The sequence below is a fragment of the Trichosurus vulpecula genome, chromosome 8 (assembly GCF_011100635.1).
Source record: "Trichosurus vulpecula isolate mTriVul1 chromosome 8, mTriVul1.pri, whole genome shotgun sequence".
Taxonomy (NCBI): Eukaryota; Metazoa; Chordata; class Mammalia; order Diprotodontia; family Phalangeridae; genus Trichosurus; species Trichosurus vulpecula.
The window spans coordinates 54,652,508-55,214,120 of NC_050580.1; the positions used below are offsets into that span (position 1 = coordinate 54,652,508).

General features: G+C 39.7%; 4 protein-coding genes across 5 annotated transcripts in view; 2 read left to right on the top strand and 2 right to left on the bottom strand.

Annotated features, from left to right (window-relative positions):
* DNAJB12 (DnaJ heat shock protein family (Hsp40) member B12) overlaps positions 1-442 on the bottom strand; it is a 17,552-nt gene extending 17,110 nt beyond the window's left edge. The window contains exon 1 of the mRNA XM_036736040.1: positions 231-442. Within this exon, the coding sequence (XP_036591935.1) occupies positions 231-363 (133 nt within the window). The 5' untranslated portion in view covers positions 364-442. The remainder of the gene's footprint in view (positions 1-230) is intronic.
* Positions 443-12,409: 11,967 nt separating this feature from the next.
* MICU1 (mitochondrial calcium uptake 1) lies at positions 12,410-284,116 on the bottom strand. 2 transcript variants are annotated; one of them, XM_036734250.1, is made up of 13 exons: positions 283,997-284,088; positions 232,327-232,488; positions 219,307-219,469; positions 209,553-209,715; positions 185,928-185,971; positions 166,717-166,722; positions 165,511-165,625; positions 135,247-135,329; positions 126,438-126,635; positions 72,171-72,308; positions 47,491-47,599; positions 19,473-19,562; positions 12,410-17,043 (listed from the first exon to the last, which is right to left on the bottom strand). In XM_036734250.1, exons 2-13 carry the CDS (start codon positions 232,485-232,487, stop codon positions 16,886-16,888), a joined length of 1,428 nt encoding a protein of 475 aa, XP_036590145.1. In that variant the 5' UTR covers position 232,488; positions 283,997-284,088; the 3' UTR covers positions 12,410-16,885. The 2 variants fall into 2 exon arrangements, with proteins under 2 accessions (XP_036590145.1, XP_036590146.1); XM_036734251.1 differs by lacking the exon at positions 166,717-166,722 and having other exon boundaries at positions 283,997-284,116.
* On the top strand, positions 105,843-106,246 carry LOC118827902 (ubiquitin-conjugating enzyme E2 D3-like). Its single transcript, XM_036734252.1, has one exon. The coding sequence runs from the start codon at positions 105,941-105,943 to the stop codon at positions 106,244-106,246; it is 306 nt and encodes a 101-aa protein (XP_036590147.1). The 5' UTR covers positions 105,843-105,940.
* A 90,363-nt stretch (positions 284,117-374,479) lies between the features above and the next one.
* MCU (mitochondrial calcium uniporter) lies at positions 374,480-551,832 on the top strand. Its single transcript, XM_036737170.1, has 8 exons — positions 374,480-374,629; positions 517,134-517,203; positions 524,754-524,924; positions 534,095-534,199; positions 541,959-542,119; positions 543,205-543,408; positions 545,590-545,706; positions 549,804-551,832. The coding sequence occupies exons 1-8, from the start codon at positions 374,483-374,485 to the stop codon at positions 549,888-549,890; spliced, it is 1,062 nt and encodes a 353-aa protein (XP_036593065.1). The 5' UTR covers positions 374,480-374,482; the 3' UTR covers positions 549,891-551,832.
* Positions 551,833-561,613: the final 9,781 nt, after the last annotated feature.

The following is a 561,613-nucleotide window of genomic DNA, read 5'->3' on the forward strand; positions in this document are numbered from 1 at the left end:
CAACCACTGCTGATTCCGAAGTAGCTGAGTCGGTGGACTACAGCTCCCAGCAGCCTCGGCACGCGCCAGTGCGCAGGCGCGCACGGGCCTTGCTGTGTCTGACCCCCTCCCCCAGTCCCTTCAGCCGTTTCTCTCGGTCCGTTCCCCTTGTCTCGCGTCACTTATTCCCCCTCCACCATGCCCCGGTCCCTGACAGCCTACCCTCCCGGTCGGCGGCGCCGCGCACTCACCGCGCACCCTCGGCGTCGGGTAAAGCCTCTGTGCCTTTTCCAGGAAGCGCAGTGCCCGCTCGGGTTGGCGGCTCTTGATGGCGCTGAGGGCTATGGTGATACAGCGCTCGGCTTCATCTTTATTGGATTCCATGGCGGAACCGGGGCGCGAGTCAGGGAGACGGACGGAGGCCGGTGGGGAAGGCGGGTTTCGCCAGCGACCGGCGCCTAGTGAACGGGGGTGGGGGGGTGAGGGGGGGCCGGCAGCGGCGCAGGGAGATGACGTCACAATACCCTCTCCCCCGCCGCGGCCTTCCGCGCCGGAGGCCCGTGCGGAGCAAGTAGGAGCTGGGGGGAGCGGCGGCGCCGCCTAGGGCCTGGAGCTTGGAGGGGTCGCCCCCAGGCCGGGGGCGGGCACCTCGCGTTCCTGCGGCCGGGACCACGCCTGCCCTCTCAGGGTCCGAGTCCTAGTTTGAGCGGATCCTTTGTAAGGGCCCTTCTCCCTACGACCACCCGCGTCCCGCTTGGCGACGGACCGCGAGGGCGACAGGAAAAGCCGCCCCTGCCCTGGAACAGCTTAGAGGCCACCCACTGTGGGCCCTGGTGCCGAGCCGGGGCTGAGCTGGAGGACCCCGCTTCGAGGCACCCCTGCTGCTCTTAGGGCCCGGGCAGGTATGGAACCCACGGCCGGCCGCGCCGCTGCCGTCAGCCTGGGAACATACGGGTAAAGGCAAGATAACCTGAGGAGAAGCCCGAGGAGCCGAAAGAGCTTGGGAGTTGGCCCCGGGGCCGGAGGACGGAGGAGTGGGGTGGAGGGCGGGGGAGGCCGAGCCAGGGACCGCGAGCTCTGGGAGGGCATTCACATGCGCGCGGTGCGGCCGAGGCTGGGCTCGCCGGGGCGTTAAATGCCCATCTGGGCGGTTTGTGTTTGATCCCCTCGTCCGCGGTCACAGGCCTAGTTCGCTTGTGTCTTTTTGATATTACCGATAGTATCCATAGGGATGTTTTTGTGGGCCAGGTCCTCTGTCACCTTCGAGAAGACCGAATCCGTTCAGAGACCTGCCAGCACCGCCCCGGGTGTCTGTGGGTTGGTTGCCATCATTGAGTTGTTAACCTTAATTGCCTTAGCCAGTTTGATGGATATCAGGCGGAATGTTGAGTTGTTTTAATGGACACATCATATCTTTTGAACGTTTTTCATATGTTGATAATTTTTATTTTTTTTAAGAATTGCCTTTTCAATGCTCTAAATCACTATTGATTAGAGAAATGCAAATTAAAACAACTCTGAGGTACCACCTCATAGCTATCAGATTGGCTCATATGACAGAAAAGGAATATAATACATGTTGGAGGGGTTGTGGGGAAATTGTTGGTGGAGTTGTGAGCTGATCCAACCATTCTGGAGAGCAATTTGGAGCTATACCTACAAAAGGCTATCAAACTGTGCATACTCTTTGACCCAGCAGTATCACTATTAGGTCTGTATCTCACAGATTTTTTAAAAAGTGGGGGAGGACCTATTTGTATAGAAACATAGCAGCTATTTTTGCGGTGGCAAAGAATTGGAAATTGAGGTAATACCCATCAGTTGGAGATTGGCTGAACAAGTTGTGGTATATGATTATAATGGAATATTACTATGTTATAAGAAATGATGAGCCCATGGATTTCAGAAAAACCTAGAAAGACTCACATGAACTGATGCAAAGTGAAGTGAGCAGAACCAGTAGGACACTGTAGACAGTAACATCAGTACTACTATATGATGATCAATTGCGAATGATTTAGCTCTTCACAGCAATACGATGATCCAAGACAATTCCAAAGAACTCATGATGAAACATACTGTCCACCTCCAGAGAAACAGCTGATGGAGTCTGAATGCAGGTCGAAGCATACTATTTGTCACTTTCTGTATTTTTTCATTTTTTTTCTTTGGGTTTGTATCTTCTTTCACCTGGTTAATATAGTAATATGTTTTCCATGATTGAACATGTGTAACCTATAGCAAACTGGTTACTGTCTCAGGGAGGAGGGGGTGAGGAAGAAAAAAGAAAATTTGGAGCTTGAAATTTTAAAAAAATCAATGTTAAAAATTGTCTTTCCATGTGATTAGGAAAAATAAAGTATATTTATTTAAAAAAATTCACTTTTTCATTGCCTTAGATCTCAGTGTTCTTTCTACTCTTTCACATTACCTATCGACAAATGGAAGTTTCTAACCCCTGAAGCACAAGCAGGGCTCTCCCCTCTCACAGGAGACTGGAGCCAAGCTGTTACAAAGAAGACTACTTCCAGCCATGTGCCTATAGAATGACAAACCAACCACTGGGGATCCCTGGAAAAAAATTGATTGCTTTGGGGCAGGTGTGTGCAGATCAGTGACTAAGCAAAAATGATCATTTGACTTGGCTTCTGGGCTCCATGGTGCAGCTCCACAAATCTTTGCCCTAAAGATTCCAGGGAGAAAGTAAATGATTTCCCCTGAGTCATTCCACCACTGTTTTGTTTGTTAGTTTTTGCCTAAGTCTCCTGTTTATTATTGAATTAGGCTCCTGTTGGGCTAATCTTTTGTTCCAGGTCTGAACTGACAAATGAATACAAGGAACTAGATGGAAGGCTGGGAACATTTGTGGCCCAAAGTGTGGAAATAATTTGCTATTTGTAGAAGAAACAGAAAGTGACTCTTTTGTACTTGTTGGAAGAGGAAACACCCAAGAATGAACTTTCCACCTGTGGCCTGAGGCCACCATAGTGCTCATAAATTAGAGTGACAGCTCACAAATGGAAAATCAATTAACCAAGTTGTTGGTTTTTTTTTGGAGCATCTATGATCTGCCTTATACTATATAGGTTGGGTGTGAGACAAAAATAAGAGACAGTAATTTGGTTGATTCCCAAAAGGCTGGATTCTGAAACAGAGGACTTGGGTTCAAATCCTGGCTCTGTTACTTATTACCTGTATGACCTTGGGCAAGTCACTTAACCACCCTGTGCCTCCATTTCCTCATCTATAAAATGAGGGGATTGGACTAGATTAGCCTCCGAAGTGCCTTCTAGCTCTAAATTTAGGATTCAATGAAGTCCATTTCTCTGGACCTCAGTTTTTCATCTGTGAAAAGAAGGGTTGGACCTTTCACCTCTCAGTTTGTAATCCTTTGATCCTGAGGAGTCAAACAAATAATAGGTCTCCGAGCACAATGAGAGCTGTGTAGCCTGGATTCCTGAGAAGGTGCTGCCGAGGGGCTCCCAACTAGGAGGTAAGTCAGAGTCCCCATTGGCTCCTCAGTCTGGGCAGCGAATGGCTCTGGGGATGTACAACGGAATGACCCAGGTTTCCAAGTCTCTTCCTCCTTGGGTGGCCTGCTGACTCCACAGAGGGACTGGGTGGGATGGGACCTTCTCTGCCCCAGAATCATGGTGACTTAGTTTGCACCCTTAGAAGTGTCCTACATGTTACTGTTCCTCACGCCCCTCATCTAATCAGTTACTAAGTCCTGTGGAGCCCATTTTCACAACATCCCTCTCCCTCCACTGAAAGCCACCACCCCAGTTCAGGCCCTTTTCGCCTCTCACCTGAATTACTGCCGTACCCTTCCAGCTGACCTCCTTCCTTCCAGTCTCTCCCCTTTTCAGTCTATCCTCAGTGAAACTGTCAAAACTACCTTCCCAAAGCTCGGGTATGACTTGGTAACTGCCTTGCTCCAGAATCGTCAATGGCTGTCTCTTCCCTCTGGGCTCCGATACAAACTCAGACTGGCATTTACAGGCCTTCCTCGTCTGGCTCCACCGTCCCCTTCCAGATCTACTCCATCTAACTCCGCTTCATTCGTTCTTTGCTGCTGCCAAATGGCCTAGTTGTGTTACCCACTCCCTGCCTTGCTGCCCGGTGTGCCCTCCCTCCTTGCCGCTGCCCTTCAGGGCTGGACACAGGGAACAAAAGCTGTCCTGGTAATGTGGGGGTCAGAGTAAGGAAGACCCTGAAAGTCAAACTGAGTTTAAATTCGATGTGAGAGGAAGGGTGTGACAATTTTCCTCATTGTTTCTTCTCGCTCTCCTCAAATTACATTGTATTTACTGATCAGCGTACAACACTGGGGCGCAGTCAGGAAGACCCGAGTTCCAATCCAGCCTCAGATGCTTACTAGCCGTGTGACCCTGGCCAAGTCGTTTAACCCGTTTGCCTCAGTTTCCTCAACTGCAAAATGGGGATAAGAACAGCGCCACTTTTTGGGTTGTGGTGAGGACTGAATGAGAATGCTTGTGATGTGCTTAGCGCACAGCCATCACCGTACAGAGTGCTGTACACATGTTAGCTATTGTTACTATTGTTATTAATAACTAATAATAGTAAGACAATTTGTAAACATTGCATTTCTCCAGTAGAACGTAAGGGATCATTTTCTCTCGTGTCTTTGTCTGTCTTGCACTTAGCGCAGTGTTTGGACCTAGGATTCACTGGTTTAGGTAACTCCCTGCTGAGGAAATTCCCTCTACTAATACAGGTAACACTTTCTTTTCAGTGCACGGGTTGAGTGTTGCCCAAGGCACTGAGAGGTATATGAGTCAGGCAGGTCTGGCAGTCTCTGAGGCCCAGCTCTCTATCCACTGTACTACACTGCCCCTCTTCGTGACGGTTGAGTTGAATTAACAACAACCAGTTAGCGGTGGAGCTGGCATTAAAACTCAGGTCTCCTGACTCCTGGTCCACTCTTCTCCGTACTGGATCGTAGTACCAGACACCTACTTTAGAAAGGCCTCATTCCTTTGTCCCCAGTGGATGAACTCTCAATAAATAATCCTGACACTCAGACTCTTCTTTTCCCTCCCTAAAATAGTCATACTGTCATAGGCTACAGAGCTGGAAGGGACCTTCTCCCTCATTTTAAACCCAAGACCCAGTAACTTTGTCAAGGTCACACAGGCCCAGGCAGAGATGTCTGATTGCAAATCCAGAGTGCTTTCCACTCCCCCACAGCTGGCTCCCTCTGTCTAATGTTATTTCTAACACCATCCTCCAGCTAACGGATCCTGCCTTAGGTTAAGGCAGATGGGGAGGCAGGGAGGAGACCCTGGATGTCCACAGCCTCCTCTAGCAGGTTGCGGGCTCCACGCTTGCCTCAGAGCACCAACATGAAGCTGTATGGTCGGTAGGTGGCACCCACACCCTTAAACTGAATCGAGTTTTCTCTCCAGTTTCCTTTCTGGGATAGATTGGAAAAGAGTAAGTCCTGCTGGGCTTCGGGGTGTTGCCTAGAAACATGCGGCTGGGACAGAGGGAAGAAGTGATCCAGAGCGAGGCCCCTGCAATGGGCTACTGGCCAGACGAGGCCCCAGCCCTCCTGCCCCATCCAGCCATCCCAGGCTCAACTTACTGCTTTGGTTTGTGTGGATGGAGAGGAAGGAAAAGCAAGGGGGAGGGCCACCTCTGCCTGGAATTTCCTCCATTCTCCAATCTACTTAGGAAAAGGGGAAAGATGGAGGGTCATTTTTTCTTTTCTTTTTCAAAAATAAGTTTTTAATTGATGCATTTTGTTCTTGGATATCACTATGATTTTCCTCTCAATATCCCCCCTTCCCCTCCCAGGTAGTCATCCCATATAGCAAATAATATTTTTAAAGACAAGATAAAAAGGAAGAGGGAAAACTCAGCATAACTGATTAATATATTGAAAAAAGTGAATGTTGTAAAAGTATAAAGAAAAAACATGGCTGCAAAGAAATACTGAAAAAGTCTGAAAACATGTGCAATGTGTCCCACTCGGGGACCTCCCTGCAAAGGGGTGGGGTGGGGCTGTCTCCTTTGGAGACAGGGAGGGCCACACTTGTGGTACATTGCACATGTTTTCAGACTTTTTCAGTGTCTCTTTGAAGAATAGAATAAGCATTTAAGTACCTACTATGTGTTAAGTGCTTTACAAAAAATCTGTTTACACTGTTGTGTACCTTGTGTTTATTTTCTTGGCTCTGCTTACTTCACTCTGCATTAGTTCATGTAGATCTCTCATGCTTTCCTGTATTTATCACACATCATTTCTTACAGCACAGTAATATTTCATTATATTCACATACCACAATTTATTTAGCTTTCCCAAATCGGGGGTGTGTACTTTGCTTTCAAATCTTTGCTACCACAAAATGTACCGCTATAAACATTTTGGTGTATATAAGAACTTTCTTCTTATCAATGGCTTCCTTGGTGTGTAAACCTAGTAGTGGAATCAAAGGGGGTCAAAGGATGGGGACATTTTAGTCACTTTATTTGCATAATTCCAAGTTATTTTTCAGAATGGTTACATTTATTCACAGTTCCACCCACAATGCACTTGTGTACCTATCTTCTCACAACATCTCCAGCATTGACTATTCCCATCTTTTGTCATCTCTGCTAATTTGCAGAATGTGAGGTAAAACATCAGGGTGGTTTTGCTTTGCCTTTTTCTTGTTTTTATAGAATTGGCATATTCGTTCTTATGTTTGTTAATAGTCTTCATTCTGCTTTTGAGAGCTGTTTGTTCATATCCTTTGACCACATACCTATTAGGAAATGGTTTTTGATTTTATATATGTTGATTTATATGTATATACATACACTAATTGGATAAGATTCCCCCATTTGGTCACTTCCCTTCTTATTCTAGATGCATTAATTTTGTCTGTGCAGAAATTTTTTAGTTTCATGTAATCAAAGTAATCCATTATATTTTTTGTAATTACCTCTATCCCTTGTTTGGTTAAGAATACATCTCCTACCCGTAGCTATGAGAAGTTAATAGTCTGCTTCTCTTCCCTTTATGGTGTCATCTTTAATGTTAGGTGACCATCTACATTTAGAATGTATTATGGAATATGGTAAAATGTGCTGGTCTGAGCCTAGTTTCTGCTAGTCTGCTTTCTTGTTTGAGGAGTCATTTTCTTTTTTTTCCCTTGTAAGAAAATATTTATTTTTAGTTTTCAACATGCGCTTCCATAAGATTTTGAATTTTAAATTTTCTCCCCCTACTTCTCCTTTCCCCTCCCCAAGATAGCATGCAATCTGATATAGGTTCTACTTATACATTCATATTAAACATATTTTCTCATTAGTCATGATGTATAAGAATAAGAACGAATGAGAGGAATCATGAGAAAGAAGAAACAAAACAAAAGAAAAGGAGAGCAAATATTCTGCTTTGATCTGCATTCACACTCCAAAATTCTTTCTCTGGATGTGGATGGCATTTTCCATTGTGAGTTGTTTTAGGTCCTTGCATTGCTGAGAAGAGCCAAATGTATCGAAGTCATTGCACAATGTGGCTGTAACTGTAGTGTTCTCCTAGTTCTGCTCATTTCACTCAGCATCAGTTTATAGAAGTCTTTCCAGGTTTTTCTGAAGTCTGCCTGCTCATCATTTCTTATAGAACAATAGTATTCCATTACGTTCATATACCACAACTTCTTCAGCCATTCCCCAATTGATGGACATCCCCTCAATTTCCAATTCTTGGCCAATATAAAAAGAGCTGCTATAAATATTGTCCGTGTAGGACCTTTCCCTGTTTTTATGATCTCTTTGGGGTACAGACCTAGAAATGGTATTGCTGGGTCAAAGGCTACGCACAATTTTATAGCCCTTTGGGGATAGTTCCAAAATTGCTCTCCAGAATGGCTGGATCAGTTCACAACTCCACCAACAATGCATTAGCATTCCAGTTTTCCCACGTCTTCTCCAACATTTATCATTTTCCTATTTTGTCATGTTAGCCAATCAGATAGGTGTGAGGTGGTACCTCTGAGTTGTTTTGATTTGCATTTCTCTAACCAAGAGTGATTTAGAGCATTTTTTTCATATGACTATAGATAGCTTTAATTTCTTCCTCTGAAAACTGTCTATTCATATCCTTTGACAATTTATCAATTGGGGAGTGACTTATATTCTTATAAATTCGACTCAGTTCTCTATATTTTAGAAGTAAGGCCTTTATCAGAGACACTGGCTGTAAAAATTGTTTCTCAGCTTTCTGTTTCTCTTCCAATCTTGGTTGCATTGGCTTTGTACAAAAACTTTTCAATTTAATGTAATCGAAATAATCCATTTTGCATTTCATAATGTTTTCTATCTCTTGTTTGGTCATAAATTCCCCTCTTCTCCATAGATCTCACAGGTAAACTATTCTTTGCTCTCCTAGTTTGCTTATAGTATCAGCCTTTTTATCTAAATCATGTACCCATTTTGACTTTATCTTGGTGTAGGGTGCCCAGTTTCTGCTATACTGTTTGCCAGTTTTCCCAGCAGTTTTTGTCAAATAGTGAGTTCTTACCCCAGAAGAAGGGGTCTTTGGGTTTATCAGACAGTAGATTACTATAGTCATTGACTACCTTGTCTTGTGTACCTAACCATTCACTGATCCACCATTCTATTTCTTAGCCAATACCAAGTAGTTTTGATGACTGCTGCTTTATAATACAATTTAAGATCTGGTATGGCTAGGCCACCTTCCCTGCTTTCATTAATTCCCTTGATATTCTGGACCTTTCGTTTTTCCAGACAAATTTCGTTACTGTTTTTTTCTAGCTCTATAAAATAATTTTTGGAAGTCTGATCGGTATGGTACTGAGTAAATTAATTTAGGTAGAATTGGAGGAGTCATTTTCTAAGGCCTAGCTTAAGTGTTACCTGCCTCTTCTGTGAAGCCTTGCTTGCTCACCCTAGCTTACAGTGATTTCTCCTGTGGCACTTGTCTGTATTATTTCCATGATGCTCAGCACACGCTACTTTGTATAGAAGGTATGCCCAAAAGGAGCCTGGTCAAGTTCTGACACTGAAGATATTTCTTTATAGAACAGGGGTCCTTAACCCTTTTTGTGTTCTGAAGAGGCTTGTACAGATCTCAGAATCATATTTTTAACCGCATCAAATAAAATGCATGGGATTACAAAGGAAATTAATTCTATTGAAATAAAGATATAATTTTTTTCCTCTAACCAAGTTCATGGACCTCCTGAAATCTACCCACAGATGCTTTTGGGGTCTAGGGACCCAAAGTTAAGAGCCCCTGTCATAGAAGATATAAGCATCTCTGCTGACCCAGAATTGGAGGCTTTGCTCTGACCCTCATGAGGTTTCCTAGATGGGGCGTGAATGGATTCCATGTGCTGACAGGCTCACTCCCATCACGTTAAGGGTGACTGATTGAAGCACATTTTCTTGCCTTTTTTTCAACATGGTTAATTTGGAAATATGCTTTACATGACTTCAAGTAAATGGGTGTCATATTGCTGTCCTCAGTGGGTGAAGGAGGGGCTGGAGGCAGGAAATTTGGAACTAAAAAAAAATGACTGATTGGTCTAAACCAGAGCTGTGCTCTTGGATTCAACTTCCTAAAGCTTGTCTTACCTGGCTCCAGCCTATCTTTCCAAAGTTTAGTTCACATTCCTGCCCTTTGTGAGCTCTACATTCCAGTCAAACTGGACTCCTTCATGTTCCCCATATAGGACATTTCATCTCCTCTCTCATTGCTTTTGGCCAGGCTGCTCATCATGCCTGGAGCACAGTCCTCCTACCTCCCCTCAGCCTCCTTGAGTCCCTTGCTTCCTTCAAAGCTCAGATCAAGTGTCATTTTCTAGCCTGCTTCAGGGAAATGATTTTTAATTTAATTTTCTCTGCACAAGGGTATGTTTGAAATGTCCCCCAACCAGACTGTAAATTCTTTGTTGGAAAGAACTGTTTATATAAAGTAAATCTACTTTATATCCATCCTAAATCTTGGTATGACTCTCACAGGTAAATGGGGTACAACATTGGCCGAAATGAGTTGAGTGATCAAGGGACAGTGTGCTACACCCACATTAGTGGGTGGTAGGTGGGAGCAGGCCTCAGAGCCAGGATCCCCCAGGTCAAGTTCTGCCCCTGACCTGAACTAGCCATGAGACCCTAGGAAGTCACTTGAACTCAGTGCTTTTGGCAGCTCCCTATCTTCAGAGAGCGTGATGATAGAGATGTCGATAGGCTGCTGTTGGTCCTTTGTTCTTGAAGAGCATCCTGACATCAGGAAGGTGATGCCATGACATGTAAGTGCATTGGATTTAAGTGAGGGAAGGCTGTGCAAGGTCACCAGCCTCACTTTCTCCTCCAGAGCCATCTGGGTCCAGTGGCCAGATCAGGACTGGAGGTGGCCCTTTTTCAAGCTAAGGGCTTTAACAGGGCTCAGTTTGACTGAGGCAACGCCCATTCTGCGATTAAGGCTTAATAAGAAATGAGGCAGAGAATGGTCTCTTTACCTCCTCAAAAAAAAAGTAATTGATCTGGGAGGGGAAGACCCTCTGAGTTTCTGGCCAAAACAAACTGATGGTGGAGACAGCTCACAAAGTAGGACGTTCCCTATCCCAGTGAATCGCAGAGTCTGGTCCCTATCCCTGTATTCACAACAATAATGAGTTAGCATTTACAGAGGGCTTTAAAGTTGGCAAAGTGCTTTCCCAGATATTATCTTAATTTGACCTTCCCAACAACCCTGTGGATAGGGGCTGTTATCCCCACTTTGCAGATGAGGGAGCTCAGGCAGAGGTAAGTGACTTGCTCAGGATCACACAACTAGGCAGTGCCTGAGGCAGAATGTTAACTCGGGTCCTCCAGACTGGTGCTCTGTCTGCTCGTCTCCTAGCTGCCTCGTGGTTGGTTTTGTGTGTGTGTGTATGGGGGGGTGGGTATTACTCGGAGGAAGGAAGCTCCTGCAGGTCCAGAATGGTTTCTCATTTATTTTTGTATCCCCAGTGCCTTGTGTGTCGTAAACATAGTGGGCACTTAATAAATAACCTAGATTGGATTAAATGGAAAAGCTCACCCGAATCTGTGAGAGGAGCAGGGCTCTGCAATCATTCTAAGTTCCCTGTGTCAAGTAAAGACTACCTTATGTTCAATGTGTTGTTAGCCTGCTTGCTTTTGTGGGACACGAGGGCCCTTTGCCTTTCCTGTAGTGATAATTACATGAACTATATTCTGATGTACACAGGGGAAACCCTCACAAATGGAGACATGAGCCAAAGAAGATGATCTGTGAGAATCTCTCAAGACTGAACTTGAACCCTATAAACCCAGAGGCGTGGCTCTAGAACTAAAGTTGTCTGTATAATTAAGGAGTTACCTTTTGATGTGCTTATGTCTAGCACATAGAGGTGCTCAGTAACTGATGGCTATTTGAGTCATGCTGTGTCTATGGTCCGACAGATATGGAAGAAGTACTACAGCCCTTGCTCTCAGGGAGCTTATTGTCTGGAGAGAAGGCTAATACACATAAAACAAAATGTAAGTCAGAATATTGGTGCCAAGTTGTGAGTTCAAAACTAGCAGTACTGGAATTCAGAGTGCCATGGGCTGGAGTGGTAAGCGAAGGCTTCCCAGAGGAAATGGGGATAGAACTGGGCTGGAGAAGGTGGACAGACACCATGAGCACAAACATGAGTGAAGGTTCAGGGGTGGGAATGAGTATGGCCCGTTTGTGGACCAGAAGCACCCTGGCTGGACGGATGGCCCAGCAGAACAGAGGTTATAAGGTGGGGAGCACAGGTGAGGTCAGGGTCTGATTATAGAGGAACTTGAAAGTCAGGCTGAATTTAGATTTGATGTGATAGAAAACAAAGCCATTTTTGGAGCACAGGAGGGAAATGACACGATGGTAGCATTTTAAGATCGATCAGATTGGTCAGAATAAGGCAGGCTAACCAGGCGACATTTTGTCCTAAACACTCTATTTGGATGGCTTTTGTAAATCCACAGAAGCAGGAGCCAGTAAGATGAGACTAGGAAACCACCAGTGATTCGATTTAGCAGTAGTGAGATAGAGTGCATCCAAGGGGAGTGTGGTGCACATTAAATTCTGATGTAGGAGTTTGGCTTTTATTTCACAGGGAACAGGCCAGCGGGGGAGCCCCCAACTCCACCCCTGCCCTCGGTCTTTGATCAGGGGAATACAGACCTATTTAATTGGGAGATTATTTGTTCATTCTTCTTTGTAAACTCCAAAGTGCTCAGCATTCGACCTTGCATGTGATAGGGACTCAATAAATATTTATTGGATAAATGTTTGGCACATAAGCCCACATCTTCATGGTTCTGTAGAATTCAGTCTGACCCCACTCTTAGCTGTCATTAAAAAAAACAAAACTGTGTTGACACAACAGACTTTTCCACAAATAACCAAATAAGCCTCCTTACAAAATCCATTCTCCCTAAAATAGTTTATTGATGATTAACATAAAGGAGTGTCACCTTTGGCAGCACAGTATTAACATCTGGCATTGTATTTGACCACAATTTTCTTGCCTCTATCACAGCTTTCTTTGCATTGTCATTTCTTTATATTGTTCTCTTGGCTCTGCTTTCTTTGTGGCATAGTAATAATCCATCACATTCACATACCACAATTTGTTCAGCCAGTCCCTGAATATTGGGTATATATTTGTTTTCAGCTTTTTTGTTATAACACTGCAATGAACATTTTTGTACCTGTGGGTCTCTGCTTGCTGCCAGTAATCTCCTTCAGCTATGGTCCCTGGAACGGAGTCTTTGGGCCTGAGTATGAATTATTTAGTGACTTTTCTTTCATAATCCTAATTTATTTTCCAGAACAGCTAAGCCAATTTACAGCTCTATCAGCAGTAAATTATTGTCCTGTCTCCCCACAGATCCTCCAACCGGTTTCGCCATCTTGGAGCATCTTTGCTGTCTTTATGGGTATGAGGTGACATCTCAGGATTGCTTAGGATTGCTTTAATTTGCACTTTTCTAATTAGTGGTGACGTTGAACATATTTTCAGATGGCTATAAATAGACTCGATCTTCTTAGGAAAATTGCTTCTTCCATTTCTTTTGACCCCTTGTCTTTTAGAGGATGGCTTTCAAGCAAGCATGTATCAATTTCCTATAGATTTTGGATATCACTCATATCAGTACTGAATATGATTTTTTTTCTCCAGCCATATCTTTTCTTCTGATTCTAGCCCTATTCATTTTACTCACAAAAAGTTTTTAAATTTTAATTGTCTATTTTGCCTTTTATAATATTTTCTATTCCTTGTCAGGTTATATTTTTCTTTATCCATAACTGTAAAATATATGACTTATTCTCTAATTTGTAAAAGTGACATTTATATTTAGATAATTTATTCATTTGGGATTTGTTGTGTTGCAGGGTGATAGTTGCTGATCTGAACCTCTTTTAACCAGTCTGTTTTCTGCTCTTCCCAGAAGTTCCGGTCTGATGAAGCCTCCTCTCTCAGTAGTAATCCCAGTCTCTTCAAGACTCAATTTGGTTGCCATCTCCTCCATGAGGCCCTTCCAGATCCCCCGGTTGTTAGCCCCCTCCCCCTCCATTTCTTTGTACATATATTTTTTTCTTTGTGGACATGATTCTCCCACAGAATGTAAGCTTCTTGAGGAAAGGAGGACCTGTTTGTTTTTGTATCCATTACAGCCCCTAGGCATGGTGCCTGGCATAAAGTTGGTGCTTAATAAGTGTTTCTGGAATGAAGAGTGAATGGCTCTTGAACCTGAGGCCCATGGGCATGATTTCTCACTTTTGTGTGGCCTACTCTACTTTCCCATGTTTGAATTTTAGTACCATGTAGTTTTGGTTACTGCTTTGAAGTACTGTTTTAGATTTAGTAGAACCTGGTCTTATTCCTTCCACTCCCCCCACACCCCATTATGTCTCTTGATATTCCTCCAAATGAATGATTTTGTCCAACAGTCTAACAGTAACTCTTTGGTAATCAGGTATGCAGACAGCTAGTAGCACAGCAGATAGAGCACTGGACCTGGAGACAGGAAGATCTGAGTTTAAATGTGGCCTCAGACACTTTGGAGCTGTGTAACCCTGGACAAATCATTTAACCCTGCTTGCCTCAGTTTCCCTATCTGTAAAATGAACAGGAGGAAATGGCAAACCATTCCAGTATCTCTGCCAAGAAAACCCCAAGTGTAGCCATGGAGAGTCAGGCATGGCTCAAACAACCAAACAACAATGATTTGGTGTAGTACTAAATTTGTGGGGAAACTTTGGTGATGCTATTTTTACTCTGTTGACAGGGGCCAGTCATAATCATAATCTCCTTGGGCTTCAGTTTCCTCAGCTCTATGTACCAAGAAGGGCTTGGACTAGATACCCCCCATGGGCCCTTCTATATTCACGCTCATGAGATCTGGCTTCAGCCTTCATCTTTCTGGACTGCAGGGTGCGTGCAGCCTTTTAGATGTGCCCTCATGCCCTTTTTCATCTGACGTCTGCACTTTCTCCAAGGCATAAGTGCTAGGAAGTAGCATGTGTGGAGTGGGGTCACACTGGCCCTTAGCCTCCTAGCAGAAGGAACAGAAGGTTCTTGTCTTTTTATCTTTGGCCTAACCCCCCTTTCCTCTTATCGGGCAAATTGAGGAGGGAAATCTTTTGCCTTAATGCCATGATCTTCTTCACCTGGAGTGTTGGGGGGAGGGCTAAGAGAGAGCACAGATTAGGGGCACTTTGGTTACACCAGAAAGATGACAGAATGGAAGCTCAGGACTTAGGTTTATTGAATGAGGAGACCTTCTCTGGTTTCCTCATTGATCGGAGCATTGTAAGGACTGAGAGTGTGGGGCACTTAACTTGCTCCTTGGTACTGGCCTTTGGAGCTTGGCACCCTCTTTCTCAGAAGCAGTCTCTTTCTAGTCTTGGGCTTTTAGGTTCACAGGACCCGGCCCAGCAAGTTTTCTCATTCATCTTCTGTCTCTACATCTTTGATTTGTTCCAAGAATCCCGTTCTGCCACACAGGAGGTGAAGAGGCAGGGAGGAAAGAGTGGACAGGGGGAACTATGGAAACTTAGGTGAAACCCCCACTTGCCTTGTGTCCTGTGTAGGGCTGGATGGGAGGGGCAGTCATTACCTGGCTCCCATGGTTGTTCAAACAGAAGAAGTTATAATTTCTCAGTAGGGAAGAAGCAAGAATGGACAAGGCCAGAAAATATGGTGACCTCAGGAAAAAAGAAAGGTTAGAAACTGTTCTAGTATGTCCCAGGATAGGATGCTAGAACTGGGATTTTCAAACTATTTCAAGGGAAATGCTGGTGTTACAGACTTTCCTTGTTGATCCACCAAGATCCCCACAGGACTTTATTCTCCCTTTGATAATAAGGGCTCATTGCTCACAGATGCTCATGCTGTGAGCTCTGCATTGTAACAATTGTCTTATACATTATACTTTTGGATTATACACACAAGGCCTATCTACAGAGACATCCTACATGGCCACATGGGTCGAATTAGCTGAGGTTCTGTGGAAGCTGAAGGAATCCCAATCGATCACAGAATCATAGAACTTTAGAGCCAGAATAATCTCAAAGGCAGATCTAGTCCAGCCGCCTCATCTTACAAATGAGGAAACAGAGGCCTAGGGGTGAAATGATACGTCTAAGGCAGGAGTTCTCATGGAGCCTTTGGGCAGTTGTGTGAAGCCCCTGGAGCCCTTCTCAGGATCACGTTTCTAAGTAACTGAAGGAAATGACTCATTCTAGTTAGAGGGTAGTGAAAAATCAAGATGTCATTTTTCTTTCCATCCAAGTTCAGTTACCCTCCTGAAATCTCTCTAGAGATCCCCAGGGGTTCAGAACCCCTGGGACCCAGCCATGTTACTGGTGGGGGGGCTCCCCAACCCCCTCCTTATCACACTGACACTTCTGTCAGTCAGTCACTGCCTGTTACCAGCAGGGAACTCAGGCCTGTGAGGCTTGGGTGGGGAGAAAGAAGGCAACAGGAGCACTTGTAGGATTCATTGCAAACTGTGTAATTAAAGGGATAGTTTAGAAGAGTTTAAGCCCAAGGACAGATAGGGATCCTGTTCTAGGTCTCTGTTGTGGTACAGCAGTGTTCCATAGCTCCCCAGGGGAAAATAATCAGAAATCGTGCAGCAGAGAGGAGACAGACAACACATTGTGCTCATTAAGTCGAGCATCACTGCTGACTCTTCCAGAGAAGCTTGGGAGGCAAGCCCAATGCTTTTCACTCATTGTCGGTTACAGATCGGGAGCTCGGTGGTGCCGGGTTTTTCCTCTAGGTGAACATTACTTCCTCAAGGCAAGAAAGAGAGAAAGCCAGCCTGGAGCATACAACAAACTCTTCCTCTGGTCAAACCCTTCAACAGTGACTGGGTTTCCTTCATTACCATTGGTCACAGATTCAGTGTTTTCCCCCAATATGGAGTTCTCTTAAAAAAATGAGTGAGGGGTAAAGCAAATAACTTCCTTTAAAAAATATAGTGAAGGTATAAGCAATGCAGGAAGGAAAGGGAGGATTAAATATTTCCTCTGGGGGAGATTCCTCAGTCTCTCACTGCTGCCCTCAAAACTCTAGGCCTGCTCGGAGGCCCTTCAGCCTACATCTGTCACAGTCCTGATTTCATGACATAGAGGAGGAGCCAGCAATGAAGGGTATTCTAGGGAGGAGGACAGTGAAGGAGGCAGAAAGAGAACTCCTGTGTTGATAAAGCCTTGGGAAAAGAGGAGAAAGGTGGTTGACAGGGTTCTGCCCTCTGAAGAGAACAAGCATACTTCCAGGGGCCAGGCTGGCCTTCCCCATACCCCCTCAGTCATGCTGGAGGGTGCACGAGCTGCGGGGGTGGGGTGAGGGTGGGGGGGCAGTCTGCACCCTCCAGGCGCTGCAGGTCATTATTTGGGAAAGGAAAAGTCCCAGGCAGTCTCCTGAGCACACTTCCACATGGCTCTCATGAGGCGGGTGAAGCCCATGTCCTTGGGCTTCTCCAGGCCTCTCATGAGCCGCTGCTTCATGATGGAAACAAACTCCTTGTTGCTCAGCTCCCCATTGCCTAGAGAGAGAAACACAGATGGTGTTACTGGAGGTTCCAGGAGCAGGAAATCTCAATGGCCATGGTGGGGTGGGGTTACCCAGAAACACCAAATTATTACCCTTAGTGTGACACTCGGAACCAAAGTCAAACCTCTGAGTGTTGACTCTCCCCCATCTATTTAACACTGAGCTTCATTTTCCTAATCTGTCAAGTAAGTGTGGTTGAACTAGGTAATCTCTTGGGTCCTTAAAGGGGTAATCTTCTTTGATTTTATACTTCAAAGACCTAGAATTTTGGGGCTGAAAGGGGCCTAACCCTCTTGTTGGACATGTGTGCAAACTGAAGGTCAGAGGATAAGTGACTGGCTCAGGGTATGACAGCCTGGGACAAAGCTGGTTTCCAGAGGCCTTCACAGATCAGGCTGCCTTACAAGCCCCCATCTCCCAGTCTAACCTCTAGGTCTCATCTTGGCACAGGCACAGGACTTGCTTCTGACAGCATCTGCCTAGGGAGTATCATGACTCTGAGAGCCTACTCCCAGTAGAAAGGCCAAGAGATGTGAACTCAGCAGCCAGGCACCCAGAGAGCAGTGGCTGCTCATTTATCTGTGGATATGGTGACAGTTTATCTTTCAGGACAGGGATACCAAAAGGATTCTCTAGGTGAGTTCTGGGTTTCTTGGGCAGAAAGTTCTGGACCCTTTGTTCAATAGCAGTAGTATTTTTGCTGTGGCCTATAAGTTTGGGGCTCAAACTTCAAAGTCAAGATGGCATCCTTGGTTCACGGTGTTAATCCTCTAGAATCAATCCCATCCTGGGTCAGGGTTAGACTAAGTCCAGGATCTGTGTGGGGAAGCCCTGGTACCTTTGGAAATTTGATTTGTTTTTCTGGGTCAGGGCAAGACTTCCGAGGTCCTGAATTCATTCTTGGAGTTTCAGATTCAAAGACAAATAGCATCCCAAAGGATGACTTCCCTCATGGTCTGGATTGTCCAAGATCATGAGTTCACTCTGAATAAAAATTTGGCTTTGAATTTCTCTCATTGGTCTCTATAGAACTCCTGCATTGCAAAACTGTACAGCACACAGGTCAAGAGTTCCTAGGAACTGTCAATCACTTCTGATAATGACTTCATCATGCATCTCCAATTTAATTTTGAAAAACTTCATTTGATCAAATTTTTCCCTTCCACCTCAGAAGTCAGATTTATGGTTATCATTCTATTACTAGAATTATTTTGGCTGAAAATTGTATGTTCCTCTAACAGTAAAAGATGGAGTTCTGCTGATAAATAGGTCATATCTTCCAACTATGTCTTACTCTAAAGATACTGCTGCAAACCTCACATGTCTTCCATATTATCAAATATGGTGCTACCATGCCAAGAAGTAGAGAGATATGTGTCACATTTTCCCCATTCCCTCTCCAAAAGTAAAGTCTTGGCTTAGAAGCAGACACCATGACTTCAACTCTTCTCAGCTCTCAATATAAATTCAACTAAGGCATTAAGAACACAGAAAAATTGAGCGTCTCACTAGTCAGGATCTCTGGAGGAGGCCCTGTGGTCTGAATCCTAACTATGACTCAAACAATAACTAGAGAGGTAGGTCCATGCTGAAACCAAATTAGCTGATGTTACCATGTGATGATAATGCCGCAGTGGAGCTGGGAAGTGGAGAGTCTCACATCCATAGATATAACGGGACCATTCAGTAGAAGGGGAAAATTGGACATTATAGTCAGTCATTAAGCATGTGCTAGGCATTGTGCTAAATACTGGGTATACAAAGATAGGAAGAATACAGTCTCTGTTCTCAAAAAGAGATAACATAAATAACTATGTACAAATAAGACACATAATGGATAAGTTGGAGGCAATCCCAGAGGGAATGTACTAACATCAAGGAGGACCAGGAAAAGTTTTCCGTAGAGGGATTTTAGCTGGCATTTGAAGCCAGGGAGGCCAGGAGATGGATGGCTATGAGAGTTGATTCCAAGCATGGGGTACCCCCGTGAAAACGCAGAAACTCAATGGAGTCCTTGGAGATGGGGTGTCTTGTGAATCATTCTATGCATGACTGAACAAAATACTTTTAGCTTCTCCCCTAGAAACTCCAAAATTCTTGTGAGCTCCTTATCTTAATGAGAAGCAAGTTGACTTTACTATTTCTGCTTTGGGTTGTAAGGCCCTTAAAGTAAAAAAATGTGGCCTAAAAGACTGCAGGAAAAATCAAATTTGAGGCTGAAAAGCCCAGCTACGAGGTTGGGGTTTCTTGAGATCATTCCTACTGATGGCTCTAACTTTGGGATGAGGGGAGGAGGAAGGTAGAAGTGGTCTGGGGCCAGTTAAGTTTAAAAGCTGTCTCCAAGGTTACCTCATAAACAACGTATACTGCACCATCATTAAGGAGATGTTTTTTCTGTTACAGGCAAAGGGCCCTACTCACCATCACAATCAAAGAGTGCAAACACCACATCACACACATGGTCTGAGAGTTCCACTTTAGCTACAGTCTTTGCGACCTGTTGCATGGTCACTGAAAGAGAAAAAAGTGGCATTGTACTGACATAGCTCAGCAACTGGTCAAAGTCCTAGGCCATTGGGAATAGTGCTAAATTTGGATTCAGAGGCCTTCCGTCCCAATCCTAGCTCTGATATTTATTAACCATGTGACACTACCAATTAAAAAAAAATACCAAGTGAAACTTTTTGATTATGGGCAACTCTCATGATGTTACTAGACCTCCATTTCTTTATCTGTAAAATGAGGGGGAATGGATTAGATGTCTTCTAAGGTCTCTTCCAAGTCTACATGGGATCCATCCCAGGGTCCTTTGTAGCCACAGGAAAAAGCTCCAAACATATTCCCTTGGGGAGGTTTGTTTTTCATTTACATCCAAAAGTAAGTAGTGGACTGCAAATTTTCCCTTATAGATAGAAGTATTCCCTACAGATAGAATTTCCTTATATACTGAATTATTCAATCAGTTTTTTAGAGACAGAATTGTATTCCTTGTGGGTAGAATAGATACAGGAAGTGGATTCTGATTTCTGGATGCTCTCTAACCATCTAGATTGTACTCCCCTTCAAAGAGCTGACAGAAAAGTGGATTGTTAACAGGGCAACCAGAATATACACCATCTTGGAGTGGGGGGGAAGGTAGAAATGGGGAGAAAATTTGTAATTCAAACTCTTGTGAAAATCAATGCTGAAAACTAAATATGTTAAATAAATAAATTTTAAAAAGTACCTGTCAAGGAGGAAAAAAAAAAATAAAAGTTTCATAGAGGAAAAAAAAAGGGGACTGTTTGTAATTTGTTGATTTGGAAAACCACACCGACAAAGCCTGAATTATCTCACTTTTCTCCGAGGCCAGTGCTGCCATATGTGCAAACTGTGTAGCTGCAAAAGGCTCTCAGGGATGGCTCATAGAGGTCTTACTTGTCTTGGGGCAGCTCAAAGTCCCACACTCATAGTATGTACTCCTTTCTCACCCCCTTCCTCAGTACTACCCCACTGCAGTTCTTAGGACACAGCCTTTATTTTGTTTAGTTTTGTAGGTGGGAGTTCAAATCCTTGGCCACAAAGCTTTTACCAACAAACCCCGATTAAGAAAACTACAATTTGGGTGGACCTTCCCAGCCCAAAATCTGGACTCAAGTCTCTTATGTTGGCTGACAGAAGTGAGAGGGTAGGGCACGTGCCATGGTTAGCCAATGATGCCTGATACATCAGCCGTTTCCTTCAAAGGTTTCTCCCAACAGGGAAACCTAATTGCTTAAAATCAAGTTTAAAACCAACTAGTAAATGAGCTGAAAAAGACCTCTCTTCTGTTACACATATGAAGTGAGGTTTTGTTTTTCTTTCCAGTAATAGTCAAAAAAGAGCAACATAAATAACCAAGGACAATTTGGTTTAAAATAAATCTTAAACAATAATCCTGATCACACCAAATCTGAAAGCTGTTGAGTTTAGAAGGGCTTGAACCTCTTGATAGGGTATGAAGCAATGAGTGAAACGAAAGATTTTCAGACTTCTTTGGCAAGAGAAAAAAACAAGGCCCGCCTCCCTGCCCTGTCTCTGCCTGCTTCTAGACAAGCTCTGCCCCAGCTCTGTTTTCTTCTCTAATCTTGCTCTGGTGGAGAAGTCTTCTCTGCAGCCCCCACCTCTCCAAGCCTTATTATGCGCACCTTTATAGTAACCTACATATCACCACCAGTACTTAGCATAGACAGCAATGCACACACAAATTACTGAACTGAGGACAAGTCAAACCCAGAGGGGAAAAAGAGCCAGTTTCAAGCTATGAATCAATCAACAATGAAATCCTCTCTAGTCAATATTGGATGAATTTCACAGAAAGAACCCATGATAATGTGACTATAAAACCCAGGGTTAGTAAGGCCTTCTTTCTACCTATTCTGTTCCTGCTATCACCTTCCCTTGTTCTCTCCCTGTACCTCTGTCGACCCACACAACTAATACAGTGCTCAAGAAAGCCAAATATTCTAACAATCCGTAGGCAACCTGGTGTGGCAGGAAGGGGAGCAAGCTGCCAGAGACCTGGGTTACAGTCTGAGTTTTGCCATTAGTCTGGTGGCACCAGTGACAGTCTGTGCTTCAGGTTTCTTCATCTACAGAATTATAGGGGGTTGAACTACACAATCCTTAAGATGCTTCCAGTTTGCTTCATTCATTTATTCATTCAACAAAACAACAACAAAATGATGTAATGCGCCCTGTGATGAAGGAGATGGCAAATTAAGTAAGACATCGTCCTTGGCCTTCAGGAGCTCACAGTCTGGTAGTTGTGGCTTTAAGACTCTAGAAGTGTCCTTATGGAACACTGTCTGAATTCCCCGGGTTCTCATCCGGTGTCCTCTCATTCTTGACCTTAGTGATCTTCATTTGCTTGCCAATGAAGACAGCCAGCTCATAAGCACTATGTGTTGCCCAGTACTAGATGCTATGAGGTGCCATCAAAGACACAGATAAACCCCTTACCCTTATTATTAGTAGTCAGGAAAAACAAAAAAAATGTACAAAATGAGAGCACAGTTAATTACTATATTTTCCCATGCAGAAGATGCATCTTAATTTTGGGGCCCGAAATTTGAAAAAAATGTATTACATGAAGTTATTGAACTTGAGTTTTATTCATCATAAAATTCATACAACTCCTCATCACTGTCTTCATATACTGCCTCGTCTCAGTTCCATCTATGGCATTTGAAATGCCACACTTCTTAAGTGACTTGACAATGATCTCAATTTTGATATTATCCCAGGATCTTTTCACCCAGGTACAAACTTCTCCTGTAGTTGGTTTCTTCACTCTTGCCTCTCATGGCCTTCTTCTGCCGGGGCGTTTTCAGTAGGGTTTCTTCTTCCTGTAGCCAGTCTCGAATTGTTTTCTCAGTTGGAGGAGGACCAAACTTACGTTCAGCAGCACGATTTCCATTCATTTTTGCAAACTGGATCACTTTTAACTTGAATTCAGCACTATACAAAAATTTTTTTTGAGCCATTTCTGGGCAGAACGTGGCCAATTGTAACCTAATATACTGGTAACAAATGCGAAACAATGAGCGCAAAGACAACAAGAGTGAAAAAGCGGGAAATGCAAGTAAAAAGAATCTACAACCACTGTATAAGACGCACCCAGTTTTTAGACCCCAAATTTTTCGAAAAAGGGTGCGTCTTATACATGGTAAATGTGGCATATGTTTGTGTGTACATGTACACACACATATAATTAAATTTTATTTTCCCTTCTCTTTCCAACCTCCCTTTCTCTTCCCCACTGAGAAGGTAAAAAACCCAAAATTGATTACAAACATGTATAGTCATGCAAAACAAATCTCCACATTAGCTGTGTCCAAAAAAGAAGGAAAAAGAAAAGAAAAACAAAGAAAAAGAAAAAAAAATATGCTTCAATCTGCACTGAGTCTGTCATCTCTCTATTTGGATAATATGTGCTATCATGAGTCCTTAGAGTCTTTCAAAGCTGACTGTCTTTATAATATTGTAAATATTGCAAAATCAATAAAAACCATATAAAAGATTCTACTGGTTCTGCTCATTTCACTTTGTATCAGTTCATACACATCTTCTGAGCTTTCTCTGAAACCAACCCCTTCATCATTTTTTACAGCACAATAGTATTCCATCACATTCATATATCATAATTTGTTCATTCCCCCAATTAATGGACATTGCTTTAATTTTCAATTCCCTGTTGCCACAATAAAAGCTGCTATAAATATTTTCATATACTTGGGTCTTTTCTCTCATTCTTTGATCTCTTTGGGGGAAAAGATCTAGTAGCAGTATGATTGGAATGAAGAAAGGGTATGTGGATAGTTTTTTGGGTGTAGCTCCAAACCTTTTTCTACAATGGTTGGACCAGTTTACAGCTTTACCAAGCAGGAGCACAATGATCAGAAATATGTTAACAATTGTGTGTGTGTGTGTGGGAAGTATTGTGAACTGCAGATGTGTGTAATTCTTGTGGATTAAGAAATGAGACTTGTGTGGGAAAGTTTTTTGAAGAATTTTTGAAGGTGATCATGGGTAAAAAAAACTGGTTGGAGGTGGGAATTAGGAAGTCATGTACTGAAGATGACAAGCAGTTCAACTTGTCTGGAGCATACATGGTGGGGAATACTATGATAAAATATTGCAAAGTGAAAGTGGGATAAAATGAGCAGGCAGATCATAGTCTTGAATGCCAGGTCAAACCAAGAGACAAGCAGAGTAAGGTAGTGATGTGACAAAGGTGTCTCAACAGATAATGATTTTGGCAGCTGTGCACAATGAGGACCAGAAGTCAGGAGAAAATGGTAGTGGGGCGGGGGGGGGGGGGGGGGGGGGGGAGGGGGAGGGGAGGCAGGAAGAGGAGGTGGGAGGGGGTGGAGCATAGGAGGCTGTTACAGCTGCCTGAAAATGAAGTGAGAGCTTGTAGGTTTCCCTCTTGTCCCCTTGTTACCTCCCCCTCCCCCTTCTATCCAGATGCTATTTCTGGGGCTAAGGAAGATAATGGGACAGGTATCCAACAAATCATAGTGAGAGGTTCTGCCCATTTCCGTTGAGCTTCCTACTATGCTCTAGCAGAATGGTATCAAACACACATGGGAATTTGGAAGAAATAGTTCCGAGCTGCACCTTCAATAGTAACTCCTGAGGATTCAATATTTGAGAGCAGTATCCTTTGTCTTGGAATCACTAGACACTTGTTTTTGCGCAGCCTTGCAGGGTGGCCTTGGAAATGTTAAATACTCTATATTTCAATGTTTCCATCTATATAGTACTGCTGTTGGCCACCACTATTCCCCTTTAGGGATATAGGCTTGGATGAATGAGCATTCAGAATGCTTTAGAACAAGGTGAAAGATATCATGTCCAATATTCATGTCTATGCTTCAGGGAATCCAGAGATTGCTATACTGCTAAATTTTAACTCTCAGCCTTGCAGGCGAAGGAATGTGATTTTTTTCAGCTCCTGTATCAGGCCCTGCAGATCCGTCTTATGAATATGTCCTGCTAACTATGTTTGCAGCAGAATTGGAGTGTAAATTTTGAATGAGAGCCATAACTGCCAAGTGGATCAGAACGCTGTCAGCAGGTCAGCATATTCCTTTTTGCGTAGGGAAACCCAATCAAGATAATAAAATTCTTTTGTGAAGAAAGAATGAGAGCAAAGGTAACTAGATACTCTACGGGGATATTTTCATCATGCTCTGGGCCCCTAATGAAGGATGTTTCTCCATCATAAGGATATGTCTAGCAAGTGGACTGGAACCCTTGTGTTAGTCGGGGTTATCTTCTTTTCTGGTCAGTGCTAATTCAACATTAATAAATCCTCTTTCTGCTTTCCTTTGTCATTTCACATTGATCCACATACTCTTAATTGCCACATCTCTCTGTCTCATTTCTGTTCATACAGTCCTCTCCCTTTTAGAACTGTTCCACTTGCTGAGTCTCTGAGATGCTCTGGAAGAGAACATCTGGTACAATCTGCCATTTCAGAGATGGGACAATAGGCCCAGAAAGGGAGGTGACTTGTTCAAAGTCACAAAATGAACTAGTGGCAGAGGAAGATGATGAGCTCAGGCTTCCCCACTTCCAATCCATTGTTCTTTCTACTATGGCCTGCACTGGTGATTCTGACTTGCCAGTCCCTCTCCCTGACTCTCTTCTTCCAAATAAAACCCAAACCAAAACTTAGTGAAAGCATCAGCCAGAGAGCTTCTGAATAATGTCAGTGGCACTATGGGGTTCTTTGTGAGCCACCAAGAGGAATACGTCTGTATCTCTACCTCTCTTCAGAGATGGACTAGAGATAAGAGGCTGTGTAAAGAGTAGAACGCTCGAACATTACCCTGAATTCTGAGAAGGGGCCCAGCCACTGTGGCTTTTGGTAAGTGAAGGTTTATTATTACTAGGTCTATTCCCATGCCCTTCAAAGATCAGCTTCTCAGATCAGCCCTCAAGGTGTGATTCATAGTGAGTAAAAATAAACATTTAACTAACTGATGAGTGAGTTAGCAAGGCCCCCAGTAACTGGGATCACAGTACCAGCCAAGAGCTCAGCCAGCAGCCCATCTTGAGAGTTTACCTCCATCGCCTAACTAAGAGGTACAATTCCCTGTCCCTGTGTTAAGTGCTCAGGTCAGTGAGTGCCACCCTAGATGATGAGCTAGGACATTGTGAAGATGCTTCAGTTTCACTCGCATAATGCGAAGGACAATTTTTTGTATCCTAGTTTCCTCATTTGTAAAAGAAGGGTGGGGGGGGGCAGAGAGGGAGGATTAGGTGACCTTTAGGGTCTCTTTGAAGCTCTAAAATTCAGATTCTATGATCTTATGAATAAGTCACAAGGACAGTCCAAAAGAGGCGGCAGAGCTCGGGAACCCTTGAGGGTCTTTCTCCTCTGCAGGATGCTCATGCTATGTTAGAAGCAAGAGTACTGCTGTTTGATGAACATAGGGACAAGCAATACCCACCAGTGGGAGGGAAGGAGGCTGTCAAGAAGGTTGCAGGGGATCTTTTAACAAGACTTTCAAAAGTTGCTGCCACCATCTTGTTCCTTCCTAAAGACTACAGCAGATGTTGGGTTGACTTTCAGTTCATCATTATGGCCCAGGCAAATCCCAGACATGGACAATTTAGTGACAGAAAGAAAAATATGTTGAAGCTCTGTGACCAGAGGCCATATTTTACACAACTCTGATAGATGAGCTCCTATGTTATGCCAGCAGCCAAGCCTCCATTGCACTTGTTGGTCATCAGCTCCAAACTATGCCACCACATGTAGAACCTTCCCCTACTACTTCCTTTTTAGGTGTTGTCTTCCATCATTAGAATTCTTGAGGGTAGGGACCATCTTGTGTGCTTGTCTTTGTATCCCCATGATTTAGCATAGTACCTGGCAAACAGTAACTGCTTAATGAATGCTTGCTGTTATGTATGTATGTATGTGTCTGTTTATCTACCTATCTTTCTCTGTCTCTGTTGAAGCCTACCTCCCCTCCTTTTCTCTCTCCTACTTGTTAAGAAGAGAAAATGAGAGATCAGAAGTGAAGCAGGTAGGAACCCATTCATTTAAAATCACTAGGTGTTACAGATGGAGGGACCCTTAGGACTCAACTAATCTTAAAATTGCATTTTATTGATAAGGACACTGAAGAACTAGAGAAATTAGGTGTTTGTGTCCCAAGTTTTACAGCTAGTGAGTAGCATAGCAGAGAATCAGAATGGTAGTGTTCGAAAAGACTTTAGAGATTACCAAGTTCATTCTTTACCTGAATCCTGAATCTTTCCTCTACACCAGAGGTATCAAATCTGCTGCTGTAGCCAAACAAGATTAAAATATAATTGAGAAATGTTTAACAAAGTAAATAAAAATACAACATAGATAATGTTAATTTGTGGTTTTCTAAGTCAATATGTGCCTAGCAGGGATCTGTTTCTTTTTGAATTTGATACCACCTCTCTACATCATGCCTGATGAATGGTCATCCAACCTTTACTTGAACTCATCCCCCAAGTGACAGGGACTCATTATCTACCAACACAATCCATTCTATTTTTGGACAGCTCTCATTGTTAGGAAATTCTTCCTTGAATTGGGGCAGAAATCTGTCTTCCTGTAAATTCTACCCAGTGGTCTTCTTCCCTGGTATGGGGGCAAACAGAATCAGCAGTGCCCAATTAAAAACTGTCAAATGGAGACCATCAGAATTGAAAGGGTCTCTGGGGCTGAGTTCCACCTGTACTGACAAGAACATTTCATGTAAGGAGATCCAGAAGTACTTCCTGAATAATTGTGAGGTTGTGTACAAAATGGCAGATGTCTGAGAGCCTCCAAGTACCTACTGAGTGCCTACTCTGTGCCCAGCATGGTGAGAGGCACTCTGGGGAATATGGAAGTAGCAGAAGAATGGCTCTGAGAACATAGGAAGGCCTTCAACACACCTGACACAACAGCACAATAAAGTGCTAATTGAGTTTATAAAGGCAGTAAGTGTAACTGGTAATTAATGGAGGTTAAAGGAACTGGGAGAGCCAGCAGGGCCTGAACTGGATCTTATAGAAAGGCACAGGAATGGAATCATGAGTGAGACTGGAGAGAGGGAGGGAGGGAAGAGGAAGCAATCTGGGAAGAAGAATAGCATGAACAAAGACAAAGAGTGTGTGAAAGAGTGTGTGTGTGTGTGTGTGTGTGTGTGTGTGTATCTGTGTGTAGGATGGGACAAGAGAGAGCCCTGTCAGGGAGTAGTGAGAACTGAAGGCTCCAAGCCTTCTGGCCTCAGCAGCTGTGTCTGGAAACCCAATTTTACTGCACATCCCCATTTTATCAACCCTGAACAGCTTCCTTCCCAATACTACCAAGGAGCTCTATGATGTGAAGTACAAGGTCAGCCAGAAATTATGCTCACTCATTTTCACTATCTCACACTATATTGCATCTAAATACCCCTGAGTATTCACCGAATTCTCCAAATCTCTGGGATCCTATCATAGTGCCTTCTTACGAACACTTTTCCCTTCCTGGCCAAATCTGGTAATCAATGTCATTTACCCCCACATATTCATTATGAGGTTTCCAAAGACTGGTCCCAATACTCTTACCCATCACTAAAATGGGAGAAAGTTATGAAGCCCCATGTGACTGAAAGTTATGTTCAAAGCCATCTGGGAACCTCAGAATGCAGGCCTTCTGACTGCACAGCTCTTTCCACCTCACGTGCCTGAAAGAGTTCAGAGAGAAAAAGGAAAGGCAAATTTTGCAAATGTGCTGCGTGGGACGGCAGGGACAACTGGGTAGGTGGAATGGCTGAGCTGGTTAGAATTTCCTGAACTTGGCCCTGTGGGACAGATCACAGACTTGGCAGTCTTTGCATGAGGAGGATATCAGGCATGCTCCTGGAGTCCACCCCAGTAATTTCAAGAATATCTGTCAAAGAAGCCTTTAAAAGCAGTAAGATTGACTGTGAAACACAGAGAATAGGGTTAGTACGGAGGATTTCACTGTAACCACTTTAAAGGTAAAAAATGAGGTTGTGCCCAGCACGGCCCACATTGGAGCTGCCTGTCTCCTCCGGATGTGAAGGTGCTTGGAAAGGAAAGATGCTCGGGTAGAGTTACAATCCCAAAATGTGTGCAGCCTTGTGACTTAGCAGACTGCAGTGGAGAAAATCAAAAGCAGCCTTGGAGACTGTCAAGGTTAATGCCAAGATGTTGTGAGGTCAACCCTTCGACAGGTTTTCTGGCCATTTTCTGGCTTTTAGATCTCACCCCTCACCCCAAAAACTTTTTTGAAGTAGGTATGGCAAAAATCTTATTTAAAACAAGATAATTCCAGTCCTGGAAGGGTGAGGGGAAAAATCACCACCTGAAAGATCACTTTGTCCTTTTCCAAATATAACACATGGCAGCCCTTCAGAAGTGAGCGGAAAGTATTTGGTATTTTCCCCTTCATTTTCCTGCCCTCTCCAGATGCCAAGGGAAAGGAAAGATGGAGACGAGCTGCTGAGGGCATTTAACCTGAGGGTAGGTGCTTAAGGTATCTTTTAATGTCACATTATAAAGGTCACTTACTTTAACGGAAAACTGTCAGACCCATGAGGGAAGGGAGAGGGTTGGGGCTACTAGTGTACTGGCCCCTGGGGAAACAGCACCTGACCTTGCACTCCCTCGTAACCAGCCTGTTGAGTATCCAGCAGGGCTTTTTAAGAACCCTGGACAGTCCACGAAGGAACTGAGGGGCACTTTAGTTTACAGATGGCAGGAGGCAAAATGGTAACTCAAGATGGAGGCTGCCTGTTAGAGCAAACTATCTGAGGGGTAAACCCTCTCCTCTTTGGGTACACCTGGGAAACAACCAGTCAGAAGACTGGGGAGGGGAGCAGAGATTTCAGAGCTTATTGGGGAAAGGGGATAATTGATTGAGAATCTTAAAGCCAACACGGCAAATTTAATTTTCATTCTAGTTTTTATGTCAGACTTCCTTAGGAGTGCCCCCCACTTCCCCCTCCCTGTTTTTAGTGCTGTACTTTTCACTGATTTTATTCAGTAAAATATACTCCAATCTGTGTGTGGGTAATCCTTTTTGGCCACAAAGTTGGGAGGTTGATTAAAAGCTTTTGGGAACAGGGGCAAAATGAGTTAAATAATATGAATTATTATTGAGCATTTTCATATACTAGATTAGACTGAATTCAATCTGGGGCTTATGCAAGTCCCTTCTGCACATGGACCAGACTGAAGCACTGAAGGGTATTCCAATGACATGACACAGGCACCTGAACAAAGGAAGAGGGCAGGAGCAGCTCAAATCCAGCTCAGGATTTTAATTTTTCTGAATAACTTTTTTTTTTAATTAGGGCAATCAAAGTTAAGTGACTTGCCCAGTAAGAGTCTGTGACCACATTTGAACTCAGGTCTTCATTCCAGGACCGGTGCTCTATATGCTTTGCCACCTAGCTGCCCCCAAATAACATTACAAATAAATAAACAGCTGGCTCTGCAACACACTTGAGCTCCTCTAGCTTTCTGACATTCTTAGGATAATAGTGAGGGCTGGGAGATCTGATTTCAGAGCTGTTTTCCATTCTGCAAGACTCTGATAAGGAAAAAACAGACATCTGCCCCATCCTTGGCCCCAGTTTCAAACTGGGGGCCTGTTAAATGTTGCTTTTAAGGACTTAAGCTTTCTTCCTATCAGCCTGATGGAGGCAAATATTCAAACAAAACCTTAAGAAATGCTCTTTCCAAACACACTATAGAGGTGAAGAAGTAAAACAGTGATATCCAATTACATAGCAGCAGAAACCTCGAGGAGCAGAGTGGCTACTTACTGTGCACAGTGCTTGTTGCAAAGCTAGACTCGGATAAAGCAAATTGAGAAGGACCAGTGTGCTATCCAATTACATCTGGGTGATGGTGCTGCTAACAGCCAACAGGCCAAGGCCACCATCTGGACCCAGACTGACAGACCAGCCTTCCCAAACGGTCCTGGCTCGCCCTGACTCAGCACTTCCCAGGAGACTGATTGTTTGGGGCTTGGACCAAAGGTGACACTTTGGAGAGCATTTTAATGAAACTCAGTCACTTATTCTGAGTAATGGAGGAATTAAAACAAGATCACATTTGAAAAATCAATGTAAGATGAAAACAATCATTGCAGTTCATTTGGTCCAACTTTCGAAGCACAGACATCCTGCATGTTGCATCCTCACTACAGAGCTCTCTTCTGGCTAATTCTGAAATAACAACATACTTGGCATTCACAGAACCCCTTCCTCCACGACTAAAGAACAACATTTGATGAAACCCAAAATGAGGAGCCAGGAGAAGCCTGCTATCACATGAGGCAACCTGGAATGCTCATAATGCTCCATTCCATCCAGGAAGCATTTATTATTCAGCACACACTGGTGTTGCAGGCCCCGGCTCTACTAAGGTAAAGACAAGGAGGCCCTGTCCTCAAAAGCTTGAGGGTGAAGGGCAGGTGCATGAGGACCAGGTGTGGTGAGGACCTGCCAGGGAGAGTCCTGATGATGATAAAAACTCACATGAACCAAGGGCTGTGAAATTCATAGGCTGCTTTCTTCACAGCAGTTCCAGGAGGCTGGCTGTCATGATGATGATGATGGTGATGGGTGATTTCCACTTACAGTAAGAAAAGCATCTTTTTCTCATAACCTCATTATCCTGCATGATTCCTTTGTCTCTATTCTAAATTCCAAGTTTCCCAAGAAAAGGATAATGTCATGGCAACATTACAGTTGCTAGGAGGTAGCTGGGTGGCCTAGAGGGTAAAGTGCTGAACTTGTAGTCTGGAAGATTTACATTGTGATCCTGCCTCAGACACTTATCTATGAACAATGATAATCAAAATAATTTTGTTGTTCAGTCGTTTCAGTCGTGTCCAACTCTGCGTCCCCATTTGGGGTTCTTGGCAGAGATACTGGATGGTTTGCCATTTCCTTCTGCAGCTTCTTTTACAGATAAGGAAACTAAGACAAAAAGGTCACACAGCTAGTAAGTGTCTGAGGCCAGATTTGAACTCAGGTCTTCCTGACTCCAGATCTAGAGCTCTAGCCACTGTGCCAGCTCGTTGCCCCTATATATGTATACACACGTACAAATTATATAAGCATGCATATGCACGTTTGTGTGTGTATACAACTATAAGTTAGAAAATTATTAACTGTCAAGGAGGAACCACCACTAGCTGGAGGGGCTGTGGTAATCAGATAAGGTTTCACAGAGGAAGGAGAATCTTCAATGGGCTTTGAAGGAGAAATCTTTCCAAGGGTTGAGGTGTGAAGGGAGGCAGTTCCAGATTTAGGGGAGTGGTGTGGGCAAAGACAGGCAGGCTAGTGAGGGCAGGGCTGGATCAGGGAAGAGTGAGTAGACCAGTTTACCTGAAATAAAGAATACAAGACTAGGAATATTATGGAAACATAAGGTGGAGCCAAATTCTTGGGGCCTTCACTGTGAGGCTAAGGTGTGTTTGGCGCATGAAGGTTTCTGAGCAAGGGAATAAGAGGATAGGATGTGGGCCTTAGGAAGATTACTTTGCCAATGGTGTGAAGGACTAATCGGAGGTTGGGAGCCGAGAGAGGCTATTATGATAGTCCAGGTAATGCGGGCCTGAACTATGGTGGTGACAGTGTGAACAAGAAGGAAGAGGTGGATATGAGAGATGCAGGCATGGGAGAAAAAAGCTGGGTTTAGTAAGTGATTTGATATGGGAGATGAGGGAGTGGGAAGAGTTGAAGAGGGCTCAAGTTTTGAACCCTGGTGATAGAGAATTGTAACACTGTGGTCTCCAGAAATAGAGGAACTGAGAAGAGCAGGGGAGAGGACACCCAGGTAGAAATATCTAGAAGGCAGATGGAAATGGGGGCCAGGGAAGTAGAGAGATTGAAGCGTCCTCCCAAATGTCAGGAACGAGCTGTTTCGAATCTCTAAAGGTTGGTAAAAGATGATGAAGAAATATTTTAAATGAAGTCCTGTTTGCACAGAACTTTTCTACCTTCACAAATGGTTTTATCAAGCTTGCAAAGGCTTTTACTCATCTCAACAACCACAGAGACATTTGTGTCTTGGCCAATCTTACTCTCGACTCCCTTTCATTAATGGTACTTGTATTGGTGTGTGCCTCGGGGGGAGTTAACAATCCCTGTCATGCCTCTCTCACTCATTTTCCCATAGTATAATGGTGAAATGGTGGCTATTCTCTTCTTCATTTTTAAATTAATGTGGCAGTTTTATTTCTTACTCAATATCCTATACTTGCCAGAAGGTCAGTCACAAATCCATGTTTTCATCCCCTTTGGGGTGCTCGAATAATTTCATTAAATCACAATAATATTTAGGGCCCTGTAATTAAATTAGAATCAAACTTTAGAATTTTTTTGTTTATTTAATATTCATTCATTTTTTCCCAATTCATGTGAAACAAAATTTTAACATTTGTTTTTCCCTCTTTGCCTCCCCTCCCACCTCCTTGAGAAGGCAAGCAATTTGATATCCAAGTTGTACATGTGCAGTCGTGCAAAACATATTTCCATATTAGTCATGATGTGAAAGGAAACAAAACCAAAAAACCCAAGAAAAAATAAAGTAAAAAGAAAATATGCTTTGATCTGTATTCAGTCTCTATTAGTTCTTTCTTTGAAGGATAGACTTTTTCATCATAAGTCCTTTGGAATTGTCTTGGATCACTGTATTACTGAGAACAGCTAAATCATTCACAGTTGACTGTCAGACAGTATTGTTGTTACTGTGCACAATGTTCTTCTGGTTCTGTTCGTTTCACTTCACATCAGTTCATGTAAGTTTTCCCAGGTTTATCTGAAATCATCCTGCTCATCAGTTCTTACAGCACAATAGTATTCCATCACACTCACATACCACAACTTGTAACATTACCGAATCCATGGGCATCCCCTTGATTTCCAATTCTTTGCCACCACAAAAAGAGCTGTTATAAATGTCTTTGTACGTATAGGTCCTTTTCCTTTTTTTTTTTATCTCTTTTGGATTCATATCCAGTACTGGTATTGCTGGGTCAAAGGGTATGCAGTTTGATAGTCCTTTGGGCATAGTTCCAAATTGCTCTCCAGAATGGTTGAATCAGTCCACAACTCCACCAACGATGCATCAGTGTCTCAATTTTATCATATCCCTTCCAACCATTTATCACTTTCCTTTTCTGTCATATTAGCCAATCTGATAGGTGTTTTAATGTGCACTTCTCTAATTAATAATGATCTAAAACATTGTTATATGACTATAGATAGCTTTGATTTCTTTGAAAACTGCCTCTTATATCCTTTAACCATTTATCAACTGGTGAAAGACTTATAGTCTTACAAATTTGAATTAGTTCTCTATATATTTGAGAAAAGAGGCCTTTAGCAGAGAAACTTGCTAAAAACATTTTTTCAGTTATGATTACTGTGTATTTCCCTCCATCCTGCTTTCCCCCCAGTTTATCCTACTCTCTCTCCCCTTTCATCCTGTCTGTCCTCAAAGGTGTTTTGCTTCTGACTACCACCTCTCCCAATCTGCCCTCCTTTCTATCAACCTTTCTCTCCCATTCTCTTATCCCCTTCCCCTCCTACCTTCCTGCAGGGTAAGATACATTTCTATACCCAACTGAGTGTGTATTGAGCCAATTCCAATGAGAGTAAAGTTCAAGTGCTTCCCCACACTTCCTCCATTTCCCACCTCCATTATAAAAGCTCTTTTACATGAGATAATTTTACCTCATTTTACCTCTCCCACCTTCTCTCAGTGCCTCTTTCTTACCCATTACTTTTATTTTCTTAGACATCATCCTATCATAGTCAATTCATATCCATACCTCTGTCTATGTATACTCCTTCTAACTGTCCTAATAATGAGAAAGTTCTTAGGAATTACAAGTATCATCTTTCCATGTAGGGATGTAAACAATTCCACCTTTTTGAATTCCGTGATTTCTCTTTCCTGTTTACCTTTTTATGCTTCTCTTGAGTCTTGTATTTTAAGGGCAAATTTTCTATTCAGCTCTCATCTTTTCATCAGGAATGCTTGGAAGTCCTCTACTTCACTGAATATTCATTTTCCCCCCTGAAGGATTATACTTGTTTTTGCTGGGTAGGTGATTCTTAATTGTAATCCTCACCCCTTTGCCCTCTGGAATATCATGTTCCAAGCTCTCAGCTCCTTTAATGTACAAGCTTCTAAATCTTGTGTTATCCTGATTGGCTCCACAATATTTGAATTATTTCTTTCTGGCTCTTTGTAATATTTTCTCCTTGACCTGGGAACTCTGGAATTTGGCTATAATATTCCTGGAAGTTTTCATTTTGGGATCTCTTTCAAGATGTGATTGGTAGATTCTTTCGATTTCTATTTTACCTTCAGGTCTTAGGATGTCAGGGTAGTTTTCCTTGATAAGTTCTTGAAAGATGATGTCTAGGCTCCTTTTTTCTTTGTAATCATAGCTTTCAGGTAGTCCAATAATTCTTAAGTGATCTTTCCTGACTCTATTTTCCAAGTCAGTTGTTTTTCCAGTGAGATATTTTGCATTTTCTTCTATTTTTTCATCCTTTTGATTTTGTTTTATTGTTTCTTGATGTTTCATGATTTCATTAGTTTCCATTTGCCCAATTCAAAATTTTAAGGGATTATTTTCTTCAGTAAGGTTCTGTACCTCCTTTCCCATGTGGGCAATTCTCCTTTTTAGGGAGATCTTTTCTTCAGTGTGTTTTTGTACATCATTTTCTCATGTGGCCAATTCTGCTTTTTAAGGAGGTCTTTTCATTGGATTTTTGTGCCTCTTTATACCATTTGGCCTATTCTGTTTTATAAGGTGTTATTTTCTTCAATATTTTTGTGCCTTCTTTACCAAGCTGTTGACTCTTTTTTTTTTTCATGATTTCATAGTATCACTGTCACCTTTTCCTCCAATTTTTCTTCTACTTCTCTTATTTGATTTTTAAAAGCCTTTTTGAGTTCTTCTAGGAATTCTTTTTGGGCCTGAGACCAATTCACATTTTTCTTTGAGGCTTTTGATGCAACAGTTTTGACTGTTGTCTTCTGCATTTGTATTTTAATTTTCTCTGTCATCAGAGTAACTTTCTATAGTCAGGTTCTTTTTTATTGTTTGCTCATTTTCCCAGCCTGTTGTTTTTTTTTGTTTTTTGTCTTTTGTTTTTTTACTGTTAACTGGATGTTAAAGTTGGACTCTGCTCCTGGGATTGGGGAAGCATTGTCTCAAGCTTTAGGTTTTTCATGCTGCTATTTTTGGAGCTAGTTCTGGGGCTCTGTAAATTTTCAGTTCTTTCAAGGTGGTATGATCTAAGGAGAGGTGCGTTTACTACTCTCCTGACCTGTGCTATGGTCTATGATTGGCCATAAGCACTCTTCCATGTCCTGAAACTGTGACCAGAGTCCCTGATCCTCTCCAGCCACAATCTCTTCTATGCCAGTGCTCCTCCTTGCCCTGGGACTGCAACCCAGTTCTGCATATGGGCAATGCAACCCTGTAATCTCCTTCTGCCCAGTTCGCTAACCCCCTTCAATCTTTAGAGTTTCTCAGGGGCATTGTACTTAGGAAATTAAACCATGTCTCTGGAGAGAAAGTTGCTGCACAAAAAAAATTACTTTAGAATTTAAGATTCTTAGTCTTCATCATGAATAATTTCATTTTAAAAAATTGATTACTTTGTCTTGAATGAAATCTGGACTAACACTGATTCTCACACATAGATGTTTTTACAAAACGCAACCATGACCTGAAGTTCAGAATTAGTCACCTCCCACAGACTATAAAAAAGATTTGTGAGCTGGAAGAAGTTTTATTTGTTCATTTCAAAACATCACCATTTGTGCCCATGCACAAATCCAGGACACCTCTACCCAACAACCCATTATTTGGGACTTCTCACAATTTCTTCCCTTCAAAATGTCTTTCCTAACCATCAAAACCTGGCATCACTATTGAGACACTGCTCTCTGCTCTTTGGCAATGGGTTAATTGAATAAATTAATGACTAATACCTAGCCCCTCTTCTTCAGCTCCAAACCCCAATCAATTTGCTAAATCCTATTGATTCTGCTTCATACACACTCTCTCTCCTTTTCTAGTCTTACTGCCCCTCATCTTCCTGGCTTCTTGCTCCTTCCACCCCCCCATAGCAGGAGTCAGGCTAACAGTTCTTCTCTTTCCTCTAATCCATCCTTCACAGCACTGACAGTGCCAAATTAATTTTCCTTATACACAGATCTGACTGTATTGTTCCCCTGCTCAAAACTCAGCAGTTCCCTAGTATTTACTGAATAAAGTCCACATTCCTTTGCCTTGCAGTCTAGGTCCTCTAATACCTTGTACCAGCCCATAGACAGAGGCCCCTTCTCCAAATTCTATGTTTCACTATCCCCTAGACACGTGCCAAGGGTTCCTAACTCTGAACCTTCACTTGTATCGCTGCTGATTATCTCCAACTTACCTTGTGTCTATCTTGTTTGTTCACAGGGCATTGGAAAGGACTTCTGAGGTCATCTGGTTCATTCTACCTCATTTCACGCAGGGGCAACATGAGGCCCAGAGAGGTTAAGTGACTTTCCCAAAGTCACACAGGTAAAATTAGTGGCAGAGATTCAAAGCCATGATGCTTTATCCTCTGTATTACAATTCACCATAATAGTAGCCATAAATTGACATTTGGGTTGAACTGGATAGTCTCTGAGGTGCTTTCCATTCTAAAATCTTGTGATCCTGTGATTTATATAGTGCTTTAAGGTTTAAAAACACTTTAGAGACATTATGTCATTTGATCCTTATAAGAACTCTGCTCCATAGATGCTACAGATTTTATTATAGCCATTTTACAGATAAGGAAAGAGGCTCTGAGAGGTTTAAGTGATTTGCTTGAATCACACAGCTAGTAACTAAAAACTGATAAAAGTAGGATTTGAATCCAGGTCTCTCCTGTTTTTGAGTACTTCATTCTTTACACTATGCCATACTGTCTAAATGATTCCATGATATTGTAGGGGACAAATTACAAATATGACAGTATGTCAGATATAAATTCTCATAAACACTGAGTGAAGGACACAACCTGTGAGGGGTTGTGTAAAACTTCAGCCGGATGTATTTTCAAAGGTACTGAGAACTGTAATTTTCATTCTAGCAGACTGACTCTAAGGAAGAAATGGTGTGAAGCCTGCCTTCTCCATGCTGCTGATACAAAATGGAAGACCCACAAGTTTCACATGCTAGACCGGGCCAAATTGATCTGTATGTGTCAGGGGCAACTGTGTGATAGCCCTGCTGGCATCTGGGGATGTAGAAGTGATTTCTTTTTCATAGAATCTGATAAACTGAGCTCTTCTGCTGCTGTTCAGTTGTCTTCACTTGTGTCTGACTCTTTGTGACCCCATTTAGGGTTTTCTTGGCAAAGATACTGGAGTGATTTGGCATTTCCTTCTGTAGCTCATTTTACAGATGGGGAAACTAAGGAAAACAGGGTTAAGTGATTTGCCCAGGGTCACACAGCTAGGAAGTGTCCGAGGCCAGATCTGAACTCAGGAACATGAGTCTTTCTAATTTCAGGTCTGGTGCTCTATGCATTATGGCACCACCTAACTGCCCCGGCTAAGCTCTACCCGCATTGATTATTCATTTAGGAGCCCAGGATGAGCCAGATACTATTTGCTCTGTGTGCATTTTCTAAAACCTCTCAGAGCCCTGTAAGGCTCTGAATACTACAAGAGTCAGGTTAACGACTTAACAGACACTTCCAAGAAAAATATTCAGGGCTAGGGACAAAGCCAATTTTATAACTACAACACAGTTTTGCTAGTTATTCCTTGCCCTCTTTTTACCACACACCCATTCCTTCCTCTCTATACCAGACAATGCTGGTATGGGACAGCAGAAATGATTATGAAGGGGTTTCAAGACAGACAGTCTCATGGACTAAAATTTTCAAGTCCAATAAAGACATCGATGACTCATTTCTATAATGGCTTAAAGTTTCCAAAATGCTTTCCTCATCACAACACTGTGAGGTAGGTAGCAGCAGTGTTTTCATCTCTATTTTATAAATGAGGAAACTGAGGCTTAGAAAGACTGAGACCTGCCCATGAAGACAGATCTAGTAAATGTTGGAGGTACCATTAAAAGTCAGGTCTTCTGGACTCCAAGTCCAGAACCCTATTGACTACTAGGAGATATAATGTGAAATGGACTATCTTTCTCTACAAGAGGAGATGATTTGGCCCACAGAATAACTGAATCATTGGTAAAAGATGCTTTATAATGGTTTGAACAATTTTACCTGGCAGGCCTATATTTTCCTGCGTGGAAAAGAAGCCTCCTGAGTGATGGAGGACTGCGGAGTCTAGTTTCTACTCAAATGTCTCCAACTTTCCATCGCAGCAAGCCATCAGGGAAGGAGTTATGCCCAATCTTCCATTACCTTCTTCAACAGACTTCTTAAATTACTCAGAAAGCCCTTGAGATGCTCTCTAATTTTTAGAGAGAGTGAGTGAGCGAGAGAGCAAGAGCGAGAGCAAGTGAGAGAGTGTATAGTTAAGGAAGGTATCGCTCTATGGTCTTAGATGCCAGTGACTTCAGAGAGTTACCCATCTCCAAATGTCCTATTCCCTTGGAGCACAATGAGCAGTGCTAAATGCAGGGCCGGCTTCAGCCTGGAGTGCCACACCCTGTCTCATTTTAAACATAGCTCTCTCAATGACTAAGTCTAGTGGACATGGCTTCTGCAATGTCCCAACTGATGCAAAGTGACCTTGTACCAAGAACATCACTAACATGGACACTGGAGGAGGAGAAACCCACTTAGAACAACATGCAAGGAAGAAGATTCAAAAATAGGAATAGCTTATAACAGATGGCTAAGTTCTCTAAAGGAAAACATTTAGTGAGTATGGCAGGGAAAAAGATGCTATTGTGTATTAGCCATTCTTCAATATGCAGACAACTATCAGCATTAGCAAACGTGAAAGACAAGGAAATGTATCTTAAGGCTAGTTAGCAGGGAGAAAAGAATTAGCAAACTTATTAAACTTTTCCTTATAGTTCCTTCCTGAAGGCCAATGATTTATTACCTTAAGGCTCTATGCCATGTTTAAAGAGATAAAATATGACAGAAATATCTCTAGATGTTCAAACATTCATTCATGGGTAGGCACTGATGATTGGCAAAGACCGAATATTTTAGGTCTAACAGCAAATTATGTTAACAGAAGTGTCAGCAATAGCCAGTACCCTGACATTAATTATTTTAATGATGAATTATTCTAAATCCTATTCGCTATGATTGCAATCATTCCAATGAGGCTGTTTTAGTCTGATGTAGCCACACATGTTCAAGGTCGATTTCTGATTACCTAAACACAAGTTTTCTACTCAACAGAACAACAGCAGCAGCTGGCTGATTTCTCTCTGCCGGCCCACTTGTACTTAGGCTGCTTCCCTCTCAGGACCAGAGCGGGAGACTTAAAGATCATCTCGACAGTCCAAGCCCCCTTCTTCCATTTTACCAATGAAGAGAGTGACACACTGAGAAGCTAATTAACTTGTCCAGGGTTACAGGGTGACAACCAAGATGGGAGCGAGGCCTTGGTCTCGGGTCTCCTAGTCCAGTCTTGCCACTCTGGAAGCCATCCCTAAGACCACAGAATACATTTCCAAATCCATCATAAATTACTTTTGCTTGCGATTCTCCATGCTTCCACTCTCCTCAGTCAAAATGAATAATCCAGGGCTGATGTACATAATGGCAGAGTAAGGGAATATAGGCAGTTAGGTGGCACAGAGGATAGAGTGCTGGGTCTGGAGTCAGGAAGACCTGAATTCAAATCCTGCCTCAAAGACATACTAGTGATTTAACCCTGAGCAAGTCACTTAACCTCTGTTTGCCTCAGTTTCCTCAACTGTAAAATGGTGAAGATCAAACGAGGCAATACTTGTAAAGTTCTTGGCACGTAGTAGGTGCTAAATAAATGCGAGCTATAACCATAACAACAATAATTATTATCATTATTGATAAGGACTGAGGGAGATGATAGGACAAATCCAGGGTGGGGGGCCTGTAGCCTTTTGGCTGAACCCAAGTTTTACAGAACAGATCCTTTTATTACGGGGATTTGTTCTGTGAAGTTTGGATTTAATCAGAGGGCTGCACTTGAGGACCTAGAGGGCCATATTGGCCTTGAGGCTGCAGGTTCCCCACCCCTGAATCATTCCCTCAGTGAATGTGAATTCATTCAGAAAGAACAAAATAGGTAGACAAAACTTATATTCATTTCACGGACTCCAAAGCCAAAGGCAGTTTATGAGACTTGCTCTTTTCTGGGCCACTCACTGCCTGCATTAGCAAAAATAAATAAGAGTGGGCTGAATCAACGTAAGCGTATCCCAGGAGCTACCCCAAGATCACTGCCTGGTCATCAGTCAGTTGTAACTTCAGGTCACTGGCCTGCAATTCTCCTAACACTCCCAGCCCTTTCATCTACACCCTAAAATTTGACAAGGGCAGCAATTCAGCCCTTTTAAATTCATTTTCTTGTTCTGATTGGACTGCCAAAGCTATGTCAAGATATTACCTATCTCATAGGTTTTTGCAACAAGGAAAATGAACCATAAAGTGCTATGTAAATATGAACTACTTTTAATAAAGACAAATATTAAAATCTGATTTGTAACTACACAATGGCTTCCACCTCTGGCCTTTTAAACTCGCCTTGCTTTGGGACAGCATGGCCAAGCTTTGAAGGTGGTCTGGAGAAGTGAACGTGGGGCACTTTCACAGGATGGGGGTCCTTTACATCATGTCAGCAACTTCCCCATGACAGCTTCAGCGTATTGTAATTGGATCCTGAAAAAGTCACAGGAGCTGTTTTCTTAGCTTAAAAGAAACCCCAACAATGCTATTTTAAAACAATGATGTGTTTGTATTTCAAAAGAAAACTGGCTGGACTTTTACTTGCCAATTGTTTAATATATTTCTTGGTAATTTACTGTCAACATACACCTTGATTCATCAAATCCAGTGTCAGGATATTTAAAAAGTGGTATTATATGCTTCTGGATAATTTAAAAACCCCATTTTTTGCTACCTTTCAGTGTTACTCATTGCACTATAGAGCCAGAATGGACCCTAAAGATCACCCAGTATACCCTGCATATATCTTTTAAAATAAATGAAGAAACTGTGGGTCATACAGACTAGAGTGACCTATGGTCATATGGCTATTGTTTTATTGAGCTTCGCAGATACTGCGTTTTTTAAAAAGATTTTTAAACAAACTGCAGGTCTGTGGCAACCCTGGGTCAAGCAAGTCCACTGGTGCCATTTTCCCAATAGCATGTGCTCACACTGTACCTCCTTTAGGTAATTCTCACAATATTTCAAACCTTTTCATTATTATTATATCTATGATTTGTGATCAGTGACCTTGGATGTCACTACTATAACTGTTTTGGGGCTCCATGAACCGTGCCCATATGGAGGGTCAACTTGATTGGTAAATGCTATGTATGTTCTTGACTACTCCACTGACCAGCTGTTCCCTGTCTCTCTCTTTCTCCCTATAACAAGATACAATAATACTGAAATTAGGCCAATTAATAACTTTGCAATGGCCTCTAAATATTCAAATGTAATGAAGAGTCAATCAATGTGGCAAACTCCATTGTTGTCTTATTTTATTAAATTGCCACTGCCACTCCTGATTGGGCAGCAGCCATCGGCATCAAGGCAAGACCCAGCAAAAAAGATGAAGGCTCAGAAAAACTCGCTGAAGGCTCAGATGATGGTTAGCATTTCTTAGCTATAAAGTATTTTTAAATTATGTACATTATTTTTTTAGACACAATACTATTACATAATTAATAGACTATAGTATAGTATAAATGTTACTTTTATATGGACTGGGAAATAAAAAAATTCATGTGACTCATTTTATTGAGATATTTGCTTTATGATGATGATCTGGAACTGAACCCGCAATATCTCTGAGGTATGTCTACTGCTAATTCGGACATGAGTAGGGACTGGAACCCTCAGTCTCTTGACTCCTTATCAGGAACCTGGTGCTGCTATCTCCTGCTACAGGGATGCTGGGCATCTCTGTGCCTAGGCCACACTTAGTATTTAACTTCAGTCATGGAAGATGGGAAATTTAAAACTCTGCTTTGTTTGTCTTCCATTATATGAGCTTTTCCACAGCTCTGCTTGGTCAAAAGATGAGGCTGTGGCAGCTGCTTGGGACAGCAGGAGGTGCTATTTTCTCAATCTGCCAACAGGGGGTGACCAAAGGTAGCAGGTGCTTCCTTTGCCTCTGTAACCCTTTGGTTTGATTGGGAACCTTTGACAATTCTGACATTACAGAAACATGAATTGCCCAGGTGGAATATGTTTGGCAATGTGGGGTGGGAGAATCCTGTGCATCCAGGCCACTTTGTGGAGTCTAGCACAGTTTGAGATGGCATTCCTGTACAGATATTATCCTAATCCTATACATTTCAGGTGTCACTTATGAAGAACTTTAATTTCAACACTTTTTCTTCTCAGCAGCCTGATGAGCTATGCTTACACGTATTCTCTCTCTCTCTCACTTCTCCTCCCTTCCTCCCTCCTTCTCTCTCTCCCCTACTGTTGTGATATTCTTTATGCTAGCTCCTAGAGGCTGTACAGGAGCTAAGACAGAATGAATTCAGCTGCAGTGTGGGAGTGAGGTAAATATCATTTATTTTGCTTTATTCTCTGTTGTTGAAGCCTCTCATCTATTGGCATCTCTGCTGGGCTAAAGGCACAATGAACTGGCCCATGATAACAAACAGACACAGTCAGCTCAGTCCTAGGATGTGGGCTGCATTCCCAGGTCTGGGCTGACTAAGTCAAAGGTGCCGTGAGCACTGGAGAGATCAGAGGTTCTTTCAGACATTGCTGAGTCCACCTCCTTCTCCTAAGGAAGGCAGAGGTCCAGCTAACTGATTTTGAATGATGTGCAATAAAGTGGCTTGCAATCTACTTTACAGACCTGTGTTAGAGCCATACTAGCTCCACTATCAGGAAGTTCTTTCTCTAGAAGGTGAGGAGAAGGATATCAGGTAAAAAAGATAAGTGGGCTTTTGGGAGACTTTGAGGATTACCAATTATCTGGTTTTTTGCTCTTGACTTTCAGAGAGTAGAAGTGATTTGCCTAGGGTCCCACAGAGAGTGAGAGAAACAAGATATGAACCCAGAGCCTTGAACTGCTGCCAAATCCAGCTGTCTTTCTACAGCACTACCTTAAAAAAAAAAAAACTCCATGCCTTTATCACTCATTTTTGCACACTATGTGTGATCTTCTCTTGACTTCCTACCAGAACTTTTTATCTTTAGTCATTAGAAAGTCAGCCTAGATAAGTACAATTCTGGGCATCGAGTATAAGGGGGAAAGAGTGGTATATAACTAGACAGAGCACCCAGACTTCTCTAATAGGCAGTAGAAAGGGAACTGGGCCTAGAGGCCTCCAATCCTGTGCATCGCTGAAGGGAATTTGTCTTCTGAGCTGAAGATGGTTGGATTCTACATCTATCTGGTCCCGTGAGGTCAAACCTGGATGGAGCCTATGCCCCAGACCTCCTCACACCAGTATGGAAGGAGAGAAAGGGAGCTTCTATTGCTCACCAGAAGCTGGGCAGCTCATGGTTCATTCTGAGGAAGAATATGGAGCTCAAGAAGGAACCCTGCATCCCCCCGGGGGTGGGGAGTGAGAAGGTGTGGCAGTTTTCACATGTTGTGCCTACAGTCAGTATCAACCAACTATCATCCCTGGGCTGTGCATTCCCTAATGATGACCTTGTAAGATGGACCCGGGGATTCAGTCCATTTTAACTTGACAAAGGTAGGTACAGGAAAGAAGTAATCAAAGTGACTCTGGTACATTCCCAAGGGAGGTAAATCCACATTAGTAACAGACAAAGCCTGTGGCTGCAATCATCTCCGAACCTTCAAGATTCTGTTCCTCATGCACAAGTCTCCATGTCTTATCATATTGGTACACAAACAAGAGGGTGTTATCCAGAAGGCAAACACAATGGTATTCTTTAAGTTGTCTGGATGGAGACTTTTCTGACAGCAAGAGGGCACATAATGCAGGACAGAAAGGGAAAGAAATATATAGTGTAAGTACTTGAAAGTTGCTAACTTGTATTCTCATTGGGGGTGGGATAGAAGAAGCTATGTGAATGAGATGTCTGTGAAGGGGCTACAGCAGACAAAATGGGGCAAGAAGAGACTGTGGGTACGTATAGGAAAAGAGAACAATGTCTTTATAGTGGACAACGTGCTTAGAAGAAAAATGTTAGTCTCGGTCTCAAGCTGGAGTGATATCTTAGTACTTTCTATATCTTGTCCCCTGTCCCCATTATCTGCGAGTCATGAATTGAAAATATACCTACAACTACTACAAAATTTTCAGTTAAGATCACCACTAACAACCTCCTCACCCCCACCCCAGTTCTGTTACTTCCTGATGGGTGTACTTGAGCTTTCCAATTATCCAGGTAATTGAGAAGGGCTGTATGGGGACTGGCTGTATTAGCTAAGATAGTGGCTGACATACCAATAATCTTTTGCAGTAACCAAGAGTAAACCCAGCTCGATGTGCAGAAAATCAGCAACTCTGAAGCCAAGTAAGCTCATAGCAGCTTTGAAGCAGACCCTGAGCCATTTGGTGGTTTATGGACCTTTAAGAGACATCCTTATCTTAAGAGACTTTCCTAACTTGGTTATGGAGCTCTCAGATACATCCTGGTTTATGGTTTTTGGAGATAGCCTCTTATTGTCTGTGGCCAAGCCTTGACTGCTTATCACCAAGAATGTATTCTGATTATATCAAAGGGCTATAGCTCAGATACCTGGAATTCCTCCTGGATCTCCCCCTCCTATTGGGAATGGGGTTCCCTAACTCATTCCTTTTTAAGATTTCCTGCCTTTTCATCCCTTTTCTCTGCCTTTCTTTGTTTGCAAAGTATATATACTCTCCCCATCCATTACTTGGCATAATACCAGTACCCAGTAGTACCCAGTGTAAGCTGGGTAGTTCCAATGTACATGTTTTTCTTCTCTACTTAATAAAAATCTTCTTTGATTTCACAGGCATTATCTTCCTCTGATTTTCTCCCCTTTAGGGAAAAGGGAGATTTTGATCTTGAGAACTGGCCTTTGCATTCTCTGGGTATTGGGGGAAAGAGAGAACTAAATACCCTAAAGAAGGTATCTGCCTAGGTTTACATGGGCAAAGCAGTTGAAAACAGAAGCTCAAAGTTAGAACATCTTTCAGGAGACAAGTCTACAGGACAGTGTCATTGAGTTTCCACACCAATGCTAATGCTATAAAAGGAATGGTTATTCTAACTTCTGCAGAAGTGAGGATGGAACTTCACAGATATGTCATTTTCTGATACTCACACTTCCACTCCCAAACAACTTAACCTGTAAAATTAAATGAGGTAATTAAATGAGATAATATTTCTAAAGTACTTAGCACAATGCCTGGCACACAGAGCTTAATAAATGCTTATTTCCTTCCTGTTCTGTTTTCCTTCCTTTTAAGTTTCTATTTTCTGCTAATCTGAAAAACTTATCTTTTTAAATGTGTCTGATGGATGCTAATGGGTCAGAAGCACAAAAGTTCCCACCTTTTCTGTGCTCTGCTCTCTCGACACTGCTTAATATAAAGACCATTGTTTCAGTCAGTTCTCGTAATCTCTCATTCATCCCATTTCTGCCTGTCTTCAAACAGAAGGTAACAATCATGTACAGATTGCACCTTATGGTAAGCATCTTTAAAAATGATACAATTTCAGAATTGGAGAGGATTATGTCTCAGAGGCTTTCTAGTCCATTCTGTATCTAACCAAGACTCCCTCACTGCTTCCCATGAAAGCACATTCCACTTGCAAATACCTCTATTGGGAAGTTTTTGCTTATATCAAGCTTGTCTCCTTTTCCATGGCTTCCACCTATTGTTCCTGGTTCTGACCTTTGTGGTGAAGCAGAATATGTCTAATCCCTGTATGGGACAGTCCTTCTGAGACATATGTTCCCCCAAATCATTGGGCTATGCAAAATGGCACAATTTAAAAAAACCCAAAGAGCTTATGTAAAAATGGAGTTACGGGTACAATGCTCAAAAACTTATCAATGACACGTAAAAAGCAGGAACCTCATAAAATGGTAGCACAGTTTTATACCTTAAATGGCTAAGAAAGACACAAATATTACAATAAATAGTGGTTCCCTCTGTGGCCTCAGGCTGCTGCAGAGCCTGCAACCTATAGCTGAAGAACAAATTGGGCAGCCTGCCTCAGGCCATGGCAGAAGGGGGTGGGGGTGGTGTGAGCCAGCCCTCCTCAGCCCACAGCTCCTACTGCACTGGAAGACAGATAATGAATATGGCACTTTACTTTGACAAAGACAGAAGGGTTGAAACTGGTGAGCTACTGTAAACTATGTAGCATAAATATTATTAGTCCCATTTTTTACATGAGGAAATAAAGGTTCAGATAGATGGATTCGTCCAAAGTCACACAAATTCATACATTTCAAATTCAGAGTCCTACTTTTCACTGCACTACACCAGTAAACATAAAGGAACTATAAAAAATGTGCATATACATGATGACAAAAGTCACTGTACAGTAGTAGAGGTGAGGACTGTCCCACCAGGGGTCTTAGGAAAGAGCTATGATTGTTGAGCTGAGTTCTCTCGTGTCAAAAGCAAGGTTTGGGTGATGACAATGAATTCTCTACTTGGGAGCAAGCTCAAATAACATCCATACTGTGGGGAAGGGCGGGTCCCCAGGAAGCCATCAGCTCAACATTTAGTTTTCACACTATACTCTGGGTCATCTGACTCAGTTTCCAGGATTACCTTTATCCAGGGATGCTCCTGCCATGTGGTAAAAGCTCAGGGCAGTGTCCACATCATTAATGTTCTTCAGGAAAGTAAAGAAGTTTTCCACCTCTTCAAATGTCAGGCCCTGAAAACAGAAGGGAACATGGTTTCATCATCAAAAAATAGCAGGCTCAGAACAAGAACTGTGTGAAGGAATGCCTAATCTGGACATTAATGCAAAAAAAGAAGTCAACGTTCCACTTGCTGTAAAAGGCAGGCCAACTATTAGCTTAACTTCAGTATTCTCCTTCATATACTTCTTCCACAAAGATGCCTACTATTATGGTGATGCTTCAGTGCCCTAAAGAATCACCACAGTCAGTACCACACGAGGGAAATGTTTCAGTACAGAGCAGAACCCAATGCAAGGCCGCTGTTGTACACTGTTCCAAAATAAAAGCTACACAAGCAATCTATCAGCTCCACTCTGATGAAGGCTTACTGTGTGAAGAAACTCTTCAAACTAGCTAGAGGCTTGATAATCTTATTTTTTGTGTATTGTTACTTAAAAATGAATTAATTAATTTTTAGTTTTCAACATTCGCTTTTATAAGATTTTGAATTCTAAACTTTTTCCCTTTCCCACCATTCCCCCCTCCTCAAGGTGGCATGCAATCTGACATAGGCTATACATGTATGATCATATTGAACATATTTCCACATTAGTCATGTTGTGAAAGAAGAAGAACAAAAGGGAAAAACTATGAGAAAGAAAAAACAAGAAAACAACAAAAGAAAGAGAAAATAGTATGCTTTGATCTGCATTCAGACTCCACAGTTTTATGTCTGGATGTGGACAGTATTTTCTATCACAAGTCTTATAGAACTGTTTTAGATCCTTGCATTGCTCAGAAGAGCTAAGTCTAACAAAGTCGGTCATCTTATGTATTGTTTAAAGCAAGAGCTGACATGTACAAAGGAAAACTACCAAGATAAGTCTAGGAATGACTTGAATGTCAGCATCAGAAAAGTTCAAACTTACAAAGGGGCTCCACCCCAGCAAGACAAGACCTGTTATGACAACAGGGTCCCCTGAGGCACCTTGAGGCTATTAACAGACACTGGATTTTACTCAGCCTTGTTCCACCTTTCTACTGAAGCTGAAGAGAATACTAACTGAGATCAGGATGTGAGGAATAGCTTTCTCCCTTAATAGAGATATCTATGTTCCAGCCAAACTGGCTTGCTTGCTGTTTCCCATATATAATGTTCTACCTGCTGTCCTCCATGCCTGGAACACTCTCTCTTTTAAAAAAAAGTAACTTATTTTTTTGGCTCCACTTTAGGTTCCAAACCAGAGTTCTCTACCCTGCACTAGAAAAGGCCAACATTTAACACAAATACATATACACACATATGTATGTATGTGGGCATGCATATATATGTATGTATAGATATATATATATATATATATATAGACTATTTATACACACACACATACACACACACATATATAGAGAGACAGACAGACAGACAGATAGACAGAAAGATGTAAAACCATACTATGCATACTTCTATTTATCAGTAAACTCCTTGAAGGCAGGGGTTATTTTCATTTTTGTGTATGTATCCCTAGGGTCTAGAACAAAACATGGTATGTAGCAGGTACTTAATAAATGTCTATTGAATTGAAATGAAATAAAATATACTTAAAGGAACTCTTCTGGTATCCTTAAAATTAGGTCATGGCATTGCTTTGACACCCTAGAGAAACCTCTGCCCCCTCTCCAGATTGCTGAGTCCTGACTCTAGACCACCATTCCATGCTCCCTCTCTGGACTTCCCTTCCTCCTCAAGAGACCCCTTGACCCTATGCAGGTGCCCCCATCCCATGCTTTCCAGTTCCCCTTTAAGTGCTTGATTAGAATGTAAGTCCCTTTAAGGCAAAGACCGTCTTGTTTGCTTGTATCTGTATCCTCAGAACTTTGAAGAAAACCTGGCCCACAGTCAGCACTTTGAAAAATTCTTTTTATCTATGAATGAATGAACAAATGAAAAAGCATTGATTAAGCAATGTTTCTGTGCCAAGCACTGTGCTAAGTCCCAGGGACACAGTTCCTACTCTCAAGGGTGACACACCACAAACAGGAGGTCTCAGCTGCAGGTGAGAGGGAAAGGCCCATGGTGCTCAGGGTGCAGAGGTGAAACAGATGATAGATGATGATGTCTCTTCCTTTACGTCATTTCCACATTTGTATCATTTGACAGTGCTGAGGATGTCATGGGGAGAATTTCTTCTGGGTCTTCAGCAGCCGTGGCTGCAGCTCCCAGAAGCAGTTGCCAGGACACAAATGCCCATCTGTCTCTCCATCTATCACTCTCATTTGATCAGTGAAGCTGGGAGGTGACAGAGATTGCCTATGTGGGACGTAAAGGATTCCTGCCTCATTTTAGAGTCACAGAATTTTGTAACTTTAAGGAAGGACATTTTGGAGATCATCTAGTCCAATCTTCATTTTTATGTATGGGAGAGCTTAGGCTCAGAGAGGTTAAATAACTTGTGTGAAGTCACACAGCTAGTTATGAGCACAGCCAGGACTATAAACTGGTTCTTTCACTTTTTTCCACTACACTGCCCTAGTGCTTGATGACATGAGTAAGCAGGCTTAGCACCTAAGACCCAAGAGAGGAAATAAATCTTGGTCTGGGATGGAATCTCTTGGAAGGCAATCAGATGTTTCCTTGGTGGTTTGTGTGAAGGGCTGTGCTTGTCATCCTTTTCCCACAGCCCAACATGAAGAAGCAACTTGTTGCCTAAGGAAAATCATCTTACACTTTAAAAATCTTTTGCTCTGCTTAGACCATAAAGACTTGGAATCACGAAATCACAAAACCTGGTTCAACCATTTATTAGCACTATGATCCTGGGTCAGGCCACTACCTCTCTGAGGCACCAATTTAGCTGATACTCTAACTCATATTTCACAGGGCTGTTGTAACGATTAAATAAAATAAGGAATATAAAGTATCATAGAAACATAAGCTATTACTACTATTTAGAGCCTTTGCAAAGAGATAACTTTCATGTAAAGGGCAGGGAAAACATTTCCAAAGAAGGCTAGGCCACTGTGTTCTATATATTAGGAGATTATTAGAGCTACTGATAAAATACCTGAAAAGGATTCCAGAAAGACTAATGATAAAGAAAACAAAAAAAAACCCAGAAGGAATCGCCTCAATCCAGTCCAGAACTGCACAAAAAGATGGCCAGGAGGGGTTGGAGGCAGGTAGAGGGATTGTACCAGGGAAGTCAGTGTGAGCTCAGGTAAACCTGGAAGCCAGCAGAGCAAGGAAGAGAAACTGTGCCAGGGAAGCCAGAGTGAGCGCAGTAAGCAGGCCAGAAGCTGGCAGGGGTGGGAAGCAGGCCTATGCCAGGGAAGTCAGTATGAGCTCCTGCAAATGGACCTGGAACCAGATAGTACTCTGAACAGGGGAGTTACAAGCCATGAGGAGTTCTCATAATTGAGGACCTGAAGCCAGATTTGATCCCTGGCTTGTCAGAACAGAAGTAGGGGACAGAACAACTCTCTTGGGTCACTGTCCTCAGAGGACTTGGAGCAACAGTAGGAGATAGGGCCAACTCAGCATCTAGGCACCACTTTATGCAGTATTCCGCTGGGGTCTGGTAGAGCCAGAAGGTGGGATGAAACCGATTCCTTAATGGACACTGTGCAAGTAGAAGACAATGATAATAGTAATAACAATGATGATGGCTAGCATTTATATACTGCTTTAAGGCTTGTAAAGGGCTTCATCATTTGATCACTGCAACAACCCTATCAGGTAGGGGCTATTATCCCCATTTTACAGATGGGAAACAGGCTAAGAGAGGTTTAGTGACTTGGCCAAAGTCACAGATATAGGAAATATCTGGGACAGGATCTGAACTCAAGTCTTCTTGACTCCCAGTCCAATACTCTATCTGTTCTCTAACAGAATTTGTATGAGACCAGAACCTGTGGTGGACCACCACAAGACTAAGACAGAAACTAGGGGAGGCTTAATACCAGCCATCTCATCATCCAGAGATGAGCAGTGGCATCCAGGTTACAGAAGGACAGAACCAAATGAGGCCTACTTAATCCATCTAAGAGCTCTGGAGGGGAGGGCCTGAGCATGAAATCTAAACCAAGAATGGAGGTGGAAAATATGAGTAAATAGAAGAAAACACTCAGGTCAGTGAAGACATTCTATGAGTTAAGAGAAACCCAAGAGGTAAACCTAGAAAGAGAGTAATCCTGAAATAAGTCCAAGAAGATTTCAGAGGGGGAAAATGGTTTGGCCACAAAGACTATTAGAGTGGCTAAAAGAAATGAAACAAGATATAAAAAAATTAAATTATACATAAAACTAGAGTTTGGAAAGAAAATGAAATGAAAATAAATAGCCTAGAAGTGAAAAGTGTAAAAGCTTACCCAAATAGTGGACTACCTACAAAACAGAATGAAACAAACAGAATTCAATTTCATGAGATAATAAGAAGTATTAGAACAAAGTAAAATCACTGGAAAAAGTATAAAGAAAATATAAAGCATCTACTGTTTAAAAAAACTGATCTGGAAAACAGGTGAAAGAAAGACAATTTAAAAGTCATTAGACATATTGAAAACCATGATGAAACAAAAAATGTAGACACTATATTTTGAAAAATCCTAAAAGAAAACTGTCTGTATATGTTAGAAGCAAAGGGCAAAAAGTAAATAGAAGGAAAAGAACATGTTCATCACCTCCTGGAAGAAATCCTGAAAACTGTAAATAGCCAGGAATGCCACAGCCAAAATCCAAAGCTTCCACGTAAAAAAAAAATACTGCAAGCTGACAGAAAGAAAGAGTTCAAGTACCCTGAGCTGACAGTCAAAGGATCACACCAGATTTGGCAAAGACTAGTATAAAAGACAGTAAATCTTAAAATAGCATAATTGAAAAGGCAAAAGATAAAACCATATAACCAAAAATAACAGCCTACAAAACCAAGTATAATCCTACAGGGTAAAGATTGTTAGCCAAGTGGAAACTTTGAAATTCAAATGCAGGGATCAAGAATAACTTAGAAAGATAAATACATTTAAGCAGTTGGAAGTTGCTAAACAGTAATGAAGTTCTGACATTCTAAATGGGGGAAGAGAGTTAAGGGTCCCTTCAGAATCGTAGTATCTTCAAGGGTTGCAGAAGAAGTCAAATATAGGTGTGTTTTTCTTCTGTATGCTTAGAGGAAAGGCAAGAGAGGAATGTATGTGGGAAGAAGGGGGAAGGAGCAAGACTCTCATGATCTCCCTCCTTCTGAACCAGATTAAGGAGAGCTGAATATATACACATAGAGTTTGGTATAGAAAAGCATTAAACTCAATAGTGATATAGGCAGGGATAATGGAAGAGAAGAGTAGGGTATAAGGAGAAAGGGTTTAAGGAGGGAACAGCCACAGGTAATGCAAATTTCAAGTTGGGATGAGGAAAAGGAGGGTTGATCATAAGGGGAATATTAAAAAGAGGAAGAAAATGTAAGAATCAGATCTAAGGGTGAGGACTAGGTGAAGAGAGGAGGGGCAGAGAAGGAGAAACAGATCAATTCAACTGCAGATTACTAGTGCTGATCAGATTCCTTCTCTTTTGTCCTCAATATTGTCTGCATTTAACTTTTGTGACTTTAAGTATTTGTGTGATTTTATTTGTAACATGTTTCACTTTCGTGTTGGTAACTGTGCACATTTATGGCTATGTGCAGTAGAGAAAAAATGAGAAGCGTGATATACAAATATATGTCCACGAAAAGGGGGAAAGTATTTGTAAAAGTGTTTATGAATCTGCTCCAGAAAATGCTAACGTAACCTCTCCAGGGGGCACTGAAGGAATTGAAAAAATGGAAAAGGGGCTAAGTTTGTGGGTATATGAGCTGATGGTCACCCCTGACCTCTTGCCAGTGCTTGCTTGAGTGAGCATCCCACCTCCCCATGTCACTGGGCTCCTGGTGTGGCACATCTGGGAACAGTTCAACCACAGATCCAAAAGGGAAATTAGAGATGGCAGGTTGCTCTTTTCCCTTTTTTTTTTACCTATGGGTTGTTCTGATGTAGCTGCTCCTGCCCCTGCCCCTCCATCCCACGTGGTGATGCCTCTCCTCTCCCCTGCATTTCATGGGTTATTTCATGGTTACTGTGTTAGGACAAGTGCATATTATCAGAATTAATGTTTTGTCATAAAGAGTTGTATGCAGAAAAGTGCATTTTCAGCACTCTCTAGTAGAAGATTAGTTTTTAGTGGTCATGGCAACCTAACCCCTTATGTCCCATAGATTTAACAAATTAGCATTCATGTTTTTTGACTTTTGTGCTGTTTTCTAGGAATGTTACCTCCATGGAAGTTGAGGATTGACTGTATAAGCACGTGAAATAAAAATTATAAAATTATAGGGAGATCACAATGTGCTCTTTTCAGATTTATACAAATCTGACGAAAAGATAAATAAGAAATATATTAATGATCTGAATGGAATCTTGGAAAAGTTAGCTAGATCTCTGATGATTGTTGTTGTTGTTGTTGTCCTTTGTTCTTGAAGAGGACCATGACATCATGGAGGTGATGTCATGACAGATGATTACTGAATGGGAAAATAAAGGAATATACATATTTTCAGCTGTGCATGGCACCTTTTACAAAAACTGACAATGTTCTAGGGCACGAAATGTAAAAGATTTTGCACAAAGTCACTGAAGTTAAAATTAGAAGGAAAACAGTTCTCTGAGAAAAATATTTGCGGCAAATTTCTCTAATAAAGCTCCAACGTCTAAGGTTTGGCATAAGGAAATGATTTATATAAGAATAAAGGCAATTCCTTAATAGACAAATGGTCAAAGCATATGAACGGGCAACCCTCAAGAGAAGAAAGGCAAACTATCAACAACCACATAAAAATGCTCCATGTTACATATAAGAAATATAAATTGGAAGAACTCCAAGGTTCCATTTCACACCCATTAGATTTTCAAGAATGGTTAAAAAAAAAAAAGGAAAATGACAACTGCTATAGGGACTTTGGGAGAATGAGCACATTAATGCAATGCTGGAGTTGCGAGGTGGTTATAGTATCATAGGATCATAAATTTAGAGGACATCAAATCCACTCCCCTCATTTTACCTAGGAGGAAGCTAAGGTGCAAGTGACTTACCCATGGTCACACAGTGCTCTAACCATTTTGGAAGACAACTTGGGAACCATGCCCAAAAAGTCAATGAACTTCCTTACCACTCCTAGGCTTATACCCCAAAAAGATCAAATAAAGAGGGAAAGGACTCATATATACAAGAATAATTACAACAGTACTTTCTGATGTAGCAAAGAACTAGATACAAAGTGGGTGACCACCAATTAAGTAATTGCTGAACAAATTAAGGTATATGAACTAGAATATTATTATGACTTGATAAATGGAAGAAATGGATTTAGAGAAACCAGGTAGGGCCTGTATGAAGATGCAGAGCAAAGTAAGCAAAACCACAAGAACAAGTTAGAAAATGACTTCAACAGTGTAAAGGAAAACAACTGTGAAAGACTTAACAACTCTTAATCAGTGTCATGACCAATCATGAAATGATGGGAATATCAGGTAAGGAAGGAGCGACCACTCTATCTTTGAATGTGTGATAAAGAAGAAGAGGAAATCTGGACATATTCTGACATGCTCCCTAGGTTTGGGGAAAGCAAATTTCAAAGAATTCAGAGGAAACATTGGTTAGGATCTCACGGACTAAAATACTTTAGGGTTAGTCATCTCAGAACATATGTTTGAGAATGAAATTCACAACCAAACAAAGGATAGAGAAAATCAGACAGGTAAAAAAGACAATTGTGATAACATAAAATTAAAAAGATTTTATATGAACAAGTCCAATATGGCTAAGTAATCTTATCTATAGGAAATAAGTTAACAGGGAAAAATTTTTGCAGCAAGTTTCTCTGATGATGGTCTTATTCCCAAGAAGCATAAAGAACTGATTCATATTTATAAGAATAAAAACCATTCCCCAATTGATAAATGGTCTAAGGATATGAACAGGCAGTTCTCAAGGGAAGAAACTGTCACATGGAAAAATATTCTAAGTGACTAATAATTAGAGAAATGCAAATTAAAGCAATTTTGAAGTTTCCTGCCTTTTACCCATGAGACTGACAAAGTACACACAAAAAAGAAAATGACCAATCTTGGTGGCACTGAGGGAAAACAGGCATATTGGTGCACTATTGATGGAGCTATGAATTAGCCCAACCCTTTTTGAATGTAAGTTGGAATTATGCACAAAAGTTACTAAACAGTTTATGTCCTTTGATCCAGCTAGAAAAAGACATCAAAGAAAAAGCAAAAGGTACTGTATGTACAAAAAAGATTTATAGCAGTCTTTTTGTACTGGCAAAAAAGAATTGTGGTACAAAAATATTATAGAATACTATTATCATGTTACAAGAAATGAGGAAAAAATAGTTTTGAGGAGACATAGGAAACTTGTATGAATTGATACAGAGTGAAATGAATAGAATCAGAAGAACAATTTATATCAAGGGCAGCAAATTATGGCCCAAAACCCACCACTTGTTTTGTACAGGCTATGAGAAAAGAATGGTTTTTATATTTTTAAAAAAATAGTATTTTATTTTTTTCCCCCAATTACATGTTGACAATTTTTAGCATTTATTTTTATAAGATTTTGAGTTCCAAATTTTTCTCCCTCCCCTCCCCTCTTCGGAAAATGGTAGGCAATTTGATACAGGTTATACATGTGCTATCACGTAAAACATATATGCATATTAGTCATGGTTGTAAAAGAAGAAACAGATCAAACTGGTGGCCACCCACTTTGTATCTAGTTCTTTGATACATCACAAAGTACTGTTGTAATTATTCTTATACATACACACACACATATCTATCTATCTATCTACACACACACACACACACACACACACACACACATATGAATCCTTTCCCTCTTTATTTGATCTCTTTGGGGTATAAGCCTAGGAGTGGTAAGGTGGGTCAAAGAGAATGCACTTTTGGGCATGGTTCCCAAGTTGTTTTCCAAAATGGTTGGAGCACTATGTAACCCTGGGTAAGTCACTTGCACCTTAACTTCCTCCTAGGTAAAATGAGGGGAGTGGATTTGACGTCCTCTAAATTTTGTGCTATCATGTAAAACATATTTCCACCTTAGTCACAGTTGTGAAAGAAGAAACAGGTCAAAAGGAAAAACAAACACGAAAAGAAAAATAAAGTAAAAAAGTATGCTTCGATCTGCACTCAAAGTCCATCAGTTCTTTATCTATATGTGGAAAGCATTTTCCTTCAAATCATTTGTATTTGTCTTGGATCACTGTGTTGCTGACAAGAGCTGAGTCATTCATAGTTGAAACAGTAAGGCAATAATAACAACGTAGACGATAATTGTCAAAATGTCTATGTAGTTCTGTAATGCAAAGTATACAAGACTCTCCATAAAGAAGGTAGAAGTAGTAAAACATTTATTCAGACACCAGAGAACCATATCCCATAACCACATGCTGAGCTCCCACAGCCAGTCAGTCCACTTCATCATAACAGCAAGGAGCCCAAAACATTCAATACAGAAAATCACAACATGGAGCCTCAACATCCCAAAACCTCTCCAACCCCCTGCTGGGGTCTTTCTCAAAACAAACTCACAGTACAGCTAAGTTAGCCTGTTCAGTTTTAACAATCACGAGGGTGGCCACTAGCAGCCACCAGCAGCCATATTGTCTCACTCTCTCTGCATTTCTGTGACATAACTTCCTTTTCCTTTCAGGAAGCTCCTCCTACCATGTAACTTAGGCTTCCTGTGACATAAGCAGGTCACATGGCCTATTAATGGGTGGGAAAGATCTTCAAATCAAAATTGCTAATACAATAGTTGATCATCACAATGTTTATGATACTGTGTAGAATGTTTTCATGGTTCTGCTCATTTCACTTTGCATCAGTTCATACAAGTCTTTCCAGGTTTTTCTGAAATCTGCCTGTTCATCATTTCTTATTGCACAATAGTATTCCATTACATTCATATACCACAGCTTGTCTAGCCATTCTCCAATTGATAGGCATCCCCTCAATTTCCAATATTTTTGCCACCATGAAAAGGCCTAGTATAAAAAGGGCATATGTAGGTCTTTTCTCCTTTTTTATGATCTCTTTGGGATACAGACCTACTAATGGTATTGCTGGATTAAAGGGTATACATAGTTTGGTACTCCTTTGGGCACAGTTCCAAACTGCTCTCCAGAATGGTTGGATCAGTTCACATCTCTACCAACAGTGCATTAGTATCCCAATTTTCCCATATCCTCTTCAACATTTATAATTTTTTTTAATTTTTTTTGGCATATTAGCCAATGTGATAGGTGTGAGGTGGTACCTCAGAGTTGTTTTAATTTGCATTTCTCTAATCAAAAGTGATTTAGAACACTTCTTCATATGCCTATAGATAGCTTTGATTTCTTCATCTGAAAACTGCCTATTCATATCCTTTCACCATTTATCAAATGGTGAATGGTTTATATTCTTATAAATTTGATTTTGTTCTTTATATATTTGAGAAATGAGTAGTTTTTACATTTTTAAAGAATGAAAACCATTCTTAGCTCTAGGGTCAAATATGGCCCTGGGGAGAGGGGTGGGTAAAGAGTAGTTTGGTGACCCCTGATTTATACTATAACATCAATACTGTAAAAATGAACAATTTTTGAAAGACTTGAGAATTCTGATAAACTAAACGGTCGCTCATGCTTTCTGGACTAATGAAGATCATTGCCTACTTCACAAAAGAGATGATGGGCTAATATATGGAATAAGAAATAGATTTTTGGACATAACTAATAATGGAATTGGTTTTGCCTGATTGTGTTTATGTGATAAATGGGAGTAGGGGAGACTGAATGGGGAGAAAAAAATAATGATTGAAAATGGAAAAAAAATTCAATTAAAAAAAGTGGATATCCAAAGATCTCACTAACCAACTTAGCTCTTGTAAATGATGTAAAATGTAAAGATGATGGAAGCAAGACCAGATAATATAAGATGAATACAAGATTGTAACATGGTCCTGTCAAAATGGTGTCAGGAGTGCTAAAACTTGGTATGAGCTGAGACTATTGAGGAAAGCAAACTAAAGGATTATTATTGTTATTTTTGGCTGTATTGGAAGAAAATGGAGGATCAAGGTAGGGGCAGGACCTTTGCTTGGTGTAGCTTGGTTGAAGATAACTGACGAGGAAGGTAGAACTTGCTTGACTCTGGGGTTTCTTTCCCCGGCAAACAAGAATGGACTTTTCCATGAGAAATGGCTGAACAAAAAGAATCAACAAAGAGGTGATACTCAAAATAAGTAAAGAGATGGTATGATGTTGAGGATACAGTTTTAGCAAAATCAGTATCTCATGCTATTTTCATGGAGAAGATGGAAAGATATGGATTATATAATAATGCAATGAGACAAATGGAATAATGAGAAAGCATTTATTAAGCTATCACTATGTGCAAAGCACTTGGGATATGGAGACTATAAAGTGACTACAAAGTGACAGCAAATAAAATATTACCCTGTTCTTGGAAACTATGTCTCATGACCTGACACTGCTGGAATCTGCTGCAAGGAGCCAGGGGTGGGGGGAGAGGCCTGGAAAGATCACGTTACTTTGATACAGGAACTGAGGCCAGTATAATAATATAAGCCTGGTTTAGAATAGAAGCCTATTTGTAAAATTTTGTAGAACTGTATGATGGGAAGGAAAAAGCTATGGAATGGAGACTGGGTAGCTACTTTACAGAACCACAGAATTTCAGAGTTGGAAGGAACCTCAGTGGTCATTTAGCTTATCCTATACTTGAAAAAGATCCCTTCTATGACACACTTAATAAGTGTTCATTTGGGCTTTGCCCAAAGACCTCCACTGAGTTCATTTCAATTTTTAATTGAAAAATTTTAGCTCAAATAGTCAGGAAGTTTTTTCTACATTAACCTCTTGGTAACTTCTACCCTCCAGGGCCAAAGAATGTCAGCCCTTCAAATACTTGAAGATGGCTATCACTTAAGTCTTCTCTTCAAATGAAACACTCCCAGTTCCACCTACATATGTCATGATCTTGAGGCTGTTGGATGTCCTCTAGATGCTCTCCCCGTAACTGGATTTATTACTGAAATCCGATCAGAGGAGACAAAGAGCCACTTGATTCCACGTGTTCTATTTCTTATGCAAGTACACACATGTGCTAATCACAACCATGGATTTTTTCCATGCTAGTAGCCAGCAGACTAATGGAAATACTCAATTACTTAATACATTCCCTTAAAATTTCTTTATTAAAGCAAGCAAACAGAGAAGGAATTATGTTTTTATTATTAGACATCTACAGTTTCCCACTGTTGGGGTAGATAAGATGAGAAGGAAGTGAAGAATGAGCTCCTCTGTGTCTGTGGTGTGATTCAGACAGGCAGTGGATGAATGTGCAAACAGACTCTGACTTGATTTTTAATTAGTCACTGAAGGCATCCCTCAGGCATCAAAACCAAGCTGCCCAGAGTTACATCTATGTTCCCGTAAAAGACAGACTAGTTCTCTCCTCTCTTCTACCATGAATTCCTCTCCCCCAGAAGAGTCTTTCATTTGTTTACCTTCCTGCTTCATATTTTTACTGCTTTAGTCCTGTGCCAATAAAAGCTACCATGAATGCAGACCTCAAGTTTTTCTCCAAATGTGGTCCGGTAACCGGGGAAATGCAAGCCATTTTCATTACTTGCATCTTTGTAAACATTTAAAAAATACTTCAATCACTTTATATTAGAGGTAAAGTTAAACCACCAGATTCATTATAAAGTTACTGCTGAATTCTGCCACATATACATAGGTGCAAGTTGTAAGAATTTAATATGCATAAAACAAGGTGATGACATTTCAATTAAATTGGAGCACATTAATAATTACCTTGTGTACATCACTTTATTTGATGGTGTGAATAAATGTCTAGAAGTTAACATGGAAAATCCTTGTATCTTTTACTGTCAAACATCCAGATTTATGGCCAATCTCATGTTTCATCTTATGCATAAAACAAAGTAAAGTCAGTTAATGATGCTCATAAGCAGAAGCCAAACCTCTCGGGGCTTTGCTTTTTGGATGGTGCTTCTGAGTTTCTAAACAAAGTATCCCATCATACCCATTCCTATCCAGATCTCCTGTCTTCAGCGGAGTCCAAAGAGATTTGCTAATACTCTGCTACATCATGACTGGCTGTGAGAAAGAGGAGCAGATGGAAGCCAAAAGGCCAATGGCTGGAAAAGTCACTCTGAGAGTTGGTGCTGCCCAGGGAATCCTGGGGAAAAGGCCCTTGTAAACATTTAATTTTCTAAAAATAACACTTTAAACTCCAGCTTCTGGGATAAGAACTCACCATTTGAAAAAAACTGCTAGGAAAACTGGAAAACAGTATGGCAGAAACTAGGCATAGCCCAACATATTACACCATACACCAAGATAAGGTCAAAATGGGTACATGATTTAAACATAATAGGTAATATCATAAGCAAATTAGGAGAGCAAGGAATAGTTTACCTGTCAGATCTATGGAGAAGGGAAGAATTTATGACCAAACAAGAGATAGAGGACATTATGAAATACAAAATGGATAATTTTGATTATGTTAAATTAAAAAGGTTTTGCACAAACAAAGCCAATGCAACCAAGATTAGAAGGCAAGTAGAAAGCTGGGAAATAATTTTTCTAGCCAGTGTCTCTGATAAAAGCTTCATTGCTAAAATATATAGAGAACTGAGTCAAAATTATAAGAATACAAGTCATTCCACAATTGATAAATGGTCAAAGGATATGAACAGGCAGTTTTCAGATGAAAAAATTAAAGCCATCTATAATCTTATGAAAAAATGCTCTAAATCTCTACTGATTGGACAAATACAAATTAAAACAACTCTGAGGTACCACCTCACACCTATCACATTGGCTAATATGCCAAAACAGGAAAATCATAAATGTTGAAGATGTGGGAAAATTGGAACACGAATGCATTGTTGGTGGAGTTGTGAACTGATCCAGCCATTCTGGAAAGCAATTGGGAACTATCCCTAAAGGGCTATAAAACTATGCAGACCTTTTGATCCAGCAATAGCAGTACTAGATCTGTATCCAAAAGAGATCACAAAAAGGGGAAAATGACCTAAGTGTACAAAAATATTTATAGCAGCTCTTTTTGGCCAAGAATTGGAAATTGAGGGGACACCCACCAATTGAGGAATGGCTGAAAAAGCTGTGGTGTATGAATGTAATGGAATACTACTGTGCTATAAGAAATGATGAACAGACGGATTTCAGAAAAACCTGGAAAGACTTACAAGAACTGATGCTGAGTGAAGTGAGCACAACCAGGAGAACATTGTACACAGTAACAGCAACACTGTGCAATGACCGACTTTGACTGACTTAGCTCTTCTCAACAATACAATGATCTAAGGCAATTCCAAAAGACTCATGATGGAAAAGGCTATCCACCTCCAGAGAAAGAACCACGGAGTCTGAATGCAGATCAAAGAGGACTATTTTCTTTTTTGTTGTTTGTTTTTTCTTCCTCGTATTTTTCCCTTTTGTTCTGATTCTTCTCTCACAACACGACTAATGGGGAAATATGTTTAATATGATTGTACATGTATAGCCTATATCAGATTGCATGCCATCTTGGGGATAGAGGAGACAAGGGAGGGAAGAAAAAATTTGGAACTCAAAATCTTATAAAAGTAAATGTTGAAAATGATCTTTACATGTATTTGGAAAAAATAAAACACTACTAAGTGGAAAAAATATCACTTTAATAATTTCATCACAGCCTTGATCAAATCCTTGACTAAATCAAATCAAATCTACTTCCTTTAAAAATTTTTCCTCTAGATTAATGAAAAGAAATGTCAGGGAAGGTGGCCTAGCCATACCAGATCCTTGGTACTGGCTAAGAAATAGAGTGGTGGATCAGTGGAATAGATTAAGTACATAAGACACAGTAGTCAATTACTACAGCAATCTACCATTTGATAAACCCAAAGACTCCTGCTTCTGGGATAAGAACTCACTATTTGAGAAAAATGGCTGGGAAAACTAGAAAATGGTATGGCAGAAACTATGCATAGACCAATATCTTACACCATACACCAAAATAAAGTCAAAATAGATACACAATTTAGATATAAAAGTTGACACTATAAAGCAAACTGGGAGAGCAAGAATAGTTTACCTGGCAGATTTATGGAGAACGGAAGAATTTATGACCAAATAAGAGATAGAGAACATTATGATATGCAAAGTGGATAATTTCGATTACATTAAATTGAAAAGTTTTTGTACAAACAAAGCCAATGCAACCAAGATTAGGAGGGAAGCAGAAAACTGGGAAAGAATTTTTACAACCAATGTCTCTGATAAAGACCTCATTTCTAAAATATATATATGTGTGTATATACATATATATAATGTGTGTATACATATATATAATGTGTGTGTGTGTGTGTGTGTGTGTGTGTATATATGTATATATACACACACATGTATGGAGACAGAGAAGTGAGTCAAATTTATAAGAATACAAGTCATTCCCCAATTAATAAGTGGTCAAAGGATATGAACAGCCAGTTTTCAGATGGAGAAATTAAAGGTATCTAGTCATATGAAAAAATGCTCTAAATCTCTACTGATTAGAGAGTTGCAAATAAAAACAACTCAGAGGTACCACATCACACCTATCAGAATGACATTGACATGACAAAACAGGAAAATTACATGCTGGAGATGTGGGAAAATTGGAACACTAATGCATTGTTGGTAGAATTGTGAACAGATCTAACCATTTTGGAGAGCAATTTGGAACTATGCCCAAAGGGGTATAAAAATGTGCACACCCTTTGACCCAGCAATACCACTTTTAGGGCTGTATCCCAAAGAGATCATACAAATGGGAAAAGGACCCACATGTACAAAAATATTTATAGCAGCTCTTTTTGTGGTGGCAAAGAACTGGAAATTGAGGGGATACTTACCAATTGGTGAATGGCTGAACAAGTTGTGGTATATGAATGTAATGGGATACTACTGTTCCATAAGAAATGGTGAGCAGGCAGATTTCAGAAAAACCTGGGAAGACTTATATGAACTGATGCTGAGTGAGGGGAGCAGAACCAGGAGAACATCATACACAGTTACAGCCACACTGTGAAATGACTAACTTTGATAGTCTTGGCTCTTCTCAGCAACGCAGGGTTCTATGACAATTCCAAAAGGCTCATGATGGAAAATGCTATCCACATCCAGAGAAAGAGTTAGGGAGTCTGAATGAAGATCAAAGCATACTATTTGCTCTCTCTCTCTTGTTTCTTCTTTTTTGTGGTTCATTCCATTGGTTATAATTCTTCTTTGCAAAATGACTAATGTGAAAACATGTTTAATGTGAATGTATATGTAAAGCCTATATCAGACTGCACACCATATTGGGGAGGTGGGAGTGGAAGAGGGGGGAGAAAATTTGGAACTCAAAAGCTTGTGGAACTGAATGCTGTAAACTAAACATTAAAAAAGTAATTAACAAAATTTTTTTCCTCCAGGACCTTTATTGGATAAAGTCCAAATTCTCAAACTTGACATTTAAGAACCTATGCTATATTGCTTCACAACTTATATTTTCAGCCTTATCTCCTACTGTTTCCATAAAGAAACCTTCTGTCTACCAAACTGATAGGCACACCGTACCCTGAACACACACTGTGCTTCCTTAACATCTGAGCCTTATTACTTCATGCCATTTCCTTTTTTCTTCCTCTGCTTGTCCAGATCCTGCTCTTCCTTCAAAATCCAGTCCACACTGAAATTGTTTGTTTTAAATTTATATTGTTCATCTATTTACATGACTATTAGATATCTCCAAAAAAGTCCTCCTCTGATACTTCATTCTGGTGTAGAGATGATGTAAAGACAGGCTCTCAAAGGCTATGACAGTACAGTACAAGTTTTGGATGGTTCTCTGATGATGGAAAGGCTTTGAATAGAGTCCTGGAAACAAATTTCTGAGGGCCAGCCTAGATATCTGAGGTTCCTTACCAATAGGCTGGTCGTTTGGTGATGAATTTTTTGGCCATGGCAACTGATAAAGAAAAATAAAAAATGGTCTTCAGTCCTATTCCATTCCCTTCTACTTCTGCAGGAACAGAAGTTGAGGGCTGGAAAAGGGGAAGATGATACAAAGAATCACAGTTTTTAAGATTATCTATAAATACTGAGTTAGCTGTTAATGCTCTAAATTTAGATCGTCATCCAGGGAGTAATGAATGGACATACTGCTGGAGGAATGAACTTGTACTAATCTTCACTATAAATAAAAGCAGTAGACCAAAGGAAGTTATAGATAAATGGAAGGAGGATTTACAGGTTTTCCTTGGGAAGGCAAATTCAGAAGCTAGCAAAGTTTGCTTTAATGTGTGCAAAAAAGAAAAATTTCATAGGATACTTGATCATTTTGTATTGTGGTATTCATGATAAGCATTTGAAAAGTCACTACCATGAATGTAATTGATGTTTATGTGTCAATATTTGTTGCAGAAGATAAGATAGAGAAATTTTGTGAAGAACTCAATAAAGCCTTCCAAATTAAATTAACACACACTTCAACATTCAGTGACTTCAAAGCAACAGCAGAGGATGGTGAAAAATATGATCGAAATTACAGTCAGGGAGTGAGAAATAAGACAGGCTAACAGCTTGTAGCCTAGACAAAGAAGACTCACAATTATATAGCATAAATGCTTTTCTCCCCGCAAAAGAATATGAAGATGTTAGAAATGGAATACATCAAAGAACATCACAAAAAATGAATCTGATTTTATTCTAGCAGACAGAAAACAACTATTTACCAATGTAGAAATTATTTATAAAACAATTGTATTCAAGTGAAACACTGACTTCTTAGGGCAAAGATAAAAATTGGTACCGAATTAGAAGAAAAAATGAACATGAGACAATATGCACATGTGAGGCAAAACCAACAACTATCTAAACAAACTGTTGATGCAAAAAAAAAGGGAAACGGATAAAATAACAGACATTCACAGAGATGACTGTCAACCCATTCACTAAGGAAGTTAAACCAATGCATATTAACCAATATGAAGATGAGACCAAAAAATCTGTGAATCTGCTTCAATCAGCAAACACTTCATCTCATTGCCAAGATGAGAAACAGAAGCTAAGACATTTGTTTAGAATATAAACTGGATGGTCAAACTTATGGAGGAGAATGGTGGACAATTAGGTTCAATACTACCTCATATACCAGTGAGAGTTGGAAGCAGAGGGAAAAACAAATTTATAAAAAGCTGGGCACGAGGCCCAATTAAGCCAGACCATTCAAAGGACAGTAGAGGATGAAACTGGAAGGAGGACAAAAAGCAGGCAAAAATGGAAACTACATCAAGACTTATATAGCAAACTCTTTTCTCTGTCAGTGACAGTGAAACTATCACATTGGGAATTTAGCATGTACAAAGATTTTTTTTTTACCACTCCAATGTGCTGTTATCAAGAGGTAGAAATGCTACAAAAGAAAACCAAAAAATGGGAAAAGCAGTGAGATTAGAGCGAGTGTACACAGAGTTACAGAAGTGAGTAGTGGAGTATATACCACAGTTTTCAAAGAAGTTAGGTTATGAATCACCCAGAGGAAAGGTGCATGATGGATGTGAATAGGTTGTAACATATTACCAATGAACTATGTAGAAGTATCATAAAAGATATTATTACTGAGACATAGGGCTAAAAAAGGAAGTGGGGTAGTCATGCAGTGAGAATAAAGGACCACTGGTAGATAACCTGCTTTCTACTTTCCATTGGTGTCCACCTCATATCAAGAGCTCTAAAGGAAGATCCCTGTCCCTCTATCCCTTGCCCTCTCCCCTGCGCACCGCCCCCCCCCCCACACTGGGTGGACCTCTCATGGAAGATTTAAGGAAAGACATGGCTGGGAGTCACCTGGGATGAGAAGGCTTAGGAGGGCTGCTATAGTTGTCTTCAAGTATCTGAAGGCCTGTTATACTGAAGAGGGGACACACTTACTTTGCTTGGTCCCTAGAAGACAGAACTAAGAGCATTGAGGGGATGTAACAAAGGAATTTAGTTTTAACATAAGGAAGAACTTCTACTGTAAAGTGGAATAGGCTGCCTAGGGAGGTCTTTAAACACAAGTGATGACCACGAGAGCTTTGTGGGGGGATTATAATTTAGCTATTGGTTGGCCTAGATGGTCTCTGAGACCGCTTTCAAGGCTAGGACTCAGTGACAGTATGGATGGGCTGCCATTTACACCACTGGAGAGAGCATCCACAATCTGTAATAGCTACTAGCATTTATACCACAGTTTAAGGTTTGCGAAGTTCTGCAAAATACAAACTCATTGGATCCTCACAACCACTCTGTGAAACAGATGCTATTCTCCTCATTTTTCAGATGAAGAAATTGAGGCTTGGAGAGGTTAAGTGACTTCTCCAGAGTTAGACAGATAAGTATCTGTGGCAGGATTTGAACTGAGGTCTTCCTGACTACTAAGTTCTATCAAAGTGCTCTATCCATGACACAACTTAACTCCCTCTCCACGAGAACAAAAATTTATCCAAATACAAACTAAATGTGTATTTCTTTTCACAAACATTTGTTAACTGGATTACATATTCATCTTCATTGTCTCTCTTCACTCCAATCCATTCTCTATTTTGATTTTTGTAAAGCACAAGTCTGATCATGTCACTCCCCTACTCAATGAACTCCTGTGGCTCCCTATCACCTCCAAGAGCAAACACAAAATGCTCTGTCTGGCATTTACAGCCCTTCATAACCTAGCCCTCTCCTACCTTTCCAGTCTTCTTATACCTTACTTCCCCCTCCAACTGAAGCTGGCCTCCTGGTTGGTCCACAAGACAAGATACTACATCTTTCAGCTCCAGGCATTTTCTCTGGCTCTCTTCCATGCCTGGAACGCTCTCTCTTCTGCTACTGACTACTGATCTCAATGGCTTCCTTAAGTCCCAACACAAACCCCACCTACTACAGGAAGCCTTCCCTAACCCCTCTTAATTTCACTGCTTTTTAAATTATTTCCTATTTATCCTCCATATAGCTTGCTTTGTATAGATTAGATTGTAAACTCCCTGAGGGCAGAGACTCTCTTTTGATATCCCCAGAGCTCAGCACAGTGCCAGGCACATAAAAGGCTCTTAAATGTTTCCTGAATGAATGAACTCAGTTTCCATCAGCTGCTAAAAAGGAACATCCAAAGCACAGCACAACTATTGGGCTCTGAGTAAATGCTTATCATTCCCTAGAGTGCCTTCTTTTCGCCAAGTATGCTGCATTTGTCTGCTTGATACAGGCCACCCCACAGAAAGATTAATGTGAAAAAGAAATTTATGCTTTCTTATCAACATATCAGATACCCTAAAATGAAAATACAAAAAATACTTAGAAAGCAGGTGGTAGCTTTCTCATGTAATGAGAAAGGTTTCTAAAGGGACAATACCTTAGAAGGAAAGGCTTTTTACTGAACTGCTAAGTTTACAAACTACTTAATCAAAGTGTATGGACAATCGATCTCAAAATTCTGGGCCAAGAACAAATTTAGAACTATCTTCCCCAGATGATAAAATACATCTTTCTATGCCTTATTTCAAATATTCAGGCCTTAACTTAGTTTCAGTCAAGCTTGAAGTATTTCCTTCTTCCAAGACAGAGGATGCCAACATCTAATTTGCTGTTTTTTAGTGTAACTTCATAATAAGATGATAAATTAGCTCATCATCATTAAAAATTAAATCAAAGTCAAACAACTAGACTAATTCTCTGTTAAATGTGGCTAAAAGGAAGGAATGTTCCCTATGAGCAAGCAAGGGTTAAAAAACACCCAACATTTGAAGTTAAAAAAACCCTATTTCCAAATGATTTCAGATATGTACTAGGCACATGTGGCGGTATTTTCTGGGAAAGAAGGAATTCTCCTGTACCTTCTCTTTGTGTTTTCTGCAGTAATCACTTTAGTACCATCCATTCAAGAAGGCATCTGCCTAGGCAGAGATGTGGCAACACTGTTAGGGCAGCTGATACTTCTCAAAGACTATTCCAACATCTGCCACTTCACAGCTTGGCATAAGAAATATGTTTCAAAGCACAGACACCCAGCATTGAAGCTAAGAAGGAAACAGGTTGGTTGATCTGATGATATTTTTCACCTATCAGAGGCAAAGTTCATATATATGCAAATACTACATACTAAAGACCAGATGGGGCAGTTCTGAGCATATGACATCCAACTTCTTAGAATGAACTCTTGATTACACCCATGTAACCAATTATCATGTTTAAATCTTATTTCTGATGAGTACTGTTTTCATGTGCCATTCTACTGAGCCTTCCTTTATAATCAAGATTTTAAAAAAGGAAAAAAATCAGTTCCCCAAAACTAAGTAGCACTATTACCTGATTATGTCTGACAATATTTACAATATTCCACACCCATAGTCTCTCTCCTCTGATATTAAAGGAGGGAGGTGTATTTTCTCCATTCTTCTCTGGGCCAAACTCAGTCATGGTAACAGTTTAATTTCATTTTAAAGAGCTTTTTCCCCCATTTTTCCACTGTTGTAGTCATTGTGTACACAGTTCTGGTTTTTCACATTGCAGCAATTCATTTCTCACTGGGCTGCACTCTGGATCTCCACCATGCCCCAGAAACCTCTTCATCCTGGAAGATCACTTCCACCATGGAATTCACAGCTTGACATGGAATTCACAGCTCAGAAGTTTTCTCTGCCCCTGAGGCCCCTCCTTTTCACTGGTGGGCTCTTCCCAGAGCCTCTACTTAAGGAGAGTACCCAAGTCAGTTACTTCTTCAGGACTCACCAGGTTTCATTCCAGATTTCTCTACTGCCACCCCCCTATAACTCCTGCTGGGTACCTTCCTTCCCCCAAACCCCACCCTTAGCTTTCTATTATGTGTTTGTCTTCCTCCATTAGAATGTAAGCTCCTTGAGGGTAAGGTCCTTCTTTTTGCTTGTATTTGTACTCCCAACATTTAGCACAGGATTTGGCAGTAAGTGCTTAATGAATGCTTGTTGACTGACTGGCTGAAAGTCTTTCTAAGCTCCTCTGAGTACTTTGTATTCTTTTTTAGTTTTAAACAGAATAATAATAATATCCACCGTCCACCAAGTTTGTTTAGTCATTCCTCCAATAAAGGTATGTCTATTTTGTTGCTACAATAAGAAGTACCTCACTAAGATTATAAAAGAGACATTTATCTCTATTGTACATTCATATATTCGCCCCAAAAACTGTTTCACCCAGGTGACCTTCTTATGGTATGTGTCTAGCAGTAGGATCTCTGGGTCAAAGGATATGGGCATTTTAATTACTCTTTTTAAAAAAATATGTTTCCAAATTACTTTCTAGAATGTGTGGACCAAATAACAGCTCTACCAACGGTGTATTACTGTGATGTGGTCAATTCTTAATTTCAGGTCAGCTTCCTGTCTATTTCCCACAAAGCCAATCCTGTCCAAAGGAAGAAGCATGGGGCTTGGTTTGGGAATTACAAAATTGTAAGATGTTAGCATCAGGAGAAATCTTTGAGATTTCACTTTCTTAGCCTCAGGTCCAGGAAAGGCGAACAGTTCTCCTGAAGTTACAGAGCAGAGTCTTTTGATTTCTGAACCAGCACTGTTTTCACTATTCCACTGTGGTACTTGTTATTGCTGTAGATCCCTGCCCCACAGCCCGATAAAACCCCCAGTCTGCATAAGAAAGGATAGACTAAGACCCTGCCATTTGGCGTTCACCAAATGTCCCTGGGGCCCCGTGACTGCTCAAGACTCAGAGCCTGAACTAATTAACTAGAAGAAAAGCCTAACTCTAACAGTCTCTTTGTTCCCTGAGCGGGCTTAGAGATGTCTCTATCTTGTGTCAACAAACCCAGATGGAGCATCCCTTTGTCTGTCTATGGCCATTAAGGATGAAAGCCTCAGCCCTAGACATTATCTTGAATTATGTGACTTTTCCTTATCCTGATATTTTATGAGCATATACCATGTTGTGGGATGTTAAAGGCAAATTGGACACAGAGATCTTGGGTTGTAATTTCAGTTGACACTTTGTCAGCTATCTGATTTGTTGTATTTACAATCTATTCCATTAAGGAAGTTCCTCTTCTTCTATCATGGTCATAAAAAGTGAAATAACACAGGCTTGCTGAGTCTGCTAAAAATAACATATGTAAGTTTCAAGAGATAATTAACCACTGCACCTTGATTTTTCTGTATAAATATGACTCCTTCACCCCTACTCTTGGCTGTTCTGATTTGGGCTGTTTATTGCCCCGGAACAGCCGCCGGCTAATAAAATTCTCCATTTAAAACTTACACTCTGTGGCGTGTCTTGCTCGCTGTCGGTACTACACCAGGCTGCCTTTAGATGCCCAGCTCTGCCACTACCTGGCTTTGTGACAGAGTCTTTTAACCATGTCTGTTTGTTTTCTCAAGCAATAAAACAGAATTCTATCTGTCTCACCAACCTCCACCAGAAGGTTAGTCTCTTTAAGGTCATACTTATCAGTCTTGGACACTGTCACTCTATTCACAGACAACTTCCCTTCTCCTAACTCCAGCACCTCAGCTATGCTGGCCCCCATTTCCCTAAGGTTCCCTTAGGGGCCTCTGTGTTGGGGAAGGGCTCAGGCTGGCCATACTTCATTCCTCGATGTTGCTCTCTCATCCCACTTTAGCCTCCTTTTATGTCTTACCTCAGTAGAATGTAAGCTCTTTGACGGGAGTGACTGTCTTTCTTTTTGTTTTTATTTGTGTCCCCAGTAGTTAGCATGGTCCTGGCACATGATAAGCACTTAATAAATGCTGGTTACCTGCCTGCCTGCACCTGAGCAGGTTAATAGTTGTCCATGGTTAAACTGAGCAGGAGGATTAGTTCAAAGCTATTAGACTGAGGCAGTGAGGGGTATGGAACAGCTGAAAGTCCACTAGATTTGAATCCAATCTGAAAGGGCATGGGCTCAAAGTCTTGCTCTGCTACTTTCTGTGTCTACTGACAAATCACTTGACCTCTCAACATACTCATAAGTAAAATGAAGTTGGATTAGATGCTTTCTAGGGTTGTTTCTGGCTTTAAATTCTATAATTCAAGGTGGATTTTTCTATGTGGATTATTTCTATCTGGATTATTCTATTTTGAATAGAAAAAAACCCATTAAATGTCAAAGGATAATTATCAGCAGCACAGAAAAAGACTACATTCCCCAAAATGCCATAGGCTGGAGACGCAGAGCAAAAAACACCGAGCAGGGTTAGCTGGGAAAGAAAAGAACCAAGGAAGATGGGTGAAGAAGTTTTTGAAAGATGGATGATGTAGCTGTTGGACAAACAGTAAGAATTCTGCATAGATCAGGCTAAAATGGTACTGGAGGTGGTGGGTAAACAGCAGTGATGGAGGTTTTACGGGAGTGCCAGACACCTTGTTGGGCTGTACAGATGCAGACTGGGATCCTGTTTCAGTCAGAACTACTCACCTTCCCATTCTTGAAGTGTTTCTTGAGCTGCTTCTGCATGACTTTTAGCTTCTTGGACTGGACCCCGCTATAGGCCAGCAACATGCCGCCAAACTGCCTCTCAGTGATTCGTCCATTGACAGGGTCCTGACGCTCAAACTAAAAGGGAAAGAAAGGGAAAATTTCACCACATGCCAACGTGTCAACATGGGAGAATTTAATTAGTGTGTAAGAAAAATCCTAGAACATTCCTGACAGATAACACAGGACAAACATGTGCATGATGGAAGGGTCTGCTTTTGGGAATTATAGAGAACCCAGCATAGAATGAAAAAATGGTATGTCATGTTTTACCTTTTATAAAGTACTGTCCTTATAACAACCCAGTGAGACCCATAGCACTGGAATTATAACCTCATTTTACAAATACGGAGACTGAGGCTCAGAGAGGTGAGTAACTTAACCAGTCATCTGGCTAGTAAGAAATTGGCTACCTCCAAGGCCAATGTTCCTTCTACCTTCCCTAAGGATCAGAAGGCCTGAACTCTATCCCTGGGCTCTGCCACTATGTGATACGGAGTAAACTTCTAATTTTCCTTCTCTGTAAAATGGAGATACTGTAACACCTTCTTTATCTCCCTTGCAGGGTTATTTGTGAGTCTCAAGAAAGATATAATAATTGTGTTAGTTCTTAAAGAAAGAAACAATAAATAAGTTTGGTTTTGGATAATCCATATCAATGTTCCCTCAAGCACAGATAATCAAGAATTGGCAATCTGACCAGTTATTAAGAAAAAGTTATATCGGCTCTCCAGTCTATATTTATTAATATAATTACCGCGTATCAAGGTTACCCAAATCCCTTGGAGTGTCTTCCTTTCAAAGAAGATTAATGTGTTTTAAAGTTTCCTTCAACATTATAACCAAAAGTGAAGACATGCATAGAGACTCAAACACACACACACACACACACACACACACACACACACACACACCCCACAACTGCAGAAAAGAACAATGACCTGTCTCAGTGTTGTTCTTTATGCTTCTTACTTCACCACAAAGCAAGTGAAAATCACTAAATGTATTTAAATAATGCAGATACCCTTTACCAATGTAAAGGGTCAGCAAAAATGGAATAAAATTTCCATCTAAAATGAAGAGAATGAGAATAAGAAAAAGATTGCTTAGGTGCCAGCTATGATGTTAATGCTACTCATGAATACAGAAATAATGAAATGGATAAAGAAGTATACAAAAGCTGATTGGAACAGGGAAACCTATTAAAGATGTGGGGATAGTAAAATTTCTCATTAGTCCATCATGAGAAACTAATGACTACTGGGCATTTTCAGATTCTATACACGACAGGGTACAATTCTGTGCTGGCAGGATGAATGTGTATGGACTTCATCACCTATGTCTAGATCAAATTAAGTATTTGTTTAGGACCTCTTTTTTTAAATAAGTTTTTATTGATATTTTCTATTTCTTACATCACCATAGTTATTCCAAATATCCTTTCCCCTTCCCTTCTCAGAGACAAATAGCATTTGTCTTTTCCCATATGACAAAAGGTATTTTTTTAGAGGAAAAAAAATCAGCACAGCTGATCAGTACATTGAAAGTGCAGCATGTGACACCTGTGAACCTCCTACCTCCACAAAGGGTGGGTTGGAGGCATCCTCATACATCTCTTCACTTGAGTCCTACTTGATCTTTGATTCTACAACTCCTCCAACATTGACTATTGCCACTTTCTGTCATTTTTACCAATTTGTGGGATGTGAGGTGAAACGTCAGAGCTATTTTGACTTGTACTTATCTTATTATTAGTGATTTAGAGCATTCTTTCATGTGGTTGTGAATACTTTGCAAATCTTTTGAGAACTGTTTATTTACTCCAGTACTTAGCACAGTGCCTGGCACACAATAGGTGTTTAATAAATGTTTACTGATTGTTCATATCCTTTGACCATTTATTCATGGGAGAATGACTATTAGTCTTAAAAATATTTATTGTTTATATGTCTTGGATACCAAATCCTTATCAGACAAATCTGATACAGATTCTGCCCCCACCCCGGCCCCCCATTCAACCACCTCCCTTCTTTTCTAGGTGCATTAATTTTGTCTGTATAGAAGCTTTTCAGTCTCAAGTAATCAAAGTTGTCTATTTTATCTTTTGTAATTGCCTCTATCTCATTTGGGTAAGAATATATTTCCTATTCAGAGCAGTGAGAGGATTATGATGTTTCTTTTCTAATTTAAAAAAATGTCATTGTCTTTCATATTAAGGCTATGTATCAGTTTTACTGTGGAATATGATGTAAGGTGTTAGTTTAAGCCTAATTTCTGGCACAATGCTTTCCAGTTTTCCTAGCAGTTTTTGCAAATAAGGAGTTTTTTCCCCCCCTAGGTAATTTGCTTCCCACTTTAACAAACACTGGTGTGAGAGATGGGTAAAAGGGAAAGTTAGGTTTCCACAGAAGAATTAAGTTCCACAGAATAATTAATTGTCAGCTTGAACAAAGAAGGGGGTAAAAATTAACCAGGATGAGGGTCCCCAGCCAATGGGAATAAAGTTTGTGGTTTTGCAGAAACCACAGATTCAGGATGTTAGGAAAACTGGTCTAAACCGGCCAGAGAATGGTCAGGGTTGAAGAGAAAACTGGGTCAAATGGCTACATGCATGCTTAATTGGCTATTACCTTACACACCCACAGGGAGGAGTTTTCTGCCATTTTTAAACTGGGACATATGTTGAGGAAGGGGGAACATACCGAGGAGTTGCATGTTGGGGTGTGTAGAGAAGACTGCAATTCAGAAGGGAGCGGACCAATCTGTTCTCTGGAGGGAGGTACTGAACTGATGGTGCATCAATCTATGTCAGTCTAACAGAATAAAGTTGGTCTCATTCCTGTATTCCCCACTCCCTCTTCCTAAAGAAGGGTGAAGTCTGCTCCTGGCCAGGAACGTTTACCAATTCCTTTGGATTCCTCAATAGTAATAATAAATTGCCCTTGACACCTGAATTTCAGTGTCATGCGTATTTCTAACACTGGGTTGTTTTATTTTATTGTTTCTGATTCTCCCTTGTCTAGTCTATTCTATTGATCTATCTTTTCCATCCAATACTAGATGGTTTTGATAACTGCCATTTTATAATATAGTTTGAAGTCTGGAAGTGATATTCCCCGCTATTTCTTTTCATCATTTCCCTTGGTATGCTAGACCTTTCATTATTCCCAATGAATTTTATTATTTCATTGAGTTCTAGAAAGTTCTTTGGTAACTTCATTGGTATAACATTAAAGGTGTAAATGTATTTTGATAGCATTGTTACTTTTATTATATTAGCACAGCTTCCACCTGAGCAGTGAATATTTCTCCAACTTTTAAAGTTTTCCTTTATTTCTTTTAGGGGCACTTTGTAAGTGAACCTTCTATGTACTTTGGTAAGTCAGTATTATTTCTTTCTATTATTGCTTCTTCTGTCTTATTATTATAGAGAAATGCTATTGATTTTTGAGGATTTATTTTGTAACCTGCACCTTTGCTTGAGCTATTGTCTCAATTAATATCTTTGCTTATTCCCTAGGATTTTTGTTTAGCACCTCTTATACTAAAAATACAACCTTAAACAATTTCAGTGAGGGAATGGGGAGCTCTCCATTGAGCTCAGATTTTAAGAGGTCCTAATGATAATAATGATAATAATAGCTAGCATTTATATAGTCCTTGCTATGTACCATACACTGTGCCATGTGCTTTACTATTAATATCTCACTTGATCCTCACAACAACTCTGGGAGGTGAGGGCAATTATTATTGCCATTTTACAGATGAGGAAAACTGAGGCAAACAGGTTAAGTGACTTGCCCAGAGTCACACAATTAGTAGCTGAACTAAGGCCTTCATGACTTTGGGGGACCAGCGCTCTATCCAGTGTACCACCTAAGCTGCCTCTCTTAGTAAAGCAGGAGTGATGTCTGAGTATAAGGCATAAGGGTAAACAATGACAGAAAGAAAGCAGAACTACTCCATTCCTATTGTGTTTCTGTATTTGCTATCAACAATCCTAAGACTATAAAGGGATTAAAAGGGAATTGAAAACCAAGATAAGTGGGCTCTGGAACAGAGCTAACCTGATGAGTTCAAGTCACTTGGCCCAGGTGAATTTGGCAAATGCTTGTCCAAGAGCTCCATGAGGCCTACAGAATTCACAAACATTCTGAAGTACCTGTTTGCACATGGCACTATTCCAGGCCCTGTCAAAGCAAGTGGAAAACTTGGTTCCCACTCTCAAGGTCATGACACTTGAATGAGCTTTTGCTACCAGTATTAATCAAATATAGGGTCTTCACAGAAATTTTAATTCTTTCACATAGGGTGTTGGGGGCAGGAACGGGAGATGTTGGGGGCGGGAACGGGAGATGTTGGGGGCGGGAACGGGAGATGTTGGGGGCAGGAACACTTAGAGCTAGCTTGCTGTAATTGCCATATTAGGAGATAAAGTAGGACTCAGCCTGTGATTGGACGATAGAGCTCACAGAGGGAGGGGTAAAGCTATAAGAGCACTCGCTTCGGGGAAGTGCGGCGTTCCGGGATGTAGTCGCGACGGAATAAAGAGCTCCCTGATTACCTCAGGTGTTCTGTCTGGTTCTTCCTCCACGAGGGTCGTGGAGGCCGGTGGCGCCCCGAAGACTCATCATGCTGCGACTTGGTGAGTGAGAGGACGGGCTAGCAGTGGTGGGGACAGTAGTGCGAGTGCTGTAGATAGAGCACTCCGCAATAGGGCAAAAAAAGAGTTCCAAGCTCAGACTCACAAAGTAATTTTCTGGCTAAAATACATCTCGCTCTTCATTATCATAGGGAGTAATTGTGCTTTGCTCTTTTCAGTGGTTTATGAAGTAAGCGAAAAATCTTTATAGCCCTGTTTTCTTGGAGGTATAAAACTATCACTACTGCAGTTTAAAAGATGACAACAGTGTCTAACGGAGCTTCCTGGAAGCAGTTCTAAAGTCCCATGTCAGCCATTTTAGTAATGCTCTTTGAAATCTTGAAGTTACCTCTGATATTTTTCCCCCTCTTTTAAAGCAAAGGGAGCCTAAAGGGCTCAGAAATGACAAAGTTCAGTTCTGCATGTAGCATCCCCTCCTGGTTATATCTGACCATATGACTCTCTAATGTAAGAAAATCCATGACTTTACTATTGTGCCTAGCATATGGCAAAAGCTTAATAAATGCTTCTTGACTGACATAACTGGGGCTGTTTCTTTTTCAAAACCAAAAAATAAGTGGTTTAAGGATATTCATAGTTTTCAAAAGAAAAAATGTCAAATATCAATGACCATATGAAAACATGTTCTAAATTGCTAATAATAAGGAAGCTTAGTCATTTCAGTTGTGCCTGACTTTTTGTGATCCCATTTGGGTATTTCTTGGCAAAGATACTGGATTGGTTTACCATTTCCTTTTCCAGCTCATTTTGCAGATGAGTAAACTGAGGCAAATATGGTTAAGTGCCTTGGCTAGGATAACACAGGCAGGAAGTATCTGAGGCCAGATTTGAACTCAAGAAAATGAGTTCTTCTGACTCCAGGGCCAGCGCTCTATCCACGGTACCACCCACCTACCCTAATAATAATAATAAAAATGCTAATAATGAAGAAGTCAATTAAAAGAACTCTTAGATTCTATTGCATACCTATAGGATTAGGAAAGATGAAAATGATAATTGTTGGAGGATAGGAACACTAACATATTGTTGCTAGAGCCATGAATTGGTCTAACCATTTTAGAATACAATTTGGAACTTTACTCCTGAAGTCACTAAATTGAGGGTAAAGGTACAGGAATCAATAAAAGCAATCACTATTCACTCCATACCCCTTAAAAAACAAAACAAAAGGGGGCGGAGCCAAGATGGCAGCTGGAAAGCAGGGACTTGCTTACGCTCTCCCCCAAATCCCTCCAAACACCTGTAAAAATGGCTCTGAACAAGTTCTAGAGCTGCAGAACCCACGAAGAGCTCAAAAACGATTTGGAAAAGCAAGTAAGAGAAGTAGAGGAAAAATTGGGAAGAGAAATGAGAGTGATGCAAGAAAACCAGGAAAAACAAGTCAATGACTTCCTAAAGGAGACCCCAAAAATACTGAAGAAAATAACACCTTAAAGAATAGACTAACCCAAATGGCAAAAGAGCTCCAAAAAGCCAATGAGGAGAAGAATGTCTTGAAAGGCAGAATTAGCCAAATGGAAAAGCAGGTCCAAAACACCACTGAAGAAAATACTACCTTAAAAATTAGACTGGAGCAAGTGGAAGCTAGTGACATTATGAGAAATCAAGATATTATAAAACAGAACCAAAGGAATGAAAAAATGGAAGACAATGTGAAATATCTCATTGGAAAACCCAATGACCTGGAAAATAGATCCAGGAGAAATAATTTTAAAATCATTGGACTACCTGAAAGCCATGATCAAAAAAAGAGCCTAGATATCATCTTTCAAGAAATTATCAAGGAAAAATGCCCTGACATTCTAGAACCAGAGGGTAAAATAGAAATTGAAAGAATCCACCAATCACCTCTTGAAAAAGATCCCAAAAAGAAAACTCCTAGGAATATTGTCGCCAAATTCCAGAGCTCCCAGATCAAGGAGAAAATACTGCAAGCAGCCAGAAAGAAACAATTTGAATATTGTGGAAACATAATCAGGATAACAAAAGATCTAGCAGCTTCTACATTAAGGGACTGAAGGGCTTGGAATATGATATTCTGGAGGTCAAAAGAGCTAGGATTAAAACCAAGAATCACCTACCCACCAAAACTGAGTACCATGCTCTAAGGCAAAATACGGACTTTCAATAAAATAGAGGACTTTCAAGCTTTCTCAATAAAAAGACCAGAGCTGAACAGAAAATTAGGCTTTCAAATACGAGAATCAAGAGAAGCACAAAAAGGTAAACAAGAAAGAGAATTCATAAGGGACTTACAAAAGTTGAACTGTTTTGTTTATATTCCTACATGGAATGATGATGTGTGTAATTCATGAGACCTTTCTCAGTATTAGGGTAGCTGAAGGGAATATATATATATATATATATATATATATATATATATATATATATATATATATATATATATATATATATATATATACATACATATATATATAGACACATATACACACACATATATACATATATACATATATATATATAGATATATATATATATATAGACAGAGGGCACAGGTTGAATTGAATATGAAGGGATGATATCTTAAAAAAATAAAATTAAGGGGTGAGAGAGGAATATATTGAGAGAGGGAGATGGGGAAAGATAGAATGGGGTAAATTATCTCACATAAAAGTGGCAAGAAAAAGCAGTTCTGTTGGAAAGGAAGAGGGGGCAGGTCAGGGGGAATGAGTGGATCTTGCTCTCATCAGATTTTACTTGAGGATGGAGTAATGTACACACTCAATTGGTTATCTTACTCCACATGAAAATAAGGGGAAGTGGATAAAAAAGGGGGGATGATAGAAGGGAGGGCAGATAGGGGGAGGAGGTAATCAAAGGAAACACCTTTGAAAAGGGACAGGGTCAAGGGAGAAAACTGAATAAAGGGAGACAGGATAGGATGGAAGGAAATATAGTTAGCCTTTCACAACATGAGTATCGTGGAAGTGTTTTACATAATGTTATGTGACCTATGTTGAATTGCTTGCCTTCCTAGGGAGGGTGGGTGGGAAGGGAAGAGGGGAGAGAATTTGGAACTCAAAGTTTTAAAAGCAGATGCTCAAAAAAAAAGTTGCTTTTGCATGCAGATGGGAAACAAGATGTACAGGGAATGGGGCATAGAAATCTATCCTGCCCTACAAGAAAGTAAGGGGAAAGGGGATGTGGCGGGGAGTGGGGTGACAGAAGGGAGGGTTGACTGGGGAACAAGGCAATCAGAATATATGCCATCTTGGAATAGGGGGAGGGTAGAAATGGGGAGAAAATTTGTAACTCAAAATCTTGTGGAAATCAGTGTTGAAAACTAAAATATTAAATAAAAATGATAAAAAAAACAACAAAAAACCTAATGAGATACTAGGCTCTGGTATCTTAAGCAAGTGAAAATACTTCTGTTGAATCTTGTTGTTTGCCCTTCATCTTCAAAGAGGACCACGTAATATCACAGGGTGATTCCTGACTCCTGCATGAATTGGATTTAAGTGAGGCAGAATTGCACAGAATTGTCAGCCTCACTCTCTCTTCCTGAGTCACCAAAGTCCAGCAGCAAGACAAAAGTCAAGGCGATGGCTCAGGATGCAGTGGATGATCCTGGTATCTTCAATATCTGACCAAGCTCCAAGAGCTCCACAGCATCTGCTTCAGCTGTCTTCATGGCCACTGGAACAAATTGTTCTCATCTGCCCATTCCACAGTGAGAAGTCTTTACATGCTTGGGGTGGACATCCCTCTAACTCACTGACAGGTTTGAGGCCCATCAGTTACCTTCAACCTGGTTGTGAATAAGTGTTCAAGGACGACTAGAATCTCTGGTGTGATGTCTGGTGGAAACTTTTCAGGGCTGCTCATCCACCTTTGGTGTCTACTTGCCACCCAACTCTCACTGTGGCTCTAAGAAGCTGTAACATGCACAGTGACCACATTCCTGTAATTTAATCTATTGATCAAAGGCTTTAGGTTAGATGTTAAAAAGTGATTGCTTTACAGTAGCTTTAAAAGCTTGACGAAATAGGCTGAAGTTCCTCAATAAGCATGTTCGGATTGGTGGAGCAGACTGGTTACATTCTCTGGGGTTTGTATAAAACTAGAAAGCTGGACTGGGATTGAGTGCTGAGGCAGCTAGTGGCTTAATGATGGAAGACTTCGGCCAAGCCAAGCCCCTGAGAAGGAATTGCTGAATGGTGGGGTGGGGTGAGGGGCTGGGACTAGAGTACCTTTACCTCCTCTCCCTTTCCCCCTTCGTCTGATCAGAAGAGGGCCATGTGACAGAGAGAAAAGATTTTGCACTTCCCATTGGTGTCCTGGCAGCGTGACAGGAACAGCAGTGATCTATGGCAGTGTCTGTAAAGGGAACTGAGGACAAACAAGATACATTGAGGAAGATAGTGTCAAGCCTATACAGAAATCCCAGCAGAAAATTACACTGTGCCTATGAGGAATTTCATGAGTAGCTCATGAAGGGGAGAAGGATTTCCAGCCACAAGGAGCCATAGGTTATGCCTCCTGCCCTGCTCCATGTGCTCTCTGAGTTTGGGCCTACTTTCCCTTGCACTCTGTATGTCCTGGAAGGAGAGTGAGTCACAGATTTTGGGGGTGGAGAGGATGTTTGTTTTGTACCTACTACTGTTACTATGTCACCTTAGTAAATATTTCTTATTAAAAGCTCCAGCTCCAGGCCCACCACTTGTCCACAGAATGGACAGACTTTTATGAGGGCAGGAGGGTCATTTTTCTGAAATGAAATTAATTTTTTCAAGTTAGTTTATTTATTTTTAGTTTTCAACATTTACTTCCATGAATTTTAAATTTTTCCCCTTCCCTCCCCACTTCTTCCCCCAGATGGCCTGCAATCCGATATAGGCTCTACATATGCATTCCTATTAAACACATTTTCACATTAGTCATGTTGTATTGAAGAATTATAATGAACAGGAGAGACCATGGGAAAGAAAAAACAAAACAAAATAAAAAAAGAAAGTAGTCTGCTTCGCTCTGCATTCAGACTCCATAGTCCTTTCTCTAGATGTGGATAGCATTTTCCATCATGAGTTCTTTGGAACTGTTTTAGGGCTGAGAAGGGCTAAGTCTACCCAAATCAGTTACTGCAGACTGTGGCTGTTACTGTATACAATGTTCTCCTGGTTCTGATCAGTTCACTCAGCATCAATTCATATAAATCTTTCCAGGTTTTTCTGAAGTCCGCCTGTTCATTATTTCTTATAGCACAATAGTATTCCATTACATTCATACACCACAACTTATTCAGTCATTCCCCAATTGATGGGCATCCCCTCGATTTTGAGAGATGTTATAAATATTTTTGTACGTGTGGGTCCTTTTCCCATTTTTGTGATCTCTCTGGGGTACAGCCCTAGAAGTGGTATTGCTGGGTCAGGGCATGTACATTTTTATAGCCCTCTGAGCAAAGTTCCAAATTCCTCTCCAGAATGGTTGGATCAGTTCACAACTCCACCAACAATGAATTAGTGTTCCAATTTTCCCACATCTTCTCCAACATTTATCATTTTCCTGTTTTGTCATGTTAGCCAATCCGACAGGTATAATGTGGTACCTCAGAGTTGTTTTGATTTGCATTTCTCTAATCAAGAGTGATATAGAGCATTTTTTCATATGACTATAGATAGCTTTAATTTCTTCCTCTGAAAACTGCCTGTTAATAATCTTTGACCATTTATCAATTGAGGAATGACTTGTATTCTCATAAATTTCACTCAGTTCTCTATATATTTTAGAAATGAGGCCTTTATCAGAGACACTAGTTGTAAAAATTCTTTCCCAGTTTTCTGCTTCTCTCCTAATCTTGGTTGCATTGGCTTTGTTTGTAGAAAAACTTTTTAAATTAATGTAATCAAAATTATCCATTTTGCATTTCATAATGTTCTCTATTTCTTGTTTGGTCATAAATTCCTCCGTCCTTCATAAATCTGACAGATAAACTATTTCCTGCTCCCCTAATTTGTTTATAGTATCAGCCTTTATATCTAAATCGTGTACTCATTTGGACTTTATTTTGGTATACAGTATCAGATGCTGGTCCATGCCCAATTTCTGCCATCCTATTTTCCAGTTTTCCCAGCAGTTTTTCTCAAATACTGAGTTCTTATCCTAGAAGCTGGAGTGTTTGGGTTTATCAAACAGCAGATTGTTATAATCACAGACTACTGTGTTTTGTGTACCTAACCTATTCCACTGATCTACCCCTCTAATTCTTAGCCATTACCAAGTGGTTTTGATGACTGCTACTTTATAATACAATGTAAGATCTGGTATGGCTAGGCCACCTTCCCTAGCATTTCTTTGATATTCTGGACCCTTTGTTCTTCCAGATGAATTCTGACATTTTTTCTAGCTCTATAAAATGATTTTTTGGTAGTTTGATTGGTATGGCACTGAATAAGTAAATTAATTTAGGTAGAATTGTCATTTTTATTATATTATCTTGGCCTACCCGTGAGCAACTGATCTTTTTCCAATTATTTAGATCTGACTAGTTGAAATTAATTAAGGAAAAGACAAGCAAATTAAGACTGAAGACTTCCTAGATTCATGCCATGAAATGTAAACTTCATCTCTGCTTTTTGGACATAGTCATTTTTAAGGAGACACTGGCATTGAAGATCTAATTCCCATGAACAGAATAAATGCTATCATGATACATGCCCATGGAACACACATAACGCTGAAGAGAATAATCACACCAGCCATTTAAATAGTACTCTGAGGTTTTCGAAGTCCTTGCATATGCTCTTATTTGACCGTCACAACAACCCCATGAAGTAGGTGCTATTATTATCCACATTTTACAGATGAAGAAACTGATACTATGGTAGGTAAAATGACTTGCTCAGGATCACACAGCTAGTAACTGCGGCAGGATTTGAATTCAGGCATTTCTCACTCCCAGTCTGGCACTTTCACTACGCCACCTTGTTGCCTAATTTTCTTGTTCAGTGCTTCTGCAGTACTCACATGCAAAATGTAAAATAATACATAACAATCCTGTGTCACTGGGCCTGTGTCGCTGTGTCACTACGTTGGTTTTTTATCTGAGAGTATCTGGCTTCCTAGAGCCCAGCTCTGCTAGTGCTGCTATCATTACAGATCCTGGAAGAGTTAAAAGGCACCAAGGTTCTCTACTGCAAAGGCATTTGGTGAATGCAGAATACATTCCCTTAAAACATAAATCTAGATTTCTATAACTGATAGTAGACACCATGGAGTTCTAAGGCCAAGTCTCCCATGGATCATCTTTTCTTGATCCACACACAATGGATACATTTTTCAACTTAGGCAGTGATATAGCTGGTCTTGCTGGGCCGGAGCAACCACACTGTGGGACAGAGGCCTCTAAAATGGGGTTCCATGTGAAGAGACAAGATGATCTGATACTACATGAAGCAGGAACATTTCAGAGGAAAGGGGAGGAGCTAGCTCTCGGTGCAAAATAAAATCAGACTATCTGGTGTTCAAATTAAGTGACTTGACTATCATTCGCACTATTCCTATAGCCAGGAGAGGAAAGGTAACCAGCTCCCTTGCATTTACAAAGAGCTGGTTGGAAGAAGGCAAATTTATAGGAAGAACTCAAAAGTTCTTGGTGGATACTTCATATGACAAATGTACTACAATTATAAGACAAAAGCAACAGTTTCTGGCTGAGTACTACATAAGTGAACAAGTATTTATTGAGCCTCTACTATGAAGCTGGCATTGTGGGAGACGAAAAAGAAAAAGGAGAAAAGACAGTCTTTGCAAAGGACTAGTTGAAGTGTCAAGACTTAACACCGAAAGAATAATTGGCAAACAATCTTGTGCCAGTTCAAGCACTGAACTGTGTAGAAAAGATGAGAGAAATCCACTTTTTACACGAAGGGAAAAGTGTAAATGCAGAATCAATGGCAGAGCTATATTTGGAATTCAGAGTTTTCACTCTTAGGACAGGAGTCATGGTTTCATTTTATCTTCCTAAGAACCCCTTGCAAGGGGCCAAAAAAGCCTCCAGTGATTCCTCTGCTCTTCTGGAACAGTCAAGTTCAGTAACTACCCATCATGCTTAGGCACACTATGCAAGTCTCTGGGACTCAGTTTCCTCATCTGTAAGAAGAGTCTGGTTTAAGGGGTTCTTAAGGTAGTCATGACCTTTTCACAACTGCACTCTGTAATTTAAACAATACTGCCACCTGAATTTAAATCTACATTCAAAATATTAAGAGTCTGGAAAAAAAAAGACTCTAAAAGGAATGTGAGTGCCCATAACAGGATGGACAAGGTGGCAAGCTTTGAAGAGGCAAGAAGGGGGCCTGGCTTGAATCCCATGTTACGATGTGTTAGCAGTGTGCTCACAGACAAGCCGTGCCACCCAGAGCAGCAAAACTTGGAGGGCCACACAAATGTCAATGATTCAACACAACAGATGGATTTTAAGTTTAAATTACTCAGAACTGGTAGAAATGTCCTATGTTATGATACTCTGCATACTAAGTCACACAGAGACATAACTCAGTCAGAACAAATATAGCTATAGAGCATTAATTCACAATACTCTACGTGCATTTTCTTTTTTAAATTTTCATTTTATATTTCAATTAACAAATGTTTTTTTCTCTCCTACAAAAAACAAAATTTAAAAGAAAAAAAGAAAACTCTTGCAAGAAAAATACATAGTCAAACATAACAGATTTCTACATCATTCATCTACATGTGTTTTCTGCAGAATGACCTGAGAAGAGAGGAAAGGATTAACACAGACACACACACAGACACACAGAGACACAGAGACATATAGACAGACACAGAGATACACAGACAGATACACACACACACAGACACAGACACACACACACACACACACAATTCTTCCAGGATCTGTGACGCATCATGGTGAATGGTCTTACAGAGTTGCTGTGGTCAAAAACTTCAAGTTAACTTGGCCCTCAGATGACAGACATGCAGCCCTTTGCTGGGTGTGTGTTTTTTAAGCCCTCCTGGTGTGGTGGGGCCAGCAAGAGCCTACTATCTGACAGTCTCTGAGAATCCAGGAAAGCCTCCTCTCCATGATGAGGCATTGGAGGACTTTAGTGAACTTTTAAGAATATACAATTGAAGTTACTTTAACTTCAGGTTTGAGAATTAAATGTTGAGATTTTCTCCTTTTGGAAAGGAAATTTTATAAGAATAATCATTACACATAAGTAAAGGATTTGGACATACTGAAAAGGGAACAGTGGAGACTGGAGCTCCTGATCTCACTCTATTATCCCCAGGTTGCTTTGCCTCTCTAAGCCTTAGCTTCCTTATGTATAAAATGAGGATCTCAATATCCACTTACTTGTATGTCACAGAAAGTTAGGTGTGGACATGACATAAGGGAGAAGGAAAGGGAACAAGAATTTATTTATATGTGCTCACTATATGCCAGGCACTGCGCTAAGCACTTCTTTATTTTTACAAATATTATTTCATTTGATCCTCACAACATCCCTGCAAGGTGGGTGCTATTATTGTCCCCACTTTTACACATGAGGAAACTGCAGCAGAGGCTAAGTGACTTGCCCAGGGTCACACGGTTAGTAAGTACCTGAAGCTGAATTTGAACTCAGGTATTCCTGACTCTGGGCCCAGTGCTCTACCCACTGTGCCATCAGCTGCCTCTAATAACATAACAGACATAAAACATTATTTTCCTACAGATAAAGCACTACGAAATACAAGATTTAATAACTACCACCAATAATACCACTCTACTTCAAAGTTTGTAAAATATAACAAAATAATACTCATGATTTCATTATGTGGTAGGTGGTACAAATATTATTATCCTTATTTTATGGATGATGAAAGTGAGACTTTGAGGGGTAAAAAAACTTAACCAAGATTATTCAACTAGTGACCAACAGAGCCTGACTAGAACATAGGTTTCTGACTTAGTTCACTGATATGTTACTTAATATAGACCAGGGAATTCGCTGGTTACTTGAACAAAGCAGCCTCCTTTCATGTCCTCTGGGTATACCAGGAAGTCGAGTTAACTGGGGGAGTCTGAGAATTTTTTTCTAAGAACCTTGATGCTTCATGCTTCAGGATCCAAATAAAATGTCATACTACATTTAAGTATAAGCCTATGTGGAAATACATTTCCCAACACCTGGCAAGGTTTAATTAATAATAATAATAATAAAGTAGCCCTATCACATTGATTTATAAGCTAGATTTGCTTAAACAAGTTCTTCATGGCAACTAGACTGCCTTTAATTCTTGTGATCACCTTCAGAGTCTGGCACCTTTGAGATGCTTCACATTTTAGATACAAAAAGAAAATAGTCACTAGGACTGTTTCCTTCAGTCAAATTCAATCAAAATCATTTCTGGACTGAAAAGAACATTTCATACTCATCCAACCCATACCACATCCCCTAATGCTAGGAGATTAAGTGCTACTGTTTCTACACCCTTCATCTGAAATGGAAAGCAACTGGGAGAGCTTGGGAGAGAAATTCCCAAGCTATTGGGGATTTAGTGCCAAAGAGCAAGAAGCAAAAAAGGACTAAAACCCCCTCTACAGCAAAGGTCTCAAGATAGCTGAACAGTAATCAATAGTACCAGACTATCTCTTATCTGGCATTTGAAGTACTTTTATTTTCCCACAAGGCGAGAGTTGTGTAAATATGGACAAGCTGAAGCTCCAGCAAAATTGAGTGCTGTTTAATATTCCAATCAGCCTGAAAAGTTAATGTGCATAAGCTCTATATGGAAAGGCTGTGTAAGGCAAACCTCTGCATCAAGGAAGAGATCTTAATCAGGTGCTCAAGGGTCAGGTTCTTTTTTTCATTGACCTTCTCCTTCAATTCTAAGTCACAGTAATTTTAGAGAAAAAAAAAATCAAACCAACAAAAGAATCTCCGAGATTTAAGAAGCCCAAAGTGATCAGAGGCACTCTGCTTTTCACTAAGTAGCCAAAGCTCTGCTGGCAGAGACATTTTTTATTGAAAAAGGATAAAAGATGGGATGGCTCTTTGGGAGTGGGGAAGGGGAAGAGATGAACTGTTGAAAACTAATGATCATGATGTGAAAGAGGCTCTTGAGAGGAGGTTAATTCTGAACTCTGACTCCGGACTTGGTTAATTTTATAATATTACTCTTCCATCTCAGAGCAAATGATTAAATAAAAAAATCAAGGTAAGTAACAATGTAATATTTCAAACACTAGTGATTGACCCCTTAACAAGTAGAATTCAAAATGTAAATGCAATGAATGCGGAAAAACTTTTACCTACTGCAAAAACCTTATCCAACATCAGAGAATTCATATTTGAAAGAAACCCTGGGGATATTAGGAATATGGCGAGGCTTTACTTTGTTGAATAAGATAAGTCAAATTATACTGGAGAATGATTATAAATCGAATGAATATGAGAAGTCATTTGTCAGCAGGTTATCACTTACTTAATATTAAATAATTCATATCAGAGACTATGTGAGCATTGGCCTCTGATAGCAGAGGAGGAGCAAGGTTGCCACATGCATAAACCTGCTGAAAAGTATCTTAGAGTATGAAAGAGATCACTGATCTTTCTACCAATGTAGAAGATAAGACTTATTTGTAAAACATCACAGAGGAGAAGAGTGGAAGATTTCGAGGAATGTCATAAATGAGAAGCAATGAAGGGGAAAATACAAGTTTATGGAAAACTCAATAAGAGACCCAATTAAGCCAGATCATCCCAGGGGGGTTTGAGGATGAAACTCGAGGAAGGTTAACAAAGAGATAGACAATGGAAAAGATCTGTCTAGATTTCTATAATAAATACTTTTCTCCATTGAGGACAGTTGAGCCTCCATATTTGGCTTCTAACAGGATAGTCCCAATGTGCTTCCTGAGGAAGTAGAAATAGCACTTAAAAAAAAAAAGATGAGAGTAGCAGTATTAAACCAAGTATATGCAGGGGAGGGGGGGGGGTGGTCCATGCTGGAAGTGACATAATTTTGAGAATACTGAGGAAAGAATTTTTAGGGTATCAAAAAAGGAGGAGAGAAAATCCTTGGGAAAATAAATTTTATAAGAGAATTAGCATACCAAAACACTACGGATAGAGCCGTGAATGGATGCGACCATTCAGGGAAGCAATTTGGGACTATCCTGAAAAAATCACGCAACTGTGCATATCCTTTGACCCAGCAATACCACAACCCCAATGACATCAAAGACAGAGGAAAAGGGCCTATATGTATACAAGTATAGCAGCATGTAGTGTTGTATCATAAACACTGAAAATAAAGGAAGTCCTTATCTATTGAAGAATGACTGAACAAATTTTAGTATATGAATGTAATAGAATATGCAAGAAATGATAAGAGATGAATTCAGAGAAACATTATATGAACTAATGCAGAGTGAAGAAAGCAGAATCAGAATAATAATTTATGCAATGAATACCCCATGGGAAAACAGGATTATTTTGGAAGACTTAAGAACTCTTATCATTGACCATCACGATTCCAAAAGACTGATGGTGAAGTTTGCTTCCCATTTTTTGGCAGAGGTGACAGACTAGAGGTGCAGAATGAGACATGCATTTTCAGACATAGACAATGTATGTATTTGTTTCGCTTGACTATATATGCTATAAGAATGGGCTTCTGTTTGGGAATGGGGAACAGATAATGATAGCATAAAAAAGAGAAAAGGGTATTAATAAAATACTAATTAAAGTTATTAAAAATTAATAAAATAATTAATTAAAATTATTAATAAAAAAGATCATAATGGAAAAGATAAAGAGAAAAATCATTTCTTCCCCAAAAAGTACTTGAGAAAATATCAGTAACTACTGACCCATCTCTATCAAAATCACTATGAAAATAATTTACACTTGTATTGTTTATGAGAATCAGTATTCTTCCAGTGATCTTATATAGCCATGGGTCTTATAACACCACAGCCTCTGAAGAATTAAAATTGTAAATGACCCAGGGAGCAATGGAAAGGTTCATAGTGGGCAAGAGAAGATCGCAATGTAATCCTAAGGAAAACCTGCACAGGAGAAGTGACGTAAAGAATTTCAGAGAGGGGCATGGTACACGCAAAAGAGCTCCAACTTGATTCAGGTCCCACCACTCACTGCCTCTGTGACCTTGGATGAATCACTTTGCTTCTGTGGGCCTCACTTTCCTCCTGTGTAAAATAAGGTTATTAGAATAGATGACCACCTCTAGATAAATGATCCAGTGACCACAGATGTAAAACTGAGAAAGGCTGGGGAGACTTATAGTAAGAATGAGCGAGAATGGATGGAAGGTCCCCATTCTTCACTGGAATCACTCAAGGCCAAGCTCTTGAGAAAGGCTTTCAGCATGCTGGGTGGACTGCCCGTGGATGGCTTATGGGAGAATATGAACAGGAGGTGTCCAGGGTGAGAAGTCAGAGATGAGCTGGAGCAAGTGTCTACATGAGTGAGATAACAGATTCATCAGGCAAAGTATTGTCTTATTAAAATATAATTAGTTTAAATTCTGAGGGTTTATGTGGACAATTACTCCATATGTGATTTAATTATATTAGTATTCTTAAAGAGTTTATGGCTTATAATAGTGTTTTAAAAGAGACAATAGCTACTTCTAAGATCTTGGGTTTTCCTGGGTCTTGATATAACACAGAGGCTGAGATTCCCTGTTGTAGAGAGGATTTCATATTTAGTTATTTTACTTTATGGTAATGTAGTTGGCAGTTAATTAGCAAGCAGCTTGGGAAATTTCATATTGCTCATTTTTTGGTGTTTCAATTCAGAATGCAGACATGTCAATTTATACCAAGCTGTGTACCACTGTAGTTTTACATCTTCCTTGCTTCTATCAGGCAGTGCTTAGGATCTGCTCAATTGCCAATGATTACTCTCTACCCACTTAGAGAGCCAGTCTCTGAACAGCTCTGTCCCATTTCTGGTAATGGTAATGGGCAAGTAGGTGGCACAGTGGATAGCATGCCAGTCATGGAGTCAGGAAGAACCATCCTTCTGAGTTCAAATCTGGCCCCAGACACTTACTACCTGTATAACCCTGGGCAAATCACTTAACCATGTTTGCCTCAGTTTCTTCATCTATAAAACTGAGCTGGAGAAGGAAATGGCAAACCACTCCAGGATCTCTGCCAAGCAAACCACAAACTGGATCACAAAGAGTCAGACCCAACTAAAATGACTGAACAATAACAAGCGCCTCTGCTTCTTCTTCCAGAATTATTTACCAAAGAATCTCAGCATTTACCTAATCCAGTGCTTCTTAAATTGTTTGTGACCCACGGTTTAAGAAGCATGGAAGGGTCTCAAGGGGAAAAAGTTTAAGAAGCCCTGATTTAATCCAACCTGCACCTCAGGAGCAATCTTGTCTACAGCATACTTAGATCATTCAGGCTCTTCTTGAACACCTATAGTGATTAAGGACTTACTACCTTCCATGTCAGTCCATTCTATTTTTGACCAGCTCTAATTTCTAGGAAATCTCTTCTTATCTTTAATCAAAGGCTGCCTATCTGCAACTTCCATTTTTCATCTGTTTGTTAGCCTTCCTCCAGTTTCCTTCTTAAACACCCTTGGGACGATCTGGCTTAATTAGGTCTTTTGCCAAACTTTCTGTGCTTTCCCTCCATTGCTTTTTGTTCATGAGGTGATATGGCTCATAATCTTCCAGCGTTCTCCTCTGTAATGTTTGGAAAAAACCCCAAACCAGTTTATCTTCTACACTGGTAAGGCCCTTAGCCATCATTTGTCTGTCCTTGATAAGACTATCAAATATCTGCAGAGGTGTTTCCTAAAAAGCTCTTGAGTCCTTTTGGTTTGGATATTTCTTCCTGTCTTGAACATCCTTCATCTTCTGTTTTTCCTGTTTGAATTTTACTCTTCCATCAAGGTAAACTTCTCATTCTAATTTCCTCACAATCGCTCCTTGATTACTCCAGCTCATACTGATTTTTTCTGAATGTTCTGAACTCTTATTGTATGAGGAGTCTATACCAGTGGTGTCAAACTCAAAGAGAAACAGGGTCCATTAAACTGTATGTAAGGATCCCTGTGGGCAGCATATTGAATTAGAAAGCCATACATTAACATTATTTATGTTTTACTGCATTTTTATTTATTTTGTTAATTATTTCTCAATTATATTTTAGTCTGTTTAGGGCCACACTCAGGAGTGTTGTCGGCCAAATGTGGCCTATGGGCTGAGTGTTTGACATCTGTGGTTTATATACCACTTGGTTTAGTCCCTGATTACACAGTACCTTTGACTATTCTCTAATTGCTTGGATAGAGATCTTAGCTTCTCAAGAAGATTATAACCTTCTCAAGGGCAAGAACCATGTTTTTTATTCCCCTTTGATCACCTGCAGTGCAAAACACAAATGCTGGGCACAAAATAGGTACTTAATAAACACTTGATTGACTGATACTATGTCCTCTCTGCCTTATTAGTGACATTTACTTATCGTTGTCTTCATCACACATAAGAGATCTACAATTTTCTTTGGTTACTTCCTAGGTAGCTATCATCATCCCATGGGAGTTAGCCTCCTCTTGTCATCTCATATCAGTTATATACGAAGCATCTCCGCAACATGACTAAGTTATTAAATCAAGAAATTTTAAAAATATAAATGAATCAGGAAGTATAGAAGAAGACTGATAGGTTGATCTTAGCCACTATTCAAAACAACCTGTGCTTACAGCTAGAAATGATGAATATAATGATGCAATAGGAAGTGAATGGCAAGTACATTTATTCATTCAAACAACAATCCAAAAACTCATTGGAGAAATTCTTCCTCTTCACCAATTATCTGTCATGGAGTATTACAACGTTCACCACATCATCCAATTTCAAAAATTCTCAACAAAGGAAGCTATTTTCACATCTTCACAGGTCAACTTTAGCCTAGTGAGGAAAATGAGGAGAAAATTTATCCGAAACCCAGAGATCAATCTGAAAGGTATTTGTTAAGCACCTACTATGAGTGGGAAAGGCACTAAGGTAGGTGCTAGGGATTCAAAGACAAAAGACCATGCAAACTAGAAGTCTAAATTAGAAATTACTTTAACCTTTAATCAGCTGGATATTTTCTTATTTTAAATTCTAATCACTACTGTCCTAGTTGGGTAGCCTTTAGGGAAATACATTGTACCAGGCAACTGTCTCCTACTTCTCCATAACCCCTCATCCCACACACATACGGTTAGTGATCTCAATTGCTTTGGTAAAGTAAATTTAAGTTGTGAGTCAGATTTGCCTTTGTTGATTTCAGCTTCATTTGAAAAGAGATAATCTTAGTGTCTCTAACAAAGGAATCAGAGAAGAAAAGACTAGGACAGCATAATGAAGAGAAATCAGAATTATCGAAAGAGCTATTTCTGTTGAATTACTAATTTCCTTCAAGTGGCCAAACATTTAATAAGTGCTTACCATATTTGGCACTATGATATTCCTCAGGTAAACAAAAGGCATACGTGAGTGTATAAATGAGCAATTTGGGGTATAGATGCAATAAAACAATATAAATGAATAGTTTCTACAGGTGAATAATTTAACAAGCTAAGGACCTGAAGCCAGCTTGAGAATCATGAAAACCTATTTATCATTAATGGGTCTGCATATGAAATAATAAAACAAGGCTAAAGTAATTAGAAGAAAATGTCAGTGGTCATTTTATATACAAAGAGAGAGAGCATCAACAAGCTGGATTACTTATTGGGTTGCTGCCTTGGACTTTCACTTGTAGGAACACTCTCAGGAGCTGAAAGGTCTGAAAAATCAATCGTGACCCAAAAAGGAAAGGGGCTTTGTTCAAGGAATCTATCACTATAATTGCCTTTGCTCCTCCCCAAAGCATGAGTGTTTAGGAAAGGGACACACAATTATACAAAGTGGGACTTAAGCCAGACTTTGAAGGATGCACTTAACTAGTCTGGAATGGACATAAGTGGGGGCAGCATTTTGGTAACGTGAAAACAACCCTGATCTCAGAGTCAGAAGATAACAAATCCTGACTTGGCTAGTTACACTGTATATGAGATTGAAAAAGGTCACTCTACCTCCTGGAACTGAGTTTCTTCCTCTACACAAAAAAGTTGGATAAGTTGATCTCTTATGTACCATTTAGCTCTAAATATTGTGATTGCATAAAAATGAGGAAGTAAATGAGTGGTTATAGTCTGTTTCTTCACCCATAGCATGCAAAGTGTAAGATAGGTAGTCACCTATCATTCAATTTGTTTTTTTCCCTCGAAAGCAAGCAGGGGCTATTTTATTCTTTGGTATTTATACCCCCAGAGCCCAGGATAGTGCTGAGCCACATGACAGGTTCTCAATAAAGGCTTATTGATCGACTAGATGAAAACATCCATTTCCAGGTTGGGGCATAAATCATGCCCCATTAAAAAAAAGTTCTCAAAGTCTCATTCCTCTTTTTTCTCTTTTCAGGGCCTACATTTCCACTTCATTTGGCCTAGTCTAGGTAGGCCTAACCATCTCATCCTCTTTTGCTCACAATGCCCCTTCCTGGAGGTTCCCTCCAGTGCAGACACTTTGGGAAACTTGGAGACTTTTTGTTTCTGATCTTTAGTATTTCTCTGTGTCAGGTGAGAGTGTTAGACAATATAGACTCTGAGTCTTTACCCTCTCCTGAAACTCTTGGATCGTCAGTGACATTTTCTTTCTGAGCCATATAGTCCTGTATGTTAGGTGAGGATGTTGGACTCCATCGACTTCTGGATCTGCTTCCAATCCAGACATGAATGACATCCCCTCTCTGAGCCTCAGTTTCCCTGTGGGTCAATTGAGGGTGCTGGGCTCCATGGGCTCTTAATTTGAAAAGTGATGATATTCTTTTTTTTTAATTCAATTTTATTTTATTTTCAGTTCCAAATTCTCCTCTCTTCCCACCCCCACTCACTGAGAAGGCAAGAAAAACACAGCCTATTACAAATATGTATAGTCATTCAAAACAAATTCCTGCATTAGCTAAGTCTAAAAACAAAGAGAAAGAAAAGAAGTTTCAATCTGTATTTTGGGTCCATCACTTCTCTGTATGGAGGTATATAGTATGTTTCATCATGAGTCCTTTGGAATTGTGGTTGGTCCTTGTGTTGATCAGTCACAAAGTATTTGAGAGCTGATTTGTTTTATAATATGTTATTGTATAACTTGTTCTAATTCTGCTCATTTCACTTTGCATCAATTCATACAAGTCTTCCCAGGTTTTTTGAAACTGTTCCCTTCATCATATCTTACAGCACAACCACATTCTATCACATTTATATACCACAATTTATTCAGCCATTCTTAACCTGATGGGCATTTCCTCAGTTTCAAATTCTTTGCTACCATAAAAAGAGTTGTTATAAATATTTTTGTACATATGGACCCTTTTCCTCCTTCTTTGATCTGTCCAGGAGATGGATCTAGTAGTAGTATCTCTGGGTCAAAGGGTATGCACAGTTTAATAGCTTTTTGGGCATGGTTCCAAAACGCTTTCTGAAGTGGTTGGACCAGTTCACAGCTCCACCAACAGCGCATTAAAGTACCTGTTTTCCCACAAGAGCTGTGGTATTCTTGAAGCACCAAATATAATCTATAAAACTTTAACACATATAGAGCAAAAAACATCATAGGTTTCTATAGCAGTCTTTTCTCAAAGATGATGAAGTGCTCAGAAAAAGAAAGAAATGCTTTTCAATAAATCCCTTAAAATCATTAATATTTAAAGCTCCTCAGAGGCTTCAAGGAGGCTCTCAAGGAACACTAAGGAAGGGTATTGGTCATTGCAGAAAAAAGCCACCCTAAACAAAGCTGTTAGGGAAACTGAGATTATAGAAATTGAAATCCAGAGCTGTAAAAGAACAATAGGCCTGAAGACTAAAATCAGAGAGGGAAGGGTTAATTTAAGTTGGAATGAGACCCAGAAAACTATTTCTAGGCCCTCCCCACCCCCAAGATATGATGCTGGAAAAAGTTTCCATATATATAGTGGGAGAACAGAAATAAATGAAGTATTAGAACAAGGGTAGATTAAAAGCAAAGTAATCTGGGTATGAGATGGCAACAGTATTATTCTTTCTCTGGTTACTTATAAAGAAAACAGCCTTCAGGGGAAGAAGTGGTCCTAATGGGGAGCTGGGAATGAGCAAAAAAAGGCTATTTAGTCACCAACTGCTTTGGTAATAACAATGGCAAGAAATGGTTTTTGTATTCCAAAGGGAGGTCAGGAAAAGAATGAACTCAACCTAGGCTAGAAAACTGCTAAGGTTCCTTGTGGCCCTACCGTTCTTCTGCTTTCCTGGTAACAAGGAGCTATTTATAATATTGCCTAGTCAGTTCCTTAAGGTAAGGGATGAAAAGCTTCAAGGTAGGTTCATTGTTAGGTATCTTGATTCAAAGGGCTTTATAAACTTCCTAAGACAATCAGGATGAAAAGGATTAACCTTACCTAGTGACCTTTCATTTTTTTGGCACTTGTCTAGAACTATTTCATTCAATCAGACAGCCGGATTGGTTAACGTGGCCATTAAGACTAGAACAATCTAGAAATGTCTAAGGTTGTCATCTGCTCAGTATTTGTCTGAACAAACCAGAAATCACCATGTCTGTTCAGATAGTCTTTTGTAAAGTCCAAATAGTTAGTACCTGCTTTTTCATATGCCATCATTATTAGGTTTTTTTTGCCCGGTCTGGGAGGGCAAAAGTGAGGGATTGAATGTATGTACAAAAGCTATTCTCTACATTTGTAAAGAATGCTACTGATTGATTGAGACTGTATGAATACATACGGTTAAACAAGCCATAGCTTGTCAATCCTTTTCCTGGCATATGCAGAATTCTTTGATATATGATTGCAGCTGCTAATGACAAAAGCTGTGGGTTGCTTGTCATTCTCCCTGTTGGCCCTATGCCTTTGACCAGACAGTCAGCCCATTCCAGATTGCTTCATGCTATGTCTCTAGCTATGTGCTGGCAGCCTTCATGGAGGTCATGTGGACAGAAACTCTTTCAGCACATCTTTGAAGAGTACCTTCTGCCTATTCTATAAGGTTGACCGTCTTTCCTCCACATACTAATTTTAAAAAGGGGCCTGGAATCCAAGATGGTAATGGTCTCAGGGGCAATCAGCAAGGCAGTCCTCATTATTTCACTGCTTTTTAGAGTCAGTAACGATCGGGAGCTTTAATGGGAATTTAGTGAAGAAAAGGATAGACACTGTGACAATGCTGAGCATGTTTTAAGAAAGAAGAACAAGAATATGTTGTTCAGTTTGCCCCTGCACTGGACATAGTCACCCCTTAATAAACCTTTGTAGCTTCCATTCTCACCTCCACTTGGAAATTCTCCCTTCTGATCCCTGGCCATCTGCTTTCTTTAACAAATACCTATTAATGCTTACTATGTACACTGCTCTGAGCAAGCTATTGTCTCATAGATGGTGGTGGTTGAAGAGGAATAAACTGTAAATTATTTGGAAAGAGCCAACGCACAAGAATATGGCTACCAATGTTTTGTGGCTTTTTAATATCAGAGAAAACTGTCACATGAAAGTCTGTGGTCAAAACTGCATGAAATATTTTACTACTAGACATTCAATTTACCAAATGCCAGACAGAAACAGACAGTGAAACAAATTCCTCAGGGTCTTGTGGTTGAGATCCTTGTTTTAGGGAAGGGTTGGACTATAGTCTCTTGCAACTGAAAGATTCTATGGGTCTACATAGGTGAATCATGAAAACCATTTTATGCTACAGTTTTACCAGAAGCAAACTACAAAAGTCAGTTCAAAGGGCAGTTTAGGAATAGAAATATCCATTTAATATACTTACCAATCCGCTACGGTAACATTAGATTCTAAAATTTAATTAAGAATTTAATTTAATTTGATGACAAACTAAAGGGAAAAAAATTTACTCTTTGAAGCTAGAGTAGCAACCAACCAGTGCAACTGCCTGAACTTCTACAAGGTTTGCTGGCAAATTTGCTACATTATTTTAGAAGAGCTTTCTTCCCAAATCTAAATCTAAAACCTGATTATGGCAAAATTCAACTTGAACAACACATGCTTAATGAACTTCCTGAAAAGTCTGGTACAGTTTAAATTAAGAGAAAATATACAACTAATCCCTGTGCTCCTTCCTGATTGACAGTGAAGCCAATAGTCTCTTTAGCTGGTGGAAAAGAGAGAGGAGCTCACTTAATATTATGATAACTGGAGATCAGTAAAGTGGAAAGGAAATGTAGAAGAGTTTCATTCAGTAGCACAAAAGCTACCTGAATGAGGAAACAATCTTTCAGCTACCTAGTAAGCTGTCACCAAGTGATGGTCTCTCTAAACTGTAGTTGTTTCTATGCAACATGGAAATGGAATTCCTAAAATCTAGAGTGAAAATTCAAAGTGATTTATTAGGTTTAAAAAAAACCCTACAATAATATTGTGTCACATAAGGAATTTCTGAAAATGACTACAAACTACCACTGCAGACAATCTTAAGGTATTTACATTACAGACACCAAATCTCAAGACATTTTCCCCCCTAAATTAAGCAGACAGAAAACAGGCAAGGAAGTCAAACACATATATTCCTCTGTCTTGTCTGTAAAGCGACATCTGTATAATATGTTCTATACTCTTGCCAACAATCATAGCAATAAAACATAGCACACAACATAAAACTGCCAAGAAAAGAGAAATTCAGAGGACACTCTGCTCAAAACTTCAAAGCTGCAAGGTAGAGACTGTTTTAGAGACAAAGAGGTTTGGAAAAAACCCAGAGAAATGTGAACTGGGATAGGAATATAAAAATTTGGCTGGTGTGAAATGTAATATAGAATATAGCTCCTATATTGATTGGACAGCTGAAAACTTGTGGTACTGTGTCATGTACAAAGTGAAAAAAACTCAACTGAGCCAATCAACTAGGTGTACAGCTAAAACATTGCTGGGGGGGGGTTTAATCATAATAACAACAGTAGCTAATATTTATATAGAACTTTAAGGTTAGCAAAATGCTTTACAAACATTATCTCATTTGATCTTTACAACAACCTTGGGAAGTAAGTCTGATTATCATCCCTATTTTACATATAAGGAAACTGAGGCAAACAAGGTAAGTGACTTGCCTAGTTTTCAGGGCTAGTAAGCTTGTAATTGTCTGATGTAGACTCTGAGCTCAGGTCTTCCTGACTTCAGGTCATTGCTCTATTCCACTACATCACCTAGCTACACGGGTAGTACTTGTTAATTCACCAGTCTAAATATTGTTGCAAGGCTCCGCTATGCAGGACTGTAGGAAGGCCAGAACTACTTAGGGCCCATTGGACAGGGAGAAACCTACCTAAGGCTTGTTAGATAGGGGGAAATCAACACGGGAATGTTCCGGCAAAGCTCGGTAAATAGTCAGCAGGTGAATGGATAAAGGGGATTTCAGCAGAGTCCCACTCCCCTAAATGTTTTTTTTAAGGAAAGAGAGCAAGAAGGAGTCCAGGGTCTTTAGTAACAATACCACATAGCAGATTAGTGCCCAAAGGCGACATCGCTGCTGCCAAGATTTTGACATTAATATAGAGTAATAATCCTCAAGAGGATAAAACAGAGTAGTGGCTAGGAATCAATGCTTTTATCCCTTTGTTATAAGCACTAGCAACTCTCTCTTTCCTTAGTAGACCTCAACCAAAAAGCTCTGATCAAATCATTACACAACTTCATCATAACATTTCCCCATCATCTTTGTTAATGTTATTATAGTGGAGTTTTGACATGATTAGTGATTTTTAGGTTTCATGTGACTCAGGTTAATAAAGGTCTTGTTCTATGTGACCCACATTCTGCTACCTTCTGGATTCCTGGACTCCTTCCCCGCTCAGCTCACATTCTGCTTTTTGCTAGGGCCTTCCTTCTGAGATTCCCTCCCATCACTCTGGATATACAAGGTTGTTTTTGAGTTGTTTCTCTCAGAATGTGAGCTCCTTGAGGGTAGAGACCTGGTTTTTGCCTTTCTTTTTACGTATAGCACTCAGCACTGTGCCTGGAACATAAAAAGCCTTAATAAATGCTTGTTGCCTGACTGACCAGCCATTTCAATTCCCACTGGGAACACCATGAGTGTGATAAATTGCCATGATGTTTCTACACTATCCTCCAAGTAGCCTGCAAATCAGTGCCCTCCAAACCCTTTTGATTATGGACTCTATCAGTAAATTTTTGAGCATATGCTCCTAATATATGTATATTTATTTAGAAATTACATATTTATGCTATTGTACTCATTTATTATGTATATTATAAAGCACTAGGGGCAGGGATTGGACCTGTGATTTCGTAGATATAGGAACTCCCAGGGGAGGAAACACCCCTTCCTAAGGCAGACTGGAAACTTTTTTGGCAACTCATAGTCTTAGAGAGTTGCCTGGCACAGACATGTCAGACTTGGGACCATGCAGCCCACAGCACTCCAGAAGGCAGGCTGAACCAGATTAAAATGTTTCATTGGGAAATACTGGGTAGAAGGGTTCTTCTCAAGGGGCTTCAGCAAGAATGCCCCACTCTCCCTCCAATGGCCAGAAATCTCTTCCTTCTCAACTTGTTTAATAATTTACAGATGATCTTTGGGGTACACCCGAGTTTCTTCAGCCTATTCAAACGTGATTCTTATACAAGGTCCCTCCAGGCCTTTCAGCACTTAGTTTAAGGTAAAATGGTTGATACAAATTCTCAAATAGTTAAGGTATGATGGCATTGTCTGTTAGGGGTGGTGGGTTATACTTAGAACTAGGTAACATCACCGGCCAGTCCACTTAGCCAAGCACTCATAAACTACAAGATGCTGTAATACACTGAAAGTGAATGAAGAATGAGAGTAAACTCCTCAACAATGTGGGGCTGCCACTCTTTCTTCAGGACAGCTGGTGCACTGCATGTGACAAATGACTGTCATATAGATCAAGGGAGGGTACCAGAGTCAATCTGTACATTAAATATTAGTAAAATTTATTTTTCCCTTAAAAAAATAACAATAAATAGAGATGCTAGCATTCTCTTCTGACAACCCAATGGACCATCTTGTGCAAACCCAACACGACTATGGAGGGAATTTCTGTTCAGATGTAGTCTGGAATAGATGGTCTCTAAAGTCCTTTCCAATTCTGAGATTCTGTACTAAAACCATAAATGGCCACTTTTCATAAATTCAAATAGTGGCAACACCATCCACTGAGTATATTAGAGTGGGTTTTGGGAATGTGAGGTTCCTTCTCAGGGCTGCCATCATTTACTACATCTACTTTGCTATATGGTAAGTGGGGTTATTTACCATAAAATCACAAGGAGTGACTGGGAAAGAAAAGAAATCCAAAGAGGATTTTTAAAAAAATACTTTATTTTGAAGGATTTTTTCTGTGAGGAGGAATTTCATAGACTTTATTTCACTTGGTCTAAAGTACCTTTTAATAAGAAAAATCACTCATGCTAATGTTGTAGGGAAAGATATGAGAGGAGCTAGAGAGATCTGGGTAAGAGAGTGAGAGAAGGCATTTATAACAATGCAAATAATGAAAAATGGAGATGATCTGAAAAATAATCATTTCTCTGCTATTAAGTGAATTCACAGGATAATAACCTGATCTATGATATATGACCTCCTAAAGTGGCATTTGCTCAAAGCCTGGTTCAACAGGCTAGAATGCATTTTTTAGCCGCAAATTACTGTACAGCCAGCTGGCTACTGTTCCAAGAATCTGTCTAGACTTCACTGAGGCAGCAAAGTTGGCTATATACAAATGCTATTAAAAAATAAACTCCCGTTTTCTCCAAGAAAGAGAAGATGAGACCTAATGGAGGTAATTAGGCCAAATTACAGCAAAGCAAAAACAAGTAGAAATTGGTTATTGCATTAAGTAGTACAGTCAAATAGTAGTACAGGAGCATTGTGCTTACAAAACTTCTTGATAATATAAATTTGCTATGAAAGAAAAGAGGGACAATGTCATATATCCTAACAGAAGGAAAGAACTTCCTTAGCTCTGTTTGATTCCAGGCATGAGTCATATCTGATAGCCAATCATATAGTTAATGCCTGCCATTCCACTACTGGCTTCATGAGACCTATCTCTGTAATCAGAGCTTAAAACAACATTAAATTGTAGTCCCATAAAATCTTAAATAGCAAAGAAATATCCTTCATATAGGGCTGTCCCAAATTTCATTGAGCTAATAATTATCAAATCAAGCTACATAACTTTTCTGTCTTCTAAAATACTTTCTCACACACTCTCAACTAACTTAACCCACCGGCAAGTGGATCCAGAACAACTTTCCAGAGAGACAGGAGGGCTAACCTTCCATTTGTCCCTAAACCTTCTTATCTGCCTTTCATTTTCCAACCAAACCTTTATTTATGTTTCCAAATCTTCCAAACCCATTATTCAGCCTTCCTTTACGTTTCCACCATAAGACAGAGTAGCTCGTAAGTTAGTAATTTTACTGACATAACTGTTTGTACTGGAATCCCAGTCTAGCTTAAACAAAGCAAAGAGGTCAATGACTAACCTCACAGGTTGATGGATTTGTGTCCCTGTTTACTCATTCTGGAGGAAAGGGACACTTTAGGAATTAAATTTTATACACACTGATAAGCTATAACTATTGCTTAAAATCACAAAAAAAATTTTTTCAAAACATTTCTAGAATTATTTTCCTTCTTTAAAAACAGTTTAAAATTTATCGTGATGTTAAAAAGGAATACTCACTAAACTTTTCTGAAGAAAATTATTTAGGTTTTAAAATGATAGACATCTATTTCTTTCTTCTTAAAGCAAATTAACCCTTAAACACTGGAATTCATTAACTAAGTTGGTGGAAAATGTCCTCATTCTCAAGTATTATACAGAATTCCTAGATTTTTTTAAAGTTCCTTAGTCAAAAGGTGTTGTCGTGGGAAGGACACTTAGTTTCTATAAATTACATACCCAATTAAATTAGCCTTATCACAATAACAAAGTTTACCAGGACTTTAAAAACTTACTTCATACGAATTCCTCTACACAAGACAAAAAAATTCATAGCTAGACGGTGCCAAGAGTCCTTGTTTCAGTTAACAACCTCAATTTTCTTAATTAAGTACAATTCTTAATCTAACAACATCTCAATTATAACAAAAATTGTTTTTCTTCAATATTGCTGATACATATGTTTGCTAAATTACACAATTTAGAAATGTAACAATGCCCAAAATATTATTATGTATTCAAACTTGAAGCAATCCATTTTCAATTTAGGTAAATGCATTTCTAAATCTCCTTGCACAGAGAATCTTTCGCCTCATCATCTGAAACTATAACCTTAAACCACCATATATATTCTCATGGTAAACAAGATTTCACATGGAAAATCTGTTCTCATAGTAAATATCAGTATTATTAATTATTACTTGTTATAACCAAATATAACAGCTTCAAATTGTCAAATTTTATCACATCCCTTAAAAACCCAATTCACATATATCAAAATCAGATTAGAATTGCTTCTCAGATTTCACAGTTTATGAGAATTTTAGAAATACAGAAACAATAAATTTCAGATGACATCAATTGCATTTCCAAATTACCACATACAGAAATTATTCAACTTACTACTTTTGGTATTTAAAAACCACTTCAAAAGTTAACAGTTACATTTAAATTAGAGAGATAGTAATAATGTTATGTCTAACATATACCAGACATTATGCTAAACATTTTACAATCATTATATCATTTTGACCCCATAACAACCACCCTTACTATTTTTGCCTTTAGAAATCAGGAAACAGGTCAAACAGAGATAAAACACAGTTCTGCAATTGGAACAGAGAAGTGTGAAGTTATCTAAAGCAGAGGCTGGTATCCCAGTGGTGACAGTTCTGGGAGGCAGGGATTTTAATGGTTCTAACTTTTTACTCAAGTAAACTTCACTTTTGTGTTCACTCCTTAAAAACTTTTTGAAAGTGAGAACTTTGAATTTGTCAGTCAAAGGTGAGTGGACTCTGGAAAAGATCAGTGGCTCCTTGTCCCTTCTCCTTGTACTGGGGAGCTCAAAGTGTCTCTTTTCAGATCTGTGCATTTTCCCAATTTGCCTTAGTGCCAAATAGTATAATAAATTCTGATTTAGGAGTAACACATTTCATTTAAATTTAAGGGAAAAGTTTCCCGCTTTCTTTCTTATCTCTCTTCACATTCCAAATTGGCCAGATTTGGAATGGGGAGAGGGAGAGAGAGAGAGAGAGAGAGAGAGAGAGAGAGAGAGAGAGAGAGAGAGAGAGACAGAGAGAAAGAGCATTTTCCAACAACTTCCCAAAAGTTTCCAAACCCTTTTTACTCTCAAAACCTCTATTCACATAACTTAAACAACAAAAACATTTTTCTCTCTCTTTCTCTCTATCCCTCCCTCCCACTCCTCCGAAGAGCCTGCAGTCAGGGAGGGAGAGAAAAACAGAGACAGTGGACATTACAGGGTGTCAGATTACACACTCACACAGAAACACAGATACAGACAGACACGGACACAGTGATACAGAAATCTAAAAGCTTTTTTCCCTTTCCCTGGGAGAGCTTTCCTCAAAGCACCAGGAAAAATCCATTCTCCCCACCTAGATAAAATATTTTAAGAGCTCTTGTCTATGGCCATTTTCCTTTCTATTTTGCTCCAAAGCAATGGGTTTTAATTGCCCTTTCCCTTTATACTTGTGTTGTTCATTCCAATTTTGCAACTGATTGACTAAGGATCTACAGGTACCTCACACCTGCGCTCCGACTGTGCAGACTTTGATTTTCCTTTCCCCATAATTTACAAGGGCCATCACCACACCCTCCAAGTTCAGAAGAACTTAGCCAAATGGGGAAGGTCACCCACTCCCCCAGAGTCCCCCATGAAGCCTCCTTGTGAGCGTTCTTTCCCTTGGGGTTTCTATCCTGCCCTAATTTGGTTGGGAGCCGTCACCGCACTCCCCTAGTCTTAGACTCAACAGATAACCCCCAGACCTCCGAGTGCTTATCTCTGGAGAGTATCTGTACTTTTTTATGACTCTTTCACACAGGCCTGGCTGGCTTTTTTTTTTAAACTTTAGAATGTGGGAGCCCTAGCATAGCTTCTGTTGCTCTGAGTCCCTCTCTTTGGGATTTTCCCTCAACCAGGCAGAGCTCCACACTGGGACCAGGAGTCCCCTAATAAATTTTGGGTGCACACTGGATCCTGCTCCCTGGCGAGGAGACCCCCCTCAATTAAGGGGAATCCCGGAATGAGCCCCCCCCAAACTGTGTTGATCAGAAGACCACTGACTCAAGTAAACAAAAAAAGAGGTTTCTCAGGTTAGGAAAAACGGAAGCTTTATTTGATCAAATCTCATGAGAGTTGGGCATCTCTCTCACTACCAGGGCCGACTAGCAGTGATGGGGGCGGGGGGCGGTGGGGAGAAGGCAAGCAGGGAGATATATACCCTTGTACAAACAATTCCAAAAAATCCCACAGACTCAAATTCATCCCATTTCCCCTTTCTCTAAATATTGATTCTCAAACATTTTATATATATATGTATGTATATATATTCCCTGTGAAGCCTTCACACTTTATTCTGTCACTACCTCACACAGGATAGAAAGAGAAATTCCATTTAAAGTTACTGTAGACATTAAAAAATATTTGGGAGAGCAGACATCTTGTGGCTGTGTCGTAAGCGTGAGCCCCATAGGGCCGGGGAGGCACCAGCTACAGCTTGAGGGAGGCCCCGGGCCCTCTGTACATGTGCCTGTGTCGGGCGGAGCCAGTGTGAGAAGAGAGATCCCCTCCCCCAAAACCCCTCCCTGCTGCCCAGGATAATCAGAGTTTTTGGCCGGACCCTTCTGCCTACCAAGAGAGTGCCAAGTCAGGTGGAAAGAAGCACACACCGTGGCGCTGAAACGGATTAATAAGGAACTTAGCAATTTGGCCCGTGATCCTCCAGCACAGTGTTCTGCAGGTCTAGTTGGGGATGATATGTTTCATTGGCAAGCCACAATGGGGCCTAATGACAGCCCATATCAAGGTGGTGTATTCTTTTTGACAATTCATTTCCCTACAGACTACCCCTTCAAAACACCTAAGGTTGCATTTACAACAAGAATTTATCATCCAAACATTAATAGTAATGGCAGCATTTGTCTCGATATTCTAAGATCACAGTGGTCTCCTGCTTTAACTATTTCTAAAGTTCTTTTATCCATTTGTTCGCTGCTATGTGATCCAAATCCAGATGACCCCTTAGTGCCAGAGATTGCACGGATCTATAAAACAGACAGATAAGTACAAGAGAATATCTTGAGAGTGGCCTCCGAAGTATTCCATGTAATGCTACCTTAAAGTCAGAATAACCTGCATTATAGCTGGAATAAACTTTAAATTACTGTTCCTTTTTTGATTTTCTCATCGGCTGCTCCCCTATCAGACCTCATCTTTTTTAATTTTATTTTTTGTTTACCTCCCTCCATTCATGCACATGCTCGTCTGAGAAGACTTAAGTTCTTCCAGCTTTGGATAATAACTGCTTTTAGAAACCGTAAAGTAGTCACAAGAGAACAATTGCCCAAGATTCAGAATCTTTTTTAAAAAAGTGGAGCATGTGTATTATGTGGCCAATGTCTTCACTCCAACTTGGTTATGAGACTAAAACCATTCCTCACTGCTCTAACAGATGCTGAGGATACCATCTGAGGGGGAGGGAGATGGATGCGAAATTGTCATATCAAAGGGAGCAACATTACTGTAGCAGCATCCATCTTGCTTAAGCCTTCCACTGTTAGAGATGTGAGGTTTCATGATATACTTTATGCTCATAACTGATGTGGTTGGAGAATTGGTACTGAATTTATAGCATCAGCAGAACAGAAAATGTGATGTATTTTATGCATGTCAATAAAGGAATGACTCGTTCTTGTTCTACAGAGAATGGAAATTGGAAGTCAAACACCCCTTGTATTCCAAAATAGGGTCCTGAACTTTTTGTAATTTTCATTTAAATTTTGTTAGGAGGCTTGGAGCTATTAGTTAATCTATCTTCCAATACACTGTTTAATATAGCACTGAATACATGATGCAAGTTGTCAATGGATGAGTGATCAACTGATAGCTCTGCTAGTAACTGATTTATTTTTCTTCAATAAAGTTGCATAAAGCAATGGAAAAAAATATTTGGCGGTCGACCTGCCAAAACAAACCCAGGAACTATATAAATACAATTGTGAAACACTTTCCACACAAATAAAGACACATCTAAATAATTGGAAAACATTAGTTGCTCATGGGTAGGCTGAGCTCATATAATAAAAATGACAATTCTACCTAAATTAATTTACCTATTCAGTGCCATGCCAATCAAACTACCAAAATTATTTTATAGAGCTAGAAAAAATAAAATTCATCTGGAAGAACAAAAGGTCCAGAATATCAAGGGAATTAATGAAAAGAAATGCTAGGGAAGGTGGCCTAGCCATACCAGAGCTTAAATTGTATTATAAAGCAGCAATCATCAAAACTTCTTGGTACTAGCTAAGAAATAAGAGTGGTGGATCAGTGGAACAGGTTAGGTACACAAGATACAGTAGTCAATGACTATAGTAATCTATTGTTTGATAAACCCAAAGACTCCTGCTTCTGGGATAAGAACTCACTATTCGAGAAAAACTGCTGGGAAAACTGGAAAACAGGATAGCAGAAACTAGGCATAGACCAACATCCTATACCATATACCAAAATAAAGTCAAAATGGATATACGATTTAGATATAAAGGCGGGTACTATAAGCAAACTGAGAGAGCAAGGAATAGTTTACTTGTGATATTTATAGAGGGAAGAATTTATGACCAAACATGGGATAGAGAACATAATGAAATGCAAAAAGGATAACTTCGATTACATTAAATTGAAAAGTTTTTGCAACCAAGATTAGGAGGGAAGCAGAAAACTGGGAAAGAATTTTCACAGCCAGGGTCTCTGATAAAGGCCTTATTTCTAAAAATACATAGAGAACTGAATCAAATTTATGAGAAGATAAGTCATTCCCCAATTGATAAATGGGCAAAGGGGGGGCGGAGCCAAGATGGCCGCATGAAGGCAGCGTCTTACCGGAGCTCTCTCACAAGGTCTGTCAGATTCCCGTAAAAAAGTGAATTTGAACAGATTTGAGAGAGTCAGAAACCGCGAGCAGTCTGCGTGGGGCCAATTTCTGAGATGGGAGAGTCTGAAAGGCTGAAGACACGATCCTGTAGGCTCAGAGAGTGCTTGGCTGCGGAGCTGCTCCAGACCAAAGCGGAAGCGGCCAGCGGGGAAATCCACGTGAGAGACAGACGGGGAGAAAGCTGGGCACCCGAAACCGGCGGAGATCCCCAGGACTCCCAACACAGGACGGCAGTCTGCGGGAGCGACGAGAGGCAGCGCAACGCCACCGGCCGTGAAAACACCCACTCCTGACGCTTGCAAAACCCAGGAACTCGACTTCTTGAACTTCCGGAAGACTCAATGGCCAGGTAAAAGGCTCTAATCCCTCCCCCCCTCACCCAGAGAATTCCTCGGGAAAAAAAAAAAGAGAACTGAAACAGAGGAGAAAGTAGTGGTGCCTCACAGGACAAATACTAGAAGCTCATTAGTCCCAGATGGGCAGAGTCGGCAGGGGTCAACACCGGGAGCCCAGATGTAATCTTGCTCCCCCAGGGGAAGCGTCAGTCATCAGCTCAAACAACAAACAGCTGAGACCATTGCTGAAAAGCAAGTGCTGGAGAGCACCTATAGGGAGTGAGATGCCAGGGAGCCAGACCCCTCCCCCACACCTCAGGAAACTGAAAGTTATAATTCTAGACTCACAAGCCCCAGAATAAGAAAGCTGGGACAGAGAGCCCAAAGCTAGAAATTCGGGGTAAAGCCAGCAAAAGGCAAACCAACATGAAGAAGAACTCAAAAAAACCGAGGACAATAGATTCTTTTTATGGAGACAGGCAGGATCAAAATACCAATACAGAAGAGGATGGTAATGACACTATAGAAGTGTCTGATACCTCAAAAGGTAATGTGAACTGGTCTCCAGCCCAAAAAGCATTGCTGGAAGAGCTAAAGGAGGATTTTAAAAACCAAATTAGGGAGGTAAAAGAAAACATGGAAAAAATGGAAAAGTCCCTAAAGAATAAGATTGGCAAAATGGCTACGGAGATACAGAATCTAAAGAGAGAAAATGACACCCTGAGAGGTAAAATCAACCAAATGGAAAAGGAGACTCAAAAACAAAATGAAAACACTAACTCATTAAAAATTAGAGTTGAGCAAGTGGAAGCTAATGAATCTATGAGGCACCAGGAAGTAGTAAAACAAAATGTAAAGAATGAAAAAATAGAAAATAATGTGAAATATCTGATTGGCAAAACAACTGACCTGGAAAACAGATCCAGGAGAGACAATTTAAGAGTTATTGGTCTACCAGAAATCCACGATGAAAAAACGAGCCTTGACAGTATCTTCGAAGAAATTATCAAAGACAACTGCCCAGAGGTCCTAGAACCAGAGGGCAAAATAGTCATTGAAAGAATTCACCGATCACCCCCTCAAAGAGATCCCAAACTGAAAACACCAAGAAATATTATAGCCAAATTTCAGAGCTATAAACTGAAGGAGAAAATACTGCAAGCAGCCAAAAAGAAGCAATTCAAATATCGTGGAACTACAGTTAGGATCATGCAGGATCTCTCAGCTTCCACATTAAAAGACAGGAGAAATTGGAATATGATATTCTGAAGGGCAAAGGAGCTGGGACTACAACCAAGGATCAACTACCCAGCAAAACTAAGCATAATTTTTTAGGCAAGGCGATGGACATTCAATGAAATAAGGGAATTCCAGATCTTCCTGATGAAAAGGCCAGAACTCAATGGAAAATTTGATCTCCAAATACAAAACTCAAGAGAGACATAAAAAGGTAACCTGGGGGAAAAACCCCACAAACCTAATTAACCAATAAGGCAGGTTGTTTACATCTTTATGTGGGATTATATCATCTTATGTGTGTTTTATATGTATGTGTATATGTATATATATATGTATATATATATATGTGTGTGTGTATATATGTGTGTGTGTATATATATATATGCGCATGTATGCATGTGTATATATGTATATACATATATAAGTCAGTCTTGAGAATGGTACAGCTATTTTGACAATTGAAAGGGATATACATAGGTTGTGAATGCCTGTATAAATTAACTGATGTAAAGATATAAAATATAAGTAAGAGATATAAAGGGAGGGCTATGAGAGGAGCAGTAAGGAGGTAGTAGAAAAGGGTAAATTACACCAAAAGAAGTGGCACAAAAACATATTATAGTAGAGGGAAAGAAGGGAGGGAGAAGAGCAGTATTTGTGTTTTACGGTCATCTGATCTAGTTCAAGAAGGGAATAACATACCCTGATAAGTTTAGAAATCTAACTTGTCCTACGGGAAGTGGGAGGGGAAGGGGGGAAAAAGGGAGGGGGGTGGTCAGAAGGGAGAGGAGAAGTAGCAAGTGGGAAACGGTAAGATAAGGGAGGGGAATAAAGAGGGAGGGTAAACTGAGGAAGGCGGCGGTCAAAGGCAAAACTTTGTTGAGGAGGAGAAGGGGAAAGGGAGAAATAAAAGCATAAACAGGGGGAAATAGGATGGAGAAAAAGACACAGATAGAAATCATAACTCTGAACGTGCAGGGGATGAACATTCTCATAAAACAGAAGCAGATAGCAGAATGGATTAAAAACCATAATCCTACAATATGCTGTTTACAAGAAACGCATTTGAAACGGGGGGATACACATAGGGTAAAGGTAAAAGGCTGGAGTAAAATATATTGTGCCTCAGCTAAAGTAAAAAAAGCAGGTGTAGCAATCCTAATCTCAGACAAAGCAAAAGTAAAGATAGATTTAATTAAAAGAGATAAGGAAGGACACTACATCCTCCTAAAAGGCACCATAAACAATGAAGCAATATCATTGCTTAACATATATGCACCAAGTGGTAAGGCATACAAATTCTTAGAGGAGAGGTTAAGGGAGTTACAGGAAGAAATAGACAGCAAAACTATAATATTGGGAGACCTCAACCTCCCCCTTTCTGAACTTGATAAATCTAACCTCAAAATAAATAAGAAAAAAGTTAAGGAGGTAAACCGAATTTTAGAAAAGGCACATATGATAGACCTCTGGAGAAAACTGAATGGGGATAAAAAGGAATATACTTTCTTCTCAAAAGTACATGGCACATACTCAAAAACTGACCATGTACTAGGGCATATAAACCTCACAATCCAGTGCAGAAAAGCAGAAGTAGTTGAAGCATCCTTTTCAGATCATGATGCAATCAGAATCATTTTTAATAAAGAACCATGGAAAAATAAGCTAAAAACTAATTGGAAACTAAATAATTTAATTCTAAAGAATGAGTGGGCCAAAAAACAAATCAGAGAAACAATTAATAACTTCATTCAAGAGAATGACAATAATGAAACAACATACCAAAACTTATGGGATGCAGCAAAAGCAGTTCTTAGGGGAAGTTTTATATCCCTAAACGCCTACATGAATAAAATAGGGAAAAAAGAGATCAATGATCTGGGCATACAGCTGAAAAAGCTAGAAAAAGAGCAAATTGAAAACCCCCAATTAAATACCAAATTAGAAATACTGAAAATCAAAGGAGAGATTAGTAAAATTGAAACCAAGAAAACTATTGAATTAATTAATAAAACAAAGAGCTGGTTTTATGAAAAAACCAATAAAATTGATAAACCTTTGGCCAATTTGATTAAAAAAAAGAAAGAAGAAAATCAAATTACTAGTATCAAAAATGAAAAAGATGAGGTCACCTCTAATGAAGAGGAAATCAAAACAACAATTAGGAATTATTTTGCCCAACTGTATGCCCATAAATTTGACAACCTTAGAGATATGGATGAATATCTACAAAAACATAAATTGCCCAGGTTAACAGAAAAGGAAGTAAAATTTCTTAATAACCCCATCTCAGAAAAAAGAAATTGAGTATGCTATCAATGAACTCCCTAGGAAAAAATCTCCAGGGCCAGATGGTTTTACAGGTGAATTCTATCAAACATTTAAAGAACAACTAATTCCTATACTTTGTAGACTATTTGGGAAAATAGGTGAAGAAGGAGTCCTACCAAATTCTTTTTATGACACAAATATGGTACTAATACCCAAACCAGGTAGAGTCAAAACAGAGAAAGAAAATTATAGACCAATTTCTCTAATGAATATTGATGCAAAAATTTTAAATAAAATATTAGCAAAAAGATTGCAGCAAATCATCACGAGAATAATACACTATGACCAGGTAGGATTTATTCCAGGAATGCAAGGCTGGTTCAATATTAGGAAAACTATTAGCATAATTGACCATATCAACAACAAAACTAGCAGAAACCATATGATCATCTCAATAGACGCAGAAAAAGCCTTTGACAAAGTACAACACCCATTCCTATTAAAAACACTAGAAAGCATAGGAATAAGTGGAACCTTCCTTAAAATTATAAATAGTATCTACCTAAAACCATCGACAAGAATTATCTGTAATGGGGATAAGCTAGATGCATTCCCACTAAGATCAGGGGTGAAACAAGGATGTCCATTATCACCCCTATTATTCAATTTGGTACTAGAAACTTTAGCTGTAGCAATAAGAGGAGAAAAAGAAATTGAAGGAATTAGAATAGGAAAAGAAGAAACTAAATTATCACTTTTTGCAGATGATATGATGATTTATTTATAGAATCCTAGAGAATCAAGTAAAAAACTACTTGAAATAATAAACCACTTTAGCAAAGTTTCAGGATATAAAATAAACCCACATAAATCCTCAGCATTCCTATACATTACTGACAAAACCCAACAGCAAGAGATAGAAAGAGAAATTCCATTCAATGTTACTATAGACACTATAAAATATTTGGGAGTCTATTTGCCAAGACAAACCCAGGGCCTATATGAACATAACTATGACACACTTTTCACGCGAGTAAAATCAGATCTAAATAAATGGAAAAATATCAGTTGCTCATGGTTAGGCCCAGCTAATATAATAAAAATGACAATTTTACCTAAATTAATCTATCTATTCAGTGCCATACCAATCGAACTACCAAAAAATTATTTTACTGAGCTGGACAAAATAATAACAAAATTCATATGGATAAATGGGCAAAGGACATGAACAGGCAGTTTTCAGATGAAGAAATTAAAGCTGTCTATAGTCATGTGAAAAATGGGTGAGAATTCTTAAATAAACTAATGATAGAGGTGATCATAGAAGGTAAAACAAAGAGTATAATTAAATAAAATTGAAAAGTTTTTGCACCAACAAAATAAATGTAGTTAGAATTAAATAACCATTAACTAAGACAAAAATCTTTGCACCTAGTATTTCTGATTAAGGTTTGATATTGCTTAGCCCAGGGCCTGGTATATAGTAAGTGCTTGACTGATTGTTGATCAGTTGTTGACCTATTGATATACAAGATACACAGAGAACTGATATATATATATATATATGGAACAAGAGCTACTTCTCAGTGGATATGTGGTTGAAGGATATGACTAAGTATCAGAAGAAGGAACGTAAACTATCAACAGCCATATGAAATCACTAACAAGAGAAATGCAAATTAAAACAATGCTTAAGGTGTTACTTTCTATCAGACTGACAAAGGTGACAAAAGATGAATAGTAAATGTTAGACAGTATAAGAAAATGTAGGTATACTAATGCGCTATTGGTGGAGCTACGAATTGGTTCAACTACTCTGAAAAACAATTTAGAATTATGTTAAGAGTCATTAAATTATTCATACTCTCTGACCCAGTGGTAATACTATTAGGTACATATTCCAAGATATCAATGATAGAGGGAATGCTCATATGAATACAAAAATATTTATAGCAATATTTTCTGTGGTAGCAAAGAAATGAAAGGAAATAATACTAGGTAGCATTTATATAATGCTTTGAAGATTTGCAAAGCTCTTTACATACATTACTTTGGCTGATTCTTACAAAAATCAATTCTCACAACAAAAAGGAGCTGTGAAACAGGGCCTACTATTATCCCTGAAATCAAGAAAATTAAGTGACTTGCCTAGGGTTACACAGCTATGCAATGTCTGAGCCAGGATTAAAACTCAGGTCTTTCTGATTTTAAGTCCAGTGCTTTATCCACTATGCAACTTAGGTGGGATGGCTAACCAAATTGTGGCACATGAATGTAATGGAATATTAGTGCATTGTAAGGAATGACAAATATGGAGAACTCAGAGAAACCTGGGAAGACTTGTGAACAGATGTAGGGTGACGGAAGCACAACTAAGAAGCTAGCTTCTATGAGGACCATAATAACATACGTCTATGAAACAAATACAAGATAGGTATCAACAATGGAGTTTAGAGAAGGCACTAGCTCTAATGGGAATCAGGAAAGGCTTCACACAGAAGCAGTGCTTCAGCAGAGTTTTGAAGAGAGTAGGGAAAGATGAGGAAAGAATGCCTTCCAGGCATGGGAGACAGCCTGTAACAAGATGGAGCAATGGGAGATGGAGTGGTCCCACATGAGAAACAGCAAGAAAGCAAGTATACCTAGATTAGTTCTTCCTCTGAATTCTCAGTGCCTAGGCACTGTGGTACCCTGTACGTAGATGACACTGAGAAATTGGTTTGCTGAATTGTTAGTTGTTGCAGTGGAATTATTACATTGTCTGGAAGGTAGGGGGACCTATTAGAGAAGATTAGGACTGAGGACAATAGGGTTCTAGTTCTGGTGCCATCACCATTTCCTAATAGTATTTTAGTCACATAGATCATTCTTGTCCTCTGAAAAGGGGAGTATGACACCCAATGACTTTCATCAAAGATTTGAGAGAATAAAATGAATGCTTACAGATACTTTCAGCACTTTATAGGAAAGACCAATCCAAAAAATTTTATTAATTTAACCAGATGTATTATTAATCAGCCTTCCCAGTCTGTGGGTATTTTTAGATTTCTTAGACTTCCATGTAGCTACTTAGTAAAGCTGCAAATACCTTGGTGCTGGTGCTTAGAAATCAGCCCATTAAAGCTTTTTCTGGAAAACTGATCACACGCCTATACCATTTGTTAGTGCTTAGCCTGTCTCATAGCAGCCAAACTCCAAAAAACGTCTGTTGACAATTTCTTCCGAATCTTTGGCTTTATGTTAAAACAAGAGTTAACTCTCATGTGTTTACATGATTGAGTCATTTTCCATAGTTTCACTTTCCCAGAGAAGACCTTGGAAAATCAGAGTAAAAGAAATCTGCTTTGCCAGGAGTCTTCTGATGCCAATCATATGTGCCAACACATACATGATTAAATGGCTTTTGGGGGGGGATATCTCTGTCTGCTTTCTATCAGCATTCAGGCAGGAAGGGAGAATAGGCCCAATACCTAGAGTTCTTTTGTATCAGAGCAACACCAACTTAATTCTCTTTAGAAACCCCATAGAGAGGGGTGCGAAGATTTCACCTTGAATATTGCCAGCATAGAAGACACTACAATTTCCCTTGGTACTTCATTAGCCTAGTTGCTTTAATAACTTAAAAAGTTTCCCTTAAATTGTTCCCACTGCAGTTTAAACCTCTTATTTTTCACTCAATTTTTACTGATTGATAGGGATGATTGGCTCAGTTCTTTTTTATAGCATGCAATTACAGACTTCCAGAAGGTTATGTCTCCCTTCTGTCTTTTCTGCTAACTCAACATGTCTGGTTGTTTTAACTTTTTTCCCCATGAAAATCAGAAAAACAAGACTGTCATTTCTGCTGTTTTTTTGAATCATCCGATTTATCTCAAAAAACAAAAATAAAAAACCCCAAAACCATGCTATGAGGCAGGCAATGTTTTTAAAAAATTTAAAGGCTGTTGATTTTCTTTAAAATGTTTTATTTAGATGACTTGCTTTTATATCACTTTTATTTCTGAAGCCATCTCTCCCTCAATCCCTTCTAACAAAGTTAAAAAAAAAAGCAGTTCAGCAAAGTCAATTAATATAGGAACATTGCGCTGTGAATCAACACCCAGTCGGGGACTCTGCAGAGAAGGCATGGACATGAATTTTGTCAACTTTTCACCAGGGCCAAACTTGGTCATTCTAAGTTTCCTTTTTGTGTGTATTTTTTCCATCTACCCCGCTGTAGTCATTACGTGTACTGTTTTCCTATTTCTGTTTTCTACACTCTGCATCAGTTCGTAAGTCTTCCTACGCTCAGTGCCTAGAATATGGTAGATGCTTTATAAACGTCTGACTTCTCTGAATTGTTAATACTTATCATTTCTTACAGCGCAGTAAGATTCCATTATATTCATGTACCATGATTTATTTAATCATTCCCGAACTGATGGGTACCTATTTTGTTAAAAGTTCTTTGATCCCACAGAAAGTCCAGCTATAAATATTATGGTGCATATGGTAACCCTCTTGGGGGTATACACCTAGCTAAATCTCTGGATCAAAGGATATGAACATTCTAGTCATTTTTTAAAAATTTATTTATTTAACATATTTAGTTTTCAGCATTGATTTTCACAAGAGTTTGAATTACAAATTTTCTCCCCATTTCTACCATCCCCCCCCACTCCTAGATGGCGTATATTCTGGTTGCCCTGTTCCCCAGTCAGCCCTCCCTTCTGTCACCTCACTCCCCTCCCATCCCCTTTTCCCTTCCTTTCTTGTGGGGCAAGATAAATTTCTATGCCCCATTGCCTGTGTATCTTATTTTCTAGTTGCATGCAAAAACTTTTTTTTTTTTGTTTTTGAACATCTGTTTTTAAAACTTTGAGTTCCAAATTCTCTCCCCTCTTCCCTTCCCTTCCACCCTCCCTAAGAAGTCAAGCAATTCAACATAGGCCACATGTGTATCATTATGTATAACCCTTCCACAATACTCATGTTGTGAAAGATTAACTATATTTTGCTCCTTCCCAACCCATTCCCCTTTATTGAGTTTTCTCCCTTGACCCTGTCCCCTTTCCAAAGTGTTTGTTTTTGATTACCTCCCCCCCATCTGCCCTCCCCTCCATCATCCCCCCCCTTTTTTTTAATCATCTTCCCTCTTCTTCCCTGTGGGGTAAGATACCCAATTGAGTATGTATGGTATTCCCTCCTCAGGCCAAATCTGATGAGAGCAAGATTCACTCCTTCCCCCCTCACCTGTCCTCTCCCCTCCTCCCACAGAACTGCTTCCTCTTGCCACCTTTATGCGAGATAATCCACCCCATTCTATCTCTCCCTATCTCCCTCTCTCAATATATTCCTCTCTCATCCCTTAATTTGATTTTATTTCTTTTAGATATCTTCCCTTCATCTTCACCTTGCCCTGTGCCCCCCCCACCTCTCTCTCTCTCTCTCTCTCTCTCTCTCTCTCTCTATATATATATATATATATATATATATATGTATACATATACACACACATAAATACACATTCACTTATATATACATATACATAAACATATATATATATGCATATTCCCTTCAGCTACCCTAATACTGAGGTCTCATGAATCATATATGTCATCTTTCCATGTAGGAATGTAAACAAAACAGTTCAACTTTAGTAAGTCCCTTGCAATTTCTTTTTCTTGATTACCTTTTCATGCTTCTTTTGATTCTTGTGTTTGAAAGTCAGATTTTCTATTCAGCTGTGGTCTTTTCACTGAGAAAGCTTGAAAGTCCTCTATTTTATTGAAAGTCCATATTTTGCCTTGGAGCATGATACTCAGTTCTGCTGGGTAGGTGATTCTTGGTTTTAATCCTAGCTCCATTGACCTCCGGAATATCGTATTCCAAGCGCTTTGATCTCTTAATGTAGAAGCTGCCAGATCTTGGGTTATTCTGATTGTGTTTCCACAATACTCAAATTGTTTCTTTCTGGCTGCTTGCAGTATTTTCTCCTTGATCTGGGAGCTCTGGAATTTGGCGACAATATTCCTAGGAGATTTCTTTTGGGGATCTATTTGAGGAGGTGATCGATGGATTCTTTCTATTTCTATTTTGTCCTGTGGCTCTAGAATATCAGGGCAGTTCTCCTTGATAATTTCTTGAAATTTGGTATCTATGCTCTTTTTTTGATCATGGCTTTCAGGTAGTCCAATAATTTTTAAATTATCTCTCTTGGATCTATTTTCCAGGTCAGTGGTTTTTCCAATGAGATATTTCACATTGTCTTCCATTTTTTCATTCCTTTGGTTCTGTTTTATAATATCTTGATTTCTCATAAAGTCACTAGCTTCCACTTGCTCCAATCTCATTTTTGAGGTAGTATTTTCTTCAGTGGTCCATTGGACCTCCTTTTCCATTTGGCTAATTCTGCCTTTCAAGGCATTCTTCTCCTCATTGGCTTTTTGAAGCTCTTTTGCCATTTGAGTTAGTTTATTTTTTAAGGTGTTGTTTTCTTCAGTGTATTTTTCAGTATTTTTTTGGGTCTCCTTTAGCAAGTCTTTGACTTGTTTTTCATGATTTTCTCGCATCCTTCTCATTTCTCTTCCCAATTTTTCCTCTACTTCTCTAACTTGCTTTTCCAAATCCTTTTTGAGCTCTTCCATGGCCTGGTACCAGTTCATGTTTTTCTTGGAGGCTTTTGTTGTAGGCTCTTTGACTTTGTTAACTTCTTCTGTCTGTATGTTTTGGACTTCTTTGTCACCAAAGAAAGAATCCAAAGTCTGAGACTGAATCTGGGTGTGTTTTCGCTGCCTGGCCATATTCCCAACCAACTAACTTGACCCTTGAGTTTTTCAGCGGGGTATGACTGCTTGTAGACTAACGAGTTCTATGTTCCACGTTTGGGGGGGATGTGCCAGCTCTGCCACACCAGCACTCCTCTTTCCCCAAGAACCCCCAACCCGGATTGGACTTAGATCTTCAGCAGGCTGTGCACTCCTGCTCTGATCCGCCACTTAATTCCTCCCACCAGGTGGGCCTGGGGCTGGAAGCAACTGCAGCTGTAGCTGCCCCACCTCCACCGCCCTGGGGGCGGTGGCCCAACCACGAACTCCTTCCACTCCACAGCTTTTCCCACTAACCTTCTCTGCTGTCTTTGGCGTTTGTGGGTTGAGAAGTCTGGTAACTCCCGCAGCTCACTGATTCAGGGCGCTAGGGCACACTCCGCCCGGCTCCTGGTCTGATTGGTCTGCGCTGTTCACGCTGGGCTCTGCTCCGCTCCACTCCCAGCTCCCAGCTCCATGTGGGATAGACTTCACCCAGCGACCATGCAGGCTGTCCTGGGCTGGAGCCCTGCTTCCCTCTGCTGTTTTGTGGGTCCTGCAGTTCTAGAATTGGTTCATAGCCAGTTTTCTTATAGGTTTTTGGAGGGACTCGGCGGGGAGCTCACACTAGTCCCTGCTTTCCAGCTGCCATCTTGGCTCCCCATTCTAGTCATTTTTAAAGCAGAATTCCAAAGTTCTTTCCTGAATGGCTGGACCAATTGACAATTGCACCAATAGTCTATTAGTGTGCTTATCTTTTTAGCCCGTCCAATTATGACTATATTTACATTTTTGTCAACTTGTTGGGAATGAGATGAAACCTCAGTTTTAATTTTTTTCTATTAATTCTAATTTGAAGCAATCTTTTGGTTATAAATATTTTGCAATTTTTCTTTTGAGAACTGTATGCTTGCATCTCTTGACTACTTATTCCTTAAGGAATGGCTACTGTTGCCTGATTCCCATATCCCTATAAAAATGGTTATTATACTCCTGATTCCAACCCTATTAGCTTAGGCTCTGAAACCTCAGATCCTTTTTTAGGATGACTACACAGTTCCCAGAGTGTACATCCTGAAAAGTATCTCTTCCTTCTGGCATAAACAGGTTTTATTTTTTGAAATGTCCATTTCCACAGTTTCTGATGTCCTCTTGCTCTGCCCCCACTTTAGAAATAAAATCACAATTTTACCTTTTTGGACCTTTCAGCTTTGCCTGATACCTTTCTTACTCCAGCCTCCAAGAAATCAATAAACACACTAAGCAGAATTAAGCTTGGCATAAGCCTCTGAGTAACTTCACTCAATGATTTTTCCTAGCCTTGAATTGAATTTTTAATAAACTTCAAATTTTATTTTAAAAACTGTCTAACTTGAAGTTGATGCATCAAATCCACATTTTTCTAGTTCTTTTAAGAAGAGTAGAATTAAGGGTGAGACTATAAGCAAATCAGGAGAGAAGGGAATAGTTTACCTGTCAGTTCTATGGAGAAGGGAAGAATTTATGACCAAACAAGAGATAGAGAACATTATGAAATACAAAATGGATAATTTTGATTACATTAAATTAAAAAGTTTTTACACAAAGCCAATGCAATTAAGATTAGAAGGGAAGCAGAAAGCTGGGAAACAATTTTCACAAGTCAGTGTCTCTGATAAAAGCCTCATTGCTAAAACATATAGAGAACTGAATCAGATTTATAAGAATACAAGTCATTCCCCAATTGATAAATGGTCAAAGAATATGAACAGGCAATTTTCAGATGAAGAAATTAAAGCTATCTATAGTCATATAAAAATGCTCTAAATCACTATTGATTAGAGAAATGCAAATTCAAAACTCTGGAGGGCAGCTAGGTGGCACAGTGAGTAAAGCACTGGCTCTGGAGTCAGGAGGACCTGAGTTCAAATCTGGCCTCAGAAACTTGACACATGTACGAGCTGTGTGACCTTGGGCAAGTCACTTAACCCCAACTGCCCTGCCTTCCCCCCTCCAAAAAAAAAACCAAGGGAAAAAAAAAAGAACTCTGAGGTACTATCTTACACCTATCAGAATGGCTAACACAACAAAACAGGCAAATGATAAATGTTGGAGAAGATGTGGGAAAATTGGAACACTAATACACTGTTGGTAGAGTTGTGAACTGATCCAATTATTCTGGAGAGCAATTGGGAACTATGCCCAAAGGGCAATCAAACTGGGCTTACCCTTTGATCCAGAAATAGCACTACTAGAGATTATAAGAGATTATAAAAAAGGGAAAAGGACCCATGTTTACAAAAATACTTATAGCAGCTCTTTTTGTGGTGGCCAAGAATTGGAAATTGAGGGGATGGCCATCGACTGGGGAATGGCTGAACAAGTTGTGGTATATGAAGGTAATGAAATACTATTGTGCTATAAGAAATGATGAACAGGTGGATTTCAGAAAAACCTGGAAAGACTTATGTGAACTGATGCTGAGTAAAGTGACCAGAACCAGGAGGACACTGTACACAGTAACAACAACATTGTGTGATGAACAACTTTGATAGACTTAGCTCCTCTCAGCAATGCAATGATCTAAGACAATTCCAAAAGACTCATGATGGAAAATGTTATCCACATCCAGAGAAAGAACTATGGGGTCTGAATGCAGATTGTAGTATACCATTTTTTTTGCTGTTGTTTGTTTTTTCTTTCTTGTGTTTTTTCCCTTTTCTTTTGATTCTTTTTTCACAACATGACTAATGTGGAAATAGGTTTAATATGATTGTACATGTATAGCCTATATCAGAATGCATGCTGTCTTGAGGAGGGTGAAGGGGGGGAGGGGGAAAATTTTGAACTCAAAATCTCATAAAAATGAATGATTAAAACTAAAAATAAATTAATTAATTTTTTAAAAGGGTGGAATTCAATCAAGCAAGTCTGACAAGAACCTAGATACTATTCAATTCCAGTAAAAGATCACTTACGGGGCACCTACTATTGTCAACAGGGAATCATAACTTCATGAAACTTACGTGAAAACTAGGTTTATTATGTAAAAGGTTATGAGCTTGAATCTTGGCTATGCTACTTCTTACTTTGTGTGGTGCCTCGGGCAAGTCACTTAGCTTCTCTGGACCTCAGTCTCCTAATCTGTAAATAAGACTGGACCAGATCTAAGGTCTAAGGTCCTTTCCAGCTTTAAATTCTATAGTCCTAAATGTGTTGTAATTCGAACACTCAGAATGCCAGCTATCTCCAAAACCCGACTGCTGCTTTACAAATCATTTTTTAGTGGAAGCTAACAGGCTAGAAGCACTAGCTCAGGCTCTAGCACTGACGAATCTTTGCCAAGTTCCTTCTGTTATGTGTGTAAAGTCTTCTTTACTGTCTGATGGGACTATTGCTTGCCCTTTTCCTAGGTTAGAAAACAGCTACGAGGGAAAATGAAATACAAAGAACATAAAGCTTGGATGTGGATGTGATCTTTGAAGTGATTTAGCTGAACTTCTCAAATAGCCTAGGCATCCCTGAGACAGTCACCCCAAGATCTCTGAGCAAAGGAGGTACACTACCGATAAGAGGGCAATCTATTTCACATTCCCATGGTGCAGTGGGTAGATTGCTAGACTTAGGGTCAGGAGAGGTTTGGGAAGGGAAAATAGAAGAAGCATTTATTAGACTCCTACTATGTGCCAGGCACTGTGCTAAGTGCTTTGCAAATATTATCTCATTTGATCCACATAACAACCCTGGGAGGTAGGTGTTATTACTATCACCATTTTACAAAGGACGAAACTAAGGTAGTCAGAAGTTAAGACTTGCCTATGGTCACAGAGCTATTAGGTGTTTGAGGCTAGATTTGGACTCGGCTCCAGTGCTCAATCCACTGTGAAGAATAGACAAGGAAAAGACATTTGAGATTTTCTGTCACTGAAATGCAGAGTATTAGTCTAAAACAAGCTTCCTTCACAAAGTCAGAAAAAGGGTTGAGTAACCTGATTTTGAGAAAAATTATAAAATCCCAATGTCTGGAAGAGAGAGAGATATGAAGGCGGGCACTGTTAAAATTGGGGTGGAGTCCGTAAACTTAAATATACTTTTATAACTGTATTTCAATATAACTGGTTTTCTTTGTAATCCTATATATTTCATTTCATATATTTTAAAACATTCTTTGGAGGAGTCCATAGGTTTCACCCAACACTGCCAAAGGGGTCACAGAGCTATGAAGTTAAGGGAGCTTGTATTTGAACCTCAGCCTAAGTCTGAATTCAATGGTTTTTCCACTAAGCCACACTGCCTATATTCAACCTCAAAGTTATTATATTTAGAGGGCAGGGAAAGAAAGAAATATGAGATTTCAAAATGGAATAAAAGTGTATAATTAAGCAATGAAACAAAACTAGTATGGAACAGGAAAGAATTATGGAAGTCTCTAACTCACAAGAGAGTTATTAAGGTAGTTATACACTTCTATTTTCCTTCTGGCTATGGTGATAACATCATATTTCACACCCAATGTGGGAAGAAATTGCTAAAACTTTGAAAAGAAAGATTATCTTTTAAAGAAATTACTGTTTCTTTCCAGATGTTTTAACAACCAGGGAACTCTAATTTAAATGTCTTCAATTTCAAGTGTTCCATGATTTTGTCAATGTGGGTCCTCAAATCTTTGATTTATTCATCCAACATTCATTTATCTAATGCCTACTGTATATCTACCACTTTACTGAAGGCTCTAAATGTTATACAGGACAAGTTCCATTTATCTTCAGAATCTTTTAATTTAATTTTGAAAAATTACTTTTTTGTATTAGAAATCCGATTTTTCTACTTTGCTGGCATTCTGTCCAGTTCTGGACTGGCATTCTTCCCATCGTAGTATGAAAGCCAAGTGTTCTCAAACCTTAACCACTTAGCTCCCATCTTGTTACTATTGCAAGATGCATAGAATAACAGACTTTCAGAGCTGGGCTGGTTCGCAACATTTCTCTTATACATCCTCTTCTTGGCACTGAGACCAGCCACCCTAGTTCAGGACCTCTGGTCTTTTTGCCTCAAGTCTTTCACCACTCCAATCAAAGTGATCATTCTAAAGTGCAGATCTTCCTGCGTGACCCTCCTCTCCTCCTTCCCCCTTCCCTCCTACTATTGGCTTATTCGATAGACTCCAAAGATTCCCTCTTACTTCTAGGAGCAAGCATAAACACCTTTGCTTGGCATTTAAAGGTCTTTGTAACTTGGCCCATTCTTTTCTTTCCAGTCTTTTTACACATGACTCCCCTGCATAAATTTGACCACAGGGGTCTCCTGTCCCAGCTTACTTGATATAGGCCCCCATGACCCTCCATCTCTGCTCTCTGGGACTTTGTACTTTCTTCTCAGTCCCCTTGGACAGTTCTTCATCCATGTCAAACCCACTAACATGTGTGTCCCCCAAGGCTCTGGCCTGGGTCCTCTTCTCTTTTTCCTCTAAGTCATCTCACTTGGTGAACTCATAGGCTCTCATGGGTTCAGTTACAATTTACACACTAATGATTCCCAGATCTACACATCCAGCTACTATCTCTCTCTTGAGCAGCAGGCCTTCATTACCAACTGCCTTTGTGACACGTCAAACAAGATGTCTCATAAGCATCTCAAATTCAACATGTCCAAAAGAAAACTTATTTTTTTTCTCTTCAAACCCTCCCCTTTCCCCAACTTTCCTATTGTCTAAGGCACCACTAGGTTCTCAATCACCCAGGCTTGCAACCTGGTATCATCTCTGAATCCTCACTGGCATCATCCCACACACTGTCATATGTTGTTCAACCTTGCAAATAACGAATCTGTCCTGTATCTCCATACTTGCCAATCTTTCTGTGAAAATAACTTGGTGAAATCTAGCCCCCCCTTTTCTGGCTCTTCCTAAAACACCCCTGAAATATACATGCTTCTCCAAAAACGTAGGCGCTGCCTACATTCCTTCTTATACAGTGCACTTAGCACAGTGTAATTGTACTCAATATCAAACTAGCTATGCATACAATAAAAGTCAATGTAATTCAATTAAACAAATACTTGTTGAGTGCTTAATTCACTGTGGGGTATACAAAGATAAAAAAAAACACTCAACTTCACAGCTAAGTTTTCTGAGTACTAGAGCAAATAAATGGTACTAATAGGAGATTCAATTATTTCTGACGGATAAATAACCTTAGCCTTTAGTTAGTTTACAAATAAAGACTAGGATTCCCAAATGGGTAATGTCTAAAGTTTTAGTCTTTGAAGGTCCCTTGGATGACCTTCATCCTTTATGCGATTTCTCGACACAGCAAATTTTTATTTCAAATTCAGTTACGGTGATGACGGTATTTTGCTTCACTGCTTGTCCTCTACAGAACATCAACAGCTGTAGCAAAGGCTGGAAACACAATGAGACAATCTGCTGCTGTGATTTCTCATCAACCCTAATTTTACTGGAAACCATTCCTGCCTTAGTTCTGTTGGAAGCCTCTCCTTGCCCCCCTCACCATCTATGGTGTCACACACAGCAGGGAAACCCTTGAGAGAAGGACTTTCCTTGTGGTGGAGAGGCCTGGCTCCTTGCACTAGACATGAACTGCCTCTCTCCAGTGCATCACTCAGGGCAGAGGGCCCCTTTACACACAGGAAATGATAAAATTTTTGCTGAATAAATGAACGTTGAATGGGAGAGGTTAGGATGAAGATGACGGCCTTTCAGCTCCACTTACAGTCATGTCTTAATAATGTTTCTTCATTATTTTCAACTGAACCCCATGGGCATAAAAGCACATCCACATTTCATGATCAGGCATAAAAATATATCCCAAAGTAAAGTGTAACTGCATTGTTGATCAATCAACCAACAAGCATTTATTAAGTACCTCTTATGTGCCAGACAGTGTGCTGGGCACGGGAGGGGTGGGAGGGGTGGGTCACGTTGTGCCAATTACCCACACTTCAACTCTTCTCCATCAGTGACTGGTCTTTTCAATTTTTTCTGGTACCAAAGTAACACATGGTGAGGTGTTATGGTTCCCCAATGCTTAAGGAAATGAAGCAAACAATCCTAGAGGAAGTATGTACACAGATGCCCCTATTCCATGGTGGGCTCCAATGATGATCAGTGGCTAAACATGCCATCACAAAATCCAAGCAGAAAGGGAAATGTCCAGGCATCTTCCCTTTCTCTGAGCAATTTCTTGGGATCCAAAGTAGCCACAAAAAAGCTCTCCAAGATGCCTGCTCCTCAGTAGGTTTTTCTGTCCCCTTCTGTTTTATGCCTTAAGTAGACTTGACGTACAAAAGGACTCATGTATTCTCTGCACACCTCCCCCCAATCCGTCTCCCTTGCCCTCTGCTGTTTTCATACAAGAAATGTACACAAAGGACATTTCAAATACCTCCTTCAGATTTTTAAATTTGTTTTGCCTATCAATCTGCTAATTTTGTAAAAATAGCTACAATTTTCATTCCTTGGCCTTTCCCTGTCTTTTTACTCTCGAAATCACATTTCAAAGCATTTTCTAGAACATGGTATTTTCTACCTATTGCTAGGTGATCTATTACTAATGAATTTCAAACAGTCAGCTCTTAGAGATGGAGTATTTGAGTATATATGCCCTCTTGCCCAAAAGCTTTGCAGTCCAGCAGACCCTAGTACAGATCTAAAAGATACTGTCACAATTTCCCCAAAGCCAGCAGATACTAACCTCTAACCTCAGGACATCATGCTGAAGTTTACGCTGAAACTCCAGGAAGTTCTTGATGGTCAGCTTCCCTTTGAGATCAGCTCCAAAAAAGTAGGTTGTTAGGGCTGAACACAAGCCAGGTTTGAGGGTGTTACCGGTGGTAGAGCGATCTCTGTGACGCATGCCCATGCTGGTTTGGGAGCGAATGATGCTCTGAACCTAAATGAGTTCAGAAAGGGAAACAATAAATCATTATGGGAATGACAATAATTGGGATGATCCTAGAGAGGTTCTCTTCAGAAAGGAGTTTTCTTTTTAAGGTTTCTAATGTTCCTTGGCAAGCAATGTGAAACAAGGGGAGAAACCATTATCCTCAAAGCAATGTCTTATCTCAAGAATTTCGGAAATGTCAATAAACCTTTCACTCTCAGATTCATGGCTTGTCCAGTTTTGATAGAGGAAAGGAAAAGCTATAGCCAAATGCTTAAATATCCAGGAGACTAGGACATTTGTTAGGAATGATAAATGAAGCTAGTGCTTTAGAATTCTCCTAGGAGAAAAGGGAACCAATTCAATCATGAAGGGGAGATTTAAGTCAAGCACTTGAAGAGAGGACACAGCTACTTGGAATAATTAATCTTTAACCTAAGCAAGTAATTAAGGTGGTTTTCAATTTTTATTCTTAGGGGAAAGCCTGGGATTGCTTTAAACATGGTACTATTTGCTTCTTAGATGGAAAATGCTTCCTTCAAACTGCAACTCTTCCATCAGACTATCAGATAGGAAAATAGCCATTCCGAATAATTAGCATTGCAAAATGTCAAAATGATCAAGATGAACTGCGGCCACTGTCCTGGTAACAGTTTTCAGAGTGCCAATCAGAAAAACACCACTTCAATATTTAAGATTTGTAATGACATTAAAGAAGGGGAAGATACGTTTTAACTTGAAAACAGAGGTAGAAATCATGTATTTGTGGAGGAGTTGGGTTTTTTTTAAACTGTAACCAGAATAACAGACCCAGAATAATCTTCTACTCATAATGATGAGAGCCTCTTAACTGACCTGGCTAATAAAAAGGTTTCTAGGGGTGGGAAGACCATAATTAATACTACAGAGGTCTCAATACATCACTTGGGTTTAGACGGACAGGAATGGAAGACAGGAGACAAATGTCTCCCCTAAGTTTTCTAGTGGTTCCTTCTGTCCTCTGAGATAAAAAACCAACTTCATAGCTTAGGGTGAAGGGAAAAGAACGAGCATTTTTTTAAGCACCTACAATGTGCCAGGCACTGTGCTAAGTGCTTTATAAATATTATTTCATTTGATTTAAATTCTCAGCATTTACATCCCTCCATGATCTGGTTGCAACTCAGTCTTTCATATTTATTTTACATTACTTCCTTTGATGCATGTTACATTCCATCCAAATTGGTCTACCAGCTGTTCTTCTAACCCAGCATTCTGTCTTCCAACTGCACGCCTTCACATAGGTTAGCCCTCTGCCTGGAGTGCACGCCCTCCTCCCCTCTGCTTCTCGGGATCCTTGGGCTCACTGAAGACTCAGCTCATCTCCCAGTTAGCTGCTAGTCTTCCCTTCCTTTCACGTCATCTCATGCTGTGTTCCCTCAGTAGAATGTTAGCTCCTTGAAGACAAGCACTATTTGTTTTTCTATCTTTGGCAGCTAGCATAAAAAAAATGCTAAATAAATGCTTGCTGAACTGAATTACACTAAATTAACAATTCATCAAGTTTTTTTTTAAAAAAAAAAGGCAAAAGGGATCACAGTTACTCACTCACGCAGCACTTTATGGTTTACAAAGTGCTTTAGATATATATTATTAGATCCCCCCAAGCCCCTGTGAGTTAGCTAGCCTAAATATTTGTAAAACGAGTAGGTTGGATTAGAGAATCAAATCTTTAAGATCTCTTCCAGCTCTAAATCCTATGGTCCTCCTTTTTTCAAAAGAAAGAACTGAGGCTCAAAAAGACAAATGATTTCCCCAAGGTCACAGGGATAGTAAACGGCAGAATTAAGACCCGAATCCAGATCTCCACCTCCAAAGCTGGTGCTCCTTCTACCACACTATGCCAAATAATGCCAAACTGTACTGCAGGCATACAAAAGACTTTAATTAAAATCTATGATTTTTTTTCACAAATATAATCACCTCTCAATTACGCAGGCCAGTGGCTTAAATAATTTAAAAAATTATATTTGGATGAAGAAAATATTATTATTATTTTTTTAATTTCGGAGGGGGGAAGACAAGGCAATTGGGTTAAGTGACTTGCCCAAAGCCACAACAGCTAGTAAGTGTCAAGTGTCTGATACCAAATTTGAACTCAGGTCCTCCTGACTCCAGGGCCAGTGCTCTATTCACTGTGCCACCTAGCTACCCCTATTATTTTTTTAAATGAAAGATTTATTTGTCTCATAATTCTTAGTTTAGGCTGCTAAAATTAGTTGCCATTCCCTAAGCTTATAAATGATGACAAAGGAGATTGCCATAGAAGGTATTGGTAGCAGGGGGAAGACAGTCTAGGATTAAAACCTATCCATAAAAACTATTACTTGGTAATTATTTGGGCTTTGTAACCTTTAAAGAATATGACCTTTACCCTATAGAAGAGAATTATTTATGGTTATAAGGAACCTCAAAGCTTATGTGTGACTTCATTCCCTTAGAGTCTGGACACAGAATTAGGAAACTTTTTTGCAACATCTTTATTTTTCAACAATTATGATACGGCAGAAAGAACACTGGACGTGGATCAGAGGACCTGAGTTAAAATTCTGAATCTAAAACTTACTGGCGCAAAATAGTCAACCCCTCTGCACCTCAATTTCCTCACCTATGAAATGGGGACAATAATATCTGTACTACCTTTCTCAAAAGGATTACTGTGAGGGCCAAATGAGAATGGGTATAAAATGTTTTATAATCTATAAATAAAGCACGATGTTGTTCATTCATGTCCAACTTTATGTGACCCCCACGGACTTTATCCATGGGATTTTCTTGGTAAAGACACTGGAGTGGTTTGCCATTTTATTCTGCAGTGTGCCCCTATTTTACTGACAGGAACTGAGGCAAATAGGGGTTACGCGACTTGCCCAGGGTAACACAGATGGCAAGTGTCTGAGGCTGAATTCGAACTCAAATCTTCCTGACTCCAGTCCCAGAATTCTATTCACTGAGCCACCATAAAGCACTGTATAAATATGTTAATACAATTACTAATAAGGTAATAATTCTCAACCTTGAGGAGTATTTAGGTGATACTTTAAAGTGTTACGGTTTCATCATTTTAATTGTTTTCATAAAAAAAAGATAACGCTTAGAACTGGATCACTTGGTTCTTTCTCTTGTTTACTCAGTTTAAAATGCTTGCATCTCTTAATGGTCAAGCATCCCCAAGGACAGAAGACAGCATCCTTGGAGCAAAATTCAGGTTTTTTTTTTCCCCTCCTTTATACAACCGGTAATTTTCAGTTTGATAAGACCCTGAATGTCTTATCAATTAAAACCTGACATGAGGTTTCCTTTATTTTCACATCTTCCTATGAACTAACTTTTATCAAATTTATTGTTTTGTGATCAGCTTAAAAACTGAGTTGGGAAAATGGCTCACTGTCACTGACAAAAATCGCATTTACTCCAGTCAGTAAATCATAAAGTAGATAATTAATACCTTTTGGTTCTCTCCATGTGATCAAAGAGATTTAGGAAAAACAGGATAAAAAATTAATACTAGCTGTTACTCTGCTTTATACCACATTAACTTTGCAGGTGCCTAATGACAAATGTATGTTTTTCCTCACTCATACTGATGATTCCTTTTAGGTTTCTTCATATGCTTAGGAAAAATAATATAACACCAGAGAAGAAAACATGTTATTTAAATGGGAAATCAAACCAAAAAGTCAAAATGATTGAAATTCTTAAATATCTAAACTAAAACTCTTTGTTCATATATTTTTTAACACTATAATTCCTTGCCAACAATTCTGCCATTTCCCCTTCCCATCCCCCAACCATAATACCTTATGAAAGGAGGTTAATGCTTGAAATCCGATTGCACTTTTAAATCTAATTAGCCTATGTGAATATATATTCTATGGGTACAAAGTAACAAAGGGAAATAATAGCCCAATATAAGAGGCCTTCAAACACAAAGCACTTCATATGTTTAGTCACTGTTTTTCTTTCTATGAGCTTTTACACGAGTTATTCCAGAATTCCTTGGGGTAAAAGATAGTCTTATTTAGAGCTACATCTTGCTCAACACAGTCTTAAAAAGGTATTTCTCTGAAGTATAGCAAAGGGACTTCACTCGGGCTTCAACAGGTTAGCAAAAGGCTGAAGAGATAGTATCTGAGTTCTAAAACCCCAAAATCCAGTAAGACTTGGGTGAGGCCACTATGGCTCACAAGCCACTGAGTGATTCCACTCTAAGAGACTTCTGAGGTTCCTCTTGGGCTGCCTTCTCTCTCTCTCCTATTTCTAGGCCTACCATAAATTCTTACAGCACCACCCAATCCTACCAGGAGAATTCAATGCAGCTGAGCTTCCTGTTCTCTGTCCCCTCACTAAACCCACTGCACCACACTGGGTCCAGCCATGGCTCCTCTTGCCTCAACCATCACACTAGACTCCTGCTAGGCCCCTTTACCAGCCTCTCTCCCCCTCTAACTGATTCTTCCCATAATGGGCTCAATCACCTCCCCGATGTAATCTGCTCTCCCACCCTCAATGGCTACCCATTGCTTAACAAGTCCAGTCTCATCTCCTTAGCCTAGGACACAAGGTCCACCTCCACTACCTGACTCCAACTTAGCTTTCTCTCACACTATTTCCCCCTCGTGCAGTTGGACAAACTGCCATTACCCAACGCATGTCACACTTCCCTGTCCTCCTGGCTGCCCTTACCCATCTCTGCCGGTTTACACCCTCCTTGTGCTTGAAGGATGAAGCAAGATGAGGGGCCTTCATGATTGTCCACACTAAAATGCTAGAAAGTGGCTCTGCCCTGTCTCCTTCTCTTCCCCCTCCATCATAAGGCCTTTCCAGATTCTCCCACTACAGATGACCTTCTTTGGATTCCTTGGCACCTACCTGGCATGGAAAAGACTCAAAAGCTAAGTCAGCAGGATATAGGCTCTGCAAGGTGTTACTACACTGGAAAGGCTTTGCATACAGGCTCCCCCAATAGACTGCTGACCAACGACCAGAGTAAATTCTGAGAAGTTCAGCCATGACAGGCCTGCTCATAAGGTCTTTTGGCCATAGTACTTAGGAAATATCAATACCAATGAAACAACAGATTTTTGGAAGTACTAAAGTGTATCTCCATCTATGTACACACCTTATTGCCCCCACTAGAGAACAAACTTTTGGAAGGCAGGAACAATATCATACTTATCTGTGGATCTCTTTCAAAACCAAGCATGTCAGCAATGCTTAATAAATGTTTAACAAAAAATGAATGAATGAACAATGTGTTGTCCTCCATGAACCGATATTTTTCTTCATTGAGTGGTATGTATTTAGTACAATAGTCAGTTACTTTGATGAATGATCAATAATAATGCACAGAGTTTCAAAAGCACAGCTTACATTTCTGTAAGTATTTTGTGGAAGGTGTTGCTTGCAACTTTGGAAATAATTTAGAAGAATAAAATATCATGCTTATAAGAGGTAAAACAGTCTAAAATCTGTATTGTTATATTGCTTCCAATTAGGATTGTCAGAGACAAATATTTAATAACTCCTTTGAGCCTTCTGTTGACTCTGAATTCAGCTCTTTTGTCTCCTACTGCTCTGACATTCAAAGTGCTAATTACTTTCTCTCTCAGTGAAAGCACATTGACCTCCTCTTTAATCAGTGTTATGACTCTGGAGGATTCTTATTATTTGGCAATTAAGTGTTTTCCCCTTATGGCTCTGGTCTTTGATAGAGTTATTTTTTTCACATGAATTAGCTGAACAAGAAAAACCAACCCAGTCCAGTTAAGAAAGCAATGAGGAGTACATCTGCACAGGAGAAGTCAGGCTGATTTTTTTTTAACAGATTTATCTTTCTTTCTTTCCTCAAGAGATTTCTAATTGAATGAATGGGTCTAAGTTGATGGGCTGAAGGAATCATACAGGCATTCAGAATAACTCTTTGTTCCAAGGAAGCAAGATGATAAATGATCCCTAAAGGGGAACGTCTCTAGCTACATTGCTGGGGAGATGGAAGTTTTCTGTTTCTAGGGCAATACTGTCAATTCCTCTCTTTAGCATGTTTCTCAAAGCAATTGTGAAAATGTAAAACAAAGCAAAGAATGAGGAGTAGTGACAAAAGAAATGAGTTCCACTTTCTATAATTTGATGCTTCTGGGACATGTCTGCAAAAAAACCTTCTTTAGTAGAATGGAAGCACTTTGAGGACAGGGACTAGTCATTAAATTTTTTTGTATACACAGCAGAGTGCCTAGCACGCAGTAGGCACTCCTCCTAGATTCTCCATTTAAGGAGGGCACTCAAGTGAGCTATCATCATTTCCCAGCCCTCCTTTATGCTTCCCCTCACTCTTCTGCACTCATCGAATCCCATAATCCTGCAAGATCACCTCAACCCTGAAATTCACCCCTCTTCAGTACCCCATTCACCTAGGGCTCCTCATTCTGACTGGAAAGGGTAAAGGGTAGATGATAGAGAGCATCTCCCAGGTCCTCCTTTTAAGGAAGGTGGACAAGGCAGCCATCTTTCAATTTCCCCCCAACTGCATTCCTCTAGACTTCATCATGCCCTGCACCAGATACCTTCCCACCCTATACCGCCCCCCGCCCCCACCTTTCACTTTGTTGTCTTCCCCACTAGACTGTGAGCTCCCTGAAGGCAGGGACTGCCTTTTGCCATTTTTTTATATTCCCACCACTTAGCACAAAGTCTGGTACACAGTAGTCACTTAATAAATGTTTACTGATTGCCTAAATGTTTGTTGAATTGAACTAAAGGCAAAGTGAAGGTAGAGAATTGTTAAGGGTTACAGAACTATAGATCTCAGAAATCCTTGTCTCTGTGCTATGTATCTTTTCTACTTTAAAGACATGCTTTTATGTACCTTCATAACCTGTCGCTTTTACCCCAAAATATTTTGGGAAGAATAGAAAAATGCTTCATTCTGCATAGTGCTACCCCTACATTTTCCCTGCTTTCAAATCTCTTCTGGCAGAGACAAGAGCCTCTGGAAAGCTGCCCTGGCTGTCAGGGCCATGTGAAATTGCTCCTGACTGCTGGAGGTTACAGTGGCAGTGCTCCTAGGTCTCCATGACCAAACTGTGAAAATATAATCATCTCTATTGGATTTCTGATGAAGTATCATATATAAATCTGACATAGGCGAGAACCCACAATTGTTAAAGGAAAAGTGTCAGGTTTTCCTTCCCCCACAGAAATCCTTTAGGAAAATAACTTAATTTCCCAGCTTGAGGCAGAGGGGTTCACATGAGAGAAGAGAAGGAAGAAGTATTAAGAAATGAAGATGACGGTGAATGTGAACTTTTTTGCATGAGCCTGGGTGTAAGAGAGGGAGGGGTGAGAATGGAGAGTAAATGCTAGAAATATGGGCCTAGCCTCACACTTGTCAGCAGCAATATGCTCACCTCAATGCCTCCCATAGCAGAGTGAAAAAAATCAGGAAAAACAGGAGAAATTATGTGATTGCATATAGTTGGCACCTTAAGAACTAGGACTGTTTCCATATGTGGTACATGGTCAAAACACATCCAAGGGGAGCCAGAACAAGATTCAATCCATCACCAACTGCCTGTTTAACAATTCAAACTGGAAGTCCTGGAGACATCTCAAACTCAGTTTGTCTAAGACAGAGCTCCTTATCTTTTCCCCCAAAACGACCCTTCTTCCAAATTTCCCTATTTTAATGAAGGCATTACCATTCTTCCAGTCTCCTGGGTTGATAACCTTTGTGTTATCCCTCCCTTGCCTCTCCATCACCCCAATCACTTGCCAAATCTCACTGCTTCTCTTTCCACATTGCTTCTTACATCCCACCCCAATTCTTTGCTCCCACAGACACATCCTTAGTCCAGGCCCTCTCTATCTCTGACCTCAACTGTTAAAGCATCCTCCTAAGGGGTCTCTCTGCCTCATGTTTCTCTCCACTCAGTCCATCCTCTTTCCATACCGTGTCAAAGTGATCTTCCTTAAGTAAGGATGTAGCCATGTGACTCCCTACTGAACATACTCCAATTAGCTCCAGAATAAAATATAAACCCCTCTGTTTAGCTTTTAAAGCTTAACCACCTGGCCCCAACCTACATTTCCAGCTTTCTTAGACGTCATTCTCCTTCCTTCACTCTGCGGTCCAGCCTAGCTGACCATGTCGCTGTTCATCTTCCACCCCCATCCCTCTGCACTGGCCAGCCGCCATGCCTGGAATGCACCCCCTGCTCACCCCAGCTTCACTGAAGTCATCTCTTCTTTGAAGATGCACTTCAAGAACCACTTTCTACATAAACCCTTCCCAATTCTCCCAAGTGCCAAGCGCCCTCCCTCCTTAACTACCTTGTATTTATTCTGTACCTATTTACAGATGTTATATATATGTTCTGCACCTGATTATAGATGTACGCCTCTGGAAGGAAAGCCCTCGGAGAGCAGAGAGTGTGGTGTTTTTTGCAACCATGTCCCCACTGCCTAGCACAAGTGCCTGCCACAAGCAGGTACTTAATAAATACTTATGAACTGACTGATTGATGAAGGTGCTCGGGGTAACATGATAATCATTTAAGTAACCAGGTTCATCAGAAAGACTTGCCTGTTCAAACTCCTCCATGTCTACTTCTCCATCTCCATTTAAATCAAACATCTTGAAGGCAATTTCAAAATTTCTTTGAGGAGCTGTGGGCAAAGAAATACAATTAGAAAGCAATGCTAACAAATCAACTGACTTACTTCAAAAAATTAAGCAAAAGGAACAGACCTAAGGACTGAATGGACATTTATCAAGATTCCCAAGCACTATTCTCATCTTCTATCCACAGAGCTGCCTTTCAGTAATAGTTCACTGACAGCCTGAGCTGAATTTGTACTTTGGCTAAGCAAAGATGTCATTTGGAAAGCCTGGTTCCTCATTGCTTTCTTTCCTAATACCTTCAGCCTCCCATCCAATTTTAGGCGACGTGGTACAGCAAAAGAAGGGATGAACTTGATGTCAGGAGATGTGGGAGCTCAATCTGGGCTTGGATACTTACTTGCTCTACTGACTATGGTCAAACCATGCTAGTTCTCTGGGCCTCAGTTTTCTCATCCATAAAATGAGAGTGAGTATGATGATTCCTGCACTACCTGAAAGGGCTGTTTGGAGGAACCTTTTGTAAATTTTCAATCACATATGTAAGTGTGAATTATTATTCATTAATATCCTTTTAGTTTCATGATACTTATGCTATTTCTTGGATTCCTAAAGACAGTATTGAGCTGGACAAGAGATACAGTAACAGCTGGTGGGGGGCATATCACCAGAAAGAAAAATGCTGAAAATCCAAGCCTCAGTTTTATACAAGAGCACACAAGACAGTCATGTTTGTACATTGTTCATTTTAGGCTTCTTCCATACAATCTGAGCTCCTATTGGCTTCCTTTTTGGCATGTTACTAAGTTATCACCTTAGACTAACTTAACTAACATTAACATGGCTGCATGAATAAATCTCTCTCTGAAGGATCTCCATCTTCGCTATGCTGGCTAAGGGAGTTTCAGAGTGAAAATTAAGCTAAAGTTTAGAAATTAAAATGAAACGTGATAACTGATAATCCAATGCAATTTATCTCCACATAGGGAACATTTAAATATTGCAAAGCTTCCCCAGTGCTTTTAGTATTTGCCCTCATCATATCTAACTTCCAAAGACAAGAAAAAAGATAGTCACCTTTCCTATACCCAGTCTCTTCTACATGACCAAAATGAGAATTTGCTCTGTTTTTCATGTGAGAGATTTCCTGAATACTAGAATTCTTTGCTGCCTGATGTTTCCAATAATCACCATTTCCTTTGTTCTTTCGAAACATTTATGATATCTTTTGAACCATGATGCAGGTTAAGTTTCATAAAATTAAACTACAAGACTCTTAAGAGAAATACTATTCTAGTTAAAATTTCAGTTTTCTGAAAATTTTTAAAGAATTCTACATATTTTTATTTGTAAACAAATCATATGACCTGTAGTGGGGGGGGGAGAAGTGGGGGAGATCCTGCCACTATTGAACATATTCAAACTCTCTGCTTCTCCTTATCTTGAGAATCTTAAGGATTCCATAAGGACAGTATTTCATTGGTTCAGATTCCATTTCCAGGTAACTTGCTAGCTGTTGGTTTGCCCTACCTCTCTTCTTCCCTCCCCTGGATCATTAGACAGCAATTCCTTAGGGCTGCAATGGGAAAATAATCAATCAACCAAAAGATATTTATTACATGCCTAATATGTTCTAGGCCCCGGTGATATAAAGACAAAAAGAAGCCAGTCCTTCCACCTAAGGAGTGTAAAGCTCTACATGGTCTATTACGGGAGACGTGTGTACGTTTATACAAAATAAATACAAGGCAGTTATATGGAAGATAGCTAAAGAGGAAGGACACTAACACTTTGGGGGATAAGAAAAGAGTTTGTGTTTGAATTACATCTTGAAAGAAATAAGATTTATAGGTGTTTTCTGGTCTATCAATCATTTAAAATGGTGAGTATTGTAAATGAGTTCACTGTTTGTATATGGGATGATTTACCAGAAAGGAAGCACATTCTTGTTAGAATATTTTGCCATCTGAAAACATCAGGTGGATCAAATCAACAACTGTTTACAATACTTACTTACTGATGTGCAAGATTCTTTTTTTTTAAAAAAATTAATTTATTTTTAGTTTTCAACATTCACTTCCATAAGCTTTTGAGTTTTAAATTTTCTCCTCCTCCCTCCCCTCCCCCCTCCCCAAGATAGTGTGCAATCCGGTATAGGCTCTACTTATACATTCATATTAAACATATTTTCACATTAATCATCTTGTAAAGAAGAATTAGAACCAATGGGAGGAACCATGAGAAAGAAGAAACAAAACAACAACAAAAAAGAGAGCAAATAGTCTGTTTTGATCTGCATTCAGACTCCACAATTCTTTCTCTGGATGTGAACAGCATTTTCCATTGTGAGTCTTTTGGAGTTGTCTTAGATCCTTGCATTGCTGAGAAGAGCCAAGTCTATGAAAGTTAGTCATCGCACAATGTGGTTGTTACTATGTACAATGTTCTCCTGGTTCTGCTCACTTCACTCAGCATCAGTTCACAGAAGTCTCTGCAGGTTTTTCTGAAGTCCTCCCGCTCATCATTTCTTAGAGCATAATAGTATTCCATTATGTTCATACACTACACCTTCAGCCATTCCCCAACTGATGGGAAACCCCTCAATTTCCAACTGTCGGCCACCAGAAAAAGAGCTCCCATAAATATTTTTTGTACCTGTGGGCCCTTTCCCCATCTTTATGATCTCTTTAGGGTATGGATCTAGAAGTGGTATTGCTGGGTCAAAGGATATGCACAATTTTATAGCCCTTTGGGCATAGTTCCAAATTGCTCTCCGAAAGGGTTGGATTAACGTGCAAGGTTCTACAGGCTACAGAGAGGGCCCATGGCCTGCTGCATTTTGTGCACAGGAGCCTGTGAACTTCTTAAAGATAAGGACTGTGTCATTCTTCATCTTTTTCTCTCTGGGGCCTTATGCATGGTGGGCGCTTAATAAATGTGGGACTGAATTGCTAAACAAACTATATAGGCAATGTCTGCCATAACAATTCAGAAAAGAGAAATTATTTTGTGTTGGGGTGGTCAGGGAAGGAAGGCTTTACAGAAAAAGAGAAATTTGGCCTAGGTTTTAAGAGATGGAGAGAACATTAAGAAAAAAAACCCAACAAACTCAACATTGTTAAGAACCTATGATTTATGGGACGGCTAGGTGGTGCAGTGGATAGAGCAGTAGAACTAGAATCAGGAGGACCAGAGTTCAAATCCAGGCTTAGACACTTACTAGCTATATGACCCTGGGTAAGTCACTTAACCCCACTGTACCCCTCCCCCAAACCCTATGATTTACGGGGCTAATTAAACCGTTCTTCTCCCCTCAGTCCTATCTAGCCCTCTCCTACAAAGAAGACCAATAAACAAGCATTTATTAAGCACATACTATGTACCAGGCACTAGGGACACAAAGACAAAAGTAAAATAGCCCCTCCCTCGAGAAACTTATATTCTATTGAAGGGGAAACACAAGAAGATATGAAACATATACAAAGAAAATACAAAGTAATTTTGTGAGGAGATGAGGCCCTAGGAGTGGGAGGATCAGAAAAGCTCTTATTTTGGGCATGCCCTTTGAATTGAGCATTCAAGGAAGTTTGCGATTCTAAGTGATGAAGGTGAGCACTTAGTGCACTGCAAGAGGGCTGTGCAAAGGTATGGTGATGGGAGATGACATGTTGTGTATAACGAATAGCAAGAAGACCAGTCAAGCTGAAAGTGAGGATGGTCGACGGGGACTGAGATGAGATGAGCCCAGAAAAGGTGGGCCAGGTTCAGGTTGGGAAAGGCTTTAAATGCCACAGGAGTCTGCATGGTCTCTGAGGTAACAGGATCTATTGGAGTGTCTTGAGCAGGTGAGTGACAAGGTCAGGGATATCATTTTTCTGACTATGTGGAAGATGTACAGGAGAGGGAGAGTATGGGACAGGGAGACCAAGTGAGAGGCCACTGCAATAGTTCAGGAGCCTGAACTAAATACAAAGCTTTACAAACACCATTCTCAGTATCTGGAATAGACATGGGATCCTCCTTTACCCCTCTCCACGCCCTGCAAAATTTCCTCTGCTCCCCCCAACCCCAACTATATAATCTCTCCCTCCTCAAACCCCTTTACCATTTTGTTTGGCCCTCTTCTTCTACTCAGCTTTTAAATTTTAAGTTGTATTACAATATTACATGAATCATGGAAGCTGAAGGAAGACAGAGTAAAAAGAAGGGTGAGCCTATCAAAGACAAACAGTGCCAAGAACAATGGTAGTGGAGAAAAGGCAATGTGACGCTCGGCAAATAAGAGAGATGGGATGGACGACAGATTCTGGGGGGTTTAGGAGGGTGGGTGAGAAAATGGAGGTAATGGTTGTAGACCACCTATTTCATAAGTCTCAGCCTAAAAGGAAGGTAACACGGTTCAGTGAAAATACTACTCCGCTGGGAATCAAAAGACCTGGGCTCTGGTCCTGACCTCCCCATTAACTGTGTTAGCCTGGGCAGGCACAACATCTCTTTGGGCCTTCCAGATCTAAAATTCTAAAAAAAAAAGTCAATCAAATTAGAAATGACCTATGATGTGTTAGATACTCTGCAAGGTGCTGGTCATATAAAATCAAAAGCAAGACAGGTCCTGCCCTCAAGGAGTTTATACTCTATTGGGGGAATATGTGATCATGGAGAAGTACATATAAGATACATGAAAAATACATAATAAGTTTTTTGTGTGTATGGAGGGAAGAACAAGGAGGTCCAGAGGATGGAGGCAGGGAAGGAGAGCATTTAGGCATGGGGGAGCAGCCTGTACAAAGGAGGGAGAAGAGAGAAGAAATAGGGTCATGCCTGGAGCTCAGAAAATGGGAAAGCTGTGCCTGATGGCTATCTTCTCAGTAAAGCAGGAAATGAGATTATCTGCTGAGAGGAAAAGGACAAGAGAACTAAGAACAAGGTGAGAAGGAGAGCTGAGTAATAGAAATTGTGGGGAATAAGCAAAGAAATCGATGAGGCATAAAGAAAAGCAGGGCCAAACAGCAAGGAGGGAGGGCCAGAGAAAAATCAGGATGCAAACATTTCTGAGATGTTGGCATGGTTTCACAACTAAATAACAAATTCCCTCCAACAGAGGGAACTGCTGTATAGTCTCTGCTTAAAATTTCAGCTCCACCAAACTTTTTATTATTCACCGAGGCAACTCAGTTAAAACTTTCCCTTCTATTGGCAGTGCCAGATTTATTTCACCAACAAGAGTAGTCTCTATGCTGTCTGATGAGACTCACCGGTCTGCTTCTTTGATCATACCCTTGCCCATATGATCAGTTGGTGTTTCCTTCTGAGGGGCTGGACACTGCTTTTCATTCAAGCATCATGTGCTGATGGCTCTCGGGGCTGAACTCTCAAACTCTGGTCTCACAAGTAAAACTGCTACAGCAGTAGTGTTACAAACTGTCACATAGCCCCGGCAGCCTGAACTGGAGGAGTTTCCCTGGGGAATAAACAGCCAGTTCTCCCTACCTATTCAATTTTCATCTGATAAGCCTGTCAGCAAAGCATTCTAAAAAAACCAGGCTGGCTTCAAGTGTAATGACACGCTGTCTGGGAATACAGTGACAGGCAATACTCCTGGAATTTTCCTTTCCCTCCTTAAATGGATGCTTAAAAACCATTTGCCAAATACAGTTCTCAAAAGCTCAAGGTGTACTTAGAGACAGATAAACCTACTTGTCTGGGTATTCACACACAACCTACGTTCAAGGGAATAAAAATCTATTAGTATAGGACAGAGGGAGCATTCCTGTGATGGAGCTTCCTTTCCTCCATTCACAAGCTCACCGCTGACGATTACAAAAATATTACTACATAATGGCGGCCCAGACTACATTGGGGATGGTTACTAGAGACTACAACTGTAACTGGGACAGCGGTAGATGCTTGCTAAGTAGAATACATCATTCTTTCTAATTACAAAATGGTTTTGTAATGTTTTGGTTTTACTCAGTTTAAGAATCACTAGCAAATCAAGGAGCTTATTGATATCAATAACTAATAGAGGCATTCAAGCTCATAGTATACAAAGCAAAAATTAACATACTATGTAAGAAGAAAACTTTATTAGATAATTTCCATTAAATCAAGGCATATCTTCAGATATACCATTTCACAACTACTGGGGGCTCAGACTCAGGTCTCTTATGTGACTCCTAAAATGTTTCTGGAAGCTAGTTAGGGCTGTTCTGTCCTAACTTTCTTCAAAGGCTGTGTGTGTGAGAGAGGAGCATCCTTGCAAAAACTGGGCTGTAGCAGAATCTAGTATTTAGAGCTCCTAAATCTGAATCTTGACTGTGCTACTTCTACTATCTGTGGTGCCTTGGGCGAGTCACTTCACTTCTCTGGGCCTCAGTTTCCTAATCTGTCAAATTAGGAGGTTGGAGCAGATCATGTCTGAGGTCCTTTCTGGCTCTAAATTATGTAATTCCATAATGTTGTCATTTCAATACTCACAATGCCAGAACTCTAGCTATCTCAGAAATTTGATGGCTGTTTTATGAATTATTTTTTAACGGAAACTAATTAAACCCAGGAGCACTAGTCGATCTTTGGCAGCAATACATAGGCCACAACCTCCCTTCATCCTAAACCTTTTCCTTTCCCATTCTTTCCATCTTACCAGCTCTTACTGAAACCTGGCTCCTCCTTCATGACACAGTCTCTCGTCTCACCCTTTGCATTACTGGCTGAACTTCCATTCATTCAGCTCAGCTCACTGGTCAAGGCAGAGGAGCTGGGATATTATTTGCTCCCCACTGCCACTCCCTGGCTCCCTCCTTCCTCCATCATTCAGTAACCTCTCTACCTTTGAGGTTCGTGATATTCAAGTCTACCACCCAATCAAAACCCTGGTAGCTGTTGTCTACAGACCCCCAGGTCACTCCCTTTCCTTCTTCCTGAATTTGCTATATGACTCACAATTTTTCTATCCTTCATACTCCTGCCTTCATACTAGGTAGGGGACTTCGACATACAAACTGTCCCTCAAACATTCTAACCACTCAGTTCCTCAACCTCCTCACTTCCCACGAACTTCTACTCCATCCCACTTCAGCTACACACAAAGATGGTGCTATCTTCAATCATGCCATAATCCACAAATGTACCACTGGCATGTTCAAGAATTCCAAAATCCCCTTATTCAACCACAATCTATTGATGTTTCACCTACTCCTATGCCTTTCCTTCCTCTTTGTCTATACTATGACTTACAATCCTTAACACCACCCCCCCCCTTCTCTCCCAGGCCATCTCCCCTGTACTAGCCACTCCCTCCTCTTCCCCACTCTCGAGCCCTTGTTAAACCAATTCAACTCTACACTGCACTCTCTTGAATCCCTGGCCCCCTTATCATTCTGCTTATTATGCCCTGCCAAGCCTTAGCCCTGGATCATTCCCACAATTTGCTATCTCAACCCTACACATGTGCTGCTGAATGAAGGTGAAGAAAATTATGCAACCATTCTTGACTGCATCCACTACAAATTTATGTTACAACTTCAAGTTGGCCCTCGCTGCTGCAAGCAATCTGACTATACCTCCCTTATCAACTTATTATTCCATTCTCCATAGTAGCTCTTCTAAATCTTTTCATCCTTCCTCAAATCTCTCATAGTTGCCTCTCCTCCCATCCTTTCAGCTGAGAACCCTGCCTCATATTTTAAGGAAGGAATTGAAGTCCTTTGCCATGAGCTCCCTCTTTCCTTGCCTCCCCCCCATCTCCAAGTACTCATATGCCTTTTGCCACTATTTCTTCCTTTACCTGTTTCACATGATGAAGTGGCCTTAACTCCATGCAATCTATCTTCTGACCTTATCATTTCACTAAAACTTCTCTCCAATGATCTCTTAGTTGCCAATTCCAATGACCTATTCTCAATCCTCGCTCTCCTTGACCTCTCTGTGCAGCCTTTGACACTTCTGACCACTCTCTCCTCCTTGATACTCTCTCTTCTCCAGGTTTTGATGACACCCTTCTCTCCTGCATCTCCTCCTAGCTCTCTGGCCACTTCTCAGTCTCCTTTGCTGGATCCTCATCCACCACATCCTCTAACCACTGGTGACCCTCAGGGTTCTATTCTAGGTCCTCTTCTCTTCTCCCTCTATACTACTTCACTTGGTGATCTCATCAGCTCCCATGGATGTAGTTCCTGTCTCTATGCCGATGATTCTCAAATCTACTTTTCCTGCCCCAACCTCTCTGCTATCCCCTAATCTTGCATCTCCAACTGCCTTTCCGATATCTTGAACTGGATGTCCCATAGACATCTTAAACTCAATGTCTCCAAAACAGAACTTTTTATCTTTCCCCTTAAACCTTCCCTTCCTTCTACCTACCCTATTACTATGAATGGCAACACCATTCTCCAAGTCCCTAAGGCTCATAATCCAGGAGTCATTCTGGATTCCTTACTCTCTCTTAAACCACGCCGCCCTCCCCCCCTCCATTTCCAGGCTGTTGCCGAGGCCTGTCGATTTCAACATCTCTTGAATCCGCTCCCTTCTCACCTCTGACACTGCTCCCACCCTGGTGCAGGCCCTCATCACCTCATGCTTGGAGGCCTACCTGGCTTGAGTCTCCCTACTCTGCTCACCCTCTATTCAGCCTCTAAAGTGATTTTTTTATAGTGCAGGTCTGTCCTGTCACCCTGCCTCCAACTCCCCAACCACACAATAAACTCCAGTGGCTTCCTATCACTTCCAGAGAAAACAAAAAAAATCCTCCATCTGGCATTCAAAGCTTTTCAAAACTAGGCCCTTTCCTATCTTCCCAATCTTTTTTCTCCTTCCTCCCTGCCATGTGCTCTTCAATCCAGTGACACTGGCCTCCTGGCTGTTCCATGAACAAAACACACCATCTCCTCGCTCCGGGAGTTTTCTCTGGCTGTCTCCCATACCTGGAATGCTCTCCCTCCTTTGAATAGTGAGCTCCCTGGCTTCCTTTAAGTATCAACTAAAATTGTCTCTTTTATAGGAAGCCTTTCTTTCCTAACCCCATTGAATTCCAATGCCTTCCCTGTGTTAATTATTTCCTAATTATCCTGTATATAGCTTGTCTGTATATATTTGTTTGCATTTTTCTCCCTTGTTAGATTGTGAGCTCCTTGAGGGCAGGGACTGTTTTTGCCTTATTTTGTATCCCTAGCACATACTAAGCACTTAATAAATGTTTATTCTTTGTTATTCTTTACTCTATATTCATTCTTTCTCTGTGTATTTTCTCTACCACCCAAAGGAAATATTAGTTGCCCATTTCCTGGTGTAGAAAGAAACTATGAGGGAGAACGAGGTACGAGAACATAAAACATAGACACAGATGAGAGCTTTGTTTTTTAGCTGAAATTTTAAATAGCCTAGCAATCTCTGAGAGGCTGTTACCCAAATACCTCTACGCATGAGAGGTTCAATGCCAAATGCAATGGCAGCCAGTTTCACTGTTCACACAGCACAGTGTTAGACTTGGGGTCAGCAGAGGTTTGGGAAGGGGAAAAGGAAGGGACAAGCATTTATTAAGCACCTGCTATATGCCAGGCACATGCTAAGTGCTTTACAACTACTATCTCATTTCATCCTCAAAACGACTCTATGAGGTAGGTGCTATTATAATCTTCATTTTGTGGCTGAAGAAACTGAGGCAGAAGAGTGAAGTGACTTGCCTGGAGCCAGAGTTAGTCAGTGTGTGAGGCCTGATCTGAACTTAGTCCTCCTGACTTCACAACTGTGCTAGCTGGGTTCCTCAAAGCTCAGGTTCTAATCCCACTTCTGAGGTTCCTCCATTGTATAACGGGGATGGTATGTGTGATCACCTGCCTCACGAGGCTGTGGAGGTGCTCAAAGCAACTGATAAACTGACTGATGATTCTATTTGGAAACAATGGTGCCGCACAAATGAAAGATTTCCTACGCCTTACTATGATGGACACACAAAACATTCGCATGTGACTAGGCAGGTTCCCTTTCTATTCAATTCAACACTGATTATGTTCCAGACACTGTGCTAAGAATTAGAAATAAAAACAAAGAACTCCAAAGACCATGCTCTCAAAGAGCTGAGCTTCTATTGGCTTTGTTCACTGACTAAACCAAAGTCAGATTTCATCTTGGTAACCATTAGTCTAGGTGTTGCACGTGAATCTATCCATTTCAGTTGTTAAAGTCATATTAGACTCTTCAGCATTTTCTAGCATCAACACAATAAGTAAAATTCATCCCTACCTCTAATAAAAATCATGCAAAATGTTTAAAAAATACTTAGTACAATATAAAGTCAGCAGGCACTGGTGTGCCTTTTTATAGAGCTATGTAACATTCTATTTCAATATTTTGTATCATTACTAGCTGTGTGACCCTGGGCACTTAACCCTGGGTGCCTTGTTCCCACCCCAAATAAGGGGAGCAGCTAGGTGGTGCAGTGGATAGAGCACTGGCCCTGGAGTCAGGAGGACCTGAGTTCAAATCCAGCCTCAGACACTTGACACTTACTAGCTGTGTCCGTACTGTGTAAGCAGCAAAACAGGCTGCCATTGCATTTGATAATAGTAGCACCTACTTCCCAGGGCTGTTGTGAGGATCAAATGAGAAAATATTTGTACTGAGCATGTCACTTAATCCAGACTGTCTTGCTGAAATACACACACACACACACACACACACACACACGTGTGTATATGTATATGTTTATGTGTATGTTTATATATGTGTATATACATATGTGTGTATACATATAAACATATACACATATATATACACACACATGTGCACACACATAAAGAGAAAGAGAATCCATTTAGTGGTAGGACAGAAAATAACACTATACTCATGAATGGCTCATCTATAATGTACATGCACAGCTAGGTATGTGCAATGATTTAGTTTCCCCCCACAAGACAGGAACCCGAGTTAAGATTTGCTCTGGCCTTTCACTTTCTTGGCCTGAAGTGTCTGAGTTGGCAATAATATCTACAATTAATTCTTGCCCATGTAATGTCACTGAATATGAGGAAGTTTGTGGCACTATTTTTGTCTCTGGAAAAAGTTTATACTTGAAATTTAAGACTCAGAATGACAAGTGGAAAAATCAATAGAGATTGTTAGAGAGGTTGGAAGGCTCCTCTGACTGTAAATAAGGTAAAAATCAAGACAATCTTTTTTTGTGTAGCTGTACCATTTTTGTATAGCTTGTTCCACACACCAAATTCAAGATTTGCATACAATGTAATATAAAAAGAATATGAGTGTATATTTCAATGTCTATATATGTTATATATACAGAAATAAAAAAGTATTAGTTTTTTACCACTAGGCAATTCGATATGCTCAAAATCGTTAATATACCACTTTTTGTGGTAGCAAAGAAATGGAAACAAAATAGATACTCACTGATTAGTGGAATGGCTAAACAAAATGGAGTATTAAACATAACTGTGCTGCAAGAAATGAAGAATATGAATACAGAAAAACAGAGGAAGATCTACATGAACTAATGCAAAGCAAAGTAAGCAGAACCACAAAATAATATGTGACTGATAATATAAATGAAAAGAACAACAAAACCATAGAAATTAAATACTGTGAAATTATAACAACCACAATTGGCCCTAAAGAAGAGATCTGAGAAGACATCTCTCTCCTCTATCCACTTCTCTGAAGAGGTTGGGGATGATGGGTATAGAATACTGTGTAGAACAGGGGCTAGCAAACTGTAGTCCACAGGCTAACACTGGCCCTCTGCCTGTTTCTGTATGGTCGAAGAGCTAAGAATTTTAAAATACATTTCAAAGTACATTTTAATTGATATTTTCTGTTTCTTACATCATCATAACTATTCTTATTATCATTCTTCCTCCCCCTCCCAGAGGTCCATCCCATATGACAAATAGTATTTTTTTACAGAGAGATAAAAATGAGCACAACTGATAAATTCACTGAAAAAAAGTCCCAAACCATGTACAATGTGTAACACCTGTGGACCTCTCACCTCCATAAAGGGGAGGACTAGGGTATCTTCTCATATGTATTTATTCAAGTCCCACTTGTTTGTTATAATTTTGTTACATTTACTTGTGATTTTTTTGGTGTGTTGTTCTTTTCATTTATCACTGTTGTTGTTACTGTGTGTACTGTTTTCTTGGCTCTGCTTACTTTACTCTGCATCAGTTCACAGTGATCTTCCTAGGTTTCTCTGTATTCATCACACATCATTTCTTATAATACAGTAATATTCTATTCCATTCATGTATTACAATTTGTTAGCTATTACCCAATTGATGAACATCTATTCTGTTCCCAATTCTTAGCTATCACAAAAGTACTAGTATAAACATTTTGGAGTATTTGGGGACTTTCTTCTAATTGATGGCTTCCTTAGAGTAAGCCTAGAAATGGAGCCTCTTATGCAAAAGGCATGGACTTTTTAGTCACTTTATTTGGATAATTCCAAATTGCTTTCCAAAATGGTTACACTATTTCACAACTCCACCAATAATGTATTAGTGTGCTTGTCATTCTACAACTTCTCTAACATTGACTGTTACCATTTTTTTTGTCATTTTTGCCAGATGAAGCCTCAGGGTTGCTTTGATTCGCATTTCTTTTACTCTTAGTGATTTAGAGCATTCTTTCACAAGGTTGTGAATACTTTGCAGTTCTTTAGAGAACTGTTTGTGCATGTTCTTTGACCATTTATCTACTGGGTAATGGCCAAAGTTTAATATTTATTAATTGTTTATATATCTTGGATACCAAACTCTTAACAGAGAAATGTGACAGATTTTTTTCCCATTCAATCATTTCCCTTGTTATCCTAGATGAGTTAATTTTATCTGTATCTTTAAGTGCATTTTTGGGTAAAATGTATTTTAAAATATAAAAACCATTCTTAGGTTTATAGACCATGCAAAACCATGTGGTGGGCTGGATTTAGCCTGCAGACTGAAGTTTGCTAGTATCACTTTTTCAATACATTTATTAGTCATCCTAAACTTTGGCAAGGGAAAGGAATACATTGGTAATTAATAGCTGAAATTTCCTAAGTACTCACAAGGCTAAATTATATATGGAATAGAAACTGGACCTAGGATTTCAATAGTTCAATACTCTTTCAATGTCAGACTCTTCTCCAGAACCTATAGTCTTAGAGATTTGCTAAGAGGGCTAAGAACTTAAATGACTTCTCCAAAGTCACACACAGTGTGTGTATATAAGAAGTTGGACTTCAACTGAGATCTTCCTGGCTTTGGTCCAGCTATCTTCCACTATGCCATGATACCCCTCTTAAATCACATATATTCTCCTGTTTCTCTTATTTTTCTGAAACTGAATGGAAGTGGCCATTACTGTCTTCAAGTTTTACTTTTTACTAAATTACTCACTTAAGTATAAGTTGCTTACTATGCATTAAATGAGGTACTTTCAAAAGCTGCATTAAAGTGAAATAGTAATTTACTCTATGGTATTCTAGGAGGCCAAAAGAATTAATGCAATTGTTTTTTTGGGTGTGCCTAACATAGCTCCAAATTGTAGGTTAAAAACAAAATAATCTCATTCACAGACACGGGGGTGGGGACAGTAAACTGAAATAATACATTATTTCATTGTTGGAATTTCAGTCATCTTTTCTTTTTAAAAATTAAACTACAGGTGCCAGTGGATTGGATCTGTGGACTCTTATGCTGTCAACAGAGTATCTATAACCAGAAGATTGATCTTACAACTCTGAAAAAGGAAGTATTAATTTTATAAAGGCACACAAGGAAAGAAGAATAAACCTTACACCACAGATTATGACTATATAGGAGAGTAAGGTTGGAATGTTAGGTTGGAACCAGGTTATGAATTATTTCAAATGCTAAAGAGTGGAGTTTGTATTTGATCCTAGAGATAACAGGAAGCTCCTAAAGCTTATTGAATAGTATTTGACTTTTGCTTTAGGAAAATGCTTTGGAAGCTACATGGAAAATGGCTTAAAATGGGAAGAGACTTAAGCCAGGGAGACCAATTAAAAGTTGGTGTAATAATCTAGGTGAGAGGCAGTGAGGATTTGAACAAGGTTGATAGCCATGTGAATGGAAAGAAGAGGACAGCTCCAAGTGACATTTAAGAGGTAGAACTGACTGTATATGGACAGGTAGGTGGCACAGTAGATAGAGCTCTGGGCCTGGAGTCTAGAAGACTCATCTTCCTGAGTTCAAATTGGCCTCGGACATTTACTAGTTTGTGACCCTAAGCACATTGCTTAACCCTGTTTGCTTCAGTTTCCTCATTGGTAAAATGAGCTGGAGAAGGGAATGGCTAACCACTCCAGTATCTCTGCCAAGAAAAACCCAAACGGGGTCATGAAGAGTCAGACATGACTGAAATGACTGAACAGCAACAAAAGAACTGATTAGATTTGACAACTTATTGGATATTATTGTTAGGGAAAATGAAGAATCAAAGATAACTCTCAAGATTATAAATCTAAGCGAATAGAAGAATAGTGGTGACCTTGAGACAAACAAAAAAGTTGGGGAGAGGAGTGGGTCTGTGGAAGAGGCAATGGGTTAACCACCCTTTGTGATCCTCTGACCCTTTGGTATGGGGCCAGAGTCTAAAAAAGCCTCCACTGCAGGTGTTGCTAGGTTCCTTGGAGTCAAATCCAATTCAAATGAATTTTGATGGGGTTGCACTAGCCTATAAAGTTGCCCAAAAGTACAACGGCTGGACCCTTGGTGTCTTGCTGGCTCATGAACAGACATACAGTAGCCCTGAAGGTCCTAAATTTCCTGAAAGGAACAAGCTTTTGAGATTCCATTTAGCTATCCACACTGGGAGTACTTATTGGAAGAACAAGGCTGAATTGTTTCTCCCCAAAATTTCAGTTTCAATGTTCCTGAAGATGAAGAAAACAAATGTAGCAAAATAAACTGAAGAATACAACAGAAATAGGGAAACAATGGAAACGCAACACTGGAAATTTTACATTAGCACACGCTAGATTCTGGTTGGCTACTAGCATGTAAAAGTAGCAGCAGCTTGGACATAATACAGAAAATTTCTTTCATCTTTAAACTCAAGATTATGGAACAACTAAAACATAAAGAGCTTTTTCTGGTCCTTTTCTAGTCCTAATACTAATTATTCATGCATTATGGTATAGCAAGATGTTCTAAATACATTAGTTGTTTAAAAAACTAAGTTTTACATTTTGAATAAAAGATTATGCTATGCCTCTAAATCCAATAAGACCAGTTCAAAAGAACTTTTTTTTTTTTTTAAATCTCCTTTCTTCTACTTGCAACACTAGGAACCACAGGATTTTCTTGAAAATTTATTTTGGCTTTAATTCTAAGACATGTACCTAACCACAAAAGATACTAATATTTCTAGATTACAGTGCATAATAATTATCTTTAAGCTATACTTCACAGAACTTAGAAAAAGACAATAACGTAGAAATCTTCTTGTCCAATTCTCATCGTGCAGATGAGGAAACTGAGGCCAAGAGAGGCAAAATGACTTGCCTAAGGTCATGTAACTAGTTGTTGATAGAGTTGGAGATAGAATCTAGGTATTCTGACTCCTACTCCAGAGTTGTTTTTACGAAAGGACACTCCCTTGCATGCACAGTCACTACTTGAACTTCATACAGATGTCAGAAAAACAAAGTCCTCCATTTAAACTGCTTGTTTTTATTGAATGAAAAGTATTTATTAAGCACTTACTACATACTAAGCACTGTACAAAGTCCTAGGGACGCAAATACAAAAACAAGACTGTTATTTCCCTCAGGAAGCTTACATTCTAACAGGAAAGGACAGTTTTTTTTAGGGCTGCTTCAAGTTTTTCACATTGCATATGAGACTATTATCAAGAGTCCAAATGTGGTAGCTCCCGTCACTGATGGAGAAAAGAGTTCATGCAAATAAGGACTATCTTGCTTTTGTATTTGTATCCCCAGAACTTGGTAAAATGCTTGGCATATATTAATTACTTAACAAATCTTTTTGTCCGTCCGCCCATCCATCCATCCATCTCATCCACTTTTCATTTTTGTTGTCCTTCCAGTTTCATTCTTCAATATTCTCAAGATTTATGGGTTGAGTCTCTCATCAAGCTTTATATAAACCTGTTTCTCTTTCTTCCACTTCTCACTGTTTTATAAGGTACTACTGCTCATGATCTTTCACAATTTTCCTCAAAGGTTTGATTGACATTGTATGCTAAACTAGTACTGCCTTTAGCATCCAAGATCTTCCACTTATCAGGGAGGGCCAATGTTTGGTGGCCTCGGTGCTTTGGAGACTCTTTTGGCTTCCTTGTTGTACCAAACGATTTATAATGGTTAAACTTCTGTAGGAAATTACAGTAATCTGTGCAAATATCTGTTCCTTTATTTCTTGTTTGATTTTATTTATATTTCTTCAATAGGCCATGGTAGAGCTATTTTGTTTGCATGCTATTTTACTTCCAGTTTTGGTGGAAGAAAGTTACATGGGAAAAATCATTGCAGGTCTGGAGCAGAAGTACAAGGATGGTGAAGAGTATTTGGAGCATTTTGGAATTGTGAAAGGAACTTGAGCTTGAAGTTGGGAAGGGGAGGACTTTAAGAGAAGCTGGAGAAACAGAAGGGGCTTGAGCATGAGGAGAAGGATCTGAGAGGGAAGAAGAGAGACTCAAACAGAATTTGAAGAGGAGGACAAAGAAGTTGGTAACAATTTCTGGTTTTCAAAGAGAATGTCATCCCTCAGAAAGTGGAAGAACTAATGAAGTCAACCTCTATTCTGGATGTGATTCTCACCAAACCAGAACCAGTTGCTTGGGTGAAAATAAATGATGTAGAAAATATCCATTCCTTACAATGTGTGATAGAGAAAAGTTGTACACAGTGTGTCATTTGCCCCAGATATTAGAAGAGCAGACTTCAAAATGCTTATGGAAAGGACAGGGAGGATTTCTACCAAAAAGATTAAAATTCTTAAGAACAAGAAAAACCATTCTGATGATAAGAAAAAAGGAAAATTTTCTGAAAAGATCAATGTGGATACAGAGGAACATCAAACAAATTAGAATTTTAAAAGATGTGCAGAAGGTAACAGGATAAATATCTATAAGATAGTATCAGGAGTGTGAAAGTTCAGAATGAGAGGAAAGCTAACCACAACAAATAGTGATGTCTTTTAAACTGTGTTGGGAAAAAAGAATAAGGAGGCAAGGAAGAGATAGAAGGGCTGTGCAGTGGTGGGGGTGATGGTGGCGGCAGTGGGGAGAACAGACCAATGATAATAGATGGTAGAGACAAGGCAGAGCTGCTCAACCTTTATTTTGCTTCTGTTTTTTCTGTCAAGAACCATGACCTTTGGATCTGAAAGGACAGAACAAAAATGGCTAGTAGGGAACTGATACTCAATATAAGGAAGGAGATAATGAGGGTACCTAGTTGCCCTTAATTTAATCCAATTCAACAAGCATTTCTAAAGCATCTACTTAATGTATCAGGTAGTGCCAGGTGCTGAGGGTACAAAGACAACATATCAAGATAGTCCCAGTTCTCCAAGACCTAACATTATGGAGCAATATGCAACCAGATATATGTAACCAGTATAAAATGCAGTATACAAGAAAAGAAATATGAAGTCATGCCACTGGGAGTTTAGATGAAAGCTCATAATTGGTGGGGATCAGGAAAGTAGGGAGCACCTGAACTGAGCCTCAGATAAAGAAAGAGATTTTAAAGGGTAGAAGTGAGAGGGAGTACATTTGAGACATGGAGGATAGCATGTCCTTCCATGGAGGGAGAAGGAATGGGGAATGGTTAAGGACAGTTTAGCCAAAATACATGCATATGTGCATGGAGAGTGATGTGAAGTTAGTGCATGGAGAGTGATGTGAAATTAGCTTACAATGACAGGTTCAAGTCAGATTACAAAGGGATTTCCAACAGAGGAGGTTTATATTTTACTTTAATGGCAAAAGGGAACTACTGAAGCAAGTAAGTAAACTGGGTAGGTTAGAAATATCAATTTAGTAGCTTTGTGGAGCATGAATTAGAGAGGGGAGTAGCTGGAGGCAGAGAGACGAGTTAGAAGCTACTTTCCTTGACTAGTCCAGTTGGACAGACTACATCCCTGAGTACTAAAAGAACTGGCCAATGTGAGTAATGAGCTACTCAGTGATCTCTGAAAGATTATAGAGGGTGAGATTGGTACCACAGGACAGGAGCAGGGCAAATGGCCCAATTTTGAACAAAGACAGAAGAATCAAGTACGCAAACATAAGTCAGTGTGTTAGACTTTACACGGCTGGATCTAGAAGGCATCATTAAAAGGATACTTAGTTAACATCAAGAAAAGGATTGATTATAAGAAGCCAACATGGCTTCATAAAGAACAAGTCATGCAAGATTAACCTTTTCTTTTTTAAAAAATGGAGGTCTTATACTGGTACATCAGAGGAATCCTACAGAAAGATCATTTACCTAGATTTTAGCAAAAGATTTGACGAAGTCTTCATAGTCTTCTTTTGAAAAAGATGAAGAGTTATGGTCTAAGCAACACAGCAGTTAACATGAATTAAGGACGGTAGGATAATCTTTGGGTCAGGACAGTCATTAATAGTTTAATTTAGACTTGGAAGGAAGTCTTTAGTGCAGTGCCCTGAGGACTGGTGTTTGGTCCTGAGCTGCATAACAGTTGTATCTACAATCTGAATAAAGGCAAAGATGGCATGTTAATCAAATTTTCAGGTGATACAAAAACAGCTAGAAGAGACAACACAGTGAATCCCAAAGTCAGGATCCAAAGAAAATTTGGAAAGGCCACAACTAAGCTAAAATGACTAAGATGAAATTTAACAAGGGGTAAATGCAAAGTCTTAAATCTGAATTCAATAAAAATCAACTTCCCAAGTACAGGACCACAGAATCACACAATCTTAGAATTAAAAGGGACTTGAGCAAGATGGCGGCTGGAAAGCAGGGACTTACGTGAGCTCCCCACCAGGTCCCTCCAAAAACCTAAAAAAAATGGCTCTGAACAAATTCTAGAACTGCAGAAGCCACAAAATAGCAGAGGGAAGCAGGGATCCAGCCCAGGACAGCCTGGATGGTCGCTGCATGAGGTCTATCGGGCACGGAGCAGAGGGGAGCGGAGCTCAGCGTGGGCGGCGGCAGGACCAACTAGACAGGGAGCCGGGTGGAACAGGCCCTAGCACCCTGAATCAGTGAGCTATGGCAGTTACCAGACTTCTTAACTCACAAACACCAAAGACAACAGAGAAGGTTAGTGGGAAAAGCTGCAGGGGACAGAGTTCGCAGTTTGGCCACTGCCCCAGGGCCAGCGGGGGTGGTGCAGCTACAGAACTACAGCTGCAGTTACTTCCGGCCCCAGGCCCACCTAGTGGGAGGAATTAAGTGACAGATCAGAGCAGGAGTGAAGAGCCTGCTGAAGATTTGCATCAGGTCCAGGTTGGTGGTTCTTGGGGAAGGAGGACTGCTGGTGTGGCAGAACTGGCTGTATAGAAAGAGCTCTGAAATCAACAGCGCAGCCCCTCAAGCTTGGAACAAAGTACTCTTTGCTCTACAAACAGTCATACCCTGACGAAAAACTCAAGGCTCAAGTAAGTTGGCTGGGAACATGGACAGGCAGCGAAAATGCACTCAGATTCAGTCTCAGACTTTGGAATCTTTCTTTGGTGACAAAGAAGACCAAAACATACAGCCTGAAGAAGTCAACAAAGTCAAAGAGCCTACATCAAAAGCCTCCAAGAAAAACATGAACTGGTCTCGGGCCATGGAAGAGCTCAAAAAGGAGTTGGAAAAGCAAGTTAGAGAAGTAGAGGAAAAATTGGGAAGAGAAATGAGAATGATGCAAGAAAACCATGAAAAACAAGTCAAAGACTTGCTAAAGGAGACCCAAAAAAACACTGAAAAAAATATTGAAGAAAACAACACTTTAAAAAATAGACTAACTCAAATGGCAAAAGAGCTCCAAAAAGCCAATGAGGAGAAGAATGTCTTGAAAGGCAGAATTAGCCAAATGGAAAAGGAGGTCCAAAACACCACTGAAGAAAATACTACCTTAAAAATTAGATTGGAGCAAGTGGAAGCTAGTGACTTGATAAGAAATCAAGATATTATCAAACAGAACCAAAGGAATGAAAAAATGGAAGACAATGTGAAATATCTCCTTGGAAAAACCACTGACTTGGAAAATAGATCCAGGAGAGATAATTTAAAAATTATTGGACTACCTGAAAGCCATGATCAAAAAAAGAGCCTAGATATCATCTTTCAAGAAATTATCAAGGAGAATTGTCCTGATATTCTAGAGCCAGAGGGTAAAATATAAATTGAAAGAATCCACAGATTGCCTCCTCAAAAAGATCCCAAAAAGAAAACTCCTAGGAACATTGTCGCCAAATTCCAGAGCTCCCAGGTCAAGGAGAAAATACTGCAAGCAGCCAGAAAGAAACAATTTGAGTATTGTGGAAAAACAATCAGGATAACACAGGATCTAGCAGCTTCCACATTAAGGGATCGAAGGGCTTGGAATACGATATTCCGGAGGTCAATGGAGCTAGGATTAAAACCAAGAATCACCTACACACCAAAACTGAGTATCATGCTCCAAGGCAAAATATGGACTTTCAATAAAATAGAGGACTTTCAAGCTTTCTCAGTGAAAAGACCACAGCTGAATAGAAAATCTGACTTTCAAACGCAAGAATCAAGAGAAGCATGAAAAGGTAATCAAGAAAAAGAACAAGAAAAAGAAATTGCAAGGGACTTACTAAAGTTGAACTGTTTTGTTTACATTCCTACATGGAAAGATGAAAGGAATATGCATATATATATGTGTATGCATATATATACATATGTGTGTATCTATGTATGTACATATGTAGGTGTATGTGTATGTATGTGTATATATATACAGACAGTGGGCACAGGGTGAGTTGAATATGAAGGGATTATATCTAAAAAAATAAAATCAATTTAAGGGATGAGAGGAATATATTGAGAGAGGGACAAAGGGAGAGATAGAATGGGGTAAATTACCTCGCATAAAAGTGGCAAGAAAAAGCGGTTCTCTAGGAAGGGAAGAGGGGGTAGGTGAGGAGGAATGAGTAAATCTTGCTCTCATTAGATTTGACCTGAGGAGGGAATACCATACACTCAATTGGGTATTTTACCCCACAGGAAAGAAGGAGGAAGAAGATAAAAAAGGGGGGATGATAGAAGGGAGGGCAGACAGGGGGAGGAGGTAATCAAAAACAAACACTTTTGAAAAGGGACAGGGTCAAGGGAGAAAATTCAATAAAGGGGGATAGGTTAGGAAGGAGCAAAACATAAGTTAATCTTTCACAACATGAGTATTGTGGAAGGGTTTTACATAATGATACGCATGTGGCCCATGTTGAATTGCTTGCCTTCTTAGAGAGGGTGGGTGGGGAGGGAAGAGGGGAGAGAATTGGGAACTCAAAGTTTTAAAAACAGATGTTCAAAAACAACAACAACAAAAAAGTTTTTGCATGCAACTAGGAAATAAGATACACAGGCAATGGGGCATAGAAATTTATCTTGCCCTACAAGAGAAGAAGGGAAAGGGGGATGGGAAGGGAGTGGGGTGACAGATGGGAGGGCTGACTGGGGAACGGGGCAACCAGAATATATGCCATCTTGGAGTGGGCGGGAGGACAGAAATAGGGAGAAAATTTGTAATTCAAACTCTTGTGAAAATCAATGCTGAAAACTAAATATATTAAATAAATTAAAAAAAATTAAAAAAGAAGGGACTTCAGAGGTCATCTAGCCTAACGTGGATCTAAATAAGAATCCCTTTTACAACGCAGCCAAAAAATGATAGGCAGTGTTGCCCAGTGGAAAGGGACTTGGAGGCAAAAGACCTGCATTCAAATCATGTCTCTGTTACCTAACACCTGTATGACTTTGGACAGGTTGCTTAACCTGTCTAGGTCCTAGTTCTTCCGAGAAAGGTGGATTAGATGGTCTTTAAGTCCCTTCCTTCTCCAAATCTATGATCCTAGAGTCATGTAGCATTTGTTTGAAGGCAAGGCAAAGAGGAGTCCAAAATTTGTGGAGAAGAAGATGTCACCTGTTGAGGTAACCCATCCCACTTCACCTATCCACTGCTCCTAGTTCTGTCCTCCAGGGCTAAATGGAACATTAATCCATCTTCTCTACGACATTTCTTCAAACACTCAAAGGGAGCTATCATGATCTTTTAAACACTTTTCTTCTCTAAACTAAACTCCACTCTCAGTTCCTTCAGCCAATCCTTATATGACCCATCACCATTTTGGTCTAAGTCCTGTGGACATTAACTAGATTATCAATTTTAATTCCTAAAATGGCACAGCTCAGAAGTGAACACACTACTCCACATATTTTGGCCAGAGGAGAGAAAGCTTAATTAAAACCTCCCTAACTGTGAAACTCTTTCCTTAAAGCACCCTAAGACTGCATTTGTTTTTTTTTCCTTCAATTTCCTTTTTTATTCTGAATTTGACAACCATTACTAAAACATGAACATTTCAATATACAAAGAAGAAAAGGAAAAAGATACTCATATATTAAAGTATGAACTTCTGCAACATACAGTTTCTTAAAGTACATTAAATTTAACATGATTATAACAAACTTCCCTGTCTGTGTCACTCACCAAACTTACTTGTGTTTGCTTCTGTGTATTTTTAATTTCATTAGCGCTTTCTTTTATTTTTCATTACAATCACTATCTAGTGATTCCCCCCATAACTTCCTCCCCTCAAAGAGAAGCCCTACTTTGTAATAAATAAGTATAGCCAACCAAAACAAATTCACTCATTGACTACGTCTGAAAATAAATGTTTCATTCTGCACCTCTAGTCCATCACTTCTTCCCCAAGAGGTGGGAAGCAATCACATTTTGCTTTCAAGGCTTCATGTTACACTATTGTCTCAAACTGAGTTTGTAGCCCACTAAAACCCCCACATCTTTTTCGGATGAATGTATGTCTAGCCATGCCTCTGCCACTGGTTATCTATGAAGGTGATTTTTTGAACCCAGGTATACGACTTTACATTTAGTTTTTTTGGATCCATTTCGAACACTTTTAAGATCCTAACTCTGTAATCTATTGTGATAACTATGCCTGCTAGTTTTGTGTCACCTGTAAATTTGATAAGCATGGCTTCTGTCCCTTCATCCAAATCAAAATCTTAAGCAGCTTAGGACCAAGCTGCTTAACCTGAGGTACTCCACTGAAGACCTCCTTCCAAGGTGAATTGAACTATTAAATGACTAATCTTTGGGTCTGGCCCTTCCGCCCATTCTGAATCCACCTACCTGTTCTCTAGCCCATTTTACTCTATTTTTTCCACAAAACAGCCTCAGAAACTTTGCTCAGTGCTATTTAAACAGTACCCATACCTTTTCTCCCATCTACCTATCTGAAGATACTATCAGACAAGAAATGGGGTTTGTTTGGCATGGCCTGTTCTGGATGATGCTATGGTAGCTTTTGGGGATCATGACTGTTCTGGTTGTTCACCACCCACTGCTTTATCAAATATGTTCTAGAGCAGGGATGTCAAGCACATGACCCACAGCACTCCCAGTGCAATCCAAACCAGATGAAAGCGTAACTAGGAAATATTTAACAAAATAATTAAAAATACACGAAAACACTGATAATATAACATATTAAAACTAAGTTAATATGTGGCCCTCAGAGATCCTTATGTATGAATTAGTGGCCCCATTTCTATTTGAGTTGGACACCTCTGTTTTGGAATTTTACTGAAATACTGTTACATAGCTTATTTTTCTCTTAAGCTAGAATTTTCTTGTTAAATTGTTCTTAATTTAATAATTTCTCTCCTTTCCCTCTGCCAACTTCAGAACTACTCAAAAACCCTTATTGCTTGAGGATAAAATTCCTTCTATATAAAATAAAAATTTCTTGATCTTGTAGCATAAGAGATATATGAGAGCTAAACACTAAACTGATTCCTAGCTTCCTCTAAATCAAAATTTTAGTCTGGCTGATGATGCGAAGACTTAAATTCTTTAAATCAGGGAGCAGCTGGACCATCCAAAAGGGATATGGTGTTCTCTAAGTCATCTAGCTGGAACTGCATTTAATACTCTCTGTGAATTCTTGATGTGCTTAAAAGCACTACTTTATTGTCTCTGAACAGACTATATTTTCCACAATAGCAGTGAATTAATTACAGCTGCAGATTGTGCCAGAGTAAGAAGCTATTAGTAAATGAAACCCAATGACAGACTTAATTTTCTTTACTGCAAGCAGTACTATACCTAACTTACAATAAGCAACAGAGTATCTCTGTAACTCAAAATAAATAGCTCACACACACTGACTGCTGCAGTGTAAAAAATTATCATTAATTTTCTGTCTTTCTCTTTTAATTTTAGGTTAGTGCTTATGGATAATGCTCATCTGGAAAGGTATTATGTGGTCAACACCTAATCAAGTCATAGCAAGGTTTTCTTTACTTCTTATTCACCCCTGAACCCCTTACAGAAAAAGTGATAACTAAAGCTTTTTCTAATAATTTTCCTAATAACTAGAGCTATCCTAAAGGGGAATGGGCTGCCCTGAAGGGAAGCAAGTTGGCTTTCACCAACATTGGCAAGCAAAGGTTGGATGTCCACTCTGGGGGTCTAGTGTAGGAGGGGTTTGTGCTCAGGCACAGGTTTCCTAGGTGGCCTCCGATGTCCTTCCAAACTTTGGTTCTGTGATCTGGAAGGGCCTCAAATATGCTGTTATAAGCTTTCTACTGATAGCCTTGTAAATGTTTTATAAAAAACCTCATTAGCCCTGAATAATACTTGCATTACTCTGACCAAACTTAACAATGGAAGCCACAAACACTTTGATTTCAACTAAGTGCTATAAAATCTCTTGACAACAACAATGCTATGGTCAGGAGGCCAGAATAAATCCCCCCTTCTAGTACTAATTAGAAAGAGAGATGCAGGAAGTATTATGTATTTTTGAAAATTATTTGATCAGTGACACAGGGAACATATAGCAGAAGGGTACCAGACTCATGATTAGGAGACACAGGTTTGGATCCTGGCTCTGACACTGACTAACTGCACAACCAGAGGCAGTAATAAGAACAGTCACAACAATAACTAGGATTTCCGTAGTGCCTGAAGGTTTGCAAAGAGCTTCACATACACTACGTCATTTGGTCCTCACAATGACTCTGTCTGTTAGGTACTGTTTAATTCCATTTGCAGATGAAGAAACGGAGGCTGAAGTGGTTACAGGTCTTGTCCAGGGACACAGAGCTATTAAGTATGGGAGGCATGATCTGAATTCAGGTCCAGGAGCTCTAGCTACTGTACCACCCAGCTGCCCTGAACTTAGTGTCCTCATCTACAAAATGAGGATGATGGCATGAATACTATCCACCATAGGACTATTTCGAGGAAATTGCTTTATAAACTTAAAGAGCTTTAGATACCTGAAAGCATCACCTAGGGGATAACTAACCAAATCCATGAGATGATGCTTAAATATACAGTGGGCCTTTACTATCTACATATAAGGAAGTATCTCTCATTTTTTCTATAGATTCCAAAGAAAACCCAAGAGGGAATCAAACGTGAGAGAAATTTCAGTAGGCCTATGATAATAACTTTAAAGCTCTGGGAACATGACTGTAAATAAAATTGTATTTTTATCTGGTTTCAATTTTTCTGTGGCTACTTTAGTAAGAATGTTAATAAATTGTAAGAAAAAAACTTAGTGTAATCTGGATTAGACACTTTAATAGTAATAATTAGACATTCTTCTTCTAGGATTAATTTCATACTATTAGTCTATAAGCTTATAAATTTAGTTGGTTTATATATGAATAAAATGATAAGACAAATTTCATAAACTCTTAAAGACTTAAACCCAAACTCCAGATCATATTATGAACTGAACAAATTTTACATTTTCCAGAGATTGTAGTTGTTAGCACCTCTTGTATATGAATGATATTCACCTGTATCTGGTTAATGAGCAAACCTTTTTTTTCCTAAAGCTTATTATTAGCAAGATTATCTGGCTCAGTTTAACGCTAGCTGGTGTTGAGATCTGTCAAGGTTTGAAATTAAACTGCTGATACTACATATCTCCTTTTCATTCATTCATTCATTTAATTTATTATTTTTGTTCAGACCTCTGATTTTATCAGTGTAAGGAATCCCTGATGTGGCAACCCCTTCAGACTTCTCTGTAACTTAAAGTCTTAGAGAGTTGCCTCAGACAAATACCCCCTCTCTCTTCCATGAATTAGAGAAAGCCATGCCACCATCCTAATTGGGTCCAATATAAATTTATGTTCATCTAAGCTCAACTTAGATGGGTCTTCACTGCAGCAAGGTAATTGTTTTATTTCTTTGGGGGGGGGCAGGGCAATTGGGGTTAAGTGACTTGCCCAAGGACACACAGCTAGTACATGTGTCAAGTGTCTGAGGCTGGATTTGAACTCAGGTCCTCCTGACTCCAGGACCAGTGCTCTACTCACTGTGCCACCTAGCTGCCCCTAATTGTTTTATTTCTAATTGCTTCTCTATCGCATTCCCTATGGCAGTTGTTGGAATCTCTTCTCAAGTCTCCCACACCATCCCTTCCCCACCCTCTTGGCTTATTAATGAAAAAATAAAGTCCATTTTCCTTGAGCTCCTTCTCTCTCATGTTCCTCGTCAAAAACTGCTTAGCAGTATTCCCCATTTCCTCTTCCTTTACTTCCATTTCAAATGAAGATGTGGTCCTTCCCACCAAAGACAATTCTTCTTACTGGCACCCTTGATTCCATCTCTGGCTTATTACCCCCACAATTATCCCTCTACTTCCCTAATCTTCACTCTTTCCTAATCTACTAGTTCCTTCTTTGCTGTCTTCAAATATGCCTATATCTTACTCATCCTTAAAAAGCCCTCCCCAGAGAAAGCTGTCTACATTTGCTGCCTCCATTTTTTTTCCTATCACTCACTCCTCAAACCTTTATAATCTAGCATCTGACATTATCAGTAACCTAAAACTGCTCTCTTTGCTCATAGGTGTAACTCTTATCTTTATGCAGATGACTTAGTGGAAAGAATACTGGATATGGAGTCAGAGGATACAAATTTGAATCCCACCTCTGCCACATACATGTGAACTTAGGCTACTCACTCAATCTCTCCAAGTCTCAGGCCTTCACCAGTCAAATAAGGGGGTTAGCCTGGATTGCCTGAGGTCCCTTTCAGCTTTATATCTGTGATCTTATATAGCTAGTCCTTGTCATTCCCTGAGCACCAGTCCCACATCACCAACTGCCTATTTGGCATTTAGAACTGGATGTCCTGGAGACACCTCAAACTCAGCACAGCTCAAGACAGAACTCATCACCTTTTCCTCTAAGCCCACACTGAAATTCCTTATTTCTTGATGAGGGCCCTACCATCCTCTGAGTCACTCAGATACAAAATCTCTGTATCGTTCTCAACTCCTCACTTTCTCTCACCCACATATGCAATCAAATGCCAAGTATTATTAATTCTACTTCCACAATATTTCTCACAAGCATATCCTTCTCTTTCCTCACAGTTCAGGCTTTTGTCACCTCTCAGCTGGACAACAGTAAGAATCTACTAATTGGTGTTCCTGCTCTTCCAGTAATCTTCTGTATAGTTCAAATCATGAGAACTTGAGGTCACCAGATTTGACAATTATAAGATCACTTGTAATTTGCATGGCATTATCAGGAGAATGAGGTCGGAATCCAAACTACAACGAGCTGAAAACTGAGTGAAAGAGGAAGTAAAGGCTATTATTTAGAGTGGAGACTATTATTTATAGAGTGGAGACTATTATTTATGAATGTTAAGGGTCCTTAGAAAAACTATTACTATTTAGTGAGCTCTTCATTTCCCCTCCAATGAGTTGGGATGTGGTTGTTCTCTTGGGTAGTTTTCTGATTCACATCTGACAACGTTCACAGTTCCGACTGCTGAAGGAAAAATACACTTGGACTGAACTGAAAATTCTAGTTGTCATTGCTTTCTTTAACTCCTGCTGTAAAAATTTACATGCCAGTCTGCCAGAAACTATATGAATCACAGAGGTAGATGTCAACCAATAGGATGTATGAAGAAGGAAGAAAAGAGAACAGAACAAAGCACATTCCTGAGTTAACATCATGAATCATGCTTGGATGGAAGGAAATGGTTCCACTGGAAAAGACACATTCTCTAACTTTTACTGGCACCATCTGTAGACTAAAGACATCAACACTGCAGGGACTTTTCATAATATGACATAAATAGCTAAAAATTCAAGTTGGCTTAATTTGCTTTGGATTAGCTATAAGGAAACTAGCCTTATATTCTGCTTATGATGCACAGTACAGTGCTTTGTGGATAGCAGGAATCTTGAAAATGTTCAATGTATGGCAAATGTTCTGTCATTTTACTCTTATGTTTTAAAGGACATGTATTTGAAACCTCTAAGCTAATGACTTTGAACAGTCAGATAATGTGAAGATAACAAGGGCTGTTTGGATGTAGAGGGGCCTAGGCATCTGAGGGATAAAGAACCAGAGATTTCAAAGCTTTTTAGAGATCATTTAGTCATTCTCTTTCATTCATAAAGAAAGTTAACACCCAGAGAACTGAAGCAATTTACCCATAGTCATACTTCGAGTTAGCTGGTGGAAAGTACGGACTAAAAATCAGGTCTCCTGATTTCTACTGCCATGTTGCCTCTCTGTTGGGGATTTTATTATCAGTATGAACTACACATGAAAATGATATGCACAACACATAAACTAGTTTTCCCCATGACCACAATTCTGGCACTTAAAACAGGACTAATTATAGATTTTTTCAAATGTGACATGAAACACTCCATTCCCATGGTACGTGCAAAATGACACATTTTAAGATCTCAAATGTGCTCTCTTTTTAACTGCCTTGTTTCACAGCTTCACCCTGGTCCAATGCAATATTTCTACTAATGTTGGAGCAGTTCTAGTGAGTTCATTCAGGCACTGAGCACATGACTATAAATGCAGGCCCATAAGCTCCTTGAAGATGGGAAATATGATTTCTAATTTTTTGTATTGTCTGTAACACCTCTCATAGTACCTTGCATGTAATAGGCATGGTGAGTGCAGTGTGTGGGTGGAAGGGTGGCTGAACAGAGGAAGTAACAGAGATTTGTCATGCACCATTAAACATACAGGCAAACATTACTTTTAAAAATTTGAGTTGAATTTTAAATGAACTCTTCTCCTGCTTAGAGAGATTGTAATATAGTGTTAATTAAAGAAATAGGATAAAGCTAAGAATATTCACTTTGTTTCCCTCTTTATACCTTAAAAGCTTTCATTTTGTAAGATGGAATTTCTATACACAGGAAAGCCCACAATAACACTCAGACTAATAAATTTTAAAAAAAATCTGTATTTTCCGTGGGTCAAATTTGGAGTTAAAAGAGCTCAAAATACGCCTACATGAGGCACAAGGGGATGTGAACCATGTTAAACTATGGAGTTACTTTTCTGCTTTTTGAAAGTGGAATTGGGGTTTTACTGAAAAGGCCATTATAGGAAGGGAGACTACAGACAGAAATATGAAACGTCTCCAGCTAGCAGACAGAGCTGCAGTCTACTGCGATTATCTTAACTGAAGCTTCCAAGGATTCTTTGCTGGATGTTTTGTTTTTCATTTTAACCTCAATTCCGTATCCTTTTCTTTCTCTTGCTGTAATGTAGATCCATGTAGTAGTAAAGAACTCCAAAACAGAAAAGGAAAAACAATAAACTTTTAAACTTATTCACTTATTTAGAACCAACTAGTGGCACAATACTGATAGAGAGCTAGACTTGGAATCAGGAAGACCTGAGTAAATGCGGCCTCAGATTCTTATCAACTGTGTGATCCTGGGCAAGTCACTTAACCTCTCTCTGCCTCAGTTTCCTCTACTGTAAAATGGAGATAATATTAACCACCTAACCTGCAGGTTGTTGTGAGGACCAAGTGATAAAATGTGTGTAAAAAGTGCTAAGCACAGGGCTTAGCACAGAGTAGGGGCTGCGTATTTATTCCCTTGCCCTTAATTAATTAATATAGTCCACTCTTTCTCCCCCCCCCCCGTTCTTCTTCTGCCTATACCTCCAAAAGATAATTTTTTAAATCAAGAAACAATTATACTTACTAGAAAGGACGGTTGTGAGGAAGATGTAGTCAGAAAAGGAGATGAGTCCACATTCTCCAAGTGTGTAAAATATGCTGCCTTCATCAGCAAATTTCTCTCGTTCCTGAGATAACTTCTAGAAATGTTCCAGCACCCCCCAAAGAAAGAAGATAACAAATTAGTCAATGAACAATAAGAAAGGAGCCATTGTTTACATAGTGACTTCAAGCTACTTCTCATAAGCACATTCTTGAAGGCCATTCTAAATCAATGGATCCTTTACAGCCTTCAAGAATACAGAAATTACAAGGCACTTTTGAGCATCAAATTAGACATAATGTGGAGCTAGAAAATTGAAAGGAGTCCCAACATGTCAGTAGTTCTGACAAACATATTGGCTCAAGCAAGGATTTATGTGTGTTTTGTTTCTAAACAGAATTTACCCTCTTCCTATAGAGGTGATGAAGGTAATAAAACAAAGGACATTAAGAAGATCTTTTTGAGTCTCCCATCTCAAGTACCTTGCTGCTCTCTTATTCACAGAAGCCCAGAAATTAATTCCTGATATACTTAGTTATTAAGGTTTTTATCTAATGTTCCAATGGACATTCATTTTGTAAAACAGCAAAATATATTATCCAAGGGCGAATCTGAAATAAAGTGTGCCTGCTACGTTTGGGGCTTTATTTTTTATTAGGACTGAGCTTTATCATGATTAATACCTTTGATTGATGTCATTCTGTGAAGGACTCTCTAAAAATTTAGCTTTTACTCAAGACAAACATACCTTTTGGCTGAGCAAAGAGTTAAGGCTATTTGTCACTACTGGCCCTTTGGGCTTTCCTCATTACCACATTCCTCTGGGTTACTGAACCAAATTGCTATTTATCTATTCTGTATTCTCACTTCTGAGCCAAGTCAGAGTTCGCTTGATGACTTTATACCTTTACATCCTCAAATACTGAAAAGGATCCATCAGGGTTAGACGAGGTACTGTTTCATCTGTGTTGGAAAAAAATGTAGCTATGCAAGAACTTATCATAAATGGGGATATCAAAATAACATAGAACGTTAAAGAAACTAAGTGCAATTAAAGTCACATTAAGTCATGCAAGCACATATAAGCAGAGCACAATACAAGCATAAACTTGGGAAGAGTTTCAGGAAACCAAACCAACAAACACCATCAGGCCAAACAGCCAGCTATACAACTGACCCATGGGTTACCTCGGTCTAGTGGGGATCCCATCATATATACAAGATAAAGGAAAGAAAAGTGGTTAACCAATCAAATGAAAGTAAGTGCAGGAAGCTTCAGTGTGTCAATGTGAATGGTTACCCTTCCAGAAGGGAAGGATGATGTGGGGAAACCTCTAAAGAGCATGTATACAAGGTCAGTGGCAGCACAGGAGCACCTCGGCTTTAGTGGCTGGCATCCCTTGGGGATATGTTCTCTCTCATTTCATTTGTACCCAAGTCTAAAGATTAGTTCTTTTAACTAACAGAAAGAAGGATGAAAAACAGTCTAACAATTTCCATTTTAAGTAAGTAAGCTATTCCATACTGGCTCTTCTACAAAAATATCAAATAGAAGTTTGGGGAAAATGGGAGAACTGAAAGAAGCCTGAAGTGGAAAGGCTTTTTGGTGGGATATTTAGGCTTATATCCTTCAAAATATGAATGAATAAAACTCTCAAATTAGCAAGTACACTGCAAAAGGACATTTATTTGGAGATAAAGAAGTAGGAGGGAAACAAAGTATATTAATATTTCGCTTGTATGCCCTGAAGAAACTGTCTACACGCTGTTAAATAATGTACAAGAATTATCTAGTTTATACAATTATACATATACATACATACAAAAATATATTTTGCTACTGTTTAGTCATGTCTGACCCTTTGTGGCCTCATTTGGGGTTTTCTTGGCAAAGACACTGGAATGATTTGCCATTTCTTTCTCCAGCTCATTTTACAGATGAGAAAACTCAGGCAAACAGGGTTAAGTGACTTGCCCAGGGTCACATAGCTAGTGTCTCAGGCCAGATTTGAATTCAGGAAGATTCAACTCCTTGACGCCAGGAGTGGCACTCTATCCACTGTACCACCTAGCTGCCCATACGTAAATATATACAATATATCCTACAAACAAGATCACAGTTTCTAAAAGCAAAATATTACTAGCTCTATTCCTTCCCATTCCTCCTTAAAAAAAAAAGACAGAGATACAGAGATTAAAGGATTTACCCAAGGTCAAAGTGAAAAGGAAAACAGGATGGAATTAAGATAAAGAAATCACAACTTTTGTTTCCTAGTCTAATAATCAACTTGTTCATCCCCCTTCTCAGAAGATAAAGTATAAATATCATTTTGATAAATATCATGACAGCAAAAGTCTTTGTATAACAAAATGGTATCTAAATCTCTCTCCTTTGGAACAACTTTAACAAGGGAATGTAGTCTCTTAAGTTTTTTTTTTAACAGAATTGACTTAACATAATGAAAAGAAAAATTAATAATTGCAAGCAAAGTGTCAGACAATGATAGCATGCTGATTTCTATCATGTGTCAGAGCTATATTGTACTAACTCTCGATCTTTACCCCCACCGTCCTATTGTCAGTTATTTTCCAAGAAAAAAAACATAATATAATCAAATGTTTTAAATCTGTCAGCTACTTTATTTTTTAAAATAAATTTAAAAGAAAATGAATTCGATCTGAAAATAATTTTACTGTTTCAACTTCTAGGTAACTGATGACATTAGAGGCATATCCAGCAATTTTTCACTTAGTGAAAATCAACAAGTTTCATTTTTGATTATAATTACTAACTTATAAACAACATTTTTGCATTTTGTTTATGAGAGGCACTATAAAAAGAAAAGTTGTAGGCACACATCCTGTCCTACAATTTCTCTATTCAATGATATATAATTTTAATGATATATAAAGCCACAATCTTTCTCACATACATTGTTAAGTTACTTCTTTTGGGGGCAGAGAGAATTTTATGGGAGTATTTTAATGTGGAAATTAATTGTAATAAATATCATTTAAATTGTGCCTGTTGTTTTTGCATCAGCCAGACAGTAAACAAAATACTTTGCTGGCTAGTAAATACAAAGCATTTTATAAGGCATCTATCACCCTCAAGAGTTTGTAAATATCCCTGATGAATGCCTGAAAAGATAAAAATAATTCTTGGAATTCATCATAGATATTACTAGCACAGACATAAAATCTGTTGTAAAAATAATTCTCTTAGACTGCTCAAAGCTAAAGAATGTATTCCTAGTCTAACAGATCTACTAGAATAGAGAAGAAAGGAAAAAAAGAGGAAAAATCCTATCCTTGCTTACAAGAAAGAAACACAATTTCCAGATTATTTTGTGCCATATGGCTGCTTCTTGGCTAGACTTTTGAAATTAGTAAGATGAATCTGTCATAGATTACTTCCTCAAATCAGCACAGAGTAATTGTAACTTTTGAGTTTGATCATGGATAAAATGTACTTTAAGAAACTAAGAATGATGAAACTGGGTATCTGGGAAGTTGAGAAAGGTATATTTGGATATTTTTTCAACTTCAAAGCTTCTTAGTGGTTCAAAACAAAAGTATGAATGTGTGTGTGTGTGTGTGTGTGTGTGTGTGTGTGTGTGTGTGTAATAGATCCAAAATAACTCAGAGAGTACAACAAATTTTATAATTTCTTAAAATTCTATGAAGTCTGTGGGGCATAAAAGCCATAAAATTAAGAGCAAATTCTCTCTTTATTAAAAATCTATTTTTCTTTATCTGTAAAGCTTTCTTGGCTTCTAAGCAAAGTGTCACTAACACTTAATCCACACCATCTCTTGTAGTTTTGATATATACTTCCTCAGTTTTCAAGGTGAGGGAAGTACAGACCAAGAATGACAAAAAAAAAATTACAAAAAGAGTAGTGAAGGACTGAGCTCATGGGAAAATATTTTTTCTCAGTGTCTTGGGGGACAAAATAGCTAAACAGTAGACACTGTCCCTTTTTCTGTTCTAAGAGAGATCCAGTTTGATGTACACCTCTGAAGAGAGTTCCAGGCAAGCTTCAATAAAAGCTTCAAAACTCAGTGGACTAAAAATGATGTGCATTTTTCCTTACTGCTCAGAGGTAGCCATTTTTATGAAAGATAATTTAAGTTCACAGCAGATTTATGAAATAATTCATAAACCCATTCTAAGGGACTTGATTTTTAGTTCAAGAGCCTGCTAATACTTAACAAGGAAGCAGCTAGGTGGCTCAGAGGATAGAGAATTGGACCTGAAGTCAGGAAGACATGGGTTCAAATACAGCCTCAGGCATTTATTATTTGTGTGACCCTAAGCAGGTCACTTTTTGCTTCATTTTTTTTTATCTGTAAAATGAGATGGAGAAGAAAATGGCAAACCATTCTAGTACCATTACCAAGACAATCCCGTACACCGTCATGAAGAATTGGTCACAAAGACTAGGACATGACTGAACAAGAGCAACAACAATAATATCTATCATAGAGGAAACAAAAAACAAATGTATGACAGAGAAAGCAAGTATCCTTAAAGCTTTATTAACAACACTGACCTAGGTAGCCTAAGAAGGCGTGGGACGATTTTCTAAATAAAACAATGTCATGAAGGGGACTGAATTTCCTAGTCCAGTACTTGGTACTACCATGGTATCCAGTATATACTTTTGAGATTGATTCAACCAAAACTACATATGTTTAACTAAAGGTTTCAACTGCTAACCAAATCTTAAAAGGGAACATGTAAATTAAGAAGGTGTTATGGCTATAACATTCAAATACAGTCATATTTTATTGAGGCCCCATTCCACTTAGTTGAATCTCAGAATTCAGGCTTTCTGTGTAGCACATTTAGAACAATGGCATTTATCAATTGCATTTCTGTTGAGCTTATTGAAAAACACTTTTCTTAAAAATGCAAAGTATGATGCAATTTGGGATGGTTTAACGAAACTTATTCAACAGCCTAAAAGATGTTAAAATACAAGTTCAAGGAAACAAGAGTTAAAGAGTATGCCTGCTTTGTTTAGTAACTGTTTGTGCATAATTCCAAAGTACTTTCCAGAATCGCTGGACCCATTCACAACTTCAGAAGTGTATCACAACGTGCCTGTTTTCCTGCATTTCCTTCAACATTTGTCATCTTCCCCAATCTAATGAGTGTGAGGTGGAACCTCAGAATCACTTTAATTTGCATTTCTCTAATTATTAGTGATTTGGAGAGTTTTTCTATGTGGCTATAGATAACCTGGGTTTTCCCTTAAGAAGTACCTGTTCATATCTTTAAATCATGTTGAATTGGGAGACTGGCTCTTATTCTTATACATTTGAATTAGTTCCTCATATAGCTTGAGAATGAGGCTTTTATTAGAGAAATCTGCTGCAAGAAATTTTCCTAGTTCATTGTTTCCTTCCTAATCTTAGTTCTATTAGATTTGTTTGTGTAAACACTTTTTAATTTTATGTAATCAAAATTATCTATTTTATATTCTATCCCCTTGTTTGGGCAAGAATTCTTCCTCTTTCTATAGACTGTTTATGATGTGACCTTTTACATCTAGGTCACATATACATTTAGAGCTTATCTTGGGGTAAGGTGTGAAGTATTAAATCTAAACTTAATTTCTTTCATATTGTGATACAAATTTCCCAGTAGTTTTACTTTAATAATGAGTGCTGACTCCAATAACAGGGTCTTTGTTTATTGAACTCTAGACTACTAGGTTCTTTTGCTTCTATATATTATATACCTCCCCTGTTCCACTGATCTCTCTCTCTCTGTTTCTCTCTCTCTCTCTCTCTCTCTCTCTCTCTCTCTCTCTCTCTCTCCCAAACTCTCTTTCTTCTCTCTCTCTCTCTCTCTTTCTCTCTCTCTCTCTCTCACAAACTACTTTGAGAATTACTGTTTGTAGTATAGTTTGACATCTGGCACAGCTAGGCCCTCTTTATTTCCACTTTTTCATTATTGTCACTGAAATTTTTGATCTTTTGTGGTGTACATTGTGTGTACATTCTGTTATTATTTTTTTCTACATCTACAAAGTAATCCACTGATAGCTTGATTGCTATGGCACTGAATAAGTAATATTTCTCTAAGTATTTAGGCTGGTGTATATTTTTGTAAAAACAAAACAAAACACTAACATTTTGTAGTTGTATTTCTATAGCTCTTGGTTGTATCTTGGTTGGTGGGCTGCTAAACCTATAACCCAAAGAGATTAAAGAAAGAAGATACGTGCAAAATATTTACAGGAGCTCTTTTTGTGATGATAAATAACTGGACACTAAGAGGATGTCTATGTATTGGGGAGGGGCTGAACAAATTGTGGTATATGAATGTCACAGAATACTACCATACTCTTAAGAAATGAGCAGATAGTTTCAAAGAGACATGGAAAGACTTGTTGAACTAATACAGAGTGGTCAGCAGAAAGAAAAGAACAATTCATACTATAACTTAGTGTTATAAAAATGAACAATTTTGAAAGACTAAGAGCTTTAATTAACTAAATGATCAACTAAGATTCCAGAGGACTAATAAAGAAGGATGCTACCCATATCATGATAAAGACATGACAGATTAACATGCAGAATAAGAAATACATTTTTGGAAATGACCAATGTGAGAATCTGTTTTGCTTAATTGTGCTTAATAATTGAAAAAATTAAAATAATAAAATTAAAACATTAAAAGAGAAAACAAATGTTACTCATACTCTGCTAACTGCAGACATGAACTAGCCATGGGCTTGACTTGTTTTAAACATTAAAACATGGCTTTAGAAAGAATTTCACTCTATGGTACGCAAAACTCTGGCCCCAACACAAAGTAAACACTAACTAAAATTTCCCAAAAGGATCCAGCTAATGATATGAACTGCTTTATACTATATAGCATTAGTTTCTCTTAGGTTAAGTATCAAATAAATAGCAAAATCTACAAGAGTACCATCATGCTATCAATGCTCTAAGACTTACGTGGACATATTAAGATGCTGCTAATAAATCCTATCAGTAACATTTGTTTTTCTAGAATTGTTGATAGATTTCTGCTGATCCAAGTATTTATTTGTGCTTGGCCTCCTTAGGACCAGTAGAATACATTTACAAGGATAAGGATGTAACTGGTAGCCATGACTTGCAAATGTGTTTTTGGTTCCACAATTGCTATGCTTCAAATAACTTAAGTACCTCCCTGAACTAACCATAAAAGCCACTTAGAATATAAAATCATTCTTTCCTTCTGGGATCTTTGGAGAAAGAAGAATCAGAATATTTACACTTTTAAAACAACCATCAACCAAGAATTAAACTTTTTAACTCTTCCTCTTCTTCAAGTTTTAAATAAAACAAATTTCTTACTACCCAGAATTACAGGCTTCAGAAGTAGATTTTTAGGTTGCCTGCAAAACAATATTTATCATTAAAAGATCAGAGTATGTCAAGAACCATAGATTTAAAGGTAGCAGGAACATCAGAAGGTATGGAATCATAGATCCTGAGTTATAAGGAAACACGGAGGTCGCAGGATCACAGAGTTCAAGCTAGAAGAGACCTGCAGTACTCTCCTGCCCAACCTTCTCATGTTATGGATGAGGAAATGAGGCCTAGAGAGGTTCAGTGACTTGCCCAAAGTTCACAGGCACTAAATGGCACAGTGGGTCCTCTGATTTCGAACCAGTCATCTTTCTGTGTTGTACCATGCTTGGTGTCTGTTGTTTCATAAAGCAAAACTGAAGGATATGAGTTCACAAATTAATTTAGGCTATCTTTCTTTGTAGTTTCACACTGTGGGAAAAATTCCACACTGACATTTGTTCCTCATTATTTATATGCATTTTACAGTCTGTCTAAATCCCTCAAGTGCTAGTGAATTTGTACTTCAAAAACAAAAACAGACTAATGAAAAGTATTTAATTTTCTTCTTTAGGAAAGGAATTTTGACACATTATTTCAAAATGACAATATTTTCATCTGAAGGAAAGGAAAACACAATTCATTAAGTGTATCCTTACAATTTATGCTCATATTTCAGTGATTATGTGGTACACAAATATATGTTAAAGATCCCAAAAGTTACCAACCCTAAGCAATTATACACCATCCAACCCAACAAAATTCTGCAGAGTGGGGGAAGCGAGAAGGGGAAACAAATATTTACATGGCATCTACTATGTGCCAGGCTATGTGTTAAATATTTTATAAATATTATCTCATTTGAACCTCATAACAACTCTGTGAGTTAGGTATTTTTATTATGTCCATTTTACAGATGAGGAAACTGAGGCAGACAGAATTTAAGTGACTTCTTCAGGGTCACAAAGTTAGTGGGTGCATGAGATTAGACTCGAATTGATGTCTTCCTTACCTAGGCCCAGTACTCTATCAACTGCACTAACTAGCTGCTTCTAACAGAAAAAATGGATCACTCTCCCCAAAAACTGGAACAAGGTTGTTTTAGAGGCAACAGAAAAAAAGTTTAATTGTGGTATATTCCTAATTAATGGAGCTTTGAGATGCCTTATTTCTCTCACTCTCACACAAACTCTCAGTCTGGACAGAATAAAGAGAGTTATAAAACAAACTATGATAGGGCAATATGCTCATCATACTCTAAACTTCACTCTGACCAAAAGCAATTTTCTTCTTAGTGCTAATTCTGACCACTTTTTGGCTTTGCAGGATACTCAAAAAGTTAGGATTAAGTATTCATCTTTCCTTTGATAAATGACTATACATTGTACACTCAAGCGTATTTAAAGTACAATGTTTAAATAGAGGCAGTTGCTTTGATAGTAAGAAAAATATACACAAATAACTTTACTGATAATAACACTGATGCCCAAAGAGAACACTTCATTTTATAATTATGATCTATTTCTATCTCATAGTATCGTCATGAGGTATTATCAGATCCATAAGAGGAAATCACATTCGCATGAATATATAATGCTAAATGTAACATGAAATCTCAGTATTAGGTGGGACTGAGTCTTCTTCAAGCTAAAGAGACAACAAAACTGTGAGCTGTCCAATGAGAAATGTTTGTTACTATTCCTCCAGTAATTCTCCCCAAACTCCCCACCCCCACCCCAGACTCTGAGCCCTCTGGTTTTTCCCTCTAACTGCATCAAGCAAGTTTCCCTTGCAACTGAAGAACAAGGCTTGAGCCAATGATGTGGTTCCATATAACTTTTAATGGATCACAGTGTGCAATGCTGTATAAGCATTTTTGATACAGTTCTCACTTACAGAACAGTCTTGTAAATGCTTTTTGGCAGTCATCATAGGCTTCCAGAATTATGTCAATGGCTAATCTGCAACTGGTGGAGTTTGTAATGAATTGAGTTTGGAACGAAAAGCTACATCCAACTAGAGAGAAACAAATATGAGTCAGCAAGAACTCTTCTCATTAAATATCTGGAACAGACAGCCATAAGTCTGTCTATACAACTCACCTCTAACATGTCAGGCATTGACAAAACTGGCAAAGTGAAGAAGTGACATCATTAAAATACAGTGAGCTGAATTAGAGGCCTCATGAGGAAGTAAAAGAAACACAGGGTTTGGGGCCAGGGCACCTGGATCGAATGCTGGTTCTGTGCAACTTTTAAGAAGCTCCTTGTTCTCTTTATTCCTCAGTTTCCCCTTCTGTCAAATGATGAAGAGGAACAAGATGATCTCCAAGGTACTCTATAATATTCCAAGGCCTCTACCTCCTGTGATTTGATCAACTGAATGCTGGTTTTATATCGCTTTCACAAAGTTTGATTTGGGTGAACAAAAAACTCACCTAAATGTTTTTTGCTAAAATAATGATGGAAATTACTCTGGGACCCATTTTTTTCATGTCACATTGTATTGTAAACTAATGTTTGTGATAAAAAGACTAAACATGCACAGATTAGCATTAAAATGCATGGTCATGTTTATATATCAACAACGACAAAACCCAATGAGCTTAGTTAGCCTCACATTTGGAAGCAATAAAACTTCAAATTACCCTGCTGCCTACTGGTTTTAATATTTGGAAAAAACAAGAATTTTAAACCTCCCTTTGGAGCACCTTACAATTAAGCTGCTTCTGGAATTTAAAGATCAAGTGAAAGTGGGGGCTAAAGCCATGATTGGTTAGTAGCAGTGGTACCCAGAGACTAGAAACACATTTATGGATGTTCCTCCCAGCAACACAATAAATATTCATCACCATTTGTAACAAGCTGCATCTGAAACACAAGATTGGCATTCTATACCACAAATGGAAAAGAAACTCCCCTCCTCCCCTAACAATCCTCTACTTTCCACAGGCAGTAGGGATTGGGCATGCAAAGGAGGAGTCCCTGCAATAAAAGCAAGCAAGGAAAGCCTGATCTGGGGACAGCCTAGAAATTAACTGCTCCATGTAAGGACCTATAGCAGTCCAAAAGATGCAGATGTGTTACCAAGATTTATACTCATTGAAGGCAATACAAGAAAACTCTTCCCCCACTTCCTTTTACAAAGAAAAATTTTTTAAAATATTTTTCAAGTTTCAAGACTCTTAAGCAATTCACAAGAGATCCTTGAGAATGCAGTAATACTTAGTTTGAATTTTAACATGATTAAAGGGGCACATGTCATAGTTGACTATAACATAGTTCAAAACAAACTGGTAGTACCTCTAGTAAAGAATGGCTCTCTCATTCCTACGGATTAAAATCTAGATAAAAAAGTTTTCACTGCTACCCAGGGCTCTAGGTTAGAGAAGCAGCATTTTTTGGCTGCATGTAAAACAATTTTTATGGTTAAAAGAACCAAGTGCACATCTGGGTTCCCAATCTATTTCTGGGCATTAATAAAGCACACCTAATAAAAGAGTGTAGCTTTACAAATTAATTTAGGCTATCTTCTTTTGTGGAGTCCAACTACAGGAAAATTTCAGTATTGCTATCTATTTCAATTTCTTGCATGCACTCTAAGCTCTAAGTCCCACAAATTCAATTTAAATTTGAGTTTGTATTTCAAAGAAGACTAAAGAGGAGCATTTAATGTTCTTCTTCTGAAAGACAGCAATTTTGACATATCACTTCAAAGTGAGTTTTGTTTTTACCTAAGGAAGAGATCAAATTTTGCATATTTATCCATCCAATTCATATCCATATTTCAGTACTCAATCAGTGCTTAAATACAGGATTCCCTTACTTGCCCAGTAGCCTACAGGTGCATTAAGACCTCTTAATATACCATGCTGTAGGTGCCAGGGCCAGGGTGTCCAACAAGCAGCCAAAGAGCCAAATATGATCTTCCTGAGATTTTTTTAAACAAATTTTCTGTACCTAATCAACCAAGTAGGGTCAGCTGGTCCTGGTCACCTGCCTGCTGCTATTGTCATGTAACTGACTGCTACAAGGTAGCACCCTAGTAGGTTTAGATAATAGGTAATTATAACTAAAACTGAATGTAATTAATCATAAAATTAAATTTATGCAGTCAGCACACACATGAATTTCTGACTGAGTGGCTCATTATTTGAAAAATTATGCTTCAAGGGAAACAGTGCCCAATTCTTGGTAAAGGTTTTAAGATATTTTGGATATTCAGATCCTAGTACATAATAGCTATAAATAGAAAGCACACAGCTACCTAATGCAAACTAAGCTCATGTGCTTGTTTAAAATTGTACTAATAAAAGAGCAGTATCTTTCCTAAGTTAGTAGTTATGGCTTCTCATCTGATTTGTTTTCCTTTAGATGAAGGGCTACCATAATGATTTGAAAATAAGGCTTTCTAGTGTTAAAAATTGTGATAACACTATTGTCACAGAGTTTAAATGAATTCCTATCTCCATAAATTCCAATTTTTAGGGCCCCAAAAATATGATATTGTTTGAAGATGAGATGTTTCATCAATCCATTTTACTAGTTAAAGATGATTTTATCAAGTTACATCGAGAGCTCTTCCTGCGTCTACTCAGTGTTACTCACTCATCTGAATAAAGCCAGCTGACTTAAGGGCTACTATTAATAGAGGTTAGCTCTGATCTCATGGTATGGCAAAACATGATACAATTTTTATTCTGTGTTATACTAACGGCCCACATAGCAGATTAAGAACTCTTTATATAGAACCACAAAATTATTATATGTCATTATTTGGGCTTTTATGATCCAGCTTCCCTAGGTGATTTCTGTTTTCTTGAGCGCAGCACTTGTGGATATAACATACAAGGTACTAAACATGAATTGAAGACACCTGATATGTCTGCACCTTCCAAGTGTTGCCAGAGGGACTGACCCTCTTGCAATATATATGTCTGTGGCTATAGCCTTCTAAACAGTGAAGGTTTCTACCATGCTCTTTTTTCACAGCTCTCTCCATCTGCTCTCTGGCTTTTCCTACTCACAGGTTCCAGACCAATTTATAGGGCTTCAGGCAGCTAAGCAATAGCTTTCTTTTGTTTTACTAATTTGACACTTAAAAACGAACAAAAAAACATAGATTTTTTTCCTGTAAGGTGGCCATTGCTGGATTCAAACTAACAAACATGTAAGTGCCCACAACATGTAAGAAACTGTACTGGGTAATAGGGACACAGAGATGAAAAATAACTCAGCCCTAGTCCTTAAAATCACAATCTAGTGGATTAAAAAAAAAATTTTTTTATCATGATAGCAGTTAGTTCGACTCTCCTTTTCAGAATACTAACGTCCTACTGCCTAAAGCCTCCTCTGGCCAGAAATGAAAGACTGCCAATTGCCTATACGAACTACCTAAGGAAACTATTTCTTCAGAAATATTAATGGATACAGCACAGATATTTTTCTTTGCACAAAACTTCCTTCCTAGATATGTTTAAAGTTGCCTTTTCAATTGTGTTGGCTACTATATTCTCAAGGACTCACTCAATGTTCTAATTGTCTCTATTCAAGATAAAACATCAATTAAAAGTGACATGAAGTGAACCACTCAGAAGGGAGCAGGGGAAGGAAATTAGCATGCACTCTTCCTTTTACGCCCAAAGCATAACTACGTTCTCTGGAGCACAGGCTAATGGAAAGAACATGCTGATGAGTCAGTACCTGCCAGAAATCCTGATCAGAGGGAAGAAAGGTTAGAAAAAGGAAAGGAAAAAAATCGGGAATGTTTGATTACATAAAAAAGCAAAACCAAAAAACTAAAAATCAAGAAACAAACTCTCTATATACACATATACATGTATAAATACAAATTACAACACATTACAACATTTAAGAACCTGGGACAGAAAAAGAACACAAAACAATATTTTTTATTTTACCTGCAAAGCCCAGTGAAAAGAAAAGGAAATTCCTAATTTCCCTCCAAAGGAAACTTAAGGTTTTAGTCAATACTTCCCCCCCCCAGGGGAATGTTTGGGAAGGTTCACTGGGGACAGACTTTTCAATTCAGAACTGAAGGTGAGGAACAGGAGCTCTCCACCACGTAAAGGAGGGTTGGGGAAGGACATAAGGATACTTATTGTGAGATATTTTTTTAAAGCACTGTATATGAAGTAGTGACTAGAGAACCTAGGAAAACCTTTAAATAAAAATGAAATGTCTAAAATTTCACTGGGTGTTCAAGGAAAGCTTGGTTTTAAAAATAAACTCTAATTAATGGAGAAACTAGAGAATCAGTGACCAGTTTACTTTGATCATTGCTGTGCATTTGTAATGAGGAATTGGTTAAAACCCCTCTTACAAATCCTAAATAATTGGTATGGTAATGGGTAAAACTAATTATAGTATTTATTCCTGTGGGTGCGTATCTTTACCAAAGTAGGTAAACTGATTGTTGAAAAGGAAGAGAAAATAAATTGAGCTTAACTTCATTTGTAATATGAAAGATATAAACTGTCTATTTTCTTCCTTACCAAGTAAAAGCAAAATCCAAATTTTTAGTTAGACTTGAGGATTTCCACTTTAAAGGCAATGGTTTCCAAAAAAAGAAGTCACAATCTGGTCTAGAGAATACCAAATGATGCTTTTAGACTACCTTGGGTATGAGGATAAAAGGAAACACACCAATGCTGTCAACATTCCAATTTCTAAATTTAGTAACTAAATTGAAAACTCGTATTTTGATGATTTTCTTCTCTTAAAATGAAATTGTTGAACATGTTATGGCAACTACAAATTTCTAATTGTATCCCAGTAAAGTAGATAAAATTGATTTTAATAAGGTGAAATATAATTAAACCTCACTGAAAAAAAGTGAAGTCTTGAGTCATATGAATAAGGGAATTACATTTTTTAAGTAGTTTGAAAAAATGAGGGCTACATGAAAAAATAATTTCCTATCAATAAATTATGTGAGCCAACAGCTTGGAGGTAAAACATCATATTGAGAGTCAGACAATGTCAAGTATTTTTCAGCTAGTGAGGACAGTTTTTCATTTAAACTTAGGAATATATTAAATATAAAAATAAACTGTACAAAGAATAAACATAGGAAAGTTCATCTCACAAAGAAAATGGGTATGTGATTGTTGAATGCATTTGGGAACTTATGGTTTCTAACTTTAAAACGGTTTCCCTTTTCTCTTTTAATCCAGTAATAAATTCCTTAACACAAGGATTTTGCTACTGAACAATGAGGACAAGAAAATATAAATGATAGTGCATAGTTTAATTTATAGGATTTAACATGACAAATGAAAACATGGACCATGAACAAAAATAAAATATATAGAACTTACATGCCCTAGTGAATAAGATTGGAGATGGAATGTTCAGTTACTCATTTATGTTAATGGGTCTAGCAAAGTTTTACACGCACTAAAGAAGAAGCACAGAATAGACAGACTTGGAGTCAGGAAGATCTGTGTTCAAAACAAACTACCGACAGTACTAGCAATGTGACTGTGGGCAAGTCACACTTCGCCTCTCTGATACTAGGGCAACTCAGTCTATAAAATCATAGATGGGTTACAATCTTGGGGTGAAAGGAGTTTCTATGCTGATGAAACCACAACACTGACCAGGCATTTAAACTGTGTCAGTTTTCAGTGCTTAAGAATTAGGTTCAACCAGATCACCTTTAATGTTCCTTTCAAGCTCTCAAATTACATCATGTTAAATACTTGGAAGCAAAGAAACAGTGATGTGGCCAAGTACCATTGCAGTTCTACACACACCATCACAGTCTGATATTTGTTTCAACAGGACTGAGTTGTTCTAAGTTCTTAGAGAATATGGACCCCATTTCTGGCTTAAATTTAAGGCAAAACTGACATGTTTAGAAAAGTATCAAAATCTACTCTGTGGGAACCACAACTTGTTATCATTCTTACTTTGTATCTTACACACCCACGCTGGCTGTACCACCTCCCAACATCAAAAGGAGAAGCCCACTCTCCTGATCATGGATACCTCTTTCAATAAAGATAATATCTTTGGTGTTATTCCAGAAAATTAGTTTATCTGTGACAAGGAACAAATAACTAGGCTTCCCAAAGGGTAGGGAGAACCCTAATTTCTCTCTAAAGATAAATATTTTTTGCCCCTCATTTAGTTATTTGGTTTTCTATACTGATAGGTATGAGAATTTAGGGCTTTTATCAAATACAAGTACATGACTTACTTTGAAATTTATGTCAACATATTTTTACTAAAACTTCAACCAGCATACAATTACTGACATATTTACATTTCATCTGTTCAATATTTCCATTTTAAACATAGGTTATTTTCCCTGTTTCCTTCTCTGTTTGAGTATCCTCTGGGCTATAAATATTATAATCAGTATCATCTTCACTCTGAATGCTGACTCTTTAACTTGAATGTAAAAGTTGCTCTGTATTATTTGACATGAAATTATCCTCTATTCAGGAATACTATTGGGAATGATGCAGAGTATGGAAAGAGCAAAAAAAAAAAATCTAAATTCTCAGCACCCTGTGACTCAAGTATAAAATATAATCAAGACACTAAGAAATCACATCTAGAGCCCAAAATCTTAGAACATCATCTACTTAACCCAATCCTTTCATTTTACAAATTAATAAACTGAGGCCCAGAGAATGATGCCCAAGGTCACAAAGCAAGTTATGGCACTGTTGGAGCTAGCATCCAAGTCTTCTGACTTCTAGCCCTGAGATTTAAATAATGAAAAACCTAGATCCAGTGACAATGTCTTTCAGAGACATCTAAGGGGCAGGAAAAGTAGGAAAGTTGAAAATACTTCTATCCTTTAAAAAATGAATAGAGGTGAAGGCAATAGGTGAATTAATTCTGACTTAAGGAACATGATTTTTACATTAAGTATTATTCTTAAAAGAGATAAAATAATACAGCAAAAGAATGGAAGTCTGCATTTCTTTACTAAGAAATAGCTTTACTGAAAGCCTGTTAAATTTTTACTATGTTTGACAATTTGAAAAAAATGTGGCGATAAGAAAAAGAGTTTAATTTGAGAGGACTTGTTGATTATGAGCAGAAGGAAAAAAAGAATATATTTCTCACTTTAATTTATTAAATGTAAAAATGAATAAGTAAAAAGTACGAGAAGCAAGAGGGAAAGAAAACAAGCAAGACTAGGAAACATGCTATAACTACATAAGCTACACCAAAACATACAAAAGAAACTGAGAACCACCAATTCCAAGCATTTTTTCCAAAGTGAAATGGCAGTTGAATTATTCAATCAGAGAAAAATACCTGGAAACTAAAAGGAATAAAGGTCATTTTTAGTAGTGATTCCATTTATTCTATGTCTTTACTACCAGAAGATGGAAAATTACTCCCCTACTTCTGAACTTTCACCAACACACCCCCCTGCCCCAAACTCCTACTTTCTTTTTATTCAAGAGGAATAGATACCTAAGCCTAAATCCAGAAAATGTGTTCTCTGATTAAATGAGTATAAGACCATTAGCAAACCATTTTGGATACTAAGAACACACTGGCAAGAGGGGATTCATCTTCATCTATGAGGCTTTTATGCCACTAAAAACAGAAGCTAGACATTTGTTGCTAGGATTTAGGAAACAGCTAACAGGCTACTTATATTCTATACCCATCAAGGATGATGTCAGAACAAGCTTGAAATCTTTTGGTTTCTAACTCTTTCATGTCTCTTTGGACAGTCCTGGCAAGTTCTGATCTTCCCTAACACCTGTAGCCCTGGAAAAATCACTTCCCCTCTATAGGGCTCAGTTTCCTTATCTGTAAAACAGGGATAATGATCCTTGAAATACCTTCCTCACAGAATTGTTGAGAGGAGAGCACTCGGTAAACCTAAAGCACAATTTGATCCTACATGGATTCTACACCTGTCATCTGTCACAGACTGTACTGTCCAATCCTAAAGGGTGTAGACTACATTGTTTAACTTACTTTGCATAGTATCTATGGCAGGGGTGGTATTTGATAAATGTATTATAGCCACAGGAATGAAAGTGGTACATTGTATCCATTACTTTTAAAACTCCATTACAACACAACTACAGTGGAAAGAATTAGTATCTCTAGGAGTATAAATGAAATTAAAATTATGAGGTAGTATTATGATTTAGAAACAGTCTTTCCCCCAAATTAAAACAAAATATCTCAAATCTGATTTTACTAAAATTTAATTACAAGAGGACTGTTTGTTTCCCCCTTCAAGAGGGCTTTTTGCTTAAAGAAATTATGTAGGAGAGAGCTCAGGTGACCACATGAAAGGTAGTCTCTTCTTTTCCACGCCCTAAATATCTAAACTTTTAGGGGACTGAAGTACAAATGAACAATACCCCAGATCAGAAATAACCTATTCTCAAACGCATTTTCTGATTTTAACAACAAAAGTGCCAAATGACAATCCTATAGCCATAAGCTAATCTTTTTAAGGTATTATTATTTAAATGAGTTTTTTTTAAAAATGAGTTTTATTAAATAGTGTGGGCCACAAGCTTGATGGAAGTTGATTGAAGAAGCATGATATTTCATTTAGGCAGCGGCCAATTAGCTTAATATTACCAAATGAAAAGAGAAAAAAGACAAAAGTTCAAAGAAAAATCAAGATAATTTTAAAGTAAACTCCCTTAGGATGTTAATTTTCAACTTAAATCTTTGGTCAAACTGTACATCCTAGCAACAACTGATAAAGTATTACGGAAAGTAATAATAGTAAAAAAAAAAAACAGTCAAAAAAGTTACAATCATAATAGAGAAATGGTTGAACAAAAACAAATTTTTCTTTAGTTTGTGCTCTGTTTATAGCCACACAAATTTGATACCTGTCGTAACAATGACCTGATAAAGCTTTCTTGCACGGCAAAAATCTAACACTCTTATGCTGATGCAACATTCTATGAATTTTGTTTTCTTTATTACATAATTTTAAGACAATAAGCTGAATGAATGGTATTTACTATCTTGATTTTCTTATGCAACATCTGGCTTTCCATGAAGGCACAAAAAAGTAGAGAAATCAGTTAAAAAAAAACCCCAACAAAACCCTTTTATAGATGTTTGTCCTAAATTAATCAAGGAAACACTAATATGAAATATATTAAACAAGATCTCCTTTCTAATATGAAATTTATGAAGAATCTTTGAATGCAAAAATTCTCCAGGCAGAGAGATAAATAGATACAATAACTCCATCCAGATAAAATAGAAGTATGAATGAGAAAGAGAAGATGCCAGTTCCCTGCCAAGGTGCTACCTGGCCCAGGCTTATTTTTCATAGTTCCATGACTCTCATCTCACTACTTTCAGCCAACTCTAGGCTGGGAGTCTTATCTGCTTGCATTTTCTATACACTCTATCCATTTCAGAATTTCCTTCTCTGGATGGCCAGAACTCTCATGCTATCCCTGGGAAGTGATCTGTTATATATAATCTTTGAGGGTCAGGATCATATCAGGGCTGGCACATAGTAGCTGCTTAATAAATATTGGTTGGTTGATAAATATACTTAAGCGTATTATAAATAAATCATACTAAATAAAGATAAAATATACTAAAAATAGTATACTGGTAAAAATACTAAAATATCCTAGTGTACCTTAGATTCCTTAATGTAATACTCTTCTCAAACATATCTGAATCTTAAAACAGGAAGTCTAACCCTAAGCCTAATGTTTGATCCACAGGAATGAACCTCTAAAGGTGGATTTTGGGGCATCAGGGCAAGGCATTTTGGGTTGCATACATTTACTAATTTTGCCCCTCAAAATAATGAACCCAATGTACTAGCTGTGTGACCTTGGGCAAGTCACTTAACCCCCAATCGCCCTGCCAAAAAAAAGCAAAAAAACAAACAAACAAAAAAAAAAAAAAAATAATGAACCCACTAAAAATACTAGTCCTGTCCCTAGCTTGACATCTTTTCTGTGTGAGCAAAGACATTATTTCATTATTAACCCTATTAAGTGCTGGTGCATTCTGGCTGAGCTCCCCTCAGAGGCTGAGTCTTCTGCCCCTTGAGGTACACCTTTCTGTTTCTGACTTGTTTAGTCAATCTGCAACTTTTATTCTTAATGGATTTGGTACTTTCTGCTCTGTACGGTAATAAATGACTTGTTCTTTCTGATGATTTCTTTTGCCTTCCTCCAAAATTGTCTTTTCCGTTATTTTTTTTTTCTGAGGCCTTTCTTGTTTTAGCTTGTAATAGGAACCAGGGGAAGGGGAAAAAAAAAACATTTCACTGACTAGAAAGCAGTAAGAATGAAGTTTCACCATTCAGTGTGTAAGAATGGATTAATGCATGTTTTATTCAAATATCTGAAGGCATGTATGCAAACAATGCACAGTCATATGCAAATAAACGCAGTTTGGTCCTCATAATTATTTCAGAAGTTTAGTTAAGTACTTTAAAGAATTTTTTTGTTAAATTTCTAAAGTTAGTAATCATTAACAACAAACATTCACATAAACAAACAATGAAATTGATCATTCCTACAACCACAAACTACAAATTATTTATAATCTGTTATCTCTATAATTTTCAAGACTCTTATATGTTATCAAAAAGGAAGGATAATATCAGAAAAAAATCATCAGGGAAAGATGTTTTCAGGGATAGAAACTGTCATTATACTGGCCTTGGTGTCCTTATTAGTATCTTTACACTCATATACAGATGCAAATAAATACTAGACCAATCATTAATAAACACAGCAGTTGATGTTTATATAATAAAGTGTGTGTGTATAGAGTTATATTCATATAGAAACAATGAGTTTTTTTATCATATTATGAAAGTGCTATTATGCAATTATATTTTCTTTTCTCTGTAAGAAAAGAATATAAAGGAACATTTTATATGATTTTTCTAATGTGAGAACACTTATTTGGCAAGATGCACTGAAGAACTTAAGTACATCTCCGCACATAGTTCTAATGGAAATTCAACCAGGAAACTTCTAAAATATCTTTAGTAACAATAACATATATACCTGCATCACAAATCTCTCACCTTTCCATCAAAGCGTTTCACTATGTACTGATCCAGGCCCAAATCTGAAGAAGAGAAGTAACAAAATTAATTCACTGAATTTATACTTCAGTTTAAACACATAAAGTTGCAAAGTTCTCATCTTTGTTTTCAGTGATTTGGGGAACTACACCAATGGAATAGAGCTTTGTCCTGAATTTATCTAAAGAAATGGAAACATTCTCTACTTTCCTTTTCCCAATTAGGACAAGAAAAGATTGTTCTAATATTTCCGCATAGCCACACTGCAATGTCACAGGTTCCTAGAGATCTGAAGCTAGACAGAACCTCTGAGGTCATCTAGTCCAACTCCCTCATTTTATTGACAAGAAAAGTGAGGCCTGAGGCAGTTAAGGGGTTTGGCCAACGCAGGCAGTGTCAGAGGTAGGATATAAACCCAGGCCATCTGACTACGGAGCAGTATTATTTCTACTATACTATCGTACAGTATCATTTTATCGATCAATCAGTCAACAAGCACTTACTAGGCACTTACTATATGCCTGGCACTACACTAGGTGCTAGAGATATAAACACAAAAGTCAGACTATCTCCTGTCCTAAAGGAACTTATATTCCACTATGCATGCACAGCATGTTAATAGATAAATTCATTTAGGCAATACAAAACATATATACAGCGATGGGGAAACTAACGACTGAGGGAATCAGGAAAGTCAAATACAAAATGTGGTTTTCTCTTGACAGGACTGAAGAATGGGATAGTGAGAAAGAAAAGGTCTTGAACATGGAAGTGGAACACCTGTGGAGGATGGCAAGCTTGAGGGTAGAACCTTCTGTGTATAGCTGAAGTAGGGGAGGAGGTGGGAAGGAGGTAAAGACTGTAAGCCAGACGTGGAACTCATTTAGGAAAGAAGTGGAAAGTGCTAGAGGTCTTGACTGGATGATAAATATGGACTAAATGAACTTCAAAGAATAAGAAGTTACTGAGTGATGGTGGTAGAAGGAAAACCTGGAAGTGGCAATGAGGAACAAGAAGTTTTCCATCTCTTCTGCCATGACCAGTGAATCATGGAGTCTGAGTAAAAGTATAACCAGTTTGGAAAGGCAACTGTGGCATCAGGAGGGAGCCAGGTTTCAGTGAGTGCATGCAGATGGTGGAAGCAAGAAAGGAATAACGAAGAGAAAAAAAAATCAGAAAACCTAGCAATTCATTAATACAATCTGAAAATATGTACAATGTTTTATACCTGTAAACCCCCCCCTCCTCCCGCACCTCATACCACCACAAAAGAGTTAAGAACATAACTCTTCCTTGAGGCCAAGCCTGTTGTTTGAAAGTTTTAAAGATTCATTTCTGATTGTGTAGTTGCAGGCTTTTCCCCCCATTTATATTGCTGTAGTCATTTTGTAGACAGTTTTCCTACCTTAGCTTATTTCACCTTGAATCAGTTCATGTAAGTCTTTTCCCACTTTTGTATTCATCATATTTGTTGTTTGTTACTCCACAGTCATATTCCATTACATTCATGTATCACAATCTGTTTAGCCATTCCCTAACTGATGGGCAGCTATTTGTTTTAGGGTTTTGTTTAGGTTTTTTTAATTACCAAAAAAAGTGTTGCTATAAATATTTTGCTGTATATGGAACCTTTCCTTTTGTCAAGAACATCCTTGGAAAATACTCCTGGAAGTCAATCAAATCTCTGGGTCAAAAAGTACTAACATTTTAGCCATTTTAGTTGTGTAATTCCAAACTGCTTCCAAAATGACCACACTAATTTCCATCTCTATCAACAATATGTCTTTTCAGTCCCTCAGGCCTCATCTTCAACTCCTCATCCTTTCACTGCCCCACCCTCCATGTAATATGTTGCCAAGTCCTATAGATTCCCCTTTTGTCATCTTTTATATAGGCTTCCTTTTCCTCTGATACTGCCTTCAACCACTTCAACCAATCTTCACACATCACAGACTCAAGGTCTTTCACCTAGTCACCCCTCTCTGGATTTTTTACAGCTTGTAAATACTCTTCATAAAATGCAGCACCCCAAAATGAACACAATAACATAAATATGGTCTGATCTGGGCAGAGTACAGAAAGCCTATCATATCTCCATATCTCTGGAAACAATTTCTGGACACTCTCTTAATGCTGCCCAAGATGAAAGAACACAGGTACTCATTAGGTTTATCTTCAGTAGCTCTCTAGTCACTGGCTCCAATCCTGAAAGTATTCTCTGAACCTTCTAGCCCCCACTGGCCAACCTGGCCCATCCCCTTCAGTGCTAAACTTCTCCATTTATTAGATAGCTAGATCTAGTTTCTCCCACAATCTGCTGTAATCAAACTTCCACTCACCATTCAACTGAAACTGCTCTTTCAAAGGTAATCACCCACCAAATCCTGTGTCCTTTTTTCAGTCCTCTTCCCTTTCAACATCTGAAGTTTTTGATGCTATTGATCATCTCTCCTATTGGATACTCTTATCTCTTGACTCCTGAGTCAGTCAGTCAAGAAGAATTTATGAAGTGTTTACTACGTGTCAAGCTCTCTGCTAAGTGTGTGTGTGTGGGGTGGGATATGGAGGAGGGGCCAGGAATGAAAAGAAAAGGCAAAACCAGTCACTACCCTCAGGGAGCTCACAGACTAATGGTAGAGACAACATATAAATATCTACGTACAAAATATAGACAGAATGATGTGGAACTAATCCTAGAGGGAAATTACTAAATTATGGGGGGATTGTGTGAGAAATAATCATCTTACCAAGAATTCTACCTGGCCATGAGTGACTTTAGAAAAAAGGATTTTTATTTCATTTCTGACGGGTGACTTGGCCTTTAATCCTTTGTGGAAAAGGGTCCCTTCCTAGGCACAAGCACACCTCAAGATAATTACAGAATTTTTATAACCCATCCTGATTCAAATTTCCCACCTCACATCCCACTGGTCGGCATTCCAGGGTACACAACCTGAATACCCCTAAACCCCACCCCCTTGTGTATCTACACCCCCTGATTACACCTTCTCATTTCTGCATTTCAACCCCCCCTTTTTACCCTTATACACTTTATTCTTCATAAAAGGAAGTACCAAGCCAAAAAAAAAAAACTTTTAGTCTCTTCCCCATTTATTTGCATCACATAGCATGAGAAAAGAATTTTCTCAATGTCTGAGAGAATTGACAAAAGCTGTGAGTTTGAAGATTATCCATTATAAATGTAAAAATATAAAAAGTCTCATTATCTAAGACCGTGTCTAGATTAATGGCCCTCAAGGCCTGGCAGTTATTTTGACATACAGGAAAAAGTCTTTCTCAGAACAAAGAAAAGAAGTAGGTATGCTGATCATCAGGTGGCCAACATCCCCCACTGCCCCCTAGAAGCAGTTTGCCATCATTTTGACTTCTTAGGTTTCATATAATTTCTGTTTTCCTTTAATTTCTGTGGAAACAAAATTCAATCATCCCTTATAACTGGGAAAGACTTCTTGCAGAAGTGGAATTTTCATTGGGACCTGAAGGAAATCAGGGAAGCCAGAAGGTAGAGTTGAGGAGTGAGAGAATTCTAGGCCTGGAGGATAGCCAATAAAAATGCATGGAGTGCAACGATATACTGCTGTGTGTAAGGAACGGAAAGGAGGCCTAAGTCTCTGCCATCACAGAGTTCACAGAGGGAGTATGGTGTAGGGCAGGGCTGTCCAAAATTCGGCCTGCCTACAAGCATAGAAATTTACACAAATGCTTTAGTGAAGGAAGCTGAGCTTCCACAGAGCTCTCACTAAAATGGCAAATCAAAATATACTGTCTGTTGTTTCAATAAAAACCTAAGGTTGGACAGCCCTGGCATAGGGGGATATGTAATTAGGTACATACAAGATATATAAAGAATATATGAAAGGTAGTCTCAGAGGCAAAGACATTAAGCAGCTGGGGGACCAGGAAAGGTTTTTGCAGAAGGTATGATTTGAGAGAAGCCAGGGCGAAATCACCAATTTAATAGAAATCTCTCAGATGGGCTCCCTGTTGACTATGGAGGACAGTACAAAATTTTAGCTTGGCATTCAAGATCCTGAGCAATGACCCCACCTTACTTCTCTAACCTTATTCCATATTATGCTGCCTCTAAGTCACTGATGTTTCCTCTTAATCTGAACTACTCACTGTCACCTATACAAACTCTGTGCTTTTCCACATCTGTACTTTGGCTAATATCCTCTCTATACTATGAATGCCTTGGCTGAATTCCTATATATCCCTTAAAACCCAATTCAAATGCTTCTTCCCCAGGTACACAATTCCCCTCATTCCTCAAGGCAGTAATGACTAGTCTTTCTCAAACTTCACCTGGAACTTTATTTGCTAATCCCTTATATACTCCTCCTTGTGTCAGTATCACCACAGTCTGAGCTAGAAAGTACTTTAGAGATCATCTCTTTCAACTGCCTCATTTCATAGGTGAGAAAACTAGGGCCCAGAAAGGCAAAGGGATTTACCCAAGGTGTTGCAGTTAATAATCAAGTCCTCTCACTCATGCATCCAATGCTCCTTCCACTACATCATATTGCTCACAGCAAAGACAATGAAAACTAACACATACAAACGAGTGTGCACATTAACCATATCTATTATACGTATATGTGCACACAAAGCACTTTATAAAACACCATGTTCTTTTCCTTATTACCAGGGCCATCTCACTCTTAGGGTAAGTACGAGATGCTATTAGATGATTTCTGGGAAAATGTCACTATTTATGGAACTAAGCTTATTGTGCAGAAAGTGCCAACTTAATTTTCAAGTTCATCACGTTGGCTCCTTTGCCCCACTCAGTCTAATATCAAGGGGGCTGTGGGATACCAGAGAATTTTCTACTCTAAATTTTAAACTCTAAAAACTATGTTCTTCGGTTTCACAATAAAGTAAAAATAGTTATTGGAATAACAACTCCTCACATTTATACACTGCTATAAGACTTAGGTAACACTTTCCTAACCATAAGCCTACGATGTATATAGATGAAGTATTATTATTCCTATTTTACTGGTGGGGAAACTGAGGCTTTAAGAGACTAAGTGACTTTCCCCTTAATCACACTGTTAGCTACTTTCTGTTAATAGGTAAGTACAGGTAGTAAAGAAAATCTTTTCTACGAGATTTTAAACTCAGTAAATAAATGTCTCCGGATACCTGCTGATAACTTTCAATCAGTCAATAAACATTTATTAAATACCTACTATGGGCCAGGCAGGCAGCTAGGTGGCACAGCAGCCAAAGCACTGAGCCTGGACTCTGGAAGACCTGAGTTCAAATTCAGCCCCAGACAACTTACTAGCTGTGTGACCCTGGGCAAGTCGCTTAACCCTGTTTGCCTCAGTTTCCTCATCTGTAAAATGAGCTGGAGAAGGAAATGGCAAACCCCTCCAGTATCTTTGCCAAGAAATCTCCAAATGGGGTCACAAAGAGTCGACGTGACTGAAACAACGAAACAACCACAAAATCTCCTTACTATACTCCCTATTGCTGTACTCTCCGGATCACTGACCAGCCAGGGATGACTCCCTGGGGGACTTAATTCATTTAGCTTTTCCCCTGGGGCCAATGCTGTCCAGACTGACTGAGTGAAAAGTCACAGGGCTCCTTATATCTCACATCTTCATACCCCACCTAGCCATTTGCCCCACCCATCTCCTTGAAATATGCAAGCCCCTCCCCTCCCCTCTCTTCCTCTCCATCACTGTGACTTCTCAGACCAAAATATACCACATTGAGTGTCATTCTCCTATGCATATCATCTTCCCCATTAGAATGTAAGCTCCTTAAGGGCAAGGATTGTCTCACTTTTGCATCTGTACCCATTATTGCTTCACACATCACCAGCACTTAATAAAGACACTCACTCATTCTCCTTAACTCCTCTAATTACTTGGGATTTTTATTAAGGCAAGACTAAAGCTTCCTGCTTCTTGCCCCCTCCCCCAACCTTTAGGGATTGTTCTCCCTGCTCTGGATCTCTCTCCACATCTACAGTAGCATCAAAACATATCTATCCCTCTGAGTACTATACTTTGTTCCTTTTCTGGTAAATTAACCCCCAATAAAATATTAATGGCGGAAAATGGCTTAATTAAAATATCTTCCAAGATGTTTGTAGGGAGTTATGGAAGACAATAGATTAACCCAAAGAAATGAGTCTTTTGAAGCGGGAATACCAGGAATTAAGGGGATTTTTGGAAAGGAATCACATTCTGAGGTTCTGAAAATCCTATCATTTAGATTGCTGCCTTCTGTATAAAGACAGCCTTGAGAAGATAGTAAAACAAAGAAAAAGTACAGAGCTTCAAGCAAACATAAAAATTGCTACATATATATGTAAAAGAATTAGCTTCTCTCTTTGCTCCTCCCACTACGATCCTACCTTTCAAGTCTTTAAACTCTATCGTTGTGTCGGAGGAAAAATAAAATAGAGGATTCCCCCTCTTTGAGAGGTGATGATGAATAATTTGGGAATGAAAGAGATCAGAACATTCAAGAATCATAGCACTATTGTTTTTAAAGCTAATCTGTACTTTTTTTATTCCTGACTTCTGTATCAAACTGGCATCCATTTTCTCCCTCAGCTGTCTTCTTGAAAGTAAAAGCTTGCCAAACAGTTCTGTTTTCAAAATGATTTTACAGTGTTGGGTATCAATAAATGCTTATTAACAACAATTATCAACTACCGTGAATTGTTGTATCTGACTAGACTTTGTATTCACAAATGTGAAACTGAAAATCAAGAGTAAATGAAAATAATAACAGATGCTTTAATAGCTATATTTAAAGTTTTTAAAAGCTCTTTTTAGTAACAATATAAATGTGGCAAACAGTAAAAACTGTCAAGAGATAAAATAGTAAATTGCTTTAAAATGGATAATTTATGCCTTTTTAATTTCCAGAGTCCAAATGCCTATTTATCACAACCTGCTTTAGCAATAAAACCAATAAGTTGCTTGCAGCCCTTGTATAAAAATAAACTAGTTCTCATACACAAAAGAAGCCACACAAATGAATAATCAGGCTCCTTTTATAATAAAACTTTAACAATAGCTGAGCAAAAAATGCAATACCCATTTGGGAATGCTTAGAAATTTTATTTCAGCCTTGATTAGAAGGCAATACCACTACTTGGTCTTTCCATTACTAGACAGATAATGCCCCCTGAAAGCAGAAATTGTAAGTTAAGGCAAAAAAGCTCTGTCTCTTCTATCTCATAACCAGATAAAACATCAAAGAAGGAAAAATCTGTGAATATGAGCAGGAAGGAGTTCAAATCCTGTCTCAGACATTTATTAGTTTATGACCCCTGAAAATCACTTAGCCTCTCTCAGCCTATTTCCTCATCTATTATATGTGATAATAATAGCACCTATCTCACAGGGTTGTTGTGAGGATAAAATTTACACACACACACACACACACACACACACACACAGAGACATGTACATATTGTAAGGGATGAATTGAACTTCTGTTTCCACAGAAAACAAGTAATATATGTAATACAGGAAAGTCTTTTATTTGCTGCAGAATGCAGGAAAACATGGATTAGAGGGAAAGTCTTGGGAATGTTGATTAACACTTCACTCAATGGGATGTGGGCCTGCTTATCAGCATATCTAAAGGCAAACATCACCTTCCTGGTACTCCAGATAAAATCCACAACACAAAAGGCCCAGAGGACAACTTCATTCCACAACATTATTTTGAATATAGGGACTCTTCTTATGTTAATGATGAAGGAAACTTCAACACCCAGGGTTCAACCTCTTATCAACAGTGAAGGTAAGCAGAGTAGACCCACATGGGGGTGGGGTTTAGATGTTTTTCAGATAGGCCATTAACCCCCAAATGCCTAACCAATGGGATGCAGGTGGGAAATTCGAAATCAGGATAGGTTATAAAAGGGCTTTGTAATTATGTTGAAGTGGGTGCTTGTGCCTACCAAGTGACCCTTTTTCACAAGGGGTTAAAGGCCAGGTCACCTGTCAGAAATGATGTAAAATAAATCTTATTTTTTTTCTAAATTCTTTTATGGCCAGGTGGAATTCTTGTTAAGATTTCTAGCAAAATTGGGCAGCTCATCTTGGGTCCCCACACCCACCCTGTAGGCCATATTAAAGTTCCAACTGCTTCATTCATCCTGGGTCTGTCTAATTTACCGTGTCTATTTGGGTACAAGGGATTTATTTCACACAGTACATATGTCTATGTGTATACATACACATACATATATACACATGCAAATACAAATATAGTATATATATACACACACATACATATACATAGTGCTTTGCAAACCTTAAAGCACTATATAAATGATAATTGTTGTTATTATTATTAATTTTATTCAGTTTTGGAACTAGCCATCAAACTTACCAATCATAGGAACTCTAGTCATTTAAAAAATGGACAAGATTCTGAAAAGGCAAAATGATGCTCAATTAAGGTTATATGCCTATTTTCTTTTCTTTGGCTTAAAATTCAGAAGTGAGGAAATAAAGTTCAAGAGAAAAAAAAAAAACTGATTTAAGTCTAAATGTTAGTAGCTATTCTCACACAAAACTTCCAGGAGGTCAAACATATAGCTTATTACTAAGGAGAATTAGAGTAGTATAATAATAAGTTTACAATTATATAAAGCCTAGAAATTATTTTTCTCACTACCTTGTGAGCTGCTAAGGCAATCTTCCTAAAATGCAAGATCTGACCATGTCATGCCTCTATTTCACAAACTCCAGTGGCTCCCTATTGTCTCTAGGACCAACTGTAAAATTCTCTGTTTGGCTTTAAAAAACTTCATAAACTGGCCCCTCCCTACATTTCCTGTCTTCTTACACTTTACTTCCTTCTCCAGATTCTATAATCTAGGGACATTGGCCTTCAGATGGGCCACACCATCTCTCCACTGTGGAGTATTTTTTTTTTGAAACATCTCTTCAACATTTATTCACTTATTGACCACCTAATGATGTACCAGGCACGTGGAGTATCTGTTTCTTACAAGTTATTTCTGTGAGGTTTTTTTTTTGTTGTTGTTATTGTTTGTCCTTTGTTTTTCTTTTTTTTTGACAGTTTTTTATTTTATTTTACCAGAACACAAATATAAAATAGAAAAAAGAAACAAAAACATATTGTAAACTTAAATATTGAAACTTAAATATAAAGTAAGAAAGAAAAAAAAGTATGTCATGTGCATAGCAGAACATAGGAGAGGATTCAAAATACGTAACAATAAATTTTCATTTCAAGAAAGCCTGTATGATAAATAATACACCTTGTGTCGAGAATTGTCCATCTTTTCTTTGCTTCCTTATGTTTTCTTTTGTTCTCTGCTGGGCACTTTTTAACTTTGTTCTCCCCTCCCCTTACCCCCCAGAAGGCTACAATATAATTTAGATATGTTTCTTCATATATACATACACATACAGATATATACATACACTTATACATATATACATGCGTATATTGACATATACTTTCCCAAATATACACTATTCCTCCTCTTTGTTTTTTTTATTTGTACATATCTTTTGTTTCCTATCTTTTGCTGTATCTTCGAAGAAATTATCAAACACAACTGCCCAGAGGTCCTAGAACCAGAGGGCAAAATAGTCATTGAAAGAATTCACCGATCACCCCCTGAAAGAGATCCCAAACTGAAAACTCCAAGAAATATAATAGCCAAATTTCAGAATTACAAAATCAAGGAAAAAATACTGCGAGCAGCCAAAAAGAAACAATTCAAATATTGTGGAACTACAGTCAGGATCACGCAGGATCTTTCAGCTTCCACTTTAAAAGACAGGAGAAACTGGAATATGATATTCTGAAGGGCAAAGGAGCTGGGACTACAACCAAGGATCAACTACCCAGCAAAATTAAGCATAATTTTTCATTGAAGGAGATGGACATTCAACAAAATAAGGGAATTCCAGACCTTCCTGATGAAAAGGACAGAACTCAATGGAAAATTTGATTTCCAAATACAAAACTCAAGAGAGACATAAAAAGGTAAACGGGGGGAAACCCCCACAAACCTTACTAATCAATAAGGGCAAAATATTTGCATCTTTATATAGAATTATATTGTCTTACGTATATTTTATATGTATACATATATACGTCAATCTTCAGAATAGTACAGCTATTATGACAATTGAAAGGGATACACATAGACTGTGAATGTCTGTATAAAATAACTGATATAAGGATAAAAAACATAATTAAGAGATGTAAAGGGAGGGCTTTGAGAGAGGAGGTAAGGAGGTAGTAGAAAAGGGTAAATTACATCAAATGAAAAGGCACAAACACACATTTTAGTAGAGGGAAAGAAGGGAGGGAGAAGAGCAGTATTTGATCTTTACTGTCATATGATCTGGTTCAAGAAGGGAATAACATACCCTGATAAGTATAGAAATCTAACTTGTCCTACAGGAAGTAGGAGGGGAAAGGGGGAAAAAAAGGGAGAGGGTGGTCAGAAGGGAGGGGAGAAGTAGCAAGTGGAAAACAGGTAAGACAAGGGAGGGGAATAAAGAGGGAGGGTAAACTGAGGAAGGCGGCAGCCAAAAGCAAAACTTTGTTGAGGAGTAGAAGGGGAAAGGGAGAAATAAAAGCATAAACAGGGGGAAATAGGATGGAGAAAAAGACACAGATAGAAATCATAACTGTGAATGTGAATGGGATGAACTCTCCCATAAAAAGAAAGCAGATAGCAGAATGGATTAAAAACCATAATCCTACAATATGCTGTTTACAAGAAACACATTTGAAATGGGGATACACACAGGGTAAAGGTAAAAGGCTGGAGTAAAATATATTGTGCCTCAGCTAAAGTAAAAAAAGCAGGTGTAGCAATCCTAATCTCAGACAAAGCAAAAGTAAAGATAGATTTTATTAAAAGAGATAAGGACACTACATCCTGCTAAAAGGCACCATAAACAATGAAGCAATATCATTGTTTAACATTAATGCACCAAGTGGTATGGCATGCAAATTCTTAGAGGAGAGATTAAGAAAGTTACAGGAAGAAATAGACAGCAAAACTATAATATTGGGAGACCTCAACCTTCCCCTTTCTGAACTTGATAAATCTAACCTCAAAATAAATAAGAAAGAAGTTAAGGAAGTGAACAGAATTTTAGAAAAGGCAGATATGATAGACCTCTGGAGAAAACTAAATGGGGATAAAAAGGAATATACTTTCTTCTCAGCAGTACATGGCACATACTCAAAAACTGACCATGTACTAGGGCATAAAAACCTCACAATCCAGTGCAGAAAGGCAGAAGTAGTCAAAGCATACTTTTCAGATCATGATGCAATAAGAATCATTTTTAATAAAGAACCATGGAAAAATAAGCTAAAAATTAATTGGAAACTAAATAATCTAATTCTAAAGAATGAGTGGGCCAAAGAACAAATCAGAGAAACAATTAATAACTTCATTCAAGAGAATGACAATAATGAGACAACATACCAAAACTTATGGGATGCAGCAAAAGCAGTTCTAACGGGAAGTTTTATATCTCTAAATGCTTACATGAATAAAACAGGGAAAAAGGAGATCAATGATTTGGGCATACAACTGAAAAAGCTAGAAAAAGAACAAATTGAAAATCCCCAATTAAATACCAAATTAGAAATACTGAAAATCAAAGGAGAGATTAATAAAATTGAAATCAAGAAAACTATTGAATTAATAGATAAAACAAAGAGCTGGTTTTATGAAAAAACCGATAAAATTGATAAGCCTTTGGTCAATTTGATTAAAAAAAAGAAAGAAGAAAATCAAATTACCTGTATCAAAAATGAAAAGGGTGAGTTCACCTCCAATGAAGAGGAAATCAAAACAATAATTAAGAATTATTTTGCCCAATTATATGCCCATAAATTTGATAACCTTAGAGATATGGATGAATATCTACAAAAACATAAATTGCCCAGGTTAACAGAAAAGGAAGTAAAATTTCTAAATAACCCCATCTAAGAAAAAGAAATTGAGCAAGCCATCAATGAACTCCCTAGGAAAAAATCTCCAGGGCCAGCTGTGGTTGCTTCCCACCCCAGGCCCACCCAGTGGGAGGAATTAAGTGGCAGATCAGAGCAGGAATGCAGAGCCTGCTTAAGATCTGAGTCCAGTCTGGGTTAGCAGTTCTTGGGGGAGGAGGAACGCTGGTGTGGCAGAGCTTGCTGTGTAGAAGTAACTCTGAAAACAGCAGCACAGCCCCTAAAGCTTGGGACAAAGTACTCTGTACTGTACAAGCAGTCATACACTGACAAAAAGCTCAAAGGTCCAGTAGTTGGCTGGGAACATGAACAGGCAGCGAAAACAGACTCAGATTCAGACTCAGACTTTGGAATCTTTTCTTGGTGACAAAGAAGATCAAAACATACAGCCAGAAGTCAACAAAATCAAAGAGCCTCCAAGAAAAACATGAATTGGTCTCAGGCCATGGGAGAGCTCAAAAAGGATTTGGGAAAAGCAAGTCAGAGAAGTAGAGGAAAATTTGGGAAGAGAAATGAGACTGATGCAAGAAAATCATGAAAAACAAGTCAATGACTTGCTAAAGGAGACCCAAAAAATACTGAATAAAATAACACCTTAAAAAATAGACTAACTCAAATGGCAAAAGAGCTCCAAAAATCCAATGAGGAGAAGAATGCCTTGAAAGGCAGAATTAGCCAAATGAAAAAGGAGGTCCAAAAGACCACTGAAGAAAGCACCACCTTAAAAATTAGACTGGAGCAAGTGGAAGCTAGCAACTTTATGAGAAATCAAGATATTGTAAAACAGAAACAAAGGAATGAAAAAATGGAAGACAATGTGAAATATCTCATTGGAAAAACCACTGACCTGGAGAAAAGATCCAGGAGAGACAATTTTAAAATTACTGGACTACCTGAAAGCCATGATCAAAACTTTAATATATGTGCAGAAGACAGAATGGAAAGTTGAGAGGCTAAAACAGGGAGAATAAGTAGGAAGTTACTGGAACAGTCCAGGCATGAAGGGATGAGGGACTGAACTAGGGTGGTGGATATGTTAGGAGAAGGGGAGAGACATAAATGATGTTGTGGAGGTAAAATTAACAATACTTGGCAAATGACTGAAAGCATGAGGAGTTAAGGATGACTATGAAATTTTGAACCTCTCACTCTAAGTATGGTGTTGTTCTGGACAGAAATAGAAAGGTTCAGAAAGGGGGTAGATTTTAGGGTAAAGATAATGAGTTTTGCTTTTGGATATTTTGAGCTTGAGATGTTTCTAGGAAATCAAATTTAAAATGATGATGTGAGCCTGGAATCCAGAAGAGAGGCTAGGACTGGAAAGATAGATCTAGGAGTCATCTAAGCAGAGATGGCAAATGAACTCATGAGAGTTTATGAGGACTGCCTCATTCTGACTCCAGAGGTGGGGAATGTAATAAAGAATTAACTAAGGAGGGATAAAAGGAGTACCTTCCTACAATGAAGGCACAGTTGAGATTATCATTAAGTTTTATTGATGTGTTTTGGTTTTGTATTTTCAGACTCCCATTTTGTGAGGTCTCTTATAACAAAGTAAACCACTTAAGGAAAACTAATAATACAGTGACTGCATGTGGAAGTACATATAACATTTCACATCTGCAGTACCCCTTTATTTCACTATTAAAAAAAACTAACAGAAATCTATTTCTCTCCCACCTCCAACCTTACTGGAAAATAAAAATGAAAACATTTCTTAATATGCATAATCAAGCTAAACAAATTCCCTTAACATCTATGTATGTATGTATGTATGTATCAATCAATCTACACTCTAAATCCATCACCTCTTTGTCATGGATAGCATGTTTTATCATGGGTACTCTGGAATCATTAATGGTCATTGTATGTTCATATTTCTCAACAGTTTTCAAAGTGTGCATGCGTGTGTGTTCACTGTATAAATTTCATTAATCATCAGTTGATAAAAGTTCCCCAAATTGCTTATTTTTATAATGTCAATATTATACAATATATTGGTTCTTCTGGTTCTGCTGACTTTATGCTGCATTAGTTCATATATGTCTTTGCATGTTTTTTTCAAATCATCTATTTTCTCACTTCTTAGAGCACAGTAGTACTCCATCACCTTCATAAGCCACAATTTATTCAGCCATTCCTCAAATGATGGGCATCCCTTTAAATTTCAGTTTTTTGCCACCATAAAAAGCGCTAACATAAATATTTTTACATATAAAGGACGTCTTCCTCTTTCTTTTCCTCTTTTGGGTGTGGGCCTAGCAGTGATATAGCAGGATAAAAGGGCATGCACTGTTTAGTAACTTTTCTTGTATAATTCTAAATTGCCTTCCCGAATGGTTAGATCCATTCACAAGTCTAGCAACAGTATATCAATATTTTCCTACAGCCCCTCCAACATTTATCACTCTCCTTTTTGTCACCTTTGCTACTCTAATGTATGTGAGATGGAGCTCAGAGTTGCACTAACATGCATTTCTCTAATTAGCAGAGATTGGGAACATTTCTCCATATAGCTATAAATGGACTGTTTCTTCCTTTTATCATCTATAAATTTAGTTTAATTATCAACTGAGGAATGACTCTTTTTCTCATAAACTTGAATCAGGCCCTTAGATATCTTGGAAACGAGACTTTTATCAGAGAAACTTGCTGCAAAGATTTTCCCCACTGTTTCCCTTTTAATCTTGGCTTTATTGGATTCACTCATACAAAAAAACTTTTCAATCTTACGTAATCAAAATTATAGAATTTATCTTCTGTGATACTCTCCATCCCTTGTTTAGTCATGAACTTTTCTCCTTTCCATATGCCTGATAGGTAACTTTTTCCTGGTTTCTTTAATTTGTTTATGATGTATCATTTTACATATATAGTCACATACCCATTTGGAATTCATCTTGGTATAAGGTATGAGGTATTGGTCTATATCTAATTTCTTTCTTACCAATATCCAATTATCCCAGCCTTTTTCATAAAACAGTGAGTACTTATCCCAGTAGCCAGGATCTAATAGGATTCTGGACCCATTTGCTTTTTTATGTTGTACACCTACTGTATATCTGTTCTATTTTTAACCAGTACCAAATGTTTTAATAATTAATGCTTTGTAGCACCTTTTGAGATTGTTAGGCTCCTTTTATTACCATTTCTCTTTTTTTAAGATTCTTGACCATTTTTCCCTCCAAAAGAATTTCATTATTATATTTTTTCTAGTTTTAGAAAATAACCCTTTGGTAGTCTGATTGCCATGGCACTGGATAAACAAATTAATTTAGGTGAGTATCATCATTTTTATTATATAGGTTCTTCCTATCCATTTTTAATTCGTATTTTCCCAATTATTTAAGTCTATATTTCTGTCAACAGTTGTTTATGGTTGTATTTATACAATTTTTGTGTGTATCTTAGATAGTAGACTCCCATGTATTTTATACATTCTGTAGTAATTTTAAGAGGAGTTTCTCTCTAGCTCTTCTTGCTGGGTTTTAATAGTATTATGTAAAAAAGTTGATGATTTTTGTGACGTTTTTTATATCCAGAAAATTTGCCAGTTTTCATTTCAATTAATTTTTAATGACTCTTTAGGGTTCACTAAGTATATCATCATATTATTTGCAAAGAATTACAATTTTGTTTCTTCTATGATTATTTCCTCAATTTCTTTTTCTTGTCTTAGAGCTATAGTCAGCATTTCAAGTACAATTTCAAACAGAAGCTGTGACAATGGACATCCTTGCTTCACCCCTAAATTTACTAGAAAGGCTATTCATTTATCTTTAGTACAGATAATGATAACTCTTGGTTTAAGAAATATACTATTTAGAGGGGGAGCTTGGTGAGTAGAGCACAGGCCCTGGAATCAGGAAGACCTGAGTTACTAGTGGTGTGACCTTGGGCAAGTCATTTAACCCCAATTGCCCTGCCTTCCCCCCTCAAAAAAAAAAAGGAAAAAATATACTATTTATCATTTTAAGTAAAGGTTTATTTATTCCTGTTTTCTAGTGTTTTTAACTGAAATGGGTGTTGTATTTTATCAAAAGCTTTTTCTGAATCTGTTGGAAAAAATTATTTTTGCTGACTTTGTTATTAATATCATTAAGTCTACAATTTTCTTAATATTAAACCAATCCAAAATTCTTGATAAAACTCCAAACTGATCACAGTGCACAAGCCTTATGATATGTTGTTTTAGCATCTTTGTTAAAGTTTAAAAATTAAAATTTTTTTCATCTAAGTTATATTAAGGATATTGGTCTATAGTTTTCTTTTTCTTCTTTGATTCTCCCTAGTTTATGAACTATGATAACTGTAAGCTCTATAGTGTTTAAAGTTTTAGTTTGATAATATAGTTATAATGATAGGACTCCAATGTGAGGTCACTGGAGCTAAGTAGTCCTAATGCCTTTAAAAGCATATGGAAAAAACAATCTGTATTTTTCCAATGTTAACACTGCGTCAGGCAGATAAGGCTTACAGCTTTTTGATTTGATGAATAGTTAACATTAAATCTTCCCACCAATTTATGGTCCCAATAAAGAAACTCCCCCTTACCTGAGTTTCACCCAAGCCTGGTATCCATAAATGACCCTGAAAACTGTTCCACCACATCTGGCTCTGACTAGAAACGCCCCCGCCTACATCTGGCACCTATTCTTAACCAAGTCCATTCTTAGGGTATATAACTTTGCCATCTGAACCTGAACTCTGTGTGTGTTTCTTCCCCAATATGTTGCCCTCCTCTTTGTGCAAGGTGAGTTTTTTGCATCTATGGGGATGAACTGTCTGTTTCTATTGCCAGATATACTGTATGCGCATATGCTTTTGTTTGTCTGCTTGATGGACCACATAATAATAAAGCTCTTGATTTTATCACCTGCCTGAGTACCAATTTTCTAGAAATTCCTGAACACAGATTTTTGCTTTAACCGAAGAGGTGAGGTGAAATAAACCATGAATCAAGACCATATTTGTGTCACAGAAGGAATTTGGTAGGATTCTTTCTTTTCCTATTTTTGCAAGCAATTTGTGCAACATTGAAATTAATTGTTCTTTGAACACTTGATAGATTTCAATTGTGAATCGATCTAGTCCTGGAATTGTTGTTGTTTCCTGAAGATCATGTATTACTTGTTTGATTCTTCCCTGTGAAACTGGGTTAAAGTCTCTATTTCTTACTCTGTTATAACATGGGTATTTCATATTTTTGTAAATATTCATTTTTTTCATTATTTTGTTATTTCTAATTTTCATACCCTTTGACCCAGCAATACCACTTCTAGGGTTGTATCCCAAAGAAATCACACAAGCGGGAAAAGGACCCATATGTACAAGGATATTTATAGCAGCTCTTTTTGTGGTAGCCAAGAATTGGAAATCAAAGTGATGCCCATCAATTGGGGAATGGCTGAACGAGCTGTGGTATATGAAGGTAATGGAATACTATTGTGCCATAAGAAATGGGGATGATATGGACTTCATAACAACCTGGAAAAACCTACACGACATAATGCTGAGTGAGCAGAGCAGAGCCAGGAGAACACTGTACACAACCACAGATATATGGATTCCGTGAGGACCAACCCTGACAGACTTTGCTCTTCTCAGCAACACAAGGTGCAGGCACAACTCCAAAGGACTCACAATGGAGAATGCTATCTACATCCAGAGAAAGAACTATGAAGTTTGAATGCAGATTGAGGCACACTTCATGCTTGCCTTTTTCTCTTCTTTTGTTTTTGTTTTTGGGTTGGTTTTTTTTTGTTTGTTTTGGTTCTGTTTCTTCTTTCTCCTGACTCATTCCATTGGTCGTAATTCTTCTCCGCAACTTGACTAGTGTATAAATTAATTCAATGCGAAGTTATTCGTGGTAGTTATATGAAATTCCATGCCATCTTAGGGAGGGAGGGGGGAGGGAGGGGAGAAAATCTGGAACTCAAAATTATGTAGAACCGTCTGTTGTAAACTAAAAATAAAAATAAATATTTAAAAAAAAACAAAAACAAAAAAAAAGAAAAGGAAAAAAAAATTCCTAATTTTATATGTTAATTCAATATTGTTAATTTCTTCTTTAATTTTCAGGATTTCTATTTTGGTGTTTGAAATTTTAAAAATTTGTTGGTTTTCTAGTATTTTGGTTATAATTCAAGTTTATTCATTTATTCATTCTGGGGTTTTATTTTTCTGTTGTTAACAAAACTGTTTAAAGTTATAATTTCCTCTAAGGACTGCTTTGGCTGCAATCCCTAAATTTTGGAATGTTGTCTCCTTGTTGTAATTATCTTTGACAAAATTTTTATTTCTATAAACTATTCTTTGATCCAACATTTTTTTAAGTTACTTATTTCCAATTGACTTGAATCTTTTTTTTCCAGAAAATCCTTATTTAATGTAATTTCTATGGCATTTTATCACTGAAGGACACATATAATACTTCTACCCTTCTATATTTCGGAAATTTTTAAGCTATAATTAATTTGTATAGAGTGCCATGCATAGCTGAGATATATGTGCATTCCTTTCTATTTCCATCCAATAATATAGTCAGAGGTTTATCTTATCAAATTTTTCTAAAATTCCTTTCATGTCATGAGTTTATGAGCTGTTTTATTTTTGTTTTTTTGATATACGTGTTTTTTTACATCACCAGAATTTCTTCCAGTATCTCTTCCTTCTCCCTCCCAGAGAGCCATTTTATATAACTATTTTTTAACAGGGAAAGAAAAGGACAAAAAAGTTAGATTGATATATGCAACTAAGTGGTACAGTGGATAGAGCACCAAGCCTGGAGACAGGAAGATCTGAATTGAAATCAGGCCTCAAGACACTTACTAGTTGTGTGACCCTGGGCAAGTCATTTAACTCCCATTTGCCTGAGTTCCTCATATGTAAAATGGGGACACAATGGAGAAGAAAATGGCAAACCACTCCACTATCTTTGCCAAGAAAACCTCAAATGGGGTCACAAAGAGTCAGAGATGACTGAAATGACTGAACAACAACATCACAAAAATCCAAAAATATAAAATATATACCATGCCTATAGATCTCCCACTTCTTCAAAAGGGTGGAGGCCTCTTCATATGTCTTTTTATTTGAGCCATGCTTGCTCTTTGCAGTTTTGCAATATTCACTTCTGATTTTTTTGTGATGGTTCTTTTTATTTACCCTGTTGAAGTCATTATGTATATTGTTTTCTTGGCTCTATTTAGTTTACTGTGCATCAGTTCATATAAATCTTTCCATGCATTTATAACATTTGTCATTTCTTACAGCCCAGTAATATTCCATTATATTCTTTTTTTTTGCAGGGGGGAAAGTTGGGCAATTGGGGTTAAGTGACTGGCCCAAGGTCACACAGCTAGTAAAGCATGTCAAGTGTCTGAGGCCACATTTGAACTCAGGTCCTCCTCACTCCAGGGCTGGTGCTTTACTCACTGTGCCACCTAGCTGCCCCTCCATTATATTCTTGTACTGTAATTTATTTAGCCAAGCCTTAACTGATGACTATCTACTTGGTTCCCAATTCTATGCTACCACAAAAAAAAAATGTTACTATAAATATTTGGGTATATAGAGGATGATTCTTATCAACAACTTTTTCGGGATATACCTAGTGCTAGAATCTCTTCGTTGAAGGTTGGGGCCATTTTATTCATTTTATTTGCACAATTTCAAACTGCTTTCCAGAATGAGCACAGTAATTCACAGATCCATGAACAATATACTACTGTGCCTATCCTTCCACAATTCCTTCGACACTGTCGACTATTCCTAACTTTTGTCATCTTTGCCAAATGGCTGAGTATGAGGTGAAACTCAGCATTGTTTTGATTTGTCTAATCATTACTGATTTGAACCATTTCTTTTTACTTTGTTAAGTTTGCAATTCTTCTTTCGAAAACTGTTCCTATCCTTTGACCACTGATCTATTAGGAAATGGTTTTTGGTCTTATATGTTAGGTTTTGTTTTGTTTTTAAATAGACCTTGGCTATGAAACCCTTACCTGAGATGTAGATTGATTTCTTTTTTATCTTAGATACATTAATTTTGTTTATGCTGAAGCTTTTCAACTTAACATAATCAAAGTTACCTATTTTATATCTTATAATTGCCTCAAATCTTTGTTTGGTTAAGAATATATCACCTACCAATAACTATGAAATATGATCTGCTTCTCTTCTTTTTTTAATGGTAGGGCTTTTAACATTCAGGTCATGTACCCTTTTGGATTTATTGTGAAATATGGCTTAAGGTGTTAGCCCAAGCCTAATTTCTACCAGATTGTTTTCTAATTTTCCCAACAGTTCTTATTAAATATGAAATTCTTTTCAGGATGCTTTGTTTTCTGATTTACATAACACTGGGTTGATTGCCATTGTTATTCCTCCAATTCATGTAACCTATTTCCCTATTTTTTAACCAATATCAAATTGTTTTGAAGGCTGTTACTTAATGAAAAGTTTGAGGTTAGGAAGTACTATTCTTTCTTCATTACTAACTTTATTTCTCTTGATATTCTAAATATTTTTTTTTCTTCATATGAACTGTTATTTATTTTACCAAGTTCTGTGAAGCATCCTTTTGATAGTTTGGTATATCCTTAAAAATGTCAATTAACTTTGGTAGTATTGTAATTTTTACTATATTGACATGGGTCAGCCATGAGTACTGATTATTTCTCTAGCTATTTAAGTTATTCCTTATCTCTTAAAGAACATTTTGTAATAGAATCTATAAGTGTTGGGGCTGTGTTCCCTCCCGAGCTTGGAGGAGCAGCTGAGACCAGGTGCCAGGATGGGGCATCATCAAGGAGGAGGATCCTTTCACCCTTGTTCACAATCTGGATTAGGAGGATTGAGGGGGATACCTCTCCCCCCAGGAAATGTCCGCCCTAACTCTCCCATTGGGATGTTCACGGAATGGGAAGCACAAGGAAAAAGGAAGCAGCCACAGGAAGCCAAGGAAGTAAAAAGCTCCATGCTTCTGACCTGGAGTTCAGACCCCTTTCCCCTCTTGCCCTGCCTCAGACTGGGATGGAAGCTATGGAGAAGGGAGGGTGAAGGGAAACTTTGCAAATTCCCTGGCTTCTCTTGGGTGAGAGGAAGGATTGGGACTTGCAGACACTGTCAACCTCAACTTAGCCCTTCACTGACTTCTCTAGGATTTCCATTCACTTGCATATAGCCCACTTCCCAGCAGAGCTGGGAAATCAAACTTTCTCAGATAAAGGTGTGAAACAGACAAAAGAAAGATACTGCAAAGGTTGCTGCTGTGTATACACCTGAGAGGTGATGCTGTCTATTCCCAGCACAGAGTGAATGAGGAACAAGGGGACTGATGAGCATAAACAAGATGGGACAACTTTCTAGACCTTCCTGAGTCTACAGTTTCCTTGAAGATAAGGGTTTACCTTCAACTTGTTTTGTTGAAAATTCATTTCCCAAATATCAGGCACCAAACTGTATTTCAAAACAAAATAGATAATTTTTTAAAATAAAAAAAAATTAATTAAAAAGGTACATGATCTACTTCTTTCAATCCTAAAAAGCAAGAGTATATTTTCTGAACTTATTTCTTTTAAGCTCTATAGCTAGCTGGTATCTATCTCCTCCCATCATTACTACACACACACACACACACACACACACACACACACATATGCACATGCACACATGCACATGCATACACACACTTATGTATGTCTATATGTATACAACATGAAGAACCTTTGCATTATCCATATACACACATAAACACAAACATATATTCTTTTTCATTAGCTCTATGTACATTTTTCATCTTTAGAAAGGAGAGCAATATTTTTCTAGTGTGTAGGATAAATGTAGTTCTCCATAATCCGTAAGATGCCTGCAGATAGAAGACTGTCCATTGGACTTCCAAAGATGTAGCTGTCTGAACACATCACTCCTCTCCTCAAAAATCTTCAGTGGCTCCCTACTGCTTGTGAAATCTGATCCCAGAAGGAATAGCTTTAATTTTATCTTGTGAGAGATCCAGCCATATGTGATTTGGCAGGAAGTGAAAGAAATCTTTAGGAATCACGCGAAGGTCATTTATTTGGAGATGCGATTGTTTTAAATGAGGGATTTTGAAGACTTCCTCACATAAAAGTTCAAGGCCTCCTTTGATCAGGTTCAATGGAAGAGAAAGAGAGAAAAGGATTCCTTCAATGACGTTCCAAATATCTTTTCAGCGGGTAATTGACAGGGTCCTAGTTTTGACGGAGCTGCTTTCCATTGGGTCAGTATACACATACAATTTTATGAAAGAAAAGCTCCCTTTCATTTGTTAGCACCACAAAAGACCAGTACTTGAACTAGGACTCATCATCTGGGGTAAGTAGTGACCTGAAGTGGGGCCATGGGGCCATGATTTTGGTTACTTACTCATTGCTCCCTCAGACACAAGGCTCACAACAAAACCCAAATGTCTGTGTGAATATAATTTTTTTGAGAAAAGAAACTAGAATTAAGAAAGGGACAAGATCTATAGATCCTTTACAATACTTTTTGATTGGGGGCAGGGGTGACGGGGAAAGAGCCCAACCAAAAGCATTTTAAGATTAAAGCAAAAATCATTCCACTATCGATATATATTGTTCTTTACCTTGCCAAATATTTCCAATGTGCTATCCTGGCTCATATATTTCCTGAGACAGTACTTAGAAAACATGTGCCCAATATCATGATAAAACAATATCATGATAAAATAATCTTGCTGCTATCACCTTCTTTCTAACTTCTGATTAAAAAAAATTCATTTCTCTGACAGCAAAGACAATAGTCAAAACTTGATGGAACACAGATTTAGCCATGTACCCAGGCAGCACTGTTGTGTAGCTAGCTTCAGGCGCATTCAGCAACATGTGGCTAGGAGCAGATGAAGCACGTGGTAGAAGCCATCCAAGGCTAAGACTTGGCAAAGGATGAGCACAGCAACAATATGAATATACAAAATATTTGAGGGTAGAGAGCAGAGTAATGTTGAACTAGTTAACTACAGGGTAAAGGTGGGAGAGGATGGGAAGTGAAGTCAGAGCAGGGGTAACAGAGCTCAAAAAAACACAGAGGGGGGAGTAGAAAGTTCCTGCATCATTACTGTGCTCAACTTTCATATTAATATTTTGACCAGTGGTAGGTAAAAAGACTTCAAGTAACTGCTACATGCCTTAGTTCCACTGTGAGTCTTAACAATGTTAAGCATCACTTTTAAAGAAAATAAGAAGCAGCATTTTTCTATCGCCAATATAGAAAATATCCTTCACACTGAAGCCTAGTTATCTCGAAGAAGTTCCTCTGGAGGCCTCAAATACCATACCATAGATTTTGTGAGCTCCTTTCTTGTCTCCTTATATTGATAGAGTTTTATCTGGATGATGTGAGCATGGTCTTAATCTAAAGTCCTTATTTTTCACAGAGGATTGCTGAGGCTAATAATAACTATGTTGTAATAAACACTAAGATTCTTAGTTGAAAGGAGAAAGATGTTAAAGAATACTATTCATGCAACATACAGAAAAACAGTTTCAAGGCCAGTAACTTGGCAAGCCTTCCCACTCTGCTCCACCAACTTACGTTCTGGCTGCTTCTCGTTGGGGGTTATGGATCTCACAAAATCTTGTGGAGTCATAAACACTTCAGCCTCACCAGGCTCACTAATAATCTTTAAAGTAGCAAAATATCGGAAAATTTTGTCAGGAGTGGAGTAGGCTCGAATCCTGTTCTCATATTCCATCACCTAAGAAATAAATTTAAGAATCATTAGCATTAAAAAAGCATCTCAATTTTATATAGGGCTCCTTACACATATCATCTAATTCAATCTTCACAACAGCCCTAGAAGGGAAACACCTTAAGGATTACTATTCTCAAACAATGTTTCTCTTTAACTTTTTGGGCTACATGTTGGTGTCAGTTTGATTCAAATTAATTCCTAAGCATCAATTAAGAAAAATTTTCTTGGATTAAACAGGTAAAGTTGAGAGCTCTCTTCAGAGATTTAGATATATCTTGAAAAGTAATAGCTTACATGTATATACTGTTTTAAAGTTTGCAAAGCACTTTTTTTGCATTATGTCATTTAATCCTTACAACAACCTTACAACGTAGGCGCTATTATCATACCCATTTTACAGATGAAGAAAACGAAGCTAAGGAAAAGCTTTATGACTTGCCCAGGGTCACACAGCTTCCAGAGCTCCAGCTGTGGCTGCTTCCAGCCCCAGGCCCACCTGGTGGGAGGAATCAAGCAGCACATCAGAGCAGGAGTGGAGGGAGTGCTTTGCTGGTGCAGAGGCAGGGTTCTCTTGCTTTGCCCTGCTTGGATCTGGGTCTTGGTCCTGCTGGCAGTTCTTGGGGGAGGAGGAACGCTGGTGTGGCAGAGCTTGCTGTGTAGAAGTAGCTCTGAAAACAGCAGTGCAAGACTCCTGAAGCTTGGGACAAAGCACTCGCCACTCTAAAGGTAATCATACCCTAACAAAAAGCTCAAGGGTCAAATAGTTGGCTAGAAACATGAACAAGGAGTGTACAAGGATTCAGACTATAGAATCTTTTTTTTTTGGTGACCAGGAAGATCAAAACATACAACCAGAAGAAGTCAACGAAGTCAAAAAGCCAACATCAAAAGCCTCCAAGAAAAATATGAATTGGTCTCAGGTCATGGATGAGCTCAAAAAGGATTTGGAAAATCAAGTTAGAGAAGTAGAGGAAAAATTGGGAAGAGAAATGAGAGTGATGCAAGAAAATCACGAAAAACAAGTCAACAACTTGCTAAAGGAGACCCAAAAAAATACTGAAGAAAATAACACCTTAAAAAATAGACTAACTCAAATGGCAAAAGAGCTTCAAAAAGCCAATGAGGAGAAGAATGCCTTAAAAGGCAGAATCAGCCAATTGGAAAAGGAGGTCCAAAAGACCACTGAAGAAAATACCACCTTAAAAATTAGACTGGAGCAAGTGGAAGCTAGTGACTTTATGAGAAATCAAGAAACTTAAAACAGAAGCAAAAGAATGAAAAAATAGAAGACAATGTGAAATATCTTATTGGAAAAACCACTGACCTGGAGAATAGATCCAGGAATGATAATTTAAAAATTACCGGACTGTCTGAAAGCCATGATCAAAAAAAAAAGCCTTGACATCATCTTTCAAGAAATGATCAAGGAAAACTGCCCTGATATTCTAGAACCAGAGGGTAAAATAAAAATTGAAAGAATTCACCTATTGCCTCTTAAAAAAGATCCCAAAAAGAAAACTAGGAATTTTGTAGCCAAATTCCAGAGTTCCCAGGTCAAGGAGAAAATATTGCAAGCAGTTAGAAAGAAATAATTTGAGTATTGTGGAAACACAATCAGGATAACACAAGATCTAGAAGCTTCTACATTAAGGGATTAAAGGGCTTGAAGTATGATATTCTGGAGGTCAATGGAATTAAGATTAAAACCAAGAGTCACCCACCCAGCAAAACTGGGTATAATACTCCAGGGCAAAATATGGACTTTCAATAAAAAGAGGACTTTCAAGCTTTCTCGATGAAAAGACCAGACCTGAATGAAAGAAAATTTGACTTTCAAATACAAGAATCAAGAGAAGCATGAAAATGTAAACAGGAAACAGAAATCATAAGGGACTTACTAAAGTTGGACTGTTTTGTTTGCATTCCTACATGGAAAGATGATATCTGTAACTCATGAAACCTTTCTCAGTATTAGGGTAGTTGAAAGGAATTTGTGTGTGTGTGTGTGTGTGTGTGTGTGTGTGTGTGTGTGTATATACATATATATGTATAGACAGAGGGCATAGGGTGAGTTGAATACGAAGGGATGATATCTAAAACTAAAATACAATTAAGGGGTGAGAGAGGAGTATATTGGGAGGAGAAAGGGAAAGACAAAATGGGGTAAATTATCTCACATAAAAGTGGCAAGAAAAAGCAGTTCTATTGGAAGGGAAGAGGGGGCAGGTGAAAGGGAATGAGTGAATCTTGCTCTCATCGGATTTGACTTAAGAAGGGAATAACATACACACTCAATTGGGTATCCTACCTTACAGGAAAGTAGCGGGGAAGGGGACAACAAAAGGGGGGATGATAGAAGGGAAGGCAGATCAGGGGAGGAGGTAATCAAAAGCAAACACGTTTGAAAAGGGACAGGCTCAAGGAAGAAAACTGAATAAAGGGAGACAGTATAGGTTGGAGGGAAATATAGTTTATCCTTTATAACATGACTGTTATGGAAGTGTTTTGCATAATGATACATGTGTGGCCTATGTTGAATTGCTGGCCTTCTCAAGAAGAGTGGGTGGGGAGGGAAGAAGGGAGAGGATTTGGAATTCAAAGTTCTAAAAACAAATGCTCAAAAGAACAGTTGTTTTTCTATGCAACTGGGAAATAAGATATACAGGCAATGGGGTATAGAAATCTATCTTGCCCTACAAAAAAGTAAGGGGAAAGCGGATGTGGGCAGAGTGGGGTGACAGAAGGGAGAGCAGACTGGGGAAAGGGGAAATCAGAATATATGTCATCTTGGGGTGGGGGAGGGTAGAAACGAGGAGAAAATTTGTAATACAAAATCTTGTGGAAATCAATGTTGAAAACTAAAAAATATTAAATAATAATAAAACAGCAACAAAATCTTAAAAAATAATACACAGAAGAAAATGAGATCAGCAGGCGATATGATGGAAACAAACATCATAGGATCATAATTTTAGAGGCAGAATGGACCTTCAATGTCATCTAGCCCAATTCCCTCATCTTATATGTTATTATTATCATTTTTTTGTTGGAATTAATATATATTTAAAACCTATAAATAGCTTGGTCATGGCTTAATGTATGGTCATTTCTTTAATGTTTAATTTCTAATTCCTTGATACTCAGTGATTTAAATACAAAACTGATCACAGGGAAGGATGGTGAAAACTGTATTGAAAAATACTTTCAAAATTGTTTATCACTTAAGAAGCATATGAAATTAAATTATCAAATAAACACGTGAAATAAGGACTAAAACCATAATAAAATGCTTAAAATATAACACCATTTTGGTAGAGCAAAACCAAATAAACAAAAACCAACCAAACAAACAAACAAAACCAAAGGACAAATACAATATATACTGCCAGAGACTATTCTGTCCATTAACATCAAGTCATTAATATTCCAATGGTCTGTGAAAGAAATGAAAAGAAAGGTAAGAACTTAGTGGCCAGAGAACAATTCTATGAATGACTGTTGGATTCCTTGATTGCTAGTGAAGACTCAGTGAATCCCTCTAGTCAAAGACCCATAAATCTGGAAATGGGGTGTATATTTGTCATTATAAGTGGGGCATGACTTAGCTGCCAAAAAAAAAAAGCTAAAACAACTTTAGGCTGCATTAGTCAAAGAATTTGGTATAAGAATAAAAGCACAAAATTGACACCAGGAAAGGCAATAATCCTGCTGCACCCACACAGGTCTGGATCCAACTGCAGTATCCTGTTTAGTTCTGTGCAGCACATCTTAAGAAATTATCAAAAGGACAGGGAGGTGGATGCTGAAGGATAAGAAAACTGTGCCTGGGGAAGAGAAGGCACTGGAGGCTGCGAAAGTCAGCAGTGGGGACAGACTGATAGATTTACTAAATATCTCAAGAATTACTTTGTGATACAATGGTACAAAACAATTGCAAAGGACTATGGATGAAAAATGCTATTCAAAGAAAGAAATGATGGAGTCTGAATGCCGATCGATCAAGACATACTATTTTTCACTTTCTGTATTTTTTTCATGGCTTTTTTTCTTCTTGTTCTGTGTTTTCTTTCACAAGATGATTAATACAGAAATATGTTTTGCATGATTGTACATGTATAACCCACACCAAATTGCTTACAATTTCAGGGAGAAGTAAGGGGAGGGAGGGAGAGAATTTAGAATTCAAAATTTTAAAAAGTGAATGTTAATTGTTTTTACATTGTAATTGAGAAAAATATTATTCAAAAGATTTTTTAAAAAATAATTTCTCTAGACTTGGCTCTTCTTAACAATGCAAGGTTCAAAGACAGCTCCAAAAGACTCATGATGGAAAAGGCTATGCACGTCCAGAGAAAGAATTATGGAATCTGAATGCAGACTGAAGCAAACTATTTGCTCTCTCTGTTTTTTTCTTTGTATTTTATTTTATTTTATCTTTGGTTTTGTTACATCTTTCTCATGGTTCATTTCATTGGTTATAATTCTTTACAACATGATTATTGGGAAAATAAGTTTAATGTGAAGTTATATGTAGAACTTATATCAGATTACATGCCGTCTTGGGGCAGAGGGGGAGGAAAATTGGAACTCAAAAACTTGTGGAACTGAGTGTTGTAAACTAATAAAAAAAAATTAATTAAAAAAAAGAAGAGGAAAAAAATGATTTCTCTGTGGAAGATGATGTAGATTTATTTTTTGTGGCTCCAGAGGGTAGAACCGAAATGGATAGAAGTGACAAGCAGGTAGATTTTGGAACAATAGGAAGGTGGAATAAGAGTTGCTCGATTATGGGACAGAATACCTTAGTGGGGGTGGTAAGCTCTCCCTATCCTAATACTGTGGGTATTCACTTAGTATTTTATTTTTCCCCAATTACATGTAAAAACAATTTTTAACATTCATTTTTAAAACTTTTGAGTTTCAATTTCTCTCCCTTCCTCCCTCCCCACCCCAACCCCCATTAAGAAGGCAAGCAATTCAACACAGGTTATACATGTGTAGTTATACAAAACATTTCCATAATAGTCATGTTGTGAAAGAAAACACAGACAAAAAAAATCAAGAAAAAAAAGCAAAAAAAGTATGCTTCAATGTGTATTCAGACCCCATCAGTTCTTTTTCTAGAGATGGACCATTGTATTGCTGAGGATTTCTAAGTCATTCACAGCTGATTATCTTAAAATATTGCTGCTATATGTACAAAGTACATTTCACTTTGCATCAACTCATCTAAGTCTTTCCAGGTTTTTCTCAGAGCATCCTGCTCAATATTTCTTATAGCACAACAGTATTCCATCACAGTCACATACCACAATTGGTTCAGCCATTTCCCAATTGATAGGCATCCCCTTAATTTCCAATTCTTTGCCACCGGAAAAGTGCTGCTATAGGTATTTTTGTACATATAGGGCCTTTTCCTTTTTGTTTTTTATCTCTTTCAGACTACAGACCCAGTAGTGTATTGCTAGGTCAAAAGGTATGCATGGTTTGACAGACCTTTGGGCATAGTTCCAAAGTGCTCTACGGAATAGTTCAATCAGTTCACAATTCCACCAATAGTGCACTAATGTCTTATTTTTCCCATATTCCCTCCAACATTTGTCATTCTCCTTTTCTGTCCTATTAGCTAATCTAACAGGTATGAGGCAGTAACTCAGAATTGTTTCAATTTGCATTCCTCCAATCAATAGCGATCACCTTCTCATATGGCTACAGATCACTTTGATTACTTCATCTGAAAACTGTTCGTCTCTCTTGATCATTTATCAATTAGGGAATGGCTCTTATTTTTATAAATTTGACTCAGTTCTCTATGTGTTTGAGAAATGAGGTCTTTATCAGAGAAACTTACTTCAAAATTTTTTTCACAGTTACTGTTGCTAACTGTATCTCTCCATCCTATTTCCCCGTCCTGTTTATTCTATTCTCTCCCTCTCCTTTCACCATGTCCCTCCTCAGAAGTGTTTTGTTTCTGACTATCCCCTTCCCAAGTCCACCCTTCCTTCTATTACCCTACCGTTCCTTCTCTTATCCCCTTCCCTTCCTACTTTGCTATAAGGTAAAATAGATTTCTCTACCCAATTGAGTGCGCATGTTATTCTCTCTTTGAGCTAATTCTGATAAGAGTAGGGGTCACTCTCCCCCTCATCTCCTCTATCTTCCCCTACACTGTAAAAGCTTTTTCTTGCCTCTTTTATGTGAGATAATTTACCCCGTTCTACCTCTCCCTTTCCCCTTCTCCCAGTGCATTTCTCTCTCACCCCTTAATTTTATTTTTTCATGTTCATATTTTATATTCAACTCACACCTGTGCCTTCTGTCTATATATACTCCTTCTAACTGCCCTAATAATGAGAAAGTTCTTATGAGTTACAAGTATCATCTTCCCATGTAGAAATGTAAACAGCATAACCTTATTTAGTCCCTTGTGATTGCCCTTTCCTGTTTACCTTTTTCTGCTTCTCTTGAGTCTTGTATTTGAAAGTCAAATTTTCTATTTAGCTCTCATCTTTTCATCAAGAATGCTTGAAAGTCCTCTATCTTACTGAATGCCCATTTTCCCCCCTGAAGGATTATACTTCGTTTGCTGGGTAAGTGATTCTTGTTTGCGATCCTAGCTCCTTTGGCCTCTAGAATAGCATAATGTATTTTTATTTATTTTGTGAAACATTTACCAACTACATTTTATTCTAGTTCCTGAAGCACTCAGGAGTTTTGTCTGCAGTGGACACCTCTGACTTAAAAGTATGACAGACAAAATAATGTATGCATTGCTCAACTTGGCCATTGTATTTGTTACTTTTTCAAAACTGTTTTGCTTTATGATGAAATAGTAGCAGGATGGCAGTTAAGTCCAGAAGTAACTGATATAAAAACCAAAGGCATCGATAAAACTTCAAAAATAAAATAAAGCTTGCCACAAATAACAAGATGGATAGGAACATATGATATTATCACATTCAAAGCTGAATAAAAAATATCACATACCCTCTCAAGCCAAGTTATGATTGATAAAATCATGTAAATAGCTATTTTAACTATGCAGCTCCTTGCAACTACCTTTCTGTTAATCAAGGTTTTTCCAAATCATGTCACAGTTTAGAGAATAATTTTAAAAAATAAAATTCATGTCAGCTACCTAAGCCTTAGGAAGTCTGAATTTAATCAATATTGACTTGGAAATGAAGCCACCATGCAAATAACTGGGTCTCCAACAACATACGTTTACAATTAGACCCATTAAGTATCAAATCCAAGCCTCTAAATGTACTAAATCAAAGCCCACTTGATTCTAGTATGTCCTTAGGCCAAAAGAGAAAACACTACAAAGACCATTAGGAACATGTAAGCCTCCTCCTCCACTTCAGAAAAGCACTTTGCCTTTATTAAGATTTTCTATATATTTACTATGGGATTACATATTGTCTGCTGGTAAAGGCTACAGTGTATCAGGATGAGGTCTTACCTAGTTACAACATCCATTTGCAGGAAGTAAAGATATTCTTACTATAAAGATAATGCTTGTCCAAAAGTTTTTTCCCATGGTATTTTGGAAATTAAGAAACATGGTTAAGCTTATCTTTTAATGAAATCCCCCTTCTCTGGAGAGCAAGTAAATCTACTAATGGATACAAATGAACCCTCTCAATAAAATAAATACCTTCCTGTACTTTTGGGCTCAAGCTGAAAAACTAAGTTTCCTAATGGATACATTATAACACTGAGGGATTAAACCTGTGACACAGAACTTAGAAATTCACTAGAAATCACACTGAAGTTGTCTACTTGTCACTTTATCCCTTTACAATAGTTTCCTAACTGATCTCCTTGCTTCTAGTCTTTCCCCTTGTCAATCTATCTCCATACAGCTACCAACTGATACCCTGTCACTTTGCTCAGAAAGCACCAGTGGCTTCCTACTGTCTTGAAGTTAAGATAGAAACTCTTGTTTGTTCTTAGAGGTCCTTCACAATTTGGCTCCAGTTTACTTTTCCAGATTTATTTCAAGTTCCTTCCCTTCACCTTCTCTGTTTTGGGTGCACTGGCTTCCTTGCTATTCTATATACAGAATGCTTCATCTTCCTTCTGTATGACTTTGTATAGGGCACCCCCTACACCAGAAACGCTTTTACTCTCCTCACCTTCGCAGCTGTATCCCTAGCTCTTTTCAAGGATCAGTTCAAGGCCTTTCCTTATCCTTCCAGTTATTAGGACTCCAACCACACACTGAAATTCCTTTCCTCATCAGTCCCATACTGTCTCTCCTTAGAATGTAACTGTCTTGAAGGCAAAGGCTCTTTGGTTCAGGGGAAAGAATACCAAGATTGGAACAGGAGTAACTAGGTTAAAATTCTGGCTCTGTCACTTACTGTTTCTATGACCTTGGCCAAGTCAACTGATTTCTCTGGGCCTCAAGATGCATCATCTGTAAAACGAGACCACTGGAGGCAGTGACCTCTCAGAGCCCTTAACCTCTGTGGCTATCCATTTCTGCTGCTTCATCCCCAGATCCAACCACACTGCTTTGCACACAGAAGATACTTAATAAATGCTTGTTGAATTAAACTGAATTGCCAGTTACTGGGGAAAACATTATGCAAACAAACTCAGCAGAGAATTAAAATTTCCCAAATTGAACCGTGAGTGAAAAAAAAAAAGAACCATCTGACTTTGAAGCAGTAAAACTAGTGGGACAAATGAAAAGAGGAGCTTCTTAAATCAGGATTTAAAAGTAGAAAATTGATTATCAGGAATGAAGTTGGAAGGAAAGTCATTACTTTGCTTTTTATACTGCCAGCCCCTGGACACTAAATTCAACAAGCCCCAAAATACTGACAATTAACAAGATGCAGAAAGTGGAACTTTTCTGTGACAAAAGTACATGTGATGATAATGGCAGGTGGTGATTGTGACAGAAAAATTTCACACACAAGTATGGAGTATAAACATTAAAAATTATTATTAGTCAGTGGCTGTTTCATGATCCCCATTCATATGTTGCTAAAGGAGGTCTATTCATAATTAAAACTTGATATTGCAAATCATGAGCACAGTGAAAGCACAAGGTAATAAGCACCATGGCATTTATTGTCATTTAATTCCATTAAGCAAAAGATTAAAATTCAGAAGTCAAATTAAGTACAAGATCACAAAGAAGAAGAAAAAATTAGATATCCTTGGCACTAGCTCTGACCTACAAGTTAAATATTTCACATTGCTTCAATACTTTTGGCTTAGGGTATGACATAAATAGGAAAAAATTTTGAAAGTGGGAAAATGGAGTTCATGAAATACAATATTATATCTAAAACAGATATTTCAGGCATAGAATTCAACTACAGTATGCAGGATAGTAAAAAGTACACAGTTGGGGGCAGGTAGGTTGCACAGTGAGTAGAGCACTGGCCCTGGAGTCAGGAGGACCTGAGTTCAAATCCGGCCTCAGACACTTGACACGTGTACTAGCTGCGTGACCTTGGGCAAGTCACTTAACCCCAACTGCCCTGCCAAAAACCAAAACAAAACAAAAAGTACACAGTGATACCTCCACAAAGAATCCATACTCTAAGAGTGGAGATTTTTTTTCCCCAATACCTTTCGGTCCCTGAATCCAGAACACTTCTTCTTTTTCTCTTCTGGTAGACCATGAACATGACTGCTTTTACAGGCTTCTTCATCCTTATTCTCCTCATCGTCCTCATCATTATCATCATCCTTGAGGTCTTTGTTTAATGATGGTGGAGATTCTGCATGGGCTCTGTGACGAGCAAGAACATAATACAGATTAATCCAATCACTAGGAAACATCACACATAGGAGTAACAGGATCAAGAGAAATAGATCTTCTGCTTTAAAAAAAAAATCTAGTATCTATACATAAACAAAGCTAATACTCTGAATATAACTGAGATCCTTAATATTACAGGTTCTTTTCAACATTAAGAACAATGAATGCCAGGTGTGTCCAGAGGTTCTTCCTTTTGTCAAATCAAACTGTCAAAACTTTATTCTACCTTTTCTATTAAGTCTTTTCTGACTACTACAGTCCTCAGTGATCTCTCCCATTTCCCACGTGTGTTTGGCACCTTTATGAAAAGTTATCACAGGTTAGGGCATTAGAACCACAAACAAATGAAGAAAAGGAGAAATATTAAATATATCCCTGACTAACCATAACATAATAAAAATTATAACCAACAAAGGGCATTTGAAGAAAGAATTCAATATTGAATGGAGTCTAAATAATTTAATCATAAAGAATTTTTGGGTCAAAGAACAAATGATAAAAAAAACTGTTTCATCAACTATAGATAAGAGTTCTTGACCCAATGAGGGACTGAAAGTATCATGGAAGATAAAATGGATAACTCTGATTACATAAAATTGAATTTTTTTTGCAAAAGCTTTTGCTTATTAAGACTCTAAGTTGTACAGAAGGTGCTGACCTTCACTAATGGAGGAAGTTTTCCTTCCTTTGGAGATCGGTATACTGAAATAACAGGTCTGCTCCCTATCCTTGCTATTTTTTTGCACAAAAAAAACCGATGTGGTTAAAATGAGAAGGGAAACAATTAGGAGAGAAGAAATCTTTGCAATGAGTTTCTCTGATAAAAGTTCAATATTGAAGATACATAGGGAAGTAATTCAAGTATATAAGAATAAGAGATATCCTCAACAGATAGCACCCAAACAGGAATTTCTAACAAGAAGAAAACCAAGCTATTAACAATCACGTGAAAAAACGTTCCAAATCTCTAACAAGAAAAATGCAAATGAGAACACCAGTGAGATTCTGTTTCAGTCATCAGTTTGACAAAGATGATAAAAAAAGAAAGATGACAATTATTGGAGGGGCTGTGGGAAAAACAATAAAATTAATAAAATTTTAGTGACACTGAACTGGCCTAGGCATTCTGTAAAACAATTTAGAAATATTCCTTGAATTACAGAACTATGCATATACTCGGACCCAGCAATGTCACTGTGTTAGGTTTATCCCTAAAGGAGATCAAAGAAAATAGAAAAGGACTAACATGTACTAAAATCTTCTTAATAGTACTTTTTTTTCTAGCAGAGAACTAGAACCTAAGGAAATGCTCATTAGTTGGGGAATAATCAAAAAATTATGGCAAATGAAGGTAATGGAGTATTACTGCACCAGATTTAGAAAAACTTTGGGAGACTTTTATGAATTGATATAAAATGAAGTGAGCAGAACAAGAATTTATTTTTAAAATTATTTTTGAATCAGCAAAAATCTACCTTTTTTCCAACTCACCCTCTAATTGAAAACTAAAGAAAAACAAAACAAAACCCTTGTTACAAACACGTAAAGTCAAGCAAAACAAATTTCCAAATTAGTCATGTCGTGTGTGTGTGTTTGAGTGTGTCTCATTATGCACTGAGTCCTTCACCTATCAGGATGTAGGTATCATGCTCCATTGTTAGTCCTCTAGAATTGGGAGTTGATAACTACACTGATCAGTCTTCCCAGATCTTTCAAGGTTTTTTGTCTTTACAATATTGTTGTCATTACATAAACTGTTCTCTTGGTTCTGTTCACTTCCCTCTGTATCAGTTCATACCACTCTTCCCAGGTTTCTCTGAAATCATCCTCTTCATCATTTCTTACAATACAATAGTATTTGACCACATTTGCATATCATAACTTATCCAGTCATTCCTCAAGTGATAGGCAAAAAAAAAATTAGGCCAAAATTAAATTGGCACAAGCAACAGAGAACTGATCCGTACTTCACTGCATCTCAGCTTCAGAGGCTGCATTGCGTGCACAATCATCTGCAAACAGAAAATCATGCATCAACATTCCCTCCATTTTGGACTTGGCTTGTAGCCTTTTCAAGTTGAAGAATTTATCATCAGTGCGGTAGCTGACCTTGATGTCGTGTTCATCCTCATTGAAAGCATGTGATAACATGGCTGAAAACATCATGCTAAAAAGCACAGGGGCAAGAACACAGCCTTATTTCACTCCTTTGGTGACTGGGAAGGCACGAGAGCATTGTCTATTATCTAAAACCTGGGCAAGCCTGCCGTCATGAAATTGACGTACAACGCTGATGAACTTCTCCTGGCATCCAAATTTTGACATAATTTTCCATGAACCCTCATGACTAACAGTATCAAAGGCCTTGGTCAGATCTACAAACATTGTATACAAACCTTAGTTCTGCTCCTGGCATTTCTCCTGGCATTGTTGGGCAGCAAAAACAAAATCGACTGTTCCTCAGCCCTTTCTGAAGCCACACTGGCTCTCAGGTAGATGACCATCTTCCAGGTGAAGGATCAGCCTATTAAGGAGGACTCTGGCAAGAATCTTGCCAGCAATGACTAACAGAGAGGATCCCCTCCCCCCCGGAATTGTCACAGGACAATCTATCTCCTTTACCTTTACAGAGATGGACAATGGAGGCATCCTTGAACTCCTGAGGGATAACCTCCTCTTGCCATATAACCTGGAAAATTTCAGTCAGCTTTTGTATGACCAATGAACTCCCTACCTTGTAAATCTCAGCTGGAAAAGAATCAGCACCAGGTGCTTTGCCACATGAAAGGAGCTTAATGGCATTTAAAACCTCTTCTTTGGTTGGAACTTCAGCTAGGGAGGAATTAACTTCAACCTGAGGTAAATGGTCAGTGGCTTCAGCATTGATTGATGATGGTCTGCTGAGAACACTGTGGAAGTGTTCAGCCCATCTCTCCAGGATCATGTCCCTATCACTAATCAATGTGGCTCCATTAGCACTGAGTAGTTGAGATGTACCACAGGTCTTTGGCCCATAAATAGCCTTCAGGGCATCATAGAAGCACTTTGGATTATTTTATCAGCATAATACTGAATTTCATCTGCCTTCTTACTGGGCCAAGAATCCTGCATCTCTCTAAGCTTTACTTGTACTTTACTTTTGACAGAATCAAATGCTGCCTTCTTAGAGATGGATCAGCTATCCTGCTGGTAAGCCCTGTGAAGATCCCGTTTTTCATTTAGCAGCTTCTGAATTTCCCCATCACTTTCATCAGACCAGTGTTTGTGAGTGTTCTGACCCAGATGACTTCCATTTGAATTGTCTTAGGAAGATTCTGAAGATCACCTAGCAGGGTAAGGTGCCAGACACTGAGGTCCTTACTTGAACTAAACTGCCAAGCATTCAAACTCTGCTTCAGAGAGCACAACTCTGACGGGCTGGCTGAGTTGTTTGAATGCAAACAACTATTGCCAAACAGACTATTTTATGGAGAACTCACACAGGGCAAGCATTCATATGGTGGTCCAAAGAAGTGATACAAGGACATTCTCAAGGTCTCTCTCAAGAACTTTGGAACTGATGTTGTGACATGGGAGACATTGGCACAGGACTGCTCTGCATGCATGCCCACATCAGAGAAGGTGCTGTGCTCTAAGAGAACAGCAGAATTGAAACAGCTCAAAGGAAACACAGGGTGCGCAAGTTTAGAGTATCCACCCCAAATGTTCACATGGAACATTTGTTCCCAACCTGTGGTAGAACATTCCAAGCTCCTATTGGCCTGATGAGCCACAGTGGGACACACTGAATCTTGACTCAAGCATAGTGATGTCATTTTGGTCCTCTCTGAGAACAAAGGACAACAATCAACCAAGTGACAGGCATCATTTCAAATTCTCATTCTTAGCCACCTCAAAGAGCAACAAATGTTTTTAAGACTTTGTTTTGCTTAAGACTAATCTCTTCCTTAATCTATTCTTCCTCTAATTCCCCCTTCTCCCATTTCCCTCCTATTTTCCTGTTGAGTGAGATGTATTTTTGTACCTGTGTATGTGTGTACATCTGTATTCATATTTCTTCTGATCAGTTCAGATGACAGTGAGATTCAAATGGACCTCAACCTCCTCATTCTTTTCACAGATATCTACTTTTGCACTGAGATACTTTTCCTTAACTTTCTTCTCCCTTCCCTTGTTAGTGAATTCCTCATCTCCTCTCTTCCCATTCTTCTCTTAATATCATCAAGACATAACAGAACCATTCCCAGGTCTTCAGTCTAATTTGATTACCTCTATGATCCCAGATGAAGGTAGAGTTCAATGGAGACACATTATCATCTTCCTATACTATGTAAAGTTTATCCTTGTTTAATCCTTCATCATTTTTCATCTGTGTTTACATTTTTATGATTCTCTTGACTCCTGTGTTTGAACTTTCAAGTTTCTACACAGCTCAGGTTTTTTTAATCAGGAATCCCTGGAAGTCCTCTACTTCATTGAAGATTATTTTTCCCCTACAAGATTATATTCAGTTTTGCTAGGTAAATTATTCTTGGTTGGAAGCCTATGTCTTTTGTCTTCTGGAATATTGCATTCAAAGCTCTCTGTTCTTTTAAAATGGTGGCTGCTAAATCTTGCATAATCTTGACTATGCATCTTCAGTATTTGAAATCTTTCTGACCTTTGCAGTATTTTTTTTTTTTTACCTAGAAGCTCAGTATTTTGGCTAGAATATTCTTGGGAGTTTTCATTTTGAGGTTTCTTTCAGAAGATGACAGTGGGTTTTTCCTATTTCTACTTTGCCCTACAGTTCTAAAAGAACTAGGCAGTTTTAAGATTTCTTGAAATATGATGTCTAAGCTCTTTTCTTGGTCATGGCTTTCAGGTAGTCCAACGATTCTGCTGCCAAGGCCTGTCAGTTTACCTTGGCAATATCTCTCAAATATGCCCTCTTCTCTCCCCTGATACTGCCCCTACTCTGATGCAGGCCTTTCATCTCATCTGGAGTACTGAAATAGCCTGCAGGTGAGTCTGCCTGCCTCAAATTTTCCCCACTCCAAGCTATCAACCTATTCTGCCAACAGAGTGATTTTCTTAAATTGCAGGTCCAACACTGTCACTCCTCTACTCAAATAAACTCTTATGATTCTCTGTGATTTCCAGGATCAAATACAAAATCCTCTGCTTGGTGTTCAAAGCCCTTCCTAGATCCTTTCTACCTTTCCATTTTCTGACACCTTACTTCATACCACATGCCCTTCAACCCAGTGACAGTGGCTTCCTGACTCTTCCACAAACAAGACTTTCTCTAGGCTCTGGGAATCTTCTCTGATAGTCCCCCATGCCTGGAATGCGCTCCCTCATCATCTCTACCTACTGTTTTCTATGGTTTCCTTCAAGTCCCAATTAAAATCTCAAGTTCTACAAGAAGTACTTCCCAATGCCTCTTAATTCTAGTTCCTTCCCTCTGCTAATTATTTCCTTTTTATCCAGTCTATAATTTGCTTGTACATCACAGTTTGTTTGTTGTCTTTCCCAATAGATTGAGAGCAACTTGAGGGTAGGGACTGTCTTTTGCCTCTTTGTTGCATCTCCAATGATTAGCATAGTACATGTTTATTGACTGAGTAATTCTTAAACGTTTTTCTTGGTCAAATTTTTTTTCCGCGTTAATTGTTTTGGTTATGAAATACCTTACATTTTCTTCCTTTTTTTGTTTTTATTTTTAATATTTCTTGTCTCATGGAGTTACTCGCTTCTGTTTGGTCCATTCTAATTTTTAGGGAATTTGTTAATTGGCAATGTTTTGTGCCTCTTCAGTCAAGTTACTAATTTTCATTCCAAAACTGTCTTTGATAGTTCTTACTTCTTTTCTGCTTTTCTTCTAGTGCTCTCATTTCATTGGCAAAACCATTTTAAACTCTTTTTAAAAAATTCTTGCCTCATCTCTTCTAGTTGAATTTGTGTGCAAGCTGTGTTTTTCTTTGACACTTTGTGGATGTTTTAGAGTCATTCTCTAGTTTTGGGTTTATACACTGATGGTATAATAGTTGTCTTCAAGTATCTGAAGGGCTATCATTTGAAAGAAAGACTAGACTTGTTCTCAGTGGATCCAGAGAGAGGAACTAGGAATAAAAGGCGGAAAATTTAGGATTGAATTAAGGAGAAATTTCATGATGATTAACACTATCCAAAAGCATAAATTGGATGGTCTTGCAAAGTAGTATGCTCGCCTCCCTGAAAATCTTCAAGCAAAGGCTGGACACTTATTCCATGTGTTTGACAGTAGATTTTTTTCCCAGTTATGAGTTCCCATCTTCTTCCTTTAGAATTCTGAGATACTTGCTAATCCAAAGTCATTCTCAACCAGAAGGGAATGAAAAAGAAACAAAAAAGTATTTTCACAGGATTGGGCTCACTTTTATATGGGGATCCCTATTGCTGGCTCTAGATCAGCCTAAATTTCCTAGATTCCAGTCACTGACTGCTGACTTACAGCTTGCTTCACCCATAGAGAAGTCATGACTCTATGGTCCCTGCTTTAACCTTCTGGTTTCCAAACTATCAAATTCTTTCTTGCCATCCAACTCTTTCAGTGGGTGATCTTGACTCTCTTGTCTTGGCCACCACCTACATTCCAACCACTGCCTAACCCTGTAACCTCTGAGAAGTTAATGCAAGAGAGAGAACAAGAGGAAGCACTTTAAAAAGCAATCTGGTAACAAGAGAAGAATCACAGAAAGTATTGAAGAAAAGAAATTCAAAGGACAATGGCTTAACATAAGGTATATTTAAGAGAAGGTGACAAGGCAAAAACTTCTACATAATCTTCATCCAGTCCTTCATTTCATATCCCAAAATTTAACATTTCAAACAAAAATAAAACTATGCACAACAGAGAAAGAACCAGATGGCTGGAGGAAATAAGATGCAGATATTTACCAATTTAACAAATTCCAAAAATTCATTGATTAAAACAAAATTTCTTACTAAACCAACTGGCTTTTTGCTAATGCTGACTTCTGCGTTTTTCACATGATTAGGAGTAGAGAAAAAGAGCTGCTGTGGAGAATTGGCAAGGAAAAATACTCAGGGTATTCAGTTTAAGAAGCAACCTATGACTTAGATCTACTCTAAATTTCATCATGCTAATTTTTAGCAAAAGACCTTGATAAATAACTGTGAAACACAGGCGCAGCAAATTTTATTACTTAAGAAGTCACACGGACAGTTGGTATAATGAATTACTATTCAATATAAATCACATTTACCAAAAATATTTAAATACATAGTGACACACTGAATAATCTATTTGTAAAGTGTTTATGTGCAAAAGGAGCATCTGTTTTACAAACTGATGAGACAAAATTATTTTTCTCCTAGCTTTTTAAAACCTTCCCTCCCCTCCCCTATACTTCCCAGTGGCAGAAATCTTTAGAGACTATTTTAACTATCTTTGTGTTTATCTAATTATTTTTCTTTAAAAAAGGAGATTCTGATGATTTGGAGAGTGAATTACAGAATCAAAAACTTGGGGGAAAGAAATGCCATTTTCCCTTCTGTTAAAAAAAGTCACTATGACTTATTAAGTATTACGTATAGTTGTTACAAAGACAAATCAAGTCAACAAGAATTTATAAAGTACCTATTACATGCCAGGCATGTGCTAAGCACAAAGGGGATACAAAGAAAGGCAAAAACAGCCCGCTGCTGTCTAGAAGTTCACAATATAATAGGGGCAGGGGAAGGGTGTTAGACAACATGCAAATAACTATGTATAAATAAGCTACATACAAGGTAAATTGGAAATCATCTCTGAGGAAAAGCACTAGCATTAAGGGGGATCAGGAAAAGCTTCTTACACAAAGTTTTAGTTGGGACTTGAAGGTAGTCAGAGAAGCCAGAAGTCAGAGACAAGGAGAGAAAGAATTCTAGTTATGGGGGACGGCCAGTGACCAAAAAAAAAACCCACCAAAGGAAATTCTGTCACGAATACAGACACTCAACATAGACAATCTCTAGTGGTTCTTTGATTTATCATAAGTTCACCTGGCTCCAATTTTTTTATACTGTGAAAATATTTCATTAATTTCCACTGCTAACTGAGTAAGGTAAAAATACAGAAAAAATTTACATCTTTTGCCTGGCTTGTATTTTTCTTGCAGTATTTTATGGTTTTACTTTATATTTTGCATAGAAATTTATCAGGCATCTATATGCCTTTTATTCATTAGCTAGTAATTCTTGATTATTCAGGAATTATTTAACCTCTCATTGCCCCTGCAGTCTTAAAAAGCCTGGGTCAGATCCCTTAGGCCTAGTACCCTGAAAGGGAATAATCTTCCTCACCTAGCCAAAAGCCTTAATAGCCAAAATCTGAGATGAAATCAGGCTCCCTAGCTAGATCAGATTCAAAAAGTTTCTAGTCTATCTGAGCATAGAGGAGCTAGCTTCAGAAGCTGAAGGTCCCTCATCATCATTTTATTCTATTTCCCCAGAGTTCTAGGTTAGAGACTGAAGTTTAGGGTGGCAGGGTCCTGCATTCTTCCCCAGAGTAAAAGAAAGGGAGAAAGTAATACTAAAACTTGTGACATCATCATTATAAGAATTTTGATCAAAGGAGGAAGTTCTAATTACTAGATAAGGTCTAAATTAGGGATTAACTGAGGACTTTAGTTATCCATGTTACTATATATATATGATGTCTATACAAGTCAATGTAGCTTATATGCTAATACAATTAAGAAAGCACAATTCTTGAATCATTAGATTTCTTGGGCTTCAAATATTTTTAAAAGTAAAGTTCATATGGGCAGAAGATCACATCCAGGTCTGTGTCATGACATTATATTTCTGCTCAGTTACAGGGCAAGACTTCATTTATTTTCCCCCATGAGACCAAATACTTTTATTTGAACAATGCCATTTTCCAATGGACCCAAAACCAAATTACTCAAAAGAAATCTGCACACTTTAACAGTATTGAAAAATAGAAAGTCAAAAGATAATAACAGCCTTAAATGATGACAAAAAAAACCCAAGTATTTAAAAATACCTCCAGGTTCATTTGGAAGAAAATTAGATAATAGCTAGCTTTTATATAGTGCTTTAAGAATGACAAATTACTTTATAAATATTAAGCTTGTTTGTGAAAGGAGCAGAACACTGTAATAGTAACACTGTACAGTAACAGCAATAAAGTACTATGATCAACTATGAATGACTCAGCTGTTCTCAGCAATACCAGGATCCAAGACAACTCCAAAGGACTCACAGTGAAAAATGCTATCCACCTCCAGAGAAAGAACTGATGGGAGTCTGAATGTAGAATGACGCATAGTAGTTTTCACTCTCTGTATTACTGTTTTGCTTTTTTTTTTCCTCTTGGGTCTGTATCTTCTTTCACAACATGACTGATATGGTAATGTTTTGCATTGAACATATATAACCTATAACAAATTGCTTACCATCTTAGGCAGGGGTGAGCTGAAGGGAGGGAGAGAGAAAATTTGGAACTCAAAATTTTTTTAAAATAATGTTAAAATTGTTTTTATATGTAGCTGGAGAAAAAAATAAAACACTATTTTAAAAATTATCTTGTTCTATCCTTACAACAACCCTGGGATGTACATACTATTATTATCTCCATTTTACAGTTGAGGAAAGAGGCAGACAGTGGTTAAGTGACTTTTCCAGGATGACACAACCACTAAGTATCTGAGGCCAAATTGGAACTCAGGTGTTTCTGACTCCAGGCCCAAAGTCCTAACCATTTTGCCTTCAAGATAGATTAACTACAAGGACAGTACATTCTATGCTTTACAGCATAATAACAGGAAAATCAAGTCACATCAACAACTATTTAGTAAGTGTCTACTATGTGCCAGGCACTGTGCTAGGAGCTACAGACAAAAAAAAAGGCAAAAGACCTCTCTTAAGGAGCTCATAGGAGACAACATACAAACAATCATATATAATAAGATATATAAAGTATACACTGGACAAAATCTTAGCAGTAAGACACTAACATTAAGGGAGGTCAGGTTTTACTTAAATAGCTAAAGCAACCTGAACTGCTAATGAAAGGTTAATACTTCAGAATATTAGTGCTTTGGTAAAAGCCCAATAAGCTGCTTTTAATGCTGTAAGGAATTTCTTTTAAAAAAAAAAAGAAAACATTTATCCTACACGCCATCTTTCTCACTTTAGCTGTCTCACATGCCATAGATAGATAATGAAGAATACTGAATCTAGTCCAGTTCTGACCCAATCCACAGGTTTAGGTTACAATTAGTCCAGTCTGGAGTAGGCAGGACGTAGCCCCCAAAATTTTCTCCTCACGCTGGGCTATCTCTCTCAAAAACTGTAATGCTTTAAATTTGGCATCTAGCAAGCTGGTCATTCTAGCACACACCCAGATTTTTCACAAGTTCTGGATCAAATCATAGATCTGAGCCTGCCAAATCCCTATGAAAATTCCCAAGGGTCCATGGGATTATGGTTGACCGAGAGCTACCATGACCAGACAATCCAGACCTTCCTCCCCAACACTAAAAGGTGACTGCTGCCTTACTACTGAATTGGGAAGCCATGATCAGATGGCAAAATTATGGCATGAAATAACTGTGCGATCCATGCAAGAGATTTACCAGTTTGTTCATCACATCCCAAACTAGAATTCAAACAGGTATGAGTTCCTAAGTATCTAGCTCAAGTCTGCTCACAATGCTATCAGCCCTGAAAAAGGCACGGTTCCCTCACTGCACAGTAAATACACCAAAGATCTATCGTTCTATCTCCTTTAAGAGGCTGAGCTGTAAGACAGCACCTTTAAAACAGGAACAGAACTAAGAGCCATGGATTAGACAAAGATGCAAGAGTGACATCACTCTAAGAAATAAGAGGAAAAAATTCACAATAAATAAGCTTAGTTCCTGACCACAATACCTGAACTGAAATTTTAGCTTTTGACACTGAGAAAAGGAAAAAGACTGGATAGACAGATATCACAAAAAATGGTGACTCAGGCACCATTTTTGGTGAATAAGTCAATAAACATTTATTCAGAGCTCACTAAGTGCCAGGCACTATGCTAAGCACTAGAGATACAAAAACAGGCAAAAGACAGCTCCTGACCTCAAGGAGTTTACAAACTAATGGGAGACAACATGGAAACAAATGTACAAAAAGGCTATATATAGGCTAAATAGGAAATAATCAACAGAAGGAAGGCACTAGAACTTAAAGGGGTTATCCCCTGTATCCAACTTGTAGAAGATGGGATTTTAATTGGGACTTAAAGGAAGCCAAGGAAAGCAGTAAGTGGAGATGAGGAGGAAGAGGAATCCAGGCAGGAGGAATGCCAGAGAAAATGCCCAAAGTAGAGAGGGTCTTGTTATAGAAGAGCCAGGAGGCCAGTGTTACTGAACTAAAGAGTACATGGTGGGGGAAAATGTAAGAAGACTGGAAAGGGAGGAGGGCGATGGGTTAAGAAGGACTTTGAACACCAAATTCTGTAATTGATCCTGGAGGTGATAATCACTGGAGTTTACTGAGTAGGGGAGTGACATGGTTGGACCTATGCTTTAGGAAAATCATTCTGGTGGCTGAATAGAGGACTAATTGGAGTGGTGAAAAACTTGAGGCAGACTGACCCACCAGTAGCCTATTGCAATAAACCAGGTGTGAGGTAATAAGGGCCTGAACCAGAGTGTTGGCTGTATGAGAAGAGAGAAGGGGGAGTATTGGAGAGGTGAATTTGACAGGCCTTGCTATAGCCTGGATAGAGGGGCGGGGGGGGGGGGGGGGCGATGAGAGACACTGAGGTGTAGAGAATGACACCTAGATTGCGAGACTAAGAGAATGGATGGTGTTGACCTTGACAAGAATAAAAAAGTTAGGGGTGGGAGAGACATGGGTATGTTTGTAGACAGTAGAGAAGGAGCCAGTAATGAGAGAGAGATTGAAAATAAGTAAGAGTGAGGATGACAAGAGGGGGCAATCTGTTGGAGGAGATGGGATTGCATGGGATCACCTGAAAAGGTGGAGGTGTTAGCCTGTTAAGGAATAAATCCACCTCATCATGTAGGTCAGGGGTGAAAGAGGAGGGAGTGCCAGAAGACACCCGAGTAATAGATGATGAAGAAGAGGTAAGAAAAGGGAGGTCATGGTGAATGGCCTCCATTTTTTTCTATAAAATGTGAGGCAGATTCTCAGCTAAGAGGATGGGGGGAGGGGAAGCCATGGGAGGTTTAAGTAAGGATGGAAAGGTTTGGAAGAGCTGCTGTAGAGAGTGGCATAGTGAGATGATAAAGGCAGGTATAGTAGGACTGCCTAACATCAATGAGGGCCCAGCTGGGGCTGTGTAACACAGATCTGTAGTGAACCCAGTCAGAATGGTTGCATGATTTTCTCCACCTTCATTCAGCTGAACATTGTGTAGGAGCAAAGGCAATATATGGTGGGCATGATCCAATCAGGGTGCAATCAGCAAAATGATAAGGGGGCTAGTGACTCAAGAGAAGAGGTCAGTGACCAAAGGGTCACCAAATGACTCATTTTAGAAGTCACTGATTTTCTAAAATCACCGCTGCCACTTTTTAATCTGGTGAAAAAAAGCACCAAACCATCTGAGGATATATTCAGCATGAAAAACAGGCAGTCTTTAAGTCAGGCGTATACTCAATCTCAAATGACAGCTAGATTTCATGACATTGTGTTTCACATATGCGTATCTGCAATACTTAATGACTTACAACAAAGAATGATAAAAATGAGGTCAGAAAAATGCTTCTTTGGGGTATAAAAGTACGGAGAGAAAAAAGTACTGGCTACTAGAGTAAACCTACCTCTTCCATAACAGGCCTGTGCTTGCTGCAACTGCAGATGTTCCCAGGAAAGCTGCCATCATCAATCGGCGCCTGCCCTGGGTAAGCTGTGATGATCCATGGTACCGTCGGGAAACAACAGCCAACCCTGCCACAGCAGGGAAAAAACGAAGACAAAACATCCTGTGGACAAAAAATTAAAAATGTTATTCTCTGACAGTTAAAAATAAGAAAACATAAAATGATAATTTTTTTTGTAATTTTCATTAAATCTTTCTCATCAGCATTTCCAATTCTCAAATGATACTTTAAAGTAGTAACCATCAAAATAATTTGATGTTGGTTAAAAAACTAAAAAGTAGACTAGTGGAAGAGATTAAATAAGGATGAGTTTTTAAAAATTGAACTAAAAACACAGTATCTAATACCCTGAACATAAATGACTTCAAGAAAAACTTCTTAGACAAGAAGTTTTAGGAAAACTATAAAGTTTCTCAACAGAAATTAGGTTTAGATCAACATCTTATACCATACACCACAATAAGCTCGAAATGGACAAATATACTGAATATTAAAAGCCACGCCATTAAAATATTAGAAAAGAATCAGATCAGATACCTTTCATACTACGTTTAAGAGAAAGAGTTCTTAACCATAAAAGAGACAATCATTAAAAAAAATAGATAAACTCTATTAAATGACATTGAAACATTTCTATGTAAACAAAAGCAATGCAACTTGTATAAGGAAGGCAAGTTGTCAATTGGGGGGAAAAAGCTTTGCATCAAATATGTCTAATAAAGATCTGATAGTCAAGATATACGTGGATCTAAACAAAATACATGACACTACAAGCTATTTCTTAACAGATAAGTGGTCAAAGAATAGGAATAAACAATTATCAAAAGAAATATAAACTATTAATATAATGATTATTCCAAATCTCTGAAATATAAGAAAAATGCAAAACAAAACAATTCTGGGTTTTTGCCTCTCAATAAATTGGCAAAGATGACAAATAATGGAAACAACATTGTGTTGGAAAGGCTAAAGAAAGACAGGCACACTGATGCTAAAACTATAAATTGGTCCAATCTTTCTGGCAAGAAAATGTGGAATTATTCTAAGAAAGAGATAAAAATATAATTAACCTCTAACTTGATCCCACTGCTTGACATATACACTAAAGAAATCAAAGACAGAAAGAAAAGTCTCATATATACTAAAGTATTTATTTATTTTTATTATATATATTTTTATTTTCAGTTTACAACACTCAGTTCCACAAATTTTTGAGTTCCAAATTTTTGCTCTTTCCCCCCAAGATGACATGTAATCTGATATAGGTTCTACATATACCTTCACATTAAACTTATTTACATAATAGTCCAATTGTAAAGAAGAATTATGACCAATGAAATGAATCATGAGAAAGATGAAACAAAACCAAAAAGGAAAAAAAGAGCAATTAGTTTGCCTTAATCTGCATTCAGACTCAGTAATTCTTTCTCTGGGTATGCACAGTTTTTTCCATAATAAGTCTTTTGGAGCTGTCTTTGAACCTTGTATTGATGAGAAGAGCCAAATCTATCAAAGTTAGTCCTTACATATACCGTGTGTCTGTATCGTGTAGAATGTTCTTCTGCGTCTGCTCTCCTCACTCAGCATCATCAGTTCGTATATGTCTTTCTAGGGTCTAACGAAGTCCGTCTGCTCCTCATTTCTTATAGCACAATAGTATTCCATTACATTCATATACCACAATTTGTTTGGCCATTCCCCAATTGATAGGCATCCCCCTGATTTCCAATTCTTTGCCACCACAAAAAGAGCTGCTATAAATATTTTTGTATATACTGGTCCATTTCCCCCTTGGTGTGATCTCTTTGGGATACAGCCCTAGAAGTGGTACTTCTGGGTCAAAGAGTATGCACATTTTTATAGCCCTTTGGGCATAGTTCCAAATTGCTCTCCATAATGGCTGGATCAGCAAAGTATTTATTATGGTATTTCTGATGGTACAAAATAACTAGAAACAGAGCAGATATGCAAAAACTGGGAAATGGCTAAACGAACTGTAGTACAAGAAAAAAGAATATTGCTGCATTGCAAAAAAATAATACATATAAAGAATTCATAGACATATATGAAGATTTAAATGAACTGACAAAGCAAAAGTAGCATAACCAAGAAAACAATATATCTCCTGACTCTCCGGACATTTCTTCATTATTCTTCTTGTCCACACTAAATTTCTTGAGGATTAATCAATCACACCTATATACTGTTTCCAATGCTTCCCCAGGGCAAGATGAAAAAGATGAAATTTCCACAAACCTTATCATTCTCCTTTTGTTCTTCTACCTAAATTATAAATTCCATTCTGCTTTGATGGTTGGCAGTACTGGGAAACAGCTGTTTGCAAAGTACATTTATTATTCCCTATTACAAACATAGCACGTTCAAGAAGCAAAATTCTCTCACAACATTAGCAGCAGCTAATGCACTGGGTCATGACCTTCATAGTCTGTCTGGTGCCTATAAGTATACTGAGAGAATAACAACAAAAGTTCTTCCAACTGCACCTCTCAGGTGATCATTTTAAGTCTCTGAACTTTAGGAACTGCCTAGTCTCTTGGCTCAGATCTCTAATGTGGCTGTATAAGATGATAAATCACCATTACTGCCTCCCACAAGACAGGTACAGAGAGGGCAACAGGTTTTATTGAAAGGGATCACAGGAAGAGACAAAGACAATCTGACTAGAACACAACACAGATCCACAAATAGTCACTCATACTATTCTTGTGGAAAAGATGAGAAATGTGGGCTAACTGATTAGACACTTTAGGTGATGAGTACTCAAAAAGTAGTCATTAGTGATTCAGTATCCTTGGAAGGAGGTTTCCAATGAAGGCTCCCAACTATCAGCCCTGAGCTATTTCACATTTTTATCAGAGACTTGAATGAAGTCATAGATAACATCCCAATCAAATCTGCCTTTGAAACAAAACTGGAAGGGATCTTTAACAAGTGGATGACAAAAGTAAAGATGCAAAAATAATTTAATTTAAATCGACAGGGATAAATTAATATCCTAATTTGGATTAAAAGATTATTTCCCAAGTACAAGATGGTGGAGGAATAAACAGATGGGAAAAGGACCCACATGTACAAAAATATTTATAGCAGCTGTTTTTGTGGTGGCCAAGGATTGGAAATTGAGTGGATGCCCAACAACCGGGGAATGGCTGAACAAATTGTGGTATATGAATGTAATGGAATACTATTGTCCCATAAGAAATGATGATGAGCAGGTAGATTTCAGAAAAACCTGGAAAGACTTGCATGAACTGATGATGACTGAAAGGAGCAGAACCAGGAGAACACTGTACACAGTAACAGCAACACTGTGTGATGATTAACTTTGATAAGACTTAGATCTTCTCATCAATGCAAAGATCTAAGATAACTTAGATCTCAAAAGACTCATGATGGAAAATGCTATTCACATCCAGAAAAAGAACTATGGAGTCTGAATGCAGATTGAAGCATACTATTTGCGCTCTCTCTCTCTCTCTCTCTCTCTCTCTCTCTCTCTCTCTCTCTCTCACCTCCCCCCCCCACCCTTGGTTTCTTCTTTCACTTGGTTCCTCCCATCTTCTTTACAACATGACTAATGTGGAAATATATTTAATATGAATGTAGATGCAGAGCCTATACCACACTGCACGCAGTCTTGGGGAGGGGGAGAAAGTTTAGAGCTAAAAATCTTTTTTTTATTTATTTTTAGTTCACGACACTCACTTCCACAAGTTTTTGAGTTCCAAATTTTCTCCTCCTCCCCCCCGCCAAAATGTCATGTAACCCGATACAGGTTCTATATATACCTGCACATTAAACTTATTTTCACAATAGTCAAGTTGTAAAGAAGAATTATAACCAATGGAATGAACAAAGAAGAAACAAAACCAAAAAAGAAAAAGAGAGAGCAAATAGTTTGCCTCAATACGCATGCAGACTCCAGAATTCTTTCTCTGGATGTGGACAGCTTTTTCCATCATGTCTTTTGGAGCTATCTTAGAACCCTGCATTGCTGAGAACAGCCAAGTCTATCAAAGTTAGTCATCAGAGATACTGTGTGTCTGTAATCGTGTATAATGTTCTCCTGGTTCTGTTCCCCTTACTCAGTATCATATCATGTATGTCTTTCAAAGTTAGTATGAAGTCCATCTGCTCCTCATTTCTTACAGCACAATAGTATTCCATTACATTCATATACCACAACTTGTTTAACTATTCCCCAATTGATGGGCATCCCCTTGATTTCCAATCCTTTGCCACCACAAAAATTGCTGCTATAAATATTTTTGTACATGTGAGTCCTTTTCCCACTTGTATGGTCTCTTTGGGATATAGCCCTAGAAGTGGTATTGCTGGGTCAAAAGGGTATGAACATTTTTATAGCCCTTTGGGCACAGTTCCAAATTGCTCTCCAGAATGGCTGGATTAGTTCACACCACCACCAACAATGTAAAAGTGTTCCAATTTTCCCACATCTTCTCCAGCATTTATGATTTTACTGTATTATCATGTTAGCCAATCTGACAGGAGAGATGTGGTACCTAGGAGTTGTTTTGATCTGCATTTTTCTAATCAATAGTGATTTAGAGCATTTTTCATATGACTATAGATATCTTTAACTTCTTTGAAAACTGCCTGTTCATTTCCTTTGACCATTTATCTTGGGAAACGACTTGTATTCTTATAAATTTGACTTAGTTTCCTATATATTTTAGAGATAAGGCCTTTATCAGAGGCACTGGTTCTAAAAATTCTTTCCCAACTTTCTGCTTCCCTCCTAATCTCAGTTGCATTGGCTTTGTTTGTACAAAAACTTTTCCATTTAATGTTAATCAAAATTATCCATTTTGCATTTTGTAACTCTCCCTATCTTGTTTGGTCATAAATTCTTCCCTTCTCCACAAATCTGACAGGTAAACTATTCCTTGCTCTCCCAAACTGCTTATAGTATTAGCCTTTATATCTAAATCGTGAACCCATTCTGACTTTATTTTGGTATACGGTATAAGATATTGGTCTATGCCCAGTTTCTACCATACTATTTTCCAGTTTTTCCAGTAGTTTTTGTGAAATAGTGAATAGAACTGAAAATCTTATGGAAGTGAATGTTGAAAACTAAAAATAAATAATTTTTTTTAAAAAGAGTTCTCATTAGCTTTTTCCCAAAGCCATCTGTAACAACAATGTTGCTAGCAGCTGGTGTGGGGGTGTAAGACCAATAACATCAGCACACAGGAGGGCTGCTAGCGCAAGTTCTTTAATCTGCTTTTCTAAGGAAAACAACTTTAAGGGGTTTACAATCTCACGTTAATTGAACATAAATATATCATTCACTTAGTTCAGGGGGAAAAGCCAGCACCCTGAACTTCAGAGAGAATACAAACAGAAATTACAAGCAGAAATCATATAAATGGAGCAAATAACACAAATAACACAAAACATAGAGGCTTCTACCTGTCTGACCAAGGTATTACATACATAGTTACCAGAGAGAGGAGCCCCAATATCTGGGTTTTTCAAAGCCAGGGTGGGGGTGGGGCTCCAACAGCTACCCAGAGTCTTGTCTGGCCAAATCACATAGACGATCTTCCCATGAGTAAGCCTCCCAAAGCAAAATGCTAATCTCAGAGCATATATACCCTGTTTATATATACCCTGGGGCTTAGCACCTACTTAGCAAAAGGGTGAGAAAGATCTTTAATCACTAGCACCACATCATATATATTGTTTCCAATCAATGACTCTTGATTTAAACAAAGGCAAGACTCAAAGGCATTTGATTGCCTTAGTGCTGAGAAGCACTCCAAAACAAAAGACAACAAAAGTCCCAATTTACTTGCCATTACATCATCCTTCTTCCAATCTTCCCTATTTCTGTTGGGCACCACCATTCTTCCAGCTTTCACATTAATAACCCTGGTTGTTATTCTCAACTCCCCACTTTCCCTCACCACACAGATCCAATTAGTTGCCAAGTGCTACCATTTCTCCACATCTTTCACACCCATCCCCTTCTCTCTATTCAGAGTTATCATCTTAGTTCCAGCCAACATCACTTATTGAGATTACTGCAACAGTCTCCTCACTGGTTTCCCTGCCTCAAATCTCTGCCTACTTCAGTCAATCCTCCACAGTGCTGCCAAAGTGGTTATTCTGAAACATAGATCTTACTATTTCCCTCCCCTACTCAATAAACTCCAGTAACTTTTGGACTCTATCAAATATAAACTCCTCTTTTTAGCTTTTAAAGACCTTCCCAACCTTACTTATACCCAGTTTTACAATTTCATTGTACGTGACTCTTGCTCTTGTACTCTGATCCAGCAAAACTGGTCTTCTCTCTGTTCCTCACACTGGATACTTCAACACCTTTTCCCCCATCCTTGCTTTACCTCTACCTCAAGGAATTTCCCTCTTCCTTCAAGCGCTCAAGCACCACCTACAAACAAAGCCTTCGACTCTCCAACTATTTTGTATTTATATTCTTCGCATTTATTCAATGTACTGTTCTATATGCCCTATTAGCTCTCTGAGAACAGGGATTGTTTCTTTTGTTGTTATTTATATCCTCAGGGCTTCACACAGTGTCTGGCACACACTAGGTACTAAATAAATATATGCTGATCAACTGACAAAGAAACAGAAGAAATCAGGGGGATATAATAGCTGTCTTCAAATATCTGAAGTCATTTTGAAGTGGGTTCTATTTGGCATTAAGTGGCAGAACTAGGAATAATGGGTGGAAGTTTTAAAAAAGCAAATTTATGATTAATGTCAAGAAGTACTTTCCACTCCCTCTGAAAGCAATGGATTCCCTGGAGGTAGTAGTTGATTCTCCTCTACTGGAGGTTTTCCAGAAAAGGCCTGTCTGTTGTACTGTATAAGGAATTCTTTTTCAGGCACAGGATGGAGTAGAAAGGCACCATGTCCCTTCCATATCTGGCATTCTGTGATTCCGTGACCTTGAAAAAAGCTAAACCCTTTAAGTGTGAGCCATTTTCAATAAATGTCATTTGTAGTCGTATCACCTGAAACAGTTGAGTGGCAATAAAACTGTTATTTTCTGTCCTCCCTTTCTGCCTCCTTTCTTTTCTCTTCCTCTCTGCCCTTGACTTGCTCATCACATGCATCATCCTTCAACCCCTCTGGGGGTAAGGGGGTTGCTAATTCTCTTGCTTATCATTAGCTTCTCCTACTCACAACCCAATAATTACTTTATAAGTTATCTGCCATTGCAATGTCCTTCAAGGGGATGTCCATATTCTTTAGCTGCTCTGGAAACAAGTTTTCAATATTACTCAATATGATTAAGTACTTTCTTGGAAATTTTTCCATTATTACATAAATTAACTTCAATAACGTTTGTTTTTATGTGATCTGACCTCTGTATAACTTAGGAAGAGAAATTTGTTATATGTGACCAAAACAAAAAGATCTGGATTAAAACAATGAATTAGTTCACGGGGTAGAAAAGTTAATATATTAAAACTTCTTAATAAAGATGATCCTAATATCTAAGTCTCTGGATACATGGACAACAAGTTTATAAAAACAATTTTTAAGGCACAAAAATAAGTAACTCAAGATAACTGAGCTAAAAAAAAAATATGAGCTTTTCTAGCTTTATGCTCACGTTCCAATGCTGTAGTTGCTATCTTTATGGCAAAAGATTTGGATTCTGCTTTCATCCTATTAGTAAGGAATTGCTTTATCTTGGGGAAATCAACAACTACAGAGACATTGTTTTCCCTAGTGAAGCACAGTCTTTGAGTGGTTTTTGGTGGGAAAGGATACAGATTAGTCACACTGTCATGGTACTCTACCAGGGGTAGGGAACCTGCGGCCTTCAGGCCACATCCTGGAGGCCGCAGGTTCCTGACCCCTGCAAAACATTCATTCTCCTTAATAGTTTCTCATAGCGTAGCTATTAATTGGCTATTAATATCAACTACAGCCACGCATATAGCTACAAATGGTAAGCAATTTCTCTAGCATAGCAATAAATACCCATTACCTTTTTATTTAGTCATTTTAACAACAGGGAGGGATCATGAGTTCTGAACATTAATTATTCTTCCAACATAATCAATAGTTTGGAGATTTAGTGTAGTTTCAAGCAGAAATATGTGTCAAGCAGTTATCTAGTAATAGTCTGGTAGAGTTACTGAAAGAACATATTAAATAAGAACTCTAAGCTTTTAAGCTATCTACTAATGTAGTACAACTTTTGGAAGTGAAATTGAACTCAGATTGAGGAAAAATGCTCTAACATTTAAACAGACATATCTCAAATGTATATCTACAAAAGTGTATTTACAATCACACTAGAGAATCTATAGTAGCAGACTCTACTATTAAAATCATCATCACGTTTATATAATCCATCCAATTATACTTAGTTATAAAGAAAACGTTTATTTATTGTAGTAAAAGAAAGAAGTAATGATATGGAACTATCATAAAGCTGAAACTATAAAGAGTTCAGAAGGAACCTAAGGAGAGATATTAGATAAGGCCCTTGACCTCTCACACAGCCTCAGTTTTCCTCCTCTGTAAAATAAATGGATTGAACTACATGCTCCTCTAAGATTCCTTCCAGCTCCAAATCCATGTCCTATGAATAGCAGGACAAAGATACAAGACTAATGAGGTTAACTAGAGAACCTATGAATCGTTCAGCCAGTCAATAAATGTTTAAGTTCCTGCTTTATGAAGGGCCCTATTACTAAGTGCTAGGGATACAAAGCCAAAAGATATTCTCTGCCCTCAAGGAGTAAATAGTCTATAAGAAGTGGTGACACAGGACCTATAAATGGAATATGACTGTGAAAAAATATATCTTATTTAAAGGAACAGAAAAAGTAGCAGTAGAAAAGTATTATATATTTAAAAAGATACCCTATATAAGGAAATATATAAACCAGATGGGGGAAATACATTGTTGTTAGGTTGTTTTTCAGTAATGTCTGACTCTCCATGACCCCATTTAGAGTTTTCTTGGCAAAGATACTGGAGCAGATTGCCATTTCCTTCTCCAGCATACTTAACAGATGAGGAAACTGAGGCAAACAGGGTTAAGTGACTTGTCTAAGGTCACACAGCTAGTGTCTGAGGCTAGATTTGAAGTCAAGGAAGATGCGTCTTCCTGACTCTAGGCCCAAAACTCTATCCACCTACCTGCCCCTGGGGTAAGTATAATGGAGTCCATTGAAGTGAGGATTAATGGAGACAGTCAGAAGAAAGAAAAGGAATGTAGATAACAGATCACAAACCTGGCATGGTGACATCATGACAAGGTAGTGAAGGGGTACTTGAACCATACAGACAACTTCTGAAGCTGCTGTCTCTGCCAAAAGCAGATCAACAGATAAACTCTTAACTTGCCTTAATGATAAAATCATTCCTGAAAAGGTGAAGTGATGCGGATACAAACAGTACCCTAAGAATTAAAAATAATATTAAAGGTTGCTTTTCCAATACTTTATGAAGCTCTGTAGCTTATTCTTTAACTTGAAGGCACACTAAAGTCCTTTCCCCCTTATCTTGAACCTGTACCAAAAAAATTGCTTTTGTCTCCCTTATATTCCCTGGGTCCTTTAATTTTTAACCTGTGTCCTCCTGCCCTGTCCTTAAATCTTTAAACCATAAAGAATTCCCTTTGCCTCCTTCATCCTATGCCATCCTGTCCTGTCCTTAATCTTTAACCTCCACAAAAACCTCTAAAACTGCATCATCATTCTGAAACCTCTATATAAGCATAACTCCCCCAAATATCAGGGTCTCACTAAGTTTTCTTGCTAAGGAGGCCCACAATGCTTTTTCACATGAAATAAAAAGCTCCCACTGGCTAAAAGAGAAGGTCTAAGTGAAGTCTTTCACACCTGAACCAGCTCTCCAACTGTAAACCTCAACAGAAAGAAAGAGCAATGTGAACTGATATTCTGAAATTGATTCTGATCCATAAAAACTAGTTGCTGAATTAGAAATGATGAGATCTTGCAAAGAAGTAACCACTCAGTCTTAGAGTTCATAACAGGAAAAGATGAAGAAGCTGGCATAGTCTTGCACTAATATTTTGGGGCAGAGGATTTAAAGAGTTTAGGAAAAAGGTAGGATCTAATGGGTTAAATTTTACAGAACAAGTATGCCCTAGGTTCTTAATCTAAGGCTTAAACCAAACCATAAACTTTTTTTTTAAAGAAACAACAAAACTTTGATAATCGTACTTTGATACAATTGGTTCCTTTGTAATCCTTTGTATTTAATTTATGCATTAAAAACATGATTCTGAGGGAGAGAGGTTCAAAGGCTTCACCAGACGGCCAAAGGGGTCCGTGACACAAAAAAAGGTTAAACCTGCCATCAAGCGATGACAAGTTCTCAGAAATTAAGTTCTAATGAGAAAACAAGCTTAGTTTGCTCAGGAAAAAAAAAATTAGATCTGTCAAAGAAGACCAAAATGGACATGAATAACAAATGTGGTAGTTTAAAAATATATATTGATGCCTTTTGTTTTTATACCATAATCACTTCTCAATATACTGACCCTACCCATAGAACCTGCCTTTATAACAAAGAAAAATACCAGCTTAGATTTACAAAAGAAACATGTCAAAGATGAAAGTAAGGATTGGTAACTGAGGACAAGTCAAAAGAGTATCAGTGCTAAAATCAACAAAAGGAATTTTATAAGCCATACATACAGTAGACAAGAGGAAACTCAAAGTCATTCCCAAATTGATAAATGGTCAAAGGATATGAACAGGCAGTTTTCAGAGAAAGAAATTAAATCTATCTATAGTCATATGAAAAAAGGCTCTAAATCTCTATTGATTACAGAAATGCAAACCAAAACAACTCCTAGGTACCACAACTCTCCTGTCAGATTGGCTAACGTGTCAAAACAGGAAAATGATAAATGCTGGAGAAGATGTGGGAAAATTGGAACACTTTTACATTGTTGGTGGAGTTGCTAACTGATCCAGCCATTCTGGAGAGCAATTTGGAACTATGCCCAAAGGGCTATGAAAATGTGCATACCCTTTGACCCAGCAATACCACTTCTAGGGCTATATCCCAAAGAGACCATACAAGTGGGAAGAGGACTCACATGTACAAAAATACTTATAGCAGCTCTTTTTGTGGTGGCAAAGAATTGGAAATCAAGAGGATGCCTATCAATTGGGGAATGGCTAAACAAATTGTGGTATATGAATGTAATTGGAATACTATTGTGCTATAAGAAATGAGGAGCAGATGGACTTCATAAGAACCCGGAGAAACTTATATGATCTATGATGAATGAAAGGTGCAGAGAACCAGGAGAACACTGTACATAACCACAGACACATTGCTTCTGTGATGACTAACTTTGATAGACTTGGCTCTTCTCAACAATGCAAGATTCTAACATAGCTCCAAAAGACTCATGATGGAAAAGGCTATCCACATCCAGAGAAAGAATCATGGAGTCTGAAATCAGACTGAAGCAAACTATTTGCTCTCTCTTTTTTAAAATTTTATTTTATTTTATTTTTGGTTGTGTTTCATCTTTCTCATGATTCATTTCATTGATTATAATTTTTCTTTACAACTTGATTATTGGGAAATAAGTTTAATGTGAAGGTATATGTGGAACCTATATCAGATCACATGCCATCTTGGGGGAAGAGCTGGGGGAGAAAATTTGGAACTCTAAAACTTGTAGAACTGAGTGTTGTAAACTAAAAAAAAATAAATAAAATAATTAAACACAAAAAAAGGAGGAAACTCAAAGAAGAACTTAATAGGATAAGAATCCCTAGCTTGAAGCAGATGGCCAATGATAACTAAACAACTGAGAGAAAGTAGAACTATTCATCTCGTTTTCCTTATTTTCCCAGGACAATGAACTTCAGACTGAAAAGGGCAAAACAAAACTTGTTCTTAGCAAGGTAAAATCCAATTTTAGAGATGGAAAAAGTTTACCCAGCTGCCCTTAAGGAGTTCAAACATCTAGGCCCAGATGAATTACATCTCTGGTTACCGAAAGAGCTGGTAGACGATCAGTCATCATCTTTGAATAACTCAAGAACAAGGAAAGGTGCTATAAGACTGAGTTCAAACAACTTTGGTCCTGATTTCCAAAAAAATGGAAGAGGTTGGTGAGATTAAAGGAAAAACTGCTCATTTATTGACAAATTTTATGTTGGCAGTCAGTCAATAAGCATTTACTAAGTGATTGGGCTCTTCAATGAGGAGGCATGGTTGACAAAGTACCGTATAGATGAGTCAGGAGTGCCTCTTGTGAGGAATGGAGACAAGGTTGGCCTGGGCCCCCTTCTTAAAACAGAGGTTTGGGGAGGAACCAGGCAATCAGGAGAGACCAAAGGAGGGTGTGCAAGGTATCCTTCCAATGTACAAAGTAGTCTAGAGATGAAGTATAACATAAATGACAAATTCCTGTGGAGATGAGTCAGGAGCACAGTTGTGTTAAGACAGATCTCCAGACTTCAATTAGCTTACACTCTAGGTGAGGAAGTGAGATACACTTCAACTTATGTCTTAATGCACTACTTTAGGGGAATAAAAGGAAGTTTAGAAAAAGAGTCAGACTATCCAGTAAATGCTAAAAGCACTAGGCTTCCTTTGGTGCATTTTTAACACCCAAGAAAAGGCTCTAGAAGATACCCGGGGTGGGAACAAAGGGAAACCTACCCCTCCAGACCAGGGCAGGGAAGGGATATAACCAGGCGTTCCATTAAAGAATTAGACAGTTACACACACTAAGTCAGCCCACCTACCTGAAACAGCCTAGGGAAGCACTGAAGAAGGTAAATACCCCAAGATTAATAAGCATGGATGGGTGTGTCACTAAGACAGGTCTAATTCTCATCCTTGCAGTTACAAGGAAAGAAATGCCAAAGATTGACCAACGGGGCCCTTTCCATCCAATCCTTGCCCCTTCCCCAGTCTCTCACCTCCTCTCCTAGAAGCATGAGGCATAAAGTTTCCAACATGGACATTTTTAATAATGGAAAAAGGCAGGAAAGGGGCAAAGCAAGAAGAAAGATGGTCCAAGATCCTTGGATTCCTTCCATGCTACTGAGCTTACTGTCCCAAGACTGCCTGAATATAAATGGATAAATGAAGACAACTGAGGAGAAACTTCACACAGATCCACCTAGAGTCTCTGCAATTGTAAGAAGGAAAGCTTGACTGGGTTTGGATTGTCACTCAATTTCAAATTTTCCCCCCAAACATCTTATGTTTCCTGTTCGTGTAAAATTAATTTGGTAAGCTGATAAATCTAATGCCTGAGAAAAATATTACTTCTATTTCAGATATTTGTCTTCATATTAAAAATTAATTTGAATGCTTCCACAAATAAATAATAGAAGTAATATGGATATCAATGCCCTAACAATATGACAGCACCAGTGGTGCTGAAAATCCTGACTTGAGGGAAATAAGAAAAGTTACACTGCAGAGTCACTCTTGGAAAAGATAAATCTATATCTTACTTAACAGCAAGAGTCCATCTCTAAAGACCCATTATACTGGCACATTTGAACAACTATTAGTACATGAAAATAATCCCCAAGCAGAAACTGTTGGGTGAAACAAACCATTTCCCAAAATCAATCTTTGTAAGTAAATCTACTGTATTCAGTTGTAATGAATGACAGTGTTGGAGATCAAAATAAATGATCAGGCATTTGGTTTAAATAGTCTTGCTTTCTTTACTACAAAAAAGGGCAATTATTTAATATATTTCTTAAATACCAATATTCTGATAATCTGCTATTTTTCCCCCCGGGAATGAAATACAAAAGAAATACTGAAATATTAGAAGAATAACCTAAGTAAACTTTGAAAAACAAAGTGAACTTACACAATTTATATTACTCTATGCAAGTTACTCTGTAGTAGAAAAGAGGATTTTCAGTTAAAATAACTATATGTCCCAAAAAATCAGTGATAGGAAGAAAGATATCAAGATACCGATAGCTATACTTTTTGTATTTGCAAAGAATTGGAAACAAAGTAGATGGCTAAATATGTTGTGGTGTATGAAAAATCGAATATTACTGCACTGTAAGAAATGATAAATATGATGAATAAGAAAAGCATGGGAAGAATAGCATTAACTGATATAAGTGAAGTTAAGCAGGACCAGGAAAACACTATATACAACTACAACAACATAAAAAGAAAGAACTACAAATTAATAAAAACTAAATACTGTGACAACAAAGTGACCAAGCTTGGCCCAAAGAAAGATATGAAAATTCATCTCCCTACCTTCTTGGTTATGGCAAGGAGCCTAGGTAGAATACGGGAGAGAGCCCTGGGACAGAAACCAAGAAGAGTTCCAATCCAGCTCCAGGTACTTACTAGCTGTGTGATCTCAGGCAAGTCACTTGACTTCTTTTTGCCACCAGCTACCTCAACTATAAAATGGGAATAATAGCACCTATGTCCCAGGGTTAATGTGCGGATCAAACTAGATAATATTTGTGAAGCTTAGCACAGTGCCTGGCACAGAGTAAGCACTATATAAATGTTAGCTATTATTATTATAAACTATTAGTACTGAGTAGTAATAATGCATGTATGCATATATAATATACATACACACGTATAGTATAGTAATTTGTATATAGCACATATAGTAGTATGTATAGCATATATATTATAGTATATATAGTGTATATTATAGTAGTAATGAATATAATGTTGGACTGCATATACTCTAGGACATGTATTAGATAGTTTGGGGACTTATTTTTTTCCTTTGTTATACGGTATGGCTTTGTGGGAGAGGAAGGGAAGTATATTTATCATTGGGGAATAAAGGTGATGGAAAAAACAAGAAACATTGATAAAAATTTAAAATACAAATAAAAAGGAACAAAAATATACTAAGGTCTTAAAAAATAATGGCAGGTTCTACATAGGAACTTGTTATCATCTTAACAAGCAATATGACACTAAATGAATTTCAATGCAGTACATATCAATCTGGAACACAAAAAAAGGACTTGTGTTATCCAGAGATTTTACTCTGATGAGGAAAGAAACTATAAATAAGTTAAGAATCTTTTGTTGTTGTTTGGTTGTATGACCCCATGGATTATATACATAGTAAGCCAGGCCCTTCAATTTTGAGAGAGGAAATTGGGGTTCAAGTCCCAACTTATCACTTCCATGCTACCACTGTCACCCACTTCCTGCCCATTTCCGGCCATTCTATCCTCCTCCCTCGGAGTTCATAGCATGAATTTCTTCTGTTTCTTACAGATAAGCAAATACATGTTGGAACCTCAAGGAGAATATAAACTTCTTAAAAGCAAGACTTTTTTTCATGTCTGCATACGCTAAAGGTAGGCCAAAAATTACCCCTCAAAATCAGATAGTTAAAAGACAGAACCTAGCTGAGGTATCAGGATCAAGAGAGATGATTAGCACAAGATATGAAGTATCATATAGAATTTTTGAGCTACAAGTTACTTGAGGTGTCTTCTAATTCAATCTACTCCTTTTAAAAATTTCCTTCAGTTTGAGAAAATTATTTCAGGCATTAAGATCAGGGAGATACAAAATTTTGCTGTTATTAACTAGCCAGGCCCCACATGACACTTCTGATATTTTAATTAATTTTTGAAACTGCTTAACATTATTAAATATCAGAGGGTATGCATAATGGTACTCTATTACTGTACCTACAAGTTCATTTCAAATATAAATTGTTTAAAAAAATAAGTCCCCACAAAAATGTTAAAAGAAGCACAAAAATAAAGAAATTAAATACAGTAGTAATCAAAGAAAATTAAGAACTAGTTGTAATGGAAGAATTTCCAAATCTTCTTTCATTTATAATATTCTAGAACACAGAAAAATAAGTTTTCTCCTTTTTCCATTTCCCAAATTAGTTCTTCCTTCTTAATCACACTTGGTACTAAGAGAGCAAACTTCTCTGCATTCCCTACCTTCTGAATACCCCGGAATTTATGTATTACACTGCATTTATCTGAGAGAACCCTCCAGGAACCCTCCAGAGGGCCAAAGGACACCACACAAACTATACTGTGCCTCCAAGGCAGCTCTGTTGGTCTGTTAGGAACACAGACTTCTTGTCTTCCTGACCAGCAAGTCTGTGGTATGCTTTGCCAGTTATGTTGCTTCTCCAGTGATCCTCATCCAATTGCTTTCTACTGTACTTCATAAGTTTCCACATAAGCTGATATCCTCTTATCAAGAAGATCCACACCTTCTACCGAAAGTTGTAACTCTTTCTTTAATGCTTTCATAAGGAAGAAGGATTAGACTTTTCCCACTTGGCCACAGAAGGCAGAATTAGGAAAAACAAGCGGAAACTGCAGAAAGGTTGATTTTAGCTTAATGGCAGGAAAACCTTCCTAACAATGAGACCCATTCAGAAGTAATATAGTGTGTCTTCTGAAGTAGTGGATTTCTTCTTTAGGCAGAGGCCATAAACCACTTTTAGGTGAGGCTATCCCAGTGTTTGAGGTGGGGTATGGGTTGGACTAAAAGGTCTCTTAGATTCCTTCCAACTCAGAAATCCTATAATTCTTTCAGTGACGACTTCAGAGTAGGATTTGTTGGATGCCTTTCAAAACTACACCAGATATCACTTGACTCTAAAGTTCAAAGTAATTTTGCCCCTGGAGAGGACTCTACAGTTGCTTCAGAAGCCTCCTGATACATATGCACCTTTAGTTTAATATTTATAGAACATGGGAGAAAATATTACAAATTATCTGTGTTTACTATGTACACCACAGGTAGAGGGCTTGCCTTTTAAGTACACAAAAAATCTTTCACTTTTTTTTTAGCAACATAGGAGAGTGGAAAGATGAATGATATGAAAGAGATTCAAGTTACACCAAGAATGTCTACTGAATTATGATTTAGGCTTTACTGCACAAAGTAAAAAAAAGAGAGTATAGTCAGTTCCTGTGGGTCTTGGTGGCACAGGTCCACAGAATCAAAAAAAAAGTAGATCTTTCTCTTTTTTAAAAAAGACTCCAGAAGTTACTGAAATATATAGATGTATCTATATATGTGTCACATATTGACACACGTGTGTGTCTACTGATTTCTGTGGGCCTCTACACACACACACACCAACGCACACGATCGAATCTTCTCTACAAATCTTGAGGGCAAAGGGGTATGACCATACCCCCTCTCCTAAGCATTTTCCCTCAGTCTTTCCTTTGTGTTATTTTTCTCATTCAAAGCTGTCCTTGATGATTTTTGGTGAGAATGTAGGAATAAACGAAGGAAAGATAAGAAATGAAGCTGGACTGGACAACCCAAGAATCATGGAGTTGGAAGGTACCTCAGAGACTGTCTAGTACAACCTTTACCCTAAGCATTAATCCCTTTTTACATCCTCCTCAACAAGTAATCATTTAACCTCAGCTCAGATAGATTTAAGAAAAGAGATTCTTGTTTTCCAAACTCTTGCAACTAAATCTTTAGTTACACTTTCTAAGAAATTTTACTACACCTATATTTTTACCAGAATGTGAGGTAAAATTATCGAGAACTTCTAATTGTTACAGGAATACTTATTGAAAGGAAGCCCCAAATTCATAGTCTGAACAGCTTTTCCTCCTAAAGGCATTTAAGCCACCCCAATAATCCCCACAAAGCCTTTCTCAATTCTAAGGCAAGTAAAATCGTTGCTGATTAAGAGTGTGTTCCTAGCTTAAGTGATTCTAGATAAGTTAAATTTATGATACTGTTGTATATTTTAATATTTACATACTATAAACACTTTATAGTATGCAGTACTTCCTTGTGATCAACACACATAGTATGTGTATATTTTGTAGGATTTTTAATAAAAGCCTTTTTTTTATTTAAGATGAAAAAGTACTGTACCAGGAATTAAGGAAGCTGGTGTCTAATACCAACTCTGCCACCTGTATAACTCTGAATGAAATGACAAGGTTGGACAAGATCAGCTCTTAAGGACGCTGTAAAAGTTTGTGAAATCCTGCTATTCTATGAGTTGGATCCCAGTTTTATAAATATGAATGATTATTATAGAGGCATATAGCATTTTATTTACTTTTATAACATACTATAGACAAATATATTGTAAAATATGGTGTTACTTTTACAACATATATACAACTCCTAACTACAATATTGTTCCTGAGATAAAACAGGTTTACACTGCAATTCCCAGAATGCAATCATGAAAAATCTTTCATATTTCATTATAGAATGTAGTTAGATACACCCAACGAGAGAGATTCATTTTGTTTGTAGCCGGAGATGTTGCTATTGCTACTGATAATAGTTAACTACTCTACATGTGCAAGGTCGCTCTCTAGAGCTCACTCATTCAGCAGTTATTAAAGTATCCTACTATGTGCCAAGTCAGGAACCCAGATTTGGATACAGATGCTGTGAAGGATATGGAAATTAATTAGATGTATTCTCAGCACTCAAGGACCTCACAAATCATCATGGGAGAACTCAATTAAGATGAAGGCTTATATTTAATGGAAGATTAAATCAGAGTGACAGCCTTGGTTGAAAATTTATTACATATAATTCAAGATGATGGAAAAATCTGGGTTTGGGATTGGAACCTTTCTATTAAATTTGAAGACCAAAAAGGTGGTCAGTCAGCTAAATGAAAAATGAGAAAGTTAATGACTTAAACGTTCAGGGGTTTGGAGGTAGTGCAGTAAATCTTTTATGTATGAAAAGTCCTAGTATTCTCAAAGCCCAGATATGTACCAGTAAAACTGTATATTGTGCTCTTAGAATTTTATGCAGAGAATATTATATATGAATAATGTTTCCTGAAATTTTATCAGGAATCAAAGGGATAGTGTAAGAGCATCTGTAAAGTCAAACAGTGGAAAATAAGAACTATCATGAATTTATTCAGAACAAATCATATCAAATGAACCTCATTTCCTTTTTTAAATAGATCAGAGAAATTCAGCAGTCATAGAACATCTGGATTATGGTAAGCTATTTGTCACTCTTTTATGGTGTCTTTCTGGCAGATGGGGAGATGCAGACATGACCATAGTATATACTTCAAGGATACATGAGTTACCAAACCCAATGACTAGGAATTAATGGGATAAATATCAACACTGAGAGAGATTTCCAGCAAAATGCTGCAAAGCTCTGTGCTGGGAGCTGTTCTGCTCCACATTTTTATCAGTGATTTTTGGATGAAGGCATAGGAAGCATCAAATCTGCAAATGACATGGAACTGAAGAGTGGGGAAACAGGAAGAGAAGGGACCATAGCTAATATTCTGGACAACACTATTAGGATGAAAAAGATGATTAGGCTTTAGCGATGGGTTAAATCTAGTAAGATGAAATTTAATAGAAATATATCTAAAGTCCTTTACTTAAATAAAAAATAAAAAAGCAAAATAGCTGTACAAGATGAGATATGGCTACAAAGCAGTTCACATGAAAAAGACCTTGAGGTTTCAGTGGAATGCAAGTTCAAATAAACTTAACAGTGTGATGTGGCAAAGCAAAAAAAGGTAATGCAATCAAAAGCTTTAACAAAAACAGTGTCCAGAAAAGGAAAAGTGACAAACCTACTGTACTCTGTCCTGTTTAGAGTCCATCAGTATAGGTACAATGGCTGTTGGGAGCTCTACATTTTAGGAAGGACACTGAACAGATGAAATATACCCTGAAAAGGGGAAGCAGAATAGTGATGGGCACTTCAAACCATGTCATACATGAATCAGTTGAAAAGACTATTTAGTCTAGAGAAAAGAAAACATAGGAAGGAAATTATGGTTGTCTTAAATGACTTGATTTGATTGATGAGTCTTGCCAGTGTTAAGTCAATGCAAAAGAAAGTTTTCTTAAAAATCACAACTCTGAAAGTACAATGGATTACTGCTGCTTGAGGTACTATCACTACAGAGTATTAAGCAGAGGCTGTAGAGAGGATTCATGTTTTAAGTTCAAACATTTATTAGATACCTGCTATGTACACAATATTGTGCTGAATGATAAGGGAGGTACAAGGTTTAAATAAGTAATGGTTCTTGCCTTAACAGAGCTTTTAGACTAGTGGGAAGTAGAGGAACATACAGTGCATTCAGAATTCACAATAGCTATACAAAATAATAAGTGAAAAGCATACGAGTTATAAGCAAATCTCAATGTGAGGTTATTACTGACTAGGGTGTCACGGGTGGAGGGGAGATCAGGGAATGATTCCGGGAGATAGTAGTATTTTAACTGGGCTTTAATGCAGGAAGCCAAAAGTTCAGAGCACAAAGAAGGGAAAGCCACACAGTAGAGTTGTTAATGCTACCTGGGCCTTCCTCATCCACGTCATACACTGCTGTTATCGTCTTCCCAGAGCTGAACCATCCTTTTTAGAAAAATTCCTTGATAAGAAACCCAGTTTCCGTTATTTTGGCTTTTATCAGCTCTCTGAGAGAAACTATGCTAGCAGACATGGGAGACAGTATTTGCAGTTATTTCCAAAAGTACTAACCTTTCTTCTAATTGAAAAATCCAACATTACCAACTAAAAGTTTTGGTTACTTTGTTAGATGAATGGTTAAACTGGATGCATCTATATAAGGTATTTTAAATTCTAAAAGGATGGGGGGAGAGAAGACTGTATCTCCCAAGCGTCAGATACCAAAGAGAACAGCTAGAATGAAGGAAAAATGGCAATTAAAATATTCCAAAATTCATAAGGAACAAAGACCAAGAAAGGATCCAATAATAAAATGCCTGACCTCAAATGTCTGTCCATAACATTCCAAATTTGAGGCAAGAAGACCTGGTGGTTCTAAAGCAAGCAGGCAAATTTGACCTCACAGGTATCATTGAAACTTGAGAGAATGGCACCAATTACTAGAATATTGCTCTGGATGAGTATGTTTTATTCAAAATCAACAGGATACAAAAAAGTGTGTGTAAGGGGTTGCACTACATATTAAGAAGATGTACTCATGTGACGAAGAAGTTCAGGAACCAGAGGAAAGCACAGTAGAGAGCCTTTGGGTAAAGGTCAGTGGAGGGATAAACAGGAGTGATTTTGTCATTAGAATATACCATAGATCACCTGGACAGAAAGAGGAAATGGATGATGAGTTTGGAAAACAAATTACAAACCTGAAAAACTTGAATTATCTAAATGTAAGATCTTAGACCTAGAGCTAGAAGGGACCTCAGAGGCCATTTATCCCAACCTTCTAATTCTGCAGTGAGAAAACTCAGGCCAGAGAGATGAAATGATTTGCCTGACGTCAAACAGAAATGTCAGTGATGGAATCTGAACCCTGGTCCTCTTGACCTCTTTCACTATACTGTACTGTCTCCTCTCCTGCCAAAAAGTAGAAAAGCTAAATGCTTCTTGGCTTGCTTTAATAACAATTTCATCTTTTAAAAAGTGAAGAAATCCAAAAAGAGAAATTCTGTTCTGGATTTAATTCTCACTAACTAGTTGGTAAGATGGAAATGACGAGAACACTAGGGGAGATTACCCCCTCCTAGAGTTTGTGATAAAGGAAAAGAAATTTAGGTATAGTCTGCCATGTACTCTTGAGTTTGACAAAGAGGATTTCAAAGGATTCAAAGGAAGAGTAGTTAGGATTCCATGGCTGAAAATTCTACAAGAGAAAATCAAACTAGGAGAGATGGAAGATGCTTAAGAATGAAACTCTGAAGACACAAAAGAAAATAAATTATGAGGAAGAAAATGGGAATTTTCTAAAGAGGCTTACATGAATGCAGAGAAAACTCACCAACCAACTTAGATTTTAAAAAGAAATGTGTGAAAAACTGAAGAAAGGCCAAGTAAAAAAGAATGAATGTAAGAACATGGTATGATTTTATAAAAATAGTGTCAGGGGTGCTATTGGTCAAAGTAAGCTGAGGCTAGCAAGGGAGGTTAAAGGCAACAAAAAGAATTTGGAGTTTTTTATTTGTTTTTTTCAAGCTATATTGCAGAAAAAAGAGGATCTAAGGAGGGATAGGATAAGAGATGAAGAAAATGATGAAAATTAACCAGAGAGAGCTGCTTACTTTTTATTTTGCTTCTTTTTTCTTACAATGATAAAGAACTTTGCACTGGAAATGACAGAATGGTCAGGAAAGAGTTAATACCCAAGATAATGTAAGCTGGTTGTTGGTTGGTTGGTTGTTGTCCATCGTTCTTGAAAAGGCCCAAAATGACATCTCTATGCTAGAATCAAGTTTCAATGTGTCCAGCTGTGGCTGATTAGACCAATATGAGCTTGCAACACTCTACCACAGGTCAGGCATAAATAGGCCATGTGAACATTTGAGGTGGATATTCTAAATTTGCGCATCCTGCGTTTCCTTTGAGCTATTTCAATTCTGCTTTGCTCATAGAGCACAGCTCCTTCTTTGATGTGGGAATGTTACGCTGAGCAGTCCTGTGCCAGTGTCTCCCATGTCACACAATCAATTCCAAAGTTCTTTTTTTTTAAATAAATTGATTTATCTATTTTTAGTTTTCAACATTCACTGCCATAAGTTTTAAATTTTCTCCTCCCCCTTTCCCTCCCCAAGACAGCATGCAATCCAATATAGGCTCTACACATACATTTCTATTAAACATATTTTCACATCAGTTATGTTGTATAGAAGAATTAGAACAAATGGGAGTAACCATGAGAAACAAAAACATAAAACAAAACAAAACAAAAAAAGAAAATAATCTGCTTTGATCTGCATTCAGACTCCTTATTTCTTTTTCTGGATGTGGATGGCATTTTCCATCATGAGTCTTTTGGAACTGTTCTAGGTCTCTGCATTGCTGAGAAGAGCTAAGTCTATCAAAGTCAGCCACTGCACACTGTGGTTGTTACTGTGTATAATGTTTTCCTGGTTCTACTCACTTCACTCAGGATCAGTTCATATACGTCTTTCCAGGTTTTCCTGAAGTCTGCCTGCTCATCATTTCTTATAGCACAATAGTATTCCATTATATTCATACACCACAACTTGTTCAGCCATTCCCCAATTGATGGGCATCCCCTTGATTTCCAGTTCTTGGCCATCACAAAAAGAGCTGCTATAAATATTTTTGTACATATGGGTCCTTTTCCTATTTTTATGATCTCTTTGGGATACAGCCCTAGAAGTGGTATTGCTAGGGCAAAGGGTATGCATATTTTTATAACCCTTTGGGCATAGTTCCAAATTGCTCTCCAGAATGATTGGATCAGCTCACAACTCCAACAACAATATAACAGTGTTCCAATTTTCCCATATCCTCTCCAAACATTTATCATTTTCCTGTTTTGTCATGTTAGCCAATCTGATAGGTGTGATGCGATACCTCAGAGTTGTTTTGATTTGCATTTCTCTAATCAATAGTGATTCTGAGCATTTTTTCATATGATTGTAGATAGCTTTAATTTCTTCCTCTGAAAACTGCTTGTTCATTTCCTTTGACCATTTATCAACTGGGGAATGACTTGCATTCTTGTAAATTTGACTTAGTTCTGTACACATTTTAGAAATGAGGCATTTATCTTGCCCTACAAGAAAGTAAGGGAAAACAGGATTGGAGGGTAGTGGGGTGACAGAAGGGAGGGCTGACTGAGGAACGGGGCAACCAGAATATATGCCATCTTGGAGGGGGGGGGGTAGAAATGGGGAGAAAATTTGTAATTCAAACTCTTGTGAAAATCAATGCTGAAAACTAAATATATTAAATAAATAAATTAAAAAAAAAAGAAATGAGGCCTTTATCACAGACACTGGTTGTAAAAGTTCTTTCCCAGTTTTCTGCTTCCCTCCTAATCTTGGTTGCATCGGCTTTGTTTGTACAAAAACTTTTCAATTTAACGCAATCAAAATTATCCACTTTACATTTCATAATGTTCTCTATCTCTCGTTTGGTCATAAATTCTTCCATTCTCTATGAATCTGACAGATAAACTATTCCTTACTTCCCTAACTTGTTTATAGTATCAGCCTTTTTATCTAAGTCGTGTACCCATTTGTACTTTATTTTGGTATATGGTGTCAGAAATGTCTATGTCCAGTTTCTGCCATCCTATTTCCCAGCTTTCCCAGCAGTTTTTCTTAAATAGTGAGTTCTTATCCCAGAAGCTGGAGTCTTTGGGTTAATCAAACAGTAGATTACTATAATGATTAACTACTGTGTCTTGTGTACCTAACCTATTCCATTGACGTACCTCTTTATTTCTTGTCCAGTACCAAGTAGTTTTGATGATAGCTGCTTTATAATACAATTTAAGATCTGGTATGGTTAGGCCACCTTCTCTAGTATTTCTTTTCATTAATTCTCTTGATATTCTGGACCTTTTGTTCTTCCAGATGAATTTTGTTATTATTTTTCTAGCCTTATAAAATCATTTTTGGTAGTTTGATTGGGATGGCACTGAATAAGTATATTAATTTAGGTAGAATTGTAATTTTTATTATAGTAGCTCGGCCTACCCACAAGCAACTGATGTTTTTCCAATTATTTAGATCTGACTTTATTTGTGTGAAAAGTGTTTTATAATTGTGTTTATATAGTTCCTGGGTTTGTTTTGGCAGGTAAACTCCCAAATATTTTGTAATATCCACAGTAACTTTAAATGTAATTTCTCTATCTCTTGCTGTTGGGCTTTGTTAGTAATACATAGAAACACCAATAATTTATGTGGGTTTATTTTATATCCAGCAACTTTGCCAAAGTTGTTCACTATTTCAAGTAGTTTTTTACTTGATTCTCTAGGATTCTCTAAGTATACAATTCTAAAGTTCTTAAGAGAGACCTTGACAGCGTCTTTGTATCATTTCTTCTGACCACCATGTGAACACCTGCCCTGTGTGAGTTCTCCATAGAATAGTCTTTTTGGCAAGCAGACATTTGCATTTGAACAATGGGGCCAGCAGGGGGGTTCTAGCTGCCCTTGACAAGTACTGACAGAATTGGCAAACATGACTGCTGAGCCACTGTCATACATACTTTAGGACTGCAGAAAGAGAATGATGCCCCAGTTTTCAAAAAAAAAAAAGAAGAGAATAGAGCCTACTAATATGTAGGCCAATGAGCTTGACTTTAGCACTGGGAAAATTATAGAATGGAAAACTAAAGAAATGTCTGAAGGACATCCATAAAGGAGAGTAGTGACTACAAAAAGCCATCATAGTTTCACCAAGAACAGGTCATGCCAGACCAAACTTAATTCCTTTCTTGAAAGGATAACTACACTGATAGCTTAGGGAGAAGCTGTAGATGTAGTTGACCTAGATTTTGGCAAAGCAATTGATAAAAGTATCACATACTACTCTTGAGGGAAAGTTGTAACGATGTGGATTAGAGTGTAGTACAATTAGATTCAGAACTGGTTGGATGGCTAGACATAAAAGAATTGTCTCTAACAGTTCAATGTCAGCTTGGCAGGAGGTTTCTAATGGAGTATCTTTTGAATCTGTACTAGGTCTTGTGTTGTTAATATATTTATCAATGATATAGATATCTACATCAGATTTGCTGATGAAACAAGGCTAAGAAGGATAATTAACTTACTGGATGGCAGAGTCAAGATGCAAAAAGATTTTGACAGAATAGAACAGTGGGCTGAATAGAACAACAATAGCAACTGGCATTTATCTAGCATTTTAAGGTTTGCACGGTGCTTTACACATGTTATCTCATTTGATCCTCACCACAACCCTGGGTTTACATATCTGTAAAATGAGCCGGAGAAGGAAATGGCAAACCACTTCAGCATCTTTGCCAAGAACACCCCAAATGGGGTCATCAAGAGTCAGACGCGACTGAAATGACTGAATAACAACAAAGGAGGAGGGGGGAGGCCTGAGGGGGGAATATAATGAGTTTTGTTTATTGCTGGAGAAGGAAATGGCAAACCACTCCAGCCTCTTCGCCAAGAAAACCCCAAATGGGGTCATCAAGAGTCAGACACAACTGAAATGACTGAACAACAACAATTCAACCCTGGGAGGAAGGCACTATTATTCCATTTTACAGAAGAGATAACTGAGGCAGGCAGACGCCAAGTGACTTGTCTAGAATCCCACAGCTAATGGGTGTCTGAGGCCAGATGAGAGCTCAGGCCTTCCCAAGTCCAAGCCCAGTGTGCTCTCCTCTGCATCAACAGCTGTCTCCAACATGAAGGCTTACACCTGGGGTTTGAAAAATCAATTCCACATATACAGGATGAGGGAGACATGGTTAGACACCAGCTGTTCTTAAAAAGATCCAGGGTTTTTTGGCAGACTTGCAAGCTTCCTGGGAATGAGGACTATGAGATGGCACTCAAAAAAGCTAATGAAATCTTGGGCTATATTGAGAGGCATAGTTTCTAGAAATAAAGAGGTCATAGTACTTCTGACCTCTGTTATCATCGGACCTGACCTAAAGTCTTGTGCTCAGTTCTGGGCATCAGTTTAAGGGAGGTGTTAATAAGCTATAGAGCATCCAGAGTAGGACAACCAGAGTGATGAAAGAGTCCGTATCACAGGAGTGGCTGACGGAGCTGCAGATAGTTAGCCTGGAAAGGAAAAGACTCTGAGTGGGAGTCTTCAAGGATGTGAAGAACTGCCATGTGAAAAAGGAACTAGACTTTTTCTGGTTGGCCCCAAAGGAAAGAAACAACAGCAGTGGGTGGAAGAAGCAAAAAGGCAAATTTAGGCCTGACATCAAGAAAACTCCTAATAAGGAGGGCAGTAAAAAATTGGAGAGGCTGCCCCAGGGGGCAGTGGATTCCCTCTCACTGACACAGGATACTGGCCAGCAGGTATGACTTTGGGGTATGGGATGGGCTTAATGGCTGCTGGGGTCCTTTCCAACTATCACAAACTGTGATTATATTCTGTAGATTATCAAGTAAGGAGCTCAAAAATGAAGAACACACTACAGGAAAGTAAAGATCATTAATGGGCTGGTCTGTGAATACTTACAAAAGAAGCCACTTTTACTACTACTAAGCGTTGCTGCCACTGCTGCCGCCACCGCCACTGCCACTGCCACCACCACCACCTTTTATATAGCACCTACTATGTGCCAGGGCAGCGCCAGACCTGGAATCAGGAGGACCTGAGTTCAAATCTGAACTCACTTACTGGCTGTGTGACCCTGGGTAAGTCACTTAACCCTGTCTGCCTCAGTTTCTTCATCTGTGAAATGAACTGGAAAAGGGAATTGCAAGTCAGTATCTTTGCCAAAAAAAAATTCTAAATGAGCTCATAGTTTGCCCAGAGACATAAAGCTAGTAAGTTTCTGAAGCCAATATGACTTCATAAAAAATGGTTATGCCAGACCAACTTCATTTTCTTTTTTGGCAGATTAGTTGGACTTTGGTAAGATCTGGGAAATACCAAAGACATTATTTTTTAGATGTCAGCGAAACATTTTACAATGTCTCATGTGATATGGTATAGTGGATGAGGCACTGGAGTTGGAGTCTAGAAAACTTTGATCCAAATCCTGCCTTGGATACTTACTAGTTTTGCGATCCTTGAAAAGTCACTTAACCTCTCTGTGCCTCAGTTTCCTCCCCTGCAAAATGAGGAGGTGTGGCTCAAGAAGCTTTAAGGATCTTTTCACCGATTCTAGATCTATGATCCTACCGATCCTATACTTGTGGATGAGACAGAGAATTGTAGGTGCAAGAATACAGCGAATGTAGGATTCCACACTGCTCAAATAATTAGATCCAAAGAGTGATTTTTTAAAAATGGCTCAATGTTGGAGGAAGAATGTCTCTAATGGAATATCCCAGGTCTTGGTCCTGTGCTGTTAAACATTTTAATGGATTTAAGCATAAATGACCTTTGTCAAATTTGAAAATGACACAACAACAACAAAAAAAAGAAAATGACACAACACTGGGAGGGAAAGAGAATAGGTTAGATGATAAAATCTGAATCCAAAAAGATCTGGATCAGGTAGAAATATAATGAAATTTAATAGGGAAGAACATAAACTCAAGTTTAAAAACACCAACTTCAAAGATCTAGGCTGAAGAAGACTGGTTCAGACAAAGAAAAAGTTCAAGAGGTTAGATGTAAGAGTAGTGAGGTTAGATTAGAAGACTGCAGGCTCAATGTGAATTAACAACAACAACAAAAATCAGTCCTGTTATCTTACGTTTCATTAAGAGCAGTACAATGCCCAAAACAAAATAATAGTTATACCATAACCTGCCCTCTATTAAAACAAGATTTAATCCAGATCTATAAATGCATACTGAAAAAAGCAGAGTTTATAATAATCTATTCAAAGAAATGGTATTCTTCACTGATGTAACAGTATGTATTAATTTCATTTGTTATAATTTCTATAATTCAAAACAGCATGGTTAAGAGTCAGGAAGATCTGGAATCAAGTCCTATCTCTGACATATAATGGTATGTGACCTTGGGCACGTAATTTTAATTTCTCAGTTTCCCCAGGCAGCTCTCTGAAACTACGTATTTTTTATGAGTTGCACAACACCATTGGTGTAAAGAGCTTTTATACTAGAATTTTCCTACGCAGAAAAAAGCACAGGTCTGGACTAAAACAAAACAAAAACTTATTGCTCATGCAGCTATTATGCAGGGCAGTGACATAATTAGACCTATGCATAAGGAAGGAGTCTGGCAGTGGTGTGAAGGATAGATCATAAAGAAGCAGAGGTAAATATGAACTAAACAAGATGACCTCTTAGATCCCTTCAAAAAATTTGTGAAGTAGACTATGAAAACTGATTAAATCAAGAGGCAGACCCAAGATAACAGAGTAAAGGCAGAGACTTGCCTGAACTCTTCCCAAACCCCTCCAAATACCTTTAAAAAATGACTCTAAACAAATTCTAGAGGAGCAGAACCTACAAAAAGACAGAGTGAAACAAATTTCCAGCCCAAGACAACTCAGAAGGTGGTCAGGAAAGGTCTGTTGCACCAAGGTGAAAGAGGAGCACAGTTCAGCACGGTATGCACCAGTGCAGACTGGGCCCCAGCAAACTAGGGGCAGGCCTCAGTGTGACTTATCACTGGCAGCAGTAGCAGTTTCCAGACCTCTCAGCCCACAGATGCCAAAGACAACTTAAAAGGTTAGCAGAAAGATCAGTCTCACCTGAGTAAGAGTGGAGCACAGCTCAGTGTAGGGCATGCCAGCACAGTCTCTGGCCACAGCAAACCAGGAGCAGGCCTTGAGAATGACTGAATCAGTAGCAACAGTGGTTGCTTCCAAAGCTCTCAGCCCACAGATGGTAAAGGGGTCAACTAACTGCTCAGAAGGAGATGACAGGTAAATTCTTAGAGGAGAGGTTAAGGGAGTTACAGGAAGAAACAGACAGCAAAACTATAATAATTGGAGAACTCAACCTCCCCCTCTCTGAACTTAATAAATCTAACCTCGAAATAAACAAGAAAGAAGTTAAGGAGGTGAATAGAATATTAGAAAAGGCAGATATGATAGACCTCTGGAGAAAATTGAATGGGGATAAAAAGGAATATACTTTTTTCTCAGTGGTACATGGCACATACTCAAAAATTGACCATGTACTAGGGCATTAAAAACCTCACAATCCAGTGCAGAAAGTGAGAAGTAGTCAAAGCATACTTTTCAGATCACGATGCAATAAAAATTATTTGTAATAAAGAACCATGGAAAAATAAACTAAAAATTAATTGGAAACCAAATAATCTAATTCTAAAGAATGAGTGGGCAAAAGAACAAATCATAGAAAAAATTAATAACTTCATTCAAGAGAACGACAACAATGGGACAACATACCAAAACTTATGGGATGCAGTAAAAGCAGTTCTTAGGGGAATTTTTATATCTCTAAATACTTACATGAATAAAATAGAGAAAAAGGAGATCGATGAATTGGGCATGCAACTGAAAAAGCTAGAAAAAGAACAAATTGAATATCCCCAAATAAATACCAAATTAAAAATACTGAAAATCAAAGGAGAGATTAATAAAATTGAAATAAAAAACTATTAAATTAATAAATAAAACCAAGAACTGGTTTTATGAAAAAACCAATAAAATTGATAAACCTTTGGTCAATTTGATTAAAAAAAAGAAGAAAACCAAATTACCAGTGTAAAAAATGAAAAGGGTGAATTCACCTCCAATGAAGAAGAAATTAAAACAATAATTAGGAATTATTTTGCCGAACTGTACACCCATAAATTTGATAACTTTAGGGATATGGATGAATACCTACAAAAATATAAATTGCCCAGGTTAACAGAAGAGGAAGTAACATTCCTAAATAACCCCATCTCAGAAAAAGAAATTGAGCAAGCCATCAATGAACTACCTAGGAAAAAATCTCCAGAGCCAGATGGTTTTACATGTGAATTCTATCAAACATTTAAAGAGCAATTAATTCCTATACCTTACACACTATTAGGGAAAATAGGTGAAAAAGGAGTCCTACCAAATTCTTTTTATGACACAAATATGGTACTAATACTCAAACCAAGAAGAGTCAAAACAGAGAAAGAAAATTATAGACCAATTTCCCTAATGAATACTGATGCAAAAATTTTAAATAAAATATTAGCAAAGATTGCAGCGACTTATCACAAGAATAATACACTACGACCAGGTAGGATTTATTCCAGGAATGCAAGGCTGGCTCAATATTAGGAAAACTATCAGCATAATTGAGCATATAGACAACAAAACTAATAGAAATCATATGATCATCTCAATAGATGCAAAAAAAGCCTTCAACAAAATACAACATCCATTCCTAGAAGGCACATGAATAAATGGAGCCTTCCTTAAAATTATAAATAGCACCTCACTAAAAACATCAACAAGCATTATTTGTAATGGGGATAAGCTAGATGCATTCCCAATAAGATCAAGGGTCAAACAAGGATGTCCAATATCACCCCTATTATTCAATTTGGTACTAGAAATGTTAGCTATAGTAATAAGAGAAGAAAAAGAAATTGAAGGAATTAGAATAGGCAAAGAAGAAACTAAATTATCACTTTTTTGTAGACGATATAATGATTTATTTAGAGAACCCTAGAGAATCAAGTAAAAAACTACTTGAAATAATAAACAACTTTAGCAAAGTTGCAGGACTTAAAATAAACCCACATAAATCCTCGGCATTCCTATACATTACTAACAAAGTCCAACAGCAAAAGATAGAGAGAAATTCCATTTAAAGTTACTGTAGACACTATAAAATATTTGGGTGTCTACCTGCCAAGACAAACCCAGGGCCTATATGAACACAATTACGAAATACTTCTCATACAAATAAAGTTAGATCTAAATAAATGGAAAAATATCAGTTGTTCATGGTTAGACCAAGCTAATATAATAAAAATGACAATTTTACCTAAATTAACTTATTTATTCAGCGCCATACCAATCGAACCACCAAAAAATTATTTTATAGAACTGGATAAAATAAAAACAAAACTCATCTGGAAGAACAAGAGGTCTAGAATATCTAGGGGATTAATGAAAAGAAAGGGGAGGGCTAGGGAAGGTGGCCTAGCCATACCAGATATTAAACTGTACTATAAAGCAGCAGTCATCAAAACTACTTGGTACTGGCTAAGAAATAGTGGTGTATCAGTGGAATAGGTCAGGTACACAAGACACGGCAGTCAACGACTATAGCAATCTACTCTTTGATAAACCCAAAGAATCCAGCTTCTGGGCTAAGAATTCACTATTTCACAAAAACTGCTGGGAAAATTGGAAAATGGTAGGGCAGAAACTGGGCATAGACCAACATCTTATACCACACACCAAAATAAAGTCAAATGGGTTCATGATTTAGGAATAAAGGCTGATACTATAAACAATTTGGGAGCGCAAGGAATACTTTACCTATAAGATTTAGAGGAAAGGAAAGAATTCATGACACAACAAGAGACAGAGAACATTATGAAATGTAAAATGGATAATTTTGATCATGTTCAATTGAAAAGTTTTTGTATAAAAAAAAGCCAATGCAACAAAGATTAGGAGGGAAGCAGAAAATTGGGAGAAAATCTTTACAACTAGTGTCTCTGATAAAGGCCTCATCTCTAAAATATACAGAGAACTGAGCCAAATTGAGAGGAATACAAGTCATTCCCCAATTGATAAATGGTCAAAGGATATGAACAGGCAGTTTTCAGAGGAAGAAATTAAAGCTATCTACAATCATATGAAAAAATGCTCTAAATCACTACTGATTAGAGAAATGCAAATCAAAACAACTCTTAGGTACCACCTCTCTCCTGTCAAGACTGGCTAACATGATAAAACAAGAAAATGATAAATGCTGGAGAGGATATGGGAAAACTGGAACACTGTTACATTGCTGGTGGAGTTGTGAACTGATCCAGACATTCTAGAGAGCAATTTGGAACTATGCCCAAAGGGCTATAAAAATGTGCACACCCTTTGACCCAACAATGCCATTTCTAGGGCTGTATCCCAAAGAGATCACACAAGTGGGAAAAGGACCCGTATGTACAAAAATATTTATAGCGGCTCTTTTTATAGAAGCGAAGAATTGGAAATCAAGGGGATGCCCATCAACTGGGGAATGCTGAACAAGTTGTGGTATATAAATGTAATAGAATACTATTGTGCCATAAGAAATGGGGAAGATACAGACTTCATAATAACCTGAAAGAACCTACACAATATAATGCTGAGTGAGCAGAGCAGAACCAGGGGAACACTGTACATAACCACAGACATATTGATTCTGTGATGACTAACCTTGATAGACTTAGCTCTTCTCAGCAATACAAGGCTCAAAGACAACTCCAAAGGACTCGTGATGGAGAGAGATATCTACATCCAGAGAAAGAACTATGGAGACTGAATGCAGATTGAGGCAAACTATTTGCTCTCCTTTTTTTTTCCTTTTGGTTTTGCGAGGGTTTTTTTGGTTTTGTTTCTTCTTTCTCATGATTCATTTCATTGGTCATAATTATTCTTTACAACTTGACTATTGTGTAAATAAGTTTAATGTGAAGTTATATGTAGAAGACATATTGGATTCCATGCTGTCTGGTGGAGGAGAGGGGAGGGGAAGGAAGAAAATCTGGAGCTCAAAATCATGTAGAACTGAGTGTTATAAACGAAAAATAAAAATCTTAATTTACCAAAAAAAAAAAAAAAAAAAGGAGAGGACAGGGGTCTTTTTGCTAGCACTGGGATAGGACTCTGTTGCTAGCCCATACTTGGATCCCAGTAACAATCCTGAGTGGCAGTCCCAGGATGAAGAGGAGCACTAGCAACCAGAGCTTGAAGCCACAGGGGAGCTAGGACCTTTGTCACAGCTCCAGGGCACAAAAGAGTGCTTGTGGTCTCTCACAGACCAGAGCACAGGCCAGGAAAGGAGTAAACACCTCTCGTTAGATCATACCACCTCGGAATAACTGAAAGCTTACAGGTCCCTAGAAGTATCTCTGAAAACAGCTACACAAAACCCCTGAAGCTTGGGACAGTGTGCCCTTCACCCTGGAAGCAGAGCCCTACTTTAATGAAGAGTTAAAAGTCAAGTAACAGGCTGGGAAAATGGACAAACAGAAAAAAAAAAACTGACTACAGAAAGTTACTATAGTGACAAGGAAGATCAAAACACATACTCAGGAGAAGACAACAAAGTCAAAGCTCCTACATCTAAAGCTTTCAAGAAAACTCTGAATTGGTTTCAGGCAACAGAAAAGCTCAAAAAGGATTTTGAAAATCAAGTAAGAAAGGAAGAAGAAAAATTGGGAAGAGAAATGAGAATGACGCAAGAAAATCATGAAAAATGAGACAACTTGGTAAAGGAGAGACAAAAAAATACTGAAGAAAAAAACACCTTAAAAAACAGACTAGGCCAAATGGTAAAAGAGGTCCAAAAAGCCCATGAAGAGAAAAAGGGAAATGGGAGATCCAAAAGCTCACGAAATTAGAATTGAGCAAATGGAAGCTAATGACCTTTTGTGAAATCAAGAAACAATAAAACAAAACCAAAAAAATAAAAAAACAGAAGATGTGAAATATCTTACTGGAAAAACAACTGACCTGGAAAATAAATCTGGGAGAGATCGTTTTAAAATTATTGGACTATCTGAAAGCCACAATCAAAAAAAGAGCCTAGAAATCATATTTCAAGAAATTATCAAAGAAACCTGCCCTGATAGTCTAGAACCAGAGAGTAAAATAGAAATTGAAAGAATCCGCTGATCAACTCCTGAAAGAGATCCCAAAATGAAAACTCCCAGGAATGTCATAGACAAATTCCAAAGTTCCCTGGTCAAGGAGAAAATATTACAAGCAGCCAGGAAAAACAACAACAACAACAACAATTCAAGTATCGCAGTTAAGATAACATAAGAGGGGTTGGAGCCAAGATGGCAGCTGGAAAGCAGGGACTTGCATGAGCTCACCCCCTCCCCAGGTCCCTCCAAAAACCTATAAAAATGGCTCCGAACAAATTGTAGAACTGCAGAAACCACAAAATAGCAGAGGGAAGCAGGGCTCTAGCCCAGGATAGCCTGGATGGTCACTGGCTAAGGTCTACTTCACGGAACTGGGAGCGGAGTGGAGCACAGCCCAGCATGAGCCACACCTGGACCAACCAGACCGGGAGGTAGGCAGAACAGGCCCTAGCACCCTGAATCAGTGAGCTGTGCCAGTTACCAGACTTCTCAATCCACAAACACCAAAGACAACAGAGAAGTTTAGTGGGAAAAGCTGTGGGGACAGAGTGAAAGGAGTTAAAGGTTTGGCGACAGCCCACGGGAGGCAGCAGGTGTGGTGCAGCTACAGAACTATAGCTCCAGTTGCTTTCTGCCCCAGGCACACCTGGTGGGAGGAATTAAGTGGCAGATCAGAGCAGGAATGCAGAGTCTGCTTAAGATCTGAGTCTGGTCCAGGTTGGTGGTTCTTGGGGAAGGAGGAGTGCTGGTGTGGCAGAGCTGGCTGTATAGAAATATCTCTGAAAACAACAGAGCAGTTCCTCAAGCTTGGAACAAAGCACCCTCTATTCTACAAGCAGTCATAGCCCAACAAAAAAAACTCAAGGGTCAAGTAAGTTGGCTGGGAACATGGCCAGGCAGTGAAAACGGATTCAGATTCAGTCTCAGACTTTGGAATCTTTCTTTGTTGACAAAGAAGACCAAAACATACAGCCAGAAGAAGTCAACAAAGTCAAAGAGCCTACATCAAAAGCCTCCAAGAAAAACATGAACAGGTCTCAGGCTATGGAAGAGCTCAAAAAGGATTTGGAAAAGCAAGTTAGAGAAGTAGAAGAAAAATTGGGAAGAGAAATGAGAATGATGCAAGAAAACTATGAAAAATAAGTCAATGACTTGCTAAAGGAGAACCAAAAAAATACTGAAGAAAATAACACCTTAAAAATAGACTAACTCAAATGGCAAAAGAGCTTCAAAAAGCCAATGAGGAGAAGAATGCCTTAAAAGGCAGAATTAGCCAAATGGAAAAGGAGGTCCTAAAGACCACTGAAGAAAATACTACCTTAAAAATTAGATTGGAGCAAGTGGAAGCTAGTGACTTGACGAGAAATCAAGATATTATCAAACAGAACCAAAGGAATGAAAAAATGGAAGACAATGTGAAATACCTCATTGGAAAAACTACTGATCTGGAGAATAGATCCAGGAGAGATAATTTAAAAATTATTGGACTACCTGAAATCCATGATCAAAAAAAGAGCCTAGATATCATCTTTCAAGAAATTATCAAGGAGAACTGCCCTGATATTCTAGAACCACAGGGTAAAATAGAAATTGAAAGAATCCACTGATCGCCTCCTCAAAATGATCGCAAAAAGAAAACTCCTAGGAATATTGTCGTCAAATTCCAGAGCTCCCAGATCAAGGTGAATATACTGCAAGCAGCCAGAAAGAAACAATTTGAGTACTGTGGAAACACAATCAAAATAACACAAGATCTAGCAGCTTCTACATTAAAGGATCAAAAGGCTTGCAATACGATATTCCGGAGGTCAATGGAGCTAGGATTAAAACCAAGAATCACCTACCCAGCAAATCTGAGTATCATGATCCAAGGCAAAACATTGACTTTCAATAAAACAGAGGACTTTCAAGCTTTCTCAGTGAAAATACTAGAGCTGAATAGAAAATTTGACTTTCAAACACAAGAATCAAGAGAAGCATGAAAAGACAAACAAGAAAGAGAAATCATAAGGGACTTACTAAAGTTGAACTGTTTTGTTTACATTCCTACATGGAAAGATGATGTGTGTAATTCATGAGACCTCAATATTAGGGTAGCTGAAGGGAATATACATACATACATAGGTACACACGCACACACACAGAGGGCACAGGGGGAGTTGAATATGAAGGAGTTGAATATGAAGGGATGATATCTAAAAAATAAAATCAAATTAAGGGATGAGAGAGGAATATATTGACAGATGGAGAAAGGGAGAAATAGAATGGGATGAATTATCTTGCATAAAAGTGGCAAGAAAAAGAAGTTCTGTAGGAAGGGAAGAAGGGGCAGGTGAGGTGGAATGAGTGAATCTTGCTCTCATCAGATTTGACCTGAGGAGGGAATAACATACACACTCAATTGGGTATCTTACTCCACAAGAAAGGAGGAGGAAGAAGATAAAAAAGAGGGGGCGATAGAAGGGAGGGCAGATGGGGGAGGAGGTAATCAAAAACAAACACTTTCTAAAAGGGACAGGGTCAGGGGAGAAAATTCAATAAAGGGGGACAGGTTATGAAGAAGCAAAATATAGTCAGTCTTTCACAATATGAGTATTGTGGAAGGGTTTTACATAATCATACGCATGTGGCCTATGTTGAATTCCTTGCCTTCTTAGGGAGGGTGGGTGGGGAGGGAAGAGGGGAGAGAATTTGGAACTCAAAGTTTTTAAAACAGATGTTCAAAAAAAAAGTTTTTGCATGCAACTAGGAAATAAGATACACAGGCAATGGGGCATAGAAATTTATCTTGCCCTACAAGAAAGTAAGAGAAAAGGGGATGGGAGGGCAGTGGGGTGACAGAAGGGAGGGCTGACTGGGGAATGGGGCAACCAGAATATATACCATCTTGGAGTGGGCAGGAGAGTAGAAATGGGGAGAAAATTCGTAATTCAAACTCTTCTGAAAATCAATGCTAAAAACTAAATAAATCAAATAAATAAATAAAAAGAAAAGAGAGTCCACATAGAAATAAGCTAAATAATTTGAAATAAATCCTGGATAATTCTACCACCTGGTATAGTTGAATAACTTTCAATAAAAGGCTACAAATTTTCAAAAAAGATAACACAAGATTTAGCAGTTTCTACATTAAAGGATCAGAGGGCTTAGAACATGATATTCTAGAGGTCAAAGGAGCTAGGATTGCAACCAAGAATCACCTACCCAGTAAAACTGAGTATAATCCTTCAGGGGGAAAAATGGACATTCAATGAGATAGAGGAATTTCAAGTATTCTTGAGAAAAGACCAGAGCTGAATAGAAAATCTGACCTTCAAATACAGGACTCAAGAGAAGCATAAAAAGGTAAACAGGAAAGGGAAATCATAAGGGACTCAGTAAAGTTAAACTGTTTACATTTCCACATGGGAAGATGCATGTGTAACTCATAAGGCCTTTCTCATTAATAGGGCAATTAGGAAGAGTATATAATAGACAGAAGACACAGGTGTGAGCTGAACATGAAAGGATGATAACTAAAAAATTAAATTAAGTTGTGAGAGAGAAATGTACTGGGAGAAAGAGAAAGGGAGAGGAAGAATGGGGTAAATTATCTCACATAAAAGAGGCAAAGAAAAGCTTTCATAATGGAGGGGAAAATGGAGGAGATAAGGGGGAGTGAGTGAACCTTACTCTTATCTGAACTGGTTCAAAGAATAATATACATGCTCAATTGGGTATAGAAATCTATCTTACCTTACAGCAAAGTAGGAGTGGAAAGAGATAAGAGAAGGCAGGGTGAGAGAAGGGAGAGGATAGTCAGAAGAAAAATACTTTTGAGGAGGGACAGGGTAAAAGGGGAGAAAGAATAGAGTAAATGAAGGGAACAGGATGGAGGGAAATATAGTTAGCAATAGTAACTGTGAAAAAAATTTTGAAGGAAGTTTCTCTGATAGAGGCCTCATTTCTCAAACATACAGAGAAATGAGTCAAATTTATAAAAATAAGAGCCATTCCCCAATTGACAAATAATCAAAAGCTATGATCAGTTTTCAGATGAAATAATCAAAGCTATATATAGCCACATGAAAAAAATATTCTCACTATTAACTAGAGAAATGCAAATCAAAACAATTCTGAGGGTATGCATGGTTTGATAGCCCTTTGGGCATAGTTCCAAATGGCTCTACAGAATGGCTGAATTAGTTTACAACTCTACCAACAATGCATTAATGTCTCATTTTTCCCACATCTCCTTCAACATTTGTCATTTACCTTTGTTGTCCTATTAGCCAATCTAATGGTATGAGGCAGTACCTCAAGAAAAATAAAGTAAAAAAAAAAAAAAAGCTTGAATCTGCATTCAGACACCATTAGTTCTTTGTCTGGAGAAGGATAGTATTTTTTATTATAAGTCATGCAGAGTTGTCTTGGATCGTTGTATTGCTGAGAATAGCTAAGTCATTCAAAGCTGATCATCCTACAATATTGGTGTTACTTTGTGCACAGTACATTTCACTTGGCATCAGCTTATGTATGTCCAGGTTTTTCTGAGAGCATTCTGCTTATCATTTCCTACAGTACAATAATACTCCATCATAATCACATACCAAAATTCGTTCAGCCATTCCCCAATTGATGGGCATACCCTCAATTTCCAATTCTTTGCCCCCAGAAAGAGCTGCTATAAATATTTTTGTAAATATAGGCCCTTTTCCTTTTTTTAAAATCTCTTTTGGGATACAGACCTAGTAGTGGTGATTTACTCTACTACAGGGTTGTTTCTGAGCCCCTCCCCTTATTCTGAATATGTACTATTAGTGCAGGACATGAAAACCTCTGTAGGCAACCAAGAAGAAAATAATCCTTCAACTTCCTCTATTGGACCTTTCTGAAAAGGCTCTAAATTGGTAGCAAGATCAGATCCTTCTGGGTAACAAATTTTTCAAATAAATTCACATCTTACTGCTGCCTTATCTTCTCAACATTTTCATAAGACATTTAATCAAGTTAAAGTCAATCAGTTTTGACATTTTTACAATGAAAGGCTTAAGTTTGGGGGTTTTTTGTGTTTTTTCTCCCTTAGTAGTACCTAGGCTGAAACAGTTTTTCCTAGTATACGGACCTGCAGCAAAATGTCTTTTTTTTTTTTTTAAGCAAATTCCTCATGACACTTTGTAAACTGCAAAGAAATCCTTGGTGTGTTTTGTAATGTCCTGGATTTCCTCACCATGATGTAACAGTTATTCCACAGAGAGAAAATCGAGGATAACCCCATGTAATTGTAGTAGATATGAAATAAGGGTCAAATTTTCTAGGGGATATCTTTAAAAGTTCATAAAATGTATCAGAGACTGATAATTGTTGAGAAACAGAGTGATATCATCTAACATCCACCATACCTTGCTATACCAGTTTTTTTTCTTTTCTCCTTCAGAAAAATGTAATTGTGATACTAAGTTTCCACTACATTTGTTTTTCATTTCTTTTTTTTTTTGACTAAGTTTTCCTATCGCATCTAGGCTGGAAGTACAGCAAACATCGACAAGCCAAAAACTACCACTTTAACCTGCTCTGTTTCTGACCCAGGCCCATTTCCCATCCATTTGGTTCCCCACTCTTAGAGTTCATCATACTGGTGCCAGACTTAGTATGGATAACCAATCAGCTTTGTCCACTGCTGCTACAAAACAAGCAAGCTCAAGAGATTCACCATCTTCCTCTTCTCCAGGACTAAGGGTCACAGGTGTATACAACCAGACCTGGCTATATTTTCTATATAACAATAAGTAAATTCTTGAAAACTTTTTGGGAGGAAACAAGTAGCTACTGAATTTTACTCAAATAATGCAACTGGATTTCAATATGAAAAGATAACAATTTTTTTTGTGTGAAGATACTCAGTTCTAATCCCGGAAATCCAGGATATCACAACATACAAACATGTCTTTGCAGACTACAAGCCGTCAATGACAATATATACAGAAGTTCAGTATTCAGACTAATTCACTTGTCCTTCGGAATAAAAGCATAAGCAACACTACAAGTTTGCTTATTCTCAGAATGTCCTTCCCACAAACTAATGTGTAAAAACAGACCAAAAGTTTCATATTGCCAATTAAAGAAGTTGTGTATTTTTTAAATTAAAAAAAATCTTTTCCTGATAATTTCTCAAAGTCCAGGCAATAGTGAGCTACTAGAAAGAGCACTGGCAGAGGGGTTTGAAGGCCTAGACCCAAGCGCCCTTACTGGCTCCTTATTAGCTGCCATATCCTCTCTTTGGGCATTCATTTTTTTTCATTTGCAAAATGAGAGAATTTAAGCTACATCATCTCTGATGCTCCAACCAATTTTAAATCTCATCTTATGAAAAAAAAATTTAAAGTAAAGAAAAAATTTACGTATTTTTAACAGAGGAAAAAATCATGCAGCCAAAAATGAAGAAAAGAAGCTCTCATTTTTACATGTGGAACATCCAAAATCACTCTGGATCAAAATGAAAAACACTATTAGTTTGCTTTACAAAAAAACCTAAGGTTACATTAAGACTTTACTTTTCTGAGTCTCAGTACAACCCACCTAAGAACCTAAGATTAGCTAGCTACATATATACAAATGGCAGGGCCTACTCATCCTGTTTAAATTGGGGGAAAGGGATCAATCAAGCTGTTTCCTTCTGAGTAAGCAAGGCTAAATATTCCCTTACCTAGCAACATTTCATTTCTCCAACATCAAAACTGGTACTTTTTTCCTCAGTAAAAGAAAGGCAGTTTCACCGTACTGCTGTTTCAGAAAGCTAAGTAGCAATGAGATTTGGAAAAAATCTTAACTTAGTAACTTTGATGAACTATACAACTATCACTGCTTAATTAAAAAAATCTGTGGAAATAGTGTGAATTTTTTCATCTTTTAGAAGCTTTATTAATATAAGCTTATCCTTTTTTTCCCTGCAATATATAGAAGGAAGTGACTCAACCATAGAAAGGAGAAATGGGAAACTCAGAACTGAGATACACCAGTCTCTAAGTATACAATATTTAGGGATGCCAATATAAGAAATTGCTCAATAGCATCAAAGTATATCCATTCCCATATGGGAAAAAATTCTACCTTCAGGGCATGGGAAAGAAACAGCAAAACCACCACTACAGGGTAAAGAGGCAACCTGGACTGACAGCTTTTAATATAAACAGAATACCAGTCAGGCAGAAATGAAAATTTCTGGTTTGATAATCCTTAAAGACAACCAGTTTCCAAAATACCTACATGCCACACTCTTGTGGCTTTTAAACTCTATCATGATTCTGCCAAGGCCATTTTATTACACTTGCAGGTAAGTCAGTCCTTTAGGTATAGAATTATTCAGTGGTTTTATCTTTGTAATACCCCAAACTTGTCTTTACTCATAAAATTCTAAAACCTTCTCCAAGTTATAAAAGTTACTTTGAATTCTAATTCCATTTTCTACAGTGCCAAACACCCCAATTTTTCCACGCAGGTTTGTCTGCAAAGTTTAGGGATACTCTATTCCGTCCTGTTGTTCAGTTGTTTTTGAGTCCTCTCTGACTCTCTGCAATCCCATTTGGGACTTTCTTGGCAAAGATACAGGAGTGGTTGGTCATTTCCTTCTCCAGCTCATTTTACAGATGAGAAAACTGAGGCGAACAGGATTCAGTGACTTGCCTAGGGTCACACAGCTAGTAAGTGCCTCAGGTCATATTTGAACTCAGGAAGATGAGTCTTCCTGACTCCAGCCTGGCATTCTATCCACTATATACCACCTGGCTGCCCCTGCTCCATCTGATGGGCCCAACACTGAGAACTCCTGTTATGTTTCCCAGACTGACGATCCATTGATATAAATGCAGTTTTATCAGACGTACTCCAGTGAGTTGGACATCTAACTGGTTTAGAGTTTATTTTCCCAGTTAATTGACATGAATCATAGCAAGACAGAATTTAAAACTATAACCCTCCCTTGCTCAAATAAATAAAGAAAATGACAGCTCAGTCTATTTTATATCAATCATTCCATTATATAGATACTTTAAACCCCTAGATTACAATGGGAAATTTGCAGATCAGTATTAGCTCCTTATTAAGAGCAGGAACTGTTTCATTTTTTTCTTTGTATCCCAAACTATTGGCACAGAGCTTGACATAAAGTAGACGCTCTCATTTAAGTTCAATTGTTTTTTGGTAAATACTTCTCAAATTCTTTTTGCAGCGAAATAAATAAGCTATTATGAAGTTAAATTTTTATTTTAAAAAATTACTAATGATTCAAGTGACCTATAAAAAAGGACTATTAAAACCAGACATTACTATTAACTACTATTCTAAATTTAACACCTACTTTAGTACCATTTAATTTTAGTGAATAGTGACAGTTATACTATGATATGTTTTTACTACAGTCCTCAAAACTTTAGTGATCACTATGGCAACAAATTTTTTAAACAGATAATTATCAAAAGCACCAAGCACTCATTCAAATTCTCAGCTAAATAATACTGGAGCTCACTCCTAGAACATCTAGGATACTGACACCTTGACTGATCCAGTTCTTGTGGAAATTAATGTACATCTCCCTTTAACGTTTCCTCTACAGATCACCTGTGCAAAAGCAGACCAGTGGAAGAAGAGCCAGAAGCTGAGTTCAACAAGTGTCCTGGAGGTACAGCTTGAACCTCAGAATTCTAAAGCAATAATATGGAAAGATGATCTGTCAAAAAAAAAACTAGTCATTGCTAGGAAACAAAAATACCAGAATATAATATTGGTAAACTGTTCTTAAGCACAAAAGTATTAACTTTGGTATTCCATGGATCTGCAGTATAATTTTCAAAGTATCAATGGCTTTGAATGAAATATTTAAGCATTTGAAATATTTCATAATTGCCTTTTCTAATTAAGTTCTAATTATGTTATGATGAGATATCACGGAGGCAATCAGGGGTTCTCAAAAGGAAAATGCCACAAGCTAAACTACTTTAAAAAAAGTGACCAAAAAACCATCCACAACTCATAACCCATGTGATACATTTCTTAGCCCTAATAAAATCCTTGAAAGTAGTCTATGTATGCTTGATGAAAACAGAAGAAAACAGGCAGACTTGTAGATCTTTTAAAACACATTTTATCTCCATAATATAACTGACTGTGAGACAGAATATATCAAACTGTGTCTATTCTGTATTGATTTTTTTTTTAGAAAGCATTTGAGTCAATGGAACAAATGGCCAACTTTAAGGCTCTCCTCAAATAAGTTGTCTCCAGCAGTATGACAGCTATAAGCATAGAAATAACTTTATTCATTGATCTGTCACACTGATCAGCATATTGACAGATCAATCGATATCTTGAAGTAAGTTACAAAACATGACAATTCACATGAGGCATTCCATTAGTGTCATGGAAATGTTCTATTAGAAACATACTTAGTCTAGGAATAAACAATACTCATTGGAAAGCCAGGAAGGTTTTCATTATATTTTACACTTATTCTTTCTGAATAAATGGGTACGTCCCCTGAATGGAGTACAGGACAGTACAATTTGTTCAGAGGAATGCTAGACTTTTAATATTGTTCGAATTCGAACCTCCCACCTTGCTCTTCACTGGCAAGAGGCAACCCCCTGAACTGCCCACATCATGCCCCCTTCAAACAGCATGTCAAGCATGCACACAAGCCTCTAACCTTTCAATGAATCAGAAGTCTGGTTCTACTAGATCAGAGCTCTAATCAGAACCAGTCACCTGACATACATTCTGCTAAAGCTGGGAGGAGTACTTTTAATCCTGTGGAAACAAAACTCAGATCATTTCCCACAGTTCTATGCAGGTTAAAAAAAAAGGATTCTCTATTGAGTGGTTTTTAAAATGTTACTATTTACAGATACTGTAATGTTTGTATCAAGTTTGTGAACAACAAAAACACTTCTCAACGAAATATGTATCAAAAATAGATTTGCCTAACCATCTAAAAGGAAGAAAACAGAATAAATGAAAAATGCAAACTATCTAGTGCAGACACGCAGCTTTATGGGCAGTCAGTCAAATAAGTCCAAACACACACACACTTTGAGTAACTAATGTAAATCAACTGAAGTGGACACAAAAATGAATAGAAAGGCTCAAACTGGAAGACTTGGTATTAAATAGATACGTATGATCGAAAAGTGACGAACGCCAGACACATAACAAAAATGAGGCAATAGACTGAAAATAAAAGTGATATACCTAACCTGAACTAACAATCTTTCCCTTCAAATTCATCCCCCTCCCTGATTTTCCTAGCCTCCTTGCTATTCCATGAAGAAGATAACCCATCTCTCAGTTCCAGGCATTTTCTGTGGCTGTCCTCTATGCCTGGAATGCTCTTTCTCCTCATCTAAGCCTCCTGGCTTCTTTCAAGTCCCAATTAAATTCCTATTTTCTACAGGAAGCTTTTTCCTCTTAATTCTAGTACCTTCTGGGGGGCAGAGCCAAGATGGCGCTGGGAAGCAAGGACTTGCCTAAAGCTCTCCCCCAGGACCCTCCACACACCTACGAAAGTGGCTCTGAACAAATTCTAGAACTGCAGAAACCACAAAATAACAGAGGGAAGCAGGGCTCCAGCCCAGGACAGCCTGGATGGTCGCTGGGTAAGGTCTATCACACCATGCTGGGAGCAGGGCAGAGCACAGCCCACCATGGGCCGTGCCTGGACCAACCAGACAGGGAGCCAGGCAGAACAGGCCGTAGCTCCCTAAATCAGTGAGCTGTGGCAGTTACCAGACTTCTCAACCCACAAACATCAAAGAGAACAGAGAACAGAGAAGGTTAGTGGGAAAAAACTATGGGGGCAGAGTGAAAGGAGTTAGCAGTTTGGCCACAGCCGGGGGGGGGGGGGGGGGGGGGGGGGGGGGGGGGGGGGGGGAGGTGGTGCAGCTCTGAGGCTGCTTACAGAGCTACAGCTGCAGTTGCTTCCTACCCCAGGCCCACCTGGTGGGAAGAATTAAGTGGCGGATCAGAGCAGGAGTGCAGAGCCTGCTTAAGATCTGAATCGAGGTCCGGGTGGTGGTTCTTGGGGGAAGAGGAGTGCTGCTGTGGCAGAGCTGGCTGTATAGAAATAGCTCTGAAAACAACAGAGCAGTCCCTCAAGCTTGGAACAAAGTGCTCTCTACTCTACAAGCAGTCATACATTGACAAAAAGCTCAAGGGTCAAGCAGTTGGCTGGTAACACGAACAGGCAGCAAAAACGCTCTCAGATTCTGACTCAGACTTTAGAATCTTTCTTTGTTGACAAAGAAGACCAAAACATACAGCCAGAAGAAGTCAACAACGTCAAAGAGCCTACATTAAAAGCCTCCAAGAAAAACATGAACTGGTCTCAGGCCATAGAAGAGCTCAAAAAGGATTTGGGAAAAGCAAGTTAGAGAAGTAGAAGAAAAATTGGGAAGAGAAATGAGAGTGATGCAAGAAAACCATGAAAAACAAGTCAATGACTTGCTAAAGGAGACCCAAAAAAAATACGGAAAAAAATACTGAAGAAAACAAAACCTTGAAAAATAGATTAACTCAAATGGCAAAAGAGCTTCAAAAAGCCAGTGAGGAGAAGAATGCCTTGAAAGGTAGAATTGGCCAAATGGAAAAGGAGGTCCAAAAGACCACTGAAGAAAATACTATCTTTAAGGTAGTAATTAGATTGGAGCAAGTGGAAGGTAGTGACTTTATGAGAAATCAAGATATTATAAAATAGAACCAAAGGAATGAAAAAGTGGAAGGCAATGTGAAATATCTCATTGGAAAAACCACTGACCTGGAAAATAGATCCAGGAGAGATAATTTTAAAATCATTGGACTACCTGAAAGCCATGATCAAAAAAAGCGCCTCAATATCATCTTTCAAGACATAATCAAGGAGAACTGCCCTGATATTCTAGAGCCAGAGTGTAAAACAGAAATTGGAAGAATCCATCAATCGCCTCCTGAAAAAGATCCCAAAAAGAAAACTCCTAGGAATATTGTTGCCAAATTCCAGAGCTCCCAGATCAAGGAGAAAATACTGCAAGCAGCCAGAAAGAAACAATTTGAGTATTGTGGAAACCCAATCAGAATAACACAAGATCTAGCAGCTTCTACATTAAGGGATCGAAAGGCTTGCAATGCGATATTCCGGAGGTCAATAGAACTAGGATTAAAACCAAGAATCACCTACCCAGGAAAACTAAGTATCATGCTCCAAGGCAAAATATGATTTTGAATAAAATAGAGGACTTTCAAGCTTTCTCAGTGAAAAGACTAGAGCTGAATAGAAAATCTGACTTTCAAACACAAGAATCAAGAGAAGCATGAAAAGGTAAACAAGAAAGAGAAATCACAAGGGACTTACTAAAGTTGAACTGTTTTGTTTACATTCCTACATGGAAAGATGATGTATATGATTCATGAGACCTCAGTATTAGGGTAGCTGAAGGGTATATACATATATACATGTGTGTGTGTATATATATATATGTATATATATATATATATATATACACACACATATGTGTGTGTGTGTGTGTGTGTGTGTGTGTGTGTGTGTGATGCCATCTTGGAGTGGGTGGGAGGGTAGAAATGGGGAGAAAATTTGTAATTCAAACTCTTGTGAAAAATCAATGCTGAAAACTAAATATATTAAATAAATTAAATAAATAAATAAAAAGAAATAATGAGCAGAATGCTCTCAGGAAAATCTTTAAAGACTTACAGGAGCAGATTCAAAGTAAAATGCACTGTATACAAAATGGCAGCAATATTGTGAGATGATCAGTTGTGAATGACTTAGCTATTCTGTGCCATACAAGGATCTAAGACAAGTCTGAAAGACTTATAAAAAATGCTATCTATCCCCAAAAAAAGTACTGATGGTGTCTGAATACCAATTGAAATATACTTTTTTTACTTAAAAAAAAAAAAGAATTGTTTTTTTCATGTATCCTCCAAAGGCAGTAAGAAACATTATTTTGTGGAACATTTGGTCATCTCTTTTCTCAGTGCCCAAGATAATTATTTGCAAGAAAGACAACTGTTTGAAGACAAATGAAGTTTAAGTGCCAAAACTGGTTGCAGAGGATGAGGAAGAAGAGAGATCCTATGAAGAACCTGATCAGTTCCCCAAAAGATATATGGTCAAAGAATAGGAACAGGAAGTTTCCAATAGAAGAAATGCAGGCTATCATTAACTATATGAAAAACTGCTCCAAATCATTAATAAAACGGGGGAGTCAAACACCTCTGAGATTTTTATCTTATATTTATCAGATTGGCAAAGATGACAAAATGGGGAAAAAGACAATTGTTGCAGGGGCTGAGGAAGGACAGACACTAAGACACCAACTGTTGAGCTGTGAAGGGGGCCAACCACACTGGAAAGCAATTTGGAACTATAGCTTAAAAATCAATAAGCTGTGCACAGCCTTTGACACAGTGATACTACCCTAGGCATATGTCCCAAAGATGGACAGGAAGGAAATAAGCATTTATTGAGCGCCTATTAAGTGCCAGGCACTGTGCTAAGCACTTCACAGATAGTTCATTTGATCCTCAAACCCTGGGAGATGGGTGCTATTATTATCCCCATTTTGCAGATGAGGAAACTGAGGCAGACAAGGGTTAAGCGACTTGTCCTGGGCCACACAGCTGCTCTCAATTAGGGGGTTAGAGGGATGGAAGAGGGAAAAAAGGAGACTTTTCCTAAGTATATATATATACACATATATATATATATATATATAAAATATAATAATATTATGATCCCAGATGTGCTTTTTTCACAACATGGAAAAGAACTGCAGAAAACAGAACAGGTGGACTAAACCAAGTATCAAGAAAGTAAGAAGGTCTGGATTAGAACCAACACGATTTTGAGGTCATTGAGGGTAGATATGACAAAGGCATGGAAAAAATCTCAGAACTTGTTGGCAAAAAAGGCAGCCAAAATATTAATAAGTCTTGATTGTATGTCTACTTTCTAAACTACACAAAGGAGTTATGATAACAATCTACACACAGATCGAGGTCATCCATGACAAAGATATCAAAAGTGAGCAGGTAGGCTTTCACAAGTCATATTTCACAGCAAACATTTTTACAGTCTCACAACTCAATCAGGTGAGCAGGTAGGCTTTCACAAGTCATATTTCACAGCAAACATTTTTACAGTCTCACAACTCAATCAACCAAAATATTTATGAAGTACCTACTATGTGTCAGGGACTAATGCTGGCTAGGGCCTTGGGATACAAAGACAAAAATCAAAGAGCCCCCGCCCTCCAGAGCTTCCATCTTATCAGCAGCTTGGTGGCTCAGCGGAGAGAGTGCTGGACTTGGAGACAGAAAGACCCAAATTCGGGTCCTGCCTCAGACACTTACTAGCTGGGTGACCGGCCAAGACACTTCACCCCTCAGCCTGTTTCTCTATTTGTAAGATGGGGACAATAAAAGCATCTACTTCACAGGATATTGTGAGGATCAAATGAGAAAATGTATGTAAAATGCTCTGCACTGTAAAGTGCTAAACAAATTCTAGTTATTAGTATCCATAATGCAACAAACTATAGCTACAAGCATAAACAAGGTAACTGGGCAGCAGGGCAATAGTAACTACATGGGTCAGAAAAAGCCTCTCAAAGGACACATTTCAGCTGAGTCTTGAAGGAAACTAGACAGAGATGATGTGAAGAGGCAGAGATGAGCAAGAAGTGAATCTCAGGTTTGGGGGCAGCCCGTACCAAGGCAGAGAGATGGGTGATATGAGTACTTTGTGCAAGAAACACCAGGCCAGTCTGACTGGAACCAGGAATACAGTATAGACAAAGCTGGACAAACAAGCTGGGTCAGCTTATGAGGGGGTTGTACTAGTCAAAGGAGTTTGTATGATCCTAAAAGCAACATGGAGCCATTCCAGCTCCAGTAGGGGAGAAATACGATCAGACCTATACCTTAGGAAAATCACTTTAGCATCTGTGTGGAGGATGGACTGGAATGGGGAGACCTGACATCAGCCCAAACTATCAAACAAAAGAAAAAGAACTGGCCCACACAGACAATGAACCTGTAGCCTTGGCATCACCTGTACTAAGAACTAACCAACAACAGGCTAAATCTTCTCATGAATAATTTCAGAAATTTGTCTAAATTTTATTCCTGAGCTGGAATTTGATGATGCAAATCAAAAAGTCAAATGGCTTGACATCACTAGCACAGAGGGAAGCAAACTAGAAAATATTATCCGACTTTGACACAAAATAAGGGCGTGCCCACACCTCAAATACCATACAAAACCCTGGCACAGTGTGTCAAGAAACTGTGATTAACAAGAACTGTGGACAAACAAGCCCAACTAAAACTATCGAGGGAATAGAAGGGATTTCTGGTTTGCATAGGCTAAAATCAAGAACCTCTTCAGTTATTCATAGGATCTTAGAGATTTTCTAGTCCAACACCATATTTTACAGATGACACCAAAACACCGGAAAGGTGAAGGGCCTTAAACAATGTCAAGGTGAGGTAGTAGCAGGAGGAATCAGGAAAGGCCTCTTCCAATAGGTAACCCTTGAAATGAGCTCTTATAGGAGCTAGGGACTTTCCAGAGTCAGAGGAAAGCAATGAGAGTAAAAGAGATGTAGGGAACAAACAGCTTGTGCAAAGGGTGTGGAGGTGGGAGATGGGATGTTGTACACTGGAAACAACAAGGGGTCTGGTTTGGCTGGAACTAGAGTTAGTGCATAAGGAGTAACGAATAATCAACCTGGAAAGATAGTTTGAAGCTAAGTTGTGAAGGAATTGAAATGACAGCAGAGTTTGTTCCAGCACCTCTTCTTCCTGCCTTCAGTGGAAGGGACAGAATTTTACTGCTATAGAGAAAATATCAGGACATAAGGAAGTAACATGGGATTAGACAGTTTTAGATTCCAATTAGGTCTTTCATAAGAATAAATGATCAGTTAATAGCATGGTATGATCATGAGACATACCACACTAGGTCAGACCAATTTTCTATTCTGTGAACATTAGGAAACATTTTTGGGGAAAGCAAAGTAGTTGCCCTGAATTGACCTCAAAGTGTTAAATTTCCCTTAATCCATTATAGGTCTAACAGGGGAAACTATGCACAAAACGATGTACACACCAGATATGTACTAGGTAAATTGGTGATAATCACAGACGGAGGGCAGGTAGGTGGTGGAGGGGATAGAGTATGCTGGACTTGAGGAAGATGAGTTCAAAAACAACCTCAGACCCTGGGCAAGTCACTTAATTTGTGTTTGCCTCAGTTTCCTCAATTGTTAAAAACGGGTAATAACAGTACCTACTTCCCTGGGTTGTTGTGAGGATCAAATGAAATGTTTGTGAAGAGCTCTGCAAATCTCAAAGTGTCATATACACATGCTAACTATTACTGGTAGTATTAGAGGAGTTCAGGAAAACCTTTTCGTAGCGGGCTGGGGGTTTTAGCTGGGACTCAAAGGAAGCCAGGCAAGTCAGGAGTCAGTAAGTAAGTAAGTGAGAGGATTCCAGGCCTGGGGGCCCGCCGGTGCAAATGTCTGGAGTGGGGAGATAACTACAGTGTCTTGTGAAAGAGACAGGAAGGAGGCTAGGAAACAGAAGAAAAGATGTTTTGTCTGATCACAGATCTAGAGTTGGAAGAGACCTAGGCCGTCAAGTCCAAGCCTCTCCCCCACCTTACAGAGGCTCGGGGGTGAGGGTGGGGGGATCGGAGGACACAAGTTAGTGGGGAGCAAAGAGGGGCTCCGAGCCTGGCTTGAGGACTACGGCGCGGCCGACTCTCCCAACACGAGCCCCCTCCACCAAGTCACTTTCACCTCCGGACTCCAGACTCGGGGCATTTCCGCGGCTGGTTCCGCCCCCCCCACCCCTGGGGGGTCTCGGCCACCTCCCAGGTTGGTTCCCTTCCAGCCCCCAGGGACAAGCCACCCGCTGCAACCCCTTCGAGCCGGCGCCGCGGGACGCTGTGCTCCCCGGCTCCCGGCACGTAGTAGGTGCTTGGTAAGTTCTAGAGGACCGAGCCCCACCTGCCGGTTCTTCCGACGCCTCCACAAACCCCCACCCCGCGGGGATCTCAGCGCCCCTCCCCGGGTCAACAGCCGGCTAGAAACCACCGCAAACAGCGCCCGAGGCCCACCAGCGGGCCGCCCAGAGGGGAGTGGCTCCGCCTCCAGACCGCCCCTTTCCCGGTGGGCGGGGTTTGCGGCGGCGGCTGCGGCGGCAGCGCCCCCAGGCGGCGCGGCGGGGCAGGGGGCGGGTAAGCAGTCCCGGTCCCGGGCGAGGCCGGCAAAGACGGCAACGGCGACAGGCACGGAAACCTCCCTCGATCCCTCTCTCCCTCCCTGGCTCCGTCGCCCCCTCTTCCTCTCTCACGGACGGAGGAGAGGACGTCGCCGGCCCCCTCCTGCTCCCTCACTCACCCGTCCTCGCGTCTCGCCCGCTCCCCGGCGGGGGACTCCTCAGGAGACCATAGAGCTGCGGCCGCCGCTGCTCCGGGACAGAGGAGCCCGGCCCGCGGCGGCTCGCGCTCACGTGACTCTGCGGCCGCGGGGGCCGTCGGGACGGGGGCGGGGCCCGCCGCATGGCGGGAAAGCCGGGGCCTCCTGACAGCGGAGCCCGGGAGCGTGCTTGGGTACCCAGCGGAGCCGAGGCTCCGGGGCGGAAGAAGGCATCCCGCCCTCCCCTCCCGCCCGTACTCCCCAGAAGCCCAGAGCCACACGGGTAATACCCGTCAGAGAAGCAACTCTCCCCACCACCCTCCGACGTTATCACCTCTTTATTGATAGTCAGTAAACACTGATTACACACCTACTGTGTGCCAGGCACTGTTCTAAGCCCTGGAGATACAGACGGAGGCCAAAGACAGGGCCTGCCCTCGAGGAGCTTACAGTCTAACCGGAAGACACCGGCAAACAACTACGTGCAAACCATCTCCAGACCGGAGCAATAGCAAATACTTAGGCGGGAAGGGCTTGCGGAAGGCTTCCTCTAGTAGATGGAATTTTGAGTGGAGCTTAAAGGAATCCAGGAGGCAGCACCCCAGGCATGGGGACCAGCAGAGAAAAGGCCCAACCGCAGGTAGAAACCTGCTCCCCAGATACTAGGAATCAGGGTCCATTAAGGCACACAATTAAATGCCAGCTGTGTGCCACGTGACTGAGGTGATGCCAGCTTAGTCCAAGTACTTACCTCCAAGAAGGAAGGAAGACTATGCGGAGAAGGGAGGTGTATGTGTGAAGGGCAAAATGGCGCCAGGAGTTTGAGGAATGAGATATTGACTTGGAAGGGGAGGGAAGACATAACACTTGATTGAACCTGTAAGAAAAGGGGTAAGCTCAACAAACCAAAAGTGAATGAGTAGGTATTTTGTTGGGTTTGTTGAGTCCTTTCCAGGCATAGGAGATGGCGTAAGCAAAGGAATGGAGAAGGGCGAGGGCACAAGGGAACAGGAGCCCATGGAAACAGTCTACTATGGCTGGAATATAAAGGAAGTGAAGGGGGAGTATAAAAAAAGGCTGAAAAGGTATCTTGGAGCCAAACCTTCCCTTCCTTTCTGTGATTCTGCTCTATCATGGTTCTCTTCCTATAGGTCTGATCCTTCTCAGTCTGCTTTGAATGGTTATCATCAATGTCTCTGAGGTTGTACCCCCAGAGTATACTCCAGGTTTCCATTCTAGGCTTTCTTTTTCTCTACACCCTTGCTTTTTTTGGTGATCTCTTTAGCTCCCATAAATTCAGCCGTCATCTTTATATGCTGTTGTTCCATCATTTCCAGTCATATCCTACTCTTTATGACCCCTTTTGGGGTTTTCTTGGCAAAGATCCTGCAGTGGTTTGCCATTTTCTTCTCCAGTTCATTTTACAGATGAGGAAACTGAGGCAAACAGAGTTAAATGACTCAGCCAGGGTCACACAGATACTTAGTGTCTTAGGCTGGATTTGAACTCAAATTTTCCTGACTTCAGGCTTGATGCTCTATCGGCTGCCACCTAGCTCCCTCAATTTTCTTACGATTCCGAAATCTACACATCTACCCTTCCTCCAGACCTCCAGTTCTGCATCTCTAGCTGCCTGCTAGACCTCTCTGCCTGGATGTCCCATAGGCTTCTCAAACTCACCACATACAAAATAGAACTTGTTACCTTTCCTTCTAAACGTACTCTAACTTCTCTATTTCTTTTGAAGTCATCATTCTTCTCATTCACAGCCACAACTCTTCACCTTCATCCCCATATTCATCAGTCGCCAAGTCTCTTCATTATCTCTTTCATTTGTCCCTTTCTCTACTCATGACATAATCACTTGCGTATCGACTGTAACTGCTTCTTGCCTGGACTTTTACAATAGCCCTTTAATTGATTTCCCAACATTCTCTCTCCCCTTTCCAATCCATCCTCTAAACAGCTACCAAATTGATTCTCCTAAAATGAAGGTCTGACCATGTCACTCCTCTGCTCAAGAATGAGTGAATAAATAAATAAATGTAAAAAAGCATCTATTAGAGCTTACTTTATACAAAGACTGCTAAGTCCTAGGGATACAAATATAAAAGAGTTCCAGCCTTTCAGGGAGCTCACATTTTGGTGGAGGAGACAACATATATGGCAGGTTTCAGTTGCAAGACAGATGGAAAGATTCCGTGGTCCTTACGTTCAGCAGCAAAGCAGATAGTAATTAATGCATCTTCTTTAGTGTCATTTCTATGGATAAATCCGTATCTATTTCTGGCTGAGCAATGTAACTGCCGAGGACTTTAGTGGGAAGAACTTTTTTTTCTGGGTCTTCATTAACTATGGCTGGGGAGAAGGCTAGAGCTACAGCACCCACAGAGCCAGTTGTCAGGGCATGTCTCCACAAGGGTTGCTGAAATGTAAACAGGGCACTGGTTTTAGGGGTACTCCTATTCCTGAGGCTTTTGGGTTTACCTATGCATCCTTGAGAGTTGGTCAGTGAATGGTGTTGAGGTTGGCTGACCTGCTTAGTGATGGTTTCAGGGTTCACACTGGAAGCACAGCCAATGGTCTGGGAGGTGCTACTATTTCCCAAGCCTCTCTGGTTCCCTATTGCCTTTAGGATACAATACAAACTCCCCTGTTTTATTTGAAAACCCTTGACCATCTGGCTTTATCCAATCTTTTCAGCCTGATTGCACATCACTTCCCAATCTTTGCAGCTTGATCACATCACTTCCTCTCATGCACCCTATCCTCCAGCCAAACTGGTCTACCTACTGTTCCCTATGCACTACATTCTGTCTTCCCACCTCTGTACCCATCCCTCTCATGCCCAACCTCCACCCCCGCTTTGCTTGGAATGCAATCTACTCACCACCGCCTTTTGGAAACTTCACTGTCTTCTAATCTCTGCTCAAATGCCACTTCCTTTGGGAGGCCTTTCCTGGTCCCCCAAATTGTTAGTGCTCCAGTAGAACACAAACTCCTTCAGAGGAGGCACTTGATCATACTTTTTTTTTAACATCTCTTGTGACCAGCATAGTGCTTGCCACTTAGTAGGTGCTTAATCAATGGGTTTTTTTTAATTGATTAGGAATTTATGATAAGCAATTGAGAGCTGCTAAAGGTTTTTAAGTGAAGAAGCTCAATAAAAGGATGTGCTAGGAATATTGCTTAGGTGGTAGAAGAAAAGAAGAATTAGAGAGGAGAAACTAAGTAGAAAGCTATTAAAAGTATAAAGGTCAGATAATGATGGCCTGAGTTAGGGTGTTTGGAGTGTAAGGAAGAAATGAAAGAGATAGTGCCACACTATGATAGGCAAAGCATAGCAATTGATTGGATGTTGGGGATAAAAGAAATGAAAAAAAAAGATTCCAGGGGTTTGATCTTGGTTAACTGGGAGAGTGCTGATGCCTATTTTTTTTTTAAATGCTAAGTGCAGGTTTTGGGGGGAGAAAAGGAATTCAGTTTTTCATCCTGGTAAGAGATATCCGGTAAGCAGTTGGAAATGATGGTTCTGGAGATCTGAGAAAAGATTAAAGCAGAAATATATATAGGGGAGTCATAGCATAGAGGTAGGAAATTGAAACCATGAGAGTGACTGAGTTTACTCAGAAATAAAACTTTGCGAGCGGAAGACAGAACCTTGGGAGTACCTACATTTAAGGATCAGGAAGATGATTAACCGGCAAAAGAGACTGAAGGCTTAGGTAGAAGGTGGACCATGAGAGTAGTGTCACAAGTGAAGAGAGGAGGAAGTTTGAAGAAAGAAAGAGGGAACCACGGGGTTCAATGCTACAGAGAGGTCACAGAAGAAAGAAGAGAAAAAAGACCACTGGATTTAACAATAGGAGGTCATTGGTGGCCTTGGAAAAACCGGTTTGAATAAAGTGGTGGTAATGGAACCTAAATTGCAAGGGGATGAGGAATAAATGGGTGATGAGGAAGTGAAGACATTTATTATCTGACAGGGTAAGTAGCTGACAGGGTATTTTCATGAAAGGACAGGGGCAGCCTGATCCTGTTTGTTTGCATGCCAAGGGAAGGTAACCATTGGAGATAATAAAGAGAATCAGGGTTGACTAATAGAAGAAGGTCAAAAAGCATTATAGAGGAGATAGGAGGGAGTAGAAAGAGGTAAAGGGCTTAGTCTTGGAAAGAAAGGGCAATTTCCTCTTAAAAGGAGATCTCCCGAGCAGCTCAATGCATCCTACTAGCAATAAAGGGCACTCTTCACCCATGGTTTTCACAAATTTCATTTCAGTAAGCATTTATTTAATATGTGTGTACTCTGCACTCGGGATACAAAGACAAACATGAAACTGTCCCTGAGAGATTCAAATTTTAAGTAGGTATTGTTTTCTTAATTTTAAAAAATATATTATTCAAAACTTAGAATCAAAAAGCATATTCAGCAAATACTTTGAAGAAATGTTGAGGGAATACTATCAGTAGAGATAAAGGTAGATTGGACTAACTTTAGGTAAAAATATGAACTAGATGCTTCTATCCACTCTATGACCTTGAAATTGGCTACCACCTTTTTTGATAACTTCCCTCCTCTTTAAACCCCTTTCACCCTTATGTTGCCCTGATCCTGAATTATGGTGCCCACCCTATGCCTGCCTCCTTAACTTCCTATTAGTACTCCATTCTCCAGGTCAGTGGTGCCCAACCTGTGCATAAAAGATAAAGTGAGCCTTGAAGTATTTCAGTGTTATTTCCAAGGTATCCATCTCGTCAAATGACTCATTAAAATAAAGCAAAAATAACTTCTATAGACCAGATAGCCAATATATTTTACATGTATGTATATTATTTTTTCAAATGCATGTAGATGTTATAATGAATAAAATACAAATTCATCTAAAAGTGTTACTAAGCAGCTTTTTGTCCAGTATTTTTTCAATCAACAGTACAACTATCAATATGTGGGGGGGGCATCAAATTTTTTTATATTAGAAAGTGGTATTAATACTTGAAAAGCTTGGAAACCATGGCTCTGAGGTCTTATTTCTTTCTCTTTAGGGCTATATGATAGGGAAAAGTCATTCATCTGGGGTGTACTAATGCTTTATCTACCTTTCTAAATTATATATATATATATATATATATATATATATATATATTTTAGAGAGAATTTATGGAGTCAATACCTTAACCCAAATGGTAGGTATTAATGCAATTTAAAACCAGTAGGGGACATTTTCATTTATTATTATATATTCCTCTAGAATCATGCTGTGGAGGAGGCAGCTTCGCATAAACCAGACTGATTGAATTGAGCTTTAAGAAAAAAACTACCTTAATTCAAACTATGGTAGATTAATTTGATGTGAAACAAATAACTGATTTGACTGAAAACTTCACTTTTCATAAAATTTCTTGACATCTTGTGGACAGATTCCGTAGGATCTTAGATCAAGAGCTAGATGAGATCTTGAAGGCCATGTAGTTCAGTGGTGTCAAACAGATGGAAATGGGGGCCACTAAACTGTACATAAAGCTAACTGCAGGCCACATATTGACAGTTTTAAAATGTAATATTATCTGTGTTTTATTTTATTCTCGTTTATTTTATTAGATATTTCCCAGTTACATTTTAATCAGGTTCTGCTCCACTTAGAAGGGTTGTGGGCCATGTGAGGCCTGAGTGTTTGGTCCTTTTCTTTCTTTTTTTTTTTACAACCAATCAATGAACGTTTATTAACCTCCTATGTGCCAGGCACTATGCTAAGCACTGGGAGATACAAAAGGAGGCAAAAGACAGTCCTGCCCTCAAGGAGTTTACAGTCTAATGGGGGAGACAACATGAAAACAAGTATATACAAAGCAAACTAGATACAGGATAAATAGGAATTAATTTTAAGAGAGATATCACTGGAATTAAGAGGAGTAAGGGAAGTTTTCCTGTAGAAGTGTAGGATTTTAGTTGGTGACTTAAAGAAAGCCAAGGAGGTCAGCAGTTGGAGCTGAGGAAGGAGAGCATTCCAGGAATGGAAGACAGAGAGAGAAAATTCCTGGAGCCAAGACATGGAATGTCTTATTGGTAGAACAGCCAGGACAGTGTCACTGGACCTAAGAGGACCAGTGGCTTTACAGTTTGGCTTTACAAGCCAAACAGAGCATTTTATATTTGCACCTGTAGGCAACAGGAAGTCCCTCAAGTTTATTGAGCAGGGGGTGGGGTGGCATAATCAGACCTGCATTTTAGGAAAATCATTTTAGTGGCTGAATGGAAAATGGATTGGAGTGGGGAGAGACTTGAGACAGGCAGAGCCACCAGCAGGCTATTGCAGTAATCAAGATGTGAGGTAATGAGGGCCTGTACCAAGATGGTAGCAGAATCAGAGAAGAGAAGGGAGTGTATTGAGGGGATGTTGCATAGGTGAAATCCATAGACCTTGGCAACAGCCTAGATGTGGGGGGTGAGAAATAGTAAGGAGTCCTGGATGACTCGTAGGTTGCAAGCCTGAGAGACTGGGAGGATGTCATCTCTCTACGGTAAGGCTCTGTACTCAATTACAAGTTGTCAACTCTTCTGAGAGCAGTTTGGTTGGTACTGAATGACTTCTTCCTAGGGGTGGTCATGAGCTAAATCGTCATTCATAATCTTGTCCAGGAGGATTTGTTGCCATGCACCTATTTGCTATTTAATTATCTTCAATAGCGATTCAGGCAGTTAGGTTTAGAATGACAAAGCAGTGCACTGGGAGGGGGCCTCTGAGTGCCTGCCTTTTGTAGAGTCAGATGTTGGAGGGTCTCATGGCTCTGCACCAGCTGGGACAAGATCAGACCCTCAGTGCTGCTTTCCACCTCCAGTCCCTCAGCCCTGCCACTCATGTTTGGTCCTTTTCAACTGGGAAGTAGCCAAGTCACTATTTTAACCTAGGTCCTCTGACTTCAAACCTAGCATTCTTTCTATTGCCCCTCCCTATGTCTATCAAGAATGTAAGGGGACAGCACAAAAGTACTCAAAGGGCTTATGGTCTTCCAGGTCAGAATTATCTTGTATATGCTTACCGAGTGTTAAGGTATTGAGTGCTTTATGTAATACAGATTGACTTGATCTCTACTACTCCCATGGGCAGTATCTCTTTTTTAGCTTTCTTTAATGACAGAAACTCATTTGTCATTCTAAAGCTTTGTTATCAATGGACACAACATTTCTAACACCTTTCCTACTGTTGCAACAATTCGGCTAGCAGCTGCTGTGGGGGTGAAAGACCAACACAAGCCCAACAACAAGAACGCTGCCAGCACAGGTTCTTTTGATCCATTTTACTAAGGAAAGCAACATTAAGGGGTTAACAATCTTATTTCAATCCAACATACAAATATCATTCACTTAGTTCAGGGGAAAAAGCCAGCACCCTGAACTTCAGAGCAAATACAAACGAATTACAAACATACATTATAAACAGACCAAATACAATTCATAGTTACCAAGAAGGTATCAACATCTGGGCGAGCCCAGAGGCTCTTAGAGTGGCTGCCCAGAGTCCCACACTAACACTCCTTCAGGAGTGAGAGCCTCTGCAAATAGCTCTGTTCTCTCTTTTTATACACTCTTTAGCTGTCATCAAACGTCATCTGAGAGACCAGAACTTAAGTTCCTACTATTGGCTCTGGTCTTAGCAACTCCCCTTAGGACCCTGAGGGCTTCATGCCCACATAGGCTTAGCACCTAGTAGATAGGGGTTTGGGCCTGGGGCTTTGTACCTAGTAAGGCTCAATCAAAGACATTTAATTTATCATTCTAAAACAGCAAAAAAGTCCCAACTTAATTGATATTACACCTACATACATAATTTAATTCTTGCTGTTAAAACAAAATGTAATACCTACTTGAAGCAATTTTAGAGCCCCTCACTGCCCATCTCACCTGAAAGGTAGTAATGGACCACTTGATAATAAATCACAACTACAAATGTGTTTTGCTGCAAAAAGTTCCATTTTATAGCTCTTCAATAGTTTCTTTAAAAATGAATTCTGTGAGCCATCCTATGTTTCCATTAAAACTCCCATGGATTACTTTATCTAGTGTAATAGTCCATTCCCTATGTAATTCATCACAAATTTCTGTTCAGGATATTGCCCCCAAGTAGCTCTCTCGAGAATTATGATGTATAATTGCTGTCACTTTGAGGATTCTTACCTACCAATTGTAACCTGAAGTCATTATAGTAAAATAAATATGAAAGCCTCAAAAGATAAAAACTTTCTCTTCTCTTTATTTGCTATAATGGTCAAAAGTCCCAGATGCAAATGACTAAGCTACTAAATTACAAAAAAATAATCAATAAGATTAAAATGCCTGGAGATGTGAAGGTGTTTATTGAATGAATATGCCACTGGAAGAAATGCAATCCTTTTTCCATGCTAAGGTCTAAGAAATTAAAAGCTCCTCATCTCTTCTCTCTTCTTCTCTCCCCCACTTCCCGCCCTCCCCTCCCCTGACAAATATTCAGTCAATGCATTAAATTCTACTTATTTGACACTGGCTGTTTTATTTCCACGATTCCTTAGCATTTGTTAGTATTTGTTGTAAGATATTTTCTCTTGGAAAGCAGTTCAGTGTAGTGAAGAGTACTGAACTTGAAGTCAGATTTGAATCCTGGCTCTGCCTTTTATTAGCATGTAATGTTGGGCAAGTCCTTCCACCTCAACCTCATTTTCCTCATCTGTGAAATGTGGTGGTTGGACAATTATCCTATCTTTAAAGGTGTCTTCCAATCCTAAATTTGATTCCTCATGTAAAATGGAAGTAGTGATGTTTTTACTACCCACCTCAAAGGGTTGCTGTGAGGAAATGCCTTATCGACCTTTCAAGTTCTATATAAATGAATTCTTCTAATTGCTTTGATTAACTGCTATGTGCTACGACCAGAAAGGAAATAGCTTTTAAAAAGAACAAAAATGAACCATTTCAGAGGAAATCAGAAAGACTTCTGGTGATTTATTGCAGAATGAAGTGAGCAACCCTAGGAGAACAATATATGACAACGTTATAGAGGAAAAATAACTTTGAAAGACTAGAATTCTGATCAGTACAATGATCAACCTCCAGTCTGGAGGACTGAAGATTAAAGATGCCACTCACTTGCTGCCAAAGAAGTAAAGACCTTAAAATGCTGAATGAAATGTGGTTTTGGACATGGCCAATATGGGAATTTCTTTGGCTGGACTATGTATATATTTGTTATGAGCAGTTTATTTATTTTATTTTTTATTGTTTGATTGAAAGCATTGGAAAGGAGAGATAATGAATACTTGTAGAAAAAAGAAATGATTGTCTTACAGTAAAAAAATTTTTAAAGAACAAAATTATTTCTAATTCCAAATCACAGAGTTTTTTTATGTTTGTAGGTAGAAACTAGTTTTTCATCCTGTGTTCACATATGTAAAGTGAAGTAGATAATTTATACAGATGAATTAAACAAGACCCAAAAATACCTTTGCTAAATATGCGAATATTTCCAAGGAAAGCAGGTTTTACTTGAATTATTGTAGATAATTGCTTTAATCCTTCACTCCATACATAAACATGAAATTAATTTTGTGTTCATTAAGAACTCCTAGTCAGGAAGATCTAGGTTAAAATCCTATCTTAGACACTTACTAGCTTTTGACTTTGGGCAAATCACTTAGCTCTCTTAGACCCAATTTTCCTCATCTATAAAATGGAGATGATTATAATACTATCTTACAGGGGAATTAGGATCAAATGAGAATATGTGTAAAGCAATTTGCAAGTCTTAGACTTCCTTTAAATGCCATCTAAAATCTCACCTTTTGTAGGAAGTCCTTCCTAGCCCTTCTTAATTCTGGCACTTTCTCTTTGTTAATTATTTCCTATTTATCCTGTGTATATAAGATATGTGTGTATATGTATATATTTATGAATGTAAATATATATAAATACATATATTTATCCTCTATGTGTGTTTGTGTGTATATGTATATATGTATAAACATGTAAAATCTTGTTTGTATATATTCATTTGTACAACCTGTTAGACTGTGAGGTCCTTGAGGACAAAGACTGTCTTTTCCCTCTTTTTGTATCTGTATTGTTTAGCATAGTGCTTGGCACATAGTAGGTACTTAATATATGTTTCTTGACTAATTGATTAAAGTGCTATTTGTTAGATATCATTAGATAGATCTTTTCAAAGGCCATTCATTAGTTTCTGTTGTGAAAGTTTAAGTTATATAAGTTTCTTCTTAAAGAAATATACTTAAATCAATGGTACAGAACCTGATCTTTAAATAAATATTAGATAAACTGCTCTTTATATAAAAGTGTCAATCCAGCTTTAATAATGTGCCAAATCTCTCAACGGGGAACCCAGTCAAAAGACTTGGTTAAAAGACTTATGCTTGGGAAAATGACAGTCTTTATGTTAATGCTAATCTAACAAATAGCTTTCCATCACAGAGACTGTTAATGATAGCCATCACCTTTCCTGGGAAGAAGTCCCTCAGTGTCTGCCCCTTAAAACACTTGAAATTTAAATGTAAAATCATATATTGTAGTTGTTGTTTTATCATATCTACCTCTATCCATCAGTCTTTATTCGAGTTTTTAGGGTCAGTTCATATTGGCAGTATATAGATTTATATTATAGTATATAAGTTTATGTTACAATACCAGAATGCACATTATCATCTTTAGGAAATTATTTTTTTGGATAGAATGTCATATTTCAGTAGAGACAAGATGGCAGAATGAGAGGAAGCGTTAGAGTCTAGCTCTTCCCCCACACCTCCTCAGCTATGATCTAGAGAATGTATCACACTGAATTCTGATCAAGAAAGCCAAGAAGTCACAGTGAGTCATTTTTCTAGCCCAGGGCAACTTAGAGAGACAGAGAGAGACAGAGACAGAGAGTTCTGCAAATTCTGGGGAGGAGTTCTGGCCAGGAGTGTGTGGCAGCAGGGGTAAGGTGTATTCCAGCACCCAAAGACTGAGAGAATGCTGAAACAAGGCAACAGAAAGAGATCCCAAGAGATCCCTGAGCGAGCAGTGGGTACATGAACAGGTGCTATCTGGTAGTACTGTCACCAGCCACACAGTACTGGGTCATGAATCCAGGGGAGAGATGGGCACTGGCCCCAGCTGTGCACTGAGCATAGAGCAAATTCCAAGAAGCAAACTGCAACTATGTGGGTAACTCTGATCCTTGGAGCAAATAGCTGCATCCCAGACCATAGGGAAGCCAGCAATTCAATAGCTCTGAACCTGGAGAGCTTCCTAGTAGGCCAATAGTTGCAGAGTCAAGCAGCAGTCTGCTGAAACTACTAATCAGAAACAAGCCAGCAGAACTCAGACCAGGAAGGCAGTGTTTAGACCTCCCCCTGGATAACACCACTTTGAGTAAACTGAAAGCTTTCAGGCCCCTAACTGGAGCTGTGAAAGAAATAGAAGGACATAAAGAGGACAGAAGCTCAGTCCAGACATCCCACCTCTCCCACTCCCTACCCCCCAAAGAGTGTGCAGAACCCAGCAATAAGATAAAGTCCGAAAAAGCAGACTGGAAGAATGAGTAAACAAAAACGAACCTTACCATAAAGAGCAATGGTGGTGACAAGAAAGCTCAACGTATAAACAGAAGAAGAGAATGACTACAAAACATCTGCAAGAAAAGCCTCAAAGGAGAAAAAATGCAGCTGAGAAACAAGTCCAATAAGAATTCCTAGAATAATAAATAAGCAAGAGTTAAAGAAGGAGCTAAAAGATCTTTTTAAAAACCAGTTGAGGGGCAGCTAGGTGGTACAGTGGGTAGAGTACCAGCCCTGGTATCAGGAGGACCTGAGTTAAACCCAGCCTCAGACACTTACTAGCTATGAGACCCTGGGCAACTCAACCCTGATTGCCTAAAAAAAAACCCCAATTAAGAGATGTAGAAAAAAGAATGGGAAAAGAGGCAAGAAGAACTAGGGGAAAATATATGAAAAGAGAAATTAACTGCTTGGAAAAAGGGGAACAAAACCTTACTGAAGAAAATAACTCCTTCAACATTAGAACTGATCAAATGGAAGGTAAATGACTCCATGAGATGTCAAGAAATAGTAAAACAAAGTCAAAAGACTGAAAACATAGAAGAAAATATTAAATATCTAATAGGGAAAACAACTGACAAAATATAACATCCGTTCTTATTTAAAATAAAAGCACCCTAGAAAGTATATGAATAAATGGAGCTTTCTTTAGAATGATAAGTAGTATATATGGAGCAGGATGCTCTCCGAGAAACCTGGAAAGACTTGCATGGGCTGACACAAAGTGAAATGTACTGTGTACAAAGTAACAGCAATATTGTAAGATGATCAACTATGGATGACTTGGCTACTCTCAGCAATACAACGTTCCAAGAGAGCTCTGAAGGACTTGTGATGAAAAATGCTCTCCATCCCCAGAGAAAGAATTGATGGTGTCTAAATGCAGATTGAATCATACTTTTTTAAAATTTTATTTTTCTTTTTTTTTAGAAGAATTCATAATGAAACAAGAGGTAGAGAGGTTTACAGGAGGTAAAACAGGTAATTCTGATTATATGAAATTAAGAAACTTTTGCATTTAAAAACCAGTGAGCTAAAATTAGAAAAAAGCAGGAAACTGGGAGCAGGGAATCTTTGCAGCAAATTTCTCTAACAAAAGTCTCATTTCTAAAATGTATAGGGAACTGAGTCAAAGTTACAAGAACAAAAGCCATTTCCCAACTGATAAATGTGAATGGCAATTTTCAAAGGAAGAAATGCAAGCTATCAATAACCATATTTTTAAAGTGCTCTAAATCACTAACAATTAGAGAAATCTAATTGAAACAATTCCAAGGTACCTTCTCACACCCTTAAGATTGGGTAAAATGACCAAAAAAAAGGAAATTATAAATGCTGGAGAGAACATGGGAAAACAAGTATATTAATGCCCTAACACTAGTATAGCTACAAACTAGTCCAACCCTTCTAGAAAGCAGTTTGGAACTATGCCCCAAAAGTTACTAAACTATGAATACCCTTTGACCCAGTGATTATTTGTTTTATTTCTTCTTCATTGGTTGTGAATTCACCTTTTTTATTTTCATGCTGATAATTTGATTTTCTTTCTTTTTCTTAATCAAATTAGCTAATTGCTCATCTATTTTATTATTATTTTTTTAAAGAGCTCCTAGTTTTATTTACTTTCCTTTTGGGTAAGATGTATCTCTGTACTTGACTATATATCTGTGTATTCTTTCCTCATTTAATTGATTCAGATGAGAATGAGGCTTGTGTGTCTATCTCCTCTACTACTAGGTTTATATCCCAAAGAGATCAAAGAAAAAGGAAAAGGACCCATATACACAAAAATATTTATAGCAGCCCTTTTTGTGATGGCAAAAAATTGAAAACTAAGGAGATTCCTATCAGTTGGGGAAAGGCTGAGCTATATATCATAGTTATGGTATATTAATGTGATAGAATACTATTATGCCGTAAGAAATGATGAAGGGGATGGTTTCAGAAAAACCTAGGAAGACTTATATGAACTGATGCAAAGTGAAGTGAGGAGAACTGGAAGAACAATTTATACAATATCTGCAATATTGTAAAGATAATTAACTTCTAAAGGCTTAGTAACGCTAATCAACACAATTCTAAAAGACTCATGAAGAAACATCCTGGCCACATCCAGATAGAGAGCTGATAAGACTCTGAGAGGCTGATAGTGCAAAGTGAAACATATTTTTGTTCTTTTTATTTTTTTTAGATATGGATAATGAAGAAATTTATCTTTTATGACTATATATTTATACTTTTTTGTCTTCTCAAAGGGTAGAGGAGGGGAGGGAGAAGAAGGGAATTCAGAATTGAAAATAAAATAAATTTTGAATTTTTTAAAAAGAATGTTATACATTGTTCAAGGTAAGGGATTTAGTCTCCCAGGCTATGACTTCCCTGCCCTTGTCTCTGTTAAGCTTCTTCTCCTTACTCTTAGCTTTGCCCGAGGCGAAGTGAAACTGCCTTAAAGATCTTTTTCTCTTTTTGAAAATCAAAGCAAAAACACCTCAAGGAATCCATAACTTTCTCAGCATGCTTAAAATGTAGAATTTAGGACACAGACAGTGAACCAGAACCAATGGCACTTGCCTCTTAAGAAGCCCAGAATTGGCTTTTGCTATTCATCTTGCTTGACCTACTGTTTCTACCTCTTCTGGAGCTTCTTTACACATTGAAGTTCAGAATTATTTGAGTTAGACTGCTGTTCATAAAGAATATATTTTCCACTATATGTAATCATATTGTTCCTAAGTTTAGAAAAAGTTCTGAAGAGACAGGTACTCCTTTTCACTCCAGCAACCAAAGGAGACTTTTTAGCTCTTAGCTTAGAACCTAAATAATAGTAGTTTAATTGATGTGTAAATTAGATTCTTCTCATTTGATGGAGAAACACCGAAGAGTAAATGTGAAAGGTGAAAATTAAAGCCATGAGAGGCAGTAAGACTCCAAAGGAGAGAGAAAAGAGGAGAGGAATGAGGACAAAAACCTTGGTAGCATCCACTCTTGGTGAATGGAAAAAGAACCAGTGACGAAGACCATTTTAGGAGCAGAGTCAGAGAGGTAGGAAGAGCGCTAGAAAGCTAGACATGTGTCAGAATGCAAAGGAGAAAAACAGTGCTAGTCACACACAATACACATCACGTTGAAGGAAAGGCATATGAGAGAAGCAGCATTTTCAAATTAAGCTCAGTGGATTCTGGCAGGGGGAATATCTACTTATGTAGAAGATATTGCCCACTACTCTACTTTATCAGTGCTATATAGTGGAACTCATTGAGTTTACTTGAACCTGTTCATTCTACTCTCTGTAGAATGTAGTTTCCTTAATTTGAAAGTGGATAGAGTGCTACATCATGAAAATTAATTAGATGTGCCATTTATAACTAAGTAGAAAACTTGTGAGGATATCTGATTTATTAACGTTTCTAAAATATCTGGGGCTTGGGCTCTGTAGAAATACTTAGTTAAATGACCACCTGTCCTTTTAAAGAGCCTTACCATTAACCTTTTGGTGCAGGATAAGAAGGTGACGGACATTTTGTGAGCTGTAAAAGACATTCCTTCCTCCCCTCTTTTATTATTTTTCTCAATTACATATAAACATTTTTTAAAATATTCATTTTTTAACCTTCTGAATTCCAAATTCTCTCCCTCCCCTCCCATCCCTCTCCTCAAGAAGGCAAGCAATGTGATATAGATTAAATAAGACATTTCTTTTAACCTAAAGCACAAAGCAAATGCTTTGTTCTATTGCTGAATTTTTAATGATAATTGGAATTTTAACACATTTCATAAGTAAAATAGATTCTATTGATTTTAAGAAGCCTTAAATTTTATGCAAGAGAAGAATTTCTTGATTTACATTACAAAACAACAAGCAGTTCCCTTTCAGTTTTCACTTTTGTGTAATTTGAGCCACTGGAAACACCCAAAATAGAGAAAAAGGAGACAACTGTTTTGCCATAAATCTGAGTAAAATACATACCCAGAAAATCTTCACTTGTAATCCAGGAAATGTCACAAAGGGAGAATAATAAGCAGCCAAACAAATCTAGACCATCAGCTGCATCTTAAAATGTGTATAAGCAGTTAGAAATAAGTGATCTCAGGAGGGAAAGTAAACTACTGACTGTACAGAAAGTACACTTATTGTGCCAAATGGTATTCAATCCCCTCACAGTGAACCTTTTGTGAATCCAAAAAAGCTCCTTACAGACACTGACTGCTCAATCATACCTCATTGCCACAAATAACTGACACATATGTGACTAATGTTTACAAAGCACTTTACATACATTATCCCATTTAGTACCGTGGGTATTATCCCCATTTTACTGTGCTGGACAATAGGGACAGCAAAAATGTAGACAAGATATGTTCCCTGTCCTCATGGAGCTTACATTCCAGTAAAAGTATATGAGATTCACTTCAAACCCAGCAAGCTTTCCACTGTACCACACCGAAACTCGCTGCGATAAGTGCATGAATGAAGTACAAAGTACTATGTGAGATTTAAGGGGCAACTATTCCTGATTATAGGGGAAGTAGGATTCGAGTTGATAACTTGAAGGATTGGTAGGAATCCAGAGGATGAAAGGAGACTATTTGGGGAATAGGGACCAAGGTAGACAAAAACAGGATTACAGAAGTACAAAGCATGTATAGGGGACAGGGAACACTCTAATATAACTGGATTATAGAGTACATAGAAGGAAGTAATATAAACCAAGGGTGACAGTAGATTATGGAGGGCCTTGAAGGTCAGTCTAAGGGGCTTTAACTCTACTGAAAAAATCATAAAGAGATTTGGAGCAGAGTAGTGACACCACTATATGTGTGTGTATATATATGTATGTATGTATACACACACACATATATATGTAAAGAAGATATGTAGATGGCATCAGTGTGAAGGCTAAGCTGCATTAGGCAAAAGGGGAAGGCAGGCAGGAAACTATTAATGGTGGCCCAGATAGGTTATAATGAAAGGCTTATTCTAGGGTAGTAGTGGCAGTGTGAATATGGAACTGGGGACAAAGAAAACAAATGTTTCAAAGGCAGACTTAATAGGACAGGGTAACTAATTGAATATAAGAAATAAGAGAAGAGGAGGAGTTACAGAAAAAAGCACAGGGTTTTCAATGTGGAAGATTAGATCAAACAGTGGAAATAGTTATATCAGATAAAAGTCACAAAATTGATTCTGCCCATTGATCCCATTAATCTTTTGCTAGAATATTATCTTTAAAATAGCATGAAGGTGAGTAGAGAATCTATCTGTATGAAATATTCATATCTGCTTTATTTGTAATAGCAGATGAATGATGAATGATGAATGGATGAATGTGAGATTAGATGAATACATTATATACTCATGAAAAGCAGCCTCTTTACTTGAATATTTATTTTTGTTGATGTTCCTTAAATTTATAATGGTGAATTTCTTTAACATTCTTTTTTTTTAATTTTGAGTTCCAAATTCTCTTAATCCCTTAAACCCTTCTGCCATCCATTGAGAAGGCAAGCAATATGATACCCATTATATATGTGAAGTCATGTAAAACATATTAACATATTAGCCATGTTACAGAAAGAAAAAAGCAAGATGAATAAAGGTAGTGAAAAAATATGCTTCAATCTTCACTCAGAGTTCATCACTTCCCACTCTGGAGGTGGATAGCATTTTTCATTATGAATCCTTCGGTATTGTCTGAGTAGTTAAGTTTATCAGTTGATCATCCTTACAATGTTGCTGTTACTGTGTACAATGCTCTTCTGGTTTTGCTCACTTCCCTTTACATCAATTCATATAAGTCTTCCCAGGTTTTTCTGAAACCATCCCCTCACATAGTTTTTTATAGCATAATAATATTCCATCATAATCATGTGCTTCACCTTATTTAGCTGTTTTCCAGTTTATGGGCATCCCTTCAATGTCCAATTCTTCATCGCCACTAAAAGAGCTGCTATAAATATTTTTTGTACATATAGGTCTTTTTCCTTTCTCTTTGATCTCTTTGGGGTACAGACCTAGTAGTGGCATTGCTAGGTCAAAAGGTATGTGAAGTTTTATAGACTTTTGGGCATATTCCAAATTGTACCCCAGAATGGTTGGACCACTTCATAGCTCTACCAACAGTATATTAGTATACCTATTTTTCCACATTCCTTCCAGCATTTATTATTTTCCTTTCTGTCGTGTTAGCCAGCCTGATAGATGTGAGGCGCTAGTACTTCAGAGTTGTTTTGATTGGTGTTTCTCTAATTATTAGTGATTTAGAGCATTTTACGTGACTATTAATAGCTTTGATTTGTTCTTCTGAAAACTGCCTGTTCATGTCCTTTGACCATTTAAATGGGTCTTATTTTTATAAATTTGGCACAGTTCCCTATATATTTGAGAAATGAGGCCTTTATCAGAGAAACTTAATTTTCTTCCCAAGTTCTTGCTTTCCTTCTAATTTTGGCTGTTTTGGTTTTGTTTGTATAAATTTTTTAAATTTCATATAATCAAAATTATCCATTTTACCTTCTGTGATCCTCTCTATCCCTTGTTTGGTCATAAACTCTTCCCTTATCCATAGAGCCAATAGGTAAACTTTTCATGCTACCCTGATTTGCTTATATCACTCTTTATATCTAAATCATTTACCCTTTTGACCTTATCTTGGCATACAGTGTGAAATGCTTGTCTGTGCCCATTTTCTACTAGACTACTTTCCAATTTTCCCAGCAGTTTTTGTCAGATAGTGAGCTCTTGCCCCAAAAGCTTGGATCTTTGAGTTTATCAAACGCTAGATTACTGTGGTCATTTACTGCTACTTACCTAATCTATTCCACTGGTCCACCATTCTATTTCTTAACTAGTACCAGATTGTGTTGATGATTAAATGGTAAATTAAAAAAAATAGTGGGCCATTTTCAAAAGAAGAATTGCAAGCTATCATCAACCATATGAAAAGATGTTCCAACTCACTAATAATGTTACTAACATTTTAGCTTTAATAAACACTTTTTTAAAACTGTAATAAAAGTTTATACATATATATTTATATTGTTCTTTGTATATTGAAATATTCGTTTGCTTATGTCTGTTAAGTTCGTAGTAAAAAATGCAAAAAAAGTGAAGGCAGAAGGAGAAACAGGTTTAAAGGGAAAGCCAATAAACTTAGCTTTAGTTGCACTGAATTTGAAGTATTGGTGAGATATTCATGTAGTAGTGTCTTTCTGGCAACTGGAGAAACAGGTCCGGAGCTCAAGAACCAATCTAAAGATGAGGAAAATAGATGTAGGACTCCTCTGGATATAAATAATACTTACAAGGTAGTGAGAGAAGAGGGCCAGAAAAATAATGTTGAAGATTATCAGCCTGAAAGCATCAGGAAGAGAACAGGGAGCCTGCAAAAGAGAGGGGAAGCAGCAGCTAGATAGACAAGGAATCAAGAGAATGTGATATCTCTGACAAAAAGAGGGAAGGAGTCAGTCTCAGATAATTCATAGATAAAATAAAATGAGGACATGGATTTAATAATTAGGAAATAATTGCTGATCATTGAGAGAGTAGTTTCAGAAGGGTCAAATGATGGAGGTGGAAGCCAAATTTAAAATAGTTGAGTAAAGAGTAGAATAGAGGAATGATTGTACAGAAAACTTTTTCAAGAAGTCTGGCAAGGAGAGAAGAGAGATGGAATGGTAGGTAGATGAAGGTAGAAAGGTAAGGGGAAGACTTTTTCAGGATTAATAAGCATGCAAAATGAATGAAGATGAGAAGGAACCAGTGGAGTGAGAGAGATCAAAGATGAACAAACAAAAGATGATGGTTCCTGGAATAAAGTTCTAGGCTAGAGGAGAATTAAGGGCACAAAATTAGTCTTAGCAAATAGGCATAGCTGTGAGACGGGGGGAAGGAGGAATAAAAGAGATGCTGAGTTTTGAGAGTTTAGGAATGAGAGTTAAAGGAGCTCCCATAAGAGGGCTTCTCTCTCTTTAGTAAAGCAAAAAGCCAAGTCAGATCTTCTTTAGGTATGGAAGTGAAATAAGGGGCCAGAGGGAAAAGTTACTGTAGAGAATAAGATAGAGATTCAATATAAGTAGTAAGATCTATGAGCAGTGGCCAAGGGCAAGGTGAGATTATCCACTATATGCATTTATAATAGGGAAAAGCAGCTTAGTTTTTTCTGGTGACATTTGGCAAAGGAAGTGGAGCACTGGGAGTTTTCAAGGTTGAGGTCAAAGAGGTTTGGTGGGTAAGAGAGACTCAGCAGCTTAGTGAATAATTTAAATTAGCAGACCATAAGATCAAGGCTAGATATGAAGCCAAATAAAGCTAGGATGGAGAAGATAGAGAAAAAAAATGGCAAGATGGCCAGGATCGTGATGGGGATGAAGAACAGATTTAATATGAGTGAGGGAATGGGAGAGCTAGAAGGAAAAGAAAACTTAGGATCTTGGAGGGTAGTGCAGGGTTGTAGGGTTTTTGCCCAAACATGGTAAGTTTAAGATACACACCTTCAAGATGTAATCATCATCATGCTAACATAAGATATTACGTCCATTCTTTTAAAACATTCTTGAAAACAGGATTAAGGAAAAATGACCACAAATTTAAGAAATCATTTGATTATGACAGGAAAAATATTCCCTTCCTAAATCTTTTTTGCTATTTTTGACCAATATACACCTGATGAAAAAGTACTTTGGTCTGAAAGAGATATCTTGGCAAATCTGACCACAGGTTTAGGAATGAGCATCTTGGAATTCCTCTCTCAGCTCTACCTCTAACATTTTGTATGCCATAGCACATTACTTGACCTCTATATAATTGCTTCCTATAAAATAAGATTGAATAGATTTAACCTTCTGTACCTATAATTAATTAATTTTACTAATACTTGCTTGTGTAATTTCAAGAATATATTGTCCTTTTTTTCAGAAGACCAGTGACATCACAGGATGATGTCCTGACTCGTGTATGAATTGGATTTAAGTGAGGCAGAATTGCACAAATTGGTCAGCCTCACTCTCTCTTCCAGGGTCATCAAAGTTCAGTGGCAAGACAAAAGTCAGGATGACTGGCAATGGCCCAGGATTCATTGGATGACCTTGGCATCTTTGGTGTCTACCAAGGTCTAAGCTCTCCACAGCACCTGCTTCAGCCACCTTCATGGCTGTTGGAATAGATAGTTCTCATCTACCCATTCCACCAAGGGAAGCCTTCACATGCTTGTGGTAGACATCCCCCTGATGGGTTTAAGGCCTGTTGGTTACCCTTAACCTGGGTTAGCCCATGGGCCAAGAGGCTTTACTAGGGTGTGGTCGCTGTGCATGCTGTAGCTTCTTGGAGCCACAGATGAGAGCTGAATGAAGGTGGACACCAAAGGTGGATATACATCCCTGAAAGGGGCTCAGTAACCCCTCATCCACCCCTCAAGAATATGAACACATTGAAGAAAACACACTAATAAGGAAAAACAATCGGAGCTGTCCAAACCTAGATATGAGCTGGCTATTTTTGACTGGTAATGAGTGCTGCATCATTGGAGGCTAAATGACCTGTTCAGGTATGGATTTGACTGGATGATTTTTGGGGTCCCTTCCAACCCTGAGATTCTATGATCTCACAGTACTACAAATAGAAAGATACAAAGAAGGATTATAGAAAACTAACAAAATGTGAGAGGAAATATATTAATGAGAAACATGCTAATGAAATTTCATGAGGATTCAATGTGTTATAATATTTACAGATGAATAATGTTATTGAAGTACTCCTAACCATAGCAACACAGATAATATACTGTTTAATGCATTTAAAATGCATTCAAGAATTTTTATAGGATAGGGTGAGAACCAATTATTATAATTCATTAGTAAATGAAACATCTAATATTAAGTTAATAAAATATGTTATTACCATAGAGTTTATAGCATTTCTGGGTTTTGAGAAAGCCTTAATTTGTAGGTTACAAAACCACACTCTCCATGAAACCTGAAATCTCATTTAAATGAAAATGAGTAGGAAAATATTGACCCAAATCTTCACAGTCCCTTTTTTATCTCCTAGATCAGCCTCCTGGTAATATTAATGCCATGAGAGGAGGAGGGGGGCACTGTTAGCGTTGCCATTGTCTGTGGTGCAGACACTAAAGAGCAAGGAGGGGTTAGAGTTGCCATAAAATAACACTGCCTTGGGCAGAGAAGCTCTGTAAGAGAAAAACAAAAACAAAAAATGGGTATGTCACTGATACCTGCCACTCCCCTGTGTAATGCTTCCATTCAGACAGCTGACTACCCCAGCTTTGGCACTGCTACTGCAGACCTGGTTTCCTGCTTCTTCCTCTCAGATCTTTACAGCAATCCAGCATGGACTTTGTTTTGCTCCCTAAAATCAGAATTGGAACCAGGCCCTCTTTTCCCTTAGGCTCTATGAATTGGCCTTAATTACCACTGTGGATCTGGCCTTGGAGACCTGACCCAAATAAATTCATTTTAATTAGCGAAGGAACTAGAATCATTTAAATATGGATAAATAATGTGCTGTGTGCTGAGTAGAGTTCTTTTTGTCATTATATATCTTTGTATATAATGATATACCAGACACTTGTAAAAGGAAGAGCACACAATTCAACCATTCCCATGTAGTAATGGTGGTGGTGATGATCATGATAGCTAGTATTTATATGGTGCTTTAAGATCACCAAAGTGGTTTCTGTATATGGTCTCATTTGATAATTGGGTTCATTTCCTGGTCACTTCATCTTACGTGCAACTTTAAAAGATACTAGTTAAACAATCCTACAAATTTCCAAGTAATGTAAATTCTTGTAATGTTGATTCAAAGTGTTTATCCAAAAAATCATTCCAATCATTACTGTTTTATTTACTGCAATATATCTGTGCCAGAAAGGAATTTAATAAAAAAAAAATCTTCCACAATACCCCCACCTCCTACTCCCCTCCCCCAAAATTGAAATACTGACCTTACTACCAAATAGCTTAGAATCTCAGAGTTTGGTTATCTAGTGTCACTTATTGTCCTATATTATATGTTGAAGAGCAGATTGTTTTGAGGGAGATAAAAGAAATGAATGGAAAATAATTAATCCCTAGGCAATATTTTCTTAGCTGGATAAATCAAAAGCAATATACAAAGTAGTAATTACTTTTAAGTGCTCCAGACTTGGGTTTGTGATCAATTTAAATTCTTGTACACTCAGAATTTTATCTAAGCAAAAGAGAGAGGGGCGCAGGTTTTGTAAATAATTATAATTTGGAATAAAAATGTTCTATCTCAGGGGATTCCAATCTGCTATAGATCCCAACAGAAGCTTATATTTCAATATGAACATTAAAATGTCACTAGCAATGAACAATCCAAAAATAATAAAACTTTATCCATTTATGTGTAAAGTACCTAAAAAGTCATTGTCACCTAAGGACAAAGACACTGACCTTGAGAGGAGTGGAAACATGACACATGATGTTTTGTTACAAACAATCCCAAACCCAGAACATTGCATTATTAGTGTCTGTTTCAGTGCACTTCTCTAGTTGAATTGTCTGGAAATGTGTATTAATCCCCCACTCTACAGATCTCAGAGTCAGTGAAGAGAGTAAAAAGATCTGACTGACATTTCCTAGCTGTATGATCCTGGGCAAGTCACTTAACCTCTCTAAACTCCAGGCAGCTTCCTAGCATATAACAACTAAGTCATAGACAGGTTGCTTCTGAGTGAGAAGGGAATTCCCACACAGGGAAATTAGAGATCCTCACATATTGTATGGATTACACTGTTGTTTTGTAAGGCCTTATAGAGTATGGGGAAAGCAACTCCTTCTTGCCCCTACAATAAATTTTAAATGTGATGGCATTGATAGCCACTTGTCCTTGTTATTTTGGTTCAGAACTATGTGCTTTGGACAGTAAGGAATTATAAGCTTTCCTTTCTTACTCTGCTCTTTAGTGGGCAGAAGACCACCAAAAAGGCCTTTTTGGTAAAAAAAAAAATCCCTACTCAAGCCTCCCATGGCAGCCCCTTCAACTACTCCTCATCTGAAGATTTTACCTCGTATTTCACTGAAAAAAACTGAGGCCATTCACAGCAAAGTCCCCGTTCTCCCCTTTTCATCATATCACTTGGATGTCTTTGCCAATACAATCATGCCTGTGTCTCCCTATCCTTTAAAAAATCCTTACTTGAACCAGCCATCCCTGCTAGTTACCATTCTAGATCCCACTACCCTTTGTTGCTAAACTCCTTGAGAAAGTCACCTACAATTGGTGCCTCCATTTCCTCTTCTTTCAGTGTCTTCTAAACTCTGCAATCTGACTTCCTACCTCATTCAACTGAAACTGCTCTCTCCAAAGTTACAAAGGATTTCTTAATGGCAAAATCTAATGGTCTATTTCTCAATCATCATCCTTCCTGACTTCTCTTGTAGCCTTTAATACTGTTGATTGCAATGTCCTCCTGGACTCTCCTCTCTAGACTTTTGTGACGCATTTCTTTCCTGGTTCTACCTGTCTGACTATTATATCTCCTCAGTCTTGTTTCCTAGACCTTCATCCAGGCTATACCTCCTAACTTTGAGTATCCTCCCAAGGCTCTGTCCTGGGCCCTCTTCTCTTTTTCCTCTATACTGCTCAATTGGTGCTCATCACCCTCCATGGGTTCTGTTACCATCTCTGTATCCAGAGTAATCTCTCTCCTGACCTCCAGTTTTGCATCACCAATTGTCTGGATATCTGTGTATACATATATGTATGTACACCCATACACATATGTAGTACATACATGTATATATGCACTGTGTATATATATAACATATATGTATATGTATATTATATATAAATATATATGGAGAGAGAGGGAGAGAGAGAAAGAGAGAGTGAGAGAGACAGAGACAGAGACAGAGAGACAGAGACAGAGAGACAGAGAGAGACAGAGAGACAGAGAGACAGAGAGAGAGCTGCTTCTCAGCAAGCCTCTAGGTTACCCTAAACCTGATTTAGCCCATCTGCCAAGACAACTTTACTGAGATGTGGCCACTGCTCAGGCTATAGCAAAGAGACTCAAAAATGCAATGATTCATTAAATAATTTAAAGTAAATGTGGGTTTTCTAATCCAAGATAACCCACTTAATTAGGTCAGTTTTAGAAAAATTCTCAATTTCTGACAGCAGGTGGTTTTATGGCACTGACACCTTTATTTATAAATGTGGACACATTACGAAAAGTCTAGGAGAGTGTTATATTTCCTTCTCAGTAAGTGACCTTGGTAATGCAGTGTCTTCTCTTGCAGGATTCCTAGGATAATCAAGCTGTTTTGGCTGTACCCACTTGTGTATATCTTTGGGCCTTGGTCACAATGCCCCCTCCTATTGAATCTCACTAACTTCCTTTGTCCTTACCACATGTGCACTTATGTTGCTCCAGAAGAACACGTAACTTGGATTTAATTGATTGAAAATGTGAACTGACAGCATGATCTCACGTGCTTGGTTCTCATGTGAGTACATACATACATATACACTATATTCTTAAGGACAAAGTCATAAACTAGGCCAGGGCTGTCCAAGCTTAGGTTTTTATTGAAACAATATGTTTTGATTTGCCCTTTTAGTGAGAGCTCTGCAGTGGCTCAGCTTCGTTTACTATAGCATTATGTAAATTTCTATGCTTGTAGGCGGGCTGCATAAATCAAACTGCTGGGCATTTTGGACAGCCCTGAACTAGGCAATCACAACAGTAAGTAGACCAATCAAAAACATTTATTAAGCACCTCCTGTGTGCCAGGCATTAAGAGCTGGGGATACAAAGACAGGTTTACATTAATCAATCAACAAGCATTTTGTTTCATTTATTTTGGTGTGGGGGGGAGCAATTTGGGTTAAGTGGCTTGTCCAGGGTCACACAGCAAGTAAGTGTCTGAGGCCATTTGAACTAAGGTCCTCCTTAACTGCAGGGTTCGTGCTCCGGCCACCTAGCTGCCCCAACAAGCATTTTATTAAGAGCCTACTATGTGCTAGGTTTGGGGGATAAAAAGATAAAGATGGAATTCTCTGTCCTCTAGTAGCTAGCATTTTGTCAGGGGAATCTGTTGTACTTGCTGATCATATTTGGATAAAAAGGGAACTTTACCATCATTGCCCTAAACTCTTCTCATTCCAATCTTATTCATTAACGTATTTTCTCACACTTATTATTTCCTGGTCTGCCGACTGCAAGATTTAATGTGAATGTACATGTCAAGATGTGTAGTAATAATGTCAGTTATATTTTCCCATGTCATATATTATAGAACTAGATGGCCTAAGTTAAACCTTTAGTTGTTAGATTCTAGTATTTACACAAGTCTCAAGAAAACCTATTCTATTTAATGGATTAAGTCAGACAGATACCAAAAACACTTTCCATAAGGTCCTAACAAGGACATCTCCTCTAGCACTGGCTGAAAATTGATTGTCAACTCAAAGGTATAGAGGTGGTATTTTGGATCTCTTAAAACTGACAGACTTTCTAAGAAAAGTGACAATGAAAAAAGGCAACCAGAAACTCCTCTTAGAAATTCAGGGTACCTGTTCCTCTACATAGTGTTGGAAACAAACTGACCTCTTGCTTTTTCTAAGCTACTGAGTCAACACATGCACATCAGTTCAACATGTATTGAAGTTCTACTATATATGGCACTGTGAAAAGCACTGGTAACAGTGAGATAAAAATGAAACAGCCCCTGCCCTCGAGGGACTTTCTATGGCAGGGCAGAATACTGGGGACTGAGGTGTCACACTATGAAATATTAACACATAAACACAATACAAGATAGGAAGTGGTGGGGAACCAGGGGAGTTCTAGACAGAGTGTTCTATGAATATTGGAGAAGGGAGAAGAATATCAGCTTGAGGTATAAAAGAAGGGGCTACCCGAGCTGAGCCTTGAAAGATTCTGAAAGGCAGAGAGGAGGAAAGAGTACATTCCAGACCAGGGGACAGACTGCATAAATATGCTGAAGAAAGAGGTGACATCTTTTTGGGGCAGGAATTTTAGTTTAGCTTGAATAGTTTAGCAGGAAGGAAAATAATAAAGAATAAGGCTAGAAAAATATCAGTTGAAACCAGATTGTGGAGCACTACAAATGTCCAGTGATGGAGTCTGTATTTGTCCTAGAGTCAATAGAGAGACACTAGAGAAAGGAGTGGAGTAACACAGTCCAACTTCTGCCTTGGGAAGATTATCCAGGTAGTTGTGTGTGAAGAATGCATTGGAGAAAAAAGAGAGACCGATTAGTTACGTATTACAACAGTATTCTGGTTCTGTAACGTATGATGTGGAAAATCTAACTGGTGTTATAAATATATACTTTGACATGTGAATTTACATTAATCAGTCAACAAGGTGAGTGGTGCCTGAACTTGATAGTGCTATGTGAATGGAGAGAAAGGAATGATGTGGAGATAAAATCAACAGAAATTGGCCATTGATTGTTGTGGGGAGTAAGGGAAAGTAACGCATGTGTCAAAGGTGACTCTAGATTTTAAGTATAGTTGACTGAGAAGATGGCATTATCAATGGAAACAAGGAAGTTGGGAGTAGAGGAAAGTTGGAGGGGGTGTTAAAACCTGACCTATGGTAAATTGAATTGGCATGTTGAATTTGAGGTGCTGGCAAATCATCCAGGTGGAAATTTCCAGCAGAGATTTGGAGATAATTTGATGATAATTAAACCAATAGGGTCAGATGAGATCACCAAGGAAGAGACTGTAGTAAGAGGAGAGAAAAGGACCGAGGAAGAACTTTGACAAACACTCAGCCTTAAAGAACTAACAAAGAAGACTAATCGAACAGTAGAATGGTAGGAGGAAACCCAGAAGAGTGCGATGTCTCTGAAGTCGAGAGAAAATTAAAATAAGAAATATTGGAAGGACTATGGGAAGACAGTCACACTAATGCACTGTTGGTGGAGTTATAAATGGGTTCGATTATTATGGAAAATAATTGGGAATTATTCTAGAAAAGTCACTAAGTTGTATTGACTCTTTGACCCAGGCTACTGGGGTCAATAGAAGGAAAAACCTCCTGTATACAAAAATATTTATGGCATTACTTTTTGTGGTAACAAAGATCTGGAAACAAAGTGAGTCCTCATCAGTTGTGGAATGGCTGCACAAATTTTGGTATATGACTGTAGTGGAATGTGATTTTGCTTTAAAAAAATGATGAACATGAAGAATTCAGGGAAATTTGGGAAGACCTGTATATGGCCTGATTCAGAGTGAAACAAATAGAACTTTCAATGAACACAATAATGTAAAAGACAGAACAGTGATCATCACTGTGATCAATGGTGGCTTGAGAGGAGTGACCGTGAAACATGCCTCTTCCTTCTCATGGCAGACAGATAATAGACTATAAGTGTGAAATGATGTATACATTGTAGATAATGTGTTGATTTACTTTGCTTTGTTACAAAAGAATCTATGGGGGTGGAGTTAGTTATTGAGAAATGACAATGTAAAAAAGAGCATAAATATAATTTCCTATTTTATTTCACCTCAGGTTCTCAGGAGTATGTGACCTTAGGTAAGTTGTTTAACCTTTTTGGCCTCAGTATCCTCATCTGTAAAATTAAGGGACTGGACTCAGTGACCTTTAAGGTGCCTTATAGCTTTAAATCTATGATCTTATGATTCTCAGACTCCTTCTACAACATTACTGACAAGTAGTCTTCCAGTCTTTACTTGAACATCTCTGGTGAGATGAACATGCTGCTTTCCAAGGCAGTTCATTTTGTTTTGAATAGCACTAATTATTGGGAATTTTTTTCTTTATATCAAATCTGAATATACCTACCTGCAAGGGCCAACCAGAACATGTCTCATCCTCCTTCCACATGACAGCCTTTAAAATATTTGAAGACAGCAATCATGTCCCCACTAAAGCTTCTCTTCTCCAGGCTCACCATCTCCACTTCACTCAGCAGATCCTCATCAGCTTTCTTCACTCTCACCCTCCTCCTCTGAAGATAAGAACAACAACTCACAGTTGGACATTGTTTTAGCTTTACAGCCTCTGCTGAAGTCCTCCTCTGATGGCCTCATCCTGAGAGGGAGGAGACAGTCTGTTTTTGTGAAGCTCAAAGTCTAGCAGATCTAACAGGTGGCACCTGCCTCCCAGGATTACGAGGATAAAATGAGATAATATTTGTAAAGCACTAAATAAATGCAATTGTGGTTGTTGTTATCTAATCTGAAAAGGTTTTTGGTGCCGACCCAGGGAACAGTTTTGTCTGTCTTTTGAACACCAGCCTAAGTTTGGAGAGGCTCATTACCAGTTTGGTCATAGGGAAATCAATTTTTCAGTCACAGAAGCATTTAAAAACCATCTAGTAATGTATAGGCTATGGTTGGAGTTTAGTGAGAGGTTTATCATGAAGGACATTTGTGCATAAGAAGAGGGATTTCCTGTAGGTTGCTGAGATTTTCCAGATACTCCTGTTTGTAGATGAAATTTTGAAAAATAAGTTTTACTGATACTTTTTGTTTTGACATCATTGTCATTTCTGGGTATGGTAAATATGCCTTCTCTCCCACCCTCAACCTCAAACTGTTCTTTCCCTTATAACAAGAAAAACAGTTAAGCATCACTTCCAGGTCATGTGACCAACAAAATGGAGAACTACACATTTTTTCTAATCCACATGACCTCTCAGCCATCTCTAAAGTAGAAATTATGGGCCAAAGATAAAGCAATTTCATCTGTCTCTATGGTGTAGGACACCAAGAACCCCAAAAGGTAAAAATTCCACAAACTGATGCCTAAATCCTACTCACTCAGCTGTCCCTCCCTACTACCAACCACATTCCCAGCAGCAAGGTTTCACTTGCAGACTTAACCCAGAAAGCAACCCCACACCCTGGCCCCACATCCTTTTTCGGTGCATGGAGATCCAAGGTCCATAAAATAGATCCAGTTGCAGAAATTTGACCAGGCTATGACAGTCAGTACTGTAGCAGTATCCTTTGCCACAACGGAGCTCTGCCGGACAGTAAAGCGAATGGGGCACAGCACACGTCAGGGCTTGTCTTAGAGCCCAGCTCTACACTTTGACCGCTCCTTCTTCCAATGTAGGGGATCTAAACTCCTGTCAGCAGCAGAAATTTGTTCAGGCTGAGATGGCAGCAGTTTAACAGTCCTCTTTACTGCTGGGTCAAAGAACTGAGGACAGTTCAGGACACCATGTTTGAGGGGCTATTGTGACATAGTACCAAGCCTGGGAGAAAAAACCTAATATCTCTCTGGGGGCAGTGCCTTATGCCCCGCTTCCAAAAAAAGACACTTGGGGCAGAGACCTAAGCTGATGAACAATGAATTGTCCAGGAGGGAAGGATACTGAGATGCTTTGAGATCCAGCCCCTAGAGAAACCATCATCTGAGAGGAAGGAATCAGAAAGTGAGCAACAGGGGAAAGTAAGGGAGGAAAAAAACTGAAATTACCAGAGATCTCAGGAGGAAGAAAACCCAAAGACCTTGAGCATAAGCAGATAAACCAAGAGAGAAGATATTAACAACAGGAGGAAATATGACCTCCAGATCTAGTGTAAAAAAAAACAGTTCAGACATCTTTGAATAAATGCTACATAACAAAGGAAAATGATTTCAACACCTGATGAGGCAGAGGACCCCGTGGATTTTGAGGAGAACATGAAAATACAAAATGCTATTCTTGAGTGGTTTAAAAGATAAATGAGAATTGTGAAGTAGAATTATGGCCTATAGAGCAGAAAGAATCGGCAAAATAGAAAAACTCAATTCATGATGGCAAGTCTGAGAGAGAGAGAAAGAGAGCACAACTGATTGGGAATGTAAATATACAGAAGTGAAGAACAATCTGGAAGAAGGAAAACATAATGATCTTAAAGACAGGATGCATAGAAAAACAGTTAAAACCTGATGCAGTGACTGTAATTCAGTGTACACACAGATAGACAGTGAGGGCATCTGGTAGTATATGTAACATCCTGTAGTTGTAGTCCCCTTCCTCTCTACCTAGAGAATGGTAGTTGTTTTTCATCATTTGCTTTTTGGAACCGAGATTATTATATGATTTCTTAGAGTTAAGTGCAACTCCAAAGAGCTGGCCATGTTGTTTAAATGCTAAACATACACTTGCCTAAAAGACAATTTCATAGGGAGCTCACACAAGGCAAGTGCTCATGTGGTGGTCACAAGAAGTGATGCATGGACACTCTGAAGGTCTCTCTGAAGAACTTTAGAATTAATTGTATAACATGGGAGACTATGGCAAAGGACCACCCAGTATGGCATGCCCCCTTTAAAGAAGGTGCTGTGCTCCACAAGCAAAGCACAATTGTAGTAGCTCAGAAGAAAGAGATGCTTAAAATTTAGAGAATCCACCCCAAAATGTTCACGTGGACTATTTGCGCCTGACCAGTGGTAGAGACTTCTGAGCTCATATTCGTCTGATCAGCCAAAGTCGGACACGCTGTAGCTTGGCTTTAACCTAGTGATGTTATTTTGGTCCTCTTTGAGAATGAAGAAAAACAACCAAACAACCATTTCTTGTGTATCATTAGTAGCATCCTGCAACTTACTAACACCGATCATGCGTCTCTCTATTTTCCTTTGAGTCACCTGGGTTTGAGATCATGGTGTTCCATGAGTTGTGGCCATATAGCATCATTGGGAGACCATAACTATTAACAACATTGGTCTTGCTCTTGTGCTAACTATTTATGTGACCTTAGACAGGTTGTGTAACTTCTTGAGGCCTTGGTTTCCTCATCTACAAAATGAGGAAGCCAGACTAGATGATCTCTGAGTTCCATTCTAGCTTCTGGATCTATGACCCAGATAAAGAGGCTTTAGTGACAAACTATGGCTTGGGTTCACTGGAATCACTGTGTGGTTTCCCAAATGTGATCCAGCCTGCTCTCTTAATGAATTCTGGTCCCAGCTCATGGTCCATTTGTAGTTCCTATCCAAGATGGTAACTAGCACATGATTTCATTCACATCGGGAACTTTGATGAGGACATTCCCTCTCCTAATACAGCTCTGCATCTTCTCCACAAGTCTTACAAAGTTTCCTAGAGAACTGAGAGTTTAAGTGAAAGCTAGGGACAACAAACAGTGGCAGTGTTACAAAGACAAAATAAAAGTCTCTGTTATCAAGGAGCTTAAATTCTATGGGGGCCAGGGAGTGATATGACATTTATAATGGTAGGTTTTAGATGTAGTAGGAAGTGAAAAGGATTAAGAGGAGATCAAAGTACTCCAAGAATATTTGAGGGGAGAGAGCCCATAAACTCTCAAGGCCTGCAGATTTAGAATTCATGTATTTGTGTATTCATTTAGATGACCACAGTGTATACATATTTGCATGGATTTGGTTGAACCCCTTAAGGCTTCAGTTGTACCACCCTTGAACTGGGAGGAAGAGGTAAGAGTAACACTAGGAGGGAAAAGATGAGAATCAGGCAAATTTAGTATCTTTGCCCTAGAAACTCTTAGACCCTCTCTTAGAACCTCAAAGGCTCCTTCCTATATCTAGGTGGTTTGCATTTATGTCCCGCATTATTTCTGCTTATGAATACAGGATAATCTTTGTAGATTCCTCTGTTCACAGGAACTTCTAAAGAGTATGTATCACAAGTGACAAGGGTATCCTTAATACCGCAAGAACTCAGTTACTAGCCAAGTCAGGACATTGATTTCAAAACAGATACTTTGGATGTTTGGATTTCTTCATAAAAGAAACTCAAAAGAAGAGAAAAGACCAAGGCTCTAGTAGGAGAGCCCTAGAATCATTATTCTACCATTCCCCAGACCTTGCTCCAGTACCTATGCCATTTGCTTGCTGCTGCTAGGTTTCCTTTGTTAAACCTTGGCGTTCTTAGTATCTCAAGTTGGAGTAGAAACCAGAGGTCCCGGTAGCAATGCTGAGTAAAGACCTATCCCAGGTCATCCTGACATTAAATCTGTGACCAGGGTATATATCCTACCATGTAACTGGTTTTCTCCTTAGCCACTGATATCTAATTCTTAGGCCTTTTTAGGTACATACTCAAAGAGGGTTACAAAGACTTAGTCTTAGGCTGGTGTAACTCATTCCTGGAAATTTTTTTTCTTCCTTTTCTTGTTCATTTTTTTAAAGAAATGCATGGAAGATAAATATCATGGAAACGTTTTAAATCAAGGATGCAATAATTAATTTAAAACAGAAAAAGTTGGGAAACTGAGAGGTTTAATAGTTACCCACATTTTATGTACGTGGGCTGGCATAGGCATATGGAATTCTGTGCCATGAGCCAAAATCTGTCTTTAGCAACTCATCTTCCACTCCTACTAGAGTCAGCTCATCCCATTTTCGTTAGCAAGAAGTAGTTTGCCTTGCCAGGAGAACATTTATTTTTGTATTTTGTGTGTATATTTTAATCTGATTATTTTAATGTCATGTTACTATTGTAGTTGCCCCCAACCCCCAGGTACCGGAGGGAGCTGCTGATACAACTCATAGAACACCCCCGCCCCCCAATATGGGTGATTACCCTACTATTCAAAGACTGTATGAAATCTGAATTATCCAAGTGATGTCTAGAGGAAGTTGGATAAACTTGACTTTTTCCTAGGCAGTCAGAACGAGTAAGAAAAATCTATAATTGTGCTTTCAAAGAGAAGAAAATAAACAAGGCAATATTCTAATTTATAAATTAATTCATTAGTATAGCTAGGAAATTTTTGGCTAGCCTTTCCTTTTTGCTTCCTGTTTGTACACCACTCTTTGGATACAGACTCGGCCATTTATGAGTCACAATTAACAGAAACAACCTGCTTCCTATTTCCAGCCAGCCAGCAAAGTCTACCTTCAGCACAAGGGCTTTGTATGGTAGCCGTGAAAGGTACATTGCAAGAGATTCAGAGCAGTGGCAAAAAACACAAACCTCATTGTAAAGATTTAAAAATACAATCTTCCCTGATTGTGAAGCTTCATAAGAGTATGTCAGAAAGGTGCGTTAGCTTGTTCTGAACTGTTAAGGCATGAGGATATTCCTATTGAGCACATATTACTATTCTGTAAGAAATTGGAGTGAGATTGCTGTGGCATTGGGATTGAGGATTGGCTTTGGGTTCAGGAAAACCTAAATTAAGTTCTGCCTTTGACACATACAGTGTATCAAAGGGCAAGTCACTTAATCTCTCAATGTACTGGCCAACTTTCAAAGACCTTTGATTCCCTGTACCAATAAAAACATGGGATGGGACCAAAAAACAAATTGGTATCACTACCTTAACAACTTCAGTCTTTCTGTCTCCAGGGTTTAAAACTACATGATTCCTATTGGTTCTTCTTGAGATCGTGTCATATTACGTTCTGTTGAAGAAACTAGAAATGTTTTGTCTAAAGAAGTAAAGACTTAATGGGGAATATGATCACTGCCTTCATATACAGCATCTGAAAGAATGTCTTAGAGAAAAAGGACTAGATTTGTTCTGCTTAGCCCCAGAATGCTAATGGGTGGAAGTCACTGAGATGAATATTTTGACTTGATGTAAGGAAAAAAATTGCAACAATTAGGTAGGTAGCCCGTAAATAGATAGAGCATTTGTTAAGCTTTCTCTATGTTACAGCCATAAATGCTAAACACAAGAATACAGATAGAAACAAAAAAAGTCAATGCCTATTCTAGAGGAGTTTACATTCTAAAGGGGGTTTAGGTCAGAGCTATTCCAAAGGGAAATGGACTGCCTTAAGGGATTAAACTCCTTCTGTCTAAAATTTCTTCAAGGAAAAGCTGGGTTGCCAGTTTTCATGGATGTTGTGGAGGGAAATTATTGTTTAGGACTTGTTCAGATTTTGCACCTGAAGTCAACCAACACTGAGATTCTGTGATTCTGTAATTCTTTTTTCTTTTTTGCTATGGTTTTCCAGTTTGCTTGGCCCAATTCATGCTTCATAATAATTACATTCATATGGTAATGGCTCCATCAGATACCTGATTCCGTGGAGCCAGATGCTGTGGGTAGGGCTTGTTTTCTGGAATACATTAGCTTTGTGTTTCTTCTTGGCAGGAAGACTGTCATCACTCAGATCCTTCTTCCCTCCTGCTGTCTTCCTCTTGATATTGCTCTTTATGAGACTGAAACTGCTTTTGCCTTGCTTCATTTTTTGGTCTTGAGTTGGGGTGTCCTATCACGCTGAAGCTAAGAACTCTGTCTCAGCCCATTGGTGAGAGGAGCCTGCACTGGTTCATTAGCTTTAAGTCTATGTCAGCAACTACTTCAACTACATGATAATGGACAAGCCTGGAGGAAGGTTTTGCCAGGCCCGGTCCTTATGTCCACCACTGGAGTCATGGAATTTTAAACAACATGAAGTTGACGTGTGGACAAGAGAAACATGTCTGCTTGTTGTATCAGCAGATGTATATAGGGTTCTCTTTATATCCATAAAGTAATGTGATTTAGAAACTGGACTTGATTTAGTTCTGCGTTCGACACATGGAATCAGAGGACAAGTCACTTAATCCTTCAATGTACTAGCAAACTTTCGAAGACATTTGGTTCCCTGTACCAATAAAAGCATGGGACAGGACCAAAAAAGAAATTAGTATCACTTCAGTCTTTCTGTCTCCAGGGTTTTAAACTACCTGATTCCTATTGGTTCTTCTTGAGATCATTCCACATTATGATCTGTTGAAGGAACTGGGAATATTTTGCCTAAAGAAGTAAATGCTTAATGGGGAATATGATTACTGTCTTCATGTACTGTTTCTGAAAGCGTGTCATGGAGAAAAAGAATAAGATTCGTTCTTCTTGGCCTCAGAAGGCAGGATCAGAAAAAATCAAACAATCAGGCTACATTGTTGAAATTTACTGTATGGGGTTTTGAACCCCAGAAGCATTATAGTAAAATTAGCTCAAGTTTATATGGCACTTAGTGGTTACAAAGTGTTGTACACACATTTACACACAATGTAACCTCACAAGAAACACAACTTAGCTTCCCTTTATTTACAGAGCAAAGTAAATTCAGAGAAGTTAGAATAGCCTTAAGTTGGAACAGAACTCTTAGTATTATTGTCAATGCCGCTGCATCACTAATTACATGGTATGCAGTTAGACTTCCTTGTATTCACTTTCTTTCACTCACTGGAAGTGGGGAAGATGGAAAGGGGGTGGAAAATTACATTGTGGAAATGGGTGGTTACGCCATGATTCCCAATGAGCATAGCAGGTCAGGAATATTCCTGCTTTCTTAACATCCCGGAGAGAATCTAGAGGAGGACACCAGGATTGTGAGCACCTCAAGCTCATGCCATGTGATCTTTGATTAGAGGAATTGGGGGTATTTAACATAGAGAAGAAAAGGTTCAAGGGGAGACAAAAATTATCTTCAAGTCTTTGAAAGACTGTCATGAGAAGCAGCCTGGTTCAGTGGAAGGAACCCTGGATTGGTAATCAAAGGATGTCTGCTTCAACCTCACTTCTGTCATCATCCTGTGAGGTTGGACAAGTCACATAACCTCAGTGGGCTTGGGTTTCCTTATCTGTAATTGTAACAGGTTAGATTGGGTGGATTCTGAGGGCTCAGCTCTAAATCTATGAGCCTGTGGAAGAAGAATTAGGTAGGCTAGAGTTTGGGGTAAGAGATCCAACAAGATCCATTAGAATGTGAGTTCCTTGAGGACAGGGATTAGTATTATTATTGCTGTCATAATTATTTTGCTTTTCTTTTTATCCCATCTGTTTCACATAGTCCCTGGCTCATCATAATTGATCAGTAAATGCTTGTGGCCTGACTGAAGATGTAATGTACATTTGGGGTCAAAAAATCTACTTCTCAGGCCTAAGTGTTAGACAGTGGTGTCTAAAGAAAATTTGAATGTTTTAGTATGCTGAAAGCTCATTATGAGTCAACAGTGTGATGTAGCAACCAGAAAAACAAATACAGTCCTCCTTTACATAAAGAGGCACAGTGTCTAGGATGAAGGAGGTGTTAGCCCTGTATATAGTACTGTACCCCAACCAGATCACATACAGAGCATGCTGTTCTCCACACATGGGATGCCACATTTTATGAAGGACGTTGACAAGCTGAACAGAACGGAGAAGCACCCCAATAGAAGGCAGAATTTGGAACCCTGAGTAGCAGCTCCAGAGAGGCACATGTTGGCTCTGTGTTAGAAAAAAAAAGTTTCCAACAGCTGAGGCTATCTAAAATTGGAATAGGATGTCTCAGCAGTTGTTGGGATCCCTCTCTTAAGAGGTTTTCAATAAAAGGCTGCTGTTACCAGTTCTCAGCCATGTTCTGGTAGGGATTTTTGGTTCATGTGTGGATTGAAATAGGTACATCCTGAGGTCTTCTCTAGATTCTAGAGTTTGTAATTCCAACTCATCTCCTTCATTCTTTAGCCTCTGTTTGTTAAAGTGAGACCAATGTCATGATGTACGTGAGCTTTGTAGATTGCTCTAGTCTCTCCTTTAGAATTTTTTTTAATTTTAAATTTTGGTGTTCATTTTTCTGAGAGAAAAAGTACTAACAAGACACATGGTTGACTTCCTGTCCCCCATTTACTTTTAACTTACTGAAGTGTAACGTAAGAGTATTAATTTCTAGGTTAGCTGTGATTAAAGTTTGGGGGCAAAGGCATGCCACAATTAAAAATCCAACCTAGGAGTGGTTTTCTCATTGACCTCACTGTGCTGATGGATAAGGTTAGAGCAGAGTCCAAAGCTCCTGCTTGTCATAGAAGAACTTAGGTGTGTCTGGATAAGTGACTCTCTAGCAATAAATAACCTGCAGAGAAGCCATGCCCTCCGTTCTCTTACCTGTGTATCTATTGAGTCATTGCTGCTTGGTTTCCTGCACAAATAGTATTCTATTACATTCATAGCAAAGTAAACATAGTACTGTGAGAGCCAAGGTGAGTATTTGTTTTTGTTTCACTCACCAGCCACTAAATTCCAGCCAGATTTCAATTCCTGACTCTTGGTTTGCAGCTGTTGCTGATATATCCATGTTTCAAGTGTGCTTCTTTGTCCTGTCCTCCTGTACCTCTCCTCCACTTTCTCCTACTACAAATACTTAAGTCAATTAATAAACATTTATTAAGCACCTGCACGTGCTGGGCACTCTGTGCTTAAGCATTGGATCTTTGGTGAAGTTTCCACTTCCCACTCACTGAAAAATCATGCTGGAACTTTTCCAGTGTTCTTCTATTGATCTCAGCATATATTATGTCTTCATCTAGAAAAAGAAATGAAAGTAAATTATTAAAGCAGAATTTATTCAAAAGTAGAATTATAATTCACAAATGCACTTAATGAAATGGATTCTTCTGTGCAATCTCTAAAGAAACTTGAGGAAATTTATGTGATGAGGCTTTCAACAGACTATAGTAAACATTTTCAGCAGCTTCTAAACAAATTAAATAAATGAATGTAAGATATCTAAGATACAGGGGTGGGAAAACATCCTCCCACCTTTGAGCAAAAATGAAACAAAACAAAAAAGTCTTAGTTCCACTAAATTCCATTAAGTCCCTGCTCCTGACATCTGGACGTCAAGACCAAGCCTCTACAGCTGTTTCATTGTGAAATTTCCCTCAATGCCTGGGGCCTCCCCTTTTCCCACTATCAAATAAAATAATATTTGTAAAACGTTTAGCACAGTGCCTGGAACTTTCCTTCCCTTCCAATCGAAGCTTCCATTTTATGGAAGGCCCAAGACTATTTGCCTTCATTCCCCTCCCCAAACCATTCTTGACTTTCTGGATTCAAAACAAGGCCATGCACCAGGTACTATGATTCCCGGTCCCTCCTCCCCTTTTTAGTTCCCTTTTGTACATTATTTTCCCCTGTTAGAATATAAGTTCTTTTTGCTTGTATATGTATCCTCAGCACTAAGCACAGTGCTTGGCACATAGTAAGCACTTAAAAAATGCTTGTATTCTTCCTCCCTCCCTCCCTTCCGCCATTCCTTCCTTCCTCCCTTCTTCCCTCACTTCCTTCCTTCCTCCCTCCCTCCCTTCCTCCCTTCCTTCCTTCCTTCCTTCTTTCTTACTAAAAAGAACCTTAGAGGCTATCAAATCCAAACACAAGAATGAAAATGTAAAATGACTATGTTAGTAGCTAATAAAGTAACATTTAGATGCTAATTTACATATTATAGTGCTATATAAGACTATAAGTAAAGACTACATTTCTCTCCCTCTGAGGTACATGGATGAGCCAGAAGAATTTCATGCCATCCTCCTTCCACCACTAATTTCAGGAGGCAGCCATGTGCATTTTGAATAACCTCACCAAACCTCCCCCAGGAGCAGTATTAGGAGACTGAAATACAACCATGGAGAAATTGGGGTGTTCTCTTGAGTCTCTAGATGCCGGGGATTTACTTATGTAGATGAGAGTTAAATTAGGTTCTGGTTGTGGGGGCAAGCAGATGTTACACTCTGATAAACTGACATGAATCAATATAGAATTGAAGCAAGAGACCCATTGGTAAATTGAGAAGGGAGATTGTACCCTCAGAGACTCTGTGTGTCAGGCCAAGGGACATAGTAAATACAGTACAAAAAAGTTTTTAGACAGTGGCTGTAATTTTATCTTTGATACTAGTGGGTAGGAAAAAGATTGTTGATCCTCTGAGAAAAAGAGACAGAGCAACAGCCATGTCCCAGGAGAGGTGTAGTGAGAAGTGCCCCCTTTGTGTTAGGAGGGAGCCTTTGACATAATGATTACCCAGTGTGTCCACCCAAGACTAACTGAGTTTTGGTTCCAAACTTGTTTAACCATCAATTTTTCAACTAACAAAAGGGTTTTGCAGTTAGTGTAACTGATCCATGATGTGAAATGCTTCTGGGATTGAAAGGCAAGGAAAACACAGGGGGCAGTTGGAAACAGGTAGGAGAAAGGAAGAGAGGAAAAATAAGGAGGAAAAAAAGAACAATGAAGAAATTAAAGGACAGAACAAAGGAAAACATACAGGTGGCAGAAAGGAGGGCCAAAAGGAAAAAAAGTGCCCTCACCCTCATAAGAAGATTTTCCATTTGATAATATTCAGGTCATGATCAGAGTTTCTTCTCTAACTCTGAAAAACATCCAGATTTCATTTTTTCAGCTTATAGACCTTAAGTTCTTTTCATTCAATATGTAAGTCAGGCATGTCAAGTAGGTCACATGGAGTAACATAAAATATTTCCTTAACAGGACATAGCTAAAAGAAAAATTGAAGCTCATGCTTTATTTTCATTTGCTAAATTCAAATGGTTGAATTAATGGCCAGCAAGTATGGGATTGGCACTATTTGTATCCACCTATGGTGGGAGGGCTTGCCCCTAGAGCAGAAGCTTCCATTCTAAGAAAGATTTTCTCATTCCATCTAGTCAGACAGATCTATTAGTTCTGAGGAATTTAAGTATCACTCAGAAACAGTTGCTCAGATTTGTACAGAACTTGAAACCATGTAGGAGTAATACACGTTTGTAAAGGCCCTGAACTCCTTTCTACTTCTGGACTTTGCAAAAAATTAAATTTCTCAACAAATTAAAGTTTTCTTAGGTCAACTTTAAAATTAGAACTACTAATTTGCTTTCTTCTTCTAGGTGAGAGGGGAGGAAGGCAGAGCTGGTACTGTTCTGTTTATTTTTACTAGGACTAAGCCTAATAAATTATTGGCTTTTTGAGGGTAGATACCATATCTCATTTCATCTTCCCATAGAGAAGGCTAAACTGGCCTTTCCAGGGGTGTTCCAGGGATTGTGCTCCCAGAACTTCTAGAGACTCCAAGGAGAGATAACCCATTGCTTGGGCCTTTGGAGGATGATGAATTTCCTGGCTGCTTACTACTACATAGTAACCCATCACTTCAAGGATTTTGACACTTAGTGCATGATGTGGGGTAGGAGCTTAATGAATGTTTGTTGAATTGAGGTAAATTCCTCAGTATCACTGAACATCTTATGATTCCCCTCAACTATTTTCTTAAATTTGGAGTTGATCTGTTCTTTATTTCTTCTGTTCCCACAATCCATCCCCTCCCACTGCAGCCATTAATCCAAAGCTTCTCCTTTAAGTATCTGGATCAAGCATAATTCTAAGACCTTCAGAATGTTTGGCCTGAAGGCCTATGGGTAAGTGAGTGGAAGTCCTGTTTGAGCCAATGAAAACATATGACATAGTAATTTTGGGGCCATGGAGCCTTACTTCATTTCAGGTTCAACAGTTTATTAAAGTCAGGGCTGGGGAGAAGTGTGTCATTTCCCTGGGGTTTGATGGAATGAATCTCTTGGCTAGTACCCAGACTGACTCAAAAACAGTGTTTTAGTGAATGCCTCAGAGCAAATAGTTTTTTACCAACAGCACCACTCCCCAAATGACTTACTAAGCCCCTGATTATGAGGGTGTGGCTAACTGATTTTGGGAATACAGCCAAATTCACTGCCAACACCATTTGTAAAGAACCCATATAACATAGCAATTGGAACTCCCAGATTAGCTGAGAACTTGACAATTTATATTTAGTTTAACGGAAGAATGACAAACAAAAGGCAGAAAAAATGGGATTCAAAAGAGAAGGCTGCACAGAAGAGTAATACACAGTTGTTGTTTTTCTAATGGTAAAAAAATATTGCAGTGGATTTAAAAAAAAATTAAATTCTACCTTGAGTTTTCTAGTTACTTTGATTTCAATGAATCCATGATAGGGAATCATCTTTTCTTGATACATATTAAATTTGACCTATCCATCCAAGATTTTTATTCAAGAGTAATTACTGTCTGTGTATTCTCATCAGCACACCTTAGAACATCTATGCAACATGCCTCAGACCTTCTCATTCTTTCACTGTGCGTAGATAGCAGTGCAGCATTCATCTCTCTGCGCTCCCTCCTTTTCTAGCGATCCATAGGATTCCCAAGATCATAGAGCTAGACATACAGGGGACCTTAGGAGTCATCCTCATTTTACAGATGAAGAAACTGAGGCCCAGGAAGATGAGGTGGCTGGTCCAAGGTCACTGAGGTGACAGAGTTTCACCAATCGTGGGGGATTGACTCAAGTTAGGAAGGACTAGATATATTAAAACTCTGAGACTGAATGCCCAGGATACATCATCTTTTCAGATCCTCTTAATTCAATATCCTAACTCCCAAGCAGTTCAGGACTCAATTTTGGACCACAGAAGAACTCCAAGGGAAACACAAGTAATTGGCTACTTTCTCTAACCAGGATTGCATAACACCACTAAGAAAGATGGGAGTTGGAAATCCAAACCACCACAGCCAAATGTGGTGCTAATAGTGATTAAAGATGTCTCCCCTCCCTCCCATCCCATCCTGTCCCCCCCCCCATTTAATAGGCCTCAGGTGGAGCTAGTTAAGGGAAGCTTGATTAGGGGAGGCTTCTTTGTAGGCAGGCTCACACCCTTTTGCTAAGTAGGTGCTAAGCCCCAGGGGCCTAAACAGGGTATACATATACGTATACATATATACGTATATGTATATGTACATATATATACCCTGAGGGTAGCCATTAAACTCAGACTAGAGAGCTGCCAGAAGAAGAAGGAGATGAAGAGTAGAGAGAACTGCTAGAGATGGAGTGACAGAGAGAGAGACAGAACTGCAAGGAGAGCGAGAACTGCTAGGGCTCTCAGAACTGTGGGAGGAGAGGATGCAGGCAAGCAGACAGTTAGGACGGTGAGTGAGTGTTTACTGGAAGGCTCTATCAGAGGGGAAGGTTACAGGATGGCTTGGCCCCTTGCCGTGATATTGTATTTTAATTTCCTTGCTGTTCCATTGAAGTGGACTTACTAGTTTTGGGATATAATTGTTGCTTTGTTGAACTGGAGTTATTGGTTTTGGGATTTGATCCTCTGGTATCTGAATCAATGTTTTACTTCTTCTGCCTTCTATACAGAGAGTTTTTTATATATTCTGATTTCAAACTATACAGGCTACTCATGGTCATCATCCATATCATGAATCTTGCCTTACTGATACACCAAGTCAGCTACTAGGAGCCTTACTTATTGTTTCTCCCATTCCTTCGTACTGCACTGCAACTCTCAAACAATCGGGCTTAGGGGTGTGCTGGAACCAGCATGAACCTCCAATTGTTATATTTACAGTGTGAACATTTACACATCAGAAATCAGCTAAGCGACAAATCATGGCTTGATTTATTGTTTTGTTGATTGTCTTGACTTAAGAAAGTGACTGAAAAAATATTAATAATGCATATTAAACTTAAAAGTGTGCCATGAATTTTTAGAGAACCAGTTGTTAAACATTCACTAGGATACCCCTAGTTCAGCTGACTGGGGTACTTGAACCTTGAAGGAAGTTAAACAGGTCACTGATATGTCACCCTGTTTCCCTTGGTTTCATTCACTTCCAGAGCTCTGGGTTCAGTTGTACCCAGCCCAGTCTTTGCTCCTACCAGTGTAATACAGCCCAGGTGCCAGGTTCTTTTAAAGCAGAACTTCAAAGATAACTTTTCTATGCCCATTTTATGTCAGGGACTCATGAACAGACTTAAGGTGATGGAACAGTTTTAGAACAATTGTTATAGCAGAAATTCTTCTTGAGCTCTTTTTGAATAACTTTATCTTTACATACTTCACCCTTACTGTTAAACTGACTCATTAAGACACTAGCTATGGCTGAAACATATAAGATACCAAGGGAAAAAAATACAGAACCCATTGCTTATCTCACTACTGCTGCCTTCCTTCCCACCAGTCAAAAACCCAGGAAAAAACTCAGACACACACTTATGTGCCCATGCCAAGTCACTTCTGGAAACCTAGGCAATGATAAGATATCCTTGCAGAGCCCAGGAAGCTAACCTGAGTCTGATCTTTGCTTTGAGCCTCAGGCAACTCTGGAAGACTCACCTACTAAGTTATAGATGGGCTGTGTTTGTTTTTCTATGTAATGGCCTGTTTGGCTCACTCCTCATTGTTCTAACTTTTGTAGCTTTCTACTTGTAGAGAGATTCAGCTCTGCTGCAGATGCTAGACTGGTCCTGGCCATAGGCAGGGGAAAGTTAAGGAGCACTACCTAGGTCAGGGTTACCCAGGGAGCTCAGCATTCAGCAAAGAGTCAAACTTATTGCTTGTATATTCTGAGCTTAACATCCCATTTCCTTAGTATGCATTCCTTAGTATATTTCTGTAGAATAATTTAGGTCTCTGCTTTGTAACCCTAGAATCAAATCCTAATTAGAAGCCATCACCTAAAACCAATTTCACTAAAGCCAGTTTGTCTAACGATCAATTCACTTAATTTTATGCTCTTCCTAAGTATTTACATCTATGTCAATATTTATGCACACACATATGTATATATCACCCATGTACAGCCTTTCAAATATGTTGTGATAGAGGATCATAGATTTAGAGCTGGCAGCAACATCAGAAATCATCTAGTCTGACCACCTCATTTTACAGATTAGGAAATTGAGGTCCAGAGAGGTGTAGTAACTTACTCCAGATTAAACAGTAAGAGCAAAGTCAGAATTTGAACCCAGGTCCTCTGCCTCAAAATTAAGATCTCTTTCCACTGGTCGTAGGTCCTATTAAATATTTTTGGTTCATTTTATATATTCTTTTTCTCTTGTCACTTTCGAATACTTTAAAGGATTTTATTAATTTGTTTAAGCTATTTAAGTATTTAATATAATTTAATCAATAATTAATAATTTTATGTTTATGACTAGGTTCTATAAACTTTTTTTTCCTGAAGATCCGGAAGATGTTGAAGGATACGGACAGCATCACAGGGGATAACAAAGCAGAGTAATTGTAGTTTGCATCCATGGAGGGAATGCCTATATATTTTTATCCATTGTAAAAAGGTCCACCTAAGTATCAAAATAAAGAAGTTTTAGCCAACTCCCGTAACATGTGTAGTCTTGTATCTTGCACTACAGGAGCCATACGCACTGTATATAGACCAAGAGAAGGTACCTACCATAAGTGTGGCCTTAGCTGAAGCTTTGTTTTTATGTAAGAAAAAGTCAATGAGATTTATTTTTTTTAAAGTGACAATGGATAGCTAGACCATAATCAAAGCAGAAAGAATCTATAAACTGCTCATGTTCAAATCGTGTATGTGCCATTGTTATTTGTCTATCATGGGAAAGCAAAATGCACACTCCCCCAGAAAGTCATTTGTGTAAGGCAAATGAGTTCATTTGCAAATTGATTTTAAGCTGCGGGTTAATGACAGAAAAATTTATTTTATCACCACAAAATTTCTCTCCTCCTTTTTTTCCATTTGTATTACCTCTACTCAAGCTTTCATATAGAATATTATAATAGCCTCCTAAGGGGTCTCCTGGCTTCTAGTCTCTTCCTCTCCAATCCACATTGACATTCATAAACTCGAAAGGGACTATGTCATCTCAAAGACACATCTTCAGTGGCTCACTATTGCCATAGGACAAAATATAAAATCCTCAGCCTGGCACCATCTTCTTTTACAATACTCTCCCAGAATTTAATTTGTGTCTTTATGTCCCCAGCACCTAGCACAGTGACTTGCACATAGGAAGCATTTAATAAATATATTGAATTGTTGGACTGAGTCACTGGCTTTGCTTCTGATACCCAGCTTTATCAACCATATGGGCTTACCATCCCTAAGGACATATCATCCTTATGGGCTCACCAGTCTTTCTGTCTCTAGCTTTTCCAGGTTTGAGCAGTTTTGTTGTCACCAAGGTCCCAGTTTTGATTTTATAGGAAGTGGGATGACATGGCCTTCTAGCCCTCTTTTAGATCTAAGATTCTGGCTTCTAAAGAAATAAACAGTATGCTGACATTTTGTGATCCTCACCTTGAGAAGAGAAAAAAAGAAAAGATTATCAAAATAAGATTTTTTTTCTTTTGGGTAAGAATACCTATCATTGTTGTAAGGGAAACTTTTGCAGTGATTGCTGGAATGTCAACAAAGGCTGCTTCCTCTACAGTGATTCCAGTGTTTTCTATCCAAGCTCCAGGACTGTTTTGTGTGGCTGAACCATTGAATGTTGAAAGGACAAATGGAAAAAGGTATGTGAATTTTTTCCCCTGCCTGGGAGAGGGAGGTGCTGATGGTGTGTGAAATGCCTCCCCTCAAGACAGAGAAGTTGTAACTGGAATTCATTGCTCCTAATTAAAAGAGGAGGTGAGGACGTTCCTTTGGGAGGCAAGGCTACCTTGTTTTAAGACTATTTAATAACAGAGTTGAAGACATTTTGACTAGGCCAAAGTCCATGGCCCAAGTGGTCTCGCTCTAAAAAGAGATAACACTTCCCAGCAGCAGCAGTGTTGGGAGCCAAGAGTAGAGTAGAATGTCAGCAAATGGCAGATCACCAGCACAATGAGCCGTGGCCAAGCAGTGGAGGAGGACACAGAGTGGAAACAGAGGACAGAGCTTTGGCAGGTGACAACTGTGGCATTACAGTGGCAAGCTTCCCAGCCTTGATGAGGCTGGCAGTGAGCAGGGCCAGCAAGCATCAGAGTACTTCAGTCATGCCAAGGACCTCCAAATGGAGAAATGCTGACTTGTATAAGAGGAGGAAGGTTCTAGCCAGGACACTAACAAATGATGGAAACCCTTACCACCTCAGAATGTGAGTTTTTCTGAGGAGCTGTTCCCTACCTCAACTGGTACCTAAGTCTGTGGAAGATTGTACCCAGGAGTGTGCTAGAGCTAATTTGAACTGGTGAGCCCATTGTTAAATTTTCAGCGTGAGCCTCTATAACTTGGAAATCAGCAAATGCTACAAATCAGGGCTCAATTATCATTCTATTGATTGTCTAGACTTAAGAAAGTGATGAAGAGAATGTTAATAGTGTAGATTAAGCTTTAAAGTGAGTCATATACATTTTTCTGGAGAGTTGGTTGTTGAACCTTTACTGCATGCCCCTGATTGTACCCATTTGAGAAACAGCATAGTCATTATTGTTTTAGACATAGAATCAGAGGACCTGGGTTCAAGTTCTACTTCAGACACTCACTATTTGTGATTGGGCAAGAAAAATAACCTCTCAGAGACTCAGTTTTCACACCAATAAAATGGGGAAAATAATGCTACTATTATGTATTTTGTAAGGTTGTTATGAGAAAGGTGTTTTTCAAACCTTAACAGGCTATAAAAATATGTTATTGTTACTATTGGGTATGAGGAGTTAAGAATGATTTAATGGCTTGGTTCCCCCTTGTATTTATTTTGCGATAAATGTAGATAATTTGCCATTTTATTTGTAGTTCCTGCCTGAACTATTGGTAGATAATATACTGGAAGGAGGCATGAACCACATATTAGCATCCACATTCAACCCAGGTAACATGTAACCCAGGGTAGAGAGGGAAGCCTGTGACATTGCTGTTATGTGGATAGAATCTTTATTTCTGAAGGGATCCAAAGACTTACAATTATCCTTATCAATCCTCCTACCATCTGTGGGAGGTGAGTATTAGTAACTAATGTCCAGACTCGCCACACCCGCAGTCTCAAATAGACTAACGCTGAGCTCAGTGCCTCCGTTAGGCCACGCTGACATGGAAGCTCCCCAACTGCCTATACCTTTGCACTGCGTCCTCATCCTGTTTGTTATCTGCTGTTTGCTGCCTAGACAACCCTTGGAAACAGCTGTCTCTTGTGAGCTGAGATGCCTGGAAGTGACAACGTGAACCTGAATTGCTAACTGCCAACAGTTACAAATGATGTGGGATCTTTTTGTTTTCTTAAAACACGTTCCTGAAACCAATTTTACATCTGTCAATGGCTCTGAACAAACGACCCTAAAAAAAGTTCTTTTTCTCCTCTAAGTGATTCTGGTTTGGCACATGTCCAAGGGCTGCCATGTGCCTTCAAATGACAGCAGTGATTATTATTATAATAACAAGCATACTATTTCTCTTTCCATTTTCTCATCTGGTCTCATAGCACTTCATACCCCTCTTGTGATCATTCTTATCACATATTAATAATGAGGTAACATGGCATAGTACCTGAGAGACAAGCAGATCTGCCTTTGGTACAGAATGTGTGACCATGAATAAGTCACTTAACCTCCAAATGCACCAGGTAACTTCCTTGGATTATAACCTACAAAGGAACTGCCAATCTGCATCTGTAGAAATGGTTTCCACACTGGAAGTTCCCTACATTGATGGATTCACAGGTCTGGGGTTTTTTTAATGATCAATTTATAGAGTGCTTTAAATTCTGCAAAGCATTTTGCATAAATTATTTAATTTTACCCTCACAACAACTATATGAGATAAATATTTTTAAACCCTATTTTACAGACATGGAAATAGGCACAGTGGATTTTAAGTGACTTAATCACACAAGTAGTAAGTATCAGAGGTGGGATTTGAACCCATCTTCCTGATTCTAAGTCTGTTACTCTATCCACTGTGTCCTCAATGCCCCTATTACAAAGTAACTTCCTTGAGGTAGAGGAGTTCTTTGTCTCTCCCGTGCTAAACACAATTCATCACATACAAGGAGCATTATTGAAAGGAGCTATTTGTAGAGTACAGGTATGATCTGCCTTCTGTTTGCTACAAAGTTGTCAGCTGGTTAGAACCCACTTCATAGCTGGAGGAACTGAGGCCCTAAGATTTGAAACTCCTTGCCCAGATCCATGTGATGACAATAGTGGAGCTGGGTCTGCCCCATTCTGGAGTTTGTGAGCCAGGGGAGTTGTTTGTTTACATCATGCTTCCTGTCTTCTTTATATAGCTGAGATTCCAAGTGATAATGAGAGGAGATGGTCAGGCAATGCAATGTTAGTGGAAATGAGCCAGGGTTAGAACTGGAAATACATTCCATGTCTTCTAACTCCCACTCCATCAGTTATGCCATTAGGTCACAGTGCTAAATTACAGAACTTTATCAAAGAGGCACAGTTGGATGCCATTAGAGTTTCTGCCAACGAGCTATTAGTTCATTCCATTCTTAATTTTACATAGTTAAAAATTATTCGTATTTTGTCTTATCCAAAGGCAAATCTGAATGGAAATTTTTGAATGATTCTACATCCTCTGCTTAATTAAGCTCCTGCCTAGCTGACATAAACAGATTCTTGGTTGACTCTTACTCATCATAAGTTGGAAAAGAAAAGAAGGCCTTTTTTTAGTCAAAACAAGTACCTTTCTGTCTGCAGAGAAAGTATGAATTTAACTTTCTTTAAAAATAAGTTTTTATTAATGTCAAGTTCTTTTTTTTTAACATCCCTATAATTTCCTCCAGGATCCCCTCCTAGAGAACAAACAAAGGTACCACCATCCTCTCAGTCCCCAGGCTCAGAACTTCAGTGTCATCCTCAACTCTGCACTCATACTCACCCTATATAACTACTTTCTTGCCAAGTCTTGTCATTTTTATCTTCATAACCCCTCTCATGTATGTCTTCTTCTTTCCGTTCACATAGCTGCCACCCTGGTACAGGCTCTCATCATCTCATACCTCTACTTTTGCAATAACCTTCTGGTTCCTGCCTCAAATCTCTCCCTAGTCCAGTGCATTCTCCACTAAGCTGCCAAAGTGATTATTCTAATTGAGGGGATGATCTTGTCACTCCGCTATTCAATAAACTCCACAGACTCCCTATTACCTTCAGGATCAAATATAAAATCCCTTGGCTTTTAAAGCCCTTCACGCCCTGACCTCTTTCTACCTTTCCGGTCTTTTTATACTTTATTCCAGTGACAGTGACCTCTTACACAATTCTCCATCCCCCACCTCTTCTCTTTTCACTGGCTGTCCCACATGCCTTAAGTGCTCTCCCTGCTCACCTCTGCTTACTTGCCTCTCTGGTTTCCTTTAAGACGGATCAAATCTCACCTTTTGCAGGAAACCTTTTGCTTTCCAGCTCTACTCCTTAATGCTAGTGCATTGAGATTATCTTCCATATACACTCCTTATGTTCACCACACCTATTTCATTGCCCTTAGGTGGCCCTAATTCTATTCCTTTGTAGGTTGTGGTGTTATATGACTCACCTATCCCTCATTTTCCGGATGAGGAAATTGAGGCCCAGAAAAATCCATGTTCACAACCCTAATAAGTATCATAGACAGAGTTTGAAACCTCTCAACTCACAAAGCTGGTTAAATCCACCTAGCCTGGTACTGATAATAACTCTTTCTTTTATTTTGATTAACTCAGGCTAGCTACCCTGTTCCCTCCTGCCACCCACAGTCCACAGAAGCACAAATCTTCTACTAGGGATTCCTGGTTTGCCAGCGAAAAGACACTGTTCCCCAGACTAAGCCTTTAAATGTATGAATTCTCAGGAAATTTCACTCACACAAGTAGATAGTAATGGGGGGGGAGGGTGTGTGTGTGGAGTAAGGGGCATGCCATCACCACAAAAAAGTCTGTGGGGTTTGCCTGCCTTAGGACTGGAAGCATTCCAATTGAAGAGTCCAAGTCATCTCTCAACAAATGTCTTTTCTTGGAGACAGGGCAGGTGGTTAGGTGAAATCACTAGGTGGAAGGCCAAGTCAGCCATTGATTCTTAGAGGTAGCCAAGGATCACTCTTCATTGGGGAAGATCATAGATCTAGAGCTGGAGGGAGTTTCAGAAGTCATCTTGTGCAATTTCCTCATTTTACAGATGAAGAAACTGAAGCCCTAAGAGGGTAAGTGAATGAATGAAGGAAAAATCATTTGTTAAGGTTTTATGATTCACCAGGCACTGTGCTAATCCCTGAAAATACAAATACAAGCTAGCAAGAAAGTTCCTGCTCTCCTTTAGAGGGAGCTTATATTCCAATAAAGGATGTCCTCACCATAAGGGAGTGGTGACCAAGGAGCAGTAGTTAGAATAAGAAAGTAAGAGAGAATGATGGGTGATTGGAGTCAGAGGGCAAATGACTGACTTGTCTTTTCCAAGACAGGGATCTATTTGTTCTCAGAGATGGTGTTTGGAAGGTGGGAGGTAGAGAAGGAAATTAAGCTTAGGGTCATAGGAAGAGGAGGGAGGAAGAGGAGGATGCTGGAGTATAAGCATTGTATCATGGAGATGACCAGGGAGTGGCATGGCAGGCCTGAGATCAGGACAAGATAAGTAACTTACCCAAGGTCACATAGGCAAGAAAGGAAGTGGCAGAGTCAGGATTCAAACTCAGGTCCTCTGGGCCCAAGGAAGCATCTGTCACTTCATTACATAATGTGTCAGCTGCTAAGAATTCTTTTCGATTAGGTGACTCCCATAGCTTCTCTTCCCTCCCTATTTATGTTCTCTTCATCCCTGTGTGTTTGACAATTCCCTACCCAGTGTACGCTTTTGTGAACAGTTTTCAGCAAATAGAGATTCTATTCCCTAGAGCTTTTTAGTCACGGGTTTTTCAGACACAGATCTTTTCTGTCCTTTAGGGTCTATTTCTGAATCCTCTATTCTGTTTTATTGATCTCTTTCTTTATGTTTATTTCCAGGATGAGATAATTTTTTAAATAATTATTGCTTTATAGTACATTTTGAAACTTGGTAGAGTAAGTACCCTGCTCACTAGTTCCCTTTTTCATCCTCTGGATATTTCTGGCCTTTCTGTTTTCCCATATGCATTTGGTCTGTCTGATATAGGAATTGGTGTTATATTTGTTCTCCAAGGCCCAATGCCCTAAGCTTTAGACTTACAAGCCCAGCTTCACGCATGAATTTCAGAGCTGGAAGAAAACTCCGTAGCCATCTAGTATAATCTGCACTTGGAAATGAATCTTCTCTCCAACACATGGTCATTCAGCCTCTGCCTGTAGACCTCCAATGTGCAGGATCCCACTCTCTCCCAAGGCAGCCCAATCAACTTTTAGATAGTACTAATTCTTAGGAAGTTTTGCCTCCCATCATGCCTAAATTTGATTCTTTCAAATTCTACCTTTTTCTGCTACTTTTTTCCCTCTGGGTCCAAGCAGAATATGTCTGTTCCTTCCTCCATATCATAGCCTTTTAAGGGCTTGAAGACAGTTATCACATTCTGCCCATATAAACAGATACACACACACACACACACACACACACACACACACACACCAGTCTTCTCTAGGCTAAACAATTCAATTCCATTAACCGATCCTCATGGCAGGACCCAAGGACCTTTATCATCTTGGTTGCCCTTCTCTGGATGCTCGGCAGGTTGTCAGTGTCCTTCCTAAGCTATGGTGCAGAGAAATAAGCACAGGGCTCCAGATATGGTGTGACAAGGGCAGAGGACAGAGGAATTATCACCTCTCAATATTGCATTAACATCTTTGGCTTCCATATTACTCTGTTGACTCACAATGAGCTTGCATTTTTTGAAAACTAAAATCTTTTTCAGACAAACTTCTGCCTAAGGTCTTTTTGGATCCTGCATCTGCCATCCAGTGTGTTTGCTGTCTCTACCAGCTTTGAATCATCTGCAAATCTGATAAACATGTCATCTATGCCTTTATGCAAGTCAGTGATTAAAAAAATGTTAAAGAGCGTAAGGCTAAGCACAGACTCCTGCGATACAGCACAGATTCCAGAGGCACAACCCTGGAGACCCTCCCAAGGGTCCATTGAAGCATGAATGACAACGCTTGGAGCCTATTTATTCAATCAGTTCAGAATCCATCTGGTTTTACTACCAACTCTTCCACATCTTCCCACCCTTTTCCCAAGGAATGGCAAAGGTGGAAAACCATGTTTTACATCTGACTTCACTAACACAGAATGTAATAGAGAAGAGGCAGTGTGGTTTAGTAGAAAGAATGCTGGATTTGGAATGCAGGAAAATGGAATCTCGCTCATGCTCATCAGCTATTTGACCTTGGGGAAATATTCTAGCTCCTTTGAATCTCAGCTTTATCTTTTGGAGGAATGATATCTCTGTAGGAGATATGCATATACACATAATATATATTACCTATGGGAATATAGAGGACATATATGATATCCGTAGGTTATTATTCCCTTACTGATACAGACCGATAGTATCTACAATACCTGCCTGACAGGTTTGTTAGGAGGATCAAATGAGATCGTGTATGTAAAACACTTTGTAAAGCTTCAAAGTATCATAGAAATGCCCGGTAATAATTTTGTTTCTCCATTGTATATAATATCAATATGTGGTTTCATGTACACTATTTTAATACATTATTTTATGATTATAATTATAAGTATCATAATATCATGAATATCACTCATTCATTTGTATCCAACTCTTTGTGACCCCATGGATTATAGCACACCAGGACATTCTATCCTCCACTATCTCCCTAAGTCTGTCCAAATTATATTTGTTGCTTCCATGACACCATCTGTTCATCTCATCCTCTACCATCCCCTTTTCCTTTTTCCTTCAATCTTTCCCCACCTCAGAGTCTTTTCCAGGGAGTCCTTTCTTCTCATTATGTGGACAAAGTATTTAAGTTTCATTTTCAGCATTTGGCCTTCCAGTGAGTAGCCTGAATTCATTTCTTTAAGTATTGACTGATTTGATCTCCTTGCTGTCTGAGGGACTCTCAAAAGTCTTCTCCAGCACCACCATTCAAAAGTGTTGATTCTGCAGCACTCAGCTTTCCTTATAATCCAACTCTCACAGCCATGCATTGCTACTAGAAAGACCACAGCTTTGACTATGCAGACGTTTGTCAGCGTGGCAATGTCCCTGCTTTTTAGTTTGCTGTCCAGATTTGCCATAGCTTTCTTTCCAAGGAGCAAGTGTTGTTTTTGTTTTTCCTTTCAGGTTCTGATATTGTTTAATATTTAGATTAAAATTCATTACCAACAGTACAAAACCAATTGATTAGGACCATTTCTTTTCTTTTTAAAAAAATTTCTTTTGCTTTTAATTTATGGAATAAAACAAGCGCTTCCACAATGTAGTATAATAATTTTTAAAAAGATGATTGCACATGAAACTGCAGATCTATTATATACAACTTGATATTCCTTTTAAACATATAATAAACTTATCATGTAAATTTCTTCTTTCTTCCTTTCCTTCCCCCACCCTAGAGATGGTTATCATTACACACAAATAGGTGTATATATACAGATATATGCAAAATCATTCTGTACATACTTCTATTTATCAATTCCCTAGATGCAGATAGCGTCTTCCTTCACATAGCCTTTGTAGTTAATTTATAATAGTCAAAATGACTCATTTGTGGCTACAGTCACCATTGTCTGCAGTGACCTTTGAGCCCAAGAATATAAACTCTCACACCGCTTCCATTTCTTCTCCTTCTATTTGCCAGGAAGAGATGGGACCAGTTGCCAAGATCTTCATTTTTTAAATGTTAAGCTCCAATCCAGCTTTGATACTCTCTTCTTTCACCCTCATGAAAAAGCTTCTTAATTCTTTTTCACTTTCTGCCATCAGAGTGGTATCATCAGCATATCTGAGATTGTTGATGTTTCTCCCAGCAACCTTAATTCTGGCTTTTGATTTGTCCAGCCTGGCATTTCACATGATGTACTCTGAATAACAAATAAGTAGGGTGACTACATACAGCTTTGTCATACTCTTCTCCCAATCTTAAACCAATTAGCTGTTCCATGTTTGGTTCTGTTGTTTCTTGGCCTGCATACTGGTACCTCAGGAGACAAGGAAGATGATCCCGTACCCCCATCTCTTTGAGGACCTGCCACATTTTGTTGTGATCCACATAGTCAAAGGCTTTAGTGTAGTCAATGAAGCAGAAATAGATGTTTTTCTGGAACTCCCTCGCTTTCTCCGTAATCCATGAAAGTTCACAATTTGATCTCTAGTTCTTCTGCCTCTTTGAAAACCAGTCTGCTCTTCTGGTAATTCTCAGTTCACATATTGCTGAAGCCTAGCTTGCAGAATCTTAAACATAACCTTGCTGGTATGTGAAAAGAGTACAATTATTCATTAATTTGAACTTTATTTGGATTGGCCCTTCTTAAGGATTGGGGTGTAAACTGATCTTTTCCAACCCAATGGCCACTGTTGGACTGATCAAACTTTACAGCATACAAACTTTCATCACCAGACACATCCACAGTAGAGTTTTCTTTTAGCTTCAGCCCCGCGGCTTCATTAATACTAGAACTACTTGTAGTTGTTCTCCACCATTCCCCAGTAGGGTGCTGGACACCTTTGACCTGAGGGATTCATCTTCCAGTGTCACACCTTTTATCATTTTATTACTGTCCATGTGTTTACTCAACAAATACACTGGAGGGCTTGCCACTTCCTTCTCCAGTGGATCACCTTTTGTCAGAACTCTTCGTAATGACCTGTCTTAGACAACCCTGTACAACATAGCTTATGGTTTCATTGAGCTATTTAAGCCCTTCTACCAGACAAAGCAATGATCTAGGAGGGGAAATATCATAATTATTTTACTATCATAATCTATTCTAATATTTTTGTGCTCTTAACATAAATGAATGGTGTGTTTCATTGAAGGCTATCTGTACAATTGATATAATCATATCACTTTCATTTTTCTTCTCTTTCCAATGTGATTTATTATATTGATTGCTTTCCTTTCATTTCAGTTACAAGTACTATTTATGATCATAGGTTTATAGTTTAAATCTGGAAAAGATCTCCGAGGTAATTTCTTCTAGCTCCCTCATTTCACAAGTGAGAAAACTGAGGCCTTGCTGTGATTTGCTCGCTGTCACACAATGTCAGGTCTGGCCTTTAAAGCCTGGTTCTTTGGCTCCAAATCCAGTGTTTGCTCTACTCTACCATGTCTCTTCAACTTTTTGTAATGGAGGATTTTTCCACCAAGGAGGGCTTGGGAATGTGCCCTGGAGAACCTGGAGAAACCCTGGAGAACTTCATCTGTGTGCTGCACAGATGAAGGATTCGTAGCTCCTGATTGACTGAGAGAGACTTCTGAACCTGTGAGGCTGTATGTATTGACTGAGAGAGACTTCTGAACCTGTGAGGCTGTATGTATAGAGAGACTTTGCAGAGAAAAGTGAAGAGGCAGTACACTGAACTGGACCTGGAGTCAAGAAGACCTGAGTACCATCCCTTGTGCAACCCTGGCCAAGTCACTTAACAAAGGTCTGCCTCAATTTCTGATCAACTGTAAAACAGGCATGATAATGGTAACTACTTCCCAAGGTTATTATGAGAATCAGAGATAATATATTTGTGAAGTGCTTAGCACAGTACATGACACATAGTAGGCATTTAGTAAAAGCTTGATCCCTTCCTCTTGTCGCCCCCACCCCCACCCCTAATCCCCACCCCTTCCCCAGGGACTGCTGACAACAGACTTCTTCTTGGTTGAGCTGAGAGTTTTATCCCACTCATAAGTCCAAGAGTCCATACACTCATGAGTATTTTACCATCTATTCTTCATGATTTCTATCTTGCTCTTTGCTAGGATAAATACATTTGCTAGCCATCTATGATTACCTTTAGTGTACTGTTTGGAAGGAGATAGAGTTGGTCAAGAATGAGTAATGATTCATTTAGTGCTTGTTTTAGGGGACAGCCTCTAGGGCAAACAGAGAACAATGAACTATTTCTCTCTAGCACCTCCACCTATTGAGTTACTACTCAGCCAAAGTAATAAACGGAGAGATAAAGACCAGAAAGTATTACACTTCAACCTTCATTCACTTCAAAATGTACATGAGCTCAATCTTATAGATAAATTTAAAGAGAAAAAGAAAGGAAGGAAAAAGGGAAGGAAGGAAGCAAGCAAGGAAAAAGGAAGAAAGGAAGGTAGGAAAGAAGGAAGGAAGGAAGCCAGTTGGGGGATTGTACAGTCTAGCCATGCCCTGGTTCCTCCATCTCTTTCTGCTCTAAGGGAACCATGTAAGTCTTCAATCACAAGGAGCACAGTAACTGCCACTGTACTTGGGAGCTGGTCCTTGGGAGTTGATTTTTTTCCTCTCTTTTCTCTAATTTCATATGTCTAGCCTTGGAATTTTAACTGTGACTCTGAAGCTACACTGGACTTTACCTCAGGCTTTCCCGTTGTCTTTTGCTGAAAGATGTAGTGATTTCAATCTGAATAACCCAGAGCTGAAGGCTTTCAAAATTACTAGGCCTGTACTAGATAGTCATTTGGTTGTTTTGTTGTAGCTTTGTTTTATTTTTACTTGTCAGGACTCAACTTTTGAATAGAAAAGTAGAAATTTTTATTCATCCATACTCTGAGTAAGAAAAATTGTTGTTTTTTTTAAAGTTAGGAGTCTTCTAACCAAAGAAAGCCTTGCTGCAGAGAGAATGAGTCACACTCAAGTCTATAGACTTGATAAGCATCTTCAACTGCCTATTGGACATCTTGAACCAGTGAACCATTCACATTGAACCAGGGTCCAGATGTCCCCAAAATATCTTAAACCCAGCATGTCCAAAACGAAACTCTTATCTTTTCCCCAAAACACTACCCCTTTTCAAACTTGGCCTATCAGCATTAAGGCCCAGTAATGCAGGCTCACAACTTACATGGCATCCTCAACTCTTTACTCTCTCGCCTCCCCCCTCCCTCCATCCAGTCTTTTGTCAAGTCTTGTTTTCCTACTTTTGTAACATTTCTCATGGACACCCTCTTCTCTCCTTTGACTATGCCACCATCCAGTGTAAGTCATCTCATCAAGGCTGGACTATTCCAATAGCCCACTGGGGGGTCTGTCTAACTCATCTCTCCCCATTTCAATTCATCCTCTATTCAGCTGTCAAAATGATCTTCCTAAAGCACAGGTCTGTCCACATCACCACATTACTCGATAAATTCCAGCTAACTCCCTATCACCTCCAGGGGCAAATGTAAAATCCTCTATTTGGTGTTCAAAGGACTTCATTGCCCCCTTTGCCCACTCCTACCTTTCCAGTCTTCTCACACCTTATTTACCACTAAGTATTCTTTGATTCAATGATACTGGTCTCCTTGCTTCTCCTTGCACAAGACCCTGGGCATTTTTACTAACTGTCCACCATGCCTAGAATTCTCTTCCTCCTTGTATCTGACTCCTGGCTTTCCTGGCTTCCTTCAAGTCCCAGCTAAGAATTCTACTACTTTATCATACGCACACACACACACACACACACACACACACACACACTTCTTGTTTATACAGAGTTGTATTCATGTTGTCTCCCCCATTAGAATGTGAGCTTTGGAGGGCAGGGGCTGTCTTTTGCTTTTCTTTGTAGCTTCAGCACTTAGCATACACAGTGCCTTGCACATAGTACGTACTTAATACATGTTAATTTACTGACTGACTGTGGTAGATAGCTACTAGACCAAAAGTTGGCATTTTCTCTGGACAAGAATCATGTCTCCCAGTAGTTAGCATGGAGAGGCTTAAGGGGGATAGATAACAGTGGATCTAAAGCATTTGGAAGTGACAAGTCAGAAAAGGTGATGAGAATGACTGTCAAAGAGGTGCTCAGTGGCAGGGAATGACCTCATCAGTGCACAGCCAGATGTCAGCTGAGGGGAATGCATACAGCATTAGCCCAGATATTTGAGGGAGGAGGATCATCAGAAGAATGTGTACTGTGTAAAGGAGAAAAGCTTGTTGAGTTCCTACTGAGAGAACAGCAGTCCTCTTGCAAAAATCAGCTGGGTTAAGCTTGATATCTGTCACTGTACTGCATAAACAGCCTCAGTACTTTTAACAAGGTGATTCACCTGGTGACCCAGGTAACCAACCTGTGCTACTGCTGAAAATGAAAGAAAATAAATCTGTCTTAACGGTATATGTAAGAGACATGGCACCATCCCCAGCATCACCTGAGAAGATATTTCATTCATGTGCAGGATGCAGTAAATTCATAGCTCCGGAGTTACTTGCATATCCATGGCACACAGCAATATTCATGAACAACAAGGAAAGGCCAGCTAACTGCCCAGGCAAAGCTAGCTAACTATTACAATAACCTTATCAATAGGCCTATTTTTGAAAAGAAAAAGCAAAACTGAAAACATTATTATAGTTAACAAAACAGTTAACAAATAGATATTGCCGTAACATGAATGTAACACAGAACATACTCAAATGGACACGACATCTAAATGATAAACATATTCAAACATGTATTAATCAACATGTTACGACAGCAAACATGTGTAGTTACATTCAAGGCATACTTCATGTGGGCAGTCTCTAATATTTTCTCCTAGGTAGGTATGTAACTGACTTCAGGTTCACCTGTAGTTAGTCTAGTGACTGGTTTTTGAGGGGTCTCATTCCCTTCTGCTCCTGTCCTTGAGCTATTTGCCTTCTCCTCACTTAGACTGTGAGCTCATTGACAGCAGGGACTGTCTTTTGCCTCTCTTTAAATCCCCGGTGCTTACCACAATGCCTGACATATAGTAGGTGTTTAATAAATCTAATTGACTGACTAATTGATCTGGGAATTCTTAACTTGGAGTCCACACCTACCCCTCTCTCCTCCCTCAAAGGGGCCCAGTCCATGGATAGATTTCAGGAGGCCCTTGAACTTGGTTGGAAAAAAGTTACATATTTATTGTCACTAACTTTTGGTTTCCTTTGTAAGCTTATGTATTTGATATATTTAAAAGCGCTCCTACATACATACTACATGAAGGCGAAGAAAATCACTCAAGCATTCTTATTGGGTTCACTACAAATTTATGTTATGTGACCTCAACTGGGTCCTCACTACTGCTAGGCAACCCTACTGCACCTCCCTTATCAACTTCCTATCTCACTTTTCACAGCAGCTTTTCCAAACCTTTTTCTTCCTCCTCAAATCTCCCATGGCTTCCCCTTCCCACATTCTCTCAGCTAAGAACTTTGACTCATATTTTACAGAAAAAATTGAGGCCATTTACCATGAGCTCCTTCTCTCTTGTTCCTCATTTCCTATCATTCAGGTGACTTCTGCCACTCTCTCCTCCTTCACCTGTCTCCAAGGCTAACTCCTTTACCTGCTCAAGTAATCTCTTTCTGTCTCATCTACTCCAGCAGATTGTCCGCCCACCTCCGCATCCCTAATTTCTTCTTCTTTAAAATTTTTTTTTAAAATATTTATTGCCATACTGAACTCTCATAACCTCCAAATTATGTAGAATGAAAAATTCTCAAAATATAGTACCTTGGCAGAAAAAATTAAAACCATGTGGGTACTAAAATAAATACACAGCAGCCATTTTGTCTGCTACCAGAGTTGTTCTGAAGATGCTTTTACTGAATTTTTAAAAATCATTTATTTTAAATATTCATTTAAAAAAAAACTTGAATTCCAAATGATCTCCCTCTAGCCCCTCCTCCATGCATCGAGGAGGCAAGCAAAATGATATCAGTTATACATGTGAAATCATACAAAACATATTTCCATATTAGCCATACTGCAAAAAAGCAAGAAAAATAAAATGAAAAAAATTATACTTCACTTTGCAGAGTTAATCAGTTTGCTCTCTGGAGGTGGATAGCACTTTCATCATCAGTGCTTGGAACTGTCATGAATAAAAAAAAGGAATTGTTATGAATTGTTGTATTGCTCAAAGTAGTCTTTCATAGTTGATCATCATTATAATATTATTGTTACTACATACAATAGTGCTAGCTCTGCTACTTCATTAATATAAGTCTTTCCAGGTTTCTTTGAAGCTATCTTCCACACCATTTCTTATAGCACAACAGTATTCCATCACAATCCTGTACTACAACTTGTTTAGCCATTCCGCAATTGATGGACATCCCCTCAAATTTTGATTCTTTGCCACCACAAAAAAGCTGCTATAAATATTTTTGTATATATAGATCCTTTTCCTTTTTATTTGCTCTCTTTGGGATACAGACCTAGTAGTGATATTCCTGGGTCAGAGGGTATGCATAGTTTTAGAGTTCTCCAGGATGGCTGGTCCGGTTTACAACTCCACCAACAGTGCGTAAGTGTCCCTATTTTTCTACATTCCCTCCAACATTTGTCATTTTCCTTTTCTGTCATGTTAACTAACCTGATAGGTGTGAGGTGGTACCTCAGAGTTGCTTTAATTTGGATTTCTCTAATTATTAGTTTTTTAGAGCATTTTCACATAACTATTGCTAGCTTTTATTTCTTTTTCTGAAAACTGCCTATTCATATCCTTTGATCATTTATCAGTTGGGGAATGGCTCTTATATTTATAAATTTGACTCAGTTCCCTACATATTTGAGAAATGAAGCCTTTATCAGAGAAACTATCTGTAAACCTCCCCCCTCCCCAGTTTCTGCTTTCCTTCTAATTTAGGCTGCATTGATTTTGTTTGCGCCTTTAAGAATTTGAATGATCTGTCACTTGGTGAATGTATGTTTAATATTGATATTACTTCAGTATCTATGATATCTTTTAGCAAAATGTGACTTTCCTGATTATATCTTTTGATTAGTGCTATTTTTTCTTAATAGATTCTGCTCCAGACCCTTATTTTAACTTTGTGTTTGCTTTCTGTTTCAAGAGTGTTTCTTATAAACAACATATTGTTTGATTCTGACTTCTAATCCATTCTGCTATTCACTTATATTTTATGGGTGAGCTCATCCCATTCACATTCAGTTATGATTATTAACTGTGTATTTCCTTCCATCCTGTTTTCTTCTATTTATCTTTCTCTCTCTCTTTTTACCCTGTACCTCCTCAGATGTCTGTTTTGCTTTTGACCACTTCCTCCCTTGATCTGCCTTCCCTTTTATCCCCTCCCCCTTTTCTCTTATCCTCTTCCCCTCCTGTTTGTATATTGATTAAGATGGATTTCTATACTCAGTGGAGTGTGTATACACACACACACACACACATACACACATATGTATATATGTATACATATATATACATATATATATATTTCCTTCTTTGAACCAATTTTGATGAGAGTGAGGCAGTGCTTGCCACTCCTCACCCCCATTTCCCCCTCCACTGTAAAAGCTCTTCCTTGCATACCTCTTTTATGTGAGATAATTTGCCCAAATTTTCCTCTCCCTTCACCCCTACCAATGTATCCCTTTTTCTTACCCCTTCACTTTTTTAGATCATCCCAATATAATCAACTCACATCCATGCCTTATGTCACCCCAATATAATCAACTCATACTTGCACCTTCTGTCTTTATAGACTCCTTACTGTCCTAATAATAATAAAGTTCTTAGGAGTTACATGTATCATCTTCCCATGTAGGAATTTAAACAGTTTAACCTTATAGAGTCCCTTATGATTTCTCTTTCATGTTTACCTTTTTATGCTTCTCTTGAGTCTTCTGTTTGAATATCAAATTTTCTATTCAGTTCTGGTCTTTTAATCAGGAATGTTTGAAAGTTCTCTATTTCAATAAATATCCTTTTTTCCCCCTTGAAGGATTGTACTCAGTTTTTCTGGGTAGGTTATTCTTGGTTGTCATCCTGGCTCCTTTGTCTTCCAGGATATTAATTATATCACAAGTACTCCATTCCTTTAATGTAGAAACCACTAAATCTTTTGTGATCCTGACTGTAGCTCCATGATATTTGAATTGTTTCTTTCTGGCTGCTTACAGTATTTTCTCTTTCATTTGGAAGCTCTGGAATTTGGCTCTAATATTCCTGGGAATTTTCATTTTGAGATCTCTTTCAAGAGTTGATTAGTCGACTCTTTCCATTTCTATTTTACCTTCTGGTTTTAAGAGGTCTTTGAATTTGACTATATTTCTTTGATAATTTCTTAAAATATGATGTCAGGACATATGAAGAAAGATATTATCTACATCCAGAGAAAGAAATGATAAGTAGAAGTATGTATAGAACAATTATATGTATATATGTATATACACATATATATGTATATATGTGTGTATACACACACACATATACACACCTATTTGTGTCTAATGGTAGCTATCTCTAAGGAATGGAGAAAAAAAGGAAAAAAAGAAACTTACATGATAATTTTTTATACATATGAAGGGAATAGCAAGTTGTACATAGTAGATTTACAGTTTCATGTACAGTCATCTTTTTTATTGTACTAGGTTATAGAAATGTTTGTTTTATTCCATAAATTAAAAAGAAAAAAGAGAAATATTCTGTCTAGACTCTTTTTTATCATGACTTCCAGGTAGTCCAATAATTCTTTAATTATCTCTCCTTGATCCATTTTTGAGGCCAGTTGTTTCTCTATTGCGATAGTTCTTATTTTCTTCTGTTTTTTTCATTCTTTTTACTTTGTTTTATTGTTTCTTAATGTCTCATGGAGTCATTAGCTTCCATTTGTCCAATTCTAATTTTTAAGGAATTGTTTTCTTTAGTGAGCTTTTGTATATATTTTTCCATTTGACCAATTCTGCTTTTCAAGGAGTTTTTTTCTTTAGTTAATTTTTGTGCCTCTTTTACCATTTGACCAATTATGTTTTTAAGTTATTATTTTCTTCAGTATTTTTGTGCCTCTTTTACTGAACTATTAGTTCTCTTTTCATAATTTTCTTGCATAGTTCGTATTTCTTTTCCCAATATTTTCTCTACCATCCTTATCTCTTTCTTTAGCTCTTCTTGGAATTCTTCTTGGTCTTATGTCCAATTTGTATTTCTTTTCTTTGAGGCTTTGCTTGTAGCCATTTTCACCTGGTTGTCTTCTTCTGAGTTTGTGTCTTGATCTTCCCTGTCACCATAGCAGCTTTTTGTAGTCAGGTTCTTTTTGTTTTTTATTTGCTCATTTTTCAGCCTATTTCTTGAGTTTGAACTTCATGTTAAATTTGGGCTCTGCTTACCTGGTGGGGGTGGGGAGGCATTGTCTCAAGCTTCAGGCTTTCTCAAGCTTCCATTTTAAGAGCTAGTTCTTGGGGTCTGTAAGTTTTTTAGTTCTTCCAAGGTGGTGTGATACAGGGAGAGGTATGGTCACTGCTTTCCTAATCTGCACACTGGCCTTTAACCAGGAAAGCTCCCTACCCCCTGTAGCTACAAGTGCTGGTGCTGCTCTTTGCCCTGGAATGTTTCTGGGCTGAGAGTTCTCTAAGTTGCTGCTGCTGCTGCTATGACAGCCACCTTCAAGGCCCACTGCTGGTGTTGCCACTAAGTGTAGTCTGGGCTGGCCCCCACCCTGGTGTCAAAGACCTCTTCTTCTAATCTCCTAAGTCATCTCGAGCTAGAAAAATGTCTCGCTCAGACTTTTTGGTGACTAAGCCTCTTCAGAATTCTATTTGATGAATCATTTTAAAGTAGTTTAGAGGAGAATGTTGGGAAAATCCAGCTAGGTTGCTGCCTCTACACTGTCATCTTGGCTCCTCTCTCACCTATTTTCAACCTCTCCCTATCTACTGGCTCATTTCCTGCCTACAAACATGCCCATGTCTTCTCGTCCTGAAAAAACTCACACTCGATCCTTTTATTCCTGCTATCACCCTCCTTCTCTTCTGCCCATTGTAGCTAGTCCTTGCAGAGTCTGCCTCCACTTTCTACCCTCTCATTCTCTTCTTAAACCCTTACAATCTGGCTTCTGATCTCACTATTCCATCAAAACTGCTCTCTCCAAAGTTACTGATGATGTCTTTTTGAAAATATACGTTATTTATTTATTTTAAACATTCTTTTATTTTTAAATTTTGAGTTCCAAATTTTCTCCCACCCTCCTACCCTTTTTCTTTGCTGGATCCTTCTCTAGATCTTGCCCTCTCTGTCCCTGGTCTTGTTCTCTTCTCCCTCTATACTACTTCATTTAGTGACTTCATCAGCTCGCATAGATTTAATTGATTAATTAAATGTAATTAAATTAAATTAAAATGTAATTAAATGATGATTCTCAAATCTATCTTTCCTGCCCTACTCTCTCTGTCGATCTTCAATCTTATGTCTCCAACTATGTTTCAAACATCTTGAACTAGATGTCCAGTAGACATCTTAAACTTAATATGCCCAAAACAGAACTCATTATCTGCCCCGGCCCCAGTTCCATATTACTACTATAGAGGGCAGCAACTTCTTCCCAGTCCCTTAGGTTCTCCACCTGGTGCCATCCTGGATTCCTCATTCTCTCTCACCCCCTCACCCCCAAATCCAAGCTGTTGTGAAAGCCTACAAATTTTACCTTTGCAACATCTCTCCAAATATGCCCCCTTCTCTTCTCTGACAATGCCACCATTCTAGTGCAGGCCCTCATCACCTCACACCTCAATTACTGCAATAACTGCTGGTGGGTCTGCCTGCCTCCAGTCTCTCTCCACTCCAGTCCCTCTCCACTCCAGTCCACCTTTCATTCAGCCACTAAAGTGATTTTCCTAAAGTGCAGGTCAGATCACCTCCCTACTCAACAAATTCTAGTGGCTCCCAATTGCCTCCAAGAGCAAATACGAAATGCTTTGCTTGGCATTCAAAGCTATTTATAACCTAGCCTCCTCCTGACTTTCCAGGCTTCTTACACTCTATTCCCTAACATGTCCGCTTCTCTCCAGGGACACAGGCCTCATGGCTGTTTCATGAACAAAACACTCCATCTCTCTGCTCTGGCTGACTCCCTATGCCTCCTCTGCTCAGACTGCTGACCTCTACGGCTTCCTTTCAGTCTCAACTAAAATCCCACCTTCTACCAGAAGCCTTCCCTAGACCTTCTTAATTCCAGTGCCTTCCCATTGTTGATTATTTCCTATTTATCTTGTATATAGCTTGCTTTGTGTATTTTTGTTTGTATATTGTCTCCCCCATTAGATTGTCAAGCTCTTTTAGTATAGGCACTGTCTTTTGCCTCTTTTTGTATTCCCAGGAATTAGCACAGTTCCTGGCGCACAGTAGGTGCTTAATAAATGTTTGCTGATTGATTGACTACCAGCAAGAGCATATAATTGCAGGTTTCATATGTGTGCTGTGTATAACTGTTAAGGCATTCTCCACATCCCAGCCCCGCCCCTCCCCCACTAAGGGTGTTTAAGACCCTTATAGTGAAAATTTAGAAGCAAAGAGAAAAGATAGTGATTAATTTCCCCATCAATCAAAATACCTATAAATTCAAAACAGAGATTAAAAAAAAAGCAGGGGAACAGAGATAACATCCCAGAAGCACGGGTGGATCCCTTAAGGTATAAGTACACAAAGACAGGTTATTTTGAATGCTGTTTTGCAAAAAAAAACAAAAAACAAAAAAACATTTGCCTTTGCATTGGTAATTATGGCATGAGGCCCAAAGCTACCTGGGAAAACGGAAATAAGAGTGAATAGAGGGGCTAGAAGCAGTTACTTCTCCTCCCTATCGGGGCAAGATGCTATGGGCCTATGTTCTTGAGGTATTGCTGAATGAAAGTCAAACAAAAGACATATAAATATTTCGTTGCTTTTATGTGTTTGCTGAAAAAAGCCCGGGATTTTCACCAAGTATATACTTAAGAAGTGGGAGACACTAATACTAATTAGTTGTTGAGTCATTTCAGTTGTGTCCAGCTCTTCATGACCCCATTTGGGGTTTCGTTGGCAAAGATATTGGAGTGGTTTGCCATTTCCTTCTCCAGCTCATTTTACAGATGAGGAAACTGAGGCAAACAAGGTGAAGTGATTTGCCCAGGGTCACACAGCTAGTAAGTGTTTGAGGCTGGATTTGAACTCAGGAAGATGAGTCTTCCTGACTCCAGGCCCAGAGTTCTGTGCACTTTGGTGTCTCCTAGCTGCTGCCCTTATACTAATATTCACTTTTATAGAACACTTTAAAGCTTGCAAAGTGCAAAGATCCATGATCTAAATTAAGTCTAATAACAGCCTTGTAAGTTTGGTACTACAAGTATTATTCTTATTTTATAGATGAGGAAACTAGGATCTAGAGTAGTTAAGTGATTGCCTACTTAGCTAGCCAGTGTCAGAGACGGGATTCAAACTCAGCTCTTCCTTCCTCCAAGCCCAGGACTCTATTCAATATACTGTACAATACCATTAACCTAGGTAGGTTAGGGCCAACATATGGAGGACTGTGAACACAAAGTTAGAGGGATTTGGGGAAAATGGACTTAGTAGTGCATTATTGGTAGAGTTGTAAAGTTATAAACCACTTTGGAAAGCAATTTGGAATTATGCAAATAAATTGACTAAAATGTCCATACCCTTTGACTGAGAGGTTCCACCACCAGACATATTATACCCTAGGGAGGTAATTGATAAGAAGAATAATTGATAAGAAGTCCCCATGTACATCAAAATATTTATAGCATCACTTTATGTAATCTCAAACAATTGGAAACAAAGTAGATGCTCATCAAAGGGAATGACTGAAGAACTTGTGATATATGAATGTGGTAGAATACTGCTGTGCTCTAAGAAATGCTGTGTGTGATGAACACAGAGATACACCCAAAGATGGCATGCGAAGTAAAGCAAGCAGTGATAAGGAAACAATATACGCAGTATCTACAACAGTGTAACTGGAAAAAACAACCACAAAACAATCAAAAGGGAATATTGCAAAATTACAATGAATAAGCCTGGATGGAAGGAAGGATGATTTTTTCCTTTTAAAAATGTTATTAGAAAGGGTGGCTTTTGGGGAATTAGATAGAGAAATACTCAGAAATTTTGGTGAAAAAAATCAAAAAACCAAAAGATTAAGAAAAAAAATATTTTTTAAAAAAGTACTAGAAATTACCATATTTCCCCATGTATAAGATGCACCTTAATTTCAGGGCCCGAAATTTGAAAAAAATATGCATTACATAAAATTATTGAATTCAGGATTTATTCATCTGCTCATAGCTTTCAGGCATCTTTTGGGCAAGTCTGGTGTGTGTACGCATGCTTAGTCCATTCCGTTTCATGAACCTGAAGACACAATTGTGTCTTCCTTTGAAATGGGTAACTTCTTTTTCATCAGCAATTCTTCTTGCCTCATGCTGAACCATCTTTGTGGACCAGGAATTCCAATTGCCCTTTGCTCTTCAACCCATATCTTCAATTCCCTTTCTAAATCAGGCCATTTTGCTGACTTGCCTCTCATGGCCTTCTTCTGCCGTGGTGTTTTCAGTAGGATTTCTTCTTCCCGTAGCCAGTCTCGGATTGTTTTCTCAGTTGGAGGAGGACCAAACTTACGTTCAGCAGCCCGATTTCCATTCACTTTTGCAAACTGGATGACTTTTAATTTGAATTTAACACTGTATGAAAATCTTTTCTGAGCCATTTCTGGGCAGAACGTGGCAAAATGTAACCTAATATACTGGTAACAAATGTGAAACAATGAGCACGAAGACAACAAGCACAAAAAAGCAGGAAATGCAAGTAAAAAAATCTACAACCACTGTATAAGATGCACCCAGTTTTTAGATGCCAAATTTTTCGGAAAAGAGGGTGCATCTTATACATGGGGAAATACGGTAACCTCCCTTCTATGACCTTGCCAAAAAGGTTTGCTGTACAATGCAGTGATCTAAGACAATTCCAAAAGACTCATGATGGAAAATGCTATCCTCATTCAGAGAACTGTGCAGTCTGAATGCAGATCAAAGCATGCTATTTTCTCTTTTCTTTTTCTTTCTCATGGCTATTCCCTTTGGTTCTCATTCTTCTTTATGACATGACTAATATGGAAATATGTTTAATATGATTGTACATGTATAGCTTATATCAGATTGCATGCCGTCTTGGGGAGAGGGGAAAGGAAGGAGGGGGGAAATTAAGGACTCAAAATCTTATAAAAATGAATGTTGGAAACTAAAAATAAATAAATTTTTTAAAATGAATAAATAAATAATTTATTTTTAAAAATGGTTTGTTCTGCTTAACTCTCAGACAGCCTACTTACCAAAGAGAAATGAGCATTTCAGTTAAGTCAATCCCAGGAGTTGTGGGCCATGCAGAGAAGGAAAGAGCAAGGTTGACCACTAGACCTGTGTCAGCTTTACATGTACCACATGATACTGGGGTTTGGTTTTATTGAGGAGGAGGTAGAGCCAGGGAGGGGAGGAAGCAACTAAATACTTTATGGTTCTCAACAAAATTGTGAAATAATTGTGAAAATTCTCTTTTTTTTGTTTTGTTTTTGTTTGTTTTTGTTTCCTTCTCTCCCGCTCAATGCCCCATCCATCTCTGTAGCCAGCAGTTCTGGTTTCCAGGGTAAGCACCATAATTGGATCCAGCAAGAAAGGAGCCCTCAAATCAATGTTTTAAGACTGATTCAATTGTGAGTGGAGAGAACTTCTAGGATCCTAAGAGGTCGACTGCTAGGAAGTGGGTGATGGAGCAGAACTGGCTGGACAGTCCTTGGGTGCAGCCTTGTGACTGAGTCCAAGTTTTATGGAACAAATCCTTTTATTGGGGATTTGTTCTGTGAAGTCTGGATTCAAAGGACCACACTCGAAGACCTAGAGGGCCACCTGTGGCCTTGAGGCCGAAGGTTCCGCACCCCTGCACTAAAGCAACGATTCTTAACTTTTGTCATGGGCCCCTTTAGCAGACTGGGAAAGCCTCTTGAGAATGTTTGTAAATGCATAAAATAAAATACACAGGATTAAAAAGAAACCAATATGTTGAAATGACATTTTCAAATTATTTCTTAAAGACAAGTTTCCTGAACCCCAGGCTAAGAACCTAGATTAGAGGATTTCTAAGGTCCCTTCAGGCTCTAACAGTCTCTAATTACAAAATTCTGTGACATAATCACTTAGGGCTCTGTTAGACAGAAGGTAAAATTAGCTTGGCTAATTCCAATTCAAGTGTTAATGAATAATTACGGTTTACCTGTTATGGTCCTAGATGATATTTGCATTTTAACTGGGGTTAAGACCTTAATTTGGTGCTGACCAAGATAGGAGTTTCAAGTATTTTGGAAGGACCAAAGAAAGGGATGTTTTGGGGGCAGGGATACCTTTTATTCAGACCTCCTCAAACCACATGAGGAAGGCAACTGCCATGGCCTCTATAGGGGTAATCAAGAAGCATTAACCCATTTGAGGGACTGGGAGCCAAGGGGCTGTGGTAAGTAAATCCGGTGAATAGGCCAATCATAGTGTAAACGAGGGGAGAGATATTTGTTTCTTATCCCCCTAACTCAGTTAATAGGATATAATTATAATCGCCAGTGGAGAGGTTTTAATGTGTGGGTGATTATCATTAACATCCCATTATCCTTTTACAAAGTATAAATGCCTCTCTCAGATTGAGTCTGAAAGGGTCAACTTCATTGGAAAAACAGCTAATTGTCCACACCCTCACAGGGCTTTAAATAGATAAGCCCAAAGTCTGGCAGTTTGGACAGCTGACAGTGGAAAGGAGAGCCTTTGGCAATCAGGGAAACAGTCAGCCCTTCACCTCTTGTAGAGGGAGGAAGAGATTTTCTCTCCTTTCACCCCAGTACTTCTCTGCTCCTCGGTCAATGGTTTCTAGCTGGAGATAACACATCCAACAGTTGGAGATTGGCTTAAGAGGGTTTGAGGCCGAGCTGAGGGAGCAGAAACACCCTTCCCAAACAGACCTGGAGACTGAGAGGCAGGCACTAGAAAGAGAAAGCAGCTCTGAAGAGTTGTCTGCAGGTAGAAAAAACAGCTGGTCCATGGACTGAAGAGAGAGCTAATGCTGGTGAAGGATGAAGAATTGAGACTCACCCAGTGGTGATGCCTCTACCGGGGGAAGGAAGCTTTGTGAGGACTCTACAGGAGAGAAAAGTTATGGCCCTTGCAGGACCCGAGGGGCTATTTTGGCACCCTGTACTCCCTACACATGTTCCTCATTTGCGTTGTTCTCTAAATTTGGACCCTCTCTTTCCAAGGAAACTGCGTGTATTTGTAGGGTAGTATACCCCAGTTTTCTGGAGGGAAATGTTTTGGACCTGCCATTTTCACTTGGTTATTTTATAAAATACCTTTGCTAAGAGCTCATTGTGTCCACTAGCGGACTTGATGGTAACACACTGGTGAGAGCTCTCGGTACCCCTGGCATCCCCTTCTTATTCCTCCCTAGCTTTTCGGCTTCGTCTGTGTGTTGTCTTCCCTCATTAGATTATAATCACCTTGAGAGCAGGGACTGTCTTTTTCTTATTTGTATCCCTAATGCTTAGCGCTGTACCTGGCACATAGCAGGCACTTAATAAATGTTTATTTAATTAAATTGAATTCAATAAAAAGAGCAGACCCACAGATATCTCTAGAATCTGGTAGCAGCCATTCTCTGCTGACCCAATCCAGGAATGCAAATGGGGGGAGTATCGCAGAGGAGGTGTTACTATAAGGAAGAGAAGGGGATAGACTTTCATTAAGCACCAACAATGTGCGAGGCACTATATTAAGCGCTTTACAAATATTATCTCATTTGATCCTCAAAACCACCCTGCAAGGTAGATGTTATTTATTATCCCCCTTTCGAGTTGAGGAAACTGAGGCAGAGGTTAAATGACTTGCCCAGAGTCACATAGCTAGTATGCATCTGGAGTCAGTCAGATTTGAACTCTGCTCAATGCTCTATATGCTTACCACAACCCTTGTGGTCCTCTGTTCTTCAGCCAAAGTTTCTAAGTCCTAAATAAGTAAGATGGAGGCAAGGGAAGATCCTGGGTCTCTGTTGGTGCAGTTTACTCTGGCCACCTAGATTTGGGGAGTCTTTGTCATTTGTAATTTTAAAAAAATTGATATTGTATTAAAATTTAAGTATCAATAACTATATACACAGGTGAAGTAGAATCAAGAAGGATCCTAGATTTAGCACTGGGAGGAACTTGGAGACTACTGAATTCCTTTTATACAGATGAGGAAATGCTTGGAAGTACAGGAAAATTAAGAGCCTTGTCCTAGGTCACAAGGGCAGAAAGTATCTGAGGCAAGATTTAAATCCAAGTTCTTTGACTCCAGAGCCTGTTCTCTCTCCACTGTATCACGTTAAATGCTTCCTGATCATTTGCCATTGAGGTGGAAGGGCAATAGAGGGCTGTGTCCAAAGGGAAGCAGGACCAGAAAAAGAAGTTCAGTGAAACCAGAAAGATATTGCTTCAGTATCAGAGGTGGGAAGTCAAGTCAAATAATAAGCACCTACTGCATGCTTGGCCCTGTGCCAAGATGGAAGATGTAATGTAAGGTTAAAAGCAAAAACAAAGTTCAAACAAGTCCCTGCTCACAGCCTCGTGGAGGAGCTCAGTGACTCTGGCCACATGGTGTTCATCATGCAGATGACCCCCACCATGAGTGCTACTCTTATACCGATGTTATAGGTACTTGTGAGAATGTGTGTCCCAGGTTTAGGTGAGAAAGTTATTCTGTTGCTACTGCATTTTTAAATGCCTTTGCTTTTAACTTAATATGTCCTTTTCTCATTAACAGACTTAAACATGTTGGTTGGGAACCATGAATCTTGTCTGTTGCTGGACTCAGACCCATGGAGGATCTTGAATCTGGAGTTGCTTGTCTGGAGCTCCCACATGTGATCTACACTAAAATTCTAGAACATTTAAAATAAGCATTTGTTCCTGTGGTCACACCTGTATGATCCCCATACACAGATATTCCCCTGGCTTTTGGGAAATGTGACCTCATGTGAAATGCTTAGGTCATATATGTGAGGGTATCTTTCTTCCAGGGTTTCAGAGTCTCACAAACTTCAGGTGACCTTCTCTTTACTCATCCCAAGAATCTATGGGAGGCAGAACAATATAGTGGGAAGAATTTGGAATTTAGGGTCAACAGACCCAAGACCAAGGTTCAGGTCCTGGTTCACCATCTTCCTATCTGTGCTACTGTTCGGTCATTTTCAGTTGTGTTAGACTCCTTGTGACCTAATTAGGGGTTTTCTTGGCAAAGATACTAGAATGATTTGCAGTTTATTTCTCCAGCTCATTTTATAGATGAGGAAAATGAGGCAAACGACATTAAGTGACTTGCCCAGGGTCGCACAACTAATAAGTATCTGAGGCTGGATTTGAACTTAGGTCTTGCTGACCTCAGGCCTGGCACTCTATCCACTATGCACTTAGCTGCCTACCTTTGTGACCTTGGGCAAATCTTTTCATTCTCTAGATGTTGGTATTCTCATCTATAAAATAAAGGAGTTATTTCATAGAGGACTAGAAGATAATATGATATTGTGAGCTCTTTGGGGGAGGGTTCTGTTTTGTTTTGATCTTTGTAACCATGGCACCTGGCACATAGTAGGTGCTTGATAAATGTTTATTGAATGAATGAATGAACGAATAGGGTTGGACTACATGATCTCTAAATTCCCGTCTACCTCTAAATCTATGATCCTATAGTCCAGGAATGTCCTACTTGTCCTGACTTTTAAAGACAGCTGTCATGTTGCACGCAGGGTGTGGGATAGTGCTAATAAATAGTCTAGGCAAATAGGGAAGGAGTTGATAATTGACTGCCCTACTTAAGGTTCTTTCCCTTTCTCAGTACTCCTCTCTTCCCCTGCTCCCCATCCAAAAAAAAAGAAACACCCACTATGTGATTTACCTAAATTTGCAGGGACAGCCAATACTATCACAATAAAATATTCAATTTTTTAAAAAAGAAAATGAAAAAAACCCATTTTCAGGTCACTTTAAAGGGCATATTTCTATAATAACCAATAAGAAATTTGTTTAGAGGGACATATTTCATTTTCAAAAGTGGCCTCCTTGTTTCCAGGTTCCCATAAAATTTGATTTAATGAGAGCCGTTCTTTTACCTGGGGAAATCCAGAAGGGTCAAGGCTAGCAACTTGAGAACTCATTTGTGTCTATGTGTTTCTTCAGAGCACCAAGCTGATAGGAAAAATAGCAGAGGCAGACTGTAAAACAACCTTAGAATATCTGCTAGCTTGTTTAATCCTCTTAGGTCAGGTCTATAGTTGAGGTAATAACAGTGGTGTTATTTCCAGAGGACTTTAAAAGTCTGATCTAGTAGTTTCTCCTCCAGGATAATCTTTGTTTGACACTCTGGTAGTGGTGAGCTGTGATTTGTCACTCCAGGTAATTCCCAGAGTGGGAATTCTCTTCACTAACAGATATCTCAACAGCCAATGACTTAAGAAATAAATCCAAGGGAGTTACTGAGGCACATAATATTTTTCCATTCTTGCTCATTGGAAAACATATTTTGATTGGATAGATAATGGGACCTATGTGGTTGACACCACAAACCCTACCTGTATCCTGACCAGCCTTTTCACATAGTCCTGGATTCTATCCAGGAATCTGGATGGCCTCAGAAGCCTCATTTACATTTGATGTATACATCTTGAAACATCAGGACACTAAGGAATAGAAGGGCTGTCTTCTTCCATCACCTCTTCAAAGGAGAAATGTCTTTTACACTCTAGAAAAAGAACTGTCAGCTATAAATGACTAATAGGAATCTCAGCTTTTCCAGAGATTGACTGTGTGATCACGGGCACATCTGTAGATTTCCCTACCTGCGTTCGATTTAGAAATGTGGTTGGGATTCACTGCTTAACATTGTTTTTGCATTTTAGTGAAGAAAACATGTGAAGTATGGTTATGTACCAAGGGTAAAGGGATTGATATTCTAACACAGGGGGTCAGCAAACTGCCTCACATCAGCCAAATCCAGTCTGCTGCTAAGAGCTAAGAAAGATTTTTATATTTACAAATGTAGTAGTCCCCAAAGGAACCTTTGAAGTAAAGGCATTTTTCCTCTAAGTTATATCTTTATATTGCACTACAAAAATTATGAGAGGCAAAACGAGATTGGGAAGCAACCAGACAAAGTGAATAGAATGCTTGCTTTTGAGCCAGGATGACCCAGGTTTACATCCTGTCTTTGTACATACACAGACTAGCTGTGTGGCTAGTCACTTAACCTCTCACTGATCCCTGGAAACTCTTTAAGACAGTAAGTTACAGATGAGCTGCTCACTTGTATCAGCAGAGGGTGTTTACAAGTTGGGAGTTATCTCTGCAGATGAAATCATCAGTTAGGACCCCAAAATAAAATAATAAAGTCGAGGCTGGTAAGCATTTTAGAGAAAAATCAAAGTGGTAGAGATAGTAGCGGGGCCAATTTGGAAAATTACTCCATTTATAATGTAGGCAGTGTCCACTCCACTCCACCTTCTGATTTGACAGGTATGATTTTGAACTCTCACCCAGGTGACAGATTCTAGATGACACCACTTTCAAATTTTGACCGGTATCTTTCCTTTAAGCTAAAATGTTTTTTTCTTAGTTCCTAATTGGGAAATGTTTGTTAATTATTATTCTCTTTGAACAATCTTCTGACTTCCTCTCTCTGTGCTTCTTACTGCATTTCAAGTTTTTTCTTTCTCTCTTTTTTAATCTCTTAGGTTAAATTCTTATGAAATCAAAATGTATTAGACCTTAACTTTTTTTTTCTTCATGACTCCAAAAGACATGACCCTCTCTGTCACTCTCCATTCAGCTTTTTCGAAATGAGTATTGGTAGCCATGAATGCTGCCTGAGAGAGAAGAAGTCTTGGCTCAATTACTATATATGTATGTATAGATGTGTGTGTATATTTATATTTATATTCTAAACTTTAAAATAACAAAACATTGCTCTCCAGCCTGTACTCCTAGCTTTCTCTACCATGCAATAGAAACCTCTCCATCCTCAGAGCTCGTGACACTCCTGGATTTCGCACATTGGAAATATCTTCTTCCTCTGTGGCGCTGATTGGCTGGTTCCTCTCAGAAACTCCATTTTAAGAAGGGTACCCATGTCTTTATTCTTCTCTCAATTACACTCTGGACTTCCTGAACCAGGCCATTTGCTGGGTACCTTCATCTCCACCCTCTTTTCTGCTTCCTTTTAGGTATTGTCTTCCTCCTATTAGAATGTAAGCTCATTGAGGGCAGGGACTGGCTTTCTTTGTGCTTGTATTCATATCCCTAATGCTTAGCCCAATTCCTGGCACGTAGTAAGTTCTTAATAAATGTTTATTGGTTGATTAATAGTGCTGAGAATATATATTCTCAGTAGAGCAGAAAAAGAGATTTCTACATAAAATTGTGAGTCTCTATTATGTACAGCTTGCTTTTCTTTTCAAATTATGTGATAAATTCAACCTATAGTTTTCAAAGCAGTACTGGTGGTCTGTGATTTTTTCTGTTCTTGTCTGAATTTTAAAAGAAGCGAATCAGTCCTCTGGCCCATAACAAAGGCCAGTTTTTCAACCAGTCTCTTTAATAGTCTGTGCTAGATTCTTGAGTAAGCATATCCCTTAGACTCTTATTATTATATGGTCTTAGTATTATCCCATTTAGAATCAGAAGGGACCTTGTGGTTGTTGATGTTGTTTAGTCATTCAGTCACGTCCGACTCTTTGTAAGAAATCATCAAACCTAACCCCCTCATTTTAACAGATAAGGAAACTGAGGCCCAAAGAAGTTAACTGCCGTACCTAAGATCACTTAAGTATTAAGTAGAAGAGTTACTTCAGTCCTCTCAATCCAGTCTTCTTTTTAGCCTTTTTCACCATAGCTCGTATTTAAATAACATTTTCCCACTATCCAACTATAAACTCTGCCCTCATTGCTTCTTGGCAGACTTTTAATTCACTTCTTTGACAGTCCCTAATCATTACCCATATTTTCTATTCCAAAGCTTTCCTATAGTTTTTAATCTCTTACCTTTGGGAGATGAATATGCCTCTGATTTTACTGAGAAAACAGAAGTCATTGAACATAGTTCTTTGGTTTCCACTTCCCCAGCCCTAAATATCTGTCTCTATATTCATGTTTCCTTCTCTTATATTTCCTATCAGAGACACCCTTCCTCCTTTTTAAGGCTAGTGCTCTTTATTTCTTCTCACACCTGCATTATATCCCTCCCATCTGGGACTTTGCTCCATCAGTTTTTCCCTCTTTTTTCATGAGTCCTCAGTCTCTCATTCTCCAGTGGCTACTCCTCCCTCTGTCTACAAGCATTATCAAGTCTTCTTAATCCTAACAACACCCCCGTTGACCCTCTCCTCTAGCTATCATTCTATCTCTCTACTTCCTTTCACTGCCAAACTTCTCAAAAGCACAGTTTATGTTTGATGCTTCTATTTTCTTTTTGAGAGGGGAAGGCAGGGCAATTGGGGTTAAGTGACTTGCCCAAGGTCACACAGCTAGTAAGTATATCAAGTGTCTGAGGCTGGATTTGAACTTGGGTCCTCCTGACTCTAGAGCTGGTGCTCTACTCACTGCACCACCTAGCTGCCCCAATGCCTCTATTTTCTTCATGTTCATTTATATTAACTCTCTGTAGTCTGGCTTTCACCTCAGCTGCTCTACAGAAGCTGCTTTCTTGAAGGCTAGTGCAATTGGTAATAAGGGATATTTTCCTTGGACTTTTCTGTGGCATATGATACTGTTGGTCATCCCTTCTTAAAATTCTTGCTTCCTTCAGATTCTGTGATAGTTTGCCATCCTAATTCTCCTTCTCTGTTTCTGTCTCTATCTCTGTCTCTCTGTGTATCTATATCTCTCTCTTTGACCACTTCTCCATCTTATTGACTGGCTTCCCCTTCCTCCTAAATGAAGGCATTCTTGAAGGTTCTGTCTTTGGCCCTCTTCTCTCCTCTCTTCCTCGGTAGTTCAATTCAACAAACATTTATTACTTCTACTATGTGCAGGGCATTATACCAGGTAGGTGCTTCGGATAGAAAGACAAAAATGGATCAATCCCTACCCTGAAAGAGCTTACATTCTGCACAGGACATACACAAGCAAGTACATACAAGGTCATTTCGAGCCTATCAACTGTGCAAACATCAGGGAAGGCTTCTCAGAAGTTGAGTCTGAGCTGAGTTTTGAAGGAGGTGAAGGATTCTGTGACACCGAAACGAGGAGGGAGCGCATTCTGCCTCATGGAGGGGGAGCTTCCAAAAATGAATGGAGGACAGAGATGGAATGTGGAGTTGAGGCACCAGCTAGTTGTCCAACTTGGTTGGAAGGAAGGTAGGGTGTGTGAAGGACATCAGTGGGAAATAAGGATGGAAAGGTAAGTTGGAGCCAGATCGTTAGTCTCAAAAGCCATGTTGAAGAGTATGATTGCATGCTAAAGGTAATGGGGAACCACTGAAGATTTCTGAGCAAGGAAGTAACATGTCAGAAATTATCTCATCCAGAGCTTCAACTATCACATTTATGACTTCCAAATCTAACCACTTTCCTGAGCTCCAGACTCACCTTTGAAAACTATTTACTGGGGCTATTTGGTTTTTATATCACAGTCATTCAACAATCTGCTTAACCCATCCTACCTCCCCACCCCAGCTATAAACTTTCCCCTATAACAAGGAAAGATAATTAAGCAAAAATTAAGAGCAAAATGACAGTATATGCAGCATTCTGTGTTCATGGTCTCCTACCTCTCTACCAAGAAGAAATGTATTTTATCATTTGTTCTCTAGGATCAAGATTGATTATTGCAATTAATCCAAATTTTACTCTACTTCAATGGTGTTTTGGGGGAGCTTATATTATTGTAATCATTTGTATAATTATTCTGTTTCTGCTAACTTTGATCTGTGTTGGCTTATACAAGTTTTCCCATATTTCTCTGAATTCCTCACATTTGTCATTATTTTTGGCATAATAGTGTTGGCATAATAACATACATTCATATAGCACAGTTTGTTCTACTATTTCCTGATCAGTGGGTATCCACATTATTTATAGTTTTTCAGTACCAGAAAAATAATTCCTATGAGTTTTCTGGTATATTTGGAACTTTTATTTCTGATTCTGATCTCTTGGGGCATACGTCAGTAGTAGTATCACTGGGTCAAAAGATATGTGATTTAGTTCCTTTTCTTGCATAATTCCAAATAATTTTCCAGGATATTTGGACCATTCCATAGCTCCACCAATAGTGTAATAGTATATCTGTCTACCTTCAGAACCTCCAGCATTGACTGATTTTGCCCAGGTCCATAATTCTAACTCTCTGTTGACCATCTGAGAAGCAGTAGCACACTGGAGAGAACACAGAACACAGTTATGTCAAGGAATCTATGTTCTGCTGCTCATCTCTGGCTATGGACCTCATAGGTAAGTCTCTTAACCTTTTTGTACTTTCAGAGTCCCACAACTTCTGATGCAGGCACACCCCAAAATATAAGGAAGGGGTCAGAAGATGTATTGTCAAGGATGCAGCTTTTGCTAACCTTGTAACAAGGATTCCTCGCTGTCCAAAATCTTTAGTGTTTTCTATGTTCAAGACCTTAGGCATCTTACAGTGTAGGAAGCACATGATAGTTCCCCAGGGACATTCATAACACAAGGGAACACCAAGACAAACAGGGAAGGCAGCCTAGGAAACAATAGATTCCCAGAGGCACTATGTTCCTCTATGAAGAGATTTCAGCTACCTTACCATCTCCTCTACCTTCCACAACAAAGTGTTTTTAATTGTTTTTTATTCTGAACTTAGTGATGACCCAAGATAGAGAACATTCCCCAGCACAAAATATACAGAAAAGAGGCTTCTATGCAAAACTGTGAATCTCTATTATGTACAGTTTACTTAAAAAAATAAATCCAACATGTTACTTTCAAAGCTGTGCAGCTTCTGTTTATTTCTAATATCCTTCTATTCTCTTCTGTGCATTTTATTTAAATTTTTTTAAAAATGAAGATTCTCATCTTCTCCCACTTCTCCCTTCATTAGAAAGCAAGAAAAACAAAACTCTCATTACAAATACATATAACCAAGCAAAACAGATTCCCACATTTGCCATGTCCAAAACAAAGTATGTCTCAATCTACATTCTGAATATGTCACCTCTCTTATCAGGAGGTGGTTAGCATGCTCAGGAGACCTCTGCAATTGTGGCTGGTCATTGTGTTGATCAGAGTTGCTGAGTCTTTTAAAGTTGTTTGCCTTGACAATATTGTTGATATTGTATAAATTGTTTTGCTTGCTCTGCTGGCTTAACTCTGCATCAGTTCATATAAATCTTCCCAGGTTTCTCTGAAACCATCCTCTTGATCATTTCTTGGAACACAGTTATGTTCCATCACATTCATATGCTATTACTTGCTCAGCCATTCCCCAGTTAATGGGCATACCATTAGTTTCAAAGTCTTTGCCACCACAAAAAGAGCTGCTGTAAATATTTTTGTACCTACAAATTCTTTTCCTCCTTCTTTTATCTCTTTGGGTACCTAGTATTGATATCACTACGTTAAAGGGCATGCATAGTTTAATAACTTTTTGGACATAGTTCCAAATTGCTTTCCAGAATTACCTGACCAGTTTACAGTTCCACCAACAGTGCCTTCCTGTACCTGTTTTCCTACAGCCCCTCTAGCACTTGGCATTTTCTTTTTTAGGCAATGTTGCCAATCCTATGGGAATGAAGATATCCTTCCTCAGATTTATACTTCCTAATTGTTAGTGATTTAGAGCATTTTCACAACAATTCTGCCATAGAAATGGCCAGTCCAATAAAAGCGGGTCTTAGGCATTGATCTGCAGCCAGTAGATGCTTCAGAGCCAGAAAGGAGCTGTTGCAGTCTTATGAGCTATCATTGCCTGCCTTCTTTGTGCCCACAGATCAGTTGCCCTGGTACTTAGGAAAGTACCAAATTATAACCATAAAGTGTAAAATACTGCATAAATGTGAAATAATATTATCACTGTTCTTAAAATTATTATAATCAAATCTATCCGGTTGACCTGCTGGCACCTCATGTTTAAGTCCTGATCCAAATTCATCATCTCCATGCTACCCCCTCAGCTCCAATTTAAATTCCCAATTTCTGTTAAGAGATTCCAATCATTCAGGCTCGAAAAAGTCATAAATCACTTAGAGTAAGAGAAACTTAAAGATGATATAGTCCAGTACATTTTATAGGGCAGTTAGAGTGGTCTAATCATTTAACTATGCTTGGTCTTAGTTTCCTGATTATGCTAGCTTCTGGTCCTTCTTCCCCCAAATTGCTTTTTATCTGTTATGTAAATGGTGGGAGTCACTATAACTCTCTCAAGGCATTTACTTTACATGTCACGATGATTTTTCCAGAAGCAGCTTCCTATTCATACGGAGGGATGCCATCTTGTCTCTAAAATCCTTCAAGTAGAGATGCCATTGTAATCATTCTAGGTTAGGCCTTTATTTTGCACTTAAATATGGGCAGCTAGGTGGTGCAGTGGATAGAGCATTGGGTCTGGAGTCAGGAAGACTCATCTTCTTGAATTCAAATCTGGCCTCAGATACATTCTAGGTGTGTGACCCTGGGCAAGTCACTTAACCTTGTTTGCCTCAGTTTCCTCATCTGTAAAATGAACTGGAGAAGGAAATGGCAAATCAATCCGGTATCTCTGCCAAGAAAACCCTAAATGGGGCCACAAAGAGTCAGACACAACTGAAAAAATACAACTTAGCTCAACAACACCCCACCTATACGTGGAAATGTTGCTTCCTGAAGCTTAATTATAAACTCTTGGAGGGAAAGGACTTTTACTTTTGTTTCTACGGCCTACTACCTACCATAGTGTCTAGCACATAATGAGTGCTCAATAAAAGCTTGTGATTGATTTATTGTAAAATAAGGGGGCTGGAATTCTGGAAAGCAATTTGTAATTGTGCCAAAACAAAGTAACTAAAACGTCCATGTCATTTGACCAGCACATAACACTGCTAGGCATTTAGCCCATGGTTCTCAAAGATAGAAAGAAAAGTATCATATATACAAACATATCAATGGCAGTACTTGTTATGATTGCATATATAGGACACATACATAGATAGTACTATATAATATAACAAATCAGCTGGCCGACTTTTAGCTTGGATAGGTATTTGATCTGAGAAAAGGCCCACCCTTACTCCAAAGGAGACTGATTTTTCCCTTTATGAGGCACAAACAAGGTCTTGCCTGCCCAGCAAGTAGTGTATCAGGGGAGGGACAGGTAGGATCCAGTACTACTGATGGGCAGTCTCTCTTTCCTTCTCCTCTCTCCAAGTGGGATATTGGGTAGTACTCCCTGGCCTTCATTTTCCCTATCTGCACAGTGGGTTAGCTGGCCTCAGTTCTCTTCTGGCTCTAAATCTATGATCCATGACCTCTAACTTTTCTTTGAGTTCTGACTTCTATGATCCTCTCATTGGAGGGGAACCTGAAAAAATACCCAACAGGGATATCGAAAAGAGGATCCCTGTTGAATTACAGGTTGTACTACTGGCTCTGAGGTTCCTTCCAGCTCTAAGATTCTGTGAATCTTCTATTTAGAGGTCGCCTAGTCTAAATGCTTCATTTCATACCTAAGGAAAGTGAGATTCAGAGGCTTGAGATCACAATGGTACTAAGTGGCAAAACCAGAATGTTCTAAACCAGACTTGTTTTCGCTGTTCATTCAGTGACTCTCCCCAAATCACACAGCTAAGAAGCAAAGTGTTTAAGACAAACTATCCACTTCACTAATTTCCCCAAATAGAGACATCTCTTGTCATTTCACCGGTATAAGGAAGTCTGAGGTGGGGAAATTCCCTCTATCTAAGTGCAGGTCAGTATTTTCTCTGTAACTATCCAGAGCACGAACTTGTCCAGGGCTATGGAATCAGCATGTGTCAGGGGAGAGACTTGAATCCAAGTCTTGCCAGCCCTCTTTCCCCTACATCACGCTGCCTCTGTATTTTCCAAGGACTGGCCTGAGAAAAGTTCCTTGTTTCTCCTGACTAGCTAAATGCTTGCTTGGGTCCGTAGCAGCCTGAACTAAGTTTGTGTGCTTCTGGGAGGTGCGGTCTATTTGCACATAGACTAAATGCCTTGTCCCTCTGAGGCTCAAATAAAAAGACAAAAAGCATCCTAGTCTCTACCTAGAGAGTAAATAGTAAAGACAGGGTTTACTTCAAATAAATCACACATGCAAAGCATGGTATGCCCTTTGCTTCAGACCACTAGCATCCTGAGATGCTACTAGAGCCCTACTGGAGTCAAAGGAGAATGAATTTAGAACTGGAAGGGGCCCCAGATGTCCTTTCCTTTCATCCAAACCCCTCATTGTATAGCTTAATAAAGTGAGGCCCAGACAGGTGAAGTGAGTTATCCAAAGTCACAGGGCTAGGATGGGAATCCAGGTCCTCTGACTCGAAGTCCAAAGTAACAAAAACCCTTTGTTCTGGACCCTGTCTGGTCTGGCCCATCTCCAATCCTTTTGGCCCTGGCCACACTGCCAGTGTAATGGTGTTATCAGGAATAGACCCTGAAGCCTGATGGTGGAGTGACTGAGGCTTAAGACAAAGCAGTCCCAAAAGCTAATCCTTTGGAAGCCAGGTCAGAGAGCACCCAGCACCTAGAAGTGTCTAGGGAGTTTTAATTTGATGCACAGTGGTGATATACACTTATTAACACTCTTTTTTAGATCTGGGGAAATAGAAGCTAGTCAAAGGACCAGGAAAGAAATATTGAGGAAATTCAAGGTTGTGGAAGGAAGGGCTGGGTGGTCTGGGAGGCATTTATGAAAAGAAAGTAAGGGGATAGAAATAGAACATAAAAGCAGAAGGAGACAATAGTGATGACTATCTTCTCAATTTCTCTCTTGACGGTGAAGGATAGCCAAGCCCATCTCAATGGTGCTTTAGAGGAGCTACCTGACTGCTCCAGAGACTGGGGAGAATTAAGGAAATAAGCATTAGTGAGAGATGACTACAGATGCAGGACTTGGGGGGATTCAAAGACACAGGAGTGATGGCACTTAGAAAACAATGAAGCCAGAGGAAATAAGCAAAGTGAAAATAGTCCCGCGTTCTGGACTAGTCTGTGGTGCCTGACGGATGCTTTACACTCAGTCCTTGTCTTCTTTCCACTCCTCTCCATCTGCTGCCGTTTGCATCTTTAGGAATTGCTTATATTGCTTAAGTGATATCCTTACTACTACAGAGGAATCATAAAGCCCAAGATTAGCAGAGATGCCTGTCCAGACTTCTGAGTGCATCCCTATCGCCCATAGCAAGGAACATAGATCTCTGATTCATCAATGATTATGACTTTTCAGGGTTGTTAAGGCAACTCTACATATGACTCTAAATGAATCATACTTGTAGAGTTGACTTTGGATTCTGTGTCTTAAGAAAATGCTCTAGGATATCTGTTTTCATTAGTTCTGACTTAAAAAAGAAGAACTGATATATGACTTTTCATGACCAGTTATGGTGCTATGGAGATTTTGGCTGACACATCTTAATGATTCTGCAACGTGTCAGCTATTAGACTTATAACTAAGGTAGGGGCGACTGTCCGATGCTTAAAATTTTGAGCTTTGCTACTTCGCTACTTCTTTACCAACAAAGAAATAACAGCTTAGTGCCTAGTTAGCAGGAATTATAGTTTTTGTTGTTTTTTTTTTGTTTTCACTTCCACGAATTATTTGTTAAAATAGAAAGCTACCTGATGGCAAGCTTCATAACTCCAGTACTCAAATCCCAGCTGAGCTTCTCCTTGACTTGGGTCCTGTCTTGCTCTCCCCACTAAAAAACTCAGATTCACCCATCCAACATTGGTCATGCAGCACTATATGATCTCTCTTTTCCCAATTGCATTTGTCTGCAAAAGTCAATTTGAGAGTATAGTTCAAGGGTGGGGAACCTGCAGACACATGTGGCCCTCTGGGTCCTCAAGTGCGGTCCTTCATGTTGACCTCCAATTTAGAGCAAAAGAATCTGTATTTCACCATTCTAATATGTCGAGATCTTTTTTTAGATCCCAATCCTTCAGTTTGGATTCAGTCAAAGAGCTGCACTTGAGGACCTAGAGGGCCACATATAGCCTCAAGGCTACAGCTTTCCCACCCCTGGTGTAATTCATCCTTCTTGCCTCAGCCACCACAATTAATCTTTATAGCTCCACTGGTTGAATTTTTGTTTTAAATTGCTTTTCTTCATGTAGTAGGAACAATATCCTAACCCCTCCCTCCATGCAAGTTAGATCAGTTATTCCTTAAGAGATGTGGAGTCCTTCCTGGAGACTTGGTTGGCTCAGAGGGCTCAGAATGTTGCTATCACTTCTTTATCTCCTGAGTACAAAGTAGCCACGGAGAATTCCAGGGACATTTTGATGCTTGGCTGGTGGATCATGATGGGTAATTCAGGTAGAGGAGCTCACTCAGCTGAATCCACTCAAGGTGGATTCTCCTGCTATGGGCTAAGTAAATCTCTTTTTGTTAACTGTTGAATGTCCTGCAAGTGTCTTATTTTGTTCCAGCATCAAACCTAAACTATCAGAGGTCTAGCCAGCATCAGAACCAGTTCAGAACCATCAGCATAGTCTCACAAGATTGGGACCCAATGAACTTACTGAAGTGGGAGATGGCGGTACAGACAAAGGCCAACTCAATTGGCCTTCATGCTTCTGGTGGTGCTTCTAGAGGTGGTAGCTGATTACTATGAGATGCCCTGCACCCCATACCCATACCCCCACTCTTGGGAGGTTAGAAACTAAAATGTCTGTGGTATTCAGCAAGGAGAGACCTATATGAGTTTGTCCTGTATGCTTCATAATTTTACCTTGAAGATAATGACCATAAATTGTGCCTTAGGCCCTCCTGCTTTGTTGGGCCTTCCAACCTGCTAATTTAGGCTTCCTCAAAATCTTACAGGAGGATCTCCTCAGAACTCGGTTTAGTTTTAAAGCAGTCTGGGGGGATTGACATAGTTGGGATTGAGAAATATTTTCCTGTCATTAAAAAAGGAAAAATTCATAAGTAATAGTTGAGCTCAGCCCTTGCTAAGACTGGATACCTTGTACTGCCACTGGTTATCTGCCCTCAATTGCCTTGGGGGAGACTTCCTGAAAGAAGGGCCTTATCAGCTTTAAAGGAGTTATATTTGTGTGAACTGTTGGGTTTTGAATGACTTTTTGGAAATGACAATTCAGCTGAACCGACGGTCCCCAGTCTAGTCGTTGTATATGGACATACCCAGCCATTGTGGGGTGGGGGTGGCATGAGGGACAGCAACAGTGATGGATTTTTCAGGAGAAAATTCTCTGGAATTTTAGGATTGTCTAACAACTGTGCTGAGGGAACTGTGGGATTTTGGTTTGTTTTTCAGTTTGGAATTTGAATGAGCCACTGCCATTTTGGCACACAATCGGATTGTGCTGTGGTTCTTTGGTGAAGACCACTGAGGGAGGCCCTTGAAAGGATGATGCTAAATTCCCCACGGAGCCCAGAGACATTTCTGAAATCGGGGATAGGGAAAATGTGCCATGCATGGCCCATTTAATTAGCTGAAGATAGGCAAGGGCCCAAACTGCAAACGGTAATTTTGTCTCTCTGGCCCCTGAAAAGCATCAAACACAGGCCCCAGCAGCATTTCCCCAATCTCCACAGATAGGGTGACTGCTTGGACATGGGAAATAGAACCCCCGTACAGGCCTAGTCTTCTAGGCCCATTTCTGACTTTGTTGCTTTTGTCTTTCCACCAACGTGGGAGGGCAGAGTCCGGTTTTTGAAGTAGCAGTACTCCTGCTCCTGCTGAGGGTAGGAGGGCAGTGACAGTAGAGTCAGGTCCCTTATATCAGGGTAGAGTCTTGGGGATGAGCCCCAGCAGCAGCAACACAGCAGTGCTCAGGCCTACAGCAATGCTCTGTCCCAGAATAGGGCAGGAGAGCTCAGGTCCTAGTAGTGCCCATCTCCTGCTCTAGCCTGGGGAGTAACAGGCAGAAGCATGGGCTCTAATGGTAGCAGACATAACTGGTCAGCAGGTAAAAGCGGGGACCCTAGAAGTAGCAGAAAGAAGTGGGCAGTGGGCACAGACACAGACCCCAGCAGATCAGCCCTCCTCACAGGGACAGCTCAGTGTGTGGGCACCAGCATGTGCAATGGAAAAAAGCAGTAGCCCACTGTTTACAGTCATGTAAATATGACATGGCCCTTCCACACTGTTGCCAGAACAACACACAGTGATCATGAAACAATTCTATCCCAAGAGGCCTTGGAGGACCAAAGAGTGGCATAAGAGAGGGCTTGCTTTCTGCCAACAAGAAGGAGGTGAAAATGTCTAACTAGCCCCCACAGAATAAGGGGGCAGCCCCTCAGGAGTCTCTCATGGGGTAAAGATTTTTTTATTACCCCATGAGACTCATAAGGAGAGGAAGGTCCTAGTTGGTGAGCCAGGGAATACTAAATGGGTGGCATCACAGGGCAATTCTCCCGTACCTCTAATGAGGATTGGTGTCTATGCAGACAACATTATCATCTTTGCTGTATGTAGCACTGACATCACAGGTGCTTATCCCACTTATGTTCATGTTTTTACATGGAGAGACCCATTATGAACTGCAGAGATGTGGTGTCACCCACCCCATGGCTCTCAATCATTTAGAGCTGGGACTCTGTCCTTTCTGGCACTCTCTCAGATTCAGTCATTCCTTCAGGAAGCTGTTACATTATTTGTTTTTGTTTTCTTTTGCTATGCTTCTGTTTTAGGTTTTTTCTCTTTCTTTTTCAATGTTTCTTCTATCAGGTTTCCTGAATATTAGAGGTCAGGATTAACCAATAAGAGCCCCAGTCATTTAAGTGACAGAGGGTCCTCTAGAAGGACCTTACCATCAAAGGGTAGTAGCAATTCCTAACCCCTCCCTCCATGCAAGTTAGATCAGCTATTCCTTAAGAGGTAAGGAGACTTTCCTGGAGACTTGATTGGCTCTGAGGGCTCAGAATGTTGCTGTCACTTCCTAATCATCTGAGTACAAAGCAACCCCGGAGAGTTCCAGGGGCATTTTGATGCTTGGTTGGTGGATCATGATGGGTAACTAAGGCAGGGAAGCTCACTCAGCTGAGTCCATTTAAGCTGAATCCTCAATACCTATCTTTGCTGAATAGCCTTCTCTTGCTATGGCTGAGCAAATCTCTTTTTGTTAACTGCAAGTGTCTCATCCATCAGAGGGCTGACCTGAGGTGGGACCATCCCGGAATACTCCATACAGGAAGATGGTATTACCAGCATGTCGTCAGGAGGTCATGCAGTTTGAGGTACCTCCTTACAGTGAGAGACCTTTCCTTCCAAACCACTTGCAGCATCTCACTTAGTTCCCCTTGTCAACAATAGCTGTTGTCTGAGCGCTGCCTGGCCAACCAGCTGAAGGCAGGAGTTCAGTTTGTGGCTGCCACAGTACAGAGATTCTCTGTTGTTTAGCTAATTGGCTCTTACTGGTATTGAACTGTAGTTACTAGCTCATGAACATAATGTGCCAGCCAACTGAGCTAACTGGCTTTCGAAACACACAGCCCAACAAGAGTACATTCCTGGTTGCGTTTCCCATGGTGGTTTCCAGGACCGATGATTTCCACTTTGTACAAAATCTCTCAACCAAGACAAATGGGAACACCTATAACTTATACTATTAGAACATTGCCCAAGGTTTGCCACTGTGCATCGTGACCTTGCCAGTAACTATGGGGGAGGATGTGAATCCAGGGCTCTCTAACTCTTAATGTAGCACCATGACCTCTAAAACCTCCTGCATGTTCCATAACCCAATAATAACACAAACCTCTTTAAGAGTTTATATGGTAATCCCCTCACAATACCTCTGTGAGGTCAATATTATAAAAATTGTTATCCCATTTTCCAGGTGAGGAAATGGAGGTTCATGGAGGTTAAGTGACATCCAGGGTCACATGACTAGTAAGTGTCAGAGCCAAGATTTGACCTAGGAATCTGTTCACTCCATGTCCTAAGGTCTTTCCGCTATACAATGCAGTTTCATCATAACAGTAATTCACATTACATAGCACTTTCCTCACGACAGCCTTCTGTCAGATTTAGAATGTAAGGGGCTTAGTGGTGACCTAATCCAGCTACCTCGATTTACAGAAAAGGACACTGAATTCCAGGAAGGTGACTTGCCCAAGGTCACATGGCTAAGTACAGCAAGACTAGAGTTTGAACTCAGATCTTTTGGCCAGTCAATTAACCCTCATTTTACAGATGAGGAAACTAGGCTCTGAGAAACTAAGTGATTTGCTTATGACCCCATTGCCCATCAGTGTCTGACAATACTGAACGCAGGCCTTCTGAGTCCAAAGTCAGCCCTCTGTAATACACAAAACACATTTTTTTTTTAAAAATATAGGTACGATCTTCTTAGGGCAGCTAGGTGGCACCATAGTGCACAGAGCATTGGACTAGGAGTCAGGAAGACTCATCTTCTCGAGATCAAATCTGGCCTCAGACACTTTCTAGTTGTGTGACCCTGGGCAACTTATACAACCTTGTTTGCCTCAGTTTTCTCATCTGTCAAACGAGATGGAGAAGGAAATGGCAAACCACTCCAGTATCTTTGGCAAGAAAACCTCAAATAGGGTCAGAAAAGGTTGGATATGACTGAACAACAATTAAAAGATGTTCTTAGAGACTCCCTTCAGTTCTCTTGTCCACTTATAAGGACATTCTTGCAAATGTACAGATCCAAATGTCAGTATGACAGGGTAGAGGATGAATTTTCATATGTGGAGAAATGGGGGAAAACTGATACTATTGGGGAAAAAAACCCAGCTAGAAGTAGGGGTGGAAAACATAGCTCCACATTCCTATTTGGGCTTGGCTAGAGCAGGGGAAATTTAAAAATACTGCAGCAACCTATAAGGAATGAGGAGCAGCGGAAAAATCAGCCAGCAGGATTAAGTCTTCACATGCAGTTGGGATGAGTCCTCGGGGCTGGGAAAAGCCTAAAATGGAGCTGGTCTGGGAATGTGACAGACCTCCAAATTTCTGTCATAGACAGACAGCTGGCACCAGCTGTGGTGTGGTGGTCACAGGCCTGCAATCTCAAGTTCCATTGTTTAGCAACGTATAATACCTCTTGGTGAACAGCATCATGTACTCATTTTGAGAAGCCAACGTTCTTACCCTTCGGAAAATTCATGATCTGTTTCTTGGTCAGAGTTTATCTACCTGCATACTACAATTGTATATGAAGATCTTAAAGAAAATATCATCACTTAGGCAATGAAACCAGAGACTTTCCAAAATGCAGATGGATGCTCTCCTTTGTCTTCTTGAGTATTTTCTTGCTACATATTTTTAAAGGGGAGCAGGAAAGCTCCAGCTCACAATTACAGGCTGACAGCAGGAAATCCCCTCCCAAGGAACATTTCAAGACTAAAATCTCCTTTCAAGGAATTTGTTATGCAGCCTCTCACTCATCTTTATTCACTGTGAACTTTTCACTTGAAGTGACAGGTATCATTCACTCAATAATATTTATTGAACTCCCTCCCAGTAGGTACAAGACGTTAGGCTAGGTGCAAGAGGTAGTGATTAATAATTGAGCCATAATTTATTATTTTAGTTATTATATGTTGGTTATACGGCAATTATATATATATTTAACATCTTAACAAATCGCTATTACTTGTTGTGTTTTTACACTGCTTTTCTTTAGTTCCCTGAGCACACAGTACGTCCAGTGACAAGGAAAATAAAGAACACGGCTCCTAGGGAGTTTCTTGTACAGGGCTGCAAAGGAACTGCAAAAAAACGAACCAAGCCTTTGAAAACGTACAGGTCTGACTCCTCGGGAATGGTCGGTACTCAGCCTATGCCCTGATATCTTAATTGTATTCCTACCCCTTCTATATTACGGATCACTGTGGCATGACTCCATGATGCCAAAAGATTAGAATGCTATCAATTACGACTGCTAGCAATGGATATGTCATAAAGAATCACTGCATACCTAGTTAATGATTAGTTTTATTGGTGCCTCTTTTTTCCCCCCAACTTAGAAAATGCACCCATTGCAGAGCTCTGCAAAACGCCTCTTTCTTGCCTCAGTAATCCTGAGCATAGCTCTACCCTTGAGAAGCTTTGCGGGGCTACAGAGGCTGTTCAGGGGGGCTTGGGTGCCAATTACCGGTTCCCTAGAATTTGCCCGTAATTGACCATGTCCCACTATAGGTAACTCGGGTGGAGACTGACAGCCTCCAATGTTGCCCTGCAGGTTTTCGATTGGGCTCGTCGCGAAGCCCCGCCTCGCATACACGAGCGAGTCCGACAGTTGGCCCGGCGCGAGTGAATGGCGGGCTTTAGCCCCGCCCCAGCCGTCCGCTGCGCTGCCTAGGTCGGCGCCGCTTCCAGTTGAGAGATGGCGGCCGCCGCAGGTAGATCGCTCCTGCTGCTCCTTTCCTCCCGGGGCGGCGGCGGGGGCGCCAGCGGCTGCGGGGCGCTGACTGCCGGCTGCTTCCCCGGGCTGGGCGTCAGCCGCCCCCGGCACCAGCAGCACCACCGGACGGTGAGGGAGCGCGCCCGGGAGCCGGGGCTGGGGGCGGGGCGGGGCTGGGCTGGGCTGGGCTGGGCTGGGGAGCCGCGGCCGCCGGGCGGGCGGGCTGGCGGGCAGGCCGGCCGGCCGCTGGGGCAGCGGGTGACTTCCCCTAACTCGCCGCGGGCTGGGGCCGGGTGGCGGCGGAGGGGCCGCGGTGCCCTTCAGGCGGCTGCGGCCGCGCTGGGCGGCGCAGGGAGGGAGGGAAGGAGGAAGCGGGTTGCAGGAGGAGGGGCGGCGCGCCTGGGATGTGCCCGCAGCCCGGGGACAGCGGGGCGGGGAAGGGACGGGGCACGGACGGCGTCCAGACGGAGCCGCCGGCCCCGCGCTCGCTTCTGCCGGCCGCCGCCGCAGCCCGGTGCAAGTTGTGCTGCCCGCTGCCCCCGGCGAGCTGCCCGGGGGGCACTGCCCCAGAGAGGACAGCTGGCGCACACCCCCGGGACCCTGGCCGGGGGCCCTCGCTGGCATAAGGGACTGCAAACTTTGTCTTCCCCGAGACTTGCTGGCGTGTCTGGGCGCGGGGGACAGCTCCCCGGAGAGGCTGCTGCAGTGTCGCGGAGGGAGGGAGGCAGCGGGGCCGGCCTCGGGGGTCAGGGGCAAGCCTCCGGACGGCTGGGAGAACACCCCGCAGCGCATGGGGACCCGTCCCCCGGGGAGGGGAGGCTTGGCCCTGGAGTTACCCAGTTGCTAGTGAGTATCCCCGAGCTGGCAGAGGGGGCAGCGACTCTACATCATGAGATGTGTGCACATGTGCTAATACACCCAGACTGGTACGTACGGGCACACTTCGGGGTCCATCCATCCATCCGCATCTATCCCAGCTGGGTATTCTCCGGGTGTCGTTTTTCTTTTTAAGAAAAAGTGCCAGAGAGCAGCCTGACCTTACGAGTCAGTGGGTCTTCCTTGAATTGCCCATACCCATATATACTGGCCCTTAACCAACTTTTAGCGTAGCAGTTAGTGTTGGTTTTTATGTTCAGGGCTGGAGTGGACAGAAGGAGGAGGATCCATGTAGACTTCCCTTCTGAAAAGAGAGTCCCTGGACCTGGACGAAGCCAGGGAAGGAGAAACCTAACGGGGGCTTCCCAGAGAGCTCATCCCTAGATCTGTCGCAGGGCATATGAGCTAATAGATGATAAAGTGCTCCGAAGCACTCTTACAAGTGCAGAGCGCCAGGATTGCTGGCGGTGTTCTTTATATCTCGACTTCAAAGCCACCCTGCCCCCAGTCTTGTGCAAACCCAACCCCAGATCTTCACATTACCGCTGTGTTGAAGCTCTTAGGTGAAAGCAGAGTGTTTTTGTTTTTAAACAGTTCGGTCTAAATGTGCATTTTTTTTTTAGCCCATAGTTAAGTGTTTCTGACAGATGTCTGCTCAGAGAATCACTGTATTGTTATAAAAAAAAGTTCCCCACCACTACCCTTAAAAGGTTCCTCAAGTGAGTATTCTCTCTATATTTAAGATTGTATAAAGTTACAAATTTGGAGCCGTTACTGTCTGTTGCAGATGGTGTTTCAGTAAACCAAAACCTGTATAGAATTATGTCAGGCTGCCAGTGCCCCTGTGATGGAGGTGCCTGACTGTGAACTGGTCTGGGTCTGGGCTTTGCTTGGAAAACTGAAAAGATGGGTGTTACTCTGAAGGATGGAAGTAGCATCATTTGGGGGACTGTAAGATTCACCCCAAGCTGGAACTAAGACTACACATATGGTTAAGATGCTTACTGAAAAAGACTTTCGGTCCTTTTCTTCTGTGATTGTGTAAATGGTGGTTTGGTAACAACTTGCATTGGAACTGAAACATGATCTTCAGATTTCCTTCTTCTTTACCGACATGCTGTTGACTGTTAGGAACTTTTTAGTCCTTCATGTTGCTCTGAAGAATGAATTTGTTAAGTGGCCGGATGACTATTGGACAAAGACAAACAACCTCCCAGATAGGATAGATATTATTTTAAGGATGCCAGAGATTTAAATTGAACCTTTCCAAGGAGACATCCTATCTGTGGACACTAGATGGCACCCTGTATCGGACCCAAACATTTTATTTAGGTCCAGATAATATCTTTACTTCCCCCTTTTCTATAGGTGACAGCGATAAGCCAGATTAAGTTTTGGAGGATTTGAGTGGAACCTATCTTTGCTAATCTTGTTTTTGCTTTTAGAGGAAGACAAATTACAACACTATGGAAAACATAAAATGTACTCAGGTGTGAGAGAAGCCTTGTTACTTGATTATTAGTTGAATGAGAGGGTGCAGATATATGTAGTGAAGACATTTGGTTCATCTGTAGACAGCTGTCAGATTATAGGCAACAATTTGACTTTCCTGATTGGCAAAACATGCCTAATACATTAATGTTTGGCTGTGTAGATAAGAAAATTTTAAAACTGTGATAAAACGTTTGGGATGAAGGGGATGTCAACTGCCAACTTTGAGCAAGTATTGTCCTCTAAGCTCCTAGAAGGCAGGATCTATTTTTACCAGTTGCTCATCATGGCACCCGGTGTAGTTTTCCTTCCTATTGGAGCATCTGGTTTCTAATAATATAGTATTCCCTTCATGAATGTGCCAAGCCTCCCATCTCTGCTGCTATTTACAAGATAGTTGTAGGGGATTCGACTTCTCTGCCTCGTGAGCCATAGGAAGCCTTTGCTTACATCGAGCGGCTGTCTGGGCTGCTCCACACAGTCCTTATCACTTCCTAGCAGTCACCAAATGTGGGGCATTGCCAGATATCTTCTCTTGGGCACATATCACCGGCCTCTGTTTCCTACACTTTGTGGTCTCTCCACTCCTGCTGATGTGTGAGTGTTACCTGATGATGTCCTTCTGTCTCCTACTAGACTGCCCTGGCTGCAGAAGCTTATCAATAGCTCCCCATTGCCCATGTACAGATTCTTCAGCCCATTCTTCTGCAGAGAATCCTCTGTTATCTTGTTCTGTTTTACCGGTTCAGCCTCGTCTTCCAGGATTCTCTAGTCAAAACCCTCTTTTTTTAGGCAGATCTGGCTCCCTGCTGTTCCTAAAATATACCATATGCTCTTCCACAATCACACCTTTGCTCATATGATACTTTTATGCTTGGATTCCCTTCTCTCCCCCTCCCATCAGTTCCTGCTCTTCCTTCTAGGCCCAGATCAAGCAATACCTTCTCCATCTAGAGTCTGCACAGGGGTCTGGCTGACATCACGCGCGCGCGCACACACACACACACATGCGGGCACACACACACACACACACACACACACCCCTCTCCCTCACAGTGTCATGGAATTTTAGAGCCAGATCACCCTTGTGATGATTTCTTGCAGCCTTCCTATTTTAGACTGAGACCCAGAAAGCCAAAGCTATTTGCCTGAGCTCCCACAGTTGTTAATGGGTCCAGGACTAGAACTGTGTCCTTCTGCCTGCCAATCCAGTGTCTTTCTATTCTACAAGAGGCGATGTGATTGCTTGGAAAGAGTGCTGGCATCAGGAGACCTGGGTTTGAATCCTGCTTCAGATGCCCACCAGCTGTGTCATGAGGGTCATACCAGTTAGAGTCTTGTGTTCCTCATCTGTAAAATGGAGCTGACATAACACCTGTAATCCCTGTTATCCAGGCTGTGATTTTCATTTGGATGGCTACTGAGCCTGTCCATTAGTGCATATATTGGGACAGATGCTGCAGATGGACAGTTAACCCAGACCCAGGGTTGAATAGCAGGAAGGCTGGATTGAATTTGGAAAGTCATGCAAGGCTTTTAATGACCCTGAGCTTCTGTCTGAAGAGAAGACTGCAGCATTTTAATATCCCTGATCTGCTTTTGATACTTACTGGCTGTCAGTCATTGAAGAATCAAAATTACAGGTCACCCAAATGGAGAAAGACAGCAGGGATGTGAGGAAGCCGCAATAGATTGCCAACAAAGAATTATTCAGCCAGTATTTATTATGTACCTACTGTTTGCCAGGTACTGGAAATATAAGACCCAGATGAAAGCAATTCCTGTTCTCAGGGAGTTTATGTTCTGAGAGGGGCAGGTGGGAGGGTAGACAGCATGTAGATATAAAGTAAATACGATGTATATGCACATGTGTGTATATATTCACATAGACACACATATATCTCCCATATAAGCTTTAAGGATCCTCATCCCAATCTCCTCTCCCACATGTGAGTCTTAGGTCCCAGAACAAGACTACCTCTCCTCCTCAGGGGCTTAGGAATACACCAAAAGAGACAGAGATGAGCTTGAGTTACACTCTACACCCCTCCCCCCAGGTGTACTTCCCTTTAGGATTATGAGGTGAGAATCATTTTAGTTATCCAGGATTAAGTAGCTTTTTAGAAAGGGGAATTTATGAAGGTGTTAGAATATGAACAGTTGGTTCAGAACATCCCGTCTTCAGGAGTCTGTGACATGTCTCCCACGATTACATACAGAGACCGGGGGAAAGTGGGCTCCAGCTTAGAGAACTCATAGGACAAAGGGGTAATTCACAGCTGCTGGGAGTCTTCTTTGCCCATTTGTGAGGCACCCAAGAAGCTCCTCTTAGGCATGGCAGAGTTTTTTTTTTTGTATTGTTTTGCTGGGCTCCTCGTGGAATTGTGAATTTACGTCCAGTCTCTTCTTGCCTCCCAGTGTACACACTGCCATCAGCTGATCTAGAGATGCCACCAGGATGTCATTGGGAAGATGCTTCATCCAGCATCTTCAGACCCTTCAAAATCTCAAAAGGTCCTTCCCCTGGCTAAGGGAGGGGTGGAAGAGAACTAACCCCCCCCCCCACCCAGGCGGTTCCTCTTTAAATGCCCCTCTTGCTCCAATCTTTCAAATGCTTCCATTGCTAACTGGCATGGTAATTTTAGATGACCCCTAGGACTTGGCCAGGTTTCCTCAGCCTATCTTAACACTGTTCTTATGCAAAGTTACCCTAGTTCCAAGGACTTTTTGCACTTAGTCTGAAACCTGTGATTGAGATTGATTAAGAATCTTATCACTTCCTTTAGTTGAGGTGGGATTGAGTACATTTACAAGGTAAATGCAGAGTATTTTTGGAGGGTGAAGTGCTGACAACTGGGGGGCAGTGGGAAGCCCTCCTGTGAGAGATGGTTCTTGAGGTCAGCCTTGAATGGAGCTGGGGATTCCAAGAGGTGGAAATGAGGAGGGAGTCCTGGGAGTAGTTGGGGATAGCCTGTGGAAAGGCACTGTGCAAAGGAGACAGAGTATCATATGGGGAACAGAAGGCAGACTGGTTTGGCTGGAATGCGAGGAGCAGAAATGGGAAAGGCGTCTGGGAAGCTATAATGGAGCCAGACTATGAAGGACTTTAAATATCAAGTCACTATTTGATCTGAAACTTCTTGAGCAAGGGAGTGATATGGTCAGCTTGTGCTTTAGCAATATCAATATGGCGGCTCTAAGGAGGATTAATTAGACAGACTAGAAACTGGAGAGGGATGGGGAAGTGAATCAGGAGGCTCCCATAGTCCATGTCAGAGGTGGTGAATGTCTGAACAAGGCTGTTGTCTCTAGGGTGGTTGTCCCCGTGCCTGGAACACCCTCCATTCTGATCCCTCTGTCTTGGCATCCCTGGCTTCTTTCAAGGCTCAGTTCGAATGCTGCCTTCTGCAGGAGGCATCCATCACTGGTCTTCCCAGACACTTAAAGCTTTCCTTCCTTCCCATCCTTGTGTATCTTATATATACCTATTAATTGTCACATTTTCTCCATTAGTATTAAACTCCATGAGTACTGAGGCTGTTTTGTGTTTCAGCCTGTCTTTGTGTTCCTAGTATTTAACACAATGCCTAGACATAGTAAGTGATTAATAAATTCTTCTTGAGTGATCTGTTGGAGAGAAGGGAGTGGATAGGAGATGTGTAGAAGCAGGAGCTCAGTGGAGCTGTACTCTGGGAAAGGAGGTATTTTGGTTGGAAGGGAAGAGCAAAGGATAACAAATGGACAAGCTGTAGATTGTGACCATACGGTCTTGGGAGACCCAGAAGGCCCAGAGAAGGCCCAGTGCCACATGGGTGGATGCTCTGATAGGACTTATGGGATGGCCTGGACAGTAGTTGTCAGGATGAAGTGCAGTTTGCACTGTTGGCATGAGTACCTGACCAAGTGGGTGTGCACAGATCCACTCAGGTGTTTAGTGACCTTCTGAGGCCTTTCTAATGAGATGAGATTTGTCAAGTGCTTTTCAGCTCCCGAAATGCTATGACAATGTCCGCTACCGTTAGCAGGCTACTCCTGAGGGGACAGAGACCCAGAGAGATGAAATGATTGGCCCAATGTCACCTAGCTAATTAGTGCTTGGGACATCATTAGAAGTGAGGTCTTCCAGCTTCCTACTTAGTTCAAGTGGTCTTTCCACTAGGCTTTGCTCTCCGAACTTTGCTCTCCATGGTTTATCAGGGATCACTGTGGTGCTTTCTCCAGGAATGTTGAATCTACACATTGGGTTTTCTTATTTATGGTAAAAAATAAACTTCTTTTACTTAGGACTTAAACTCAGCCTTGTCTGATGACTCCCTCGATTTCGATCAAACTCCTTGCCAATTGTTTACAAAATCCAACCTCTCCAGTTTAAGCTGTAAAATATCTATTATCTCTTTTTGTCTGGTTTCCTTCAACCATAGCCTGGGGGGCGGGGGGGGGGGGGGAGGGGGGAGGGGGGAGAAGGATGTTGATCTTAAGAAAAGTAGTGTAAGATAGAGATATTGCCTAATACTTCAAGGATTACTGGTGATCCCTGGATCCATGATTTCATGGGTGACCTTTGTAGGTTTGGCCCTAAAGCCAGCATCCTTTTACTTCAGATTCAACATTGGGATGAAATGTAAGTGATTGAACATTGAACAGAGGACCCAGCGAGGATGCAGTGGTATTTAGCCTCCTCCTCTCCACTTGCACCCTGCATCTGGTCAGTAAGTCATCAGGGAATGGTGACTCAGGTGGTCTCAGATACCCACCGTGTCTAAGAAGCTCCAGCTACTTGGCTGGATCCTTTGATAGCTCCGGACCAAGATGCTGTATTGGGTAGACTGAGGCCAATCAGATTGGGTGAGGGAGGAAGGAAGGGAATATACACACACCAGGAAACAGCTGGTCCTATCCCACTGGTGTTACTTTTCCCACTTGTGTTGATCTCTAGCCCTCCCTTGCCATAATAGTCATCTTCCTGAGCTGGATGGCTTGGGTGGTGAGTCTCTCTGGTCTCATCTGGAGTGGGGCCTGGACAACAGACACACAGTCCATGTCTGGGCCTGCCCTCAAAGCCCTTCCAGCAGGTTGGACTTCAGGTTTGTGCTCTACTGGCCCAGACATCAAAACCTGGGGTTGCCTCCATGCCATCGTGAGGCATGAGAGGAATAGTAAAGTGCAGGCATGGAGCGTTTTTGACACCTAAGTATGGTGTGGGGTTGGGTCTGATGGAAGAATGAAAAGAAATGAGAACTGCCTTTTAATCTTGGATGTTCATATCCTACAGTGGCTCAGCAGAGCCTACCACGGCTCCAACCTCTTCAGTGGAATTCTAGGAGAAATGCCACCAATGTCTTTCTGCTGTTAAGTTTGCTTCGGAGGTCATCCGCCTAGGAATGAGGGCTGCTGGGAGTTTGCATTTGAGCTGCTTTCACTTCTCTTACGAACATAGCCAGGCAGAGTGCTGAATTGAGTAGGAAAGCCCCAAGTTCAAATTTCATCTCTGATATTCGCCAGCTTTGTGACCATAGGCAAAGCTCTTTTTACCTCTAGGAGCCTTGGAATCCTCACCCCTAAAATGGGTTAACAATGCCTACTTGTAGTAAGATTGTCAAGAGGCTGAGATAAGGCATGTGAACCACGGTGCTAATTTTAAAGCTCATTCCGAATGTCAGCTACAATCAGAGGCTCCCGGATTGTAATAATAAGCTGAAGATGAGAATTTTCTACAAGTCTTTTCCTCTTTAATGATTTTTTTTAAAAGAGCTGGGGGTAGAGCTGGACCTTTGATTCTACTGGTTTAAGGAACTACCAGGGAGGAAAGTTCCTCCACCAGATCAGATCAGAACCTGCTCTGTGGTTTATAGCCTTAGAGATTATCTCCGAGCCTTGAAAGGTTAGGGACGTGTCCAGAGGTCATGTGTGTCACAGGGTGAACTGGAGCCAGGACTTCCTGATTCTGAGGCCAGCTTCCTGGGCCACTCTGAGCCTCTCTCAATAATAGTATTAAGCCGGTAAATGGTTGCAGTAGGTAATAAAGGATAATAGAGTGGGGTTTTCATCATTATTACTGTCTTTTCATGGATCTGCACCAGAGGAAGCACCAGTAAATTCCTGAGGAACGTGTGCCTATGAAATCGTTAGGACCTCACATGGACAATCCTGGGATGGAGATCTGCCCCCAAATAGGACCTTACCCTGGTGAAGTTATTAGTAAACACTAGGAAGGAGGTACTGAAGACGATCCCATCCAGCTTTAGAGTCTGTGAGGGGGAAAAAATGTGCCTTTGCTTATTAGTGCTGAACGTAGGAAGTGAGGGAGGGAAAGAGTCTGCTTCTGTGGCCACAGTGACATGGAGAAAGGTGGCAGGTCCTGAGGAATTAGTCTCAGGGGTGGGGAACCTGCAGCCTCAGGGCCTCGAGGCTGCAGGTTCCCCACCCGCGGTCTAGATTTTGTTGTTGTTTTGATAACTTAGTGCAAATGTGTAAAACTCAAATGTATACCTAGGAAGCATTTTAAACAGGATCCATTTTAGCTTTAGATGTATGATTTTAAATAAACAAAAGGATTTTCTGTATTTGTTCTGTCACAAATTAGTTGGTCATTATGATGATTTAGAAAGAGCAACGATGAATTCTGAAATTAACTGTGAGAGAGCCAGCTAGTTTGGGTGAGAGGTGAGAGTAGCCTTAGGGAGAAAGAGAGCCTGGGGACTTGGAAGATAAATGAGTCAATCTATAGAGTTCAGAATCTGAATGGTGTGCTTTCTGTTCTTTACGACCTTCGGAATTTCTGGGCATAGAATCCAATCATGGTTGTGTGAATTATATAGAAAGGCTTTATATTATGGTAGAATTCAGAGCAGGGATGAACCTTAGAAATCGGGTTCAGGACCCAAGGGTCCCCATCACTTGCCCAGGGTTATGCAGGTGGTAGTAAGTAGCCATTAGGACAGAGGTGAGGAACCTTCAGTCTTGAGGCCACATGTGGCTGTCTAGGTCCTCAAGTGCTGCCCTTTGACTGAATCCTAATTCAGGTTCCCCACCCCTGCATTAGGATTTGAGCCCTGGTCTACTTCGAGGTCAGTGCTCCATTTACTGGAGCCACCAGGACTTTCTTTTGAATTGAATGGAGTGGAATTGAATCGTTTAGATTGAGTGCTTATGGAAATGGTAGCTAATTTTGCCCTATTAGTAATGTATAACTTGAGAAATGTTCCTAAAATAATCTCAAACGGAATTTTCAGACAGAAAAGTACATTTTCCGATCTCACTTTTTTACCCTCTAGGGGTTGATGGGAAAATCATGACTGTAATCAGCCATATTGGATGTCTCTCAGACTTAGATTTTCTGGTATTTGAGGTGGATTATCATCAGGTATGAATCTTATTTTAAGTGCACTTTGGCAATAACATCCTCCTACTTCCTTAGTTCTCTCAGGAGAAGACAAGACCCTTTTGATTAAGTATCCATGTGGACATTTTCTTGAGATTATGATATTCAGGGCATTTTCATTCATTTATTTATTTTTGGGTGCATGATAGGCCCAATTGTTCCTTTTCCACTGTTGGACTAATTAATGGTTACGTGAGGCAGTTAGGTAGTAACATTGGAATAGAAGGCTGGACCTGAAGTTAGGAAGAGCCGAGTTTAAACCCTGCCTCAGAGAGTAGCTGTGTGATGCTGGGTAAGTCATAACTTCAGTCTGTTTCTTTTTCTTCATCTGTGAAATGGACATGATAATAGTACCTCCCTCCCAGGATTGCGGATAATATTTGTAAGATGTTTTGAAAACCTTAAAGCTCTCTATAAATATTAACTTTTATTACAATTATTATATGTGACTTGTTAGTAGAATTCCATTTTCTTTGGCCTAACTAAAATGACACTAGTTAGGGTTCTAGGAATCTCCTTGTTTTAATGGTACTGATAATGCTTGTCTGTAGGGGGAGGGGAATCACTGTATGGATGAAGCTACGTTACCATAATGTTTGGTATTTAGTAACTAAGCTTGCAGGGATGGGATCCAAAGTGTATCTGCCTTGAAGTGACTTCTCATTGATGCTGAGAATATTAATGTTAGTTTGCAGGATGACCTCATAGTGCCTGGCACATCATGAGTTCCCCATAAATGCTCTTTGATTGCTTCATCTCAATGAAAGTGCCATGTGATTAGAAAGCCAAGAGGTGAGAATGGTTCATTTAGAGAACAATAAACCAAGTGGAGAAAGGGTCCGCAGAGATGATGTCCATCTGAGACCTAGTGATAAGCTGATGCAGAACAGACTTTGAGCCATCAAAGTCTTCAGCCTTCCCAGTCTGGCTTCCCCCATGCTTTCCCAGCTTCCCTGCCCCCGATCTATGTATGTACTCCTCATTCCTACCGTGTAGCCCATCACTTGTCTGAAGTGCCACCGCCCCATGTCGGAGGCTTTTCCTGATCTCTTCCTTAGATCCAGCCTCAAGCCTGCCTGCCTTTCTTCCTGACCCTGTCTCTCCTTCACCGCCACCCCCCCCCCCACTACTTTGTATTTCCTTTGGGTGTATTTTTTTATATGTGGCTCCTTGAGGGCAGGAGGTGTTTGTGTCCCCACTCCTGCCTTAGCCTCTGGCTGGCTTATTGATTGATGGAAGTACCTTAAGAGAGACTGAAGTGTTACGGGCTTCTTCTGACTTGATGTAGCCATTCAGTCAGAGACTGGAGGCCAGACCAGACAAGCCTGCTTTTTGTCTTGCCTTTTCCTAGGTGCCCCTCACCCCCCCCCCCCCCACCTTCCAGCACCTTATCCCTTTCACAGCCAGGACATAAGTGGGCTTCTTTGTCAACTTTGCTTTTCAGTGTATTTATTTTTAAGATCTTTCATCTTTGTTACTCACGCCCTCTTCCTCTTCTCTGCCAAATCTGGAATCCCTTCATACCACCACAATTTCTACCTAATTATGATCTGCAGGATTTCCCTGTTGCAGATAGATTGCTTTCCTCTTGAGTACAGTACACACTTCTCTCACCAGAGGCAAAAAGCTGGATGTTGCATATCTCCAGGTTTAGAGCAGTGTTATAGAGCATTCTTGGGTTTCTTTGGTTTAGGAACTGTAGCCCCGAGGTTTAAATTTTGCAGTATGGATTCATGGGCTGGTCCTTTCCATGCTCTAAACTCCCTTGGGCTCCCTTCAAGGGCTATTAAGTTTTATCACTTGGGAAAGGAAAGTGACCTAAGGACAAACTCTCCCTCAGCAAGTTTTGGCAAGTCTCATTTTTCCAACGTACTGGAACCATACATACCACAGACCACGCCTGCTTCTCTCATCTTGGAATTATTAAAACAATTTTATTTGGAGTAGTTATCTGGCATTCTCAATTTATCAGCAGCTCCCCAGACTGTCTTATTAAGAAACGTGGGAAGCACACATTTCCTTCTTAGTCACCTGACCTGTGTAAATACGAAGGATGGCTGAGTATTCATTTCTTTATTACAGAATCCGTCCTTAGGTAGATTGGAAATATATGCATTACCAGAAATGGCAGTGCTAGTTGGAAAAAAAATAGTGTTGGAAGCATCTGATAGTTCCTGAGAACCAGGGATTGCAGTATGACAGAGTTAACACGAGTTTCTTAATTTAGGCAAATGAGATGGTACAAAGGTAGATGAGGGGACTGTGTGCTGTGGGGGTAGGGGTAGGAACACTGACCTATGGGCAGTCAGAAGACTTGAAGTTGTGTTATTGGCTTTGACAGTTCTATTTTACCCATTTGGGTTTTCATGTTGTATGAAAATTAGGGTCTATATGTGACTACAGGGTCACAGAGGTTTCTTTCCACTCTGGCTAATTCTGTGGTAGGTTGTATGGAACCATGAACTCACAGCAACCCAGTTATGAGCCATGGACAACTCTAACTCCCTTCTTCCTTCTCTATACACTAGTGTGTTTCACCCTCCGTTTATTTTCCAAATCCTCTAGAGAACCTCTGGACTTCAGTATTTCAAAGTTCACTCCCTCAGTGCCCTTAGAAGACATTAAGGCTCTGAAGGGCCACACTTGTTTCTCCTCTCCCTATTAGAATGTTCTTGTTGCATCATCATGCCACCCCTTCCATTTGCTCAAACAAGTTCACCTCTTTACGTTTCATTGAATTCTTGTTTTTGTATTTCTGAATTCTTACTCAACTTTGTTCTTTTCTTTTTACATTGATTAAAAAAAATGTGAGTTGCAAATTCTTTCCCTCCCTCCAGCCCTTCCTCTACCCATTGCATTGAGAAGGCAAGCACTAGAAGTCATGCAAAACATTTCCATATTAGCCATGTTGAAAAAAAATGCTTCATTCTGCTCTTAGAGTTCATCAGTTCTCTTTCTGGGGGTGAATAGCATTTTTCATCATATGCCCTTTGGAATCATTGTAGATCACTGTATTGATCAGAATAACTAGTTGGTTATCATTACAATATTGCCATTACAATATACAATGTTCTGTTTCTCCTCGCTTCACTTTTCATCAGTTCATATAAGTCTTTCCAGGTTTTTCTGAGACCATCCCCATCATCGTTTCTTATAACACAGTAGTATTCCATCACATTCATATAGTGTAACTTGTTCAGCTGTTCCCCAATTGATGGGCATCCCCTCAATTTCCAATTCTTTACCACTACAAAAAAGATCAGCTCTGTTCTTTTCATGACACTTGCTTGAAAATTCTTTATCCATCAAAAGCCCATTTTTCCTTATCAGATTATACTCATCTTTTTAGGATAAATTATTCTTGGTTGTAAGCTTATATTGTTTGCCTTGCGGTATTATATAACAGTCTTTTCTTGTTTGTAGTAGAAGTTGCCATGTGCCATGCCACAGACTAGTCTATGGTTCCTTAAATTGCTTCTTTCTGGATTCTTACAGTATTTTTTTCTTTGTTGTGGGAGCTTTGGATTTTAGTTTTGACCTTCATGAATTTTTCCTTAAGGAGTTTCCTTCAGGAGGTGACTGGATTCTTTCCACCTGTACTTTGCCCTCTAGGTCTAATAAATCTGGGCAATTTTATGATCTCTTAAAATAATGTCTAGGCTTTTTTTTTTAAATCATGGTTTTCAGAGAGTCTAATGATTCTTAAACAATATCTTTCTCCTTGACCAATTGTCCAGGTCATTTGTTTTAGATATCCAATATTTTATATTTTCTCCTCTCTTTTGCCAATCTTTTGATTTTATTTTAATATTTCTTGCTGTCACATGAAGGAGTCATTGACTTCTATGTGGTATATTCAGGTTTTCAGGGACTATGTTACTTGGGTAAGTATGGTCAGTTCTCTCCTAAGCTGTTTGTTCTCCTTCCAAATCTTTCCTCTAGAACTTTTATTTCATTTTTTATTTCTTCTAGGTGTTCAGGTAGTCTTTGTGGAAAATACTTTTTCCTTCTAGTCACTACTTTAGTTGTTATGGAATCATCTTTGGGGAGAATTTCTAGATCTACGATAATTTTTTTGATGCTGATTGTTTTCTTTGATTTACTCGTCTTTCCAGCTTCTGTTCTGCATTGGAACTTTGGCCAGGTTCCTTCTTCTGCCCACTTTTGGGTGTTGTGGTCAGCTATGCTAGGAAACCTCGGCCTCTTGGGGTTAGGGACTCTGTGCCTTTCCGCCCCCAACCTTGCCAGGGTCTTGGCTTTGGGCTGCCTGGTTCTGAGTGCTGCTGCTCTGTTCTGGTCACTGCCACTTGGCTCAGGTTACAACTATGCTTTCTGGAGATTTCAAGTGCCCCACTCTGGAGTTTGTTGATCACCTGTGTGCTTTCTGATCACCTGGGTCTTTCTTAGCCCTCCTGTCTTAAGGCCACAGGAGTCTTTGGCTGGTCACTCGACCTTTGCGGGGCTAGTTTGTTTTGCCCACACTGGCTTTGTTGGTAGCCCCTCCTTCCTTAGGCTTCTGGTTGACTTTCTGGGCAGCTCTGGAAGAAGCCACTCTAGATCCTCACTGGATTTCTTAATTGTTATGCAGTCTAGTGAAATCTCAGATTTTTGCTGGAGTAGGTATTTCGGAGCTGTGAGGTCTGCTTCTCATTCATTCAGCCATCTTGACTGGAAGACAGTGTTAAAGATTAGGGATGGAGAGAGCAGCAGTTCATTTTTGTAGTTGTTATTGGGGGTACGGGGGGGGGGAGGCAAAAATTCCTTGGGATGATCCCAATACTTATACATTCAGTCCCACCTTGTTTCCTATATTCTGCTTCTCCCATTGGAAGCAAGGGGAAGAGAAAGACAGTCAGTTTCAAGTGGGGATGATGCCACTGCGTTCCTGTTCTGAGATTACAATCTTCCATCTATTCTTGATATACCTTGAATGTACCTAGTTATTTTTATGTTCATCTCCATTAAACTGAGTTTCTTGAGGTCAGGATCTTTTTTTTAACCTTTCTTTTTATCCCCAGGTGATTTATCATAAGGCCTGGCACAAAGCAAGCCCTTAATAGATGCTTTTGGAATGACTACATTTGTATTTCCTTGTTTTCATTCTTTTTACACATTTTCATGCATGTTAGATTCTCTGTGTAGGTTTCATCAGAAAACTTGGATGAGAATTGCATAGGATGAGAAGGTGTATGGAGATTGTGACCTGCACGGATGCATCAGCTACCAGAGCAGTTTGCAAAGGACCTGACCTAGGTGCACCTTTTGATGGTAGCCCTGGGTTGCATTCACCAGAGTTTTCTGTCAGTTTCCTGATTCTCTAGGATTGTCCTGCAGAAACCTTTATAAGTAGGTGCCCACTGAAATCTGACTGTTCATGAAATGTCTCAGTAGTTAGTTGCCCACATTTCTGATCATTTCTTTTCCTCACAGCCGTGGAAGGCATAGAGTTAGAAAGTCAGAGGGACCATTTTGTAAGTCTTGTAATAGATTGTGTTAAAGATAATACGGCTTTTTAATTATAGCTCTTCATGTGATGGTGTCACTGTCTGTACTTAGATGCTATGGTGATAGGAGTCATAGAAATAAATGCAGGGAAGGAAGAGATTCTGTTTGATTCAGGCAACAGCTAATAGTCACAGAGCAGTTCACAAGTGATGCCATGGAGAAATCAGTGCTTTATATAGGTGCTGATTAAAAATGACCTCAAAAAGAAAGAGCATTAATGTTGACCGACTTGTTGTTGGGATTTGAAGATGGTGACCCATTGGTGATGGACAAATAGTTTGTGGGAAAGGGGGAAGGGATCCCTTGGAAAGAGGTGCTGCCAACTCTATCACCATGTTGGATTCTTTACTGAAGTTCACTTCCACCGATGATTAAGTAGAGGAATCTTGGAGGTGTTCAGTTTCTTTTGAAATTGATCTTTACTAATCACCTTTTTAAAAACCCTGCTGTATCCTGTATCTTGTATCGTCCTGCCAACAACTCTTGTCAGCTACCTGGAAGCAGGGCTTGTGGCCAGGGGCCAACCCCAAGTAAAAATTTGTTTTTCATTTTAAATCACAGTGCAAACCAGAATATTTTCAGGAGGGCTCTTTTTCCAAAGAGATTATAGGAAGTAGCGTGTAGGTTTCCAGATTCCTTTTAAGTAAAGGAGAATCTTTTATTCCTAGATACCCAGACAAAATCTTGGCTGGAGCTTGCCAGTTTTGTAAATGAGGGGAAACCTCTATCAGTATGTGTGTGTGTGTGTGTGTGTGTGTGTGTGTGTGTATGCGCACATGTGCATGCACATATACATACATACATACACATGTTCACAGTCTGGTTTGTTATTTTCCCACCCTTTAGTTAGGATTAGTACTGATTCTGAAATCAGTAACTAGATAAAAAATAAATTTGACAGGTTACTTGTATATTAACATTTTAATTTCTTGGATTAGTGCCTTTTCCCCTTGTTTTACTCCTTTCCCTACCCCTCAAGCAGTAATATTAAAGAAAATAAAAATCTCTTCTTTGTGCTAAACCCTGATCCATGCTTTAAATATAAACACAGGGTTTGCAGCATAATAGAGAATTTTTTTCTCTCCTTATATTAAAATGGAGCTTTTGCACCATTTTCAGTGCTTTCTTGATAATTTTAATATCTCATTTTGCGTTGGTGTTTGAAACAGGATGAAGTTAAGTTCTCAATGTGACCAAGTGCTTCCAACCCAGGAGAGCTTTAAATATGCAATGACTTCCTTTTTAATGATAGCTTGAGCTTTTAGCAAAAGGGGAAAAAAATGAAAGGAAAGAATAATAGATTTCATGTGTGAAGATGAGAAATCCTTATAAAGATTAAAGTAGAGATGAGTTGAAGCCACAGAGCTATAGACCAGAAGGTCACGTCACAGCCAGTATCAGAAGGAGCCGGGGGAAATGGGAGGATAGAGTAGGCCGAAGAGACAGGGCTGATTTGCTCTGCCTCTCACAGAGAAAAGCTCAAAGAAGCAAACTTGTAAGGGCAGGGAGATCAACAGGGTACCAGGCATAATAGCTGGTACTTCTTAAGGAAGTGGAACAGGATAGCAAAGGACCCCTATTATCCATTAGACAAGGAGAAGTCTTTTGAGTCGGATTTTTATTTTCATAGGCACAGACAGGAAGAATAAGATAATTTTTTCAACTCTTAAGGCATGCTGCTTTTTGCTTTAGGAGAAGCCAACTGTATATTTTTTTCTTTTTGTTTTCTTTTTTTTTTGAGTGTGGAATGACCTCCTCATTTATCATGTTCTTGGGGGAAAAAATTCTTAGTAATCCTTGTAAGGGGATGCTGGGTCGGGGCAGGGAATAATGTTTTATTATACAGCTGAAGATGTCTTCTTCAGAATGCATAGGAAACATGTGCCATAATACAGAGAGCTCATAGTGGATTGATCTGTTGCAGCATAAACTTGATTTTACCCTACTCAGAGATGTTTCAATTCTGTAGAGCCCAAACAAAATGTAATTGGAATTCTGTTGGCATTAATTCAGTAATGTGTTATTTCTGTTTGTTTGAAATAATCTGAAGTTGGGGGAAAAATCTGTTTCTTCTATAAAAGGAATTTTACTGTTTGTATTCCCTAGATGGTTAAAAAAAGGCTCTTTCTAAATTGAGTGGTATTTATAGGCTAAAGGGAAGGCATAGGAATGGATTTGAGAGAATCCTGGGAAATAAAGAGCCAGCATAGTGCTAGGCACATAGGTACTTAGTAAGTATTTGTTTAATTTTGTAAGTTTTACTGTACCTATGTATGTGCTCATGTTTCTTCTCACATATTGAACATCAAGCTCAGAATTAACAGCATGAGGCTGTGGCCTGAGGAGGATATTATCTGTTACCTCCAGTTTCCAGATAAACTGCCTCTATCCTTGTTAATGGCCTGGGGAGCATTTTGTACAGTTATATGATGCAGAGCTGGACTTCACTTGGTCTGTCCCTCCAAAGGAGTTGCTGTAATGCTGAACCAGCAGGGGAAATACTGTAATAAACAGGATACTTTCCGGGAGATGTTGCTGAAGGCAAACCACCAGCCAAAACAGAGGGGAAGATGTTATTTGGGCACCTAAGAAGTGAGCTGGTCATAAAGGAAAAATATTGCTCCCCTCAGGGAATATAGCACTCTAATTAAGTTAATTGGGAACTGGGCGATTTAGACTCTCAGTATTTCCAACAAAAAGTGACAGCTTTAAGCATTTTTTAAAAATTAGGTGACAGGGGCAGCTAGGTGACTCAGTGAATAGAACATTCACCCTGGAGTCAGGAGGACCTGAGTTCAAATCCAGCCTCAGACCTTGACACTTACTACTTGTGTGACCTTGAACAAGGCACTTAACCCCCGATTGCCTCCCCTCACCCCTCCAAAAAAAATTTAAAAAATAAAATTAGGTGACAGAGCAAGAAAGGTTTTGGTTAAAGCTTGTCTGATGTGAGTACTTGAATTTTCTTTTTTCTTCCTGAACAAATAAGACTCCAAAGCCTCAAGAATGATTCATTTCAAGTGTATTGGTCTTTGCTATAGAAATTTTAAGGGTTCCAATGTGGAAGGGTCTCACTAGGGATTAGGAATGTTTGTCAGATTTGTCAGAGGTAGTGTTATTGCAGTTAGGGGGTAAATAAAAATTCCTTACTTCTGATGCCTGTAAAGAAAAGTCAAGATTAATTTCTTTACACATAATCCATTTAAGATCACTCTGGTGGGGTTGTATGTGAAAGATACTTAGGATTTTTAAATGTCTCTCAGTTTTCTAGGAACAAAGCAATATGAAACTAATCAGCTGAAATATAACAGAGTTTATGTAGATGGGTAAATTGATGTTTGTGAAATATGATGAATTCAGCTGCTCTTTCCCATGGCCCACTTCCTACCTGACTTCCTTATTTCTTTTTTTTTAAATTAATTAATTTTTAGTTTTCAACATTCACTTCCATAAGCTTTTGAGTTTTAAATTTTCTCTGCCTTCCTCCCCTCCCTGGTCCCCAAGACGGTGTGCAATCTGATATAGGCTGTACACATACATTCTTATTAAACATATGTTCGCATTAGTCATGTTGTAAAGAAGAATTAGAATGAATGGGAGGAAACATGAGAAAGAAAAAAACAAAATAAAACAAAAACAAAGGGAGAGGAAATAGTTTACTTCGATCTGCATTCAGACTTCCTTATTCTGCTAAGGGAACTACCACTTTCCCATCCTTCCATGCTTGGTACCTTGGTATTAACTTTCTTTTATTTTAAATTAAAATTTTTTTTGCATTTAACAAGTATTTTGGGTATTAATTTTGAGTCCCCCAAGTCCTCCTTGACTCTTCCCTTTTCCCTTCCATCCAGTCCCAAATCCTGCTGATTCTTTCTCCAGGACTATTTGCAACAGCCTCATAACTTGTCTCTCCCCACTTTAATTGATTCTGTACACCACTGCCAAATTCATCTTCCTAATGCACAGGTCTGACTGATTATTTCACCGTACTGTTCAGAAACCTTCCATGACTCCCCATTGTCTTCTGGGCAACTTATCCTGGCATATGAAGCTATTTTTTTTTTTAAAACAATCTGGCCCCAGCCTTCATTTCCTCCCTTTTCTCTATCTCCGCTCCCTTTTGAACACTCTGCACTCCAGCCAAACTCATGGTTTCACCAACACATCCAGGCTTCTTTGTGTCAGATTGTTTTCCCCACCTTGACTTTCCCTACCTCAAGTCTTGTTCACTTGTTTCAGTCATATGCAACTCTCTGTGACCCCATTTGGGGTTTTCTTGGCAAAGATAGTGGAGTGGTTTGTCATTTCTTTCTCCAGCTCATATTAGAGATGAGGAAACTGAGGCAAACAGGGTAAAGTGACTTGCCCAGGGTCACACAGCTACTAAGTGTCAGAGGTCAGATTTGAATTTGTGAAGATGAGCCTTCCTGACTTCAGGCCTGGGGCTCTCTGCACTATGATGCCACCTAGCTGCCCTGTCTCAAGACTTACTCATCATTTAAGACACAGCTGACAAGCCGCTGCTTTCATTAAGCTGTTTGCTCCCAGCCAGAAGAGATCCATGACTCCTTAGAATACTCATAACTTTTTTTTTTATCTCTTACACAATTAATTTATTTGATTCTATTGTGGCTATTTATGTCTAAGTCTAATCCTTCCTACTGGGTTAGGGCCTCATGGAAAGCAGGAACCAGTGTTTCATGTGTCTGTTATCTCACCTATTATATGCAGGTTCCTTAAATGTTCATTGTTGAATGTGGAGGTTAAAGCACAGCTGTTTCTTAAACTTGTGTAAGTTCTAAGAAATTCAATATGAGATAAAATTGCAAAGTGGACTTAAAAATAGGGTTTAGAAAAAAAATTTTTAGATGTTTATTCTCAGAGTTTTGAAAACAAATCAGAAGTGAAAACTGCTCCCCTTTTTCTTATAAAAATCTTATTACTCTTTCTGCATTATACATCAGTTAATGAGTTACTATGTTAAATCCCCATTTTTATGTCTGACTCACCATGAGGCTGGGAAGGATTTAATAGCTGTTGTCTTTGGAAAAAAATATTAACAAATGTATATCACATCTTGACAGCCTTTCTGGATCATTCTGGGCTTTAAACCACAGGAGCTTCTTTGGAAGAATCTGATTGTCTTCCGGCTTACTCTCAAACTCAGTTGCAAAGATGACTTGGAAATAGCTAGCTATTCCAGTTCTAGACTTTGGGGCATGACTGGCTGGGATCCCCTAGGCTCCAGAGGAAGGGCCTTACTTGTGACACTGACTTGAGCTGTTTTTCTATTCTTTTAGATCTTTTGCCACCTTTCCTCCAGTGCCTGGCAGGATTCCCTTCCTACCTGACTCTCCATGCACCATGCCAGTGACATCATAGCTGCTAGAGAGGGGAGGGAGCTGGCCTGTGGGAGTCAAGTAAGTGCCTTGTTTACTATTTGGCATGGTTTTTGCTTACTTTGCAAAGCCATGTAGAGTAACTCCTTATAATGAGATTTTTTAAAAGGCACTTGCTTGATCCTTTGTAGCCTGGTTCTTTTCTCCAGCTTGCCATTAAGTGTCTAGGCACGAAAGGGGAGCAGCAGCTGCTAGGGGCCAGCTGAAGGCCGTGGTTTGTATTTTTAGACCATGGCAGATGCGGAGGATGGCTTTTTAATTTCAACAGGAGCCCTTTGAGGTCTGCTCCATGGTGCTTGTGAGAGAGAGGCCTGGTTGAGGTTGGGACCCCACTCTGTCCTTTGGCAGGATAGAACAGAAATGTCAAGTTTGCCCTTGAGGCTCTTTGACTTGTAGGCCTTCCACAGGGACAGCTGTCCTAGGGCTGGGTGGACCCGTACCTCTGGCCTTCTTTGGGGACAGGACTGGCCTCCGACACAGGGAGTTCTTGTGCTTGTCTGGAATTGTTCATGGCAAATGGGCCTGACTTCTGGAAGGACAGCGGGGAGGATAGCTCCCAGCCTTGTTTCTGAGTTAGAAGGACCTGGCATTAGTATTTATAATAGCCCGGTTACTTAAACTTGGTGTTTTCCTTTGCAGGTCATCTTGTAAGTTTTTGCCTCTGTAAATGAACACATCCCTTGTTATACCCCAATACTCGTTTAAGGGAGAGTGTTGACCTGATCTGTCTTAGGTGTTGGTGATGTGACGTATTTATGCAGGGGAAACTTGAATATTCCCAGGTACGTGAAGGCAGTCACTCTCATGACACATATTCTTCTTCCCAAAGAACTTCATTTTCAGGGAGAATTCAGATACTGCCAGGTGATAGAAAATTACTTATCTCTGCTTCAATTGATTTTCTCCCTGCCTGATACTAAAGGTCCAGTGACTGAGAGCCCTTTATAGGTATAAGAGTCTGCATCTCCACTGGACGGTGGGATTTGAAGGGAAGGCTGAGTACTGAGGAGGCAGGAGCTTTATTCCTTGACCTTAGAATATAACTTCCTGTCCTTGAGTGCTTTTTTTTCCTGAACGTAAATGAAGGAAAGAACCTTTTAAAAATGTTTTTTTAATAAGACATTCTAGAAAGTATTGGAAAATATCCAAGTTGTTAAGAGAATGACTCGAGATAGTTTTCTCCCCTCTCTATTAATGTTGAGGGAAGTAGTTTATATTATTCTGTTTGTAACCAACCAGATGCTAGATTTTTGGACAGGGATCATGTGACTCTTCCTTTCTTGATGACTCATCACACTCAATGGAGTATCAGCATACTAGTTTTCTGATATGAGTCATATTTGTCGTTGAGACCACATCAGAAGCCACAGATTTTTTTCATTTGGACTGGTGATTCCTAGAAGATAATTGGATAAACAAGTCTTTTTAGTAGTACCCCTCCCCTCCCCCCTGACAGGTATGTGGCAGGATATTTTTTAAAAAAATATATTTCCATTGAATGGCTTGGTTGCCCCTAAATCGAAGGTCCTGAGAGTAACTTAAATTAGGATACCCATGTTGAAAATCTAGCGCTAAATTGAAATTCAAGCAGGTGGTTCTGTTAGACAAATCATCAGTAAGTGCTGTGATGTTTTAAAAAATGGATTTCTGACTCAAGTCAGTCCTCTTAGTGAAGAACCATGCTGAAATAGATGGTTCTTGTTTGGGTCTTCTGGAAGGATGAGATGTTTTCTCCTTCCTGAGTGAGGAGAAGAAGGGAACACACTTGCTGACGGCATTGCCCACTGGTGCTTGGAAAACATAGAGGTTGTGCTGAGTCTGTTGTGTATGTAGCAGTCATCCTTTGAGATGCTTAGACAGCGAATACTATATGAGTACGTGGCATTATGTTTTTAAAAGCTCTAGAGTTTATAAAAACATTTGAAGGCAAATTAGAGGAGGATGTTTTTGTCACAAACTTTTAAGTAGAGATGTGGTTCTTTAGATTTGTCTTCAAGATGGTTTGGCTAAAGCAGAATCCTATTCCTTTATGGTATGTTTTTACAAAGTCAAATACCTTTTGTTCTTTAAAACAAAGAAGCCCTTAGAAATTCACTATAGTGAAATGTCTAAAGGAGAGTCAGAAAAAGCTGGATTCAAGTACTGTCTGTGATATGCACTAGGTGTGGAATCATTTAACCTCAGCGCCTTAAAATCTTCGGGAATATAAGTTACAAATGAGTTCCCTGTCAGCCTCTTTGGAGGGAGTGTGTGTCCTGCCCTAACCAGACAGAGCATAGGTCTGGCCCATGCCCTCCAACCTCCACGTAAAACAACAGAGTTCTAAGCAGCAGTATAGGTAGGCATGGGATCACATAGCTAGTAAGTGTGGGCGACTCCCAGATTTCAAATCTCTTTTCTTCACACTATGTTGCTTCTGGAAGCGAACTTACTCTTTTACACGTTGTATTACCAATACCTAATGACTCCTTCCTTCCTGTGAATGTAAAATCCCTACATTCCAGGCAAGTGTTCACTGGGACTGGATCCCAAGCTAGTTGAGTTGCCCAGGGAGTTTCTGCTGTTTGAAATGTTACTTTTGTCTCAGGCATTATCCCTGTGGAAGATGGGTTGAGAGAAACCAATTCATTGTCTGCCAGAGGTAATCTTTAGGATGGTAAAAGCTGGGCTTTCTTCTTGGTCTCCCTTAGAACACCAAGCAAAATGCCATGAACATAGCCAATGTTCAGTTAATACGTGGGGATGACCTTTCCTCTTAGACCTCACACAGGGCTTTGTTTTGCAAGTCTCTCATGTGTTATTATATAGTTTTGTTTATTTTGCTCTCTGTGTTGGGGCTTTATCCTCCCATCCTAGGCCCTTAGATCCACGAGGACTAAACTTTGTGTTTTCTCCAGTGCCTAGCATGGTGTCAACACACAGTAGATGTTTAATAAATATTTGATGAATTGCTAAATGGAGATAAACTGTTTTTCTTGTTAGATTTCTCACTTAGATTTTACTGTAGCTCAGCATAGCTGGCCTCGTGTTTTAGATGGAATTCATTTGTGTCAAGTTCATTTTGATAGAATTTGCTGACATCATTCGCAGTGCCTGAAAAGCCCTCTCTTTCTTGCGAAATTCTGGCCTATCTTTCAAAGCCTAACTCAAATACTTAAATACCACCTCCTCCTTGCAGGCAGCTTCCTCTTACCCTGAATTTATCTTTTCTTCCCTACTCCACCTCTTCTCCCCCCTCCCCCAATTTGATAATAAATTGTAGAACCATAGCCTCAGAGTTAGAATTGGCATTATTCCAATATCCTCCTTTAATACATAAGGTTGTGTAACTTTTACAAGGTAATAATAAATGGCCCTTAGGATTAGAACTCAGGTCCCCCATCTCCAAACCCTGCATTAACGCCAGTGAGCTCTGATGCCCTCCACAAGGACCTTTGTTCCTTTAAGAATTCACAGAGAATTTTGTTTTGATCCTTTTTAATGCATTTATCATGTATTATTGTATATTTTATATTTATTTACATATACTAAGATGTATTTAGTATATTTATATATGTAGGTGCCTCAATTCCCTATTATATTTAGTAAGCTCCATGAGGGCAGGGAGTAGGTCTTATTTAAAATTTGTATTTTTCCCAGGACCATAGCCTCGCACCCTTCACATAGTAAATACTCATTAAATGTTTAAGATGAATTGAATTAAATTTTGGAATGAAGAAAGGCACTTTGCAGTGACCTCCAAAATGCATGAACTAGGCCTCTTAGCCACATTACTCATCATTTAGTTCTAATCAAGTGTACTTGTATCCCAGGAAAATGCTGAAGCTTTATTCTTATACTAATGGCCAGTTTGTCCACCTAGCACCAGGATTCATTATGCTGTATGAGCTCTAGTACTTTTTGGTTTTATATTGTTGTTTGCAGGGAGAGGTTGGGGGGGGCAGGGGAGGGGGAAGCGGACAAGGAAAAGAAGGTTAATGAATTAGAACCGTAACCTGGAGGAGACTGCGTCTGAATGTTGCAGCCTGATTCAAGTGCTGCTATGTCCAGTAGGTTGCCATGGTCTTCCATCTGTTTGTGTTAATAGACTTACTATCTCACTGAGTCTTAATGTCAGCTTTTCATTGTAAAAGCTGCTCTGGGCTCCTCGAGGAGAACATCTCTGCCCTTTAGGCTTCCTCAGAATGTGTCACAGTGGCATGATGTTTGTGGCTTGTTTTTCTGTTTTTAATTCCTAGAATAATTGAAAGAGCAAAGCAGCAACCACAGCTTATATTCCTATGACCCTTTTCTCACTGCAGCCCTGACAGATAGGGAGCAGCAGACCCTGGGCAGCCCTGATGTCCCCTCCCTACATTTACAGCTGATCTATGCTCTCCCTCCTGAAGGAATAGGCATCATTCCACACCTTTGCTTGTGATGTTCTTTATCACTGCAAGGGATCCCTGAGAGCCACTGCCTCGCACACCCTCTTCTTCATGCAACCCCTACTCCTGGTCCTTAGAGCTGCTGAGAACCAGCCCCCAGGACCTTACATTGTTTTGCAGCTCTCTGATACATGGAATGATCATGTTAAAGACACTATGCCTTTCCTAAACTATCTCTCTCAGCACCCAGCCCAGAGCTCTGTACACAGTAGACCCCAGATAAATTTTTATTGAATGAATTCTCACTTTACAGATAAGGAACCAGCAGGAGGCAGAGTGTTAAGTGGTTTTACCCACCATCACACTAGTAAGTGTTAGAGTATGTGGTTAACCTTCTCCAAGTAGTTTCATCTCTGACAGGTTAGTGTATTATCTTCAGGAGAAGTCTTTATTGCAACAGTGTGACAGATGATTTCCAGGGGCATCTTTACTTGGATGTTCTGCTGTCGCCTTGAATTCAGTACATTTAAAATGGAATTCATCATCCGTCTTCCAAAATCTACTCCTTTTCCTGACTTCTGTATGTTTTCATTGTTATCCTGGGAACCTAGACTTGAAGATTTCTCTGTGACTATCATAAGGCCTAGAAGGCAGCCAGTCACCAAATATCATTGATTTTTTTTCTGTTGTCATCTCTCTTACTTTTCTGCTTCCATTCCTATGGACAAATGAGCTGAGCTTACTCCTTACGATTTCTTGTCTGGACTGTTGTCATCACCTCCTCACTAGTATCTCCCTGCATCTAGCCTCTTTTTCTCAATTCTATCCTGTACACCTCTGCCAAATGAATCTTCCTAATAAGTTACTCTTATCATGTCACCCTACTGTGAGAAGATTTCAGTGGCTTTAACTTATTTATCAGATCGAGCCCAAGCTTGTTTAGCCTGACATTCAAGACTCTCTGCAGTTGGACCCAACTCCACCTAGGAGCTCAGAAAGAAGAAATTGTAATTGAGTTTATGTTAAGTTTTGTATTGTATCCCCACAATCATACGATGGCATACACTGAGATCTTTATGGTAAGGAGTGAGAAGATGGAATTTGCATGTATGTTATATAGTAAATTTACAAGAGACTTTATAGTTAGACTTAAGATGGAGTAATAGAGTTAACTGGTTTTCATATCAAATTTAGGACCATCTTAAGGATGGTCTACAAATGTCAGAGAGAACAGTAGTCATTATGGGAACTTGATGGCAAGTCATCTAAATAAACCCTCCTTCCCCTCTTTGAATCTTTCAGGTGGCTCCCTTGGCCCCTTCTGTGCTCTCGAACAATGATTATGTTGCATTATACTTGTACAAATGCCATCTCTTTATTAAATCTTGAGCTCTCTGAGGACAGGGCTTGTCATCTTCTTCTTCCGGGGTTTAGCTCAGTGAGCTGCGTCTAGCAGATGCTCGTTGAAGGAGGTCAGTAGGGTTCATGGAGCATCTTAGGTCACTTTACAATTCACATTCAGCAGTTTTAATTCAGAAGTGAAAGATGGTACACAGTCCTCTAGGTCAGGGTTGGGAGGGAATTGGCAGATCTATGCCTAGGAAGCTTTGGCAACCCTTTGATTCAGAGCAAAGCTTTTATTTCCTTTACACATAATGGAAATGAGTCATGAAGGACATTATAGGACAGTGTAGTTTGCTGATTTTTGTATTATGCCTAGCAACGTTGCTTCAAGCACTGAGAACTACGAGGCATGAGCTCACAAGAGCATTACTTAAGAGGACCCAGTAGATGGAGTTTCTTATGTTCTCTGTAACGTCTGCACTTGCTAGTATCTTGCTGTGATGATGTATCACCGTTATTTCTGGATGTTGTAGTTTGTGAGTGGGTGAGGGCGAGGTGGGGAATGATGGTGTTGGCTTCTTCTGGCTTAAAAGGAATCATTTCATTGCAGTTGAGATGATAGATTGGGTTGGCGAATGAGAAATAGCTTATTTTATGATATATATAAACAAGTTTTGCCCCGTTAGGGATAATTGCAACTTGAAATTACTGTTCACATAAACTCCTGACTAATAAAAATGTCAGGACCAGAATCAGTTTATGTGTGGATAAGGTGTAGTTTTGTTTTGTATCCCCACAATCATACAATGGCATATACTGAGACCTTTATGGTAAGGAGTAAGAAGATGGAATTTGCATGTATGTTATATAGTAAATTTTCAAGGGACTTTATAGTTAGATTTAAGATGCCTACCAGCTTAGCATGTATCGCTTGTTGTAATTCAGCACAGTCTCACATTAACTAAAAAGCTGCCTCCTCCCCGCCTCTGTCCTCTTTGTCGGTCACTTGGAAAGTTGGCTGCCTAAAAATGCAGCTTTCAGATGAAGTTTTATTTTGTCCTGTATTCAAGGGATACAAAGATCATAGTATCATGGGCAAGACGCGTCTCCTATCAGGATTAAAATGCGCTGAATTATGAGAGACCAATAAAAACACGCAGCCAAAATTTGTGTGCGTTTTTCTAGGAAAAGAAGCCCAAGTTAAAACTTAAAAATATACTTTTGCAGGCCAAATTCAGCATGACAAAGAGGTCTACCAAAATATGTTCAAGTAAGTAGAAGATTCCAAGTACAGCCAAACCAACACACACCTGGAATCTTCACTGCAGTCTAGGACTATAGAGGAAGGTCTCTGTAGAACTGGAGGAGATAGGAAAGGCCTGGCACTGCTTCTGCTGGATCAGAATGAGGGCAGAGCTGGTAGGGAAGGACCAAGAGCTGACATGGCCAGCAGGATGGACAGAAAAGTCCCAGGGGGAGGGGAGGGTAAAGCAATATGAATGGAGAATGGACAGGTAGGTGAAAACATGAATGTTCCCACCAGTCTACAGCTAAGATCCTCAAAAATCCAAAATTCATGTGGTGAAATGTATCTTTTGTCTTTTTTACTACACAGAGTTGGTCTTTCTGCTATCCCCAAAGCAAAATTCCTCTCTTGCCTAGGCTTTACTATCTCATAATAATTACTGCTAGCATTTATATAGTGCTTTAGGGTTTTGCAAAAGCCCTTCCCTATATTAGCCCATTTGATCAGCACTAAAACTTGTCTTAGCCAATATGTTGTTTTGGGATATTGACTTTTCATTTTCACTTAATCACTTACCCAGATGCTTTCAAGTCTACTTTGCCTGATTATTCTAACTCAGTGCCTTCTGATAAACCCACAGAGAGTCAAGATATTTTTACCTTTTCTTTTGTTCTGTGGACGTTGCCTGTCCATCTGTTTGTTCATTCCTTCAATTGTTAGATAGTTTTTAACTCAGATCTGGAATATCAGGATATTTCCCCAGAGCCCAGCATTGTTCTGCCAGAATAGCAGCAATGGTGAGTGTTATTGGTTTCTGACCTGGTGGAGTTCATGGAATCATAGATTTAGAGTCAGAAGAGCCATCAAAGGTCACCCGGTCCAATGCCATCATTTTTCAGAGGAGGACATTGTGACCTGGAGCCATTCACTGTCTTGCATAAGGTCACACAAGTGGTCAGCAGAGCTCTGGCTTTCACAGAGGTCTTCTGACTTTGGATGGCCAGCACTCACTCTGTCCTCTAGATGGTTAGTGTCACAATCACAACTCGATACTTTTATTTTTCAGAGCACTCTTACGAATATAAGGTGTGTTCTATGAGAAAAAGCAAGCACTTAATCCTCTCAGTAGGTACATAGGCCTTTTCAGTTTTATTTTCAGTAACAGTACTGTTAACTGGGGTAACTAAAGCAGGGGCCTTTCACCTTCTTAATGTTATGGACCCCTCAGAGGAATGATTTAAAATGAACAGAACACACAGGACTACAAAGAAAACCCACTTATATTTAAATGTAGCTGTCAAAACATTTTAAAAAAAGCATTCAGAGACCCCTAATGTCTAGTGTATCCATTTGTCGATCAAATATTCAGTTTCCATTTGTCAGGGCAATTAGAATTATCCTACCAAAGAATAATTCTTTGATAATTGAGATAGATTTAGAGTATCCCACATACTTAGAGCATGGAAAAATCTTTTTTGGGAGAGAGATTTTATTGTTCCTCTGTAGCTCTCTAGTTTTATATGTTTAATTAAATGTTTATCTCTTCTGATCTTAGGAAAGAAGAAAAATATCCATCAAAAATTCATGTTTTGCTGTCATAGCATACATCACTCAATTAATTAGTTATGAACTTGACATTTATTATGTTATGTTATTAACATTTTTTTGAATATGTATATCTTTTTTTTTTCTGAACTAGATTGCTCCTGAACTAGCCTGTTATGTCTTTGAGGGTGGGGAGACCTCATCCGATTTCCCTAAAGCACCCATCACTGCCTATTGTATACTGTATATACAGTACATATGTGTTGTTTGGGAGTATTTGGATCCTTTTAACTAACTGTAGTACACCAGTAAGCATCCAGATGTCAGTTTGGGAACCACAGTCTTTTTCTCACCTTAAGTAGGGTCTTAAGAAGGTATGGTGGGCTGGCCTTGAGCCAAAAGCCATAAAATTCTGGCTATTTGACCTGGAGGATAGGCTCTCACTGTCTTTACAATGGGAAAATACTTACCTAGGGAATTAAAGGGAGTCTGTCGTTCCTCTCCTCCTGGATCTTGCCTCAGCTCCCAATCCCCACTCAGAACCAAAAGAACAGAATCCATTTAGATCTCCCCCCACCGCTTTTTTTTTTTGGCAAATCCTGTGACTCCACAACTTCTTCTTTGCATGACTTTTGCCCTTGCCTCCACTTGTCCCTGGAATTTTGTAAAATGATAATGTTCCTGACAATTTCCCTGGAATGACTTAGCCCAGGAGCAGCTGACCCTGTAGCAGCACCAATTTTGAAATTCATCTGGGTACCGGAATATTTCTAGCTGTTCTAGCCTTAATCAGCCTTAAGCAGCTTGTACCGTATAAATTCTTGTGTTGTCACAGAAGGTCAAGGGACACGAAGCAGAGGTGCCACTGACGTGATGCTACAAATGCATCTCTCAGGGTTGGTGCTCACAATCCACACTTCCAGCTTCAGGGAGCACGGTCCCCAACAGAGAAGTTGTACCGCTTCTTTCTTCCAGATTGGGGGGGGGGAATGGGGAGGCCACCTCCTTACCCTTTCTTTATTCTTTATCTTCCAAATGGCCCTCTTAAAAATAATAATTAAGTTTCTGTTGTCCTTTATTTTTTAAGTTCAAATTACAAAAGAGGGAGCCAAGGTAAAGTTGTTTTCAATTCACAAGTATTGCTTTAACTTCCTGACATACACCCAAGAGGAATCAGCAGCTAGGTGGTACTGGGAGTCAGGAAGACCTGAGTTCAAATCTGCCCTCAGATATTTACAGACTGTGTAACCCTGGACAAGGCACTTAATATCTGTCTGCCTCAGTTTCCTTCTTTGTAAAATGGGGATTATAATGGCACCTACATCATAGGATTGTTGTGAGGCTCAAACGAGCTAATGTTTGTAAAGTGTTTTGCAATCCTTAAAGCACTATATAAGTGTTATTATTATCGTCATTGTTGCTGCTGTATCAGTACAGCTTTGCTAGCCACCTATTACGGGTCAGTACTGTGGCAGTCACAGAAGCGTAAGATGAGATCCCTTCCCTCAAGGAGCTAGAGAGACTGTATTAACAACAGAAAGGAAGCAATCAGTGTGAAGGTGAACACGTCATATAAAATGGGTGCTAAATTGTCCAGGGCATTCTAAGTGGTACTTTAGGAGCATCCGAGAAACTACTTTCGGAAGGAGGTGGAGTTGAGCTGAGCTGGACCTTGAGGGCTTGGGATGAGGTCAAAGTGAAGAAGGGTGGACCTTTTCAGGTAAGGGTAAAAATTAGGTCAAGGAAAGGCAGAGAAGCAGGAATGAAAATGGTGCATTTGGGGGGCATCAAAACTGCGCAGGCCTTGAGGAAAGCAGAGTAGGCGATGCTAGGGCTGACTGGTCAAGACAGCTTTGGTTTTGTGTCTGGGGAGGAAATTTGATTTAGACCAGAGGTCTGCTTGCATTTTAAATGCTTGTATCACTGTCCGAGGCACTCGCCTGTTAAATACAGTATGCTCTACAGCTGTCTTTCATAATGAAGATGGTAGTTATGGTTTTTACTTCATAGACCTTAACCCCAGGAGGATGAAACCTCCTTAGTAAGCCCAGGCATGCTGTTTTATAGTGTCACTTAATAGCCAGTTAAAGTCAGAGTGTTTGAGTTTATCTTTGGAAACTCAAGGAAATTAATTAACTTGTCATTACTAAAAGGGAAGCCATCATTACCATAAATTCTCCAAAGCACCCTTAAAAGCCCATCCTTTTGAGAGGCTGCAAGAATCTGATGCCAGGTAAAGATGGCCTTGGGGTTTTTGAAAGGGATTCCTTCAAATGACAAAGGCTTATTATTTTGTGAAGTTTCTTTTTCCTCTCCCTACTCCCATGATCCATCTTACTGATTTCATTGAAAAAACAAAAGCGAACTCCTCTTTTTCAGCCTGTGGCAGACGTGGCAACCAAGAACAGTAAGGTGTAATTGGCCTCCAGATAAGTTATTAAAGGTGCCTCATATCCCGAGTCTAATGACTTAAGAAAGGAGGATTCTTGCTAAGTGCTATTGGAGGTCTTCCTGCCAAGATGGCGGCCTGAACATGAGGCAGGCCACCTAGCTTCCACGTGCCTACTCCAGCAAAGCCCTGAGTATACATCAGATCAAACAGTGCTTAAAAAAATCTAACAAAAATACTACAGTGACGTTGTCTACTGCATAATTGTACCAAAATTCAGCCAGAGGGCCACAGGCAGGGGGAATGGGGCAGGGAGCTCCTTCAGGAAACCAGAAGCAGCAGGACAGAGAAAGGACATGAGTAACCTGTGTCTGGAAGCAGCAAAAGCAGAAGCCTCCCCCGAGAAGGATCCTGGGTGGTCGGAAAGCCCGTGGGTGGGAACGCTGTAAGCCCTGGGAAGCAGCTGTGGGCTGGGCAGAGACCAACTAGCCACACCTTTAGTAGTACTGGACAGTCCAGGATAAGGGAGCTGTTGAGGTCAGGAACTGAAACAGAGTCCAGGGATGAGAGCCAGAACAATTTATACAAGAATGATGATATTTTAAAGGAAAACAGTGAAAACTCAGTAAAGTGAGCAGCCATGACTTCATAGGGCCTGTGAGTGAATGAATGAATGAAAAAATGTGAAGTGTTTATTATCTGTGTAGCAGTGTGCTAAGCTTTGGGATACAAATAAAAAAAAAGAGGAAAAAAGGCAGCCCTTGCTCTCAAGGAGCTTGCATTCTAATGGAGGCAACAACACATATGGAAGGTTTTTATCTTTTTTCTGTTATTTTTTATTCATGAGGCTAAGGGTTTCTTTCTGCTTTCTGATTTCAAAGTAGTATGTACAGTCAAGCCTCAACATTTGCATGTTTAACTTTTCCAGCTTCAAGCATTCAGGTGATTTTATTAGTAGCATCATTTCCACTTGTACTTTGGCCACTGAGCACACATTTGGCTATGCACAGAAAAGAAAAAATGAGAGGCACCAGAGAGGCAAGTTTGTGGAGCAGCTGGTCTCCTCCTAGGAGCTTCCCTCCTCTTGTTTACCCTACCTTTATAAAGAGCTCCCCTTGCATTTCTTGCATATTTTCATTGTTTGCCTTTAAAACAAGTTTTGTGTTGTGATTATGCCCCCAAAGTTAAATGCAAGGTCACTGATGTGGCTTAGTCAGTAGAAGATATGATGATTTGTTATATCGGAAAAGTATTCATAAGAGTGTTCATGAATCCACTCCAGAAAGTGCTAAAGTAACCTCTCAAGTGTGGTGTGAGGGAGCTGAAAAAATGGAAAAGCAGCTAAGTTTGTGGGTAAATGAGATGGTGCTCACCCACCCTCTTGCAGGCCCTCCCCACACTCCCTCATAACATCTGAGCTGCGGGGCTTCCCAAGCATCCTGGTCAGGGCGGGCGCCATTTTGGAAGATTAGAGATGGCAGGTTGCCCCTTTTCCTTTTTTACCTTGGGGTTCTTCTGACATTGCTGCCCCTGATCCTCCACATCCTATTTGGCCTCGCCTCTCCTCTCCTCTGCATTTTATGTGCTGTTTCGTGTTATGGTGTTAGGAAAAGTGAATATTATCAGACTTAATGTTTTGTTATAGGAAATTGTATGCAGAAAAGTCTATTTTCAGCAATCTCTAGTGAAAGATTCCTATTTCATGGGAACCTAACCCCCTATTTCCCATAGGTTCAGTATATCAACCCCCACATTTTTTATTTTCAAGTGGTTTTCTAGGAATTTTACCCCCATAAAAGTTGAGGATTGACTGTGCTTAATAATGGTGTAAATGGGATGGAATCAAGTTTTGAGCTTCACTTTTTTGGGGGGAAAGACCACCTTGCCTTTTTATCTTGAAATCAGTTATTTCAACTGCGTAAGGATGAAGCTAGGAGCGTAGAGTGTATCCTTTGAAAAGAACCTTAGAGATCATCCCATCATCTACTCCCCTTATTTTACTGATAAGGAAATTGAGGACCAGAGAGGTTAGGGCACCGATTAGGTCACTCAGGTTGATAATCAATGAAGATTCAAAGCCAGGTTCTCTGACTCCAATAGGAGAAACTCCAGGAGAGGACATGAATTGTCATGAAAACCCATCCAGCATGAAGTATCCGGCATCAAGGGTCAGAGCCTTCAGAGAGCTCAGAAAGGATGAGTATTGAGAAAAGACTATTAGATTTGGCAATTAAGAGGTCATTACTAACTTTGGGGAGAGCACTGACAGTTGAATTATGTACGAAGACACATTGCAGAGGGTTTAGAAGAGAGTGAGTGGAGAGGAAGCAGGATCTCCTGGTGCCTCTTTCAAAGAGTCTGGCCAGGAAGAGGAGGAGAAGTATAGGAAGATACCTGGTAGAGATGTTCAGATCAAGTGAGGGTTTTTGATACTTAGAGATCAGAAGGAAAACCTGGTCCTTAGGGAGAAAACATCTACAAAGCCTTAAGCATCAAGCTGTGTGGTACAATGTACAGGGCATCGGGTCTGGGATCCAGAAGACCCTGGTTACCCAGTCAAGGCATTTCTATTCACTAACTAACTTGGAGGTCAAGTGACTTGCCCCTAGGCCCATTTCCTGGCGTATAGAATGAAGATGTGAGAGTAGATAATAGATCTAAGGCCCCTTTGAGCCCCAGAATACTGGGGTACTCCAGTGCCGGTTGATCTCTTCCTTCTCTGAAATAGTTATAGTTTGCATTTAGACAGTTTAGTTTTTGATTGATGGACTCTTCTCTTGCATTGTTCTCAGTTCATAGAATTGTAGCACTGAAAGAACCCTAAAAACCAGTAAGGAAACCCCAGGGAAGTAAATAAATGTTTTCTCTGAGTTAAAGGCTGATGGCCTGGATCTGGGATCTCGATTCATGCTGCTCCATCCTGTAGTTTCTGCTTGCTTACCCTGGAAGATGGTAAACTCCTTAAAGATCAGGAACTGGCTTAGGCTTTTTGTATTTCTTTCTTTATTGTTGTAGCCCAATGCTAGACACAGCACAAATGATCTGTAAATACCAAGAACCTTGTAGCATGGTGGAAATGGCCACAAGCTTGGTGTCAGTACTGGGTTCAAGGGGGTGGCTCAGAAACTAGCTCTGTTGGACCTTGGGAAGGTTATTTTATTATCTGTAAAATGAGGGGAAAATATATGTGTGTGGGGCAGTAGAAAATAGCACAAAGTGGAGTCACTTTGTTTCTCTCATTTGTCTTCTTCATTCATGTGCTTACATATGTGTAATAATCCTGGAATCATTGGTATGAACCAGATTGAAAAGGACCTTCAGAAGAAGAGAGAGCCACCCTTCATGATTAAACGATGCACACCCATTCAGGTTTTAACTCTTAGATCACAGATGTTTTGAGCATTGATGGAAGGTTTGGGTTAGAGAGGTGAAATTTAGAAGCTCCCTTGAGATGGGCATTGAAAAGTACATACTGAAAGATGGCAGAGACAGGCAGGCCTTCCCACATGGTCAGTCTGGTTATTTCATCTTGGTGACTTGATGACTTTGCCAAGACATTGGTAGGAGGGGAAGGGCTGTGACTGCTTTTTGAAATCCCAAGGTAGATTTTAAAAAATATTGAGAATATATCATTGCATTCATTGTGTGTGTGTGTGTATGTGTGTGTGTGTGTGTGTGTACATGTACACGTGTACATATGCTAGAATTTTTTTAATATTGGTATTCCGCCTCAGCTACATAGAGAGGTGGTCATATCTTTGATCTCCTGTTACCTTCAGGTGTTCACAGACTCTGAAATAATTTTATCTGATTATTGTCTTTTATTATTTCATCTTTGTTTCTGCCCTGTGACCCCTTAACCCTTTTCTTCATCCTCACTGTGACCTCTAGATCCTCTGCCCCACAGTTCCTTCCCAGGCTATCCCCTTAGTAAATAAGTTCAACCCCACCCTATTTTCTGCAATCCTGGATTCTGAATCCTTTGCCCTCTTGTCCTTTGACTGGTCACTCCTTGCCAAACCCAAATCTTGGAACATTTCCTCCCATCCATCTCCTGTACTCCTGTTCTGTGCTACTGAATGGAGCTGGAGAAATTGCATGGCTGTGTTGATTAGGTTCACAGTGAATTATATTACATAATCTCAGCCGGACCTTCACTCCAGCAAGACAGTCCTTTTATGCCTCTAATTGATTCATGATCCCACTCACTACTCTGGCTCTTCCAAACTTGTCATCCATCTGTAAACCTCCCATGGGACCCGCTCACCCTACCCTCCCAACTGAGGACCTTACCTTATACTTTGCTGAAAAAATTGGGACCATTTACTGAGACCCCCTTCTCCTCCCTGCTTATTGCTGAGACAGTTTTCCTCACTATCTCCTTCTTCACCACACTGGCCCATGAAGAAGCGGCCCAAGGCAGATCCCTCTGCGTCCATACTTGCTCCCACCCTCCGCCATCTTCTCTAGCATATTGAATCTCTTATCATTATTACTCTCTTTCTCTCTCTGATCTTCAGTCTGTTCCGTTCTGCTGGTTCCTCCCCTGCTGCCTACAGACCCAGGGTGGCAGCTATGAGTGGAGAGTGGGGAAATACATAGATATATGAGAGACGTTGTGAAGCTAGAAGACTTGGCAATGTCTCCACCATATTTAAGTAATCTTCACTGTTGTTCTTCCCCTTCTCAACTAAACTCATGAGAATATCATACCCACCAGCTGCCCCCCACTTCCTCTCCTCTTAATCTCTCCTAAACCCTTTTCACCCAGCTCCCACCGCATCATTCAGCTGAAGCTACTTCCTCCAAAGCTTAATCAATAAGTCTCATAGTCTTTCCTTTTATCTGCATTTTTCTTCACCTCCTTGCAGCTTTTGACACCCAGTCACCCTCTTCTCCTGGAAGGTCTGTCCTCTCTTGTCTTACTCTCACTTGGTCCATCTCCCTGTATGACTATTCCTCACTTTACTCAGCTGGATCTCCATTGAGGTCATCTCTACTAAGTGTGGGTGTCCCCCAAGGCTTTGTTTGTCCTAGGCCCACTTCTCTTCTCACTCTGCATTATCTTGTCCAATTATCTCATTTCCCGTGGGTTCAGTGATTATTTCTATGCGGACCATGGGTTGTGTTATTATATCTACACAGATGATTCCCAAATCTAGCTATTTAGCCCTATTCTCTCTCCTGACCTCCAGTTTCCCATCAGCAACTACCTGCCTCTTGGACAGGGCATCCTGTATGCATCTCAAACATGTCTAAAAGAGAAGTTATCATAGTCTTCTCCACCCCTCCCCCAACCCTCTCCTCTTCCAATCTATTACTCTTGGGGGCACTGCTATCCCCCCAGGCAGTCGGGCTCTTGACCTTAGCATTATCCTTGATTCCTCACCCAGAAGCACTCCCAATAGCCAGTCTGTTATCAAGTCTTATAGTTTCTAGCTTAACAACATCTCTCATATATCTATATATCTCCTGCTCTCTCTCCTCATAGCTGGGTCAAGCCCTCGTCCCCTCACTCCTGGACTACTGCTCTAGGCTTCTGGTTGGTTACCCTTCTCAAGCTCTTCCCCAGCTGCCAAAGTCATCTTTCTGAAGTACAGGTCTGACCATTCCACCTCCCACTTGGTAAACTCCAGTGGGTCAAGTTAAAAAAGTGAGTGCCCTTCACCACTTGGCCTCTCCTGCCTTTCCTCTTTGTTCCCCTCCACGTACTCAATGATTCAGCAAGACTGGCCCTGCTGTTCTTCATACCCTCCATCTCCATCTCCCTACTCATTGCCTGGAAATACACTTCCTCCTCATCTCTACCTCTGGCTTCCCTGACTTCTACCACATAGGAATTACTTAAATAAATGAACTGACTGGTGGGAGGCAGTGCTGATATTCTGATGACTCTGCCAGTTTACCATAAGCCATACTAGGTGCTCCTGAGATAGGAGAGTTCCAAATAGAAGTCTAGTGAGTGACTGTGTTTTGGTTGCCTAGACTGTGAGCTCCCCATCAGAATGTTAGCTTCTTGAAACAGGGACTGTTTTTTGCTTTTCTTTATAATAACCCTTGTGCTTAGCACAGTGCCTGACATGTAGTAGGTTCTTAATAAATGCTTATTGACTTACTGACTTGCTTAATTTGATTTGAAGAGGTTTTTACCATCTTAGGGTTGGCCACCAGAGGATGGATTTTTTTAAGCTATTGTACAGCAGTTCATTAATCTGTCTACTTGATATTGAGAAGTTGTAGTCTTTCATAGTAGAGGAAGCACTCAATGGATGAAATCAATCAATAAACATTTATTAAGCACCTACTATGTGCCAGGCATTATGCTAAGCACCTTGGAGCATTGAGATGAATGACTACCTAACAGAATAATTTTCAAATATGAGTTTAAGCAGTATGAAATGTAACATCCAAAGATGTGTGAGACATTGGAAAATGGGAATTAGTGCAGTCACAAAGATCACTTTCCTTTTGCTTCCTTCCTGAGATCTACTGTGGAAAATAGAGGTGTGTTTATGGATATAGGGAGAAGAATGGCCTGGCTGTGTTTTCAGCACGTGAGCTGTTGGATATCTGGGATGTACCTAAGTTGTTTGATAGTCAGGAGTAGGACAGCATGAAGAATAAATTTTCTCTTCAGTAGACAAAGACAAGAAATACCAGAGGGCTTTGTTAGTAGTAGTAGGAAATGGCCCATTATTATTTCATCCCCCCTCTACCTCCATGAAACCCCATGATGTGCCCCAAAGGACGCTGTGCCCACTTACCCATCTCTGGCCTTAATGGAGTGGCCTATGAGGAAAAGACTTTGCAGAAGACCAGATAGATCTTTGTTGCTGCATGGTTGGTGTCCAGACTGTGGTTCTGTCTCATTATTGCTTCAGGCTAGATTTGCAAATTACCCCAAATGAACCATGATGCCACTTTGCTGCTCTATAGAATAAAGGCATTACAAATAGTAAAGTAACTTGAAACCAACTTTTTAGACTGCTTAACAGTGGAATAAATTTGCCCTTGGAATACTGAATAGTCCTTCCCCAAGAAGCCCTTCCTTGCATGCTGTCTTCCCCATTAGAATTCCATCTCTTTGGGGGCTCTCGTTCCTTCCAGTGCGTGAGGGAAGAAAGCGGCCATCTTTCTCAATCCTGCACCTTTCAAAGGAAAGGCCAGAAATCTTTTTGAAGAAAAATGGTGCCCCATTTTTATACTCATCTGGCATGGACGTGACTGTATTTGAGATAGATTACGAAGACTAAGCCAAGAAGCTGCTAGAAGTAATGGAAAACTCGTTGACTTTTACCTTTCTTTGTATCCCCAGTACCTGGGCACACATTAGGTGCTTTAATAAGTGCTTGTTGACTTCTATGCATTATTTCAGTATGTAGGGCAAAAATAACAACCTGTTGATATCATGATGGGTCAAATACTTCATCATTTTGGCATCCTTCTGTTTACAAGGGATACATTATAAAAGGCATGGTCAGCAAGTCAAGTTGATAAGCATGTATTAAGTGCCTACTCTGTGCCAGGTACCATGTTAAGTGCTGGGAATACAACAAAAGGGGGAAGACAGTCTGTGCCCTCGAGGAGAATAATACACTCTAATCTGGGAGACAACATGCAAATAACAATATAGAAACGAATAAGATGGGATGAATAAGAAGTAATTCACAAAGGCACTAGAATTAAGAGCTGTTGGGAAAAGCTTCTTTTAAAAATATTTATTTATTTTTAGTTTTTAATATTCACTTTTATAAGATTTTGAGTTCTAAAATTTTCCTCCCTCCTTAAGATGGCATGCAATCTGGTATAGGTTATACACGTACAATCATATTAAACATATTTTCACATTTACGCATTAGTCATGTGAAAGAACAAAAGGAAAAAAACCACAAGAAAGAAAAAATAAAAATGAAAAAGAGAGAGAGAAAAAAAATAATATGCTTTGATCAGCTTTCATACTCCCTAGTTCTTTCTCTGGATGTGGACAGCATTTTCCATCATGAGTCTTTTAGAGTTGTCTTAAATCCTTGCATTGCTAAGCAGAGATAAATCTATCAAAGCTGATCATCACACAATGTTGCTGTTACTGTGTACAATAGTCTCTTGGTTCCTCTCACTTCATTTAGCAGCAGTTTATATAAGTCTTTCCAGGTTTTTCTGAAATCTGCCTGCTCATCATTTCTAATGGAACAGTAATATTCCATTCCATTCATATAGCATAACTTGTGCAGCGCCTTTGATGAGCATCCTCTCAATTTCCAATTCTTTGCCACCGCAAAAAGAACTGCTACAAATATTGTTGTACATGTGAATCCTTTTCCCTTTTTATTATCTCTTTGGGATACAGCCCTAGAAGGGGTATTGCTGGATCAAAGGGTATGTACAGTTTTATAGCCCTTTGGGCATGGTTCCAACTTGCTGCTCTCCAGAATGGTTGGATCAGTTCACGACTCCACCAACCATGCATTAGTGTTCCAGTTTTCCCACATCTTCTCTAGCATTTATCATTTTCTCATTTTGTCATATTAGCCAATCTTATAGGTGTGATGTGGTATCTCAGGGATGTTTTCATTTGTACTTCTTTAATCAATAGTGATTTACAGCATTTGGAAAAGCTTCTTCTAGAAGGTGGGATTTCAGCTGTGACTTGAAGGAAATCAGGGAAGCCAAAGGTAGAGATGAGAAGAGAGCCCATTGCAGGCATAGGAGAGCCAGCCAGTAAAAATGCCCAAAACAGAAAGATATCTGCCCTCTTTGATGTCATTGTCATAGGTTAAGGATGTCTCCTTGCCCCCACCAGTCTAATTTCTTTTATTCTTCCTTTATAGATCTCTTCTCAATGCCTACCCAGTACAGTGCCCTCATAGGTGCTTAGTCAGTGTTTGTTCAGTTTAATTCCATGAGTTTGTCTTGGCCTGTAACTTGATTACCTTCATCATCATCATCTTCCTCCTCTTCCTCCTCCTCCTTCATATTTTTATAATGCATTTTGACTTACAAAATGCTTTCATATCCATTTCACATATTTTAGAAAAAAAATCCAATGATCTTCCCAACAGAAAAGCTAGTTCTGTGTTTTCTTCTTAGGCCTCTTGGTGCTGAGCAGGTACTTTGAGGTGACATTGTCTGGGTCTTGGTAAAGACTTGTCTCTTGGTAAAGACTTTCTCACTAATACCAGTTCTCATCCAGATTGTTGTTATGGGGAGTATTTGAGGTTTGTATTTGGAATCAAGTGCCACTCAGAGCCACCAGTCTCCTCTTTGCCTCAGTCACTGTTTTTGTGACTTAGTGAGATGTGAGCAAAATCCCTGGCATTCCTGTGGGGCTCTTACTCAGCAGGAAGACATCCCCTTGTTCAGGAAGTAGCTCTGCTGAACTCTGGCATGTGCCCTCCCCCAGCCTATGAAGGACCAGCCTCCACAATTGCTTGGTTGTGTAAGCTTTTGACTTAATGTGTGTTTTTAAACACTCCCTCAGTAGGAATTTGTGTGTCCTGCGTATGCCCTCCAAATAGTTCATAACTGGTTTAGTTAGATGGCGAGAATGATTTCGGCAGCTGGGGTATAAGTCATCTCTTGCGGCTACAGGTAAAGGTAACTAAATGTCTGCTTGGTCATTCAGCAAGCAGCTTTTTTTCTCCTTATTTTTTCCTCCATTCTACTTGGCAGGCTTCGGGAGAGTCTCCATTATTGGACCTACCCAGTACCCAATGGGCAGATAGCAGACCTGTCAGGAGTGATAGAAGGTAGAGAAGATAGAAACATGCATATTTAATTTCCCTGAAAATACACAAAGGGAGGGGAGGATCATTAGAAATCACATTAGGATGGAAATCATAGTTGCGTTAACTTAGGAACCAACTCTGTGTTGATTTTCAAAATAAATGTTTAATCTCAAATTTCTATGAATACTTCATTTAGTAGTTAACTAATTCTGTCCATTTAAAAATCTTTTAGATATAGACAAATTGGTATGTATGTCAGCTGATTGATGGGCTTGGGAAGACTGCTTTGTCTATGCTTCCCCTCCCCCCTCCTCGATACAAAGATTCCAGTGTTGAAAGTTGGTCTTATTTTGGTGTATCATTCACCACAGCATATGCTACCTTTGGACTCAGGGTTTGGCTTTAATCATTAGATAGGTTTTAGTCCTGTCTCTGATTTCTAGAATTCATTTCTCTTGCCCCTGCCTGGCCCCGTGTAGATGGACCAGGGAATAGTTACATGCTCTGCTCCTGAAACGAAGCGTAATTGTAGGATACAAAACTTGTATTCCTTAAGGAAAATGTTTCCTTCCAACACAGTCATTTTTTGCTTCCTCCGGTGGTCATTACTTGTGCCCAGCAACTGCTAAGCTTGGCCATTTGTGCATGTTGGGAAGGAAGGACAATGACTAATCTCTGTCTTCAGGAGATGTCTCGGAAAAGTGTTGCTAAGCAGCTTCAGTAAATACATTTTAAACACAACTTTGGAAGGCTCCCCTTCTCTCCTTTTCCTCCACTTGTTTCTTAGTTACAAATAAAAATCCAGTATTTTCTTTGTTTCTTAATCTGCTGACTTGCTTTAAGCACACTCTTGAACTCTGTAGCTTCTGGCTTAACTCTTTTTTTTTTTTTTTTTTTTTTTTTGGTAATTCAACTGGGTATTTCCCTCTTTTTACTTAGTACATATTAGTCTTACATCTTCCTGAAGGTTCAGTTTCATATTGAAAAAAAAATCGGCTTGTTTTCTGAATCCATAGGTGTTAGCTAGCTAGTAACTGGCCAAAGAGTCTTATTTATTGCTTTTGATGTAAGTTTCCAAAACACCTTTGATATTTATGTTTGTCTGTTCTATAAAACTCTCAGCCAAATGCTCACTAGTAATCTTAGTGCAGGATAAATTTAGGGCACCGGAACTTTTATGCAGATGTTTCTATTTAATGAAAGCATTTTTTTTTCCCACTTCTAGCCCTCAGTTTTCCAACCTTCAGGGACTCCTGCCTGGGAAAGAAGGCAATCCCCACTTCTGGAGCCAAAGGGACAATTAGCTTTATTTAGCAGCACCTTCATTTTGGACAGCTCACGAGAAGAGCTGTTCAGACCTGTGTTCAGGTTTGGCAGTTCAAAGACAAGCCAATACGATTCAGTGGGGGAAGGGATCTTAGAGGTCATCTTGTCCAACCTTCTTATTTTTACCATTAAGGAAACTGAGTCTCAGAGATGTGAAGTGACTCGTAGCACAAGTGTTAAGGTTGTTTAAAATCCTGGGTTCTCCTTTCAGTATACTTCCCATCCATCCTGGTTGCCTTTGGCTAAATACACCCGAGTCTCTTACATAGTTGAAGCATGTGCCATCGTTAAATATTCTTAATAACCTTTTAACTTCTGAGATGGGCTAGGTGTGCCTAGTTGGAAAAGTGGTCTCACTTTGACCTTCCTCTTTTCAGTGTAAAACTGTTTTGCTGTCCCCAAACAGGAACTCCCGCAATGCCTGGTTAACCGTAGTCACGAAATATGACTGCACGTGCTTCCGTAAACGAAAGTTCATCATGTTTTGGTAAAGAAGGCAGGGCGTTGTAGTGGACATGGTCAAGAGAACTGGATTCAAATTTTGGCTCTGGAGCTGTGTGACCATAAGCAGGTCATTTGGTTCTTCATTTGTAAAGTAGACCATAAATGCCTGCATTGAACTTTTCAAACTGGATATCCTGGAGGCATCACACACTCAATATGTTTAAAACAGGACTCATTCCCACCCCCGCCCCCAAACCCACCCCTCTTTTAGAATTTCCTGTTTCTTTCAGGGGCACTATCCTTCCAGGCATCTTGATGTTTTCCCTTGGTTCCTCTCCATCACCCCTCCGATTTAACAGGTTGCCAAGTATTGCTGTTTCCATTTCCAGCATGTTTATTCGGTGTCTCTTCTTCTATCCAGCCCCATAGCCTCTGACCCTTGCTCAGGCACTCATCACTTTTTGGCTAGCCTGTTGCAACAGCTTTCTTATGGACCTTCTTGCCTCTAGGGAGAGTCTAGTCTCTCCCTATTCCAGTGCCTTCTCCACATGGTTTTATTGGCTTTCTTATTCTTCCTCATAGACTTCCCATGCCTTTATACTAAATTGTCCCCAGTGCCTGGATTGCACTCACTCCTTCTTTCTCCCTCTTAGAATCCATAGTGTCCTTCAAGACTTAGCTCAAGTGCCCACATTTTGGGAAGGCCTTTCCTAATCCCCCTCCAGCTCCATTAGAGATTAGTGATCTCCCTCCCTCCCCAAAATTACCTTTGATGCTTGTCTAAGTAGTCTTCCCCTGATAGAATTTAAGGTCCTTGAGGGCAAACACTTTCATTTCTGTCTTTGTATCCCCAGTGGCTGGCAACAGAGTGGAGTAGGTGCTTAATAAATGCTTGTTGATTGATTGAAACAAGCAGATTGTTGTCAAAACTTAAATTTGCTATGTAAGCATATTTTTTTAAAAAATTAAAAATTTTTTATTTAATATTTTTAGTTTTCAACATTGATTTCCACAAGATTTTGAGTTACAAATTTTCTCCTCATTTGTACCCTCCCCTTACCCTAAGATGGCATAAATTCTGATTGCCCCTTTCCCCAGTCTGCCTTCCCTTCTATCACCCCACTCCCCACCCCATCCCCTTTCCCCTTACTTTCTTGTAGGGCAAGATAGATTTCTATACCCCATTCCTATATGTCTTATTTCCTAGTTGCACGTAAAAACAACTTTTTAAAAAAACATTTGTTTTTAGATCTTTGAATTTCAAATTCTCTCCCTTCTTTCCTCCCCACCCACCCTCCTTGAGAAGGCAAGCAATTCAACATAGGCCACACATGTATTATTATGCAAAATACTTCCATAATAGTCATGTTGTGAAAGACTAACTATATTTCCCTCCATCCTATCCTGTCCCCCTTTATTCACTTTTCTCCCTTGACCCTGTCCCTTTTCAAAAGTGTTTGCAAGCATATTTTTATTTAGATTTTATAGGAAAAACAATTTGGAATTGCCCTTATTATGATTGTAGCTTCTGTCCCTCTTATGGCTTTTTTTTTTTAATCCACAGCTTTGAGTCCAACTGGGTCATAAAAGCAGTTGCAATACTAGTGTAAATGAATTGTGGACATTTACATTCCACTGCCATTAGCTTTTAGTGATTCATTTCTTCCATCTCTGGGATAACCCATGGGTTCCTGCTAGGTGTGGTCAGAGTCCCTTGATAAATGAGCTGTTAGAACAAGTCTTTAATCCTCTGGTCTTTTATTTTTTTTTAATTTGTTTTCCCCCCTGTGCTTTGGAGGGTGTGTGTGTGTGTGTGTGTGTGTGTGTGTGTGTGTGTGTGTGTCTGTAGGGTGGGCAGAACACACCTAAGGTGATTTGAAGACCTGATTAGCAGAATAAGCATGCTTACGAAGGTGGAGAGTATCTTGTCATCCCACAGAGTTCCTAGCTATCCCTGGAACTCATCTAGTGGTGTATAGTTCTATTTGTTTACTGTGTATCTATGTTAGAGAGCTCTTATGTAAATGGGTACTTATGATCCAAACCATGGGAAGAAAATTGGACAAATACATAAAAGGGAAGTGTTTATCATGCGGAGAGGAGAGATCCTTGAATGGAGTGATGAATGAGCAGAAGTCATGAGAGCTCCCTATTTACACACCTGCTGAGGAATGACAGAAGCTCCCCCTGTGTCCTCTGGGGTCCCTTTGTTCCTCTTTCATGTGTCTGTGCTTCCCAGCAGAATACTGTTTTATCCTATGCACCTGAATTAGATTTCAGCGGTTCGAGTGGGCAATGGGAGTGACCGAAGTTAGCCAGTTATCACTCATCTCCTGGCAATCCAATCTCTTTGTTATTGGGAAGTTATTTTAGACAGACTCTCAATGTGCCTAGGGTTACCGGCCTCATTGGCTGCTGTTCTCCCTGCTTCATTTCTCTTGTCTCAGACCCCGTCACTTAATTCTTAGGGTCAGAGAAAGGAATTGGTAGCTTATGATTTTGTCCATTTGAATTCACAGTGGACTTTTAGTGGTTACAACAGAAGTTCCTTAAATTTATGTTCCTTGTTTTTTAAAAAAAAATGCTGATGAATTTTTTTTCATACTAAGTTTTTACTGTGACACCTGGTTCACCAAGGAGAACCATCTCTCCGTGGGGAAGACTTAGGACCAGAAACTGGTTATCTTCTCACTGGCCCCCAAAGCCATGTCTGGTTCATTTCAGATTTCCTCAGATTACAAAGCAGTGATTTCTTAGATGTGTTTACACATCTCTCCAATAGATTGAGACACTTCTGGACCAGAAAGCATTCATCAGTGGTAAACAAGAGCCACTGTTTTTAGAATCATAGGACCTGATGCCAAATTCTGTCTATTACCTTTGTGACCTTGGGCAGGTGACTTAAATTGTGACTCAGAGAACCTGTGTATAGGTGTGTACAATATTTCCAGGTACCTGCCCATCTCTCTGCTACCTGCATATTAGCCTAAAATAGTCCGGGTGTTCTTTGCTTATTTGCATGGGTATTCAGCATAAGCTGGAAAACATCTTCCTAGATCTTCCTCAAATTGCCTTCCTCATCTTCCATTTCCCTAAAATTTGAGTAGTGTGGTCATAGTCTAGCATTTCATATACCAATTAAGACACTGATATTCCTGTGGTTAATTTTTTTGTTTTTAATAACATCTATTTCTAAATATTCTTCTCCCTTCCCTAATCAGCGAATCTTTCTTTGTAAGAAAGATTACAAAAGAAAAACCATTTCAATAAAATGAAACTACACACCAGCTACATCTGACAGCATATGCAACATGCCTTACCCATAGTCTGTCACCTCCCTGATGAAAGGAGGAGGGTGCATCTTAACACTTGTCTGTGGCCAAGCAGCCAAGCTTGGTCATTATAATTAGGTACCATGCAGCTTGATTTCACTCTCTTTTCCCCTGTATAATGTACTAGTCATTGTGTATATTTTCCTGGTTCTACTTACTTTGCTCTGCATCAGTTAATGTCTTCCTTTGTTTCTCAGAACTTTAATATACATGTATGTATATATGTGTATATACATATGTATGTATTATGCACGTGTGGGGGGGGCGGGTATGTGTGTGTGTGTGTGTGTGTGTGTGTGTGTGTGTGTATGGCACCACAGTGGATTGAGTGCTGGGACTGGAGTCAGGAAGACTCAACTTTCTGAGTTCAGATCTGGCCTCAGATACTTAGTGTGACCCTGGGCAAGTCACTTAACCCAGTTTGCCTCAGTTTCCTCATCAGTAAAATAAGCTGGAGAAGGAAATGGCCAACCACTCTAGTATCTCTGCCAAGAAAACCCCAAATGGCATCATGAAGAGTCAGGACTGAAATGACTCAACAAAAACAAATACACATACATACATATATAAAAATTTTTTTTGGTACAGTAATATTTTGTTCCTTTCATAAGCTACTGTGGTTAATTTGGATAAATCTTGTAAAGAACCTAGATTTGCTTGTGATCCAAACCTCACTGAAAGTTAGTTATTCATCGTGAACTAATTTATATAGACATGGCTGTAATTAATTTTTTTAAGCTAACGTTTTTAAAGTCAAAATTCTAAACTTAGCACAGAGCAGACCTAGACATTCTTAACCCAAATAGAAAATAACAGCTCTGGCTGGTTCTTACTACAGGCATACTGTAGTGTATGTATTACTTGTGTCTGGGAAGTGGGAACATTTTTCTGAACCACGGGGCCCTTACTATGTGCAGCTTCATAGAAGGAACTTTGGGGCTCATTTCAGACTTGATCAGCATAACTCATAATGCAGCCCAAGATTGCATTAACTTTTTTGGCAGCCATGCCTTCAGCTCCCCTCATCTCCCCCCATCATATTGTATTTGTTTTTGATATTCTCATATGTGGATGTGGTTCCTCCCCAGGTAGAATATAAATGCCTTGAGGGTAGAGGATGTTTCATTTTTCTCTTTACTTCCACTCTGCCTAGCATGGTGCCCCTGCACATAGGACATGCTTAGTAAATGCTTGTTGGTTGGTGGATTAAGCTTGTATAGTCCACTAAAATTTTTTTTCATACTAATTTTTCCCTGAATGTCACTTTCCCCCCATTTTGTACTTGCTGATTGGATTTCTTTGGAATCCGAACATGGGACTTCACATTTATCTCTATTATTTCATCTTATTAGCTTCATTCTGTCAAGATCTCTGTGGATCTTGACTCTGTCTTCTCTTGTTTGCTGTCTTTACTAGTTGTATATAATCTGTAAATGTAATAAACACACTATCTCTGTCATTATCCAAGTCACTGATAAAATGTTATCCCACATAATGACATGGACAGATTCCCTAGAGCCCTTCATGGCAGACTTCCCTCCAAGGAGACCTTCAGGAAGCAAGTAGCACCTAGTCCACATTTCTCCCTTTTAATCCACAAGAATTAACATGAGAGTCACTGTGAAAGGCTCCACCTGATATCTAAGTAAACCACCTGCTGGTCTCATAGAAATCCATCCACAGAAAGAAATGAGATGAAGTGTGTCCAGTCCTGTTTTCTTCTTGGTCTCCAGGTTATCTGACAAATCTGGGGGTGCTTAAGCATAGTTACCTGAAATAGTGCTTTAAGGTGGCAAACACTTTCCTCACAATACTCAATCAGTAAACATTTATTAAGTGCCTACTATGTGCCAGGCACTATATGCTAAGCTCCTAAGATTCAAAAAGAGTCAAAAGACAGTTCCTGCCATCAAGGAGCTTACAGTTTAACTCAAGCAGTAGTAGTCGATAGTAGCCCCTCACTGGGGAGTTGGAACTCAGCTTTTGCTTCCAAGAACCTGTACTAAGGGAAGGGTGTTCTGTTTTGGTTTTTTAGCAGCTATATGAAAGTCTGTAAACTTTCCACAAAGTCTTGCCCATTGGCCATTCTCACTGATGTAGTCAGAAAACCCATCTGAGGTGCTTGAGTGCATAAAAAAGAAATGAGGTTAGGTCTTTTCAGGCCCAGCCCTGAGACTTAAAAACTTGGAGTAATTGTTTGGTGGAAAAATGCCAGTGGTTTTTGCTCCCCTGCCCTGAAATATTTGGAATCCAGTACCGCTTAATGGTAGGTTGGGTCAGTTTCAAAATGGGAGGAAAAAGTGTCTGAACTAAACATGAGATTTTTGTGGTGCTGGCCTTTTTTTTTTTTCAGCCTAACCCTAGGGATATGATATAACAGCCAAAATGAATAAGCAAAGCTAGGCAGTAGATACAGAGAGTAGTATCCAGGGGTGATAGGAAAACAAGACCAGGCTTCCTGAATCCTGCTGTCTTTGAACTGACATGCCCTTCCTGGTTGTTTTTTCTTCCTTTATTCCCTACAGTCTTCCCTAAGTAGGCTTCTTGGTTTCCAATTCTGGGGCCATAATACTTAACATCCATGGTCAACTGTTGCTTCAGGACAGTTCACATAGGAGCTGGATAGTGCTAGACACAAGAGTAACTTTCAATAAATAAATTTTGAATTGAATTCTCCCAGATCCAAGAATTAGAGGCTGATGTGGCATTTAAAAGATAATCTGCTTTGAGTTGCTTTCTTAGGCTTTCAGGATTATGGAAGGTTTTCAAGACCTGAGGTTGTCTTGTTTTGGAAATGGTTGGTATTCAAACACCCTTAGCTATTTTAACACTTGCTACTTTATGAGCTACACCACAGAGGGTTTATTGTCAAAAGTAATTTTTTTAGGTGGTGGGGAGGGGAATCCTTGTTGAATCAGGATTCTGTGTATTAATGAAAGCCAGGAAGCAGTGAAAATAGAAATCCTCAGAATTATTGGCAGTACTGTTGGAGCCACTGCCCCAAACCTTCTTTCCCTCTGAGCTATTAACAAGAAGCAGGATTGACTGATTAGCTTTTATCTCTTCTCTCTGCCTACCTTCTGGTGGATGTACTAATAATAATGGTCAGCAAACTGGCCAAAAGATGGGCAGCAGGAGGAGATTTCAATGCGAGCTTTAGTTAATCTACAGATTGGATAAGTAGCATCTGAATCACTAAAGAAGAGAGCAGGATTAAGCATTTATTCTAAATCATGTTACGTCACAGAAAAAATATGTAAAAATTTCCTCTGGGAGCAAATTTATACTTGGGTCATTTAAGTTCTTTTGAATCTGGCAAAAAGAACCTTAAGTTAGAATGGAAAGCTCTAACCACTGCTAGTGCTTAAACAGCTTTAAAAATCCAAAGTAAAAGTGAGGATAGGTGTTTGAGTTTGGCATTTTAATATTTTTTTAAATGAGCCTTTTAGAATATTATCTACTTGAATAATGTTGGGGAAATACTTTTGGACTGAGAAATTAAAGTGATAGGTTTTTTTAAAGAATTACTTTAACAGGCCATCTAAAGGAAATGATTTATCCTTTGTCCTCCTTAGAATATTTAAAAGTAATAGCATAGGAATTGCTATAGCCAAAGTACTACACTAGTTGATAGTTGTACTAAGAAAACAAAACAGGGATAAGAATTAGAAGCCTGAGAATGAATGCTATTGGAATTTATCATAACAGTGTTTTATGCTTTCATTTGTTTAGAACAAGGTTGATTTTATTTTTAAAATTTTATTAGGGCTTTGAGATTGGGGAACTGCTAGCTATTCCTGGGTCCATGCTGGGAATCCAGGCAAACCTGAGGGAGGGACTGTTGCAGAGGGGGTCATAGGCACTGAAGCCCTACTAGGTGAAGCTTCTAGACCTGCAAGAGCTCAGATTTCTTTCTCTGTTTAGAAGAACCTCACTTGAAAGGGCAGGAACGTAGGGTCAGGTAAGGAGAAGGAGATGATAGATACTTGTTTAATGGACTGACTGGTAACATCATGCATCATGTATCAAAAGCATCTATCCCCAGGAAGCTAGTTTTTCTCCAATTCAGAGTCTGTTTCTTCCCAAGTTTTACATTATTGTGCTTAAACAAATTCTAGGTTAAGCTTCCTGGCTGAAAAACATATTGCTGGGAGAGATCTTTGAGATCATTTTGTTAAAATTCCTTGTTTTACAAATGAGGAAACTGAGACCAGAAGGATGGTGACTTTTCCAAAATTTGTTAGTTCATGGTCAAACCAGACCTAGACCCCTTTCCTTGTATTGTTTCAGTAAATGGCAGATCTGCTCATCTATACAGCGCCTTTAGTATGGTAGGATCTTAATATTTTTTGAATGCATGAGTCAATGATTGTTGCTCTCTGATAATACTAGGTTCCATGTTAATTGAGTCTTGTTTCCTGGAGCACTCAGCAAACACGAACTTTTCACTTTCACAAGAATAATTCAATTACAGAATTTAATGTGGCCTCCCCTTCCCCCCCAAATTATGATTGTTAAACCTCTAGAACCCAGGACTCTTGACATGTTCTGGTGGCTATATTTTTTGGTACCAGGAAGTGAGTTTGTGGCTAGATTTTAGCATACAGCCTCTCTTGGTAGAAAAAAAATAATAATAATTTAATACTAAGGAGTTTGTATGTAATGAGCTAGCAAAGAAATAAGCATCTTTCCATTTCAGTCCAATAGCATGGAGGCTCTTGAGGAGTCTCCCTAGTTGGATCCCAGTTTCCCAGATTAGATTCACTAAAATACTCTTCAAGATTTGGCGCCCCCTAGTGGGTGAAAGGTGTACATGGTCACATGGAATTTACGTAAATTAGTGAGATGTCCTGCTTTTAAGTCATCGTTTTCTCATTTCTCTTGTTAATTCAGTATCTATGCACATAGAGATGGGTTTGAATCTTGGCTCTGCTGTTGAGTACCTGTGTGGATATGGGAAAGCCACTTCATCTTCTTTGGCCTAATCTGTAAAATGAGTGGGTTGGGTTAGTTGGCATTGAAGGTTCTTTTTCCATTCTAATCTTTGATCTACAAGTAGTATGAGAAATCCGTAACCATTTGAAAAAACATGCATGTCAATCCCCATTCCTCATACCTTTTGACTTGTCTCCTTTGCTTCCACTTGGGTCCACTGCAAATTCTATGTGCTTTAATCTGCATTGGACTTTGCTGCAGCCTGAAAGTCCTTCTGTGCTTCCTGGTTGACCCTCATACTCTCTAGACCAGTTATTCTAAACTTTTTCTCGTCAAGCTCTCCCACCTCCAACCCCCTTAGTGCCTGCCACATTACTGGGGAAGAAGAGACTCTCTGTGCTGAACTCTCTCTTCTTCCCTATTCCATACCTCAGAACCACTAACGTCCCGTTCAACTTCTACTCTAGTCTCCAAGGAGGGGGCGGTCCTTCTCCTTGCCAAGGCCAGCCCCTTCACCGGTGCCTTTGATTCCATCTCCTCCTGGCTCACACTGGAGTTTGCCTACCTTCATCATTCCCTTTCAATTCTAATTTCAATTCAGTTCCCTCTAATCTGTACTTTCTTTGTCCTCTAGTTTTTTTTTCCTGCTGCTTATTATATGTCCAAGTTCCCCATCATTTGACCCTGTTGTCTCGAACTGCCATTCATGTCCCTGCCCCACTTAATAGCCAAACTCCTTCCTAGAAAGTCATCGTTCCATTCATGTGACCTCTGCCTTAGCTGAAGTCCTTGTCACTTGGGTTCCTTGCCTCTATCTCCCCCTCTCCATCCATCCTCCCAATATTTGTCAAATTAATATTTTTCAAACACAGGCATGACCATGTGACTACTCTTGTACAGATTGTCCTACATGCCTGGAATGCACTCCCTCATTACTCTTAGACTCTGGAGCTTCCTTCAAGGCTCAACTGAGATGTTCTTTCTACAGGAAACTTTTCCTGATCCTTGTAGTTGTTAGTGTTTTCCCTTCCCTTCCCTTCTCTGCCCTGCCCTGCCCTTTCCTGTGCTTCCCTGCCCTGCTCTGTGTCTCTCTCTGTCTCTGTCTCTCTGTCTTTCTGTCTCTCTCTCTCTCTCTCTCTCTCTGCTGGTGTACCCCGCCCCCCCCCAGAAGAATCTTGAGGGCAGGGTCCATTTTCTTTCTCTCTATATCCTCAGAACTTGGGGCCTTGTGATAGTGACAATTCTGTGTCAAACCTACTCTAGAACCCTAACCTTCCAATTCATCTTAAGAGTTTGCTTTTTAAACGAAGCTTGTATTTCTCTCTCCTTGACTCATTCTGATAAATCTCATCAGCTCAGTTCTTTGTAGCATACACTATGCATGAGACTCTGCTTTGGCCACTAAGATTCGCAGTGTGCTTCAGCAATTATTCATGCCCATTAAATCACTAAATTATTTTGTTAAAGTAGCGAACGTGTAGAGCTGCTCGGTGTTGTTACTGACATCTGGCAGCCTGCCTTTCCTGCCCTGTCCTGATAGAGGGAGTCATGCTCGTGACAGGTCACTTTGCCAGCCTCCCAGGGTCAGCCTCAGAAAATGGGAGTAACTCAAATTATGCAGGTAATGCCTCTGTTGAGGAGAGAGGGTAGTGGTCTAGTGGGAAGAATGCTGAGCTGGGTTTGAATCTTGCCTCAGCTACTTGCTTAGCTTTGTGACTTTGGCCAAGTCTCTTGACCTCTCCTTTTCCTTGTCTGCTAAATGAAGATAATAATCTTAATACTGTGGCCCTCACAGAGACTTTGTCAACCTTTTGAAGACCTTTTTCTAAATTGTGCAGTGCTGTACACATGTGAACTGTTCTTATGTGGATGGTGCCCGAAATTTCTTTCTTTGCCAAGTTAGAAATTGAGGGTCTATGAAGCGAATCTCTCACTCCCTTTTTGGATAACTTTTTCTTTTGTTCTGTCTAGCACCTTCCTGGGCAGGTAGCTTACAGCCCTCAGAGACAGTGCCAGATTGGGAAATTGTGAAAATATTCAGTGAGGTTTAGGAATAGTAAATGATGAATTTACTCATCTTACCCACCTGTACATAACAGACCAGATCTTGATGGGTTCCCTCTCTCCCTCAGGTCCTAGGGGTACCCCTGAAAGGCATTGGCATCTTCTAATGTTCTTGACTCAAGCTTCCAGTCTGATGTGTTTCCTCCAATGTCAGCTATCAATTAAAGTTATCTTTAATACCATTTAACTAGTGATTAGCACTCTAGCTTCATTTAACCCGTTGATGGCTTTTCTGTCACCGATGACGAATTAACATAAATTAACTTTTACAGAGGTATATTTACCGAGAAAATACATCAAGAACAGAAGTAAAAACATGGTCCCCTGGGGAGAGGACTGTCTTCCCTCTACCACCTCAGTCTCTGGGGAAGCAAGCATTTCTCCCAGCACTGAGCTTCCTTTTGGGTGGGCCATAGCTAATGGACAGATCTCTACCTTGCCTTCAGGTCCAGGTCCAACCTCAGTTTCTGGGTTGACCCATTGCTGTGCTGAGTCCTTCTTGGGCTTGGACTCTGGACCAGTGGTGGCTCTTCTGAACTTTTGATGTCTCACAGCCCAATACCAAAGGAACGGAGGGAACCAGGGTTAAGTGACTTACCAGGGTCACACAGCTAGTAAACGTCTAAGGCCAAATTTTAACTCAGATCTTCCTGACTTCAGGCCTGACGTGCTATCCACTGTGTCCTGGCTGCCCCAGTTTGCCTCAGTTTCCTCCACTGTAAAATGAAGATAAGAAAAGCACCTACCTCACAAAGTTGTTGTGAGGATGAAATAAGATAATATTTTTAGAAGCTCTTAGCACAGTACCTGGTGCATAATAGGTGCTCTGCAAAGTTCTTCCCTTTATTGGTCAGTCCTTCCTTAGATATGGCTCCTTCCCCCTCTGGTAGCTTTGTAGTAGGATACCACTGGGAATGCCCTCTGTATTAGAGATCTGTAGTGCTTTTAACTGTTCAAAGCATTGTTAGGTATCTTACTTCCTTTTGTCCTTACCATAAAACAGTGTGGGTGCTGAGGCTGGGATTATTATACTTAGGACTTTGAAAAGTAAAAAATGCCTTCAGATAGGTTTTCTGTGCTGCAAATTCAGCTTCATAACTTCAGATAAATTACCTATCTCAACTACTTAGAGATAGAGCCAGCAGGCTTTTAAACCCATGTCTCTTAATTTCCACTCTCATCAAGGTAGCTAATAGAGGCCATAAGAGTTGTTATTAGGAGTCAAATGACATAACATATGTTAAGTGCTTTGCAAATGTTAACATGCTGTCTCAACCAGACCTGTGACTTCATTGGCATTGGGAACTTTGAATGGGGAACCTCCTTCTTCTACACATCTATTCTACAACTAGAGGAATGGAGTATTGTCTGGGTGGGTACACAGGCAGTCTGTGTCAGAAGTGAAATTTGAACCTGACTCTTCCTGACTCTGATGCCTGCTCTCTTTTGTACTACCCAGGGGTGGGGAACTTGTGACTTCGAAACCACATGTGGCCCTCTAGGTCCTTAAGTGTGTCCCTTTGAATCCAAACTCCACAGAACAAATATTTTTATGAATAATAATCATACTGTGTATCCTCTGCACTATGTGTAGTTTTTATTATTAGCAATGACTTTATTTATGAAAAGCACATATAAGCAAGTCTAGGCTGAACACAGAAGCACTGAATGTGGATGCTGGAGTGAGTGGTATGGCCAAATCCTGCCATCTTTTACTATCTTCTTTGCTCTTGAAATTTACAGGCTGGCATCACAGTAGTGGCACGTCACATACTTGAATACTTTTAGTTTGTGTAAACTGAAATGAGAAAACATGCCTGTGTATGTATGTGCATGTGCCCTTGTGTGTGTGCATGTGTTCATGACACATCTATGTGTGTAAGAGGCTATGATCACATTTCTAGTCCAGACTGCTAGATGTGTTAGATTTCTTCTATAGCTTAGTGCCTGAGAGTGCCATCCAACTGTGAAATGGAATGCCCACTAAATCTTGCTTCTGTTCTGACCGGTTGGTGATTAGTGTGCCCTGTAGGTGAATTTGTATTTGCTCTGAGACCATAATTTAGGCATCCATGGTTAATGGAGTTTTAAAAACTCCGCCATTATAGTTTGTGTGGGAGTTCTCTTCCTAAGAAGCGTGGTGAATCTATTTTGGCATTGAAATGAACCAAAAGGCAGTTGTCGAAGTGGGTTTATTCTGGGTCCAAAGAATATCATATTTTTGCCATTGCCTAAAAGACATTCTGCTGATATTCAAACAAGCTTGCATATAAATAACATTTATTTATATATTACGCATAAATAACATTTATACGTAATATATAAATAACATTTTCATGTTGAGAAGTCCTCACCTTAAAAAAAAAGGTAATACTGTGTTGTCTTTTTGTTTGAAAATTTTTGGTATCATGAGAGTTTGAAAAATATTTTACCTAAGTAAACATTATTTAATTTTTGAATGTTTTATTAATGCTGTTAAACATCAGAGCTGTTATTTCTCATTGGGGCAGGGAGAATTCCCATTGCCCAACAGAATTCTCCCTCTCTAAGTAAACAAGCACACTAATTCTGTCTGAGACGATATTCCTTATTCTGTCTCTGTAATCTGCCTTCTTGCTAACCAGAGGAGGGAGAGATGTTACATCAATCTTCTGGAGGCAAGAGAAGTCATTGCAATGATCTGAGTTCTGTGGCAGGAGTGTTTTCCTTGATGTGACTGAGGTCATTGTACGTGTTCTCTTGGTTCTGCCAACTTGCTTCATTCTGCATCAGTTCATACAAGGCTGCATTCATATCTACTGTGTTCTTCACATTCGTTGTTTTTTGTGGCACAATAATATTTTATTACACTCATATCTCTCAGTTTGTCCAGCCATTCCTCAATGTATGAGCACCCATTTTGTTTTCTTTTCCCCATCATAAAGATGACAAATATTTGTCATCGCTTTTTTCTGCCATTAATTTCCTTGAAGTATATGCCCAGTTTATCAAAAGATAAGTGCAGTTCAGTGACTTACTTGCTTAATTCCAAATCATTTTTCAGAACAGCTGGACCAACTCATAGCTCTACCAGCTGTAAACACTGCTCTCTCAGACTCTGTGACTTATTTTCCAATGAATCCTTGTCACAGGAATGCTGTCAAGATAATTCTTAAATAAAGAAGGATAAGACTAGATCAGTGGTCCTCAAAATGTGGTCCTGTCTTCTATTTTCATAATAATATTAAGACATTTTAACTTCCAATATGGCAAATACTGATATAAATACAGGCTCTTTTGGGGGAATTCTCAGTAATTTTTAAAAGTGTACAAGGGTATGATAAAAGGTACCATAGATAATGAAGTAATGTCAGAATTAAACCTGTGTGCACCGAATGCTATAGCACCCAAATTTTCAAAGAAAAAGGTAAATGAATTATAGGTGGAAATAGACAGCAAAGCTATCATAGTGGGGGACTGCAGTCTTCCCCTGTCAGAAGTAGATAAATCTAACCAAAAATTAAATAAGAAGTGAAGGAGATGAATAGAATCTTGAATAAGCCAGATATGTTACATATCTGGAGAGAATGGAATGGGAATAGAAAGGAATATACCTTTTTCTCAGTGGTAGGTAGTATCTTTACAAAAACTGACCATGTATTAGGACATAAAAACTTTATAGTTAAATGCAGAAAAGCAGAAATATTAAATGTATCCTTTTCAGATCATAATGCAATAGAAATTATAATTAATAAGGGACCACGGTAACACAGATTAAACATTAATTTGAGACTAAATAGCCTAATCTTAAAGAATGAGTGGGTTAAAGAGTAAGTCACAGAAACGATAAATAATTTTATTAAAGAGACTGATAAAAATGAGACAACATACCAAAACCTATGGGATGTAGCAAAAGCAGTAATCAGAAGAAAGCTTATATCACTAAATGCTTGTATCAATAAAATAAAGAGCAGACCAATGAATTGGGTATGCAATTAAAAAAAAACTAAGGAAAAAACCAAATTAAAAATCCCCAAATAAACACCAAATTGGAAATCCTAAAAATTAAAGGTGAGATTAATAAAACTGAATGTAAGAGAACTATTAAATTAATAAATAAAACTAGGAGTTGGTTTTAGGAGAAAACCAATAAAATAGATAAACCATTGGTTAATATAATTTTTAAAAAGAGAGAAGAAAAAATCACTAGTATCAGAAATGAAAAAGGTAAATATACCCCTAATGAAAATGAAATCAAAGCAGTTATTAGGAGTTATTTTGCCAAATTATGTGCCAACAAGTGAAATGGAAGAACTTTTACAAAAATACAAACTTCCTTGATTAACATAAGAGGAAATATAGAATATCTAAATAAACCTATTTTAGAAAAAGAAATTGAACATGACATAAGTGAGCTTCCTAAGTGGGGAAAAAAAACATCAGGGCCAGATGGATTCACAAGTGAATTCTACCAAACATTTAAAGATCAACTAATCCCAATATTAAATAAATTATTTAGAATAATAGGCAAAGGAGACCTTACCAAACTCCTTTTATGAAATAAATATGGTAGGTGATACCTATATCAGGAAGAGCAAAAAAGAGAAAGAAAATTCTAGATTAATTTCAGTAATGAATATGCATGCAAAATTCTAAATAAAATACAAGCTAGGAGACTGCAACAATATATCACAAAGAATATACATTGTGACCGAGTGAGATTTATACCAGCAATGCAAGGATGATTTAACATCAGGAAAAGTATTAACATAATTGACTATATCAGTAACAAAAGTAACAAAAATCATATAATTATATCAATAGATGCAGAAAAAGCTTTGACAAAATGCAACCCTCATTCCTATGGAGGAAAAACACTTGAAAACATAGGTGTAAATGAATTTTTGCCTTAAAATGATAAGAAACATCTATTTAAAACCATCACCAACCCTTATTTGTAATGGGAATAAGCTAGAAACCTTCCTAATAAGATCAGGGGTGAAACAAGGATGCCCATTACCACCAATATTGTTCATATTTTATTAAGAAATGCTAGCAATAGCAATAAGAGAAGAAAAAGAAATGGAAGGAATCAGAATGGGCAATGAGATAATAAAACTATCCCTCTTTGCAGATACCACATTTGATGATATATTTGGAAAATCCCAGAGATTCAACTAAAAAGCTAGTTGAAACAATAATTTTAGCAAAGTAGCAGCATATAAAATAAACCCACATACATCATCAGCATTTCTGTAAATCAACAAAACCCTACAAGGAGACAGAATGAGAAATAACACCATTTAAAATAACTGTTATTGTTTGTCCTTCGTTCTGGAAGAGGACCAGCAAGATAATGCTATAACTTGTAAGTGAATTGGATATATGTGAGGAAGGGCTGTGCAGAGTCACCAGCCTCACTCTTTCCTCCAGAGCCATCTGGGTCCAGTGGCAAGATATGGATCAGGATGACTAGAGATGGCCCTGGATGTAGTGGGAGACCTTGGTCTTTTTAAGCTAAGGTCTTTCGCAGATCTCAGTTTGTCTGAGGCAATGCCCGTTTCAGTGATTAAGGCTAGGTAAGAAATGAGGCTAAGAATGGCCTCTTTTACCTAGTCAAAGAAAAAAAATCAATCTGGGAGGGGAGGACCCTCAGGGTTTCTGGACAAAACAGAAACAATTGCTATTTACACTCACTGTGAGCCATCAGACCCCAAACAGACCAAGCAAGGCTTGAGCTGGGACCTATTGTTGGCCAGTCAATGAGAGCCAGAGTGATTTGGGTTTAAGGCATGGTCCTTAAAAAAGAAATTGTAGCCCATAAACCCCAAGATATTTTGAGAGTTTTCAGTGTTCAAAATTCATATTCCTTTGGGCAGAGCATCCAGAGGTAAGGATATGATTCCCTATGTAGACAGAGGGAGAAGAGGGAAGGAAAGAGGGAAGGAAGGCTAAAGTAACTGTAGACTGCATAAAATATCTGGGAGTTATACCTTCCAAAACAAACCCAGGAACCACATGAACATAATTTTAAAACACTTTTTTTAAACAAATAAAGTCAGATTTAAATCATTGGAGAAATATTGTTCGTGGATGAGCAGAACCAATATGATAAAAATGACAATTCTACCTAAACTAATCTACTCATTCAATGCCTTCCCAATTAAATTACCAAAAAATAATTTATTGAGCTAGAAAAAATAATAACAAGATTCATTTGGAAGTACAAAAGGTCAAGAATGTCAGAGGAATTAATGAAAAAAATGTAAAGTAAGGAGGTTTAGGAGTAATGGATCTTAAACTATATTATAAAGCAGTAATTATCAAAACTTTGTGATACTAAGAAATAGAAACGTAGATCAGTGGAAGAGAGTAGACATACAATACACAGTAGTAAATTACTATAGTAATCTTGTATTTGACAAATGTATGCAGATTTAAGCTTTTGGGATAAGAATTCACTATTTGTAAAAAGTCATTGGGAAAACTGGAAAGCAGCATACAGAAATTGGGTATATGCCAATGTCTTACATCATTTACCAAGAGAAAGTCAAAATGGATATATGACTTAGATATAAAAGGAGATATATATGTAAATTAGAAGAACAAAGAACATATTACCTATCGGACTTATGGATAGGAGAAGAATTTATGAATAAACAAGAGAAAGAGAGCATTGTGAGCTATAAAATGGATAATTTCAATTTACATTAAATTGAAAAGGTTTTGTACAAATAAAACCAATGTAGCCAAAATTAGAAGGAAATTAGAAAATTGGGGAAAATTTTATAGACAGTTTCTCAGGTAAAGGTCTCATATCTCAAATATGTAGAGAACTTTGCCAAATTTATAAGAATATGAGTCATTGCTCAATTAATAAATGGTCAAAGGATATGAATGGGCAGTTTTTGGATGAAGAAACCAAAGCTATGTTTAGTCATATGAAAAAATGCTCTAAATCATTATTGATTGGAGAAATGCAAATTATAACAACTTTGAGGTACCATCTTACAGCTGTCAGATTGGCTAAAATAGTAAAAAGGGAAAATGACAAATGTTGAAGGAGATGTTGGTGGGACTGTGAACAGATCTAACCATTTTGGAGAGAATCTGAAATTATCCCCAGAGAGTTCTAAAACTGTTTATATACCCTTTACCCAGCAAGATCACTGTTAGGTCTGTTTCCCAGGGTGATCAGGGAAAAAGGAAAAGAAGCTATATGTTCTAAAATATTTATAGCAGCTGTCTTTGTGGTGGCAAAGAACTGGAGATTGAGGGGATGCTCATCAGTTGGGGAGTGGCTGAATGAGTTGTAGTATATGATTATGACGGAATTATGATGAAATACTACTGTTTTATAAGAAATGATGAGCTTGATGATTTTAGGAAAAATATGGATGGACTTGCATGAAATAAAAAAGGGAAATGAGCAGAACCAAGAGAATGTTGTACAGTAACAGCAGTATTGTTCAAAGAATAACTGTGAAGGACTAAGTTATTCTGAGTATTTAAAATACTCAAATCAACTACGAAGGACCTATGAAGGAAGATGCCATTCACCTCCAGAGAAAGAACTGATAAATAGAAGTATGCATAGTATGGTTTTACATATATACATGAACATACATATGTGTATATGCGTGTGTGTGTGTGTGTGTGTGTGTGTGTGTGTGTGTGTGTGAAATGATGGCCTTCTCTAGTGCATGGTAGTGAGAAAGAGAAGAAGGGAGATAATTCAGAACTTTAAATGTAACAAAAAAATTAATTTTCTTTTTTTAAAGCGTACGTGGATCATGAGACCAAAAAGGTTGAGAGCCATTAAATTAGATGACCTCTACCTTTTTTTAATTTATTTTTTTTTTATTTTTAGTTTACAACACTCAGTTCCACAGGTTTTTGACTTCCAAATTTTCTTCCCCTCCCTCTCCTTCCCCTTCCCCCCAAGATGCCATGGAATCCAATATATGTTCTACATATACCTTCACATTAAACATATTTACACAATAGTCAAGTCATAAAGAAGAACCATGATCAATGGAGTAAGTCATGAGAAAGAAGAAACAAAACCAAAAAAAAAAAGAGAGATAGAAAAAAAAAGAGAGTTTCCTTCAATCTGCATTCATACTCCATAGTTCTTTCTCTGGATGTAGATAGCTTTTTCCATCATGAGACCTTTGGGGCTGTCTTTGAACCTTGTATCGCTGAGAAGAGCCAAGTCTATCAAAGTTAGTCATCACAGAATCAATATGTCTGTGGTTGTGTATAATGTTCTCCTGGTTCTGCTCCTCTCACTCAGCATCATATCATGTAGTTCTTTCCAGGTTATTATGAATTCCGTATCTTCCCCATTTCTTATGGCACAATAATATTCCATTACATTCATATACCACAACTTGTTTAGCCATTCCCCAATTGATGGGCATCCCCTTCATTTCCAATTCTTTGCTACCACAAAAAGAGCTGCTATAAAAATTTTTGTACATATGGGTCCCTTTCCCTCTTGTGTGATCTCTTTAGGATACAGCTCTAGAAGTGGTATTGCTGGGTCAAAGGCTATGCACATTTTTATAGTCCTTTGGGCATAGTTCCAAATTGCTCTCCAGAATGGCTGGATCTCTTCACAACTCCACCAACAATGTAACAATGTTCCAATTTTCCCACATCCTCTCCAGCATTTATCATTTTCCTGTTTTGTCATGTTAGCCAATCTGACGGGAGAGATGTGGTACCTAAGAGTTGTTTTGATTTGCATTTCTCTGATCAATTGTGATTTAGAGCATTTTTTTCATATACCTATAGATATCTTTAATTTCTTCCTCTGAAAACTGCCTATTGATATCCATTGACCATTTCTCAATTGGGGAATGATTTGTATTTCTATAAATTTGGCTCAGTTCCCTGTATATTTTAGATATGAGGCCTTTATCAGAGACACTGGTCGTAAAGATTTTCTCCCAATTTTCTGCTTCCCTCTTCATCTTTGTTGCAGTGGCTTTGTTTATACAAAAACTTTTCTATTTAACATAATCAGAATTATCCATTTTGCATTTTGTAATGGTCTCTATCTCTTGTTGGATGACTCTACCTTTAATCCTCTGAGTTAATGAAATACCTAAGCAGCTACATCTTAGATAAAGTTTATCCTTCACAGTTGCCTCACCCCATTGCTCTTATTTTTACAGTTTAAAAGGATTTTTTGCACATATTCATCTTCCTAAGGTACTAGGCAAGACGGGAAGGTAGTGCTTGTTTTAAATTGGTCATCCTTGACAGTGAGCGGAGTCTCCCCATACCCTTCTTGGGTCTGATAAAGGTAATTCTATTCCAGATCTTCTCCCATTGTATTAAAAAGAGAAGACTAGAAGACAGAAGCCGTTATTGTACCTGCCTCCTTATTAGAGTCCCTGTTGAGTGACTCATATTCCATATTTCAAGAAGCTTGAACTTCTCCCAGCTCAAATACTGCCTAAAGGCTCATTTGGTGATTTTTTTTTCCTTGCCCAACTTCTTTTTTCTAGAATATATCAAAGCATCCATTTCTAATCGGATTCCAACTGAATCGGCTTTGCTGAGCCACCTTAGGGGATTCTCTTCATTCTCCCAAAGGATAGTTTGGGCTCTGTATAATGGCATGAAGGCACGTTTGAACTTTCACTTTAAACAAATTGTCTTGTGGTTATCTATGTTACTCGAGTCCTCTTGGCTTGCCGGTTAATGGTAGGGACCTTTTGAAGAAAAAGAAGCCTTCGGTGGATGATCCAGTATTTCCAATTCTGAAGACATCTTCCTGGTAGCAATCCTCTTGTTCACAGTATCTATTCTTAGTCTGCTTTTTTTAAAAACAGTTTTTAGTCACTTTTGCAGGGAGGGGAGGTGACTTTTTTTTCCATTCTGAGAGCAGCCATGTAGGCCCTAAATTTGGCATCACAACTGATATCTGTATCATATTGACATCATATTTTCCTAGATGATACTAGACAATGGGCTCCTTCTCTTTCAGTCTGGATCAGAAGATTAGGGGATCAGTGGCTCACCATATCCACTATCATTGAATGAGATAGGGCTTACTAATTGATGTCCAGACATTTTTAAAAAGTGGATATTTATTTGCATCTTTTTAAAAAATAAAAGTATGAAACTACTAGACAACCAAAAATCTCTATTTCTTAGGACCAAGCAATTTAAAAAGGATATTTTAGCAGACTTGAAAACTTGATAAAGAAATGGGACCTGAACATATTTTAATTAGTGACTATTTTGTTCTGATAATTTGATAGTATTTTGGTATAAAATGTTTAATTATTAATGTTTGCTGTAGTTATATTAAATTTATGTTTACATTAAATGCTTCCTATCAGCTTATCAAGGGCCACAGGCTTTTGATTTGTATAAGCTTTGGGTATGTGGACTTTTTGTCTACTGCTTTGTGTATTTTATGCATGTAAATGCAGTGTTTTCCCTATTTGGGAGTCACCAGCTGCCATCAGTGAGTGGATAAGCCCAGGCACTTGGGAAATAGGAGTGCCCTATAGACCACAGGGCCTGCTTCCAGCCCAGTCCAGGAAGTCCTCATCCAGGCTGTCATTCCTTATGGAGATGAGTCCTGGTGCTACAGCCCTGCCGCTTCCAAAGCAGCAGCTACCGGAAGCCCAGAAAAGAAAATGCTCACCTCTCAAATCCTTAGCATTGTCAGATGATTTAACATCAAAAATGAGGTGTGGAAATTTATTGTTATTAATTAGTGGGAAAAACATTAAGAAAATGTAGTGCCATCTGTCTTGATATTGTACCCTCAGGACCATGGAGCCTTTCCATCTGGCTGGAAGCTGTTGTTTCCCCTTTTTAGAGTGTAAGCTCCTTGAGGGAGGGAGCGGCCTTGCTTATCTATTTGTATCCGCAGTGCTTAGATCAGCCAGTGCTCAGTTTTTCTATTCATTTCATTCTTAGTAATTAGGTGGCAATTGACAACTTGTTAGGTTTCCATTCTGTAAGACTTTCTTCCTCTTTTCCATATGCTTCAAAGTTAGAATTATCAAATCATGTTAAATGAATTGAATTTATAAATTACTATGAAAAAAAACAGTGTGGGGCATTTGGCAATTAGGAACTTTAAAAGGTCCACCTAAAACCTGATTTAAATGAGGTCAGTGGGTGGCTTAATCCAATCTGACAGACTTTAGTCACCTACTACTTGTGGGTCACAAGGCTCCTGGTACTGAAACAAAATGGTCCCCAAGAGCACATATTCTACTGAGGGGTTCAGCATGTATACCGATAAATAAATACAAAGTGATGGCCCAAGCTTTGGCAGATAGTCACAGAAAAGCACCTCGTTGTGGATGCTGTTATAGTCATGTCTCATTTCTCTGGTGTGCCTTTGGGAAGCTTGATGGAGTAGGACACTAGAGGGAGAGGCAGGAGGGGCCTCGCTCCTCATCCTCATCTTACCGTCAATGTGCTGTTTGATTCCAAACAGGTCACTTGGTTTCCTCATCTTTATAATAAAAAGGTAGAGTAATATTCCAAGAGGGCAGTACAATAGGAGAAAGACCATTGGACTTAAGTCTGAAGCCGAAGCATTCTGGTTCTGATGTACACCCCCTGTGTCCTCTTGGGTGAGTCTAGGTGGGCCTCAGCTTCCTTATCTATAAAATCAGAGCTCTGAACCAGATTATCTCCAAGGTGCTTGCTAATGCTAATGTTTTTTTTTTGATTCTGGTTTAATATTAATTCATCTTAATTAGACTAAGTCTAAGGGTGTTCAGTAGCAATTATGGCTGATACTATATAGCGAGTTAAAACTGACTCTTTACTCTGAGGAAAGTAGGAAGTATTATTGTCCCTATTTTGAAGATAAGGAATCTGAAGCACAGAGAGGTGGTCATTGGCTGTGGATCGAATGTTTCTGTCTCTTCTACTCTTAAATCTGAAGTAAGTACCTGTGGCTCTCCCAGCTTGGAGAAGTGAGTTGTATACCCATCCACTGTCTCCTCACTATGACCCTGCAGATACTCCCATATACCCCCTTTGTGTTCTGTTTTCATCCACTGGGATGAAAATCCCTTGAGGGTGGGCATCATCTTGCTTGTATCTGTATCCCCAGTACTTTGCATAATGCCTGACACTTAGTAAGTGCTTAATCAATGTTTTATTTAGCCATATATCCAAGCAAAAACGACTCTTGAGAAGCTAAAATAAATATTACTTAGAGAGGAACCCTTTTGGTCTTCCATTAGGGATGAGTTAGTCTTTGTTTACACACAGTTCTAACAAATTTAGAATCCATTTTCCAAATTTATAGGAATTTAAATGTAGCAAGTTAGGAGGGTGAGAGACTAGACTTTCTATAGGTAGGCATCCAGACACAGCAGTGAAAAGGGACAGGAAATAGCTTGATATCTAGGAGGAAGTCTATCCTTCCCTCCAGACAAAACAAAACTACAAAGAAAGAGAAAAAAAAGAATTTAAAAAGCAATCTGGGGCTCTCACTTCATGAAGGTCCAACAGCCTATATACTTCATTAATCCTAGAAACATCCTATCACATTAGGGTTTAATAATTATTATTCATAATGTTAACTCTAACTCATCAGATTAGGTTAAATCATAGTCAGTACAACCTAGCTAAAAAGGCAGAGGAGTGTGTAATCGATTTTTAGAAAGATTTTCCATCTAAGATTATTCAATTAAGACAGTTTGGGTATTCAAAAGAATACCACTTGAAAGATTTGACTATCTAGAACATCACGTTCTTTCACTGTACCATAATACAGTCAGGAATTTTTTGTCTATGGTAACCCATAAAACAAAGATACAGAATAGCTCTTAGTTCTGTGGGGCCCTCTTCTCCCTCCTCGGTGAAGGCGACAGTGGTGGACAAGGTGGAGGGACGGGGAGGGTTGCGACCACCTTAAGTATTGGTGCTCTAAATGTGAAGTCCTGGTCTAGTGCCTAAGAGTTGTTGTATCAGTCTTGACATTGTTTCTGTAAATGAAAACCTGAAGATGAAGGAAGTTGGAGATACATGAAAGGACAGTTCACAGGTTTTCCTCTTAGAGCTATATAAAAGAAATGACTGAGTTGGTTTTGTTACATCTAAAGACACAATGAGACATACCATTTATTTCTTGGGATACTCTGTCATCTCTCTTTACCCTTCTTGTGATGAACAAAAACAAAGAGGCTACCATGAGGGTAATCGCCCCTTATGTGCTACATCTGTTACAGCAATTAGGAAGTAGAGACATTCTACAAGTAATTTAATAAGATCCAGAAAATTAAATCAACACTTAGTAAAGTGTTTGTTGTTCAGTCATTTCAGTCACGTCCAACTCTTCCTGACCCCATTTGGAGTTTTCTTGGCAAAGATACTGGAGAGGTTTGCCATTTCCTTCTCCAGCTCATTTAACAGATGAGGAAACTGAGGCAAACAAGGTGAAGTGACTTGCCCAGGGTCACACAGCTAGTGTTTGAGGCTGGATTTGAACTCAAGGGAGATTCATCTTCCTGACTCCTGGCCTGGTGCTCTATCCATTGCACTGCCTAGCTGTCCCTTTACTAAAGTACATCTGTGCAAAGTAGGACAAAGGAGAGGGGGTTGGCAAGAAAGGAAAATGTTTTAAAATAGGGCTCTGACTAAGAAACAACAGGCCAGATCTTTGCAGACTCCACAGAAGTCTTACACTTGTATTTTTTAAAAAAGCGTTAGAAGGTACTGAACATGGCAAGCATGAAATTACACCACCAAAAAAAATGAAATTGGCTAGATATTAGCAGGCACAATTGATTACCATTGTAGGAGGCATCCCTAAAGATGCCTGTGCTCATGCAGACCATTGACATGATAGAGCAAAGATAAAAATCAACACTGAATTAGAAGAAAGGATAAAGATGAGATGGTAAGCAGCCCAATTATAGGACCTGCAACCTGACCTATTTAAATGATCTACTGATTTCAACAAATGGAAAATTTGTAAGGAAAAGACTTTAAGATAGACCATCAGGATTTCCTCGGTATAATCAATATAAAACAGCTGCCAAAAGAGGCTGGAACAGCTAAAATTTCACCTTTTCCAAGAAGTTTTTCCCAGTCCTTCTTAATCTTAGTGCCTTCCCTCTGAGCCTACCCGCAGTTTATCCTGTCTGTATCTTGTTTGTGCATAGCTTTTCTCATGTTGCCTTCCCCAAGGCAGCTCCTTTAAGGTAGAAATCATCTTTTGCCTTTTTTCCCCCAGAGCTTAGTACAGTACCTGGAAAATAGTGAGTGTTTAATAAATGCTTATTGATCGACCGAAACAGCTTCAGGCAGAAAATTCTTGATCTGTTTGCCGAACGCAGTCATGACATCTAAGGACAACACCAGATTAAAATACAAGCTCATTTTCAAAATGTTATGGAGGAAAGTGGTGGAAGATAAGGAGTAGCATCACCTCGTGAAACATCAAGAAGCGGTGAACAGAGAAAGAAGTTTTCAAAGAACTCAGCAGGAGACCCAGTTAAGTCAGGCCAAGCCAAGGGCGTTTATTTGAAGGGGCAACAGACCAAAAAATAGGAAGATCTGTCAACGTTTCTCTCATCCTTCATGAGAATAGAACCCCCACATCTAGATTCTAAAATCACAATCCCTGTGTGTGAATGAGGCAGTGGAGGTGATGGTACTAAAGCCAAAGGTAAGAAGAAGTGGCCGGGCCGACCAGGTATCTGCTCACAGGAACCTACTAGAGGTGACACAGTTTTGAGTGTGATGTGAGAGTCTCAAGATTTCTGAAATAAAGGAAGATACCAAGCTACCGGAAAAATGAACAGATGGCATTACTACTGAATAAAGGGGATCAAAAAAATATTAGTAACCACCAACTCATATGCCTGTTGTATTTTCTTAATAAAATCCCCATATGTATCAAGTAGATGGAAATAGGAGAAAACTAGCAGACTTTTGTAAATGAAATTCTACAGAAGACCACATCTTGACTGTCACAGATTGACTGACATGTGGAACTTGGTCAGGGTTGTAGGAAAATTATTTTAGCAGCTCCATACTGGATGGGTTAGAGGCAGGAGGACTTGTTTTTAATCTATTCAAGTATCAAGTATCAAGGAAAAGAGGGTGTGAACAGTGTCAGAGGCTGCAGAGAAGTCAAGAAGAATGAGGATTGAGAAAAGCCTACTGGATTTGGCAGATGGCATCTCAAATCATTGATAACTTTGGAGAGGGCAGTTTTTGTGGAATGATGAGATTGGAAGCCAGATTATAAGGGATTAAGGAGAGAGCAAGAGGAGAGAAACCAGAGGCACCTGTTGTAGGCTGCCTTCTCAAGGAGGTTAGCCACAAAGGGCAGAAGAGATCTAGGATGATAGATGGAAAGACCAAGTGGCAGTTTTTTGGGGATGGGGAGACATGGCTATATTTGTAGGCAGCAGAGAAGGAACAAGTAGATAGGGAGAAATTAAAGATAAGTTATAGAGCGAGGATGACAGAGGGTCAGAATCTTGGAGGAGATGGCATGGAAGGGAGTTGCTTGAGCAAATAGAAGGGTTCACCTTGGTAAGGAGTGAGGCTATGGATTGCTTGAGCAAATAGAAAGGTTCACCTTGGTAAGGAGTGAGGCTGCTTCATCATGTCAGATAAGGGTGAAGGAGGAGACAGTGGCAGAAGGAGTGTGAGTGATAGGAGATGAGGAGGGGGCAGGGTGGGGGGAAGAGGGAGCTCACAGTGAATGGCCTCCATTTTTTCTGTAAAATGTAAGGCAAGGGTCTTAGCTGAGAGGATGAGGGGAGAGGGAACCATGGTGGGGATAAGAAGGAATGAAAGGGTTCAGAAAAGCTGCTGTGGAGAGTAGGGTGGTGAGTTGACAAAGTAGCCATAGGAAGATTGCCCAGCAGCAGAGAGGGCTGATCATATAACATAAATCTGTAGTGGACCCAGAAAAGTTGCATAATTTTCTTCATCTCCATCACAAGTGAAAGCAGCAGATGATGGGAGCAATCCAAGGCCCAGGCTTGGCAGGGCACAATGGACAGAATGATAAGGGGTCCAGGAAATCAAGAGAAGAGGACAGTATAGAATTGAACCAGCTCACCAGCATATTGGCTAGTGCAGGAGACAAATGGGACATGGGAGGGAAGGCACAAGGTCAGATGGGAGGCCCCATTTCATTCCTCTTCCCTCCAAAGGCCCTCCTTTCCTGAAGAGATAAGCCATGCATGCATGAAAGTTAACATTTATTCAAGAAATGTTACAGGTCAAGAACCACTTAATGAATTGTTAAAGAGAAATATTTTGATGTCACAAGAGAGCTGCAGTAATCTAGAAGTTTTCATATAGCAGGGTAAGACTCAAACAGAAAGTACATAGAATTGTGGAGGGGCTTAGGGATGGAGAAGCCTGTCTAGTGAAATTCAAGAAAAAAAGAGACTGGCAAGTTAGGGATTTGAAAACAGTCTGAAAGCCTCAAAGTTGTTATTTTAGTACTGCAAAGCAGGTGGGCCTCAAGGAATAGAACAATAAATGTCTTTCAGCCCTCTTGCATGCTTGGATCTATTTAGTGCTGGGCACCTCAGTTACCAGGACAACACTGACTAGTTGCAGCAAGTTCCCACAAAGTCACTCAATAAATGTTTGTTGAATATCTGTTTTCAGCCGCCATATTGCATCATGCTATGTTAGGCATTGGGGATGATGAAAGAAAAACATACAGGCCCCTGTCTTCAGGAAGGCCACAAAGCAGTGAAAATAGTGAATTAATTAGATGACCTTAATGAAGAATTTTCTTAAGATGCAAATTTCTGCCTGTAGAACTAGAACTAAACTTAGGAAGGAAAAAGAAAACAAGCACAGTTTTACAAAATAACCTGGCAGAGTAGGAAGGTCTGGTGTGGAGATGGCTATTTTTGTAGATGAGGTTTTTCACAGATTCTGGGAGGCGCTAGCCTTCAAGTCATCGCTAAAGGTGCATCTAGGTTAAAACCAAATGGGCCCCGCCAGCCCAGCCACAAAACTAGGATTGCCATCACCCAGTTTGTATGTTCTCTTAACTTGTAAAGAGAAAGCAAGAAAACAAACCACGCTTAGCTGGAAAGATCAGAAGGACACCCAGTGATGTAGGTTGGCTTTTTCCTTAAAGAGGCTACTGACCCCCAAACAAGAAGCTGCTGCCTGATTAACTTTGACCAAAGCTATGCTATGGGTGGTGTTGGGGGTCTCTTGTTCTCTTTATTGAAGCACCCTGCAAAGATGCCCCTGCCACAGGAGAGAGGACGACCTATAGAAGCTTCTGCTGCTTGGAAATGACAACACACACATACTAACACCACATACCGTATAGACTCTGAAAGTTGGTGATTCTGTAAGCACACATGAGACAACTTTTCCATTATCTGCAATAACAATCTAACTTGGATGTGCCTGTGGGGCCATCTGACTCCTTGAGGAATTTGGACCGGGGACTTTTAATAGGCAACAGTGCTGTCAGCCTGTTAAAATGCTAAGCTTGCCAGTTCTTTGCTTTCTTATATGAAAAAAAAAATCACCAAACTAAGACCGTCACTGTGTTTTTAAAAATCTTGATTCAGAAAAAAAGCAAGTCTTTAAAAATAAAATTGTAACAAATTTGGTATAATGAGGAAGGGTATATGTGTGTGTGTGCACATATGTATACCTATACATACATGCACAAATAAACATAACATGCATAATGTTTCACAGACTGATGGCCTCATAGTTTAGGAGCTGAAAGAGAAAGAATTCAAGTCCAGTGCCTTCATTTTACAGCTGAGGGAACTGATTCTAAGAGCTTTCAACTAATTAGTAAAGATTAGGATTAATAGTACTATTAAGTATTTTAGGGTCAATTTGTGTGTGTGTGTGTGTGTGTGTGTGTGAGAGAGAGAGAACATAAAACGATAGTAAGAAGAAATATCCATAGTCTTAAGCATAACACAGTGTTTTCATCTGTCAAATGGTAGAGTTATTATTTATGGTCTACTAACCTGCATTTGAGGCACGGGATGAGTTTGTACTTTAGAATTTTTTAGACCTAGTGCCATGCAAAAGAAGAGATAGAGCCCCAGTTTTCAGGGGTAGGATGAACAAAATACATTTTTGAGGACTGGTAGAGAACTCAAACTGCACTTTTAACATGGAAGTCACAAGCATGCTAAAGTCTAATTTAGAAAGAAAATGAAACTATCTTGTGACCAGAAAACCTTTTTTTCATTTTGCCACTTAATTGGTATTGTTTTACATTTTGATGCCATCCAGTGTCTCCCCTTCCATAGGTGTTTGCCATCCAGGGAACTCTTAATCAAATGTGTAGCTAGCTAATGGTGCCATATGCCCCATCCTCTGTGTGATAGGATGTTTTATCACCAGCATTGATTGGCAGGATCTTTCTTCTCACTGTCCAAATGAGAAATGCAGTGTAGAACAGCAAATGATGATGAAGGCTGCCAACAACTTTTTTCTGATTCCTGCAGAGCATCACAGAAACATAATTGGAGTTTGAATATGATGCCTCCTGCCGTGATGTTTGGGAATCCTTGATTCCCCGGCTGGCCCTACTGTGAAATTCTTAGAATTCAGGTTACAAAAACCAAACAGTTGAAGTTGATTCTTATGATAGCTTGTGATTGGCAGAATGAAAGCAGAATGATCTCCATCATGACCAGCTTGAACTAAAATGAGCTGCATGAACTACACCAGTGCCAGCAAAAGCATCCCATACATCAGACCCATCCCATGTTCCACATGTTGGTTTTCTCCATCTCCTCCGCCCAGAGTTGTTTACCTGAGGGGCTAGATCCTCACAACTTTGAGGAATTCAGAAAATCTCAGTAAAGGACATGATTGACTTTCACTTTTAGTAGTTGTGTGCTGTATTCTATTTGTAGGAATGTGTTTGTATATGTACCCACATTCCCTAACTTTTGTGTTGTTCAGAGAGCTAGATTAAGGATCTATACCATCACTTAAAGGTGATTAGAATCCATTAGTTATAAGCTTAGAGGATTGTCTCAGTCTTAGCTTCTGGTTCTGTCAGGTATCAAAGTCAGCAAGAAACCCTCAATTCTTCAGGATTCTGAATCAACGGTTTGGGGTAGATGAGGAAGCTAGGGGTTTGTCTGAAGTTTTAGTTTGATATTTAGTTGGTTGTAAAGATGATTCTAAAAACACGAGAGCCCCCTGACCTAGATTTTGTGAATGCTAGTACCCTTGTTTATAGTTAATAAATTAAGGGCTAGAAAAAAGGCAAAGCTGAATTCTTGCCTTGGGAAGAACCTACCTTCTCTGTTTGCTAGTTCCAGAGGAAACTTAGAGGGTTTTTTCCCAGGCCAAGTTAAACATCTAGTGCTTGCTTTTCCTAGTGTGGAAGTTGCCATTTACAGATAAGGAAAAATACTTAAGTTTGAATTTCTAGATCTTGCCATTGCTAGGAATGTAGGGGGTTTTGGTTGTGTTTTTCCTTTTGGCATCTTTCCCACATTCATGTAATGTTAACTGCCCATATACTTTACCTTTCCCTTCCCTGTTCTTTTCTGCCCCATTAGGTGCTTTAGGGAGGAACCAAGGTACAGCAGAAATCTGTTCCAGTTTATTCTTTCTCTCCCTTGGTTAGTTTGCGGTGATTGAGCCAACCACTGGCTTGCCAAGTAACGCATTCATCATTATAATGGAAGGTGTGCTCTTGGCAGAAGTGTGAACTCATTCCTGAAAGATATCAATAAGATTAGAGAGGAATGGCTGCCAGGGGTGGGGAAAGGCCAAAGACTGTATTTTTCTCTTGTGGTAATGTAGCAGTGTCACGCAGTGTTTGGATGGAAATCCCAATTATCAGAAGACATCTGTGGTTGGGCATAATAGCTAAAAGGTAGCATTACCCATTTCTGTTGCCTGGGTGTTTGATACAGTAAGAATAAAGCAAATGTTTGCTTATTACCATTCATTCTCTATTTGCTAGCCCAAGAGGAAATTTGAGCAAGTATTTTATTTAGTCGCTGATATATGCAACACTCTCTGTTGGGCACTGGGGACCTAGACGCAATAAGACAAAATTGTAGTAAGAAGGATAGGGAAAGTACATAAAAATTATAACAAAAGTTAGACTATAATAAACACATAGAAGTCTTGAGTTGTATGAGAGAGCCATCATATGCCTGGGAAAATCAGGGAAGGTTTTGTGAAGGGGGTAGTCCCTGAGCTTGTCCTTGGAGGAAGGAAAAGAATGTTGGGAAAGACTCTTCCATGTATGGAGATGATGTGCACAAATCAACATATGAAAGTAGGAAAGGGCAGGACCAGATTGGAATGCAGCCACTAGTCCAGTCTGGCTGAAATACGGCTTAGAATTCCTGCAAGGGAATGCATGTCATATTTGGTAAAAGGCTGAAAAAGGATAGGCTAGAGTTCTAGGAGAAGGAATTGATATTTAATTTGATAAACAATCCCACCCCGCTCTGCTCCATGAAGGGACAGAGCTGGGACCACTGCCTTCTGATACCCAAGGAGGCAATGGCAGCCAGAGCCCTCAAGCTACTTACGTAGATTTAGAAAAGGTAAGGCACCATGTAAAGCTCTTTGGAAAACCCCCAACTGACCCCTGTACAAGAAAAATGTTTCCAACCTAGAAAAACCTGTTCCCCAAATAATGGATATGCCTAGTAGGTAGTTTGAAATGTTGGACTGGTGTTTGGGGGAGATGATAGAGAAATGCAGACTTGGAGATCTTCTCCATGAGAGTGTTAATGGAAGCCAAGGGGGTAGATGAGGCCACTGAGGAGTGGAGATGAGGAAAAGCAGAGAAAAGGACAGAAGATAGAGCTTGGAGGATGCCCAGGGAGTGGAAGAAAAGCTGCCAAAGGAGTCAGAAGAAAAGATCCATCAGGAGAATCAGCGTGCAGGATCACAGAGTCCAGGGGTAGAGACAATATCTTAAAAAGGATTGATCTGGCATTGTGCTACTGAGAAGGCAGGGCAAATGAGGGCTGAAAAAGGCCACTGGAATTACGGATGATGAGGTTCTGAAACTCAATTCTACCTTACCATTCTGTTCCAAATCTACCTTCAGATTCCATTCCAATAATGATAGCTAGCATTTATATGGTACTTTATGGTGTTTGCAAAGCACTTTACAGAGATTTCATTTTGTCCTCACAACCACCCTGGGAAGCAGATACTACTGTTTCACAGATGGGGAAAGTGGGGCAGGCAGAGCTTAAGTGACTTGGCCAGGGTCACACAGCCAGTAAGTGTCTTCAATCAGGTTTGACCCCAGGTCTTTACAACTTCAGGCCTATCTCCTGTGCCACCTAGCTGCCTGAAGTTTGTTCAGTAGGTCTATAGTATGAGTGGGATTGGTCACCTGTTAGTCTTACATTTATAGCTGGGGGGACGGTAGGACAGGGAGCTGCTGAAAGTGGAATACAGGGAGTTCCAGCCTTTTTTTGGAATCTAAGAGTTGGTTCAGTGGGAGGAAAGTGAAATTGTATCAGTCTCATGGTTAACTCTTTTTCTTTGAATGGGAGGACCAAGAGGATTGTATTCTGAATGCCTCACCCATTCACATATTTTAATGACTGGTTACCTTCTAACTCTTGTTAGCCAAAAAGAAGCATCAATTTTGCTTTAATATTCATATATGCACACATCAGATAAAATTTCTAAAGGGGTGCCTAAGACATCTAAAATTCTATTGTCATAAAGGTAGTTCCCTACACCAATGAAGTCATAAATCAGCCAGAAGAAAATTGATGTATTTTACAGGTGTGTCAGAAAGTCAAGGGTTAACAGCCCTAGCTGTCATAGTATTTGCAAGGGGTTGGGATGGGAGGAGAAAAGAACAAGGAATGGAGAGAAAATTGACAGAAGCACCAACCTATGGTCAAAGCACAAAATCAAAGGGACGGCCAGGGGGGAGGTATCTGAGGTGCCAAAGACAGGTCAGAATAGTTGATTGGTCACTCAGGAGAAGGGCAGAGGTCAGACAAATAGCCGTTAGTGAATTTGAGAGGGCATTTGGAGAGTAGTTTAGGTCGCGAAGTAGAACTATTTTTCATGTACACTATCGTGTGCTCCAGCATAGTTTCCTTTTAGAAACATACTGACTTGTGCTAGTCACAAAGCCTTTTGTGGTCCCCAAAATGGGGGCCTGTGATGTGCCCCCACAGGCTATGCAGTTGTCCAGTCAGAGAGTGGGAAGACGGGCCTCATTTCATTCTTCTCCTATAGACAGTTGCAGAGTTTGTTCCCAGGAGAAAGTGTAGAGTTTAGAATCTAGCAGGAAGGCTGACGAGTACAGAAATAAATAGAATAGAATTCGAGGCTGAACGCCTAAGAACAATCCCAATGAAGTGTTATGAGGAAATTTATAGCAGATCAGATTAAGAGAGGTTTCATGGAGGAGGTGGTCACTGAGCCTTCCAGGAAAAGGATTCAAACTGGCAGAGATAGAGAGTAGAGTGTCTTGGGGTGGGGGGCAGAGAGATGGGTTGAATGAATTAATGGAAATGGCTGAGGGCAGGATAAAATCAGGAGGCAGCTAATAGCTGAGTTTGACTCAAACATAGCATCATTTAAAGGAAAGAGTATGAAATAATGTTGGTGAAAGGTAGCTTTGAGTCATATTGTGAAAGGCCAGGATCAAAATTTAATAAATGATTGTTAGATAATGAATAAAGTGAGTTTTATAGATTTACGGCTTGTCATCCTTAGTTTGGTAGGATGGGATAGAATTAATATGGACAGCTAATTAAAATGTATAGTCCTGATTAAATGTCGGGTGGGGTTGGATAAATGTCGATTATATAAAGAAGTATTTTGTAGGACACTTGAATTTAAATAGTATTTACTCAGTGTTGTTAAGTAATTTGCATGTTAGAGTAAAGATAGATAACAAGGAGTTAGAAAAAGATGGGGCTTAGATTTGGATTTTGGTTTTAGAAAGATAAGGTATCGATTAGAATTAATAATAAATTTTAAGATAAGAAAGGAGGGAGATTTAACTCCCTAGAATTTCCCAATATGCTGTTTGCTGTGAATTATTGAGAAATGATGCCCATTTAATTTATAGACTGTCTAGTTATATAGAGATTTATTAATTGAAATAGATTTGCCCTCAAGAAAGTCCTAAAATCTACAGGTGGTTTCATTAGCACTAGCATAATAGATGAGTGACACTGTAGCACATGGCATTTCCAGAGGGGTTAATCAATAGGAGGGATTAGTGCATTAGTCTTTTATTCCACTTTAGGTCAGCTCTTCTAAACAAATCATTTCTTGGGACAGGTCTCCTGGTGTAGTGATGATTGCCCTAATGACCTGGGGACCTTTCTTCAGGGTAATGCTGAGCTGCATAACCCATTAAGCATGGGGTCTCCTTTTTCTTACTATGGTGGCATCTATTACGTTCCTCAGAGGATCCAAACTGGAAGCACTGCCTTTGTACTGTGTACAGAATCCAGATGATTGATTAAACTAGTAGGGACATGACAATTTAAAGTGAATTTCTTCTAGCTTCTTTCCCTCTTGTTTCAGTTTATAGATTGATCAATGCTGAATGAACCTTTAGCCACCACTTCATATCATTAGCCTAACTTGAAATCAAGAATATGGGCTTTCTAGATAGTTTTAGAATATAGCAACACAAAGTAACATTTTAAAATTTTTAATTAATAAGCACTTGATTTTCCTCCCTCCTACGTCCTTTAGACCCTACTCAAAAAAGAAAAATTAAAAACAAGAAATAAAACCCTTGTAACAAATATTCAGTCAAGGAAAACAAATTTCTATATTTGCCATGTCCCAAAAGTGTCTCATTCTGCATTTTTAGTCCTTTACCTCTGTCAGGAGGTAAGTGATATTCTACATTGTCAGTCCTCTGAAATCATGGTTGATCACTGTATTAATCAGAGATAAGTTTTTCAAAACTATTCCTCTTTTTAAATGTTGTTGGAATTAATTGAAACATTCATATGAAAAGCTTTTAGAGAAAAAAGTCATGGAGAGGAGCAGCAAAGAAAGGATGTGTTAGAGATGTTAAAGAACTAGGGAAAAGGAAACTCCGTCCCTAACTTGAAAGGACTGTTCTTTTTTTATTTTCAATTTATTTGTTTATTTTTAGGTTTCACCCATTCCCTTCCATAAGTTTTAAATTTTCTCCCCCTCCCTCCTTCTTCCCTCCCCAAGATGGCATACAATCTAATATGGGCTCTACACATACATTCCTATTAAACACATTTTCACATTAGCCATGTTGCATACGAGAATTATAATGAACGGGAGAGACCATGAGAAAGAAAAACAAAACAAAAAAGAAAATAGTCTGCTTCGCTCCACATTCCAACTCCATAGTTCTTTCTCTGGATGTGAATGGCATTTTCCATCATGAGTCCTTTGGAAATGTTTCAGGTTCTTGCATTGCTGAGATAGGCTAAGTCTGTCAAAATCAGTCCTCATGCACTGTGGCTGTTACTGTGTACAATGTTCTCCTGGTTCTGATCCCTTCACTCAGCATCAGTTCGTATAAGTCTTTCCAGGTTTTTTCTGAAGACCACCTGTTCATCATTTCTTATAGCACAATAGTATTCCATTACATTCATTTATACCACAGCTTGTTCAGCCATCCCCCAATTGATGGGCATCCCCTTAATTTCCAGTTTTTGGCCACCACAAAGAGAGCTGCTATAAATATTTTTGTACATGTGGGTCCTTTTCCCATTTTTGTGATCTCTTTGAGATACAGCCCTAGAAGTGGTATTGCTGGGTCAAAGGGTATGCACATTTTTATATTGGCAATAGTTCTAAATTGTTCTCCAGAATGGTTGGATCAGCTCACAGCTCCACCAACAATGAATTAGTGTTCCAACTTTCCCACATCTTCTCCAACATTTATCATTTTCCTGTTTTGTCATGTTAGCCAATCTGATAGGTATGATGTGGTACCTCAGAGTTGTTTTGATTTGTGATCAACAGTGATTTAGAGCATTTTTTCATATGATTATAGATAGATAGCTTTAATTTCTTCCTCTGAAAACTGCCTGTTCATATCCTTTGATATCCCCATTTATCAATTGGGGAATGACTTGTATTCTTGTAAATTTGACTCAGTTTTCTGTATATTTTAGAAATGAGGCCTTTATCAGAGACATTAGCTGTAAAAATTCTCTCCCAGTTTTCTGCTTCCCTCCAAATCTTGGTTGCACTGGCTTTGTTTGTGCAAAAACTTTTCAATTTAATGTAATAATAATTATTCATTTTGTATTTTATAATGTTCTCTATCTTTTGTTTGGTCATAAATTCCTCCATTCTCCATAAATCTGACAGAAAACTATTCCTTGCTCCCCTAATTTGTTTATAGTATCAGGAAAGGACTGTTCTTTTAAAGATTATATTAGAGCCTCAAGATCCACCACATATTTAAACTGTCTTGCCATGAAGATCATTGCTATCTTAGTAATTAAGTTCACACATACTAGAATGCAAGGTTTCAGGGACAACCCTGTGTTGAGAGTCCTTGTAATTCCTATCTTGTCTTGAATGCCACCATGATCTTTCATTAATTTAGAATGTGGCTATAGGTTTTAGATCGGGCAGCACAGTGGTACAGTGGATAGAGTGCTGGGCCTGGAGGCAGGAAGACTCATCTTCCTGTGTTCAGATTTGGCCCAAGGAACTTACTAGCTGTGTGACCCTTACTAGCAAGTCACTTCACCCTGTTTGCCTCAGTTTCCTCATCTGTTAAATGAGTTTTGAGAAAGAAATGGCCAATCCCTCCAAGTATCTTTGTCAAGAAAACCCCAAATGGGATCGCAAAGAGTTGGACATGACTGAACAACAACATCATAGGTATTAGATGTATGTTGCCAAATCCTTACTCTAGAGTGAAATGCAGCCTGTGCCTAGAATGGCTCCTTCTAGCCCCTGCCCCCTATACACAGCACACCTGGAGATATCAGATGTGCCTCTTCCTATTACACTGTGTTAATGGTAATAAGGTCATGTGCAATTACAGGTCATACCTGACTTGTGAATGTCTCATATATGTGAACAGCCGACTTGCTGTGCAGAAAGATGGGTGAGATCTTCATGAAAGTTGCAGAAAGAGCCAGCAATGTCTCATGAACCCCCTGCTCCATTTTCCCTGGATGGCCAGTGACTACTGCAGCTAGCTAGCAGGGGACTTCTGTTCCTGGCATTCTGATTGAGATCCAGACTCTTTGGGTGGGAAGGTGCCTCAGAGGGCATTGAGTGTAGTCTGAACAGGCATCGCCTCTACAACGTTGCCTCCTGACAAGTGGTCATCCTGGAGATCTTCAGTGTCCCCCAAGGAAGCCAATTCCAACTTCAGGATAGCTCTCATTGTTAAGAAGCTTTTCTTCCATTAGTCTAATTCTAGCTCTGCAACCTTCTACCCACTGATCTCCTTTGTAGGTCCCAGCAGAATAATGGAATTCCTCTTGGATACGACGGTCATTCAGATACAAGCCTCCGAACCTTCCCCAGACCAGGCTAACCATGACCAGCTCTATCAACCACTTCTTACATGGAATGTCCCCATGTATTCTAGTTATGCTGTGCATAGTTATGTACATAGTTTCATTCTTTATACTTGTATCTCCAGGGCCTGGCACAGTGCCTGGCACACACTAGGCCCTTAATAAATAATAACTCATTGACTGATGATTGTCCTGCTCCAGTTTGTTAATATCCTGCCCCAAACATGGCACCCAGCACTCAACATTACGTTCAAGGTATAGCCTGACCAAGGCAGAATAGAGCAAGACCGTCACCTCCCTCGTTAATGGACAACATGTAGCCTAAGATCATGGTCGATTTCTAAGTTTTTGGTTGTTGTGTCATAACGTGGACTTATATTGAGCTTTTGGTTAGTTTAAATCCCCAGATCTTTTTCACATAAATTGTTACCTAGGCATATCTTGCCTGTGCTGTACAGACATACCTCAGAGATATTTCAGGTTTGGTTCCAGAACACCAAAATAAAGCAAACATCACAATAAAGTGAGTCATGAATTTATTGGGTTTCCCAGTACATATACAAGTTATGTTTATGCACTATATTGTAGTCTCCTAACTGTGCTACAGTATTGTATCTTTAAAAAAAGTACTTGCCTTAACTAAAAATACTTCACTGCTAAAATATGCTAACCATCATCTGAACCTTCAGCCAGTTCTAGTCTTTTTGCTGGTGGAGTGTCTTGTCTTGATTGTGATGACTGCTGACTGATCAGGGTGGTGGACTAGCTTTCAGCCTGTCTTGGCTTTTGACATGCCTTCCTCATCAAAGATCACTGATTACAGATCAATGTAACAGATATAGTAATAATGAAAAAGGTTGACATACTGCGAGAATTACCAAAATGTGACACAAAGACACGATATAAGCACACGCTGTTGGAAAAATGGTGCCAGTAGACTTGCCCGATGCAGGATTGACACAAACCTTCAATTTGTAAGAAACGAAAAAGCGCAATAAAATGAGATATACCTGTATATACTATATACTTACGCATTTTTTTTAAGAAACCCGGTCAGCATAGGACCTTACATTTTTCTCTGTTGATTTTTATTTTCTCTTTGAATCAATGCTGTTTTCTCCCCAAAGGCTACCTAATTCTGTTAACATGGAGAATATTTTTTTAAAATAACAAGAATTTGTTCTTGTCTCCTAAGCTCTCTGAGTTTTATTCTAGGAGCATCAGAGATGTACGGCTAGATATAAGGGACCTCAGAAGCCATCTCCCAAGGCCTTTGACTCCAGAGCTAAAATTCTTTCTGCTGTATTATATCCGCTGCGATGCTTGTAAATGTATTAAGACCATATCTGAGTCAGAGATCTCTTCTTCACAGTGGTCAGAGAAGCCTTTTACCTAGTTGCTCTTTCCTGTACTCTTGAACCAGCCAAATGCATCCAAACTGGTCTTTTCCTTATTTTAAATGTTCTTACCATCCCAGAAACTGGAAGAGAAAGTTTATGGGGGATGGAAAGACTTCCAAGTAGTAATTTCTAAAATCAGGCAAAAGTGGCAATTGTATTATTTTATATCACTTTATTACTTATGTGTATACAATAATTTTTTTTATTTTACATTACAATGCAGTTGTATAAGCCATTCATATTTCTGGTGGAAGTTAAAATGAAGATAGCCTGAATTTTTTTTTGGTGCCTTGTATTTGAGCACACATTTGGGTAGCTATAGCTTTGGATTTTAAGGAGCCTCATGTTATAAAGTACATCAGCCAGACATAATTAAGAATATCTGTGATTTCTGCTTTTTTCTCTCTCCATATAACCAGCTCAGCACCACAGATAAGGTTTGTTTAATCCCCATAAATATCTCAGCTCTTAGTAATACATTAGCAGACCAGTACATTCTTTTCTGCCTTACTCACAGTTGCTTACGAAGTATAGCAGATTGTTGCTTTAAGAACCAACATTTTACTCCCAAACAACTTAGCCATCCGCTATTAAAGGGAAACCACTTTCAGCAAAGCAGAGACCCCTTTGCTTTTGCATAGTTATGTGTACAGCCCAAACAAAGACATCTCCACAGTGGTCAGGATTGGCACCAGGGAAGTTAGACCATCACTGGCTTCTACAAATAATGTTTTCCTTCTGCAGCAGGTGCTCCATATCAGCCCTTGAAGGTCGTATTCAATTCCTGAGTCTTATTATAGTAACGTTTATGAAGTTGAAATGGTTTATAGTTTGTAGATGGAGGAAACCAGAAGCCGAGGTTGACCTAAGTTACCAAGAGGTTGCCCAGGCATGGGAAGTGAATTTAGTCAGTTCCCTGATTGCCAGGCAGACACAGAAGGAGGGTGGGAAGGTTGGTGGCATTGGGGCCCAGATGAAATCCTGGTGCTTCTAATATTCCAGAGTAAAGCTTTTTTCCAACTTCTTTTAGTTTTAGTGGGGAGATCTTGGGTGTGGTTAAAGAAAATCGGTGCTCCTGAGTGAGTTTAATGTTGTTTACCACTGCGATAAATATGCTTAACACCAAGCAGTGTGGATTTGAGACTACAGGGAAGAGCAACTAGCTAGAGCTTCTCTGCTCATCTTGAAGAGGAAATTTAAGTGCATTTAAAAGCCTTCTAGTGTAGTCCAGTGGAATGCCTAGGTTCAAACCCCTCCTCTGATGGCCTTCATTGGATACACAGGCAAACTGGTGAGCTTGCTGGTGCCCTTTAAGGATCTGAAGTTAGAGTTTAATATAAAACAGAGTACTAAATTTTAAAAAACCCAAATATTTAGTTCCCAGTTTTGCTCCAAGAGATTGTGCGCTTATGATAGTGAATCATGCAGCAGCAACTGTTTCATGATAGTTAGACATAATAATTAAATTTTTTTAATGTGCGAATTGGACAAAATGTTTTCTAAGGTGCCTTTTAGGTCTAAGTTTTGATGATTCTGTAACTAAGGAGCTTTTCTAATTAGGACAAATACCAATGACTACACACATTCCCCAAAGTGTTGGCCTGCCGTCCTGGTCGAGTGAAGGAAATCTAGCACAAGAATAAGGGGAAGGAGATTCACTGAATTTTTGGAAGAGAAATGAAACTTCATTATGGAGATTTGCTATAATATGAATGTGTATAGTGTGAAACATCCAGTGGAATTTGCTATTAACCATACTTTCTTTGTTATGAGACTTCTCCCTGTACCTTAGTCCTGTGGTACAGATCCCAGGACAGCTTTATAGGAAGATTCATGGCATTTGTTTTGCTAAACACTTAGAAAAGCCTTAAGGAATTTCACCCGCTCTACGGAAGGGATAGGCCCCCCAAGAACAGGATAATGGAACTAGTCAGCTTCTCACATGTGCTTACTTCTGGATGCTAATGTATAAACAATTCTTTATGAACTATATGGCAAAAACCATGCTGTATATTCACCTAGGAAAACTACCACTCATTCAAGCAATGTTATCAGTTATGCCAAGCAATCATATAAATTCTTCTGTTACACACTGGAATTTAAAATATATTTATCAACTGTGTTTGAGTTATGGCAGATTATTTGATGCCTGAAATGGAAGACATTTTTATTGCTCTAGGGTGTGTGTTAGAAATTCCCTTTGTTCTCTTAGTGGTATTACATTTTCCAAAACAGGGCCTCTCTTTGTCATAACTTCATTTGAAAAGGAAGGAAAGAGCTTGTTGTCTGATAGAATTTTTTTAGACCCATAGGTGATATTCTGGAATGGAGCTGTCTTGAAAATAGGCAGTTTAATACCCATGATTATATGTGGCTTAAATTTGCTCATTATGTTGTACAGCAAATGCAATTTCCTTGTTTTTAAAAATAGATTTTTGTGCTGCTTTTAATTTTAGCAACTGTTTTATTCCCAGCATGCCAATAAACTCGTGTGGCTCCTTGCTGCTTTTCTTTTTCAGGCATGTGGCCAATCCATAGCTTTCTTTCCATGGGGGAGGGGAACTGGTGGGTAGGTTTATTTCACATAGAACATACATGCCTTTAGCATCTAACTCATGGAAATACGTTCTTTCCCCTTCTCCCTGAGCCCCAGATACCTTTAGACCGCCGAAGTTAGTACAATAGTGGCTTCTCCACAATTAAATGCTACATTCTGGGAATCACTGACCTGACAGAAGATCTCAGAGAAATGTTCCCAAATGTAATTTCCTCATTTTTGTCAGTTTAATTTGAGTCAGGCATAATTTCGCAGCATGCTAGTAAATAAGGGCTTGCATACTTTGGGAATCTGACTAAGTTTCAAATAATTCGCATCCCCAGAGATCGAAGGGGGCGAGGAGAGGGAAGAAAGTGGATAAAAATTGGCCCTTCCCTAAATATTAGTAGGTTTACATGTTAGCCCCCAGAGAATTTATGGCACTGTCCTTTGGTGGCCCAGATGTGCCCAGCACATGTCCACTCCTGCAACAGTTCCTCGTGAGTCAGCTCTCTGAGGAGCACAGTGCCTTCAAGTTTTGTACTAATGGAGGAAAACCATTTGGGGCATCCTACACCTACATGGCATATGTGTTCTATATAATGGCATTCCAAACTAGGGGTTAGCAGCTTGTGCCAGGCCAGATGATTCTGGAGGGGTGAAGTATCCAGATGTGTGGACAGAGAAGTGAGCACACATTCTGTCAGGAAAAGGACTAGCTCCACCACCTTCCCAACAATCCATCCCTACCTGCGGCCTTCCCAGATGCTCACATCCTTCTGTTCCTGAGGCAGAAGCCTGTGGGAGCGTTCTCTCTGGGACTTCCTTACTGCATCTCTGCCGATGGGTAGATGGATGACACCCACCTTGACCCACTCTTTAGGGAGTCAGTAAGTGAAGAACTGGTGCATTACCCCTGAAAAGTTAGAACCTTAGAAGTCCAAGCTCTGGTACCATGAGACTTCAGGTAAGCTGATTCCTCTGCCTCGGCCTCAATTTATTCAACAGTAAAAAGGGCAGGTTGGAGAAAAATGACATCTAGGGCTCCTCCTGGTTCTCAGTCTAGTCCAGGGGTGGGGAACCTGTGGCCTTAAGGCCACATGGGGTCCTCTAGGTCCTCAAGTGCAACCCCTTGACTGAATCCAAGTTTGAATTCAGTCAAGGGGTGGCACTTGAGGACCTAGAGGGCCACATATGGCCTCAATTGGGTTCAGCCAAAGGACCACACTTGAGGACCTAGAGGGCCACATGTGGCCTCAAGGCTGCAGGTTCCCTATTCCTGGTCTAGTCTCTGCTAGACACATTGTGGATCTGCTGGTTAACATCCTCAAGAATAATAAAAGCCAGCCTTTATGGTTACAAAGCCTTCTGTGTAATTCATGTGGACATTCCTCTGACAACTCGTCCAAACAATTCAGCTCCAGGGGCTTCCTTCTTCATCTCTCGTCTCTGATGTCACTATTTCTGCCACGCCTCTACCTCTGCTCTCATTCACAACTACATCCAGTCCCTCTCCCTCAGTGTGGCTTCCCGTGTCTCCACCCCCAGGGGCAGCGGGTTCATGGGTTTCCACTTTGTTTCATCCATTCAGAGCTAGAAGGGTCTTTAGAGATTATTGAGTACAGCCTCTTCATTTTTTACATTTAGGAGACCAAGGCTGAAAGACAGCAAGTAATAGGTCTCAAGCCACACAGCTAGTCAGTCAGTCGTTGTCCGAGGCAGGATTCCAATCCAGGTATCCTGAGACGCCTAAGTCCAGTACTCCAGAACGCTAGTAAGCCTTGCCTCCCTGAACTTCCACTGCGCCCAACCTGCAAATTGTTTTTCCTGGGTAATTCCCACCATCCAATTTTCTCTACTCCTACTCCTTGGCTGCTGAGCATCACTAGAAAAAATAATGAACTTGAAATTGATCTGATTGAATGCATTATAAATTCATGGCACATAATCTCACTTGGGCACTTGCCTTGCTGCTGCTGCTTATATTTCACTCTTCTGTTTAACTCTTCTCAACCCTCTAGCTCATTACACACAGCTATGCCAAGCCTTATCTTCAGAAGCTTGCAGCCATTTCTCCAACAAGCATTTATTAAGCACTAATGTACGTCACGTGCTGCAGGTGAATACAGCGGTTGACCCAGCCATTGACTTCATTGAGGAGACTGAAAACAAATTTGCTTAGCTTGACTCTTCCATTGCTCAAAGTGTCTTCATGTCTTCACCTTGGTCATTGACAAAGAGATATTTCTTCTTCTCACTAAGGCCAATAATCCATCTCCTTATATCCATGATCTTATTGCTTTCTGTTTCCTCCCAGACCTTGGTCTAGCCCCAATGCCTTCGCTCTCATGCATCTTTCCCTCACTATTGACTCCTTCCCGAACAAATCTGCTCAGGTCTCTCCAATCTGAAAAATAAACAAAATCCCTTAATCTTTGTAGTCTATCCTGCTGCCAAACCATCTTGTCCTTCTCCTTCCTGTCCATACTCTCTCCAGTACTTTGTAGAGAGGTTTCATCCTCCCCCAATACTGAAACTGTCCAAGTTAGTCATTGTCCTTCACGACCTCATCACGGCTGTTGACCATGTCGACCACCACTTCCTTCTGAGAGATGCTGCACTCTGTGAGTTCTCATACCCTTCTAATTACTCTTTCCCAGTCTCTTCCTCTAGGTTCTCTTCTTCCCTATTCCTTAATATGCGTATTTACCCAAAGGTCTGGGCTCACTTTCTTCTATCCCAACATGATCTGCTATGCCAATTTTTATTTACCCATGACTTTAGCTATGGGGCCTATGCTGAATAAACTCTGTCATCAGTATTGGCCTCTCCTCCGCACCTCCCCCAGAATAAGAGCTCCCCAACTCTTCAAAGTCAGCACAGCCAAAGTGGGGCTCATTATTGTTTCTCCCTTTTGCTTTTACTGTTTCTGTCTTTGAAACCACCATTCCATTTACCCTACCTCCCATCGTTGTAACGCTGAGGTTCTCTTTGACCACGAATGTTGCAGGAGGGCGTATGGGTTAGACAGCCTCTGAAGGCCCTTTCGGTTCTCATATTGGGTGAGTCCTTCCCTGACTTCCCCCCTCCCATCCATTCAGGTACCAGGTCATGCCGTATCCATCACTATAACATCTCTTGAATCTGTTCCCTTTCTCACCCCACCCCCATTCCCAGTACAGACTCCTTTCAGCACCCTGCCTGCTTGGTTACAGTCGTCTCCTAATAGCCTGTCCTCCATAGTGGTCTAATCTGGCCTTCAGACTGGATCCAAAGTCCTCTTTCTTGTAGAGAATTCCGGCGGTGTCACTGTTTTAAAATCTTCAGTTGCCTTCCCCCTGCCTGCCCTTCAAGTACTTATCTCTCCGGCTTTATCTTCTTATCTCATTAGATTGTGAGCTCCTTGAGGGCAGGAAACATCTTTTGCCTCTTTTTGTATCCCTATCTTAGCATCGTGCCTGGCACACAGTAGGTGCTTAATAAATGTTTATCAGTTGATTGTATTAATAAACCCTTCCAAGCTCCAGCCGAACCGAACAACATTCTATTACCCAGATACAACTATACCCTTTTGCCTCTAGTCATCTTTTTTATACAGGTCTTTATAGTTAGAATACTCTACCTCTCTTTGCCTGTTGGATTTCTACCCATCTTTTAAAGCCTCTCACTCAGATCTTCCTCCTTCAAGAAGTTTTCCCTCCTACTGCAGTAAACAGTCAGAGGCTTGTGGACTGAGCAGAAATAGCTGAGATGTTGCTGGGTGGTGCCACTGGCAACCAGGAGAGAACAGCAACCTTCTCTGACAAAGTACAGTTCAGGCTAGGTAATGTCAGTGGAGTAACTGTAACTCACATTTCAATTATGCTAGGGAGAGGGGAAGAAAGGAAGCCAAAGCAAAAGAAGAGGAGGCTGAGTTTCTCACAGAAACGGATGAGCTGAGCAGTTAATAAGGAGGCAATGGTCAGTGAACCAGATAAGCAGGTATATGGCAAAAAAGAATGTTGTGCCAAAGTGGAAATCACAGACTGCAACCTTCTGAGAAGGGTGAACTGTGCCTGTAAAGGGAAGTTTTTTTGTTATGATACTGAGCATAGGTTATGTCAGTGCCCTCCAATTAGCCCCATAATTGGCACCAGGATTCCTGAGGGGCTTCAAGCTTCCAGCTCAGATTTCTTTCCTTTTTTTTCTCTCTTTAAAAATGTTCTTTTTTTTATTATGAACTTAAAACACCAACAAAAATGGAACAAGTCAATATACAAAGAAAAGCACAAAAGAAAATTGTGTATGAAACTGTGACCCCTGTTAGGTACACTTTGCTTTTTTCCTTTGGGTTGTTTGTTTATTTGTTTTGGGGGTGTGGATTTGGGGGATAATTCAAATTTAACATCATAGTTACAAGACAGTTCTGCTTGTCTGTGCCTCCTTCTCAACATCCTCCTGCTCTCTTCTGTTAACTTTTTAAATGATTAATTTCTTTCTTTTTTCCTTTTTTTTAAAGTATCACTAACCACCCCCCCCCAAAAAAAAAGCAAAAGAAAAATTGCCCTCTGTTGTAATAAGTAAATTTAGTGACAAAAAACAAAGTCACACTTGCTGTGTCTGAAAATGTTTCTTATTCTCTCTCTTAAGTATGGTCTGTCCTGGGGGTTTTCTTTTGAGTCATTACTCATCATTCCATTGACCATACTTCTTAAGTCTTCCACTGTTGTTTCTTGTTACAGTGTTGTAGTCATGGCATAAATTGTTCTCCTGATTCTGCCCACTTCGCCGTGTATCAGTCCATACAAGTCCTCACCACATCCAAGGTTCTTACAGTGCAGTGATCTTCCATTATATATATCATAATTTCTTCAACCATCTCCCATTTGCTGAGAACCCCTTAGTGTCTTTCTACTTCTTTGTTACAACACAAAGTATTGCTACAAATATTTTCATGCTTATGGGTCCTTTCCCTCTTTCTTGGCTCTCTTTGGGGTATGAGCCAATTAGTGGTATCACTGGATCATAGTTCCATGACTTTTAGGGAACAGTCCCAAATTGCTTTCATGGCTCCATCAACAGAGCATTAATGGGCCTATTCTCCCATAGCTACTGCAGGAATGGCCATTTTTCTCTTTGTCATCTTTACTAATTTGATGGCTGTGAGATAGACCTTCAGAAATGTTTTAACTTGCATCTCTCGTGTTATTACTGATTGGCAGCATTCTTCCATGTGGTTGTTGATAGCTTGCTTTCCTTTTGAGGACTGTCTGTTCACAGCCTTTGGCCATTTATCAAGAGGAATAGCTCTTGTCATATTTTTGATTCAGGTCTCTTTATATCTTGAATTTCACATGTTTGTCAGAGAAGCTTGCTGCAAAAATTCTTTCATTGTGAGCTGTATGCCCCCTAATTTTAACTACGTTGATTTTGTTTGTGCAGAAACTCTTCTGTTTTATATATTCAAAATTGTTCATTTTGTTTCCTCAGATCCTCTCTGTGTTGCTTGTTAAGGAATTTTGTCTCTGATATAATTGTAAGATATACTTCCCTACTCCTCTGCTGTGTTTATGATATGACCTTTTTAATATCTAAGTTTTAGGTTCATCTAAAGCTTGCTATAGTATATACTGCGGGGTGTGGGTCTAAATTCAGTTTCTGTCAGATTGCTTTCTAGCATTCCCAGCAGTTTTTGTCAAATAATGAGTTCCTACCCCTAGTAGCTAGTCTTGGGTGTATTGAACACAATGCTATAGCTCAAATTAATATAGTGCTTTTAAATATAATAACAACAATAATAATAACTAACATTTATATAGTGGTTTAAGGTTCATAAAGTGCTTTATGAGTTTCTTATCCTCACAACAATCCTAGCAGGTAGAGAGGTTAAGTGACTCGCCCAGGGTCACACAGATAGTAAGTGTCTGAGGCTGGATTTCAACTCAGATCCTGACTTCAGACCCAAGTCTTCTATCTACCGCACCACCTGAATGTCCAAAGCATTTTCTCCATAATAAACCCAGTGAAGTATCTAAGTATTATCCTCATCTTCCAGGTGAGGAAATAGAGATTCAAAGAAATTGTATGTGTTAGAGCCAGGCTTCAAACCCAGGGCCTTTGGTGTGCCAGACTATTATTTTTAGGGAGGTGCCTCCCCCATCAGATGTTGTAATGTAGACTGTTTCCTTGTGTAACACTTGAGTGTGGTGAAGTAAACAATTTAACTTGATCAGCTGTCTGAAATGCACCCAGATTTTTCCTCATAGTGAGTGGCCTTTAAAATGGGTTGGCCGTCAGATTATCTAATAATGCATGAGGCCACAGGGCATCAGAGTGTGATTGAGAGAGATCATGTGACTGTGTGTCCTTAACTGTGCTTCCCCTTAAAGCTGGTGTCTGAGTGTGAGACAATTTCCCATCCTCTTTGAAAATCAGACCCAGAGCACAGAGGAGTAGATAACAGCTTCCCTTTACACTTCTGTCCACACTGGAGGAAGCTGTAACAAGGCAGAATGTTCTTGTCTTAAGAGAAGCTTGTTTAACTAGCCAAGGCTGGTGATCCTTGTCTCTCCCAACCAGGTCACTCACTCATCCAGGGCAGCATTTATCCCAGCAGGGACTGAATCTTTGGGCAAAAGCTTGGTGTTTCCCCCAGACCCCCAGAGGTGATCCTAAAAACACCTGGTCCTTTGGGTCCTGTGTTTGTGCTTTCAGAGGGTTATACAATGTCGCACCTGAGCCTTCACGTTCCCTTAGGTTGAGCTACCCCTGTAGCTCAGGCCCCCATCACCTCTCAGCTTCCTAATAGGTCTCCTTGCCTCAGCCCCTCACCACTCCAGTCCATTCTCTATACTGCTCCCAAAGTAATTTTCCATAATTGCAAATGTGGTCTCGTGATCTCCCCATTCAGCCAAGTCTAGTGGCTTCTGATTGCTTCTAGAATAAAACATAAACTCTGGTTAGCTTTTAAAGCCCTTTACAATCCTATTCCAACCTACCTTTCCAGGTTCACTGGACATTATTCCTCTCTCCTGCACTTTGTGATGAAGCCAAACTGGCCTCTCTGTTCCTCACTCCCAACACTCCATGTTTGTGTGCACGTGTGTATACATATACACAAGTATGTCTATACATAAACACTCATTAATTGAGTGAGAGAACACTTTTTCATTTATCACTCATCCCTTTGACCTTTACTTCACCCTCAGCTCTAAATGGAACTGCCTCTCAAACGCAACCTTGAGGTTTACCTTGGAGTTCCTCCTTGCCGTCCTTCAAACAAGACATGCCATCTTGTGACCCTGGGCATTTTCACTCACTGCTCCCTATGCCTATAATACTTTCTCTCCTTATCTCTGCCTTGTGGCTTCCTAAAATCCCACCTTCTACAGGAAGCCTATCTTAAACCCTCCTGATGCTGATGCCTTCCCTCTGTTGCTGATCCCCCATGGACACTGCATAGATTTTGTTGGTGCCTGGTTGTTTTCATGTTGTCTCTTCCCATTAGATGGCGAGCTCATTTGGAGCAGGGACTCGGTTTCTTTGTACACCCAGAGTTAACTCAGTGCCTGGATGTCCATGGTGTGTCATATCATGTCGTGTCATGTTCACTGACTAGACTGTACCTTTGGTGTCTTGACCTCTCAGTAACACAACAAGACCTAAAGGCTGACGAGGAGAGGACAGAAATGTCACACCTCTATTCCCTCTAATTCCTTTGAATCCTAGCTTGACAAACTTAGATTTCGAGTAGGATTAAAATAGGCACTGTGTATGCAAACACCCACACACTTCTCCTTTAGCACTCCTGGTCATAAACAAAGATCTCTCTAGTTATGTGCCTGTGACCAAACACAACCATCAAGTGAGAGGTGGCAGCAAAAAAAGAATGCAGACGCTGTCAGCCCTTAGAAGACGATGCAGTCATAGACAGCCTGGCCTGAAGGATGGTTTTTTAGAGGTGGGGAGGATTCTAGTAGGAGGGAAGAGGGAGGTGATTTGAAGGAGGTTTTTGAAATCAATTGCTGAAACCAGTTTATTGCGTGCAGATAACTTGTGACCATGAAAACAAGGACTAATAGAGAAGCTCATTGGAGATGGAGTCTTTAAGAAAGGAAAATGAGGAGAACTGGGAGCTGACCTTGGTCTGTTTCACCCAGAGAGGTCTAATAGAACATGATCCTCACTGGGCCTAAGCTTCCTCCTCAGTAAAGTGAGGGGGAGTGAACTAGGTATTGTGTTAGGTTTGTAAGTGTCAGAGCTGGGATTTGAGCCCTGGTTTCTCCTGACTCCCAAGTCCTGCCTTTCTGGCGCTGTACCACAGTGACTGGCCATTTGACCAAAGGCAAGCTCCTGAACCTTCATATCTTCTTGCCTGTCAAAGTTGAGATTCCTGCATGGGAAAGTGCTTTGAGAAAAGTTCTAAGAGCTCTTTTAAAAAGGGTGGGGGGAGGGGAGGTATTATCGTTCAGAGGAGAGTATTCCCAGCCAATGAGATCTTTTGAAGTTAACATCTTGATGGCTGTTTAATTTGGTAAATAGGTTGAAATACGGTAATGACATTGACCTTTTTTGTTTTTTCCTATATTTGTTCATAGTAAAATAAGATCAGGAATCCACCCATCCCCAATCCAGTGGGTAGATGGGATGGGCATGAGAGGGCCATTGGGTGGGTAGTTACTGACATGGTAGCTGAGAATTGATATTACTCATTGCTGGTGTTAACATCCTTGCCAAGCGGAATATGTATTTGGGGGAGGGGGAGTGTTTGGAAGAAACTTCAGGGACTGAGGAACCACTAAAGGAGTCTGTTTCAGGGTAGAAACCAATCTTGTGCCAAGCATAATCTATAAACTAGCTAAAGTCAACTGGATTAGCTGGGTTCTAGGCAATGAGACTTCTCTAAGGGCAAAAACAGGGGTGGGGAGGGGGGGTGGGGAGGCATCTTGGTGATATCTGGAATCAGGGTCTGCAGGGAGGAGAAGAGGGTGAGGGAAATTGGCCTGTGGCATGTTGGTGGCTCTTTTGAATGAATGAAAAAGCATTTTATTAAGCTCTTGGAAGGTGCCAAGCACAGTGCTAAGTGCTAGGGTTACAAATCCAAGAGCTGAGTCTGTGTCCTTAAGGACCTTACATTATAGTGGGAGAGACAAACCCAAGTCTTCAGACAACACATGCAGTGTCCTTTTAAGTATGCCAGATTTTTATTTTTAGGGAGTGGCTGCAGAGAAAGCCTTGTGGGACACACGTGGTTCATATTGTCTATTAGCTAAAACTTACACACAGGAACTTAGCCTGGGCTGACCCCCAGGTGGAGAATAACGGAGTGGATGCCCTTGCCCAAGCTGGCGTGCCTCCCACTTCCCAAATACACTTCAGAAAACTTGGCTTCCACTCAGAAGTTGCTGCCTCTTTGGATTCCCCACCCCCACCCCAGGCACCTAGAGGTGTTTGGGGTTATTTTTAACATTTGCTGCTGCTCAGCCATAGGGACAACCTCAACATCCCTTTCAATATTACAGGCTCAATGTAACATCCAGGTAAGAAAAGTGAAGTCATCACAGGTAATCATACTTTATTCTGAACAGCTTGCTGCACCGTCAGCCCCCAAAGTGCTGGGCAGTAGAAGCTGTCTCATTTTGAGGCCACAGTGCTGCTGGGGCTTCGGGGACCCCTTCCACTGTGGTTTCTATGATACAGGAGCCCCTCCTCCTCATTACTCCCCTGTGCCATGCCAGGTTTCCCTCCCCACCCATCGTTGGTGCCCTATTCACTACAGCCACAACAACCTTTTCCAAGAGGGGTTCACCTGGCCCAGAGAAGAGGGGACATTTTCATTACCTCATCTGTCTCCTAAGGGCTCTTGGGTTTCTGCCCTGTGGAGGATGCCTGCCAGGGTCTGCACCCCTGGGGGCCTTGATAAGGCCCGACGTTCCAGGGAGTCCCTGCAGTCTGTCTGCATCATAAGCTGCTAGGCTGCTTCTGCTTCAGCAACGTGAACCAACTGGCTTCCAAACTCCGTACCACATTATCTACAGAAAATTCCCCAACCTACCCTATGAGCTTTATTTTCCAGTGCTGTCCTAAACAACAATAATAATAAAATAGCTGAAATTATTAAGCCCTTCGAGGTCTGCAAAGCATATATATCTCATTTGAACCTCACAATAACTGTCTGAGGCAGGTATGACAAATGTTATTATTCCCTCTTTATAGGTGAGCGAGCAGAGACCCAGAGAAGGGGGCAGGAGCTTGACCATGGTCACACCGTCCTACATGGCTAGTTTGCCCTCCAAACACAGCTTGTAAATATATACCTTTACTGCTTCGTTCAAGTCATTTCCCCATCTTTGTTCTGTCCATTTGGGGGGAATGTCTTGTTCAGATCCTACCCCCATGATATGGCCTCTCTCTATTGATTCTTAGGTTTTTTAATATTGTATTCCTACCTGTCTTTCTCATTTGGGCATCTAAACGTGAGCTCAGGGAATCACGCTATCACGCTTTTTGTATCTTTGCTTATCTTCAGTTCACCTAAGGTTAAACAGACATCTCTTAAGTACCTACTACATGTAAAGCAAAGTATTTTTTGGCCTCAGTTTTTAATCTCTTGACATTTTCCAGTAGCATATTAGGGAATAAATCCTGACTTTTAGAAAAGCTGCTCCCCCCCCCAAAAAAAATCATTAGAGTCTGATGTAACTTGTCAAACATCTCTGCCTGAATGTATGGTTTCTGCCCTTGCAGCTTCTATGTAAACTCTTCTGTATGGGAAGGTGTGATGGGAGTTCTTTCCCCCGGATGCTCCTTTGCTTTCTGAGCCATAAAAAAGCAAAATAATAATTCATTTGGTTTGATGTTGAAATCATTTCTGCAGTGTGCACCTTAAGTATAATCGATATACATCCCAAGGGTTTGATCAGGTTTATATAAGTGAAATAGCTATAATGCACATGTTCCACACTGTCTAGAGAACAGTCACTGGGGCCACATCAGATTCTGTCTGACAGAGGTACGCAGCATGAAGCCATTTTGTACCTGCCACCCTAGAGGTTTGGGTTGAGTTTCTTCCTGGGTTTTGAGGAGCTTTTTGCTCCCCACCACCAGCTTGGCTGTTGTCTTTCTTGAAGGTGGAATTCCCAAGTCCTAGGAGTTTCTTAGAGACCTTAATTTTGCCTCTAGTCTGCAGAACTTTGAGGGAAGTGAAATACAAGAGAGGTCAGTGCCCACGTTTTATATCTTTCAGAAGGGGAAGTAGGAAATAGGACTTGGTGTAGAACTTTTAATTCTCTCTAAGCTTTTTAAGTCAACTTCCATATAATTCTAAAGTCATGGACCCAGAAAAGGAGGGGGGGCCTTAGAGACCAGTGATTCCAACCCCCCCATTTTTACAGATAAGATTAGGGTAGAAGTGGTAGAGACTTGACCTGGGTCACACCGACCATGGTCACAGTGCTGGTTAGTGACAGAACCAAGATGGGAGCCCAGATTTCTGGACCTAAACCCTTGTGGTTTTTTTTTTTTTCCACACACTGCCTTTTTGTTGCAACCCTACAGCTTTGTTGGCTAACCTAGAATAAGCATGGTATGAGGAAATTCCATTTCAATGACTGCATTTGGGGGCATTTGTCTCATTTGGAGATGTCCTGTCCAAGCTTCAGTTACTTACATTGTGATGAACCCATTAGTACAAAGCCCTGTTTTTTTGGTAGGATCTGTAGATAGATAGATAAGTTTTCTCAGTGACACTTAGCTTCAAGCATCATTAATTTTAAAAGTTTGTACTTCATTTCCTACCTCCAAGGAGACTGCATTTCAGCAGGTAAAATACCAAAAGCCTTAGAGATCACTTGGGACAAAAGGCACAGGAAAAACATCCTTGGTTGCCTTGTGGAGAATGTACTTCAGACATCATAGTATCATGTATGCGCTGCTCCCCCCTGCTCCCCCAAAATATACCTTCAAAGGTTTTGTTTGTTTTTTTTTGACACTGGAAAATAAGACTATAGCCAGGAAAACAATGCCTTCATCCTGTAAGGATACCCAGCAGAGGCAGCTGTCAAAACTAGACTCCATGCCTATGGGAACGCTTTGGCTCTTTCATGAGATGGGACGTGCACAATACAGCTGGCTGTCAACACGTCAAGACAGAAGAGGAGGAAATGTAGGCACTGATTGGTGGATGGCTGATGTAGCTCCTCCTCATGCCATCATGCCCCAAATAGGGCTCAATTCCTTTCCTCCCAACTTCCCCATTTCTGTTAAGGGCATCAGCATCCCGTCAGTCACCCAGGTTCAGAATCTTGAAGCCATTCTTGGCCCTCCCCTCCCCTTCAGTTCCCATATCCAGTCAGCCAAGTCATGTTGATTCTGCCTTCATGATAGTTCACATATTCCCCTTCTTTCCACTCACACAGCCTCTACTATACTTTAGACCATCATCACCTACCTCTCCCCTGGGCTATCATGACAACTTTCTCCATAGTCTCTCAAGCCTCCAGTCCCTCCTTTCTCTAATGTGCTCTTCACCCATTTACCAAATGGAGAGGCCCAAAGTGTAGATCTGATCATGTCTCTCAACCCTCCACCCTTCCAAATGACTTAAGTCCCACAGTCAAGCCACAGTACCACCAGCTGCCTCTTCTTCCTGGGCATATTTGTGTGAACTAGTGTGGCTCCTTGGAGGCAGCTCTTCAGGGCTTAAGTCAGGGAACCCTGTGGGGTCTCTTGCTTCCACAAGAGTGGATTATTCCTGAAAGGTGACCCAGTAGTCTGTGAACAGAAGGAAGAACCCAGGGAACCAGATGGAGCCAGGCAGATCCTGAAGGAAAGTTAGCTGTTAGTAATAATACACTGCTCTAGTGAAGGTGAAGGCAGAATCAGCACTTCTGGAGCTGGTTGTGTGGGTGGTGTCCCATCTTGTTGCTTAAGTGTAATGACCAGGGAAGAAGCCAAAACCCCCCAGGAAGTCTGTGAAGTGGATAGTGACCAGGAGGAAAGACCACCTGAGAGGGGTTAAGCATTAGAGCCACACTCTCTTCCACCCAACGGCCCCTGCTTGGGGGTCTCTGCCTCACTCTGCAGATCCTGTGACCTGGGAGCGTATGGACTGATAAAATCAGGTGCCGTCCTTGAGAGCTCTCAGGCCCTGTTCTAGAGTAGGACTGGGGGAGGTTTTTGTACAAGCTCTCTCTAGAGCTAAGGGGAGAAAGTAGGAGGACTGGGAAAGCTGACCTTGGAATGTGGCTGCTCAGGGAGAATTCTGGTAGGAAGGATCTGAAATGCAAAGTGGTGTTTTGGGGTTTTTTCCCCTCTTTCACAAAATACATTTTTTTTATTTCTGCACCATGTCCCCAACTTTTTAATTTCAAAATCAGGGGAATGTGAAGCTTATTATGGAGTCTTGAGCCATGGACATTATTGGAATTTCACAGCTTCCAAAAGTCAATATCCAATTACTATCCTCCTTTGGCTCTTCCACATAATTAACTACACTGGTCTTTCTGGGGAACTAGAAGACAGACTATACACCTTTTCGGGGCAGCACAGGGCACTGCAGGCAGCTGTTAACCCCTTGTGGCATGCTGCAGCATTCACTGGCTTTCTGAAGCCCTACTTCTTTTTGGCTGAGAACCTCTGGAAGGATTTTTCTTTCTTTTTTTTTTTCCAGCAAAAAAGTGGTGAGGAAGAGGAAATGGAACATTTCCAGCAGGATTCTTTACCTGGGGTCCCCTTGGTAGTTTTTTTGGGGGGAGGAGGGGTTAACTACATTTCAATATTATTGATTTCCTTTGTAATCTTATGTATTTTATTTCATGCATTTTAGAAACATTATTCGGAGAAGGGGTCCATAACCATCACCTGACTGTCTTTGACACAGAGAGGTTAAGAATCCCTGTCTTAGAGGTAGAGAGAGATCCCTCCTGTGCAGATTGTCAAAGGTGTTTTTTTTTTAACTTTATTGTTAAAAACCCTGTCAATTCCTCCCCTATGCGCTTTTACGTATTCGTTTTTCTTAGATCCATTTGAAAAAAAAATCCCAATTACCTTCCACCTAAAAATGGGCGGCTGAATTCTTGTTTGCCCCCTTGGGGTGTTTAAGGAGAAGGGCTGAGGCGTCTCTGCCTGCTGGCCACAAAGCCCTTTAAGAAGGCAGTTCGAGGCAGGAGGGAGATCTCCTGGCTGTCCTTGGCCACCTGGAGAAGCCCTCTGCCTCGCAGTCCCGTAAGCCGCAGAATTGTGAGTGTGCCTCGGCGAGGAGGGGCGGGGGGCAAGGAGGCCGGAGCAGCCCCTTTTCATCTGCTTAGCCTTGTGGTGCTGGGGAAAGCCTGCCCCTGGGCGCGCGTGGGCGACTTGCAGCAGGAGGAGGGGCGGGCGTGCGTGGGCTGGAAGCTCCTGCTGCCGCTTGGCGGGAGGAGCGCACTGCAGAGCAGCTTTGCGCTCCGGCCTGGAGTGGGGATTCCTGCCACCCCAAGGTGTTTGAGTAATTTGTAACCCAGGGCTGAGCCATCAACTCCCCTTGTGGGCGTGGGGGCAGGGAGGGACGAAGAGGAAGCTTCAAAGTACGGGGAGGCTCCGGGCTCTCTGAGTCCCCGAGCTCTGCCTCCGGCTGGGCAGGTGGAATCGGCTGGAAGCCGCTGTTCTGCGGGGTGCCGGGATTCCGCCGCCCCGCCCCCGCCGTCTTCCCTTGCCTCCCCCAGCCCCCTCCTCTCCTCCTGCGTCCTGCTGTTCAGTATGCGGAGGCAGTTCCGTGCTCCGGCAGGAACATGTCCCGGGCTTCCGCTTGGACCAGGCACACTGCACAGCGGGTGCCAGCGGCGCCCCAGACAGCCCTGGCCAGGCAACCCCCTCCCGTGCATCCCGATGACCTTGGGGCAGGCTGCTGCAAGGTCATTAGCCTGGGGGTGACTGAAGCTACAACTTTCTTTCCTCTCCCCACCCTTCCCAGAGCTGGAGCAAGCAGCCTGGGAGCAGGAGGGCATTCTAGCTGTGTGGCAGAGCATTGCTTAGCGTTTTCAGAAACGCACAGCAAGATGTCCAAGCATCCAAAATGTTTTCCAGTTGTCATAGTTAATTGCACATTTAGGAAATAACATTTTAGAGTCACGCTTGGTGAACAGGCATTTTCCTCAGAGATGGAAATAAGTTGTGTGTGTCTGGCATCTGATTTAATTAGATTTTTTGCAAAGGTAGGGGTGTATGTGTGTCTGTCTGTCTGTCCGTGTCTGTGTCTGTCTGTCTCCCCAGCAACCACTTTTAAAGAAAAAGGGGCTTTTCCCCCCTCTGGTATTAACAGTCGTGTCTCAGTTTGATTTCTTGCTAAAGCATAATGCATTCATAAACATTTCATAAATATAATGCTTATACTTTAGCAAGCCTTTATTAAGGGCCTGCTCTTAGCAAGGCACCTACTTTGGTGATGTGGTTACCTGCTAGTATGGTAACAGAGCTGGCTGGAGAGAACTTTTGCACAGGTGAGTTTTCTGTAACATTTTGGCTTTGCTGCACTTAATTAGCAGTTACTTAGAACATGTTATTTGTATTTCTAACACTGTATTAAATGTCTTAGCATTTATGAGAAACCTGGCATTGTTTGATCATGGAGATGAAAATGACTTGTTCAGGGTCACATTGCTAGTAGCTATCAGAGGAAGATTCAAATCCACATCTCCCTGAAGCCAAATGCAGTCTGTTTAAACATGTCTGTATGTAACTACGTGTGTGTGTGTGTGTGTGTGTGAGCTCCTGGAGAGCAGGGACTGTCTTTTGCCTCTCACTGGCCTGGCACTGTAGTAGGCAGATATTCATTGTTTACTGCTGGCACTGTGCCAACCCCCCCCCCCCGGGGGATACAAAGAATGGGACAATTTCTGGCCCCAGGAGCTAAAGGAGGGAAGACAACATGTACATACGTGTACATATGTGGGAATCAATCAAATCATGATATCCTCCTTAAAGTGTCAGGATGCTCAGACCTGCCTTTTATCAGGTGAGAACACATTACAGTTGTTCACTAGGTGTGAACAAGGCCTGGACACTTCCTTAGGTGACAAGGAGGCATGTTCATGTTGGCTGGGGTACTTGGTTACACTTCCTAGGGACCAAACAGAACCACTGAGCAATCTAGAACTGGACATTTGAGTGCCTGGAAATGGAGAGGAGAGAGTTCGAAATTCCTGAGAAGGAAAGGATCAGGGTTTTGGGGGGAAAGTGATGCAGAGCCCTGAGTCCTGGTCTCAGTACTGGTCTCCACCGTCACCTTGCTTGACCAGAGGAGCTTAGAAGGGCCCAGAGGATTTGGACTGTTTTCATTGATGTCCTCAGAACATCTGACAGCCACGTCTGCTTGAGAGCCAAGGTGAGACTGGACACAAGGAAAGCAGATTCAAGGAGCCCAGCCCCAAGGTGTACCATACCTAAGGAAAGCATCTTGAGGGCTCCAGCAAAAAGAGTTCAAAGCTGAGTTACCCCTTAGCCACCAGGGCCCTCTGGAATCTGCATGTACTTACATACTGGTAGGAGAGTATGTCATGGAATTTTGGAAGGATGTTTTACACCATTTTTACTACCACAATAAATGCCAATTTCTAAAGGCTAATTAGTTCTCCATTATTAAGCCGATAATCATGGTGGGAAGCATATGGGTGGCAGCTCATGAGCTACAGTATTAGAAAAAGACACCCCTGAGCTCTTTAAGGGTTACGCCTGTATCTGACCTAGGGGGAGGAATATAGCAGCCGTGCTCTGAGGACTTTACTCTTCAGTGCAAGGATCTGGATTGGCGCTTTGATCCCTTCTGGGAATTTATGGCCTCAGATCACATAGCGTAGGAGGCCATGGGAGAGTTACAATCTGCATTTCCTTGAAACTCAAAGATTTAAATTTGTCAGTGTTTTCTTCTCAAATTCACTCCTCACAAGAACGTTCTTTCCAGTGTGCTTTATACAGCAGGATATTGGGAATTTAGAGTGTTAGGTGTCGGGCTTGCTCCCCTAGGGCCTCAGCCCGGTGTGCTTGTGTGGAGAGAATGTCTCTTTCTTCTCTCTCTCATGTATTTATGTCCTAATGGGGGCCATCGTCAGTCATCCTGACTTATGTCTTCCCTCTAGACTCCAGTGACTCTGGAGGGGAGAGTCAGCCTGATGACTCTGCACAGCTCTTCCTCACTTAAATCTGATCCCCAAGCAAGTTAAGACATCACCTGCCTGATGTCATTGGTCCTCTTCAAGAAGGAAGGACAAACAACAATGTCCTAGACCCTGGGTTCCAAAAAACAAGTCATTCTTATTAATTTGAGGAGTTACCTGAGAATCATTTTTAATCTCTAACTACCTTTCCTTTTTTAAATTAAGATTTTTTATTTTTAGTTTACAACACTCAGTTCCGCATGATTTTGAGTTCCAGATTTTCTTCCCTCCCCTTCCTTCCCCTCCCCCCTCCTCCCCAAGACGGCATGGAATCAGATATATCTTCTCCATGTAACTTCGCATTAAACTTGTTTACAAAATAGTCACGTTGTAAAGAATAATTATGACCAATGGAATGAATCGTGAGAGAGAAGAAACAAAATCAAAAAAGAAGAGGGAAAAAAAGAGAGCAAATAGTTTGCCTCAATCTGTATTCAGTCTCCATAGTTCTTTCTCTGGATGTAGAGAGCTCTCTCCATCATGAGTCCTTTGGAGCTGTCTTTGAACCTTGTATTGCTGAGAAGAGCCTAAGTCTATGAAGGTTAGTCATCACAGAATCAATATGTCTGTGGTTATGTACAGTTCTCCTGGTTCTGCTCCGCTCATTTAGCATTATATCATGTAGGTCTTTCAGGTTATTATGAAGTCCGTTATCTTCCCCATTTCTTATAGCACAATAGTATTCCATTACATTCATATCCCCCAACTTGTTCAGCTATTCCCCAACTGAAGGGCATCCCGTTGATTTCCAATTCTTTGCTACCACAAAAAGAGCTGCTATAAAATATTTTTGTACATACGTGTCACTTTCCCACTTGTGTGATCTCTTTGGGACGCAGCCCTAGAAGTGGTATTGCTGGGTCAAAGGGTATGAACATTTTTATAGCCCTTTGGGCATAATTCCAAATTGCTCTCCAGAATGGCTGGATCTGTTCACAACTACACCAACAATGTAACTGTTCCAATTTTCCCTCATCTGCTCCAACATTTATCATTTTCCTATTTTGTCATGTTAGCCAATGTGACAGGAGAGATGTGGTACCTAAGAGTTCTTTTGATTTGCATTTCTCTAATCAATGGTGATTTAGAGCATTTTTTCATATGCCTATAGATATCTTTAATTTCTTCCTCTGAAAATTGCCTCATCATATCTCTAACTACCTTTGTCATTCAACCCAGAAATATTAAACTGAATAAGACTTAATTTAAAAAATTAATCTGTTGCCCCCACATCACATATAATTCATGTCTCAGAGATCAGATCAAGTGGCTCCCCCAGCCTGCAATGAGGAGATATCCAAAGTGGCAGTCTCTCATGCTCTCTGACTTGATTCTCTGATAACATTTCTAGGACTCTTAAATAAGGAAATGATATGTTAAAATACAGTCTCAGTTAACATCCAGGAAACCACTGAGTGACCCAATAGCCTGGGCCACTCCCTTCATTACAGGAGTAACCAGAGGGCCTTCCTCACTTAGCATAGTGCCTGGCAAGGTGAGCCCTTAGTAAATACTTGTTTCCTGGTCTTGCCTCACTTCCTTTGATAGCTGAGTACTTTTTCCATGGAGAAGGGCAGGTCCCAGCACCAGGCAATTCTGGTGATCAGGGAGGCCATGGTGTGAGCCAGACAAGAGTTTGGGCAATCAAGTTTGGTTATTACCCTCAATGGAAGTTTCCTAAGAAAAGTCTTGTTGTCCTAACCCCATACCTTTCCTCAGGGCTTTTCCCAGATGGGCTTTACCTCCAAAGGGCTTTAGAGGAAAATATTTATTAGTATTTTTAGTCTTACTGAGAAGGAGGACTTTAATATGCTTCCACATAGATTAATCATGTTATATGGAACTTTTTCTAAATGTTGTTATGGAGTTGGTCTAAGGCCCCAGTGATGATAGTCCAGGTTAGAATGTATGTATCTATCTAGGGTGCACTAAGACTTCTGGGCCACCCTGTATTACAGCTTTAACCCTCCCTACAAGCAGAAGGCATGTGTCAAACAAGCTGTGGGACACATATTCCTTTAAGTTCTGGTCACAGCACTGTCCTCAGCAAAATTACCAAACGAACAAGATTTGTTTTTGATGCTCTCAGCTTCCTTTGGTGGGGGGGCGGTTGGAGTGCCTTGTCCATCCTGACTAATTTGACTCTTTTCCCTCCCTTCCATCATCAATAACCTATTCTTAAGAAAACATCTGATATTACTTAATTTAAACAAAGCTTTAAGAAGCTGAGCAAACATTAGTCCCCTACTGTGTGAAAAAGTATTGGGCTAAGAGACAAAGTTTAGAAAAAGTATGATCTTTGCTTTCATTCATAGAGTTTATAATCTGGTGGGAGATAAGATACAAATACAGACAGTTATAATACAGGACTGGACCTGAAAATGTATTAAAATAGTTATAGCTGGGGCAGCTAGGTGGCGCAGTCAGTAGAGCACTGGCCCTGGAGTCAGGAGGACCTGAGTTCAAATCCGACCTCAGACACTTGACACAAGTACTAGCTGTGTGACCTTGGGCAAGTCACTTAACCCCAATTGCCCTGCCAAAAAAGCAAAAAAAAAAACAAAAAAAAATAATAATAAAATAGTTATAGCAGCAATTTTTGTCATGGCAAAGAACTGGAGATTGTAGGGAGGGAGGGCTGAAAATGCAGTGGAGTCTTACTGTGCAGAAGAAATGATAAAAGGGATGTATTCAGAGAAACCTGAGAGGACTAGTAGCAACCAATGCAGAGTGATGTGAAAAGAACCAGAGAAAATAACTGAAAAACTTGAGAAGATCAGAGGATCAGTGCATGAATAGCCACCACTCCAGATGGCTGAGAAGTGATGATCAGGGGGTGCAATAAATTTTCAGACACTCCCAGCCACAGTGTGCATTTGGTGTGTGTGTGAGTATAGTTAGTTATTACTAGAGAAGTCTTTTTTCTGTTTTTAGGGAGGGAAGAAGGATGGTGATAGTGTTACTAAAAATCAAAAAGGAAGAAAAGTGTAGGTGAACCATGAAAAAATATAGTGAGCAGAAAGAAATTCAGACGGGAACACAGACAAGCGGGGCAGTGTTGGAACTATCAACTGTTAAATTTGAATTATTTTTTTCGAAACAAGCATTATGTAGAAAAAAAGGCAAACCTCTACATGAGTTTAGCCCTTCAGATATAACCCTTTTGTTCTTTGTATATTGAAATGTTCATGTTTGTTGTTTAAGGTCATAATAAAATTAAATTTTATCTTTAAAATAATATATTAGAGAAATGCAAAACAGCCCTGGGGGAATCCAAGGGCAAAGGTTGCTGGTCATCAGGCATGGGTAGGGAACGCTTCATTTAGATTAAGGTGTCATTTGAATTGGGCATTAAAAGAGGAGGACGAATTCAGCCAGCAGAGAAGGGGAAGTCCATTCTGTGTGGCAACCCATGGATGTAGGAAAGTCCAGCAGCATGTTCAAGGTAAGAAAGAGACTAGTGTGGATGAAGGTCACAGTGCTTGGAAGTGAATAATAGGAGATAGAACTGAAAAGGAGGTGGCTGGATTGTAGAAGGCCTTGAAGGCTGGGTAAAGGAATTGGGAGCCCCTGATAGCTTTTGAACAGATGAATGACTCAGCCATATCTATCCATAAAGTAGATTTGTCTGGCAGTGGTAAGAAGGGCATTTGAAGACTTCCCTTAATTATGAAAATGCAATGAAAAGCGTTGTCCCTAGTTAAAAGAATTTGAGGCCAGACTGGGCAAACTGGGCATCACCTACATGCCCTTGCAGTCATTTCCTTTTATGCCTGTTCCCTGGGTCTTGATTGGCTGCCACATAACTTCTCTTTTGAATGGCTCCCCTTAGTAGTCTTAGCTTCTGCCAATGTGATCCTTCTTTGTCCAGTGCTTGTCTTCCAGGGTAGGAAATTAAACAGGGAAGAGGAATAAAGATTTGCCCATTTTATTTTTAGTGGAGCCAAGTGCCTAATTAGGTTGGTTTTCCTCATTAGAATTTGGAGAGAGTTGGCACTGAGACTTGACCCTAGATATCTCATTTTCAGTGCTTCCCACGACCTCTTTTTCACAACCTCCCACCCCATTTTGTTTGTTTTTGAAATATATGGGAAGTCAGGGCATGATGCAATACAGAGGCCTAAGTAAACAACAAGTCTTTTAACTGAATGAAGAATGGGGTGAATCATACACTACCCTTCCTAGAAATTGAGATATATAAAAGGAAGTATCTATAAATATAGTTTTCCAGTATTTTCTTTTAAAAATTCTATTCTTTTATTTGGTAGTTGTAGAAGTGGGTGTAATAGGCATTGGGGTAGAAATGTAAGCCTTCTATTAAATTGATTTTTTTTTTGGCCTAGATAAAATCAGAAAACCTCGAGCATTTCTGGGATTCCCTGGTACTTATTTATTTATAGATCTGTATCTAGGGAGGCATGCTGCTACATAATAATCAAACCACTTGAGCTACTGTATGTGCTGATAACCAGAAACCTCTAATTGCAGGACTCTTATGTGAACAACAAAGGTTTGGTTGAGTTGGGATCTCCAGGATCTTAGCACCAGTTTCTTTCATTTAAAAAATAAAAATAAAAACAGTAATGTGTATAAGGGCAATGCTGTTCATTTTGATAGGCCTGGACTCAAGTGACAGAAACGCACCTGGTGAGTTGGCATGGATGTAGGGAGATGGGGTATTTTGGGAGTTAATGGTTCTTTGGAATCCTGAAAGCCACTTTGAGCAGCAGTCAGTACACACCCAGGGTCTTTGTACCATTTAAAGTGATTTTCCCCTGGCAAGAACACTATTCAGATGCTATACTCTTGATGGCAATAGTGGGAATCATTGAAAAAGGAAGCAAGGACGATTGCTTATTAATGTTTGAGGTGAGAGAAGTGATCCTCCTCTTACATATTTCTTAGGGGCTGCTTCCTGAGCATCAGATTGATGTCTGGTGTTAAGCAAGCCTCCTTTGTATACTGAAATGACCTGAATATTTAAAAGTCAATCATAAAGTCTTTTATAGGTTTTTATGTGAAGATTTCATTTCAGACTGCTGACTGAATCTCTGGAAGAAGCAGCGAGCATTTATTGCTGGGATTTTGCTGAGTGGACAGACTGGTGTTTTAACTTAATAGAGGTGGAGGCTATGGAAGATATAGTCCATCAACCAATTCTTACGGTTATTTTGTTTTTCCGGCCAGGGAAAGAAAGGCGTTGATCTCCTGGCAGCCACCTGCCATTTCTTCTTTAAAGGACACAATCTTTCACTAAAAGTTTACATTTTTAAATATCGTAGGCAATTCTGCCACTTTTTCTCCTTGAGGCCTCATTTAACAGCTTTGCAAAAAAAAAAAAAAAAGAAGTTTGTTTAATTACATTGCTCATTGAATTGTGAGGTAAGTAAGGAAGTTGGATTTTTTTCCCAGCAAGCCCTTCAGCACAGTACTATTTCCCATAGTTATTTAAACTTCATGAATCATTAGCTGCAACTAAACAGAATAATTTCTATCAAGTGTGGTTGTATTGATTCTAGGATGGTCCTCTAGACATGTTTGCAAGAATAATGCTTTTTTTTTTTGGCGCACCTCTTTCTCTACCTCTTTTTGGTTACTTAAAAAAAGATTATGAGGATTTCTTTCTGAATATAGAAAGCAAGGTAATACAGTCATGTTTAAAAAGAAATGATTACCTCAGATTCTCTCTCCTAAAGAATACCATTCCATGTTCTTTCTCTGAAGGGTCCTTTTGGAGAAGAAGGCCGCCAGTAGCTTGAATGGATATGTACTTAAAGTCAACTACTAGGGTGGCATAGTAGTCACCTTCTGGAAAACCCAGTTAGAAGAGAAACCTGCCTATTGCAATCGGGGGAAAAACCTCTCAGCAGGGACCAGAAGTTGACATTAATGTAGCCACGAATCTGGAAAGAAACAAAAAAGCGTCTCTGACAAATCCACCATGAGACCCATGGACTACGTTTCATAGGGAGGCAAAAACTGCTATCCCTTGCCTCTTCATTCAATGTGTATTACCCACCATGTACAAGGCACTGTTGTAGGCGAACCAGGTTGCTTCAGATTACTGAGGGGCCCTGACAGCATCAAGAAGTGACAGCTCTTGGCTAAAATGAGGAGACCAAACAACTAGGAAAAGCAGACAGGAGAGTTATAAAATACCAAAAGTTTGGGACCCTTTAGAATATGGACAGATTAGCTATGGAGATCAAAGAGATCCTGGGGGGCTCACTATAATAATGGATATGTGTAATTATGAACATGATTCAGCAATAAATATTCAGTTTACTAAGGTGTCTTACATACAGGAAAGGTATATTTTAGAAAGATTTCCATCAAAAATGGTTGTGATTAAAAAGCTTTGGTGCTAATTTAGTTAACTATGAAAAAGCTTCCATTACCTGGAAAATTCCCTTACTTAGACTGTTTCATTACTTGATGACTCCAAATGAATGAGGCATGACCGTATGTATGGTCACTGGGGACAATTGTTAGCAAACTGTGTCCATCTCTGGACCACAGGGCAGTTAGCTCATCAGCTCCCCCACTTAACATCATAAATACAAATGCTACTGGCCATTTAAATGGCAGTACTGATTTTGGTGAACTACTGGCAAAACCATAGATATTTTCCATTAAATAAATGGGTTGTTCTTTCACAACTGAGTTTTTCCATTCTTAACATTCATGCTTACCTAAGGAGTCCTTGCCTCCATTCTAAATACTGTTGTAAACTGCAGCCAGGTGGAGTCTTAGAACTTAGCATGGGCTCTTCAAAGCAAGGTTTACAATGCATTTCCCAAGCTTCCTGAGGCTTCTACTCCAAACAAGGTAATGCAAGCTTTTAGGATGCTTCTCAGCATCTGATAGCAACTGTAAAGGGTAGAATGGAAGGGCAGTTTTTCTCATGGATCAGCAGGACTGGGGAATTGAGGGATTTATGTAAAAGCCAGTCAGGGATTGAGCTCCACTCTAGTACCTGTATTACATTAACAGAAGTTACCAAGAACTTTTAAGTGATATCTTGAAGTTTGTTATAAGTTCTAAACTTGGTAAGTGATTGGTAAATTCTTGTCATATTTAGATTCTTTCTGTAAAATATCAGGATACAATTTTTTCAATATTTGGTAGGCTCAGATATATTCATTTCAAGAACCTTGTTAAGTTTGTATTCCTTGTTTTGTGTGTATGTGTGTGTGTATCTACAACTTACAGTTTGAGAGAGTTGCCTGGAACAGACGTATCCAGTACTCTGGCTGAATGTGGTCTACAACACTCCAGGAGTGCCACTGAGACCAAGATTAAAATGAAATTGGGAAATATTTAACAAAATTAATAAATAGCAAAACATTGAAAAACTAAGTCAGCATGGTGCCCACAGGGATCCTTATGACCCATGGGGGATCAGTGGCCTATTTCTCTTTGGGTTTCACACCATTGGCCTAGAGAGCGCTGAGAGGTTAAGTGATTTGGGCCTAGAGTCATATGGCCAATATGTCAGAGGTGAGACTTGAGCCTGACATTCTGTCCTAAAGAGTCAGCTGCCTCACGTCTACAGAACCTGCTAGCAAGGTACCTGGCACAAAGTCGGTGCTTAATCAATGAAGTCTATCCATGGCAAGTGATGCCATTCTAGCATTCTGTGATCTCTCTTGTTCAGTCCAGGCCTAAAGCATTCTGTTTATTTCTGGGCCCCTCATTTTAGAAAGGATGTTGATAAGACATAGCATGTTCAAAGGAGGGTGACCCAGATAGCAAAGGTACTTGATGCCATATCACATAAAAATTAGTTTGAAGGAACAGGGTATGTTTTTAGTGCAGAGAAGCAGGTAGTTAAGGGGTACACTGCTGTCTTCACTTATTTGAAAGGTTGTCACATGGAGGAGACATGTTTTCTATCATTTCAGTGGTACAGGCCCAAGAACATGGGCGGGGAAGGGGCTGTTAACGAGCAGATTGAAGTTAAAGGTTAAAAAAAAAACCCATTCCTAGAATTAGAGCTGTCCAGCAGTAGGTTGTGCTGTGGGCATCAAGATTCCTTTCTCTTCTCCAGAAGTCAGAGACTTTGCCAGGAAGATTTCTTGCTTCAGGTATGGTTGGACTAAGCATGATTTAATATAAGGTGCTGGACTTGGAAGAAAGAAGACTTGAGTTCAATTCCTGCCTAAGACGGACTCTGGGCAAGTCACTTAACCTTTCTTGGGCTCAGTTTCTTCATTATAAAATCCATTGACTCCTGGAATCCTTTTCGATGTTGAGATTCTGTGCAAATGTAGGATGTTGGACTGATTCTCTATCGAAGCTCTGGACCCCATTGGGAAGCTTTGGGCTTTTGGTTTTTACCTACTTCTTGGCATTTTTGACATTTTAATCCTGATAGAGAAGAGGAAGAATACATATAAATTTATAATTCTGACAGAAGTTTCTTATATTTTAAAATCACTTTTAGGTGTAAAAAGACCATTTTGTCTCAGAGGATTTAAGATGAAGATTTTTCCATCCATAAATTGAAAAATGCCACAGAGTGAGGTGGTTCAGGTTGACTTTCAAATGCAAATTTTATTATTTCCTTAATGCTTTACAGGGTTAAGAAGGAAAGTAGCCTCCTAGGAAAACCTGGGGGGTTTTGCTTTGTCCTTGATTCAGGGTGAAATGTTGACCCTGGGTACTTTTACAGGAGAATCACCTTGGTGTGATGGGGCTATTGCCAGTGGGATAATACAGCGTTTGTGAATTGGAGGACAGCCTGTCTGAATTCCATATCAGCATTTCAGGCTTGAAACTAGGACAGTGATTGACTGGGGAATAATGTCTGAGCCAGGCACTATCGAGTTAGCACTCACAGGTATTAAGCATAGGATAGAAGGAAAGGAAACATGCTTTGATTTAAGACTTGGAGACTTGGCTTTTCCAGAACCAGTAAGACTCCAAATCTGGCAACTTAGTGTTTTTTTCCCGGAAGGAACAAAGAATGCACAAGACAAAGGTGATCTTTTTTATAATTAAATTTGGGGAATTTTAGGAACAGATTTTGTTTTTGTTTTTAACTAGTTCTAGGAGCTTCTGTGATGTCTTCAAGTTCTTTGCTTATAGAGCAGCAATAGAACACGGGACTTTTTAGAACTTTAGTTTTTGGTTCATCAAAAGTGAGAGTGAGTGAGGTAAGAGAAAAGAAATGGTAGAAGTAAACATGGTTCATACTGTTGACCTGTAAGTTTGGTTAAAAGAGGCAAACAGGTTATGTGATATGTAAACTCATATTGTTTATTCCCTTAAAGCTAGCAGAGTACATACATGTATGGAGCCAGATAAAATCTGACTGCCTGACAAAAGGAATAAGAAGGCTTAAATACATTTTAGAACCATCCCAATTCAGGGTGGCTGTTACTCAAATTTATGATCTCCATATATGTTTAAACATAGTATGAGAAAGGAATTTTCTCAATTGAATAGGTGGTAAATATAATAAAATAAAAGAGTTGACAAAGTGTCAATTGAAATTACTACCCAGAACATCTGTGTTTTCTTAACCATTAACATGCTATAACATGGTATATGTCCATAAAATATTAGGATAAGAAAAAGTCCCATTACTCAAGATAGTGTCTCAGGTTAAGGGTCTCATCCTTAATGGCCATAAACAAAGGAAAAATGCTCTCAGTCAGCTCCATCTGGCCTTGTTGACACAGGAAGAGGCATTCTCTGAGTTTCCCCAGAGAGCAAGGTATGTCTGCAGTGCCAAAACATTGCAAAGCATTATGGTAGATTAAGCTCAGAGTGGGCCACAATGTCTCTCCTGATTGACCAATCCAGGTTTTAGACGTTTCTCAGATCTTGGGGGTTCAGAATGGTTTGGGGAGGGGTCTACAATACTAATGGCTCATGCAAAGCTGTACTTGGAGCTCTCTCAGGATGCTTGGTCACAAACAACTTCAGAAAAATGTTGACCATTGCCTTTAAGCAAAAGGGGAATTTGTTCCTTGTAAGTTGCTATCTTGTTTGTGCAGAAGGTAGTGGTCTTTTTAGTCTCATTAGTTCCCCTCTCCGCTGACCTCCAATCTGGCATCTCCAGCTGCCTTTCAGGCATATTACTGTAGAAGGAAGGCATCACCATCCCCCAGATCCCTGTCTCACAACCTAGGAATCACCTTGGATTCCTCACTACCTCTCACCCACCATATTCATGCTATAGCCAAGGCCTATCAGCTTCATCTTTGTTAATTCTCTTGGATGTGGCCCCTACCCTCCTCTTGACACTGGCCCCCCATTCTAATACAGGTTCTTGTTGGTGGGTCTGCCTGCTTCAAGTCTCTCTCCCCTCTAATGCAGCCTCCATTCAGCCACCAAAGTGATTTTCCTAAAGTTCAAGTCTAACCGTGTTACCCTGCTCCTCCAGGATCACATAGAAAATCCTCTGCATGGTGTTCAAAGCCCTTCATAGGCCAGCCTCTTTCTACCATTCCTGTCTTCTTACTCCTTACTCCCCAACCCATACTTTTCCATCTAGTGACACTGGTCTCCTGGGTGTTCCAGAAAAAGACACTCCATCTCTCTGCCTGTTCTCCATGCCTGGAATGTTCTCCCTCCTCACATGCACCTCCTGGCTTCTTTTAAGTCTTAAATCTTGTCTTTCATAGGCAGCTTTTCAGAACCCCTTTGAATTCTGGTGCCTTCTTTCTATTAATTACTTCCTATTTATCTCGTAGGTAGCTTGTTCGCTTAGATTTGTTTGTTTGTTGTCTCTCCCAATAAACTGTGAGATCCTTGAGGGCACGGACTGTCTTTTGCCTTTCTTTGTATCCCCAGGGCACAGTTCTGGGCACATAATAAGCACCTGATTGGTTAATTGATTTAATTCATACCCATGAAAATTTGAGTCTGGTATATCTTCAACAAAAACATCCCTACCTAAAATGATTCTGAAGTATTTATAATTCCTCAATAATAATGCTAAGTGGCTTATCTCACTAAATCAACAATTTTATCCCCACCACTCCCCCTTTTCTGGTCAGAGTGAAAGCATTATATCTTATTTCTATTGTATTATTCATAGACCATTGTTACTGTATTTGTTTCACAATAGAACATTTCTTTAAAAAAAAAAGCTGTTCAAGATTACTTTTCCTGAATTGTGGGTTTTAATGTAATAGAAGAGATAGAGCTCTTCTAGGCTTAATACAGGATCATTTTCAGTAGCAGAATTAGATGGCTTTTCCATTTGGATAATCTATCCTTGTGTGATGTTAATATGATTAACAGGGGGAAAGGGGCTTTTATTCCAGAGTTCTTTGTCTAAGAACTGCAGTAACTCGGATCTCTCTCATTTTTTTGACAGCTTTCTCAGCTGTTTCTCTTCATCTCCTTGACGGTTATTCTTCCCCCCACCTATTGCTTACCTGCCCTGAAAGTTAGAATAACACAGAGCTATCTCTTCACTGGCCTTCCAGAATGCAGGAGTGGCAGAAGCTATAGGAGAGGTGTAAATTTGTCCTGGTGTTTTATTTGGTAAACTGCTTCTCAGTAACATCCCCTAATATTGACTTATCTATGCGAGTAGGAAACTCAAAGCCTCATGTGTTGAGAGGTTTTTTTTTCTTACCTATAGAATAACTCAATTCTAAATCTCCAATTTGAACTGACATTTTAAATAACAATTGAATTAAACAATCAAAAACCTGGACTCTAAAACATTCTCTGGATGTGTAGATGGGGGCACACAGATCTTGTTGTTTCGTTTGTTGTTATATCTGGCTTTGTCTTTTAATTTTTTTAATGTCCCAGGGTTGTTTTTTAAGAAATGAAAACTCTTCTGACGTGAATATCCAGGGGTGGGGAACCTGCAACTCCAAGGCCACATGTGGCCTTCTCAGTCCTTGGGTGAGGCCTTTTCATTGAGCCCAAGTTTTACAGAACAAATCCATTTATGAAGGGGATTTGTTCTGTGAGGTTTGGATGCAGTCAAAGGGCCACACTTGAGGACCTAGAGGGCCACATGTGGCCTCCAAGATGCAGGCTCCCCACCCCTGTAATACCCTATTCAAGTTCTAGTTCTTCCTGGCATTACAAAGTGCTGTAGCTACTGCCTGTGAAATGTGGATCTTTAGTTACGGCTGTCCATTGTGGAATTGACCAGTACCCTCCAAGCCACATCAAGACTCTCCTACTTTCTTTATGTCCCCAAAGAGTAATATTTGGCAGTGGTAACTGTGATTAAGTGACCACTTTGGAAGAATTATTTCTTTTCATTTTTGAGAAAGAAACTTACTTCTAGAACTCCTAAAAGGGAGCGTGCAACCTGTTTGTTTGATCATGATCTCATCAACGTAGGTACTCTGTGTTTGTGGAAATAAATTCACTTGAAATCCTACTTTGGGTCTAGAACAGTGGAGGCTCACTGGGGGCAGTGAGGAGGAAGGAAGTGGCCATGGTTTCTTGATACCCAAGGGCACAGACCCACAAAGATTTATAAAACGTTGTATCTGGAAGAGTCTTAATGTGTCATATAGTCCAGTTACCTTATTTTGCAAAGGAGGAAGCTAAGACTCAAAGTGATCTGGTCAAGGTTCCCCAGCTTATCTAGTAGTAAACACTGGGAGCATACCCAGTTCCAGAAGGGTGATTTGTCAGGTACTGAGTACTCCCTGTGCCCTGTACTGAGCAAGGTGGCCTCAGACTAAGGCATCCAACATAAGCCAATCAATCACTTAAGAAACTCTTCTGTTACTTAAGGTGGTATTTAAATACTTAGTCTGTTCAGAATCATCCAAGGCTGTTCCTTGAACAACAAGCATAGACTTAGCCCCCTGTCACTGAGCCCAAACTCAAAGGCTTTTCAGCCTGCCTAAGCTTGTGATATATAGGCTTTCAGCACCCTAGAGTCATTTCCACATCCACATATCCCTGTAAGATAGAAGTGTAGTCAAGGAGGCCCTTTGAGTAATAGTAACCGTAGTAACATAGTGATGTAGTAATAGTAAATGACAGAGAGCAAGCACATGGCTTGGGTTTTTGGAATATGTGGGAAGACAGCTTGCCCTGGTCTATAGGAAGAGGAGAAAACAACCATTTTTAAGCACCCACTCCGTGCCAGGCACTGTGCTAAGTGCTTTACAAATGTGATCTCATTTCATCCTCACAGCAACCCTGGGAGATAGGCGCTATTATTATCCCTGTTTTATGGAAGAGGAAACTGAGGCAGACAGGTGAAGTGATTTGCCCAGTGTCACACCAGCTGTAAGTGAGTGAGGACTGACTCCAGGCCCAGCATTCCATCCTCTGTGCCACCTAGATGCCCGACTGAGGAGTGAGGTGGAATGGTTCAGAGAGAAGATATATGTGTGTATGTATCTATGTGTGTATGTACATATGTGTCACACACACACATAGCAGAATCATTGGGGGCCCGTCACAGTCTTGCTTTAGCCTGACTTCAAGATTTATTTCACATTATTCTCCTTAACTCACATCACATTCCAGCTGAATGGCGTACATGCTATTCCCCAAACCCGCCACTTCCATGTTTGACCTCCACGCCTTGGCATAGCCTGTCTCACAGGGTTGGAGTGTACTCCTTCCTTCTACCTTCTTTAAAAAAAAAACTTTCTTTTTTATTATGAATTTAACAAACATCCACCAACATGAACATTGGCATTTACAAGAAACAGAACAGAGAGTCAGATAGGAAGCTGTGAGTGAATTTCTGATGCGCTGTGTGTTTCTCTAAGAGTATGCTTTACATTTAACATAGCTCCTCCGTGCCCTCCTCACCCCCGGGGCTTAGGATCCTTACTTCAAGCTGTCGCTCAGTGCCCCTTCTTAACACTAGAAAGACTGGGTTTTAAGATGCCTCCAAGGACCAAGCTGCCTCAGCTGTCGCAACACATTTTTTTTTTTATCCACAAGGTAAAGAAAGTAGAGACAGAAGGATAACTTTTTTAGTTTCAAAGCAAATTATGGTATTTTTTTGTATCAATTGATCCACCCAGTCCTTCTAAGGAATCCTTTGTTGGTGTCTTTCCATCCTCATGTTATCTTGTGTTTGCTTCCCTTGGATGAGGAGTGTCCCTTTGTAGAATGTAAGCTTCTTGAGGTCAGGATTGTGCCTTTCTCCCCTCCCTCCCTCCCCCTTCCCTGCCTCTCTCTCTCTCTCTCTCTCTCTCTCTCTCTCTCTCTCTCTCTCTCTCTCTCTCTCTCTCCCCCCCTCCCTTTCCCCCTCCCCCCCCCACCCCCAACATGGAGCATATTTGATTCAGTCGCCTCTAGAGACATTTTACACCTTTTACTTCCTAAAAGAAGACTGTTGGTTCTGTCTCATGAACCACAGGAACAAGGAAGTTCATTTCCATGAGCAGTGATTTAGGAAGAAATGAAAGATGGATGAAGAGGGACCAAACATCAGCAGTACCATGCGTTTAACTGACAGATACCCGATTCCTTTAAACAGGTTCCATTGCTTTAGTTGGGGAAGTTAATGAGGTTATACCTGTTAAGTCTGTGAGAAACAGTGAATGCACACGGTTCTCTTTAGCTTATTTTTATTTCAAGGTGATTTAAGAACTAATATCGCTCTTCAAACAAACATTTAGAATTTGTATTGTTGTTGTTTGTTCCTCATTCTGGAAGAAGACCACAACATGCAAGTGAATTAGATTTAAGTGAGAGAGAGCTGTGCGAAGTCACCAGCCTCGCTGTCTCCTCCAGAGCCATCTGGGTCCAGTGGCCAGATATAGATCAGGATGGCTGGAGGTGGCCTAGGATGCAGTGGGAGACCTTGGCCTTTTTAAGCTAAGGTCTTTCCCAGGTCTCAGTTTGACTGAAGCAACACTCATTCAGTGATTAAGGCTAGGAGAGGAATGAGGCAGAGAATGGCCTCTTTACCCAGTCAAAAATATTATATATGTATGTGTGTCTGTGTGTGTGTGTGTGTATTTATCTCTAATCAATCCATCGATCGATCAGAGGGGAAGACCCTCAGGGTTACTGGCCAAAACAAAAACAATTGCTATTTATACTGACTCTGAGCCATGTATTAACCACTTGGAAGAAGAATGTGATTTTAGAAGGCTTAGTTTGATTTCAGATGCCTTGCTATGGGCCTACATAACTTTTTTTCATCTTGAAGAATAAAACTCTGGTGCGATTTTCAATTTCACAGCTGATTATAGCCAGTATAAGCAGTCAGATAAATTATGACCCAATATGAGGCTTTTGTGAATCTTAAGTAACTTTAATAACTATCTTAACAAAGCACCGAAGTACTTTAATTTTTTTCTGTGCCACATGTACTTGTTCCATAATTTTTAAAAGAAAAACCATTATTGGGATGTTTTCACTGATGTACCAAGAGTCAGTGATTCTTTTTTTTTAATGTGACAATAAACCAAGAAAACTAATGCATTGTGCTCAAGTTCAGCGAGCTTCTTTTCCTTTGTCGTTTTTATTAGAAAAGGAGGTTACCGGCTACACCAGCCAGTGGGCTCTTTAGTGACATCAAGTAAATAATGGATATGAAAGAAGCCCAAATTCTGCCTTCCAGGTAAACTACAAGGCATTGCAGTTGATGGTAGGACCATTTTTCCAAAACCTATTTCAGAAATTACTTATTGAAATAACAGAATCACAGAATACCAGGGATGAAAGGGACCTCAGAGGCCAACCTGTACAAGAATCTCCCCCCCCCCTTTTTAATATTTTGAGGCAATTGGGGATAAATGACTTTTCCAGGGTTGCACAGCTTGTCAGTATCTGAGGCAGGATTTGAATTTGGGTCCTCCTGACTCTAGGGCCAGTGCTCTATCCACTGCATCACCTAGCTGGCCCGAAGAATCTCCTTTATGACAAGCAGAAATCAAGGTTTTGCTTGAAGATTCCAAAAGAGGAATCAGTCAATAAACAGTTATTAAGATACACATATGAAAAAGAAAGTTCCTGCCCTCAAGGAGTTTGTAATCTAATGGGGGAGGACAGTACACAAAAGGAAGCTGAAAGGGAGGTGGGTGGAAGCTTTGGGAAGTGTTCTTTGCTCTGCCTTCCAGCTTTCCCATCAGAGGAGGGGCAGAGGGTACTGAGGTGTACTGGTGAGTTTATCAATATCCCTTCCTAAAATGCAGCCTCCAGAACTGAATCCAGTACTTCAGAGGTTATCTGAACAGGGTGGACTAAAGTGGGGGACCATCACCTTCCTGGATCCTGCAGACTGGTGGTGTTAAACTCAACTAGGAAGAGGATCCCTGGGCTTTATTTTGACTTAGAAAACCACAAATGAACATTATCTGTCTCGTACTGTATCTTTATTTATTAAACATTCCCCAATCACATTTTAATTGGTGCCATTTTGTGGGTACATGTGGGCTGTGCATTTGACACCTCTGCTGTACTCTGTGCCTCTCAGTCTAATCCAACAAACGTTTATTACTCTTCTCTGGGTAAGACACGGGATACGAAGACAATAGAAAAACAGCCCCCAGTTAATGCATGCTAAGATCACAAAAGCCTTTTTGACTCCCATATCACACAGTTGACTCCTTATTGAGCTTATAGTCTCTAAAGGCCCTCAGATTATTTTTGAGATCATCTCCTCCATCTTGTACTTATGGAGTTGGTATTTTTAACCTTTCTCATCACTGTCATCTTATTAGTTTTGGCACCATATTCTAGCCTGTCTAGATCTTTCTGAATCCTGACTCTCATCTAACATGACAACTATCCTTCCCAGCTTTGTGCAGATTTGATGAGCATGCTGTCTAAGTCTTTATGGTAGTCATTGTTAAAAATGTTAAAACAGCACCAATCCACCACTCTGGTTCTTCTCTATTCCCTCCTCCTTACCCCTTCCACCTCCTAACTCCATCCCATACCCAAAGATTTTTTCTTGAAGAACACAACTGGGACAAGAAAGCCCTGCAGTCAGATGTCTATTGACCAACCCAAAGTGTATCCAACAGACCTGTCACTTCCTCTAAGCTAAGGTGAGAGAAGAGTTATGCAGGTTGAGGAGTTGGAAGAATGAGTTTCCTTGCTCACCTTCTCAGGTTTATTCCCTAGAGTTTTGTCTTCCTAATGATTCATGTTTATACAAAACCTGTGACCAAAGGGTGAGACACGTAGGTGGCCAGTCTTAGGCAGTGACTTGGCAGAAGGACATTTTCCTGTCCTTTTTTTCTGAGTCGGGACTCTTAAAGATCCAATTGTTCCCAAAGTCTAAGGAAGGATTAGATGGTTTAACATGTAGTATGTGTAAAAATCTGATTCCCACTTATTTCTTTTAGAGAGAGAATGACCTACTTAGGGATAGGATAAGTTATTAGTACAAAATACTTTTAAGAAAGGAATGAAATCAGTTTCAAGAATAGCTTTCTTCTATGAGGCCATAACTGTGCCGCTGATGGGATGATGACAGGGGACCTTTGTCATCTGCAGCAGTTGGCCTACGTTTTCTTCCACCTGTTATCACCATTATCCTGCCAGTTTCTCCTGCCAATTGCCTGGTAAGGAATTCTGCATTGATACCCAGAAAGAGAAGATTCAGGAAGTAAATGTGGGCATGGAAATTAGATTAATGGAATTGGGAAATCTCACTTGGGAGGCAGGGTTCACTTGTGGAAGGATCAGTCCCTTCAGAGGTTTGTGTAACCTACCATATTGTTGGAGTGTTTGCAGGCCAATCATGCTTCACTGCGCTAGAAGAAGTGGGTGTTTGTTGGAGGAGGCCAATCAGTAGCCTGTGCCAGGGTGCCTGTTCACATTTACAAGAACATGGTTTTGGAAGGAAGGTATCAGGGAATTCAGTTCAACAGATATTTATCCAGTATCTGTGATGTATAAGGGGAGGAGATGGATGAATAAAGCACAGCACCCACTTAGGAGGTGTGTACAATCTAGTAAGGGGGACTTAGCACAAAAACTCAACCAGTAAGTGACTTCTGAGTGCCCCAGGCACTTGTCTAAGACCATGTTATAGATGAGCTACCAATCTGCATTAGCAAAGGGAGATTCCATAGTGGGAGCTCTGCACTGAGATGAAACCACACTTATGGAACAAAAATAATAGTAGCTATCAGCATTCCTTGTTGCCCTAGCCTGTCTTCTGTGTTCCACACCCGCGTGCTGTCCTCTGACTTACGTACATTGGAATTAGGCCTTAACTGCTTCCTTATCCTTGCCTCTTGGTCAGTAACAATTGGCCATTTAATGATAGGCAGCTAGGGCTCAAAGTGTATAGAACGTCGACTCTGGAGTCAGGAGGACCTGAGTTCAAATTTGTCCTCAGACACTTACTAGCTGTGTGACCCTAGGTAAGTTACTTAACCCTGTTTGCCTCAGTTTCCTCATCTGTAAAATGAACTGGAGAAGGAAATGGCAAACCGTCCCAAACATCTTTGCCAAGAAAACTCTATGTGGGGTCATGAAGAGTCAGACATGACTAATAGACTAGCCAAGAACAAATATCTTTTAAAAAAAATTTACTCATTCATCCCTTCGTTTTTTAACATTCTTTTTTTGAGTTCTTATTCTCTTCCTCTTCCCTGACTCTCCTCCACCCAATGAGAAAGCAAAGCAATAAGATATCAGTTATACGCGTGAAGTCATGTAAAACATATATCCCTATTAGCCGTACTGCACAACAACAACAAAACGCAAGAAAGGAGGAGTGAAAAAAGCGTGCTTCCTCCTGCTCATAGGTTCTCTCCGGCGTCAAATGGTATTTTTATCATCAATCCTTCAGAATTGTCTTGGATTAGTATTTTGATCAGAACAGCTAAGTCATTCACAACATTGCTGTCACTGTGCACAACGTTCTGATTCTGCTCATCGCACTTTGCGTCAGTTCACGTAAGTCTTCCCACGTTTTTCTGAAAGCATCCTGCTCATCGTTTCTTACAGCACAATAGTATTCCATCACAGTCATATACTACAACTGGTCCAGCCATTCCCCAGTGGATGGGCATCCCCTCAATTTCCAGTTCTTTGCCACGGCCTGGTTATCTCTTCAACCTATTCATGGGATCTGAACTACTCTCTAGTGTGTGAGTGGGTGGATGGGAATCTTAACCTGGGGTGTGTGAAAAGATTTCAGAGATCCATGAACTTAGATGGGGAAAAAATGACAGATTGCCACTAACCTCGAACATTTCCTTCACTTGTGAACGTAGGCGACAAGCCACCATAATAATAGGCTTCGCCAGCCTGCCAGAGGTGTCCACGAGACACAAAGAAGGTTAACACTCCTTGCTCTCGTGGTTACTTGCGGCAGAGTGCCTCCCCCTCTGTGCATTCCCTATTGATGCTCCAAGCCCAAACCACCCATTGAGCACATCCAGGACAGCCCCTGCATCTTGGCTAATTTGGCGATGGCCCCACAGAGCCATGCTGGGATGACCAATGGACCATTTTCATGTAGGTCTCATTCCTCTGGCTCTTGGATCTAATGTCTTCTCCCATACACCTGAAATTGAATTTAAGAATTTAATCCCACCGTAACCTTCTTCACTTGACATTTGAGCATCCAGAATTTCTCAGCATCTTGACAGTCTTCTCTTTGTTCTGTCCTGGTGGCAAGCAGGAAGGCCTGAGCCCTTCTGGTTAGGGGAGTTCTCTCTCGTAACTCTCCTTTCTTCCCACTTTCAGACCAGCCCTTCGTGGCTGCCTGGAACAGTGAAGTGGGGCTCCGGGGAAGTTGCGAGTGGCATGCGCGGCATCCCTCTGTGGGATTCAGCATATCATGATTGACAAAGCATCCGCATTCCCAATGGAAGCTTCTTGACTGTTGAAGTCAATGTCTTAGCTGATTTTTAGTTTACTTTTTAAATAACCTTTTTTTTCTCTTGGAAAAACAAATGAGGCAGTGCTGGTAAACAACTAAAAATAAACTTTATGTGCATGGGGGCCATTGGGTGGCACAACAGACAGAGCACTGAGCCTGGAGACAGGAAGACCTGAGTTCAAATACAGCCCCAGACAGTTCCTAGTTGTGTGTGACCCTGAGCAAGTCCCTTAACTGTTCTCAGTCTCAGTTTCCTCATCTGTACAATGGGGACCATAACAGCTCCTACCTCACAGGGTTGTTGTGAGGATCATCTGAGATGATAATTGTGAAGTGCTTAGCACAGTGCCTGGCACACAGTAGGCACTATATAAATGTCAGCCATTATTATAGTTGTTATTCTAAGAAGTAATAACAGATGCTCATATACAGCTCCGAAGTTCCCAGTGCACCTCTACATATATCAATCTCATTCATCCCTCAGCAACCCTAGGAGGTAGATAATGCAAATGTTATCATCTCCATTTGACAGTTGAGGAAACCGAGTCTGAAAAGAGCTATCCGAGAAGTTATGAGTTAAGGTAATAAATGGCAGAGGCAAAATTCAAGCCCAGGCCTTCCAACTCCAGGTTACAGGACTGAGTGGCTCACATTTGGGAAGCGTGCGGTATCTCTTCCGATCTGAAGACAAATATTAGATGGCCGCGTCTCAAGGGAGAGGGACCATTTATAAAAAGACAGCATAACGCTTTGTGTATATTTGTTTGTATGTTGTCTGCCTCATTAGATTGTAAGCTCTTTGAGGGCAGGGACTGTCTCGCCTCTTTTTATCTTAGCATGGTGCCTGGCACATAATAGGTACTGAAGAAATGTTATTGATTATTATTAGCTGATCACTTTTTCTATTTGTTTACCTATACCATATAGTTTTGATAACTTTTTATTTGATTGGTAAATTGATGAACTTTTATGCTTTGTAGTGTCATGTGAGACCTGGTTCCGCTAGGCCCCCTCCCTTCACACATTTTTCATTATCTCCCTGGAGATTTTTGATTATTTGTTCCTCCAGATGAATTTTCATTATTATTTTTTCTAGCTCTACAGAGCAACTTTCTGGTAGTGTGTTATAGCACTAAGTAAATTAATTTAGGTAGAATTATCATATTTATTATATTGGTATGGACTAACCCTGAGATCTCTCTCCAATTTCTTAGGTCTGTTTCTATTTCTAAAAAGAATGTTTTGTACTCATATAATTATTGTGAGTGTCTTGATGAATAGATTCCCAACTTTTATTATTCTGTGCTTAGTTTGCTTGCAATTTATCTAGCGCTACCTGCCAAGTTTTATTGGTAATATACAGAAAGTCTGTTGATTTGTGTGGGTTTATTTTGTATTTTCCTCCTTTGCTGGAATTATTAGCCACTTCAGTTAATTTATAGTTGAATCTCTAGAGCTCTCTGAGTTACATAATCTGCAAAAAGTGATAATTTTTTCCCCTTCACCTATGTTTATTCCCTCTTTCATGTCTTCTTGCTATAGCTAGCATTTCTAGAACCTTGATTATCAAAGACTCGTGGTGACTCTGCATTTCATTATTCCTGATCTCATTCGAAAGGCCTCTGATGTTACTCCTTTACAAATAATGCTAGCTCTTAGTTTTAGGCAAATACATTTTATCATGTTAAGGAAAGGTCCATTTATTCCTATGAATTTTAAAGTTTTTGACAGAAGTAGGTGTTTTTGTTAAAAGGCTTTTCTGCATCTATTGATAAAATCATGTGACTTACTATGTTGGTTATTCATATGTTCTATTTTTGTTGATGATTTTCCTAATATCTGACCAAACATGTGTTTCTGTTAAAAATCCGCTCTGCTAGTAGTGAATAATCACTTTAATATACTGCTCTGCCTTCTTTTCTAACATTTTAATCAATATTTTATGTGGATATTCATTAGGGATCTTGGTCCCTGGTTTTCTTGTGCCTTATCTCTTCCTGGATTAGGTATCAACACAATATTTCTCTCTGAGAAAGAATTTGGTAACATGCCTTCTTTTATTATTTTTGTAAGCAATTTCTGTAATGGGGGAATTGTTCTTTGAACATTTGGTAGGATTCACTTATAAGTCCCTTTGGGAGTTCCTTTATACCTTGTTCCATGTCCTAATCTGAGATTGGTTATTTAAATTCTCTTATTCCTGTGTTTTTTTTTTAAAGTAGGTGTTTTATACCTTTTAAAATAATGATCCATTTCACTTAGCATTTTGTTGACGTATAATTGAACAAAATGGTTTTTAATAATATCTTTTATTTCTTCTGCATTTGTTGTAAATCCTCCCTTTTCATTTTTATGTTAGCAGTTTGGTGTTCCTATCTTTTAAAAATCAGATTAGCTAATGATTCATGTATTTCAATAAGCTTACAAAAACAGTTTTTGGTTTTATTTATTAATTCCATTGTTGGGCTTGGTTTTTTTGCTTATGGTTTTCCTAATCTTTAATTTATAGAATTTCTCATTTGGTATTTAGTTGAAGGTTTTTGATTTTTTGCTTGCCTAGTTTTTAGTTACCTGCCTAATACGTTGATATATTCTTTCTCTTTTTTTGATGAAAGTACAGATAATTTTACCCCTAAAAACTGATTTGACTACATCCCAATACTTTTAGTATGCTCTCTACTATTATAATTTTGTTTGATGAAATTTCATGGGTTTTTAAAAAATTTATTTGTTGACCCACCTATTCTTTAGGATTGTCTTCATTTAAATTTGAATCTTTTCTTCAAAGGTTCATTATTGATTAAAAAAAAATCTTTATTGTTCTGTGGTTGATAGTGTATATATTTAATATTTCTGTTTCTATGTGTTTATGAGGTTGTTATGCCCTAGTACATGGTTACTTTTTGTAATGGTGCCATGCACAGCTAAGAATATATATGTACACATTTACATGTATATATGTTCTTGGTCATATGATATGTATATATGTGTGTATATACATACACACACATATATATATGTACAATGTGTGTGTGTCCTTTTCTGTTTCCATTCAGCAAGGATCTAACATATCTAATTTTTCTAAAGTTCTGTTAGGGTTGTTAACTTGTTTCTTATTTATCTTTTTATTAGATTTATTTAGGTCTGAAAGGGATACATTAAAGTCTCCAGTTGTTATAGTTTTGCTGTCTATTTCTCCTTATGATTCAATAAATTTTTTCTTGAAATACTCAGTTCTCATGCCATTCACACATGTATATATCAAGTACTGATATTATTCCATTGTCCTTGTTACCTTCCAGCATAATGTAGTTCCTCTGTTTATCTCTCTTAATCTTGTCTATTTTTATTGTTGCCTTGTCTGAGATTACAATTTCTGTCCCTTCTTTTTTGAGCTTACCTAAAGAATATTAAATTCTTCTCTGCTCCTTCATTTTATCTCAATATCTTTATTTTTGAAGTACGATTTTCATAACATATTGTTGGATTCTGCTATTTATTCCATTCTATTTATTCCTCTCTTAATGGAAAATTCATCTCATCTATGGTCATGGTTATTGGGAATATCTCTCTATCATTGAAACTGTCTACCCGTACTGTCCCATCTTTCTTCTCATTGCCCGGACACCAATCACTTCTTAAACTTTTTATTTTCTTTTAAATGCATCGCTTTACAATCAACCCTCCAAAGTTGGTCTGTTTTACTTATAACCCCTCTCTTTTTGACCCTAGAAGGAGGACCCTTTTAAATTCCATTGTCCTCTCTCCCTGTTGAGTTTGATATAGTTATACCTTTAATTTCCCCCTCCTCTTTCCCCTCTTCCTCCTTCTCCTCTTCTTCCTTCTTTCTCTCTCTCCCTCTTCCCCCTCCAATCTTTCTCTTTTGTTCTCTCTCACATCAGCCCTCCCCAAGCCCCTACATTTGTCTTTTTAATTCCCTTTGTGACTCTTTAAAGATGATTCTGAAGGGAAGCTTCATCTCTTTCTTTTAGAATGTAAGTACTTAATCATTGTAAAGGCTTCTTCCAATTATTCAAATATATTTATCTTTTTTAGTTTCTCTTGACTCTCAAGTATTTTGAAATTTTTCCTCTAACATTCTTTATATTGTCTCCTTTAGTCATTGAGTTCTGTTGTGTTCATTCTGTTTTTCCAAGATCCTTGTACTTGATTAAACATTTTCACCATCAATTCTAAGCTATATATTACCATTCTGATTTTTTTTTCCTGCAGACCTCTCATTTCATTTTTTCTTTTGATTCATTTTTATCCAGGGACTCTTGCAATCCTTATGACCAGGCCATTGTTTTTCTCCTCTAAGGCTTTGCTCATAGTTGTTGTAGGTTTACCCTCTCATTTTGGGTTTAACCTCTTGTATATCTCCCGACCCACAGTATTTCTCCAGGTTGTTTGGCATCTTCCTTTGTTTAATTATATCTTTAGTGTCAGTCTCTGGCTTGGGAATTTGTGCCATGACCTGGCCCCACCCTTCCCACCTTCTTCAATGGGTTGGTCAATCCCTTTTTGGCCCTGATCTTGATTTCCTGATCTTCTGCAGCTGGCTTCTCCCTCCCCTGGTGTGGACTGGATCAGAGCACCGGCAGATTTTAGGCCCTAGGGTCCTTGAGTGCTTTGACTGAGTTCAAGTTTTATGAAACAAATCCTTTTATTAAGGGGATTTGTCCTGTGAAGTTTGGATTCAGTCAAAGGGCTGCACTTGAGGACCTAGAGGGCCACATGTGACCTCGAGGCCACAGGTTCCCCCACCCCTTTGCTAAAGTCAACAGTCCCCCTTGGATTATCCAAGTTGGAGCTCTCCATAGGATGGAGACAACAGAATTTAAGGATAATTAGGAAAAAATATTGGAAAATGTAAGAAAATACAAGGTATCTATTATCAAAAAACACCTTAACCTGCAAATGGGTGCTACAGGCTTCAGGTGCTCTCAGAGTGTGTTTGATGCGATTGACAGGCTTCTACCCTGTTTGCCTATGCTCTTGGCATCCCTGACAGGATCACCTTTTAAATCCCTGTAAGTTTCTGGCTTTTTGTGTAGAATTGGGCTGTACAAATATGCTTACTGTTGTTTACTTTTGGATTTCTCGATCCTTATTTGATATTTGTCCTTTTGAATATTTTCACCAGATCATATGTGAAGGAGCTTGCCTTCTCAATGCCATTTCACACCACCATCTTAACCTTTTCCTAGATCTTAGAAAAGCATCTAATAAAGTCCCTCATGATGTTCTTGTGGGGAGAACTGAAGAGACATGTGCTAGACATTTAGATAGACTTGGAACTGTTTGAATGGCCAGACTCAATGAGTAGTCCTTCCTCATTCCTGTTTATCTTGGTAGCGGGTCTTCAGTGGAGGGAGCCAGGGGTATGTGCTTGGTCTGGTGCATTTTTATCCGTGACTTGGATAAAGGCCCAGATAACATTTGCAGATGGCACAGAGCTGAGAGAGATAGACACCACACTAGACAAAAAAATAATGAGAATCCATAAAGTTCATGATAGGCAAGCATCAAACTGATCTGAAAATGGTGTAACTTGATAGGGATAAATGTAAAAATCTTACACTTTAGTTCAAAAAATCCACTTCCTAAGTACAAGATAAGAAGAACCTAAGTACAAGAAAGGAAGACTCTGGAGAGGGAATGAGAACTGCCTTCAAGTACATGGAGAGTTGCTCGGTCTACAATCAGGAGAGTCCAAATCCCATCTCAGACACTTCCTAGCTATGTGACCCTGGGCAAGTCACTTCACCCCATGTGCCTCCGTTTCCTCATCCGTAAAATGAGCTAGAGAGGGAAAAGGCAAACCCCTCCAGCATGTCTGCCAAGAAAACCCCAAATGGAGTCATAAAGACTTGGACATGACTGAAAAAAATGACTGAACAGCAACCCGTGGAAGAGGGATTAGAGTGGTATGTTTGGTCCACATGGCAGGATGTGGAGCAACGTGTGAAAGCTGCCAGGTCTTATTTCATCATGGTGTAAGGAAAAACTTTGAATTAAAGTTACCCAGAAATGAAATGGGCTGCCTCAAGAGATGGCGATCTCCCCTGCATTGGGAATCGACAGGCAAAGGCTGGATGACCACTCTTCAGGTTCATTGTAGAGCGGATTCTTTTCGGAGTGTGGGCTGGTCTTAAAATTCTGTGATTCTCTGGACCTTCTGTGTGTCTATGAGACTTGGAAACATATTTGACCCTTGGAGTAATTTCGTCAGTCTTACTCATAGGTTCCATGTTGAACAGACCCACCACCAATATCATCTTGTATCAGAGCCAGAATCCCAGCGTAGCATTCCTGCCCACTTCCAGTGACCAACTAGGTACCACTTAGCAAACTGCAGTCAGGGAGCTTGAAGCAGGTTGGGTACTTTAACAACACACCCTTAGATGATGCAGTTTAGCTGAGACTCAATAAGTGAGAAGAAACAAATCAACTTAACAGTCTACAATCAAAAACAAGATGGTTCTCCATGAGCAAAATTACCTGGCTGATATTGATTTTGGTGGGGGTGGGGGATGGTACAGAGTTTGGGTTACAAAGACTTTCTGCACGCAGCAGCCACAGCAATAAGCCTGTCTTTCCATAGACACTGTGCAGAAAGGATTATAGAATTTGGGAGCAGGAAAGAGTTTGAGAGCCATCTAATTGGCAGCATGGATTGGTGGACAGAGCTTAGAATTTGGAATTAGAATAAATCGAGTATTTGTGAATCACCTTCTATGGTCCAGCACAGTGCTCTGCACTGGGGATATAAGTACAAAGAACTAAGCCGACATTCTGATGGAGGAGATAAGCTATAAAGAGAACAAATACAAAGATATACAAAGTCGTTAGATCGTTTGGGAGGGAGGTCACTAGCAGTTGGGAGAGGAGATAAGGAAAGACTTCATGACTTTAATGGTTCTTGAATTGCTTCTTAAAAGAAAAGAAGGGCTCTTTGAAGCCCAGAGGGGCAGAGTGCATTCCAGCCACTGCAAAGGAGATAGGAGATAGGGTCATTGGGTGAGGAACAGGGGGGGCAGCCATTTTGGCTGGATAAGAGTTCAGAAGGGAGAGTAATGTTCAGTGAGTCTGCAAATATAAGTTTTAGCCAGGTTGTTTAGCTCTCTACAAGTTAAATAGGGGAGTGCACATTGTATCCCAGGGCCAATAGGGAATCCACTGGAGTTGGCTGAGTAGGGGAGTCACATGGCAAGTCTGCATTTAGGGAAAATTACTTTGGCAGCATTGTGTAGGATGGACTGAAATGGGGAGAAATCTGAGGTCCGGAGACTGTCGTGATCATCTCCATGAGAGGGGATGTGGGCCTAAACCAGGAGAGCTGCTGTGTGTTGGAAGGAAGGGGCCAAAGGTGAGAGGTGATGTGAAGATAAACAATGGGGTGGTCTCTAACCAATGGGACAGGCTGAGGGAGGAAGAAAGAGAATTCCAGGGCAAGGCTGAGGTTATGGATTTGGGAGGGAGCCTATAAGGATGATGGTACCTTTGGCAGAAATGAGCAAGTTTGGGAGTGGGGAGGCCTGTGGGGAAAGTTTGAGTTCAGACATGGTGAGCTTAAGATGTCTCTGGGATATCCACTTCAAATGCCCAAAAGGTAATGTAGGCTTGAAGCTCAGAGGAGAGAACCAGGGTCTCAATGCACTTATCCAGCTAGTCACTGACAAAGAAATCCTAGTTAAACCCATGGGAGTTGGTGAGGTTGCATGGAAAAAGAGTATAGAAAAAGAAGAGGACCTAGGATAGAACCTTGGAGAGCACCCACACTTGGGCGTGGGGGTAATATGGATGATGAGCCAACACAGGAGACTGAGAAGGAGCAGTACCTGTTGTGGGTGTCTATCACATGGATGCGAAATGCTTTGTTAATTTGAAAGCCTATATAAGTGGCAGTTTTTACTATTCTCACCTACCCCAGCCTCCTCATTTCACAGTAGGAAACGGAGGCCCAGATTGGGAAGTGACAACTAGAACTGGAACCCAGGCTTCTTGATTCCCAGCCCTCTCCATGACACCCACTACTTTTCATGTTTCTCTTTGAAGACACCAAATCCAAATAAGGCTCTGTATGATGCATAGCCAAAGTCTGAGGCTCACCACTGATGTCTGTCCCCTTAGTGTTCTTCAGAGGTTTCTTGCTTAAATACTGGCCTCATTGGGCTCTACTTTACTCCTCAGAGTTGCTGAGAAAAATTGTTAAAGCAAGTTTCTTCCTAATAGAAGTAGGATTAACTAGAACCAACACTTTGGTGAGCAGGGGTTACCACCTAAAAACCTTTCAGATTCTGCTTCTGAGGAAAATACGCCCATTTACAAAGGTCCAACAAAAACACCAAAATTTATCAAGCTTTATGCACTGAGTAAATTAGTAAATTAAATTTGTTCTTCTTAAAAGACCTTTTAAAACAAACCCATAGTAAAATGACAACTTCTCTAGGTATTATAGGTTATTAATCCAATACCAATTCATTCTAGTCAAGTCTGGTAAAGGTTGCAGATGTTGTGGAGACTTACCTGAAAGGGGAAATTATCTTGTGTCATACAATCAATACTTGCCTCTTTCACAGTATCTAATTATATAATCATTATGATGCAGCCATAGAGCCTCTCCAGAAGCTGATGTGCTAAGTCAATAATATGTGTGTATATTTTAATGCATATAATAATGTATACATTTTATTTATGATTACATTTTAGAATTTATGTTTTGTTTTAGCTTGTGTTTTTTTTTTGAATTCCTTTACAAGTTCAATCGCTGTGGAGTGGTTCTTATGGTGAAGGAAGGTTTTAGTCCAGGGAGCCGGTCTTATCCAACCATCCCGCATGATGCTGACTTCTGCATTAGATAGGATTTGGATCAAGAAGCATTTCAAAAAGCCTGCAGGGGCAAGGGTGTCAGAAGGAGATTTTGACGCTGGAAAGTGAGTGGTTGTTCCAGTCATATAGGTCAGCAAAGATGAGCCAGATTTGAGTGGAGGAGTGCAGAAACATACTTCAGTGCCCCAGAAGGCAGAATGACAACCAATTAGTAGAAAAAGGTTTCAGTTCAGTAGGTGGAAAAACTCCTGACAATTAGAGCCGTCCAAAAATGTTTTGGTATCTCTTAGGAGACGGTGAATTCCCCATCACTGGAGCTCTTCATCTGGAGGATGGATGACCTGACCACCCAGAGATAGAACAGATGTGACTCATCCTTTGGACAGAAATTGGTTGTTTTTTTTAAATTTTTTTTTATTTTATTCTAACCATTGATTTAGAGCTGGTCCAAACTCCTCATTTTGTAGCTGAGGAAGCTGAAGCACAGGAAGGTTGTGACACGCCGCCCCACAATGGGAAGTGGCAGGGCTAAGATTTGAATCCCAGGCCTCTGACTCCAAGCTCTTTCGCAGACCATACCCCTTCACAGATCCTCCGTAAAATGAGAGGGTTAAATGGAATTCTACCTCTAAAGTCTAGGATTCCCTTCCACCGAATAAAAGCATCTTAGAAATGCAGAGTGGGAAGCCAAATGGTCTCCGCACTCTCCACTCTAACTTGTAAATTATACAAGTGCATTCTTGGTGCATCCTCCCACCCTGCTCTTCATCCCAGGGCAGCGACTCTCTTGGCAACCCTCAGCCTGCTGCCTGAACAGACCTCGAAACAAATGGAGGTTCTGGCACAGGCTTCATCCGAGCATCTCATTGCACGTTGCTCACGCTGGTTTTTGTCCTTCTCCCTCTACTGCAACCAGATCTAGGAGGTAATCTCTATAATCTCTTCCAACCACATTACAAATATGTGAGAAGAAACCGGCATTAGTAAAATTATTTTTTAATATATAAATAATAAATTTAATGATAACCCATACAGTTAGAACTTTTACCTGTGACTTAAAGAGAAGGAAATTCCTCTTTTCTCCTCTGATTTTTATAAAAATGGCCTATGAATTTATTAAGGGTATCTTGGATTAAAATATGAGAAGGAAACAGATTTTTGCAGAGAATTTTCTTCATCATCCTACAAGACCCCATTTTTTTTTTTGGTTATGCAGCTTTAAAAGCCTGTCTCCAACAAAGAGTCTCCCATTCATGTGTTCAGGTCACCTAAGATTCCTTGATAGATGTAACCACAGAGAGAACTTTGTTCATTGATCCTCTGATTATCATTATCAAGCAGGGTTTCAAATAGAGGGACAGATGCTCATCCAAGGTGTTTATCACCGTCTTATCGGATGTACTATGCCAAGCTCTGATAGAAAAGGGATTTGCTTTTAATGATGAGGTTCTGCAGATGAATCCTGTTTGTGAATGACTACACAGATTGTATTTAACCTCAGAACATCCCTTAAAATCTAACTACTTCTCAGTGAGATCTGTGGTCCCTAAAAAGATATTTAGTAATAAATACAGGAAAAAGAAGTGGGCGAAGAATGCATATTGCCTAGATTTTATGAATCAGTGTGTGTATGTACCTTGATAAGCACTAAATGTAGATGAATAAATTGGGCCCTGAATTGAAAAGAAATAAGAGGGGAGATTGGTCCACAGTTGAGAAATGACATAGTATTTCCGGGATTCTAAGCAATTCCCTGCCACCAAACTCCTTTATTTTTAATTCTCCCTATTACATGGCCATCAAATATGGAATATCATAACTTCAGGATAATCACAATTCCATGTGCCTCAAAGGACAGTGGGAAAAGGCATATGGTACATGCAGGTGAGCTGTGCTTATTGTAAATAATGACTTCCACATATGAGGTGCTTAATGAAAGGCAACATCCTGTGATATAGGAAGGCTGGGCTTGGAGTCAAGACCTGAATTCAAATTCTGATTCAGACACCTAGCTGTGTGATACTAGGCAAGTCTCTTAACTTCTTTAAGGCCTAGTTACACCTCTCTGAAGCCTTTGACACCGCCAATCTCCCTCTTCTCCTCCATACACTTCACTCTGTAGGTATTCATGGCACTCATCTCTTCTGGTTCTCCTTTTGCCTGTCTGACCTCTTTTGGTCTCCTTTCCTGGATTTTTATCAAGATCACATCTGCTAACCATTGATATCAAGGTTCTGCTTCTCTCTCTAAATTATCATACTTGGCAATCTCTTCAGCTCCATTCAATTATCATCTCTGTGCAGGAGATTCCAGCCCTACTTGAGTCTCACAATTCCAGATTCCTATGGGACATCTCAAAATGAACGTCCACTAGATATCTTAAACTCAACGTGTCCAAAATGGAACCCATAATCTTTCTCCCTATACACCCTTCTTCCTAACTTCCCTATTACTGTAGGCATTAAGTGACACTTCCCCATTACATTAATAAAGTGACTATCCCAGTCACTCAGACTGACAACCAGATTATTGTCTTTGATTTCCTACTTTCTCTCCTCCTCCCACCCCATATCTGATCAGTTGCCAAGTCCTGTCATTTCCACCTTCATCCCTCTTTTTACACCCCACCTCTCCCCTGACACTGCCTCTCTTCTGGTCCTCATTACCTCAGGCCCGGACTATTACAATAGCTGCTGGTGAGTCGGCCTCCCTCAGATCTCTCCCCATCCTCCAATCAGCTACTGAAGTGATTTTCCTAAAATGTAAATCCGACTGTGTTTCCCCCACCTCTGCCCCAATAAACCCCAATGGTTCCCTGTCAGCTCTAGGATCAAATACAAACTCTTCTGCTTGGTGTTCAAAGCCCTTCATAACCTAGCCCTTTGCTCCCTTTTCAGTCTTCTTACACTCTACTGCCAACCACGCACCCTTTTTTGCAGTGATGTACAGTGATGAACAGCCTCCGGGCTGTTCCACAAAGATACTACATTTCCTGGTTCTGGGAGTTTTCTCTGGCCTGGGATCCTCTCCTCGTCTCTGCCTCCTGGTTTCTTTGGCCTCTCATACATCTCAACTAAAATCCCACCTTCCACAGGAGGTTCTTCCTGGCCCTTCTTAATTCTAGTGTCTTCCTTCTCAATTATTTCTTATTTATTCTGTATATAGCTGGCTTGTATATTTGTTATCAGACTGTGTGCTCCTTGAGGGCAAGGACTAACTTTTGCCTCTTTTTGTATGCCCAGCATTTAGCACAGTGCCTGACACAGAGTAGATACTTAACGTGAGAGGTTAGGGCTGGATAAAGAGGTCCAAGAATCATCTGCATAGAGATGATTATTGAAGCTGAAGAGACTGCCAAGTGTGATAGCAGATAGAAGCAGAAGCAGGATACCAAATGTTTAGCAAATGTGATCTTGATTGATGGGTAGCAGTCCTTGTTCTCTTAGGCCATGGGCTATCGAAGTCTCTGCACCCTAGTCATCGTTCCACTCTGGTGTCAAAGTGATCTGCGTAAAGTGCAATCTGACTGTGTTACCTCCTCCCCCATTCAGTAAACTGCTGTGGCTCCCTATTAATGCCAGGATCAAATCTCAAATCCTGTTTGCTTTCTAAAGCCTTTCATAATCTGACTTCTTCCTACTTTTCCTGGCTTCTTACACTCTCCTGTCCTCTTCCCCGAGGCCTGTGATCCATTGACATCGGCCTCCTTATGTTCCTCAAACACGATATTCTTCCGTCTCTGAACTCAGTAACTCTCTTTTCTCATCTTCCCCTGACTTTCCTGGCTTTCTTCAGGTTTCAGCTAAAATCCCATCTTCTGCAAGAAGCCTTTTCCTTAACACTAGGGCCTTTCTTCTGAGGTTATCTCCAAATTATTCTTTATCTGTTTCATTTGCTCATAGTTGTTTGCATGTTGACTTCCCCCCATTTGGACTGTGAGCACCTTTTGAGTAAGGATTGCTTTTCCTTTCTTTGTATCCCTATTGATTAGCACAGTGCCTTCCACATATTAGGCACTTAATAACATGCTTCTTGACTTAATAGTAGCCCCAACATCACTAAGTTGTTAAGAAGATCAAATGAGATAATGTATAGAAAGTGCTTTCCAAAATACTTAAAGCACTTTGTAAAAAGTGAGCGATTTAATAATTTAAAAAATGGTAATTAAGCCCTTTTCAAGGTCACAAGTGCCTGGAAAAGTTGTTGGCTATTCATGTAGTGACAGTGATCAGCTGTTGGAGAGCCCTTCTGTTGCTCTGATATTCATAGAGTATTGAGAGACCCAGAATTTAGATCATGGGCAAGGCCTTTAACCCTCTGGGCCTCACTTCCTTCATCTAAAACCAGGGAGAACCAAACTGGTATCAATCACCTCATAGGCATATCCACAGATGAAACAGAGAAAGTGAACAAAGTTCTTGGAAGATCTTAGTGGACTGCACAAATGTCAGCCACCATATTCATCATGGCTTTGTAACTAGGAGTTATCTGGAGCCAGTATCGAGTAGTTCAGTGACTTGTTCAGGGCCACACAGCCAGTACTCGTCTGAGGCCAGACTTGAACACAGGTTTTCCTGACTCCAGAGCTGGTCTTCCATCCACTGTCTACTGCTCCACCTGTGGGACACAGTCACTTAATCTATCCTATTTCTGCCCCCATCCTGTCCCCCTCCCATGAAACAATGGCCTTTTCCTTTAGATTTCACATAGAAATTTATTTTATAAACTCTATACACTTATATTTAGCTATTTTTGTTGGTGTCTTATTTCCCTACTAGACTATTTAGGGCTAAGTTGTTTCCTATATGATTCAGTCTCCCTTAAAAGTTCTTTGAATACAGGGACAAGATTATCTAAATTTTCTTTCTACTGTGGTGCATAGCACAATGCTCTGCATACAGTAGGCATTTAATAAAAGTTGGTTGTATGGTACATCTGGAACAATGTGCCTGTTACAGTTATGAATGGGATACAATCTCTCTCCTAATCACCAGTAAAGAAATCTGAAAAATAACGGTGGAGGAGTGTTGTCAATCTAAGGAAAAATGGCTTATTCTGTAGTGAAGAGGGAAAATACTGTTTTCTTTTACTTGAGTCTTAAAGACCCAAGGTGATTGTGTGTCCAGGCTGTATTTGACAGTTCCATGGCCTGTACTGCCAACAGATAATGAGAAATAACCTTCTTTGAAGTAGGTGTCTTTCAACACTTGTAGCCATAACATATGAAAGAGCCCAGCTTTGGCTGCAAGATGGAATCTACTTGGCTTAGGCTTATCCTTTGAAGGATTGCTTTACATTGGGAAGAATGCTGGCATCCAAAGACCTGGGTTTGAGTCTGCCACTTATGTAGTTTATGAGCAAATCACTGAAGCACTTGCAGTTTCAATTTCCTCATCAGTCACTCCTTGGACTCCATTGTGATCATGCTCCCAGGAAACTTAATCACGAGGAAACTTCGACATTCTGCAAGATTGCATTAGCTTCAATATGTCTACCTTATCATTACCCTGCGCCCCTCTGGTAGAAGGGGAGAGCAGAGAACTTCTCCCAGAGCCCCCATTTAAGGAGGGCTCCCAGGCTAGCTAAGTCTTGATTTCCTACTATCTCCAACTCCACCCTGCTGCTGTGAAGGGTATCTTCTTCGCCATTCCCCCTTTCAGCTTCTTTTTGTGTGACATCTTCCCCATTTAGATTATAAGCTCCTTGAGGGCAGGAGCTCCTTCTTATTTGTATCTCCAGGGCTTAGCACAGTGCCAGGCATGTAGTAGGAGCTTAATAAATGTTTATTGATTATCAAATAATTCTTAATGCCCTTTTCCAACTATTTAAAAAACAAACCCACCTGTGGCACTGATCAGCCCAGTGCAACCTGTTTATATTGCTAGTAAGAACACTATTCTGCTGCTGCTAGTGGGTTGCTAGCATTTATAGAGAGCCTTCATTTCATTGAGCAGGTCTTTTTTTTCCTTTTATTCCTTTTTTAAAAATCAAGAGTAATATCTTCACTAGAGTCTTTACTGCCAGAAGAACTATTTGTTCCCTATTCATATTTCACTGGAGCTAATCATGGTCCCACTTTTCCTTCCTCTTACAGGAAGGAGAGTAATTTCTGTTGGTGTTAAACATAATTTATCTTTTCTCTTTGTACTGTTTGGTAAAGACTCAAGTTTTGGTTTCACATAAGTGAAAATCATTCACTTAACTCACTTTGGCATAGATGGCAGCCAGAGGATATTTTAAGTTTCTAGATAATATAAGAAGTTTCCTTCTGCTAACCATCTGATAGAAAAAGCATTTCTAGCTTTTGCTATTTCTTTATAGCGAATTGCCTTTTGAGAGTTAAATTGTCTTCCAGTGGATACTCAAAGCATTCTTAAAGGGATGGATTTACTTCTTGGCATAATTCCGTGGGAACTGTGGAAGGCTGTTTCAGAAGCGTTGGGGAAGCACAGTGTGGTAAAGTGAGCCCTGCATGAGAATTCAGGGGGCCTGGTTTCTCCTCCCAGCTTGCTGTGCTGCCCCCGGAGCCTCAGGTTTCACATCTTTAAAAGGAGAGACTTGGGCTGGCTGAGCTCTGAAATGCCTCCAAGCTCCTCTCCAGTTTTTTGAGTGTTCTCAGTTAACACCTTCACACTTTAGGACCCAGCACTTAGCAACAACTCATCCCAGCAGCTGGAAGCAAACGGTTTTTAGTCATTCCTGTTTGTTTGAATTACAGAAGCTGGAGGGCAAATGGTGAGGGGATGGATTATTGGGTCATTGTCCGGCAGACTTCACCAGGGTAGAGACAACCTAAGGGGTCATTAGACATTTTACTGGCAGAAAGTCAAGTAGAATTCTGCTTTTGCTTTCAAGTTGACCCATATTATTTAGCTGTCTTTTGGGATGTAGCATTGTCCCCTTTTTTTGTACTCTCATAGTGCTTTTTAGTAAACAGTTATTCTGCTTAATCTGTTTGATTATTAGCTCCCCCTTTTGAGATGGAGGGACGTAAATGGCCACCAGCAGTAGCAGCAGCACCCCCTCATCTGGCACATATGGTGTTGAAGCTGGGACTTTACACCTCGGTCCCTAGATTTCAGTTTTAGCCCCACTGTTAGTTGAAAATGATTTTCTCTTGTAAATATCCTCTCATTTTTGTACCTTTTTACCTTCATTGTAATCATTGCTCTGTCAAGAGAGAAAACTAGATGCTAAGATCACAGCAGACACACGCACTCTGAAAAGGATAATGAGATGTTTCGTTGAAAATCACAAGGCAGTGCATCATGGGGGGAAGAAACTCAAAGAAAGCATTCAGTTTCCAGAATCTACTTGAAATTTAGGGCTAAGTTGTTTCCTATATGATTCAGTCTCCCTTAAAAGGTCTGGACTGGGGGTAGCTAGGTGGCGCAGTGAGTAGAGCACCGGCCCTGGAGTCAGGAGGACCTGAGTTCAAATCCGGCCTCAGACACTTGACTCATGTACTAGCTGTGTGACCTTGGGCAAGTCACTTAACCCCCAATCGCCCTGCCAAAAAGCAAAAAAAAAACAAAACAAAAAAACAAAACAAAAAAAGGTCTGGACTTCAGTAAAAGGTCTAGATTTCAACTGGTGAATTATAGGTGAGAAACTATTCAAAGATTACATAATATTTCTTCTGGAAAATTCATCTGATTAAAATGACATTTTGGTATAAATTCTTCCAAGCCCTACTAATAATTAGTTCATAAGAAGTATACTAGCTGGACATCAAAAGGGATGGGTTTTACTCCAAGCTCTATAACTATCTCATCGTATGACAATGGGTCCAATTTGTCCCTTAAACACTCTGAGTCTCCATTTCATGTATGTAGGATTGAGGATTTGTCCCCTTAGCCTCTGAAAGTCTCTGATTCTGCTCCTGTTGTTCAGTGGGTCAAGATGTAAAGAACAAGATATGATCAGTAACAGTAGGATAGAAAAATCCTCTTTGGGTTTGAAAGGTTTAACATGGATTAAAATAATTTGCTTAAAAGAAATCTGATTAACAGAACCAGCTAAGTTATTAAACATCACAGAGTAAAAATGACCTTCCGTGTCCTTTTCCTCTGTCCTTCACTGTTCGTATTTGGCTTACCTGGTTTATTAGAATGATTGGCTTCTTTGCAAGGGGTGGGGGAGGGGGTGTAGGGACTTGTCTGCTTTGCTTTCTGACTTCTCTGGAGTATGTGGACTTTGTACCACATGGAAATGAAAGGCCAAACTTGTATGATGGCTGATGAAGAGGGAGGTGATTGGAGTGCAGCTCTTTCTTGTTAGGAAAAGAAACTGTCAGTTACCCGCATCTGTACCAAATGTGAGTCCCAGCATGTTTTCCTGTTCTCACACAGAAAGGAATGTCAGCTGTTGTTGGATTCAACCAAACTGTGATTGCTTTAAGGGTAGTGGGGTCCAGTGGAAAGACAGCTGGACTTAAAGCCAAGAGATGGGGGTTCTGATCCTGCTTATAACCTTGTCTATAATTCACTGAATTTCATCTGCAAAGTAGTGGGTGGATTTTCTGCCTACCTCACACACAGTTATGAGAAAAGCATAAAACACTGTGCAAAATGAATTGTTTGTCCTGGTAGGAAAATTTTCTGGTTTGGTTATATCTGTTATTTTTCTCTATGTGTCTGCGTCTACACACATATATTTATACATATACATATAAAATTATAATTTATATTATCAATTATATATAAATCTGTTCTATTTCCCTATGAGAGGAACAAGAATACTGTCTGTCATAAACCATTAACTATTATTCTGTTGTATCTGTCATAAGCAATATACCATTTTTTCCAACCTTGTGCCCTAGAGCAGCTTGGGGACAGGTCCAATTTTTGGAATTAAATAATTAAATGAGAATGTGGAGGGAGAAAGGAAATAGGCTTTGTTAAAATGTTCCCATTGGCCCAAGTTAATAAGATGTATGAGGCACTATAAAGAGTTTATGTAAGTTCGGAGTATTTTTACTGTTGACTCCAATATGTCATTCACATTTTACTGCTCTTGCCTGTTTTCACCTATCATTAATAGTCAACTGGCATTGACATTGCTCTCTGGACTCTTAGAAATGTGGAGAGTGTTTATTTTTTTAACAAGTACAATATTTATTTTTAACTAAGTACAATAACTTGTTTCTAATACATGGAAATGTAATTTCCTGTCAAGACCATCAGCTTTTTTTATATAACTAGGTAGCACTAGCACAGCATAAGGGAAAGTAAAGAGTCGGTTTTTGGTGGGGCTTCCCCCCGCCTCAACCTGCCCAGAGCAGACTTGTGATGCTCTTTTCTTTCCTAAAGAAAAACCAGTAGATGCTATAAATACCGACCATTGGTGCACATAGTTCATGACAGTTGCCCAGATAATACTCTAAAACATGAAGGATCCATAATTCCATCTGTCTGGGACCATGACTGACGCAGATCAAGGCCTCCTCTGTGCCTTAGATGGGCTTTATGAATCCCTATGGCCCCCCAAAAAATTCTTTTCCTAATTTAGCCAGAGAGGTCCTCCGATGACCAATGCATTCCAGCAGCAGGCCCATATTTGAAGGCTTTATAGCTTGGTGCAGGATCTGCACTCCAGAGAGGCTCCTGGCTGACAAGACCACACAGGATAAGGCACTAGAAATGAACATTATTGAAGGTGACCCTGGCTTCTTGAAAACTGTGAGCATTAGACTTCTTGCTACAGCCAAAGAGGATGAGGACAAGAATATGACGATTTAAAACTGTGATGATTAGTAATGAGAGCAAGATTGCTCTCTCCAATTTTTTCGTGGGTGAACTTGGAAGCGACCATAGGGTTCAGAATTGGAAGGTTCCTAAAGATCATCACCCCTTCATTTTACAGGAAGAGGAAGTCAGTCACTGAAAACAGAAAGAAGGGTTAAGTGACAGAAGAAAATTTCCTTTTCCTCTGATGTTTCTTCTTTTGGCACTAGTGAGAAGCCAGGGGGCTAGGTGAGCATAGTGCCTGCTACATAGCTGATACTTAATTGCCATAAAAACTCGAGTCCTGTCTGCATCTTCAACCCTAATACAAAGTTATCCACCTCTATTCATAAGCAAGAAGTGAGACTTCCCTGTGACTTTATCAGTAGTTCTCGTTGACCCAACACATTGTGACCCTTACTGGTCACATCACTTTCACCTTTTGGCTGCAGGTGAGAAGGCCCATTCATCAGGCATCCCCATGAGTAAAAACTTGTCACAGTCAAAAGATGGAATGTTGGTGGAATAATTAATAACAACACCGATAATATAATAATAATAGTAGCTAGCATTTATATTGAAGTTGTTATTTATATGAATCATCTTTCTATTTAATTTTTCTCCTTTCCCCCACCACCTTAACCTTTAAAGTTTATAGAAAAATCGGTGAATATTCTCTACCTTTCAGTGCTAGGAAAAACCTAAATCATTAGGGTATTAAGATGTCAGCAACTGATTTGTGACTTCTTTTGAGATACAGAATTTGTTCTCTCATATTTTGAAGGTTTTTTCTATTACCTGTGTTTTATTGGCAACCAGGAACAAAGGAAACATTGAGAAAAATATTAATAGCAACCACCCACTGCCCAAGTTATTCACCACTACATGTCTACCAGCAACCAAGTGTGGAAACCAGGGGCGGAAGTTCACTGGCAGACCTGAATAAAGATGGAAAATAAGATCTCTAGAACAAGAGCTAACATTTCCAAATCAAGGAGACCCATTTTCTTGAGTTACCACATATCTGATGAATTCCCTCTGGGTTTTTATGCTGTGTTTTGCCTATTTTTTTTTACAAGGAAACCATGTACTCTCTTGGTTTTTCTAAGCCCAGTTGGTAGTTTGGGATCTAATCCATTTGGAGAATCGGGGAAATTGAGAGTTCTGTGCCTATTAAAATTATATATCCTCTTCACAGCATTACTGGGCCCCTATCTTGCAAAAGGATGATCCTCTGGAGGAAGCATATGATTCTCTTGTGGGAGACTTCATATATCCACCAAAGTTCTCAGTAAAATACATTTGAAGACATTTCCTCTTTATTTCTCTTTATAACACCCCCTCTACACAAGCAGGCACACATACACACACACACACACACACGAGGATATTTCATTAAAAACCAATTAAATGTGAACATATTTTCCTCTCCTTGTATCTGTATGAGTGGATCTGGAACATTTTTGAGAATCCATTGATTTAAAATAATAATTCCCTTCATTCTTGCTAGCCCAAAAAATACATTACAAAAAAAATTTAAATTAAGAGAGGGAAAAAAAACCATGCCAAGACAGCATTGTAGATGTAACAAAGTACCTGATCAGTATTAGGCTCCAGTCTTTTGATAACTGGCTCTCAACAGAACCATCTTTCAAAACTGCCAAATCCTATTTCTTTACTCCATCCTTACTACCACTTTCACCTTGTGGCTCTGAATTAGACATCATACTGTTGAATCGGACAAGTGTGCATAGTGGGTCTGTAGACTCTAGCCATATGCTAGGGTTAGGGAGACCTGAATTCAAGTCTTCCCTCTGACACATACTAGCTGTTTGACCATGAGCAAGTCTTGGCTTCTCACGGCCCAGGCAACTCTCTTAAAAATATGTCACAGATAAGCTCATCTGCAGTATGCATGGAGTTTCCATACCAAGAGTTCTTTATACAGATGAAATCAGAGATCTAGGCCCTCCTGCCCACCCCCAAAAGAGAGTAAAATTAAATTTTTCTAAATAATACATATTTGAGGCAGTATCACACTGCTTTAGATACAGAATTTTCCAACTCTTTTTAGTCAAGACGAAAACTTAGGGAGTAGCAACAATAGGTTGCTTCTTTTGTTAGGAAGAAAAAAAGTCCAAAATGATTACCACCTCCATAGAAGATGAAGAGGAAGATCATTTGACAGCACAACTATAAATGCCAAAAATATAAAGTAGGCATTAGACATCTATACAGAGAATATTTGCATTCAGTACCTCTTCTCAACTGCTTGTGGAAATGATAACAGCTCCCTTGTTTATCGGAATATTTCAGAAGAAAAGTAGCCAATCAATACTTATTACTTGGGAAAATTTGGAATACAAAATGATGTCCTTGAGTCCATCAGTGATATGGAGGCAGTGAAAAATAGTAAGGGAAAATTTGTAAAAGAAAATGAAGAAGGTGGAGAATGTGGCACATTTGCAGAAGACAAAAAATAATTCATTGGGGTTGGGGGAAAAGGGCTATAATGCTGTCCGGCAGCAATAGGGGATAGTGGGTAAAGCGCTGGACTCGCCACAAGCGTGGAGAGGTAGCTGAGTTAGAATCCTGCCCCGGGCAAAGGTCTGACCTTGTGCCAGAGACCTGACCACTCAGCACCAAGTTCTTCATCTCTAAGTGTGATAAAGATGGCACTGCCCCACCCACACACACAGGGTTGAGGCGAGGTCATCTCCAGTGAGGATGTTTACAAACCACTTTGCAAACCACTTCTTATTCCCCAGTATTCTCTCATTGTGAGATCCTGAACCTCAGAGTCCCTCCCTTTATTAATCAGTACTGAGTACTTCCTCCTCAACGAGCATGCTTCTCTTTCTGTGTGCAGAATGTCCTCTGGAGGCACAGAAGGTGGTGGGTGGGAGGCAGCCCAAGGACTGAATGTGGCTGGCGAAAACCAAAAAAGAGAATGCGGAGATTCTAAATTCCCTCTGTACCCAATAACAGGCTACAAGGGGCACAGGTAATGATGATAGCTGACATTTATTAACTACCCACTATATACGCAGCAATGTGCTAGTTTCGTCTAGTTTCATCCTCACAACAGCCATGGGAGGTATTATTATCCCCATTTTCCAGATGAAGAAACTGGGGCAAACAGGGTTAAATGACTTGGCCAGGGTCACAAGGCTAGTGTCTGAAGTCAAATTTGAACTCGGGTCTTCCTGATGCTAGGTCTGGCACTCTATCCGCTGCTCCACTTAGGGAGGTCTAAAAAGCTAAACAGTGGGAAGGAGGAGGATTTCCTCTTGCTCAAGCTGGAGAGCACTAGAAGTTAGAAAATCACCTTAGAAGCCGGATGTCCTAATGATAAGTCTCTTCTCTTTGGGTTTTCCAGGTACACCAGAGGCTCTCCTCCTGGCAACACTTGAGAGTGGTCTATTGCAGTACGGTAGTGCCCTCTGATGGTAAGTCTTGGCAAAGCCATCCCATGTCATTCTTGGCTTCTCTCTCTTCCCATGCAGTCTGCTAGCTGTCAGCCTTGTAGATCTGCAGAGAGGCCTCAGCACCCAGGGCAGCAGTGGGCAGGATAGAGAGAGAAAGCTAGCATGTTGGCCTTGGTGTTCAAGGGACCCGCTACGCTCACTGCCAAAAACTGATGGAGTGTTTAAAGTAAAGACGGAGAATAGAAATCAAAAAAGAAAGTAGCACATTAATGAAATCTTCATGGATGAGGTAGGAAATAGCCCTAGTCTGTTCTGTTCCAAGTTTTCTTTTGTTTGGGGCAGGGCTGGAAAACATGGCTACACGGTAGATCACAGGATCAATATGTTCTCACCCCTTGTTGGCCTAAGGCCCTAACAGAAGCTGCAACGTTTTCTTGTTTTTGCTGCTCCTTTGTGATGTTTTTTTCTCCATCTAGTGCTTTTGGGGGTGGGGAGAGAATGAGCAGATGTTTAGGGAATTAATCAGTGCTACTTAGTAAGCATGTACCGTTCCTGGTCCATAGAGATAGGAGAACATATGTAAAACCCACCTGAAGGCTGAAGTAGGTTTCCTTACGGAATGATGGGTTGAGTTATGTTTCCAAGAGTAGGGATGAATTTGTGCTGAGCCATCCACCTGTGTATGTGCCAGCAGCACACGTTTACAGTTGGTTGGGTTAAGGGGGAATGCAGTTTGTGCATTCTGAGATGGCAATCAGACCTGTAGCTTTAATCTTACGGCACCAGCCCCTGTGTGTAGTAAGTATACAAGAAGCTCCTATAAATTGGGAGGGAGGGCAGCCAGAAGGAACTTCAGCCACCAAATCTGAAAGTAATGGTCTTCTGTTGAAGGGTCTATGGGGGAACATGAACAAGCCGCACACAGCACAGGAAGGTATGGATGGGTTGAAGTTTGGAATAACAGAGAAAAGGTAAAATCAGGAGCACCATCATTTGGAGTGCTATTACTGAAAATCCTACATCTTAAACTTACCGAGTCCAAGCAAATGAGAAAACGAGAGTGCTTAGAGTTGGGGAGATTTTAGACTTCAAACACTTGGGAGCTGTGTGAACCTGGCAAGGCCTTTGATCTTCTGCCTCAGTTTCCTCATCCCAAAAATGGGGGTAATAAGACCTACCTTACAGAGCTCTTGAGATTCAAGTGCAATGATGTATGCATGGACTTTGTAAACCTTTAAGCACTAGATGCATGCCATCTGCTACCTCGCCAAATAAAAATAGCCACATTTCAACCCAGTGAACATACAGATGAGTTAGTAAATGCAGGGTGCTGTATTGTGGGGAATACAAAGATGAGCGACACCCATGAGATACTCAGAATCAAATTGGGCAAAGGAGAAAAGTCCACAATGATAGCACCTCCTTCACAGAGCTGTTATGAAGAACAAATGAGATAATGCATGTGCAAGTGCTTCAGAGACCTTAAAATCACCATCTAAGAGTTAATTAACTGTTATTACGGCTGTTGGTATTACCACTGTTGTTAATACCATGTGTGATCCATGCAGACTAGAGAAGTTAGTGTATTTGATTTGGAAATGAGATCAGCTTCAGCAAAGTTCTCTCAGTTACTTCAATTTATGGAAGGGTTATGTGACATTTACATTTGGCAAAACTGTAGCATAGCTTAATGCTTAGGGTTATGCATGTTTATCTCAGTGAGTCAAGAAGCAGTTGAGGGCTGACTATGTGTCAGTCACTCTGCTCAGGGCTGGGGATACAAAGAGGGTCAAAATGGGGGAGAAAACATGCAAACAATGATTACAAACAAGTATATAAAGGCTAAATTGGAGAAAGTGAACAGAAGGAAGGCGCTGGCATGAAAGGCTTCTTTTAGAAGGTGGGACTTTTAACTGAGACTTGAAAGAAGCCGGGAGGCAGAGATGAGCAGGGAGAGACTTGCTGGTGGGTGGAGAGCCAGGGAAAACAGGGAGGTGGGTTGTCTTGCGTGGGGAACCCCAGAGACCAGTCACTGGATTGCAGAGTATGTGGATTATGGTAAGGTGTAAGAAAACGGGAAAGGCAGGAGGGGGCCAAGCTATGAAGAGCTCTAAACACCAAAGAGAATTTTGTATTTAGGACGTCATAGGGAGTTACTGGAGTTTATTTAACGTGGTCAGATCTGTGCTTTCGGAAGATCACTTTGACAGCTGAGTGGGGATGGACTGAGGCTGGCAGACTCACAAGCAGACTACTGCAGCAGTCCAGGTGTGGGGTGATGAGGGTCTGCACCAGGGTGGCAGGAGTGTAAAAGGAGAAAATGGGGCATATAGAAGGGACAGGATTTGACAAATGATTGGATGTGGGAGGTGAGAGAGAAGAGTCACAGAATGACAGACAATGAGGTTGCAAGCTCCAGTGATTGAGAGGACAGTGATGCCCTGGACAGTTCAGAAGAGGGCAGGATTTGCAGGGGAGGGATAATGAATTAAACACGTGTTATGTTTAAGATTTCTATGAGACATCCATTTCAAGATGTTCTTTAGGCAATGGAAGAGGTCAGGAGACAGAGTAGGGCTGAGATGATGGAGCTGATCTGATCACCTAGTGAGATAGCATAAAGGGAGAAGAGAAAGACAAAGTCCTGTGGGAGTGACCTGGATAGAAGATCCAACAAAGGAAAATGAGGAGTGGTCAGATAACAGGAGGGAGGAGGACTGAGAAAGAAGAGAGTATCCAGGAGAAGAGGGTGATTGGCACTGTCAAGGTTTGCAAAGGATGAGGATTGAAAGGCCATTCATTTTGGCAATTAAGAAATTAGTAACTTTAGAGAGGGCAGTTTTCAGTCAAATGATAAGCTCAGAAACCAGCCTGCAGAGAGTTAAGAAAAATGAGAAGAAAGGCAGTGGAAGCCCCAGTTGTTGATGACCTTTTCAGGGATTTTAGTCACAAAGTGGAGGAGAGCTAGCAGTGTTAGACGGATGAAGTAACAGGTTTTGAGGATAGGGAGACACTGGCATGTTTGTTGGCAGTCGGGATGAGCTGGGATCACTCGCACATGTAGAGGAGTTAGCTTTGGCAAGAAGGACCACCTCTTCATGTTGTTGTTTGTCTTTTGTTTTCGAAGAGCACCATGACATCAGAAAGGTGATGCCACAACTTGCAAATAAATTGGATTACAGTGAGGGAGGGCTGTGCAAAGTCACCAACCTCACTTTCTCCTCCAGAACCATCTGGATCCAGTGGCCAGATATAGATCAGGATGACTGGAGATGGCCCCGAACCTCTTCATGTGAGATCGGGGTAAAGAAGGAGATAGTGGCAAAAGGCACCTGAGTGATGTGAGAGGAGGAGGAGGAGGAGGGAAGAAAGAACTCTTAGCAAACAGCCTCCATGTTTTTTCCAGTGAAATACGAGGCAAGGTTACTCAGCTGAGAGGGTGGGGGAGGGGGAACTATGGGAGGTTAAAGGAGAGATGAAAAGGTTTGGAAGATCCTCTATGATGAGTAGGCTAGTGAGGTAGTTAGGGAGTATAGAAAGGTTGCCTAGCAGCAGACAGGGCCCAGTTAAGATGATGTAACGTAAATTTGTAGCAGACCCAATCCGCAGTTTCATGAGTCTCAATGGCTTTCGGCAGCACGTGTGTAGGGGCAGAGGAAGCAGTTGGTGAGAGAAATTCAGAGCTGAGGCTTAGGACAGCAAGATCAGTTATGGGATAGAGGGCAACAGGGTCCGGAGAGGAGGATGTGATCTGGGAAAGAACTAAAAGGATGGGAGACTAGAAGTCATGGGGAACATGAAGAATAGGATTTGCCATCGTAAGGCAGAAGAGGAGGGGAAAGGAGGACTGATTATGATCACATATGGTAATTTCAGAGTTGATGAACATAGAGTGGTACCTCTGTGGATGATGGCACAATCAAAGGAAGGATTCTCTCCATGTAGCTGAGGTGAAGTAGCAGACTAGGACATAGGCATTGAGTTGGATTGAGGAACTGGAAGTTAGGGTATTTAAGGAAATATCCATATGTAGTTGAAATCTTCCTCATATAAGGGCGGGAGTTGGGGTAGAGGGAACGACTGAGCCCAGGCTCTGAAGTCATTGAGGAATGAAGGAGAATGTCCGAGGGGTCAATGGATAATGTCCACCAGGATCTGGATGAGGTGAAAAATTTGAATAGTGTGAACCTCAAAAAAGGAGAAGTTGCTAAGCAGAGGTGGTAGAGAGAGTCTGGAAGTGAAGGGAGTGCAAGGAGCATTTTAATTCCTGCAGAGTGACCATCAGAGGAGGTAGAGTTTATGAGTGAAAAGTGCCAGAAAGGAAAGCCAGCGATGGCAGTGTCATTAGGATGCAGCCAGTTCTCAGTAAGTACCAGGAGATATAAGGAGAAAGCGAAATAATTACAAAGAAAACAAGGTTGTCCGTTATTGAGCAGGCATCCCAGTGAGGAAAGTGGAGGGGGTGGGATGGGTGAGTAGAGCTGGACTGGGACATCTGCAGAGTAGAGTTAAGGGAATAAGAGTGAGGGGAAATGGGCAGTTGGGGATGGAGAATGCAATGTGTACTTGAGCAGCCAGGGGTTCAAAATCAACAAAATGGGGAGAGTGTGAGGGATGGGAAATATGCTAACCCTTGATGAATGAGTCTGTGTAGAATATCGGTGACTAGAGAGAGGTCCACTGAGGGAGGCAGGTGATTAGACTGGTCAGTGATGGGGTCCCTTGGCACGAGGGTGATATTGTCAGGTCAGGGAGAGGCCAGAGGCAGGTGGCCTAGATATGGACTGATGCAGGGCTCCCTCTCAGACCTTTTGTTTTTAGTTTTATTGGTGCCTTTTGTGTTTTATACCAATTAGTTCCCATTGTTCTTTAAATTAACCACCCCTCCCTTTTTTAACCAGAAAAAAGATAATTAAGCATGAGACCAAAACAGTATCTGACATCTGAATGTTTCACCCTTGTAATCACCTACATTTTTTACTAAAAAGGAGGTAAATGTTTCATCATCTCTTCATAGTGAGACTTTTTAAACTCAAAGGAGAAGAGAATGCAACGTTTGATTGGCCATATGATTTAGTGACCTCTTTATATCCTATATTATAATGAATGTTGTTGTATAAAGTCTGCTTAGGAAAAAAAGTTATCTTTTCTTCATAGAAATGTAAAACAATTAAAATGATATTTTAATGCCATTTTTGAAATAACCACATAAGCAAAGAAAGAAAAAAAAGAAATATTGGCAGGTTTAGGGAATGAGAGGGAAGAAAAAAATATTGATCATGCAATAGTTTGAAATAACTAAAAGTTAGAGGGCCTGACCTTATGTATTGGCTCTGCTTCTGACTGCCTCTGTGACTTGGGACAAGTCACCCAACCTTTGTGGGTCTCAGTTTTTGTATTTGTAAAATTAGTGGAAATAAAGTTTCTTTCAACTTTAAATCCATGGTCTCACAAGGCAGAACTAGAAGTGCCATACTATCGGTGGGCCTAGAAACCACCCTGGATGGATTTGGACAAAAACCAGGGCAATGGAGAAGCACTGAAGGTTTTCCAGTAGGGGAGCAGCCCTGCTTTGCGAAGATGAATCTAGCAACATTGTTGAGGTTGTGTGGGGAGGAACTAGAAATGATAAGCTAATTTAAGAGGCATTTAGTAGGGCATTCCAAATGACATATGCTGAGATCCTGAACAGGGATGCTGACACCGGAAATGGAAAAGAGAGGATATATGTCTGAGAGATTACCTAGATGGAAACTAGAGGTTTTGAGTGTGGTGAGTAAGAGAATGATGGGGCCACTAACAGAAATGAGAAAGTAGGAGAAAGGAGATGATGAGCTTAGTTTTAGACTATGAGAATGCTGAAAAGTAGAGTTGTTTGTTGACATTCATTCCTAAACCTGAGATTATTTTGTGTTCCTATGTCCCACTATGAAGAACACTCCTGTAGGTGACACAGATTTTGTTTTTTAAAAATTGTATGTCTGCGGTCCAAGGAACAGCCTAGATAATTTAAGATAGGCTCATCACCAAGTTGGCTACAGACTGATCAATCTTTTTCAGCAACAGCAACTCATGAAAATATATGTGATACAATCCACATTTGGGGAGAGAGTATTTTCATTGATGAAATCTCAGATCCTTGAAGTGTTAAAACCAAATGGTAATGGAAAAGGAACCCAACCAAACCACTTGGTTGATGTAATTTTTACTTAAAATCAGTATCTTTTTTGTGTACACTGGCATCTGGCTCTTGTCATCCTACATGCTTTTATATCCATATTTTGACTTAGCTTCAACTAGAAACTACTTCAATAATTCATAAACCCAAGGAATTTTTGTGTGACTGATTGCAAATTAGGAAAGAGATTACATTAGAATCAAATTTGGGGAGAATAAGGAAGCCAGAGAACTTGGCTCAGTGGTAGTGCATCCTGTAAAAGACATGGAATTGAAATGGTCATATGTAAAAGACAGCAAGTAAAATAGTTTGGCCAGACCATTGACTTTGAGAAGGGGAGTAATGTGAAATTAGTCTGGAAGAGGAGGTTGGGGAAGGCTTGAAATGCCAAACAGGGATTTTTGAATTTGATCCTAAAAGCCACTGGATCTTCATAATGAAAGGAGTGGTATGGTGAGAACTTTGCTTCAGGAATATCACATAGGCATCTCTGTGGAATATAGACTGGAGAGGGGACAGACTCAAGGCAGGGAGGCCAGTTAGGATGCTCTGAAACCATCCAGGTGAGAGACTGTGATGGTCTGAAGTGGAGTGGTGGTTATGTGAGAAGACAGAAGACAGACGTGAGAGGTGTTGTGGAGGTAGAATTGACAAGACTTGGCAAGTGGCTAGATATGGGGAGGGAGGTAGCAAAGACAATGCTGAGAATCTGAACTTGGGTGACTGCAGGATGGTGGTACCCTCTACAAAAAGAGTCGAGTAAAGAAGAAGGATGACTTTTAGGGGAAAGATATAAGTTTCATTTTGTATGTGTTGAGTTTGAGATGCATAAAAGACCTCCATTGGAAATGCTCAAAAAGAAGTTGGTGATATGGGATAGGAGCTCATAAGGGAGTGTGGGAATCTTGCCTATAACGACATTCAGTAAATAATTGTTGATTGACTAAATCCTCAGCTGGCAGTCTGCCTTGGAAGGGTGGCATCCCTAGGGATTCTCAACAGCAAAAGTATAATCACACATGCCTCCCTTACATTGAAAGGAAATACAGAAGCCTCTAATACTCTGCTTAATTAAATCCAGGGGTCTGAATGAGAACAAGAATACCCACCTATAGATACAAGAGATTTCCACAGGGATTCCCCGCCCCCTTATCCTTTGCACATGTTTCCTCCAAAATCATTTGTGTCTGTTTGATCTTATTGCCTTGTTGTGAGAATAATCTGCAATTTAAGATAAAAGGAGGTATTCATTAAAATAAAACATTTGCTTTAGTGATAATAGGTACTTTGTAATATGAAGGAGTGATAAAGGGTAGCTTTAGCTGCATGATGACTTCGAGTGGTCTTATATTCCTTTTTGTTGTTTATGTTTTTTGGTTTTTTTTCCCATCAGATGTGACAGTGGTTTACCAAAATGGATTACCTGTGATATCCGTGAGGCTACCATCCCGACGTGAGCGCTGTCAGTTCACACTTAAACCTATTTCAGATTCGGTTGGTGTATTTCTACGACAGCTGCAAGAGGAAGATAGAGGAATTGACCGAGTAGCAATCTATTCACCAGGTATAGTCCCCTTCGATAACCATGAGCTCTCACTTGTAAGCCTTAAGGAAGCCAACTTATGGAAAGTGATCTCTGGTGCCTTCTGAACTCACACAGACTTCTCGGAATGTGACTGCTCACTTTTATCACTGTGGTTCACATACACTTATAGCTGGCAAATCAAAGATAGGCAGTCACATTCTCATTTCTTGAGACCTTTTAATGTAAGATTTAGGTGCAGAGTAGATTATTCCATTAATAATTATTGGGCCTTCCACTTTGGAAAGATGAAATCTTAGGGTTTTATTTTTTAGATCTGGGGTCTTTGCAGTAAAGGTTTGACACTGGGGGGAAAACATGCTAACTTGAAAAGCATATATGTTAAAGACTCTCTTCAAAATGTTGGAGCAAGTAGTAGCAGAATCATCCCAGCTCTTTCACAGCTCCTCCAGTAAGGATGGGGGAGAAAAGGGAATAGACCAAGATATCAGCAAGAATTTCAAAAAGCAAAGTCAGTCCATCAAGCTGTCCACATCTGTGCAAAGAGATAACCTGTGGGTACTAGGAACAGAGTCCTGGCAGAAGAGCCCAGACCAAGAGTTAGCAAAGGCCTCTTTTAACCTACAATTCAGTCATTCTGGCCCCAAACTAGGTCTAGATAGGGCAGTAATCAGAGCATTCCCTGGATCAATCTGTTCTGTGCACTGACTGGAAAAGTTCCTGAGGGAACTGAGGGAAAATACAGTGCTCATTAGCAGATAATAGAGAGCTGGACCAAGGGAGACCCTACATTCCTTCCAGAAGTTCATAGAGCCTGGCCCCAACAAAAAGTACCAATTCAATAAGTAAGGCTGGAAAAATGAGTAAACCTGAGAAAACATTGACGATAAGAAAGGTCATAGAGCAAGGGACAAGACACAAACCCAGAAGAAGAAAGTAACTCCACACCATCTATAAGCAGAGTGTCAAAGAAAATGACAGATTTGCCACTAGCTATACTTGAATTTCTGGAATAAACAAAGAAAGAGTTTTAAAATGATCATGTAAATTAGATGAGAGCTTTATAAAGCATAAAGAATCAGAAGGAGCACAAACAGCTTAGTGCAGAGTGTGCAAAACCTTACTCAGATAACAAACTCCTTGAAAATCAGATTGAACCAGACAGATCGATGACTGCATGAGACTAAAGAAATGCTAGAACAAAATGAAAAGACTGAAATAATATCAGAAAATGCAAACTATCTACCTGTGAAAAACAATTGACCTGGAACAAAGGTCAATAAGAAATGATCTAAGAATATTCAGACTAGCTGAAAACTTTGACTATTAAAAAGAAAGCCTAAATATCAGATTTCAAGAAAAAATAAATGAAAACTACCTAGACCTATTAAAACCAGAGGGCAAAATGAAAATAGAAAGAACTCACTAGCCACTTCCAGAAAGAAACATGATTACTCCCAGAAAAGTCATAGCCAAAACCTAGAGTTTCCAGGTCAAATTAAAAATAATGCAAGCAGCCTGAAAGAAAGTGTTCAGATACCAAAGAGCTGTTGTCGTCAATATTATGTAAAACCTGAAATCTATCACTATAAAGGAGAAGAAAACAGAAGGCAAAAAAATAGAAAGATTTTGAATGTTTATAACCAAGAATAACTTACTCAGCAAAGCTGAATATAATCTTGTGGAAAAAAAACAACAGAACTTTAATGAAATAGAGGACTTCCAAATATTTCTGATGAAACCAAAACAGAGTAAATACTTTTAAATGCAAACATAGGAGTTGAGAGAAACATAGAAAGGTAAATGCATTTGAGCAAGAGGAAAGGATTTATGTTTAAGTGTTTATAGTCTTAACGGAGAGAAGAAACAAGAATCCTCTCAGAATCCTAATGTATTCAAGGGGTGTAGGGCCTGAGAGCAGTTTTGTTCTGTTTTGATAATCTTAAGAGGAAAAAAAGCAAAGGGAAGGAAAAAGGAATACATCAGGGAAGAGAGGGAGGAAGGAGTGGAGAAAACAGCCTAAAAATGAACCTCATTTTCATCTGAACTGGACAAAGGAGGATAGAATACACACACACAGAGATTTTGGCACACAACTACATTAAGTTCCACAGGAAAACATAAGAACAAAGAAAGCAAGGCTGGGATTAAGAAGGAATATAGATTCAGAGAGATATTAGTGATAAGCAAAAAACTTCTCTTCAGAGAGACTGATCAGAAAGATCGTGAAGGAAGGAATAAAAGGAAAAAAGGAAGGGTAAGAAAATGTCGTTAGAGACTAGGCAAGGACAAGAAAAGAGGAGCAATAAAATGGAAACAGAATGCATCAAATATAGATGGCTAGGACTGAGCACAAGCCTGTCTCACCACACTGTTCTTTGTAAAGAGGGAGCCAAAGGCAAAGAAAAGGAAAAGTATAATCTCTAGGACAGAAGAAAATCCATAATCAACAGTAATAACTGTGAGCATGGACAGGGTCAAATAACCTGGGATGATAGCAGAATCCAACAATAAGTTGTTTACACAAAACATACTTGCAACAGAAAAGACTGACACCATTAAAAAAGGACTAGAGTAAAATCTATTATCTTTTAGGAGTTTTTAACCTGGGGTCCACATGTATGGAGAAAAACTTATCTTTACGTTTACTAACTTTTATGTGAAATTTTGCATTTCCTTCAATTATTGAGAAATATTATTCTGAGAAGGGATCCATACACTTTGCCAGGTTTCTAAAAGGAATCCAGATCGGTTATTAAAAAAAAAGGTAAAAACCCATACTTTAGGTAAACTCAAAAAAGCAAAAGTAGCAATTGTGATTTCAAAGTGACTGTAAAAATAAACAGATAAACAAGGAAATTTCATTATGTTTATAGACACTATAGACAGTGAATTCATATCAATACTTAAAATAGATGTACTATTATCTAAATAATTAAAGGAAAAGGTGATTACAGAAAGAATTAGTAAAATTATAATAGTCAATGTAATCCTCTCAGACCTAGACAAATCTAATCAAAATATAAGAAAGACATTAAGACCTGAGTATTAGGAAAATGAGATATATCTCTAGTGATTACTTGATAAGGAAAGAAAGACATACACACATTTATCTATTTATTTTTTATTATTTATTTATTTACAGTCCAGGAGTGAGGTAATAAAAGCCTGCACCAGGATGGTAGTTCTGTGAGTGAAGGGAACATAGATGAGAGATATTGTAAAGATAGAAATGACAAGATTTGGCAAAAGATTTTGATATGTGGGGTGAGAGTGAGGAACAACACCTAGCTTGTGAGCTTGAGTGAAGGAAGTTCAGAAGACACTAAGGTTTGGGGGGAAAGTGATGAGTTCTCTTTCGAACATGTTGAATTTGAGATGTTTATAAAGCATCCGGTTCCTAATACTGAATAGGTAGTTGGTGATGTGAGTCTGGAAGTCAGGAGAAGGGATACGGGTAGATAAATAGATGTGAGAATCATCTGCATAGAGATCCTTTAACCCATGGGAGATAAGATCACAAACTTGAGATAGTATGGAAAGAGAAGAACAGAGGTCCCACAGGATAGACCTGTCCGTTAACCACAGTTAATAGGTATGATCTGGATAAAGAACCAGTAAAGGAAACTGAGAAGGATCTGTCAGACAGGTAGGAGGAGAATTAAGAGAGATCATCAGAAGAAAGAGGAAAAGGACCTACATGGCACAAAAAAAATATTTTTGTAGTGGCAATGAACTGGAATTTGAGGGGGTGGCCATCAATTGGGAAATGGCTGAACAGATAATGGTGTATGGATATAATGGAATAATATTGTGATACAAGAAATGAAAGGGATGGTTTCACAGAAACCTGGTAGGACTTGTATGAACTGATGCAGAGTGAAGTAAGAACAGCTAGAACAATTTTCACTGAAAACAACATAGTAAAGAAAAACAATATTGAAAGATTTAAGAACTCCGATCAATGCAATAACCAGCCACCATTCAAATGACCAATGATGAAGCATGCTTCCCACCTCTTAACAGAAAGATTATATATTCAAGATGCAGAATGACACATATATTTTGGACATGGTCAGTGCAAGAATTTGTTTTGCTTGGATATACATATTTGTTATAAGGTTGTTTTTCTTTTTCCCCCAATTGAAGAGAGAGGGGGAAAAATGCTGTCGATTCTTTCAAGTTAGATTTTTTTTAATTCCCTCTACTAAAGAAAAAGCCTCACAGCTATTTTGAACAGTAGTATGCCAACAAAACCAGCAGTTTAACTGGATAAATATCTACAAAAAATATGTCTACATTAACAGAACAAGAATTAGAATATTTAAATAATCATAACCCATAAAAAGAAATGGAATAATAAATTAACTCCCAAAGAAAAAATTCCCAGTACCAGATGGATTTACAAATTAATTCTATCAGATATTCAAAGAATGGTTCCAATATTACATTGATGTTTGAAAAACTAGGAAAAGAAAGGATCTTACCAAATTCCTTCTGTGATATAAATATGGTCTTGATACCTGAACCATGAAGAGACAAAACAGAGAAAGAAAAATATAGAACAATATGCCAAATGAATATTGATGGAAAAATATTAAGTAAAATATTAATTAGAATATTAGCTATAGCAACATATTAAAAAGATTATGCATTATAACCAGGTTGGATTTATACCAGGAATGCAGGGCTGGTTCAATATCTAAGGAAACCCAAACTATAATAGATTTACTAATTGAAAAACAATATAAATCACATAAGTATATCAATAAATGCAGGGGGAAGCTTTTAACAAGATTAAGGACCCATTTCTGTTAAAAATAGTAAAAAGCAAAAGAATAAATGGATCATTACATAATTTGATAAGTATAGTATCATGTGTAAAATTGTCAATGCAGCAAAAGACCAGAAACAGAATCAAAACCATAGCCCAATACCATAAATTTAGGAACCAACAAGGGTTTGAGTTCCCCAGCAAGGGAGCTCCACCCAGAGGGGCAGAGACTCCCTGAAGGAACAAAAGCACAAATCTTACATAGGTTTCAATTTAGGCAGGAGGTGAATTGGATAAGGGTACTTCAGGATTAGACAGGACCATTGCTGGGGACTTGTAGGTTAGGAATAGGGGAGGTGGTATCCTGTGATTGGACAGGCCAGTTGCTGGGCTAGTCACCGGAAAGGCTCTTTTTCCGGTTAGTTATCTCTGGTAAACCTGCCCTAATAGATAGGATTGTCCTTGCTGTTATATCAGTAAGGAAGGTTGCAGGGGTGGGTGTTGCCATACAAACTGAGTCATGGGCAAGATAAAGGAACTTAAGACAAAATGGAGTTGCTTTAGCTTTTTCAGCTACCCACAGTATTTAAAACCAAGAGTCAGTATTATATGTAATAGTGACAAAATAGATTCTTATCCATTAAGATCATGGGCAAAGCATGATTTACATTACATTAAGCATGATAAACATTATTACCATTGATATTTGAGATAGTGATAAAAATATGAGCTATAAAAATAGAAGTAAAACAAATTGAGGGAATAAAGATAGTCAAAGGAGAATAAAAATTTTCGATTTTGCATATATGATGGTTTATGTAGAGTACCTTTTTGATAGGTCAGCTCTCAAATATAATATATATTCTGTAGTTATTTTGAATAGAATTTATCATTTTATTTCTTACTCCTGTGCTTTGTTGGTAACATATAGAAAGGCTGATGATTTGTGTAAGTTTATTTCATATCCTGCTTCTTTGCTAAATTATTGTTTCAATTAATCTTTAAAAATATCTACAGAATATATATTACATTTGAGAGCTGACCTATCAAAACCCATGCAGGAAATGATTGAATATAAATACAAAATATTTCATAGAAATAAAGGCAGAACTAAATATGTGGAGAGATATTAATTGCTCGTGGTTGGGCTGTGCCACCATAATACAAGTGACAGTACTACCTCAATAGATTGTGCCATATCAATCAAACTACCAAAGGATTACTTCAGAGAGGTGGACAAAATAGCAATAAAATTAATCCGGAGCAACAAAGGATCGATATTCCCAAGGGAAATGATTAAAAAAAACTTTATTTCAAAAAAATTCTACAAAGTAATAATTATCAAAATGATTTAGTACTGGCTAAAAAATAGAGAGGTTGAGCACTGGAGCAGATTAGGTATACAACATGCAAAATCAAATGAACATAGTAATTGATAAACACTTATAAAAAGTGCTACTCCTTGAGTAAGGAGTCACTATTCATTCACATATGTATGTGTATGATAACTATATATACGCATATATACATATGCACATATATAGAAAAAAGTCTGATATTAGATTTAGATAAAGATTTTACATCATATACCATAATACACTCCAAATGATATAAAGCTTAGATATAAAAGGTCATATACAGTCAAGGAGCAAGGAAGAAAATACCTTTTTTAATCATGGATGGGGGAAAAGCTCTTGACCAAACAAAGTTGAAGATGATAAGGTGAAGATGCTAACATATATGAAGATCTTCATAGAAGATGAAATAGACCATTTTGATTAATCACATCACAATATTTTTTTTACAAACAAAACCAATTCAATTGACATTAGAAGCAAAATAACTAACTGGAAAAAATATTTGCAGGAAATTCCTCTTTGATAAAGGTCTCATTTCCAAGCTACATAAAGGATTTGATTTAAATACATAAGAATGACAGCCATTCCCCAATTAATAAATAATCAAAGGATATAAAAAGATAGTTATCTAAGGAATAAATCCAACCTATCAACAACCATGTAAACGAATGCTAATAATAAATAAAATGCAAATTAAAATAACTGTTAGTCTACCTCACATCTATCAGATTTTCAAAATATTGCCAAAAAAAGAAAGTGATAATTGATGGAGGGGCTTTAGGAAAACAGATACACTAGTGAAGTTGTGAATTGGTCCAGTCATTCTGGAAAGCAATTTAGAACTATGTCTCCAAAGTCACTAAACTTTGCATACCTTTTGACATAACAATACCACTTCTAGACTATATCCTAGCATTTTCAGTGTTGCAAAGGATGGGAAACAGAAGGAAGGGAAGGTTGCCCATCAATTGGAGAATGGCTGAAAAAAAAGGTATAAAAATGGAATGTTATTATGCTGTCGGAAATGGCAAAGGGAAAGGGATTGGTTTCAGTGAAACTTGGGAAGACGCAGAGTGAGGTGAGAAGAGCCAGGAGAAAATTAATACAGTAACAATGGAACTATAGAGACAACTTCTAAAGACTTCAGATGTTTCATCTGTGTAATGACCGCCACTGACTATAAAGCACAGATGAAGCATACTACCCACCTCTGGACTGAAGGGTGATGAACTCAAGGTGCCCAATGAGACATCCATGGCAAATGGATGGATTTGTTTCTCTTGACCATGCTTCTTTGTGACATGGATTGTGTTTTTCTTTTTAATGTTGGAGGTGGGGAGAGGCTAGTGATAGTGTTTCCAAGGGAAAAAAAAAAGGCCACTGAAGCCTTTTTTAAATGCAGAGAAGAAAACAGAAGGAAGTTCAGCAGGAAACACAAATAAGCAGGAGAGCTGCAAAAGCAACATATTGGATTTATCATATACTTTTTTAAAAAAGCTATGCATAATAGAGATTGGCCCCAACATGAACTCTTTGATCCAGTGACAGTGGTCTCCTGGCTGTTTCATGAACAAGATCCTCTGGCTCTCAGCTCTGGGCATTCCCTCTGGCTGTCCCCCATGCCTGAAATGCTCTTCCTCCTCTGCTCCCACTGATGGCTTCCTTTAAGTCCCAATTAAAATCCTGTCTTTACTGGAAGTCTTCCTCAATACCTCTTAATTCTAGTGCCTTTCTTCTGCTAATTATTTCCCATTTATCTTGTATACAGCTTGCTTTGCATATCCTGGATGAGCTGTTTCCCCCATTAGATTGTAAGCTTCTTTTTTTTTTTCCTTTTTTTTTTTTGGAGGGGGGAGGGCAGGGCAATTGGAGTTAAGTGACTTGCCCAAGGTCACACAGCTAGTAAGCATGTCAAATGTCTGAGGTCGGATTTGAACTCAGGCCATCCTGACTCCAGGGCTGGTGCTCTACTCACCGTGCCACCCAGCTGCCCCCAAGATTGCAAGCTTCTTGAGGACAAGAACTGTTTTTTGCCTCTTTTTGTATCCCCAGCACTTAGCACATAGTAGGCTCAATAAATGTTTACTGATTGATTGATAACTATCTTTCTGTCTGATTTCACATATAGGAATGTTCCCTCTTACTGGAGTTCATTAAATTCAGAATTTTTAAATTTAAAAGAAAACAGTACATAGAAGACATAAAACTTTTTCAGGCTGAAGCAATGACATTAATTTTTTTTTTAAAAAGTAATTAGTTTTAAAATAACTTTAAACAGTCTTGAGAAAAAAAATAACCATCAGAACTTTGTTTTCTTTTTTTAAATACTACCCTCACTTCAGCTTATTAAGAATAATGAGCCTATTTGGGCTGCTCCATTACATCCAGCCTGAACCTTTACAGAATATTTAATATTTATGAGTATTCATAAGTGTACAAGATGCTGTGATTAACATACAAAGGTCCTCTGGGCAGCAAATAACTTCCATCATAATAAGCATAAAATAGAAAATCTGTGTGGATTTCCACTCCTGTAGATTTTTAGCTGAGACTTACGGTGGCCAGTGAACTTATTACCATCAGACCACAAGGGTATATAGCCCCTGAGTATGATGTTCTTCCAAATCAGCTGAGCCAAGTGAGTTCAGCAGAGAACTTAGGTTGTTTTTTGTTTGTTTGTTTTTAACTCAGCTTCTCCTTTTGACCTTTAATTCAATTCAGCAAACATTTATTAAGTGCCTACTGTGGGCAAGGCACTTAACACATCTCTTCAGTTTTCCATTATCCTCATCTTTCCATTTGTTATAAGGAACTGTGAACACATACTTTAAGGTCCTTGGATAAAAAGTACTGCCGGCTGGCAAAAGATAATATGTGCTCTCTTTATGAGTTAGTATTTATGAAGAGCTGTTAAATGAAATTCAAAAGGCGTTAAGCCATTTTTACAATTAAAATAATTGGGTCTTATATCTAACTTGATTTGGAAGATTTCTTGTCCCTGACCTCTCTGTAAAAATAATTATGGACCACATGAAAAGTTTTATTTTAATTTCTTACAGATGGTGTTCGTGTCGCCTCCTCAACAGGGATAGACCTCTTGCTCCTTGATGACTTCAAACTGGTCATTAACGATGCAACATATCACGTTCGACCACCAAAGAGAAGTAAATAGCTCTTTTATGGGGTTGGGAAACATATGGGAGAGGTATTTTTGAATAGACTATGTTCCATATAGGGAGGTTTCATGGATAACCTTGTGGAACAGATTGTTTAAAAAATTGAGTAATTTTTACCTAATTTTAGAATGTAATTCTTTTAGAGAATTTATGTCATCCATACTCCTAGTACCATGCTAGTTCATCCATTTATACTTATTTAGCCAACACCTAAATACAGTAACACATTTCATTCATGTAGCATTATTCTGGATGAGCTGTTTTATACAAGTGAATATTCCAAATAACCTAAGGCTCTTCAAATTCTCAAACTTCTTAACTATCTTGGATGAAAATCTTCCTAAAAGGCATTATACACTTTCTTACCTTCTGGTTTCCGTACACTAGGGGTACCCCTGACTTACACCTAGACAAATCTTACAAAAATATAAACAAAAAGGAAGGTAAGTACCTGATTATAACATTAAAAAGTTAGCTATGATAGATGCTTGGCAGTTATTGAAAAGAAAATAGAAAGGAATATGCATATTCCTCAGTATAAAAATGGATATTGTTCTAGAGCACAGAAACCTTATATTTCAACTCTTATGCTATTCTCTACTCTTGAATCCCTTTTCCCCTTGTTCTATTGTCATTCACGCCTTACCAAATCCCAATTCTCCATTACTATAATCTACTATCTTCACTTCCCTTTACATGCTGCTGAATGGACCTGGAAGAAGTCATGAAAACGTGCTATCAAAATTCAGTTGGGTTCTCTTGCAGCAAGGCAATCTTACTGACTCCTCCCTATTCATCACAACAGCTGTTCCATATCTTCTCATTTCTTCTAAAGCCTGTTCCCCATATTCTCTTAGCTGAGGATGTCACTTCATACTTTACCACATAATTGAAGCAACGTGCTGAGAGGCCCCCTTCTCATCTTGCATCTCTCTGACATCATCCCCCACCAATTTCTCCTTCACTGTATTTGAACTCAGGTATTCCTGCCTCTGGGCCCAGCATTCTATCCACTGTTCTACCTGGCTGGACTTGAACACAGGACTTTCTGACTCTGAAGCTAGATCTCATGTTCTTGTATACCCAGTGTGCCACATTGCCTTACCCATATATATCATGCATAATTTCTTTGAGAAGAGAGTCATAAAATATTGGATATGTCAAGGACCAAATAACATCAAGAAAGAATAAAATTTATTATCTTATAAGCAGTAAGAAACTAATTACCGAAGTCATTTCTTAATAAGTTGCATGTACAGTCAGACTTGTAAATTCAAAAATTAAAATGAAATTTAGAAAAATAAAAATGAAAAGATAACATGTACAACTAAGTCAATTCCAATTAGAACTATTTTTTTAAATTGTTTTACTGTCTTTTGTTTATACATCACCTACATATCCCTCCACCTCCCAGAGAATCCTCCTTTATTACAAAGTTTAAAAAAAATTAGTTCAACAAAACTAGCCAACACATCAACCATGTCAGACATTATATGCAGCATTCTAAATCTGCCTAGTCCCTGCACTTCTCCAAAGATAACCTTATCTATTTAAACAAGTTATTGATGCACATAAATGGAGATACAGTAAACACTCCACCACCATCACAGTCTATCACTGTTTCCTAAGGAAGGAAATTTAGCCCCCATAAGTCAGTTGCCACAAAGGAGACTCCGAAAGAGCCTAGAAACTGTCTTAACTACCAAGTACTTGATCTCCTTGTCAAGAGAGATCAGTTAAGGACAGCCCCAACTTAGAATATGAACTCATTTGTGAAATTCTGGGGAGGAGAATGGTGGCAGATTGTAAAACAAAACAAACAATGGGAAGAAAAACAAGTTTTCAACAAGTTTGTTGAGATCCAGTGAACAAATACAATCCTTCAAGTATTTAAGGATTAGAACAGAAAGAGGACCACAAGCAATGCTAAACGTCAGTCATTACTTCCCTAGCAAGGGTCTGTTGACAGTGGAGTCACTAGTTAGGATACTAGTATCACAGTCCCTAAAACCAAACAAAAAAGGAAAGAGCAGTTGGATTAAACTAAGTATACACAGATGAAGTCCGTGCTGGAAACAACATAGTTTAAAAGCATCTTGAGGGATTGGTTTTGAAGATATCTAAAATAGGGGAGGATACCAAAGTCTTAGCAGAAGTCATAGTCATCATACTTTTTAAAAAAGATAATCAAGAAAATATCAACAGCTTCTGACCTACATACCTGTTTCTTTTTTAATTTTTAAAATTCTGAACTTAACACCCTCCAAAAATGAGCATTTCTGAGGACTGTATATGAAGCTGAGTCTCTACTCCATGCCACTTTCTAAAAAGCACAAAATAAGTCCAACTCATCACTTTCAAGACTATTCTGCTAATCCATGAACTTCCTTCTGTTCTCACAAATTTTTTAAAATGTTTCTTTGACCCTTAAAAAACAAAACCCACCGTTGTTAGCTCTGCTTTCCCTCTCACTTCCCACCTACCGATTAAAATCAGAAGGGGCAGAATCCCACTGGTAACAAATAGGCATAGCCAAACATTTAAAAGTCCACATTATAGCCATGTCAAAAACATCTTGAGTCCAACCTCTCTCTGTCAGGAGGTGGGTAACATGCTTCATCATAGGTCCTTGGGACAAGACTCGGTCCCTGCATTGATCAGAGTTGAGTCTTTCAAACTGGTTTTTATGCAATTATTGTTATGGTTTACCCTGTTCTCCTGGTTCTACTCAATTCACTCTACATTAGTCCATACTTCCCTTGATTCTCTGAAAATGTCTTTTCCGTCAACTTTTATGATTCACGAACATTCTGTTACTTCACATGGCACCATTTGTTCAGACATTCCCAATTGATGGGCACCCCCTTAATTTCCAGGTCTCTACTTTTCATTTGTGATTACTTCTCCCTCCAATAGTAGTCTCCGTTTTAACCCTTTCTTATCCCCACCTCTTTTTCTGTTGGTTTTGATGTATTTGTATATCATGCATACATATTTGTAATATCATGCATTTGTATATCATACATATGTATATGTAGAAAAATGTATGATGTATATCATACATATGTACATTTGTGTATATCATTTGTATATCATACTATGTGTGTGTGTATTCAGTCCTCTACTGTCCATTTCAAGTAAGAATGAAGTTTTGCCGATAACCCACACCCCTCACCTCTTCTCCATGTTCTCTATACTCCTCATGCATCTCAGTTATGAGGAATAGCAAGTTCCACTTCCATCTTCCTCCTGTACCTACTTTTACCTTCCCTTCTTCTTTCTCTCTTAAATCCTTCAGAGCAGATCCAATCTGCCATGGCGTTCTCTGTTTTTATTATTTATCTCCCTCAATGCCTTTTGAAGACATTAAGGTTCCAAAGAGACACTTGTTTCTTCTCCCTCATTAGACCATTTGTCCTTTATCATTATACTGCCTCTTCCAGTTCCTTAAAGAACATTACCTTTCCAGGTTTCTCGGGAGTTTGGTGTTTGCATTTTGAAGTTTCTGTTTAGCCCTATTCTTTTCATCAGGAATGCTTCAAAGTCCTCTTTCCCCTTAAAGGTCCCATTTTTCTCCCCTCAGCTTTGCAGGCCAGTTATTCTTCATTATGATGCCATATCTTTTGCCTTTTGGAATGCTCCTTTCATTTATAGTAGAAATAGCCAGGTCTTGTGTTATCCTGACAGGTTTCTTGCTCTCTCATGGAATCATTGATTTCTTTTTGGTCTGTTCTCACTTTTAGGGAACCCATTATTTGGGTAAGATTTAGCACTTTCTCTTCTAAGCCATTCACTCTCCTCCCAATTCTCTCTTCCAGGGCTTTTCTTTCATTTTTTAATCTCTTCTATGTATTCATACAGCCCTTGTGGAAAATCCATTTTTTTTCCCTTTGAGTCTCTGATAGTAGTTGCTATGGAGAATTTTTTCCTTCTAAATTGGATTTTTGTGTATCACTGGATCTGTTAGAATCTTTTATATTATTGGTATCGTTACTCATCCGTATAGCTTTAGTTCCTAAATTGGAGCATTGTTCCAAGGCCATGTTCTTCCCTTTGTTGTGCTTCTGGGTGAAGTGGTCAGCCATGCTTGCTCTAAATCTATGCCACCTGGATTCCTGTGTGGACCTCTGTCTCCTAGGGTTAGAACCTCCTAGACCTTTGAGGTGCAGAGCACTTACTCTACAGGTCTCTCTGTGGCATCTTAGCACAGAATGCTAGGGACTTTGGAATTCTAGGACTGGGTTACATCTTGGTCTGAGTATTGCCATGCTCAGACTTGGTTGTAGCCACTCCTGGTTACTTCCAAGGTCCGTGCTATAGGTTCTCAGCTACCTTGGGGCCTTCTCAGGGGAACCCTCTGCTCTTATTTTCTGCAGATACATAGCCTTACAGGCTGTAGGTGCCACTGGACCATCTCAATTTATCCTGGGAGGCTAGCATCTAATTTGCTTGCACTGGCCCTAACATTTAGAGTAGAAACACTTTCCTATCCAGGGTCTTCTGGCTGTGTGTGTGTGTGTGTGTGTGTGTGTGTGTGTGAGAGAGAGAGAGAGAGAGAGAAAGAGAAAGAGAAAGAGAGATGGAAGAAGACTCTCTCTCTGGATTCCTTGATCGTTATTTATTCTGGTGCTATTCTTAGGTTTTTACTAGAATAGATCTGTGGGAGCTAGGATGCTGCCTTCATTCAGGAAGCTGTCTTGGCCAGAAGTCCTCATGTACCAGCTTTCCATCTCAATAATATTTGTGAAAATAATTTACAGTCAGAAAGAGAGAAAGGGCCCATATATACAAAATATTTAGAGCAGCTCTTTTTTTGTAGCAACAAAGAACTGGAAACTAAAAGGGTGCCCACCAATTGGAAAATGGCTGAACAAATTATGGTATATGTATGGTGCCAGATTATTGCTGTTTTATAAGAAATGATGAGAGGGATGGTTTTAGAGGAAGCTGGGAAGACCTGTATGAACTGATTGCAGAGTGAAATAAACCAACAGAGCAATTAGTACAGTAACATCGTTTAAAAAAAATTTTCAGCAACTTAAGAACTCTAATCAATGAACTGACCATTGATCCCACAGAATCAGTCATGAAGCATGCTGTCCACCTCCTTACAGAGAGGTGATGACATAAGATACAAAATAAGACATGTTTGTGTTTGTGGGTTGGTTTTTTTTTTTTTGGAAATGACCAATATGGGAATTTGTTTGCTTGACTATGCATATTTGTTACAAGGCTTTTGTCTCTCCTCTCCTCCCCAATTTCCCACCTCAGTGGTTGGAAAGAAAATAGAATTTTTGTTCATCAAAAAAAGATTTTTAAGAAAATAAAAGAAGGCTTTAAATAATTTACACAAGTGTCAATGGCGCGTGCTTGATGAAAGTATGAGAAGGCAGGTGACGTCAGTATGCCACATTTTCAGTTACAAAATTGAGTGAAAAGTATAGAGATTACAAGATCATGCTCTGCTGCTTGCTTGTTGATTATCTAAAACAAGGATTTGATTCTGCAGAGTAAAATGCAGACTTAAAGGCTTCTCCAGCAAGGTGTCTCCAATGTATATGTTATGCAAAATTCCTTGAAAGATGAAACAACAAAATAGTTTTGTTTGGATCTGATGATTAACATCAAGAAGGGCATTAAATTGGGAGATGTGTGCTCACTAAAGGAGGTTACTTCTTTTATGGGAAGTATCCAGCACAGAGCCCAAATGGAAAAGACAATCCCCATGAGTGATAAGACCCTCCAAATGCTCCTGTTTGTAGATGACATTGTGCTGATGTCATTAAGCCCTGGGACACTACAAAGCCTCTAAGTGAGATCCCAGAACACTGAGAAACATTCTGCCTAATTATCCTTACAGGAAAAAAAAAATGGACAAAAAATTGCTATTCAGATTACATCATGCAGTTGGATGGACAACTTCTGGAACCACTCTATCATCCCACATATTTTGGTCAGACTATGAACTGGGCCTAGGAATGAACAGAAGAAGGATGAGCTGTTTTGCTTTGGGGAAATTGTGTTGTGCTCTTAATAAACTCAAGGTTCTCCTTGTATAACAAAAGCCCATTTTAAAAAAAAAAAATCAATAGTCTTTGGATGGTGGGTGATCTGTGGCTGTAAGTCATACAGTTGCAGAAGGATTAAAGTTATAGATCACCCAAAGGACAATGGAGAGGCACATGGTTGGCATGAGTATTACCCTCGAGAAAATGAGCAGGAGGCTGGAGGGAGGGATGTCTGACCGCAGAATGAAAGAAGCTGGCCATGCATAAAGAGCAGGGATAACAGACAGGCTGCATGCTACCTTGGTGTCCACTGAATGTCAAGAGAACTAGGGCCCACCCCACCCCCCTTCCCATGCCCAGTTCTTTGGGCGGCTGCTCTGTAGAGAGGGTTTCTACACAGAATGAGGTGTCTGGGGTATGATCTACCCTGCTTGAGGAAGTGCCAGGCACTGGGGGTGTCTCACACACACTATCATTGAAGTAAAACTCCATAGGAAGATGGGCTTCCTGAAGGCTGGAAGCACAAGGTACTGGTGTGTTAAGAGAATTGCATAAGGCCCGTCTTTCCCGCTTCTCACTAAGAGGGATGACAGAGGACAATGGGCAGTTGAAACACTTGTGGAAAGTATACAGTGATAGATTTCTGGCTATTAGTTGTTTTATTTTGTTAATGGTACACATTTCAACATGTTATGGATTTGCAATTGCGTCAGAGGGTTAGTCCTTCAATCAGCACAGACTGCAGTCTCTTTACCTATAACTTAAACAGTGGCTAAAAAATATGCTACCCCTGGACAGCTCTGAACACAATGTGTAGTATTTATTATATATGCTTTCTTGAAACAGAAATTTATTGCTTACATTCTGCTGTGCCCATGGCAATGTTTTTTTTCTTTTCTTATTTTGTATTTAAGTTTTAGTACTTAAGTGTATGTTTCCTTTTCTTTTCTTATTGTGTATTTAAGTTTTAGAAGTAAAAAAAAATTTGTAACATGCTACCGTGTAGCCAACCTGAAACTCAGTGAGGCTGATGCCACATACCATTGAATTTTAACTTACTTAATGGGGTTCATGCACTTGTTGGTCTGGCTATTCCATATGCTACTAGGACTTGCTTTCTATCAGATTCTTGTCTTTCTCTAAACCCTCTGTAGAAGCATCCAATGGGCTAAAGGCCTTCTTCTGGTTCTTTTAATATTTTATGGGCACCCAGTGCAGGCCTCAAGCCATCTATCTGTCATCTGAAATTTAAACATCTCTTAAATAATTTCCTTTTAGAAAGAAAATAACCAATAAAATATCTGAGCCACAAGCAAACTGCACATACATGTATGTTAACAAGAAGCAAGGTAGTTTTAAAAAATTAGTCCTGATTCTAGTTGGATTAGCTCTTGACTGTTATTGAGTAATAAAAAATAAAGTTATCGTCCTGAGAAGGCTTATCATTGTTTATGTTATTTTCAGTAAACAGCTTAACTGTTACTCATTTGACTACTGAGGATCCCTACAGTAGGTGTTACTGTCAAAAACTCTGAAATGCTCAAATGCAAATTCCTTTGCTAGGATCTTACAGAAAATGTATGTCCATTCCTTAGTTTGGCATTTGTTACAATGGATTTTAAGGTGAAAAGCTTGAAGAGGACTGTGAACCTACTTGTTTCTAGGCCCTCCCCAAGAGATGCAGCAATAACTGCTTGAGATGAAGATATGCTCAGAAATGTTCCACCCCTTGCTTTCAGACCTCCTAGGCCATGAAAATGCAGCCACGCTGAATGATGTGAAGACGTTGGTCCAGCAGCTCTATACCACACTATGTATCGAGCAGCACCAGCTGAGTAAAGAGAAGGAGCTTGTGGAAAGATTAGAAGATCTCAAGGAGCAACTTGCTCCTCTGGAAAAGGTAAGTGTCACACCGCTGCTGCCCATCCTTTATGAGCCATATGCCTTCCGAACGCAGAACGTTGTTGTCAGCTCTTCCCTTGGTGCAGACTCCCCTAGGGTATGTGGTTGAGCCATGGCAAGGTGCCTAGTGAAGGCCCACAAAGGAACCGAGAAGTAATGGCTTAGAAATCTTATGATAGACCTGTGAGCCTTTTAGTCCAGCTCCACTACTCTTAATTTAGGGCTGGAAATAAGCCGGGTAAGGACATCTCTGCAAAGGTTTGGGGATTTTTGGTTGTTTTTTGTTTTGGGGGGGTTTTTTTGGAGAGGCAACATTGCATAGTGGATGGGGCAGTGGGCTTTGAGTCAGTTCAGATCCCGGCTCAGACATTTATTAGCTTGGTGACCCTGCCTGGTCACTTAGTCACTCTGGGCCCATGTTTTTTCATCTCTAAAAATGACAGGGTTGGATTGGATGATGTCTAAGTACCCTTCCAGCTCCAAGTCTTTGATCCTGTGACTTTAGCCAAGACACTTTTCCAAGCAATCTACACTAAAGAATTTTCAGAAGCAATAGAAATGTCAAGAGATGTGAAATTTAAATGGAATAATACTGAATTTTCTGGCATCAAAATGTATTTTACAACTCAGAAACAACCTTTAGTGTATCCCTTTGAGGAAAGGTCCCTTTTGGGTTGGAGAGTTGTAGCCTCTTAACCTTTAAGAGGGTCTTCTCCCCTTTTAAAGTAAGTAACTTGCAGCCTGAGCAAATGACTAGTCAGAATAATTCCAACTTAATTCCTTTTCTATGTAACAAAAATAACATGTTGATAAGACACTTTATAAAGAGCTGAGAAGGGAACCCTCAAGCTCTGCTCTGTAGCTTTTTCAGGAGTGAAACATAAAACACAACAACTGCCCTAACAAAACACTGCTAGATACTCCAATTTAAGGTGTAATGGCACCCAGTAATAACTATAGATGCAATATTGAAATACAGATTGTACTTACTAGAATTGAGAGTGACTTGTGCCCTGACCAAGTGTCCTTGAAGAATAAACTGCTTCTGTATCAAAATGCTATTTAACTGTTTGTATACTCCAGGTTCGGATTGAGATCAGCAGGAAAGCAGAGAAGAGGACCACCTTGGTGCTATGGGGTGGGCTGGCCTACATGGCCACGCAGTTTGGCATTCTGGCCCGGCTTACCTGGTGGGAGTATTCTTGGGACATCATGGAGCCAGTCACCTACTTCATTACATACGGAAGTGCCATGGCAACCTACGCGTACTTCGTAATGACACGCCAGGTGAGACTCTTGAGAGCGTGCCCCTGAAAAGTTTCAGGTTGGAAACTTTGCTTCGCCTAAGAGCCATGTTATAAAGCACGCTTGTCTAGGGGGTTCTTGTTGGTCACAATTTCCCCATGCTATGAATGGCCAGCCAGCTTAGAAAGCACTGGACTGTCACTTTTGAGGCCATCCGGGTTATCTTAAGTCTGGGCTGTGATCTAACTAGTGATATGATAAGGAGTGTTGATGATGACCCTAAAAGGCTTTATGCCCCTTGGGGGAAGGGGATATTGATATACACCTCAGTCTCTGGGTATGGTTAGTGTTCAACGAGGGCTATTAAGTTTGGGACCTTCTCCTTCTGAAACAGAAAGAGTTGATTTTTCTAAGGCTTCTCTATAAAAGCTGAGAACGTCAATTTACTTTTTGCTTGTGGATGGCTAAAGAAATTCCATAATTCCACTGCAAGAACAGGAAGAATTCAGTATTATTTAATTCTTCCATCAATCTACAAATCTGGCCTCAAACATTTACTAGCTGTGTGACCCTGGGCAAGTCACTGTTTGCCTCAGTTTCCTCATCCATAAAATGAGCTAGAGAAGGAAATGGCAAACCACTCCATTATATCTGCCAAGAAAACCCAGGTGGGGTCACAGAGAGTCAGACATGACTGAAAAACAACTGTACAACAACAAATGCTGCCATCCGCAGCTAACTTCCAATTACTAAATACTCCGCTTGCCACACATCTTACGTACAACTGCTGCCAGCTGGTTCACCAAATTCATAATCAGCAAATCCTGTTCTAAAATGTCCAGACCCTTCCCTGACAGCTTGTCTGTGCTCATTGCACATAATAGGGGTAATGTAAGGAAGATGCGAAAGAATCAACTAAATGAAATCTCCTTTGATTTGCTTTCGAGCCTACAAAATATTTTTACTACACATAGTCTGTCTGCCAACCTCACTTTTTCTTATCAAAGTCCATAATCTCTTGAGTAAAATAAAAAGATGCACAAGAGAAGTAATTGCTGCTTAAACAGAACTCTATTTCCTAAATATTTCTTTGTCCTGCAAATGAATCCATATGTTAAACACCAGGCCTTCCCTTTTGTCAGATGTGCTCCTTAGCATATTTAGCTTAGCAATAGGATTTCCAATCTCCTTGTTGATCAAGTTATTTTCTTCCAGGCCTCAGTGGTTTGTTTTTTTTTTTCATTTTTATAGGGATTGAAGCTAAGTTTGAAGTTTTTTCTAGCTCCAAAATCCCTGTATAATGGGTAATTCTAAAAGCCTTTCTGGAATAATAGCTTTACTGCCCTCATGTGGCAAATCACAAAATAGTACCCACAGGACAGACCTACTTGCCATCACCTGGGAAAAACAGGTGTGAATAGTCCTCATTTCTGCTTGCCAAAGAAAATACTAACTACTATACAGGGTTTCTTATTACTATATAGAGTGTTTCCACCCAACTTGTGTTGAAAGATACTCATGAAGTGATAAAATACTTTTTTTTCCCCCAAGCAATGTCAGTTCACTTCTAAATTGGTGCTGGAATGTGCGCTGGTGCATTTAATGAGTCTTCAGCATGTCCTATGTGTACTGTGTATTCTAAAGAGGCTTCACAACAAGTTCTTTGAAACCATCACATTAAAGAGATCATCACGCACTGTGAGATTAGATCTTCAGTAAATCTTTAATAGCAGGTCATCCTTATCATGTGGAAATGACACTGAATAATAAAAACTAGAAATTACCTAAAAAGTAAAAGAATTCAGCATCATGTGGGTCTTCAGGGGCTGCAACCATTGCCTGTTTGGACCGAAGACCCAGATCTAGAGCAGGAGGGCGATAGAATTGTAGTGAATGGGAGGAGAGACCCTTCACTCTAGATTTAAGTTTGTGGGACTTGATCAAGACCTAAAATATTGTTGTACTAGTAAGGGTACTACCATACCCTCTCCAGCAGCTCACCCAGTATCACCTCATTATCAATGAATATTCAGAACCTAGAAAGTGTTGTGTACCATGGGTGTGCATATATATTTATACAAATTATGTAATATATGTAATTAATACATTAAAATTTCATATATACAAATATATATATGAAAATCAAATAAAACAATTGCAAAGTACCTACTTTGTATGAGACTTAGCTAGGTGTTAATGCAATTCCTTCTTTATTTTTTATAGGAATATGTTTACCCAGAGGCCAGAGACAGACAATACCTATTATTTTTTCATAAAGGAGCCAAAAAGACGCGTTTTGATCTAGAGAAATACAACCGACTGAAGGATGCAATCGCTCAGGTAAAGGAAAGTTTTGTGAAAGTAAAAATGAACACACGCCAACCTTAAGCTATGCTCAATAATCAGTGTTCTTCATAACCACCAGAAAGCAGAGAAGTTCTAGAAGAAGAATCTTTACTACAAACCATCAGCAAACATGTGTTCAGTGCCTACTACATGTAGGGCACACTTCTATGCCCCAGGGATTTAAATACCATAAATGAAACAATCCCTACTCTGCAGGAATGTCCATCATAACAGGAGATATAACAAGGACATCTAGAGAATAAATACAAAGTGAATATGAAGTAGTTTTCAAGGGATCTGCATCTTGAAATAAGAGGGATTATCTGAGGTAGGGGTAAAGGGGCAGGCTTCAGGAATAGAAGTTGTTGTGAAAGGCTCTGAAAACTAAACAGAAGAGTTTACATTTGATTCTTGAGGCCAGAGGAAGCCAGTGGAGTTGATTAAGGAGGTGACATGGTCCAACAGTGTGGAAGATGGACAGAGGTGGAAAGAGATTTAATTAAGGCAAGTCCATCAATTATGCGACCATTGTAATCATTTAGGTGAGAGATGCTGAGGGTCTTTACCCAGGTGATGGCTATGTGAGTAGAGAGAAGGGCTCAGATGTGAGATGAGTTATGAAGGTAGAAACAAGATTTGGCAAAGATTGGATACATGGGGCAAGAGGAAGTAAGGAGTCAAGGACAGGGCTGACATTAACAAAGCCGAGACTACAAAGATGGTGGTGTCTTTGACAGGAATAAGGGGATTAGGAACTGGGGGAAGGATTTACAGGGGACACATAATGAGTTTGAGATGTCTACAGGGCATCTAGTTTTTAGTGTCTGGTGGGAATTGGGTAATGAGGGCCTGAAGCTCAGGGGCTGGATGTGTAGACCTTTGAATCAGCTGCATGGAGATAATAATTAAATCCATGAGAGCTGATGTGGTCCCCAAGAAAGAGTGGGTAGATAGAAAAGAGTAGAGAGCCTAAGATGGAGCCTTGGGAAAAATCCACAATTAGTGGGCACAATTTAGATGCTGAACCAGGGGAGGAGACTTAAGGGGTGATTAACCACATGGGAGAACTAGGAATGAGTAGTGGCAAAAAAAAATCCCAAAGAAGAGGGTGGTCAGCAGTGTCAAAGGAAGCATACAGATTAAGGAAGATGAGGATGGGAAAAAAAAAGACCCGTAATATGTGCCAATTAGAAGATAATTGGTAAGCTTCAGAGAGAGCAGTTCCAGTTGAGTGATAAGGTCAGAAGCCAGATCACAAAGGTTTGAAAAGTGAGAGAAGAAGAATTGTAGGCAGCGAGTATAGAAAGCTTTTTCAAGGAGTTTGGCTAAGGAAGAGAGGAGAAATATAAGACAAAAACTTCAGAGATAACAGGGTCTAGTGAAAGTTTTTTAAGCATGGAGGAGGTTTGAGCATGTTTAAAAGCAAGGAAGGGACCAATAAATTAGGGAGAAGTTCAAAAGAGAAAGGGAGTGATGAAGGATGCAGTCTGTTGGAGAAGACAGGAGAGATTGGAATCAAGAGCACAGCACGTATAGGAGAGTTGTCTTTGGAGCTGCCTCATTGCCAGAAACTGAAAGAAAGAAGTAAAGTGTGGGACTTGGTATCAAGGGGTTTGGAGAGAAGTAAAGGGGAGAAGAGGGCTCTCAACGTTGAATGGTCTTCATTTTCTGGGTGAAGTAAGAGGTGAGGTTCTTAGCTGAGAGAGAGTAAGCAGGTGTGGGAGCTTGAGAAAGAGCCTGGAAAAACGTTGGTGGGGAGTGAGACAGGGAATCAATTAGGGGAAAATAAAAGGAACTCCCTAAATGCAGGGAGGACCCAGGTACAATTATTATAACATGAGTTTGTAATGTACCCAGCCAGCACAGCTGTGAGCCTTCTTCCGGGTGTCTTCAGCATAGGTAGGAGCAGTCTAGGCCTGAGGTTTGACAAAGGATGATTAGTCAAGGGATTCAGAAATAAAGAATGTGATTAGGGTCATGATTGGAGAGGGAAGTAAAGCAAGAAAAGGGGTAATGACCTGAGAAAGTATCAAAGAGGAGGGGGATTGGAGGTCTCCAGAGTAAAGGAGGAATTTAGGAGGGGTGAGGTATAGGGAGAGAGAGGATGACAGCAGATGATGGTAAGATAGAGGAATGTCAGAGTCTAGTTAGGAAACTGAAACCTCTATGGGTAATGGTGAGAGCCATGTATGGAGTGAAGGAGAAAGTCACAAAATTTAAGGAGACAGAGGCATCGAGAGGTTATGGGGTTTGAGGGTACATCAAAATGGATGTTGAAGTCCCCTAGTGTAAAGGTAGGCATTGAGGAGAGGAAGATGGTAAGGCAGGTGCTGAACTTCCTGAGAAAGGAAAGAAAGTGGCCTGTGGAACTGGCATATTAGAGCTGCCATTATCCAGACCTCGTGGAAAATATCCATACCCCCAACTTCAAAGTTGAAGTTGCTGAGGAATAGTAGTGAAGGGAGAGCCTGGAAGTGTCACTGGGGAGCAAAGATATGCCAGCTCCCCTTCTAGGTCCAATTTGTGTGTTGGGGGTGGGTAAATGTCCAGCCAGCGATGAAGAGGAGGGCCAGGGATGGCGTATTGTTAGGGAGAAGTCAGATCTCAGCGAAAGCTGGTGGAGAAGAAGGCCCAAGTCAAAGAGAAAATGGTTTGCTATGGAACAGGAATCCCAGAGGTCACAATGAAAGGGTTAGGACCATGGGTGGGATCGGGAGAAGAACAGGAGGTTCAGAGTTGGGGATAGTTTTTTCTTATGTGGGCAATGATTGATAACACAGAGATAGGGAAACAGATGGTGGGAAATTGTTAGCCATAAGAGTGGTGGGAGGTGTGAGATGGAAATGAAAGTTCACAGTTTCCACAGGTTGTTATTGATGGTCAAGGGCCAGGGCTGCATGACTCTTGTCACTCATCTGAGATGGAGGGGTAGGAGAGAGGACTGGAGCAGGCCTGCTGCCTATGCAGCACCTCTGGGCTGGGTGGGGGGAGTGGTGAAGCAGGGGCAGTAGGCCACAACCTAACGTAAGCAGGTCAAGGGATGGTAAAAGCATCTCTCTTAACAGCATCACAACATTAGGATTTTTGGAAATTATTTTTGTCACATGAGCCAAAGCATTCAGATCCACAAAAAATTAGAGGTACCTTCTTTGTGCAGGGTACCATAAGAAAAACTCTTTCAAATGTCAGTTATTCCCCCAATGATTCTGTCTGCCGCCTAATTAAAATTGTAATTTTGAATTTACTCTGTTATTTTCTACCTGTCTATAAGAAGTGACCCAGATCCCCCGCCTAAAATGTATGCTACCAAGAGGACATGAAACTAAGGCCAGAGAGCAAGTCAGTAGCCACTAGGAATCATTGTCAGGCCATAGATCATTGAGCCAAAAAGTTGTATTCCAAATACAAACATATGAAACTGCCCAGACCCAAGGTTCACCAAGCCCAGCATTATGGTTCCAACAGTGGCACCAAAGAATATGTTGTATGGACCACCCTCCATAATGTCAGCATTGTGAAGTGAAAGATGTCTTCAAAACATTTCCAGTGTAAATTAAGGACCCATCTTATCCATACCTTCCCTAAAAACCTTCTTGAACTTAAGTATATTTTCAGTCAACCACATCTGGGTGAATTAAGTTGCCTACATTTAAGTACAAGGGGATTTCTTTTCTTTTTTGGTCTAAATTTGTCTCTTTCAAGCTTCAGGGAGTTCTAGTGTTCTGGGATTTGGTGAGTGACTCTGTCTGTCTACCCTTCCATGATTGTATTAGAGATTTTAAACACATCCCCTTATATTTTTGATCCGTCCTCATCAAAGCAGGCCTTCTCCAATTCCTTTGTCTTTGATCCATCATCTCACGCTAAGTGAGATGTGCCTTGGTTTTTGATCTGTGAATTATTTATGCAGCTGTTGAATAAGCAGTTCAATTCTTGAGCCCCTGACAGAAGAGTTCTGTGTTGTAGCCAATTGGTGGAATGCTAGCCTTTCTCTTTGGGTAATAGATAGCATTACTTATACCATTCCCCTCTTCCTGAGACACTGTTTGTGACTCCACTGTGATTTTCCTTTTTTCTCCCTCCTATTTTAGGCAGAATTGGATCTCAAGAGGCTGAGAGACCCACTGCAAATACATCTGCCTATCCGACAAATCGGTGACAAAGTAAAGGAACTCTGAGCCCTGGCAGGAAGAATACCTGTTTATAACTCTTGCCTTTTTAATAATTAAAGCATTGCAGGTGAAAGCCGGGAGGTGTGTGGGGGTGGAGGGTTTTTACCTTTAATTAATAAACAAAAAGGATCTTGGATAAAAGGAATGTTAAAATCTGAAGATCAGGCATTGTGGAATATAAGTCTCAAAGGGCTTGGTGAATATTGTCTTAATCAAACAACTCAGTTTCTAGATGAAAATGATGTAATTCTATGGTTGGGAGAGTCAGAGATGGCGTGATCTTGGGGGTGCTTCCTGCATCTTTGCAGGGGCAGCAGAGCTACAATGCACCAGCACCCCATTCAGCTCTGATTTTTTTTATTTAGCTTTTTTTTTAAAAAAACAAATTAGTAACCGCACCAGAAAAGCAAACCCCTGAGTTAGGTGGTTTGAAAGTCCGAGCCATCATCATGGTTTTCTGCTTCAGCAAAGTGATTTTTCCGTTGAGAACCAGGAGTTTGTCTCCCTTGTGCACCCCTTTCACTGACTCCTCTATACCTATTTGTTAGATTTAAACAGTTTTATCCAAATAAGCAATGAAAGCATCTGACTGTTTGATGATCGACACTTTGAATTATTCCCTTGTACCTTCATAAATTCTGACACATCCCACTGCTCTGGATCTACACAAGAAATCAGTGGCAACATTGCATGAGTTTTTCTAATAATCAATCTTGAACGGGAGGAAGATTTCCTTCTCTCTTCTACCCCTCCCCCCCCATTTTCCATTCTCTCTTCTACGCCTCCTATTTCCCTTTCTCTCTTCCTGCCCTCCCCACCCCATTTCCCCCTCTCCCTCCCTGCTCCACATCTGAGGTCACCTGGATTATCCAATCAAGAAGGTACAAGGTTTACAAAGTTGGCTCAAAATCATGATGGGTAGCAATTCCAGAACCAGAATAATTACACTACTGTTCATCTGCTCGGGGGACAGCGTGTGAAGCTGTCTGTCAGCACTTGTCTGGAGGCTTTGTTGAAGGCTGAGACTCCGCTATTTAAGGACACAAGCTTCCACTCGGATTAGCCCTCATCTTTAGTGAGTTTCCGATGAGCTCCATGGAGCCCTGGGGCTGGATTTTTATCCTACGTGTGAGAACACATTTCCACGACCCCCTTCCCCTTTGGCCTATTCTTTACATATTACTATTTTCTCTACACAGTTTTTCTCCACACTATTTTTTAATTGAGATGAATTAACCAGATCCCCCGCCCTCCTCGAAAAAAATGTTTTTCTACCCTGTTCCCATATGATATCTGCATTCTAAGTGTCACAGGAATCGATGTCTCTAACATCCTGTTTCTAACAAGCCTAGGAACAGGATGGACAGGAAGATGTGAGCTTAGCACACAGCTGATTGGCTTTCTTCCCTCGTGGGATTCATTTTTCATTTTGGCAAGGGGCTCCTTTTTGTCTTCTCTCTCCTCTGGGAGCATTGTGTGTGAACGAGAGGTGCATTAAGATGACAATGTGACCCAGACTCCAGGTGCCTTGCAGATGGTGACACGGGGCTGGGACTGCCACCGCCGCTGCTGCCACAAACTTTTTTGTGTTCCAACAATGGCATGTTGGAATGAACGGATGCATGTTTGCCCTTTCCAGTACCCTTTTCCTTTCTTTTCCTACTCTATTCCTGCCTTCCTCAGATTTTGTTTTTGTTGTTTTTTTTAAAGTTGTGTGAATTACTTTTAAAAAGAGTTTTCTCTTGTTTGCGTGCAGGCAGCACAGTGCAGTAGGCAGATCCTTTTGGGGGTGGGGGGAGGAAGAAGGAAAAGGGAAAGGGATACCGAGAAAAGTCCTTTAAACAGATGGCAAAATACTGAACATGTGTAAAATCCTGTATCATTTATGAAATATGTATAAAAGAGCAATGTACCTTCTGGAACAATAAATATCTATTCAGTTTTTGAATTGAAGTGTCTCATCCTTTTAAAAGAAAACTTATTTTCCTTGAGGGGACATAGAGTCTGATCTTCCTATGCTAGATGGAGTGCTTTATCCTTCTAAATTGGTTTTTATATAGATATTCTCAAATTAAATTTTGTCCCTAGAAAACCTTAAAGAACAAATATCATGTAGATTCCTCTTAAACCTAAGATAGCCAGTGTCATCTCTGTTTTCCGGAAACACGGAGAAGTTGATTGATCGCCCATATCACCCATAAAGAATCATCCACGCCTACGACCTTTCATGCTACAATGATGTCTATCAACAGCTCTTTATCACCCAATCATCCCAAGGGTTCCAGGAATTTAGCCAAGTATGCACTGTGATAAAATCATTACTCTTAAGGCTTCATCGAGTATCTGCAACCTCCCCAAAGCAGGTGGTGAGATGCTTGAGGCAGAGAGTTACAACTGGGAAGCTGTTGGCATAATCTAGGCAAGAAGTGATGAAGGCTTGAAATAAGGGGATAGCTGTGTGAATGAAAAGAATGGAACAGATGTGGCACTTACTGTAAAAGTAGGAAGAGCAATATGTGGCTACTGATGAGACAGGTGAGGTGAGCGAGAGTGAGGAGTCCCAGATGAAGCTGAACGTAAAAACTTGGGAGACTAGATGGATGGTGCCCTTCCCTTTGGAACAGGGAAGAGTTCAGGAAGAAAGATAATGAGTTCAGTTTTAAATATATTGAAAGATGGTTTCTGGGGCATCCAATTTAAAATGTTTAGCAGACAACTGGTGATGTGGGACTGAATGTGTACATACATATATGTGTTCACACATATATGTGTTTGTGTATTTAAAAATATAGATAGATGAATGGAGAGATGGAGAGACAGGTGGATAGAGGAGTCATCTACAGAGACATGATAGTTAAATTCATGAGAGCTAATGAGACTGGGGCTGGATATATAGATGGAATCATCTGCATAGAGATGATAATTAAACCCATACAAGTGATGAGGTCACCAAGAATAGAAAAAGAAGAGAAGAGGGTCCTGGGCAGAACCTTGAAAAAACCTATAATTAGTGATAATCATATGGAATATGAGCAAGCAAGGGAAACTGAGAACAGTCAGACAGAGGGTTGGCACTGGCAAGGAGGGGGGCCACCTCTTTGTCACAGATTGGAGGAAAGGAGGAGAGAATGGGAAGTGATGAGATGAAGAGAATGAGAAAAGAGTAAGTTCCTATCAAAAAGCCTCAGTGTTTTTCAATCAAGTAAGAAGGAAAGTCTGAAGGAAAGGAGGGAAGAAGAAGTTTAGAATAGCTTCTGTGGAAAGTGATGGGAGTCAATTAGAGAGAAATAAAAGGACAGGCTTACAGAGGTGAGGATCCAGTTGAGGATGGATACCACAAATCTAACGTACACAGCAGAGCTGTGAGACTTCCTTCTGCCTTTGGCAGTTCATGAGTAACAGATAAAGCAACCAAGGCAGGGCATACGTTTGGCAAGAGAAGAACAGAGATGGGACAAGAGGGCATGGGATTCAAGAGCAGAGGACAGTATAGTGTAATAACATTGAAATGGCTAGACTAATGGGTTGAGGTTGGAGAGTGAGGAAAGTCAAATCAGATTAAGGTAATGGCCTGAGAAAGTGCTAATTGGTAGGGCAATCGAAGGTCCCCCTGAAAGGGGAGAACAAGTTTAGGTGAGGTAAGGAATAGAGAGGTGGAATGATAGGATATTATGGTCAGATAGGAGAATGTGAGAAATTCTAATGAGGGAGCTGGAACGCATTTGGGCAACGGCGAAATCCAGTGTGTGACCTAGTCACGTGTGGCTGAAGTGGAGTGAAGGGAGAAGTAGGTCATGGAATTTAAGGAGTCTGAGAAATAGGGTATGGGGGTACATCTGGGTGTATTAGTGTCACCCAGTAAAAGGGAATGAACTGGGGAGGAGAGGAAAACTGTGATCCAGGTATACTTGTAAATAAATACATAGTAATACAAGGTACTTTTAAGAATTGACAATGTTAAAAACCAGAGATCTCACAAAAGGCCTTGTATAGGAGGGGGAACCTAAACTGTGCTGTGACAAAAGCCAGGGATTCCATAAGGCAGAGCTGGAAGGAGACATGGGGGACCACTTGTGCAGAGAAAGCAGAGGGAAGAGACTCTAGAATCTCAAGAAATAAAATGTCTTTATAACTGGAAAGGCTATAAATGGTATAACAAGCTACCCCTGGGAGAATCTCCTGATGAAGTATTTTAAGCCCCATATCTGAATGAGTGTCTGACCCCTCCATATCTTCCCCTTCAATGTGTGCAGCACACGGAGTCTCAGGTCCTAACATCCTGGGATTATTTGTTTACAGAAACGAGTTATCTGAGCTGAAAGTCCTTGACTCTCAGCAATCAGTCCCCACACCAAATCCGTGTTTATCTTGAGCACACATCCTCTGCCTCCCAACGAACGCCCATGAAGCACTCTTGTGGCTTCTTGCGTCCAGAAATCACTAATCCAAGCTGTACCAGAACCATAAAAATCACAGAAGGGAGCCACAAGACCCTTTGATCCAACCCAAACATGTATAAGGATCTATTGTGCATCATCGCAAAAAGAGATGATGTTTATCTACACAGTGCATTCAGGTTTGCAAAGCATTTCATTTATGATAGCTCATTCAGAAAGCGGTCATTCTATCTTTGCGGGAAAGACTTTCTAAAGAAGGAAAACCCTCCACAAACGAAGGCAGCCTAGTCCACAGAACAAGCTTAAACATGGGCATTTATAAAGAACTCTGTCTCACTCAAGCCTCATCACAACCAAAGTGGGAGTATCATGCACTCACTTTGCAGATGAGGAAGATGAGGTTAGAGACATTAAGTTGGTAGCCTGTGCTTTGCAGGACTAGTACTAGAGGTGAGATCTGAACCCCAATATTTCTTCTTTTTAAATTTTTAAGATTTTATTTTCAGTTCCAAATTCTCCCTCCCTTCTCCCTTTACCCCATCCAATGAGAAGGGGAGAGGAGGGAAAACCCATGATAAATATGTAGTCATGCAAAACAAATTCCAACATTAGCCATGCCCCCCAAAAGGAAAAAGAATATGCTCTTTGATCTACGCTCCGAGGCTATCGCTTCTCTGTCAGGAGGCAGGAAGCACGTTTCACCATGAGTCCTTTGGAACTGTGCTTGGTCATTTTGCGGATCAGAGGGAAGTTCTTCAGAGTTGGTTATCCTTACACTATTGTTATTATACGAATTGTTTTCCTGTGAACCCAAATATTTCTGACTAAAGGTCTAGCATTCTTTCTTCTATGTTCTAATCTTCCTTTCATGTGATTGCTCTTCAACTTCTGAAATACAGTTTTCATGGCTCCCTCAAAATCTTTACCACTGCCCTCAGATCTCCTCCAAGACTTTTAACGGGGGCTTAGATTGCAGCCCATTTGTCTGGGTCCTGCTGGTTCTTCTAACTATGAAACAGCTAACAATCCACTTAAGTAAATGGTAAACTCTTAAATGGCAAGATTCATCTCAGCATGGTGAAGAGGAAGCAGGAAATAATTTGGAATCTGCAGACCTAAGTTTGAGTCCTAGAATCCTGTAACCATGGTCCAATTGCCCCTCCTCTCCAAATCATAGTTTCCTCATTGGTAAAATGTGAATAATGAGGCTTCCACTACCTAACCCACAAGTCTATTTGGAAGGAAGCCCTTTGTAAACTTTAAACTGTCATACAAACATGAAATATTATAATCCCAAGGACAGACTTCCTTTGCCAGTCACAGAGAGGAAACCTAGAGTGGGATGTAGGAAGGAGTAACAGTATTAAGTCAGTTAAGACAGTTTTTTTACTTCAAGCACTACTCCCTAAAATCTCTTGGGTTGAAAAAAAGCTTGATTCCTACCTTAGGATCACAGCTTGAGAACTCAGAGGTGAATGCATCCAATTCTCTCACTTTACATTTAAGAAAATGGAGGCCTAGAGAAATTAAGTGACTTGCCCAAGGTCACACAGGCAGATGACAAAGCCAGGATTTGCCTCCAGGTTGCACCCAGATTCTAAAACGACCAGGGCTCTTTTCTTCCCTCTCTCTCTCCTTACTTTTGCCTTTCTTCCTTCCTCTCTTCCTTTCTATGCTGTTCCTTCCTTCCTCCGTTCCCTTCTCTTTCCTCTCTTCCTTGCCTCCTTCCTTGCTTCCTTCAGGCTGGGTCTCCCTATCTCACTTAGACTGGCAGTCACTCATGGGCCTGATGCCACCGATGATGAGTGCAGAAACTTTGACATCCTCTGTTTCCAAATGGAACCCTTAGGCAGTCAGGTGGCTCCCTGCTATGAGAAGGATCGCAATATTGGTTCCAGACTTAGTGAGGACACCTGATCACCTTTAGCCCTACTGCCCGGCTGAACTCCTGAGCTCTAGGGATCCATCAGCCTTGACGTCACCAACAGCAGGAATGGTAGGTATATACCATCATGGCCACCCAGACTCTTCCCACCACACTGCTCTGTCTCCTTCCTATATCACTTGTCTTCTGTTTCTCTGTATGCCCCCTCCTCCTCCTTTATTTCAATAACGCAATAATACTTTTCAATAAGACCCACTACGTTCATGACTCCAAGCTTGGGTATCAGAACACACAAGCAGACCACAAAATCCTTGCCGAGGCAACATCTTGTGATGGGGCACAAATGGGACCCGTTATGATGTGCAGGAAAGAGTACAGGATTGGGGGTCCAAGGGCCTGGGTTTGAGTCCCAGCTGGGACATTCCCTATGTGACCTCGGGCAACTCTCTTCCATCTCTGAGCCCTGAGGGAGTTGGGCTAGCTAGATGAACTCCACAGTCCCTTCCAAAGCTAAATGTATGATGTCTATTAATTCCATCTTTAATTCAGTTCAACAAAGAACTGCTAAGCACTGGGTAACCAAAGACAAAAGTGAAAAAAAAAAGCCCTCAAGGAACTTAAATCTGCTTCCCAGACAATGCAATAAGTAAACAGTTAAGCAAATGCGAGATAATTTGAGATGAGAGACTACTGACATATTGGAAGACCAGGAAAGGCCTCTAGGCAAACTAAGTATTCTAAGATGTGGAAATTAGGCAGGAGGGCATTCCCGGGCATGGGCAGAGGCCGGAGATGAAACTGCAAGTTCAAGAAACAGTAAGAGAGTCAATTTAGCTCTAACAGCAAGTGTGTGTGGGGGGGGGAAGGGGCAGAGGGCAAGAGGGAGAGAGACAGGGAGAGAGGCAGGGAGAGGGGGAGAGAGGGAGGAGAGGGGAGGGAAAGAAGGAGGGAGAGAGGAAGGGAGGGAAAGAGAGAGAGAGAAGAGGAGGAAAATGGCACCTTCTTCCATGAAGGCATCCTTGTTCTGCATTTACACAGACCAGGTTCAGTCCTGGGAGGACCTGAGGTCTAAAAGAGAGGAGCCAGGCTCCTGTCATATTTTCTGGCTCCTTATATCTCCATCTCAGAGCCTCAGGGAAAAATCTCTTGAAAGTCTGTTGTCCTATTTAGTCTTGCCTGAACCTTGGTGACCCCTTTGAGGTTTCTTAACAAAGATACTGAAGTGGTTTGCCATTTCCTTCCCCCCTGATTTTACATATGAAGAAACTGAGGCAAACAGGGTTAAATGACTTGCCCAGTGTCACATAGCTAGTAAGTCTCTGAGATTGGATTTGAATTCAGGTCTTCCTGACTCTAGGCCCAGCACTCTAACCATTCTGACACCTTTAAAAGTTTAGGTTTGACTCTATGAGATTAATATAGTCCCTTCAAGAAAGGTATACCATGTGCAAAGTAAAACAGGTATGGGAAAGCTATTTATTTCCTCCACCACAAAGAAATGCTTATAACACTAAAGACTTATAATTGTGCATTAACAAATACTTTAAAATATGATACAAATACTTAAAAGTATAGTTCAACAATCCTATTATACTCTTTCCAGAGGATGAATGACACTTAAAATATTAAAACATGAAATATTTTGTGGGGCTACTAAAGAGATATTTATTTCACTTTCACCTCCAATCTGCTGTGAGCAGAGAACCCAAGGTCCCTATCATCTGGTTAGCCCTGTATGCATGGCTCATTTGCCAGTCAGGTACTATCCCTTCTAAGAAACAGTGGCTGAGGAGAGCACTTCTCATAGGACAACCAGCGTATTCTGAAGGTACCCAGAATCCTAAAATCAGAGGTGGACACCAGGCTCAAACAGTCATCTGTGTTCACTGATAGACACATAAGGCAGAAGAGGGTGAAGCTGTGGCCTCAGGCTCAGCTTGGCTGCCAAGACTAGAAGATCAGGAGAAGGGACCCAACCTGGATTTTCATATTCAGAATTCTCTAGAACAGAGTGGTCCAATTCAGGCTGCTCAAAATTCCCCAGTGGGTAGAACCAGATTAAAATGTAATTGAGATCATGATTCATTCCATTGGTCATAATTCTTCTCCACAACTTGACTAGTGTATAAATTAATTCAATGTGAAGTTATACATGGTAGTTATATGAGATTCCATGCTGTCTTGGGGAGGGAGGGGGGAGGGAGGGGAGAAAATCTGGAACTCAAAATTATGTAGAACTGTGTGTTGTAAACTAAAAATAAAAAAAATGTAATTGAGAAATGTTTTACAAAAGAAATGAAAGCATATCATAGATGATGTTAATTTGTAGTTTTTCAAGTCAATTTATACCCAAAGGGCAGATATAGGTTTGACACCATGGTCCCAGAGCACAGAAAGGTTAAGTAACTGGCCCAAAGTCCTCCAGTCAATACATGTCAGAGATGGGTCCTTCCTAGCTCCAAGACCTGCCATCCATTGTGCCATTGACTCTCTCATGTCAGAACGCTGACCTGGAAGCATTGTAAAGACTAGTGAGATAAAGGCATAAAATAATGTCATGTTCTTGGAAGAAAGAAACTATCGAAATACAATGTCTTACTATGCAAGTTGGCATAAAAGGGACTGATCTTCAGAGGGAATGAATCTCCTGGTTTGCTGAAGCAGGGGCTGCAGTTGAGAATGCAGTCCAGAGTGGGGAGTTGGAGCAATCCATACTATGAATGGATGAAAAAAAGTATTTATCAAGTGCTTGCTATGTTTTAACCAGTACTCAATCGTTTGGATGATGACTGGTTTGTAGTTAAGCCTGATATCTGGTTCTGTTAAGTTCTCTTCTTTCCCACTTTCTTTTTTCATTTCTTCCTCTGAGGTCCTTGACCATTTGTCCTGGGAGAGAACACTCAAGAGAGAGAAGTATGGACACTAGAAGTTTCCATCAACACCAACTGCCTCTTGGACATTTCACAAGAGGATGTCTCATAACTCACACTCCTCATATCCTAACCAGAACATGTTCTCTTTCCTCCCCAAAACCTCCCCTCTCCTAAACTTCCTGTCATGGTCACGGCCACCCACCTGGTCAGCTGGCTCCTCCTAGCATACCACCCTCCATCTGCTGACTCTGCGCCTTTTCAATGGCTGTGCCCCAGGCGCTGTGTGTTTCCCCATGCTCACCTTCATCTCCTGGCTTCCCTGACTTCCTTGCAGTCTCAGCTCAAATTCTACATTCTGCCGGAGATTTTTCTTATTGCCCTGCCCCCTCCCCTGCAACCAGTGTCTTTCCTCTGAGATAACCTTCTATTTATACTGCATACAGGATGTCTCAAAAGTCTTACTCTGGTTTTAAGCCTTAATGACTTAAGTTTCAGTTTTAATAGCTTCAAACTGCAATAAGACTTTTAGGATCTTGCACGTACAACTTTTTGCATGTGGTCTCCCCATGTTGAATATGAGTTCCTTAACAGCTTTGTGTTTTTGCTTCTCTCTGTATCCCTAGTCTTTAGCACAGTGCCTGGCACACAGTAAGCACTTAATAAATGCTTGTGTACTGAATTACTGACCAAACAGAGGCTCACCTCCCCTACCCTTTGTACTAGTAGAAACTTAATTCCTGATGCCTCAAGAAGACTGGAGTCAAAACTCATGAGTCACCAGGTGTTCCAAGCCACCATTAGTATCATGGTTTAGTGGAAATGAATCCTGGACTTGAACCCAGAAGATCTGGGTTCAGGTCCCTGATCTGTGTTTACTGGCTGTGTATGACCCTGGACAAGTCACTTAACTTTTTTGAGCCGCATTTTCTTCATCCTCAGGTAAGGCGGGACTTCAAAGAGTTTACATCATGCTTTACACACCCTTCTCCCAGGCAAGTCTTACTATAATCCCCTGAGGTATCACAGATATCACTGTCTCCATTTTATAGATGCAGAAATTGAAGTGAAGGGCCCAGATTCACACGGCCATCAGGTTGGGGGCAGTAGTCCAAACCAAGTCTCTCCTGACTCTTCTCTTTACGCTATGCCATAACTGCCTCTGATGGGTTTCCTGCCCTAACGCTTTCTTTATTACTTATTTACACTACCTACCTCCCAATGCTTCCTGAGGGTTAAATACATTCAAAGTACTCTATACCCTTAAAGTGCCTCAGAAACAACTGTTACCTAATAACAACAACAGCTCAGAGGCAGTGGATTGTAACGAATAGAGAGTGCCACTCTCTGAGATGGGACCTGGGATCAAAACTTGCCCTCGACAGATCTGCTGTAGACAAGATGCTGACCTGCATTAGGAGATGATAATGTTCCTCACCTGGGGGGCCAATACCAATGAAAGAGCAGGCCCAGTTGCTATCTTGAATAAATAAGCATATAGCATATCTTGTCACTCTCCTGCTTCAAGAATCTTTGGTGGCTAACACCTCCAGGATAAAATACAAACTCTCCAACTTGGCATTTAAAATCCTTTACAGTTTGGCTACAGACTGGGGTAGGGATGGGGGTGGGGGAAGAGCTAAGTGGTGCCATAGTGCAGAGAGAACTGGGTCTGGAAGTGAGGAAGACTCATCTTCCTGAGTTCAAATCCGGCCTCAAACACTTACTAGTTGTGTGACCCTGGGCAAGTCACTTAACCCTGTTTGCCTCAGTTTCCTCATCTGTAAAATGAGCTGGAGAAGGGAATGGCAAACCACTCCAGCATCTTTGCCAAGAAAATTCCAAATGGGGTCACAGAGAGTCAGATATGACTGAACAACAACACAGTCTGGCCACAGCCCGTCCTCCTAGGTTTATTCCACATTACTCCCCCATACACACTGTATCTTCTAACTAAACTGATTTATTTGCTGTTTCCAAAACTTACCGTTCAATTTCCTCCATGCCTTGGAAAAGGCTGTTCTGCATGCTGGAAATGCTCTCTCTCCTTGTCTTCACCTCTCCCTTAAAATCTTTAGCTTTCATCAAGGCTCCAGTCAGGTGCCCCCTCCAATGGAAGGAAGCCTTTCCTGGTCTCCCTAATTGTTAGTCTTCTCACTTTCTTCCTTATTACCATCGATTTCCTCATCTGTATTTGTATCCTCCCCCATTGCCATTTTTATTCCCTGCCTTACTTGCCTCCTCAACCCCTGGCTAAGCTCCATGAGGGCAAATACTTTTTTATTTTTCTTTAAGGGGAGATAGTACAGAAATAATATCCTCATTTTAGAGGTGACAAAGCTGAAGCTGTCTGGTCATACAGGTCGTTAAGGCTCAGACCAGTAAGGTCACCCTAGGTCCATGTCTAGCTCCCAGCACTTTATCCAGTAGGTCACCCTAAGTCTCCAAAAAAGAGACTCAAAGTATTCCATTAAGCATCTCTTCTATTCCATACCTATCCACTGCTTTGACATTCTGCATCATTCTCCTGTCTTCTGAGCTTAAGTGACTCCATTGTCCTTTGGTCCTTGATGGTAA

Bases quoted from the DNA above. Each gene is read 5' to 3' on its own strand.
- LOC118827902 (XM_036734252.1), top strand. From the start codon at position 105,941: ATGTTTCATTGGCAAGCCACAATGGGGCCTAATGACAGCCCATATCAA.
- MICU1 (XM_036734250.1), bottom strand. From the start codon at position 232,487: ATGTTTTGTCTTCGTTTTTTCCCTGCTGTGGCAGGGTTGGCTGTTGTT. The intron at 209,716-219,306 runs GTATTGGGGAAA...TTTATTTCTTAG, and splicing joins CTGGATTCAGGGACCGAAAG to GTGATGGAATATGAGAACAG. The intron at 47,600-72,170 runs GTGAGTAGTTCT...TTCTGTTTTCAG, and splicing joins AACACTTCAAGAATGGGAAG to GGCCTGACATTTGAAGAGGT.
- MCU (XM_036737170.1), top strand. From the start codon at position 374,483: ATGGCGGCCGCCGCAGGTAGATCGCTCCTGCTGCTCCTTTCCTCCCGG. The intron at 534,200-541,958 runs GTAAATAGCTCT...CCTTGCTTTCAG, and splicing joins CGTTCGACCACCAAAGAGAA to ACCTCCTAGGCCATGAAAAT. The intron at 542,120-543,204 runs GTAAGTGTCACA...TGTATACTCCAG, and splicing joins AACTTGCTCCTCTGGAAAAG to GTTCGGATTGAGATCAGCAG.